This window comes from Panthera tigris, chromosome F3 (assembly GCF_018350195.1).
Source record: "Panthera tigris isolate Pti1 chromosome F3, P.tigris_Pti1_mat1.1, whole genome shotgun sequence".
Taxonomy (NCBI): domain Eukaryota; kingdom Metazoa; phylum Chordata; class Mammalia; order Carnivora; family Felidae; genus Panthera; species Panthera tigris.
Window position 1 is genome coordinate 4,885,513 of NC_056678.1, and position 499,605 is coordinate 5,385,117.

Sequence of the window (499,605 nt, forward strand, 5' to 3'; positions counted from 1 at the left end):
TTTTGTCTTTGTCTGCCTGCGTTTTGTTCTGCTTAATGCTACACCTCACGCTAAACTATTTGGAGGGTGGAGGGCAGATTTCAGACGAGGAATTAAGGCTTTATGCATCGAAACGTTAATTTCAAATAAGAAATTTCCGGTCCTTCTATGTGTGGATAATGGGAGTTCTGTGCCATTCTCCTTGCCTGCTTGGGTTATCTGTCACCAAGACCAAAATGTGGAACCACTTATCTGGTCATTCAGCAAGGCATTCTTCAGTTAGTGGGATAGTTGGTCACACCTGCTTTCTTTTGTGCCCGAACAGCATCCTCTATAGTCAACTCACAGGTAGAACCAGGAACCAGCACGTGACAGCATGAAATTCATGACGTCTTCACATAGTTAATCAATACTAGGTACATGAAGATGTTTGCAGCTTACGTAGGTTTAAAAGAATGAAAGAAAAAGAAAAGAAAAAACCAGAATGGACAACCTCCACACAAAGTTGTAGTCCTCAGCCTGGCTGACGACATCCCGCGAGACGTTCCATGGCGTGGCATCTTGGGGAAGCCAACTGGACTCAGTAAGATAGCTCTTGGTTTCACTCAATGCTTTTGCTCTCTTGTGGAGTTGCTACCAGTGTACGAAAGCAGGCTTCGGTAGGAGGAAAGATTCCACTAATTGAGATTTTAAGTTTCTGTAGATGTTTCCACTTGGCCTCACTCCAGGGAAAGCATCAGCACCCCCTTGCCTGGGGAAGCCTGCGCAGTGTGGTGACCTGGAAGCTGGGGGTGACGCACCGGGGAAAATGCTGAGTACGCGGGGTGCTCGTCAAGTGATTTGTTTCCAATGAAGACCAGAATACTCACCTTTGACAACTCCCCAATTAAAGGCTTTGCATGAAGCAGTATATTTCAGAGCAGAAACCCAAGGGGATGCAAACTCAAGGCTCAGAAGATGGGCATCCTTTGGCCAAGATCCAGAAGCTTCCACAACATTGCCATTGAACAAGTCTGTTCGTACAGGTGCTGTGAGACCAGAGGCGTGGCCAGAGCCTTGCACTGCCCCACAGGCTGGGGTTAAGGCTGAGGAGTGGGGTGGGGAGGCCCTGCTTCCCCACGTGACAGACAGACTTGTTAAACTAGGGAGATCGGTCCATTCCTGAACACTTCCACCATGTTTCTGCCCATCAGGCTCTCCGATGAGACCGTATCCTGCGTGTCCCTCTGTGTAGGAGCAGGCTCTGACAATGCGGAGCTCGACTTGTCATCCATGAGGCTGGCTTCCAGTCTAGGGGGCTGACTTCCAAACACTCGAGCCGCTAGCGCCATCTGTGCCTGTCCTGGCCAGTAAAGGGTCAGGTAGCCGGGCTCACGAGACCTCGGTTCCTATGTACCGAGTTCGGCTGAGTTTCGCCGGCACAGACGTGCACAGGTCTGTTTCCTTGGGGGGCAGCTGGGGCTGAGGTGCTGGGAAGCAGGGGCTGTCTAGCCTAGAAATAGGCTCCTGATGCTATGCTGCATTTGAGGGCAAACGTGAGTAGTATTCTCTGAGAGGCTGAGCCCTCTTAACCACGAGCAGGCGAGGGCCCTGACCTGGGAGGTAAGAGGAGGCTGCTGCTCCTCCACAGCTGGTCTCAGATAATCCGCTGACCACTCGGTGCCTTGGGGTTCCATCACTACAGTGGGTATGAGAGTCCCTAAGGGGGGGGGGGGTCGTGGTAGAATGAACATCTCAATCTGAGGCTTAGGTCCTACGTCGCTGGGACCTAAGACCTGGACAAAAGCCCTGGGCCCTGGCTCTCCAGGGGGGTGTGGTTCGCCACAGGAAACCTCTCCGCCTTCCGGTGCCAGGTCCGAGGGGACGAGCCTGTCCTTTCTAGGGATGGAGGCCTCGGGACATGGGAGACTGGGGACCGTTTGCACTGAAGCAGCACCCTGGACAACAGAGCCGTGGTGTGATCCCAACCTCCTTTGTTATTCTGAACCCATACTGTTGAGTCTCTGAGTACATTCTCTCAACTGGGGAAGATCCCCTGCTTCTAACAAACTCGCAAGACTGGAGAACAAAAAGTATGGCTCTCTTGAGTCGGTTCAAGCTCTCAATCCAGTCTTTGGAATCAAAACGACCACGGAGAATGTTTTGAGGGCCATGAAAAACCCCGGGTTTGTGGGCAAAGGAACGAGCACACGCATCGGGAAGGTGAAGATGTGTCGTCAGCAACAAACATCCCTCTCCAAGGGCACGTAAGGCCCGGGTCACACAGGCTTCTTTTCCCTTCAAAACGCGGCCCCCGTCGCCTCTCCCGTTCTCTCAAGCCCACGTGCACCTGCCCACGAGTCCGCCCGCTGCCCCTGCCCCCTGCTGCGGGGTGGCATCGAGTGTCACCTGCTGTTCCGACCTTCTCTGGAGACACACTGGCTTGTGCCCTTGCAGCCCCTATGCTCTGTGCAAGTGGCCTTAGCGGAAGAACCGTAAAGGACAGTTAACATTTATTCATAAGCAATACCGATTAGGGAACAGATCTACAAACACTACTTACGTAGAAACAGCAAGTCAGAAATCGGATCAAACACCAAGAGAAAACGAGCTGCAAATACATTTCAAAAAACGCATGGGGTTTGTTTTGTTTTGTGGTTGTTTCTGTCTGGACCAGCACCGTCTGGACACGAGAAAGTATGAACAGAAAGGTTTGGATAATAAAGATTTGCAAGGCACTTAATCAGTCGCTCTGGGGAATCCGCTGTTCGGTCTCGCTCCCGACAGCGATCCTGTGCGCGCCCTCGCCCCTTCCCACAAAGCCAGAGAAGAGAGAGGTCTCTTGCCAGCAGGACCCCTGTATAAACAAGTTCTTGAAAGTTCCTCAAAGTGCTTTTTCAGTCTCACGGGGCTTCCACGTCCTCGGGCTTTCCATCGTTTCCTCCTCCCACACGCGCGGCGTTCGCACCTTTCCTACAGAAAACACCAGAAAACTGCCTCCCGCTCAGCGCTCACTCCAGACTTGCACCAACCTTCATCCTCCTTCTGCTGTGTCCCAGCCGCCGGCACCAAGGGCCAGGCGAGGGGCTGGCTGTGGGGTCCCGGGGGGCCAGGGGCTGGCAGGCCAGGCCGGCGCCTCACCGGCGCCGGGAGGTGATGTCGAAGCAGGTGACCATCATGAGGTGGGCCTTGCAGAAGTTGACACGGCTCTCCAGGCGCTCTGTCACGCACTCCAGCGCCTCGAGGTACTCCAGGGAATCCAGCTCCCAGACCTGCTCCAAGTCAACTGCAAAGGAGGAGAGGGCTGGTGGAGACGCGGAGGGCACCTCCCGCTCACCACCTGCCGCCCCTGTGTCCCCCTGCCCGCTTCGCCGCCTCCCCGGGCTGGGACGGGACCCTGCCCGCCACCTGCATTTACACCGGGGCCCTCCGCTCTCACGGTGATTTCAGACCCCTCTCATTTTACGGAGACTCTACTGAGGGATCAGGCGACGCTCCAGCTCAGCTCACCCCCATCCACCTCCAGCACAGGCTGTGGGCCTCGACAGAGCCATTATTCTTTATTAGTGATAAAATAAATCTCCAAGCCGGGGTGCAGAGAATCCCCTCCTTTCTGGGGGTCTCCTCACCTGAGTGACACTTATCCCTTTGTCTACGTACATTATGGTCGTTCTTCTCTGCGTATTTCTTCTCACAGATGCACACAACTGCCTCTCTGAGCAGGTGGAGTAACCCGACCCTGTCTCCTGGCACCTCCTACTTTCACACACTCACTGGTGGTTCAGGAAATGACGAAGCCAACATCTATGATAATTAGGATCCCTTGCACTGGGCACACGAGCTGAGATTTAGGACCCAGATGCCGTCCCCCAGGTTCGGGCCTGCACAGAGCGAACAGTCTGCTTCCTTCAGTCCCTAAAGAGCAGTTATCTGGGGCCATTCCCTCCTGTCCCCGGGCCCCTGCTCTGTCCAGCGGTGACTGGGCAGGTGGGGGCGGGGGGGTTGGGCTGCCTGGCACTGGCTTCAGGGCAGCCGCAGGGGGCCCAGCGTGGACAGCAGCCAGGGTGGGGGGATGGCCCTGGAATCTGAGGTGGACACTTGCATTGCACTCTGGGTCAGCCATGGCTACCCTCCACCAGCTCAGGTGCCTTAAAAGCAAAATGAGAGTCACAGCTGCTACTCTGCCTCCTTTACCAAACTCGAGTTGCCACGGAGAGTACAATAAAAATGAGAGGTTGAAAGTGAACACGGCCCCAGAACTGTGACTCGAGTGCCGGGGAAATGCACGGGGTTCTCAGGAGGGCTGCCTCTTGTTACAGGTGCGTTAACTGAGACCTTGGCAAGGGAGGTGATTTGCTCAGGGTCACAGACCCTCAGGGCTGGAGCCGGGGATGAGACCGAGGGCTCCTGAGTGTCTAAAGTTGAAAAAACAGAGGGATGAGAGAAGTAATACAAAATTAAACACAGAGGGAAGGCCCAAGATGGCGACGGAGGAGAACCCTGAACTCACCTCCCCCTCCTCAACACATTAAATGTGTGTCTCCCTGCTGAGCAAATCTTCCTGATGAAGAACTGAGGGCTGACTGAAGGCTGCCTGCACGACAAAGGATGGAGGGACCGCACAGAGAACCAGGAGAGGGATGGAGACACGGCAATGAAGGGAGACCCACCCCCAACACTGCTTCCTGCCTGGGGTGCTGTCAGCTGCTGGGAGGGATAGAACTGAGGGGCCAGGAGCAGATTCGTCAGCCTGGGGCACAGGAAAAAAAAAAAGCCATGGTTTAAAAGGGCAACTAGAACAGAAAGGAACCAGCCCTGTGCCAAATAGTGAGAGGCTTTGCTAGAACTCTCTTCAAGCCGGAGGGGCTGGGGAGCGTCGTAGTTTACATTCACCCTCTGCCTTTACAGCACAGAAGGGAGCTCGGTCCAGGTGCCGTAGCCAGCTTGCCATCTCAGTGAGCCCTGGGCCCTCAGCCCACTCTGGCTCCAGATGCTCTGTGGCACAGAAAAAAAAGCCACAGTTTTGTTGTTTTTTTTTTTTTTTAATGTTTTAATGTTTATTTATTTTTGAGGGAGAGAGACAGAGTGTGAGCCAGGGAGGGGCAGAGAGAGGGAGACACAGAATACAAAGCAGGGTCCAGGCTCCGAGTTGTCAGCACAGAGCCCGATGTGGGGCTTGAACCCACGAACTGTGAGATCATGACCTGAGCCGGAGTCAGGTGCTCAACCAACTGAGTCACCCAGGAGCCCCCAAAAAGCCACAGTTTTAAAAAGCAATAAGAGTATACAGGTACCAGCCCTACAACTCTGCCAAATAGCAAGGAAGCTGCTGGAACTCTCTCCAGGATGACAGCACAGGCTAGGGCCATGGTTTCCATTCCCCCTTCACCTTGATAGTGCAGACAGGAGCAGGGTTGAGACACCTAGCTGGCCTGCTGCTACAGCAAATCCCAGACCCTCAGCCCACACTGGCCCTAGCAGTCCCACCAACATGGTCCCAGTGTGGCACACACCGGATGGTCCTGGACGGTGTTCACAAAGCTCCAGCCATCTTGCCAAGGTGACACAGGTTCAAAGCACCATGGAACACCCCAGGCCTGCACCACTTCAGCCCCAGCTGTCCCACCAGGGAAGTCTCAACACAGACTGCCCCATTCCCTAGCCTGTACCAGCTGCAGCTATAGCCAGCCAGCCAAGGATGCCAGGCACAGACAGTCAAAACACAGGGGACATTCCTACACAAGATCACTCCTTCAAGTTTATGAGAAGAAATAAACACACAGAAACACAGACAGTCAAACAAAATGAGGAGACAGAGGAATATACTCCAACTGAAAGAACAAGACAAAACCTCCGAAAAAGAACTAAAGGAAATGGAGATAAGCAATCTACCCGATGAAGAGTTCAAAGAAATGGTCATAAGAATGCTCACCTGAACCTGACTGGAGAGAGAAGTGGATGAGCTCAGTGAGAACTTAAACAAAGAGACCAAAAACATAAATAAGAACCAGAGTTGAAGAATACATAACTGAAATGAAAAATAGGTAAGAGGGAATCAACAGCAGATTAGAGGAGGCAGAAAATGGATAAGTGATCTGGAAAATAGTAATGAAAAGTATTCAGCTGAATAACAAAAAGTAAAAATAATAATAGACAATGAGATATATTAAGGGACCTCTGGGACAACGTCAAATGTACTAACATTCACATTATTGGGGCCCCAGAAGGAGAAGAGAAAGAGAAAGGGGCAGAAAACTTATTTGAAGAAATAATAGTGGAAAACTTCCCAACGTGGGGAAGAAAACACAGTGTTTCAAACAAGGTGAACTCAAGAAGGTCCACTTCAAGACATATAATAATTAAAATGTCAAGGATTTAATATAAAGAGAATTTTTAAAGCGGCAAGAGAGAAGCAACCAGTTACATACAAGGGAAACCTCATAAGAATATCAGCTGCTTTTTTAGCAGAAACTTGGCAGGCCAGAAGGGAGAGTCATGATAAATATAAAGTGCTGAAAGAAAAAAAACCTAATACCAAGAATAATCCAGTTGGCAAGATTATCATTCAGAATTGAAGGGGAGATAAAGAATTTCCCAAACAAAAGTTAAAGGAGTTCACCACCACTAAAAGAGCCTCATAAAAAAATGTTTAAAGAGACTGAAGTAGGAAAGAAAATGCCTTAATTAGAAGAAAATTATGCAAGGAAAATAATTCACGAGTAAAGCAAACATACAGAGCAATCACTTACAAAAGCTAGTATGAAGGTTGAAAGAAAAAAGTAATAAAACCAATTATATCTAAAAAACTAGGGGGCGCCTTGTAACTCAGTCAGTTAAGTGTCCGAATTCAGCTCAGGTCATGATCTCACCGTTCATGATCTGGTGGTTCATGAGTTCAAGCTCCACATTGGGCTCTGTGCTGACAGCTCAGAGCCTGGAGCCTGCCCAGAATTCTGTGTCTCCCTCTCTCTCTGCCCCTCCCCTGCTCGTGCTCTGTCTCTCCATCTCTCAAAAATAAACAAACATTTAAAAAAATTAAAAAAAAATAAAAAATTAGTTATAGGGACTCACAAAAAGATGTAAAATATGATAACATGTATATAAAATGTGGAGGGGGGAGCAAAAATGAAGTTCTTTTAGACTGTGTTCAATGACCTTCAATTTAATATGGACGGCTATATATCTAGGATGCTAAATAGGAACCACAAACCAAAAAGCTACAATAGATACAAAAAAATAAAAAGAAAACCGAGCATAACACTAAAGGAAGTCATCAATCACAAGGAAAGAAAACAAAAGAAGAGCAAAGATGAACTATAAAAACAACCAGAGAGCAATTAATAAAATGGCAATAAGTACACATCTATTGATAATTACTTTCAGTGTAAATGGTCTCAATGCTCCAGTCAAAATACATCGGGTGACAAAACATAAAAAACCAAGACCAATCTATATGCTGCCTACGAGAGACTCACTTCATACCTAAAGACACATACAGACTGAAAGTGAGGGGATGGAAAAAGATATTCCATGCAAATAGAAGCGGATAAATAAATAAAGTCAGGTTTAGCAATACTTTTAGCAAACAAAACTGACTTTGAAACAAAGACTGTAAGAAGAGACAAATAAGGGAATTACATAAAGACAAAGAAATTAATACAATAAGAGGATACAACAAGTGTAAATATCTATGCACCCAACAGTGGAGCACCTACATACATAAAGCAAATATTAACAGACATAAAGGAAGAAATTGACAGTCACACAACAATAGTAGGGGACTTTAACACACCACTGACATCAATCAATCATCCAAGCAGAAAAATCAACAGGGAAACAATGACTTTGACATATTAGACCAGATGGACTTAGCAGATACATACAGGAACAATCCATCCCCAAACTACAGAATACACATTCTTTTCAGATGCACATGGAATATTCTCCAGGAAAGATCACATGTCAAGACACAAAACAAGTCTCAATAAATTTAAGAAGACTGAAATCATATCAAATATCTTTCCACCCACAATGGTATGAAAGTAGAAATCAATTACAGGAAAAAACCTGACAACCACAATCATGTGGAAGCTAAACAACAGACTACTAAACAACCAATGTGTCAGTGAAGAAATCTAGGTGGAAATGAAAAAAAAAAAAAATACATGGAGACAAATGCAAATGAAAACACAATGATCCAAAATTGAGATACAGCAAAAGTAGTTCTAAGTGGGAACTTTATAGGAATACAGGCCTACCTCAAGAAACAAGAAAAATCTGAAACAATCTCTTCTCATACCTAAAGGAAGCAGAAAAAGAAGAAAAAAGCCCAATGCTAGCAGAAGAAAGGAAAAAATAAAGATCAAAGCAGGAATAAATGAAATAGAGACTTAAAAAATAGAAAAGATCAATGAAACCAAGAGCTGGTTCTTTGAAAAGAAAAACAAAATTGATAAACTTTTAGGTATACTCATCAAAAAAAAAATAGACTCAAATAAAGAAAATCAGAAATGAAAGAGAAAAACAAGTAACACCACAGAAACACAAAGGAATACAAGGAAAAATACAATGAAATGATTTTTCATTTTACAATGGAAACTTTGCCAACAAATTGGACAACCTAAAGAAATGGATAAATTCCTAGGAACATACAAACTTCCAAGACTGAATCCAGAGGAGACAGAGAGTCTGAACTGATGGCTAATAGTAAAATTGAATCAGTAATCAAAAACTTCCAACAAACAAAAGCCCAGGACCAGATGGATTCAAGGTGAATTCTACCCATCATTTAAAGAAGAGTTAATACCTATTCTCTTCAAACTACTCCAAAAAGAAGCTTCCAAATTAATTCTAAGGGGCCAGCATTACCCTGATACCATAGTCATATAAAAACACTATAAAAAAAATATAGGCTAATATTCCTGATGAATATAGATACAAAAATCCTCAACAAAATATTAGCAAACCACATTCAACAATACATTAAGAGAATCATTCACCTTGAATAAGTGGAATTTATTCCACAGATGCAAAGATGGTTCAATATCCACAAATCAATTAAGGTGATACGTCACATTAATACATTGAAGGATGAAACGTACGATCATCTCAATAGATGCAGAGAGAACATTTGACAAAGTACAACATCTGTTCATGATAAAAACTCTAAAACTGAGTTTAGAGGGAACAACATCAACATAATAAAGGCCATATATGACAAACCCATAGCGAACACCATACTCAATGTGGAGAAACTGACAGCTTTTCCTCTAAGATCAAGAATAAGAAAAAGATGTCCACTCATTTTTATTCAACTTAGTACTGGAAGTCCTAGCCATAGAAATCAGACAATAAAAAGAAATAAAAGGCATCTAAATTGGTAAGGAAGAAATAAAACTGTCGCTATGTGCAGATGACATGATACTCTGTAACGAAAACCCTGAAGACTCCACAAAGAAACCATTAAGAGTAATAAATTAACTCAGGAAAGTTGCAGGATATGAGATTAATATACAGAAATCTGTTGCATTTATATACAAGAATAATGAGCTGGCCAAAGGAGAAATTAAGAAAACAATTTAAGGGGCGCCTGGGTGGCTCAGTCAGTGGAGCGTCCAACTTCGGCTCAGGTCATGATCTCGTGGTCTGTGGGTTCGAGCCCCGTGTCGGGCTCTGTGCTGACAGCTCAGAGCCTGGAGCCTGTTTCAGATTCTGTCTCCCTCTTCCTCTGACCCCCCCTTGCTCATACTCTCTCTCTCTCTCTGTCTCAAAAATAAATAAATGTTAAAAAAAAATTTAAGAAAACAATTTAAAATTGCACCAAAAATAATAAAATGCTTAGGAAGAAAACTTAACCAAGGAGGTGGAATATTATTCAGCCATAAGAAAGATCAAGTTCTTTCCATCTGCAACAACATCAATGGACCCAGAGGGCACCATATGCAACAACATCAATGGACCCAGAGGGCACCATACTTAGGGAAAGACAAATGCTATTTGATTTCACTTATATGAGGAATTTAAAAGAGATGAAAAATTGCACAAACGGAAAATCAGGAACAGACCCATAAATACAGAGAGCAAACTGGTGGTTGCCTGAAGGGAGGAGGGGGGAGGGAGGTACAGGCTTCCAGTTAGGGAACCAATATGTCATGGGGATGGAAGGCGTGGCTTCTGATTCTGGGTCTCCCTCCCTCCCTCTTCCTCTCACGGGGAATATAGTCAATGGTGTGGTCACGGTGTCGTGTGGTGACAGACGGTGCCACACGTGCAGTGAGCACAGCACGACATAGAGAATCAGCGTGTTGTACACCTGAAACTAACATAACAGAGCATGGCAATATTGCATGGCAATAAAGAATAAACAAAATTAAAAAAACTAAAAACAGAATCTACCATGACATACCTTTCTCAGGCTATGTTACTAGACCACCTCGAAAGTGGCATCAGAATTAAGAAAAATAAAAATGGATGCCAGCACATAGATTTCTGTGCCAATAGTCAGCTTATCACCCACTCCCAGTGCATCATCAGCCTGTGGCCTCACTGGTTTTTTTTTTTTTTTTTTTTCTTTGCTTGTTTTTGGTTTCATTTCATCTTAAAGGACCAATCTGTGTTTCTGCCTTCATGTAGCCTTCTGTTCATTGCCTTTCTGAGCATCAAACAGTCGCTGATTCTAGACAGGTACAAAGGCATGAAGGAAGTGATTGTTTTCTGGAAGCGATTACACATATGTGCTCATGTGTAAGCTCACTCCCATCTTGGGGAAAAAAAACGAGATTTTGTAAGATAAAGACAGTTCTCGAGCCTGCCTTACAGCACTCAAAAAACTAAAACTTTAATGAAAACAGCACAAATGAAGGCTGGGGGGTTGGGGGGGTGGTGCCAGAATGGGCATCCCCGGGACCTTGAGGCTCCTGGGATTTGTGAAAGGAGATGGGTTATCCACGAGTGGGGGAGAAGTGAGCACTGGGCCCCATATTTATGCCATGACCAGACATTGGCTAGCGTCCTTATTCATGTCATCGCACCCCACCAGGGCCTGAGAGTGTGGGTCCGTGTCCCCGTACAGTCTCTAACCGGGGACCTAAGTCCGCGCACTGTGCAGGCAGGTGCTAGGGAACTGTCTTCTGCTGACGACTTGTATTCGGTTCTGGGATAATAACAACAGTACTACGAGTACAACTAGTCCTGCTACTAAGCACCTTCATCAAGCACCCAGCAGCATCACTCACTCCCTCCTCATGACCCCCCACGAAGTAGGTTCCACGACACTTCCCATTTTACAGCTCGGGGAAATCAAGGCTCAGGGAGGCCCCCACAGTTCGTGTGCGGGAAAGCCACCTCTGATCAGGTCTGCGGGACTGTGGTCATCCCACAAACGGTGCAACACGGAGGGATGCTTGGCAGACTGGTCACCACCCTCTGTCCTCAGGTTGGCGCACTGGATCCTCGCAAGTACCCAGGGAGGTGCTCAGGCGATGTTACCACTCCGTTCTTACGGAAAAGAAACTGCTGGAGGGCGGACTGCTGTTAGGGGTAGGACACAGCCAGGAGGCTGGCAAGTTCTGTCCCTTTCTTCTGGGCCCAGTATTTCTGCAGACTCCACCTATCCAGGGGACTCTCTGAGCCAGGGGACACAGTGGAGATGGTGACTGATGTGTGGGAGGGGAGAGGCAGGGGGTAGTGGGGGAGCAAGGGGGACAGTGGTGAAGGGCAGGAGACCAGTGGAGGCAGAGGGGGAAGAGCTGGTGAGTGCCGGACAGGGAGGGAAAGGAATTTTATCGGCAGCTATGCATTTTATTCCACAAAGTCTTCCAGCCTTGGGTCCCATATCAGTGAAATAGTTGGGACCAGATCTGAGCTTTATTTTGCAGTAAATGGAATGGTTAGGAACAAATAAATACGAGACAATTGAATCTGTCAGAGAGAGCAAAATTGTTCTGAATTGTTAGGAGACGGTTACTGTCACCCTGGGCTTTCTATTAAATAGAAATAACACGGCGAATGTTACTTTTTTTTCCACTCAAAAATGTTTTTTTTCCTGCTCTCTGGGTTCTTTGTGAGGCTTTTCTAGGATTGCACATTCTACCCTATTAAGAGCTCTATAAATTCTTGTGTATTTCAGGCTAGATATGCAACGTGATTTTGTGGCCCAAGAGCGGATTTGTAATGCAACTTCATGTCTGGCTGATCTGACATATGCAGGATGGGGCGGGGGGGGGGGTGTGTGTGGAATCTCATTTTCAGATGCTTTGGACTGAGACACATAAGAAAAATTCTCGCAAGAGCAACACTCCCCACCCCTTTGTGCTGCCCCACCCCCCCCACCTTCCCTACAGAGAGTGAGACCGTGGGCTCAGAGCTACTGTGTCCATTTGATGGTGTCCAAGCCCTCGGGTCCCGGCACCATCCATGGACACCTCACCCCGGGACGTGTGCCAGGCCTGGTTCGCCGGCCAACCCAGTAGTCCCAGAGACGGGAATGAACCTGGGGTCTTACATTCGCGGAGCCACTTGTTGGGATCCAGCATCAGGTGCTGCTTGGTGACCTCCAGCTCCTTCATCAGCCACTCATACTTGGCTCGGACCTCGGCGATTCTCTGCTGGCGATGCTCCAGAATTTTCAGCTTTGCGTTGAAGCACGTGACCTCCTACAAGGTAGACGAGAAGGCGTGGGGGTGCGGGGAGAGGAGAGCCTCCCCCACCCAGCTCGGACCCACGCAGCCTCTTCTAGATGGGAACGCCATGTGCACAGCGGGGACGAGGGAGCTGGCCCCTCACTGGGGAGCCGGGAGGGCCCTGGGCCAGCCCAGCCACGCTTCTGCCTCACCGGGGTTGGATCGGACAGCCACAGGGCAGGACTGCCGCAGCCCTTTCTTAAATTTAGGAGGTGGCTGGCGTTCCCAGCTGGAGCCAGAAAAGCCCCCAGGACTGGCAGTTCCCCCAGCGCTGGAGCCCTTTCAACACTCGGGGTGGAGAAGTGCGGAGCTCTCCAGGGGGCTGGCTGGGGGGCTGCCCCCGTGTGGGGACCAGGAGGCTCACCTTGCCGTTGCCCCCTCGTCGCCGCTGTAGTCGTTCCACGTCATCGATTTCGTAGACTTTAATCTCAAAAGGTTCCCCGAGGCCCCTCTGGGTGCTGCGCAAGGGGCCGTCCACCCAGCGGACCCCGGTGCTGCTGGCGGGTTTTCTTACGGGGGAAGGGGTGTCCAGGGACAGCGCAGGGATGAGCCTCCGTCTCTGAGAACCTAAGTACGGAATTAAACCCAAAGGGAATCTGTTTGAATTTCAATCTTTTACATCTTGATATGCAATTTTTGGTGGGGGACCCTGATGGGCATCCTAGGATGTGCGGTAGGTGAATGCGAAACACGCCAAGGCCCAGCCACGCACCTTGACAATTAATCCCTTAAACTGGCACCTAGGCTTCACCTCCAAGAGCTCACGAATTCCCTGCCTGACCTTTACAGCTGCCCCTGGTCTCTGCCCACGAAACACACACACACACACACACACACACACATAGACACGCACACCAGAAAACGCGCACACACAAAAACACGTGGTCTAGAACCGTAAGCCATATGCTCAGCATGAATATGTGTCACAGTGAAATTAAAGAGATGTTTGTGTTAGGGAAAAGGGGTCTGTGTTTGGTAATGTGGTCATAGGAGTTCTAGGAAACACTGCTTATTTGCTTATAACAACAACACTGTACTAAGCACCGATTATACGTCAGACCCTATTCAACATGCTTTACGCATTGTGACGGACGGCTAGCTGTCCCCGAGACCTGTTCTCTTCTTCCTCCGGGAAAGAGACTGGGTCGTAGCAGGGCACACAGCCCCCAGGAAGGGACCACGCCCTGGGTACATGCACCTTAAGCTCCTCCCGATAGGGTATCCACAGAAGTGTTACGGGCAACTGCTAGGAAGTGTCCTTAAAGGTGGGGGGTCTGGCCTCCTCCTCTTCCTTTCTCCTTTGTCCTGGGTGAAATATGGGCCCAGTGGCTGCGTCATGAGGTGAAGATCATAAATAACACAAAAAGAAGACAGAAGGAGCCTGGATTCCTGGTACCCTAGAGACTTTTACGTGATTGTCTACACAGATTTGTCTTCTTCAAAGACTTAATTCTTGGAGTGCCTGGGTGGCTCAGTCGGTTAAGCATCTGACTTTAGCTCAGGTCACGATCTCATGGTTCATGAGTTCGAGCCCCGTGTCAGGCTCTTTGCTGACAGCTCGGAGCCTGGAGCCTGCTTCAGATTCTGTGTCTCCCTCTCTCTGCCCCTCCCCCACTTGCACTCTGTCTCTCTCTGTCTCTCAAAAATGAACAAACAGTAAAACAAGTTAAAGACTTAATTCTTCCAGGGCATGTTGAGGTTCACAGCCACCTTGAAAGGAAGGGACAAGATGGTACCTGAGGACCCAGTGAGCAGCACAGGGGGAACACAGTGAATCAGGCCTCGCTCAGCCCTGGTGAGGAGTAACAAGTCGTGGGTATTGGTGCGGCAGCTCAGCAAACTGAACCCGGCATCCCATCGGTCGGTTAAGTTTACCAAGCACCCAGAGAAGGGCAGGCATGGTGCTCGGTGCTTAGCGTGGCAAAGGATATAGAAGACAAGCTTGGTGTTTAAAGCACTGGTCACCAGCGGGGTGACATAGAAAAAAACTCTGAGCTCACTTGGAGGACCATCTGCCAGCCAGCCAACCAGCCAGTGAATCAATCAGGGGTGTCCGAATGACTCATGGGAGCCTGCACCATGCAGTGCTGGGCACCCAGCGGGCTGAGCCAGGTGCGGAACTGGCCTTGCGGGAGCTCATGTCCAGGCAGGTCAAGCCCTACGTGCATCCCGGAACAGGCAGGCTCCCCGGGCCTCCCTCACTCCCTCCCCGGCTTTCTATGGTGGGCCTGCTACAGTGGGAAGGGACTTCATTCAGACCAAGGTGCTGATCTGATTCTCAGATTTCCCCAGCCAGCCTGGGAGCAGGAAAGTGACAGGAGGAAGCTCAGGAGGTAACCCAGCAGGCGTGGGGTGAAAGGTCTGGGACGTGAAGAAGCGGCCAAGAGTCTGGGAAGAGTTCACGTGACACTTGAGGAGTGATGCCAGAGGGCTGTCGGGGCTCCGGTGGGGCCTTCCCTGATTCACGTCCTTTTAGCCACTGAGCGCACCCCGGCCAGGGCAGACACATGCTCCCCATCCAGGCTGGCCGTCACCACTCTAATTCACGGCTAATGGCCGTGTTGCTGACCACATCTGGCTGGCAGTGCCCTGTGGATGGACTGATGAAAATCCATCAGTAAAAGCAAACACGGCTTCTCTCTTGGTCAAGAACCCAGAACGACTACCCCATGGCCAACTACAACTTTGCCAGGCATTGAAGGCATAACTTGGTCTGTGCTTACATTTTCTGTGGTCGTCACATCCATCAAGAACGTCCCCTCATTGAGTTCATCTCACCCTGTTGCCCAAGACCCCAAGTCTCCTACTTTCTGGCAGGACCCACGTGCCCTGAGGCCGGGTCCTCAGCGTGTCACATTCTGGCCAGTTCCACGCACCTTCCACCAACACGGATCTCCAGGAAGGAGACCAATAAGCTTAAGGATGTTCGCTGGTTTCTCGTGTCATGTGCACAACAGAGCACTGAGAGCGCAAGGTTATCCTCCTCATCCTGTATTTCTAGTTCATTTTTCAACCAAAGCATTAAAGTTTTCCAAACTCAAAAGCAATCTCTGATAAAAGATAACTGGTCTCCTCCGCAGTTTTAAACACTTCTAATAATTATAAAATCCAGCTACCCAGCTAGGAGTTTCCTTTGAGAAGGTTTACGGCTTCTCTTAAGGAAGGTGCTTTTGATTTATGCTGATCATGTCTGACAGCCAACATTTCTCTTAATAATAACCATAAATAAGCAAGACAAGGTCACCTAACGGTGAGGAGCACGTCTCCACTGCCACCTCCATTGTCAAGGTCACCTAACCTGTGAGCGGCATTTTTTGGATTTTTTGGTATGGCTGTGGATCTCCACTGCCATATTCATTATGAAGGTCACAGAGATCTGGTGCTCCCGGCGTTCAGTCACCTAGCCTGGTGCTTTGATCCTACACCCTGTCCTCCAACAGCCTAACCTGACAGGAGATGCTCAGAGGATGACGTTTGTAAAAGCAGGCGGCACTCCGCAAGGACAGGTGCTGAGCCTGCTGGCCACTCTCCAGGCAGCCATTTTACAGAGCTCTTTACCCCAGCGCGACAGCCACACCGAAAGATGCAAATCTTGGGGAAAAAAAAAGATGCTCAAAGAACAAAAGGGACCAGCAGACGGAAGGCTCTCGATGGGGGTGCGGGAAAGCATTCTAACGGGCAAACACATATGAGCGCACAGGCTGCGTCACAACGGTGCGGACCCTGAAGAATGAAGTCTGGGTAGATTGTAGCAACAAGGTTTGTCAACCAAGTACTGGGAAGGCCAGCAGATCTTCTCCTCCCTCCGCCCCCCTGCAAACAGTCTGGCTCGGATGAACTTTCTTTCTATTTTTAGTGACTAACATCAGTATGTTTTCACGCTCACGGCCCTGAAAAGAGGACACAGCAGCTGTCATGTTATTACTGAGTGGCTTTTCTTTCTGCACTTGTCTCGCACGGGCACCGCTCCCAGGTCCCTGATGAGGCGCAGAGTGCCAAGGGCCTGGGGTGGGGCATCGCCAAAGTGGGTCTGAGCCTGAAGCACACGCCGCCCGGGAAATAAAGATGGCGGACAGCCGTGAGTCCTGGACGTGTTCACAGCACAATACGCTCACACACCGTGGTCTGTGAGGGGGTGGGCAGGTGGGGAGAGCGACACCACAGCATCTAGAACTATGAGGTTGATTTCTTCGATTTGAGGCAGACAGATGCTTTATGATGCGCCTTACATTTGGGTTGGAACGTTCTAGAGCTTGTGCTTGCCTACGTTGGGAGGAGGGAAAAAGCAACCCCCCGCCCCCCATGGTTGAGAGAAAAAGCTGTTGCCGGAGCAGCTGCAGGACAGAGGAGACCCCACTTGGAGGACTCCCCCCATATTTTAATTCCAAACCTGCTGGTGCCACCAATATTCTGTGGCACAACGGCTTCTGAGGGCTCCCAGAGAGCCTGGGGTCCCACAGGAGGGCTCAGTACGGCAAAGGGCCGGCTAGGAGGGCAGGACCACGCCACTCTCACTTTAACTGAGGCACAGAGTTGCACGCGGGGCTCTTTACGAGGTGGCCTCGTTGAAAGCGCGTTCTTATGCTAGAGAACAAGCAGAGGTAACTTCTGTGGAAGCCACTGAAGAGCGGAGCTCAATCACAGAGAATTCTGAAGTAGCTCAAGTCGTCCTCAGTTCCTTCTGCCTCCTGTCTCTCCGCCCAGTCTCTCCCGGCTGACCTTTCACCTCACCTACCCCATGGCTACGAGGGCCACCCTCTCTGACCTGGGTCCTCTTCTTCTCATCCATCATAACGTCCTGTCACGTGTCACTCCAAACTCCAATTAACAAGTCAGGGGGTTTTACCACCATGTCATATCCTTTGCACTGTTTACTTGCTTTTGATGGGAGATTCCGGGAGATGCCAAGACTTGCTCAGAAAGCATGCATTTGGGGCACCAGGGTGCTTGGGTGTGCCGTGCTGGTGCAGTGTGTGTGTGTGTGTGTGTGTGTGCGTGTGTGTGTGTGTTGTGCAGCTGTACTGTGCGTGTGTTCAGGCCCCATGGTGGCTGTATACACACGACTGTCCACGAGTGTGTCTGGGGGTGGGGGTGGGGGGGACAGAGGAAGGGCCTCCCCATCGCGCGGCCAAGGAGATCAGTGCGCTTCATCCTGCTTCCAGGGAGCGGCTGCCAGGGTCTAAGGCCACCAGCCCCAAGTTTTGGTGTCTGTAGCCGCCAGGCCATGAGGCTCGTGGCTCTGACCTGACCCCTCCGAAAGCCCTGAGCGGCGGCACTGTCGCTCCCAGAGCAGACAAGCCTGGGTCTCGGGGACTCCGGAGGGCCGCGTAAGCAGGTGCCCACGGGCTGGATGCCCCTGGCGCGCCAAAGTCTGGCAGTGGGTTCCCACAGCGACACCTATCGCGGCCGTGGCCCCGTGGAGGCCTTGAGGGCGCAGGCGGTCAGTGGGGGCGGGGGGCGGGGGGTGGGGGGGGAGGCAGGAAGGGGGGCCCGGGGTCCTGCCCGCGCCCGCCCGGTGCCTACCTGAGTTGGAGCGCTTCTTCGGGGCCTTGAGGCTGCGGCAGCGGCCGCCCACGGAGCTGCTGTTGTCGCTCGTGGAGTCGTGCGCGGAGGACGCGCTGCCGGTGGCCTCGCTGTCGCGCGGCACGCTCTCGTAGCCGCTGCTGCCGCCGCTGTGGTAGAACAGGGCCGTCTTGCCCATGGCGGGCGGCAGCTCGCCGCTCAGCACGCTGCTGTTGTCGCTGCCGTGGCCGCTGCTGCAGCGGTGCGGCCGGCGCGGCGGCGTCACCTTGCTGTAGGGCGAGGGCAGCGGGGGCGCGGCCGGCCGCTCGTCGCCCCCCGCGCGCCCGCCCGCGCCGCCCTGCAGCAGCTCGGAGATGCGCCCGTTGACGGCGCGCGGCGGCGGCTTGCCGGCGGGCCCGGCGCCCCGGCTGCGGCTGAGGGACTGCGTGGACCAGGACGTGGGCTTGGCGCTGGCCGCCAGCCCCGGGCTCTGGCCCACCGCCTGCGGCAGGGACTTGGTGGAGAAGCTGAGCGTCTTGGTGGTGGCGGTGGCCAGGCTGCGCGCCTTGGGGCTGGCCAGCAGGAGCTTGCTCACCGCCGAGATCTTGCACGTGCCGGCCTTGGGCGACGCGACGGCGCCGGGGGCGCCGGCGGCGGCGGCGGCAGGCGGCGCGGGGCCCAGGGCGGTGGGCGAGGCCCCGGCGCCCCCGCGGCCCGGGCTCCTCCCCGCGCGGGGCATCGTGCTGTCCTTGCCCGCGTGCGCCCGCCAGCTCCCCGCGCACAGGCTCTCGGCCCTCTCCAGCGACAGGCACTCGTAGTGGCTGACGGTGGCCCTGCCGAGGGAGTTGGTCCTGCTGGCCAGCTGCTCCAGCTTGGCGCTGAACAGCCGGCTGCTGCTGCTGGCCTCCTTGGCCTGGCCGCCGGCCTCATCCGGGAACGGGGCCAGGAGGGGCGCCGCGGGGTGCGACGGGCTGCTGGTGCCGCTGCTGCAGGCGCTGTGCTGGGGGCTGGCCCGGTTCTTCTGGTCCAGGCTGGACTTGCGGACGGGCGGCAGAGGGGGCGTCCCTTTGGGCCGGGCCAGCATACAGTGCTTGGGCGACGCCGCCTTCCTCTCCAAGGCCGCCTTGCAGGGCGACGCGCCCTGGGCGCTGCCCAGCCCGTTGGTCTCCGCGGCGCACGGGTAGAACGGACTGCCCGGCTCCTCCTGCCGGCTGGCCTTCTGGAAAGCCCTGGGAAGGCTGCTGGACTTCAGGCCTCTGTTGGGGTGCACGGGGCTCTGGGCGGCCACACCGGGCAGGGCCATCTCACAGCCATCCGCAACCCTCCTGAGGTTGTCGCTCCCGGGGGAAGCGGACACCTCACCGCTGCTGCTGCTCAGCCTGTCCCCAGGGCTGGCCTTCCTGTCCTGCTCTGCTCTGGCCTCAGGCTTTGCGGGGGGGCCTGTGGCGGCCTCACGGCCGGCCCCTTCTTCACCGGGATAGGCGCTCTCTTTCTTTACCTCCTCTTCCCGTTTTAGCCAAGGGTCCTCAAATCTCATCTCTGTCTTCGCACCGGTTTCCCGGCTGTCCTGGGGCTGGGCTGCTCTGGGCGCTGAGCTCACCCCGGGGCGATGGACGCCTCGGGCCCTTGGACGGGCCGGGGGCTCACGGCAATGCAGGGGTAGACTGTGATGTTGGTCTTCATGGGGATGTACCCTTCGCAGCTGCTCAGGTCTGCTGTGTTGGAGATGGTGACCATGGCCTTGCCCAGCGTGGATATCTTGCAGCCCTGGATGGGGGTCGCCTTGTCGAAAGAGTCCTCCCCCACGTCAGACAGGATGAGCAAACCGTCGGGGCCCGCCTCGGGCTTCTCCCGGCACACCACGGGGCTGCTCTGGATGCCGCCGCCCAGCTCCGAGGCCGGAGGATCGGCCATGGCCTCCCCGTGCCCGAAGCACGTCTGGGCGATGAAACTGTGGCAGGACTGCTCGCCATCGCTGCCGGCGCTCACCTCGCTCAGCCAGGAGCTGATGGAGGAACGTTGGCTCCCGGCCTCGCGGGCCTTCTCGTCCAGGGTCAGCTTCGGGAGGGGCAGGAACTGCGTGATGCTGACCTCGGACACGGGGGCCACGCTGGAGTAGCACTCGAGATCCTCGCTGATGCTGCCGATGATGCTGACGGGCCGGGAGCCCGAGGCCAGGGCCTGCACGGAGCAGTCGCTGTTGAAGCTGATGATGCTGGTGGGGCGGCCGCCGTCCAGGACGCCGCTGATGGTCAGCTCCTCCACCAGCGTGAACACCAGCTCGTCCTCGCCGTTCAGCTCCAGGGGCTGCTGCACCGTCACCGTCGTGGTGCTCAGGACCTCCTTCTTGGGGTCTGGAGAGGTGGCCCCCTGGTGCTCGTCATCGACCGGGCTTTCGGGGAACCCTTGGCTCCCAGCGGACATGGACTTCTTCAGAACCTGGGGGCTCATTCCAACTGGGGGGGTTCGCACCTCAGGCTGCAGCAGGGACTCGCTGGATACCGTGCAGGCGTCCTTGCTCAAGGGAGGCAGGGGGGCAGGAGAGGGCAGGACACCCTTCTGGGTGTAGACTTTGCACCTCTGGGAGGGAGAGCTGGCCGGCTTGTACTCGGAGGTCTTGGACAGGCTGGCGATGCCCAGCCGCGGGGACCCCATCGGCCTGGGCTTGCCTTCCACGAAGCCACAGGAGTTCAGGCTTTCTCGGCTGCTCTGGAGGCTGGGGCTCTGCGTGAGCTGGGAAGCAGCGTGCTGGCCGCCGCCGCCGCCCGGGATGCTCCTGGGCGAGGCAGGGCTGGGGCTGCCGGCCAGAGCCGGGGTGGGGCCTGGCGAGTGATTCCTCTGCATCTTGGAGGCGGGAGGGTCGGTGCCTTCTCTGTCAGTCAGCTGCCCGTCGGACCCGGCCTCTTCCTTCTCAGACTCACAGAGTGGGTTGGCCCCAGCCGCCTGGCTTAACGGGGGACCCTTGCCCGCTTGCTGGGCCCCAAACTGGACCGGCAGCTCTTCGAAAGGAAACTGACTGGGCTCCTCGCTGCCGTCGATACAGTCCAGCCTCTCCTGCAGCTCGGCAAACGTGTTGCACTTCAGACAGTCCCTTTCCGACTTGCCGGCCGCAGCCCCTCCGGCCTCTGGGGGCCGGCCGTCGCCCCGTGCCTTCTGCAGGGCGGGCACGATGGGGACAAAGTCTGGGGGGCCCTCGTTGTCGGTGAGCTCTTTGTCGGAGAGGGCCGTGCCGTTGGGCCCGATGTAGATGACCGTGTCGCAGGACTGCTCGCTGCTCGAGGAGTAGTCGGGGTCGCTGGACAGCGGGGGGATGGGGAAGTCCGGGTCCCCCGCGGCCCTGGCGTGGAAGGGTCTCAGCTGGGTGGGCCTTCGCATCCTGCCTTCCTCGCAGGAGCTCTCCCCACCGGACGAGCTTGACGTGTACTGAAGATGAGAACGGGGAGGTTAGCGGGGGCGGGCCTCCCGGCGAGCCCACAGCGGCTCCGAACAGGCCCCCCAGGCCATCCCGGTTCCCCTCCCTGCGTCAGGCTGTTCCTCGTGGTGCATCAGGCCAGCGTGCCCCAGCTTGCCACACCGTGGCCTCTAGTGAGAACGGCCCATGTGGCACGCTGGGGAACAGAGCCTGCTCAGGACAGGTGACCAGCCCGGGCCCCGGGTGACCTCCTGAGGGCAGACAGGTCACTACCGTGGCATACCCCAGCCGTCTGTGGTACCCTGCGTCACACAGGTTGTAAAAGCCCATTTTTTACCCCCCCCCCCTCCACTCCCCGCCATACACAGAAAGACACAAAAAGGAAAAAGCTTCCCGCTTCACCAGCTGGCCTGGCGACCACAGTTGTGATGGCTTTCTGCCACATTCTGGTCATGCCACCAGGGTCCTGGCTTTGCCTCTGCCGGAGAAAGCAAGGCTGGTAGTTTCTGCCAGGCTCCTCGCATCCACCAGAAACCACTGTATTAACGTGGCAAAGCCCAGGAGCCCATAAATGATTCCTGGAAATGTGGGAGAAGTAGCACCACGTGAGCAAAGCACTAATCCAAAGATGGGCTCAGCCAGTCTAAGGACAGGGTCTCCATCTACGTGGGACCAGGGCAGCGAGGGAGACACGGAGTGTTTCCCGTCCTACCCAGATGCCTGACGTGGGCCTAGTGCTCCCAGTTAGGGGTCCAGGCTGGATGACTAGCAGCTGGCGGGGCTAGGGGGCACGGACTTCATCATCCTCCCCCCCCCCCCCACCGACCATCGTCAGCATCGCCTGCCCCCCCACCCCCACCCCGGTGCTCGGGAATTAGGAATACCGGCTCGGCTCCAGGGTAGGGCTCCCAAAGCATCTACACCCGCTGCACCCCCTGGGAGCTCCCTACCTTCGTCTTCTTTTTCTTCATCCTCAAGACTCTCGAGGCGATCTGGATGGTGGACAGTGTCTCTGCGTAGTTGCCGGCGGCCGCCGAGATGTGCGCGATCATGGTGGTGCGACAGTTCACGTTCCCCAGGGACTCTCGCAGCAGCATGGTGAGTTTGCTCTCTCTGCCAAACAAAGTGAATTAAGGCTGCATTAGTGGGTCATGCTTCACGTTGGCTGTCAGGGTAGGACCGCGGGCCTCCTCGTGGCTTTTTTGTTGTGGGCAGCAGGGGTTTTTTTTCCCCCCCGTTTTTAAAAAAAAGGGCGTACTAATTAACATCATTTTCTAGCACACGGCTGTTTGTAGCGGGCAGCCGAGCAAGGGCTTCTAACCCCAAGGATGGAATCCACGTGACACACCTCCCTTGGCACTCGTGTCCCGCTCCTGGGTACGCCCGTGCGTCTGTGTGCGCCCACCGGGCGCTGTGCACGACGGGACCTGGGGATAGGAACTGGAGGAAGGGAGAAGACGGCTCTGTGACTGATTCGGCAGGCCGCGTGCACACACAGCCCTTCTTTGCAAGTGTCTGCGCGCGAGCGGTCCCTGCAAGGCAAAGTGGTTTGCCAGCCACGAACCTGCGTGTTAGATCCGTGTGTCTGCAACGTAGCCAGTTTGTTTGCGAGAGTGGCAAGCACTTTATCACCATCTGTCTCTTCCTCTCGTGCCTGCACGTGGCGGCAATGCAGGAGAAGGTGTCTGTGTTCCCGATTACGAGTGGAGAAACAGACACGGGCCCGAGCACTCAATCCGCCGGCCACAGAACGCTGACCTTTCTAGAAAGGCCTCCTCTGGGGACTCCGCAGGTGCCGTGTGGGGCCAGGGCCCTGAGTGGTGATAATGAGGCTCAGGACTTTACAGATGGTGGTTGCAGGCTCTTCCAAAACTGACCTGGAGCGATGGTGCATGTGTTTCCATTCCTGCACGTGTCCCAACAGTCTCCCTGCCTCGCTCTTAAAAGGCTTCTGCTTACGTCATCATCAGCCCTCTCCTCTCAACTGCTGCCAGATGTCATTTCACCTCTGGAAGCTTCCCTGATCCCGAAGGCGGAGGCAGCCTCTGCGTCTCCCGTGCCCTGTGTGCATAGCTGTGCGTTGTGTTCAGAATGCCAGGTTCCGGGGGCTCGTCCTCACGTCCGTGTCCCCACCAGGCTGTCAGCCGGCCACCCCCTGCAGAGCTCCCTGGAGAGGGACCGTCCAGCTCGGCAGACCCGGTGTGAGAGGCAGGCTGCCATCAGCAGAGATCAGGCCTTGGAAATGGGGAAACCCTTTCACACGTGACCTGCATGGGGCCTTCAGGGAGGAAGACTGCGGGGTGAGAGCCAGAGTTTGCCTTTTCCATCTGGAACCAATTAAGGTGTCAGTTCGGGACGCCGGGCTCACTCTGGCTCAGTTCCAGGGCAATTAAAAAAAACGCATCAGGGTTTTCCTTCAGCCGAAATCGTCAGTGATGAAAGTCGTGGAAGGAGAATGTTGCGGACTGAATGCAAGCAAGCTAACCCCCAAAGTGATGCTATCGGGGGGAGGGGGGGCTTCAGGAGGTGACCAGTCACAAGGGCAGTGCTGTCATCGACGAGAACAGCGCTCTTATAAGGGGGACTTCCAGGGGAGTTCGCTCGCTCCTTCCGCCATCGGAGGCTGTCACCAGAAGGCAGCCGTCTATGAACCAGGAAGCTGCCTCACCGGACACCAGACCTGCTAACACCTTGTCGAACCTCCAGCCTTCAAAGCTCTGAGACATACATGTCTGCTGTTTGAGGCCCTCCGTCTGTGGTTATTTTGTCAGAGTGGCCTCAACGGACTGAGACAGGGAAGAGGGTGTGCAGAAGGATCGAGGCCTCGCTGCAAACACTCATCTGCCTTCAAAATGTGTCCAGCAGGCAGGTCACGGATGCCACCAGAGCTGACAGCCAGACGGGCGGTCGGGTCCCACCCCCGGCACACACTCTCCGCGGAGACCCTGCACCTGCCTGGGTCTAGGGTTTTGTCTTCACTGTGTCTTCGAGTGGAAGACACATCCCATCAGGGCGAAGTCGTGACCGCTGCAGTCAATTCTTACTGTCCGAGGTGGTTGTGGTCTATTAAGTCTCTGTGAACCCTGAAGCAGTGAGTCCAGATGGGAACGGTTCCTCGGGGCCACTGGTCAGTTTCCCGTCAATGAATCGATCGATACATAACCTCGTTTCACGTGTTTCTGTTTAGAACACCTGATTTAATACACATTCCTTACAAATGATGAACTACACGCACTATTTCTTTAGAACAAAACACTAGCTGAGGGTCTATTTTTCTGACCCTAGGTAATAAGAACATAAATTTCTTTGGCTTTTTCAGCCTCACAATATTGTCCACTATGCTTTTTTTTTTTTTTTGAAAATTTTAAATTATTTATTTATTTTTCATGTTTTTATTTTTGAGGGAGAGAGAGAGGCAGAGACAGAGCATGAGCAGGGGAGGGACAGAGAGAGAGGGAGACACAGATTCTGAAGCAGGCTCCAGGCTCTGAGCTGTCAGCACAGAGCCCGACGTGGGGCTCGAACTCACTAGCGGTGAGATCATGACCTGAGCCGAAGTCGGACGCTCAACCAAGGGAGTCACCCAGGCGCCCTGATGTTTTTTTGTTTTTGTTTTTGTTTTTAATTTGATCGATCATCTTATGAATCCATAAAGAGAGCCATTTATCTGTAGTTTCATCATGCATTTTAGATGTTACCTTACTCTTTCTGAAGCAGCCTGATGCACAGGTCAGTGAATTCCCTCTTCCTCTTTCTGGATGTACCAGATTGTTGACTCGTTAACACGAGTCAAATTCATGCCAAACGGCACTACAACTCATGCCTGAACGAGGCTTCTCGAAGATACATATTTTCTCCGTAAGGCACGTCACTGCCTTCTCGCACCAACGAACGCCGGGCCACCCCCACAGCACTGTGCTTGGGGGCCTTTTCGGCAGTGAAACCACCAACAAAAAGCACACAGATACAAACAACGTGGCACCAAACAGGACTCTGAAGAGGAGCCTTGTTTACAAGAAGAGAGGCGAGACGAGGAGGCAGAGGCCTGGCTTGTCCCATCTCAGCTGGGGACGGCACATCAAGCCACCCACGTTTGGGCCGCTGTGCACGTCCGCAAACGACAGCAAAGGCGCCACTCGAGCTGAGTTTGAACGTGATTCGTAAACACGGAACCTGCAGCTGATGAGGATCACGTGTCCCACAAAGTCCCCTGGTGTGAATGCCTGCTAACCGTCATGCTCTGCTGAGGGCACGCTCCCTCCTGCGTGTGACCGCGTGTCCGTCCTCAGGAAGAGGGGCCAGGAGGAGCAGGCAGAACACGGTTACATCGCACTGTCTGCCCTGTGCATTTCCACCCGGCTCCCCCTTCATCAGTCAATCGTAGGATGATTTTTTTCCCCAAGTCCACACTGTCGGAAGAAGCCGGGGCACGTTGCTTGGCAACCGGCGTTTTAGCTCTCCTCGAGGAAAGCCAGTAAAACTGCTGGCAAGACTCTTTCACACGGGCCTCTCTAGACTCTAAAACATATCCTTATGGGAATGAAAAATGGTGGCTATAAAGCTTGGGTTCTCTTCTGCCTCGTGATGATCTTTTAACTTGGAACAAAGACAGTTAAGTGGGGGAGGGAAGGTGAAAGAAGGGGCAGGGTACTAAAGGCTGAAAACTGCAGATTTAACTTGGTGGCTGGGGTAGGAAAACAAAAAGATTCAAAAGAGTTTCCAGGGCAAGAGTCAGCACGGACTCAGTCTTCGTCTCCGTGTTACGGCTGAGGCAGGAGGAAGGGAAACGCACAGGTGCAGGGCCAGTGGCCCCCAAGGCCCAGCTCCAGGCTGGATGGGGGACTTAGGGGCCATGTGGGAGGGGTCCTTGCTGCGCAGGATGGCGTGGGTCGGGGGCAGGAGCCGACTGCGGTCTGGGGAAGGCCTGGGCCAGTCTTCCAAGCCCCCATGTGCCCGGCACACATATTCACCTCCTTCCCGCCCCACCCTGCATACATCTTTTATTTTATTTTCTATTTCTTTTCAATGGTTATTTATTTTTGAGAGAGAGACAGAGACAGAGCACAAGCAGGGGAGAGGCAGAAAGAGAGAGGGAGACACAGAATCCAAAGCAGGCTCCAGGCTCCGAGCTGTCAGCACAGAGCCCAACGCGGGGCTCGAACCCATGAACCGCAAGATCATGACCTGAGCTGAAGTCGGAGGCTTAACTGACTGAGCCACCCAGGCGCCCCTGCACACACCTTTTAAAATGGGTTTTGGAACAATGTCTTCCTTTAAAAAATAAACCGACCTTTTATTGGACAAAAGAATGGGAGAGTGAACAAATGGTAATGGTAATAATTCAAAAAGAGCATGATGAGCAGGTGGTCCCCTAGGGCAGGGCCTGCAGGCCAAATCCAGCCCACCACCTGTTTTTGTAAATAAAGTTTTATCGGAACACAGCCACACCTGTTTGTTAACATATTGCCTCTCGCTGTTCTCGTGCTGCAACAGCAGAGTCGAGTAGTGGCGATGGAGCCCGAGTGGCCCATCAAGCCACAAATGTTTACTCTCTGCTCCTTTACGGAAAAAAGGGTGTTATTTTTGACCTGTGTTCTAGAGTAACAACATAACGCGGTCTCATCCCAGACACGGCACCAAAGAGTCAGCAAGCTGAGCGTGAAGGTGGGTCGCGATTTCCTTACTATTCAACGATCTCTTCCTGAGTGGACATTCTGCGTCGTCTCTCTTTTAGTTGAGATGTTTCGCAAGGGGAGAGCGGAAGTCAGCATGATGGAAACCGGCGAGGGACAAATCCCGAGCTATAGGCTCACTCGAGCACCGGGACACATTATGGGCAACTGCCCGGATCACCTCCCGTTTCATCCAGAAGCAGAGCCCGTCCTTCTGAAGGGGCTGTGAGGCTGGGCCCGTTATCTGCAGCGGCCCGTTCAGGAGACACGGTACCGAGCACGTCGGGTACCATACAGGTGCGAGGTCACACTGTATCCAGTGAGGGACACACGCGGGTAAAGCGCATTGTGACATCATCGTTAAAGCCAATGACACAAGGACATCTAATACTACACACGATAAGGAAAGCGCCCTCCAGCCTGAGGGGCGTCCCCAGTCACTGTGACTCCCACACCTCCACAGTGACAGCACCGTCTGTCTCCTTGGCTGGGATTCCCCTACGTGGTGTTTATTTGTTGAGGTCCCTAAAACACCCAACAAAACTCTGAATTCCTTTCTGAAAGGGTGGTCCAGAATCCATAGCTCATTATTCGTTGACCCTCCGGAGAGGCAACCCTCCCAACTGGTGAGGGGTACAGGTCCTCTGATGAAATACGATACCCGCATCACGCTGCAGTGTCAGCCCGAGAATTTCACAAGAAAAAGGCCATGCCTTTCCTGAGCAGTGTTAAATATACTCCTTTTCCAGAAAGGTGGGGAGGAACCCTGGAGGCAGAAAGTGGGGCATCTGTGAACCATGTCCTTCTGAAGGAGACAGAGACGGCCAGCTCTGACTCACCACGTCGGGCAGCCTGACGACAGCACCACAGGACGACCTTCTTTCACGCCCTGCTTCCCGTGAGAGAGACACCACAGGTGTCCACTGGTAACGTGCGTGGGGGCCCTTCAGCACCCACACCGAGAGGGCTCAGAATCAAGCAAGAAGAGACTGTGCCTTTTCCCTCTTGTCAGTTCTTAATGAAGCGTGGAAAGAAAGGAGCTTAGTTAATCCAGAAGACTAATTAAGCTCCGGGACAATCTGCAAGAGAGAGAGAGCCCTGTGGGCGGCAAGACTCACAGCGGACATAGACACCAGAAACACGGGCACACGGCTACCCACGCTGCCGCATGCAGGCCTGCTTTCCTCCAGAAACACGACAGTGTTTTCCTTTAAGTGATACACCATCGGTATTGAAGAATGGAGACCACGCACACGGAATTCAGGTGGGTGTCAGAGACCCAGATCAAGGTAACAGTGAACATTTAAATGCCAAAAAAACCCACAAAAACCCACGTTGGCAACCCTCGCATTCTGTTTTTTAGAGAGAGAGAGAGAGAGAGCAAGAGAGTGCAACACTCCATGCTCAGCATGGGGCCGGAAGCGGGGCTCAATCCCACGACCCTGGGATTCTGACCTCAGCTGAAATTCAGAGTTGGACGCTCAACCGACAGATCTCCCAGTTGCCCCATCACTCACATTCTTAAGGATATGACCCTGGAGCCACACTGCATTCCGGAAAGCATCCCACTTTCTATCCACTTTACCTGTAACCTGCCAGAATGTGTTGTAGAGCCTCAGGCCGACAGCTTGACCCGCTGGGCAAGAGTTGCTAGGTCTCAGGCCAGCTCCAAGGGTTCTGACCTCCCAGCTCTGCCCCCAGGCCCCAGACCCCTGCATTTACCCACTGGCCACCAGGAGGAGAGAGGAGAGTGAAAAGGTAGCACGAACAGAAAGGAAGAGAAGAGGCAGATTAAAATCGTGAATTTGGGCCGAGTCTGGACACTCAAATGGAATTTTCCACTCTCTCTCCCACTGACCCTGCCTCCTTCCTATTTACATCCTACTGGTCTGTGAACATCCTTTCTTACTGTCACCTAATGGGTCGCTAGTGAGTGACCTCCTGAGGCCAGCCTAAGTATTGGGGACCAGGGTCCCAAGACATCAGCATCCATGGCCCAATGTGGACCACATCTGTGCTTTTGTCTTTGTTTTTGTTTTCACCCCATTAGAAAGAGGGTTGAGCAGAGGACACCAGCCCCACTGGGTGAGGGCAATTCTCGTGCCTCTGTCTTCTAGGTCCCAAGGACATGCCTTCTTGACACTGTTGAGTTGACAGATTGAAATACATACATCCACAGGGGAAAAGCACTTCCCTCGAGTTTATTTATTTGTAAGCGTGTTGCTGACTCCCTTCTCACGACTGCTTCACAGACCTGCACGCTTTTGGGAGGAGACTTTTCGCGCCTCCGCTTTGGGGAAGCCGTCTGCTCTGCAGGAACGGCCTTCACTCAGCAATGTTCCCCTCAAGGGTGCCAACCTCTCAAGGCATGAACGATCCGGATCCTGGTGCCACAGAAGAACCAACAGCTTGGTACAGACCAAGCTATCCTAATGCATTTTCAAAAGGAATAACGTGAAGTTGCTGTGGTTTGGGCATGACGCCATTTGTCCCGCAAACAGTGTGAGCAGGTCTCACTGTGGGACGCTGGGGAGCGGAGTGCAAAATGGGGCAAACCTCCTTCAGTGACAGGGGCTCTGGCTTGTATAATAAAGCACCGGCAAAACCAGCCCCTATTTCTGGCACGTGTGTTAGAGGAGCTTCTGGAAGCACTGGGCATTTAGCCATGTGAGAGATGGAGAGTTCCCTCATCGGGGGGAGCTCGGGGAAGGACCCCGCGGAGAACCACCCGTTGCCAGCTGAAGGGCCAGCCTCTGTGATCCAGCCGGTATACACGTGATGTGGGTGTGTGCCTTGCTTAACCTAAAACTGCCTGTGGGTGGAGGTCCTAAAACTGTAACCAACTGGGAGTGGACAAGGTTAATCTAACTGTTCGCTCACAGAATTCTTTATTAGACACTGGAGAGCCCTGAGGCACAAACGGCGCCATTTTGGAAGGCTTCTGACACAGAGTAACACACGGGAGCGATGCCTCCTTCCCCGGGCCATCCTGCTTATCCAAGGCTGGCACCATGGTGGCTCCAGAACTCTGGGGGCAGTGCCCAACGAGAAGCAAGAAAGACGGGACGGTGGCCCACAGGGGGCCTATGTGAAGCAGTACTGCCCCTGACAGACGAGGCACGTGATGGGCATCCATTTGGAAAATATATGGGTGGAAAGCCAGTTCACGTAAGCTAAAGGCTTCGCATTGCAGGTATGGGTTGGGGCCAATGAAAGCTGCTTTCTGACCTGAATAGTTGCCACCGTTCTCAGAGGAAGACAAAGTCTAAGGAAATCTGGGCTGCGTGAGTCCAGTGGAACCTGGATGTCAGTGTTCCATTTATCTGAATAAGATAAAATTCACAGGAGGTCGGCCTGCTTCATGAGAAAGACCAGCTGTAGGGGCGCCTGCGTGGCTCAGTCGGTTAAGCATCCGACTTCGGCTCAGGTCATGATCTCACGGTTCGTGAGTTCGAGCCCCACATCGGGCTCTGTGCTGACCACTTGCTCGGAGCCTGGAGCCTGTTTCGGATTCTGTGTCTCCCTCTCTCTCTGCCCCTCCCCCACTTGCACTCTGTCTCTCTGTCAAAAATAAATAAATATTAAAAAAAATGTAAAAACAGAATAAGGGGCACCTGGATGCTCAGTTGGTTAAGTGTCTGACTTCGGCTCAGGTCATGACCTTGCGGTTCATGGATTCAAGCTCTGCGTCGGGCTCTGTGCTGACAGCTCAGAGCCCGGATCCTGCTTCAGATTCTGTGTGTATGTCTCTCTCTCTCTCTCTGCCCCTCCTCCACTTGCACTCTGTGCGTGTCTCTCTCTCAAAAATAAACATTAAAATTTTTTTTTAAAAAAAGTTAAAAAAAATGAAAGATCAGCTATAAGCGGTGAATAGTCTCATTAAAATATTTTAAGAGAAGTATGTGATATAACTTACTTATATAGCTATCAGAACGTTCAAGTTAAAATTCTAACTTAACCGCTTCAGATTTACCTAATAAGACATACTTGCAATGAGTAACCTGGTTATAATACATGGATTCACTTTTATAAACTAAAAGTGTTCCATAGAAAGTTTTCGTGTTTTTTTTTTGTTTTTTTGTTGTTTGTTTGTTTGTTTGTTTTTAATTACTCACTTGCTTAACAACTCAGGCCTTCTCCTCAAGAGCAAGGCAAAATCTCCATCCAGTCTCAGTTATTGGCCACTCAGAATTAGTAGAATCTGAATTGCTCTAAATATCCTAAGTTCTGCTCAGGAAAACATACATTCCTTCCAAGACCATAGCACACAGGGATGACAGAAGATACTTTAAAGGTGATTCATGCAATGAGAATCACAGTATTGAAAGTCTGCCGATTCTAGGACACACTCCTGAATGAAGCTGAGAAATAATTTTAGAACCACAGAATATCACAGTTGGAAGGATTCTCAGGGGTCACTGCATTTTCCGATAAAAGAACTGCCATGATAGCAGGTGATCTGCTTTCTGCCAGAATGTTCTTAATGACTGAGAACTTACCAACTCCCGGGGTACGCTATGTAATATCTTTGAATAGCCTCCATTATTAGAAAGCTCTCTCCTGTACTGAACTTAAATCTTCCTTATGCTTCTAACCATGGGCACTCACTCTGTTCTCTGTGAGCACACAGGGTAAGACTAATTCTTGTGCACACCTTGGCCCTTTACAGTTTAAAAGACATTTATCATATCCTCCTTAAAGGTTCTCTGGCTTGGAAACATTCCCTACTCCTTCCATTGCTCCTCAAACATTTAGTTGGTCGTGCAAACTCATACCAAGCCTCCCTTAGTATGAGTAGTGAAGAATAGGGCTTTGCTCAAAAAGGTCTAGACTTTGTCCTCAGCCTCTGGGAGGTAATCTATGTCATTCCTGTTAGAAGGGTATTTGTTTAAGGTGGGAGCTGACCACACCAGAAAGATCAACCGTGTGATTTAGGTCAGGGGCTTTGGGCTATGCAGGACCAGTCAACCCGTAGACTGAGCACAACCATGTGGGATATCCATCCATCCATCCATCCATCCATCAATCATGCTATGTAAGGTAGTCCCCCAAAAAACTCTGCACACCAAGGCTCAAGTAAGCTTTCTGGGTGGTAATACTTGCGTGTATGTCACACACTGGCACCGGGAGGATCACACACTTTGCACAGACAGAACAACAGAAGCTTTGTGTTTGGACCACTCTGTGCCTCTTCCTCGGGCTGGTTTTGATCTGTGTCCTTTCTCTGTGATGAATCACAGCTGTGAGTACTTTCAGTGAGGCTGTGAGTCCTCCTACTGAATCAGCAAACTCGAGGGTGGTTTCAGGAACCCGTCAAACTCGTACGAGGTGTCAGAAGTCTGGGGCAGACTTGGTGGTTCAAGGATTGCACCCCCAATCCCCACAGTGTGGCTAATTCCAGCCAGCTCTTTTCAGTAAGATCCTGCAACGCTGAGGGTAAAAGCTGTGCTTTTATGTTGACCTTTCTTTTTATTTTGACCTTCCTTTCCAGTAACTTGGACAATGTTAATGGTTAATGACTTATTAGCTCTAGCACAGAAGGGAAAAGATCATATATATATATATATATATACACACACACACACACACACACATAGACACATACATACATATATATATGTGTGTGTGTATATTTATATATATATGTATATACATATATACATATATATGTATATATATGTATACGTACATATACATATGTACATATGTATATACATACATATACATACATATACATATATATGTGTGTATATATATATATATATATATAAATATACACACACACACATATATATATTTTACTTAGTTTAGCATGATCAGGAGCTAAGAATGTCATCACTTTGATGAAAAAAGAAAAGAAAAACTAAAAACAATAACCTAGAAGGCAAACTAGCAGACCTTACATATAGAAAACGGGCCCAAAGGTTTCCCCTGAATTGCCCAAAATTGTGTATGCTAATGAAGTCTAAGATGCTACCAAGAGGTGCTTAATGAGTCGGTAATGAGATCCTCTACACTTACTAACCATGCAGACTGATCTGTAATAGATGCACGCTCAGTAATTAATCTACCTGCAGGACCAGATTAAGAGGAATAATAATGTTTCTATTATTACTGCAGTTAAAAATTTTTTTGACGTTTCTTTGTTTTTGAGAGAGAGAGAGAGAGAGAGAGAGAAGCGAGAGCAGGGGAAGGCAGAGAAAGAGAGGGAGACTGTATCCAAAGCAGGCTCCAGGCTCCGAGCTGTCAGCACAGAGCCCGACGCGGGGCTCACACCCACGGATCACGAGATCGTGACCTGAGCGAAAGTCGGACACTTGACCCAGGCACCCCTATTACTGCAGTTTGGAACATAAATACTATTCTGACATTTCTCACATTATTTGAAGTTTCACTTAACTTTTAAAAATTCACATGGCCTCACAGATGATAAAAGCAGCCTGAGTGTCCGCTGATAGATGGGTAAAGAAGAGGTGTTATATATACACAACGGAACATTACCCAGCCTTTTATGCAAGGAATGAAATCTTGCCATTTGCAAGGACACAGATGGAGCTAGACAGTATAATGCTGAGCAAAACAAGTCAAAGAGAAATACCGTCTGATTTCATTCACAGGTGGAATTTAAGACACAAAACACATGAACAAGAAAAAAAAGAGGCAAACCAAGAAACACACTCTTAACGCTAGAGAACAAACAGGTGGTTACCAGAGGGGTGGTAAAATAGGGGGGCGGGGCGAAACGGGATGGGGATTAGGAGTCCACTTATCACAGTGAGCGTTGAGTAATATATATAGTTGTTGAATCACCGTATTGTGAACATCTGAAACTAAGACAACGCTGTAAACTGTAAAAAATTCATTGGGCCACGGCCATTATTAATTATCGATGCTTAGACATTTCTACAGTCCAGTCACGTTTTATAGAGCCGCTGCCACAGTGTAAAGGGGGAGGATAAGTTATGTTGCACTATAGCCCATTACACATTCTCCGGGTGAAGATGAGCTCATAGTACTGTGTGGAAGCTTTGCTGTCCTTCAAGTGTAGGTCATCTTCAGGTTTGTGGGCGTCCGTTAATTCCAAGGTCAGAGATCTTTGCGGTAATCCAAAAGGGAGTCAGGCGCTGATGGGTGACAGAGGTGCCGGCAAGAGTCATGTTGTCATGGTGACCCAGAGCCCCTCCCCCCGATACCTGCTCGCTCCTGTCCTTCTCCGTGGATTTTTAAATTTATTTTTTTTTAATGTTTACTTTTGAAAGAGACAGAGACAGAGCATGAGCAGGGAAGGGCAGAGAGGGAGAGAGACAGAGACAGAATCTGAAGCAGGCTCCAGACTCTGAGCTGTCAGCACAGAGCCCAAAGCGGGGCTCAAACTCATGAGCTGTGAGATCATGACCTGAGCCGAAGTCGGACGCTCAACCGACCGAACCACCCAGACGCCCCTCTTCTCCATGGATTTTTCAAGAATCCTCAAAAAGAGGGCCGCCTGGGTGGCTCGGTCGGTTGAGCGTCTGACTTCGGCTCAGGTCATGATCTCACGGTTCCTGAGTGTGAGTCCCGCGTCGGGCTCCATGCTGACAGTGTGGAGCCTGCTTGGGATTCTCTCTCTCCCTCTGTCTCAAAAGAAATAAATAAATAAACTTTAAACAAACAAGCAAATAAATAAATAAATTCTCAAAAAGAAAATACACGAAGGTTACAAATGGAATTCTTGGACATAACGAAATCCTACTCTCGCCTGGTGCCTTCTCTCAAATCTCTCCCCCTGCCTTCCTGCTACACCACTCCCCACTGGCTGTGTCCCCTGAGAAATACATCTACGTCTTAGGAATGTCCCCATGCTTTTCCATGAGTTGTAATGTCTGTTTCAGGGAAGAAACGTGTACGAAGTGCACGTCTGACGGGGCATCTTGATGGCACCTCTACGTCCAGTCTCTGACTGCCCTTCAGTGTTGATGTTACAACTGTGTGCAATCCGGGCTTTGAAAATCTGCAAGTGTATTTAGAGCCCTTTCAAAAGGACTGTGTTTACCAAAAAGTGGCAGGGAAGCATCTGGAAGGGTTTCGTCTACTTTTTTTTTTTTTTTTTTTTTTTACCAATTCTCTATGCAAAACCCTAAGATGACAGAGCAGTGTGGGTCCTGGGTGCCTTACGGGGCTTTTAATTTCTGGAAACCCAGGTGAGTCCCTCTTGCACCACATTCCTTGGAAAGGCTAGAAAGAGGTTAAATGGCATTAGCCAAAGGGTCCAGGCTTAATGGTAACACTAGGTGACACTCATGATGACCTCCAGTCTCCAGAGTTCAGTTTAGCCAATCCTATGCCTGCTTGCCATCAAAATAAAACAAACAGAGAAAATGCACATATGAGCCCTGAGTGGTCACCTCATTTGCATTCCCTTGACCGTGTTTTGATCTTGTGCACACCACGGGCAGGGAAGTCCAATCTCTCTCTGCTCGATCAGACTGCGTATCCGTGCGCTGCCCTTGTGTTGCAGGATAACCTTCAAAGAGACAGGACTGAAGCTGGCTCGCTATTCGAGGCCTGCGGCATAGAATACCACGCTGTCAGAAGGGGTTCAGCCCAGTTCTTGGGAGGACGGATCAGATGATCAAACGTGCTCTCTCCAGTGATAGGGAGCTCACATCTCTCCCTGTGCTGTGGCTTTTCTTTCGAGTCATGAGCATGGAGCTTCAAGGTCACGAGGAGGCATTCACTGCTCTCTCCTCCCACCCCTCTCCCCTGCTCCTGACCAACGGCCTTGCAAACACTTGGCTGTGGATACTGAAAGCAGCTCCAGAAGGAACACCATCGCCACAAAGTCCATTATTCACCAAGATGGCGGACTTGGGTGCTGGCCCGATGGGCGGCAGACCAGCACGACCATGGTTCCAAACCACTTGTTATTTCATTGACGGACAGTCTGGGTGGCCTCCTCCTTATCATATAAAGGGTGACAGCGAAGAAGAGTCGGCAGCTTTGGACCTGGTGCTGGACAGAGGGAGGAGGAGGCTGCGAAATATCCCAGACACCTTCCGGCCGGTAGACTCTGACCATCCCACTACTCACGACTCCTTGAGTAAGTGTGGACTTTTGTGCCTCTCCTGTACTGTGGCTCATCCCAGACACTTAGCCTAGAATGCTGTTTACTTTAATCCTATGGAAATTCTTTAACACCCAGCTGCCTTCACTAACCCACCAGTCATCCCCACCAAAGCAAAGCAAAGCAAAACAAAAAACAAAACAAAACAGGAAAAGTCTGATGGTTCTAGCAACTCTCAGGGACTTTGTGTCCTTGGAAATCACCTGCCTTCCCTTTTCTTCTTTTTTATTGTAGTAAGACACACGCAACATAACTTTACTATTTTAGTCGTTTTAAGTACATAGTTCAGCTGAATAATATTGCATTGCACGGACACACCGCATTTCATTTTCCACTCATCCACTGATGGACACCTGGGAAGTTCCCACCTGTTGGTTATTGTGAAGGACCCTGCTGTGAATATGGCTGTGCAAGTATCTGTTTTAAGTTGCTGCTTTCAATGTTTTTTTTTTTTTTTGGGAGAGAGAGAGAGCGAGCATGTGAGCAGGGAAGGGCAGAGGGAGAGAGAGAATCTTAAGCAGGCTCCACACTCAGCGCAGAGCCTGATCTAGCGCTGATCTCACAACCGTGAGATCATGACCTGAGCCAAAATCAAGAGCTGGACACTTAACTGACTGAGTCACCCGGGCGCCCCTCCTTTCCATGCTTTTGAGTATGTATCTAGGAGGGGAACTGCTGGACAATATGGCAATTCTATTTTTAAGGTTCCGAGGAACTGCCAAACTATTTTCCAGAGTGGCTGTACAATTTTACAGTCTCACCAGCCCTGAGTCCGAGTTCCAAATTCTCCACATCTTTGCCAACATTTATTTCTGCTTCTTTAATAACAGCCTTCCTAACGGATGGGAGGTGGTATTTCATTGTGGTTTTGTTTACATTTCGCTAGTGGCTAATGATGTAGAACACATCCTTTCATGTGCTTATCGGCCATCTGTGTATCTTCTTTGCAACAGAAAAGGTCTATTCATTGTTGCAGTGAATTGCATTTTTGTTGTTGAATTGTAGGAGCTCTTTATATATTCTGGATACGAATCCTATATTAGATATACGATTTGCAAATGCTTCCTCCCACTCTGTGGGTTGTTTTTCCATCTCTTGTTGGTGTCCTTTGATGCACAAAAGCACCACTTCCTTTTTTTGGTAACACTTCATCATTCTTAGATTTCAACTAACAGTTTTTGGCATCTGTGGCTCAAAAGCTTTCCCATGTTGCTTTTCCTATGATAGGCCTGCCAATAAGAGTGACCAAACACGGCCCATGGAATTTTGTGAAGGCACTCGTCCAATATGGTTCTTGTTATTTGCAGACCACTAACCAGTCACCAGCTGGGGAGAACTTGAAAGATGGTTGTTAAACACGTGTGCCACAACTGCCCAGGGACAAACTTCTTTTGAAATCATGTACAACCAACTTCAAGGAGATGATGAGGGCAACTCTGTTAGAACGCCTTCTGGGCATTACGTGTGGTTTACAGAAACATCATCCCCCAGTCCTCACGAAATATACCAACTGGACTGGCTCTTGGTACAGAGGCAGTGCCTACTAATTGGAAGGAATTAAAAGGAAATTAAGTTTAAGAATGGTTTCATCACCGGTACATGTCTGAGAAGAGATGTTACACAGAGGCCACAATGCGCACATTTAATAACTTAAGAGAGAGTCTGCAAGATTTTAATAGGGAATGACACACGAAGAAATTGCACATTTCTTGAAAAAGAATTAAGAAAGCTGATTTGAGCTCTCCAGTGATAATTATTCTGCTTGAAAAAAAAAAGCTATTGTGGCACAGTATCTATGTCTTTTAAGTTGATGGGTCTCATCACAAATGGCTATTCATTTCTTACACGGGACAAATGTGGTTTTGAGTTCAGACTCAAATCACTGATATCCTGCAAAATCCTTCCTTGGGCAGTTTCTCAAAGTCCTGCCAGAGACAAGAAGCTTGCAGACTAGGAGTTAATCACGTCTTCCAATGCCACTTCTTTTCATCTCCCCACTTGTAAAAAAAATTTTGGAACATCACAGCGTTACTTTGAAATGCTATGAAGCAGTCTCCATGGGTGAGATTGACGGTCCCAACACCACCAAAGATGCCTTCTTCTTTTTTTTTTTTTTTTTTTTAATTTTTTTTTTTCTCAACGTTTTTTATTTATTTTTGGGACAGAGAGAGACAGAGCATGAACAGGGGAGGGGCAGAGAGAGAGGGAGACACAGAATCGGAAACAGGCTCCAGGCTCCGAGCCATCAGGCCAGAGCCTGACGCGGGGCTCGAACTCACGGACCGCGAGATCGTGACCTGGCTGAAGTCGGACGCTTAACCGGCTGCGCCACCCAGGCGCCCCTAAGATGCCTTCTTCTTGAAGAGCTGTATAAATTGGGCAGCGGTCACTTCTCTTCTCTCATCACATCTAGGACCTAACAGTATTCAGCACAGAGCTGCCCTTCTATGAATATTTAAACAAATACCAGAAGAGTACCTCTCCCTCAAAAGAAGTCTCCCCCTGCCCGACCAAGCTTCCTAATTCTGTAACTTCCAAAATACCTTTTCTTTTTCCTCATAAGGGGCCACTGTCACAGCGCGACCCCTTGGACTGAGTGTGTGCTGAGCACAGGGCTCCCAGTCCCCCTGTTTTTCCAGGCTCCCAAAGCATTCCAGAGGACAAGCCATGGCCTACTTGTGTGCACACAGCCCATGATCTTCAAGGACAGCTCACGGGAGAGACATTTCCACCAAGGTTACCGTCAGCCCCGCCTTGAGGAATGTGTACAACAATCCCCAAAGAGGAACAGTCAGAGCCACCAAGATGCCCTCAGTTTAAAATCAAGACTGTGGCCAAGTCAAGTCAGGCCAGTCTGTAAATGCGTCTAGGTTATGATCCCATGGTTTCCTTAGATTGACACTACACAGGATGAAGTTCTTTAGAGCAAAAATGTTGGGTCTCAGCAGAACGTATAGGTTCAAAAGGCTGATAAGACCAGGTTGTAGAGTCGAGTTCAATATCAAGGCAACTACTGTTTACAGTTAAGTATCAGCAGAGAAAACAGCTTCCGATGTGGTGATTTTGGAGGGTCTTGTTACAAAGCCCAAGACTGCCCTGTCCCCATTCCTTTGCACTAACACACACAGAAAGTCTTATTTGGACGGATAGGCTTACTTGGAGGGAACTCACCCAACAAGTATTTACTAAGAACTGAAGATACATGTAGGCTCTCTGCTGGTCCTGGGATGACAAATGCAGACAGACATGCCCCCTGCTCTGCAAGGCTGACCACAGGTTCAGAGGTGCCCAGAAGAGTCTCAGTGTATGCCCATTATCCCGCATCCTGCCCAGTTTCTGTTGTCCTGGAGTTTTCATTTTCTGAAAACATGTTATTATTAAGACTTTATTGTTATTTATTTATTTTTACATCTTTTAAATGTTTATTTATTTTTGAGAGACAGAGTGGGGGAGAGGCAGAGAGGGAGGGAGATGCAGAATCGGAAGCAGGCTCCAGGCTCCGAGCTGTCAGCACAGACCCTGACACGGGGCTCGAACTCACAAACCACGAGATCATGACCTGAGCCGAAGTCAGACGCTCAGCCAACTGAGCCACCCAGGCACCCCTATTATTAAGACTTTAAATGACAAGATGGGAAGAATTGGACAGACCTTCACTCTCTGCCTTCATGGTCCACGTGCAGTGGATGGGGCTCCTACCTGAAGCCTTAGCATTCCCGCTACCTGGGCAGACATGTGCAGAAATGCACTTGTAACCGGTTACCGGACATACATAATTCGTAACTGTGCTCAAACACACCTCTGTTTCTCCCCAGAGAAATACAAGCTGTGGTTGTCACAATCTGCAAGGTTTACACATACAGAGTCACTGAACTTAAGAAAAATTTTGTGATCGATCTTATGTGAAATAAACACCTATTTCATTAGGGGGATGATCAGGTCTTTCTCTGCCGCCTGTCACCAGTCGGATTTGGGAAATTTGGGAGTCTAAAGAACTAGCTTAAATGATAGAATATTGCTGACAATGGACAGTTTTTAACTTGAAGTATACTGTGGAAGTCTGCTTCAGTGTCCTACAAGAAGGCACTGGAGTTTTGGAAATAGGTCTTTTACATTTTAATTGTACTTTGTTCAAAATGAGTTGTAAGCCTGTTATCAGGTGCTCACCCAACGAAACACAAAAATTGCAGCCTGGGAAGCTTGTGATGAATTGCGAATATTAAATGAAACAAAGCTTACTGACAGCCAGGACCCTGAAAACACATTCCTGCAGAAGCAAAGAAGGAGCAGCATGAATATTAGACAGCAAGAGACAAACAGCATCAAGGATTAAATTTTGAAATTCCAGAACTGTGCTCTGGAAATTCATCTGGGGGAGATCTTTTATTATTTTATTTTGGGGGGGGGGGCAGGGGGAAGATCTTTTAAAAACTCACACACAATATTCTTACTGAGTTAGACACATATTCCGCCGAAAAGGACTTGTAGTTGGTCGTGGTGCACATAAATTCTTAATTATTTTCAACCAGACTGTGATAATCTCCCAAGAGAAATAGAAGCTATAGTGATAGAAACACAGAGCTTTATATGTTAACACACATGGGCACACACATGTACAAGGTAGGCAGTGAGGGAAGTGAAGAAGAAAAACACTGTAGCTCTAAGTTAATACTAGAAAAAATTATAGTCCTCAGAAAGACGCCATTAATATGCATAGATTTGGTGAAGATGGTTAAAATAGGTGAATCGAGAATCATTATTCTGCTTATATTTTTTAGTCTTTATTTTGAGAGAGAGAGAGAGAGAGAAAGATGGGAGAGGGGCAGAGAGAAGGAGAGAGAGAATCCCAAGCAGGCTCCGTGCTGTCAGCGCAGAGCCCAATGTGGGCTTGAACTCACGAGCCCTGACATCATGACCTGAGCTGAAGTCGGACGCTTAATCCACTGAGCCCCCCCGGGGCTCCCCTCTGTTTATTCTACTTGAATGTTCTGAGACACAACATAAAAAGATTTTAATTTTTTTCTTTGTTGTACATGGATTCTTTTGGTAAGAAAATACTTCTGAAGGTTATTTTGATTACGACTCTTTTGCAAGTCACTAATATAAATGGATTTGTCAGAAAATAGTTCAAAAAATTAATATTATTAACTAAGTAACTCTTTTGCTCTCAAAAGTGTCCAGTTTGGAGAATAAATTATAGGATTCCCTTACTTACACTTTAGAACAGGGAGAAATGTGTAACAGAATACAGAAAAGTATCAAAAAAAGTAATACGGTAGTCTAGGTACCTAAAAAGACCTTCTTATCAAGTACAATTAAACACTGCAGGTAAGATATTTTCACAAATCTTATTAAATGCATTGCTGAGCTTGTAAAAGAGTCAAGAATTTTCAGGCCAAAAAAAATAAATGAAATTGGGAACTTACCAGAACTAAGCATAACACACAAGTCTGCTTTACGCTGAAGGCATTTGCCAAACCAGGTAATAATCTGCTTAGTTTTACGTGGCTTCAAAGGACATTGGAAACAGAAGACAAGGCCAAAAGGCTGCCCAACATGATGGTTTTAACAGGAAAATCCCCTTCAACAACACCTGCGCCCCTCACTATATAACACAGGTCCATGTCGAAAAATGGCACAGAATAGAAAAAGAAATTGTCCCGAGAATATGGAACCACAGGCTAGATTAAAGCAGGTTTTCAGTTTTAATTCTCAGTAGCTGGGTGACCCAAAATATTTCAAGCTGAGACTATCACGTAGGGTATCCTCAACTGGTAGGGATCCCAGGCACCGAGCAGAAGAAAATACAGATGATAAAGTAAGCCATCTTTATCCTTGGTCTCAAAGAATTCTCACAAATAAAATGCCAATGGAAATTTGCATTTTAAGAATGCAAAGAGCCAGCAGAAACAAGGGGCAGAATGAGAGGGTCCAACAGAGATTACAAATAATCAACAGAAAGCTGATTAACATGCTTAAGGAAATTAAGATGTTTGAAGGAAGACAACAAGAAAGGCATCAGAGACGACCAATTTCTGCTTCTGGCCATGTTGGAAAACCAGGAACTAGACTGACCCTCCAGCCTTAAACTAGAAAAAAAAAAAAAATTAGGAGGAAAAAAAATGTTTTGGATACTGGGCAAGAGCAGCAGAGAAAAGTAATCTTTGAGAGAAAGGAAACAAATGAGCCGAGCCCTGCAGGTGGCCCAGCTCCCCCACCACCTGGAGAGGTGGCAGGACAGAGGAGGCCAGAGAGAGCCAGGCGGCCACCTGCTGAGAGAGGAGACAAAGTTGAGAATTTGGGGAGGCCAAGGCAGCGAAACTTTGCAGGATGGAATAGTAGAAAGGAAAAAGGAGAGAGCTGGGGAGAGACAGAGAGTGAGAGAGGGAGGGAGGGAGGGAGGGAGAAAGGGAGGAGGGGGGAGACCATTCCGTCATTCCATGGGGGGGAATAGTATGTGTTCAAGCAGACAGAGTGGAAAGATCTGCTCACATATGGGGTTTGGGATGGAGTCCTCGGAAGGGGCTGATAATAACAATACTACTACTAACAATAATAATGCTAGAGTCCTCTAGCTCAGACTAGCCCTAGATGCTCTGCACCTGCCCTAGCAAATCAAGCCTCAAAGGAGCAAACTGATTCCAAATAACTGTGGACTTCAGTCCCATGGATCACACAGTATTTATTTATTTTTTAATTTTTAATGTTTATTTATTTTTGAGAGAGAGAGAGAGAGACGGCATGAGCAGGGGAAGAGCAGAGAGAGACAGGGGAGACGCAGAATCCGAAGCAGGCCCCAGGCTCCGAGCTGTCAGCCCAGAGCCCGACGCGGGGCTCGAACCCACAGACCGTGACATCGTGACCTGAGCCGAAGTCGGACGCGTAACCGACTGAGCCACCCAGGGGCCCTGGGTCAAACGGTATTTATAATGAAAACCGAAAATACTTTGAACTAGTGGCAGTGAAAATCATCATCATTATCAAAACTTGAGGATACAGACAAAGCAGTGTTTAGTGCATAATGTATAGAATTAAGTGCTTACATTATAGTGTAAGAAAGAGCAAAAATTAAGCCAAGGTGCCATCTTCAGATGGAGATAAAGAATAGCAAAACAAACTAAAAGAAAGTAGAAGAAAGGAAACAGTGATAGACCAGAAACTCACGCAATGGAAACCAAACATACTGCAAAGAAAATTCACCAAGTCCGAAGTGACTAAGACAGTATCGGCACAGGCAGAGAGCCCAGAGACAGACCCCCTGCATGTGTGGACACTTGTTAAAAGACCCAACGGGCCTCGCAGATCTGTGGGGACTCAAAAAAAAAAAAAAGGTGCAAAACAGTAGAATCCAGAGTTTACAAAGAACTCCTACAAATTGATAAGAAGAGAAGCAACTTTATAGAAAATGGGGCACAACAGGGGCGCCCGGGTGGCTCAGCTGGTTAAGTGTCCGACTTCGGCTCAGGTCATGATCTCACAGTTCGTGGGTTCGAGCCCCCCATCAGGCTCTGTGCTGACAGCCCAGAGCCCGGTGCCTGCTTTGGATTCTGTGTCTCCCTCTCTCTGCCCACCACCCACCCACCCCCTCCCCCGCTGGCACTCTGTCTCTCTCTCTCTCAAAAGTAAAGATTAAAAAAATTCAAAAAAAGAAAAAGACAATGGGGCAAAAGACACAAACGAGGGCTATGCAAACAGAGAGTAATAACTAAGAAACATGAGAAGATACTCAATGCCACCAGAAATATCCTGAAAGCATGAGACTCTGACTTCTAGGTACCCGAATTAGCACTACTGACAGGGTGGCTTTCTGGCCACAAAAAGCTCTTTTCCCCGCCCTCACACCTGGGAAATAGGAACAAATCAATGGCATCGGCACAACTACGGAGGCTTCCAAGTTGTCACTCTAGTGAATAAAATCTCAAAAATAGTAAGTGTACCGGTTGGGATAGTACTGACGGGGAGTGGTTGCCTTCTTGGCCAGCCCCCATCATGTATGGAATCTATAGTCTCTGGAGCCTCTGGTTTGACTCACTCTCTACTCAAATCTGTACAGCAAGAAGGCTTGGAATGATGGGATTCTGCTACATTTGCTCAAGACTTCAGAGAATAGATTGCAAGGCACCAGAAACCACTTTCTTCTTGTGGGTCCCAGGCCTGGCCATCTGGGTAGTCACGTGTGTTCCCTCTAGATTCTGCAGTGATACACCCATCCCTCCCTCTGGACTCAGGCTCTGGCACGCTGAGAGATGTTTCACTTCCATTTCGAATGGGTTTCTACACATCCACGTCTACTCTTTGCTCCTGGAGGAACAAGATGGAGGGCAGTGGGTTTAACGTGCGGACGGTCTGAGAAAAACGTCCAGCTACCCCGGATGGTGTATGCACCGAATAGATTCCCAGCGTCTCAGAGGATGCAGGCTACATTCACTAGAACCCAACGGTTAAGTGCTGGCTCTTTGGTACCACATGAACAGACAACTGAGCTGTGAGATCACAGTCAAATTCTAAACCTGAACTCCTTATGTGTTGGGGTCTATACAGTGAGGAGGGAGTGTGAGGGCAAAGTACAGGCTAACAGCACCCACACCCCCTTGAGCGGAATATGTGTGATATTCCTCAGACACTCCTGGCTACGCAAGAACAAAGGAAAGGGGTTTAAGTGCTCGCCATGGTGATGTGGGAAACTAAGGCAAATGAAATATTAAATTCTCTTACTGCCTGCAGCCCACTGACAAGTCCTTGAAACTGGCAGAGTGACCTGCCTCTAGGAGCTCAGCTGCCTCAATGATGACACTTTGTTGGGGGCAAAAGAGACTTTTGGCTTAACATTATCCTGACCCCCCAGGAACCTGTAAGTCTACTGTAACATATAAGAATTCCTTTGGAAACCTCCTTTATCTCATCTTCCCCAAGATATATGCTGGCCATCATACTCCAAGGTTATGGCCCCCAATATACATCTGAAGGGTCTCATGACTGAGGTTTCATTGAAAGGTAATAAATGGCGTTTGCCCAGCAACAGCTAGCCCCTCGAGGTCCTGGAAAACTTGCTTCCCAAATTCCTTAGAGACTTACTCCATCCCTGACCCCCTCCCAACCTGAGAGTACATACTCAGTTATCCCACAGGACCCCAGTGCAGTCCATGGGTCCTGTCCCCCTGTTTTAATAAAACCACCTTTTTGCACCAAAGACGTCTTCATGAATTCTTTCTTGGCCGATGGCTCCGAACCCCACCCCCCCCCCCCATCTCCCCAAACCCCATCAACAACAGGACTACCAAACGCCTGATAATGATTGTGGAAGAGACTTGAGAGACCACGGTCATATTCTCACGGTGGTTCACTGAGCACGAGATGCTTCCTGTGCGTTACTTCCTTACGACAAGTCTGAATCTTCTCCGCATTGTACAGATGGAGACTGGAGATCCTCAGGTCACACAGGCAGCAAATGAGGAGCTGAGGCCTGGACCCAGGTCCACCTGGGCTAATTCTGTGTGCTTTCTCCATGCTACGCCCTGGGGATAACACGATGACTGAAAAGGCGAGCTTCGAGCCCGACAACCTGAGTTCCAATCCTAGTTGACCAGATGCTATACCTGTGACAGCTGATGAGTTGCCATACCTTTCTGTGTTTCCATGTCTTCATCTATAAAAATGGGGAAACAACAGCATCTATCCCTAAGGTTCATGCGAAGACCAAAAGAATGTTTGTATTATATAGACTGGACCTGCGCTCAGCAAATATTCAAAAAGTGGTACCTTTGCTACTCATTGCTTTTGTACGATGCTCAAGCTTCCATGACCCTGTGAAATGGGTCCTTAAATGGGCCCTTGAACAAAGGACTTAATGACAAAAGGGCGATTCTGACTCCATCCTGAAGGCTTTTAGAGGAATAATCACTTCGTTCTTTACATTTACAAATTATAGGTTCAAATAAATGACTTTGGTGAGCAAAGCCTCTGGCTTCTGGAAAGGTCAAATTGTATGGCTTTTAAAGGTGGCTATTCTCCTTTTCCAAAGGAAATTGTCAAGCAGACGCCGAGATGGGTTTGATTGTTCCAGTAAGAAATCAAGCGGGGAGGTTTGCTTTTTCAGAATTTGATTGTCAAGGAGGTCACAGTGGGGAAGGCTCTGGGCTGTGGATTTGTCCTTTCCTGTGGTGGGTGGAGGCTCAGCGACCCAGAAACGGGAAGGGCCTGCAGGCACTTTCCTGGGCCTTACCCGGGAGAGACTACCACTCCGCCCGCTGCTGAAAGTTAATCACAAGAGCGGGTGAAGCCCCATCCACACGTGGCCTGTCCTTCTTGACACCAGAGTACACGGTCTTCTAGATGTAGCTTAAAATTTATACCATTGTCAAATAAAGCGCCGCTATTCCCAAATCTGGGGATATTAGCTGGGCACAGGGACGGCCTTTCTTTAGCGTTCCAACGCATTCCTGGAACGTCCCTAAACTTAGATCATTAGGGCACCAATCCCGAAGCCATGCCATAAATGCCTATTGCAAAGAAAGAGTTTGCTTGAGTAACTGAAACTCTTGAATGGACTCTAAGACACGTTTGCTTCTACCAAAGTCCAGACACTCGGAGAGTTAGAACAGTAAGCATCTGTATTGTATCGGATATTTATTATTGTCATGATTTATTACTGCTAGAGGGAACATATTCACAGGTGACATACTGGACCTTTCTACTTCTTTAAACATACTCTACAATGTGACTTTTAACTCTCATCTCTTGTCTTCAAACCGAGTACTGGTTTCTTCTGTCCTCCTGGTCTCTAAGGTCTGTGCATCAGCCCTAATGCTCAGAATAGTAGTTTATACATCACAGATGCTTGACAAATCGCCACAGTAAACCTGGCAGAGTGAATCTATTTTTACTCTATATTTGATTCAAGAAGGTAGGTCGTAGCTTCAATGCCTCTCCACCTCCTATACAGCTAGTATCACCACGAAAAGACACACTTTGTGCTAGCCGAGAACGGGGTTCTTTGTTAAAAATGTTCTTTAAGTGTATCTACTTATTTTTAGAGAGAGAGAAAAGCACACCGATGAGCAGGGGAGAGGGCAGAAAGAGAGGAGAGAGAGAGAATTCCAAGCAGGCTCCACATGCTGTCAGCACAAAGCCCGACATGTGGGGTTTGAACTCACGAACCACGAGATCATGACCTGAGATGAAATCAAGAGTCAGACGCTAAACTGACTGAGCCCCCCACAGGCGTCCCTGAGAATTCAGTTCTGATGGCCTCAAAGCAAGTCTGGAGGCCCAAAAGCGTCTTCCAGGTTAGTGAGGCAGGGCCACCCAAAAGTTGAAGGCAGAAGCCTGACTCCTATCTGCTACTAAAGAAGTAGGGTTCCTCTAAAGCCTCCACCCAAAAACTATTAGAAGTAATTAATGAATTCAGTAAAGCTGAGGGATACAAAATTTACATACAGAAATCGGTTGGATTTCTATATGCTAAGAATGAAGTAACATAAAGAGAAGAAAAAAACATTCCATTGACAATTGCACCAAACTGAACAGGCGGAAGACCTGTTGTACTCAGAAAACTATAAAACACCGATAAAAGAAACTAAAGATGACACAAATGAAAGGCATTCCGTGCTCATGGATTAGAAGAGCAAATATTGTGAAAATGCCCACACTGCCCAAAGCGAGCTACAGATTCAATGCAATCCCTATCAAAACACCAACAGCGTTTTTCACAGAGCTAGAACAAGCAATCCTAAAATGTGTATGGAACCACAAAAGACCCTGAATAGCTGAAGCAACCTTGAGAAAGAACAAAGCTGGAGGTATTACCGTCCCGGATTTCAAGCTGTACTACAAAGCTGTAGTGATGAAAACAGTATGGTACTGGCACAAAAATAGACACATATATCCACTGAACAGAATAGAAAACGTAGAAATAAACCCACAATTATATGGTCAATTAATCTATGACAAAGGAGGCCAGAACACCCAATGGGGAAAACACAGTCTCTTCAATAAGTGGTGTTGGGAAAACTGGACAGCGACATGTAAAACAATGAAACTGGACCATTTTCTTACACCACACACAAAAATAAACTCAAAATGGATTAGTGACCTAATGTGAGACTTGAGACCATATAACTCCCAGAAGAAAACAGAGCCAGTAATCTCTTTTACATCAGCCATAGAAACATTTCTCTAGATATGTCTCCTTAGGCAAGGGAAACAAAAACATTAAAAACAAACTGTTGAGACTGTATCAAAATAAGAAACTTTTGCAGAGCAAAGGAAACCACCGACAAAATGGAAAGGCAACTTACTGAATAGGAGAGGATATTGGCAAATGACATGTCAGATAAGGGCTTAATACCCAAAATATATAAAGAACTTACACAACCCAACACCAAAAAGCCCCCAAATAATCCAATTAAAAACAGGCAGAGGACCCAGATAGACATTTTTTTCCAGAAAAGGCAAACAGATGGCCGACACAGGAAAAGATGCTCAACATCAGTCATCATCAGGGAAACGCAAATCAAAATCACGAGATACGACCTCACACTAGTCAGAATGGCTAGAATCAAAAAGACGAGCAACGACGAGTGTTGGCGAGGATGTGGAGAAACCCTCTGACGGTGGGAATGCAAACCAGTGCAGCCACTGTGGGGAAAACAGTATGGAGGTGCCTGAAAAATTTAAGAATACAAATACCACACATTCTAGTAATTCCACAACTGGGTATCTACCCAAAGGAAAAAGCCCATTACATTGAAAAGATATATGCACCCCTACGTTTATTGGCTACGTTTATTGGCTATTTACAACAGTCAAGATATGGGAGCAACCCAAGTGCTTCCATAACAACAACAGATGAATGGGTAAAGAAGATGTGGAATATACACACAATGGGATATTCCTCCGCCATAAAAAAAGAATGAAATCTTGCCATTTACAGCAACATCGATGGACCCCAAGGGCATTCATTAGGCTAAGTGAAATAAGCCAGACAGAGAAAGACAATTACCATAGGATTTTACTTCTCCGTGGCATCTAAAACATAACGAATAAAAGCAGAAAAAGAGCTACAAATGCTGAGAACAAACTTCTGGTTGTCAGAGGGGAGAGGCTGGGGGGATGGGCAAAGTGGGGGAAGGGGAGCGGGAGACACAGGCTTCCGGTTATGGAAGGAGTAAGTCATGGAGATGAAAGGTACGGCACACGGCACACAGTCAATGGTACTGAAACAGTGACGGCAGCTACACTGGGGGCGAGCGCAGCATAACGTACAGACTTGTTGAAGGACCATGTCGCACACCTGAAGCTAATGTGATGTCGTGTGTCAACCGTATTTCAATTAAAAAAAGAATCAGGGTTTCAATCAAGTTGATTTAACGCAAACTAGTGCAAAAATAATAAGGAACCTGGAAAAAAAAAAGACTGTCATTTTCTTGATGAGCTCATATGATAGGAGAGCTGAGTATGCAAACGAATAATTAAAATATAACATCAGGGCCTATAATACAATACCTTCAGAATGCCACAGGGGATTACAGGAGCGAAACAACTTTTCTGGAACAAAGGAGCAGGAGGGAGGAAAGGAGATCAGACAAGGCTTCAAAGAGGAGACAATATTTGAGGCAAGGCTTGAAGAATAAGCAGGAAGGGGATGCAAAGATATTTCATATTAAAAAATGGATTAATGTAATTTACCGTATTAAAGGATTAAAGAAGGAAAAGCCACACGAGCATCTCATTAGATGCAGAAATGGGGTAGACAAAATTCAACAATCAACTTTTTAAAATCTCTTGGAAATCCATCAACAGAAGAACCAATACCCTGTGATATGCCCCTAACAATGGAAACATCATACATACATCAAGGAAAATCAATAAACAATAGTGGCACACATCAGTGTGGGTGTCAGAAATGAAATCTTGGTTGAAAAAAGGAAGTTACAGAAGAGCCAAGAAGAGAGCATGATTCCATTTATGTAAAGATCAAAATCAGACAGAACCACGGACACAGATTTACCTGGTAAAAGGATAAGGCAAATTCGGGGACTATAAACACAAAATTCAGCACGGTGGCCACCTCCGGGAAGGGCGGGAGGGCTATGTCCTCACAGAGGAGCACAGAGGTCTTCCAAATGTTCTATTTCCTAACCTGGGTGTGTTATTTTGTAGACTGGGCAGATGTGTTTCTATATCTATATATATGGCAGATTCCACATTGGAAACATGTAAGAGAAATAAGCAGAAACTGTCTAAACGAAGAAGGAGATCCAAGGCAGTATGGAATTTAGCATGTTTCTGATAATCATTCGATGAATGAATGAATGAGTAAATGAATGAAAGAACAGATGAACGATCAAGGCCATTTGTAGGCAGAAAAAAATAGCATCTACAAAACATGGGGCTGTGAGAGGGTGTGGGGGAGTTTCACGAGGCTGTACATGGTTTTTGTGATCAGAAAAGTGGTTGTGAGCCCAATTATGAAGAGCTTCATGGGCCATAAAATGGTTTGAACTCTATGCTGTAGCCAACAAGAAGCCACTGCAGGAGTTAAACAAGGGGTGACATCAGATTTGCCTTTTAATTTTTTTAAGTGCTCATTTACCTTTGAAAGGGGGGGAAAGGGCAGAGAGAGAGAGAGAGAGAGAGAGAGAGACAGACAGACAGACAGAGACAGAGAGAATTCAAAGCATGATCCAGGCTCTGAGCTGTCAGCACAGAGTCTGATGCGGGGCTCGAACCCATGAGCCGTGAGAGCATGACCAAAGCCGAACTCAGATGCTTAACCAACTGAGCCCCCCAGGTGCCCCTAGATTTGCCTTTTTAATTGGCATTCTGGCAGCTGTGTGGAGGGCCAGGAACCTGGTCTCCTCTGCTTTCACCAAAAGAATCCTCAGAAGGAAACTGTGTGGCATTTTCCTCTGGCGAAGGGTGTAGTGTAATGCACTTTGTTCTAAGAACTACGTAGAAATACTCTCAACACTCAAAAACAACAACCTCCATGGGTCCTGAGTGCAGGATGTCACTGAACAGGACTGAATATTGTAAAGCCTTTTAAAGTCGACTATCCTTCAAACTATTAACAAATTTACTAGAACCATCTCTATTTCTCCAGGTCTCTCTTTAGTATATCAAAATGAAACTCAGCTCTGTTTTAGTTAAAGACTCACTGGTACGTTAGACAGTTTGATACAACTTAACTGCTCCGTGAACATAACTATTTGAAAATTGTTCAATTACACATGAACTGAATTATCACCTCATTTGCATGGACCAAAAAAAAAAATCTATTAATGCTCAGTGGAGCCTGAACCTGTTTGGCTGTGGAACAGGTGAGAATTTATGGTTGGATACTCTGATTGAAGCTCTATTAACGTTCAAGACAGTTTCTTAATGAATTAAGCCTCAACTCATTTGTATGCCCCATCCCTTCTAATGCCTAATTGTGCCTAAATCTGGCCATCCTTGAGTGCTCACGGCACCCTCTGGGTGTCCAAGGGCATCTGCAGTGCTCTGTGCACTGGCCCCGAATAAACCTGGAGCCCCCCCCCCCCATCCAAACACACTTGAGCTGTTTTCTCCCAGGAGCAGCATGACTGGTGGTAAGATGATTAGTTATCATTAAAGGTAACAATTAGCAGCAGATTCGGAGTCTTGCGTTTGGCTCAGCCGTTTATCATGCTTTGTGTCAGGAGATACGACACCATGGCGGCGAAGGACAGGGCAGCTGTGAGTGGCTCAGGCGTCTAAAGGATGGGCAGCGGAAAACTTGACAAATCTGACGTGTAAGAGAATGAAACAAGGCTGGAGATGAGCAGAGGGTTTCCGAGTCACCACGTCTGCCCACACAGCCTTTTCTACCATCCTTCTGATTCGGTGGTGGTTGAGCACCGGTGCCCACGTACCATCAGGTGTCAGACCTGGCAGTCCACGTCTGTATCTCCGCTAGACTATAAATTGTCCAAGAGTGGAGATCATCCGTGTTCTTCTGTTATATCCCTAGTGCCCTGCATATTGTAGGGGTCCAATAAATATTTTTCAATGAATGGAGTGAAGGACCAAGTGGATAAAAGAACTTCCAGATATTCTCCTATGTATTCCTCAAATTCTTTCCTCTATGCGTGGTGGCCTCTATCCCACTTACGATAAAATCAGTCCCTGAAAGCCGCTAGCCAGGTCCTCTTGGAAGAGATCAGAATCCACCTTACTGATCAAAACAGCACTGAGTTCCATGATTAATGGAGTTAAACTCTATGGGTCACTTGGGATCAAAAGTGTAAGGTGAAAGTTAGATCATCAGCCTTAGTCTTGAAAATCTCTTTGGAAGAAAACCCTTCTCTCACGAAATCCCATATGGTCACGTTTTGCTTCAGTGTTGGAACACATCGTGGTCTCTGGCTGAGAACCAAAAGTACTTGGCTTATATTTAAAGGCTATGTTATATGAAAGGTTTGTATCTTTAAATATCTGACTTACACCCTGGTGAGTGGGGTATAACACAGATACAATTGAGGGCACAGCAACATCTGACCCCGAACTCTCCATGCACCCGCAGGCTCTGTGAACCCATTGAGGAAAGTCTACCATTGAGGTAGAGCCATTCACTTCCTTAATTCAATGGATCAGGCAGCAACCCTATCTACCTACTAGGCACCCAGAGTCTTGTTGAATAAATTCACAAGCTCTCCATGTTAACGAGAGGTACTTACAACCCATTTGGCCCTTGAGAATCAAGGAAGAGAAGACAGTGCCCAGTGTCTACCCACGGATGAAGATCACACACACACAGGCGCACGGTGGAATATTATTCGGCCATTAAAAAGTTACATCCTGTCACCAGTGACAGCACGGATGTGCCTCGAGGGTGTTATACGAAGTAAAAGAAGCCAGATGCAGAAAGGCCAATACTGTCTGATCTTAATTACACGTGGACTTTAAAAATCTGAACCCGGGTACAGAGAACAGGTCGGTGGCCGCCAGAGGTGGGGGAGGGGGCCCAAGGGCAGGGGAGCGGGTGAAGGAGACCCGCACCAGGGGCTCCCCTGTCTCAGCTCTGCCTCGGCTCCCCAGCCCATGTTGTAGACCATCTCTTAGAAATCACAAGTACTTGACTGCATATTTCTTAGGGAGTCGAGTCTGAAGAAACTTCTCAAATTCCGGTTGATAGACTGACTCCCTCAGCCGCCAACTGTGGAAATCCCCAAAGCCGTTATCATTAGCCTGGTGTTTCAGGAAGCTCATTATCTCGTGCCGTGACAGCTTACCGTCACTGTCACCTCCAGCCTACTCTTTCCTTGCCTTTCTTGTCCTCGGCAAAACTTGAAGACACAGGCCGGGTGATAACCTCTCCTATTCTGACAGGAATCTTCTGACTCAGAGATGCCTCTGTGCACCTCCTAGAAACTAGAGAGGGCCAGAAGTTCTGTCTTGTCAGCAGGCCGCCCCCAGCATGGGACACGGTCATTCTTCTCATGCTGGAGCCCACCCAATAAGGCGGGAGGGCTGCGTGGGGGTCCCGGGGGTCCCGCAGCCTAAGAGAGCATCACAGGATCCGCAGCTTTTCCCATTAATGGGCATGGGAAAAGGCTCCACCAACAGGCTCTTACACGAGCAAGACTGAAGAAATTAAGAAAGGAAAAGGCCTGGTGAGATTCTGCAGAGATCATCCCTCAGTGCAGCTCAGAATACAGGGTTTAGACCGTCAGGTTCCACTGACAGCCATTTGAGGAGGTCAAGTTGAGCCCTGCTCTCTTCTGGCCCGGCTCCTGCACACGGCTTCTGAGTGATGAGGGTTTCATTCATTCCAACATTCTTATCTGGTAGTTCTGATTTTGGTTCAGTGGCCTGGCTTCCCTTCCCTACCCCCCCTATTCCCCTCTCCCCACCGCCACGGGTCTCCTGAAGTCAGCCAGCCCCGGCTTAGCCATCCCGGCCAAGCAGAGGCCTGGAGACGGACCCTGCACTTAACAGCTGGTCCCACCCCCTGGAACTACGTCCTTACTTCCAACCCATGACACACGCCTGAGCTCTGCAGCAGATCCACTGTCTTACCTCATCTGTGATTCCAGCAGTTACCGACGGAGCGGCACAGCACCGCGGACGCTGTGTTAGGAAGTGGTGATTCACTGGGGGGCAGTGAAACAGTCTGTCACCTACCGGCCGCGTCAGCAAGGACAAGTTAACTCACCCCTCTTGTCTCAGCCTCCCCATCTGCAATAGCGGTATGACCGCAATAGCATCCATGTCATAAGGCTGTCGGCAGAATTAAACGCCCATCAGGCCTTTGGAGCAGTTCCTGATGTACAGTAACTGTACATCACATAATGATGTGAACTGTCATTATGCTCACGGCACGAAATGAGCCCCACTCAGAGCTCATCCGTGCACCGCGCTAGCTACCTGGGATGTTGCTGGAAAATCAGAAGATAGGTATTGGAAACTATTCTCTTCTTCTCCCTATGACCCAGCAAGTCCGCAAATTAGGAACCTCTGTCCCCTTGGAAAGATCGAGGAAAACGTTCCCACATTCCTCTTATTCGCTTCTTCCCACGGCAGGCAAGGGGTCTGGCCGGTGAGCCTGGTAAATGTGACCCTGGGCAGGAACAACGCCAACGCTGTCTGTCTGTCCGTCTCCCTCTCTGCAAGTCACACGTTCCCTCCTGCACTTGAGTCACGTGGCTGCCCAGGTAAGTGACCGCCCTGCTGATCTGATTCTGCCCATTCGTGAGTCTGGGTATCTGGCTCATGGAGGGACAGAAGCCCCCCTGCCCTATGCTAAGATTCAGCACAGAGGGTCTAACTCCCAATCATACTCTTGTACATATTTGCCAGCTGGTTCAGAATCTGGAGGGAAGAGAGTTTCGTTAGTAGTCTCAGAAAGGAAGGAAACTTCTTGAAAAGCCAAGAGGGAAATGAAGTCATCTCCTAATTTCTACCCAGCCCTCCGACCACATGGCCTATTATCCTGCGGGGACGAGCCACGGTTGACAAAGAAAAAGTAGACTGTGGCCTTGCTGCTTAGAGATGGCGACTGAGTCGGGGGCCTAGATCCCTGAGGCTCCGTGAGGGGGCCAAAAGTGGCCCCCTGGAGGACAAAAAGGAGGACACGCAGAATTCATGTGCCTAACCAGAGGAGAAGGGACCCATGCCTGAACCCGGGGCTTGCGACCCCGATTCCCAGACAGTCTCATTTCTCCCTGAGTGATTTGTGTGGTTCTGGAACAACCTGGAGGTCATTAACCTCATTTACTGGCGGCTGCTGCCGAAACTCTTAAGAAGAGGGTATCAATCTCTGGAAATGTTCATAATTAAATATGAAGACACCACTGGCCAGGGACGTAGATGGAGCTAGGAGGAAGAACAAAAGAAAGAAGGCTGAAAATCTCATAAAGGGACAGGGGTGGGGGGGCGCGCCTCTGTGTCCCGATGATTTTCTGAACTCACTTTCTCTGCATCCTAACAGTCGTTAAAATGTATAAAAATGAATATTTTTGAAGCGGCAATACTAAGAATTATCATTGCCACGGTTGCCTGGCAACCCGAGACTTTGGTTATTTTATTTCTAAACAGGGAATGCTATAAACCAGTACCCGGAGTTTGTGCAAATAGTTCTAAATTGACGTTCTCCCTGTAAATCAGGAGGAGATAATACAGCATTAATGTACTTCTAAAGGTTGCTAAATATGCATGTGTCTCTTATACCTCACACATGCGCGTGCGCAAAGATTCTTACAGAGTTTCTGTTAAGTGCGATCTTCAGCAAGTGTCAAGCATTGCTATATTCCTTTGCATTTTTCCTGGAAAATATCTATTTAGTTGTATATTAAGCGTAAATAATATCTATTCGAACAAACTTTCGTCTCCTGGGTCACCAGGGGAAATAGTATTGTACTAATCTCAATCCACGGCCCCTTCCCCCTCCCAGACACCGAGTGGGTCTCCAGTTTGGGGCAAGTGGAGACCCTCTAAACGGCTACTCGGAGGAAATCTCTCTCAAAGCATCTCCCTCAGGGATGCATGTCCTGGAAAGGCCTTATGAATTTCAGCAAAGAGGTGTGGGCATTTTGGAAAAGCTGCCTCTGTGTACAAAACGTCATTTCTCCACAAGTCACTGACTTGAATGTAAGCTTCCAAGGGCTGCTCATTGGCCTGAATGAACTGCTCAAACGCTGGCACGTTCTGAGTAATGACCTTGGTTCCTGACCTCACTGGGGCCTTTGAGGAAAAGTGCTCCCATTCCAGACCCTGATGGCGGCTCCTTACTGCTTCTGTGGAGTGGAGGCCCCTGCGGTCCTTGCAGTCGGAAGCTGATAACGCCTGCCTCAGGCTCCTCCCGCCTCTCCCAGCAGCTTTACCTCAGAGAAGGGGGAGGCTTGGTGATGCCTGAGCCCTAGACGCGTCGGTGAGCGATGCGGAGAAACCAGGAGGAAGTCTTGGCCTGAACCGCAGGCCAAACCCGTTGAAGAAAGGCATCGGGCATCACTTCTTTCCCGGGATCGTAACGCAGAGCCGGGTCTCGAGCGGACTCAGAAGAGAGTCTCACGTGCAACGTGAGGGAGTCACAGAAGATGTTCCGTGACCTCTTGTATTGAATGGAAACCAAGATATTATAAAACACCTCGTGTCTGGAAACACAGTACGAGCATCTTGTTGGCTAAGACACAAATAGACATTCGGCCTATTACATAATTACTTCTCCAAACAGGGTAACAATTGAGGATGAAGGTGGATGCTTCAGGGCTTGAAGCAGAGCCGTGTGGCGGGTAAGCTTCCTAAGGGTTTGTACCCCTCGCAGGACCACATCTAAAAGGGACCAAAAATTCTATTTTGAGACACTGGGTGGTGGTCAGAATTTCCAAGTCTCTCAGCGCCTGGGTGGCTCAGTAGGTTAAGCATCTGAATTCGGTTCAGGCTGTGATCTCACAGTTCACGAGTTCGAGCCCCGCATCGGGCTCTGTGCTGACAGCTCGGAGCCTAGAGCTGCTTCGGACTCCGTGTCTCCCTCTCTCTCTGCCCCTCCCCTGCTCACGTGCTGTCTCTCTCACTCTCAAAAATAAACAAACATTTAAAAAGAATTAAAAAAAAAAAAAAAGAATTTCCAAGTCTCTGGAAAGACTGGCCCTACAGATCAGCTGGGACATAATAACGCTTTAGCCAAAGCCAAGTTCACACTGACAGATCCACTGATCTGTGTGGTCGCCCTTCTGGGGGCCAAATCCAGAGGCGTGTGTCTGCAATATTGGCTTTTGGCAGGGGAATTCGTTTCAACGCCTCTGCCTATGTTTTCTCATCTACCAAATGGGAAGACCCCTATGACCTTGGTGCCCAAGACAGCTGCAACGAACATGGGGAGAAAACTTGCAAATGCATCGTCAAAATGCTCAGACTACAACAGATTTCCTGAGACGAGAGTCCCCCAAAGTTAGGGAGTAATCTGTGCAGAACTGAATAGGGGTCTGGAGCTGCTGGCCTCTCCCTGCCTTCCCTGCATGCTTTTCTGAATGGCGTCACCACTTAGGGTTGATTTATAGCACTTGGGGTGGCCAGCAGGCCTGTGCCGTGTTAACGGCTGAGGCTGGGAACCCGTTGCGTGCCGTTCTGACATCTACAAAGGCAATATCATTTGCAAAGTCAAAACCATCCGGGGCACACCTAAGGTGCCCACGGGAGCGCCTGGGATGGGTAATGCATCCAAACTCACATTCCAGCTCGCTCACATGACAAATCATCTGATACAGGGATGACAACAAACGAGGACAGGCTATATCCCCACTGTGCACATTCCGGTTAATTTCCCAGAAGCAAACACAAGTAATGCAGGTTCCAAGCGTAGAGTTGTCTAGGGTGACAAACGAGGTAGCGGGTTTCTGTGCGTGTGTTGCAGACAGGTGCCGAATGCGGAGTTTGGGTTTCTGCTTTTTGCTGTGAGCAAGAAAGAGAGAAAACCAGAAGGGCAGACAACCTCCCCTCCCTCCCTCTCTCGCAAAGATGAGGCTGACTGCAGAAAGGTGTTTAGTATGCTAACAAAATGCTGCAGAATGTGGCTTTAGAGCCTTGACTGAATTGATAAAGGAAATCTGGGCCCTCCCGCTGTGCTGAGCGCCCCATGCTGTGCGGAGCAAAGGCAGCTAATATATTACAGAGCCTGATGAGGCTGGGGGAGAGGACGGATGGGCGGCTTGGGCTCAGAACCAAGGTCCCTGGGCCCTAAAAAGTGACACAGTCGGCACCCCCACGACTGGCTGGGAGATCTGAGTAAATCTTTGCCTTCTTTTCCCATACCTTGAAAAAGGATAGTTTCTGGTTGATGAATCGCCTTACAAATGTGATTTGCAGATGCCATATACTGAACGTGTGCTGTGGCTGAGACAGAGACACTATTACAGCAAGGGTCTTTTTAGGCTCTTACTCTAAGGAGTAGGGGGATGGTAGGACTAGGTGGGACAAGTCACTGGCAGATGAGGGTTTTGGGAAGGATGGAGCTGGCCTGACGGCTCGGCCACCACATTTCCCAGCACCCCATCTCCAGAAGAGTCCCCACGGTGGGATCACTCTAGGTCTCGAGCAGACACTGAATTTATGTTGAGTCTGTGCTTACTTCAGACGCCCAAACAACGTAATCATCACTCCCACACAGCTAGCATGGAAGGAAGAAAACGGGAACTGAAGCAGACACATGTCTGCAGGGAAGGGGGTGGAGGTTTCATACTCTGTCAGCCCTCCCAAGGGGGCAGGCGGCTGGTCAGGGAGACTGCCCCGTGTTACCTTACGTTTAATTGAACAAGTGCCCTTGAGCGATTAATAAACACAATCCTTGACGTTTCCCTACATGTTTACAATAGAATTAACTTTAACCAACGGGAAGTTACTTTATCTGAAGTAAAAGTGATTTCCCTGCTTACACTCACTGATTCAACAAATATTTACTGAAATCCTAAAAGCATGTGACTCGACAGAAACGACGTGAGAGATACAGAAGTAAAATACGTAATCAGTGACCGCATAAGATGGTGTTTTGGATTTTACTTACATCATGATCTATTATCACCTTAACATACATGTTTTCCTTTGTGTGGACAGGGAAGGCAACTGAGGCCAGTACCCACCCCTTCTTTCTCAGGTCTGCAACACTGATAGTACCAGTCCAGACCTTTCTTTTTACCCTTTTCTCTCCCTCCGTCCATCCCTTCCTTCCTGCCTTCTTTCTTTTTTAAAAAAAAATTCTTTTAAATGTTTATTTACTGTTAGAGACAGAGTGCAACTGGGGGAGGGGCAGAGCGAGAAGGAGACGCAGAATCTGAAGCAGGCTCCAGGTGTCAGCACAGAGCAGGACCCGGGGCTCGAACCCACAGACCGCAAGATCATGACCTGAGCCAAAGCTGGACGCTTAACCGACTGAGCCACCCAGGTGCCCCATCTTTTTTTTTTTTTTTTTTTAATATTTATTTATTTTTGAGAGAGAGAGACAGAGAATGAGTGGGAAGGGGCAGAGAGAGGGAGACCCAGAATCCAAAGCAGGCTCCAGGCTCTGAGATGTCAGCACAGAGCCCGACGCGGGGCCCGAACTCAAGAACCGTGAAATCGTGACCTGAGCCAAAGTTGGATGCTTAACCGACTGAGCCACCCAGGTGTCCCCGCTCTTTTTTTTCTTGTCATTACAAGTCAAGTTTATTCAACTGCGGAAGTGACACCAAATGAAACTTTATAAACCTTCAACTGGAAATTTTTTTCTCAGGGAAAATGGTCCTCACAAGGGCTGCGAAAACCATTTCTGGGTTTATCCCACCAGGTTTCCAAATTTCAGGAGTTGAGACAGATTGGATTATACCTGCTACTTAAACTCCTAAAGTCAGTCTACGAATGGTCCCCCAGGTGCAGAATTAAATCATGGTGCCGACATCACTTTAGGGCAGAGAAGAAGGAAGACACGAGGACTCATCCCGAATCTCACTCGTTGTCGAACAAATGGCCTGACTTACCTTTTTCCTCCCACACAACAGTGACTTACATTACGCATGATTTTACAGATTAAAAAAAAACGATTCACATACATTTGCTTAATCCTCATGGCAACTCTGTAGGCGTTACTTCCATTAAGTAGATGAGGGTAGGCTCAACCAGATGATTGTCGTTAATTATTGGCCACAGCGTTCTCAATTTTACAAAAAAACTTTCACACGCATACCATTCTGAGGCTCGTATCCTTGTGACGCAGGTAAGAATTCATCTAGAACCATCAGTTTATGGTGAGTGAAGGTTCAGACGGCAGTGAGAGAAGCAGCTGGACCCTGGCGGGGGCCCGAACAGGCAGAGAGCGCCCACCACCATCGCCATGTTGTCCAAGGGCAAAGCTGAATTGGGTGACAGTGGTGACAGGTAGCTCCAGGGTTGGATCATATATGGGCACGGAGGACATGGCCAGTCTTTGGCTATTCCAGACGTAGGAGAGGCTCTAATTTCCTCCTCGTGGAGTATAATGGGAAGAGGGAAAGGATCTTGGAAGTGGAATCAACATTTGCATGGGAGGTGGGTGGCAATTCCCCAAGCTTTAGGAGCTCTCCTAAGTAGGGCTACCAGATAAAAATACAGGCTTTGCATGCATTACTGGGGGGGGGGGGCACACTTACACTAAAAAATTATTTGTTGTTTATCTGAAATTCAAATTTTCCTGGGAATCCTGTATTGTTATTGGTTAGATATGATAGCCCTACTCCGAAGGGAAGGGTAGTTCAATCTTCTGCCCTTTGCTTTCATCACTATGAGGCATCTGTGTGATGGTGGCCATAATCTAGCCATGGCCATTGTGATCAGAGACCCCAACTGAGACAGTTCCCGACTATCTGACTTGATTGTCAGGATTAGAGTAATTTAAGTATCTTCACAGCTTCTGAATTTGGAAGATGACGTGATACGCACTCGTTAGCAAAGGCTGGTTTGGGCACTGAGCTGACAATGTGGTCCACCGAGACGGTCGGGCCGTAGTGTGCCTCTCCCGAGAGGTCACTGGACCAAGAGTCCCACACCCAGCCCTGGCACCATGCTGACCCCATTCCATTCATCCAGCAGAAGGTCACTTACTTGTAAGGGATGTGTTTGCTGCCGTTGACAAGAGCCAGGATGACGTTGCCCAGCGCAGACAGCGAGAGGCATAGCCCTGATCCTCCTTCCCGATTCTTGCTAAGAGCTTTCACACAGCTGCCGAGATCAATGAGGTGCAGGCGGCTGCGGCCTCCAGACACTGACATGACACAAGAGAAGAGAAAAGTGGTTAGGTTCTGTCTGGCAAACCCTCGTCTGGTAAGCGCCAGAGCTCTTTGGGAACTCAGAGGGAAAAAGAAAAGGAGAAGCAACAGGTCGATGTCCGCGACTTGGCAGGAAACCCCAACAAAATCCAGCTAGGTTGCAAATAGCGTGGTCCTCTTAAATTCTGCCCGCCACACATCGCTGACCTAAAACCTACTGACATTCCTCCTGTGACAAGTGAGTAATTCCGGTAGGTTGCACTGGAGATTTCAGAGAAGGCGAAAGTCCAGTAAGACGACAATAAGGTTTCACCTACATGTCCTCTGGATAGCAGAGCTCTGAAACTGACCGAATCGCATCTAAATAGCCCAGGAGTGATCACGTGCTTTGGTTGATCAGCATGAAGACCCTGACCTAAAGCTCAGCCAGGAATCAGGCTGATAACCCGGGGTAAAATCAGGAAGAAGTAACAACAAGGCACAGAGACAGGGAGAGACCCCAGTATTTCCTGAGTATCTGCCAAGTGCCAGGTGCTGTACAAACATCGGTCTCATTCAGTTCCCACACCAAAACCATACGCTAAAGACTCTTGTCCTTTTTAAAATGTAGATGAGAAAGGGGTGCCTGGATGGCTCAGCCGGTTAAGCGTCTGACTCTAAATGTCGTCTCAGGTCATGATCTCACAGGTTCTTGAGTTTGAGCCCCGCATTGGGCTCTGTGCTATGTCAATGCGGAGCTTGTAATTCTCTCTTCCTCTCTCTCTCCTCCTACCCCGCTCATACTCGCTTGCCATCTCTCTCTCTGAAAAGAAATAAGTAAGCTATAAATAAACATAATATATATTATATTATATTATATTATATTATATTATATTATATTATATATGTATATATATAAGTGAGAAAGCAGAAGTTCAGGGAAGTTAAGCAACTTGCTCATTGCTTCTGGCATAGGTGAAGTAACAGACACCAGGCTGATCGCCTTACATAAAAACAAACAAAATATATAACACAACTGTTTGTAAGACACCAGACATCAGGCAGTAAAGGCCAGTGATCCCTGGGAGGAGGGAAACAAACCAGGGAGCACTACCTGTGTCCCAGCTTACTGCCTTGAGAGTGTTTCCAGGCTGTGCCCCAGGGACAGGGTACTCGGGCGGAATGTGATAGACTACCTGCATCAAGGAGAAGGAGCGAGAGTCCAGGGAGACCAATGTGGCAACTGCTGGAAGCACAGAGTACTGGAGGGAAGGGAACTTGGGGTCTGCAGCGGTCCTCCCTCAAATACCGAACTGAGTACTGGTCAGCACAGGCATGTGAGGGAACCACATGGCTGGAGAGCTAACCACCTGAAAAGATTGGAGGTAATAGCACATGGCACTCACACGAGGCCAGGAATAGTGCCTGTTCCCAACAGCCAGACTGGAAGCCTCAAGATTCACAGGCCCCAGGTGGGGGACCCAGGAGAGTCTCACTTCACTAGTAGGGAACGCTTAGCCCCAGACAAGCAGTAACCAGGTCCCATGTACCAAATCTTAAAAGCAAGACCAGAAAGGGTCTACCTGTTTACAAATAACTACCTCCCAAAACGATGCTTAAGGACATTTACAAAATGCAAAATGTCCAGAATCTATCAAAAATAAGCAGGCATGCAAAGGAGCAAGAGAATGAGACTCATAATGAAGGAATAATTGAAACCAAGAAGAACCGACTGGTAGAGACATTGGAATTGGCAGTGAAGGACATCAAAACAGTTATGGAAGGATTTCAACTGTTTAAAAAGTTGAGTAGAGATGTGGGATATATTAAACAAGACATAAACTGCATCTGTGAGGAGTTGAAAACTACAATGTGTGAGCTGAAAAATACGCTGAATTAAATGGCAGATTAGACATTACAGAAGGACTTACAGATTTGAAGATAAAGTAACTGAAACTCTCTAAAATGAAACAGAGAGACAATTTAAAAATAAAAACAAAATCTTAGAAAAAAGAGCTGTAGGACAATTTTTAAGTGTCCTAATAGGTATATCATTGGAGTCTCCAAAGGAGAAGACACAGAAGGGGGCACAGGTAAAATATTTTAAGAAATAATGGCCAAAACCTCCCCAAATTTGATGAAAACTATAAACCCACAGATCCAAGAAGCTCCATGAGCCCCAATCACAAGACACATGAAGAAAACTATACTGAGGTGCATCATAATCAAACTGCTTAAAACCGGTGATAAGGAGAAAAACCTTAAAAACAGTCAGGGGAGGAAAGCAGATTATATACAAAGGACCAAAGACAAGGACGATGGCAAATTTCTTGTTGGAAATCGTACAGGTGAGAAGACTGTGCAGCAACATTTCTAAAGTGCTGGAAACTGTCACCCTGAAATTATACGTCCAACAAAAGTCTCATCCCAAGATAAAAGGGACATGAAGGCTTTTCCAGACTTAAAAAAGCTGAAAGAGGGGTAGCGCCTGGGTGGCTCAGTCATTGGGGGTCCGACTCTTGACTTTGGCTCAAGTCATGATCTCATGGTCGTGGGACCGAGCCCTGCATCAGGGTCTGCACTGAGCATGGAGCCTGCCTGAGATCCTCTCTCCCTTCTCCTGTCCCTTCCTGGCTCATGCGTGAGCTCTCTCTCTCTCTCTCTCTCTCTCTCCCTCTCTCTCTCTCAAAAAAAAAATTTTTTTTTCACCAAAAGCAAACCCACAAAATGAAGAGCTGTGGAAATGAAATGATAACTTGACCAATAAATATACATTTTTCCCTATTTAAACCTCTTTGACAGATAATTGACCTGCTAAAGCAAAAATAATGACAGTGTAATGTGTGGGTGAAAGCATGTGCAAAATTTAAAAGTTTGGCAATAGCACAGAGTTTAGAAGTGAAGAAATACACAAGGGCCGTACTGTAGGGTTCTTATTACATACAGAAAGTGCTATCAGATCACGTGGAAGACGACTGTAATCACTTAAAGGTGTATACTATAAACCCTAGAGCAATCAGGAAATAGTAATTATAGCTAATAAGCCAGAGGATACAAAGTAAAATTATTAAAAATACTCTGTAAGTCCAAAAAAGGCAGGTAAAAAAGTTAAGGGAAAAAAAGAACAGACAAGTTGAATAGAAAATGTATAGGAAAATGATAATCTGGATCAAACCACGTCAATAGTCACATTAAACGTAAACAGTCTGAATACTCCGATTTGAAAGGAAAAAAATGCCAGACTGGATAAACAAGCGAGCCCTAACTATATGCCGCCTATGAGAAACGCACTTCAAATAGAAAGAAAAAATCCATTACAAGCGTTAAGTGGGAAAGGCTATACCACACAAACAGTGGCCGTAAGAGAGCTAAAGTGGTTCTATCGATGTTAAATGAAAGAAACTTAAGACGAAAAATGTGAAGACAAGCAAACAGGAACATTTCATGAAAAGGACGATTGAGCAAGAGGTTCTAGCAATCAAAAATATTTATGCATTCAATAACAGAAGTTCAAATACATGAAGCAAAATCTGAGAGAACTACAAGAATAAGCGAGCCCATAATTACAAGTGTAGGTTTCAAATAACCCTCTCTCAATAATCGATACAACAAGTAGACAGAAAACCAGTAAGGACAAGGAAAACTTGAACAACACTGCCAACCAGCTTGTTGTACTTGACATTTATAGAACACTCAGCCCAGCAATGGAAGAATGATATTCTTTTGAAATACACACAAAACGTCTCCTGAGATAGACCATATTCTGGTCCAGAAGCCAAGTCTAAATAAATGTTAAAGAATTCACATCAAAGTATGTTCTCTGACACAATGGCATTAACTTAGAAGTCCATACAGAAAGATTATCTGGAAAATTCCCAAATATTTTGAACCTCCACGATAAAGCTCCAAATAACCTATGGTCAAAGAAAAACTCAAGATGGAAACTAGAAAGTGTTTTTAAGTGAATGAAAATGAAACACACCATATCCAGGTTTGTGAGATCCCTGAAGAAGGACAGAGGAGGAAACTTACAGCATTAAAGGCCTAGATTAGAAGACAACAGAGGTCTCAAATCAACGATCTCAGCTTCCACCTTAAGAAATAAGAAAAAAAAAGAGCAAATTAACTAATAAATAACAGAAAGGAAATAAGGAACATAAAAGCAGAAATCAATGGAATAGAAAAGGAAAAACAATAGAGAAAATCCATGAAGCCAAAAGTTGGTTCTTTGATAAATCTCTAAGAATGACTGATAGGAAAGGCAGAGAGAAGGCACGAATTACTAATGTCGAGAATGGGAGATGTGGCCTTGCTACAGTTTCTACAGATATCAAAAGGATAATAAGGAAACATCACATCAGTCAATTAGACAACTGAAGAACAGGCAACCAAAAGTACTTTCATTCAAGAAGTAAAAGATGACAGATCTGTGTCCATTAAAGAAACAGGATCTGTGGTTAACAACCCTTCACAGGGAAAATTCCAGGCCAAATGGCTGCACTGGTGAATCCAACCAAACACTTAAGAAGTGATAAAGTAGCAGAATGGAAAAGGCTATACCAATTCCACACAACGTCTTCCTGAAAATTAAACAGGAGAGAATATTCCCAACTTACTCTATGAGGCGGGGATTATCCTGATACCAAAACAGACAAAGAAATTACAAGGACAGAAAACTAACGATCAATATCCCTCATGAACATGGACACAACATTTTCTGAACAAATTAGAGAACCACATTAAGAAATTGTATCTATAAACATATACAAAGGATTTTATACCATGAGTAAGTGGGATTTATCCCAGAAATGCAGGTTGGTTAACAAAAAAAAAAATTAGCCTATCAATATAATTCACCATATTAACATACTAAAAAAAAAAACTATATGATTCACTCAGTAGATGCAGGAAAAATATTTAACAAAATTCAACATCCATTCCTGATAACAATTCTTAGCAAATTATAAATAGAAGGCAGTATCTTTAGTTTGATAAAGAGTTTCTGAACAAATCTACTGCTAACATCATACTTAATGGTAAAAGATCAAATGCCTTCTAAGGCCAGGAACAAGACAAGAATGTCTACTGTCACCATTTCTTAAAATTTTCTTTAATGTTTATTTATATGAGAGAGAGGGGGGGGAGGGGCAGAGAGAGGGGAGACACAGAATCCAAAGCAGGCTCCAGGCTCTGAGCTGTCAGCACAGAGCCTGACCCAGGACTCGGATGCACTAACCGTGAGATCATGACCTGAGCCTGAGTCGGATGCTTAACCAACTGAGCCCCCCCAGGTGCCCCTCCATTCTCACCATTTCTATTCCATGTCGTGCTGGGAGCTGTAGCCAGTAACGTCAAGAAAACAGAGAAAGGGTCCAGATTGGAAAGCAAGAAGTCAAATTGTCTTTATTTGCAGATTACATGATCATCTGTGTAGAAAGTCTAATGGGATCCACAAAAAAGCAACTCGAACTGATAGAGTTTAGCCAAGTTGCAGGATACAAGATCAACAGACAAAAGTCAACTTTGTTTCTATATCATCTACTAGAGCCTAAACTGTAAAACCCCACTTACGATGGGATAAAAGTATGAAATAATTATGCATAAGATGGACAAAGGAAAGATCTGTACGCTGAAAACCACAGAACATTGCTGAGAGTAATGAATGAAGACCTAATAAGCTGTGTTCATGAATCAGAAGACTCAGTATTGTTAAGAAGTTATTCTCTAGAAATGGATCTATAGATTCAGTGTGATCCCAATCAAAATCCCAACAGGCGTTTTTGGTACAAGGTGATTCTACAGAGTCAATTTAGGAGCTGACTCTAAAATGTATATGGAGAGGCAAAGGACCTAGAATAGCCAAACAACTTTTTTTTTAATGTCTATTTGTTTCTGAGAGAGAAAAAGAGACAGAGTGTGAACAGGGGAGGGGAAGAGAGAGAGGGAGACACGGAATTGGAAGCAGGCTCCAGGCTCCGAGCTGTCAGCACAGAGCCTGACACGGGGCTCAAATTCACAAGCGGTGAGATCATGACCTGAGCCAAAGTTGGGCACTTAACCGACTGAGCCACCCAGGCGCCCCTAGCCAAAACAACTTTTAAGAATAAATTCAAAATTGGAAGGCTAATAGTGCAGTATCTGATTTCAAGACTTATTATAAAGCCACCATAAATCAAGACACTGTGGTATTGGTATAAAGATAGATGAACAGATCAATGGAACAGTACGTAGAGAGTCCCAAAACAGATCCACACAAATATGGACAAATAATTTCTAACAAAGGTAATTTAGTAGGGAAAAAGCAGTTTTTATAACAAATGGTACTGGAAATTTATACACACACACACACACACACACACACACACATATATTGCACCATATTAACAAACTAAAAAAAAAAAAAAAAACCCTACATGATTCACTCAGTAGATGCAGGAAAAACGTTTAACAAAACTCAACATCCATCCCTGATAACAGTTCTGAGCAAATTATAAATAGAAGGCAGTATCTTTAGTTTGATAAAGAGTTTCTGAGCAAATCTACTGCTAACATCATACTTAATGGTAAAAGATCAAATGTCTTCTAAGATCAGGAACAAGATAAGAATGTCCTCTCTCACCATTTCTTAAAAAATGTTTTAATGTTTGAGGGAGACATATATATATATATATATATATATATATATACACACACACACAGACACACACATCTATAATATATTTATATTTATATTTATATTTATATTTATATTTATATTTATATTTATATTTATATTTATATTTATATTTACATGTCTTTTACCGGTATGATGTTAGCAGGTTTTTCAGAAACATTTTTATCAAAATGAAGATACTGCCTTCTATGAGTATGTACATACACACACACACGCACGTATTTGCAAAAAACCCCTTTAATCCATACATTGCACAATTTTATGAAAAAAAAAATGAATCTAAGGCCTAAACACAAAATGTAAAATTATAAAACTTCTAGAAGAAAGCATAATATGAAACCTTCCTGGTCTTGGGTTAGGCAAAGATTTCTTCTTAGATACGATACCAAAAACATGATTTATAAGAGAACACACAGAGAAGCTGGACCTTCATTCACCAAAACTATTTCTGCTCTTCCAAATACATGGTCAAGAGAATGAAAAAGTAAGCCACAGACTGGTAGACAATATTTGAAAAACGTGTATCTGATAAAGGCCTTGTATCCACATCATATTAAACACTCTCAAAACTTAATTGTAAGACAAAAACGATTTCAAAGCGGGCACAAGACATTTCATCAAAGAACATGTATGAGTGCCAAATGGGCCCATGAAAAGATGCCAAGCACCGCTGGTCATTAGCGAAATGCAGACTAAGAAAGGTGAGATACTACTGTAGGCCTATTATATAAATAGGCTAAAATTAAAAAGACTGACCACCCTAAGGGTGGGTGAGGATCTGGAGGAGTTGGTAGGGATATAAAACGGTACAATCACTTCGGGAAACACTTCGGCAGTTCTTTAGAAAAAGGATACGTACATCTACCATATGGTCCAGCCATTCCGCTCTAGGGATTTCCCTACAAGAAAAGGACACGTGTGTCCATCCAAAGATCTGCACAAGAGTGTCCCCAGTACTTTGATTTGTGGTAGCCCCAAACGTGAACCAGCACTCATGGCCATCAGCAGGGGACTATGCGGACAACAGTCTGCTACTTAGGAAAAAGAATAAAGGCACTACTCATACATGTGACAAAGTGACTGAGCTTCAAAACAATTACGCTACGTGAAAGACGCCGCTCAAGAGAGTGCAGACTGTGAGATAGGATTTCATGGGTATAAAACTCTAGGAAATGCAGGGCAAAGGGTAAGAGCTGAAGTCGCTCTGTGGTTGCCTGAGCGTGGGGAGGCGGAAGGAGAGACGCTGGACGGGGTGATTGCAAAGGGTCCCAAGGAAGCTCTTGAGGGTGAGGGATGTGTTCATTGTCTTGACTGTACTGCTGGTTTCCTGGGTCTATACATATGATACAGCTCACCAAGTGTGTGCCTGTTCCTATATTTCAAGCATATCTCATTAAAGCTGTTTCGTTACGTTTTGAAAAAGGAAATGTGCTGTGATCATACAGTCAGCGGTGCAGCTAGGATTCACACCTTCAAGACCTGGGCCCTTCATCCTGCATCGTGCTGGCCTCAGCCAGCTCCCGAGACAGTAGAAGGGATGGGCTCCCTTTTTGCCCCGGCCCCCTCTCCCTCGGCACATCACCCCAGCTTCTGGATCATCTCCTTTTCCTCCCCTCGCTCCCCAGGCAGCAGCAGACTCCGGTGCCTCAGGCCACCTTGCAGGGTGGGTCCCGGAGGACATGTGACGGGCATGTGGCCCGTCTCTGGGGGGCCACACATCTGTAGGCAGAGCCTACATGAGTGCAGATCAGGAGGGCGAGCTGCTGATCACGCTTTAGGCTGAAAACATTGAAGGAACCACGGTCCTAACCCCAACCTGCCCTCTACCGTGCCTCACCCTCAATTTCCACATCTCGGACTCAGAGAAGCAGGTGATGAGTGTTTACAGAAAGCGCAGCATTTCAATTCAGCCACGTCAGTGACTTGGGCAGGTCTGTGGCCAAGAATGTTCACACAAAGGACGCTCCATTTTCCTTACCTTCCACTGTCCCCAGTAAAAACTCTGGCAAGGGAAGATGTACTATGTACTGTATTCATGCAAGATTGGGTCACGGCAGCACAGGAGGAAAACAGTTATTTTTAAAGCAAACTATCATCTGTTTTGCAACCTAATTATATAGACTGGAGCAGCTCAGATGGTCCACGTGTGCCATAGATTAAAGGGCAAAGACGGACCAGTTTGGACTCTCAGACTCTAATAGTCCATTTGATGTAATGGAATAAAATGCATAATGTGCATGTAGTAAAATAGAGCACAGAGAACAAAAGGCACAGTTTAGACCGTGCTGAAGAAGAACCTTATAAAATACCTATAATTACACCTGCATGACTCAAAATGGAAGTCACATTCAGACAATGTCCGCTACACCCACTCAAATTCCAGGGGCCACAGAATTGTGGATTCCACACATGGTGCTCAATCTGGAAGGGTACGAGGTGAGCGGGCCCGGGCCATCTGCTATTGGCAAGCATGTACGTGACTACAGATGGCTGGCGAGAAAGCAGTTCTGTATCAGTGAACGCTACCAGCAGGTAAGGAGCAGGTTCCTCATCGACTCGTCACATTTCTGCGGTCACAGCTGCAGGGGGGAAGGGACCATAACTCAGTCTGCCTTGAGTCACCTTTCATTCACACTCTCCTGGGTATGGGTTAAGTCTAGAGCTTGGCCAAACCAACATACCCACGTGCCTTAGTCTCCGCACAGGAAGCATCGCTAATTTCACCCCATTTCTGGGCCACTCTCCTAACTCACGTTCATCGAGCGACTCTCCTACTACCACTGAATTCCTACGACAATCCCGTAATGCAAGAATTGGCTCGGGTTTGTAGATGAGGGAAACGGGGTTCACAGATGTTGAATAAATTGCCCAACATCTCTTAGAAAATTAATGCTGAATCTAAGAGGAAAATCCAGAGCTAACTGTAAAGTATGTAGATGCTCTCTGAACTCACTTGTCTTTAACTCAGTGGTTCCCAAACTTTGCTGCACATCAGAATCGCCTTGGAAAATCACTGAGGAGTCACCTAAAAAGATACGGATGCCTGGGCTCCCACTCGGGAGGCTTCCTAACTTCACTGGCCTGGAGTGTGTCCCAGACACTGGGATTCACTGCAAAGTTCCCCAGGTGACTCTCAGGTGCAGTGAAGTTTGGGAAGGGCTGCCTGGCCTCCCGGCCATCACCTATGAGGCACATCGCCTGATGCCCTTGGCACATGGGATGTGCGTGGCCAGAGCGGGCTGTTTTCTTGTCGGTCTGTGCTCCCTGAAAATGAGCTGTATACTTAACAGGTCAGCTGGGCTCCCTCCGGGACCTAATTATGCCACTTGTTACTGTAGATGAAAATGTAATCCTATCTTATGCAAACCAATAAAATATGACTGTGTAAAGGGAACTAATGTTTCTTTAAAAACTGAACTCAATGCTTTGGGAAGATGTGATAAAAATGAGGTTTTTTTTCTAAAGAGCTGCCGAATTAGGTGGAAATGAGAAATTACAGAGTGGGGAAAAACTTAAGAATCTAGAAAAGGTCTAATACCAGCAGGCTGCACAAGTATATTTTAAGTTCTTGGATCAGTTAGAAGAAACTTAACGTAAAAACGTGGGCATGCTTTATGAAAGCCAGGACTTTGGCTGAAAATTCATCTCAAAGAGAAAGCCGTGGCCCTGTATCAGAACATCAATGAATAAATACACATGTGTACGTTTTAAGTGGAAATAAAAGGTTCATAGGAGGTGTTTTTTTGGAGATTGTTACATGCAAAAAGAAAAGAAAAAAGGTTCATGACGAGAATGTGTCATTTGACAGGTTTCTCCTTTTTGACTTTCTCAACGGACCATCTCCGGCCTGTGCTGCATGAGCGGACTTCTCTGAACTCACGCCATCTGCTTATGTGAAAGATAACTGGATGGTCCTTCTCTTCCAGAAAGATAGCTAAGCTAGGTAACAGAGACACGCATTGATTTTTCGAAAATACAGCCCATGCTCCATTTGATTTAAACACATAGTGGACAGACTCCTGATAGACCCATCTTTTTCGGGGACAGCTCTCGATCATCAGGGCCTTAGGGTCTCCTTCCCAACATAGGAATTCCCACGGGGGTTCTCAGCCTCTCCCCCGCCCCTCACATCAGCTTGGCAAAGCAGGGGAAGGCTCCAGGACACGTGGGGAATCAGCCCCATAAGCGTTCCAAAAACCCTTTCAAACGGGAATATTTGGGGCACCTGGGTGGCTCAGTGGGTTAAGCCTCCGACTCTTGGTTTGAGCTCAGGTCACGAGGTCACAGTTTGTGAGTTGGAGCCCGACACTGACAGTGCCGATGCTGCTTGGGATTCTCTTTCTCCTCTCTCTCTGTCCCTCCCCTGCTCGCGTGCTCTCTCTCAAAATAAATTAATAGAAATGAAACAGGGAAATATTTAAGCTTAACCTAATGCTATGTGCAAAACAGGAGTACATCAGCGTAGAATTTTCTATTGTGACTAGACACATCTAGAACATTTTCGTCCCCTTCCTTACACGTGCATACGTGTGTACATGCATGTGCGTATAAAATCCATACCCGTAAGATTCCGGTGCATGTATGTGCAAGGCGTGTCTAGTTCCTGCCGCAGAGACCTCTCTGAATCCGGCGTCTGAGCCTCTGATGGCCAGTTAACAGCCTCACGCTCTGCTCTTTGCTTCCCTGCAGGGTAACTAATTAATAAACTTCCCTTTAATTGAGTTCTGGCTGCCAGGTCCACAGGGATTATTACTTATCTATGATAAGTAAACAAAACCTTCCATTTTTAAACACCACTTCAAATCTCTCATTATATTTTAAACAGATACAAATTCGCAGAAGTCAAGTGAGCCACGGGCTGGAAGCTGTGCACATTCAGGCGCGGATTCCTCTGCTCCCAGGAAGCTGGTGTCGTGGCAGGTGGGTGGCAGTCCGTGGACCGTCTCCCCTTCTCACCTACAAATACATTAAAAAGCACCCCCCCCCCCAGGAAGTCCGGGGAGCCATTAATGGCACTTGCCTTTTCCTCTACCCTGGATGTATTATTTAAGAGCAATGTGCCTTCACAATGTATAAATACGAAGGTGAAGGGAATGTTAAATATTCTGCAAGTGCCCAGGACGCGCTGAGCGCTGGAGCATCGGTGGGTCGAGGGAACGTCCCAGCCCACGCTCCTGTGACGCTGCGCTTTAAGCTCTTACAGTTGAAGCAACTTAACTAACGGTTTATTTTCAAGATCCTTTCCCCCTTTTGGGTTCCAAATTAAGGGCAGAACGCCGCGCGCGCACACACACACACAAAAGTGAAAAACTGGAAACCACCGTTTTCAGCGTGGTTTCGAAACCCAGAAGCAGGAGACCACCCCACCTCCCGAGACCTTCTGCGCAGCGCCATTTGGAAGCAACTTGGCTGAAAATTCGGATATTTTGTGAGTCACTTTCTGCCGACAGTGCAAGAATCCGCTGCGGGCTCTGATTATTTCCATTATTATTGACTTAAAAGAATAAAACAGCTTAAAAGAAATAAAGCTTCAAAAAAAAAAAACCAGCTTAAAAAACAAAACATTTCTCAGACTCCCACGTTCGTGCTGCTTCGACACAATCCAGTAAAAACAGTGAGGGCAGGATTTAAAAGCCAGCCCCCCAGACTGTTAGGAGGATAAACTTCTGTTATGAATTTTAAAGGTCTGGATCTTCTCATCCCTCTCCTAATCCCTTGTTTCCTTCTTTGAGAAATTTTTCTAAACGGAAGTGCTGGCCATGTCATGAGCCCTTCGCTGAGAATCAATCCCCACCCCCACCCCCTTATGACCCTGGCTGGTTTCGGGAGAGACTGGGGCTGCTGTTGGTCTGTCTCCAGGGGCACCCAGTGCCCAGCACGTGGGGCCAGTGTCTCCAGACTCCTAGGCAGGAGCCAGCACAGCGAGCAGCTGGGGCCGACAGTCAGAGCCTTGCTGCCTCATGGAACCACAACCCCAGGACGGGGTGGATGGTGAGATCTCAGGCCAGGGGGCAGGAGGAGGGGCAGGGGCAGGGGCAAGTCTCCAAGCTCAGCTGAAACTAAAGGTGAGGGCAGCCAGAAATATAAGCAAACGAGTGATACAGCACCACGGATGAATCTCAGATGCGTTCTGCTAAATCAAAGATGCCAGACACAAAAAGCCGCATGGGGATCACGTGATTCCATTTATATGCTGTTCTGGGTAAAGGCAACACTAAAAGGAGAAACACGGATCAGTGGTTGTCAGGGGCAAGAGGTGGGGGGAGGGACTGTCCAGAAAGGGCAAAGAGAGAGCTTTCTGTGCTGGTGGCTTTGTTCTGTCTCTGACAGTCCTGTGCTTACGCAACTGTACTGATTTGCCAAAACGCCTCTAACAACACACAAGAGGGGCAAGTTTTACCAAATGTAAATCAGACTTCTTTAAACCTGAAGTAAAATAACAGCTGGGGGCGCCCGGGCGGCTCAGTCAGTTGAGCGTCCGACTCTTGGTTTCGGCTCAGGTCATGATCTCACGGTTCGTGGGACTGAGCCCCACATCGGGCTCTGTGCTGACAGCAGGGAGCCTGCCTGGGATTCTCTCTCTCCCTCTCTCTCTGCCCCTTCCCCCCTCACGTGTGCACATACACATCCTCTATCTCTCTCAAAATAAGTAGATAAACGCTAAAAAAATTAACAACAATTAAGGAGGAAGAGCCATGGCAGATGACTGAGCAAGCAGAAGCGTGGAGATTAGGGAAGGATAGAGCTTCCACTGGGGGCGGGGAGAGAAGTCCTCAAGACCCAGCTCCAGGCTACTGGTTTCCATGTCTTGGGCAAGAAGACTCGTGGAGGACTCGGGAAGCCCTTCCACGGATCCCAGTTGGATGCCTTAACTCTAGGCTCCACCGAGAATCAGGTTTGTTGATGGTCTCTGTGTTAGTCGATTAGCTTCACAGTTTCCACGCACTGGGGTTCATCTCCTACTCGGGGCTCTTGTTTGTTTTCCGGGGACCCAGGTCCTTGGGGCAATCATTCAGAGGGCACAGGGGGACCAGCTGCCCGCGCTTCGAAAGCCCTCAGACGTGGCCATGGAGAGGCTTTGAAGCTGCTGCTCGGCCAGCCTAGCGGCTCACATTGCCTTGCAAAGTGCAGTGAGGTCCACGGACCCGGGGCCCACGGTCCAAGAGCCCATCTGAGATACTCCCCAGTGTGTGGAGTGTGCACGACCTGGCAGGCAAAGGGGAGAACGCGGCACCGAGGTCAGTGCTGGCTTCGAATACGTAGCCCAGAGGGGACTGGGCTCCTGGCAGTGACGCTCCCCACAGGGCAGGGCCTGGGCCCCGGGCTTAGAAGAACGTCACTGACCGGCATCACCCAAGGGACGGAGGCAGCCAGAATCTGGTGCGTTCTAAAAAAGTCTGGTTTCTAGATTATTTTAAAAGCACGCCTTTGTTTCTTCCAGCTCCACAGAGGGGACTCAAGCTAATGATTAATAACATATCATCAGGGTGCCTGGCGCATAAATATCGGGCTTTCATGAAAAGCACCTGCACAGGTTGCGAACAAAAAGATAGTACTGAACGGTTGTTTCTCCGCTTCAAGTTCTCGCTCACCTTCCCCTGGCAGTAGTTACATTTGTAAACGACCTTTGCCCCCGGACAGCTCAAAAGTGAACCGCAGTCCAGACTCGACGTTTGTCTGGAGCTCCAGGTGAGCAAACCCCACACCGGTGGAATCGTACCCCGTTTAAGAAAAAAGGGTCAGGGGGCGCCTGGCTGGCTCAGTTGGCAGAGCACGCGGCTCTCAGTCTCAGGGGTGTGCGTCCGAGCCCCGCGTTGGGCGCGTCGCCCACTTTAGAAACAAAAAGGGTCACGGTGGCCCTCGACGGCGGGTCTCTTGCTGGGTGGAGATGGGGCCACTTACTTCCTCCTTTCCCGCTCTTCTCCATGCGGTACTGGTAGATGTGCAGCGTGAAGAGCATGTGCGAGTTGCGGTGGCCTTCTTCGTCACAGTCCTGCTGGCTGCCGCGGCGGGAGGCGATGGCAGCGTCCAGGAAGAAGGCGGCCTTCTCCGCCGTGGGTGCCCGCAGCTCACTCTGGTTCTGCAGCTGGAAGACACAAGCCGAGAGCTGAGGCCCCAGCCGGAGGAGGGCCGGCGTGCCGCCCGCACCTGGCTCTCTGTTCTGCGGAAAAGCCGCGTGCCTCTCGAAGGCCGAGGGTCCTTCCGGAACAACGGCCTGTACTCACCTGCAATTCCCAACCAATCCATTTCTGGAAGTCCATAATGAGCCCACGTATGGCACGGAACGTAGGTTCACAATTTAAGTGAATTGCAAATGGTTGTATCCGAGTGAACGGCAGGGAGCAGGGGGCCCAGGCTGATCTCTGCAGAGGATAGTAAACTCCCCTCCCCCGCCCCGCCCCCGCCTCAGCTACCCACCCACCTAAGAACACACGAGGGACGTGATCTCAGGATCTTTGCATCCTGATCTCTAAGATTAGAACGTTTGGGGGCCCCTGGGTGGCTCAGTCAGTTAAGCGTCCGACTTCGGCTCAGGTCATGATCTCACGGTTTGTGGGTTTGAGCCCCGCGTCGGGCTCTGTGATGACAGCTCAGAGCCTGGAAAGCCTGCCTCGGATTCTGTGTCTCCTTCTCTCTCTCTCTGCCCCTCACCCCCTCACACTCGGTCTCTCAAAAATAAGAAAATAACACTAGAAAAATTAAAAAAAAAAAGATGCATGAAAACACCCAACATACTTGACTGTCTCATCTCTACTGTTTAATTTATCTTTAATCCCTAAATTCATGCTCATGGTACTTATTAACTAAGAAAGCATCATGGGCCACATGTCCTAATCCTATGAGATCCCTTGGAAATCAGAGTAAACCTTAATGAGAACGATAGTATCAGAATTTGACTAGCACCCCTTTTTGGGGGGGGGGGAGAAAAGGAAACATCTCATTTACTCAAAAAACGGTTTGCGGTATGTGCCTTGGGGTCAGTACACATTCTCACACTTTCCTATCCTGACTCTGACTGCACTTGTAATTCTGAACTCTGAGGGCTGACCTTGGCACCTGGGACCTTCAAAATCCCCGAACTTCAAAGAGAGACTCTGGGGTGTTTGAGGTCACCGTTTGAATGACTACGGCAGAAAAAAAAGGTAAAGGGTTTTTTGAGATTTTTCGACACGAAGAGTTAAAATGAAGAGGCTGTTGATCTCTTCTTAGCCCTCAGTTAACCGGGTCCTTCACCCAAGTGGGGGCTTCACGGGCAGAGTTATTACAAAAGGGAACAGAGGCCACAGCATATTTGAGCATCCAGGTAACTCTTGGAGAGGCAACAGCAGGCGAAGTGACACTGATTTCTGTCACAGGTGCTGTGATGCTTCAGAAGAGTGGTTCTCAAAGTGAAGTGTGGTCCCTGGACCAGCAGCATCGGCGTCACGTGGGAACTTGCTAGAAATGCATGTTTTGGGGATCTATCCCAGGCCTACTGAATCGGAAATTCTAGAGGGGGAGCCCAGCACCCTGTGTTCACAAGTCCTCCAGGTGACTGAGAAAGACTACAGTTTGAGGACCGCTGGATTAGGCTTTGAATGACCAAGTGGTTTGGATTCTGATTAGATTCCACATCCAAGTGGTATCTGATGCCTCTGTTAAAACTACCAACGGTAGGGGCGCCTGGGTGGCTCAGTCGGTTAAGCGTCCGACTTCAGCTCAGGTCCTGATCTCGCGGTCCGTGAGTTTGAGCCCTGCATCAGGCTCTGGGCTGATGGCTCAGAGCCTGGAGCCTGCTTCCCATTCTGTGTCCCCCCCCCCTCTCTGCCCCTCCCCTGTTCATGCTCTGTCTCTCTCTGTCTCAAAAATAAATAAACGTAAAAAAAAAAATTTTTAAACTACCAATGGCCAATCGTAGTCAGACATGGTACCCACCCTTAGTGGGAGAACTAACTGGGCAGTCACAGCTGACCAAGGAGAGCCATCTAAGAGGGCTTCCTGGAAGAAGTGACATCTGAAGGATAGGGACTTTGCCAGATGAAGAGCCAGAGGGGAGGATGTGCAGAGGGGAGAGGGACGATGGCTGGTGTCTGAGTGCCCTCCAACTGAAAGTGTGCTCAATCACGGGGAAACCAATTCACAATTCACAAGCTACCAATTCACAAGTTACCAATTCACAAGCAGGGGCCCCATCCCAGGCGGATTCAACCAGAACCTGCATTTTCACAAGATCCCCTGTGATTCATATGCATAGTGAAGTTTGAGGGGCGCTGCCTTTTTTAAGGGACCTGAATGTAACTTAAGAGGAGTGGTAAGAGGGGCACCTGGGTGGCTCAGTCGGTTGAGCGTCCGACTTCGGCTCAGGTCATGATCTCACGGTTCGTGGGTTCGAGCCCGGCATTGGGCTCTGTGCTGACAGCTCGGAGCCTGGAGCCTGCTTCAGATTCTGTGTCTCCCTCTCTCTCTGCCCCTCCCCCACCTGCACACACACACACACACACACACACACACACACACTCTCTCTTTCTCTCTCTCTCTCAGAAATAAATAATAAAACATTTTTAAAAATTAAAAAAAAAAGAGGCGTGGCAAGAGATGATGCTGGAAAGGTAGGCAGGGGTCATGTAGGACCCCACAAATCATGAGGAGGTTTGCAATGGGGGATTCATAACAGAAATGGAAGGATCTGAGGTGCTTTGAGCCGGGGAAGAACACGGCCAGGTGTGAACAGATGGGTGCAACTTGGAGGGAACCTCGCCCGAGAAAACAATCCCACCGAGGATGAGGCAGGCACTCATCAAAATGAACACTTATCAGAAAAAAACTAGGAAATAAAGCCTTCTGGAGATTGGAAGGGCAGATTCTTCTGGATATGAACCAGACTCACTCCACCTGCTGTCAGCCGGCAAGCGTGAGACGCACAGAACAGGCACCACCTCCCGCGAAGGTGGACTGGAGCCTCTCTTGGCTTCCACGGTTCCAGCAATTATTTCATGGTTCTAATTAGAAAGTGGTTATTAGCGTTTCCTACAGCACTACTAACCCAGCTGTAAACCAGTGCCAGAAACACAGTTTATAGAGCCGTAAACAGCGCCAGTAATGGCTGGAGCTATTTGTGCAGAGCAGTAAATATTTCGGCTTGTTGTTACACAAAAGAAAGACTGTACTTTCTTTTTTTTTCTTGAGAGGGGGTGTAAAGAAAGTGAATTCAACTTGCCCCCGAGGGCTCCAATAATTGTGGTTGCTGCTCACTGTCAGATCCAAGGTACAAATATTTAGGTTAGGGGCCGATGGCCCTGCGGCCAGCTGCAGGCCGTAAAGTCCCCGTCCACCTGCAAGTAAACACTCACGAGCCTCCTCCGTGTGCATGTGGAGTGAGTCACAGCGGAGCCTCCCCCGCGAGGAGCCACTCTGGACCCCCCCCCCCACCTCCCCCACACTGAGCTCCAGAGCCAATCACCTGCGTGCCGCAGATGGGGTCCTCGCACAGGTACACGCCCGGGGACTGGCCGTCCTGCAGGCTGCCCGTGGCCACCTCAGACAGCAGGTCCTTCAGGTTCTCCTCTTTGCCCCACACTTCCACGGCTGAGATCCGCACCGAGAAGCGGGCTCCCGTCTTTTCCTTGCGTTCGTTTATCAGCTTGAAGAGCCAGGAGATAGCACAGGGGATGATGCCAAGGTTCTGCATGGAGTCGTCCTTTCCGATCATGGTGTAGGACTTCCCTGGGGGGGCGAGGCAAGGCAGGAACACGGCCTGAGTGTCCCCCTCCACAGGGGAGGTGGGGGGAGGGAAGGAAGGAGAGGAAGAGGCAAGGGAAGCGGTAAGCCTTTCCCGGTACTACGCGCTAAATGGCTGTAATAAAGAACGTGAGCGCCCAGACGGGATGAAGTCACCGCTCCCCTCGAGGAGGATCCCACACCATCCGGTCGCTGCACTGTCTCACACGCGGTGGGAAGGCAGACATCTTTCAACGCTATGACGGCCCTTTTTATCACCACCCCACAGATTAACTGCACATACTTACACTTTATATCCTTCCTCAAGTTCAATGCTGTGTCTCTTTTTATAGCATGAGCAAATTCTATTAAGCTCTGGGTTGCCGCTTTGATCAGAGATCAAGAGGACAGAAGTGAGGTGAAATGAGTTTTCTGTCCCGGCCTAGAACCGGCCTCCCTCCCTGCAAAGGGGTGCTTTGGGAGCACCCCAAATTACTGACTTGGAAAGTGAGGCCTGCCGAGCCGAGGGACACAGGCCAGGAGTACGAAGGCACCCTAAGGGGGTCCGATCCACCCCCCCTGGCCGGGTGCTCCCCTGGCCCCCTGACCCCCTTGTCCTTTCTCGCTCCGGCACAGGCCAGAGGCTGGGAGGCAAGGTCGGCTGTCAGGTGCTCCCCAGATAGGTCCTGACACGGTTCCGGGCTTTCCCCGGAGGGCTCCATCCACCGCCCCGAACCCAAGAGCCCCTGCTCGGTGCGGGTCCCTCCTCCTGCTGGCTCTCTGGGCGCGGCCCTGACCTGGGCCAAGTGGGAAGAACCCCACCCCGTTTCCTAGGTGACTGGGTCTCCACTTGGGACGGGCATTGCATTTTAGCAGCAGGAACCGTTACTGGTGACTCTTCAGTCCAGGCGGCCGCCTTCCATCTGCCGACGCAGACCCCGGGACCCGCGCCGGAGCACGGGCTGCGTGATTCGGAACACTAACAGCAGCGACGAGCACGGCTCTCACTGACCCAGCTTGGCGTGGCCGAAGCAGAAGACGCAGCCGTCCGCCCCGTTGACCACAGACTGGATCACCTCCGCCACGGTTCCAGCACACACCTCGGCCTGGCGGACACAAGAGGGGACACGTGCAGTGAGTGGACCGTGAGCAACGGCGAGGGGAGCCCGCGGCCCCGGGGCTCCGGTCCCACGGCCGGGGCGCTACGGACGGGTCAGGCCGTAAAGGAGTTCTGGGCCGCTCGAAACCGTCCAGCGCCTCTGCCTCTCGCAAGCCCGAGCCTCACATACACCGCCCGCAAACCACCCTTCTGCTGACTTGCAGCCCGTTCCAGCGGCCGCCTCCGCAGGCCAGGCAGCAACACGCTGGGACGAGACCACAGCACAGGGCGTTTTCATGGACCTCGCGGCCTTCCTGATCTGCCCTTCTGGGCTGCTGGACAAGGCATTTAGACTTTCCACTGGCCCTCTGCTAACTGGATCCTTCCTTCACTCACACACACACACACACACACACACACACACACACACAGCATAGAATTGGACCAAGCTTGTTAGTGGGAAAAAGATGACATACCATTTCAAGAAAATGACCTTGGGAAACGTTGCATTTCTCACATAAGCAGGGGCCTGGTGATCTACATCGACTCTCTCTCCCAACCTCCCTCCTCGTTCTTGAGCCACGTCCCCTTCTCTTCAAAACCAGCCCTTTCTTTCTCTCTGGGCAGATAACAATGTACAGTGTCAAAGGCCCCTCGTCAGCGTGTTATAATGGATGCTCTTCAGCCTGCTGTGTCTCGTCTGCCACATGACTCTCAAGTCCTCGGAGGGGGCCAGGCTTCTGAGAACTTTCGGTATTTCCCCATTAACACCCAATAAGCTACCGCTCCTCAAACGACAAGAACTCAGTACATTTTGTGGCCTGACTTGGGACGTCTGGGAACTCTCTGGATAGCATCTGAGGCTTCCAGGAGGACAAAACAGTGCACTGTGTGCTGTCCCCTTCCTGCCAGAGTCCGAACTTTGGGATGCACTCAGAGGCGTGAAACACCCGGGCTCTGCGGTCGGCGGGGCAGCGTGCCTCCCGGTGGGAATCCAGTTTTCAGCTCCAGGCTGCATGAGTACAACGGGCGTGAATACTTGGAAATCGATTTTCTCTCCCGAACCCAAACTGAAAAACCATACTCCACCCCCACCCCGCCGTCTGTTCTGGTGGTGCCTCAACAACTCTGCCGGGGGCTCCTCCTGGACTTGGGGAGGGCAGGACAAGGCTGCCATGGGGACCACAGGATCTGTCACACCCCCAGGACCTAGGCAGCGAGAGGCTGGCTTGAAGCCCTGAGACTGAGGCAGTAGAATATTCTCTTTAATGTTTATTTATTTGAGGTGTCGGGGTGGGGGAGAGCACGCACGCAAGTGGGGGAGGGGCAGGGAAAGAGCGAGAGAGAGACTCTAAACAGGCTCCTTGCTGTCAGCACAGAGCCCGACCCAGGGCTTGAACTCACGAACCGTGAGATGAGGACCTGAACCAAAGTCGGAGGCCAGTCCACTGAGCCCCCAGGCGCCCCGAGCAGTAGAATCTGGAACTCCCCATGGGCACCTCTGCAGAGGGGGGAGAAGTTCTTGCTGCATGAACTCTGCCTCCTTTGGACATGAAGTGAGGAGGGGGGCCAGGGGGCTCACAGCCCCACCTGGAGCCAGCCACCAAACAGACGAGGGCTGAGAGTTGGTTGTGTATGCAAAGGCCAGTGGCCACAGGAGACACGGGAGTGGCCTCACGGGGCTCCCCTTGCTGAATTCCTGCAATTCCAGTGGTCAATGGCCTGTCCATCTCGTATTGTTAGTGGTTGACAGTGGCTCCTGGGGGCCCCCTGCTGCCTTCCGTCTGGGGGGCCCAGAGAGGCAGGGAGCCTTCCCTAGCACAGACGCGGGCAGCAGGAAGCCTCCACTTACCCACATGCTGGAGTCCTCCCCACCGCCCTTCCTGCGAGGGACTGAATGTGTGTTCCCAAAACTGCTATGTTCAAACCTGACGTCCGGGGGCAGCTGTGGGGCTCAGTCGGTTAAGCGTCCAACTCTTGATTTCAGCTCTGGTCATGTTCTCACGGTTTGTGGTTTCAAGCCCTGCATCAGGTTCTGCACTGACAGTGTGGAGCCTGCTTGGGATTGTCTCTTGGTCTCTGTCTCTGTCTCTATCTCTGTCCCTCCCTGCTTTGCTTGCTGTCTTTCAAAATAAATGAATCAACATTAAAAAACTAGAAACCTAACATCCACTGTGATGGTATTTGGAAATAAGCCTTTGTGTGTGTGTGTGTGGGGGGGGGGGCAGTGAGTAGGTCATGAAGGTGGAACCCTCATGAACGAGATCAGCGTTCTTGGGGAAGACGCCCCAGAGAGCTCCCTCACCCCGTTCAGCAGGAAGACAGCTGTGAATTGGGAAGGATTTGGTCTTGGACTTTCCAGCCTCCAAAACTGTGGGAAAGAAATTTCTGTAGTTGATAAGCCCGCCAGTCTGTGCTGTTTTGTTACGGCAGCCCAAACGGACTAAGACACATTCCCACAGCCAGACCCAGCAGAGGTCTGCCCCGGAGGGGGCAGCTGATGACTGCCAAGGCCACCATGGGTCCTAGGGAGGGTCCACCAGGGCAGTGAGGAGCAAGGACTGTTCCAATCATTGCTTAGTGGATGTCCCGAGAGACTGAGAGAAAGCCAAGTTCATAAGCGCCTGGGACCTCCCTGGTGGCTGCAGCTCATGAGCCCACTGAGGACCTGAGAGCAGAAGCCACCGCGTCCACTTGCCTGCTTTCCTGCCTCGGAGGCTCAAAGGGTGCTCACCCCTCGGGCGCTGAGGCTGACCGTGACTGTCATCAGTGATGACACAACAGGCAAAGATAGCTCACAGTTATCGAATACTCGCCACGCTCTGGCTCTATTTCGAGCATCTCGTATGTATCGGCTCAATGAATCACATTGATTTGGGTCTGTCTTCAGCTTACAGATGAGGACGCTGAGGCCCAGAGAGGTGCAGTGACCCACCCAAGGACACACTGCTAGTAAACAGCGAATAAAATGGCGGGAGGTCAGAGATGCAGGACAGAGAGATTATGGGGAGGAAAGCAGGAAGCGAGGTCTGCTCAGGAAAGGGACTACGAATGAGAGGCTGCGTCTTTGAGCCTCAGTTTCCTTGCGCAGGATGTGAACATGGCAAAACTTCCCTCTTTTACAGCACAGAATCCGAGAAGAGTCCAGTGGGTTAATGTATATGAAACTTCCCGAAAACCACAAATTGAATAGAGAAATGCAATGCATTATATTATTGGCGAATTTAACAAAAGAGAAGCTTCCAGAAGCAAGTGTGACAGTCGCGTGGAGCCCTGTGTGAAATGTAAGCAAACGTGAGCAATTAAAAATGGCTCTTTACGGGAATAAATCTAAAACTCATTAACAGCCCGCACTTCATTTAGGGTTTGCTTTGGAATTTCTGCAACTTGGGGAGAACCGCTTCAGAAAAGTTTTAACTGTGTTAATTACATTACGTGCAGGCCATTTATTAGACACGATGTCAGGTTTAGATTAGTGAGCTGGGTGGTACCACACACACACACACACACACACACACACACAAAAGTCAGAGAGAAACTATCGAACTTCTTTGTATTTTGTCTCTTCGTGGTGAAACTCTTTGGGGAAACCATGTGCCCAGCTCGTTAACGAATGGAGCCTGGAACACGCACTGTGTGTCTGTGGTATGATTCCGGGGCCCGTGTGAGTATCCTCTCTTCTACACTCGGATGCAGCGTCGGAAACAAACAGGAGCTGCGAGCACCCTTGTCCTCAGGCTCCGCTGCAGGCATTGGCCACCCTGAAGCACCCTGTTTTGTACGAATCCTGGGAAGGGCCAGCCGGAAACGCATCCGAAGATGCCAGAACGCAGGCGAGGCAGGTCACCGCACACCTGTAACCTGGGTGACGCGTCTACCGGAAGATTCAGCCGTGCCGATTCACTGCAGATGAACTGCACCAGATGGTGTGACTGAATCTTCCAGTGGACATCTGTTCTTACTGGGATTGGCTCCAGGAGCTCCGGTCCAGGAATCTCGGCACTCTGGGCCCCCAAGGAGCCTCCAAATTATACTCGGAGCAGAACGGCCATAACTCTCCACACTCCCTGTGTCTGTGTGTGTGTGTGTGTGTGTGTGCGTGTGTGTGCGTGTGCGTGTGCACGCGCCCCTTGCAGGGTGACTTTGCAGTGCCACCACTCAAGACGCGGGGTCTCTTCCCACCCCTCAGATCTGAGCCAACCGAACGCAGCAGAAGTGACCTTATGTCAACGCCAAGCCTAGCCTCGGGAGGTGTGTGTACTTGGATCATTCCACCGCTGTGAGCGCAAGCCCCGGAGAGCCTGCTGCTTGAGGAGAAACAACGCGGATTCTACACCAGCCTAAAGCCAGGCAGCCCGCAAACATGGGATAGACACGTAAGTGCGCCAAGCCAGAAATGGAAGAACGCTCGGCCGGACCATAGATTAACAGGGAATAATAAATGCTCGTTGGTTTAAGCCCCTGAGTTGTAACGCATCACCAGCTAACTAATACGACGGCTGTCCCTCGCCTCTCTTCTTCCCCTCTACTCCACCTCACCGATTCAGGCCGCAGGACTGCATGTGAGCCTCAGTTTCCCTGCCTGCCACACCAATGCCTCACTAGGACTTGCCCCCTATAGGGCCCTAGAACTCTGCCTGATTCAAACCCAGCTCCTCGACACACCCAGGAGCCCAGGCAGGCGTGGTGTTCTTAGCGGACCACACGTGCCACCATCTTCTTGCTGTTGTTCCTAAAATTTCCACTTCTGCCTTCCAGTCCCTGCTTCTGTAAGCCATCCTCGGACTGGCTCCCTCCTCCACCCTCCTCCTTCTCTCCAAGGATGTGTTGTGTTGAAATCCTGGCACGATGATGCCACCCGAGCCCTGACACCGATAATTCAACGGGACCGAACTATTCAACGGAGCTCCCACGGGTTTCCAAAAGTTGTACAGCCGGAAGAACTGACACGTCAGAACACTCTGGAAGACACCCTCCCAGCTCACAGGTCCTGGTGGACGGGGACCTTCTTGGGACCAATCAACACTGCCTGAGCCTGTGGCTGGGGACGGTGGGAGGGGCCACACCCACCTGAGAAGCATCTTGAGGAAACACGGCATCGAAGGCAAACATCTTAGGGGGAACTTGGTTGCCTCTCTTCTGGAAGACGTTTTGACCTCCGCAGGTCAGGGGGTCATACAGGGTGATCTGCTTCTTCCGCGGGTCCACCTTTAAGAAAGAGCTGGATTCGGAGGTGTCGCGGGCCAGCGTGGAACAGATGCGAAGCATGACTTTCACCTGCAGGAAACAAAGGCGGGAAATGACGTGCAGTGACGTCGTTGGATACTTTATGATGGGGCACCCTCTATGCACTCTGGGGACACGAGCATCCACCGCGGCAGGGAACCTTCTCATGATGACACGGGTTAACGACATAACCTTCAGCGGGTTATGCGAAAACTGACCTGTTTGTAACTACCAGGTGGCATGTTTTGCTACGTCCGTTACTTTCTTACAGAAACGGCACATCGTGTTCTTTACCTTCTTATTAATATAAACTGAAAATTAACTGTATGCTGGTGGGCCAGTCACACAGGCGAACAGGCAATCTGGATGGCCGAGGTTTGGGGGCTGGCGTAATTCCCTGGAAGAGGACTCCTCACAGATCGATAAACCACAGACATAAACGTTAGCTCCATAATTTACTCCTCGCCTCCGCTCATCAGGACTCTCGGAGACAAAAACCCACAGTTATTAGCGTCATCATTAAAGGCTTGTGAAATGGCCTGTTTTTAATGGCCAGCATTTGAAATGTGTTCCAAGGAGCAACGGTGAAAAAAGATTCGTTCGAAACGTGTTATTTGGGATCCCATTAAGCGAGTGCACAGGAGTTGTCATTTCAGGGAAGGAAAGCGCATCTCGGTGGGAACCGGGAGCGGGTCCCTTTAACCCGCCTCCTGAGGAATTGACCACGGACCAGACACGACCGCCAGCCCGCTCCACCCCCACGGCCTAGCGGAGCACTCATGGAAATAAACCGCCTGCCCCCCGAGCCCTAAGGTGAGCCGAAGTCAAGCTGCAGCCACACACACAGCTCTGGAAGCTCAAGTCCTGGGGAACTGGAAGGTGTTTGCGCCCTTATCAGCCTCTGCTTCTGTGTTGCTAGTTCAGTCCAAATGTGCCAGTGAGCACCTGCTATATTCCAGCACTGGGCTAGGCTCCCAAGACACAAAGGCTGGTGATACACAGGGTAACAGACAGAGAGAGACAGATGATTTTTTTTCTTTTTTTTTTTTAATTTTTTTTAAAGTTTATTCATTTTTTGATAGAGAGAGACAGAGCATGAGTGGGGGAGGGGCAGAGAGAGGAGGAGACACAGAATCCGAAGCAGGCTCCAGGCTCGGAGCTGTCACGGCACAGAGCCGGACGCGGGGCTCGAACTCACGGACCGTGAGATCGTGACCTGAGCTGAAGTCAGACGCCTAACCGACTGAGCCACCCAGGCGCCCCCAGATGATTTTTATAATACCACGTGGCGAACCTTGCAGCTCTGTAGAGGGTTCTTTTAAACCTCATCTCTGTGTCTTGCCTTCCTCATCGGATCAGTTGTCAGGTCTGATGAAATGTCAGTCAGGCAGTTTCGCAGAGAGGGGTTTATACATTTTTAAATAAAAGATCTCCAACGTGCAGAAATGCTCCGAGAATAATCTGCATTGTGCATAATGGAGCGAGGGCACCCTCCTGTTTATCCTTTCCCTGTCTGTTGAGACACGGGAACTGGCCTGCAATGTACAAGGTTGACGGGCACGGGCCTCGTCGGTTGCCCTGGCTGTGTCCCAGCGGTGCTGGTTCCCATCCCTTCAGAACAGCACTCAGGGTGGATCTGGAGGCCGGGTGTCACAGTGGAAGGAACCCATGGCTGGGGTGAGGCTCTCGGGGTTTAAATCCTGGTTCTCCCGCTGGGGGGGCGGTGTCATATAACGATTCCTGCCATTTCCTGGGGGTCTATTGTGTGCTAGGGCGGTGCTGTCACCCAAAGGACATTACTGAGTCTGACACGCCAATGCATAGGTACCCTTGTCCAGATGAGACAACTCGTGCTCCAGAACTTGCCCCAAATCTCTGAAAATGTTCGTGGTAAGGCTGGGCTCTGATCCCACCTCTGTCTTGACACCAAAGCTCATACTTTTTACATCATGACAAGTACTGCCTCCCGTATGTGGTCCAGCCTCTTGGAGCCTCAGTCCCTGTGTGATAGGGACGATGAGGCCTCTCTCAGGGGACCATGGGAAGAATGAAAGAAATTGACCTGCAGAGTAACCAGCGCAGGGTGGGTGCGTGATTCCTGTTTCTCTCCCTCTTCCTCCTTCCCCCATACTCGCCTCCCTCTGAACTGTGACTTCCTAGCATTCTCCGATCACCGTGTTAGCGGTAAGGTTTTAGAACTTCTCGCCCCGGACGCCGGGTCCCGTGAATCACAAACGGGATGCCACGGGGGGATCCCCGCAGACAGCGCTAGGGATTACGCACAGGTCCTCGCAGGCTCCTATGAGTAAAACACCGTCACTGTGTGTGTGACAGCAAGCAGCACATTGGTCTACGTTCCATTCTGGCAATTCTCTCGTTCACTGTGAACGTCTCCGTGCTGATTTCAGCCCGGCTCGTGCGGGTAGATCTGCCCCAGTCACACAGCAGGTGTGCCCAGGGCACATATTCCAACGGCAACTTTTGGTAGTGTCTGGGGCCTCCGGGCTCTCCGTAAGCAAAGCCCCTCGCCCGGCCTCTGAGCGCTACAAGTCAAAGAGGATGCAAATGCCAGGCAGAACTGATGGAGTCACATGGCCCGCTGCTTTTCGATTTCACAATTTCACATGCAATTTCTGGGTAACCAGAGGTGCTGAATGTAAACTATGAGCTAAGCCAGGCAAGGGCCTGCATGGAGACGTGGGAGAGAAGGGGCTGAATTAGCGAGTCATTTGTCCGGGGGTGGGGGGGTGGGGCCCTGCATCGTAATGAAGTTCCGAGCCTGCCCTCCAATTTCTGCAGACAGGCTGACGGTGCTGGCCGCTGGTCTGGCCCAGGAGACACGCAGTCCTTTCAAGACCCACTGAACTCTGGGTGGGGGTGGGGAAATGCCATTCTTTCCCTTCGCAGTTCATTTAAATAAATGGATATTTTTTTTCTCCCCTTAAAGGAAGGAAATTAGGTTTTTCTGCTTGACTTCCTTTGTGCCAATTCTTCCCTCATTCCAGCACTTGGCGTTCGGCTTAATCCTCTGTAATTAAAGCGCTTTGAAGATCCCACTTGTGATCAAGACGGTCCCCCGGACTTGCCAGAAGTTTTCATTTTTGTTGCAGATGCTGGTGGGTTCCCGGCGGCACCTGCTTCAGCCCTTCCTGTCCCTGCTGCTCCGGGGCACAGAGAGGGTCCCTGCCGTCATGAACACCCACAGCTGTCTCCCAGCTCTCAGGGCAGGGGGGACGATCCCTGCTTTCAATCGCAAAGGCAGGACTGGCAAAATGAGATCCAGAAAACTAAGGCGCGGTCTGAGTGGACACATTCCAACGACAGGAGGTTGGTATTTCCTCGACCAACAGCCACCCTCAGTGGTCAAGACCCCACTTTTGCCTCATCTCTCTAATGGCTCGGCGGCCGGTGGGGCCGGCTGCAGCTCTGGGCGTCTTGCTCATCAACCACGGCAGCCCCCCTCCCTGGACGGCCCGAGACATTCCAGGAGGATTTGCGAGAGACTCATCGACAGAGGCAGAACCTCGCTCCTGAGCTGTGTGGACGCTCCATCACGGTGTGGCCACCACACGGGGGCTCCTGAGGGGTGGTCCCCATGGGCGCTCACTGTTGCCGCCACACGTGATCATGTGCACAGATGTTCGTGTCCATCTCTAGTCACGGAGAAGAGAACCCAGTGTGGACACAGGGGGCTCCTCACTGCCCCTCTCTCTACCCAGAAGCTTCCCAGCTGGAGGTTTTCGTCAGACTCTAAGGAAGGCTCTGGCCAACGTGACCTTTGGAAGGCTCACTCAGCAACAGAGAAGACCACGGATGGTGGTGAGGTTGGTGGGGGTGGGGAGAGACCACCAGTCACCGTTCTCACGCTCCAGCTTTGTTTACACTCCTTTGTGGGGCCCCCACAATGAAGGCACCCAACAGACACACAGGAGACAGTGACTGGCCCCTGGACCGTGTCGCGGCCACGGGAAATGCTCAGTGCACCTGTGTCACCAAGGATACGTCGTTTCCCCTACAAGGCTAGAGGCTTCAGAGTCAGTTAAGTGCTGACACCTTGCACGTCTTTTTACACTTTTATATTCTGAATCTCCTTACGTTGATGTCCAAGCCCACACTCTTTAAAAAAGTTTATTTCTTTTTGAGAGAGAGAGAGAGAGAGAGAGAGAGAGAGAGGGAGAGAATCCCAAGCAGGCCCTGTGCCATCAGTACAGAGCTAGACGTGGGGCTCAATCCCACGAACCGTGAGATCATGACCTGAGCCAAAATTAAGAGACGCTTAACCGACTGAGCCACCCAGGTGCCCTCCAGTCCACAACTTTTTAAGAATCAGGTCAGTAGAAATGAATCAAGGTGAAGTCAGACCAACCTCACAAGAAATGCCATTTGGGCATCATTTTTGTCCTGATCGCAGAGTATTAGAGTTATCTTTGAGCCTTCCAGATCTGTTCTTTGTTTTTTTAATTAAAAAAAAAATTTCAATGTTTACTTATTTTTTTTTTTTAATTTTTTTTTTCAACGTTTTTTATTTATTTTTGGGACAGAGAGAGACAGAGCATGAACGGGGGAGGGGCAGAGAGAGAGGGAGACACAGAATCGGAAACAGGCTCCAGGCTCCGAGCCATCAGCCCAGAGCCTGACGCGGGGCTCGAACTCACGGACCGCGAGATCGTGACCTGGCTGAAGTCGGACGCTTAACCGACTGCGCCACCCAGGCGCCCCAATGTTTACTTATTTTTGAGAGAGAGAGAGAGAGAGAGCGTGAGCAGAGCAGGGGCAGAGAGAGAGAGGGAGACACAGAACCTGAAGCAGGTTCCAGGCTCTGAGCTGTCAGCACAGAGCCCGACCTGGGGCTTGAAACTCATGGACCATGAGATCATGACCTGAGCTGAAGATGGATGCTTAACCGATTGAGCCACCCAGGCACCCCTAAATTTTTTTTTTATTTATTATTTTGTATAGAGTGAGCGAGGAAGGAGCAGAGAGAGGGAGGCAGAGAGAGAGGATCTGAAGCAGGCTCTGTGCTGACAGCAGAGAGCCCGACTGAGCCACCCAGGTGCCCCCAGATCTATTCCTAAGTTCCTAAAACATGTCTGGGAAGGGTTCAAGGCAAACCAGAGCCCAGTGTGACAGGTTCGTCAAAATCCACCAACGAGAAAAGTGAACAAGTTGGATGGTTCGGAGAAGAGTCTGGAACCGAAGGGCGCGTCGGCTGAGACAGAACGGCCAAACCACAGAACCAGTCTGTTCCAGGACCCTGCGTCTTTCCCGCTGAGGCCGGCGCCTGCGATGGAGACGCTGAGGTTCCTTGTGACAGACGTGAGCCACGGAAATATCCATCACTCTGTCCTCTAGGCGACCTTGTCCACCTCAGAAGAGAGAAAGCCAGAGTCGGTGCCCCAGCCCTGCCTGGTGGGAGTGGAGGCTGGACGTCCGTGGAGGGAGCACTGTGCTGACCTCACCGCACACCAGGGTGACTTTCCTGCTTTCCCTAGATTTTCAGGTGGGGTTCAGCTCTTGAGGGAGAAATGAGAGATAACAGAAGGGTCCCTGCATGGGATGAGCCAATCTCCTTTCTTACAGGTTCCAGGTGTGATGGGCACCACGGTGAGCTAGGAGCCAGGGGACTGGGTTCTAGTCCAAACGTCACCACCACTGAGTGGCTGTGTGACTTCAGGTGTGGACCCTGGCTTCCATACCCCTAAAGTTGGGCTGTTGTACCACCCACGACCCCTGTCTTGAAAGACAGGTGGGAAGCAACAGAGAAATAAAGGCAGAATATAAAGCACTACACACATATAAAATATTGTTCAAGAAAGAAGAAAGGAAGAAAGAAAAAAGAAAGAAGGAAGGAAGAAAGAAGAAAGGAAAAAAGAAAAAAGGAAGGAAAGAAGAAGGCATATTCCTCAAATCAACTAGTGTAAAATAGACTTTTCTACACCAGGTGAATGACATCAGAAGCCTTTCTACCAGCCTTAATTTTTATTTTATTTTTTTAAGTTTATTTATTTATTTTGAGAGAAAGAGAGAGAGAGAGAGAGAGAGAGAGAGAGAGAGAGAGAGAGAGGGAAGGAGAGAGAGAATCCCAAGCAGGTTCCATGCCATCAGCACAGAGCCTGATGCGGGGCTCAAACTCACGAACTGCAAGATCATGACCCGAGCAGAGTTCGAGTGTTGGACGCTTAAATGACCGTGACACCCAGGTGCCCCTACCAACCTTAATTTTAAAACTGAAAGCAAAAAATTCTTGAATGAGCCTGCCCATACATAGTGACAGGAGTGACGGGATCAAATGACTTTCCTCCCTCCCCCCCAACAAATTAAATTAAAGACCAAGTGGTCTGCTTCTATCTTTTGCAAAGGTATGCGCTCCCTGTTGAATGTGATCTGAACCTCTAAAATCTGGGTGTGGTGTTTCCCTTATTTCATTCCTTTCTTTCCTGTCTTGATCAGATGTTCTGGATATGCTCATGTTGTCTGCTTATGGCTCATTAGTCCCTTCCAGAAGATTCTCCAGACATTCTAAGAGAGATGATCAGAGGACAGGAGCCGTAAACAGTGTGCCCCCAGTATGTATTCTCAGCACTCTTACTTTTCTGACCTACCACGAAATTCAGCAACCCTTCACATCCTTCCGTGCTTAGGACATTCTGACAAATCTACTGTAAAAGTTTCCAAAGGGGATTAAAGGTGTAATTTTCCAGCTGTTATGTAAAGGACACTCTCCACTTTATAACCTAAGATTCTAGTGCTAACCCACCACCGACACACCGACCCCCATATACATGACTTTCCTTTCCCGTTCGATTTACCCAATGTGCGGCTTGACCTGACAGACGAGCTGTTGGAAGTCTTGAATAACCCTGATCCTGGGAGGGATGGGTGGACGAGAGGGCCGTGCTCCTTAAGTTAACAGAGGGAACCTTTAAACATATCTGAGAGTTGTGTTCCATCCAAACATAGTTATCTTTACAGAATTATACAGATCCATGCATCACAGCTCAGTTACTTGCAGAATCAAACTAAATCAGACAGAGTTTCTTTGCACCAAACTACAATAGTAATCCTACTGACCCAGTCAAGGTTCATGGGGCCATTCCCCCAGAAAAGGTCCAGGGGAACAGGATCCGGTGCTGAGTCTGGGGGCTAGGAGGGCAGATGCCACGAGGCTGAGAGCTCCCCTGGCCTATCTGGGGGAGCATCTACTCTGTGTTGACAAAATCAGTGACTTCATCACTGACTCATCACCAGCCATCTGTACCACGGCCATAACTTCTTTACAAATTTTATTAAAAAATTTTTTGTAATGTTTATTCATTTTTGAGAGACAGAAAGACAGAGCACAAGTGGGGGTAGGGCAGACAGAGAGGGGGACACAGCATCCGAAGCAGGCTCCAGGCTCCGAGCTGTCCGCACAGAGCCCGACGCGGGGCTCGAACTCATGAACCACAAGCTCATGACCTGAGCTGAAGCCTGACACTCAACCAACTGAGCCACCCAGTAAAAGTTTTTAATAAAATTTATTTTGAGAGAGAGAGAGAGAACATGAGTGGGCAAGGGGCAGAGAGAGCGGGAGAGAGAGAATCCCAAGCAGGCTCCATACAGCACAGAACGTGACGTGGGGCTTGAACCCACAAACCATGAGATCATGACCTGAGCTGAAACCAAGAGTCAGATGCTTAACCGACTGAGCCACTCAGGCGCCCCGAATTTTATATTTACAGGGGATCTTCTCATCCTTATTTCCATTTGATTCCCCACAACAGCTTTATTAGGGAAACGTTAACATGGCCATTACCACCATCATCCTTACTTTAAGGGCAGTGGGTACTTAAGTGACTTGCCCAAAGCCAGTTGCCCGCTGGCGAAGGTGAAAGGGCAGGGGCCCCTGACCCACTCGCCCTGCAGTGAGCGTCCTGGGTCAGATGGAGCCAGAGAAGAGGCTTGTCCCTTCCACCAAAGCCAGCAGAACCTGAACCTGTTCATTGGGGGCTGGGCCAGAGCCGAACCCCCTTAAAGACAGGGTACTGTCCCTGCGCTGGGTGGCTGGCTTCTCAGGGGTGCCAGCGGGTGAGCTCATGTGGCGCCAGACGGCACATGATGAGCGGTGATGCCATCAGAGAGGGGAGATTTACATTATTAAAAGCCACGCCGGGAAAGGTGACAGGTGGTAGCACCAGAAAGCTAAGCGTGAGGGGAGCATGTGCAGGACCAGAAAATGGAGCCCAGTAATGAGATGTGCTCGCTAAGGAAGTGCTTCAGGGAGGGGGGGGAAGTTCCCCGAAGCTCCTGTCTGGTGCATGTGTCAGCCTCAGCCCGCAAGCCCAGCAGGGAGGAAGCATGGCCCGGAGGGGGTCTGCAGCCAGGGAAGGGCTGCTGGGGGCCAGGCAGCCTCTGGGAGCGAGGTCCTTCACTCCAATTAGCAGGCCGGGGAAAAGCTGGCCAGGCTGGGAGGGTGGAGGCAGGCACGTTTCAGGGGCTGGTCTGGCAGCAAGGACTGGAATTGTGACAGCGGCCTACATACAAGAGGCCCCATCTCTTAGCTCATCGTGTTAGGGAACTCATTTCGAATGGATGAGCGGGTTTTAAAACGCATCCTAAGACACAGTCCTTCTTGGGTCCAAAGCAAAGTGGGACGTGGGGTTCTCGGGCGTCCCTGGACGAGCAGCTCCAAGGCTAAGGGCACTTGCTGTCTGCCTGGCCTCCCTAGGACCATGTGGAGGGTAGCCTGGAGGCTGGGGCACACGCTCTGCCCACAGGCTGCCTGGGTTTGGGCTCTGGCTGCACCGTTTACCGCGCTGTATCTGCACGAGTGACTTAACCTCCCGCAGGCCTATCTAGAAGCTCGTCCTGACAACAGTACCTTCCTAGCGGGGTTACGGTGATCATGAAAAGAGCTGCTTATGACTGTGCTGCTACATGAGTGTTTAATACATGCCAGCTATTCTTTTTTTTTAATTTGTTTTCAGTGTTTATTTATTTATATTTGAGAGAGACACAGAGCACGAGCAGGGGAGGGGCAGAGAGAGGGGGAGACACAGAATTCAAAGCAGGCTCCAGGCTCTGAGCTGTCAGCACAGAGCCCGACACGGGGCTCGAACTCACGAACCGTGAGATCATGACCTGAGCCGAAGTCGGACGCTCAGCCGACTGAGCCACCCAGGTGCCCCCACAGTAGCTATTCTTACTTTATAATAATTATATTATGTGGTGTTCTATTACTATGATAAAAATTTAGTATTTTTTTAATGTTTATTTATTTTGGGAGACAGAAAGAGCGTGAGCAGGGGAGGGGCAGAGAGAGAGGGAGACAGAATCCCAAGGGGGCTCCTCACTGTCAGCGCAGAGCCCGAAACAGGGTTCAAACTCATGAAGCGTGAGATCATGACCTGAGCTGAAATCAACAGTCGGACATTTAACTGACTGAGCCACCCAGGCGCCCCTGAAATTTTAGGATTTTAAAAATTTATAATATACATGTACAAATTACTATTGTTGAGGGTATGAGTTTACTGGAAAGATCATAGACTTTAAAGTCAGATGCCAGCTCTTACCAGCTGTGTGACCGTGCACATATTATTTTATTATTTTATTTTATTTTTAAGGTTCATGTGGTGAGAGTGTGAGCACGTGTGCACATGCGTGGCAGAGGGGCAGAAAGAGAGGGAGAGAGAGAACCCCAAGCAGGCTCTTCACTGACAGCACAGAGCCCGATGCAGGGCTTGAACTCACAAACTGTGAGATCATGACCTAAGTCGAGATCACAAGTCGGTTGCTTAACCGACTGAGCCACCCAGGCGCCCCTAAACATATCATTCTAACGTAGCTTTCTCATCAGTAAAATGGGAATAATAATCCCTATGTGGAAGGATTTACGTGATTCTTAGGCAAAGAGTCGTGCTAAGCCCTTGGCACAAAGCAGGTCTCCATAACGATCACGGTCACGTTGAACCCACACACGTGGTGGCCCTGTGAGAGCATACGCCGCCAGGAACCTAACACAGGTCACCCCTCTCCCAGCAATGCCTTCAACCACCTCTGACCCAGGGGTTCAGGAGACCGTGAACCTTACTGGTTTATGCCACACAAGAGGCCTGGAGACACAAAGTGTCACCCCACTGCTGCAGGACGTTGCCGAGGCCACCTCGCCCCGGGCCCACCAATGTTTACAGATCCAAGGTTAAGCTCAGGACTTCCAATTCCCAGCCTCTCTTTCTTCTGCCTGAATTTTGGTAAATCCTGGGGAAGGGGCAACTGCAGATTTTTCCGAATGCTGGGAAGGAAAACTACTGTGGCTAGTTTGTGGTTACTATAGTTATTTTATCTTTTGAAATACCCCATTGCAGAGATAAAACGGCACAGAAGGACCTTCTGAGAGAGGAGCAGTGGGCACCCCTTGCATCAGAGTTCTTTCAGGCGCACACAGCTTGGCACTGGCACTTATTGTTAATAAGGGCCCATTTACCGCTAAAGCTCACTCATGTGTGACGACTGCACAGCTAAATAGTAGATCTGTCATTAAATAGCGGACGCTCAGGAAACGTCACATCTGCCGACGCAGACCCCGTCTGTCGCCAGAGAGGTGCTGTCTGCCTTTGGAAACACCAGGACAAAAGGGAAAGTTACTTTTCTTTTCCTGCAGCCCGTTTTATTATAAATATGAAAACTGCAGCTTGCTAAGCGGACACTTGACGCTGTGTCTGGACCTCACGGCTGCGTTCTCCTGGGCCTGGGACTTTTTACTATCCCACGGCTTCCGGTCTAGGGAAGTGACACCCAGAACTCTGAGAATAAGTCGAGTGACCCAGTCTAGGGACCACCTAGAAATACCAGCTGCCAGATACCGCGCGGAATCCGGGGAAACGCCGTAATAAACAACCTGTTGTCTAAAACAAAAAGCCATTCTTGCCATCTAATAATTAGGTATGTACCTTTCTTTTCTTTTAACTTTTTTTTTTAACGTTTATTTATTTTTGAGACAGAGAGAGACAGAGCATGAACAGGGAAGAGGCAGAGAGAGAGGGAGACACAGAATCCGAAACAGGCTCCGGGCTCTGAGCTGTCAGCACAGAGCCCGACGCGGGGCTCGAACTCACGGACCGTGAGATCATGACCTGAGCCGAAGTCGGACGCTTAACCGACCGAGCCACCCAGGCGCCCCAAGGTATGTACCTTTCTGGTATTCATCTCTGATGCCCGTTTTTGACATGAAACGATCACTTAGGAGCACTGTCCGTTCAGCATTAAGACTTTGCCGGCCTCTAGGCTGCTTGCCTGGCAGTGGGAGCACAGGCATCCTTGGGGCCCACAGGGAAGGTGGGTTCAGAGCAAGCGGGGAATCCTTTCCTTAAAGAACCGTGATACGCGACCCCCAAGCCTGGGCTCTTGTCCAGTCTGGAACCCCGTAGCCTCAGTCTCAGGCAAGAGGAGAATCAGGTACGTGTCCTAGTGAGAACAGGCATCCGGGGAACTTTGGGGTCAAGGGGCTAAAATCTGGAACAGGCTTAGCTGAAAGTTAGGAAGTCGGGTAAATTAACCTGCATCGAAGGCTGACAGGCACTCAGTGGACTGCCGCACCGAGCCCTACATTGTCACGACCCCCGTATGCTGAAGAAGGGGAGAACGGGCTAGAGGAGCAGAAAGACGCCAAGCCAGTCCCAAGTCCCGGGCCCTCGGTAAGTCTTAGATTTTCATCCTCAATAAGAAAGAGTACGAGGGGCGCCTGGGTGGCTCAGTCGGTTAAGCGTCCGACTTCGGCTCAGGTCATGATCTCGCGGGCCGCGAGTTCGAGCCCCGCGTCGGGCTCTGGACTGATGGCTCAGAGCCTGGAGCCTGCTTCCGATTCTGTGCCTCCCTCTCTCTCTGCCCCTCCCCCGTTCATGCTCTGTCTCTCTCTGTCTCAAAAATAAATAAACGTTAAAAAAAAAAATTAAAAAAAAAAGAAAGAGTATGAGAGTGCACTAACCCTGGCATTAGCCACAGTCACCCCGATTCCTTGTCTGTCCATTTCTCTCCTTAGAAGTGTACCTGTGCTGTTCCACTACACACGCGTGAAACACACACTGTTCCCACTGGGGGGCCACGGGGGCAGCCCGGTCTCGTGACATAAAAGGGATTCTGTTTTGGATTACTTTATTTTCAAGTCGTAGGCTTGGAACGGAAGCACCTGTCACCCAGTTCGACTCCAGTAAGCCCCAGGCTTGTTGAGGACGATGGCATGGGACAGACTTGGACAGCCCGCGGGGGAGGTAGGTGATGCGCTGGAGAGAGGAGGGGGTGAAGGCCAGCCAGGGGTAAGTGTGAAAGAGAAACTCCTGCCCCCTCTGGCCAGGGGTGAGCCGCTGGCCCTTTGGAGTCCCCCTCCCCGCCCCTCTGCTTGGCAGAGAAGCCCTCGCTGGTGGCAGGACCCATGTTCAAAGCAGAACGGGGAATTCTAATAGCGAGGATTATGCGGAGGACATGTTTTCTCTTTCTTTTTTTAAAAAATTTTTTTTAACGTTTATTTGTTTTTGAGACAGAGAGAGACAGAGCATTAATGGGGGAGAGTCAGAGAGAGGGAGACACAGAATCTGAAACAGGCACAGAGCCCGACTCGGGGCTCGAACTCAAGGACCAGACCGCGAGATCATGACCTGAGCTGAAGTTGGCCGCTAAACTGACTGAGCCCCCCAGGCGCCCCTCTTTATTTTCTTTTTAAAATGTGGGTGTACAGGGGCGCCTGGGGGGCTTAGTTGGTAAAGTGTCCGACTTCGGCTCAGGTCATGATCTCACGGTCCGTGAGTTCGAGCCCCGCGTCGGGCTCTGGGCTGACAGCTCAGAGCCTGGAGCCTGCTTCGGATTCTGTGTCTCCCTCTCTCTCTGCCCCTCCCCCACTCTCTCCCAAAAATAAACAAACATTAAAAAAATAGAATGCGGGTGTAGAGAATGAGATGGAGGTCAGGGATGAACATGTGCAGGTGCGGTCTTTACCTAACCGCATTCTCCTCCAGGGTGCATAGGGTAGGGTGGGAAAAGAACAACCCAACAAATTAAAGCAGGTCCCCGCGTTCCAGCAAGTGACTAGAAAGCTGGGGTGTGGAGGAGGCCTGGGAGGGCAGCGTGTGTTCCCTGCGGGGCAGGGGGGCTTTGGCAACCTTAAACCAGAGGCACCTGATCGGGAAGAGGCACTCTCGCGCTGGAGCATTTAGAAGCCCTCCGGGTACGTCGAATCTGAAGAAAACGCCAGAAGCATTTCGCCTGCGCTGCGATGGGTGGTCTGCAGCCTCAGCTTGCCGAGCTGTAAAAGCTAACTTTGCGTTGGCCCCACGGCGACGCTCCCCAGGGCCTTTTGTATCGTACGGAACCTGCTGTCCTCCAAGACCAGGATGCAGAGGGAGGCTCCATCGTGGCTCCATAGAAGGGACGCTGCCACCAGCTGTATGGCATGGCGGTGTCCTCATCATGGAGCTCTGCTCCTGGAACCCAGCTTGCAGAGGGCTGTTTCATCCTGCCTTCTGGGGGACCTACACCTGCCCTCTTTGTATTTAGGGCGAGCCTGAGCCGCTGTCCCCTAGTCAGATCAGGGTGGACTTAGAATCTCAGCAGCTTGCCCAAGAGACAGACCATCAGAACGAGGCCGGTCGCTCCCCCAGACTCCCGGCCACCCCCAAACCGGTCTGGTGTATAAACATCCAACTCGGGAAGCAGTACCTCCATCAATTCATTCCTTCATTCCTTCAGCATTCGGCTGAGTAAGTACTTCTTAACCTGGGCCAGGCATCCAGGGCTCTGCAGGTACAAAGAGCTTAAAAACCAGTTGTGTCTTCGAGGGGCTTATGGTAACAGGAGTGGTACAAAAGAGCTCTGTACTGGGGCGCCTGGGCGGCTCAGTCGGTTGAGCATCTGACTCTTAATTTCAGCTCAGGTCACGATGCCAGGGTCGTGGGGTCGAGCCCCACATCGGGCTCTGTGCTGTGGAGCCTGCTTAAGATTCATTCCCTTTCTCTGTCTCTGTCTCTCTCTCCCTCTGCCCCTTTCCCCTGCTCGCGCGCGCTCTCTCTCTAAAATTAAAAAAAAAAAAAAAAAAGAATAAAAAGAGCTCACACTGAGGTACACTGAGGGCCCAAATGGGGCAGGGGGATTTCCACCGGGGGAGAAGGGACCAGGCAAGGTTTCGTGACGATGATTGTCAGTGAGGCTTGGAAGAAAAGTTGCGGTCTGCAAGGCACCCAAGTCAGGCGTGGGGACCCCAGACAGAGTGAGTGTGTGGGCAAATGCATGCAAATGAGGTAGCTACAGGGCTTTGGGTCAAGTTTCTTAGCTTCCCTGTGCCTCAGTTTCCTCATCTGTAAAGTGGAGATGGTTAACAGGGCCAGGACCTCATAGAAGTTGTTACGAGTTGTTAGTGCTCTTAAAGAGCCTGGCACACGGTGAGGGCCCCGTGAGTGTTGTTTTACTCTGACTATAGCTTAGGGTGGGCGTGGTGGAGGAGGGGTAAGAAATTCAGCTGGAAAAAACAGACGGGTATCAGCGTGCGGACAGACGTCTTGTCCAATCTAAAAAGTGTGTACTTATCCCAGATAATAGGGAGCCACTGAAGGTCAGAGAATGGGAAGAGCTGGGAGGCCTCACTGCTCGGCAGCAAAGCCCCAGGGGCCACGATTTCCTCACCTGAAAACACTAATAACATTCTTCACTGGGGCTGTTAAGAAGTCAAGGGAGAAAACGCTCGTGCAGCTTGCACTTTCATAGCACAACCTTTTAAAATGTGCTGACAAGGTGCACCTGGGAGGCTCAGTCAGTTAAGCACCCGACCTTGGCTCAGGTTATGATCTCGCAGTTCATGAGTTCGAGCCCCGCCATCGGGCTCTGTGCTGACAGCTCGGAGCCTGGAGCCTGCTTCGGATTCTGTGTCTTCCTCTCTCTCTGCAACTTCCTCTGCCTGTGCACCGCCCCCCCACGCCCCCTCAAAAAAAAACAAACAACAACACATCTTTAAAAATAAAACCTAAAAATAAAACGTGCTGACGATTTGTTCAGTGAGTCTCCGTGGGGCACCGGAGGAGGACCCACAACCGTGCAGTTAGGAGTCGGCCGAATGCACGTGCGCTCAGTGCTGGCAGCAGCCGTGAGGTTTGACAAGGAGAATAATGAATTAGGCCACCACCAAATAAATATTTATTAAAATGCCAATGAGCAAGGCACTCTCCTTACCCAGGGAAGCAAAGCATGCCAAAACATTTGCATTCAAGGGGAGAGCCAGGGACAGATGTGCGCGAGGACACTCAGGAAGGGAGAATGCTGTTTTACGGGGGTGTCTGTAAATCCACAGGACGCAGACTGCTCCGTTCTAGCCACAGAAGAGGCTGTGCTGGTGGGAGCTGGGGGGCTGCCTGGCGGAGGAGGAACAGCAGCCTCTTTGTCCCCAGGGTCACATATCATCTCACGGGACATTTTTCTTTCCTGCCTCATTAGCGACCGGGTCTTTCTTTCTTTCTTTCTTTCTTTCTTTCTTTCTTTCTTTCTTTTCTTTCTTTCTAAGGTTATTTATTTTACTTCGAGAGAGAGAGAGAGTGCAAGGGAGGGGGAGAGAGAGAGAGAGACCCGACCAGGCTCTGCACCGTCAGTGCAGAGCCCGATGTGGGACTCGAACTCATGAACCGTGAGATCATGACCTGAGTCAAAATCCGGAGTTGGACGCTTAACCGACTGGGCCACCCGGGCGTCCCTAGTGACTGGGTTTCTAACACGTTAGGGGAAACAGCATAGATTCTTTACTTTGTAAACTTTGATGGCAATTGGCCGCCCAATATGGTCTCCCTAGGCACATTTTTTTGAAGTAACAACAGTGAAGTAACAGGTTCCCAGGAACGGATTTCACATCAGCACACGAAGGAAAGCTCGTGTTGTCTTACTCAAAAGCAGCAGGCCACTCAAACTTACCCTATTGGTTTAAACACAGTTTGTGAGCCACCCCCACCCCCGCACCCAGAGTTGCTGACTCAGTATGTCTGGGATGAGGCCTAAGAATCTGCATTTCTTTTTTTTTCTTACTATGAACAATGCTGCTCTAAGCATTGTGTCAAGGTTTTTTTTTTTTTAATGTTTATTTTTGAGAGAGAGAGAGACAGAGTGTGAGTGGGGGTGGGGCAGAGACAGAGAGGGAGACACAGAATCTCAAGCAGGCTCCAGTCTCTGAGCTGTCAGCACAGAGCCTGACGTGGGGCTAGAACTCACGAACTGTGAGATCATGACCTGAGCTGAAGTCGGATGCTTAACTGACTGAGCCTCCCAGGCACCCCGAGAATCTGCATTTCTAACACACTCCTGCTGATTTTGCTGCTGTGGGCATCATGCTGGGAGAGCCGCTGTGCAGTAGGTATGTTGGCTTCCTCCTCATGGAACTTTCCACCCAACTCCATCGGGAGTCCAAAACACAACTGATGTGGATGTTACATTCTGGGAAAATGACAGTCTTATTAATTTTAAAGATTCTGGCAGCTAAAGAAAGAACATTTCAATGCTGTCAAAACAGAAGTGGCTTCTGACTCTCTGTTCCATCGTCTACTCGAGGAAAATTCTTGAGTTCTAAAGTGAAATAAGTGTTGACCTTAGGAAGGATCTCGGGGATACAGAACTCTTCTTCTGAAAGTAGCCCCAGTCTTCGGTCTATACTTAACTCGGTTCTGTAGATCTTACCTGCCCTCACGGCTTTTGTTACCAGTGGGGAAGCATAGACTTACCACAACAGAATCCGAACCAACCTTTCCTATAGGTTCTCTTCAGTTTCTCTTTCTCTGAAGAAATGATTATGGAGGGTCTTCTGAAATTTTGCTTCTCAGGAAACCAACATTAAAGGAAATCAACAAATTGTTCCAAGACCATTGTTCCTCCTGGAAAAGGCCATCCTGGCTTCCCAGCAGTCTGTGAGTACGTGCATGAGTGTGAACGTGTTTGAGAATAACACTGAACACATTCATTTACAATTTCTAGAATCAATAAGCCTTTACAGTTGAGTAGGACGGTCAATATTTATTTCACGTGGAAAATAGTAATTAAAATTCAAAACTGTAGGGTCATTTCACCAAGGAAGGACCTTCTGCTTCTAGGTCATAGTTCATCCAGAACGATGCTTGAATTTGATGGAAGTGTTTTGGAATAAACAGGTCACTGAAAACATGGAATGCTCACCGGGTAGAACAGAAGAAATGCTAATTTTGCTCTGTTGGGCAGGTGACAGGTAACCTTCCAGCCAGTTTTTACAGCTTTGACGTATTAAAAGTGAGAGCGATGATGTGACCCAGACCCATCTTGAAGCCCATTTAGGTACCAGAAGATCTTATTATGATTCTATCCACCTGCAACACAGTCCAGATGGCAAAGTGCCCTGTGATACCATTACGAGGGCTCTAATGACCTCCAGTCAGAATGGACTGATTTAATAAACTCTCATGCATGATAAGAAACATCCATCTATAAAAATGGAGTAGATGGGGGCTGGGGGGTGGGACGCCTGGGTGGCTCGGTCGGTTGGGCGTCTGACTTCGGCTCAGGCCATGATCTTGCGGTTCGTGAGTTCGAGCCCCGCGTCGGGCTCTGTGCTGACGGCTCGGAGCCTGGAGCCTGTTTCAGATTCTGTGTCTCCCTCTCTCTGCCCCTCCCCCACTCATGCTCTGTCTCTCAGAAATAAATAAATTTTTAAAAAATATTTTTAAAAAAGGTAGGCCTTTCCTCACCTTGGAAGAACGAGGCTCAAAGGAGTGAAATGGCTTCCCTACGGCCTCACAGGAAGCAAACAGCAAAAAGGGGATTCAAACTCAGCTCTGGCTGTAGGTCGTGTACAAGGTATGAGGACAAACACAAACCCCTTAGGTCAAGCCCAGCCTACTGCATATACATTGTACACAAAGCAGACGGTGCACTGAATATGTTTATGGTTGCTCTGGAAACTTTTATGGAATTCTCTTAAGTCATTTTGCCCTCGCGTTGCTGCGGTTCAGCCTGCTGCAACCTATTTTAAAAAAGATTAAAAAAAAAAAAACGCAGGCTATGATTAAGTATATTAAGGGACGTTATTTATTTATTTATTTTTTATTTTTTAAAGTTTTTAATGCTTGTTTACTTTTGAAAGAGACACAGAGACAGAGCGCAAGCAAGGGAGGGGCAGAGAGAGAGGGAGACATGGAATCCGAAGCCGGCTCCAGGCTCCGAGCCATCAGCACAGAGCCCGACGCGAGATCATGACCTGAGCCGAAGTCAGAGGCTCAACCGACTGAGCCATCCAGGAGCCCCTATTAAGGGACTTTAAAAAGTTAGATTGATGGCCTGATAACATTTTAAAACCACTCGACATTGTGTGAATTTGTATTCGGGGATTTTTTAAAGTTGTAAGTTATTAACTCTATAGATGATAACAAGGTCTTTGAAACTGCTCTGCTCTGTTATTCAAACCTTCCCCGTGTAGTTTATTGACAGGCCGATGACCCCCTCGGTGGGCACACGGTGACTTCACAGCTGACACACCAGGCAGAACCGGGGATGTCCTAGGGCCGCATGAAATCCAGCACCCTCCTTCCTTGCGTATCTGAAACATCTGACTTCCAAAGGCCAGGAAGGTCTTTGCCCCAATCCCAATAGTTGCCTGGATATTAACAGTCACGTCTAGCACTAATTAAATGGCTAAGTGACTCCACATCACTCACTTGGAGACTAACTGCACTTCATGCTCACTGTATTTATAGATAAGATACTTGGGCCCCAAAGAGGTCCAGTGATGGATTCAAGTTCAACATCCTGATATAGCGAAGCCGGTGTGGAACTCATGCCTCCCGCCTCCCCCGTTTAGTGACCAGGAAGCAAGATGTAAATGAAGATGCCTAGGACTGAAACCCCAGTCAGCCATTGGTTTTTAATTTAAAAAAGTTTTTTTTTAGTTTTATTTATTTATTTTGCGAGAGAGAGGGAGAGTGCATGCGAGCCCAAGTGGGGGAGGGGCAGGGAGAGAGAGGGAGAGAGAGAGAGAAAGAATCTCAACGAGCTCTATATTATGAGTGTGATGCCCCATGTGGGGCTCAAACTCACGAACCACAAGATCATGACCTGAGCCGAAGTCCAACGCTCAACCGACTGAGCCCCCCAGGCACCCCCTAGTCAGCCATCTTGCCAACAGAAGGCATTCACTGAATGTAGTAGATAAAGGCAAGAGAATGAATGGTTCGAAGAAAACTGACCCCATTCTTACACACACACACACACACACACACACACACACACACACTCACATCTGTCTCAATCTTCTACAATTATCTATCTTCATCATTAATGATTCTCACAAATGTATTTGCAACAAGACTCAGTACTAGTCTGATCAAGGACAAAGTCTCGTCAGCGGCTCGTGGTTCAAACGTGGGAAAAACCGGGGGGTAGACAGTGTGGCGAACAGCCCTCTGGGCAATACCAACTCTTGCTGGTCTCGTGGGCATCGACAACGTATCTGAACAAACAGTTTTCTAAGTGTCACTCAAGAGGGCCAGAAAGGTTGACGTCTAAAGGGTGTTCAGTGTGGAATCCTCACTTGCACAAGCTGGCTGGGGAGTGGCCCAAAGCTCTCCCGGTGCCATTGTGCGGCACGCAGCCAGGGTCGGGTCAGCCAGGGGCCGTGGAGAAAGACAGGGCGTACTGAGGAAAATGGATGCAATGAGCTCAGGGTAAAGCCACGTTCTGGGTCTGTGTCACTCTCATGGCAGAGCCCACCGCATGCTGTTAGTGGCAAAAAGAGATGTTTTGAGGCAGCTTTTTTTTTTTTTCCTGCAGAACCTCTTTACCACACTCTTCTCAAAATGCCCAGTCTTGAGCGTGACACCTTCTTTCCAGCTAGGGCCTGCGTTTTCTTGCTCATTTCCCTCAGTTTGTAGGCAGTGGCTGCTCTCAGGGGTGGGACGGGGCAGAGGAGTCTCCAGTTTTGACACCCCCTTGGCAAAGGGAGAAACACAAGCCCACGGGGTCTGGCCTGTCACGAGATGACATTCTTAGGCAAGAGTCTGAATTCTTCCCACTGGTACAGCAGCTGTGTTCAGGGTGTCACCGTGGTGACAGGGACAGAGCTCTGACTCCACTTTACAGCTGGAGGAATGAGGCAGAAGGAGTGAGCGTCTGGCCTCGAGCACACGGGCTGCCCCCTGAGGGGGACGAGACACCACAACGCCTGCTTCCTCAAAGAGGGACATCTCTGGAAACACAGCCTGGTCCTAGTGAAAGTTGAGCCTTCCCTTTACTTAATTTACTATTTCTTTTCCCCTCTAGGTGATTTCAACTGTAGAGATCAATGTGAATTTTTCTTTGTGCAAAATTTCCAGAGTGTTCTTTGTTTACTTCGTGGAAAATGGAGCATTACGGTCCACGTGCGAACGGCAGTGAAATATGGCTTCCCAGAATCAGTCAAACTTGTTTTTCCCTTTGGATTACTACCAGGTGGCTGGGAAGGAAATAACTCAGAAACGCAGAGACTACCCCACTGTTCATTCAGAGGATTAAAGAAAAACAGGACCGGGAAATTTTAGAAAGCATTTTTCTCTAAGTCAGTGATTTATTAGAATAAAACCCCCATCTCTAGAACCCATTTTCCTATGGTTCATTAGCCTTGGAGCCTACTTAAGTCTTGGAGCCTACTTAACTACCCGAAAGTGACTTCATGCAAAATTTCTGTTTCGATTTCAGTGTCTTTAGCATCATTGAATCAAAAGACTTGGCGGAGCGAATTTTTTGCTTTGCCTATAGGCACAGCCACCTAATGAAATCCTGTGTTCAGAGAAAAGTCACCTCAGACCAGCTCCATGGAGCCTTCGAGCCAACGGCGGAGCTCAGGAAACAAGGGTTAGAATGGTGTCCATCCAGAGTCCTCCAGGGGAACTTCCTTACCCATACCCAGTGGCAACCCAGGTTCATACCTGCCCCGGAGTCAGGCCCAGCATGAAAACTTCTGATCTCTCGCCTACGAGAGCCCTGGTAATCACATGTGTCCTTCTCCATCAGAAAGTGGCAATACCCCGGGGCATTCATTACTTGCCTCCCTCTGCACACTTAGGGCCAGAATGTGCTCCAAGCCTGTGGCCAGGAGAAAGGTTTAAAGGATACAGGTACAAAGTGGGTATTTGGTACAACTTGGGAAAAAGTGCCAAAGAAACTATGTGCATCGGGACTTGCACGAGAGGAAGGAGGTCAGGGCCAGCTGACCTCCGCCCGGGTCAGAATGAGTTGTGCGAGGCTTGTCTGCCGTGGGCTAGTCCGGGTTCTGGGGGTGACGATGGTCAGTGCACATGAAGAAACAGTCCTCTGCTTCTCGTGTTCCCTCCTAAACCTGTTCACTCTGGACACCTATCTTAGGAGTTTCTAGGACACATCGCCCGGTGGAAATTGAGGCGCAGAAGTTGAATTGATGAGTCACTGGGCTGGGTTCTAGCAGGTAGAGGGAATAAACACATCTGCACAGAGGCCCCCAAAGTTCTCCCTTGCTCTTGGTGCCTCGGCCTCCTTTTCCCTCTGACCTCCCTCGAGAGCTGTGGAGGTGCTCTTGACCATGACTTTGGGCCCTGGTCAGATTGAGAGCTTAATTCCCCTGCCCAACAGAAAAGGGAGGATCTGAGAGTCAGGACACCTTGGGTTCTGCTCCTGACCTTGTCACAACTTGGCTGCGTGGCCGCCCCTAGACCATTGGTTCTCAACCAGCAAACGTATGGCAATGTCTGAAGACATTGTGACTTGGGTGATGCTACTGCCATCTAAAGGGTAGAAGCCGGGGCACCTGGGTGGCTCAGTTGGTTAAGCGTCTGACTTCGGCTCAGGTCATGATCTCACAGTTCGTGGGTTGGAGCCCTGCGTCGGCTCTGTGCTGACAGCTCAGAGCCTGGAGCCTGCTTCAGATTCTGTGTCTCCCTCTCTCTCTGCCCTCCCCCCTCTTGTGCTCTGCCTTTCTCTCAAAAATAAAGAAACATTTAAAAAAAGTTTAAAGGGTAGAAGCCAAAGAAGCAGCTAAGTAGCTAAGTAGCCCTACAAGGCATCAGACACCTCCCACCCCCACGTCACCGAATTAGCTGGTCCAAAATGTCAACAGTGCTGCTCTTTAGAAACCTTGCTCTAGATTCAGGTTTCTTCATCTGTAAGAGGAGAGGTTTGGATTAGGTCATTAAAAAAAAAAAAATTATGGGCACAAAATTCTGAAATGTACATGAAATCTTGGGGGAAGTATACACTTTTATATTAAATTTAGACATGAATCACATCATAAATGATGCTGAGAAGCACAAATTAATTGCCCAAAGGATACACGTGTAAATACAGTGGCTCGTATCAGTCACAAAAAGGGGCTGTGTCTTTGTGGCTAAGGCAGTCCCTTATGCTACAAAGATGTGAGAAACAGCACGGTGTCAACCCCCGGCCCAACAAGGCATGCATTTAGAGGGCAGGAAAAAATCCCCAGGTTTCAAATCTCAGGCTTCTGCTTAGGAGCGTCTGGTGGGAAGTGAAAGGTACAAACTCCTCTTTGTCTAAACAACATGCCAAACAGAGAAAGACCAGAAATGGGTTTTTTAGAGGAGCACCCCCTTTCCCAAGCCCTAAAGGAGTGCCAGCTCTAGGGTCAACGTAACAAGGCAGAAGAGTCCTGGGAAGGCTCCAGAGAAACCTCTTCGATGCCCAGACACTTGGCATGCAGGCTCGGAGGTGGCCAGGAGGCACTCTGGCCGTGACTTGTGACAATCAGCTCACACTGTCAGCATGACTGTCACACGAAGGCCGGTATCTCAGGTCTTTTTGGACTCATCCCTAAGAAGGTCCCTAAATCCTCACAAAGAAAAGTGACAGCAAGGTGTGTGGGCGGCTCAGTTGGTTAAGCGTCTGACTTCAGCTCTGGTCATGATCTCACAGCTGGTGGGTTCGAGCCCCGCATCGGACTCTGTGCTGACAGCTCAGAGCCTGGAGCCTGCTTTGGATCCAGTGTCTCCCTCTCTCTCTCTCTGCCTCTTCCCTGCTCACATGCTGTCTCTTCTCTTAAACATAAATAAACATTAAAAAAATTTTTTTTTTAAGAAAGAAAAGTGACAGCAAATATGGTCCCCGGGCACAGCGGGGAACTAAGGAGAAAGGGAAAAGGGAAAATGACACGCCGCTGGGCCAGAAGAGTGACGTGTCGCTAACTCCAGGCCTTCTTCGGGGAAGGGCTAGATTGCCTGGAGATGCCTGCCTGGCCTCCCCAGGGTAACCTGTGCTTACAGACCTCAGGCTGCATTTTTATAATCCACCCTGTAATTTTCAGGTTGGGGGAAAGGGGGCGCACGAGAGCCACATGGGCTTCTCAAAGGTCAGGGCTCTGGAGGGGTGTCGGCAATCCTGAGTCCCTGGTGTGTGTGGGGCTGCTCCCTCAACCCCAGGTCTGGTGAGACGTTCCCTGGCTTTGCAACATCTGCCATGGTCTCAAGGGTACGCGGGAAGGGAAGGACATGATCTACGTAGACAGCGCTTGGACCCGACCCGTGTGTGAGGGGCCCTGGCCAGGCACGGGGAAGTGGCATGGGATTGTTCAGGCCACAGACTCCCCACTGATGGCCACCTCACTCTCACAGTTTGACAAAAGTCACTCAGGGAAAATGTGACACGGAAGAAAAGGGATAAGAGGGGTGGCCCCCGTCAATGACTGGTTTCCTTCTAGGAACATTTATAAAATTATTATATCGACAGTGTCAATAATGTTATGGATTTTATTTTATTTTTTTATTTTTTAAGGTTTCTTTTTACTGGGAGCGGGGAAGGCACAGAGAGAGAATCCCAAGCATGCTCTGTGCTGTCAGCGCAGAGCAGAAGCGGGGCTCGAAGCCACAAACTGTGAGATCATGACCCGAGCGGAAATCAAGAGTGGGATGCTCAACCGACTGGGCCACCCAGGAGCCCCATGTTATGGATTTTAAATCTTCATTTCCCCAACACCTTCACCCACATGACAAAGTCCTTGTTATTTGAACAAAGTCACTGAGGGGACAGAGAATGCAAAAAGTTGGACGGTCACCAGCTCCAGGAACCTGACCTGTCTGGGAGTTGGGGCGCAGAAAGAGTGTCCAAAAACATGTCAGTGAGCAAAATCTAACTTCCGTGGAGCCACGAACAGACTATGGCTTTTATTTTTATTTCATTATGTTGAAAAAGATGGGCGACAATGGAGTACTACGTGGCAATGAGAAAGAACAAAATATGGCCCTTTGTAGCAACGTGGATGGAACTGGAGAGTGTGATGCTAAGTGAAATAAGCCATACAGAGAAAGACAGATACCATATGGTTTCACTCTTATGTGGATCCTAAGAAACTTAACAGAAACCCGTGGGGGAGGGGAAGGAAAAAAAAAAGAGGTTAGAGCGGGAGAGAGCCAAAGTATAAGAGACTCTTAAAAACTGAAAACAAACTGAGGGTTGATGGGGGGTGGGAGGGAGGGGAGGGTGGGTGATGGGTATTGAGAAGGGCACCTGTTGGGATGAACACTGGGTGTTGTATGGAAACCAATTTGACAATAAATTTCATATATTGAAAAAAAAATAAATTAAATTAAATTAAATTAAATTAAAAAAAAAAAAAAGAAAAAGATGTGCGATTGAGAATTTCCCTCCAAACATCGCAGTTTCTGATGTCACCATTCTCTGAGAAGGATAGTGGCGACGTGCAAGGACAAGGGAAAGGCGTATCTGGGGCACTGCTCCCCTCACACCCATGATGCTGGGTGGACGGCACCTCCCCTGACCTTTGCCACCTCTGCAAGGGAAGTCGCTGGTCCCGCCACAAAACAAGAGGGGCAAAAGGTGGGCTAGAGGCAGCCTGACCTCCTGAATCTTAGCGGTGAGCTGTACTGGCCTTGGCCACATCCCGCTGTCCCTCGGGGGCTCCTTCTCCAGCCGCTGCAGGGGTCTCTCCCTGGCCTCAGACCACTATTGAGGTTTGACCTAAAACTGGCCCCAAACCAAAGCACGTCCATCTTCATTCTCAGAAAGAACCTTCTAGAAGAAACTGGTGTATTTTTTTTTCTGCCTCAGCCAATTTTCATTAAGAGCAAACCTGAGTGGGGAGGGCTCAGTGAGACAGCAAATAAAAGAAAGCATCAGTGATGAAATGATACAGAAGCAAGTGTTCTCAGGGGAAGAAGAATCGTCATTTGTTCATTTCAAAAGCACAGTGGCCTCGGCAAACTTTGGGGCCTTCTCGGGACAAAGACACAGTTTGCGTCCGTGAGTGCCACTTGTAACCCCAGACCTTGGCACAGCCCAGACCTTTGTTGCTCTTCTGTGTTCCTGGGGTTTCCTTTTGGTTTGAGCATTTCATTCCGTGCATTTTTCAGTTCTCCCTCCTCAGGTACTGGGTGAGGTGTGGAGGTTCTGTCCACGGGTCCACTGAGACGCATTGTACGTGACAGAACCAGGCAGCCAGCGGGAAGAGGGGAGGGTGTCTCCTCGGCTTCTGTATCAGGCAGGAGCCCTTTCCCACAGAGGAGGCTGGGCCAGCTTCTCACGGAGCACACACAACCGAGCCGCACAAGGGCCTTATCACGGGGTCACCTTTTGGTCCGATGGGCATTTCACAGGGTCACACCGTGTAAAAATAAACATGTGGCATTTGTATGTGACCTGTCTTCGAAATAAACTTGGGGGGTGAGACGGGCCAGGGTGAGGACTGAAGGGTAGTACTGTTATCAAGAGATTAGTTTCATATTTCATATTTAATGTTTCATTTTTGTTATATCTATTTTTTATTATTTTTAAAATATTTATTTATTTTGAGAGAAAAAAGAGAGCGAGTGAGCACAGGAGGGGCAGAGAGGCGGGGAGGAGAGAATCCCAGGCGAGAGCCTGATGTGGGGCTTGAACTCACGAACCCCGAGATCAGGACCTGAGCCAAAACCAAGAGGCGGATGCTTAACCAACTGAACCAGCCAGGTGGCCCCATATTTCATTTTTTTAATTTTGCCTTTAGCTTTCTGAGATAAAATTCACATAACATGACATTTCCCATTTGAACAGGGACGATTCAAGGGGTTTTCCAAAAAAAGTCACTTAGAATACTATGCAACCATCACCTACTCCCTAATCCTGGGACATTTCTATCCCCCCGAAAGAAATCCTACTTCTTTTTTTTTTTCCTTTTCTTTGCTTTTTTCTTTTGTGGAGCAGAGGGAGAGAGAGAGAGAATCTTAAGTAGGCTCTGACACGGGACTCGATCCCATGACCCTGGGACCATGACCTGGGCCAAAATCAAGAGGTGGACGCCCAACCGACTGAGCCACCCAGGTGCCTAATCCAGTTCCTTTTAATAGTGCCCCCCCCACCCCCCGCGCCCAACTCCTTGGCAATCGCTGTTCCACTTCCTGTCTCTGAGGTTATGCCAGGTTATGCCCACGAGTGAGTGCTCAGAGGGAATTCTAAGTGGTTGCAGCAGTGACATCCTCATTTGTCCTGGGAACAGTGACGGGCAAAGAGGGGGCGGGACGGTGGACAGCTCTTGAGGGTTTGGGCCCATGGGAGGGTCCTCCACAGGGTTAGCGATGGTCTCAGTGCCAGCACACATGAGTCCGTGCCTGAAAACAGTCAGCGGAGCAACACAAGTGTGCCCAGCCTCCTTTTCGGGGCCACACCCTCAAACCAGCCACGCCTGTCCCCACAAATTCCCATGACCAGTCCGGGGCTGAGTGGTAAATCCCCGGGACCTCAACACCCTCAGTATCTGAAATACGAAAACGTCCCCTACCTCCTCCTGTTTCCAAAAGTGATGACTGCCATGGGAGTCACAGCCAAGTGTGAGAGGGGGATATGGAACGTTCTGGGCCAATGACAAAAGGTAAATCGATCCAGCCTGCCCAAGGCCGACTGCTCTTACAGGAATGGAGCAGGAGCCCATCCTGTCTGTTGGAGCCGGTAACCAGGCCCTCCTCTCACAACCTTTTCAAAGCCAGGCCACGAGACCTGGGCTTTCTACACATTTGCCACACTTGTCATACTCAGCAGATAAAAGCTATTCCCAGAGGCTGTCGTTCTAACAGAATTCTCCATTGTGAGGGCCACCAGCACCCTGATCTTGTCTCGATCAAGGTGGCGTCGAGAGGGAAGCCAGCCATGCGTATCTGTCATTTGGACCATCAGCCCTTTTGACGGTGGATACCTCTCTGAGAGGCTGGCTCTTCCCAGTGCGGGATTTCTCGCCAGGAAGTCACTTTCCTGTATCTACCAGGGGCAGAGATGGGATGAATGTCCGCGGAGGGTGTGATCAAGAGATTCACAAAGGAATCTGTGTAAATGCACTGGAGACTCCCTAGTAACCTCTGACCAAAGGTAGTGCCCCGGCCTCTGAGAGACAGAAGACGTGGCCATGTAGAATCCGTTGGGTACACAGCAGATCAGAATGACTCCTCTCCTGAGCTGCTGCTTATTTTCCTAAAACCAAGAGAAAGGCTTGATTAATTCTGCTACTGAAAGTGTTTGGAGAGGCGAATCAAAGGCAGGCAAAAGCTACTGGACACGCACCTTTCAAGAAAAGCCAATCGGGATGGAATTATGGAACGTTCTACCCCGTATCATCCCATCTGCAGAGTAAGAGTAGAGCAGGATGATGAACAGGCTCTATCTACCCGGACATCACACAGATCTGCTCCTCCCTCTAGGGGTCAGATAATTTTTCACAACTGGGCGGGTCTCTCACAGTCCATGATGTTTTTTTATGTTTATTTATTTATATTTTATTTTTACTGTGTATTTATTTTTGAGACAGAGTGCTAGCAGGGGAGGGGCAGAGAGAGAGACACACACATACACAGAATCCGAAGCAGGCTCCAGGCTCCGAGCTGTCAGCACAGAGCCCGACGCTGGGCTCGAACCTACAAACTGCGAGATCACGACCTGAGCCAAAGTTGGACGCTTAACCGACCGAGCCACCCAGGCGCCCCTTATGTTTATTCATTTTTGAGAGAGGGGGGAGAAGACAGAGTGGGAGCAGGGGAGGGGCAGAGAGAGAGGGAGACACAGAGTCCCAAGCAGGCTCCAGGCTCCAAGCTGTCAGCACAGAGCCCAACGCGGGGCTTGAACTCATGGACCGCAAGATCAAGACCTGAGCCAAAGTCAGGCGCATAACCAACTGAGTCACCCAGGTGCCCCGTAGTCAACAGTGTTTATTTGGAAGCAGTGTGGTGTCGTGGTATAAACACAGGCAGGAATTGTGGGTGGGTGCCCCAAATAGTCCCAACACCGTTATTTCCCACCCCTAGGTACATCACTGATGTCAAGTGACACAGCTCCTGTAGGATGAAGGGTTAAGTGCAGAACCTTCTACATGATGTGATGGGTGCTTACCGGATGTCTTATTGAGGAACTGAATTACATGAACGAATATGGTTCACATCAACAAATATGGTTCTTTGTCATCGAAGCACTTAGTCTTACTGGGGAGAAGGGCATGACAGAAACTAAAGAGGACATGATGCGAGGTTGTTACTTTATTCCACGAAAATGTGGATTATAATGCAGGGAGTATTATCATTCAACTGGATATATTTTAAGTTATTATGATAGGTTTTAAATCTAGGTATAACAGGGGTGCCTGGGTGGCTCAGTCATTTAAGCATCTGACTCCTGATTTCAGCTCAGGTCATGGTCTCACAGTTTGGGAGTTTGAGCCCCGTGTTGGGCTCTGGGCTGACAGTGTGGAGCCTGCTTGGGATTTTCTCTCTCCATCAACCTCTGCCCCTCACTCCCCGCTCATGCTCTCTCTCAAAATAAATAAATAAACTTAAAAAAAATAAAATGAAATTTAGATATAACAAACAGAGCCTCAAAATTACTTATAGTAAGGTTTGATGAAAACTGGAAAGTGATGTGAATATGGCATTACAAGTATGGATATGTTGCCCCAGTTGACAAACAGACCAGGACATTCTGGGGAACACAAAACAAAAGAATTTCAGTTTGAGCTTTCATGGACTTGTGAGCTGACATTTCATGACTGCATGACACTGAGACAGAAATACAGATTCATACAACCATAGGTCTACCGCAGACAGGGGACCACAGTCCAAAAACAAATATTGAGAGCTTTTGTGAGTTAGCATCATGGTGTGAGGGCACAAATGCGTTAAGAAATCTCTGCAAAGCCTTTCCTGCCCCAAGCAGTGTGGTATGTCCTCGGCTCTGTGCCCAAAACTCATGGGGGTTGCCCAACAAATGGAGCACAGTCCCAAGATCCCAAAACTCGGGGAAGATATCAAGGAAGAGGGAAAACTGGCACCTGGATGGTCATGTAGGACACCAATGTCACAGTCCAGGCATGAGGTGATGAAAGTCCCAGCTGGTGACACTGGAAGTGGACAGAAAGAAACAGACGCAGGCAACCTCATAAGGAAAAAGTTAGCAGCGTCTGTCGATGTAGTAAATTCATGATGAGTAGAAGAAACGCAAAAATGACACTAAAGTTTCAAACCCAGCTTGCATGATCCCCCGACATCCTTGGAATTTCGGTGTTCTCATCTATAAAGCAGAAATTAAACACATCTGCCCCTAACTAACTCATAGGTTTGTCTCAAGGGAAAGACGAATGATCACGTGAAAGTGCCCAGAAAAAGACAAAAGAACCCTCGACTATTCTAGAAGCCCCTAGCTGGATTCTTCAGTTCTCTCCAAGGGGAGATTTTCCTTAAGGTCCAGTGGGATGATCTGGGAAGACAGTCAATACACAGCAGAGTACCTTCTACAAAGAGAAAGAAAGAGAACTTCAGTGATCATTTGCCTAATCCTCCAGCTCAAAAATCAAATTCAATTTCCAGGGATGAGCCTGTACCTTCCCTGGTGGGCTCTCTCAGCATTTACTCCCTGCCTGCGAGGAATAATCTCTTCTTCACACCCAGCTGTCTCGACACACCTTAACCCTGTTTCCCATCTTAGTTCAGTGTGCACGCAGCAAACCAACAATCTTCACCTTCTTGCTAGTGGGGGGGGGGGGTGGGGAGCCAAGAACTAGATCTCCAGTTCTAACATCGCTCATACTGCGTTCCTCTTGTATTCGCTCCGGTTCAACTCAATTCAAAAGCACAGCCTGGATGGAGAGCTTGAAAACTCTCAAGAGATTGTGAAACTCTTGGGATTATGATTCCCCATATCCTCGACCCCTGCTGTGACACCAAGGGAAGAAGAATCTGAATATGCGGGGGAGACGCAAAAGAAATGAATTCCCCATGACCTCGGTGTCTTTTAAGCACTCCCTCGAGGAGACTCCATGAGCCCCTGTGACCAGAAGGACCAGAGTATGATGTTGCTGGTCTGGACCAACAGCTAGTCCGTGAACACCCCCACGGGCTTCCTGTTCCTGTCCATGCCTTTGCAGACAGCCAGGAAAGTGCCTCTGACTGTGTGATGTTTCACACACGTTTCAAGCCTTTTTGTAGGCTTTGAGGGCGCATTTCCCTTTGAATTCTGACCGAAGACTCTTGATTCTGGTGAAAATTAAAAAAAAAAAAATTTAAATGTTTTATATATTTTTGAGACAGAGAGAGAGAGACAGAGTGTGAGCAGGGAAGGGGCAGAGAGAGAGGGAGACACAGAATCCGAAGCAGGCTCCAGGCTCCGAGCTGTCAGCCTGATACAGGGCTCGAACCCACGAACTGCGAGATCGTGACCTGAGCCAAAGTCGGACGTTCAGCCGACTGAGCCACCCAGAAGCCCCTAGATGACAACTTCTGAACACAGAATGACAGCAAAGAAGAGAGATCAATGGCATCCCCCTAGTCCCCGCTGCCCAACCCTGTCCTACTTGCCCTTTCAGTGCTTAAAGGAAGAACTTTGTCCTGAAATCTAGCCATGCCACATCCCCAAACTTGGAGGAGGCCGACTCATGGGGAGCCACCCTGCGAATAAGCCAGGTTTCCAGTTTCTTCACGGTGCACCACAGAATTATGGCTACAGTTTGGTTTGCAAGTATGCAAGAAAGCCCTCCCATCCCAAACGCCTCTGTAACTACAGCCTGCGTTCCTGCCGCTGGCCAGCCCTGCACGCCCCTGGACACCACGATGAAATGTCAGTGGGAGAGGTCACTTCCAGACATTGTCCCTCTCCCGCGGACCTATCAGCAGCTCCTGGTGACCGGAGGGGAGAAGGGCGCTCTGAGGAGGAATGGCAAGTCCGCCACCTCGCCGTTGGGGGAGGTGGGACCCTGGGGCACAGCTCCGTCCCGCCGCGCGGTGAAAAGGCGGCCAAATGAGAAGCCTTGAGAACAGCTCCTGAAAGACCTAAAAGGGTCACTTCTGTGGAAACTCCCCTGTAAGGAAAGCTCTTCCACGATGGAATAAATCAGGAGCAGGAGGAGCGTTGCTATGCCACAGTCCACCCAGCAGCATCTGGAACGTCTCCTGGGGAAATATTAATGGCCGGCCTTTACGGTCTGCCTATTTCCACAGTCTGGGCTGCAGAGACAGTAAACGTGGACTGTGCCCTAAGACGGGAGCCAGCTGATTAATCACCAGTTGCTGCTTCTGACCCTTCGCCCTAGCTGGGGGGGCAGGGCTCTCTGCTCCAGAAGCCATGACCCTGTGCTCTTGGGTAAAGAAGGAAGTTTGAGAAACCAGTGGGTTGCACTTGAAAGCTTTTGCTTTGGAGGAAGAGCAGTAATAATACTTTTGTTTTTAAGCTTATTTCTTTTGAGAGAGAGAGAGAGAGAGAGAGAGAGAGCAAGGGAGGGGCAGAAAGAGAGGGAGAGAGAATCCCAAGCAGGCTCCATACTGCCATCGCAGAGCCAATGCAGGGCTCGATCTCATGAACCTTGAGATTCTGACCTGAGCCAAAATTAAGAGTCAGCTGCTTAACTGACTGAGCCACCCAAGCACCCTGAGACGTAAAAATACTCTTGCCCTTAACTTCTTTATTTTTCCTCCTAAAGATCATCTTAGCACAAGCAACGGGATCTAACCATTTGATACTTATTCACTCATTCACTCCTTCGTTCATTCACATCTTACCTTACCCTAGAAAGGACTTCACATAGTGATCACAGTTATCACCTAAATTGCCATTGACCCAGAAGGACTAGGGATCGGTGGGCGGAGCCTGGGGTCAGAGGTAGTACCTGCCAGTGAGGCAGGTGGGGTAAAAGCCGATCTGGAAAGCAGAGAGTCAACACAACCGAATGCCGTGCTCCTCTCACATCTGGTCTGGGGCTGGCCGGGATGGTGAAAAGGGGGCATTGACCTTCTGTGGAAAACGCACCATCAATCCGCATGAACTAGGAGCCTCTTCTCTCTTCTCTCCTCTGCTCCCTGTAGGTCTATTTCAGAGGGGGTACAACAATGTTTGCTCGTACGGCTGTCATGCCCATAACTTCTCACCCGACCCAGAACACGGAACACTGTACAAACGCCCAGCGAGAGCGCGGCAGACCCTACAGTTCGATGTGCTCCGGGACCGCCAACAGCCAAGCGTTCCCTGCGGTGACAACTGAATTGGCGGAGTATTCCACGGCAGTAAATTCCCAAACCAACTGTGGAAACTCACGTGTTGTTCTTTCTAATGGGATTCTGGAAAGGAGGGCACTCCCCAAAGCCTGTGACATCTGCCGGGATGGAAGGGGACGCGCGTGTGCCTTGGGGTCCGGATGTCCATGAAAAAGTCTCCGTTGATGCCTCATCTAAAGATGCACAGCTGGGTTACTGCGGACGGAACTGAACCCAGAGCTTTCAAAAGCTGACGTCTGTCCTCATGCCCGGTAAGGGGGAGGGGCAGCGCCCTGGCATCATGATGGCAGCAGGAGATGATGCGAGCGGGACCTGGTTCAACTCTGGGCTCAGGGGGTATCTTCAGGAAACGACATTTGAATTTTCCTGATTTCTACCTTTTAAAAAAAATTTTTTTTAAATGTCTATTATGTTTTTTTTGAGTGAGAAAGAGAAACAGAGTATGAGCAGGCGAGGGGCAGAGAGAGAGGGAGACACAGAATCCGAAGCAGGTTCCAGACTCTGAGCTGTCAGCACACAGCCCGACGCGGGCTCGAACTCACAGACCGTGAGATCATGACCTGAGCTGAAGTCGGACGCCTAACCGACTGAGCCACCCAGGCGCCCCCTGATTTCTGCCTTTAATAGATGCCTTTCAGGATCTCCCACCAAAGACCTCACAGTCATGCCCTGAACACGCATCTGTTGGGTGCCAGTTCCTGTCCTGGGTGCAGGGGGAGGGCAGCAGGAGGCAATGGTTTTTTCATATTTTCCAGAGAAATTCGCTGTCTAATGGGGAGGTTGGACAGGTAATGACACCACCACTTGGTCAGTGCGTACAGAGGGCCACGGGGCACAGCCGAGGGTGACTCACACTCCACCAGGGGACCCTCAAGGACTTCTCCAAGACAAGGGGTTGGCCAGGCAGGGAGCAGAACTCAGGTAAAGGTGCCAGGGTCTCAGCAGCATGCAAACAGATAGATTCCATAGCTGTGTTTACACATGGGGAGGGGACTGGTCATGAGAGACACCGTGGGAATCAGCGTGCACAGAAACTCACGACAAAGCCTCACGTCTTGGGGCTCATCGGTGAGGATGTGCCAACATAGCAGACAGACACAACAATGAGATTTTGTTTTAAGTTTATTTGTTTTGAAAGAGAGAGAGTGTGTGAGCAGGGGAGGGGGAGAGAGAGGGAGAGAGAGAGAATCCCAAGCAGGCTTCATGCCGACAGTGAGAACTCATAAACTGTGAGATCATGACCTGAGCCAAAACCAGGAGTCGGACACAACCTACTGAGCCACCCAGCTGTCCCACAGCCATGAGAATTTTGGTAAATATCTCCCTTTTAAGCAATGTGAGCATCTTCCTATTTTAAGGGTACAACCTAAAAATTGCCATTCTTTGCCACAGAGTTGTTTTTTGAAGAGTCTGACTGTTCATTAAGTGTAAAGGGTTAAAGTCATAAACCAAATGACCATCTCCCCTCTCTCTGTAGGATTTCTTTTCTTTTTTTTTTTTTTAACGTTTATTGTTTTATTTTTGAGAGAGAGAAAGAGAGAGAGACAGTGAGAGCAGGGCAGGGGCAGAGAGAGAGGGAGACACAGAATCCAAAGCAGGCTCCAGGCTCTGAGCTATCAGCACAGAGCCAGATGCAGGGCTCGAACCCACAAACTGTGAGATCGTGACCTGAGCCGAAGAAGTCGGGTGCTCAACCGACTGAGCCACCCAGGTGCCCCTCTCTGTAGGATTTCTGACCTCTGCCCCCATGCTGACCCCTCCACCCTTCCTAATCTCAGCTGGGAGGTGGGGTCATGCCCAAGCTTGGCAGAGGAGGCAGAGGGCAGGGAGGACCCCGTCACGAGTCTGATCTGGTCCCTCCTGAACTTGGCCATCCAGGCATGGACTCACAATCACAGCAGTGCCGGGAGGATGGCTGGGGGGGGGGGGGCCCGAAGCTTGTGCAGGGGGAGAGGGAGGCCACAGAGAGCTGGGCAAGCCCTCATGTCCCCACTGAACCCCTCCACGACCAGGAACCCTCGGTTAACGGCTCGTTTGTAAACGTTGTGTTGGTCTGTTGTGAGGCTCGGGCGTGTTGACTCCTAGTAAGCCAGAAGGCGCCCACGCGTGCAGCAGTTGGTACCGTGTGCCCAGAAAGATTAGTGATTTCAAGCCAAACCATCAGAGGCAGCCTGATCAGTGCACAGAGCCGGCAGGAGCTGACATTCTGCAGCCAGAGTTGACCCGTGTGATCTCAGGCACAGGAGTCCCTACGACTCAGCTTCCTCATGAGTGAAACGGGTGATTTAAATTTTTCTTTTTAATGTTTTATTTATTTTTGAGAGAGAGAGACAGAGTGCGAACAGAGGAGGGGCAGAGAGAGAGGGAGACACAGAATCCGAAGCAGGCTCCAGGCTGAGCTGTCAGCACAGAGCCCGACGCGGGCCTTGAACTCACAAGCTATGAGATCATGACTGAGCTGACGTCGGATGCTTCACCGACTGAGCCACCCAGGTGCCCCTAAAATAGGTGATTTAAATGAGTTCATGTATATACATGTATTACGCATGTGTTACGGACTAAATGTTTGTGTCCCCCCCCAGAACTCATATGCTGAAAACCTGGCCCACAATGGTGTTAGGAGGTGGGCCTTTGGGAGGTGATGAGTCATGAGGGCGGTGGGTTAGTGCCACCCCCAGAGAGCCCCCTCACCCTTCCCGCCACGTGAGGACATGGGGAGAAGACGGCGGTCTATGGCCAGGAAGCAGGCTCACACCAGACCCCAGATCTGCCAGCACCTTGATTTTGGACCCCAGCCTGCAGCTGTGGGAAATAAATGTGTGCTGTTTAAGCCCCGCGGCCTGTGGATTGTGTTACATCGGCCCAAACAGACTGACCGTATGCAAATGCATTATGTACATAAACGAGTTAATCCATGCAAACGTTATATATGTATTATGTATGTAAATGAGCTAATATAGGAAACCGCGCCGTGTATGTAAATGAGTTTACGTAGATGTATTATGCATGCAAATGAGCTAATGTATGTAAAGCACTTAGCGCATTTAGCATTATGTAAGTATTAGTGACTATCATTACTACATCAGAAATAGGACCGCTGCCCCCTTTCCAGCCGGGATTCAAACATCACAGAATTACAGAGAACCGTCCAAGTGGTTCTGTGCACCGAGGAGCCTACCGGACCCCTCAGCCACGACAGGTCGCTGACCCGGTTTGTGTGTGCGGCTGAGTCGGCCTCCCTGTCTCACGTCTGCTCTTCTCCCCGGACGAGGAGCATTACACACACCAAATGGCTTCCCTCTGTCGCTGCAGCCGCCCAGGTGGTTCCCCAAATGTCCAACCCTCCCCTCCACCGCTCACTCACCATTGCCGTTTCATTATTAATCAGCCAACATCAAGTTGGAAATCGCTTTGTGCTGCTGGGTTTCAGCACTGCCTCCCGGCCGCTGAATGCCCCTCGTGATAAACAGCCACCCAAAAGCTGGAAAGCTTCCCAGCTCCCCAGAGCACCCAGTGAGCCTGGGGGTGCCGCTCTGGTACCCCCCAAGGGGGCTGGGGCCACCCTCTGTTTATCACGTCTTCATACACCGCTCCCGCTGGCCCACGGGACTAGCAGGGTCCGGCCTGCGTTATACTTGAGCATGGCCCCCCTCGGGGACCGTGATTTTGAAGGTGAGACCCAGTGCACAGGGGAGTCTCGGGGAGGCTACCTGGGCAGAGAGGCTGGTCCCCACGGCCTGGAGCAAACCCTGTGGGGACAGGGAGAGAGGGGTGGTGGAGAGAGGGAGCTGGCAGCCGGAGGGAAGGATGTCTTTGGGGGAGACAGCTCATCTGACAGCAGGTCTAACAACTTGAGATTCCCATCTCAGATTTCCTCAGGCGGGGGAGACTGACGGGTTCGATACGTTTGCGTTTTCCCAGAAACGTAAGTGTTCCCGAGAACCTCCGTGAAGCACAAGTGAGAATGTTTTGAGCCTCCTCACTCCGTGAAAGCGTCACCAAATCCAAGCTCCCTCTTTGCTCTTCTCGTAATATAATTAGGAACAGGAGATAAGAAGAGGATTAACACCCGGCGATCTCTGAATTTTAAAATAAGTATCGTGGCAGAATTAATAGGAAGTGATCTCATAAAGCTACGTTTTATTTCACAGGAAGGAGGTGAGATGGCAGGCCGTTGAGTGTGGCCACACACGCAGGGCTCCCCAAGTCCCCCTCCTCTCTCACCAGAAGGAAAGCTCGTACGTAAAGGCAAGGGCTGCGTGTTGGGGCGTCTGGGTCTCCTTCCAAGAGGGGCGGCTGCGAACGGCAGGTGGCCCAGGGACTGAACCGATGCAGAGTGCATGTTCAGACGAACCCGTGCCCCAAGAGGGGACTAAGAGGGGCGCCGGGGGGGCTCAGTCAGTTAAGCGTCAGACTTTGGCTCAAGTCACGAACTCACAGTTTGTGTGTTCGAGCCCCACGTCGGGCTCACTGCTGACAGCTCAGAGCCTGGAGCCTGCTTGGGATCCTCTGTCTCCCTCTCTCTCTGCCCCTCCCCAGCTCGCACCCTCTCTCTCTTTCTCTTGTCAACAATAAATAAACATTAAAAAAAAAAAAGGTGACTGAGATACATCCCTTCCTCCACAGTTCACGGTCCGCACGGGGACGCACGCACGGCACAGGCAGGTGGGACAAGGGGGAGGGGCTGCAGGTGGCAGGTCACACGGGCCTCGAGGGATGAACAGCATTTTCCCAGGGCCACCAGTGACAGGAAGGTGAGCCTCCCTGGCTGAGCCAAGGGCAGATGAGCAGACAGGGGGATGTGACATAGACATAGCATCAAAGTCTCTCGTCTAGAGCCGAGATGTAAAACATATTGATGGAAAAGAACAGACCGACCCGAGGAGAAATCAAAACCTGTGGTTACTTACTCATTGTCCATTTGGTAGTAAACACAGAATTCCTTAAATTCTAACGAAAGTACTATGAGCCTACATATGCTACATATGGAGGAAACACTGAATAGCACCCCGTGTGCACTGTATAAGGATGTGTTGTTTTTCTTATAATCTGGTAAGAATTCTGCCTGGCCTCCCACTGAAGATTTGAGAGCATCTTCTGGAAAACTAAATCATCTGGACAGAAATGCATAGCAATCCTCTCCCGTTATGGCCACTTCTCAAGCCTGGGGGGACCGGTGAGACCCTGGGACTGAGGTCTTCTGAGTGACAAGGTCATGAATTTTCCCTGGAAAGTAAGTTGTTGTTCCAGCAAATGGTGACTAAAAGCGTTCAAGCATTCTGCTCTGAGAGGCAGGCAGGGGAAGGGCACAGTGGGCTCCCTGTCCTGTACCTTTCTTTTTCTTTTTTTTTTAAATCTTTATTTTTGAGAGAGAGAGAGAGAGAGAGAGAGAGAGAGAGAGAGAGAGAGAGTATTGCGGGGGGGGAAGGGCAGACAGAGAGGGAGACACAGAATCTGAAGCAGGTTCCAGGCTCCGAGCTGTCAGCACAGAGCCCGATGCGGGGCTCAAACTCATGAACCATGAGATCATGACCTGAGCCGAAGTCGGACGCTTAACCGACTCAGCCACCCAGGCGCCCCACACCTTTTTGTCTCTAGTCTCTGATCCCAGCACCCAACTAACGCGTGGAGGGACCTCGGACAGGGTGTCGTCAGACGCAATATCCGCCCCCAGAGAGGCAGGAGGGCGGGGACAGGGGGATGGTGGGACGGGAGGGCTAGAGCAGCCACAGCCACGTGCAGCCCCAGGCTGAGGGATTCGGAGTTTGGACTGCAGGCAAGGGAGAGCTTGACTGGGGAGAGTGCGATTAGCTGGACAGGACCAAGGTGAAGAATCTGGGTTGGGGTGGCCACAGGGCAGCCGTGGGCATATCCAGGTTCAGGCCCCCCACTGGGCTGGGAACCACCGCTGTCCTTCCCCAGAGGAAGCTGAGAAGCTGCCGGTGGCCCCCTGCTGGCCCTGCATCCAGGCGGTAGTCTGTTCAAGTTGCCCTGGCTTTCTCAGAGTCAAGGGCCGTTGCAGCATCCAGGATGGATTTCTCATCCCTGAAACCCAAGGTTGCCAGTGACCGGCCTCCTAGGAAGAGCTGTTCCTCCCCTCAGTGTCAGCCCTTGGCTCCTTGACTTTGGAGGGCTGTTGGCTAAGTGCCGCCTCTGGTTGGATGAACACTGTCTGAGATTGGTCTCAACTTGGACCTTTACTCAACTGGGACCTGTGCTTCTTCCCCTTAGAGTTTCAATCCTGGTTCCAGACCTAAGTATGGACTCATCTCCTAAGTATGTACCCATCTCCTGAAGAGCTGCCTAAAGTGTCCATACCCACGGATCACTGGGAATCTCAGCCCCAGCTTTCCCCATCTGGAATGTCATACCACACCCTGAGCTCCACAGCACCCACGGAGGAGGCTCTCCCACAGCCCAGAGCCGGCCACATGCCTCGCTTTCTCTGTCACAGTCATGGAACGCTTGCAACGATCATTTCCCCCATTTCACAGATGAGGAACTTAAGGCCCTAAGAAATAAGTGTCTTCCTGCTACGGACTGAACGTTCGCGCCCTTTCCAAATTCGTATGTTGACACCTAAGCCCCAATGTGATGGCATTAAGAGGTGGGGCCTTTGGGGGTGACTGGTCAGGAGGTTGGCGCCCCCACAAATGGAGCCCCCCAGCCCATTCTGCCATCGGAGGACACAAGAAGTCTGCCACCCAGGAGTGGCCCTCACTGGACCACGCTGGTACCCTGATCTCAGACTTTCGGTCTCCAGGACCCTGGGAAATAAATTTCTGTTGTTTGAAAGCCACCCGGGCTGTGGCATTTTGTTACCGCAGCCTGAACAGACTAAGACCCTTCCCAAGGGTCACACGGCAGCCACGTGGGGAGCGCCGGGGTTCCAGCGCACGTCCTCAGATTCCACGTTCCTTCCGCCGACAGACACATCGTGGACTCATCACGCTGCTGGTGACGGAGACAGTGGGGATGCTGAAAGCCGTGTCTAGTGACCCCTCCTTAAAGAGATCTTCATTCTGTCTCAGACTTCACGTCCACTTAAGACCTCTAAACCTATTCAGCTTTTCCACTAACTGGAGATTAATACCAATACCGATACGATATGAATACCAATAATTGACGGTTATGGAAGTTATTCGGAAAATTCCAGAAATCACTTGGAAAATTCCAGAAATACAAAATTAAAAAACAAAGAACACCTGTGTCTGTTTTGCTCACACTGCAAAGCCGGTGTCTCCCCCCACGGCGCCTGGTACTGAGATTCTGAGTGCGCCCAGAGTGTCTGTCGAACGCCTGTTTCCCCGGGGAAATACGGGGAGTTAGGTCACGGCCCAGCCTGAGACAGACATCAGGTACCACGGCCGTCCGGCTGTATGTTTCATAACGTAACCTTACAAGGGCCAACTTGGGAGCCTGCGCCCTCTGGCCATGAGCTCTGCACCGCCAGGGGTATGGGACGGCGGTGGTGAGCCACCGTGGGAACAGATAAAAGGAGAAACAAACATTTTCATAAAGACTGATGTGCTGAAGTCTGGACCTTTCTGTGCAACACGGGGTAAGCAGAGGGTGGCCGGCATGAACCGGTAGATGTAAGACTGTCCGTCTGGAATCAGTGCTCCCCGGAGGCACCTTCATCTCCTGCCAGAACCACAAGGATGTCAGTGCTCCCCGGTGGAGCACTGCCCAGTGCACACGGCCCCTCGTCACTCCCTGGGGTTAATCTCTGCACAGTGTCTTTACTCTAAGCTCTCTTGAGCACACACACCGCTCTTCTCCCCCTAGAAACTGCTAAATGAGTGTGAAAAGTGGTCCGCAAGACGAACTTCCAAAGAAATCCTTATTTCAAAAGCACAGAGAGGGGCGCCTGGGTGGCTCAGGCGGTTGAGTGTCCGTCTGACTTGGGCTCGGGTCACAATCTCATGGTTCATGGGTTCAAGCCTATATCGGTTGGATTCTGTGTCTCCCTCTTTCTCTGCCCCGCCCCTTCCCGTGCCCCGCCCCTATCTCAAAAATAAATAAACATCAAAAAAATTAAAAAACAAAACAAAAGCACATAGTAAATGCTCATTTAGTACCGCTGGGGTCTGACATGGATCACGTTCGAATTTAAGGCACATTGGCCCCTGCACTGGTCTTTCCTCCTCAGTGCTCATTAATGCTTCCTATGAACCACCGGAAAATGCAGGGGATGACCGTCATCTGTCCCTCTTGTAGGGCAGCATCATCATCTCCCAGGACATGTTCCTCCTCACCCCAACCCTGATGAGCCAGTGGGAAAAGCCACTTTCTTAGTCTGTACACCAGCCCTTGCCTGGAATTTTGAGCCTCAGGCCAGAGAAGATAGAAACCTGTCCAGTCTGCTGGTGGAAGCTGTAAGACACGATACCTTATATATTTTTTTTCAAGATTTATTTATTTTGAGAGAGAGAGAGTGAGTGAGCGAGCATGCGAGCAGGGGAGGGGCAGAGAGAGGGAGAGAGAGGGTCTCCAGCAGGATCTGTGCTGTCAGCGCAGAGCCCGACGCAGGGCTCGATCTCACGAACCGCGAGACCATGACCTGAGCCGAAACCAAGAGTCGGAGGCTGAACCGACTGAGCCACCGAGGTGCCCCAAAACACGACACTTTAGAGCTGTCGGCACCCGTGGGAGGCGAAAGCTGATCCGCACTGAAGAAGAATGAAGCCAAAGTGTGGAAGGAAGCACAAATAGGAGAGAGAGGGAGAGAGAGAGAGAGAGAGAGAGAGTCAGAGAGAGAGAGAGAGACAGTCCCGAAGCACTCAGGAGATCCTGGCTCCAGGGCTCCTGACTTCACGGTCTGGTTCCATGAGTCACCAATATCCCAGTGTCTGAAGCTACAAAGACTTCTAATTAACACGAAACCCCTTTCGTCCTCCCTTACCCCCCTCCTCCCATCCCTGTTCTAGACTACACCACCTTCGAGCACACACACATCTTTCGAGATAACTTCAGAACCTGACCCATCACGGATGCCAGTTCTCACATCCTGACAGGAGCATTCTCAAAGGGAAGAGGCAATGCTGGAGTTTTGGAAGGCAGGAAGTCTCTCCCTTGGTGGTCAAAGCAGAACAGAGGATACACAGGGGATGGGAGGGCACAGCCCAAAACAGGAGCTGGCATTCATGCATGACCTTGAACAAAGAGCCCCTCACTTCACCCCGCCTCGGAGAGGAAAAGTATACCTTCCTCAGCGCATGCTCTCGGCGGAATTCTACCCATAAGCAAAGGATGTGTGAGTTCTCTCACTTCTTTTTTAAAGTTTATTTATTTTGAGAGAGAGAGACAGCACAAGTGGGGGGAAGGGCAGAGAGAGAGAGAGAGAGAGAGAGAGAGAGAGAGAGAGAATCCCAAGCAAGCTCCTTGCTGTCAGCGCAGAGCTCGACGTGGGGCTTGAGTTTATGAACCATGAGATCACGACCTGAGCCGAAACCAAGAGTTGGACGCTTAGCCGACTGGGCTGCCCAGGCGCCCTGACGTGTGAGTTCTCTTAAGAAAGAGTCTGTGGGGATGTGAACGTGTCACACGCCACCGTGATTCATCCATACGATCTAACTGTCGGGGCAAGTGCAGGTAGTACATCAAAGTGTTAAAAATGAAACAAAAGTACATCCTCCTCTGCCCACTGCGCTGCCCGTTGTCATCACGCTCCAGCACGGATCCTGGAGGAATATCAGAACGTACTCAGTGAAGAGGAGGAAGGAAGAAAACTCACCGGGAAGCCAGTTATCTTGTGCAAATTCCAGCCGTATCTGCCATGATAAGCCAGAGCGATGACGATAAAAAGAGTAGGTACTTTTAGTTGTCTACCCAAGAATGATCTTGAACTCTTTCGAATGAGGGGCTCCGGGCGCGCCCTCTCCCCGCCCTGCCTGCACAGACCACAGCCCGGTCCATGCTCACAACAGATGTCTTTACACAAAAACAGAAACTCAGACATTTCCATCATCACTGATCTGGTGTTCTAGACCCAGAAGTCTCAATGGAGCTGGATCACCCAGAGAGCTTGATACAGTCTAGGAGGAGATTAAGTATCAAGTCAGCTCCCGGGGTCCCGTCCCCCGCAGCGCTGACCCTGAGTTCTCACTACCCTGGAGTAGGGGTCAAGGGCAAGGGCACCTTCTCTCATGGAACTCAGAGCAGGTTTCTGTTTGTTTGTTGCCTTTAAAAATATTCCGAATATTAATTTGCTTTCGCCGGTAATTTACTTTTACTGCATGGAAACCACAGAAGGCGATCCATACCAGGGGATAAAGCAACACAGAACAACTATAAAGCTCTCCGGGACGACGAGGGAAGGGGAGAGTAATGGGACTCTGGCAGCAGAGGAGGACCGCCCCACCCCTGCCTCGGCCCCTTGTCAGCCAGCCCCCGATTGCAGCCGTACCACAGCCAGGGACGTTTGCATGGACACCACAGGCCTTTCCTGAAGCCAAATGAGTACACAGGAAGTGTGCAGAGAACAAGTCCCAGAACTGGGCTTCGTATCCCTGATCTACCTCAGATCAGGTACGTGACCTTGGGCAGGTGCCTTAGATCTATTTCAGCTTCCTCAGAGGTAAAATAGGGGCGATTACAACAGACCCTTCCCGCAGAGTTGAAAGGAGGTTTTAATATGTTAATACAAGTTCAGCACTCAGAACTGTGCCCGGCACAAGGAAATGGCCAGTCTGTGTTGTATGATCAGGAAAAGAACACTGGGAACAAAGACATAGGGTCTTCCTAGCCACTCTGAAAAGCTGTGCTGTCTCTGGTAATTCTCTTGCCCTCTCTGAATCTCAGTGCCCTCATCTATCTCTCGGGGTTGTTTTAAAGGTCAAGGGAGAGCATACAGGTGAAAGCATCTGCAGACCATAATACACAGATGTGAAAGATCACCCTAGGAGAAGGAGACCCACATCATGGTTCCATCCTTCTATTTGTTTGCCTATGTGATGGTAAGTTTATGTGTCCGTTTGGCTGGGCCAGGGCACCCAGATATTCGGCCAAACACTATTCTGAATGTTTCAGTGTTTTTTTTAAGGTGGGATTAACATTTAAATCAGCTAACTATGATTAAAGCAGATTACCGTCCATATCATGGGTGGGCCTCACCTAATCAGTTGAAGTCTTGCTAGAGAAAGAACTGACCTCCCTGGAAGAAGAGGGAATCCTGCCAGCAGACTGCCTTTGGACTTGAACTGCAAGTCTCCCCTGGGTCTCCAGCCTGCTGTCCTCCCCTGCAGGTTCTGGACTTGTCAGCCTCCACAGTTTTTCTCTCTCTGTGTACATATATGCATTGGTATCTGTATATGTATACACACACACACACACACACACACCCTGCTCTGCTTCTCCGAGAGCCCTAATATACCCACTATTTACTGAGTACCTGTGTAGGATGTGAAGGGGGACAAGAGAGATACGACCCTGCCATCAGGAAGGTTATGGTCAACAGAGATCCATGAAACGCTGAATTAGAGAGACTGTTCATCCAAAGGGTGGTAGGTACAATGGAGAGAAAGTTGGAGCCCCTCAGCAGGGAAATCTTCCCCGAGGGGATGGCATTCCCGTGGTATCCAGAGGATGGGCAGAAACCAGCCAAGCAAAGACCAAGCAGACCTGTAGACAAGAGCAAGCTTTCTGGGGGAGGTGACATCACAGCCTTTTGCTTCCGGCATCCACTCCTGGGCCGGGGTCCCGCATCCACTCCTGCCCACCCAGCGTGTGGCTTGTGCTTGTAACAGAGCCGACAGGCGATTTTGGGGCTGTGTCGCCGGCAGCAGGCTGAATGGCTTTATTTGTTCTGAAGTCTTTTCAGGGCGCTTCCTTTTCCATTTTCTGCAGATCAGGGGACGGAGTGGGAAGCAGGCAGACCAGCAAACCCTGCTCCCGGCTCACCCATGGGATAAAGCATTCCCAAACTCAGGGGTGGTGGGTATCTGGCCCAAGCTGCTGAAGGAAATAACCCTTGGGAGAAAAGGGTCCCTTTTTTTCCTGCAAAAAGTGTCAGAAGATTCCAGAGGTAACTTCCTGTGGGCTTCCTGTTTTGAGAGAAACGTCCAGCAGCCCCTTGTGTAGTGATGACGGCTGTAGCTGTGCCTGGGTTTATGCAGTGGGTCTACACTGCCCGATCCTATCCTCACAACACACCCGAGGCTCGCCTGGTGCCTGGCCCCCAGCCGCTCCCCCATCAATGCCGGCGAACTGAACTCGCTGCGCGGTGTCAGTCCCCTGCCCCTCCGTCCACACTGGCCTGTCTGCTAAGGTTGCACCTGCACATTGTCACGTACGGGTGGGGTCTTAAATGCGTTGCTGTGGGGTGGGGGTCGGGGGACTGGGTCGTCTGGGAGCATCGGGACGGAGCGGACATGAGCGCTCCTTCCCTTGGTTTACCAGCAGGCTCACACTTTGGGTAAGAGAGCTGAGTTTGCAAACCTAAGAAGCCAGCACGGGAAGCAGACCGATTTCACCATTACGGGTTTCAGCAAGAAAATGCCTCTGATTGGCCCCAGCCGGCCCAGACTCCACCGACGATTCACTGCTGGTGGTAAGGAGATCTCGGCTCCAAGCGGACGAAATTTCTATCTGAGTAGTTGGCTGTAGCCACGGGGCACAGACCGGACCCAGGGAAGGGGAAAAGAATGTGCGAGGAATTTTGTCCCTGGCACGCACGGCTATTATAATGGTTCCGCTTCTGGGTGCTTCTGTGGGAAGTCAAATACTCCAACTCAGTGCTGGAATTTAGAAGTCAGTGTTGTGGTCTGCACATTCGCGTCCGTCCCAAGGTGGACGGTTTTAGGATGGATGGTCTTTGGGGGGTAATTAGGTCATGAGGGTGGAGCCCTCTCGAATGGGATGAGCCCCCTGTAAGAAGAGACGAGAGAGGTTTCTGTCCTGTCTCCCATGGGAGGCACAAGAAGGTGACTGCCCGCATGCACACCAAGAAGAGTGCTCTCACCAGGCTCCAGATCTGCCAGCCTGACCTTGGGCTTCTCAGTCTCCAGAATGGTGAGGAATAAGTTTCTGTTTCAGCCCCCCAGGCGATGGTAGTTTTGCTCAGATGGTATCACAGAGCGCGGGCTAAGACGGACTCGAAAAGTAAGAGGGGGATGAGTAGGCAGAGGACCGTGATTCAGGAACCATTTAACAATCTAAGGGAAATTCGGGTTTGCTTCTAAGAATGTATCAACATGGGGGCGCCTGGGTGGCTCCGTCGGTGAAGCGTCTGACTTCACTCAGGTCATGATCTCGCGGTTCGTGGGTTCAAGCCCCGCGTCGGGCTCTGTGCTGACAGCTCAGAGCCTGGAGCCTACTTGGGATTCTGTGTCTCCCTCTCTCTCTGTCCCTCCCCCACTCGCAGGTAGTCTCTCTCTCTCTCTCTCCCAAAAATAAACATTAAAAAAAAAAAGAACGTATCTAAATGATTCTCCCCTTTTACAGTGACACATTTTAGTTCAAGGAAGCATCAGAAAGGAATTCACATGTTTTGTTATGCGAGTCTCAGGAGGCAAGAACATTTCCTACTTGGAGGCACGAAGGAAAACTTTCTAATTAACTCAGCAGTTTGGACTCACCATTTTTTTTTATAAAACATTACTATCCATCCCATTTTAATGGGATAATTATGATTAACTTTCCTTTCGGCCATTAGCGAGAGAAAGACCTAGAAAGATACGATGCGAGAAGTGTTGGCTTAAAACAGACCTACTGTTCCCAGGCTCTTGATATCAGTAATTGTCTAATTGTGCTGAGCCTGACCAAAATGCGGTTTTTGCCAAAGAATGATCAAAAGCCTTCTTCTGGCATCATAATCCATCTTATTGGCCTTTGGTTAATTGAGAATGTGGCATTTATTCCAGAGAGAATTCCCTCATTTTAGCTTGTGCTTTCATTCCATAAGTCAGGATGCTAATTAGGATTACAGGTACTCTAGGAGGCCCCAAGCTTATCCAATTACGGCACTGGTTTCTAGCCTTTAAAATGTCTCCTCAGAAAAATCACTTCGTCTTTCTCAATGCTCACCTGTGCGCACGCGCACACACACACACACACACACACACACACACACGTGCTAGCACATGCCTACCATCTCAATAATATGTAAAAAACAAACAAACAAACAAACAACCCTGAAAAAAGTCAGTAGGATTGAGGCTGAAGATACAAAATAGGGAATAAGATTAAAAATCTCTCCTTCTGCCTTCAAGGCTTCATGACTGATCATCCTCCTAGGTTGAGACTCGCCCAGAGATGTTCCTTCTGCAGGACGGCCAAGAACATCAGCGTCTGGAGAACTTCACGTCCCTGGAGCTTTGACCGGGTCTTCAGAAGACCCCCACTCTTCAGCTAAAGCAGACAGGAGTTCAGAGAACTGGAAAATGTGGAAGCTCTATGAAGAAAATGGACATACAAATCTCTTCCCCTTCCTGTGCCCTGAAGGCTACAATAACGGGCCGAGATAGAAGACAGATAACTCTGAGCCGCAGGACCCAACTATTCGTCCCTGTTCACCCACGAATCCTTTTATCCGGTTTGTTCTGTGTAGATATCCCAGGCAAAGAGAGGCCCAAATGGAGTGTTTTATATTAAGTAACACGCCCGCCCATCCGTAATCAGATCTAACGAAGCTGAAACGTGCTTGCTTAACCCTTCTCGTTTTCCATCTGATAATGAAGACAAAGGAACATTACCTCCATACAAGGTGACCAGCGGTCTTAGGGGCAGTCACACTAGTAATGAAAAACCAAAATGGCGCCCCACTTTCCTTACACATGTTTGACCATGACCCTTTCTGCCGTGGCCTTTAACGGAGAATGTCTCCTAATACTTCCCTTTCGTTGGCAACAATGAAAGCTGCTAATTGGAGAGTGGCATGGCAGGAGCTGTGGACAAAAGTCCCCATGACTGAGGCTATTTGGGTTTGCTCCAGAATCAGCTTGGCCCTTGGAGGGGCCCCAAGAGTGTCTGGGATGGGGCAGGCCCAGAGCTGGGAGGGCGCCGGGACCGCGAGGAAACCTCTGCATGGGGTGCTGGGGGGGAAGGACCTGGCAAGATTCATGAGTCTGAATGTTTTCTCCAAGCCTCCTTTCTCTTTCAGATGCAGACTGGAAGAGGGGTCAGAATAAGTAAGAAAGGAAGGACAGAAAACCAAACTCCAACTACAAGAGCTTAGCAGACTCCAGCAAAACCAACAGAGCACAGACAAGAACTGTAATTAGGGAGGGGAAGGTCACACGAGTTTACTCCCCAGAAGAGCTGACAACTTAATTTACGAAGCTTTCAGGCTGGCCATGTGATGAATTATTTTGTATTATTTATGCAGTATTATCTATGCATCCCTTCCCCCCACTCCCCCCACCCCCCCGGCTCTCCAAAGTAGAGAACTCACAAGTCACTTTCCCCATGTATAGCATTTAAGGACAGAGCAGTCACTGGTGAGTGAGTAGTAGGATCCAGAATTTTCCATCACATTTGAATTCTTTATTTTGTATACATTCTCAAAATGAATGTCAAAGGCTGGCTCAAGTCTTTCCTGTTTTCTCCGACAGCTTTGGGATGAGGAATGGTAGAAGCAGGAAGGAGAAATTTGACAATCTGCATTCTGTTTAAATAACCCGGACTCTGGTGGGCTGGAAGGCGTGAAATTCTCCTCCACATAAACTGGCATCACTTCCTAAACAAGGGAGGGATACGCCAGCCATTTCTACCTATTGAATACATAAGAGCTACCTTAGTACCTTTTAAAAATCTTATTTTAGGGGCGCCTGGATGGCTCAGTCGGTTCGGCCTCGACTTCTGCTCAGGTCACGACCTCACGGTTCGGTTCGTGAGTTCGAGCCCCACGTCGGGCTCCGTGCTGACAGCGTGGAGCCTGCTTGGGATTCTCTCTTCCCCTCTCCCTCTGCCCCTCCCCTGCTCACATGCTCGATCTCTCTCTTTCTTTCTCTCTCTCAAAATAAATAAACTTAAAACAAATTTTTAAAATCTTATTTTAATCAATTTTTTCTATCTCGTTGGTTTCATCTTGTACTCAGAATGTCAGTTGGAAAGGAATCTGGGCTTCCTCTTCAGGAGAGTGTCACAGGGTTTAGTACAGGCACACTTCATTTTATTGTGGTTCACTTTGTTGTACCTCACAGACACTTAATACAAATTGAAGGAACGTGGAGCCCCCGTGCCAAGCAAGTCTACTGGCACCATTTTTCCAACAGCAGCTGCTCACTGCCCATCTCTGTGTCACATTTTGGTATTTCTCACAATATCTCTAACTTTTTCATTACCATACTGGTTACGGTGACCTGCGATCAGCGATCTCTGTTACTACTGTAATTGGGGGTACCACAAACTGTGCCCATACAAGACGGCGGACTAATCAATAAATATCGGGTGTATTCTGACAGCTCCACCGACTGGCTCTTCCCCATCTCTCTGCTCTCCTCGGGCCTGTTCCCCGAGACACATTAATATCGAAAGTAAGCCAGTTAATAACCCTACGGTGGCCTCTGTGTGTTCAAGTGAAGGGAAGGGTCACACGTCTCTCGCCTTAAATCAAAAGCTAGAAATGGTGAAGCTGAGAGCTGATAGAGAGAAAGCCAGGCCTCGTGCACCAAGCAGCGAGCCAAGCTGTGGATGCAAAGGGAAAGTTCTTGAAGGAAATTACAACTGCTACTCCGGGGAACACACGAATGACAAGACAGCGAAACAGCCGTACCGCCGACGCGGACGAAGCGTCCGCGGTCCGGACGGAAGAGCCAACAGCCACGACATTCCCTTAAGCCACAGCCTGACCCAGAGCAGGGCCCTGGCTCCCTTCAAGTCTGTGAAGGCTCAGAGAGGGGAGGAAGCCGCAGAAGAGAAGTCTGAGCTGGCAGAGGCTGGGTCACGAGGTTGAAGGGAAGAAGCCGTCTCCGTAAAAGTACAAGGTGAGGAAGCAAGTCCGATGGAGAAGCTGCACCAAGTTCTCCAGAAGGTCCAGCCGAGAGAATTGATGAGGGGGCTACACTCAACAACAGGTCTCAGTGTAGACAGAACAGCCTCACATTGGAAGGCGCCATCTAGGACTTTCATGGCTGGAGAGGAGTCCGTGCCTGGCTTCAAAGCCTCAAAGGACAGGCTGACTCTCTTGTGAGGGGCTAATGCAGCTGGTGAGGACTTTAACTTGAACCCTACGTCCGTGTGGCATTCCAAAAATTCCCGGGCCCTTACGAACTATGCTACATCTACTCTGCCTGTGCTCTGGAAATGGACCAAGGCCTGGATGACAGCACATCTGTTTACAGCATGGTTTACTGAATATTTCAAGCCCACTGTTGAGACCTACTGCTCAGAAAAAAGAATGCTTTTAAAACATGACTGCTCACTGGCGCCTGGGTGGCTCAGTCGGTTCAGTGTCCAACTTCAGCTCAGGTCATGATCTCATGGTCTGTGAGTTTGAGCCCCGCGTCGGGCTCTGTGCTGAGGCTCAGAGCCTGTGCTCAGAGCCTGGAGCCTGCTTCAGATTCTGTGTCTCCCTCTCTCTCTGACCCTCCCCCGTTCATGCTCTGTCTCTCTCTGTCTCAAAAATAAATAAACATTAAAAAAAAATAAAAATAAAAAAAACATGATTGCTCATTGACAGACAATGCACCAGTTCACCCAAGAGCTCTGATGGACACGGACGAGATTCAGGTTGAATTCATGACTGTTGACACGACATCCATTCTAAGCCCATGGATCAAAGTTTCAGGTCTTGAAAACATACGTTTTGTAGCACCACAGCTGCCGTTGACAGTGATTCCTCTGCTGGATCTGGGCAAAGTAAACTGAAAGCCTTCTGGGAAGGATTCACCATCCTAGACACCATTAAGAATACTTGTGATTTGTGGAAAGAAGTCAAAGTACCAGCATTCACAGGGGTTTGGAAGAAGTTGGTTCCAGCCCTCAAGATGCCTTCAAGACGTCAGGGGAGGGAGCCCCTGCAGCTGTGGTGGAAACAGCAAGGGAACCGGGGTCAGAAGTGGGGGCTGCAGACGGGACCGAAGGCCTGCGATCTCCTCGTCAAACCTGATCGGATGCGCACATGGTTTCTGGAGGTGGAAGGTCCTCCCGGTGAAGACGCTGGGCAGACCGTTGAAATGACAACGGAGGATTCGGAACAGGACATCAGCTGAGCCGATAAGGCAGCGGCAGGGTCTGAGGCAGGACTCCAGTCCCGAAAGAAGTTCCGTCAGGGGTCAGATGCGATCAGGCCGCGTCGCGTGTTCCAGAGAATTCGCTCATGAAGGCAAGAGTCGATCGATGAGGCCAACTTGTCTTATTTTCAGAAACTGCCCCAACCCCAACCTTCAGCCCCACCACCCTGACCAGTCAGCAGCCGCCAACAGGGAGGCAAGACCCTCCAGCAGCAGGCAAATCACAACTCACTGGAAGCTCAGATGGTTAGCAGTTTTTAGCAATAAGTATTTTTTAATTAAGGTATGTGTGTATGTACATTGTTGATTTAGACCCAATGTTACTGCACACCTAATAGACTATGGTATCATGTAAACGTAACTTTCATATGTACTGGGAAACCCAAAACATACATTTGGCCAACTTGATTGTGATCTCCGCTTTACCGCAGTGGGCTGGAACCAAACCCGCAGTATGTCTGAGGTGTGCCTGCAACCAAATGACTTCTACCATGGAAAGGTTTATAAATCTGTAAAAGAAAAATAGCCTGCACGAAAGAGCTCACGTGGTTCTTTTATTTTTTCTATGCTAGGAGTTTACACATCAAACAAGAGACAGTTGAGAATTCTGCTAAATCTAGACAATATAGAACCTGGTGGTGACACTGGCCAAGCAGCGTGTCCGTGTGTGTGTGTGTGTGTGTGTGTGTGAGCGAGCAGGAGACAGAGAGACAGAAAGAGATTATTTACAGAACATACCTTTTAATAGAGGTCAAGATATGATGTTACTGGGTTTGCAAAACAATGCTGAATGAAATACACACAACTTAAAACCAAGGGCTTAGAAGAACAGAGTTATGGCCCAGCATTTACAGCAGAAGAGAAATAATGCAGCCAGACAAGCAAGTCTATTTCTAAGTCCCAACTCCTAGGACTCCGCCAAGTCGCCTGCCTTTGGGCCGCACTGCCCCAGGAAGAGAAATCTCAGGAGGCACTCGAGAGACGCACAGACGGTTGCGGACAGATGGTGACGGGGGGCCACCCCCCAGGATGCCTAGTCTTAGCAGGGATCCCCAGGGGCAGGAAACGGCACAGAAGTAGTGGCTGAGTCTGCTGCCAGGCAAACATCTTCATGGGAGCCTCGAGTTCCCGGAGATCAGGACACCCCCCACTTCCTTTGCAGGGAGGCGCCCAGAATGGCCACCCTGCTCCCCTGTAGTGTGCCCTCCTGGGGCACCCACGGCGGTACTTGGGACACGGTACCTCTATAGACACTCGCTGAGTAAATCAACTATGACACGTCCTCCCCACCTGTCCCCGCTTCATTTGCCACGATTCCCCTCCAAGTTTCTCCATCCAATTTTGGGCGATCACTCCATCGTTTGCAGTGTGGGTTCTCTTGCTGAGAGCACCCACCTATACGAGCAGTCTTACGTCCCCAAAACACGATGGGGGAACACAGGCTGAGCGCTCAACATTCCAGCTTTGGAGGCACTCCTGGGGGTCCTGAAGGGGAAAGGAGGGTCCTTTCCCCTCATGCTTCCTGGATTTCCCTCCAGGTATTCTCCTGGGAAGAGGAGAATTAGCCAGGTACTGGTGGATTGCTGGCCTCACCACCGAGACCATTGCCAGTACCGTTACCGCTCTCACCTTCGAGTGTTACGCACAGGGGGCGCCTGGGGGGCTCAGTCGGTTGAGCGTCCGACTTCGGCTCAGGTCGTGATCTCGCGGTCCGTGAGTTCAAGCCCCACGTTGGGCTCTGTGCGGACAGCTTGGAGCCTGGAGTCTGCTTCGGATTCTGTGTCTCCCTCTCTCTCTGCCCCTCCCCCACTCGTGCTCACTCTCTCTCTCTCTCAGAAATAAATAAACATCAAAAAAAAATTTTTTTTAAGCGATACGCACAGGAGGCATGGCTGCAAAGCCGCACGCTCGGTGAGTTCAACAGGTAATGTAATTTGCTCTAGAAGCTTGTAATCCAAGACAGAGCTCTGGCATGAAGCTGTGACAACAAATGAATGAACCTGAAACATGGACGTTAATTAATTGTGCAAACAAATTTCCTGAGGAGCACGTACTGACTTAGGGGAAGGAGCCATTTTCGAACAGATTAGAGGTATCATTTACATATAAGCCAAATCAATGAAATATAAACAGGCACTAAGCTTCTCTCATCCACGAATCACCTCTATCTGTTCATTAAGGATGTGTCTACAAGACCGCTTAGTATCGTTTTGTTGATATTACTCGCAAGTTAGAATTATTTTAAGGCTGCGATGCCAACTTTTCCTTAAAGCAGATTGTCCTTCGTTTTGGTCCAAATTGGTGAGATTTTTTTCCTTTTTTTTTTTTTTTAAGTTTATTTTGAGAGAGAGAGAGAGAGAGAGAGAGAGAGAGAGAGAGAGAGAATCCTAAGCAGGCTCTGCGCCGTCAGCACAGAGCTCGATGCGGGGCTGGATCTCAGGAACCGCGAGATCACGACCAGAACCGAGATCCAGAGTCGGACGCCTAACCGACCGAGCCACCCAAGCGCCTGAAATTAGTGAGACTTCTAAGACTGACTGGAATAAATGCACCAGGTTGAAAGTGCTGGAAGGAGCGGCCTCTGCCTTGTCTGTCCCTGACTGCAAGCCTAGTGTCCGGCACTGTGCCTGACACATAATAGGCGCTCAACAAGCATCTGCAGTTTGCCAACGCGCACCCCCGGGGCCGACGACGCCCAGACGTTTTCTGTGTTGTGTGTCTGCTGTACGTCAGCTCCAGACACGCTGAAGTTACTGCAAACCCTTCCGCCCCCGCGGCCTCCAGAGGAGCTTTTGCCCTGAAGCAGCGCCCAGCGGCCACACTGACTCTGGGAGGAGGGTCCGGGTTGCTTCTGGCATGGTCCCCGCCATGGAGCGCCTCTGGTCTCCCTGTGTGTCTGCCCTTGGCCGCTCCTGCTACCCTTTCTCTCCCAGCCGTGACTCGGCAAAGGGAAGCGTGGCCTTCTCCCCTGGATCAAGGCAACTGGATCCCACGGTTATTTGGCTGCCCCCGTGGCCCCAATGCATTCTTGTCCCCACCCCAAAGTGTTAAAGATCATGCATACCTCGTGGCAGCCCAGTGAGACCGCAGAAAACAAAGTGGCTGTAGGTGTTGACTTCCGGGCTTGAGTCAGGAGGAACCCGAAAATCTCTTACCCCCCGGGGGGCCTCAGTTATCTTCTTCACTAAACCCACAGGCCTGGGAAACGCTCCCGGGTCTCCTGAGGGAGTCCTCGTGTGGTTGAGGCACGAGAGGTCAGGGTTGAGCGGGGCTTGCGCCCCACCCCCACCTCAGGTTTAAATAATTAAGCGGCAAAAAAAATAAATAAATAAATAAATAAATAAATAAATAATTAAGCGGCTTCTGGCAATTCAATCAAGCTTCTCAACTTCGCCCATGCTGATTTATATACAACACTTACTATTTATTCTATTTTCAATTCTGCTGTACTTCTAACTCGACTTCGTCCAGGGGCAGTTCGGCTCCAGCATTCAAGTTCCAAACTCCTCTTAGCAAAACAGAAGCCCGCGTACGCTTAAAAAATGGGTCAGGTGGTAAATTTTATGTGACGTGTTAGCTTTTCCACGATTAAAAAGAAAAGACGCGATTTTAAAGCCCTGCATTACCCGCCCTCCTCAGAAGGCAGCGTGTCAACCATCCATGATGACCTCCGTGAGGGTGTCACTGTCCCCCCTCAGCAGCTGTCCCCTCTACGAGTCCTTCCCTAGAGAGAGATCCCAACCCGCAGGGTTTTCTCTGTCTCCTTCCTGGCTGGTGAGGCGAGGGCAGCCCTACAGCCCTTGTTCCCTACTCTACTTCTGGGCCTGGGGGGAACCGTCGGGAAAATTCCAGAACCGCATACATTCCGCTGGAGTAAGCATTGCTCCGTTCAAAACAATCTTCCAGTTTATACACCGTCGGGAAGAGGAACATGGCAAGTTCATGCCTTCCCGAGGCGGGTGGTGAAGTTGGGGGGGGGGGGTGGGAGAGCACGGAGGAGGGGAGGAGGCAGAGAAGCAGTGAGGAGAGGAAGGCGTGGCCAAGAAAGAAGGGGCAGAGGGCCCCACGGTGAGTTCCAGAAGGCCGGTGAGTTGCGGGAAGACCAGGCACCTGGAACGGCCGTGACTGGGGGTCCAGGGAAAAAGGGAATCAGCGACCGCGCAAGCTCGGTCCTCACAGTACAGCAGCCAAGCCTTCAGCCAGACCTGCAGCGTTCCAGAAAGAAGGCGGTGGCAGATCGCGTTAAGCGCGCAAGGCACTGGCGGGGTCGTGTGCCCCGTCCCACTTCTGACGAAGACGAAAGAAACACAGCAGCCACCTTTCCTCAGCTAAATGTTTTCCTGAGTCTCGGCTTATTCTCCATCTGAAGGGCAGAGTGTGAGTAGTTCACCCAGACACCCACGTCGGCGCCGAGAGTCTGGGGGTGGTGTCTGAAAACGAAGTGTTCGAAGCAGCCTCCGCCTGCTGCCCTCTGTGTCTTTGTTTACTTCACACGGCTACAGATCTGTCGACACTGCCCGGCTGCCTCTGTCCTGCCCAAACCCAATCAGATCGCGAACAGTCTCATGGTCTCCACTGGCCACGTCATACATGGGACTGAAGAAAAGCTGACGGTACTTCCGAGTGAATTGCATTTTGACCCCTGTGCTCCCTGGTCACCCCCTTGTGTTAACAAACCAACTGGGCTCCTCGTCCTCTGCTTTCGCCTCGATGCGCAACCCGCCCCACCGCCCAGCACCTACCTTGCCCAGGCCTGGCGTGTCCTTCACCTTGTTGACGGCCCGCAGCAGACAGGGCGGGGCCGGGGGAGGGCAGGTCTGCAGGATGCCACTGAAGCTGGTGGCAAAGAGCGGGGGCTCGGCCACAGAAGACGTGGAAGGCCGGTGTTTCTTCTTTTTGGAAGACAGATTTAACTTCTGGGCGGCCCTGGAAGGAAAAATGCAGAAAAGGGCCAGTAAGGAGAAAAGTATGGTCCAATCAGATATGCTAGGGTTACTTTATTTCCTTGCTCTCTGTCTCTGTCTCTGTTTTTAAATTTTATTTGAGAGAGAGCCTTTCTCTCTCTTTTTAAATTTTATTTGAGAGAGAGAGAGAGAGACAGAGAGAGACAGAGGATTTGAGCAGGCTCCACACTCAGCGGGGAGCCCAATGCGGGGCTCATTCCAACGACCCTGGGATCATGGCTTGAGCTGAAATCCAGAGTTGGACGCTCCACCGACTGAGCCACCCAGGTGCCTCGTGTTTTCTTTCTCTTAAAGAGCCCCTCGTTCTTCCTGAATCCTGACAGTTCCCTGTTCATCCTCTGGGTGCTTGCCAGCAGCCCCATCGCGGCAACGGCCCTCATGAGCTACCCAATCACTCACACAGAAGAAAAATGCCATAAAAGTGCACGGCTCTTGCAATCACGATTTACAAAGGGGAGTTTGTTATCTACACTCAGCCTCAGCATGGACAAAGCTGGTCATCTCTGGGGATAAAACAGCACCCGTTAGGTTAATCGTCCCATAGCTTCTCTGGCACAAACTCGAGTGTGAGAGACCTCATGAGCTATTTAGAGATTCTAACAATTCCAAGCCAGCCTGACGACGATCTACAAGGTGACCAAGGAAGGCATGCTCTGTGCCTGGTGGTGGAAGAAAACGGCCCAATGCGATGGGGAAACATAAGTCAACCTGGTTTCAGAAACAGAACACCAAATCAGAATGAAGTCCAGCCAGGGTAAATGGTGCTGCTTGAGAGTAGGGGCTCCTTGGGTGGAAACCAGGCTCTCTGCGGGGTGGTCTTTCGATACAAAACGCAATTCACTGGGCAAGCACCAGGGAGTGAGGGTCAGAGCCAGCAAACTTGGCACAGAGCCTGCAGATGGGGAACAGTGAGGGGGTGGGGTGGGAGTGGGGGGGTTGCCAACATTGTTAATAACATCTACTGTTCATGTCACGTCCCCGACCATTCAAATGCTCTGCAACACTTCCTCTTACAGTGAAACGAGGAGAGTGGCCACAAGGCAGAGGCATTTCAGAGACTCTAACATATTCGCTTCTGGATGAATTCTTGGTGTTTTCACACTGTACTTGTGTTGGACGAATTCCAATTGCCTCATCCAATGGTATTAAACGTTTGAGCTGCTGTTTAAAACAACCAGGCTACCATGACCTTGTTCGACAGACCAAAACCTCCTAATCCATCCACTGTCAGCTGCCTGACAGGTCACCAGTGACGCAGGTCAAGGAGACAGAATCATCATCGCCTGCACCTCCTCCCGTCCCCCATCTTACTGATCGGGAATAGTTAGTTTTAATCTTGGGTCGGTAATTATCATCCTCTGGCAAATCTCTTGAGCTACAAAATCGCCACGGTGCAAATACAGCCACCAGGAATCATCACTTCAAAGTTTGTATGTTCTTAGCTGTAAACCCAAAAATCTTCACGAGAGTGAATTACAGGGGAGTGGGTTACGTGACGAACAGGAGGGCGGAGCCCCGACGCCCTGTGCCCCACCTGGAGATCTAGCAGACGTCTTGCACTTGAAGACCGAATTCATGATCTTTTCCTGAAAAGCTGTATGCCCTCAGCCTTCCCTCTTTCAGAAAATGGCGATTCCACCCGTGCAATGGCCCCGACACCTCTGACTCCTCTTTCTCTCACACCAGCCAGCCGACCCATCAGGAAACCTTATTGGCTGTGACTTCAGAATAGGTCCGTGATGTACTACCTCTCATCACCTTTACTGCTCCTGTCTCCCTCTGAGCCACTAAGCTCTCTTGCCTGGATTCCTAAAATAGTCTCCTACTTTGTCTCCCTTCCTCTGTTGCCCCCCACCCCTAGCCCCTGCTGTGCAGTCTATTTTCCACACAGTTGTCAGAGTGGTTCTGTTAAAACATAACTGCTCAAAACCTTCCTTTTGCTTATCTCATAGTAAAAGCCAAGTAATTACAGGGGCCTAGAAGGCCTCACATATATCCTCCCTCATATCTCAGACCACCTTTCCTACTATTCTCGTCTTCAGTTACTCTGATCCAGCCATACTAGCCTCCAGATACTCCTGATACACTCCAGCCACAGGGCCTTTGCACAGGCTCCTGCCTTGGCCTGGAATGCTCTGCCCCAGGTAGAGCTAGGTACATGGTTTCCTCCCTTACCTCCTTTAAATCTTTCTTCAAATGTTACCTCATCAATGAACCTACCCTGTGCACCACGGCGGACTGTACTTTCCAAAATGGCTGCACCGATATATATCTCATCTCTTACACTCTTCCTATGACACGTCATTGACATATCTCCATTGACAGGCATGGTCTATTTTCCTTCTCTTTCAACCTCAGTGGAACTTTGACATAGTCTTGAACCCAGAATATGGTGGGAATGATCCAAGTTTGGGTCGTAACAGACAATATGGCTGCTACCGGCTCTCTTGCCCTGGGAACCCAGCCCCCATGTTGTGAGGAAGCACAAGCCACACAGAAACGGCCACGCAGAGAAGAGCTGAGGGCTCCAGTCAACAGCCGGCGTCAACTACCAGACGTCTGAATAAATGAGCCTTTAGATGATTCCAGGGGTCATACTTCAAGTCTTCCAGCTGAGGCCCAAGGCATTGTGGGCAGAGATGACCCATCCCAACTATGTCTTGTCCCAAATTTCTGAACTCCAGAGACCATGAGGGATAATAAGTGATCACTGTTGCTTTATGCCACTAAGTTTTTGGGGTAACTGGTTGCACAGCTATAGTAAATGAACCACGACCTTGCCCCCAATCTCCTCATTTCCGTTATCCTGCCTGCCTTAGCCACCCACCCCTGCATGACACTTACTGCCTTCTAATACAGCAGGTGACTTACTCAGTATTCATGTTGGTTGTTAATTGTCTGTTTCCTGTCTATAATGTAGATCCTGGCAGGGCCAAAGAAGCATATGTATATGCTGAATGAATGAATGAATGAATGAAGACCCAAAGAATTGGGGATATTTAGCCTGGGGAATATAAACCAGGAGAAAAGGGAGGGAAGAGTATTTTTTTTTAAAGTCTAAAAAAATTAATAGGGGCGCCTGGGTGGCTCAGTTGGTTAAGCGTACGACTTCAGTCCAGGTCATGATCTCACAGTCTGTGGGTTCAAGCCCCACATCGGGCTCTGTGCTGACAGCTCAGAGCCTGGAACCTGCTTCGTATTCTGTATCTTCCTCTCTCTCTGACTCCTCCCCACTCATGCTCTGTCTCTCTCTCAAAAATAAATGCACATTAAAAAAAATTTTTTTAATGAATACATGCTATGTAGCAGGAGGTATTTTTCAAACAAGAATGCCAGATAACTTCACAGGCTATCTTTCTGAATCTCAGAAAACCTGGTGGAGAAAATAATAGCGCTCCTATCTCACAAAGAAATGAGACTTAAAGAGTCAAACCCAGAGTCTTTTTAGTACCTGACCTGAATCTGAACACCCAGCTTCTTCAGATGCTGAGTAGAGATAATGGGCAAGTTACTTCAATTCTGATGTTTATAATGTATACAAAGTGTCTCCAGAGCACCTGGCATGTGCTTGGCATTCAATCATACGACCATCGTCCCTATTATAAATGTTATCATTTCTGCATAGTAAGACACAGCAAAAATAGTGCCTACCGTTACAGGCTTTTTATGAAAATTAAGATTGCACATGCAGTGTTCAGTAACAGGAAGTTGTTTTTTTTTGTCTTTTTTTTAAAGTTTATATATTTGTTTTGAGTTGGGGGGGAGGGGCAGAGACAGAGGGAGAGAGAATCCCAAGCAGGCTCCACACTGCCAGCGCAGAGCCCAGTGCAGGGCTTGATCTCACTATCCTGAGATCATGACCTGAGCTGAAATCAAGAGTTGGATGCTGAAGTGACTGAGCCCCCCAGGCCCCCCAGGAGGTTTAACAGACGGTCCTTTGAAGGATTATAGGCAGTGAGGCTAAGACTGAATCTAGGTCTCCCTGCCCCATGTTGCACCACACCATCTCTTACCAGGCAGGTAAAACAGAAAGGCATAACTGGGTTTATAAGTATAAGTGGTATCTTTCCAGAAATTAGAGTAACCCATTAGTAATGGGTGTGCTTCGCGAAATAGTGAGCTCTTTGCCACTGGAAGCATCCAGATAGTAGTTAGAAAGGCACTTCCAGGGGAAAGAATGTGTGCATTGGGAAAATCAGATGATTTCCAAAATCTCTTCCAAGATTCTGAAGCAATTCCTGGAAACGCTAGTCCTTTTAGGGAAGCCGTGGTTGGCTTCCATGCAGAAAAACAGAAATGGGGGGAATCCTTTTGCGAACGCATTGAAAAATTCCTTTCTGTTTGAAACACGCATTTGAAATAAATACCCTTAGAGAACGCCAGAATTTGAAAGATTAATAAAAGCCATAGTTTACAGCCTTATATTCTAGAAGGACATTTTATTTTAATTTTGACATCGTTATAACCAGCTGTTTGATCTGTCTTACGTGTTCCAATTTCTTGCAAGTCAGTAGCTTCCACTCCTACTGTGTAGCACTCCAATGACAGGCAGAGAGGAGAAGGTTAAGGTACAGAAATCACTCATGGATAATTGTATTATCAGTGACATAAAGGAGAGGCAGTCATGAGAGAACAGAAAGAGTGAAGACATTTTGGCTAGACGTGTATTTTGTGTAATTAATGCCTTACAAGTTCTTTCTTCCGACGGAGAAAAACAAATGAGTAGGTTGTCTTACAAGATTTCAAACAACAACAAAAAAAGCCCTCCTTAAAACACAATTATAAGCAATATTTACTTGTCTTGTTCTTACCATGGATAATATCATATACTACCTCAAGCTATTCATCCCGGTACACATCTTTAAATATCGATGATCTTCATTTACTTCTCTGTGCCTTATTTCTTTTATTTCTGTTTTATTTATTAACAACATTTTAATGCTTATTTATTTTTGACACAGACAGAGAGAGAGAGACAGAGCATGAGCGGGGGAGGGGCAGAGACAGAGGGAGACACAGAAACCGAAGCAGGCTCCAGGCCCCGAGCTGTCAGTACAGAGCCCGACGCGGGGCTTGAACCCAGGAACCACGAGATCATGACCTGAGCCGAAGTCGGACGCTCAACCAACTGAGCCACCCAGGCGCCGCTCTGTGCCTTATTTCAAGAAAAGAAGAGAGCCCCCCTAACAGGATGAAATTAATATTTACTGAATACCTGTCAAGAAAGTGGTGCTGGGGCGCCTGGGTGACTCAGTCTGTTAAGCGTCCAGCTTCGGCTCAGGTCATGATCTTCTGGTCCGTGGGTGTGAGCGCTGCGTAGGGCCCTGTGCTGACAGCTCAGAGCGTGGAGCCTGCTTCGGACTGTGTCTCCCTCTCTCTCTGCCCCTCCCCCACTAGTGCTCTGTTTCTCAAAAATGAAAAACATTTAAAAAAATTAAAAAAAGGAAAAAGAAAACGGTGCCACGCTAAGCACATCAGGCTAGTGTGAACTTGGCGAGCATTTAAACTGGGGAGCTCAGTTCTTCCCTCTGGGTTCTACCCCTTTCTCTCCCTTGCCTTATCATCTCACCCAGGAGACAACCATCCTAACATATTATATGATGGTATCTCAATTCAGGAATCAGTTTAGAACTGACATGACCTTCACATGGGATGGTTCCTTACTCTGATTGGCCAGATCTACCCAAATCTAAAAAAAAAAAAAAATGAGAGAAATAATTACCTGGTAAATTTTATTGGTTTAGTTGGGGGGGAAAAACCTTAGGTCTCAGTTATATAGATCAGAGGGGGAATTTATGAGGATTCTTCTTTTTTTTTTCTTGGTGCTTGTGTGATAGACTATTTGACCTTCAATCTTCAGAATTGTGGGGTGCTTAAACGGAAAGCCCATCATTTTAAGTGTATCTCATGAGAATTAAATTGGGGTCTACCACCCTTAGGGTCTAGAGATTACTAAAATATTGACCTAACAATCTTTTAAGAATTATTAGCTTCATGAAGCATAGAACTTACCTTAGGGAAGAGGAAGGAATATCAGGCAGTATTGTCATTTTTTAAGGATTCGCCGTCCTTTTTAAAATCCTACATACTGTGTGTTGTTAACCACATTCTGAGAGCATTTCCTTTGATCTGAGGCGAGTATTCAAGTGTGAGATGCTCGGATAGATGGGCTTATAAAAATTAAGAGGTCATTCAAGCTCTACCAAATTTGATCCAGGTAATTAAAAAAAATTTTAATGTGTATTTATTTTTGAGAGAGATAAAGAGTGTGTGTGCAAATGGGGGAGAGGCAGAGAGAGAGAGAGAGAGAGAGAGAGAGAGAGAGAGAATCCCAACCATGCGTGCTGTCAGCGCAGAGCCCGATGCAGAGTTTGAGTTGTGAACCATGAGATCATGATCTGAGCTACAGTCAAGAGTCAGATGCTTAACCGACTGAGCCACCCAGGCGGTCCTGGACCCAGGCAATTGACTGGTGAGACATCAGCTGAAGAACCAACCGCTCCAGAGGAGGACAGGCTGAGGTCCTCAAAACTGCTACATCTGCCAAAGGGAAAGGGTCCTGACCCAGGAGGGGACGACAGTGGTAGGATGTCCACCGTCAGCACATGAAAGACGATCTAAACTTCAACTGAATGTGACAATGGCTGGGGCTGCCATGGGCTATGATGGCTTATCTGCCATCCCAAAATACGTCAGAGCTCTGAGGATGGAGACTGCCTGATAATGAGCAATGACATGACAGATCACAGCAGCTCCTAAGAAATCTGTGCGGTCAATGACACAAGACGGAGAAGAAAATAGAGCCGACTGTAAATACAGAGGGTGTGACAAGAACCAGTGGTCTAAGGCGAACCTTCTGGAAACAGTTAAGATATCCACGTGCAAGCAAAGAAACAAAACAAGGGCAACAGACTGCCAGTTAGGCGTCACCGTGAGAGAAGACCTATTTAAAAGCGCTATGGCACTGCCGTGAAGCATGCTGGTCTTTCTGGAAACTCTCCAGCAGGGAGTGAGAACATCCTCCTTCACCTTTCCATTTCATAACTGGCTGTCCCTGAGGTCATTTCCATGTCTCCAGAGACTGAAAATCACACGGGTCTTGGGGTTTTCCCCATTTTTATGTAAATGATCCATTGCATCAGCGCTAGAAGAGAATTCGTGACATGACTTCCAATAAAATGTTTAGGAGCAAACCATGGCTGGCCATTAACGTCATACCACGGTGTGTAACACACTACAGCAGGACGCGATTACAGTTTGAAAATGAATTGACTTCTACAGTTTAATGCACGATACTCACCCACGGTGATAATTTCTATGAATTTACCTTATGCTTAAAAAATTTACCCACTCTTCAACGGCTTGTCTAAGCTGCCGTCATCAACTACTTTAGCCTTCAGGGGGCCTCATCTGTTGCCTTGAAGTCTTACAGCGACTGGTCTTGAGAGTATCTATCTTGTGTTCCGACATTTGATGAGACGCTGCTTTGAGGTGAGGGCTCTGGCCTGCCTCTCTCTCTCTCTCTCTCTCTCTCTCTCTCTCTCTCTCTCTCCAGCACTGCAGTATTAACTTGCTGAACATCAATATCACATGTCCTTTCTTCTGGACCTGCCACACCGACCCCAGAGCTCTGTGCCTTGTTGAGGTGACAGTGTGTACTACTCAAGGGCTGGGCGATCCATCCAGCCCTTGGGGTTACGACACATGGGAAGTCCAAGCTTACGTAGCCTAGGGTTCTAGGTAATGCTTAGACCTTGCAACAGAACGTCTTATTCTTTCTCAAATATGTTCCATCCCTGGTCACAGCCATCCTCGCTGCTGAGAAGTTATCTGTACCACAAATGACAGGTTAGAAAAGAGAAAGGCTCCGAAGTTACCAGATCTTATCCACAGTCACAGGACTAGCGATTCTCATCTTTGAGATTAGGATTCAAGCTTTCTGTCTTCTAGGACTGGGGATTTTCCACTGCCTCGTGCTATGATGCAACTTGATAAATAAAAGCAGTTATTTTATTTTATTTGGGCAAAATAAAACCAAATGATAATCATTTGATTAATAATGAAGACCAAAAAAAAAAAAAAAGCCAGTTACATATTTTTGTATGTAACTCAAATCAAATCATATATAAGCATTTACCAATTACCGATCTAGTTGCCTAGCAACGTACCTTCCTATCACAGGGGGAAAATGTCTCTGCTGAGTGAGTCGGGTCATGCCCAGAATTAGGACGTGAATGGCAAATTATATGAAAATGGCTTCTCTGTCCCTAAAATCCCAACCCGGAGTGAGTCCTTGCCTGACAATAACAGCAACACAACATCTACTGCCACCACGGACATCATTATGCACCACCCCCCATTACCTCCTGCCTCCCCCTCTGTAGACACAAACAGGATGCCAGAAGCTGCTCAGAATGCATCCGAGCGCTCTGGGAACCCAATAGGTCCATCAGGATTTACCGAATGACAGCCGCGCACAACACAAGTGTGCAATCAATGGGCTACAGATATCACAGAAGTCATCTCTGAGTCACCCAGAAGCTGCTTTGTGTCCCAGAGTCTACTCCTAAATCGCACAGATGAGAAGAATCCACCCCACCCCACACGACTGATAACTTTACATCGGCTCCAGAGATAAAGAGAAGTGTGAAGGAGACTGGGGACACGCGGCAGGTAAACCAGCTACCCAGTTCAAGGGCTTCCCCGCCAGAGTCAAGCTGGAAGTTCCTCCTGAACTGTTACCCGAACCGCACACCATTCGCCCATACCTGGGGGCACAACCAAGGGTAAAAAGCAATGTTTGAAAACCCACGCCGTTGGTAGATGTTACCATCCATGTGTGTCTGGAAGTTTTTCATGGTCAGAGTAAGAACGTTACGAACAAATGACAATATGGCTCAAGGCAAAAATAATGGCCGCGACAAGACCCCATTCATAAACCATGGTTTTTACCAAAGCTACTCAAAGTAAAAGCTTCTCCTTTGTGGAAAGCCAGGTCCCTATGAAAGTGTTAGCTGAGCCAAGGTCCTTGTGTGAAAAGAGAAATGCTTTCCTGTGTCCAAATAAAGCAGAAGATGTCTGATTAAAAAAAAAAAAAAACAATTGGCCATTGGTATAGAAAGCTAAACAGAAGTACAAATCATGGATTTGTGATTTCCTGGCTGTTGGATTTTAGAAACACCAGATAAACACTCCGTCCACGGCTTGGGAAGTTCAAAGGGAAGCGTCCTCCGCCTCCGTTTCTGGAAGGTGCATAGGCCATGGTCTCCCTGATGCTGTGGTTTCTCCGGGCTCAGCTAAGTGGCTCCGATGTCTACTGGGATTTGGAACACTTTAAGAAAGACCCTTCTACCTGTCTCCACCACGGGCTAAGCCCTCTCCGCTCATTCGGTTGCCTGTTGCTCAGAACTCGCCGTCCTCCAAGCTGTGCTCACTCTGGCGGCCGGGAAGCAGGGCACTGGACACTGCGGCTGAACTTCTTGGCTTCCCTCGGTATTCTGCGCAAGCTGAGCTCTCATGGAGCGCCTTCACCAGTGAGCACAGTGCCACCTGTAGGAGGCAGGGCCCCGGGGCCCAAGAGAAGGTTGGGGACCTCTGCTCCAATGAACCTGCCCAGAGCCTGATGGTGACCTGGTGCCACCCTCTATCGGCAGCCTGGGAACAGGTGGACTTCTCAGTACCCACATGTCCAGCAGACCTCCTACGTCAGACCTGGGTACTGCCCCGATGGCAAACTCCAGGGCAGGACCTGGAAGAAAACCCTCCCTAGAGACCGGAAAGTTCTGGTTCTGAGACTGAATGACAGCAGCAAGGGGCCTCTTGCTTCGAGCTTCTGCGATCTGTCGTATCTTAAGAGAGAAGACCCTCGTTCTGTCAGGTACATTGGAAGATGGAATAAACCGAAACCACCCTCAGTTTGCGTGTAACAGAAAGGTCTAAAGGAACGCACTACCGATTTGTCAACTGCCTTCGATGCCGTGTGACATACCCTTGAGCTTACGACTCCAGAGCTGGTGGCTTCTTCGCGACCTGCACGTCGTTATTCCTCTCCATGCACACCTACAAAGTTACACTCCTACTCCCTGCTCTCCCGGGCTCCCACCTGCCAATACACACCCGTAAGAACTTCGGCAGGGAGGAGAAAACCATCGCGAACACGGCAGTCTGGAGGTATGCCTTCAGGGCGTTCTCTTTGCAGTGTGTTGACTATAGATGCCCTGGATGATGCCAGGTGAAGAGCACCCGCAGGGTGGGCACACTGCCCCATTTCCCTCGGACACAGCCTTGCCTTCTGTCTGAGCTGGTGACAATGACCTTGCACCTGGGTTTGACGACCCAGCATTTGTTCCTATCGTGAAGTTGCTTCCAAGCCCTGGAGCTTGGTCTTCCCAGGCTCCAACCCTGGCCTCCTGGTCTCCTGCCTCTCCGCCTTGGCTTGCCAGCTTGACTTCTGCTTACAAGCCCTCCGTTCCAGCCTGGGTTGATCTCCCTGGCTTTCTTCCTAATTTGCACTCAGGTCCTTATACATTTTGCCTTGTGCCAACTGACCTTCTGGCCATTAATCTCTTCTGGACAGATGATGCCTCCCATCTACAGATCATTTCCTCTGGCCTGATCTGCCCAGCCCAAACCTGCCTAGTACCAGAGAAACTGCATAGCTTGAACCTCCTCCGGAGCTATACCTTTGCAAACTGGGCCCAATAATACCTAAATTAAAAGAACTGTGAGCACCTAAGACACATGACCCACATAAATGCAAATGTAAGTTTAAAAATCCATCCCCAACTAGATATATATGATTTTCTTTAACCGCCATTACTGGGACCTATCACAAACACGAGTAATGGAGAACCAGCTAGTCTTACTGAATGCAGTGGATGAAACCAGGTAACTACAATGCAGCATTTCAGCTGCCTATAGACAGGAAAAGACAACCACAGGCTAATTCAGGCCCATTCCGTGTGGAATGCCAGTGCCGGATTTTTCTGGGGAGAAACAGTTGTCCATAATATGTGTGTATGTATGTGTGTATGTGTGTGTGTGTGTGTGTGTGTGTGTGTGTGTGTGTACATATATCTTCTACGGTAAAAGGACTATCCAACTAAAATTAAGATTCCTTCAAGGAATAAGCATATTCCAGATAATTTGATTCCAAGAATCTAATGAATCTAATGTTCTTTTCATTACATCATGCTGCCTTTTAAATGCTAACTCCAGTAGTTTCTAGTTAAGTCATTTATACATATGCTAATGTAATGTGGAAAAGAAGAAATCACATGATTTACCATAAACAAGACAGTCCATTTAAAAGCCAAGGGTGACCACTAATGCCCTAAGTTTTCCTTAATATTTATCTTCCTTGGCTGTTTGGTAGAGAATTATTTTGAAAAGCAGAAGAAACTGAAGGGCAGTTGTGTTGTTCACTTTTTAGGTCTTTATTTTTTTTTTATGTTTATTTATTTTTAAGGGAGGGAGAGAGAGACAGAGCATGAGCAGGGGAGGGGCAGAGAGAGAGGGAGACACAGAATCAGAAGCAGGCTCCAGGCTCCGAGCCATGAGCACAGAGCCTGATGTGGGGCTCGAACCCACAAGCCGTGCGTGGGCTCACAACCTGAGCCGAAGTCGGAGGCTTAACCAACTGAGCCACCCAGGCGCCCCTTTAGGTCTTCATTTTAAAAGAAACAGTGCTTTATTCTCACTTTTCCCGTATTTTGATCATGTGAAATCACAAACTGACATGAGATTACTCACTCCAGAAATAATTTGATGCCTGAAGCAGCAAAGTGCTATCAGGGTGTGAGAGCTAGAAATGGGCAGCGTCTGCAGAGAAAATAAAGCCTTTAATCCATAACTCTTTGCTCAATACCTGTGGCTCTTTCAGAGCAAAGCTAATTAATTGTCAATGCTGGCTGACATGCTCTGTGGTTTGGGGGCTTCTTGGTTAATTAAATTTGAATATAACAGTTTTGTTTGTTAAAGGAAGTGATTGTTTTTCCTCCTTTAATATCAATATTTCTTTTTGTTCAGCAAATTATTTACTATAGTTGAAATTGGAAGGAATCATTAAGTAAGTTATTCCAAAGAACCACAATCTGCATGGGGTCTCTGGATACAGCAGAGGGACAGACTGCCTGTCCCTGACTCTGCTGCAAGGCTGGACTGCCCCAGACCCCGGGGCAGTGGTTTAGACTGCCTGCACCTCCGCAGCCCTGTTAGAGGGAGAGAGGCAGAAACTTACATGCCCCGCCCCCTTTCCTATTGATTCTGCTGCCCGGCCGCGTGGGCTGGGGTCTGTGCAGGTTGGTGAAAACCGTGGTAAACGCACACGGCGATAAAGTACACTCACCACAAGTGTGTCCAAAAGCCCCGATGCAGAGGAAGGAGGCAACTGTTGTTTTCAGTAGAGAAGTGATCCCCAACAGGACCGACAGCATAGATGAGAGATCACCCCAAAGCAAAATAATTTGTGAAAGGAGAAAGATTCTAAGGTAATCACAGCCTATGTGACTGGAGGGGTGATTCCTTTTGTGACTTTGAATCAAAGCTGCTAACAGTGACCTATCATTTACCTTTTCTTACACCTTCCCACTTATTTGGTTATTTCTGCAGGTGCAGGGTGGTTATGCTACAAAATAACAGGGGAAGGGAAAGGAGGCAGATCTGGGGTGCACATCTTCATTGATAGAACATGTCTTGAGCACCAAGTAGGGACCCCCCCCCTCAATCCCTCTCATTCTGCTATCGCATGTACTGTCCCTAGTCAGCACCCCTGAAGTTGTTGGGGGCTATGCGCGCGCAGGAGTGTGTGTGTGTGTGTGTGTGTGTGTGTGTGCACGCCCGTTCACAAGTGCATCTGTGTAGTATGGGGACAGAGAGGAGAAGGCAGGGAGAATAAGAAATTAAAAATGGGAAGATAACTCAGTGGATTCCTGTCAATGAAAGTTTCTGCTACATTCTTCAGTTACTTTTTTTGTCTTGCAGTTAGCAGGTGTTTTTGAAAAAAATTACCAAAAGATTAAACACTGCTACAACCAAAGGAATTCTTTTGAAACAAATTGCGGGCAAGAGAGAAATTTATCAAAATAAATGAAGATTTTAGTTTGAATTTCCTGGCGAAGTCTGTAAAGAAACCTGACCTAAGTTAAGCTGCACAATGAACTAATGTTTACTTTGGAAGGCATATTATTTTTAGGGAGGTGAAATCTACGATAGGTAATAATAGATTTTTCATGCTGTGTCTAGCCTCAGTTACTGGAATCCGAAGTTAAATGAGTCCCATTTTTGCGGAATTTGGAGCATGATTATATTATTTATTTTTTACTTTTAATTAAAAAAAATTGTTTTTAAATGTTTATTTATTTTTGAGGGACAGACCGCAAGCAGTGGAGGGGCAGAGAGAGAGAGAGAGAGAGACAGAGACTGGGAGACACAGAATCCGAAGCAGGTTCCAGGCTCTGAGCTGTCAGCACAGAGCCCGATGCAGGGCTTGAACTCACCAACTGTGAGATCATGACCTGAGCCGAAGTTGGACGCTTAACTGACTGAGCCACCCAGGCACCCCATGGTTGTATTATTTTAAGTAGCCACATAGGTTTAAAGTACTATCTCAACTTTATTAACTCATTGTTAATTAGAACCACAGCTTTCTGACTCTGGATCCCTGGCTGAGAATAAAATCTCCAGGTCTGATTTTCTTATCAGGAAAGTAATATTTATGTCCTGATAGAGCTTCTAGGAACACATTGTGTGAAAAGAAGAAAATATCTGTTCTCTAGACCAGGATGCCATCCAGCTGTGTCTGTGAATATACTCAGGTGCAGCTGGACAGAATGTAATTCATGTTACATAATCAATCAAACGATCAATCATCTTCTCGTCTGGATTCCCACGTTTACACAACAGATACACTCTATAAATTGCTTGTAATTTGAGTTATTATAAATTGAATCTAATTTCACATTGATTTCTATTAAAATTTCAGAAGGCATTTTATCTTTATGAATCCTATTCAATTGAGGGTAGCTATATACACTTTATCTTTTAACGTCTGTGCTTCCCTTCCACTCTGTCAAATACGTAGTCGCCACCAACGTAAACAGTTGTTCAAAGATGCATAGAAGTGACTCCTAATGTATGACTAACTACCAAGAAAAGGTTAAGAAATACATCAGGTTTTTCACTTGTTTCTCTAGCCTTTGACTTCATCAGGAGAAACCGCTTACTTTCAAGACACACAATCACAGTTTAGATCTTTCTCAGTATTTGGAAATAAAAAAAATATTTGGTTGAGGTTTTCAGATTGCAGAGTCTTCAGCATGAAGATGGCAACTGAAGTCACAAAAATGGACGAGATGGCCAGGGAGGGGCAGAGCAGCATGAGAACGACGAATGGCCCATGACCGAACCGTGAGGAGCTTCAACATCTAATGAGTGATGCAGAGAGAGGGGAGGGGAGGGCAGAGGGGCCTGTAAAGGAGCAGCAGACTGGGGGGTGGGGGGTGGGGAGACAGACCGAGTGGTCACCGATGTTAAATGCCACTAAGAGACCAACAAAGACAGCGAATGGAAAGTGTCCACTGGACCAGAACTAATAAGTTCATCACTGACCTTGAACAGAGTCGGAGGAGAGGCCGAGGACGTTTCGGAGCGTTGCGAAATAAAGGGGGGGCTGAAGAGGCATAGAGAAGGAGGCCTACGCTACTATTTCAAAAAATTATACAAGAAAAGAAAAAAATGTAAAGCATTGCATTTTTAGACCTTAGCTTATGTGCCTTGTACTGAATTATGAGGCTCCGGTGTGACTTTGTTTTTAGCAGGGGCCGATATAAAAGCATCCATAGAAACCATTTCTACAGCTTATGAAAATTAAAGAAAATATCTTTCCTCTTATTATCCATGCCTTCATTTATTCCTGTTCTTCTACAGATATTGACTAAGCACCTACCATCTATAAGTTCCCTGGATCCATTAAGACAAATTCTCTGAGAAAGACTAGAGGTCTGCACACAAATCCTACGTGTCACTTTACTGGGTGAGAGGAATATAACCCAATAAAAAAGGCACAGGCTTTGGAATCATAGAGGCACGGTTCCATTCCTGGCTTTGCTATCTCCCTGGACACGTATGAAACTAAGGACACCCGGTGCAAGGGTCCGTTGTGAAGATCAAGGACATTACATAGGGAAAGTGGCCGCCATCAGAATGACAGGCACGCAGTAAGAGCTCCACCGACGTCTTGGTCCCTTCCTTTCTAAGCCATTAGCTTTTGTTTCCATGAAACTCAGAGCCTAATTAATGTCCAATTTCAATAACTAACTTGGTTCAGGAACTGGCTTCTCTTACTCCCTCCTTCTTACCTGGTTTCCTATATATGTTTCTGAGATCTAATTTCCTTTACAAGCCACTTAAAACCTTTCTGGGGAAACTTAAATGTTATCTGGAACTACTCTGCTATTTACTGATCTTCTAGGTGAATTTTTTGCTTCCTATTTTCATCAAGGTTGCTAAGAGAAGCTCACATCCTATATCATACTGTAGGATAAGATTATATCAGTCAATTCTTGTAGGTTTTTATTTTTTTTTAATTTTTTAATGTTTATTTATTGTTTGAAAGAGAGAGAGACACACACACAGAGTGTGAGTGGGGGAGGGGCAGAGAGAGAGGGAGACAGAATCCGAAGCAGGCTCCAGGTTCTGAGCTGTCAGCACAGAGGCCGACACGGGGCTCAAACCCACAACCACGGGATCATGATCTGAGCTGAAGTCGGATGCTTTGGCTGAGCCACCCGGCTGCCCCTCTTGTAGTTATTTCAAAGTCACTTCAGTTAGGGGGGGTCCAAATTAGTTAAGTGTTGCTTTGATTTTAGGGAGCTAGGTGATGAATACTCCAGGCTCAATCTAGACTAGAAAATCCCTCACGGGGGCTCGCAGGCCCACGATTCCGACGGGCCTCCAGGACTCCACAATGAAGTGTGGGTCGGCAGAGTTACGCGGAGGCAGCTTATGACTCAATATATGCTTCAGCAAACATTTATTTAGTGTTACAGTACTTTAGGACTTGAGAGTTCCTCCGGAGGCAGAAAAGAGAAGCAGCCAAGGGTATAATCTGGGGAGCCAAATATCTGGGTTCAGATGTGCTTTCTGCCACCCACAGCTCTGTGGCCTCGGTCAAGTGCCTTCACTTTTCCGTGCCAGTTTCCTCAGCTGTAAAACAAGATATGAGAGTCGCTACATCTCATGGAGTAGTGAGATTAACAGATAGACAGGGGCGCCTGGGTGGCTCAGTTGGTTAGATGTCCGGCTTTAGCTCAGGTCACGATCTCACGGTTCGTGGGTTTGAGCCCCACATTGGGTTCTGTGCTGATGGCTCAGAGCCTGGAGCCTGCTTCCGATTCTGTGTCTCCCTCTCTCTGCCCCTCCCCCACTCACACTCTGCTTCTGTCTCTCAAAAATAAATACATGTTTAAAAAAATTTTGAAAATATAGATAGATGCTATCGATCTATATTTTCTCTCTCTATCTCTCAGAACAGTTCCTGCCCCATAGTACATACCCAGTGTTTGTTACAATTATTATAATTCAATATTAATATGAAAACTATATCTTAAGTGTTTCTTTTTAGAGATTTGTTCCCATAAGCTTCTAAATATATAAATAATGGAAAACAACGTGAAAGCCACACCTTTCGGCCCTGCTCCGAACACTGCCCACCAGGCCTTCTCGACGTTTCCATCAACTCTGTGATACTGACTCTGATGCGTTTCAGGTCCCAGGCATCTTGAATACGACTTTCGGCCCTGCTCTTGGCTGGGAGGGCCTTATTTCTACCTAAGAAAGGTCAGGAAAAAAGGACCCTCTCAATCCGAGGGTCCTCAGTCTTGGGGTCTTCCACAGCCTTAAATCAGACATCAGGCACAGCTTGGTCAGCGCGGTTACTTTTGCCTGAAAACCACCAGCTGAAGCTAGATTCTTAGGTCACCCGTGCGTCTTCAGCCTTTGTGTGCTAGAGGCGAAATGCTTACTTGCTAGTTGTTCCTCTGATAGCATGTCCTCGTGCCAGAACAACCAGGGGCAGGACAAGCAATTATTACCTGCACCGACACACTTTAGGTAGTGTCCTGGGGCCCTCAGAGAGCGTGTGTGCAAAATAAATACGTATACAAAGCCAAAAGGCTGCGTTAAGCAAACTAACGCAGTTTAGTTTAAATTGGCCCACAAATGAAATCGGGTGTAGACAGTATCACTTTCCTGGATGCCCTGGAAAGCAGTTGTCCGTGCCACTGACCGCCATGTTTCCTCGCACCAGCCAGGCACCTGCCAGTTGTGGTTCCTGGCGAAGAGAAGGAGTGGTCGAGAGTGTCACTGGCTTACAACTGGCTGTGATTGCTTGTGTCTTCCTCACAGGGCTGAAGACACCATAAAGTCGGGAGGCACGTCCATTTGTCCCGCTGCTGTGTTCCCAGCGCTGTCCATCCTTAACAACCACAACACAAACATGGATGGTTGGATGGGAGACTGGCCCCCAAATCACCAACCCTGAAGGAGAAAGTCGGCTCCAGATCTTGACAGAGTCACCCCTATGGTCCTCACCTCCCGTCAATGGAAGAACTTGGAAACCATGGTCTAGGTGGAGGTGACTTTCAATTGAGGGTTCCTCCAGCCCAGGGGTTCTGCAAGGCTATGCTTTGGGGCATATTTGGGTGTACTGGAGTTTCTAAACACTTCCAGAATAAGACTTGTCAGGTTATATTAACAGGTTCTCCATCATCTGTGGGGAAGGTGATTATTTTTGTTTGTAGGGGCTCTAAAATAAGACTGCTTTTTATTTGTTTTTTTTTTTTTAAGTTTACTGATTTTGAGAGAGAGAGAGAGAGAGAGAGAGAGAGAATGGGAGGGGCAGAGAGAGAGGGAGAGAGAGAATCCTCAGCAGGCTCCGTGCTGTCAGTGTAGAGCCTGATGTGGGACTCCAACTCACAAGCCATGAGATCATGACCTGAGCTGAAACCAAGAGTCAGATGCTTAACTGACAGAGCCACCCAGGCGTCCCTGTAGACCGCTTTATAAACGGTGCAGCACAGAACAACCTTCTGAGAGACCACCCCCGCCCCCGGATTCCTGTGTTTTTGCTTCTCTGCCTCCATACCCACACCCTCACTCATCCGTCCTACGGTGTCCACAAGGGAAGGCACGCGGTCAGAGCTGATGCTTATTGCCAAGAACGATGCCTCGTACAGAGCAGATACTCCATCAACACTCATAGAACGAGTGAATGAGTAAAGAGATTTTTTGATTTGTTTTTATGGTTTGCCAGCTTCTTAAATGACGATCATCAACGAAACATTTTGTGGTGTGGGATTTTGCAGGCTATTGTGTTCATAAAACAAATATAATTATTGTGTTCATTGTAATTATTTTTTCCACATCATTATTAGTCTGTGTCTCACATATGTCTTAGCAAGGCTTTGAGGGAGGGATGCTTTTTGAAGCTGCCTCTTGAAGGAAATATCTTCATCGGATCCTCTGTGAGTTAAAGACTGTAGACTTCTGGTTTATAAGGTTAATTCCAAAAGTCAATTTGATTAGATGGTTCTTTTTTTCCATTTCTGACCTTTAGAAAAGAAACCATTTGTTGCCAGGCTAGCTGGGGAGGGCTCTCTTTTTTTCCTCCAGAGGGGGCTCAAAGTCCACATTTCCTTGGCCTATCCCTGGGGTAGTTCTCATGATATAAAGCCTTTAGGTACTGCTCCCATTTATTGTTAACTAACCGATGAATCTGGGCAATTTTTTTAATAGATAATTTTCAAAATTATATTTTCAAGGTAATTAAATCAATAATGTTCTTCTCAGGCTATGAACAAATGACATTTCAACAACTCAGTTTTAATCCTGCTCTGCCTTTCCCCAGAATCAAAACACGGGTTACGCCGAACATTCAATTTTACCTTTTCCCTCTTGCTGGATACTCAAAACTTCTCAAATAAAACAAATGTGACCATGGAAGTCCACATTAATAGAGCAAATTCTCTACTTCGGGGCACAGTCTTCCAAAACTTGACTTGGAAACAATTTCTGAGCTTCCCATTTCTGAGAGTTTCCATTTCTGAGCTTTCAGGAATCTGTTTCATTATCTATTTATTTTGAGAGAGAGGGAGAGACAGACTCCCAAGCAGGCTCCACGCTGTCAGCACAGAGCCCGACGCAGAGCTTGATCTCATGAACCGTGAGATCATGACCTGAGCTGAAATCAAGAGTGCGACGCTTAACCAACTGAGCCACACAGGTACCCCTCTCTCATTGTATTTTAAAAATAACTTCCTGTCTACATTCTCTACACACATGTCTTACCTCCTCACAGAACAGGCAGCTCCTGGAGGGCACTGCCAGTATCTCATGCAAATATTCATCCTACATGTTGCAAGGGCCTTACGAACATTTGTTGAATGGAAAACACAGGTGTGCAAATGGATCCAGGAATGACTGTGGGAGAACGTGGTGCTTGTTACCAACTCCACTTCTGGATGTCAGCACCGGCTCCCTTCCCAGAACGCCGGTCTTCAAGGATTTGAAAGTCAGCAAGATACATGATCCCCCCAAGGACTCTTCCTGCCCTGAAACGCTATTGCTTCTGTAACACTGTGACATACTATCCTACCCTTCTTTGGTGTTTTAGAAGGCTCATCAGCCTCTCCCAGCATCATGAATTTTGGGTGTGTACCTTAATAAAGGTAACTGATCTGCTGAATGCTGGTGTGGACGACAAATGTTGAAATCACCCGCAAGGTACTCTAAGTACTTCTAAGTCACTACTTCTGACTTTTCAAGGGAAATCAAGTTGTCTGGACTCAATCTCCTCTTCTCTCCTGAACGGCCTTTCCTCTTTCCACCATGATATTCACAAATGGACACACAGACGTCATGAGTACACAAGTAGTCTAGGACCACCCACCCAGTCAGTGACAGAACCAAGGTTCACACACAGGCGTGGGTCCTACGTCCTCTCACTGTACCTGACCCACAATCCGCTGTCTCCAATTTCCCATCTCTTCTGACACAACCCTTTACTCATCACCCCCATCCCACCGTCCTATTCAGGGCGATCCATCACTCATCTCAGCCTCTTGTGAGAATCTGAAAAATACAGTGGGCCCAGAACACCAGTTTGAACTGCACAGATGTACTTATACACAGATTTTTTTTTTCGATAAATGTGGTCCTGTAAATGTATTTTCTTTTCCTCATGATTTTCTTTTTTTTTACGTATTTTTTAATGTTTTCTTTATTTTAGAGAGAGAGAGAGAGAGAGAGAGAGAGAGAGAACACGAGTGGCAGAGCAGCAGAGAGAGTGGGACAGAAGATCTGAAGCCGGCTCTGCATTGATTGTAGGGCTGGAACCCACAAAACACGAGATCATGACCTGAGCTGAAGCCGGACACTTAACCAACTGGGCCACCCAGGCGCCCCACTGCCTTATACTTTTCTTAATAACATTTTCCTTTCTCCAGATTACTTTATTGCAAGGACACAGTATCCAAGAAATACAACATACAAAATGTGCGTTCATCGACTGTTTATGTTACTGGGAAGAATTCTGGTCAACAGTAGACCAGCAGTGGTTACGTTTTGGGAGAGTCAAAGGTCATATGCAGACTTTCAACTGTGCAGGGTGGAGGTGGGTGTGTCAATGCCCCCAAGCCCCACACTGTACAAGGGTCAACTGTATTCAATTTTAATCCCCACGTAATTCCGTGACACTCATGCACAGTCATGCTTCCGTGTGTAAACAGAGACTCAGGCCAGTTCTTCTGTCTGAAATTGCCTCCTGTCCCAGCCACCTGTCTCCTCATTCACCGAGACTCACCTCTAATGCATGGGAGTCCCTCCCCACCACCCGAAGGAGAATTTATTCTTTTCTTCCATAATCTCTGGTCATATTTTGCTAATTGAGCTACTTTGGGACTTATCATAAAGTCTCACAGCAGAACTTGTGTCGTAAGCACCCCTCTCCTTGATTCACCCGTGAGTTCCCCAAACTGCACACAGTGCCTGTAACATATCGGACGCTCGGTGAATGGTTATGTACCAAATATCTGCTCCCTGCCCCAATGTGTATCGGCAGGCCTGCATTTCAAGTCGGATATACAGGAAACCGTTGATCTTGGTTAAGCTCCCGACCGAGTTTTCAACGTGATACAACAGAGATTGCAAAAGTGTACAGATTTAGTCGCCGTTGCCAAAAGCTAAAAAAGCAAAAGCTGGCATGTTTTTCCTGCCTCCATTTGTATATTCGCATTCAACCCTTTTCCTATTCCAAGTGCCACACTGCAAAATTTTTGCCTACACTTAGCAACCAAAATACCCAGAGAGAAAGCCCCCTGATGGTGGCGGGGGGAGGAGGCAGAGGTCTTTACAGAACAATTAGCCCAGCCTCCCTCCCCACTCCCCGGCTTTGAGTCCCCAGTATCCAGGGACAGTCTGGCAACTGGAACTCTGCGTTCAGCTGACAAGAATGTGCAAATGACAGTTTTGGCTGTCAGGAAGCTTATTACCTAAGCGAGGAGTTTACATATTTATGAGCTGACATCTCAGATTTGTGGCTTTGCGGAATTCTTCCATTTCCCTTCCTTGCGGCCAATGGGCAGAGGGAAGGCCTTGAGGGCTCATGACCTCACCCCCACATCTCCAGCCCAACCCCGGGCTACCGGAGGCGGCTCATTTGCGGAGGTAGCCGAGAGCCGGAGGTGAGTGAAAAATGAGCCTCCCCACTCCTGGGCTGGACCCGAAGAGGTGAATCACGGATCCGCGGGGTACTCTCTCGAATAGCAAAGGCAGCTGCAGTGAGCTTTTCCAGATCTCTGTGTCGTATTGATAGACACGCCCCTACAGAGACGTCTGTGACAAAGCCTGCTCGTGGAGATGACCTCAGTCGAACCTCTGGGCCATCCTGTGGGTGTGCACTGGCCACTGGGAAGGACGGACTATTTCTGGAAACCTGCTTTTCTCCCCATCCCGCAAAGAACACTTTCTGAGAGAAAAAAACGGCCTAATACCTAGAAGGAGCTCCTTTCATCGTGGACCAGAGTTCGATCGAGGTTCAGGAAAACCGTAACCTCCCGTGTGAGGGCTGGTAACGTGCAGCAAAGACCCAAATAGGAGGCTGGAATCCAACCCTGGGGTGTCAGGTTCCAAAGCCCTAGCTCCCTGCTTCTGTGACAAAGAGCGGACCCACACGGCAAGGGCTGTACAAAAAAAATTAAAAAAGGATATTGTTTTGGCTCACTAAAATTTTTTGAATCTTATGACCCCCAAAAACCTGCCTAAAATATTGGTACTAAAAGTACACTGTGTCTCATGCAACCTTAAAACTAAGGGCCACCACACAGCACTCTCCACTGATTTAAGCCTTTCACACATTCTTTCTTTCCTTTCCTTTCTTTCTTTTTTTTTAAATTATTTATTTGGAGAGAGAGAGAGAGAGATGGAGGAAGGAGGGGCAGGGGTTCTCCATCCCTTCCTTCTTTCCTTCATGCATCCATTCGGCAAATGTCTGTGGAGTAGGGTCCTGGCCTTAGACATCAAACACAGAGCTTCAAGAGGCGGGGGTCAATGTCAAGGTGATTACAGGCTAGCGAGAGAGGCGGACGGGCAACAGTGATGTCTCTGTGGTGACGAAGTCTCCGGTGAGAGATAGATGCAGGAACCACAGAATTACAGAGCAGGGGCCCTGACGCAGGCACAGGGGATCAGGGAAGGTCTCCCAGAAGAGAAGAAGGAATTAGCCAAGACCGGGAGGGACGGAGGGCAGGCCAGGTTGAGGGCCAGCGTGAATCTCGATAGGGTAACCTGTGTAGGGAAATGGAACTATTTCCATTTCTGGAGACGGGGAAGAAGTGATAACGTCCTCAAGGTCATACAAGTGGTCACCAACAGAGCCGGGACTAAAATACCCAGGTCTTGACTCCTACTCCAGTACCCGTCTTCCCCAGGATCCCCACCACTCAGGATCGGGGTCCTCTGCTGAAAGCACAGGAGAAAAGGAGGACGGCGTCACCAACAAGGACACGGCGGGACACCGTGCTAAGCATGCGTTACCATTCGATTCTTGCAAAATCTCACGAGGTAAGATTTTATGCATTTTACTGACGCAAAGAACAGAAGCTTAGAGAAGCTAAGACATTTCCTGCTCAGTGGCTCAAATGCGCATACAAGGATTGGTTCTGCGGAACGTAGACGTTCTCGGGGAGCAGCCCTTCCGCGGGCTCCTAGAGGAAGACGAGAGGGTGTGTGGGACAGAAGGCAAGGCTTTCCTCCGATCAGGAAAACTTGCAGAAGCATTTTTAGCAGGTCGGATTTCTTTTTCAAATGTACTGAAGACAGGTGTCCCCCCTGCAGGCTCTCCAAGGGAACAGGTGGGAAGATGGGGCTGAGAATGGATGTGCTGTGTCAACATGGCACACGTCTCTGCAGCCAAGCACACCCGGAACCCGAGAGTTCCCTGTGGTACAGATGAGCCACCGAGGACCCGCGTTCTGGCAAGAGGGATCCTCGAAGATGTAAGACTGCCGGCCATCGGCTCACACAGAGGTCAAAGACAAGAACTAAGGACAGCGAGGATAACTCTTCTGCACTTTTCTTCCGAGCTGAAGCTCTGAAGACCACACCTGCTTCTAGAAGCTTCCGTAAGCGCCCAACATTTAGATGGGACCCGGTCGCTAAAGAAGAAGGGAAAACACTCTCCCCCCCGCCCCGCCCCCCAGGACTGTGGAGCCCAGCGAGAGAGGGGGCAGTTCGTCCTGAACAAGCTTTCTGCAGAGCACAGGGCTGAGACGAAATGCAAGGTATTGACCAGTTTAAGACTCTTTCACCCACTCGTCGTTATCAATTCAGACCTGCGTGCTTAACAGAACTTTGCCTGAGACTCCTCAGAGGCAACCCACCTCCTTCTCTTTCTGTGTCTCACCTTGGCTGCAGTATTTTTTTTTTAATGGCTCAGCAGTTTTACTGATGCCAGTCAGCTGCCTTCTCTCAGACTGTTCGCTATCAGCATATCTGGCCCCCACTGCTCATTCACCACTGAAAAGCACTCTCCACCCTCCGTGCAAACCCTGCCCTTGACAGCTGGTCTTTTTTGCCCTAATAGGACACACAGGAGATCCCTGGGGGACCAAGGAGCTGCTCTCCAGGGACGCTTCCAAGGGATAGCGAGGCACGGGGGTGTCGAGGAGGAAAAGCAGGAGCGGCTGGGAGTTGCTTGCTCTGTAAAAGTGGTCAGGAACTCGAAAGATGGGTCCTTATTGGCTTTTAAAAACATTTCTGGAGAACCCTCCCTCCTTTGCCCGAAATCCAAAAGCAGAATGGAAGAATCTGTATCTCCACGAACCCAGGAAGGCTACGTCGGTTATCTGCGTTAACGGGGAACCGAAACCAAGGATGGGAATTGGGTAAGAGAATTATTCCCTTTCCAGTCCGACCTTTTTTTTTTTTTTTTTTTTTTTTTAGTGATTTTTCTTTTCCCTGCATGTTCCGCCTCAGCTTTTTCACTCCCCTCCAAACCTCTTCCAGATGCGTTCGTCTGACAGAATCCACATAAACAAGAAACCAAAACAAAACAGCACAAGATCGAAAGCGTTTCCCCTTGCGATACAACCACTTCATGTGCAGAAAGGCGCTCACGTGACCCTGCCAACATGTGTTTTCTGTCTCAGATTTCCCTTGATAACAAAGGACATATTTTAAAAGGCGTGGCCCTAGGTATATTTGCCCGGGCAGGAATCCGAGAAGAGTTTGGGGATTTCGTGTGGTTTTAGGCTGGTCCCCGCAGGTGCTCAGCGCTATAGCCCTTGACGATGTTAAATGCCAATCAATAAAGTTAGGAACACTTTGGGTTAGGTTTGTAAGATATGATCTCATGCAGAGCTCACAGAACTGATTTCATATTCAGGAATTAACAGAGCTCATTCAATTCCAAATTTGGCAGCTCTGTGTGTTACATTACAGTGCTCTCTCTGTCCAGAGCTGGGCAGGGCTCGCTAAAGGGAATCTTTAGAGGAGTCTTTCATGATGTTCCAAGACTCAGAGGGAAGGACGGAGGCAGGGATGCGGGGGCGGGGGGTGGGGGGGGGGGTTGCGCAATAGCCCTGCCCGGGTCTGGATGTGATGGAGAGAGCAAACCGAAGGTCACTCAGAAAAGCCCATGGCAGCATCACTGTTAGAAACCACACTTCCAAATCTCAGCAAGTTTTAGGAAGCAGATGCTTGTACTGACACTCTCGTACAGACTCTAAAAGGAAAAGTTGCCACTGGCCATAAAAAAATGCCAGCATTGTATTCTGACGTGCTATGGAAGTGACTTTTGATCTTAAAAGTCTCCTCGAATATCCTGTTTCCTAATCAAGAAAGCTTACGTTACTCTTTCATACACAATCAACCTCATTTCAAATTTCGAAGAAAAGGCAAATCATACTCTTTCGTTTCTAATCTTTCCAGTAGCTGTTCCTTTCTCCTGCGAAATAAATGGACTCTGGTTTTCAGGTTACTGTTTTTTCCCCCTAAGACTGAGCGGTTTAAATGCTTACATGAAGCCTAGCACGGAAAGCACAGACTGGCGATGGCTAGAATTCAAATTGCCAGGGTCCTGCAGGTCTATGGTGACCAGACATTATACGCTAGAACGGGGAGGTGTTCTGTCTCCAGAAAAGCTGAAATAGAACAGAGTTGACATTTAACCTTGGTGGTGGGGGGGTGGGGGATCAATCTCATATGTATGTGGCCAGAACGGGTTCTGAAAGCCACAGGCTACCTTCATTTTTATGACCCTGTGAAGAGAACACATTTCAATTCCATCTTTGATTCTACAGGGAGCCAATGTCAAATATTTTAGCAACTCCGAATAGTCTGATTATGGCAATGACTGTCAGTTCAAAAACCTGGTTCATTTATTTCCCCTTCCAGCCTTACCCTCCGGGGGATGTTTGCAGATTTTGTATCAGTAGCTTGTGTCTCATCTGATCTAGCTGTACGTATCCTGCAAGTCAATAGAAAAAGAAGAAAGCTCGTATCATGTGGACCCTCCTAACTTCTTTGGAATACTTGCTTGCTACGTGTTATTTTCACTTTTCTCAGAAGGAAATTCACGGGAAAAGTTAAAGTAACGACAACAACAACAACAAACCACAACTAAGACAGACGGTCTAACCACAGGAACATAGATAGCTGTTACTTACACTGCTTTCCAGTCCATCATCATTGATAAATCATGGCTAAATAATCAAGTGCAGGATCCATGTTTTCACGTCTGTTAGTAAATAGCTCCTTGCAAATGTCTCTTGCAGATCTGGGGCCATCTCAGGAGGAAGTAAGGCAGAGGGAAGGTAAAGGAGGAAAGGCTGGGAAATTCTGAAATCCATGGGGGTCTGGGAATGCTCAGGGCAGACCCTGGTGAAACATTCCTGTGATTCCAGCCTTAGGCTAAACCTCGATCCCGGCCTCCCTGAGCTCTCAGCCACCTTTCGGGTCCAGCTCAGCCCCTGCTGCCACATTGCATCCCCCTTCAAGTGCAGGGCATGGAAGGAAGAGGAACTCACGGGGTTCTGCCCATCGGCGCTCGCGAGCACGCTTCTCAGGGGAAGCCACACCAGTTTCTCTCTCTTGTCTGCTATCTCAGAGCGAGAGGGAGGGAAGAGCAGAGGCAGGCAGGGAGGGAGGGGGAGAGAGGCAGAGAGGCAGAGAGGCAGAGAAGAGAGGAGCTTCACTAATAGAGACCGGGAGAGAGAGAAACACTTGATGAAACTCCCATTAACCCACAGTAGCTTAGGAATTTTCTGAGCATGGCAGCCGCAAAACAGACGATCAAAATCCAGTGTTTAAAATCTTTAACCATAGATCCATGTACACCCATGTGGTACAGACAAAGCCAACAGAACCAAGGTTCTGGATACGGGCGGTACTCCACAGGCAAGTACTTGCAGACGAACTGATGCAGGCACGGGTCCCCACGAGAATAATACCTACGTGCATATGTTTCAGTGGGAATGTCTAGTCTCGCAGTTTACACGTCTTAAAACTATTCAAATGCTCTCGGGAATGGAATTGCAAATCAGACAGCCGGGGCCCCTTGCCTCTGCTGTCCTCTCCAGTCGTGCCTTCCCCCGCGTTTGCGGGGTTCCTGTTTCTGTTCCCTCGCTTCACGAAGCCCTCGAAAAGAAGAGGGTAGAGAGGCGAGGCAGGGGGCTTTCAGGGTGACCGTGAATCTCGCATGCCACGCTCCACTGTTCGTGGCGGCATAGCACAGACCGAGCCAAGGCACGGCTCTTGCCCGAGGGAGGGGGTGGCGTGGGGCAGGGACGCGAGGCACACCAAAGGGGGCACCGCCACAGCCCAGGGGCAGGTGGTGGCTTGCAAGGAGAAAGAAGTGACAGCCGAGGGGAGCCGAAGCAGGAAGCTAGAGGCAAGAAAGGCACAGATAAGGCACGCCGGAGGCGTGGCCATGACCGTGGCCGTGGACAGCACAAGGCGATTCCTCCTGTTCCCCACAACCCTCCCATCCATACCGTGTTTCTCTTAAGTGTGGTCCCAATCACCTGCATTAGAAATACCTGGTGACAGTGTGTCAGCGATGCGGGTCCTTGGACCCCATCCCAAAGATGCTGATGGAACCCGTGGGACCAGACTGCATTTTAACAGGCTCCGCAGGCGATTCCGATGCGGGCAAAAGTTTCAGAAGACTGGCATCCTCGCCAGTGTTGAGTGAGGGGGTGAATGAATGAAAGGCTGAACGGGGCTCAAAGAGATGTTGACGGATCACCCTTGGGAACACCGTGGGGTTGGAGCCAGGAGGGAGGATCCAAGAAGCAGAGTGGGCGCTCGGAGGAAAGGCCGCTTTCCCAGCATGCCGTGCTTTCCAGCTCTGAGACGACACGAGCTGTCGCCTTGGCCTAGAACTCTCTTCTTCCCCAGCCAAGTTATCCACAGTCTCACCCCCTCAGAAGCCTGTCTCACTCTCCCAGGAGCCGCCAATGGTCCCAATCACATCTCGTCTGTATTTCTCTCTGCAAGCACCTTTATGTTGTAAGTATTTATCGGTCAGTCTTTCTGCCCTGTGAGATGATGATGTGCTATTTCATGCAAGCCACATGGTCTCTCGATCGTGCTACATCCCCAAATTCTGGATGCAAAGTAGGCACTCGATACATGCGCGTTAATTAAATGGCTGACTGTATCCTAAGAGTATTTCTTAACCTAGGTGGCTGGGACATAGGTGTTTGCTCTATTATTGGTCTTTAAACTGAGCACCTAGCTATGGTTCACATATTGTTTTCTATGCACGATACAGTTAGCAACAAATAAGAAATTTTAACTAAGTTGTAACATCTGGGATTTCGTCTAGAAAGCCAGGACTTCGTGGAGAAGGAATAGAAAAAAAAAAAAAAAACTGCAAAGAGCCAACCTAAAAAACGAGGTTCAGGAGAGAAGAAGCCAAGAAAATACCAGAGTGAAGCGAACTAGATGTGTGATATTGTGGAAGGGGTTTTTGATAAACGGACGTTTCCGGGGCTACAAAAAGGTGCCATATTTGTAGGCAATGGTGGCAAAGGGATGTCCTGAACAGAGATGGGCTGCTTAAAGAGAAGGAAGGGCTTGCATTAACTCTCCTGGAGGAGGACCACCAAAATCAGCAGGAAAAGAAACATCCCCCGTTTACCTGACGTGGAGGAATCATAAATCAAAAGTTAGAAATCAGTCCCAGCAATAATGGGATAAATGCATGGACAGGAGGGGGGCAGGGGTAAAGGAAGAGGGTCATGGCCAACACCCTTAACCTAAAGGGCATCAGGAGTTTTTAACATGTTTCATTTGGTACTGAGTCCCCCGTGAAGGACTGAAGAATCATGGCTCGGAAAAAGTCAGTCACTTGCCGTTGGTCACACAACTAATAAATTCCAGAACAAGATCTAGAATCCAAATCCTTCCGCACATACTCTGTTGCATTTCCCACCGTAACAAATGAAGCCCCAGCTGATGAACATGGTCACTGAACTCGGTGAAAAATGAAATGACGAATACCCTCAGGATCCCACCTTGAAACACAAAGGAGAAGCCAACTTCAGGTCCGGGCTACTTGTCAAAACATTTGTTTGGCAAGCGTCACACTCAGCACTGTTGAGTTTGGGATCCCAACCAGAAGTTTGGGGTGGCCTGGCAGGTGGCTGCGAAAGCTGTCACTGCCACCCTCCCCTGCCATCTCTTGTGTTCACCAGAACTCCTAGTGGCCATGTGTAGTGGACATGACGATGTGCCTTCTAGATCTTTCTTCAAGGGAGGTCTTGGTGCCCCCATTGTGTACCATTCTATGATGTTCCCACGGTCCTCAGAGGACACACAAAAAAGTAGAATAACAACACAGTTTTCTCACTGATTTGGGAAAACAAATCAGCTCGCATATAAAGACAAGAGAGATTAAGCAACAGATACCTTTACGGCTAAGTTCTAGTTTATTTAGATCGGGAACTACCTAAACGATGATGGTATTGAGAACACCTTTCCAGAGGACTCGCACAATTTATTAGTTTGTGGGTCTACAGGAAGGCTTTAAGGTGGTAAAATAGAGGATAGAACTTTGAGTTCAATGAAGCAAATTCCTTGCCTGTGGTGCACAGTGATCTCCTTCCTCGCCCCAAAACACAGCAAGTACTGTATGTGATTAGGGCTGCCTTGGGGGACATAAGAAAGTAGGCCCTACTGTCCGCAGCAGGCCTAAGAGAGTAGTTTCCTTTTCCCTCTTACAAGAAAATACTGTCTCAACTAATGGTTAAAGAAATCTAAGCAGCTAAAACTCCAGTGACACATTTTACATTAAAATGTATATATTCATATGCAAGGGAGGTTTAATGGTAACCAAATCGTTACAAATAATGAAAAGGACTCTAAAAGAATCATACCTAAATTACCTGTGAATTTCCCTGTGGGAAATAGCCAACGTATGAAAATCCTTAATCGTCTAACGACGCCAAGATTAAAACGGATCATGCGTATTCTGACAACGTAGAGATGGTTAAAAAAGCCCCCCCTATTCCACACATTTTATGAATGTTTCCATTTGGTCATTAGTTTCAGGATCCCTGCTATTCAGAAAAGGAAGTTTGACGGAAGGCATGAAGGGACATCATATGAGACCTGTACCTAGTGCCCTGCATGCAACCCTTTGTATCATCAAGACTTCAACTGCCCACCCATACGGATCCCAAATGTGCTAATGAGAAAACGGTGCCCCTGTCACTTCGGAGCGGTCAGGCATGGTGGGAGCCTACTAGAGCTTGCCTGTGTGCATGTGTGTGTGTGTGTTTTAAATAACACCATGTTTTATTGCTACATTTTCCACGGTGAACTCATTATGCAGTTAGGCTTATAGTAGGAAGTTAAGGATTTAAGATTCTTAGTTGAACAGATTCTTTCACAGACTGCTATCGTCTGGTCCTCCCGGTTTTCCAAGGCTGGTTATGAGAGGGGATAACGCCGACCAGAGCTACAATTATATCTGAGAAGACGGGGAAGGGAAAAATCAGAGGGAGAGTGTAAAGTGGATGGGAAGGCAGATGGAGAGGTTGCAGACGCCCCAGAGTGGGGGCCACCTGTGCCCCGAGGAGGGGGAGCGAGCGATGGGTGGGTGTAAGCCCCACCCCCGCACAGGACTGGGCCCCAGCCCCCTCTCTTCCCACAGCGGAGACACTGACCTCCTGCCCTGCCCTCACGAGCCCTGTTCAAGCAGCATGCACAGAAGACATGACAGCTCTTGATGGCTTGGGAACCGGCATTTCATTAAGCCATACCCTGGAGGTATAAGAAATTGGCCAGAGTAGGACCGGGTTCCTGTCCTTCGGAAGCCCCTGCACGGGCCGCACCAGGGGCACTAAAGAGAGGTGTACCCCGTGGATCCCCTCCAGAGAGCTTTGGACAATGCCTCTGGCCAATGCCTGGGATGAGCCCAGGTGGAACCATGCTGTGCCCGATCCCAAAGCATAGCTGGGCTGGCTCTGGAAAACAACGAAAGCCTCGCAGAGAACGACATTCAAACCTTCATAAGGCAGCCACCCCACAGCAATAAGCAAGAATAAAACTCTTCCGTTCTAGCTCCAAATCCACTAGTCCATCCAAGGGTTGAAACACCCCTGTCACCATCAAGCCCCCTTTCACGATGACGATCACTCTTCAGACACGTGGTGCTCTGATGTCCTTGATCTTCAGTCTGGCGGGCTTAAGAGAGAATTTGTATCCCTCTCAAAAGAACTGAGGAATTCTCTCCATAGAACACATTTCAGAGATCTTTTGTTGAAAACAGTCAGAACATCAAACATTTTTTTTAAATAAAAGGTCAAATAGCTCTAATATTTAGTTAGATCTGTGGGTGGGGGGGGGGTGGGGAGGGAAGGAAGCGCTTTCAAGAAAGTAAATGCCGAATTTGGGAAAAGCCCGTATCTTAAAAACTTTTCGACATGTGGTACATAGAGGGTGGTGGGCACTACCCAAATGGAACATGAAAATCTTGGCATTTTGAAAAAAAAAATCTTGGCATTTTGTATAAATTAGAAGTTTAATTCATAACACGTATGACCAAACAGACACAAAATCTTTGTTAATTAGGGGTACTCACGAGGAAAAGCGAGACATGGAAATCTAGATATAATTTAATGTTTATTTTTGAGAGAAAAAGAGAGAGAGAGTGAGCGAGCAGGGGGTGGGGTGGGGGGAAGACAGAGGATCCAAAGTGGGCTCAGTGCTGACAGCAGAGTGCGCCATGCGGGGCTCGAACCCAAGAACCGTGAGATCATGACCTGAGCCGAAGTCGGGTGCTTAACCAACTGAGCCACCCAGGTGCCTGAATGTAATTTTTAAAAGACAAATTAGGAAAACGAATTTATAGTTCAAAAAAGAGCTCACCCTTAAGGTTCTGTCCTAGTTATAGGTAAGTTTTCAGGGAGATCCCGTCCTACTCATGGAAGGGTTTGGCACCTGCTAATGTCCCGGCTTCTTTATCTTTGGCCGTTTACTTCTCTTTCGTCGTCCAGGAGCATTTTCTTCAAACCCAGACTATGTCCACATTAACAACCATTATTTTCATTCATTCATTCATTCATTCATTCATTCATTCAAATATGTATAGAGTGCCTAGAGGAGGACAAACCTAGTTTTGATCTTCACTAAACCAGTCATGGTTTTCCAGAACAATTGCTGCTTCTTTTCTTCCCCCATGTATATTTATTTTTGAAAGAGTTTGAGTGGGGGAGGGACAGAGAGAGAGACACAGAATCCAAAGCAGGCTCCAAGCTCTGATACATAAGCACAGAGCCCAACGCAGGGCTCGAACTCCCAAACCACAAGATCATGACCCGAGCCCATCAACCGACTGAGCCACCCAGGCGTCCCCTTGCTTCTTCTTTTAAACACAACCGTCTCGCATTTCAACTTCTTCTCAGAAAGATCGAAGAAAGTATATGTGTTTTATCTAGTTTTTCATTAAATTTTCAGTCTCTAGTGGGAAGATACCGTACTATAATGACCTTTGTTATCAGTAGTTATGAAACAACAGGCAAAATGACTTTCTTATCAGAAAAGGAGGTTCTGGTTATCTATCCTGGGCCTGGAGTTTGTCTTATCTGAAGTGCACACTACCTTGCCTGGTTTATATGTTGACTTTGGATAGTCAATGGGCCAAATTCTCAAAGAGTTTTATAGATGTACAGCTGGCATCTTATGAATGCACAGCAGGGCAGTGGTTACCAAAATATGAGGGAAGCACTATGTATGCATAATGAAGCAATTGCCTAGTTCTAAAGACAGAAGTGTAGCACAGCCAAATTTAGTAAAAGGCTCAACAGTCCTCCATCTGTGTGTTGATAAAGGAATTGAATTATTTTGGACCGCGACACGCCTCTAACTATGTGGCTAGTCTTAGCAAAATTGGAATTGTTCACGCTTCAGGTCACAAAGTCTAATTTTGATACGGATTCTAACTACCAGCCCAGTACAGAAATTACCCCACATTTAAAAAGTGCTCTGCAGATAAAAATGAATCTCCATGATACCTTTGTTTGCTAAGGCAGGACTCTCACCTCGTTTTAGATGTAAGAGAAAGAAAAAATTCACCCCACTTGCTTTTGTAAAGTTATATAACAACAGGTGACAAAGAACTCTAGCCTCACAATAATCCAGGTTTGGGGCGCCTGGGTGGCTCAGTCGGTTAAGCGGCTGACTTCAGCTCCAGTCATGATCTCATGGTTTGTGGGTTCGAGTTCTGCGTTGGGCTCTGTGCTGACAGATCAGAGCCTGCAACCTGCTTCCGATTCTGTGTCTCCCTCTCTCTCTGCCCCTCCCCTGCTGGCACTTTGCCTCTCTCTCTCTCTCTCTCACAAATAAACACTTCAAAAAAATTTTTAAGTGCTTTTCAGGCACATCACTCTTAATCTCTAACTTCATAATTAGGCAGCTCCCTATCCCTCTCCAGTGCTTTGCCTCCACGGGGCCACGCAGCTCATCCTTCCTCTAGGAATATCTCTGAGTGACTTGGCCTTGCCAGCCTGCCCTTCATCACTATGTCCTAGGCTCAATATGAAGATTCCTCTCTGGTCGCCATGGGACAGAGGCAGCATTTTAGCTCCAGAAGTTAGGAGCTGGGGCTGTTGAGGAAATGAATTTCACCTTCAACCTCACCCTGATGCTTGTGTAAGTTACAAGTCAATTAATTCACCCCATTCTTATTCAGCACCTTGCCAACCCGAGGTCCCCTTCTCAACTCCTTGGAGCTTCTCCTCCCATTCAGTGTGACTTCCCAAGTGGGCCAGGAGCCAGCCCCTGCCCTGGCCAAGTTTGAGGGCTACACAAGCTACCTTGTCTTGGATGTCCGTCTGAGAATTTGGAAGGAACTCTAAGTCAGTTTTTGACAAGTTATTGGCAAAAGTAGAAGGAATGCCTGCCAAATTGCTTTAGGCACTAAGCATGTTAACAGGTATTACACCCGGTGTTATTAATATGTTACTTACAACAAGCCCAGTTTCCAACCTATTGTTTGAGTTATATAGTGTTACACGTTTTGCACTTTATGAAGTATTATATTTTTTCTAACTCAGAAAACTTTGCATGAGTGTTAAAGAATTGGTCCTCACAGATGAAATGTATTCATTGTTGCAAGTGAGTCTTTTTTATTATTTTTTAAAGTTTATTTATTTTGAGAGAGAGAGAGAGAGCACGGGCAGGGGAGGGGCGGAGAGAGAGAGAGAGAGAGAGAGAGAGAGGGAGAGAGAGAGAGAGAGAGAGAGAGAGAGAGAGAGAAAATCCCAAGCAGGTTCTGCAATGTCAAGGAGTCCAAAGTGGGGCTCGAACTCACTAACCGTGAGATCATGACCTGAGCCAAAATCAAGAGTCAGATGCTTAACCGACTGAGCCACCTAGGCACCCATTTTTTATTTTATTTTGAGATGGGGCAGGGAGGGAGAGAGGGAGAGAGAGAGAATCCCAAGCAGGTCCCATGCTATCAGCACAGAGCCTGATGCGGGGCTCGATCACATGAACCGTGAGATCATGACCTGAGCCAAAATAACGAGTCAGATGCTTGACCAATGGAGCCACCCAGGGGACCCACAAGCGAATCCTATTTAGGAATCAGGATGTGGGCTACGCGATCAGCACTCTTGCTTCAAAGCAGATCAGCCCTTTATAAAGCTGAAGGCTGAGACAAGTGTCGCGCCCAGGACTCAGCCAGTCAGGCTCGTAGGCGTGAGGTCAGGGCCCTGCTTTTTCAGTTCTCCAAGGTAAGTCAACAACCCCATTCTAAGGAATCTCAGAACTGGAAGGGATGCCCCAAAGCTCTGCTCCGGGGCTCACAGAATGGATGTCTAAGTCACGGTAGTTCTATAAACTGCCAGCGTTCTTGGCAAGAGTTGGGGCGGTCTACGTTCTCATGAATGACAATCAGCTTCCCAGCCTGAAACAAAGTATGCGTTGGAAAGTCAGAGAGCGGGGAGGAAAGTAATTTTCCTACCAAGGCCAAGCCTCGGCGGACTCTTGCGGGGGGGGGGGGGGCGGGCAGAATATCCCCCTTGGGAAAATACCTCTTCCTACGTTTCCCACCATGTGCTACCCTGCATCCAATATTCGGCACTTTACCGGGCACCAGGCCTAGCAGCCTGAACACCACAAGCAAAACCCCACCAAAACAAGGCATCTGTCCAGTTTTCCACCCCTTTAGGACCAGGGCATCAACTGGTGAATCTGAAAGGCGTGTGTACTAATAAGCTATTTCCAAGAAACATGTGATTTCTGAAGCCACGCCGTAGTTTGGGGCCCCCCTGGCCCCCTTAATTCACTCACAAGCAGAGAATGAGAACATCCATGGGTGGAAACTTTGCGGGTCACTACAATTATAAACGCAGCTGTTACCTAGTCATCTATGGGTCAGCTGTGTGCCTCCAGCAATTCAGCCAAGCTTACCTGTCCTGGAAAAATAAAATCAGAAGGTAATTTCTACCTTACTTCCCGTGGAACGTAGTAGGAAAAAATCAGTATGAGGCAGGATCTCTGCGTTTCCCCCTGAGAGTCCCCCGGGTAGCTGAGTCGGTTAAGTGTCTGACTTCAGCTCGTATCATGATCTCATGGTCCATGAGTTCGAGCCCCACATCAGGCTCTGTGCTGGCAGCTCAGTGCCTGGAGCATGCTTCCGATTCTGTGTCTCCCTCTCTCTGTCCTTCCCCTGCTCACATTCTGTCTCTTTCTCTCTCTCTCTCTCTCAAAAATACAGAAACGTTAATTTTTTTTTTTTATTCACCATGTTGCCTTTGCTATATACCCAGTCTATCTGGGCTGACTTACCCAACCTCTTCATACTCTGATGATGTTGGATTAATCTAGAGTCTATCTATGAAGTGTTGTGTCCTCTCCAGGAATGGAACCCTCCTCCCATAGATACACACACACACACACACACACACACACACACACTCCCCGATGCTGATGCAAGGGGAGAAGAGTGTGCACAGGTAAGCCAGGGAGAGAGCTGGGGGAGAAATTAATTTTGCTCCTGCCGCCTCCGCTGATGCCCTCAGACTCTGCACCACGGAAACACAGGGCCGAGCGGCCACAGGCGGGACTAACCCTTCTCACGAGCAGCCTATAATGGCACCTATTCAATTACTGAGCATTCCAGGCTGCAAGAAAGTCAAACACTAATGACTGTATCATCAAGAGGAAGAAAACCTGGCCATCGGCACAGATTTCAGGAAGAAAGCCCAGCACACATGACCATGCTATTAGCTACAGCTTTAAGAAGTCGCCGCCCATCCACACGCACCCAGAGAAAGAACACGGCCACACTTCCTTCCGCGGTCGCTGTGGATACACAGTTTTCAGTTATGGCTGAAAACTCACCAATGCCATTTTCAGTATATTCTCCCTGCACCCAGCTGCCTGGCAAGTGAAGGTTTTTTTTTGCGGGTGGAGTAGATTATAATATCCCACTAGCTTCTAATTAAGCAAATGGAGCCAGCAGTGATAACCTTCACATCCAGGCTGACTCATCATTTGGGTTGGCCCCGAGGTCTCTGATTCAATTTCCAGCCTCTCTGATCACACTACAGCAATCAGGGGAGAATATTAAACTCTAAAATGTGGCAGACCAGGTTCTTACCCCTCTACTCCCTCTGCCCCCAGATGGAAAAGCAATACACAGGGAAGTGGAAGACGATGGCAATTGGACGGATAATAAATGATGCCTGAATGTTGAGAAATCACATGGAAATTATGCATGCATCATTTTTTTTAGATGGATGAATATAATGTGACGGGATAAGTGTGTTTTCAGGATGGCTTCATCTAGGCATTGCTTTGTATTTAATAATTGGAAATCTTACCTAAAGCACTAGTTTTATTCTTGTTACATTGTTACATTTAAAAGTCATACATAGTGTGATACATATGGGTTAGCATTGCTTTATACCATAGGGACAGTTACTTAACATTTAAAATGCCTTAATCAGGAATACATATTTCAGGGATGGTTGGTTAGTTAGATGTTGAATTTTCCTTATTGAATTTCAAACTATTGTCAAATTTCCACTGAGATTTCTTCTTTAGCTGGTGGGTTATTTATAGTAGACTGATTAATTTCCAAACATTTGGGGATTTTCTATTTTCTTGGTCACTGATTTCTAGCTGAATCTTTCTTTGGTCAAAAACTTAATGAATTTGGGCCTTTGAAATTTGTTGAGACTTCCTTTATAAAGAGCCGGCGTATGGTAAATTTTGGTAACTCGGAAAGAACTGTACTATGTCACTGTTCAGTCCAGTGACCTAGGTGCATCAATTAGGTAAAATGAATTAGCAGTGTTGTTCAGATCTTATATATCCTTATTGAATTTTTTTGTCTGCCTGATCTATAAGTTCTTGAGAGAGGGGTGGTGTGAAAGGTCCCCACTATGATTATGGATTGGTTTATTTATCCTTTTAATTCTGAATTCCGTCAACTTTTGCTTCCTCATTTGGGGCTCTGTTATTAGACATGTACAAATTTAAAATTGTTATAACTTCCTTGTGGATTGACCTTTTAATTTTTACAAAATGTCCCTATTTATCTATTTTTTTAAGTTTACTTATTTTGAGAGAGGGCACGCACACACATGCACGAGCATGAGTGGGGGAGGGGCAGAGAGAGAGGGAGAGAGAGAGAGAGAGAGAGAGAGAGAGAGAGAGAGAATCCCAAGCAGGCTCAGCACTGTCAGTGTGGGGTTCCATCTCACGAACCATGAGATCGTGACCTGAGCCTAAATCAAGAACCAAATGCTTAACCAACTGAGCCACCCAGGAGCCCCTCCCTACTTATCTTTAATGATGATTCTTCCTTTAAACTCTTTCTCTGATATTAATATAACTACACCAGCTTATTTTGTTTGCTTTTTACAAAGTGTATCTTTCCCCATTTTTTCATTTTTAAAAGAAAGTATTTTTCTTTGTGTACTTATACTTAAGGAGCCTCTCTCATAAGCAGTACAGTTAGACTTTGGGTTTTTTTTTTAATACAGTATGACAATAATTATCTTTTACTTGGAGTATTTACTCAGTTTCCATTTAGTTCAATTTCTGACATGTATGGGTTTATAGCTACCACCTTCGAATTGTTTTCTATTGGTCCACATATGCGTGTTCCCTTTTATTGGCTTTCTTGTTCTTTTAGATTGACCAATAACTTTACATTGTACTCCCCCTTCTATGTATTATTTTACTACTCTAGAGATCACAATATGTGTCTTTGACTTACGATAGTCTAGTAAAATTACAACTTTTAATATTCCTGGATGTTGTTATGACCTCATAACACTTTAACTCCATTTATACCTCCTCCACTTTTTGTATTATTTTGGTCATACAGTTAATTCTACATGTATTTTAGAACCCACACGACCTTATTTTTCTTGCTTTATGTGATCAGTATTCACTTATATTTGCCCATATATTTTTCTCAACATTTTATTTTGAAATGAGATTTTTCAAAAACAAAACCAGAAGAAATGTACAGTGAATACCCATGTAATCCTCATCTAGATTCTAGAATTCATATTTTCTATATTTACTTTATCACATATCTGTCTCTCCCTCTAGCTAGTCATCAATCCATTACATATATTTTTAATATATATCAGCCTAACCACACAGTTAGCTTCTCTGTCACTCTTCATTTTTTTCCTGCCTTGCTGGGATCATTTTCTTTCTATCTGTATAAATATGTTCAGTATTTCTTTTAATGCTAGTCTACTGATGATGAATTCTTTAATTTTTGTCTTAATTTTTTTACATTTATTTATTTTTGAGAGACAGAGAGAGACAGAGCACAAGCAGGGGAGGGACAGACAGAGAAGGAGACACAGAATCTGAAGCAGGCTCCAGGCTCCGAGCTGCCAGCACAGAGCCTGATGCAGGGCTCAAACCCATGAACTATGACATCATGACGTGAGCCGAAGTCAGACACTTGGCCGACTGAGCCACTCAGGCGCCCTAATTTTTGTCTTGAAATATCTTCATTTCAATTTAACTTTTGACAAATATTTTTGCCAGATTTATAAAGCTTTCAGTTGGCAGTTACATTCTGTCGACATAGTAATATGACATTCCATTGTCTTCTCGTATCCATTGCTTCTGTTGAGAAGTGAGCTGTAAGTCTTAACGTTGCTCCTTTGAGTCTCAAGATTTTTTTTTTTTCCTAGCTGTTTTCACAATTTTTGTCTTTGGTTTGGGTTTTCAGAGGTGTTCAGATTGTGCTCTGTTGTGATTTTCTCTGTATGTATCTGGTGGAGGCATGCAGGGCTTCTTGAATCATGTTTTGACATCTTCAATCCTTTTCAGAAAATAATTGCTCCTGCCTCATTCCTTCTTCCCTTGTTCTGGGACTCCAATTACATGTTGTTACATAGACTAACATTTGTTACATGCTATTTTCTGTATTCTTATCATTTTTTATCTCTACTTATCCACCTGGAGATATCTTCCACTGATCTGTCTTCCATTTCACTTATTCTTTCTTGTAATGCATCTGATCTGAAGTTAAATATATCTGTTGAGTTCTTAGTGTGATGTGCATTATTTTGTGTTTTAGCTTTTTATTTGTATTATTTTTTAATGTTTACTTATTTTTGAGAGAGAGAGAGACAAAGCACAAGCAGGGGAGGGGCAGACAGGGAGGGAGGCACAGAACCCAAAGCAGGCTCCAGGCTCTGAGCTGTCGAGATGCTAGATCATGACCTGAGCCGAAGCTCAAATGACTGAGCCACCCAGGCACCCCTTATTTTGTTTTTTAAATTCATGAATTCTCAATTTGTTTTTTACAAATTCCAGCGTTCTAGAGAAATTCTTCATCGTGTTATGTTTCCTTCACCATATTACTTCATAGTCTATGTCTATATCACCATATGGTATTGGGTCATTCATGGGTCTTTTTCCATTACATATTTTGTTTCTCTTGGATCTACTTTCTGGTGTGCCTAGTAATTTTTGATTGAAAAAAATTATGAAAATACTACCTTCCTTTAGCAATGGTTCACCTTACCCTCTGGTAGGCAGCCTGAATGGGGGTGATCACCATAATCCAATCAAAGACTTGCTGAGTTTTTGTATGGTGTGGTCTACTTTGGGTTTACCTCTACTCCTAGGGTGTAGCTCACCACAATCCCCATTGGGTATTTACTAGAGTCTCTTTTCCTAGGTGGGTTTTGAATGCCAGCAATTTTTACACTATGATACTAAAAACTCCACTCTTCTTTTCAACACCTCTTTGCATAGCAACTTGGTTTCTTGTTCTGCACAGTAATATTTAGCAAATGCTTCAAAGAGGAAAACTACCAGAATGCCTAGTTTACTTTTCTGTGCCTTCCTTCTCTCGGTCGATCTTGACCTCTCAAGTCCTGCCTACTTTGGCAGCCCTGAACTCAAAGTTTTGCCTCTTCAGGCCCATGATAATGCCAGAGGTCTGCTTCATTCTCAGCAGATGACCCAAGAGAGAAAAGCATCTTCTCAACTCTCTGTAGTTCTCTTCTCTCTCACATCTTAGTTATTCAAGTCTTATTGCCTTGGCTGCTCACTGAGACAACTCTGGCTCAATGGGGGCCTCCATTATCTGTCATTAGCTGAGGCCAGACTCTGTTCTTGCTCTGTTCTGATTGGTCAGTGCCTAAGCCAGTCCAAGATATTATCAGAAAGACTCCAACTGAAGGTCACACTCCAGATGCAGTCACTACAATTGCTTTGACTATCTTTATTACTGGTCAGCAGCAAAGGTGTTGTTAATTTGAATAACGCAAGTTTAGAAATGATTGTTCTTTGATAAAATGATTGTGTTCAAGATATGTGGACTTGCTAGAAATACCGAATAGCACCCTTGCTCTTGTACAAACAGTATATAAGAATCTAGCAAGCCCAATTAGGCTATGGTTTAGAACCCTGATTGGTTCATTGTTCAGATGATTGCAGGATTTTTTTTTTTGCCTGACTTTAACTAAATGATGATGTAAATTATGCCACTAGCACCCGACTCCAGTGTATCCTTCCCGCGAGGTACTGTGGGAGGATATGCCTAAAAGGACAGAGATGTAGCTCTTCCTTAAGTTTACAAAACAGATCATATAACTTGTTCTGCCAGCTTGCTAATACACGTTTCTAACTATGGCTGAATTTGGCTTAAGGCTTACATTCTTCAGTAATACTACCTGGAAACAAGGTTTTGTGGCAGAAAACCTATATCCCTACCTTGAACTATGGGAGGCTAACAGTATCGACCCAAAATAATGACAGATAGCCAAACTGGCTGATGTCAGTTTGAAAAATGTCCTTTGCTTCACAGTTCTGTGCAAAACTTTAGTGGCCAGGATGGCCTTATCCTCTGTCCTGCCTTTCCACCTGTATTTCCTCTAAAAATATGGTGAACCATTGTAATCCTGGCTTTTTCTTGGCCCAATTTAGCCACGCCCTCTTATTAATTCTAGCTGCACACAAAAAAGGAACTAAGGTTGCTAGAAGGTCTTCCTAAACTTGACGGGTGAACACTGCATTCGGGAGAATTGAATTCTTCCCTCTCCATCGGAAGAAAGCCTAAAAGGCTCTAGATACCATCTTAGGCCAAGAGAACATTAGAGGACCTGAGCTTCAGTGAAACACCCAAAGAACCAAAGAGGCCACCAAAGTGACATTTCTGACAACAGCAGAGTGTCTGAACTATACCCTCGGAAGGAGCAGACCCAGCACACAGCCCTCATCCTCAGGGGGCTCAGTGGGAGGGGCCCCAAGGTGCAGAGTGAAACACCAGACATCAGGAAGGTCCTGGGCACACAGTTTCATGGAATTCTCAAACTTGGCAGGAACTTAGAGATTTTCTGGTTCACTAACTCCACTTTATTATCAGGAAAACAGGTCAAAGGAAATTTGGTCACTTAGCTAAAGTTATACAGGACGTAAGGCCTGATCCAGAATTCATCTCACAAGATTTTTAATCCATTGTCCTATTTAGGGCACCTTGTTTTCTGTCCTCCATAAGGAGCTCCTAGAGGCGAGGCTCTTGCTCAGGTGATAGAACATTCTCTGGGCTTACTTTTATGACCTAGCCAAGGTTATGCCACCATAATGCTGCATCGGGCATAGGACTTTTAGGTTACCTGTGTCTGCCCAGCTGTCTGGGACAGAAGCAGAGGGCCCCAGACAAAGAAAATAGAAGCTTTTACATCAGAAGAGCAGGAAACAATTGCAGTCAGTAATGTGGGCTACGTGTAACTCTGAAATGTCAATATATAGTTCTTTTCTTTCCAGAAGAGAAATAAGAAAACACCAATGTCAGCAAGACAAAGCCACTTATACGTTGGCCTTGACCTAAATTTTTTAGGTCCTTACATTTCTGGTTGAAATTCATTTCATTCTTTGGATAATTTTGGCAGGGAATAAATACTCTGTCTCGAAAGAAAGAATCAACAAAATTAAATCTGTTCAGTGATTTCTCACGGGACAAATGCCAATCTAAGCAAAACATGAAGAAGGAAAAAATTCTTCATTACGGAAGAGGTGGATATGGGTTTGAAATTTCTATAAAAAAAGGAATTATGATGATCTGATATACTTTGTAGCCAGGAAGCCAATATTACAGGTATTTCAAAACACCATTTATTTCTCTCTTTTTATTTCCCCAGCCACAATTAGAGTTAACCATGTATTTCACAAACAGGGAAATCACAGAATACTTAGGATTCTTGATAGAAAGGTTCACATACAGCAATGAATGACTCTCAGATAGTCTCAAATATTTTCATCATAACGTAACATTTCCCAAGGATGCAACATTGAGGGAGAAAACAAATCTAAGAGCAGAATTCATGGAAAATGGATGATGCTTTTGATAAGACACCAGCTTGAAGCTTCTTACATTTTATTAGCACATAGCCCACTGACGGGCAAGAGTTGCAAATACTACCTGTGTAATGAAAAGGCACTCTGCGGAAGCCCGGATGGCCTGTGGTCCACACAGAAGCCCCTTGGGGATAGTTTGAGAATAATCTAATATGGCAATGGCAACTCTGATTTCATCTTTCGTCTGTCCTGGATCTCCCCATTGTGGATGTGACAGAGCGGTCACCAGCAGCACGGTTTCCTGCCACGTTCAATACTCAAGGTAGAGGCTAAGATTGCATTATACTGGGCCAGGGCACTGAACGTGATTTACTATTCCAGGTAGTGAAACAATTTCACATACAGCAGTCCAGTTATTATAGCACGGGCTCTGGATGGATGAGGTTTACACGCAGCTCAATCATTTATTAGCAAGCTGTTCTCGCTCGTGTTACTTAACCTCCCTGACCCTCTGTCTCTTCCTTCTGCAAAACCGAGAGAGCAACAGGATCTACCTCAAAATGTTTCTGTAATAATTAAACCAGTTGATTAGTACGAAGTTCTTAACCAAGTGCCAGGCACGTCGTAAGCACTCAATGAACGTTAGCTGTTATTAGTTGCAACGGAATAATACAAGCATCATTAGCAGTGTCTAAAGAGACAGCGTTCTGGTCGGTATTACACGAAGCCACGTGGTGCTATCCCATGACACCCTCTAAACAGCAAATTTGTTTCTTCCTCCTGATACTTCTGAACATGACGTAAGCACATCCCAAAGAGGAATTAGAAGTGGAAACATTTTTGAAAAACCGCAAACGTGGCAAACACTAAAATTAAACTTTTCAGGAGGGACGCGACGCTGTGTTTAACAGATGTCCTGAATCTGACGGTCTCGGAATGCCAGTCTGAGATCACGCGTGCACGCTCTCCTAGAGTCACGTCAGCCCATCGTGTGGCTCGACACCTCTTAGATTTCTACCCCAGGACTTGGTCACAGATGGCACAATTTTAAAAGAAAATGAGCCATCGGGTTGACTTCCATGAGATAGGGAGATCTTTCCCACAGGTGATCGTGAGTGCAGTCCAGGTTTATTCACAGTTGAAATACAACCGTGATTTCTTAAGAGCTGCCTTCTCTTATCTGCTCTTAAGGGTCGAACAGCATGCATCCGTCCCCCTCAGCCTGTGTTTCCAGAAGTCGGTCCAAGGAAATGCCTAGGATTCAGAAGGGCTGCTTGGTGATGGATGTGTGCCTGTGATCAGTAAAGAGGCTTTCCCTAGATCCCCAGGGAAGAGGTCTAGCTGCCAGAATGCAGGTGCGGGACTAGTGGTTCCATGCCTGGCAGTGACCTTGCAGGAGATGGGAATCTGCTTTCCTGTCCAGGACTCACTGCCAGGGGCTCTAGGACGGGAGCCTTGGTCCTCTCAGATGGCGGGGAACACAGGTTTGCAGATAAACTGCACAAGGTGTAAGAGTCACGGGACGAGCTTTGATCTCCCAGCACCCTTTGCACCTCCCAGCTGCAAACCCAGCCTGCGGCACCGAGAACCCAGGCTGGGTGCCTCTGTAATTAAGGACTCACTAAATCAGCCTCTCAGAGATCGGCCCTCTGATGTTCGTGTCTGAAACACAAGTGAGCACCACTCCAGGGCCCTGGGATAATTATAATAATCTTCTCCAAGCTCGAATGCGTCACTTGCCCACGAGTCTCCATTACAGCCCAGACCTGGGTCTTCCATTCGTCAGTGGAAGGAGGAAGCGGGGGCTGGAGTGGAGGAGCAGCCGATCTGTGGTTCACATCTAACCCTAGGGGTGGCCAGACCCGGCGTGCCCTGCTCCAAGGCCCAGCTGTGTGGCGCTGCTCAGACATGACGTGACCCGCCTCGGCCAGCTCCTCTCCAGCCGTCACATCCTCTGAGATGATCCCCACCCCCCACCCCTGGGAGGAGGACGTACCAAGCATGCATCAGTCCTGCTCAGCCTGTGTTTCAATAAGTTTGTCCAAGGAAATGCCTGAAATTCAGAAGGATGCCTTGTGATGGACATATTTCTTTTTTTTTTTAATTTTTTTAATGTTTATTTATTTTTGACAGAGAGAGAGAGAGAGAGAGACAGAGACAGAGCATGAGCGGGGGAGGGGCAGAGAGAGAGGGAGACACAGAATCTGAAACAGGCTCCAGGCTCTGAGCCGTCCGCACAGAGCCTGGCGCGGGGCTCAAACCCATGAACCTCGAGATCATGATCTGAGCCGAAGTCGGACACTTAACCGACTGAGCCACCCAGGCACGCCGGTTAGAGGCTTTTTAAAAAACCAAGTGAGCCTAAAAGTTGCCACCACAGCACGGAAGAGAGAAGGCACGGTACCAATGGAAAGTTCTAGTGCTTTGAGGAGAAACAAACATCCAATTTAAAACTATGGGTTAGAAGAGAGAGTCTGGGCCTCAGGACCTCTGACTTCCTTTTCTGTAGCTCTCGGCCGTCGAGGACAAGGAGTGTGGGAAGGAAACAGGCTTTCAGCTAAGGAGGAAGAAAGGCTGAGGCTCTAGCCTAAAACCTGGTGACGACAGTGGATGACGCCGTGCCGCGTATCTGAAATCTGCTAAAAAGAAGCACTCAAATGTTCTCACCAAAATAATCAAAACCATAAAAAATAAAGGTAAACACGTGAGCTGACAGACTTGGTGATTAACTGGTTGAAGGAACCCCTATGTGATGCAGGCACTTTTCACATCATCGTGATGTTTGCTTTAAGTATCTTCTTATTGTGGGGGCGGGGCCTGGGTGGCTCAGGTCATGATCTCACAGTTCGTGAGTTTGAGCCCCGCGTCGGGCTCTCTGCTGTCAGCACAGAGCCTGCTTGGGATCCTCTGTCCCCCTCTCTCTGCCCTTCCCCCTGCTCACGCTCTGTCTCAAAAATGAATACTTATTAAAAAAATCTTACAATTCTATTGTTTCCAGTCAAGTTGAAAAAAAAAAAAAAAGAATAAAGAAAAAGGCTGGAAACCAAAAAAAACAAAAGCACATGAGGAAAGGGGGAGGCCAGCCCCCGAGGGCGCATTGGAGGGATCGTCTGCAGAAACTCCTGCAGCCTTTCCGAGCTGGCTTTCCCCGGCTGTGCACGGTTTCCCCTCCGCTGTCACCATCTTGACATTTGTGGTCATTTTTGAGCAAGGGCTCCACAAATGACAGAGTTGGGTCCGAAAGCGGCACTTTTCCTTTTAGACACGTATGAGCCAGCCGTCTGTTTAAGTCTGTTACGTGGAAAATCTCAAATTTGGAGGTAAAAGGCCATTTCAAAAACACGTGGCGTGATGGTATTTACAAGGAGGCAGATGCTACAATGGGCGCTGCACTGCTGATGGTAACCCTCCAGGACACCCCCGTCCTCAATTTCCCGCAATTGGAGACACATTCCTCATACACGTGGCGGCACGAAGGCTAAGTGTGGGAAGCCGGCCCCCCCACGCAGGCCTGGGACCCTAGACTCTGGGACAACGTGGTGCTGTGGCCGGGAACATGGGCTCTGCTAGCATTTGATCCTTCTTCCAGGGACCTGTGCAACCTTGGGCGAGCCATTTATGAAAGCTCAGAGTTTATTTCTTCACCTGTGAAGCAGTAGTAACTACTTTACTGGGCTGTTGTAAATATTAAATAAGACACTATCAGTGGAATCACTTTGTGTATTTAAGCGTTCTCCATAAAAGCCATTTTTTAATGTTCATTTACTTTTGAGAGAGAGAGAGAGAGCAAGCAGGGGAGGGGCAGAGAGAGAGAGAGGGAGACAGAGAATCCCAAGCAGGCTCCGTGCTATCAGCGCAGAGCCCAATGCGGGGCTCGAACTCACGAACTGTAAGATCATGACTTGAGCTGAAATCAAGAGTCGGATGCTTAACCGACTGAGCCTCCCAGGTGCCCCCGTAAAAGCCATTTTTAAAGCACTATACGTGATGCTCTCCTTTTCTCTCTCTCTTTTTTTTTCTTGAATTGCCTACATAGTCTTATACGTCACATAAACTTCTTTCTTAGAAATGATTTATCAAATTGGCAGATACTTTTCTTTCTCTTTTTGCTCCTAATCTGACACTCTTGAAAAAAAAAAGGGAGGTGGGCATGAATATTTTTCTGGAGTTTCTCAGGGATTTTATAAAACGCTCAATGAAATAGCACTAACCCAAGTGGATGGAGAGGTAAAGCAAGAATGTGTTAAGGGAGCCTTTAGAAACCCTCACCAAAATTAGAACCAACATTTCTTTGCTTTGCCTACATTAACCCTTGAGAAAGCACGCGGTCTTCTATTTTTAATCAGGGCATATGGATTTCTTTAAACCTCCTCTAGGAAAGGTCAAGTCTAAGTAAATGCCAGTGTACTTAGGAATAACAGCTGGGCGGAGGCTGCTGCAAAGAAAAATGTTCCTATTTAACCAGAAGGTAGGGTGAGTATTGACCAAGATGCAGAGCAGTATGGAATCTTAATGCCTGCCTTCATTTATTTATGTACCCGTCACAGCGAAGGAGAAAATGCCAGCATCACTCGGGTGCAAGGGCTACAATATCTCATCTTAAAGTGTCGCCCTGAAGGGCCTGTGGTCCCGGGAAACGGCTGCCGAGTCCGCAGTTTGTGAGACACTGCAGAGTTTTCTCCTAAGGCTACCTTCCCGCGTAGCAGTTTATAAAATAATGTTTCATTGTGGCTACACATAGATATAACCTAACATTTGCCACTTGAACCATTTTCAAGTGTACGTTTCAGCGGCACTAAGCGCATCTGCGGTGTGGTGCAGCCGTCACGAGAACTTTCCAAACTGACACGCGGCACTCACGGAACAGTGACCCCCATCCCACCCTCCCCCGCCCCCGCTGAGCACCATCGTGCTTCCTGTCTCCGTCGATTCGCCCACTCTAGGGCCCTCGCAGAAGTGGAGTCACACATCTGTCCTTTCACGTCCGGCTTATTTCACTTCGCACGTGGCTTCAAGGTTCATCCACGTTGGGGCATGTGGCAGAAGTTCATCCCTTTTTTATGGACAAATGCTACTTCGTTGTATGGGTATGCCCCGTTTTGTTTATCGACTCATCTGTTGATGGGTTCTTGGGCGACACTTCTTATTTCTCCGCTTCCCCTGGGAAAAATAGACTTAAATCCCAAGGTATCTGCTTGTCTTTCGTCATCTCACTTGACCCAGAGAAGCAGCTCTCAGGGCCCCCAGTCACCAAGCCCTTGCACACAAATCTATCCTGTTGGAAGCTTCTCCTTTGGGAAAAGATGGAGGACGAGGAGAGGGAAGAGGGGGAGGAGGGGGAGGACGTGGGGAAGAGGAGGGGGAGGAGGGAGAAGAGGGTAAGAGGGAGGGGGGCAAAGGGGAGGAGGAAGAGGAGGAAGAAGAGGAGGGGGATGAAGGGAAGGAGGAGGGAGAGGAGGGGGAGGAGGAGGGAGAGGAGGGGGAGGAGGAGGGAGAGGAGGGGGAGGAGGAGGGAGAGGAGAAGAGGGAGGGGAAGAGGGAAAGGAGGAGGGTGGCAAAGGGGAGGAGGAGGAGGAGGGAGAAGAAGAGGGAGGTGGGGGAAGAGGAAGGGAGGGAGGGAGGAAGAAGAGGAGATAAGGGGGAGGTGTAGGAGGCAGGAAGGGGGAGAAGGAGAAAGAAGAAAGAAAGAAAGGAAGAAAGAAAGAAAGAAAGAAGAAGAAAGAAAGAAAGAAACCCACAGTAAAAAAAAAAAAAAATCTAAATTGCTGGCGTAACCTCCAAATCTGTGATTTAGAACAAAGTCCACATCTCCAAACCTTGAACAATGCTCCTAAATCTGTTTCATTGTGCTACAAAATTTCTTTTCCATCAGCCTAATTTGTGAGCCAAATATTTCAAACAGGAATCCATCCCAGAAATGATATGGACCAGAGGAAGGACTGGTCACTTAAAATGCACTAGGGAGGGGCGCCTGGGTGGCTCAGTCTGTTAAGCGTCCAACTTCGGCTCAGGTCACGATCTCATGGTTTGCGAGTTCAAGTCCCACGTCGGGCTCTGTGCTGACAGCTTGAAACCTGGAGCCCGCTTCGGATTCTGTGTCTCCCTCTCTCTCTCCTTCTCCCGGGCTTCTGCTCTCTCAAAAATAAATAAATGTTTAAAAAATTTTTTCATGGCAAAAAAAAAATTAAATAAAACGTACTAGGGAGGTTACGCAGTGTCCATTTACGGTGTTAAGAGTATGACAGACAGACCGGCCAAGGTGACTCCTGACAGCGTGTCCCTTCAGTGGGCTTTACGGGAAGGCAGTGACCCGGCTTCATCAGGTGCTGTGAGCTTACACCCATGTGTAAGAGCTCACAGATGCAGCACGGGGAACATCTCACTGGCACTTTCTTTAGTGAGGGCGGATTCAGCGTATTGCCCAGAATGAGTAAAAATAGAACCCAGAATGGTAACGCTTAACGAGGGAGGAAAGGCAGAGAGGTTAGAGGCAAAGGGAAGGAGGGAAGACAGGTGAGGTGAGAGTGTCTAGAGTGACAGCACAAGTGAAAGCGGCAGAACTAAGCAGCAGCTTGGAAGCCGGTCGCTCTAGACAAAGCACCGTTCAAGTAAAGAGCCGTGGGAAAGGTAGCAGACGACAGGCAAGACGGACGGGAAGATGGACAGGGAGAAGGAGGAGGCAAAGTTGCAGATTTTTATAACATCACCTCACTAACGTGTTACTCGGAGTAGAAAAGAAAAAAAAAAAAACATTGGATGCACTGAGATTAAAAAAAAAAATTCCTTCTGGTTGAATCCCTCATTATCGTCCCACATAATTAGAATTCGGGATTTCCACACCAAACCTGACAAATTAGCAAAAGGAATGATCCAGGGCAGAGACCCGCCTTCTCCTTTGGAGCCTCTGGCCACCCCAGTGTTCGGACCACCGCACACGCCCTTCTTCGTGTGCAGGGAGGTGCACGTTACGTGCCCATCGCGATGGCACCCGTGACAAATGCACTGGGCAGACTTGTTCAACACATCCTCCCCGGAGATAATGAGTGAAATTTATTCTTCCTGATCTCGACCTTGTTCCTGCACCTCCCCTGCTCCCTAAAGCAGGTATAAGTACCTGTGAGAAAGCGAGCATGGGAGGCCCGACTTTCCCAGGCATGGAAGCCAGGTCTGGGACGAGACCAAGGTTTCAATTCCCGCTGGGTGACCTTGAACAACTCTCTTGACTTCTCAAAGTTTCGTTTTTTCTTATGCGGAAGTGAGGGCACTAACAGAACCCGTGAGGACAAAATGAAATGATGCACTTAGCATACGGCCTGACACCAAGTAAATGTTCGATACGTGTTAGCTATTTTTTTAATGTTTACTTATTTTTGAGAGAGACAGAGACACAATGCGAGTGGGTTAGGGGCAGAGAGAGAGGGAGACACAGAATCCAAAGCAGGCTCCAGGCTCTGAGCCATCAGCACAGAGCCTGATGTGGGGCTCGAACTCACGAGCTGTGAGATCACGACCTGAGCCAAAGTCGGTCGCTCAACCGACTGAGCCACCCAGGCGCCCTTGTTAACTTTTTTTTAACATATCTTTTTCTAAAGTTTACTTATGGGTGGGGGGGAGCGGAGGAGCCTGATGTGTTGGCACTCGAGCTCACTTGAGCCGAAATCAAGAGTCGGGTGCTCAACCAACTGAGCCACCCAGGCTCCCTGCCATACGTGTTTACTATCGTTAGTTCTATATCATTAGATCCAAGGCAGCTTCTCTTTACCAAGCTCTTGGATTCTCCATTAAATGTCAGAACCCGGGAACTCATGAAACGTCCTGAGATCTGAAGGGGACACAAAAGGAGATGATCCAGAGCTTTGACCAGCACCCGCTTCCCCGTCTTCCGAAGGAAACTCCGCCCAGGAGCATCACCCAGGATGTTTCACTTGGGTCTTCTCACACTCGAAGGGGAAACTTTTGCCAATGACTTGAACTCACTTGAACTGATGAAGTGTCATATTCCCAGAACCTAGCATTTGTGAGTTGGATTCATCACACTACACTCCCAGACTTCAAAGGCTTCAAGGCCCCAATTGTGTGCATTCACTAGTTCCATAGACTTGGGCCCTCATGGTGCAGCCCCTTCTCGGAAATCCACATGTGCCTACACATGAGCCAATGATTGGTGGGAAAACTGGTAGTAATCACCACTACCCCCAGGTAGGAGGCACATGCGGAACGCGTTAATTGAGGCTCCATAGCCCATTATTATAGTGACTTCTCCACTAGTCTCTTTCTCATCCCAATCCCACCCAGTAGTGTCCTCTCTTCTCAATTCAAAGGATGACCAGGCAGATGGAATAGGTCATAAGTGCAGAAAGCAGGGTGCCTTCAGGCAGTCTGTCCCAAGCCCTCAGAAGAGCCTGGTGAATAATATTTACATTCAACCTTCTGGATTTTCAGAGCAAACAAAATTACATACATCCACCCAGTGAAATATCTAGTTCTAATGTTGGTTATAAAGGATTCCTCATTGGAAGCTCTCACTTAAAAATAAATGTCTTTTGGGGCACCTGGGTGGCTCAGTCAGCTAAGCGTCTGACTCTTGGTTTGGGCTCAGGTCATGATCTCGCCATTGGTGGGTTCAAGCCCCGCATCAGGCTCTGCACGGACAGTGTGGAGCCTGCTTGGGATTCTCTCTCTCTCTCCCTCTCTCTGCACCTCCCCTGCCTGCTTGCTCTCTTTCTCAAAATCAATATGTCCGTCAACCGATGAATGGATAAAGAAATTGTGGTTTATATATACAATGGAATACTACATGGCAACGAGAAAGAATGAAATATGGCCTTTTGTAGCAACGTGGATGGAACTGGAGAGTGTGACGCTAAGTGAAATAAGTCACACAGAGAAAGACAGATACCATATGTTTTCACTCTTATGTGGATCCTGAGAAACTTAACAGAAGACCATGGGGGAGGGGAAGAAAAAAAAAAGGTTAGAGAGGGAGGGAGCCAAAACATAAGAGACTCTTAAAAACTGAGAACCAACTGAGGGTTGATGGGGGGTGGGAGGGTAGGTGATGGGCACTGAGGAGGGCACCTGCTGGGATGAGCATTGGGTGTTGTATGGAAGTCAATGTGACAATAAATTTCATATTAAAAAAAAAGAAAATTACAAGTAAAGGTGATACTTGGATTGAAACGATTAAAGGCTTAAAAAGATTTTTTAGTGTATTCCCCATTCTTTCCAAATTCTATTAAAAAATCCAACTGAAATTATCCTTGGAAAATGAATTATATTTATAGGTCAATTTAGGGAGAATAAATATTTTCAGAATATCAAGTCTTCCAATTCAGAATATGGTGTGTCAAGACCGCTGGTGTCATTCAATAAGTTTTATCGTTTTTTTTTTTTTTCATATTACTAAGCTTATTTCTAGGTATTTTACAGCTCTTTGTAGCTGTTGCCTTTGATTCATTCCTAAAGGTTTGGTAGAACTCTCAAGCAAAACTGTCTGAACTAAGTGTCTTTTGAAAGGGTCTATTTTAGGGGCGCCTGGGTGGCTCAGTCGGTTAAGTGGCCGACTTCGGCTCAGGTCATGATCTCGCGGTCCGTGAGTTCGGCTCAGGTCATGATCTCGCGGTCGTGAGTTCAAGCCCCGCGTTGGGCTCTGTGCTGACAGCTCAGAGCCTGGAGCCTGTTTCAGATTCTGTGTCTCCCTCTCTCTCTCTGACTCTCCCCTGTTCATGCTCTGTCTCTCTCTGTCTCAAAAATAAATAAATGTTAAAAAAAATTTAAAAAAAAAAGGGTCTATTTTGAGACCCTTCTCAATATCTTCCCTGGTCACTGGTAGCTTATTCAGAAATTCATCTTTTTTTCTTCAATCATTTTTGGCAATTTATATTTTCTAACAGAGTAGGAGTTTTCAGCTAGACTTTCAAATTTATCAGAAAAAGAATTATCCCCCCTAAATAAATAAAGGCATTTGTTCCAAACTACTTGTTTAATTCGTATTTAAAAAAAAATTTTTTTTTAAATGTCTTTCCCCAGTGAACTGCCTTTTTGACAACCTCCCTCCTGGGTTTGCCTCTACTCCTAGAATCCGACACGGCTGCCCTATTTGTTATTTTTTTCTTCCTTTGCTATGGGTCTCATCAGCAAGGGCCATAAACACAGTTCCAAGAGGGGAGCCGTTTGGTTAGACGCTGCGGGGCGGCTGTTAGAAGACCGCAACACGCCTTCCCATCCAACTGGAGACTGCTCCAGTGGCAGAGGACGTCTTGTCAAGGTCAGGGGGTGAGAGCCCCGGCTGGAGGGCTTTCGGGGAACTCTGGAGAAGTAAAACTTGGCACTCAGTAACGAGAACATTTGTATTCATCTCTTACAACAACAATCCACACCGGGCCACATCTGTCCTCACTTGTAGAAAAGGAAATCTCTTCCTTGTCTTTATGGTGAGTTGACAGGACGTCTGACACTCCAGGGAAAGAAAGAATTCTCCCACATTAGCTTCGTGAAAAAAGATCAAAGATGTGGGAAGAGGAACGCGCATTACACCTCCCTACAGTATGTAGAAGCGAGCGCTGAGTGATGCTGGAAAACATGAGCTTCCTTGTTTCATGATGAGTTCCCAGGCACCACACTTGGTTTCCCCAAGGGCACAGGTCACACACAGAGCCTGGAATTTTACATTGTCCCTTTCTCCTTACATTTGAGCATTAGGGTGTTTCGGGAGCTGCATTGTTCTCCAGACAGACTGACTGAAATATGGGAATGGGCCCCGAAACAGTTGTGTGCCAGCTGAGCTGGGGGCTGCGGGCACTCTCTAGGCCTGGTGGGGAGGGGGAGGGCGGGGCAGGGCTGGTACGAGAGCCTCCAACAGTTATCACTTACGATGAGACCCACGTGGTAGGAAAGATCAGAGAAAGCCATTTGGCCCACCACTGGTTCTAAGCAGTTGCTTCCTTCTAAAGCATAAATATTCCAAAGATAGCACGTGCAGATGACATTTTAAATTCTTTTAATTTAATTTTGAGAGAGCTCAAGTAGGGGAGGGGCGGGGGGGGGTGGGGAGGGAGTGGACAGAAGATCCGAAGCAGGTTCTGTGCCGACAGCAGCGAGCTCGATGCGGGCAGAGCTCGAACCCATGAACCACGAGATCATGACCTGAGCCGAAGTCGGACGCTCAACCGACTGAGCCACCCAGGTGCCCCTGCAGATGACATTTTAAATAAGAAAATGTATACATAATGCACGGCCGTCACAATGCCTGGCACGCTGTAAGTACTTTTCGTATTGTAGCTGTTGCTAAATCTTAAATATAAAATAATTGTGGATAAAGCACGTAAGAGGGAATGAGAGGAGAAGGTTTGAATCCACTACCTGCTCTTGGGTAAACCACTGTCTGGATCGCGAATTCTCTTTGTCTATAAAATGAGGATAGGATCAGATGATCTCTGTGGTCCGTTTCACTGAGAACAGTTCATGATTGCAAGCGTTTGTATCCAAACTTTAACCATTTCTTTTTTCATTTAAAACATTTCTTTAAAAGTGTTACGATTAAACCACATTAGCACCTGGAACACTGAAGACAGGGGAGCCTGCGGGGCTCAGTTGGTTAAGCGTCCGACTCTTGGTTTCAGCTCGGGTCACGATCTCACGGTTTCGTGAGTTCAAGCCCCGCGTCAGGCTCTACGCTCAAAGGGCAGAACCTGCTTGGGATTCTCTTTCTCCCTCTCTTTCTGTCCCTCCCCAACTCGTGCTGTCTCTGTCTCTCTCAAAATAAGTAAATAAACTAAAAAGAAAAAAAGATAAGAAAATAGAGAATCCAGAGATCTCTAGAGAATGGAGGGCAGTTCGGGCATAGAAATGCAGAGTGTATTTCTAATCTAGCTTTTTATTTTTTATTTATTTATTTATTTTTTTATTTTTTTATGTTTGAGACAGAGAGAGACAGAGCATGAACGGGGGAGGGTCAGAGAGAGAGGGAGACACAGAATCGGAAGCAGGCTCCAGGCTCTGAGGCATCAGCCCAGAGCCCAACGCGGGGCTCGAACTCACAGACCGCAAGATCGTGACCTGAGCTGAAGTCGGACGCTTAACCGACTGAGCCACCCAGGCGCCCCGCAGAGTGTATTTCTAAAAGACTCCAAACTCAGTCTGCACACCTGGCCACTGGCCAGGTCTAACTCTCGGAATGCATCATTTACAACCTACGATTTCACTCAACCCGAGTTAGCTGGTTCAACCAAACAGGCGTGTAAGTTGCGCCGTGACCCTTTGAAGAATGAGGGTCTGTTTGTACCATGGAAATGTAGCAACTCTCAAGCCCCCTCGGAAATCCATCCCATCATTTTAAGGACATGCTCCCCTAGAGTCCCGGGATGTGCAAGGTGGCAGTGCACTCAGAGGTCCTGGTCCAGTGTGGGAGACCCTCCGCTTGCACCCAGATTGATGGTCCCTCAGCTTTCACCTGTCGTGTCCACAGGGTGGTGCAAGCACTGTGCCCAAACCACCCAGCACCACAGGTTCGCGGCCTGAATTATTTGAAAGTGCTTCCCCATTTAAATGGAATTTGTCTGTTTGCAATCCTTAGCCACGAATCCTAGTTGTATCTAGAGCAACATAAAATAAACATAACCATAAAATAAACATAAAGTAAATCTGTGCCCTTTCAAATATTTGAATATAATTCCGACCCATGTTCCCCTCTTCTCCAGGCACAACCCCACAGATCTGCAATCATCCCTCCCTGGCGTCGTTTCTGGACCAGTCGGCGTCCCACTTGCCTCTTCTGGATGGACTCAATGTTTGCTCAGTGATCTCACCATGCAAAGGGTTGCTTTTTACCATCCTCTGACCCTCAACTGTCAAACCACTTTCTCTACATGGGAACAGTGCAAATGCATCGTTAGGTAAGGCGAGCACCCACTTTTTTGCCAATGTCCCAACCAACCAACCAGTCCCGCTCTTGTACACACCTATCACAAGCTGGGCCGTGTGTGGGAGAAGGGAAAAATAACCAAAAAATGAAGAGCGGAATTAGAACAAAAGGGACTTCACGCGATGTTGATACATGTACTCCTAAGGTACTGATGAAACACTTCTGCAGATATACTCTGGGTGCCTGCAGCTGAAGCCTGTTAAATATGCATTTCTAGAGAAGCTTATCTGCGATGTGTGTTTTTGGTTATAACATGAGCTCATCGCTGGAACTCAACAGACAGAAGATATTACCACTCTCTATCCACATGTATGTTACTTCGTCCTTAAATGGGGATCTTAGCGATCTTGCTCCTTCCGTGGTTCTAAACACCACCTCCGTGCCAATGACTCCCAAATTTATATCTCCAGCCCAGACTATTTCCTGAACTCCAGACTCATTTATCCAACTGCCTGCTTGACAGATCCTCCTGTTTGTCTAATGGACATCTCCCACAGCACATCCAAAGGAGGTCCTGACCTCCCTTCTCACGCCTTTTCCATCTTGCCTAATGGCAGCTCCTTCCTTCCAGACGATCGAGCCACAACCTCTGGATTTATCTTCCTATCCTCATTTTCTCTCACTAAACAGAAATTCTACTGGCTCCCTGGGAAATATATTCCGAACCTGACCACTTTTCAGCACCTTCACTGCTCCCACTCTGGTCTGAGCCGCCATCATTTCTCACCCAAATCACATGATAGTCTGATGAGTTCCCTACTTCTACTGGGTGTTCACTCTACAGTCTGTTCTCATCCGGCAGCCAGAGCGATCCCTTCAAAATGCCTGTTCTCACCTTAGAGCCTGTGATCTTGTTCCATCTGCTGGGAATGCTTTTCCCTGGGAGATTTCCAGATACCTGCTTGGTGAACGCCCTCACTTCCTTTCTGTTTTTGCTCAAGCCAAGCCTTTGATGAGTCCTGCTACTTTACTTAACACAACCACCTTCCTCTCTTCCTCCCTCTCCTATCCAGGTATAACCTTTCTCCCAGTTATCCCAGGTAAAGAGCATTTTTGTCTGTTTTTCCCAGACTCATCAACACATACTCTCCATATTCCCTTTGCCCCATCAGGACGCATCTACTGTTTACACTCTTGCTGTTTATTTAGTTTTCCGCTAACAAAGCCTAAGAGGGCCTTTTAAGGGAGTTTCTTAGGGGCCAAAAACTATGTAAACTTACCCTTCACTGATTTTTTTTATATTATTATTGAGATAAAATTCACATAACATAAAGCTCACCATTTTAAAGTACACACGCTAGTGGTTTTTAGTACAGTCACAGAGCTCTGTAAACACCACCATGGCCGATTACGGACCATGCTCATCACCCCCAAAGGGACCCATCCCCTTTAATTAGTCACTGCCATCCCCCCAAACGTCCCTAGTTCCAGGCAATGCCAACCTACTTTCTGTTTCGATAGATTTGCTTATTCTGGTCTGACTTCGTTCATTACCATGTTTTTAAGGTTCATCCACTTTAGCATGTTATTGGCACTTGCCTCCTTTTATGGCCCGATAACATTCCATTGTAGAGATAGATCACGTGGTGTTTATCCACTCATCAGTTGATGGACACTGGGTCCAGCCACCTCTGGGCTCTTACAAATAACGCTGCTATGAACAATTTGTGCACAACTTTGTGCGGACGTGTGTTTTCCGTTCTCACGGGCATACACCTATACGTGGAATTGGTGGGTCAAACGGCAACTCTCCGTTTAACCTTTTGAGGAACTGCCAGACCGTTTTCCACAGCAGCTGGGTCATTTTACATTCCCACCAGCAACGTGTGAGGACTCCAGTTCCTCCGCATTTTTGCCAACACTCAAAATGCCTCGAAAACACTACCTTTTTTACCACGGCAATCCTAGTGGGTGTGAAGTGGCATCTCCTTGTGGTTTTGGTTTACGTTTCCCTGCCGATTAATGATGTAGAACATCTTTTCAAGTGCTTGTTGGCCATCTGTATGCATTTAAAGAAGCATCCATACAAATCCTTTGCCTGTATTTTTTTTTTTAATTTAAACCCAAGTTAGTTAACATGTAGTGTAATGATGATTTCAGGAATAGGACTTAGTGATTCATCACTTACGTACAACACCCAGCGCTCATCCCAGCAAGCGCCCTCCTTCATGCCCATCCCCCATTTAGCCCATCCCCCCGCTGGCAACCCTCAGTTTGTTCTCTGTATTTAAGAGTCTCTTGTGGCTTGTCTCCCTCTGTTTTCATCTTGTTTTTGCTTGCCTTCCCCTACGTCCATCTCTCTTGTTTCCTGAATTCCACATATGAGTGAAATTATGTTATTCGTCTTTCTCCGCCTGACTTATTTGGCCTAGCGTGATACACTCTAGTTCCATCCACATTGTTGCAAGTGGGAGGATTTCATTCTTTCTGATCACTGAGTAATATCCCATTGTGTATATATACCACACCTTCTCTACCCATTTGTCAGTTGATGGACATTTGGGCTCTTTCCAGACTTTGGCTTTTGTTGATATTTCCTTTGCCCATTTTTAAATTAAGCAGTTTGTGGTTTTATCGTTGAGTGGTAAGAGTCCTTTTTATATTCTAGACCCCTATCAGACATATGATTTATAAGTATTTTCTCCCATTCTTCTTACTGTTTTTATTCCCACTCATCCAGTGACCTTCTGGACCCACCTCACCAGGTCTCATGGCATCTGTGACACCAGCTATGTCCACTCAGCACCCACAATGAGGGTGAACAATGGCACCTTCCCGTTCCCTCCTAAGTTGTCAGTCACCTAAGGCTTCCCCAGCAGAGCTGGGGTGAAAACATGGCTCCCCGTAAACACGCACAAGTATGATTTGGCTCCCAGGCACCAGAAACGGGGCCATCAGCGTTGAGTCAACTGTCTGCTCGGCTCAGCACGAGAGGCAGAGAAGGCCAAGGTCTTAGCGGGGCACAGCTGATGGCTGCTCTGGTGCCTATCCAAAGACTATCATTAAGTGTGGGAGGCTATCTGGACACAGATGTTTATCAGAGTTTTCAACTCTGAATGAGCACACAGTACTCTGTTCAATGGAAGTATAAGAATATGGGTTTACAAGTTATTATTTATATGAGCAGTGAAATCTTTGACACAGATATTGTTTTTTAAATAAAATATATTCCTGTAACAATGGAACTGCCCCCGAGGGAGGGCAACCAGATGGGCCCTTGTCCTTTTTGCAGGGTCCCTGTTCTCTGGAGCTGGGCAATTTCTGCCACTCCTTAGAACACAGACTGACACCATTTACTGCCCCGGAAATTCTCTGTTAGTGTGAAAATTGGTAGTATAATCCTATCTGTTGTAAAATTTCAGAAAGAAATAATTTCTCTGAGTATTTGGAGCCATACACCGATATTAACAAGGAGCTGCTGGGATTATTTCACTCTCCTCTTTCTGTTTTAGTTTCCTTCTCCCTTTCTTCTCATCCCCACCCATTAAGAATGGATCAATTATGTAATTAAAAGAGCAATAGGGTGAGAGAGGGAGACAGTCCCTATACTGAAGATTTAGAGGGGCTTTTCAGCTTCCTCCGCTGACAGAGTACCCTCACCCCCAACTACTAACACCCCAGGAACATCACCAGCTCATTTGAGTGGCAATGAGAGGTGCTGGTGACAAGCCCTGTGCCCGCTCCAAGATCAGGAAATATCGAAAGCTTCCAGACTAATCGAAAACATCAACCAGAACACTGGAAACAATAAGAATTATCACACACAAGGCACTTCCGATAACCACTGCAATCTAGCCCTACCTAAGAGCTTTGCATCTAACAGTAAAGACGGGATGAAGATACAGACCGGATATTTATCCCCTTTGGTTAAACGGGCCTTACTGAGCAAATCAAGGAGACCCCTGGGGGGGATCCACACCCACTCACTCAGCTGAATGTCCTACGCTGCTCTCCTCTGCATTTCTCCACAAGGGCTCACCATAGCACTTTGCAAATATTATCTGCAACTTATTGGTTCCCTAAATAAAGGGTAAGTTGCATGAGAGTGAGGAGCGCTGGCCTAGGGAGCAAAACAGTGCTGTATACATAGAGGCAAATGGCCAGGCTTGATGACTTCCATCCGGGTAGGAAACAGTTTCTGTTTCTACCTCTCGGCTGCGTTAGAAAGATGACTTTCTGTGCCCGCACTGGAGAAGCCTGGTTTGGAGAAGGAGACAGGCACATAACCTGTGAATTCCAGCTGCACACGGTAGGTCCACAAAGGGCCACGAGAACTTTCCCGAGCCAGTCCAAGGGGCTCCTCCTGGGAGGAACTACAGCCTTGAAAGGAAAGGGAGAGATGGCGTGTTTGAATAATTTGGGGGCAAGCGGGTGAAATGAGCCCAGAGAAAGAGGGTCAACTGAGAAGCCACTTCATCTCCGCCAAGTCTGTTTGGAGGGAAACTACTACATAAGATCACTTTTATTGGCGTAATAAAGTTCTAGGAGCCAATGGTCTACTGGTGAAGGTTTTATGAGCAGGAAAATAAATGCATCCATTCATTCATTTATTCACTCAATAAATGCCCAAGAGTTCCTCCCTTGCACAAGGCCCTGTGCTTTTACAACATCTGACATGAGCAGAGATGTGCCTGGCATGCTCTCCCTCTACGTTTTTGCCTCGCTCATTCCACCATAGCTTTTTGACTATCAAATTTTTTTTTTTAATCCTTTCATGTCCCCATGGTCCAGATTGTCAGGAACTCCAGTCTTGAGTCTTGCAAGAGCCTGTTTCATCTCCCTTGTGCCTAATCCGTTAGCACAGCCAGGCCCTGAGTATTTCACATCCCTCAGGGAACTGCCCCTGCCCACAAGATCCAAGCCTGGGGGTCAAGGTCCCCTCCAATCAGACCCCCCTTGCATGTGACTGCCCTTGGGCCGAGAAACCCAAACGCTGAATAACCAGTATATGGCGGGGAACCCCCTGCAGCTCCTCTGCCTTAACTGGTTCTTTAAAGGCCTGAGTCAACCCCCCAAAGGCTCCCCCGACTGGAATCCACTGCGACCTCCAGTTCTTTGGAACCCCTGGCTGAATTCCCTCCTGGTATTACTCGTTTTGCCTAGATCCATGGACCACCTTTTGCATCCATTTAATTGGCCATGTATTATTCTTTCCAATGAGATCTTGAATTCCTAAAAAAACAGGGATTAGATTACATCCCCCTTGCAGACTAGCACAGTGCTATACACATCTTGGGTGGGCAGTAAAAAAAAAAAAAAAAAAGTTTTAATCGATTGTTTGAGTCAACTGGGTTTGGGATGTATCCCAGCAGGGCTCTGAGCTGTCCACCTCATTAAAACAAACATGCACGGTGACAATGCCAATCAATCCCAAAATAGACAGAAACAAGTTTTTACAAGTCTGTGTGGCATTTTTAAAAATCAATGTATTTATTTTGAAGGAGAGAGCGTGTGTGGACAGGGGCTGGGGGCAGAGAAAGAGGGAAAGAGAGAATCCCAAGCAGGCTCTGTACTGACAGCATGAAGCCCGACGCGGGGCTCAAACCCACAAGCTCTGAGATCATGACCTGAGCTGAAATCTACAAGAGTCCCTCGGATGCTTAACCAACTGAGCCATCCAGGCGCCCCTGTGTGGCATTTTAAAGGAAGGTTTGGCTAATTAACACAAAAGTCACTTGAAGATGCTACGAGATACTCTTAGCCTAGTCCAACCTGGAATTCAGGTGACCACAAAAAAAACCCGTGGTTTAATTCTGGAGCGTGGGCTAGCTCTGATTAAGCCGTGACAGCTCTTGCTGCAAGTAGGGAATATTAATAATACATACGAAATATTAATAATATATACTAAATGCCTGGAGGCTATGCCAATCAATTCAGCTCCCCTTCCCCCCCTTTTTAATGGATACCACCAAAGAAAACTGAACCACAAAATCTCCACATTAAAGCCAAGTTAATGGCTTGATTTTAGCTGAGGCTGAGAGGCAAGGCAATTTGAAGTCCAGGCAGACCATCCTTTCCTGACACTCTCCCCCGAGGAGCACCGATTACATGTGCCGCAACTCGGGAGCACCGCATTAACGGCTACAGGTGATATTCGTGCATTAAAGCCTGGTGTTGGTGTTCAAGCAGGGGCCACGCCGGGGCCGGCAGACCGGAGGTCACTTAACGGCAGCCAGGTGGGGAAAGATCTTATGGGATAGACACCCTTCCCTTTCCAAGACCCCAGCTGACGCTAAAACAACACAACAACCACACACACACACACGCGCACACACACACACATGCTATAGCATTGAAAAACACACACACACATTTTTGAAAAGTTTCACTTGCTAAAGCAATAACAAGTTTTTCTCCTGCGAGAACCCTTAATTTAACAGTCCTAATGCAAACAGCTAAAAAAGCATAGCTGGCAAAAACAAAACCAAACCAAACCACAGTGTAGGACTGTGTTTTTATCAGCAATTCTGCCAGACTTTCTAACTTTTTAATAAAGAGAAATGTCACTCAACTCAGTAACAAGCCCTCCCCCTCCCTCCCTCTCTCTGTCTCTCTCTAAGAAATAAGAATTTCAAAACAGAACTTCCTAAGCCCGAATTCCCTCTTTTGGCAAACAGCTCCCTTCTTTTCAGCAAAAGCCTCCTTATTTTTTCACTCTTTTCTCTAACCTCTTCAGGTTTTCATAAAAATGGCATGTGGCTCCTGGGACATTTCACAATGAGGTTCCAACTCTCGGGAGAATGCAACCCTACTACCCTGATGGGCTGCCGTCTGCTCTGTAAGACGGATGCCCAGAATAAGGTAATTACCTCTGAAGCAGCAGGGTATCTGGTAAGGGGGACAGAGAGGGCTCACACACCCTCCCTCCCTCTCCTTCTAGGGACCGGCGACCCCCTCTGCGTGCTTCTCTGTCGGTAACCAAGGGGAGGTGATTTATGTAACTCCCACAGTGCTGTTTCCTCTCCAAGAGTTATTGGGGGAGGGGTCTCTGTGGCAAATAAAAATACAGGATGGAGGGCCGAGGGAGGCTGGTGGAGACCCAGAGGAGGGTAAAAGGCAGAAAGGAAGTTAGTTCACTTCTACGTTTCTGATAATTCCAAATCATTAGGAAGGAATTGAAAAAAAGTTCTAAGCTGCTGATACCCACCCTGCCACCACTTCCTGGAAAAGTTCAAAGGTATAGGTGACTCTATGGGTCGAAGGGCAGAGGCTTAAGAGGTGTCTGACCTGATTCTCGCTTTTGTGGCACAAACATCCTGCACCTAACACGTGATCAAAGCCATTCGTTGAGGCACGGGCCACCGGTGTGGGTGAGAGGCACGGCCTGCTAACTTTAGGCCACGCTGATGAAAATATCAGCTGAGCGGGACCCCCGAGGAATTCAGGTCCACTGGTTTCTACCGTGGAGCCCACAGGGGAAGAAAAACCTAGGAAACAAAAGCCTCTTTCTGTTTGCAGACACTCAGGTACCAAACACTTTTCTCAAGGGACCAGACTGTCATCTCGAACGCTCACAAGCAACCAAAACCAGTATGTTAAGAAACGATGGGTACGAGGCATTACTCGAAACAGTCCATGAAGCACCACCCTCACGATTCAACTAAAAACACAATAAACAGTTTGCATCATCTTTAAGAACATCTTTATATTAGCTTCAGGTATACAGCATGATTTGATGTTGGTGCAAAATGATTACCATAAGAGTACTTAACGACTGTCACCGTATACATATTTTTTCCTAGTGATGAGAACTTCTAGGATTTGCTCTCTTAACAACTTTCAAATATACAGTACAGCGTCATTACCTACAGTCGTCATGGTGTATGTTACATACCCGTGAGCTGGAAGTCTGTACCTTTCGACCCCCTTCACCCATTTCACCCACCGCCCCCAACACCCCCACCGCTGGCAACCACCAGTCTGCTCTCTGTATCTGTGAGCTTGGTCTTTGTTTTCTTTGTTTCTTTCTTTTTAAGATGCCACTTACATGTGAGATCACATGGTATCTTTCTCTGAGACTTATTTCACTTAACATAATGCCCTCAAGGTTCACCCATTATTGTCACAAATGGCAACATCTCCTTCTTTTTTATAGCTGAATAATATTCTATTCTATTCTATTCTATTCTATTCTATTCTATTCTATTCTATTCTATTCTATTTGCACACACACATATAAACCCCACATCTTTATCCATTTGCACACTGATGGGCACTTAGGTCGTTTCCACAGCTTGGCTATTGTAAATAATTCTGCAGTGAATGTGGGGGTGCAGGTATCTTTTCAAGTTAGTAATTTCATTTTCTTTGGGTAAATACCCAGTAATGGAAGGACTGGGTCATATGGGATTTCTATTTTCAATTTTTTGAAGACCCTCCACACTGTTTTCCACAGTGGCCACGCCAACTTGCCTTCCCAACAACAGCACACGAGGGTTCCCTTTTCTCCACACCCTCGCCAACATTTGATATTCCTTGTGTTTTTTATTTTAGCCATTTGGACAGGTGACGGTGATATCTCATGGTGGTTTCGATTTGCATTTTCCTGCCAATGAGTGACGCTGAGCACGGTTTTTTGTGCAAAAACAGACACTTCACTGTTTTAAGCAGAACATACATTGTTGGGCCGAAGATCCTAAGCGGCTTTATTACCTAGATGAATGCAAAACTAAAGCCGAAGGTTAGGTAGGCCCTTTTCTTGAAGTGAATGTCAGTAACTTTAAGAAGCCAGAGAATTTTTAAAGCATTTATGAGAGAAGGCAATCAAACATTTGAGTCAAGATCCTCACGACTGTCTGCCCCCATGTTTGCGATTCATTTAACAAACCAAACAGAGGCGGGATGTTTTGGGTTCAAAATCTTTCCTTCCCTTCCTACAGTTGATTTTATTTACCTTATAAATCCCAGCCACAAGCTTTCCATTAAATAGCCACCATTTTGAACAGCCCCTTAGAATCACTTAGGGTGGTGTTCCATTTCACCTGGTCCTTCTCTGGGGCTTTTTTATTCTTTCGTTTTGTAGAAACAAGAAAAGAAACGTTGGATTACTGTACGTGTGACCTGCGTACCCGCGTGCAGACCGTTCCTCCGCTCAGCTGTTAGCGGGCTTTGAGGTGAGCACACACCCAAGGCTTTTTACCTAGAAAAAAATCTATTGCCGTCAATCTCCATCGGGAACTTTCACCCTGAGGTGCAGGATGGGTTGAAAGGAGCTCACGGACTCCCTGAAAGCGTCCGGGGCTATTTTGCGTGCTTGGGCATTCTTCCGACGAGCTGGCCTATTGTTTCCACCAGATGCCGGGCGGAGGACCTTCCACGTGCCCTTCCAGGTCCACTCCCACTCTGGCCACCCCTCTGTGCATGCTGCATGGACGGAGAGATTTCCTTTGGTTTCCAGGATGTCTCAGGTGATAGAAGGCTCAGAGCGAGATGGGGGAGGGCAGGGCTCTGGCGCCCAGCTGTTGCCCTATGGGGCCGGAGAAGGCTGGCTGTGTCTTTCTGCTGCCCACACCAGCTCTGCTCGCGGGTCCCCCATCTCTGCTTTGTGGCAATGGCTTCCTCTCCCCGCCCCTCCCACCTGCCAGCGTTGGGAGCACTTCCGTTTCTGGCTCAAGGAGCGTCTCTCGTGGCTTCTCTGCACCGGCCACAGCTCTGTACACAGCCTTTTTTGAACTGTTCATCCTACAGACTGTGCCCTTTGTTTTCTGCCGGGATCCCAAGAATGTTTGAGAGGTTGATGGCCCTAAAAAGCTACGAATATATGCACGTTAAAGGACTCTGTATAAATCTGAAGGAAACTGCATATGGCGAAAACTAGAAAGTGAGTCTCCAGGTAACTGGGCAGAAAACGCAAAAGACATGTGCTCTGTGGGTCCTTCCAACCCTTTGATACAACCTTTCCATTCCCCCATGCTTTTTATTTTATTTTTAATTGATTAATTAATTAATTAATTAATTAATTTTATTTTAGACAGAGAGCACGAGCAAGGAAGGGACAGAAGGAGAGAGAGAGAATCGTAAGCAGGCTCCATGCTCAGCGAGGAGCCGGACAGGGTAGGGAGCTCGATCTCACGACCCTGGGATCACGACCTGAGCGGAAATCGGGAGTGCAACGCTCACGTGACAGAGACACGTGGCCGCCCCTCCCCGTGCCTTTACGAGAACCCTGAGCACTAGGCATGGATGCTGCCTGCCTGAGCATCCTGTCGCTTCCCCCGTCATCTGGTCACGCGCTCAGGCTAAGGGGGGACAACTGCTCCCTGGCAGTTTCTTCAAGTCTCACCTGCGAACCTGCAGTAAGAACCCCACCGGTGTCACAGGGCGCCGGAGGCAGAGACGAGGTCACCCGGGCAGCGGGCACCAGCCCAGGCCGCATGCGCACTGCGGCTCCGCACCATGGCTCCACCCCCTGCTCGCCTGGCCCCGCCTCGACCGGGCACCTGCTGTGGATTTGATTGGCTAGACTGTACCCTCCCCGGGACACAGCTTCGGGTGCTTTCCCTCTGGATGCTGGCACCGCAGCCTTAGCCCGGTAAGGAACGCTCTGTGCTGAGCACACACGTGCACATGCACACACTCATGCACACATGCGCACATGCACATACGCGTAGACCGGGTCAGGGGAACTGGACCCGCTTTACTCTGTCTGATCCACTCTCCACTGCTTTTAAAACCATCTTGAGCTGCCTTTGACGGATCGGCGGCAGCATCCTTAGAAATAGAGGCCAGCCCATTTTTTTCAAATATGCATTTTAGCTCCTGCTGCTGATTTCCTACGATTAATGTGTGCTCCTCTCATCTTGGCGACGCAGGAGTTGGAGGACAGACCAGAAAGGGAGGGGACGGCGTGATTAAATGTGGGCAGAGGCTGTGCACGTTTCCGGAGGGGGGCGGGGGTGGAGGGAATGATTCTGAAAGCTCTGTGGTAAAGCAGCAATAAAACATCACTAATTGAGGAATGAATCATTTAAAAAATCATTATGGGGAAGCCTTGGGCAACAAACCTCCCAGTACAATACCCCTGAGTTGGAATGAGGAAAACGCCTTCCTCTCTGAGGCGTTTGTACACAGTGCAGTCCCACATTGCCTACCTCCCGCTTCCTGTAGCAAAGCCGCCTCCACTCACAGAACACAGGACGGTCCTGTTTCCACTGGCTCTTCTCCCTTTATTCACAATGCAAACTGTTGGTTCCCAGGGTGGGGAATATGCTGGACTCCCAGGTCTCCTGATAGGCAGATCTGGAGTAATTTCTGCAATCGTGGACAGCCCGGTCCCAGGAAGTCCTCAAGGAACGGACTGTGAACTTCCTGATGGTCCAACTACCTTCAGATCAATCAGTGGCTTCACTTCTGGCCCCCCCCCCCCCCGAGCATTCCAGCCCCCAGCTGCCCTTTCCAGCCAGGAAGAAATAAAACCCACCACAGTATTCCTGTATTTCCAGGGGAGATACACGGTATCACGGGAATCTTCAGGCTTTTTTTCGTCTGCCACACACCGCCGCGTGAACCCTGACTCCACCATTTCTCGGCTGTGAGATCTGGCCACTTGCTCAACCTCTCTGAGCCTCAATCACCACTTCCATAAAATGGGAATAATAATCCCCACCCTCATGGGACAAATGGGAGGACTGGGGTAATGTGTGTGATGGGTGAAGCACAAGGAATAAATAGGAAGAGAAGTTGCTCTTCCTGACCTATAAAATGTAGTGTGTCGTTCTGGGAGGGGCACCCCTGGGAGAGCAGGGGGAGGGCACTTGCCTGCTACCCATTTGTCCATCCCGTTCCATGGATGTGTATGTGTGTTTTGTACCAAGCGTTGTCTCCCTACCTGGTCGTAAACTTGGGGCAGGAGCCAAAGTGTCTGTGTCCCCCAGAGCCCGCCTGCCTCAGCAGACAGGACTCATTAATCCATTCGCATCGATTCCTTCAGAAGAGGCAGCGGGGTAAAGACTGAAGTGCAGCCCATCACATCAGTCCACCTGGAGTTTAAGTCCAGCCTCCATGGACTTTCGGCAGCTGCAGTCCCTTTCTGCACCTCAGCTCCTACCTCTGGATACTGGTGAGTACAACAGAAGGTGGTACCTGTCAAGTGCTTATTGGAACAGAGACTGACCCTTGGAAGCCCCCCCGGAAATGGTGGCCCTTATTGCCGATACACTGTGGGTACTGGTGAACACGCCGTAAAGATACTACTGAAGGAGTCCATCGCTGTGATCTCCCCGTCCTCCTCCGCTGCAAAGCGAGAGTCTATTTTTGGCTTTGAGTTGCTGGCTGAAATACTCAATAACATAGAATACGTTTGTTTGTATGTTTTAAGAGGTTCCCATAAAACCAGACTTGGAAGCATTCTGGAGATTAATTTTCAGAAAATATCATCTAGGAAAAGCAACCGTGCCTGCGTGACAGCCTGTTTTCAGTGGGTCTTGAAGCCATGGCGTTGGATCCGATTGGGAGACAACTCACTCCACTCTCAATGGTAATCCTGAGGATTCAGGTAGATCAGTGGAGTTGTGCAAAATTCTTCCACCATTACCAGTCCAAATCTCCCGTCTGCAGGAAACCTAAAATTAAATTCCCAAAGCAACGGTGAAATGACACGAACACCTGCGTCCCATCGCCATTAGAAGTCGTCGCCCTTGCCTGGAGAGAGCCACCGCTGAGCGCACCATCCTTGTGGCCAACAGGAGGCGCTAGTCTGCATTTTGGGCAGCTGTCGGTAATGGAGCAAAAAACGGGTGTTAATTTCTTTCCTCCTCCGTGTGTTTCTCTCAACAAACCAGTAGTGACCGCTGCCACCGGGCGTTCTGGCTCCTGCTGTGGGCTTGCCCGACACATTATCAGTGGGTCTGATTGGTTGTAAGACTGGGCAAACGAGGCTGACTTCATGGGAAAGCTACACCAGAGTCCAGATTTTAGGGCATCACCCCTAAGCAATCCAGGCTTCAACTTGGGTCCCCAAATGATGTTTGAGAATCGAGGTGAGACTCCTTCCTCCTGGATGTCTCCTTAGTCGTGGCCAGGAAGGCAACTAGTAGACTCTTCATGTCCCTGGCAGATGGATAGCCTCTTGGTTTCCATTCAGATTCTCCCGTAAGAATGAAAGGCACCACCGGGCGCCTGGGTGGCTCAGTCGGTGAAGCGTCTGACTTCAGCTCAGGTCACAGTCTCGCGGTTCGTGGGTTCGAGCCCCGCGTCGGGCTCTGCGCTGACAGCTCAGAGCCTGGAGCCTGCCTCAGATTCTGTGTCACCCTCTCTCTCTCTGCCCCTCCTGGCTCCCCGTCTCTGTCTCTCTCTCAAAAATAAATAAACATTAAAAAAAAATTTTTTTAATAATAAAAGGCACCACATGCCAGAACCACAGAGTGGGCTCCTGTCTGCCTCTCCAGGTAGGGTGAGGGTTCCTGTCCACTTGCCCCTATGTCCATACTCACTGGGATATTTGATTGGGTAACCCTTGTTTTGCAAGGATTGCATGTCTGCCTTGTCAGAAGCTGGAGCTGGCTTCTAGCTTCTTTGTCTTTGTATCTCCTGTTCTGAGGGAAGAAGTCTTCAAGAAAAGTCTGTTGAATGGATTTCGGCCATGATGGCCAAGATAATTCTAGATAGGTGGCATCATTTGGGAGCTGTGTCTAAGCTCCCATACAGACGCCATGGCTCCGTGCTCCCTGCGGCTGGAGGAAAAACAGCCTGGCACTTGTCCACACTGTCTGCATTTCTTTTACAAAACATACACCTTTTTCTTGCCACTTTGCGTTACCAAATGACTTTTCAAGAACCTTTCCGCGCTGGTATTCCCTGATGTCTTTTTTCCTGCGTACTCTAAAGGGTGGCCAGACTTTCTACAAAGAGCCAAGTGATAAGTATTTTAAGCGGTACAGTCTCCGTCCAGCTCCTGAACTCCAGTGAGCTGTGGTGCAAACTCAGCCACAGGCAATCCGTACACATTTGGGGGTAGCTGAGTTACAATGAAACTTTATTTCCAAAAACAGGTGGCTTCGGGCTGGATTTGGCCCTTGGGCCAACACTTTGCTAACTCCTGATCTATGAGGAAAATGATCCAGAGAGGACATGATAAACTAATTCTGCTGTAAGAAAACTTTGGAGATAATTAATCCAGGGCATTTCTTGACTTCCTCTTTCATCTATAGGTCACAGGCAGACAAAATGAGGGGGATGGAGACAGACTTTGAATCGCAGATCCATCTTTCGGAGATTTTCCTCCTTTTATGCGCCGCGCGAGAGAGAACAGGAACCCAGCCCCAGAACTGCAGTATCGGGTTTGTATGCCACGCTGATTCTTTCTGTTTCTGCCGCCTTTCTTTAGAACTTGGGTTTTTTTTTCCAGTTCAGGTGACCCCACATTATCCACTCATTCTTTTATTGACTCAGTCAGTCCTAAGGTCCTTTATGGCAAGGTCCCATGGCTTACCATCCTCGGAGTGACCGGCAGTGCCCCGCGTACAGGAGATGCGCTAAGTATGCGGGGGGATGAACGTCCTTGTTGTCTTAAGGAACGTAGAGGTGTTTGGTTTTGTTGACTCTCTCGGGACATTCCAAAGTAGATAAGGCTGCTCATGGGTAAGATAACACACACCTGGAACTTGGGTCTGAAGTCAGGTTAGAAAGACGCAAGAAATAGCTGGGTGGGGGTGGAGGAGGGGTTAGAAACCGGACCTGAAACAAATAAAACCGAAAAGAGGGGAGATAAGTGGACAGCTGAACTTAGCCAGAAACATAAATGAGTAGTCCGCGGTGTGGTTTTTGTGTTTTTCCGGCATGCGGGATGGAAGTAATTGGCTGTTTGCAAACAAAATGCAGAAAGAGAGAAATGCTCGCGCTAAAGCTATAATTAGTCTGTCAGTGCTGCGTGCCTACGATGAGTGTGCAAAGAGAAATGCATTGCTACGGAAGTGGCTTCCGCCTCCCCCTCCGCCTTCTCTTTCCCACGTGGCCCTAACTAACAAGAGGCAATTGGAAGTAAGGCCTCCGTCAGCCATTCGCAGCCTGCCTCCCCACGTGGTCCCATCGACCGGGCTGTGAGGCCCCAAGTCATTTCCTCACCCACAGTTCCAAATCCTGACGGCAGGAATGATCCTAGGAAGATCACAGGGTAGGGAGTTCATTTCTCTGCCCTCATTTGCGGGCCAAGGACACTACCATCCCTCCTAACTGGGCTCACGTCATATTTGATGAAATGTTCAAACATGACCGTGCCGGTAGTGTTTTCTCTGAAAATTGCAGCAATTACTCATGAGTAAATGAGGGCCCTGGGGCGAGGAATCCGGTCAGGAGACCGAGGACCGTGTTACCAACAGATGCAACGAATCAATCCTGAAAGGTTGGTGCTCAGAAGGAGGATTAAAGCACTGCAATTAAAATTCACACGTGCAAGATCAGATCCATTCCTTCTCCTCTAAGAAATTTACTTGACCTTTACAGTGCAAGCTGTCTACCCTAGACTAAAAGAAACTAGAAGGGCGTGAAAATGTAGCCATATGTCTTTATGAATGCACAGGTGGAGAGAGAACGAGAGAAACTGGAAACAACGTGGCTGGCACACTACATCCAGAGCCTGGGATTCAGCCTCAGATCAGCCCCTGATCCCTGATCGGTAGACCTTGGGTGAATTCAGCGACCATCTGGTTCTTCTTCCTAAGCTCCAAACAGTAACACTCATAAGGCAGCTTCCTTCTGCCTGGGATTCCTGGTGGGTACGTAGCTGGGGTCTTGGTGGGGCTGGTGTCTCTCTGGGACTCGGAGCATAGCCTAGCATCAGGAGATAGGGCTTAGGAACTACACTGCTTGGGTCTGGATGCCTCTGTCACTGGCTGTAGACTGTAGGCATGATCTGCAAGGTCTCTGCAACCTCAGTTTCCTCATTTCCAAAGGAACAGGTGAGGATTAGATGTGCTGAATCGTGCAAAAACCCTCAGACCAGTTCCTGGCCCAAGGTAAGCACTCAACACTGACATTGCTGGCGTTACTGATGGAAATGCCCAAGGGGGACACTCCAGTAGTTACAGGACACCCTTACAGACTCGTACAATAACTTGGCACTTTCTAGGAAAGGGGCAGATGCACATACCTGTGACTTAGCAATGCCACTGCCAACCTGGAGAAATTCACAGCTGTGAACGAGGGGACACCGTCAGCAACGTTCATTTGCAGCACCGTTTGCAACAGCAAAATATTGGAACAACCACCGAATGGGACAGTGGATAAATAAGTGTTGAAGTTTCCACACGAAAGAATACCACCCACATGGATCAGTCCCAAAAGCATAATATTGAATGAGGAAGGAAGTGTTGCGATAGGAAACTTAGGGTGTGATGCCACTTATAAAAGGTTTAAAAATGTGAATCCATACTCCATATTGCTTACAGACATACGCCCGCATCATAAAAGTATAGTAACAGGCACTCAAATAAAAACTGCCATATTCAGAATAATAGTTACCTCTGGAGGGGTAGGGGGATGAGATGGAACGCAGGAGAGCTCAACTATTCTGGGATGATTCATTTCTTAAAAAAAAAAAATAATAATAATAATCAGGCTGGGGCACCTGGGTGGCTCAGTCGGTTAAGCGTCCGACTTTGGCTCAGGTCATGACCTCACAGTTCATGAGTTCGAGCCTGTGTTGGGCTCTCTGCGGTCAGTGCAGAGCCCACTTCAGATCCTCTATTCACCTCTCTCTCTCTCTCTCTCTCTCTCAAATGAAAAAAAAACATTTAAAAAAATACTTCAAAAAATAATCAGGAAAAAAACATGACAAAGCATTAAGTTTTAATCACGTGTTTCTCATCTTTCTTATTTTGCATGCATAAAATATTGTTTAGTTTGAAAAGAACTCTGAGCTGTTTTTGTTTTGATTTGTAATATTTTCCCCCTCTGATATTCTGTTAGCATAAGGTCCCATATGTGATTTTGGTTTATGTTTTCCCTTTCATCTTCTTTTCCTGGGACAATTCATGATGAAAGGCTTCCCTTATTGTAACTCCTAATGGACTAAAAACTCTCAGCTTCACAGGGTGCCTGGGTGGCTCAGTTGGTTGAGCGTCTGACGTTGGCTCAGGTCATGATCTCACGGTTCATGAGTTCGAGCCCCACGTCGGGCTTGCTGCTGTCAGCTCAGAGCCTGCTTCGGATCCTCTGTCCCCTCTCACTGCCCTCCCCTGGTTGCGCTCTCCCAAAAATAAATATAGAAAACAAAAACAACCCTCTCAGCTTCAGTAACCAACACTGTATATCGATGGCATGTTTGGGTAATGAATGATTCTGTCATAAAAAAGCATTTATGTAGCCCCCTCTATGCACAGCTCTGTTCCAGGCATTAGGGGTGGGAAATGATAACAGGGTTCCAATTATAAAAGGAGACAGATTGATTATTGTAGCATCATAAAAATTTAAAGTATTTTGATAGCTCAGTTCATACATTACAACGATGGAATTTTAGACTTCCTGGAAAAATCACTAAGAAAAACCCAAATAACCCTAATGGAAGGGTGAGTGAAAAATGGGAAAATTTTCATAAAGTAATTTAAATGACTGATGAAGACATGAAGAACAGTCAAGCTGGTGAGCAATAAAAATGAATAAAGTTTAAAAAGAGGCATCATTTTAAACTGTCAAATTGGCAAAGGTAATACTCAGTGTGGGCACAGGCTCAGGACGTTGGGCACTCACAGAGAGCTGGTGGGGAATCTGGCATTACGTAGCAGGAATCTTAAAAATAGCGATACACTTCGACCCCATGATTCTCCTGCTAGGATCACAGACTGAGCAAATACCCAAAATACGCACAACAGTTTGTGTGCAAAGATACTCACTGAAGCACCACTTATCATAGGAAAACACCTAAATATAGGACAACAGGCTATTCATGAAATATTATCCATGCAACATAATAATCTGAAGACTTCATATATTTATTTTTCAAATTATATTAAATAACATGGAATCCAATTCTGTAAAGTAACTATACACATTGGGGAAAGACTGGAAAGAGACACTAAAAAGCCATTAGTGGTTCTCTCTGACCCCTGAGATCATGAATATCTTCTTTCTTTATACCCTTATATATTTTCCTTTTTTTTTTTTTAATGTTTATTTATCTTTGACAGAGAGACAGAAAGAAAGGGACAGATCGTGAGCAGGGGAGGGGCAGAGAGAGAGGGAGACACAGAATCCGAAGCAGGCTCCAGGCTCCGAGCTGTCAGCACAGAGACGCGGGGCTCCAACCCACGAACTGTGAGATCATGACCTGAGCCACCCAGGCGCCCCTATACCCTTATATATTTTCGATGGGCCTATCTTATAATTAGAACAAAACATACATTTCCAGATAATTACAGAAACCAAGATCCAGGAAAGACCCCTTCATTTCTATAGATGGAGAGGGGTTACATGAAGGTCGCACCACTACTGAGTGGCTTTTTCCCCTTCCTGGCCTGGAACCATGTTTGAAGAAAGACCCCAAGAAGAGCAGAAGGTCTTTGCTGGACCCCAGCAGTCCTGACAGAAGAGGGCTGCCGGGCCGCGTAACCGGGTGCTCGGGGCAATGGTCACGCTCTCACTTCTGGAATACTCATCCCTTGTATCCAGCAGGGCTCACTGCCATGAGTGGGAGAGAAAGGTGGCTACAGAAAGGCCGTGTTTACCTTGGCATCGCTGCCTTACGTATCTGCTTCTAACGTCAGGTGCAAGGGTAAAAGGAAAGTAACACAGCATGGTTTCTGGAAAGTGATAAGATGTGCAGGGATTCGGAAATACTTAAGCAAGACATCAGACGCCACCGCAGACGTGGTGCTGAGCCGGCCTCGTGTGGACGTCCGAGCGACAGACCCGCGAGCAGGGAGCACGGGGCTCCTGAACAGTTGCTGGGTGAGCGAGCGTTTAACTTTCAGTGGCGGGAAGGGACCATACACACGACACCCGGCGCTTATTCCGCCTTGAACTCAAATGTCCGTCCCGAATAAGTCTGTGACAGTCTAAAGTGGTGACTCGAGTTTTACAGAGTGGCTACGAGATATCTAGGCATTTATCCACGTCGGCAAACAAAGCCCAGCTTGGGAGTGATTTTCCCTTAAAGAGAGTTCCCACAATCCTTACAATAGAAAGGAGAGAAAAAAGGAAAAAGAAAGAAAGACTTGCAGGGAGGGGGCTCCCTTCTCCTCGGCTGCCAGTGGCTCTGGGAGAGAGAACTGGGGCAGTTTCTAGGACAGATCAGATCTTTCCATTGAGCCTCCTCAATGGTTTTCTCAATGTTTGCCTGAAGCAGGAGCCTGCTGACAAAGTGCATCGGAGGGGGCCTCCCAATGGAAGGTATCAAAGGAAAATGCGAAGTTTTGTTCGGCCAGGGCTTTCCTGCCCTGTTACTGATGCCTCTGAGTACCCCAGAAGGGAGACAAAGGGAAGAAAGAGCGCTGGACCAAAATGTGCTTTGTACATCCCCCCCTCTTTCCATTCGCGTAACGAGACGTGCCGCCCGAATGCGCTGGGGAGGGGCTGGTAAGGCCAGGACCGAGCCATATTTTATTTCCACCCCTCGTCAGATCGACCGCCCTAGATGCTCAGAGGCGCAGATGCAGGAACTCCTTAGGAGAAAAGTAACGAGGCGGGCTTGAATGTTGCTCACCTGCTTGAATGAAGCCGGGGGAATTAGTGAGTGGCCATAAGGTGATGGCAAGCAGGACAAAAGAGGGAAAGAAAGAGACTCTACTGTGAAACAGCTCCTTTCTCCACTCACAAAACTTCTAGGAGCTCAAAAAGGAGGCCCAGGATCCTGTGAGAACCAAAACTTCAAACATCTCTACTTGAGTAAGTTCAGTCGTTCCGCTTCCACTGACGGGCCTTCCTTAGCACACGTCCTGCGTATTGGTGTGAGATACAGCCCCTAACAGGGTACCATTTTCAGCCCCCAGCCTACCAGCCTGCCCCTCCCAAGCCCCTGGTTGGCCCTGTGGCCTGAGCCATACTTGTACAACGATAAGAACATTCACGGTTAAGTTTTACTTACGCAGTTTCGAAAAGATATTACCTCCACACTGAAGTACACCATGGCTATTACTCTATCAGTACACAGAAGTAAAGCGATCAACATTTGTAATTTAATGAGCATAATTACGCCAACTTCTCCCAAAGTCCTTGGGCCTTAGTTTCATCCTTTGGAAGTCGAGGACTTGTTAGGATCTCAAGTTTGCCCTTATAGTTTGCGATTCTGATATCAGGCAAGGTAGAATCCGGGTGAAAAAGCATTAAGCAAGACAGAAGACATTGTAAATAGTAAAAGCCACAACTCACAGCAAAAATGCGACACTTATGAATATTTTTGCACCAAACGCACAGCACTGACTTTCAAACATTAAAACTACCTGAGCTGCGAGGGGGAAATCAATAGAAACACACTAACAATAAGAGCCTCTTCCCCAAACCCAGGACTAGGGTGAAGCACGAGATGCACTTTCCTCAGACGCACAGTTTAAGGGGTGCCAAAAACTTAGGGACCAAAATGAGTATTTCATGCAATATTTTTAAAAATAAAAATGAATGCTGGGTGCCTGAGTGGCTCGGTCGGTTAAGCATCTGACTTCAGCTCAGGTCATGATCTCATGGTTTGTGGGTTTGAGCCCCGCATTGGGCTGTCTGCTTTCAATGCAGAGCCCACTTCTGATCTTCTGTCTCCCTCTCTCTCTCTCTCTCAATCTCTCTCACTCTCTCTCTCTCTCTCCCCCTCCTCCTCCCATGCATGCTCTCTCTCAAAAATAAATTTAAAAAAATAATAATAAAATAAAAATTCACGCAAACAATCCGAGATGAAGAAAACTGGAAATTTTCAAATTAAAACAGGGTCAGTACTGCTGATCTTTTCTCGTCTCAGGCTCCGATACAGCTCAGTATGGGACTGTCCAGGCTTTATCCTGCCACTCTCAGTCCAAGACAACTGAAGAAGACAAAAAGGAAGTGAAGCTCTACAAGACCTAAACAACATGATCAGTAAGACAGACCTTCTACTGTGTTTGGAGAATCAGATAGCCACACACAAAGGAATGTATTTGCACCCCTACCTCACACCATAGACACAAATGAACTCAAAATGAATAAACAACCTAAAGATAAGAACTAAAACCATACCACTGTTAGGAGAAATCAGAAGGGTAAATCCTCAGGACCTAGGATTTGGAAGTGAATTCTTAGATATGACACTAAAAATGCAAGCAACAAAAGAAAAAATAGATAAACTGCACTTCACCAAAATTAAAATCTTTTGCATCATAGGACATGATCGGAAAAGGGAAAAGACGATGTACACAATGGAAGGAAATATTTGGAAAACCTCTATCTGACAACATCCAACGGATGCAAAGAATTCCTACAATTCAACAACCAAAAGACAATTTAAAAATGAGCAAAGGATTTGAACCGACATTTCTCCAAAGAAGATACACAAATGGTCAATAAGCACATGAAGAGATGCTCAACATCATTCACCATCAAGAATATGCAAATTGAAACCGCATTGAGACCTCATGGCACACCTAAGAGGCTATCTTTTGAAAAACAAACAACTGGGCGCCTGAGGGGCTCAGTCAGTTACTTGTCCGACCTTGGTTTTGGCTCAGGTCACGATCTCATGGTTTTGTGAGTTCGAGCCCCACATTGGGCTCTGTGCTAACAGTACACAGCCTGCTTGGGATTCTCTGTATCCCTCTCTCTCTGCCCCTTCCCTGACTCATGCTGTCTCTGCCTTCCTCAAAATAAGTAAATAAGTAAATAAACTTAAAAAACCACACAACTAAACAAACAAAAATGGAAATAACAAGTGTGGGTGAGATGTGGAGTAATGGGAACCCTCATCCTTTGCTGGTGGGAGTTTCAAATGATGCAGCCACTGCAGAAAACAGGTGGCCAGTTCAAAAAGCTAAACACAGAATCACTATATGACCCAGCAATTCTGCTCCTGGGCCTATATCCAAAAGAACTGAAAACAGGGACTTGTGCACCAATGTTCACCACAGCATTACTTATTGCAAGGGTTAAATTGTAGTGTAGGGCTAACGTGTAGCTTGAGAGATAACAGCTTTGTGTTGACACTGTAGCTTGAAAAGTAACAGCTTTGTTCTAACACTGAAGGTTAAGAGATAACAGCCTTGCTTTACTCTTGTAAATTACGCTTCATACTCTTGTAAATTAGGCTTCACCAATTAAGGAAACAAAAGTTCAAAGAAAAGAGCATCAGAGGCAGGGTCAAGGAGATCCACTGGTTGCATCTTAACGGCAGAAAGTCTAAAATAATCACCTCATCCGGCAACTGTTTCTAACTCATCTGGGAACTGTTTCTCTGTTCTGTTCCCAGGTGATAATAAAACGATGTGATCGGCTATAAAAACTCTGTACTCCGGCTGTTCGAGGCCACACTCTGATCAAGAGTGTTGGTCCCGATCGGTCGGCCTTGCCTCTCTCATTGCAATAAACTCTGTTGTGACTGTCACTGGTGCCGGTAGCATTCTGTTTCAGGAGTCGTGTGGATGCAACATTATAACAGCCGAAAAGTAGAAAGAGCCAAGTGCCCGTGAACAGATGAATGGAAAAACAAAATGTGGTATATCCATAGAACGGAATATTACTCAGCCATGAAAAGGAATGAAATTCTGATACATGCTACAACTTGGATGAACTTGAAAAATTATGAAAGCAGACACAAAAAGACAAATACTGAATGAGTCCACTTACATAAAGTATCTCCAGTAGGCAATTCATGGTGACTTAAAAGTAGAATAGTGGTTACCAGGAGCTGGGGGAGGGGGAAATGGGGAGTTATTGCTTCATGGTTACAGAGTTTCTATTTGAAGTGATGAAAAGGTTTTAGAAACAGAGAGTGGTCACAGTTCCACAAAACTGTGAAAGAATGTAATGAATGGAATTGATTATAGAAATGGTTAACAAGGTCAATTTTATGTTACTTTTTTTTTTTTACCACAATAACCTTTAAAAAAAAAACAGATATTCTGGATACATATCATATTTTGAACCCAGACAATAGAGAATACACCTTCTTCTCAAGTGCAATTCATAAATATTTACTTTGCATTGACTCATAAAAAGAAGCATCAACAAGGTGTCATAAAGTAGAAATAATAAAGACATTATCTGATTGCACTATAGTAAAACCAAAAATAAATAATAATAAAAGCAAAAGTTTCTTCCCCCTGGAAATTTAAAATTCCGTATTAAATCATTCTCATTTAAAAGGGGAAATACAGGGGCGCCTGGGTGGCTCAGTCGGTTAAGCGGCCGACTTCAGCTCAGGTCATGATCTTGCGGTCCGTGAGTTCGAGCCCCGCGTCGGGCTCTGTGCTGACAGCTCAGAGCCTGGAGCCTGTTTCAGATTCTGTGTCTCCCTCTCTCTCTGACCCTCCCCCATTCATGCTCTGTCTCTCTCTATCTCAAAAATAAATAAACGTTAAAAAAAAATAAAAAAAAAGGGGGAAATACAAACCAAGATTGCAGAATTTTTTTTTTTTTAGGGGTTGGGGGGAAGGAAGAGACAGAGGGCGATGGAGAGAGAGAATCCTAAGCAGGCTCCACACCCACGATTGTGACATCATGACCCGAGCAGAAGTTGAGAGTTGGATGCTCAATCAACTGAGCCACCCAGAGGCCCCCCCAAACTGCAGAATTTCTAGAACAAACTGTTAATAAAACCATAATCTGCAAAATACAACTAAAACGGCGATCAGGGGGAAATTCATAGCCTAAATATTCATACCAATAAAAATAAATGCGTTAAATTCCCCATTCCAAAGCAAAACAAACAAAATGAACCAAAAGAGGCACAAGGAAGGAAATAATAAAACTAAAGGTAGAATCAATGAAGTAACAAACAGAAAAACAATAGAAGGAATTAAAAATAAATCACTATGACTTTAAAAAAAAAAAAAGAGCGGGGGGGGTCCCTGGGTGGCTCAGTTGTTGAGCATTGGACTCTGGGTTTCGGCTCAGGTCATGATCTCACGTTTTCATGAGTTCGAGCCCCACGTCAGGCTCTGGGCTGGCAGTGCAGAGCCTACTTGGGATTCCCTCTCTCTCTCTCTCTCTGGCCCTCCCCCACTTGTGCTCTCTCTCAAAATAAATAAACTTAAAAAATCTTAAATGAAAAAAATAATTTAAAAATTTCAAAAAACAGAAAACTTTTTCCTGTAGTAAATCTAATGGCAACGAACGGGTTGAATTAGTCCCCATAGTGAGGGCATAACCCTAAACAGGCTAAATCTAGCAAGCAATAAATACTTAGAAGTTCACCCTCCAGCTTAAAAACTCATCCAAATTTCACATGGTATTCTATAATATGTCTCTTTGTTTTTTACTGTTAAAAAAAAAAACTGTCCGCCCACCCCTCAAGTCTTTAAGAAAAACTCACGCCCCAGGGGCTTGTGCCATACACACAACAGCTTCTGCGTGGCCTGGCACATGGCTTTTCCATCACTGGGGTTCAGGTACCCCAATCTGAAAAGATCCCTTCAGTATTAACCCTCATTCATTCTAAATCCTGCTGCAGATTACACATACCTAAGAGGCAGAGTGTCACTGGTTACTTCATTTTCACAATGAAAGATTAAGTCGCAATGAAGTGACTTTTTTTTTTTAACCAAATGTACCAGAATCAGCTAGTAGCAGAGAAGAAAGAGAAGAAAGAAGAAAGAAGCAGAGAAGAAAGAATAATCTGCTATCTATCATTGTTCTCACATAGCTACTGCGCCCACTAGACAGTGCCCTACATTTTCTTGGAAATATTTTTAGAGGAAAACATTAGAGGATTCTCCCCATATAATTAGCATGACTCCTTTTTCCCTCTAGCATTGAATCCAAGAGAAGAGGACTCATTTCTCCTTTCAGAACACCTGAAGCATCAGTGAAAATCTTTTCAGAGAAGCACGGTACCAGTCCACCCCTTCCAATCGTTGTGTTCGAATTCGAGCCCCGTCAACAAATGTGGGCGGCTAGCAAGGACCTTCAGCCCCATAAACTTGGAGACTGGGAAGGAGCCGGTCCACTGCTTCCTAGCTACACAGGGAAAGCAACTGGGAACCACAAAGTCAACGAGGAAGACTGAAGGGCATGGCAGCCAGAAATACCAACTGGAGAAAGCAGTTGATTATTGCAAGTGATTCAATGCAACGGAAGCAAAAAAAAGTCACCGCATTCTGCTCGGACACATCCCACCTGCATCCCACAGTACAGCGTTGGCACGGCCCAAGGCAAACCGTATCGATGCTCTGCTCTCCTTGTCAATAAACAGCACATCCGTCATGTATGGACATAGCTCACATGTACGTCATGTATGGACATAACTCACATGTATGAGAATGAAAAATGCTCACTTGAGAACAGATAGATTCCATGTACAGTAAATGGATTCACTTGTGGTGAATCCATTAGTGCAAAGCATTGGCAGTAATTGGGTTAAGATACTGAGGAGACTGTAAAAAGCATCTCACGGTAGGGGCATGTCCTTGGGACACACACTCATTTGAAATCTAAGTTTTCGTCTTTTGTTGGCTACATTTCCCTCCCACAGTGCAATATCAGGGATACTTTCCATTTTTATCCATCCAGGGGTTTTTGGGTAACTTGACTGGAATCCCACAATCCAGTCTAAAAGGGGAAAGTCATTATAATTTGTCTCCCAATTTGTCAAGTGTAAAGACCTCAAGCTACCCAGGTGTTTAGTGCACCTCCCAGCTCTTAGTGGGAGCTCTTAGTGGGAGCTCTTAGTGGGAGTGGGTGCACCTCCCAGCTCTTAGTGACCTACCCGATTAACAGCACAAAGCCGCAGAGGGGACGATAAAAACGGAGCCCCCGCGGCACACTGAAACATAGGAATCAGGTCTGAGAAGGAAGCACAGCCTCTCCTGGTCCAGCTACGATGGCAGTGATCACTAGACATTTCATAGGCAGATGCAGTTCAAAGGCAACTTATCCAAAGCCACCTCCAGAAAGAGGTATTGGGGAAACACATTCCTTAGTGGCGTGCCCAGCATGTTCCCTGACTCGGGCTTGCAAGCTGCTGTCCCTGATCTTCAGAAACATCTTGGTTTTGTCACCCCCATCACTTCCACATGACGGCGATCCACGGGGACTCAGCCCTCAATGCAAGCAAGGCCCTCGACATGGATGGCAGCCACAGCTCGGCCTTTCTGCTATTTTGATGGACTGTCTGTAGCTGTATTCATTTGGGGTTCAAAATCCACACGGCCCTATTCGGAACGCCAACGACAGCGGCATAGGATCGATCCTCAAGTTCAGATGTGCTAACGCCAACAGTCTCCTCATTTCGGGCATGGAGGTTCTTCCCTCCGAGAAGGCCATGGCTGTGAATGTTCTGGGTCGTTGTAAGGATTCAATAGTCTCCAGGTGCTTCTAGTTCAACAAATCACAAGGTTAGCCAAAGCGTCGCCGATCCCACTCTCTGGAACCAACGGATGTTCACTCTCTGGAACCAACGGTTTTCAGTGAATGGACAGCATAAAGTTATTAACGTTCAAGGTAGCTCTGTGTATGCAAGAGAGGATTCAACACTTCATGGGTTGTGATGTCAATTCTGAATCTCAACGACAGGTCTCGAACTACAGACCAAACTGATAAGAACCCTGGGGTATTTTTGTAATGCTTCACACCGAGGGAACTTCAGCATCTCCTCCAGGCTTTAGAACATCAGCTATACCTTGAGAAGATATATATTTATTCCTGCTAAGATTAGCCTTTATGAAGAGTCATGATTTATCCTCTCAGGATTCCCCATATTCTCACTCGCTTAGTAGATACTCAAACCAACAGACAAGCTGGAGTGAATGGAATTAAAACCTCAAGCCTCGAACATTACCCAGGAGCTCCTTGGTACTCCCAGGACCAATGGGCTGGAGCCCAGAAGACCAAAGCATCTTGTGAGCTGTCCAATCGAATGAGCAACAGCACAGGGGCAACACAGAGCATACCAGCAATGCACCTGTCCCAGGAATGCTGGCTGGATCCACCCCGTGCCCTGTGAGGCGAAGAGGCAAAGCTCAAACAGGACCCACGGTTGCAACGGTAGGGCAGATTACGTTCAGTCAGTTCGATTACTCTTTAGATTCCTTTTAATTAAGCTCTGGAACCTCCGGACTTATCAAAAAGGAGGTGACCCTGGGGGGGTAAAACCCAATTGGGAGTCAGTAGGTTAAGACCCCATGCTTTCCTGAGGCTGCCGAAGGCCTAGTTACCTGCATGGCTGTGCTGTTTCCAAGGTAGATGTCTGGGACCTAATCCAAGCTTCTTACACTTTTTATTCCCAGCTACCTCTACGAAATTTAGCCAAATTCCCTCTATAGAAGCAACCAGACCCAGTGTGTACCCTAATGTCTTTATCTGAGAAAAAGGAATGTGATGGGGGACGGCGCCCGGGTGGCTCAGTTGGTTAAGCGTCTGACTCTTGATTTCGGCTCAGGTCCTGATCTCGCGGTCGTGAGACCGAGCCCCGCATCGGGCTCTGCACTGAGCGTGAAGCCTGCATGGGATCCTCTCTCCCCCCACCTCCCTCTCTCAAAATAAATAAATAAACATTTAAAAAACAAAAGGAATGTGATGACGGTAAATGAAACAGTAATAGGCCACGTTGCTCAAAGTAGCATAGTCTTCAAACTCACGTCAAGAGTAAATTTTGCAAAGCAATAAGGGAGGAGGCCTAATAGAACAGCAATGCTGGGGGCCCAGGGACTGCAGGCACGGGCTCTGGGAGGTGAGCAGCGGTGGCAGCAGCCGAGGCCACCAGGCTGGGAAGTCAGGTGTCCTCACCTGGCCTCTGGCGGGAGCTTGTTGGTCACCAGAGAGAATGTGAGGGATACTCTAGGACCAGCGGGGCTGGGCTTTCTGAGTCTTCTAAAGGGGCCTCTCATTAGCAACTAGATCCATGAACTTGTATGCTTTTTATTGTGGAAAATTTCAAATATATATGAAAATGGACAAGAGTCTATAGTTAATAGTTTATGTACTTATTACCCAACAAGATCGATTTGTAGCCAGCCTATCCCATGTATACCCCAACTTCTCTCTTCTTCTATGTTATTGAGAAGAAAATGCCATAATTGTAGCATTTCATCTGTAAATATTTCAGTAGATATCTCTAACGAATAAACACACACACAAAACATAATTCCATGATCATCATTAAGATATTTTAATTCATTCCTTTTTTTTTTTTTGGAAAAAAAATTTTTAATGTTTATTTATTTTTGAAAGAGAGAGAGACAGAGCATGAGCAGGGGAGGGGCAGAGAGAGAGAGGGAGTCACAGAATCCGAAGCAGGCTCTGGGCTCCGAGCTGTCAGCACAGAGCCCGACCCAGGGGCTTGAACTCATGAACCGCAAAATCATGACCTGGGCTGAAATTGGACGCTCAACTGACTGAACCACCCAGGAGCCCCTTCGTTGCCTTTGTTTGTTTGTTTGTTTGTTGTTTTTGTTTATAATAAATATTCATTTTTAATATAATTTATTGTCAGATTGGCTTACATACAATACCCAGTGCTCATCCCAACAAGTGCCCTCCTTAATGCCCATCACCCACTTTCCCCTCTCCCCTACTCCCATCAACCCTCAGTTTGTTCTGTGTATTTAAGACTCTCTTGGAGTTTGCCTCCCTCCCTGTTTGTAACTATTTTTTCCCCTTCCCTCCCGCCATGGTCTTCTGTTAAGTTTCTCAAGATCCATATATGAGTGAAAACATGTATCTGTCCTTCTCTGATTGACTTGTTTCACTCAGCATAATACCTTCCAGTTCCATCCATATTGCTGCAAATGGCATTTCATTCTTTCTCATTGCCAAGTAGTATTCCATTGTATATATAAACCACAACTTCTTTATCCATTCGTCAGTTGATGGACATTTGGGCTCTGTCCATACTTTGGCTATTGTTGAAAGTGCCACTATAAACATTGGGGTACAAGTGCCCCTATGCATCAGCACGCCTGTATCCCTTGAGTAAATTCCTAGCAGTGCTATTTCTGGGTCATAGGGTAGTTCTATTTTTAATTTTTTGAGGAACCTCCATCCTGCTTTCCAGAGTGGCTGCACCAGTTTGCATCCCCACCAACAGTGCAAGAGGGTTCCCTTTTCTCCACATCCTCGCCAGCATCTGTAGTCGCCTGATTTGTTCATTTTAGCCACTCTGACCAGTGTAAGGTGGTATCTCAGTGTGGCTTTGATTTGTGCTTCCTTCATGAGGAGTGACGTTGAGCATCTTTTCATGTGTTGGTCGGCCATCTGGATGTCTTCTCTGGAAAAGTGTCTATTCATGTCTTCTGCCCGTTTCTTCACTGGATTATTTGTTTTTCGGGTGTGAAGTTTGGTGAGTTCTTTATAGACTTTCTACTAGCCCTTTATCTGATATGTCATTTGCAAACTGCCTTTTTAAGTTGTTACCCATGACCTTTTGGTGGTGCTCCCCAGGCTGGACTTGCCTGGAAGACCAGGATTTCATAAGACAAACATGGTTCCGTTCCAATTCCTGGTGACCACCCTTGGATCTCACTCTATACGCTGCCACACAGCCCAAGGAGGAGGAATATTCGTTCTTGTCTCTACTCAATCACGACATTAAAACCATAACGTACTTGGTGTCCAGAGTCCTCAATACTGATGGCTGTGACAGACACAAAGTGAGCTGAGGACAGAACCAGATTCTGCTATCAATTACGTAGGAATTTGGTGTTTCTGCTCAGCTGGGACGCATGTGAGGAAACTCCCCTGCCCCAAAAGAAAGAGTTGACGTTTCTTTATAATGGAAGAAATCTGTTTCCACTTAAAATATTGCTGCCAAGGGTTCGCATACTATGTAATTATTTTTTACATGCCGCTCTGGGTTTTGAAGATAGACACATGTGGATTTTGGAATCTGTGGCACTTCAAGTCACAGCATGATTTCCAATGGGGAGGCCCCCTGTTTGGGTGACCCCCTCCCCACTTCTCCTTTTCCCCTCCTGTTTTCCCACCTTGTAAGAGATCACGGAAGTTTACTTAGGGACCACTTCCTCTTACTCTCAAGAGACGTCAGTTGGCCTCATCCTGTCCTATCATCCGACGTGAAATAACTCAATGTTCCGTTCCAGCTGGCTTGCTCCCCAATCCTAGACAGTTTAGTGATGAAACACGGCACCCCCAGAATTCAGGTAGATCAGCGTCCTTTCTTGTGCATAGACAGCTGATGCTGGGTTAATCTTGCGGCTTCCCCGTCTCACCAGCCCCTTCCTCTGCCGGCTATGTGTGGCCAAGGGCAAGTTCAGTGCTGAACGCTGGTGCTGAGCCCCCTTCCCTCAGCCTTCTTTCCGCATTTTGTGTGCTTCCTTTCTGCATGCCTTTGCTTCCAACACCCAGTACCTGCTTCTCTTTTTTCAGAGACTTACCCTTGGGTTGCTGGAGACTTGACTGGAAGTCTCTGGGACTTACCTCTCTCTGCAGCCTTACTGGGTGGTCGGGGAATATGACGGCCCCAGCTCCACTGCCCAGCTCAGGACCCCTCTGTGCCGGAGCTCACACACCAGAGCTCCCCAGCAGGAAGGATACAGAGATGGACCTTTCCTGGCTTCCCTTTCTGTTTCCCGCCTCCCTCGCTCCCTCACCCGTTCCCCAGGGACCACATTCTTATGAAATCACTTGCACAGACATCCTCACTTAGGGATCTGCTTCTGGGGAACCCAACCGAAAACAACAGGTCACCTAGTATACCCTTGGTTCATTTGGGGTGCGCTGGAAAGGCTCGTCCCTCCTCGACACACAAGTGCACAGGCACCCAGGTGGGACAATCACACGCAGAAGGATTTCACACCCAGGCAGGAAGCGGCTTGCACGTCTTCTTCCACCTTTGTGGCAGCGACAAAGGCCACCAGGCCCGGGGATCTCGGCCTGTCCCCTGCAGCAGCAGAGGGAGCTGGGGATGTGCCTCTAATAGCCCAGGCTATGTTTCTTTGTTTGTTTAGTATTCTGTTTGAGAAGGTGATAGCTACCTCACACGTGTGAGGACTAAATGAGATCACCGAACCCGGGGCCTGGCTCACAGCAGGCACTCAGTCACTGCCTGCCGAATCTGAATCTGCACTTGGATGATGCGCTTTGGGTCAGAAGTGACCCGAAACCCGTTCAAGGAGCCAGATGCCTCAGTAGCCGGGCTCTGCCCCAGCGGCGTCTGCCCATGCCTGTGGATTCCTTGCATTTCCAGGGACAGGAACCAGATGCTATCATAACTGCATGAAAAAAATGGTCCCTCACCAAGAAAAAAGGCCCTTGACGGACGTTACGGAGGCTTTATGAGCCATCAAGTGCAACAGCTGGATAGTTCCAGGGAACATTTCTACCCAGTGACTGTTACGCAGCAGGCGATGTTTTATTATCTTTTCCCCTCTGTTTAATGCGCTGTTCACCTTCTGCCGGGATTCTTAGCCTTGATTATCAATCTCCACATAAAAATATAGGAACGTCCTCTTCTTCTTCCTCTCCTGAGGTCTCTCTGGCTTGCTCGTTACGGTCGGATTCGCGCACTCGTTAGCTGAGCGGACTGGAACCTTCACTCCCAGGAGCCAACAGGTGACGTGACGGGAGTGGGGGGCGTGGGGGCAGGACGAGAGAGCAGGAGGAAGCAATGACCATTCTGTCTGGAGCATCAGAAAGTGACAGAATGACGGCCAATAAGAAGCCAGCCACAGAGGAAGACTCTTACTCAGTTGTGGCTGCGGTGTAGACATTTTAGGGACGAAGTCAACGCTTTCCCTAAACTGTACCCTTCTATTCTTTTGACAAAGGAAACCTGGGGGCTGTGTCTGTGGGAAGCCACCAGGCTTCCCCGTGTCTTCACTTTCACGCCTGGAGCCCTGCGTTTTCCACGCTCGGTGCCTTCCTGGTGGTTAGCGCCGGACGGCAATGCCCACACGCTCCGCACCCCTGTTCACGACGGCAGTAGAGATGTTGGCGGTATTGCTCCCCAGGTTCCTGGAAAGCAAGTGGATGGAGTTCACAGTCCCCAAGCGGCACTCTGCAAATTCCACCCAAGGCCAAGGAGAGAACACCAGGCCATCCCTGCCCTCTTTCCGAGTGATTGCACTGGTCTGGATTTTTATTCCTTCCTGTCTTGCCTCCTTTTGGACGGGAAAAGTTCCCAGGTGCTAGGGAACCGCCCAGTGTCTGTTAAGCCGACATTTGAATCGGGTACCAGAGGTCACTTTACACCAGGCTGACCGCATGTCTGCCTCCCAAGGGACACAGCCAACCCACGTGACCACTCCGGACTTGCCGAAGGGGCTTCTAGATCCTGGCCTGCTCTCAGCGAACTTCAGGCATTTATATCAGCTGATCTTGATAAAAATGCTCAGGATAATGTAGCCACTTGTTTAAACGCTGTAGAAAAGACTATTTCAGAAACATACTAGAACAGCCATGCTATTGGATTGAAACTCAAAAGCACTGGGCTAAGAATCCCATCTCTTCCTTTGCAAGAAAGGAGGCTGTCACCCTCCAGGGCAGAGAAGGTGGGGGCTTGCTGCCCCACCCCAGCTCTGTCTCATAGCTTCCAATCAGCCCACCGTCTGTGAATGAACCTGAACCTGAAGGCTTAATACATGCTCGCTCGGTCACGGCTGTGCCTTGGCATGTGGAGGCCAGCCTGCTTTGTTTTCCTCCGATGCGGCCTCTTCCCAGTCTTAAGGGATGACTCCAAGATTTAATGACTCATCTATCTACATGTCAAGTGAGCCACTCAGATTCCCTCCCAGACCTTGTCCTCTGGACTGAAGAGTTCTTCCAACAGCCTACTTACTCTCAAAGAGACATCCCTCTACCCCCTCGGTAGTTTCGGCTTCTCTTTCACATGTTAAAGTATATTTATTAAAACTTCTTGGGGCACCGGGGTGGCTCAGTTGGTTGACCGTCCGACTTCAGCTCAGGTCACGATCTTGCGGTTCGTGGGTTTGAGTCCCGCGTCGGGCTCTGTGCTGACAGCTCAGAGCCTGGAGCCTGCTTGGGATTCTGTGTGTGTCTCTCTCTGACCCTCCCCAGCTCATGCTCTCTCTCTCTCTCTCTCTCTCTCTCAAAGATAAATAAATAAACCATTAAAAAGTTAAAAAAAAAACATTTAAGAACTTCTAGGTTCTAACAAATTTTTCTTCGGTCCAAGGACAAAGTGATACCTTTCACTGCATCTCCAATATCTTTTCTAAAAATGTCCAACAAACTTTGCTAGTGTTGGTTTCTCTGGTCATGATCTTAGACTGAATCTTCCAGCGACTAAGTCCTTAGGTTCTTGTCCTCAATTATAACCAGTTTCTCAACATCTCCAATCCCGTAAGGACAGTTTGAATTGCTTTACTGAAAACACGACTCCTTGCTAAGTTTCTCTGCTTGCGTCTTTACCTATTTATTCTACCTTGACAATATTTTATTACCTGGAGGAACTTAGTTTTGTGCACACATGTGGAGATTTGCCATGGCACTTTCTTATCTTGATCCTTTGCAAAAAATGTTAAATAAGGTCAGTTCAATATGTTTTCCTAGGGGTTCCTAGTATTCACACATCCCCCCCACCCAGAGAAAATGATCCTTTATCTAAACTCTTTATTTACTCTCTAAGACAATCCCCTCTCCAGCTCAAAACATCTTCTCTAGTGCCCACAAACCCCATCGACTTAGCTTTAGTGAGGTATAACTGACATATAATAAACGGTGCATGCTCAAAGTATATAATTCGATAAGTCCTGTCATATATGCACCTGTGAAACCATCACAAGATAGCAGATGTATCTGTCATCCCCCAGAGACTGTTTGTTATCTGTCCCTCCCTCCCCATGTGCAGTCAAGCACTGATATGTTTTCTGTCATTGCAGATTAGTTTGTATTGTCTATAATCTTATATAAATGAAATCATACCATATGTCCTCTCCTGGTTTGGGTTGTGGGGGCACGGGGGGGGGAGGGGTCTGGCTCCTTTCACTCACTGTAATTATTAAGATTCATCAATGTTGTTGCATCAACCAATAGTCTGGACGGTCTGAATAGCATTACATTGTGTTGACAGACCACATTTTGCACATCCATTTATCAGCTAGTGGACACCTGCATTGTTCCCGGTTTGGGGTTACTACGAATAATATTGCCATGAATGTTCCTGTCCCTCCACCGCTCTTTGGGGAATACCCAAGAGTGGAAGGGCTGGGTGGTACGACAGTGGAAAATCATTTCTACTGCTTCTGGTACGACATATTTTTAAACGGCTTCTAAAAATCGAAATAAAGTATATCCTCTCTTTCTCCTGTATATATGCATTTTCTCCAAAACAAAACAAAACAAAACAAAACAAAAACAACTAAAGATAGTCCTCAAAGAACAAAACGAAGAAGTCAAAGGCCATGGGGCCCCGAGGGTGCCCATAATTCTTTGTCCACGAGGACCGCTCAGCCTTGACCCCTGTAGAATGGCACACAGCAGCTACAGGCAGGTGACGCTCAATCCCTTAGGGATAGGAGGAAAAGTAATTTCTCACTCCTGGAAGCCCTGTGGTGGGCAGGTGCTAAAATATTTATCAATCACATTCAGCCCACCAGCCCTCCTGGGTGTATTATTTGAGTACATGGAGGAATTTACGGCTCAGAACAGAACGGAAAATAAAGAAGACTTTCCTGTGTTTTGTCTCTGATGCTGTTAGACTTGTTTTGAAATTTACATAAAATGAAATTGAAACAAATACAGAAAGGGAGAGAAAGAAGCCAGAGACGAGAGTCAGTTATAAAAGAGGGAGGTCAGAGGAAAAAGAGAGTAGGACCAAAGTCTTAGAGTCCATGCTTTAGGTAAATCATTTCCCTCATCCTGACATTTTTTAAGCACTGTGAAAAGACACGGGGAGAGTCATTGCTTGGGTTTTGAAGCCATGATGCAAGACCCCATCCGAGCCGTCACCCTCGTGTCTCTTCTGTGACGGGGGCAATCACAGGTTCACCAATTGTGATTTTGAAGTTCCAGGTGTATAGGAAATAGACTTGGTTTTTTTGTTTTTTTCTTTAATTTATGAGCTCCAATAGAAATAGACATAAACGGGGATATTTTTCCTGGCTGTGTAAGGAAATCCTAGTAATGCTGAAGTTTACCGCAGCGTGAACATCCCTTTGCTTCCCTCCCCCACAACTAAGCAGGTCCCACGCTCCGTAAATCAATTTTCCTCACGTGCCCGGCCTTAAAGGAAATAAAGAACATACAATGTAGTAAGTCCACCACGGGCCTTGGAGGCTGTGGTTGGCAATCGGGACCACAGGGGAGACTTAAAGATTAATGGCGTCTATCTCTATTTTCTCTCTCTTTAACATGAACGCGCAAACAAAGTGCACGGCATCTTAAGTAATGAATGATAAAGGCTTCTGCGACTTATGCAAAAGACACAAAGATTAAGTTGAACACGTCACCAGGCGGGGACGCTACAGAACAAGGGGTGAAGATGGGGCCAGCAGAAGTGTGCCACCCAAGGCCCGGCCAGCACACCCCCTCGGTGGCCTGATCGGCAAGACTCAGCTCCGGCAGCAGCCCCATCAAGTCTCCGCACACACTTGATGAACCGCACGGAACGGAAAGGACTTCCCAGTTAACCTCCGTGCTGAGTCTAGGTTTGGTGGCCAATTTGGCTAGGCTATGGTGGCCAGTTGTTTGGCCAAACACCAGCCCAGATGTTCCCAGGAAGGTGCTTTTTACCAAACTCTTTTTCTTTTAATGTTTATTTTTGAGAGAGAGAGAGACAGACAGACAGACACACAGAATCCGAAGCAGGTTCCAGGCTCTGAGCTGCCAGCACAGAGCCCAACGGGGGCTCAAACTCACGAACCGTGAGATCACGACCTGAGCCGAAGTCAGACGCTTCACCGACAGAGCCACCCAGGCGCCCCCGGGGTGGGGGGGAAGGTGCTTTATTAGATGTGATGGACATTTAAATCAATAGATTCTGAGTAAAGCACATTCCCTTCCATCGTGTTAAATTTTTTTTCATATTTATTTTTATTTATTTATTTTTTAGGGAGAGAGAGAGTGGGGGAGGGGCAGAGAGGCAGAGAGAGAGGGGGAGAGAGAATCCCAAGCAGGCTCCACACTGTCAGTGCAGAGCCTGACGGGGGGCTTGATCCCACGAACCGTGAGATCATGACCTGAGCTGAAATCAAGAGGTGGACGCTTAACCGACTGAACCATCCAGGTGCCCCGATGGTAAAGGAAACATCATGTTAAAGGAAAGCGCCCGCCTCAGGTACACAGTTGGGCAAAGTACTTAGTTCCCAAGGAGTGGGGACCGAAAGGAAGCCCCAGCCCTCGGGGCGTGGCGTCCAAGGCAGGGAGCCCCGTTCTTTCTCTCCTGCCCTAAGCAGAGACGCTACTTTCACAGTGGAACTGAGCTTTGCTGCCTCACAGGTGACCCACCCCAGGAGAGATGGGAGGAGGCTACCAGACGCCCCAGGGGGCACTCACCAAACACTGACCGAGCGCCAGCCCCAATCTAAGCTTTGAGGATGCCACTAGGGAACAGAGAGACAAGTGCCTCTTTCTATGGATCCTACATGCTAGAAGGGGAGACAGGCCATAAGCCAGTAAGCAAATGAATGAATAAGATCACTTCTGATAATAATAACAAGAGCTGTGAAGTCACCTCTGACATCCAAACGACCACTCGACTCAGGGGGAGTGATCCTGGGAGTTCCAGGGTTCTCTGTTCTGAACCTCTATATTGTTTCTAAGTGCCCAGTAATGGGACTGAGGATCCTCTGGACTGAGAGCTCCTGGAGGGCGGTGGCTGCCCATGTGCTGTCTTTGGTGTCTAATGTAATGCCTGGCATATAGCATGGACTTAAAAATGGTGGATGGACAGATGAACGGATGGATGGATGGATGGACGGATGAGTGAATGAAGACATACTGCCAGTATCTTATGCTGGGCGTCCTTAGAAACATCCCTGGATGAGGATGAAAGTGCTCGTAGGGTTAATTGGCAGGTGGTTCCAGGAAGCAGGAGTAGGGGCGTGGGAGTGAGACCGGGAGGGAAGGAGGCCACCACAGGGTTCATTATCAAGGGGCTGCTGATCCAGGGGCAGCTGGGGCTCAGTCTACTGAGGAAATCTGGACCATGGATCAGGGTCAGAGTGGACTAGGCCTCAGCAATGTCCCAACCAACGGGCAGGGGAGCTGGGGTAACTACCCCCACCTCCCGTCAGTGTTATTTGGGAGCTATTCCCAACAGGATTTCCTCCCTGGCACTCTGGCCGGCCCCACGCTTGAGCGAGGTGGTCTTCGGCAGTCAGGGAAAGCCCCGGGGCAGAGTCACAAGGGCGGGGGACCTCGGGAGCTACAAGGTTTGGTTCAGTGAACCATGAGTGGTAGGCACAGGGGGGCAGAGGTCAACAGTGCCTGCTACCACCAGCTACGTCCATCGCGTGAGTTCCTGAGGGGCCCGGAGACAGTGGTGTGTGAGGGGCTGCGGGCCCCGGTGGGGGAGGCTCCTGGGAGACCCCAGCCAGGACTCTATGACACATTGGCTAGTAACCCTCCTCCACTCCCTCTCTCAACTTTACCCTGATACCTAGAGGCCCTGGAGGAATACTTGCAGGTGGCTAGGGCATGTAGCAGGACTTAAGACTTCAGTGTTTCTTCATCCCTAGGGAGTGTCGCTAAAATTCGGCACAGCCAGACTGGGAAACACTCTGCCCGCTCCGCGAGGGCCATCTTGCCACCTTCAGCACCAAGGAGACAGAGATGATAATAAAGGAAAATTTATTTGGGAAAAATGAACCACATTTATTTTCTGGGGCACCTAAAAGACTAGAAATAAATTGTGAGTGATGGTCCACATTTATTCTTTTTTATTATCATTATTATTCAGAGCGGCCTGCCTCACGCTGATTACACCCTTTTCACAACAGGCCCCAAGACAATTCGTCTCCCTTTGTCACGGCCAAAACCCTTTTTCCCCTTTACTAGAGTTTAAAAGGACAAACTATGGACTCTTAAGGCTTCGGTGTTGGAGGGTGCCAAGAAAATGACACGGGCCATTATTTCTAGACTCTTGAAATGGCGTTTCCCGAATTTCAGTGTATTTCATGACAAACACACCAGGTTCCAGGAACAGCACGTCATTACGGTGTGATTGCTAAAATCACTTTGGCCTAAGCTAAAGAGAAAGCCGAGGGGCGCCTGGGTGGCTCAGTCGGTTGAGCGTCCGACTTCAGCTCAGGTCACGATCTCGCGGTCCGCGAGTTCCAGCCCCACGTTGGGCTCTGGGCTGACGGCTCAGAGCCTGGAGCCTGCTTCCGATTCTGTGTCTCCCTCTGTCTCTGCCCCTCCCCCGTTCATGCTGTGTCTCTCTCTGTCTCAAAAATAAATAAACGTTAAAAAAAAATTTTAAAAAAAATAAAAAATAAAGAGAAAGCCGATAATCAGAAGCAGTGTGCTGCAGGGAGGGGTGCCTGGGTGACCCCGTCGGTTGAGGGGCTGGCTCTTGATTTCGGCTCAGGTCACGATCTCACGGTCGTGAGATCGGGCCCCGAGTCAGGATCCGTGCTCAGGGTGGAGCCTGCTTAAGACGCTCTCTCTCTCTCCCCCTCCCTGGCCTGTGCGTGCACATGCACGCGCGCTCTCTCTCTCTCTCTCTCCTCTTAAAAAAAAAAATGTGTTGCAGAATCTGTGTTGAAATCAATAATGATAAAAAAAAATTCCATTTATGTTTTAGCCATCACAATTACTTTCCCCACGAATACTAGCGCTCGGAATGATGAGAACTCTGAGGCAGCATAATAAATTACACGATTTTCAAGTACACTCCCGCGGTTGTTTTTTTTTTAAGTTTTAGCTTCTTTAAGCATTTCAGTCATTTGAGAAGCAAGACAGGCCTGAGTTTTTCAAGCATGGTTGGTTCCCTGTTTCAACACTCACTTATTGAGCTCCTGTTGTATGCAAGGCATGGGCCAAGAGCAGGGCAGCCAGGGGTGGGGTGGGGATCGGACAGGCACTGTTCTCATAAGATCTACGCCTTAATAATCAGATAGAAGAAAAAGAGAAATTCATTATTTCCATTTTAGAGGCAAGAAAATAAAAATCCCGCCTTCAGGGACCGCCCCCCCCCCCCCCCCCCCCCGCCACCGCAATATAAAAAAGCAGAGACTTCACCGGTTCTCTTCGCGCTTCGGTTCTACGTGTTTCTCACCAAATTAGTATCACGATGTCCCTAACTTCCTCCTTCCTATCCCCTCAATGAGAAGCCAATTTCTTGTTCAGTGGATAGACCACGCTGTGGACAGATTTGTGTTTTCGTCGACGAAATGATTCATCAGCATAGTGAACCCCTACCCAGTACCACATAAAACAACACGTCTTTCGTTTCTATAATGTCTTCCACATGATTTTATCCCCAAATGCTTTACATGCTTCACCAGGACAGCTATAGAATTAAAATAATAAATCAAAGCAGGGGACAAAAAGCGAAGAGGTTTAGTCAAGGGAGGAAAAGACAGGCTTGCAAGGAGACAGGAAGAAAAATGGGCGTACCTTGCCGCACTGTGCAGGTCCTGCCTCCTTCCTCTGCTTTAACTCTTTGATTGTTTGTTTGATTGTTTGTTTGTGTGTTTGGCCCCAGGCCGGGCCACCTGCCCCATCTCTTGCAAATCCTCCTCTGAAAAAGACTACCAGGTACTCACTCTCTCCTAAGAACCCCAATTTCCCAAGGATGCCTTCTTCGGGCTTTGTTCTGACTCCGTCTCCCCAAAACGTCCTAAAGCTAAAAGGGGAATTTAATCCCTGAGCAGGAGGTCTGAAGTGAAAGGGAAAAGGTGTGAAATTCTCAAAGAACTTCGGTGGAGGAAAATCTGGAGACTTGCCTGCCCTCCTCCCTTTTAGTCTGAGATTCGTTTGTTCATTCAACTAACACTGAAGACAGTAGGCAGGTGCTGTGTGGGAGGAGGGAGACAGAGAGACAGGATGCCTGTACTTTTACGCAGGGAGGTGAGGGAGGGCATCTGAGCAAAGATCTGAAGGAAGGGACGGCGGAGCCGAGCAGAAATCTGGGGAAAGGGCAGAGGGAACAGAAAAAGCAGAGCTTCGGAGGGAGGAGGGAATGGTCTCGCGCTCTCTGAGAAAGTACAGGGACGTGGGTGTGCCTGGAGAGCAGTAAGCAAGAGGGAGAGCGGGGAGGATGGGGGAAGAGCAGATCGCAAGTCCCTGGAAAACCTTCAGCTTCGACTCTGAGTGAGGTACGAAGCGGTATTTTAGCAACTTACAAAATTAGAAAAATACAAAGCCGTCGGTCAAAATGTTTTTCTCTGTAGCTTCTGTGGCACGTCATCGACCTTGGCCTCACTGTCCGATCCGTGCTTTCATTTCCATATTTAAGCCATGGGATAACAAGAGGGCCAACTCATGGGGGGCTCTTGAAGTTCAAATTTGCGTAAAGTACTCAGAATTGTGTGCGGCATAGATGAAACCCTCGATAAATGTCGCCTGGTTACATTTAAATGAGGAAGCACTGAGCACTACCACTCCGGCCTGGTGACCTGCTGGAACCTCTGTGGCAATTGTAAAGGTCAGGCGTCACACCTCAGAGACAAACACTGCCCACACGGGGCTCAGGAGCATAGTTCACCGCAGAGGAACCAGGCACCGTTGGCGACTGGCAACACGAGTGAGCCACAAGGCGAGGTTGTCCTCGGGAAGCTGCATCGGGTGGGGCTCAGTTGGTTGACTACACATTTCTAACTCGCCTGAAGGGGGTTTATCTTTTGGTTTTATAGCCCCAGAAAAAAATCCAACAGTAAGAAGGAAAACACCGGAAGAAAGGAGGGAAGGGAGGAGCAACTAAGAAGTCTATTACCTGCTACTTGGGGAGGACTGAGGAGCAGGCAGCTGGGACCTGGCCAAAGCCGATGGTGAAAATGAATGAAAACGCTGAATACGATGGAAGCAAAAGGGGAAACAGTCTCTTTCTTTGTTGACTGCCCCACGGTCCACACTGGGGCTGGAAGAGGGAGGATGCGATGGTCCGGAGTCCATTCAGAAAGAGTGGAGGATGGACAGAGACCGGACATGACTTCATTAGTATATGCTTTTAAAATCCACTTCCTGGGGCGCCTGGGTGGCTCAGTTGGTTAAGCATCCAACCTCAACTCAGGTCGTGATCTCACGGTCTATGGGTTTGAGTCCTACATCGGGCTCTGCACTGGCAGCTCAGAGCCTGGAGCCTGCTTCGGATTCCTTGTCTCCCTCTCTCTCTCTGCCCCTTCACTACTTGTGCATTCTCTCTCTCTCTCTCTCTCTCTCTCTCTCTCTCTCTCTCTCTCAAAAATAAATAAATAAACATAAAAGAAAAGAAAAGAAAAGAAAAGAAAAGAAAAGAAAAGAAAAGAAAAGAAAATGAACTATTTCCTGGTCACTAGCCCAGGGGAAAAAGTGCCACGTAAGCACCCTGTAACGGTGGGTGTGACAAAAGTCGTCCACTCCATAGGGAATGTTGAGAATTCGCTGGGTTTCCCAGGGAGGGTAGAATATTCCATCCCTTTCCGTTGCTGACATCTTAATGTCGTCTGCAGAATCTAGACGACGTTTACAAAGTGCTCTCGCGTTTCTACGTGATCCTCACCACAACCCTGTGGAACAGACGCGACGACCGCCATGTACCCGTGACCACCGCCAGGTAACCAAGGGAGCGTGCTTCCAGACGTCAAGTCACTCGCCTCAAGTCAGAACGTCCGTGGCCGGCTGTGGATTCCACCTCGGACTACTTCATCTTTCTCTTGATCCGATACCCTTCTTCTCCGCCCCCACCCCGACACTGGTGAAAAGAAGATACTCAAAATGTGCAGTGAGAACCAGAATGTCCAACCGTGAGAATACCTGAGCTTCCTCGGGCTCACTGCGCTTGCTTTGCCTTCGAACAGCCACACCGAGGCATGAATCGGGTTTTCAACCAAGGCAGAGCTGCGCAAATGATTTCCAGATGTTGCAAGCCGACTGCCAACACACCAACAGGCCAGCATTCAGACAAAGGGCTCGTTTAATCAGAAACTGCCCTGTTCTACACGATCCCTGCAGCAGGAGGTGGGAAAGGGTTGCAAACACTGGCCATTTTCTAAAGTGCAGATCACCACCTCCGAAAACGCGCAGATCGCCGGCCCCGAGTGGTGCGGGCCAAGCCATGAATGCCGTTTCTGTTATGGTCCACACACCCCCAACACAGAGCGGTTCCGGAGGCTGTTGGGGTTGGTCCTGGATGTTAGGGTTATCCATTTCAAGCGTTTCGAGATTTTTTTTTTCCTTTGAACACAAAGGAGAATAGTGTAGACTTTGAATTACGGCCACTTTTTCTTCAGTGTTTTCACTGTCTCTCGTAAGCAATCGAGGATTTACTTTTTCATGCAGCAAACACCTGAGACTGTTTCCTTGAGCCCCTGACATCTGATGGCACTCAATATACATTTGGCTCCTCTTAATGTGTCCCTTTCATACTGCAACAGATGCGTGTTCAAGCGGAACGATGTTCATACGGGTAGGATTCCTACAAATTCGTTTCATCCATATACATGAGCAAGAGTCCCCCCTTTTCCGAGAAGGCCTCGGAGGCTTTTCTAAGAAAAGCGAGCTTGACCTGCCCAGAGTAAATAAACAAGAAACCCAGAGGGTAGGGGCTTGGCCTCCAATTCAGACCTTCAAAACTGCTGCCCTAAGCTGTGCCAACAAGCCCACACTGTACCTCTGTGTAGCAGATGCACAGAGAGGCCCTCAAGGATTGAGGGAGCCCAGAGGGAGGACCTCAGCTCGACCAGCGTGGTGGTGGCTGCATTTAAGCCTCACTCGCCCCTCTAATTGTTGCTGTTGTCCCAGGAGCAAACAGCATGATTTCGCATGCCGACTCCAACCACAAATGTGCCACAGGAAGTCAGTGGAAGCCTCACTTCCGGGGGGAGGGGCATGGAACAGACCAACGGGGAGCTGGAGCGGGCCAAGGAAGGGTCTAACTGGGGGAAAGCGGGGAAGGAATCGACACCAGGTCAGAATGAGATTCCGGCGAGGGGGTAAGTGCAGGTACCATACGCTTCAGTGAAAACAAGAGACAGCGAAAGCATAATACAGCAAAGTTCCGCGACACGAGCCCCTAGAAGCTCTCCGTCTTCCCTAGAGGCGTCATTCCATTAGAACAGACACTAACATGGGAATTTACTCCAACCCCACAGTGAATCGTTAAGAAAGAGCCGGATCTTGAGCGCGCAGCTCCATTTTCTGCCTCCTACATCGCCTGAGACCAACCGGGCTGTGTTTGGCATAGTTTTTTTCTCCGGTGCTAATTGCTCAAGTGCTCATCAGAGGAAGATGTGAGCATCCCTCAGGGGGCACAGTACCTGATGGAAGAACACGAGGACCACACGTAGTCCCGTGCCCCGTCTCGTCCTTCTCTGACTTCACAAACTCTCAGCATAAAACCAAGCACTACTGTTCTGTGTTCACACGGGCTGGGACTAAAGAAAGGCTTCGCTGTACGACACTATATATGAAAAGTGCGTGCTGTAGCAGAGCAACAAGGCACTGTTTGCCTCGGCTGCTGGCAAGAATGTGCAGAGGGCTTTTAGGCAGGACCTTCCCGTAACAGAAATAGCTGTGCATACAGAGCACGTGTCCACACAGCACTAAGAGTAGGTGTCCCGAGGAGGGTGATGAACGGATCAACCTGGTCCTGAAGCCGGGGCCTCGGAGCCAGGACACAGCTCTTGCAGCTTGACTTAGCCCCTGACCCTAGGTCCCAAGCTGGTCTTGGTTTTAATGCCCGGAAAACCAGACAAATCAGTCACGAACAGTCGGTGCCGTGCGCAAGGGGCTTGGAGAAAGCAGTTAGGTAATAGGAGGAGCCGTCTATACGCAAAGATGAAAGAAATCGCGTGACAGGTCGAGCTGGACAGAAATCTAATAACATCCCTGACGAACGAATGACGGAAGGAAATGAGGAACAAGGCAAGAGAGGAAGAGAAAGCAGAGCGAATGGATCCCACAAAATGTATGTGAGGGCACCCCGATATTGCAGAGAACACCAAAATGTCCCCAGAATATTCCAAACCCAGGACAGACGCACTTTTAATCAACAGCAGAAAACTGCTTCAAGGTCAGAGTCTTCGAGAATCAATGAGTTCAAAATTACCCCATTACTAGAAAATCAGAGGCAGAGAGGGGGAGGGAGAAGCATTAATGAATGGGACGGACCCACGAGTGAGCAAACGGATGCGCCCTAAAGGATTTGGAGACGCTGAGTAACCAGAGGGAATCAAACCTGCGCCAACAGATCTGGAGACATTCACATTTCCGCTACGAAAATAGGGAAAATTAAAAAAAAAAATTGATAATCGAAGATGGCCTCTATATAATCGTACTAAAAAGTCTGATTTGACTGTATTAAGAAGTCATGGTCTTCCACAGGTTGTGAACTCCATACGAGAGCTGTAAACAAAAGAGGCAGTAGTAAGACATGACACTCAAGACACATGCCCACCAAGCGCCCAGATATGGCGGCACCAGTTCTGCGCGACTGGAACCTGCCTTTGCAAAGCTCACGTGACAGCTGGTAGTTTTCACCGTTTTCAAACACTTGCTCTGAACGGAGAGGAGACTCCTCCAGATGCTCATTTCCTTCACGGATTAAAACAACAACAACACGATTTTAAATGGTCACTCAAGGTTATTTGGGAAAGAACATCAACGTGAAGACCGGAGGTCAGCTGAAAGATTCGTCTGATTTACCAGGATCCAAGGCAATCGGACGCATAATCCAGAATTTGGTCGCTGCTCTTCAAATAAAAACAGACTCCTTGGGCTCAGCCTGCAATGCTGGGGATCCACCCAGGAGGTCTTCCTGGGTTTCACGTTCCGTACATAATTAAGTAAATCTTCACCCAAAGTGAACAGCCAACAAATGCAAAAAACCTAATCACACCCTACTCTGCCATTTCCCAGCACTGTGGGAGCAGGAAGATTCCCTCGTTTGTGAAGTTCAAAGTCAACACACAACAGCCACCCAACTTGATGAGAATTGTGCCCGTCTTTCTTTGGTTACTACAACTATTTATGTTTTTAGTATGAGGTTACTATTTCCCCCCCCACACACACAAAATGTTTTTCAAAAACCAGGGCACGGAAATTCTAAAGCACAGACAGTCTACCACGATGCTGCTATTTCAAGAAATAAAGAAATTCTGGGAAGATAAGGATCAACGGACAAAACGCTCCGGGCATCATCATTTTCTAAAGCAGGTGCCTCTCAAACTATCTGTGGTGAGGAATCACTTTTTCTTTGATTTTTAAAAATTTTTTTAATGTTTACTTATTTTTGAGAGAGAGAGAAAACATGAGCAGGGAGGGGCAGAGAGAGAGGGAGACACAGAATCCGAAGCAGGCTCCAGGCTCCGAGCTGTCAGCACAGAGCCCAACACGGGGCTCGAACTCACAAACCACGAGATCATGACCTGAGCTGAAGTCAGACGCTTAACCGACGGAGCCCCCCCAGGCGCCCCTCTTTAATTTTCATTACATTCAAAATACAAGCTCCACTTTGTTATTCCTAGATCCTAATGGACATAAAATTACTCTTGTGAACTGGCTGACAGAAGTTTCTAAATGCTTCCTCTCAACCTCTACGCCCGTCACAGACCGGGAACGGCCCCGCAGACCGCACGCCTGGAGTTGCTCCGGCCAAAGGTATCCTTGCTTATTCAGAACTGGAACTCTTATCTTATAGACGTTGTATCAGAAATGCAGTAAAGTCCACCCGACCTTTCCGCAGAGCTCTAGAAAGTAAATATTGACAGAGAAAGGCTGAGATCACAAAGAAAAGTCGGTGTCTACAACCCTCAACAAAAGAGTTCACCCCTACCGGAGGCCACCTGTACTGTCGCCTTACCCAGCTTTACTTTATCTGAGGCAGAAAAGCACTGAACTCGGTCGGCTGTCTGACGACATAAGCGGGGGTGGTTTGATGCAGACCCTCGGGGGATCTGCAGAGGCGAGGTACATGCTCCGTTCTGTCCCTTCCTATTCTGGGCCTTGAGAAAGTCACTCGATCTTCTCCTTTAAGGTTCCCATCAGTGACAGGGAGGCAGCATATGAACCGCCTCCCTCTTTGGGACGTGTGAACTCCCAGCTGTCGTGGAGGAGACCGACAGGGCAAACAGGGAAAGGGCGTGAGGGGAACACGTGCATGTGCGTGTGTGTGCACATGTGCACGTGTGTGTGTATGAAACACTATTCTCTTTCACGTTATATCCCCCCCACCACCACCATACATTGTAAACCCTTTAAACGCAAACCGCGTACTTTGAATGCCTTAAACCATTAAGCTCCTAGTGCTATCAGCCTTCACCACAAAGTAATAATGAGGATTTAAGCAGCCCTACGGATCCTTTCCAGCTCTTTGAAAGCTCCCGCCACAAGCTCTTGCAGTCTGAACTCAGTCCAGTGTTTGTTTATTGCTAACATCACCCGGGGCTCCCGCGACTACCATCGACAGGCCCCTCCACTCTGGGTTCACCCCCGTGTTTCCATTCGGACCCTGGGCCATCCCAGCCTGTCTCGTGTCCACACGCTTTCCCCGCTCCAAAGCACTGCTGGGTTCCTTGTTGCGGGAAACACTCGTTCGCCCTAAACACTGGCCATCAGGGGTCCTAACCTCCCATCTCTTCCTGCTTCAAATCCTGCTTCTGGTGTTTTCTGCGAGTGACCTGTAAAAGTCTCTGGGTGGAGCCTGAGCTGAGGCTTCTCACATTCAGAGTATTTCAGGTCAGGAAGGTGCACAGAAGGTCAACCCACATCTGAGCAGTGAACGTTCTCCTCAGCATCAAGGCCAGTCACCCAAGGTAAGTTTGATTTCCCTCAGTGACGGGGATCTCAATCTGTCCCAGGGCAGTTCGAATGGTGTGCAAATTGTCCTTCATTCGGAGCTGGGAGAGCCGAGCCGGAGGGTGTCGGAGCTGAGCTCCAGCATCAGGTTTTATTCAGCCTTTGCCCACACGCTTGGGTGTTTTATAGAACCCACCAAATCCTTCTCTCACACGACGGCCCAAGAGACAGCCGAGGGCCGTCTTCTCCAGACTAGCCCCACCGTGACATGGCTTCCTAGTTCCTCAGTACTCTCGTCACCCGCCTCTGGACATGCTTTCCTAACCCACCTAGGTCCTGGGATCCTCTGTGCTTGGAGCATGTCTGCACATTCCGTTCCATCCCTTTCTTCCCTTCCTGAATGGCAGAGACACGGCCCCCCAGTTAGTTGGCTCAATGATCCCAGACAACATAGAAATGCACGTACAGATGGAACTAACACAATAGCGCCCGTGGTCGGGCGGCCAGCACGTGCATGCGGTAGGCCACCTTGTCCGCGGTTTTGCTCTCCACGGTTGCAATCCGTGGTTGACCTCAAGCAGGAAGCAGACGATCCTCGTTCAGACACAGCGTCAGAGGTCAACAGTAGCCTAACGCCACGTCGCAACTCCGTGTCCTCGCCTCACGTCGCCTCACCACGGAGGGCATTTTACCATGGGACATCACGAAAGAAGGGTGCGTGCAGGACAGGAAGGTATTTTGAGACAGAGACCACATTCACCTAACTTTTCTACAGTACGTGGTGATAACTGTTCTATTTTATTGCTAGTCATCGCAGCTAACCTCTTACTGTGCCTCATTTATTAACTGAACTTCCTCACGGGCAGGTCCGTATGGGAGAAAACAGTGCACACGTAGGGTTCGGTACTATCCACAGCTGCAGGCATGCACTGGGGGCCTTGGAGTGTACCCCCCGTGGCTAAGAGGAGACTACTGTATTTCCTGTTACTTCCCACACACTCAGGTCGGCCCCACTGTGCACAGGACAATAAACACAGCGCCGACCTACAATGAGAATCTCAGGGCCGGTGTTCTGACAAGCCTATGCGCTGCCTTTATTGTAGTTTTTAAAAAATTTGTTAATGTTTATTTCGTTTTGAGAAAGGGAGAGACAGAGCGTGAGCAGGGGAGAGGCAGACATAAAACCTGAAGCAGGCTCCAAGCTGTCAGCACAGAGCCCGACGCGGGGCTCGAACTCACAAACCGCGAGATCGTGACCTGAGCCGAAGTCGGACGCTCAACCGACGGAGCCACCCAGGAGCCCCTGTAGTTGTTTTCAACACAGGACACCAGCCTCTGTTCCTCCTCTGATTGCTCCTGTCCTAATCACAGTCCCTTCCTCATGTTGGTGCTTTGGACATTACCACGCACAAGGATGGCAAGAAAAACCACACGGTACTCCTTCCCGACATACTAGCTGAGTGCACATTGAATCACCATTTATACAGCACTTCATAATTTACAATGATTGATCTTAGCCTTCAGGGAAATCTTGAGGTGCTATCCTCGTTTCATAGAGGAGGAAACTGAGGCAGACCCATAACTCGAACCGCAGGCGTCTTCTGATTTCAGATCCGCGGTCATGTGTCCTACCTCCTGCTCGCCCAGGAGCTCGCAAATCTTAGAAGTTTTCTGAAGTTAAGTTCCAAGGATCAAATAATGAATCACAGAGGAAACCAAAAAAAATAAAAATAAAAATAAATAAATAAAGCAGAGGAATCTGGTTTCCATTTCTGGCTTTGCTATAAATTAACTCATACTTAGACTTTCTTGGTCCTCAGTTTCCTCCTTCATAAAACAAGGGGACTGAATTAGACGATCCCAAAAGTGCCTTCTGCTCAGCTGTCTTTTGTCTCCTGCCCTGTCTCTGCTCCACTGCTAAAATTAGGCAGAAAACATTGTTGAAATACCTTTCAGTTTTTGTTTCTCATGTCTCTAAAGTCTCTAAGATTAGCTGGATAGTATATGGTAACTATCCACATACAAAAAAAAAAAAAACCTACTATCTCTTTAATAGTTAATTTTGAAGCAGTTTGTTTTCTGTGACGAGGATGTAAATCTGGAAACACCAACCACAGGGCTGTGCCCACAAAAGTCCTCGTCCCAGGAGGACATCCTTAGAGCCACGTATTCTTATGGCAGTGGCTCTCGACCCAGGGCACACATGATAAGGTCTGGAGACCTTTCTGGTTGTCACAACTGGGGAAGATGCTTTAGGAATCTCATGAGCAGGGGCCAAGGACGCTGCTAAGAACCCTGTGACGCAGAGGACGGTCCCCCACCACAGAGCTGTCTGGCCCAACCTGTCAGCAGTCCGAGGTTGAGAAGCCCTGTCAGAAAGAGTCAAGTCCAAGAGCGGCCCCAGACTCTTCCTGGTGCTTTAGCTAATGCGGTGCACGCGAGAGGCTAACCAGGCAGGCTCGTCCAAAAGAACCGAGGCTCTGGGACGCCCCCCTTACCTGGCGAAGAAGGAAGCAGCCACCGAGGTGCCTGTGGAGGTCTCGCTGGCCACGCAGGAGCCCTGTGAGGCCGGGACGCCGCAGGCCGAAGGCTTGTCTGCATTGTAGCGATTCAGGGCTGCCTCGGTCAGGCCCTCCCGGCCCGTCTCCGTCATCAGCTGGGAGATCTGACAAGGAAAACAGACACTGAGCTCAATACCTGTGGCTCATTGCACTTCCCCAGCACGGCATCCCTCTCTGCTGGGGCAAGCGGGCCCCAGTGCAGGTGGGGAGGGGGCACTGTGGGGGCTCAGGGCCTCTCAGAGGCTATTTTCGAGCATTTTAGCCCCGGGGCACCTCCTCATTTTCATTAAAAATAATGGAATAAAATCACCCCCCTGACACTGTTGAGTTTTGATTATGCCTGTGTTTCCTGTCCATTTGGAGAGGAAAGCCTGAGCCATTAGCACGGTTTGCGGCCCAAGACCAGAGCAGAAACATCAACTGCTGGCCCAGATGCCAATAGACGGGTGGGGCAAAGACATCATTAAAGGAGAGGTGAGCCTGCTAACAAAGCGAGGAGTTAATTAAAACACTTGTTGTGGTTTCGGGGAGCAGTCAGCAAACAGCACCAAGAGAAGCTCAGAGAAACAGATACAGCCACCGTGGATTACCAAGTGGTCCCTTTTTGGAGGATTTCAACCATTTCAACAGACTTGATTTTCCTACTCATTCATTAAGATAAATGGCTTCCATTTTATTTGCAATCGTCCACTGGATGGGGCTGGATCTGTTTTACCGAAACCCACAGGATACGCTAGGAAGAACCATACTTGTGGGCAAAATGAGAATCTTATGTAGAAACATACTTTCAAGGAGTGCTAATTCCACGACAAATGTAATAATTATGTGGGCAAAGCCTAAGCATGCTATTTGGAAAGCCTGTTACTTTAAAACTTCAGCCCATGCACAAAAGGGAAAAAAAATGTTAGTTTTACAAAAGAAAGAAAGAGAAAAAAGAAAGGAAAAGAAAGGAAAGAAAGAGAAAAAAGAAAGTAAGAAAAAGGAAGGAAAGAAAAAAAAGAAAGGAAGGAAAGAAAGAAAAAGAAGGAAAGAAAAAGAAAGGAAAGGAGAAAAGAAAAGGAAAGGAAGGAAGGAAGGAAGAGAAAGGAGAAAAGGAAAGGAAAGGAAAGAAGGAAGGAATAAAGAAAGAAAGAAAAACAGAAAGAGAAAGAAAGAAAGAAAGAAAGAAAGAAAGAAAGAAAGAAAGAAAAAGAAAGGAAAGGAGGAAAGGAGGAAAGGAAAGGAAAGGAAAGGAAAGAAGGAAGAAAGAAAGAAAGAGAAAGAAAGAAAGAAAGAAAGAAAGAAAGAAAGAAAGAAAGAAAGAAACTTTAGTTTAAAAAAAGAGTCTGCAGCCAGTTCAAGCCTCTTAAATGCTGAGTGGAAAATCCTTCTAATTGCCTAGAAAATACAAGTACAATAAAGCAAAGATCAGGAACAGTTTCCACTTTGTAACTGAGCAGGCCAGGAGGCCAGTGAAAGCGTCCCATTTGTTAACCTTTGAACATAAAAACATTTGTACTTTTCATTATTAGCAGAACAGCCATTACTCTGAGGTCCATTCACTTGAAACTTTGCTTAAATTCATGCTCTTACTTGGAAAGCTTTGGCATTTGCAGCTGAAATTTTGCCAACACATACTTTCTTACTCTCATTCATTCAACGGGCTGTTAGGAAACCTGACCCACGTAAGAGAGCCCAGGAAGGAGGCGGCAAAAGTAGCCCATGGCCTGGAGAACATTCCGTGCACTCAGCAAGGGCTGCTGCCCATGCTGGGGGCCTGTCACCTGTCCTTGGGCTTCTGCTACTGTCCGCGGGGCGCGGGCTCCGCTCGACCAGCTGCCGCCACTAAATAGCACTTATGAAGCTCCCGTGGTCCAGGGCGCCGTCCCCAACCACGTCCAAAACTATACCCAGAACCCACAGCACCATCTTGCTTCATGAGGTAGCTACAATCTACCAGACATACGCTGGTTCGGCGCACATCTGAAGGCAGTCAGGATAGCAGTGAGTGAACGCACCACCAGGTGTGTTACCACGTATGTCCGCGGGCTCACGAACGCGGCTGTCATCTGATCTCTGCCTGTGGTGTTTCCTTTTCACTTCTGAAACTCTTCTGCCTCCCTGTGTAAGAAAGGACCTTGCAGGTGCCCTACAAACCCACAGAGAAGCCACCAGGATGTGGGCGGCGAATGGCGAGAGGCCCGACACAGAGGCACAGGCTTCTAGGTGCTTCCAGGTCCCCGAGTCTGGCCCGGGATGAATGCAAGCATCCTGTGGGCTCGTGGCTTTCAGGAACGTCACTAAACAGATGAACTTCAATGCACCGTCCTCCTTAAAAGACAGCTAGCTCCTGGCTATCTTTGCCGGGCAAGATTGGATCTCTCTTTTCAAAAAAAAAAAAGTAGGGATTCGTGGACATGGGACACTCCATTCCCAAACCTGTAAGTAGAATTATTCAATAATCGATTGTTCTTAGAAATCAGAAACACAGAATGACTTAGAGCTAGAAGGGACCGCCAAGATCCTTCCCTTCAAAACCCCTTTTCTTACGTAAGGAAAACGGGAGCACAGAAGTGACTCGCCCAAGACAATGTGAAACTGAGCACAGGACCCTGACGCTCAGGCCAGTCCTAGACCCTCTTTCACTCCTATACTCTCTCTCTTCCTCCCTCCCTTCCTCCTAATTAAAAATATTTTTAAACAGATACAAAAAACATCAAATAATAATAAAACACATACAGGTAGATCCAGTAACATGATCAAAGAATGTTAGCATTTTACTTATCTCAGAAAATATTTTTTTAAGTGTCTTTATTTATTTTGAGAGAGAGGGTGAGCACAAGCAGGGAAGGGGCAGAGAGAGAAGGAGAGAGAGAATCTCAAGCAGGCTCAGCACTGTCAGCGCAGCGCCCGACTCGGGGTTCGAATTCACGAACCGTGAGATCATGTCCCGAGCTGAAATTCAGTTGGACGCTTAACTGACTGAGTCACCCAGTCGCCCCAGGAAAAAAAAATTTTTTTTTGAAGAAACCAAACGCTATGTAAACTTGAAATTGTCTAGGTCCCTGGTCACACCGCCCTTCCTCCCAGCACCCCGATTTCAGACACAGTGTGAGGATCTGGGTGGGGGGCAGTCCGTGCCTTCCATTGCATCCCCTTCCCCCTCTAAGAGCTTGGCTGAGCTCGCTTTGTGCTTTCTCTTGAGCATTCTCCGGTTTTTGTTCTGCTTGTTCACAATGGGAAGAAGGGTCCCCCCCAAATGCCTGCTCCTGTAGGCTCCGGCCACCAGTAAAGTCACGTTTTCATTGGTGTTTATGCCCGATAGCCTCTCCAGGGATTATAAGCTTTCAGAAATAATATACAAATAGCTACAGTCGTTGCCAACTTATCTCCCCTCACTCTCTGCCAGACAGGGTTCTGGACTTCCTTAAGCTCCTCAAACATACCCACTGCTCCTCTTGCCACAAAGTCTTTGCACGTGTTCGCGCTCGATCTGGAATGTTTCTACGTTTTGTTCGCATCCAAGCTCAAGAACTACTTCCTCAGAGAAGCGTTCTTCCAGACTCCTTCCAGCCTCTGGTGGATGCTGTTACAGAAGGGTGGTCTCTTCCTTCAGTGTCTTTACCTGGGTTCCGATGATGCATTTAACCAAAGATCACTGTTTCTCAAAACCCTAGGACGGTGGGACTGGGGCTGGTGTGCCCACCACTGTGTCCATGAAAATCAACCCAGTGCCTGGCACACGGAGATGGTTAAAACATGTTTGTGGAGTAAATCTGAGCGATTCTGATTTTCTACTTATTCTCTACATGTATCTAATTAAATCTTTTTTCCTTAAGTCACTGAAGTAAGAAGACTTAGTTCCTGTTATGGCTTTCCTATTTTGTTGGACTGTTGGGACACGGCAGGATTTTCCCCCTTGCCTGTCAGCACCCAAGTGTAATGTTTTGGTTCCACTGTGTGCTGGTTTAGGGATGAAAAGCTGCCTCCTTTAGAGTCTACAGATTCATTTGCTCATCTCTTCATGGAAACAACCATGTATTGGGTACTTAGTGTGTATAGCTACTGTGCGAGGCTCCCTTCCCTTCCCTTCCCTTCCCTTCTTCCTTTCCCTTCCCTTCCCTTCCCTTCTTCCTTTCCCTTCCCTTCCCTTCCCTTCCCTTCCCTTCCCTTCCCTTCCCTTCCCTTCCCTTCCCTTCCCCTCCCCTCCCCTCCCTTCCCTCCCCTCCCCTCCCTCCCCTCCCCTCCCCCTCCCTTCCCCTCCCCTCCCCCTCCCTTCCTTTCCCTTCCCTCCCCCTCCCTTCCTTTCCCTTCCCTCCCCCTCCCTTCCCTTCCTTCCCCCTCCCCTACCTTTCCCTTCCCTCCCTCTCCCTTCCTTTCCCTTCCCTCCCCCTCCCTTCCCTTCCCTTCCTTCCCCCTCCCCTACCTTTCCCTCCCTTCCCTTCCCTTCCTTCCCCTCCCCTCCCCCTCCCTTCCTTTCCCTTCCCTCCCCCTCCCTTCCTTTCCCTTCCCTCCCCCTCCCCTCCCTTCCCTTCCTTCCCCTCCCCCTCCCTTCCTTTCCCTTCCCTCCCCCTCCCCTCCCTTTCCCTCCCTTCCCTTCCTTCCCCTCCCCCCTCCCTTTCCCTTCCCTCCCCCTCCCCCCTCCCTCCCCCTCCCTCCCCCTCCCTTCCCTTCCGTTCCCTTCTCTTCCCTTCCCTTCCCTTTCCTTCCTCCCTCTCTCCCTCCCTTCCTTTTCTTGTTGCCTAGAACCCACTGGCAGTCAATAAGACTGTACAAAAACAGTCCATAAGGCAGCTGGCCTAAAGCAACTTGTATTATCTCTGTTTAGCCAAATCTTTGCCATTCTGAAAAATGGTGGAGCTATACTTGTTCTTAGGAAAAGCAGCTCTAGCTGCTTTAATTTAACAATTAAAATCATATCCTTTCTAGGGATGTCTGGGCGGCTCAGTCGGTTGATTTCAGACTTTCCCTCTCGCTCTGCCTCTCCCTTGCTCTCTCTCTCTTTCAAAAATTAAACTTTAAAAAATCATATGCATTCTAGAGCATTCTGAGAGAGAGGGAGCCCCCTTGTTAGATCAGCTATCATCTTTCACACACACGGTTGCGAGGAGTTCTTCTTACTGAGGTTCTGTCATGCTTGGTACCAAGAATTTACTTTGCCTCAAGCCTGCAAACTACCCGTAGGACAATACCGTAAGTTGTAAGTGGATTGTTCCATTACAGAAGAAACAAAATAATGAAAGATGATGAAATCTGGCTACGAGAGAGCTGTTCCCACTCAAATTCTGTCTGTGGCTCTGTGAAACGGCAATAGCCAGTCACCGGATTGGTTCTCCACCAAGCAGAGAAGGTCGAAAGACCCGTATCTATGATAATTACAGCATCAGTAATAAGGATGCCCTGATATCTGTCTACCCCTCTGGCTTTGATAAACCTCTTCTCCTACGAGCCTCATCGGAAACCATCATTATTAGGTTAGGTAGACAGCTTGGCTATCATTCCCATTTCGCAGATGAGGAAACAGACCCAGAGGAGTTGTTTATGTAATAGCTTCAGCACCGGGCAGATTCAGAGAAGTAAACTTGGCCTAGTCATTGGCCTCGGGAGATGTAATGAAGGCTCTCTGGAAAAACTTGCTGTCGGCCAAAGACACGTGTTCTCCCTCCAACGGAAAGGGGTGTGTGGGTGATTCGATAGTGGGGAGCCTGCGAAATGTGGTATCAGCCAAATGTTTAAGTCAAAGAGGGCCTCGGGGGGCCGGAAGGAACAAAGGTCGGTGTGCGCCTGCTCAGTGTCTGCCGGGTGAGCAGTAGGTGCGGGCCCGGGGCTCGGCGGTGGGGGTGAGGCAGGGGCCCCCCGTCGCCTCCCACCAACATGGATGAGAGGGCCGCCTCACACGCCTCGGGCCTCATGGGGATCCCCTCAGCCGTGAGGGATGAACCCCAGAGCCGGTTCTCAGGAGCCGTGCAGGGCAAACACTATGGTCCTTAAGGACTGGAAGGGTTTACGCTCCATGATTGTCCGGTGATAAAGCTAACACCTCCCCCACCCACGTTCCCGAGCTGTCCCCCACCCCTGGAGGCATGCCACCCACTCAGGGGCATTCTCCTCCAGGGTACCCAACTTTATCTCAGGACAAGCACCTCTCCTACCAATGTGCGGGGCTCCCCAGTCCCCCGATTCAAAAGTGAGTCTAGGAGGGTCCACCTTTTTTGCTCCCAGTCGTAAATACACGCCCTGTTCTCTTTGTAAAAATCTGCCGGGAAGACTGGCTACTCCAAAGGGCAAGGAGAGGTTCCTGGAGAACTCGGCCCTTTCTGGCCACCTCTGCAGCCCCGCCTCCAGCTCTGTAAGCCCCACCTCCACCTCTATAAGCCACACCTCCAGCTCTGTAAGCCCCGCCTTCATCTCTTCAGCCCCAGCTCCACCTCTGTAAGCCCCGCCTCCACCTCTACAGCCCCGCCTCCAGCTCTGTAAGCCCCGCCTCCAGCTGTGGAAGCCTCACCTCCACCTCTGCAGCCCCACCTCCACCTCTCTAAGCCCCGCCTCCACCTCTGCAGCTCCCAGGGCCGATGGGGATACATTAGGCAGATACGAAGGGTGGGCTGTACCTTCCGTGGGTCCCCACACGGCCCTCCCTGCAGTCCTGAGATTGTCACCTAAATAAACTGCAATCTAAGAGAATGTAACCAGTTTCCCCACAAGGAAAGAGAGAGTCGGAAAGATTGAGTGAGTCAGGAGCTAGGGCCGGGCCCGGAGATGTTGCTCTGGGATGATTTCTATCCTGCCCCTGCCTTCAGGTCACCCCCCTCCCCCACCAGCTGCCCCTCAGGGCCGAGCCTGTCTCAGCGTGGCTCTCGGGGCCCCTGCAATCCACTGAAGGAGAAAATACCCAAGACAGTGGGGACCCCCGAAACTTTATCTTCACTGCATAATTTGGAATCAAGAGGCTTATTTTTGTTTTTTACTTTTTTTTAAAGTTTATTTAGTTTGAGAGAGAGAGACAGTGGGAGCAGGAGAGGGACAGAGAGAGAGGGAGAAAGAGAATCCCAAGCAGGCTCCACGCTGTCAGCACAGAGCCTGAGGTGGGATCTCACCAACTGTGAGATCATGACCTGAGCTGAAATCAAGAGTCTAGGACGCTCAACCGCCTGAGCCACCCAGGCACCCCACGGAGCCTTATTTTTATAGGACTATATGGTTTACCTCTGCTTTTCAGACTGTTCAGCATGAACTTTTTTTTCATGATTCTATGAAAGGTACATGAATCTTCTGTGAAAACACAGATTCCCAAACCTCCAACTATCCATCCAACACATTTGTAAAAACCTAAAGTTCCGGTGGCAGGGATTCATTGTCACCATGGAGTGTACATGTTACTGTCACCGTCTAGAAGCAACAAACCGAATGCTTGCTGAGGGTCCTAATCATGAACTTAGGGTGGGGGTGGGGGGACTAGATTTTCACCACCGGATTTTGTTGTTTAGTTCTCTCTTTTTTTTTTAATGTTTATTTTTTGAGAGACACAGGGAGAGACAGGGTATGAGCAGGGAAGGGGCAGAGAGAGAGGGAGACACAGAATCTGAAGCAGGCTCCAGGCTCTGAGCTGTCAGCACAGAGCCCGACGCAGGACTCGAACTCACACACCATGAGATCTCATGACCTGGGCCGAAGTCGGATGCTTAACTGACTGAGCCACCCAGGTGCCCCTTTTTAGTTCTGATTAAAACCTGCTTTTAGCTCTATCTCGGTTATACGGGACCATTTCACGAAAGTAATAGTATCTGTTGCTTTCAAAACGTGTGTGCATTTGCACACGTGTGTGTGTGCTTGCACATGTGGGGTCCTCAGTTGCCTGAGGTTCCCAGTTCTCATTCATGGGTACAGGTTGGTCCTTTTTACAATCTTTTTTTTATTTAATTTTTTTTGAATTAAAAAAGCATGAACAGGGGAGGAATAGAGAGAGAAGGAGACACAGAATCCGAAGCAGGCTCCAGGTTCCGAGCTGTCAGCACAGAGCCCGACGCGGGTTCAAACCCACGAACCATGAGATCATGACCTGAGCTGAAGTCGAACGCTTAACTGACTGAGCCACCCAGGTGCCCCGACTCTGTATCTGTTAATCTTAGGTGAGATTCATGTCTTTCAGCCACATTTAAATTTTTGCACAAATACCTCAGTATGAGGAACACTATATGTGTCCCCTCAGAAAAAGTAAATCTTACATTTGGTTATGATCTTGACCACGGAAACAAGGCAGAAGATGTCTGGCTCTTCTAAACCAAGGTTGGTTCCACACTGCAAATCGCAATGTGTAAGCCATTGACCTTTGACTTCCCTGCTGACGGGAACGGCTGAGAGCTTCAAGTGTGTCGGCATGGGGGTTCATCTTAAATGGCATATTGACCCAGAAAGTCACCGCCTCTGACTCCGACAAGGCAGCCAGGAATAGACACCAACGATATCTATTTCCTGAGCAGAGACATCCATGGACAACAAACATCTCCTCTGTCTTTATGTCTAATGACATTATGACCCCCAAATCCCAGAAAATACCATCTAATAGCATTTTCTCTCAGGCAATTGATATCTCACTGTTGGGGGAACATCTCTTTTATTATTATTTATTGTTTCCACTGTCACTTAATGTTTTTACAGCTCTGCAAAGAGTGGGCGCTCAATAAATATTTTGGTCTGGAAGCCAGGATGAGGATGGGGCTGCAGAAAGCCCCCGCCTGAACTCAGCTCTGGTTCCACAGCGTCTGATTTCGGGACACCTGCCCGAGTCAAACGCCGTCCTCCTTTACCTTCCTTCGCGCGGGCCAAATCACACCGAACAGTCGGCTAACATTCTTTCCCTAATGCGGTGCTCCCCACGGACTGGTTCTGGTCTTTTCTCCTTCCTGCGCTGTCCAGCCGCACCCCCTCGGCCAGCACCAAGGGGCCACGACGGGGTTCTTATGTCCCAGGCCTGGATGTTTGATTACCCTTATTATCTTAGCTTGCTTTGGCTATAAATTTTATTAGTGGCCATAAAATTATCCATCCACAGCATTTGACTCCGTGACCTCTCGCAAAAGAGAATTCCATTCACCGGCGCTGCCCAGGGCCGAGGAGAGCTGCCTCTTCTTCCCCCTCGATTTACAGCCTCACCTTCGTCCCGGGTCCTGCCCCGTGCGACGAGACTTGGCAAACAGAAAAGGCTGTCGCGTTTCAGGATTTCGTGGTCAGGGCTGAAATCTGGCCCCTCGGCACCTGCTGGCTGTTTGCTCACTCTGTGTGTTGCTAAAAGGTAAAGCCCACATGTTCTAGAAAAAGAGCGGGGTGCTGGAAGGCGCGATGGGCCGGCGGCATTTCGGTTTTGGACTCTTCCCTTCCATTTCTTGCTTCCAAGATGTGCAGCTCAAGGCAGAGCTCAGACAACCCTACGAAGAATGTCTTGTAACGAGGGCTAACTCTTGCCGTCGAGCTTATGATATTTCTACAAGAGGTGCGTTTGACCTCACCTGCAGAGATGCTGGGTCTCAATGATTTTAACGCGTAATACCCAATTACGTGTTGCGGGGTGGTTTGGGTGACATATTCCATGACATACAAGGATACGAGGAGTCCAGCCGGAGAGGACTCTGCGGAACAACAGCAAGCACCCTCCACCATCGTCATCATGCTTGTCGCCATTTCTGAGCACCGGCCACGAGCCAGATTCTGTCTGAAGACCTTTAGGTACGTGTTGCCAAATAAGAGCTTCAACTCTGCCACACGGAAAATCCCCAGACAGGTAATGCCACTGGGCTTGGTTTCTATTCTTTAGTGTCTCTTGTTCCCGAGAAAGTACAGGTCCTCAATGACGCTGCCCGTCGGGAAATGGGGCAACAGAGAAACACTTTGCTAACGAGTGGAGGAAAGGATCATCTGAATAATTTTTCAATATGCACCAACGGCTCGTTCTATCCAGCGTTTTGTGACTTTCATGACCAAACTGAAATAAAACCAAATGGTCTGAATCTTTCTGTAAGTGCTTTCACTCGCAATCTGCAACCAAGTGAACTCGGGCCGAGGAGTCGAGAGGAAATCACAGTCCTGATGAATCCAGATCTGACATCACGGCTGAGCCAGAGGCTCCTCCAAGGTCAGCTCTTAAACTCTGAGAGGACTAACCCCTTTTTCATGTACTGAATCACCCAGGGGCTGTTCTGCTCCTGGGGGAAGGTTACCTTTGGTTCCCACCACCAAATACTCAACCATGAGCCAACAGATCCCAGGCAGTGTTACCCACACTGAATGATCAGGGCCATCCCTCTCCGTGTGTTCCCCAAACCTGTCCTCACGATCCCAAAGCATCTGTGTGTTTTATAATTGCCTGTCACTGCTCTCTCTCTCCCAACCAGATGGCAGGCTCAGGAAGGACAGGCACTGGGTCTCATTCACCTCAGTATGACAGTCTCAACACGGAATATATCTGATGAACACATCAATTAATACATGCATTAAATACAAGCAAATAAAAATGAACTTAATTTAGGGGCACCTGGGGGGCTCAGTCGGTTAAGTGTCCAACTCTTGATCTAGGCTCAGGTCACGATCTCACGGTTCATGGGTTCGAGCCCCGCATCTGGCTCTGCGCGGCCATTGCGGAACCTGCTTGGGATTCTCTCTCCTTCCCTCTCTCTCTGCCCCTCCCCTGCTTGTCCTCTCTTACTCTCTCTCTCAAAAAAACAAATAAACGAACATACTTTTTAAAAAATGAACTTAATTTAGTTGTGTTGGGGTTGCCTGGAGTCTGTTTGTTTTTAAGAGATGAAGGTTATTTTCACCTGGTTTAAAAAACAATGAATAGAGTACATAAAGCTTTCTGCAATAAAATGAAGGTATTCAGCATGTAATTAACTGAGTATAGTGGTGAGACCAATGACTGGGGGAGGCGGGGGGCAAAGAAGGAACAAAGAAACAAAGAAAAAAGAGAGAAAAGAGAAGAATGAGAAAAAAGCTAAAAGAAACATACATACATAAAAAGGTGAACAAGGAGAGGAAACCAGCAACTGTTCCTCTCAGTCAGCTGGGTATGAGCATGTGCCAGCCCCAGCTGGGGAGCTGGAATGCTCTGGAATGTTGGGCGAGTGATCCTAGCAAGTCGGTTTCTTTCTTTTCTTTTTCTTTTTTTTTTAAATTTTTACTTGTTTTTGAGAGAGACAGAGACAGAATGCGAGTGGTTTAGGGGCAGAGAGAGAGGGAGACACAGAATCCGAAGCAGGCTCCAGGCTCCGAGCTGTCAGCACAGAGCCCGACGCGGGGCTCGAACTCACGAGCTGTGAGATCATGACCTGAGCCGAAGTCGGACGCTCAACCGACTGAGCCACCCAGGCGCCCCCTAGCAAGACGGTTTCTAGGAGAGGAGCAGTCAAGGCCAGAGCCGGAAGCCGGTACCAGACAAGAGCTTCAGAACCCTGAGGTGCTGGATGAGAAAATGCAGAAGAAACTCTGAAATGCAAAGATCGTGTCAAAATGATGCAGCCGTTCCCTTTCACCTTTCCATTAAAAACAAAAACAAGTCCTAACCTTTAAAGAAAAGGGCTTACAAAACATAAGAGACTGTTAAAAACTGAGAACAAACTGAGGGTTGATGGGGGGTGGGAGGGAGGGGAGGGTGGGTGATGGATATTGAGGAGGGCACCTTTTGGGATGAGCACTGGGTGTTGTATGGAAACCAATTTGACAATAAATTTCATATATTAAAAAAAATATTACAGATAAAATGACAAAAAAAATAATAAAGCAAAGGGCTTAGCAGGGTTGAATGTCTGAATGTCTGCATTACGTAATTTTGCAGAATGGCGTGGATTGTAAGTCACGCGCCCAAGGAGAAGCACAAGAAGAGGAAGAGACCGGACGTTAGGTTACCTAGAGCAGACGCAGCACAGCGCTCAATTCGCACACGGATCCTGGCCTTTTCCACCCAGTGTCCCCCTGCTGCGTTTTGTCTCGAGAGCACATCAGCATGCGTCTTGAATGCTTGGAAAGCTTTCAAGAAAACCAGCCGTGCGTCATGGCCTGGAATTTAAAATGTGCATTCCTCGGGGGCACTTTTACTTCCTCATATTTTCCTTGAGCTCCCGTGAGGAAAAGTCAACAGGGGCCTTGTAGACAGTCCTTTGGCTCTAAGTGACCCACCAAGATGTGCACAAAGCAACCTTGCATCTTGGGCAAAACGGAGGACACGTTGTTGGGAACCTAACAGAGGCAAGCACACGCATCGCAGGTGCACGCACGTGCGCACACACACACACACACACACACACACACACACGTGCACCCCTCGGGAGCCTAGGGATGGTGGAAGTGAGGCAGGGGGTGATGCCTGCAGCTGTTGGAGCCCTGACACCAGGAGCCGCGAGAGCACAGGAGGTGTTTGGGGCTCCAATCAGCCAAGGGAGGGGCTTTTCCTCGTTCGGAGCCCATTCAAGGAAGCTGGCCGCGCTGGGACTCATCCTAGATTGTAGGATTTCTTCTGCTCTGCCCTGGCCAGCTCAAAACCACAGCCACAAAAGAAAGGTGCCTAGTCCCAGAGACAGGCTGGACCAAATGGAATTGCCAGTGTAATCCCGGTGCCCAGCAAAGGGTGCGCGGTGCATCTGGCACTCAGGAAATGCTGCACGGAATGGTAAGAGCGAAGTCTGGGCCTGGCTTGGTGGAACACAGCATGGCAGACTTTGGGCAAGTCATTTCGCCTCTCTTAGCCCTAATTTCCCCAGCTGGGGGGGTCACGTGACCATGTCTGGGATGAAATGAGAAAATGCAGCTGAATGTGCTCCGTGGTTCTAATTTTGTTTTAATGTTTATTTATTTTAGAGAGAGAGAGACAGACAGAGCATGAATGGGGGAAGGTCAGAGAGAGAGAGGGAGACACAGAATCCATAACAGGCTCCAGGCTCTGAGCTGTCAGCACAGAGCCCCACACGGGACTCGAACCCACGAACCGCGAGATCACGACCTGAGCTGAAGTCGGACGCTTAACCGACTGAGCCGCCCACGCGCCCCTTGCCCTGTGGGGCAAATATAAAGCAGGGACATTTAGAAATAAATCCTCCTGTTTCATCTTGAGAGTGTCTTCCTCATTCAACATTTGCTTGGCCTGTAGACCAAAACATACAAATGCACCAAGGACAACAACAACATTCCCCACCATTGCCTCGAACCATCCATGGTGGACCAGGCACAGACTTTGTCTGAGGGTCAGCTGGTTGTTCCAAAGCGAGGTACGGGCTCTGACGTTTCCTGCTTGAACTGCCCTCGCATCTTCTGCGCACCAACGGCAGAAAATGCCAAATCCCACACTGTCCAAAAAGCAATCGTCCAAAAAATTTTAAATGGAGCTGGAAAAGTCCTTAGATATATCCTAGGCCGACATTCACATGTAAACATAAAAAGGCTGTGGGCAGGAGTGGTGAGGTGGGCTGTCCAAAATCACACATCTAACGTGTGGCCAACTGCTGCACTCCTGTGTGCGCCCCAAAAGCCAATGATAGGACGGCAGCACTCTAAAACGCCTGAAAATCCCTGAAATACAGAGAGAGAAAGAGAGTCTCGGTCTCTGTAAGCCAGGGGCTTGGTTCTGGCCAAAATGGCTGGCTGTGGGACCCTAACAGAATCAATTAACCTCTCCACAGCGCCGCTTCCAAAATCAGAGACCTGCCACGAGGCATGTTAAATAAAAACACTCTGCAGAGTCCTTCTCCTCAAGTAGCAACAGGCTTGGGACGCAAAGCCGGTGCTTTAAAGCCTGCCATTGAAAACCTGTGCAGGAGGAGGAAACATTTCCGGGCTCACCTAAAATAATCTGGTGAAGAGGTCTGAGGATGCTGCCTTCGAGGCTGTACAAAGCTCATAATCTAACCTTTTGTATCACCCTAGTCCTACAGGGCCAGGATGCACAGAACAGCGTGGTAGGGTTGCTTCCCGGAAATCTCTGGATTATTGATCCTCATCAGGCCTAATCCTGTCACCGGACTCACGACAGACGTGGCATCTGACGATTTTCTAAATCGGTTCACGCAGCAGATTCGGATTGTTAATAAAATACGCTTATTTATGTATGCATGTTCTCATTTGTATTTCATTAGTAAATTTCACTAGTAAAATTTCACATGCTCCTATGGAGCACGCTTGAGAAGTTCAACAACGTTGGGATATCCCTTAGCCCTTCCCTAACCCCAAATTCTCAAATTTCAGGATACTGAAAACTCCTCCGCCTTATCAGTCATAAAACTAAACTCCAAATTTCATTTTGCTGCTGTCAGATTTCTTCAAGTTCATATAATTTTCTAAGCACCCCCCCGCTCTGAACAGAATTAGCAAAGAGACAAAGATTTGCTGTGTGAGCTGACACCAGGGAATTGCATGATCTCGTTCTGTCTTCACTAAATAAATATTCTACCTCTTTCCGTTGTGGCCGTAGCATTCCATCCAGTGTCCTAATTTCTTCACTTGGTGCTTCTGCTCAAATTTCTCCTCTGTTCAATTAAGATGTTGGTTTTCTCTTCCATTGTACATGCTATGGCTTTTCCCAAAGCTCAGCTATACTTTCCATTTGTTAGAACTTTATAATATGGGTCAGGCCCGGCAAAGTCAATACCAACTAACTTATTGTGAGCATATCTAACTAGATTCTCCCAGCTAACAAATCAGAGCGAGCAAGTCTGGCAGACCCCGACGCCTCAGGGATCCCAGCCACTGTGCTTTATTCTCGAAAAGAGCCGGACCTGTGAGTTCATCTCTTTGATATCTGCCCTTTTGTTACAAACCTTGGGTCCCTGGAGTCGGCTATTTAAAATAGAACTGATCTTTGGGGATTCTTGTCTTTCATACACACTTGAAAAGCTATTCATCCAATCCTGAGTTAAAAGACTCTAAAACTGTATTAACAAATCAGTCTCCCTGCAATTCCCCCCAAGGTTGAGTTCGTCTCCAAACAACCTCTTGAGAAAAAGCAATCACTTCCACCTCTCCACTAAGTCTGAGCCTCAACTCCCCAAACCGTGATTCTGCCCTTCACCCAAAGAAACTTGAAGTCGGCAGGGCAATCAGACCAACAGACCCAGGGTCTCAGGTCTGGAGCGTGGAATCAGACAGGCCATCTCGGAAAGAGGCGGGGGACCCAAAGCCACGATTTTCAATACAAATCGAGAATACACGGGACTTGTAGTACCCCTTGTTAGCGTGGACAGCAACGTATCCATTTGGAAGGTCCTTTCCACAAATGCAGGGAATAAATCTTGCCTTCGGAGTTCCATTACTGCCCTGAGTTAACCCTCTGGGCGGAAGTATGGAAACTCCACCGTGTGACTTTCTACGGGGCTAACCACCAGCACGTTCAGAAAACATCACCAAGGGCAAAACAACATGGATGCATTTCTTTTTATTAAAAAAATTTTTTTTTAATATTTAGTTTTGAGAGAGACACACAAAACGTGAGTGGGGAGGGGTACAGAGAGAGGGAGACACAGAATCTGAAGCAGGCTCCAGACTCTGAGCAAGAGGTCAGCACAGAGCCTGACATGGGGCTCGAACTCATGAACCGCGAGATCATGACCTGAGCCAAAGTTGGGACGCTTAACCGACGGAGCCACCCAGGCGCCCCAACATGGATGCATTTTATAGTTAGCTTAAGATTTAGTAGTTTGTTTTCTTCCCAGAGCCTAAGATGAGAAGAAAGTAAATACACGTGGGTACACACACACACACACACACACACACACACACACTCACGCCCTGATCAAGCAGTTCTTTGAGAAACTACTTAGGAAATGCACAAACGCACATCTGACAATCACTAAACACATCCACTGAGGAAATGCATAGAATAAAGAACTTCACATCAGGCTGGTCTTAAAAGGAGCACATCCCCAAAGGGGGCTGTCGGGAGTTATGGAAGCTCCTTGGTCCTCGAGAGACCTTTGAGGACAGCCAGAGTGCGTGCTCTCTAGAGCGTCGGCAGTGTAGACCCACTGAGAGGAAGCAATAAACCAGATGCCTGCAGGAAAACTCTTCTCAACAGGAGTTTCTTGGCGGGTAAGAACTTTCAACATCTAGAATGGAAACCACTCCAGCCCTCCATTCACTGGGGAGGAATTTCATCAACGTCCCAGGCAGAACTTGGTGCAGAGTGAACCCTACGTGTACCAAGCCTTCCCCACCGTCTCGGCTGATTGCGGAGACCGAGGCCGGTGTTTCACGTAGGTGATAATCTTCTCCCTTTCACTTCTCAGCCTCCCTCAATTTAAACTACCTCTTGCTATTGTCCCCGTCAGTAGATTTCTATGTGTCAAATCCAGTCTCCCGAAGTTTGGCTCAGGAATCACGCTCGCTGTAGATCAGACTTACTTTCAATTATTAACTAGTCACAGGGAAGGGAAAGGCAGTATTTATGAAAGATGCTTTATCTTCAAATTCTGGAAACACTTCCCTCCACTCCAGGCCACCACGGGGATCGTTTGCCACATTCAAGGGTCAAACATGAAAAGGCAGTGGTGGGAAGGAGAGGCGTGGGCTCGCTCCTGTCCGGCCAGCCCGCCAAACCACAGACAGGAAGGACTCAGATGAAGGCACCCCATTTAAAGGAACTTTGTTCTGTTTGCGCTTTGTCTAAATCCCAGAGTGGGAGATGCCCCACAATAAGCTACTTGAACCCTTTTTCTCTACAAGTCTCCAGCTGAAATACAGTATGTGGGAGTTCTTTCAATAGCAGTTATGCAGGCCTTTTCAGAAACTAGATTTGAATGCCTCGTGGTTACCGACGGGGAGTGGAACGGCTCCACAACAGACCTGAAAGCCAGTGGCAGCCCCCGCCAGCCTCACCCCTCCTACGCTCTGGCCAGGCCTTCTGGGGGTTTCTCAGCGAGCAGCCCTGTTTCCACCTTTCCACCGGGAGCCCCGGCCTTGAGAGAACTGACCCTCCTCCCTGTTCACTGCTGTTATTTGCACTGCGGTTTATCTATTCGAAGCCAGGGCAATAAGAACGAACTCAGCTAAACTAAATTGGTCCTTTGTTTGCCATTACCATAAAAATTTTATGTAGGAACTAATAAAACCATGCTTTACGTGCACAGTTGCACGGGCTTACACAGGCAATAATATCCAGCCAGTTATACCCATAAATTCAGTTATAGACACTTAGGAATAAATATTTTATCTTTCCCAATGTTTGCGTTTATTGGAGGGAAGGTGTGAACACAGAAGCGTATGGCCGATCTGAGGCTGCTAAGGGCCCTTACGTCTCCCCGGATGCCTCTGCTCGCGACAGGGAAAGTCCTTTCCGAAGGTTCTGGATAATCTTCCCGATTCTTTAGCCTCTTAAGAGTGAAGTATTAATCATACCGCCAGTCTCAGTAAGTGGAAAGCTTTTTACAAAGTTTTTAAAGGGGCGCCTGGGCGGCTCAGTCAGTTGGGCGGCCGACTTCGGCTCATGTCACGATCTCGCGGTCCGTGGGTTCGAGCCCCGCGTCGGGCTCTGTGCCGACAGCTCGGAGCCTGGAGCCTGTTTCGGATTCTGTGTCTCCCTCTCTCCGATCCTCCCCTGTTCATGCTCTCTCTCTCTCTGTCTCTCAAAATAAACACTAAAAAAATTTTTTTTAAAAACTTTTATTGAAAAATAAACACTAAAAACATTTTTTAAAAAACTTCTGTATTGAAAAATTTCTGTACTGAAGTGCAGTTGATACACAACGTTCCATCAGTTCTACGAGTACGACATAGTGACTCCACACGGCTATACGGTACACGAGGCTCACAAACGTAGCTGCCGTCCGCCCACCACACAGCACCATTACAATACCATTGACTACATTCTCCGTGCTGTGCCTTTTATTCTCGCGACTTATTGATTCATACCTCCCGGTCCCCTTCACCCACTCTGCCCATCCCTCTACCCCCGCTTGCCCTCCGGCAATCATCAGTTTGTCCTCTGTACTTATGGGTCTGTTTCCGTTTGTTTACATTCTACATAGAAGCGAAATCCTATGGTATTTGTCTTTCTCTGATTTATGTCCCTTAGCATCATACCCTCTAGCTCCATCCCTGTCGTCACAAATGGCAAGATCTCATTCTTTTTTAACGTTTACTTATTTTTGAGAGAGAGCAAGAGCGAGCACAAGAGGGGGAGGGGCAGAGAGAGAGAGGGAGACACAGAATCCAGGCAGGCTCTAGGCTCTGAGCTGTCGGCACAGAGCCTGACATGGGGCTTGAACCCACACCTGTGACCTGAGCTGGAGTCAGACACATAATCGACTGAGCCACCCAGGTGCCCGAAGATCTCATTCTTTTTTATGGCTGCATATAGACACCACATCTTCTTTATCCATATCTATCCACATCTATCAATGGACACTTGGGCTGCTTCCGTATCTTGGCTACTGTAACTAAGCTGCAATAAACATAGAGGTGCATATATCTTTTCAAAGCAGCGTTTTCATTCCCTATAGCCTCTTAAGTACAGATGCTTTGGAAAACAAGAAGCCAATTTTTTTTCCATTTAACTTTTTTTTGCAAAGAAGCTATTCCGGATTTCTGTAAACTTTCAAACAATGTATCTTCTATTACTTTTCCACCATCCCTCTGTTTTTTTAGATACCAAAGACGACATTCAGATGAGGCATTTTGAAGTGAGGGATTACACCAAAAGGTCAGTCTCGTAGCTCTGACTCTTTAAAGTAAGCTTTGGTGAATTATTCAGTTGCGCTGCGACTAAACGCTGCCATCTGAAAATTCATCCCAATAATCTAAGTCTGCATGTGTCTCGCAAGTGTTGGGCATATTTTTTACTTGATGTGTTGTAACACTTAATAATGCATATTGACACACATTAAGCAAGTCGCTCTGCAAGGCAGAGACTAGAATTGCTGAATACACCCTTTACTGAGCTAACCAAAGCATTGCACGCATAGAAATGCTTAATTATCCCATGTGTTGCTGCTGTGGACTCATAAATTGCATAAAAGGGCTGAGATAAGGACTCCCGAGTAAACGCAAAGGTATTTTTTTTAATCTGTTTCTGGATTCGTAACAGTGTGTTGTCTCAAGATAAAACAATCTCAAAATGATCTTTTTCGTCTGCAAGGACAAAGGAAAAACTTCTTGGCAGTAAGTCAGATTGACAACAGGGGAATTTGAGAATGATCTCAAAGCTTCTGATCCGTTTTTGTGTTTCAAATCAAATAAAGCAGGGTCAACCATGTATAAAATACAAAGTTCCTTACCCCCTCTCCTTTCCACCTCACGTGTGAAAATATTTTCTATAGAATGAGAGTGGGCTTGGATTCCAGAGAATCTAGCTTTGGCTTTCAAGTGAACAAAAAGAATAGAAGTGTTTTTATCTAAAGGTTTAGAATAAGCCACTAAGAAGACAACTAACTAATAATATGACTGTTAAAAGATCTTCAGAAACAGACACAAAACCATGAATTGCAGCCTAATCCTGGTCTGAATCCTGTACCAGAGGGGAAACAATGTTATAGAGGACATTATTGGGTCAACTGAAAAAACTGGAATAAGAATGGGAGATCGCATAAAGTTACTCATCGATGTTAATTTCACTGACGTTGAGACCTGTACTCTGGCTACACAAGAGAATATCCCGTTTCCTAGGAAATACACATGGAAGTATTTTGGCGTAAAGACTCATGGTGTATGCATCTTACTCTCAAGGACTCAGAAAAAAATAGCGAACAATAATTAACTTGGATATGGGGAAGATGGGTGTCCTTTGCACTATTTTTACTCTTGCAAATTTTCTGTGCATTAAGTCATTTTTTAAAGATTTCGAATTCCCTGAAGAGTGAAGAAACATGGTGGGGAAAAACTTCTGAGTCAAATTTTCCTTGGAGGAAATTATACTGGGCCATCCCTTGTCCTCTCTACCTACTTTTCCCAGCAAGCCTCTGAACTTCGCCATCCAAGACGCCACGTGATGACCGGGCGCACATCTGCCAACGGGACAGCCTCTCTTCAACCCAGCCCTGCTCTCCAATGAGCCGCAGTCCTTCTTTGCGGCTTCTCCACAGAAAGAAGCGTGGGCTGTGAGTGCCGGGTCTCAGTATCAGCCCAGGTGTCTGTCTCCTGCTCTGACTTCCACGGGGAGAGATTCAGAAGGAGCCTCCGTCAATGGTTAAAGCAATCCTCACAATGGCTCCGAGAGCTCATGGACACAGACACAGGCTCCCTGGACCTTGGCTGCCTGCACCTGCCTCCACCGGCACCTAGGATTATGGAGGGTCAAGGTACTGCCTGGGTCACAGAGTAAAGGAGCTGGAGCGTGAAGGCATTTTTACTGCCCTCCCCCTGCCCCCTCAGGACTGCCCGCTTCCTTTGAAACAACCTAATCCTTCAGTTTAATACCAAAGCAGTGAGGAACCTTAGAGGTCAGCAAATCCGCCCTCTCTCCTGAGTCAGGGTACTTTTCAGGGTACTTGTCCTTCAGCGCCTTCTTGGAATTCTCCAGAGACGGGCAGCTCCCTACTTTACAAAGCAGTACGTCCCGCTATTGGATAGCTCCGGTAGAAAGTTCTCCTCCGCAGTCAGCGAGACCTGCTTCCCTAAAATGGAAGAATCTGAGAGCAAAGATCTTGTCTTCTTCACTGAGCCTCCTCTATATGCCTTGACATCAGGCACATGATAAATAGCTTGGAAATGAACAAATCAATTAATGGACAGTCTACATCTTGGCTCCTATATTCTCTCCCCAGGAGCAGTAAAAGTCACGCCCACCGTCTCTTCCAACTACAATGTTCCAAATACAACATCTCAAACATTTAAAGACACCTTCATGTTCCCTCTTCTTCTTTTGTCCAATCTCGCCAACTCCCACGGCCCTGCCTCACACTGCACAATTTCTAAAATGTGTCTAGTTACAGTCATTGGCCTTCTTTCACTCATTCACAACTCATTCATTCATTCATTGCCAAAAAGCATTTGTCTTTAAAAAAAAAAGGAAAATAGGGGGGCCTGGGTGGCTCAGTCGGTTGAGCATCTGACTTGGGCTCAGGTCATGATCTCGCAGTTTTTGAGTTCGAGCCCCGTGTTGGGCTCTGTGCTGACAGCTCAGAGCCTGGAGCCTGCTTCAGATTCTGTGTCTCGCTCTCTCTCTCTGCCCCTCCCCTGCTCATGCTCTGTCTCTCTGTGTCTCAAAAATAAATAAAACATTTTAAAAAATTTAAAAAAAGGAAAATATAAAAAAAAATAATAAAATGGAAATAACCATGTGAAAACAGGGTCTAGAGGAGAGATCTAAGGTGACCAAAAAAAATTTACACAATTCTTATGATTCATTTTAAAACTTGATTCTCATGTTCCTCGTGCAAAATTGAATGGGGAAACATTATGAGTTTCATAAGTCCTTATTAAGAGGATGAAACAGACCAATTTCTCAGGAGAGATAAGGTTATTCACTGGATCAAGGACAGATGTCTTGTGTAGGGCATTGTAAACCCTGGGAAATTGAGCCGTGTGATGGATAGTCATTGTCTGCACCCCCCAAAAAAACCAAAAAACAAAAAACCAGCAAATGTTGAAGCCAAATGAGAATAGTTGTTTCTTATAATAATTTTCTGATGAAAGCTTGAAAGCAGAAGATCAAGACACAATTGCAAGTGGATGGATGGTTATAACAAATGTTGAGTTGGGGCACCTGGGTGGCTCCATCGGTTAAGTGTCCGACTTCGGCTCAGGTCATGATCTCACCGTTCATGAGTTCGAGCCCCGTGTAGGGCTCTGTGCTGACAGCTCGGAGGGAGCCTGGAGCCTGCTTTGGAGTCTGTGTCTCCCTCTCTCTGCTCCTCCCCCACTCACTCTCTGTCTCTCTCTCTCAAAAATAAATAAACATTTTTAAAAATTAAAAAAAAAAACAAACAAAAAACGTTGAGCTGATTTGCTCCAAACGTGTAAATATCTTCTTCCATGTTTTAACCTTACTCCAGGATATAACTCAGAATAGCTGGATGATTTGCTACTTGTGTTTTAAATTATTGACCCTTAACCTAATCACTCTTCTGGGATTTGGAGCACTGGAGAGAACAATTGAGATCACACTCTCTTGTGCGAGTCAGAAGTACACCGATCCTATACCGTTGATTAAGTGGCCTCGTAAATTTTGAAGACGAGATAAATAACAGGTAAAATTAGCCTTTTGTTATAAAAATAAGGATTCTATTCAAAGGTGTAACAACCTTGCTACAAAACAGGAAGAGGTCACAGAAGTACCTACCCATGAGGCCAGGGTTTTCTGCAGGACTTAGGTTTGGGAGAGCAGACTGTCATTGTGGCTAATTTTGACATTAATCCTGCTAGGTAGAAACTGTTCCCACTGTTTACAGATTCAGTAGCAGAAGCCGAGGCTCAGAGAAGCTTGCCAAAAATCACAGAGCTAGAAGTAGCCACGGGAGAGTCGACATGTCAAGCCTTCTGGCTCCAAATTTTAAACTCTGCCCATTGTATCACCTGGCCTCCCCGAGCCACACTGTGCTGAGTACAAACAAAGTCATGGAATGTAAATATAACAATGTCATCATGACGTCTGGGGAGTTCATCACGCTGCCCTCAGAGGAAAGTCAGGTCAAGTGTGGTGTGCCGGTAGAGACTGAAAAACCAGCTTTCCAGGAAAAAACACCCGGAGTTGTAGCATTGCCAATTTCCAAGCTGTAAATACTCCCACCATGACCAGGGTATGGGCTTCAGTACATCACAGGGTCCAGAGCACTTGTTCAGGTAACAGCATCCAAGAAAGTCAACTTGGCGCCTGGCTCACTCCTCGGCGAAGAGCAAAATTCTGTATTTGCCTCGCACTGTGTCCTATCCACCACCAAACTTATCTGTGAAGCTTATCTCATAATTTGGGCTGTTTTTACAAAACGAAAGGAAAGAAAAGAGTGGACTATCTGTGGGTCAAGTCAAGTAAATCAAAAGCCTAGAAAATCCCACCCTGAGAAACCAGAGCATCCTTAAAACACCCCAACAGTGACCTACCTTCAGCATATACATGTGCCCAGATCTACCTGAGTTTGAACCTTGTGTTACATTTTGACTGCTCAATGCTGGAACCAAAATCAACCGGTTTCCTTTCTTTTAGGCCCATAATAGTTCAGATATTAGTAAATTAAACACAACAACAACAAACTTTGTTCAAGACTTAGTAGGGACGAAATGGATGCTTCCTTCTTTTTTTCAAATTTTATTATCTTTTATTTTTTTTTAATTTATTTATCCAAACTAGTTAACATGTAGTATAATAATGGTTTCAGGAGTAGAATTTGGTGATTCATCACCTACATACAACACCCAGTGCTCATCCCAACGAGTGCCCTCCTTAATGCCCAACACCCATTTAGCCCATCCCCCCCCCCCAACACCCCTCCAGCAACCCTCAGTTTGTCCTCTGTATCTAAGAGTCTCTTATGGTTTTTGCCTCCCTCTCTGTTTTTATCTTATTTTTCATTCCTTTCCTCTACATTCATCTGTTTTGTTTCTTAAATTCCACATATGCATAAAATCATATGGTATTTTCTCTCTCTGACTTATTTTGCTTAACATAATACATTCTAGTTCCATCCACGTTGCTGCAAATGTCAAGATTTCATTCTTTTTGATTGCCGGGTAATACTCCATTGTGTATGTATCTTCTTTATCCATTCATCTTCTTTATCCATTCATCTGTTCAATGGACATTTGGGCTCTTTCCATACTTTGGCCACTGTCGATAGCACTGCTATAAACATTGGGGTGCATGTGACCCTCTGAATGAGCATTTTTGTATATTGTGGATAAATCCCTAGTAGTGCAATTGCTGGGTCCTAGGGTAGTTCTATTTTTAATTTTTTGAGGAATCTTCCTATTAGCAATTTCACCTACCAAGAAAGTATTTTTTATGCTTTTAAAATATTTTAAAAGCATTTCTGGTAAAAGATGATGTTAAATGCATGCATTTATTAGTGCTGCTCTTTCCTGAAATCCTAATGAAACAACAATACACGGGTTTTAGGAAACGTCAACTCACAAGGCCACAGAAGATGGGAGAAGAAGCAGACGCAACACAATTTTAGAAGCTGGAACCAAGACGGGCAAGCAGTAACTAACTTAGCAGATCCCAGAAAGATGAGTCTCAAGATAAAAATTAGCATAGCTGCAAACGACCCAGTTCATACTTTAAAATCTCCCAAAAGGCTTAAAACTTGATGGCACCAGATACACTGGGTGGAGCTAAGCCAAAGGGGACTGGCTGAGATTTGGTTTAGGAAGGACTTAGAGCTCCAGATCTCTTCCTCTGGTCTAGGTGACTGCACCTCCCCATCCTGGGAGTCTAGAGGCTTATTCTGTAACAGGATAACACCTAGGGTCTCCAGACTAGAACCCACCAGGCACCGCTAGGAGTAGGGAACCAATAAAGGAGCAATTAAGTTTAACACTGAATTTGAGACCTCTCTTGTCTTCTTCCTCTCGGCTCCCAGAATTCACACCAGGCTAGAAGAGTCTTTCCTGAGGATCTGCATAACCTCAAAGAAAAGAACTAAAGAAATTTTTAAAAATGGATATTTCAGGTCACTCTACAGGTAAGACAGCACTCAAGAATCTCTTCCCATGCTCCTCTGTCTTGCTATTTTTGCCTTACTCATAAATATGATCTGTTAGCCAAGGATCATCAAATATTTGAAGAAAGAATCTAATACAAAACAGGGGGACTATCTTGAGGAGAGATATGCAGGGAAAATAAAACTAAAACAGAACACAGCCCACTATCAATATTCTCAGAGCAATGAACGAAAATGCCGCATCCATAAAACAAGAACAGAATTAAAGTATTTAAAGAAAAGTAAATTTGGAAAAGAACAATTAACAACAACAAAAAGAAGTTCTCAGAAATTAAAAACATGATAGAGAAATGAAAACCTTAATAAAGTAGTTCAAAGATGAAACTGGAGAAATCTGTCAGAAAATGCACTGAAAATAAAAATGTTTGGCAAATAGGAAAGTAAAAAAAAAATTAAAAAAAAAAAACCCAGAACATATGGCTAAATAATAGGAGTTCCAGAAAGGATAAACAAAGAAAATGGAAGAGAAGACAAAGAAATAAAGAAAATCCCTTGGGGTAGGCCAACATGAAGACTGAAAGACTCATGAGGTGCTAGAAAAATGGATAACATTAGATCCACTCCAAAATACATTCCTGGGAAATTCCACAGCACGAGGGATCAAGGGCTTCCCAAGAGAGACAGAGACAGAGACGAGGAATGTTTCATGTAAATGATCAAGTTTCAGACTTTCCCACATGGACACTGGAAGCTAAAAAGTCACTAAAGAAGTACCTTTAAAATTCTAAGGGATGATGATTTCCAACCTAGAACGCTTATCCAGACAAAAAGCATTAATGAAGCATCAAGAAAGAATAGAGATACTTCAGATCCAAAGTATCAAAAATTTACCCCAGTTGCATGCTTAAAGAGAAAGTAACCGGGGGGGTGCCTGGGTGGCTCAGTTGGCTAAGCGTCCAACTCTTGGTTTTGGCTCAGGTCATGATCTCACAGTTCACGGGTTCGAGCCCCACATCAGGCTCCACGCTGACAGTATGGAGCCTGCTTGAGATTCTCTCTCTCTCTCTCCCTCTGCCCCTCCCCCACTTGTGTGCACTCTCTCTCTCTCAAAATAAATAAATAAATTCAAAATAATAATAAGAGAAAGTGACTCGAATTACATGGCTCAGTTGCAAATAGCTTTTACATAGTCACAGCAATACCTTTAGATAGTCTTTATGTAGTCATAATAACACCAGATATTAACTGAACCAAAATTATGGCCAATTATTAGCGCAATGGGAAAATAGGTAAGCATATGTAGCGGGGAGTGGAGAGCAGGTCACGGCGAAAGAGAATTAGATCTCCATGTTCCTCAATGGTCCGGCAAGAGGTCAGTAATTCTCAAACTTGTCAGGAACGCTTTACAATCTTAAAGGGGCATCTGGGTGGCTCAGCAGGTTAAGTGTCCAGCTCTTGGTTTCAGCTCATGTCATGATCTCATGGTTCATAAGTTCAAGCCCCATGTCAGGCTCTGTACTGACAGTGGGGAGCCTGCTTGGAATTCTCTCTCTCCCTCTCTCTCTCTATGATCCTCCCCCACTCTGTCGCTCTCAAAATAAATAAATAAACTTTAAAAAAATACAATCTTAAGATTACTAAGGACACCAAAGAGTTTTTCCTTTATTGTACAATATTTCCGTTTCTCAGTTTGCTTAGTTTACTGGGTCTTTACCACTAACTCAACTCCAAACTCTCCTCTGTGTTCTGTAACTCTGCTCTCAAAGTGTTCTAAAATATTAGCTATCTGATCATTACATCTTATTCAAGAATTCTTTCCCAGATCCTCCTGATCTGTGCCTCCCTCTTAAATCTATTGATATTTGCCATTTTGGAAATTAAACTAAAACTCAAAATATATATATTTATTTTAGAACGAGAAGCCCATTAAATGTTTAACATAAATAATATATTTTATGAGATACATTTCTTCTCCCAAATAAAAAATTTAATGCAAAGATTGACATTGTTTTACATTTTCACAAATCTTTTTTATGCCTGGCATATGTTGTTTTAGTTATGTGGCTTGTATTGTTTCCACTGAATATATGGAGAAAAATCTATCCTCGGACAGATATGTAGTTGGTAAATGGAGCACTATTTCAATAGCCTTTTCAGATAATTGTGGACGTTCTTCTTTGATACTATACTAAAACTTGACAAGTGGTAGTTTCTTAAAGGTTCATTGAAATGAGCAAACGGAAACTACATTAATAAATGTTTAGTATCCTGTTATAATAAAACCCATTAGGCAACCATGCACGTTGAATGGATACTAGGTTATAAAATTTTCTAACAGTGCCTAGGTCATTGGAAAATATTGGTTTCCTGAGTCATACATATCTTCCAGATGTTTTGATATATTCCATTACACAATGGCAAAAAAAATCACATTTGTTGACATCACCATTAATTCTATCAGGAAGTCTTTAAGTCATGGATAGATGAATGGCTAAAGAAGATGTGGCACACACACACACACACACACACACACACACACACACACACTGGAATACTACTCAACCATAAAGAAGAATGAGAGCTTGCATTTGCAACAACATGGATGGACCTAGGGGGGGATTATGCTAAGTGAAATAAGTCGGATACAGAAAGGCAAGTATCATATGATTTCACTTATATGTAGAATCTAAAAACCAAACAGACAAAAGCAGAAACAGACCCATAAATACAGAGAACAAATTGACGATTACTGGGGCGGAGACGGGCACAGTGGGTGAAGGGGGCCGGGGGGAGGGACAGGCTTCCAGTTATGGAATGAAAAGGTCACGACATGGAAGAAACAGCACAGGAATGCAGTCAATGGTATTGTGACATTGTATGGTGACAGATGGCAGGTACACTTCACATACAGGAATACCAAACATTGAGGGTCACTAAGTTGTACACTTGCAACTAATGTAACATTGAGTGTCAGTTAAATGTCAATAAGAAAAAAAAAAGTCCTTAAGCATTGGGAAGCTTTCAGGCTCATGGTGGCAGAATCAAGTTTTCCAAAAACTTCTACTGGGTCACCAAGAACATTCTTAACTGGAAATGTACTTTTAAAAATTTCTGAATAGGTGATGATGGCGAATATAATGACTAGTATAGTTTGGTGCCACTGTCTCAATTCAGCAAACATGCCAGAAGTTTCACCCATCACGGCGAATGTCAATACAGTAAGAAAGGCAGATGATGTCTGACTATTGTATAAAAATAGTTTTGAGGGGCACTTGGGTGGTTCAGTCAGTTAAGCGTCCGACTTCGGCTCAGGTCATGATCTCACAGTTTGTGGGTTCGAGCCCCGCATCGGGCTCTGTGCTGACAGCTCAGAGCCTGGAGCCTGCTTCCGATTCTGTGTCTCCCTCTCTCTCTGCCCCTCCCCCACTCACGCTCTGTCTCTCTCTCAAAAGTAAATAAACATCAAACAAAATTTTTAAATAGTTTTGATCTCATGGGCCCAGTGGAAGGGTCTTGGAGACTCAGATGGTCCATGGAGTACACTTTGAGAATTGCTGTAATAGGTGATCTAAAACTAAATAAATCAAGTAGCAGCAACAGAAGAATGGCACGATGTGGAGATAAATGTTAATGAACTCTGGAAAGCAGGAAACACCCACTGCATTCCCAGCAGAATGGTATCTTTCACATCAAGTCTTGTCAAATGAATTAACTCGTTAACTGATGTGTGTGTGCAACTTTGATTTAAAAACTGATAAGAGATGAAAATTTTTCAAAAATTTAAACATTCTAAGTAACTTAAGCCTCCTTCCAAAACACAATTTACTGCTTCGAATACTCAGGAGACTAGAAGACTCCTTCCAAAGGATAAACATGGTTATGTACAATGAGCTTGAAATGTAATTTCATTTTTAATGTGGATAGAATACGAGCTATAGCTCCTTGTCAGCCGATTCTAGTAATAAAGATGGATAAATATAACTCAATCCAGTTCCACCAGAAGAGTCATGTGCTCATGTGAACATGTGTTCACGAAGATGAGCTTTTCTGAGAGTGGACACGGTGTGAACTCTTGAATTCTTAAGCCCTAGATAAAAGGAAATGGAACTTCCTTCCTCCTTCCAAGAGGAAATATGATATCCCTCGGAGTAAGCTTTCTTACTGACTACGAGCCTGACTTACAGGGCGGCTCTCCCAGTCCCCAGGGCCACTTGTCTCTCCAGTCACTGCTGCAGAGTCCCCTCACAAGAGACAGGCATACAGGTGAGCATACTTCAAACCCCACGGTGGCTTTTCCGCAGACAGGCTCAAGGTTCATTCAAGGTTCACTCAGGTTCAATCGAAGCCATCGATCGGATATCTTCCCTTCTGGAATATACAGACTCAGAGCAACATTCCCAGTAGAAACAGAATTCTAAACAAACTGGAGATGAAGGTCAGATTCATTTCCATGAAGAAGGGGTATGGAGGGAGAACGGGTAACCCTTTCCCTCATGAAGTACACGTGAGGGCCACGTTTCTGTGATGACTGAGAACCACGCCTCTCTGGGGAAGGCAGGAGACACATGTGGGAGGAACGGGGTCCATCATGGCGAAGATGCACTGGGCCAGGTTAAGAAACATGGCCGCTGTCTTGGCAATTGTTGAGCATGGCAACAAATGCTAACAGCGTCCTAAGTGCACGGAAAGAGAAAGAAAAAAGAGCAAATCTGGGCAAATCAAGACTACAGTATGCCTCTGACCAGGCATTTAAGCAGCCACCTTGTCCTCAGTCATTTAAAGTACGTGATTCTGGATAGTCACCTTAGCTGCATTTTTCAAGGAACAGTATGTTTCAGTTCGAACTACTTGCTATTTTTTCCTACTCTGTAAGTAGTATTGATCCGGGGGCACCTGGGCGGCTCAGTCTGTTAAGAATCCGACTCGGTTTTGGCTCAGGTCGTGATCTCATGGTTTGTGGCTCCTGCCTGCTTGGGGTCTTCTGTCCTCCTCTCTCTCTGCCCCTCCCCCCCCCCCACATTCTCTCCTCTCTCTCTCTCTCTCTCTCTCTCTCAGAAGTAAAATAAAACATTAAAAAAAGTATTGATCCAGAATGAAAGTTATTGTTCAAGTCTTCTTAGAAAGTGGTTTTTTAATACTACCACACAAAAAAGCCACTAAAAGGGTCATAACATGGACCTTTCTCCCGTAAGATTAATTCTCACCAAACAGTGAACGGGAACTTTATGAACCAGAACACCTCAGTCACAAAACGCTCCTGGAAACACCTCCAGGCTCACAGAGGTGGGCACCAACGAATCGCCAGGACGAGAGGAAACAGACCTGCTGTTCAGTGTCTCAAGGGGATCTGTGGGACCACAGGACCTTTTAACCCAAGGTTTCAAAATGGCCTCCTCTGGCCTCAAAAATATTAGTACCTACTATGCCAAAGTTGGCAACTGCAGCCCAGAGCCCTTAATATTTCCTGGGTGGAATAGCCAGAGGTGGAATCCAAGAGGATGAGGGAGGTGACTAGACTTGGACAGAGTCTCTGACGCCTTCCCATTCCGCCCACCTGCAAGGGTCCAAACCAATGCCCGGTTACACTCCGGGCAGGTGGCAGGGCCGCCTGCTAATATCACGCATACAAAGGAAGCAGGGAGATACTTTTAACGGCGGAATCAAGAGTTAGACTCGATAATACAGCCTCTACTTCAACCCATAACACAGTATTTGCTATTTATTTCTGGACTACGACTCATACAAACAGTCCATTGAACTCGTCGCTCTGTAAGGAACCAATATTAAAGTGCACTTTTCCAGATACCTGGATGGAAGGCCTATCTGGCTTCCACCCCGTGTTCCCACAGCCCAGCGTCTGGCTTGTGCCCAGGCGCTGACCCCAGGTGGACCCACATCACACAGCCATGCTCCAGAAGATCCCAGAAGGGACAAACTAAGCTCTACTCACCCTCTCTTCCCAGCCCCTGACACCTGAGATTTTGTGGGCGTCTCAGAACACTGAATGAATGAAAACCCTGGCTTGGGATATTCCTCAACTGAACTGTTTTTCTCCTCCCAGGATCAGAGGGTGCCGTTTGTTGTAGGTTAAGCTAATGAGGTCATTCATCGTTTACATTATCAATGGATGGCTTTAAAAAGGTGCTTGTTTAAAGGAGGAAGCAATGCTAATACGGGGCCGGAAGCCGGGTCAGTGGGATCCCGATGATCCCTGCAGGGTTTATGGACAGGGCGGGGGGAGGGGGCAAGATTTTTCTGCATTGTGGGTGGTCAGAGTCCGGTTCTCCTCCATGGCTGCCATACCCAGCCGGGCAGCAAGAGCCCCCCCTGAGCCCACCGCCCAGGAGGCTGGGTTATCGGGATCAGAGTTCCTGCCCACCACCACCACCACGGGAATCACTCTGTGCCATTCCTTCAAGCACATCACTGGATGCCCTCCCTGCCCCAACACACACACACACACACACACACACACACACGCACGCACGCATGCAAGTAAAGGGGAGATGATCAGAACAGCCCATCATTCCTCACTGACTTTCTACACCAGGACAGAGCCCGAAGACCCAGGTTCCAGAAGAACCAGTTGTGTACCTGCCTCCTGCTTCTCTTCCTTGTGCGGCCTCATTGGTCTCTGCCTCCGACACACAAGGCAGCCTCGTCTCCCACCCCCAGACTCATGACCACAGATGTCTCTGAACCGGAGGGCCCATCAGCTGACCACCCATGCAGTGGTCACCCGACACAGACCAGGGGTCAGCCCCAACCATCCTATTCCTTGTCCCCCAATCCACCCATTCTCAAGGCGGCCTCGGGCCTTATTCTAAGCATCTGCGGAATCTGTCACCCCTCACCCAAGCCCTCTGCCCCACCAGACCAGCAGCATGGCCCCCGCTATCCGCCCGAGTCCCGTCTGCATAGGGTTTCTCCCGTCTACCACCACCGAGGGATGAAACCCACACTCTGCCCATTCGCCATGCTTCACATCAACCTCTGCGTCCTCACCGGCTCCTGGCACCTCACTCCGCGACATCCCCGGGCCTTCACGGATCTGCCCCTCCTCCTGCCTTCTTTAACGCTCTCCCCCCAGATCGCCTTCCTCACACTGCCTGGCAGGTGTGTATAATTCGCGGTGCTCCGAGGCACAAGTGTCCCAGAGAGTTTAAGTGCTGACTCCTAATAGGCTGACTGTGCTTACGACCGAAGTGCATTCAGTGGATGATGTTTAGGTAGGCATTATGCTAGCAACGCATCTACCTTATTAAACATTTAACGACTAGTTACTGTAATTAATACATTTGCACCAATTAACCCCCAAATGCTGCACTGGTTTGTTTTCCACTTTGCCTGTTATATCGTTGGAAGTTAGCAGGCACTTAGAAGAGGTCGAAGGTTTGCAACGTTTCAATAAGTGACTTTCGCGTTAATTGCTCTACTTCCGTTCCCACTGCCTTTCCTGCCAAACCTTTTGCATAAACTGCTAACAACGGATGGAGTCGACAGATTTTCATTGCAAGTCCTTTTATTTCCTGTGCCTGCCCATTCTGAGATGCAAATAAATTCTGATTAAAAAAAAGAGGGTAGGATGGGGGGGAGAGGTACGAATGATTTACAAGATAAATAATTAGGTGTTAGAACTCTCTAGAGGTGACTGCATAATCTACAAGAGAAAAGGAAGTGGGGCATCTGGGTGGCTCAGTAGGCTAAGCATCTGACTCTTGATTTCGGCTCAGGTCACGATCTCATGGTTTGTGAGTTTGAGCCCTGAGTCTGTGCTGCTGACCGCGTAGAGCCTGCTTGGGATTCTCTCTCTCTGTGCCTCTCTCCAGCTCGTGTGCATGTGTTCCCAATCTCTCTCTCTCCCAAAATAAATAAACGTAAAAAAGTAAAATAAAAAAGGAAGAGAAAGAGAAAACGTGTGAGTGCGTGAGGTGAGGGAAGTGAAGACTGTGGACAATGTAAGTGAATATGAGAAATCATTAAGGCTCAGACTTGCTGAATATTTACAGTCAGAGAAGCCAGAACTTCCTTGTTGTTTACTGTGACCATAAAACTTACATTGTGAACCTGTAGAAATGCCATCTACTAAACTTAATTCTAACACATAACTGAGTAAATGCTCAGTAAAACATTCACTGACTTTTTTAAATTCCAGAAAGGTGGGACTCCTCTGTGCGGGTGGTGTCTGTCTTCACGAACTCGCACCTCCGTTTCCCCGCCATTGTATGATGTGCTGGCCTCACAGGACCGTTACGAAGCTCCAGGGAACAAATACGCACAAAGCACTAAGCGCTGTGCCCTGGCAAGCGGTAGCGATAATTATTATTTTTATCACAACGAAACCAAGCTGACAAAATACACACACGGCTCCCCAAGTCGAGAGACATGCACTGGAAACAAAACCAGATTAAGATGAGCAGGCTTGGGGCGCCTGGGTGGCTCGGTCGGTTAAGCGTCTGACTTCGGCTCAGGTCATGATCTCACCGTCCGTGAGTTCAAGCCCCGCATCGGGCTCTGTGCTGACCGCTCAGAGCCTGCAGCCTGTTTCAGATTCTGTGTCTCCCTCTCTCTCTGCCCCTCCCCTGTTCATGCTCTGTCTCTCTCTGTCTCAAAAATAAATAAACAAACAAAAAAAAAGATGAGCAGGCCATAAGGGAGGGGGTACAGGAAAAGCTCGGGGTGTCTGCTCACAGGCTGACGAAGCAGAGGGCAGAAGGGGCCCTCAGGATTCCCCCCACCGTAGGTGGAGAAACCACCCGGCTCGCCACCTAAGTCGTAGAAGTAGACGTGGAATTAAGAGGGTTACTTCTCTCCACGGTCTTCCCAAAGCCAATGCCATTTCCAGGGCTGAAGGGCTTTCTGAGAGATTCACCCCCCAGCACACATTCAGGAACGACTCAGCGGACCACCCTCTGGGTTAGCGCGTGGTCTGCAGCCTCGCTCGAGAACAGAGGAGCTTCTAGACCACACTCCCTGGAAGACAGCACATCCTGCTCCTTTTTTCCAGAAAGCATCAGCCACCACCACCCACCTTTTCTCCTCCTTACTGTGGACAAGAACTTTCATTTCTCTGCTCCCTGTCCCTCTCACTTCCTAACGGACTCAACGAAGTGGCTGTTGCTTTTTTAGTTTTTTTAACGTTTATTTATTTTTGAGACAGAGAGACAGAGGCACGAGTGGGGGAGGGTCAGAGACAGACAGGGAGACACAGAATCCAAGGCAGGCTCCAGGCTCCAAGCCGTCAGCACAGAGCCCGATGCGGGGCTCGAACCCACAAACCATGAGATCACCACCTGAGCCGAAGTCGAACACTTGCTTAACTGATGGAGCCACCCAGGCGCCCCAACGGCCGCTGCTTCTAAACGGCCAGACTCCTCAACTATGACTGTGCGGGTTTTCTGAGCTGTGTTTGGAGGGAGCGGGCCACCTCCCCCAATAGTAGCAGTCAATCCCCCAAAGCACCTGTATTCTATCAAAAAGGGTATTCGAGTAAGAAAGGATTGTCTCTCCTTACAGGAAAACAAAACACGGCAGTTTCCAACAAAACCTGCAATACACCTAAGGGATGCCTCAGCCTCAGGATTCACCGATTCCACAACCATTGCTCAGGGGTGACAGCACGTTCCGGTGTAGATATGTCACCTTTCAGGGTGTTGTGCGGGAAGGTGGAGAACCACACTCTACAAGCAGTCCCTGTGTGTTGGGTTCTGGAGAATCTCTCAGTATGGAATCTCATTCTGCAACTCGTGCGTGTGTGTGTGTGTGTGTGTGTGTGTAAAATTTCATTTAAATCCAGTGCTCAGAACTCAAAACTATATTTCAGGATGAACAAAGTTAATCCTCAAAACAACGTTAAGGAGATGGATGCTATGGATGGATGTTGACCTTCTGTGTGGTCACGACACTACTCAGGTAACTCAGCAGGTGAGTCACAGTTTGCACACAAATCCGGGCGCCCCTTCCACGAGGACAAAACGGAGTTCCGTTGTCACTGAAAATCTGTTCGGGCAACAAGGTCCTTTCGAAAGGATATGTGTTAGGATGCTGAGTTTAAACATAGTTATATGTTACCCTGTTAAATGAAGGCCACATTATTGGGGCGCCTGGGTGGCTCAGTCAGTTAAGAGTCCGACTTCGGCTCAGGTCATGATCTCATGGTTCATGAGTTCCAGCCCCGCGTCAGGTTCTGTGCTGACAGCTCAGAGCCTGGAGCCTGCTTTGGATTCTGTGTCTCCCTCTCTCTCTGCCCCTCCCCTGCTCCTGCTCTCTTTGTCTCTCAAAAATAAATAAATGTTAAAAAAAAAATTTTTGTAAAGATATTATTGACAAGGAAATGGCCCTGTTTTATTAATCTTAGGGAATTACTGTAATTTATGATCAGATTTGAAATATTAGTCGTGTCTACCTCTTAGGTAAGCCAAAGCACATCTCACTAGATGGCAGTATTGTTTACACGGCCTTTTTGGTTTGGGGTTTTCGGGTGGGGGGCAGTTATTGGCCCAACTTTGTCTCAAGCTTTGTCCCCACCGCCCAGTGAGAAGAGGAAACGTGGCCTTTGTTTCTCTATGACCGCGCCGAGAAATACAACACGAGACCCAACTTGGAAATCCCAGCGACGCAGAACTGCTCAAAAGCAGCGTGAGTGCAGTGTGCCACGGGCGTCCCTCCCCAGGAAGGCCGCGTGTCTGAGCAATCTGAGGAAATGGCCCCCCTTCCCTCAGCAGCGTGGTGAGGGGCAGGGGCAAGCGTGCGGGAAACGGTATTTGAATCCCTGCTCCAGCATTTCCCAGCTGTGTGACCCTGGGCAGGTCACTTGACATTTCCGGGCCTTGATCTGTCATCTGTAATTCACAGGGGCAAACCTTCCCATCCTGCTTTCACGGGCATCTCTGAGGTCTGTGGTTTTGTGGGGTTTTTTTGTGGAGGGGGGGGGGTTGTGGGTCTTTTTGTTTTGTTTTGTTTTGCGAGGGAGTGAGAGCACAGGGGAGGTGCAGAGAGAGACAGACAAGAGGATCCGAAGCGGGCTCTGCACGGACAGCAGAGAGCCCCGTGTGGGGGCTCGAACTCCTAAGCAATGAGATCGTGACCCGAGCTGAAGCTTAACCAACGGAGCCACCCAGGCGCCCTGAGGTCTGTGTGCTTTAACAAGAAGGGAGCGTGTCATGAACAGGCCAATGGGTTCGATCTTCCCACCGATACTGCCCTTCACAGCCTAATCCACCGGGCCCGAGGGAAGCCAGCCTCCCGAAGGTGACAGAAACTGTCAGATTGGTTCCAGATTAGGCCTGTAATTGGAAAACTCCTGGCCACAGCCTCGAATAGAGACGTGGCTGCTGTTGTGTGTGCTCTTCATGTGGTGCCACTTTTCTCCTTGGTGTCTCAGTCATTCCCAGGCCTCAGACGTGCTGCTGAAAAGACACACCAACCCTTTGAGGCCACCGGGGCAGCAGGAAGGCGCTAACTGGTCTCCAGAGTCCTGAAACTGGTCGCTAGTATGCTTCCGCAGCACCTCAGTTACTCCCCGGGAACGACTTGGGCATATGAAATATGTGACTCATTACCTAATCCTCACAAATACCTTTATAAGATAGAGGCACGCTAATTTGTCACGCTCAAGACAGTTAGCACAGTCAAATCTCAACTTGAAAGTAATTAGGTGTGTGCCTGGGGTGGGGCGGGTGAGGGGGAGCCTTCAACGCTCCGATTTATTGAAGATTGCAGAGTCTACAGTAATTGTAAAAGAAAGATTTGTATTTTATAAATAGATAAGTAAATAATAAGAAAGCACGTGTGTTATAATGGTATGCCACTGTGGGTATACAAATAGCAAGAATGAAAGACCTGGGCCCTCTGTTTCAAAGTGTTTATTCAGGGGCGCCTGGGGGGGGGCTCAGTCGGTTAGGTGTCCGACTTCGGCTCAGGCCATGATCTTGCGGTTCGTGAGTTCGAGCCCCGCATCGGGCTCCGTGCTGATGGCTCAGAGCCTAGAGCCTGCTTCAGATTCTGTCTCCCTCTCTCTCTGCCCCTTCTGTGCTCATGCTTTCTCTCTCTCTCTCTCTCTCTCTCTCTCTCTCAAATAAATAAACATTAAAAAAAAGTGTTCAGTAAGAATCTCGATCTAGGCCTGGATCACTCGGTATTTCAAATTAACTCCAAAATAATGAGGATTTACTCTTTTGGGTTGGTCTAAATGCTAGCTCTCTATCATTCTGTAAAATGTTAAATGATATGAGCCTATATATCGCCTCCCCTCCTCCCTTATGAAGGTCTTCAAATACGAAGAACATTGGTCCATGGGCCTTTCGGTGTTTCACCAATTTATCCCCTAATGGTGGGATGAGATCATTCTGCTTAGAATCTCACCTCAGCTGTGGCACACAAATGGGAAGCTGCTGCTTGGTCACGCGTAGAGGTGGCTGACGTTTCCCGAGCTGGCGAGTGCGTGATACTCACTTTATGGTTTGGGCCTTGTGTTTTCATTTACCACTGCTTCTTATAGAAAAGCGGGCCCTGGTTCCAGGCAGTCTTGAGTCCCACGAACCCAAGCTGCTGAAGGAACATGGCGCTCATGTTCAGGTCACTGAACTCCGGGGTCACCATGTGTCTGACACTGTGCTAAGCATTCAACGTACATCGTCTCACACGGTCCCCACAGCGGCTCTGCGACTTTCCGCTTTGCAGAGGAGAAAACACAGGCACGTGACAGCCAGGAAGCCGTGCCAGAGGTCACCCCACACAGTAAGCAAGGATGCCGGGCTTTTATTGCTGGTGCCTGAGCAGCAAATCTAGCGTGGCCCAGCATCGAGTCCCTCATTGTTCGAGACTTGGATAAAAGCACTGATAAGTATCAGCCTCAGACTTTCCCCCCAAATCTGTTTACTTTGTCATTAAAAGAAAGAAAGAGAGAGAGAGAGAAAGAGAGAAAGAGAGAAAGAAAAATCAGTGTGTGTTGTTCCCCCTGGACCAGGTCACTGTGGTCGGTGGGTATTCTGGCTCTTTCTCTAGACTCCACAAAGAAAGCAAATATCTTGCCTCAGGACACCAGGGCTTGTAGAATGGGTCCGATGAGGGAGGATGTGGGAGGCTATTTAAAACAAAAGAGAACTGTGAAAAAGAGCCTACACCTAGGGAATCTTCTCACTAACCATGATTTCACCTTCTTCCCTCATGTGGTGATCCTAAGCTCTGCCCTGCACCCCAGTCCAGCCCTGAGAGCTGCAGGAAGAGGAAAGCCGGTCCCCAAGCCTGGAACACAATCGCCCCATGCCCACCACCTCCCTCTGGGGCCTAGAAATATTGCTGAAGAAAAAGAAAAAAACAAGGCGCCTGGGTGGCTCAGTTGGTTAAGTGTCCAACTTCGGCCCAGGTCATGATCTGTGGTTTGTGAGTTTGAGCCCCGTGTCAGGCTCTGGGCTGCCAGCTCGGAGCCTGGAATCTGCTTCAGATTCTGTGTCTCCCTCTCTCTCTTCCCCTCCCCCACAGGCTCTCTCTCTGTCTCTTTTTCTTTCGCAAACATTAAAAAAAACCCAAAAAACGGACCATCCCACCACGTTAACCCCAGCCACCAGTTTGGTCAGCAGAAAAGGAAGGGACCTCCCGCCCCCCAGCACCGGCCAGGTGAGGTCTCCCCGCCCCCCCAGGGTAACGTTCCCCAAAGTGCTGTTTACATTTGCCCCTGTGGCTGGGCAGCGCAAACGGACGCTGAAGGTATTTTATAAGTTCAGAAGAGGAAGCTGTTACTCCACAAAAAGCCCACGTCTGTAAGTTGGTCACTCCACCTTGTCTGTCCGAGCAGTTGCTTCATTTTGTCCCCCTGCGTCTGTGTAAGGGTGTCTGTGGGTCCGATGCCTCCCTGCCTCTCTCTGCTTTACCCTTTGTGCCCTGCCCCCTCCCCGTTCTCTCTCTCCAAAGGACGAGAACGGGACTCCTTCACCGCTGGCCACCGTAAACTTGTGCCCCTGCTCCTGTTTCCGAAGTGACTCAACCGGAAAGGCTCCCCACGCCCCCAGCCCTGCCTTCACCTTTCGCCCATCTTTCCACCGTCTGTCCATCTGTCCCCTGTCTGTAGTGGGCTGAATCGCGGCGCCCCTGAATTCACTCGCAACTCAGGCCCTGTGACATGATTTGGAATTGGGTCTTTGAAGACGTAGTTGGTGAAGGATGGAGATGAGGTCTTCCTGGATTAGGGTGGACCCTTAATCCAGTGACCGGTGTCCTTACAATACAAGGAGAGGACAGAGAGAGACCCCGGAGGAGGCGTCCGCGGAAGGCAGAGGTTGGGACTGTTGTGAAGCAGCCGCAAGGCCCTGTGGCCAGCAGGACGCTGGAAGAGACAAGGAAGGATTCCCCTCTAGAGTCTTCAGAGGGAGCACGGCCCCACCTTGATCTGGGACTCCTGGCCTCCCGAGCTGTGAGCGAATATGTTTTTGTTGATCGAAGCCGCCTAGTTTGTGCTTATTTGTTATGGTGGCTTTAGAAACAAATATACTATCTGTCTGCAATCTGTCATCTGTCACCTTTGTTCTCTTCCCCGGACTTTACACCGTTGCCAGGTAAACTCTTCTTTAAAGCTGTGGTTCTTGACCCTGGCAGTTCAAACCCAGGCCTGGGTCTCACCCCCAGATTTTCTGATACACTCGGTGTGGGGTGTGGCTCAGGCAGTGGTAAAGCTCTCAAATGATTCTAGCGGGCGGTTAAAAATTCCTGCTGCTGAGGGGCACCTGGGCGGCTCAGCAGGTTAAGCGTCGCACTTGCTCAGGTCACGATCTCACGGTTTGTGGGTTTGAGCCCCACATCGGGCTCTGTGCTGACAGCTCGGAGTCCGGGGGCCGCTTCGAATTTCTGTGTCTCCTTTTCTCTCTAACCCTGCCCCACTCACACAAGCTCTATCTCTCTCAAAAATAAATAATATACATTTAAAAAAATTTTTAAACAATTCCTGCCGTAGAGCAAGGAAACTTTTTCGTTCCCCTGTTCCGAAATCTCCAACGGCTGTCTTCCCACAAAATGTAAAGAGGATACCAGGGCGCCTGGGTGGCTCGGTCGGTTGAGCGTCTGACTCTCGGTTTCAGCCACGGCATGACCTCATGGTTTGTGAGCTTGAGTCCCGAGTCGGCACTGTGCTGACGACGCGGAGTCTGCTTGGGATTCTCTCTCGAGACGTCCATGGTGGTAATTACAGTGGGCAATGCAGAGCCACCGTGGTGTGCTGGTTATCAGCAAGCTACAACAAGGGGGAAATCTGAGACCACTAGAGGCCAACCCTGCAGGAGGAGTGACCTCTCATCCTGGGGAAGGCACCCTCAGAAAATCAGCGGACTTGCTGACACACTGTCTGATCCGCAGGGTAATGTCTGGTCGTTCTCGAGCAGCTCCTCGTCCAAAGACCCTACCTCACTGCTCGCTCCACGCTTTTCAGCTACCAAATGTTTCCCGGGTGCATTAGTTTCCAGTTGCTGCTGAAGCAAATTACCCCAAATTGAGCAGCTTAGAGTAACACAGATTTATGCTCCATTTTCTGTTATGCTAACGTTCTGGAGGTCGGACGTCTGGAATGGGTCTGCAGGGCTGGCTCTTTCTGGAAGCTCTAGCAGAGGATTCCTCGCCTTTGCCAGCTTTTAGAAGCTGGCTTTGCATGTGGCTTGCGGCCCCTTCCTCTACCTCCAAAGCCCTTCTCTCCTCTCTGACCTCTGCTTCTGTCCCTACATCGCCTCTGGCTCTGACGGTCCTTCCTGTCTCCTTCTTATAAGGGCCTTTGTGATTATGCTGGACCCATCCAGATAATCCAGGGTGATCTCCCCCCGAATCCTCAACTTAATCATATCTGCCAAGCCCCTTTTACTGTGTAAGGAAACATATCCACAGGCTTCCTTTTCCAGGCATTAGGATATGAACATCTTTGGGGCAGGGGGCTTATTCAGCCTACCACACCAAGGGAGAGAGTATTTTTGAAATTTCCTGCTGAAGTTGGGGTGTTTGCTTCAGACCGCAGCCCTGCCCACATCCCTAAGATACCACGACCCTTCTGGAATTTCACCCTGAGCACCGTATCCTCCAGAGACGCTCTGCCCATGATTGAATATACAATCTACTTCCTTTTCTTGTGTTCCCAGTTTGTCAAAAAGCATAAAGATAAATAATACTCCTCTGATCATCTATAAATAGGTGGGAAACAAAAACCCATCATGTTAAAAATAAGTGGTTTTGATGTTGTCATTTGTCAAATGGTGACATCTTATGCCATCGCCCTGGCTCAGCAGAAGCAGCAGCAAACGGGCAGGAAGCTGACACCGGGGCTGGCCCGAGAAGGGCACTGTGCATATGTTAGGGGACAAGTTGTCCGAGTAAAGAACATGAATGAGAGTCTTCTGCTCCCCCAGGGGCTGCAAACACCTGTCCCCGCTCCTGCCTAGAGAGTAGCTCAGCAGGAAGCAGCACATGCACACCCCGTCCCTCGAGCTCGGCTACCCTAGAACACGTGCTTCTGGTGTCCACAAAGCCATCGCAAGTCATAAGCAAAGGCTCTGAGTATGGGCGCACTGGCGAGCAGAATCTTCCTTCCTTCCTCTTGCAGAGGCGCTCGGAAATCCTCCGTAAAAAGGACCAGCAGCACGTCCTCCCAAGTTTGTCTGACCTCTCAAGAGCAAGTTTAGGCACCGCACGAGCCTCGTGGCTTAGCGAGCCTTGACTCACTCGTAGGCTGCTGGAGCTGCCACAGTCCTCTTGCCCGTAACCTAAAATGTAAACTCCAATAACACCTATGACTTACTAGGCACAGTCGTCTTCTAGAAATAGACAATCCCACACCGACTTCAGCCATAGTTCTGTCTACCACGGTCTCTGACATGGATTCCAATGGATGCTTTTTGAGAAAGCAGGATAATTTTTACACCAGAGACGTTTTCCTTTAACCCAAGGAATGCACACTCAACACACTATCATGTTAATGATCCATTATGGATTTATGATTCATGTATTAATCTAACATCATCTTACATTGTCTTGACATGTTGACTTTATTGAAGTCCTAGGAAATAAAGTTCTCCTATCCCTTCAAGTGCCCCTGTATTGAATGTGACATCAAATGCCACCCGGATTCTTTGCGTTGCGCCCAAGGATCTACTGAGTATCGTTAAGATACTTCAGGTTAAAGATACTTCAGGTTAAACATAAGCTTGGTGCCCATAAACTGGTGGTTTCTACCAAAACTCCTGGGGTCTCAATAGGTCCTTTGGCCTGGAATGTTTTCCTGAACCTAGGGTCAGACATGAGAAACACCTTTAGTGTTTCCCTGAGATTGGCATTGTCTCTAATGAGCAGACACTTTTGCACGGGTTAGCTGCTGTGAGCGACATAATAATAAAAGGCATTGGGTTCTCAACGGGTTTGTAATCTAGCAAGAGAGACCAAACTAAGATTTAGGAAAGAGTGAACACAAAAAACTTCCTACCTCCCAGCCTCAGGCTTCTCTTCTGGCAAATGAGGGGATTCAAATAGATTCCTAATAATTGCATCCCTGCCCTAGAGCTTATAAAATGTTTGCATATTTTTCTTGACTGTTGTCCAACAACCTTACAAGGTCGGGATTCCATAGGTGAGGAAAGGGACTAAGACGTTAAGCTACTCAACTGAGGTTCACCAACGGGTGGCGCCATGGACTTGACCCAGGTAGGAAGGTCTCCAGTTCTCCCACCCTGATACAAAAGACAGTTAACCACTCTAGGGAACTGGATTCTGTGATTCTGGATTGGAATCACAACATTCTGTTGATTCTGAGTGCTGTGTGTGCAGTGTTCCCTGTGGGTGTTTACTATAATGACTAGAAATCATGCAAAAGCAGCTGCCTTTCAGAAAGATGGAATCAGGGGCACCTGGGTGGCTCAGTCGGGTGAGCGTCTGACTTCGGCTCAGGTCATGACCTCATGGTAACGAGAGTTCGAGCCCCGCATCGGGCTCTGTGCTGAAAGCTCGGAGCCTGGAGCCTGCTTTCGATCCTGTGTCTCCCTCTCTCTCTGCCCCTCCCCCACTCGCCCTCTCTCTCTCAAAAACAAATGGTAAACATTAAAAAAGAAGACAAAACAAATAAAATGGATTTACTCCAAGGGATTATTCAACTTAGGAAAAAAAAAAAAAAAGATGGAATTAACCTGTGGTTGACTACAAGCAACTAACCCAGACATGTCTTTTCAAAGTCAAAACCCATGTGGTCCAAAGAAGGTTCTAGAGCACTTTCTGCTTTCCATGTACGTATACAGATTGGGCTAAATCGCCTACAAGCCAATAGCAGAAGGTCTTTCTGCGAAAGACAACTGGAGACTGTTGCGCTTTGGAGTGGGTAACGGGGGGCTTGAGGGATGTGAGGGACCTTCCTATCACCCGTGTGAAGGCTTCACCCTGTCAGTGTTGGAAAGCCTGTCCTAATCTTTGTCATCCTCCCTGCACTTAAATGGGAGAAGGACGACGTACTCTTCTCCCACGTTTCTGCAGGCTCCAGATTTCAGCAGCAACAAAGTCTAGATGCTTCTCTGCTCAGCGAACAGCCCTGGCACCGGTCCAGAGGGCTACCTGCTCTGTGTGGAAGGAAGCAGGAGTGTGGGTGGGCAGGAAAAGCGAGGTCAGCTTTCAGAACAGTCAGCCGTGTCTGCTGAGCTGGCTATCCTGTGAGCTGCAGAATATTTATGGCAGGGAGATGTCCGTAATGGGAGACACTCAGTCTGGCCAGACGACGATCGCCTAGCCCAGGGCATCAGGATGACACAGTCATGACACGGGGGCACCGATTCACAGCCAGGCACCAAATCTCTTTATCCCAGACAGATTCCTTTTGATCCCTTTATCGACTAGGCCGAAATGCACGAATTAGCCTGTTCTGGAGTCGGAAAGAAGCATTCGAATTTACCCAGGAAATTCTCAAGTCGGTGGCTTGTGTGAATCATCCTTGCATCGGCCTTGCCCACGGGCTGGACTGTGAGCCCTCCTGTGCGCTCTCTCACCCCCGCACTCACCTCCCCGGCTGACACTGGGTGGTTCACCCGCCCGACCCCGTAAAGACCACAGGACCGGAACCTGGGGTTCTAGCCCAACGCGGGAGCCCCACCGACACCTAGCACAGTGTCCAGCACTTGGTTAGAGCTTAATAAACATTTGTGATTGGGCAGGACATTCTTTTTCAGCAGACACGGAAGAAGAGGAGGAGCAAAACTAATCAGGCACAAGTAAAAAAAAAAAAAAATCATCAAAAATCCTTAATCTTGCTTTCAAGAAGCATCTTTACCCTGCCATACAAACTTTCCTAACACTTTGACTATTTTCTAGGAAAGCACCAAGGCCCAATCCCTCATCCTTGCTCATTAGTGCTGTGCTGCAGCTGAATCTTCTAACTAGCACCTGATATATGTCACAAGTGCTCTGGGGCCCAGGAAGGTGTAACATGAGTCGTCTGTGTAACATGAGTACGTGCCTCACACAACTCAGGGTGTGTTGAAAATACGACCTGAGTACAAGAATGTGCACCCGAGCATTTTATTTATAGTAGCGAAAACTGAAACTCTAGTAATTGGTGCTTGGTTATATAAATTAGGCCACACTCAGATAATGGAGCATATTTATATAATGGCATACTATGCTACCATTAAGGATCCTATTCTAGAAAAAAATATATAATGGCATGGGAAAATGCACCCAGTAATATTAAGTGAAAAGCAGATCACAGAATTAAACATAATCACAATTGTATAAATTGGGCTTGTATAAAATCCTGGAAGGAAACATACCCAACAGTTATATAGTCCATTTCTGGGTGATGTTGATTTTTAGTCTTATTTATACTTGTTTGTATTTTTTGTATGTTATTTTATAGGAAAAATAATACTTTTTTATTAGTTTTCAACATAATATATTTAAAATCTCTAACAGAAAAGGTACGTTACTCAACAGCGGAAAGAGGCTATTCTGTTCCTGCCTTCCGTGGTTATGTTCAAGCGTTAGATGATAAAGCGCCATCCAGGGGGCCACTGGCTCGGCATCAGATTTTTATACTCACAATCCAGAAAATTCCACCCCAAAGTAAAGTGGCAGGTAGGTCCCTGCAGGTCAACATAGGAGTGGTTTTCTTTGGTATGTCGGGTCTGGAAAGGAGCCATATCTGGGAAAGATGTTGACGGGACACTGCTCTGGGGTAAAGCTGGGGGAAAGTTAGAAGTGGCAAGCCAGTGCTGGCTCCGTCCCCAACTGTGTGGCCGCAGGTCATTCGATTTCTCTAAGCATTGTGTTCCCCGTCAATAAAAGGAAGATCTAACATCCATCCTGCCTGCTCACAGGTCTACTGTGAGGTTAAATAAAATGATGTGCGCCCCGTATTTTGCAAACTACAAAGCACCCAGTAAATGGCAGTCTGGCGATCCAAGAATGCTAACTTCTTCGGATAAGGATCCAGGCTCCCCACTCTCCTTCAAGATATCAAGACAAGCCATCTATACTCCCTCTTCCACTCTAGAAAAGTCACCAGGAATTTGATCAGCCACATTTAACGCATTTTATGTTCCCCCGTACCTTCGCCCCACGTAACAAAACCGTACTGTGTTCTCTCAACTTGTTTCTTTTTTTTCCCCTGGGAACATGGTCAGATTGGCTTTCCCTGCCTCCGCTGAGGGAAGGTGAGGCCAAAAGCCTGGATTCTTGCCACTGGAATGTGGACGAAGTTACCTATGTCCCTTCCAGGCTGGGTCCCTCAAGTCCCCCCAAGAGATTCTCCACAATCTCTCTCTTCCCTCATTCCTTGGCTGCTTGTACAAGATCTGGTGTCAGACTCTGAGGCCCCTGGAAGATGGTGACATGGAAACGAGTGGAAGGCCAGGCACCAAACACCCAATACAACAGGGCCATGAGTAAGAAATAACCTGGGATCATTTGTTACACCAGTGAGATCTCCTGACTAATACACTCTGTGACCATGGCCACCCCTCCAATCCACAGGGACTTCAATGCTTTCTGCTGCTTGCCACATGACTGATGCAGGGGACACAGAGAACACATATGGCAAACCCAACCCTCATCCAACAGAAAACTCACCCAAGAAAAGTTAAGACAATTTTTTGAGATTCCTTGGCAGATTTAGGACCTGCTCCCTTAATTTCTATAGGGAAACTCGGGAGTATGTGCTAATTTAAACAACTGAAAAAGAGAAAATAAGAAAACGGAAAGACACTTGGTAACCTAATCCCAACCGTATTTAAAGTGAGTTGCAGATAGAAAAGGGTTATGGTCCAACAAGGCAGAAGGGGTTAGGAAGGGAGTCTACACCTTTTTTAGAGGGTCCAGACACTGGAAGCAGAGCGCTACCATGGATCACTGGCCCCTCATACGTTTCATCTTTATTTAGCAATGGCCAGTGGGGGGCCACATGGAAACATTGGGCTCTGAGTTGGGGAGTCCCCAGAAGGAAAAGAGCAAAGACAGGAAGTGCAACCCACTTCTCTGCATGGACTCCAACCAACCCTATTCTAACTTGCCCAGAAGCTACTTACCTGGTATGGGTACAGGGTGACCCCGTTGGTTCTCGACAGGGACCAGGTGCCATCCAGGTACTGGTGAGCCTGAATGGCCACTGAGTTGAGGATGTTCCCATTGCTGGGACTGGTGGCCATCTGAAGGCTGACCTTGGCCTGGTGGGTTGGGGACCCACTCTTCTTCTCGGCCCCGTTGCTGACCCCAAGGCTGTTGGGTTTGCTGCTGTGCTTGTTGGTGACGAAAGCCGTGTAGTTGGGGGAGGCGTAGGAGGCAGGCACAAAGGCCCAATCTCTGGGCTGCTGCAGCCCACCCATGTGCCGGGACCCCACCAGGGTGGGCATGTTGGAGAGGGCTGGGGGCGAGCCGGGCGAGCCATCGTAATGCTCACTGCCAGCTGCCTGTTCCAAGGTCACCACCATCTGGATGGCCTCCTGCTTCAGCTGGTTCAGGTGTGTGGCACAAATGTCACAGCGGTTGTCCTTGTCATTCCATGCCTTCCGGATGGTGTTGGGGACCTGGAGCTTGTCATGAATCACGGCCGAGAAAGCAGGGTCCTGGAGAGCACACAAGCAAAACAAAACAGGAGAACCTGTAACTCAAGGCTGGTACGTGCAATTCAGATGTCTGGCTTAGGAGTTAAGCCCTAGATGTATTCAGAGTCTGACTGTCTGATAGACCTCCAACAGACGTGAGCAGCCGGGCTGGCAGAAAAGCCTCTAGTGGACAAACACCTTTGACAAATAGGAGATTATTATGGTGGAGACATTAGGAATAATTAAAAACAAAAAGATTTCTAAGCATCCTCCTCACCAGGATGGCCAAAGAACATTCCAGATTCTTCTCCACGTGTCCACTGAAGAATTACAGGGAGTGAGGGGTGAGTGCCGTCAGCCCCGACTGACGCATGTGGTCCCCTGGCCCCCCGCAGGCCATGGAACACTGGTGATTGATGGAGATTCTATTCTAAGAAAGTCTTGGCCTCATTAGTGCTGCGTGCTTAGTGCCATTGGAAGGAAACCAAACCGAACAGATTCTGGACCAGAAGCCCAGCAGCCCCTGCAGATTCCCCGTTGACCATCTGCTCCGTGGCAAGCTGGATACACGTGTCTGATATCCTCACCAATTCAAAGAAAAATACCTCCATGACAAACAGTCCAAGACACCTGTCCCCACAAGCATCATCTAAAACTACTATTCAAAACTCTTTAGCTCGGAAACCCTTGCCTAAAAGAAATCAGGGGGTGTCTGGGTGGCTCAGTCGGTTGAGTGTCTGACTCTTGATTGCCACTCAGGTCATGATCTCATGGTTCGTGAGATCGAGCACCACATTGAGCTCTGTGCTGACAGCACGGAGCCTGCTTGGGATTCTCTCTCTCTCCCTCTTCCTCTCCCCCCCTCTCCTACTGGCACACATACACGTTCTCTCTCTCTCTCTCTCTCAAAACAAATAAAAGTTTAAAAGAAATCAGAAAATGAAGTTAATGAGGATGATTTCTTTCATTCACTTTATGTTCATTTTTATAGGAAAACAGGATTTCGCAGAGAAATAAGCATGAGGGGTGTTAACTGTTTACCAGAATATTTGAGTTCTAATTCCAGTTCTGCTACTAACTAGCCGTGTGACTTTGGACAAGCTAATTGGCCTCACTGAGCCCCTCGTCTGTCACCAGAGGCCATGGCCGATCCTTGCCGTAAGATCCTTCCAGCTCCGTGACTCTGGCCGTGGAGAAATCGGGACAAGAGAGTATGGTACGTGTATATACAGACGGAGCCATATGTCATTTTGGGGGCCTGACTGAACTTTTGAGATCCAAAATTTGCTGCAAATAATTGATGAGGCTCATTTTCCTCTAGGACATTAGAAGAAAAGTCTGCCCTTCTGAAACTTACTGTCTGGTTTCATGGGAAAGGGGGGGCCCTCAGGATTGAATGGGGCTTGATGAGCTGTGGGTAAGAGAGGCAGTTGGGGGGGGGGTGCCTGGGTGGGCAGGAAGAAAGATCGGCGGTGGGAGAGATGTTCTTAATTACGATCCATCTTGATTACATGCTATAGCGTTTTGTTTTCCCTGTTTAACTACCCTGAATAACTCCTCAGCAGGCACTGATTAACTGATTAATAAATCAAGAGGCCCCTTTACACGGCAGCAGCAAGGGGTGGCTCAGGAGGCAGAAACTCAAGACAGTCACCTAAAATGATGGGAAATAATAAGAGGTCAAGGTTGATCGAGTCCGGTTGACAAAGTGCTGCGAGCCATGTGAGACCTGCCTGGTGGCATCCTTCCCGGTGACAGCTGCTTTGTCCAGAGTCAGATCACAACTCCGAGCATGTGGGACCCCCGGTGGGCTAAAGGACCCCTCAGGGACCATTCTGGAGCAGGCTGTCACTTCGGTGTTCAGATAAGGAAACTGAGCTCCAAAAAGGTCAGTAGCTTGGACTACACCCAGACCTCTCAAACCCTAGGTCGTGCTTTTCAGAGCCAAAGAGTCATATTCACCGATGGACTCATGGGGTTTTTTGCACAGTTCTCACCTTGCTCATCTAGGCAATAGTCATTTATTCAAAAGAAATTTATCTGAGCCCCCATCTGTGCCCAGACACAGGTTCCTGCTTTTTCATACAACATTACAAAATGAGCATTTTCCCTTATCAATACATGTCATTTGAAAATGTGATTTTTTAATGACCAGGCCGTATTTTATCCTTTCGTTGTTTCAAGGTCATTTATTTATCCCCACGTTCTACTACGTAACCAGAGACAGTGTAAGAAATCAGAGACGGGCATTCAAAAGCAACCCGCAACCCATATAGCTTATGCTTTCAAGATGCCAAACTATTTGGTTTCAAGAAGCCTCAAACGAATGGCTGATTTAGAACGTTTGTGTTAATCCAATCATCAGGAAGAGGCGTCACAGTGAGGAGGCAGATAGAAGTCCAGTCCTGTCCGCACTTCACAGTTTATTTTCAATCCCTATAGAATCTAGATTTGAGTCTGACATCTGCAGCTCAGGCGGGGGGGGTCACATCCATGCTCCAGAAATGGCGTAAGCCTGCTTCTGGGGGTTCCTTTCTCCTTTTCTTCTTGTTTTGTTTTGCTTTTTAATATTTATTTTGAGAGAGAGAGAGAGAGAGAGAGAGAGTGTGTGTGTGTGTGTGTGTGTGTGTGTGTGTGTGTGTGTGTGTGAGTGGGGAGGGACAGAGAGAATCCCAAGCAGGCTCCACGAGGTCAGCACAGAGCCCGATGCGGGGCACGATCTCATGAACCGCGAGATCATGACCCGAGCTCGACAGACTAAGCCACCCAGGTGCCCCTCTTCTTGGTTTTTACTGCCCTCCCTTGAAGCAGTACCTTCTTCACTCAGCTCACTGCTGTTTTGCCGTTCAACGTCTAACATTTAACAAAGAACGTCCGTTGGCCAGGCCCTGCGCCAGGTTGGGGACCTCAGGATGCGTGAAAACAATTCCTGTCTCCCGCAAGTTCACAGTCCAGGGGACCTTCCTGGTTCCTGGATGCCACGACCCTTTGCTGCCACCTCCAGTCCAGGACCAATCAACACACATGGGACCCACGGAATTTCAGCGCTCCCCACCTGGTTCCAGAGGCGTCAACAAAACCAGCCGTGAGTGCTGCAGCAAAGCCCTCTATCAGTACAATGCACATGACCACAGACACCCAGAAGCAGCAAAGAGCCACTGCTGTCTCCTCTGGAGTAAAACTGAGATCGACTCTTCAACGAGATACAATTGCTGGCTGATGTCAGAGGCGTTCCCTAAATTAAGCCACCCTTGATCTGAAACCCTATGTGCGTGCTTATCAGCAAAAGGCCTCAGTTAGTTGGGGAGCCTGGGTGGCTCAGTCGCTTAAGCGTCTGACTCTTGATTTTGGCTCAGGTCGTGATCTCACGGTTGAGAAATGGAGCCCCACGTTGAGCTCTGTGCTGACAAGCGTGGAGCCTGCTTGAAATTCTCTCTATCTCTGCCCTCCCCCCACCTGTGCTCTCTCTCTCTCAAAATAAATAAGCAAACATTTTTTTAAAAAGCCCCAATTAGTCAAGAGATATAGCTTGTGGAAACTAAAACCCTTTGCAAGGGTTTGTCTGTACATTATAAATATTTTAGCGCAACTCAAAACTTCAAAGGGGAATGGTCAACAGACACGGCTTTCTGTATGCGCTGGGGAAAAGATGCTGCTCGGGGGAGAGGAGTCCTAAACAGGAAGAAAAGAGAAAAGGAGGCTTCACAGCCATGGAAGGCTCACCATGCCAATCTCTTCCGTCACGAGCACAAAAAGGTTTGCGGTGGCCCCGGGAGATGGGCTAGGGCAGCGCCCTTGTGGTCAGCTTGCACCTGAAGAAACCTGGACCCCGGGAAGGAATGAATTTAGCCCCACAGTCTGGCTTGCTGCCTAGCCCCTGGGTTTCAAAGACATTCCTACATCTAGTCCTCGTTCACCCTGTGAGCTCGGGAAACAATCGCCTGGGAACAGCAGGAACCCTGCACAAGCTGAATCTCTATCTTGAACGTCCTAATTTTCACTTAAGCACGTACGAAAAGTGGGCTATTGGTATTTGGGCGACATTTGCATCCTCAACTTTGAAGGTGAAGGTTCGGTACCCCAAACATCCTCATCTTTCAAAAATAGTAGCAAAATGATTTCTCCTGCACATCTGCCATGGGGAGGAATTCAAGAAAACACTTGGGCGACTGGTAACGTTCCTTAGGAGGAGGGTTAGGGCAAACACGTGCCCAACAGCTCACTGCCAGAAAGGAACACAGAAAACTCTGGAAGATGGTTCTCCAACCCCTCTACAGCTCTACTTCTTCTAGGGGCGTTTTGGGAAAAGGGGTGTCCTAACACATCCCCTAAGCATGTCTTAGACTGATGACTTTCTTTAGGTTGACCTCCCCACTGTCTTCTGGCAGACTGATCTAAAAAATTACGATGAAATCTTCCCCAGGCAATGGCATCCAAGCCCATGGCTTCAATAGCCATCTATATCCTGGTGACTAGGAATTCTCTCTTTTTGTCTCTGCTGGTCTTTCTCCTGACCTCCAAAGCCCTTATATCCCATACCCCCCCCTGGAAAACATCACCCCAATAAATACTCTTCAAACTGACAATTCAAACTTAATTTTATTGGCCCTTAAACGTACTCTTACTCCAACAATCACCATCAAAGTTTAAATGGCATCCTTATCCATTCAGGCACCCAGGCCAGAAATCTAGAACCTTCCTTGTCTCCCCCTTTCCCCTCCAATCCAACCGCCAAATGTAGATGGTACTTTCTGAGAGCCCTTTACGGTGCCTCTGTTCATGTCCACTGTGATAATAAAGCTGTAAACACTTCTCACACCATCACGGTCTCCCTGATTCTAGCCTTGACCTCAACCCACCTCCCCCCAAGACGATTTTACTAGAAGGCAGATCCGATGGTGTCATAACCCTGCTATCCTAGACCTGCATTCCAGGAGCAATCTTATTTCTATAGTTTCTATTTGGAGAACTACTTCTCTGCTAGACTGTCAGGTCCTTGAGGGGAAATATTCTTTCTTTCCATCTTTAATCCCTCCGTGGCTCAAACAGTGCTTACTTCACGGTAAGGGCTGGACAGGTATTTGTGAATTACGTAAATGAATGAAAAGAATTCAACCAAAGCAAAAACAGTCAAGTAACAAAGTTGAGCTGGGTCCATGTTTCGTTTATTTTGGCTAAGTGAGCTAGTTGCCTATTATACGATTATCATGACACAAACCCTTCCAAATCTAAGGTTGTTAGAGTTCCCCAACCGTATTTGTTCTAGCTGGCTGAAGAACCTAATGTGTGCCAACCATGACCCAGATGCCGTCCTTCTCCCTGGCTTGTCCTTAAACTATTCGAATATATTCTCCATTCTCTTACGTCAACACAAGATCTATGACTCTTTCTCCTAATTTCCCAGAAAAGTCATGTTTATATGCAAAAGTTTTTGGGTTTGGCGGTTTGTTTTGGGGAGTTTTTGTTTTTGTTTTACCATCAGGCCGACTCACTGGCAACAAGAGAAACCTACCCCAGTACAGGTGGGCTGGACCCCCAGCAAGCAAGCAACATGCTCACTGTCCAAGGGCACAGCTGCTAATGAGGGCATAGATCGTGGAGCAAGAGTGGGAACGTGCAAACTACTGCCCAAGCAGGCCATTTGCTCATGGCCCTCACTTCTTCCCGCCCCATTTCATCCTCTGCTCAGCCATAAACACTAATGCCACTTTTGAGGACAAGGCTGTCATTTTTCTCCGTGTAATTTTAGCCAAAAGGATACTTTGACCGTGTTCCTCCAAAGCCTCTGGGTCTGGGAGGGAGGCAGCAGCTGGAGTCAGTGTCCAGCATGTGTCATACAAATTCCTGTTGATGTTTGCTTCTGGTTTATTATTCTAGAGACCTCTGGAGACAAGCGCGTCAGGATTGAAGTCGTTCTTCAAAGGCACTTTGTCTCTACTTTGTTCCTAAACTTTCTTCCTCCATAAACGCCATCCCACGAGGCCCGGGATGGCGGGCAGGACTCCGAGAATGCCATGTTTTGATCCCCACTGCAGGAAGCTTCCCAAAAGATCAATGGAATTCACCTTCACACTCCTTACAATCTTTGCAGCGAACGTCTGCTTTCCCGCCTCCTCCCCACCTCCCAACACCTTCCTCAGCAGTGTTCTTTCCTTCTCAAGAATCCCAGTGTTCTGCTTAGCAGTTCTATCCCCAAAGGCAGGTGTCAATGTCGATGCTGCTCTTTTTGGAACGGAAACAGCAAAACGGAAGGTTTGCAAAACAACAGACAGCAGACCTCAGGTGCATCTGAACCAAGAATATGAACTCCCTCCTTCCTGGCTCCACATTCGAATATCTGGACCCAGACGTCTCTCCAAGAAGTAGTATTTTATTTTTGCTTAATTTAATTTAATTTAATTTAATTTAACTTTATCTCATCTCATCTCATCTCATCTCATCTCATCTCATCTCATCTTTGCCTCAGTAATTTCAGAAGAAAGAACCAGATGATTTGACCAAACCTTAACTAGCTGTAGGCAGAAGGAAGAACGCCAACAGATCAAGTCCAAGGATGCATGGGAAGTGCCACCTGGCAGACGAAACTTCTTCCTTGGGATGGCATGGTCTCCCATGCTCACCAGCCCCCTGACCCACACCACTCACTTTCCTGACGCGTGCCTGACAGCACGGGAAAGATCAAAGAGATGCCTCCGGTCGGTCGTGACGACCCACTGTCCTTCTCCAGTGAGACTCTGCCCAGCCATCTGGTTGAACCTTCCCGGGGCAACTGACGGACAAACCTCAGTGTCCTTTACTGCTGCGGTTCGCAGAGTCCCCAGACCCACAAGCAAGGCATGGGACCACCCTGGAGGGAAGCCAGGGAACACATCAGACGGTGACGAGTGATGACGTCTCACTGCCCCTGGTGGTCGAGGGTGACCGCCTTACGGGGGCTGCCGTTCTCACTAGCATCCCTGACCGGTTTCCTCTGTTTGGCACGAGGACACAAGGCTCATTCTGCAAAGTTCGGTGGTTGCACGAGGGAGGGGCAAGAGCGAGTGGAGAGCTGTTGCAAGAGCCCAAACCAAACCACAGAAGCACAGCAGATCCAGCCTGGCTCTGAAATCACAGGCCGGCGTTGGTAACGTGAAACCTCCCTCCGGCCCATCAGGCCGCGTCTGGACCCAAGGCTCATCACCATCATCGTCATCATCATTTCTGACCCACCTCGTGCGCCAACCGCGCCTCGCTCCGTAACGACGATCACCCGAGAACACGGATCCCCGCGTGTGAGCAAGAACGCACGTAAACGCATGCCAGGTAATGAGCTCCAAGGGACCGAAAAAACCGCCAGAGGAAGAATGTGAACTGTCAGACCAGAGCTGTTCTACAGAAGAGGCCAAATTAACCTGTAATGTAGGGACGGTGCCCAGCCTGAGTTACCCGGCTCTGCAGGGAGAGCAGGGACCCGGCGTGAATGATCGTGTTCCCCACTCGACGCCGTTGGCGGCAGGATGCAATTCACACGGCTGCTCGCAGCAACGTGCGAAAAAGCCTTGCGGCTGATACGACCTTTCTGCTTCAAAAGAAGAGGCAGCTTTTTAATTAGAACTTAATATGATTAAGAACAGTTCACGAATTACTTGAGAGAATAGGTGAGGTGTCCCTCCACTACAATCACGCACATTTTCTTTAATGCCCTGTGTCTGACCTTTTCCGACTCAATGGCACCGACGGTCCCTGTTGATTCTCTTGAAAGCGATCGGTTACAAGTGGGAGAGGCTCAGGCCCCCACTTGACCACTTAGTAGCTATCTCACGGGGAGGCATTTTTTAGCAACTCAGCCAAGCTTCAGTCCCCCTAGATGTGAAAATGGAAATTGATAGGGGTGTCTGGAAGGTTCAGTCAGTTAAGCGTCTGACTCTTGATTTCAGCTCAGCTCATGATCTCACGGTTCGTGGGTTCGAGCCCCGCGTCGGGCTCCGCGCTGACAGCGCAGAGCCTGCTTGAGATTCTCTCTCTGCCCTTCTCCGCCCCTCCCCTGCTCATGCTCCAGTGTGCACACACATGCATACCCTGTCTCAAAACAAACAAGTAAATGTTAAAAAAAAGTTGATGATTTAAGAAAAAAAGGAAACGGGAATTGAGAATAGTCCCTATTTTATCGAGTGAGGACTGGATGTAACGTGGTCGCACAGTCCCTGTCCTTGGGAAATGCTAAGTAAAGGTAGCAATTAGTGTCAGGGTCACACTTCTCAGGATCTAACACCGCACCTTGTGGATATGAATTCAGTCCGTCCGATGATGATGGCAACGATGGTGACAAGGATCCTAGGGCGTGCCTGTGTCCAGGAGGAGTTAGCAAACACTTTGGGCATTAAGAGGTGAGGAGACGATAAAGGTGAGACCATATGGTCTTCCGTTAACATCTTTCCCATTACGGTAAGTCAAGGTCCTCTTCAAAGAAACCAAAGTAAGAATGGATCCGTAGAATTCCTGAGCGCGACCGTGTGGCTCACAGCCTTCTCTGTGCTCAGAGGCGTACTAATCGGAGTCGCTCATTTTCACGGAACTGAGAAGACAATGCTTCTCAACTGAGAAGCATTTCTCAGTCTCTCTATTTCTCCCCAGGAGTGAGCAGTTCTGCAAAGGCGCCCTGCTGGATGGTCAGGTAGAATCCCAGAGCCGCCAATCAGCAAGTGTCTCCGAGGTGTTTCCAACCTCTCTGCCCAGGAGGCGGAAAAAGGAAGATGATTTCATCTTAGCCGCTTAACTACCTTCAAACCTGAAAATCCTGCCCTCCGGTCCACCCCCTGGTCCTGGAGAGGAGGACCCGTTCACAAGCAGATCAAGTCCTCAGGATGGGGGAGGGCAGGAGATACTCGCTGAAAACCTATTTAAGTGTTTCCCTGAACTTCAAAGTTCTCCTTCAACCTGACACAAGACTAGAGGGCAGGCCTTCAAAACCATGAGGCATTAATCAAGAGTCTACTGTAACGTGCTAAAGTTCTACCTTTGAATTATTAAAGTCTATCTGGATTAGATGTATTTTTTCAATTTTTTTTAACATTTATTTATTTTTGAAAGACAGAGAGAGAGCACTGGTGGGGGAGGGGCAGAGAGCGAGAGGGAGACACCGAATCCGAAGCAGGCTCCCGGCTCCAAGCTGTCAGCACAGAGCCCGACTCGGGACTCAAACTCACAAACCGTGAGATCATGACCTGAGCCGGAGTCAGACGCTTAACCGACTGAGCCACCCAGATGCCCCTAGATTAGATGTATTTTTATATGCGGGCTATAATGTACTATCAGGTGGCAATGGATTTTTTTTCAATCTCTAAGTAGTTGTATTAGTTTAATGATGTTAAGGAGTCTGTTAATTATCTAATTATGAAATTGCCTGATGCTTCTTTTTCCTTTAATGGACTATGTATGCATGAAAGATTGCAGTAATGTACTTGGCTATGTTTTTTTGGACTCACTACAAAAAGATAAAGTACCTAAAATTTGAGCTTGGCATTGCTGGGTTTTTCGGGTTTTTTTTAATGTTTTTATTTATTTTTGAGAGAGAGAGAGAGCATGAGCAGGGGAGAGGCAGAGAGAGACAGAGACACAGAATCCGAAGCAGGCTCCAGGCTCCGAGCTGTCAGCACAGAGCCTGATGCGGGGCTTGAACCCTCAAACTGTGAAATCATGACCTGAGCTGAAGTCGGACACTTAACCTACTGAGCCACCGAGGCGCTCCTCTGTTTTTTTTAAAAGATGAAATTTTAGCAGACAAACTCTGTTTCTTCTATACCCTAAAACACACTTAAATACCTCTGCTCGTCCCCCTGTGACCTAACCCATGTGACCCAGTGTTTCCGACCCCATGTAATCTGGTTCCAGCTGTCTTGTCAGACGTCTCTCTCAGGGGTCCTCATATGACTCTCCTGTATAGTCAGGGTGGGCTTCTTCTGTCCAGAGGAAGCCCCTGCATTTCCCTGCCTCTGTGCCTTTGCTCAAGTCTCTGTCCTCATGATAATTCCCACCCAACTTTCGGGGGTGACGGAGATGTTCACTATTGTGGTAGTGGTCTTGTGGGTACATGCATATGCCCAAAGGTATCAACTTGTATATTTAAGATGTATACAGATTACCGAATGCCAGTTATATACCCCCGGAACTAAAAAACAAAAACAAAAACAAAACAACAATAACAACAAAACCTTGTTCATCCATCTTAAGGCCCAACTTGGGCATGAAGTCTGACTCTCTGAAGGGATGTCTTCCTCCGCTGACTTTTAGCACACTTCTCTGATCCGAGTTAATCATATCACTTAGCAAATACTTCCTTGTTAGTTACAGTGGTACATGTTCTATCTCCACAATCACGGTAAATGCCGAGGGGACAGAAACCATGCCATAATTTCAACCGTAATGATAACTTCTACCCTGCTCGCTCCCCCCCCCCCACCCCCCAGAGTCTACTCAAGACAGCAGCCAGGGTGATCCTTCTAAGTCTGCAATCTGATGCTGACATTCCTCGACTTAAAATCCTCCCCGGCCCACCTGAGTCAAGTCACAGTCCGCAGGACCGGGCCTCCTGCTCCCTCCCCACCCCCCGTCCTACGACTTGCTCCCTGACTCACTCCGCTCTGCCACAGGAGCCCCCCTGCTGTCCCTGGATCACACCAGGAATGTTCACTCTGCCTCGGTGACTCTATGCTTGCTCTCCCTTGTGCACGGAGAACTCGCTCCTATCGGTATCTACCTGTCGCTCACCACCTTCAAGGTGTTCAAATGTCACCTTGCAAAGAAGGTCCTCTCTGAGCACCTGATTACACCTGCAAACCACCCCCAGCACTCCCTAACCCCCTTCTCTGCTCTCTTGTTACAGCACTGCCACCTTCTAACATACTACTCTGTTATGGAGCCTCTTCTTTGTCTCCTCCTGCGAGATATCAACTGGGTGAGCACAGGGACATGTGTCTGTGTTGTTCACTGCATCACCCCGATGCCTAGGACAATGTCTGAAGTATAGTATAGGCACTCAGAAAGTGTTTGCTGAATGAATGAATGAATGAATGAATCCATCTTCAGGATAAGGCGTTTCTACATTTAAGAACTTCATCTTTCTTATGGACTTTTATGACTTTCTGCTTTGTACTCAAGTTGTCGTTTTCTTCTTTATGCTAGATTTTAGTGTCCTCAGGGGACTGGCAAAGCTGGTTTGCTTTGACATCCTGCCTCTCAAGGCGTTACCTCCAGACCACCCCCCTGCAACAGAATCACCTGGGAAGCTATACCATGCAGACCCCGGGGCCGCTCTCAGATGCTCTGTACCCTGTATCAGAATCTCTGGGGAGTAGGGCTCTGGAATGTGCATTTCAGCAAGCATCCCGGGTGATTCTGTGCCACACTGTCCAGAAGGGATGAGAGCGGAGACTGAGCTAGAGAAGGGAGAAGGAACAGGTGGGAAGGGACCTCTCCCCTCCCTTCCGAGCACCTACCCCACTGTGGCCCTGACAGGGGAGCTCTCCACCCCACCCAACGAACTGTGACGTCTCTGCAAACCTCAGTGCTGGGGACGGCTTGTCTTGTCGCCATCCAAGACAATGATATATGGCTCGTGGGACACAGCCCAGAGACTACGGGTATAAGGCAAACGTCTCTTCACTAAATCCTCTCCCTGCTCTGGTGGCTCTCAACCCCTGGTGATTTTGACCCCTGGAGGACATTCGGAAATCCCTGGAGACAGTCACAATTGTCACAACTGGGAGGCGGCTACTGACATCGAGTGGGTAGAGGCCAGACACGCTGCTAAGTATCTTACACAGGAAAAGACTCCCAGACCAAAGAATGGCCCAGTCCCCATGTCGTCTGGGGTTGAAAGCAGGGCCTGAGCCCTCTCCCGACTCCTTGTCACCCACTGTCCTAGAACTGATGCAGGACACAGAGGCAGGTGCTCCAAATCCAGAAGCAAATCCAGCTCCTCTCCCCCAGACTCACTTCAGTGTGGAGATACCGGATTGCAAACAGCACAGTCTCTTCGTATTGTGACCGTTGGCTTGTGGCCGACCATTGTGCTGGGCCGTGGGTGTGGGGGAGCTGCTGTGGGTGGGCACAGACCCCCGCACGCGCCCGTGGGGCACAGGTCCCCAGCCTTGCGTCCCCTTCTGTCTGGACACACGTGCTATTCCCCCCCCCCCCCACTTCTACTGCTGATGGTGCCGCCTGCTGTCTACACGAGCACGGCAGGGCAGGGCTGATGTGGGACCCGACCTTGTCCACATGACCCCGTTCAGCCGGCCCGCAGCTCCAGCGACCGCTCACACAGCCTGTCATTTCCATCTGTGCAGCCCGGCCTGGGCCGGAGAGGGCACGGCCGAGGCTGCTGTCCCTATGAAGTCACTTCGAGCCTCCGATTGGATGTCACATCACGGTAACTTCGCAGTTTCCCGCCGGGACACGGAAAGCCAACGGCGTGACAGGAAGCATTATTCCTCTGGGATGTGACTCGATGCGATGACAGAGAAGACCAGAGAGGTCCCTGTTGCAGCAGAACCCACATTTACGTGGCACAGACGACGTGCCAGGCTCTGCGCCGGCGAGGTTTGTCGAGGGAGGTCACAGGGGCTTTGGCCCTAAGTGCCCCCCGCTGGAGTAGACCCCGCGGGGCACCCTTGTGTCCACTCATGGGGTGCAGGGAGGTGACGTGACACGGACACGCCCCTGGGGCAAAGGAAGTGCCGAGAGCACGGGACAGACCGACGAGTCCGAGGTCTAGTTACGGAGTATCGGCTTGCGGGCCCAGAACTTACGCAGCCATCGTTAGACCTCTGCCTGCGCATTTGGGGTGGGACGGAGGAGCCCCGGGATCATCACGCAAGACTTCCTATCCTCCCTTCTCCCACAAGGATCGATGCTGAAAAGGTCTGAAAACCCACTGAGCTGAGCCAAGCGTCACCGAAACAGCCCCGACCGTGGCGGGAAGGCGGCGGTGAGGCGCAGGAGGGACAAGAAGCCCTCACGGCGGGGGGGGGGGGGGGGGGGGGGGGGGGGGGGGGGGGGCTCGCCCCACCCCTCCTCTCTGTGACCGTCAGACAGTCAGCCGCCACTGTGGGCTCACACTCCCGCCACGTGACCCTGACCAGGGTCACGGGGGGCGGGGCAGGCGACATTTCCGGCCGTGGCCGTGGGCACGTGCGCCGGTCTGGCGTCTGCGCTCCTGTGTGCCACCCCCACACCCCAACAGAGGGCGCCCTCCCCCGCAGCTACAGTCTTCACCGGGGCCTCAGGGCCCCTCCCCTCCCCCCCCCCCCCCCCCCCCCCGAGCAAAAGCTGAAGCTGTCTGTCGGAATGACCCCCTCACTGGCTCAACCAGAAGCCCGAGGTCATGGGGGGGGGGGGGGGCCGACCGGGACCACCCTTGGGGCATCTGGCCCTTCCAGACACGGAGCCTCGAACCTGACAGCGCACTCGCTCTTACGGCTACACCGTTACTCATTCATTTCTCTTCGTGGTTCTTAAATGTTTGTTTACGTTTGAGAGAGGGAGGGAATCCCAAGCGGGCTCCACGCGGTCAGCACAGAGCCGGACGCAGGGCTCGAACTCACGAGCCGGGAGATGGTGCCCTGAGCCGAAGCGGGACGCCTAACAAACTGAGCACCCCCCAGGCGCCCCTGTCTTCATAGTTCTAAGGGCTTTTTGACCAACAAGCCCCAATAAAAGGTAGATGTGACTTGGCCAATTCATGCACGTTGTCCACCTGCATACGCCGTGTAAGAAACGGAAAACAGCACCAACTCTACCCCCAGCACCTCTGAGGCGCTCGTCGCAAGATAAAGAGGTGGGAAGAGCACAGACCTGAATGCATTCGGGGCGGGAGAGGCCACGCTTCTCGCTGTCCCCACAGCACCCCCCCCCGCGTGCGCGCACACACGCACACACACGCGCACACACATACCCCCACCACCACACGCACTCCAACACGCACCCCCACTGATTACACACTCACACACATATATGCTCATACTACATACACCTACACACACACCACACACACACCCCAAACACATACACACCTACCACACATATGTATACACCACACCACATACACATTCGCACTCACACTCATAAAATAGATCTCAGTTTTGATTTTGGTTACAGATTCCAACACGACTCCAGGACATTTTAATAAACATGATGCGAACCGGATTCAGACCTTCCATATCGATAGGGAGTTAGAGGAAACGAGAGATTTAGGCATATCCTCCACAACATACACGGCCGCATATTAAACCTCTTTAACACATGGTGCTTTCCAGTACAAATACAGACACGTAGGTTTTTGCCCAGCTTATCTATTCATTCACAATATTCACTCTTTTCTCATCTCTTCACTCACTAATTTCATTCGTTTATCAAACCTTTATTAAGCACCTCATGGCATCAGGTTCTTCGCTAAGTACTGGAAACGAAACCTGGGCCCAACCCTTGCAGAATGTTACGAAACACATTGTAATCAAAGATTCAAGTACACAGGGCTTCCTCTTCGTCTGGGGAGGTGATGAAGCAGTTAGCGGGATGAATGGAGCGCTGAACTTGAGTGGTGAGTATCTGTTAGCCCAAGCTCCACCATCAACTAGTTTCCCAGTCTTGGCCAAACCTCCCAGTATTAGTTTTCTCGTCAGCCACGCGAGGGTAACACTCATCTTTAGTACTGATGGAAGGAATAAATGGAATCACAGACATAAAGGGACTTTGTTATGACTGCAACGAGTCCTTCATCTATTTAGACCTGAAGAACAATCAGGGCATAAGCCACATCCTGTTCAGTGCACGTACCCGTCTGCAGTGAGGGAGCTTACGACCCAAGTGCCGAAAGGCCTAACGGCCCCCAAACTACAAAAACGCTCATTCAAAGGGCTACCTGCACCCCTATGTTTACTGCAGCATTATTTACAATAACCAAAGCAGCCCAAGTGCCCATGGATAGAGCAATGGAGGAAGAAGATTTGGTGCATATATACAGAGAAATAAGATCTTGCCATCTGCTACAACACGGATGGAGCTAGAGAGTGTAACGCCAAGTGAAAGAAGTCAGAGAAAGACCAACACCGCGTGATTTCACTCATGTGTAGTATTTAAGAAACAAAACAAATGAACAAAGGAAAAAGAGAGAGAGAAACCAAGAGACATTCTCTTAACTGGAGAGAACAAAATGGCGGCTACCAGAGGGGAGGTGGGTGGGGGAGGGGTGAAAGAGGTGACGAGGATTAAAGAGGACACTTATCATGATGAACACCGAGGAATGTAGAGAATCGTTGAACCATTATATTGTACACCTGAAACTAACATGAAACAGTATGTATGTGAACTACACCAGAATTGAAAGGTAAAAACTTAATCAACAAGAGGGGGTTAACAGAAAAACAGGACCAAAGAGGGCCCATCCAGATAAGCCTGTGGCTCCCCAGAAAGGCCAAGATCAAAGTCCCAAGGCCAGCTCAGTGTCCAGCTCTTTGTCCAGACCTTGCACACAGACAGGGAAATGCTCCCAGCTACATTTATCACGGGATAGGTTGGAAAAGACAAAGCGAGAAAGTGGCCCTGTTTCTTCCCCACGTGGAGTCAGATTGACTTCACATGTGCTCCACCCCAGGCTCACTGAAACACTTGTGAGAAGCCACTCTCCCGGCCTTCTCTCCTCACTGCAATGGTGGCATTTTCCAGAAAGACAGTCCGACCGACAGTCTCACACCACCTCGAACTTCCACTTAGAGGCCCAGGCAAAGGGAATCTGTAAACTCTGGGGACAGTCACCAAGAGCCTTTGGGCCCATGACACCATGTTCCCTGGGATCTTGCAGTCACCTCAAAGCAGTGGAGCAAAGAGGAGAGCTGTCCCCCATCAGGTGGGCCTGTGGGCATCCTCAGTCACCAGACGTGCTTCTTGGTAAGCACGAGGAGGCTGAGCTGAAAACTCCCGAAGAATCTCCTTCAGAAATATGGGGATTCTGATGTGGCGAGATCTGTGTCTGTATCTAGCCACTGGCCAGAAAAATGGCTTTCTGTTATGCCCAGGATGTCACGGGCAAACTGCACACCTCTGGACAGGCCGAAGCTGGACCCCAGACTCAGTTGGGTCCATTGACCTGGTTGGGGCCAAGCTAGATGCCTTCACAGCCACCGGCCGAACCTGATTATCCCCTTCAGGGAAGAGTGAAGGGCAATTATTTATACAAAAACTATGCCCAACACTTTTTTTCCAATACTTAACTGCATGGTCGGGAGGCTATCGCATAACTGGAAAAAAAAAAAGAAACTGACCTGAGACAAAGCCTTTGGAAGTACAATTTTATAAACGTTGTTTTGGGTGCAACCCCCAGCTGATTTGTTGCCAAAGCTCATTCTCAAAGGACTGCGTAATTGTGTTAAGTTTCAAATATAGGTATGTTCAATATTAACTCCACCTTGCCTTTGGGAGCTGAAAATAGAGCCCAGCTGTGGTGGTTTGATTAATACCAGATCTTTGCACATTATTATTTACAAGCACAGTTTTAGCTGCTTTTTCTGCAAAGAGTAGAACCTGATTTATCGTTAACTAAGCCTGGTCACTTTCCTTGGAACCTAATTCATTAAGCCAGTATCACTGAGGCATTATTAAAAACCTTTAAACCCTAGGCAGTTAATATCAGGGTGGATTTATTTGCAAGGGGGGGGGTGCATTTTTAGTAACTAATTCAACATTGATGAGTGCTGTGCATTTCAAAGGTTTAGGTAAGTTGTAAAATGGGATTATTGAAGTTTCCATTTTAAAAACACTATGTTCCTTTAGCAAAACCATACCCCATTAATGTTATTTAAACTATTTCTGGCTATTACCATCAACTGAAAGCATGTTGTAAAACCTTCTGGAATCTCTTATTACAATTTCAGGTACATTTATAAATGTCTTAAAACTTCAGGGAGGAGGAAAGAAGACTCATTTATACACTTATTATTTTATTCACTTCGGAAACGTGAATCCATTCACAACCAAAGAGATTTACCTTAAGAAAATGAAAGACACAGAGTTCTAAAAGCATCTCTCTCTATACATTCCCCTGGGGGCGGGGGTGGGGAGACGTCATTCATACGATCAATATTTATTTATTTATTAATTTTTTTTTCAAGTTTGCTTATTTTGATAGAAGAGAGAGAGCAGGGGAGGGGCAGAGGGAGCAAGGGAAAGAGAATCCCAAGCAGGCTCCATGCTGTCAGTGCAGAGCCTGATGCAGGGCTGGAACTCGCGAACCATGAGGTCACGAACTGAGCTGAAATCAAGAATCAGATGCTTAACCAACTGAGCCATCCCGGTGCCTCTCAACATGTATTTATTAAGCACCTCTTATATGCCCTACATTGGTGACAGAGCAGAGAACAAAACCACGTCTCTGCCGTCGGGACCTCTCTTCTGGAGAAAAAGGAGTAAACGGCAAATAAGGTATGTCCAGTGGTGACACATGGAACAATGGAGCAGGGCAGGTGGAAAGGGACTTCTGGGGGTGAAGTGAGAGACCGCTCTCTCTCACACACTCAGAGATGGCTTGTCCATCAGGGAACACCTGAGCAGGGACGTGAGGGCAGCAAGGTCACGAGCCCCAGCAGGCATCTCAGGAAAGCATCTCAGGGGAGAACAGGTGCACACAGGAAGGGCCCAAGGCAAGGGCCGGATTACCATGCCTAGGGACAGGAAGGAGGCCAGCATGTCTGGAGGAGGGAAGATGGCTGAGAGTGAGGTCAGGGAGAAAACCAAGTTTGGCATTCAGGTGTGAGGCCACTGCTGGACATACCCTTCCAGAGGCCAACAGTCTACGGACAGTGGGAGCAAGAGAGGGTCACAGAAGGAGGGGGTACAGACAGAGAAAAGGCATGATGGCTGCGCTCTCCAGGATTTGTTCAGGGGAGAAGAGAAGGAACCAGAAAAAGAAACAGAGAAGAACCAGGGAGTAAGGTAAAGGACAAAGCAAAGAGAGTGATGTTCCAGAAACAAGGTGAAGAAAGTATTTCAAGGAGAGAATGGTTAATGGGAAACACCACACGTGGGCCACATTGCTTCTTGTGGGTAAGAAAGCAATGAATGCTACTTACGGGGTAGAGGGTGAATTATTTAATCTCTCTGTTTCTGTTTCCTCGTCCATATAATGAGGACAATAAGGGTACCCTCCTTAGGGTACAGGCTTATGGGGGTTCATACTCATAAAACTCTTAGAACAGTGTGTGGCACATAGTAGGTCAACCGACACTTGTTGAATGAATGAATGTAGCGCAATTATCATATGACAATCACTGTCTGTCATGAAATTAATCATATTACAAATATTATCTATCAGTATTATCCCTGATGACTTCACAGGGGCTTTTCGTCGAGTGATGGCAGCTCAAGAAAGGGCGGAGATGAAAAATGGAGACAGGGCATAAGCAAGTCTTCTTCTTCTTCTTCTTTTTTTTTTAATACATTTGCTGCAAGACATCAGAGAAGCAGGATGTAGTTAGTGGGGGGATATGGGGTCAAGGGAACTCTTAATTTTTTGTGGGTGTGGTTGTTGGGAGCTAGAAGGGAATTTTTGCATTCCAAGAGGAATGAGCCAACACAGAGACATGACATAGGAAGAAGGGGACAACCGCTGGAGGGTGACCCTGAACAAGTCAGAGGGAAGGCCACCGAGACAGCCCGCGCAGGGACTGGCCCTGGAACGAGCAGTTCCTCCCCAGTCTCGGGCGAGAAGGCGGAGAAGATGGGCAGACGGTGGTGGGAGCCTGTGGACATTCAGTGTCAAGCGAAGGGTGTGCGTGAGGCTGGGAAGAAAGACGGACAAGAGTTGACCGGGAGAGCGGCGGCATCGCCAGCCAGGACGAAGGGCCCCTGTGAGGTTAGCGGTCAAGAACTAGAAGCAGTTGTCATGGTCTGGGTTCGGTGGGGTGCAGTCGGGGCAGAGTTGGGGTGGGGGACCGGGTTCTAGCAAAGCCACAGTTCTAGGAGGACAGCGAGAGTCCCGGGTACAGGAGCTCAGGTTCCCAGGGGTCACAGCAAGGGACCGCTCTAATGGAGGGCCAAGGATCTCAGTGGGAGGACGGCAGTGGAGGCAGGACGCAGGTGGGAAGCAGGGAACGGCGCGGGGAGGCGGCCGCACCTCTGGAGAAGGAGCATCCGGGGCCAAGGCTTCAGACAAGTGAGCAGGAAGAGGAAGCAGCCGAAGAAGCGGGGGACAGAGAGGAGACCATGGGCAGCGGTGTCAGCGACAGGACTGGGGTGCAGGTCCGGGCCGGGGGGCGGAGCGCAGGCCACTGGAGGAGCAGAGACCCAGGTCTGGGGGCCCCGGGACCAGAAGCACCATGTACAGGGACGCTGGGACCCACAGTCTCCCGCAGATAAGCAGGGTGGGGTGAGGGCAGGATCCCAGGAGCCAGAGGTGGGGGTGGCTGGGTCACCAATGACCTGACAGCAGGACACACAAGGGGGCTGGGAAAGTCGAGAAGGGGGATGGTCCAGTGTGGCATTCTAGGGCAGGAAGAGGAGGGAAAGGGCCTCTCAGAAAAGAGGCGGGGAATGTAGGGAGTTTTGCAGAAAACAGATTTGGAGCTCCCCTGAAAACGCATGAGTAGGGGAGATGTGTGGAGGGAGGTGGGATTCAGGAGACCCTGGCCTCCTGTAGTGAGGGAGGCACGAAGGGCGTGTTGTGCTTTGATGTTTCCCAGACTGCTGTGGGGTGAGGCTCTGAGGCTGCAGGGGGAGGGAGGAACAGGTTCCTGCCAGCGGGGAGGGGGTGGGGCGGGGCGGGGCTGACAGTGAGTGGGGGCCCTCTTTGTTAGGAGAATGAAAAAGCCAAGGTAATTAGCCTGATCCTCTTTTCTCTGGAGTTTATGGCCACAGATGACATTCAAATACAAGCCAAGGGTCACAAGACCAACTGCAAAAGGGAGCCCCGGACAGAGAAACTCACCGTTCCTGGGAACGGCCCAAGTCAGACAGCGAAGACCCAACGGAACGGTCCGTCTCCTCCAGAAGGAGCTAAACTGTGTGCAGGGGGCATGGGGATGGGAGTGGGGAAGACGCTGGAGGGGGGTCAACCCAGGCTGAGGGGAAGAATATAAGGAACAGAGTCTTTTTACATGTGTCAACACGGACAGATCTGAAAAACAGAATTTTGAGCACCGACTTTGAGCTGTAGAAGGATACGCCTAGCACGATACCACTTAGAGCAAAACACAAGGCCAGAGCATGCGACCAAGTCCCTCGCACGCTGAGCATCTAAATAGAAGGCAATGGTACCTGGTAGAGGCCAGCGTGCCGACAGAAGCACTGGAAATGCAGGAGACATGCTGGAAGCCGGTGCCGTGGGGGGCAGGGATTTATTCTGGAATCACTGCACTGGCAGAGGACCCCAACATCCTCCAAGTCACCAGCAGGGACACCCTAGTCCAGCACAGGAGAGCTCATGACCAACCTTCCGGACATGGCCAATTCTTGCGAGCTGCTTTTAGAGGTGGCTAGGACTCTCTTTTGCAAACAAAATTGTACATACACAGAACCCCAACGTAAGAAAGAAAGAGAGAGAGAGAAAGAAAGAAGAAGGAAGGAAAGGAAAGGAAAGGAAAGGAAAGGAAAGGAAAGGAAAGGAAAGGAAAGGAAAGGAAAGGAAAGGAAAGGAAGAAAAAGAGGAAAGCAGGAAGGACGGAAGGCAGGAAGGAAGGACGGAAGGAATGAAGGCAAAGGAAGGAAGGCAGGCAGGCGAGCGACAAACATTAGTTCTGGTTAAAGCAGGGCACCCCCACCCGCACTCCAAGCCTGGAGATTCTCCCAGAAGAACCTTGGCCTTCCCTATAATTCTGCACAGAGACCTGGATCATGCAGGAAGCATTCTGGATTTTGAACGCTTTCCTTCAGCAGCTGTGTTCTGTGACCACGAACAAAGGTTTTCTGTTTGTTTTCTGGCTCTCACTGCTTAAATCAAAACCACACCTCTGCTGATTCCTCCCCTTTGCAGGTAGAAGGCCACAGTTTCGTGAATTACGAGCCCGCGTGTCACGCCCAAACACATCTCTTTCACTTGAGCTTCGAGGCCTGTCAGAAACGTCAAGCAGTGACGGGAATAATAAACCAGCCACGAATGAGGTCCTTATCAATTAGGAGAAGAGAGTCTGTGTCTAATGTCACTTACAAAGATGATTTCTCCCCGACTTATAACCTCCTGCCAGAAGGCAAAAACTCTAAAGTTTAAGAATGTAGTCAGAATTTTGTGAAAATTATATATTCAAATTCACAGTGGCCTTCATCACGCTGACTTGAACACAGACCCTAATGTGTACAGGGTAATAATTACCCGGACCGAGCAGAGGCAAAAGAAGTTTGTTTCTCATGAATACTTACATCATGGTAGAAAAAAAATTTTTTCATCGAACTTGCTAAATACTTTAAGTTGGGTTTTTTTTTTTTTAACATATATTTATTTTTGAAGGGCAGAGCACGAGCATGGAGAGGCAGAGAGAAAGGGAGACACAGGATCCAAAGCAGGCTCCAGGCTCTGAGCTGTCAGCACAGAGTCTGACGTGGGGCTCGAACTCACAAACCACGAGATCATAACCTGAACCCAAGTCGGACACTTAATCAACTGAGCCCCCCAGGTGCCCCAATGAGCCATTTGTTTTATTTATACATTTACTGCTTATGTATTTATACCATACGTTTAAAAAATTTTTTTTAACGTTTGTTCATTTTTGAGACAGAGCGCAAGTGGGGGAGGGGCAGAGAGAGGGGGAGACACAGAATCCGAAGCAGACTCCGGGCTCCGAGCTGTCGGCACAGAGTCCGACACGGGGCTCGAACTCACGGAGTGTGAGATCATGACCTGAGCCGAAGTCGGACGCTTAACCGACTGAGCCACCCAGGCGCCCCTGCCTTGAACTATTTTTAATGTGTTCATCTTGCAACAGTTGCTGGTCTTGAAATAAACACCCACGCAGCTCAGAGGTGCACTGATGTTCGGGGACGTCTTCCAGGTGGTCACCTGGTGTGACCTCCCTAGCACGGATTCTTACTCATCGCTCAAGAGGAAACAAAGGATCATTTTACAACTCACTTTCTGGGTCACCAATGACCTGACAGCAGGACACACAAGGGGGCTAGGAAAGGATCACTTTACAACTGAATCTGAAAATCCGAAAATCTGAAAATTTCGAAAGCGAAGTGAAAAGCAAATCAACATCCAGGCAATATATGTCACGTCATCCAATAGGGAAGGAAGCCGTGCCCCGTCCTCAGGCTGGGAAGTTCCGGCACCATGCCCCGCCTGCCCCCCTCCCTTGAGAAGGCTGGGAAGGGAGGCATGTGCCCCTCAGATGCTTTCCAGAAGGTGGAGGCACTTCTGAATGCGCAGAATGTGGTCTGCTGGTTGGAGCAAGACTGTGAGCGAGTCTTTCCCTCCCTGGGATTTTCTCCAGGTCCCCGGAGATTCTGCCTTCTTGGAAGCCCTCGGCTTTTCCGGCGAAAGCTCCTGGGAACTTCCAGTCACAGGAAATGGTCTGGAGAGACCTTCCCGTTAGAGATCAGGGGTCTCTAACATGACAGACACAGCTCTCCTCAGAGGAGTCCCACTTGATTCCAGGGACATCGAGTGGCTTTCAGGGTATGCTCAGTGTCGTCGGCCAAAGAGAAGTGAGGTCACCTAGGGGCTGGGGTCGGGGGAGAAGGGCTAGAGGGACGACAGATTCAAATGAAAAAGACACACTGGGCTCTGTCCGTGCCGTCTCCCGAACCATCTCCGACCTGCGTCCCACGCCCGCTGCTGTCCCCGCACCAGCCAGAGAGGCCGCCCTCGTGTCTCCCCCCGGGATGGCAAGAGACCCGTCTGGCCAGCTCGCTTCTGACCACTGAACATGCAGCAATTACGGTGGCTTTTGGAACTTGGGCAATTTCCACAGCAGAGCCTTCCTCTGCCAGCACGGCCCTCCGCGATGGCTCCCGCCTCCCCTCTCCTGCCACACGGACCCGTCAGACCTTGGCTTGATTCTCATACCCTCAGAGGTACCTCCGCACCTGCAGACTCAGGCTGGCCCGTGTGGCACCCTTGTGTTCCGAACCCCGTACGTCTCTTTGTTCCACAGCCGTGACTGCATAATTAATTGGGTAATCAGTCACTTAATGTCGTGTCTTCCTTGGAATATAAACTTTATGAGAAAAGGAGGCTGTCTCTCCTACCTCTGCACTCCTAGAGTCTTGCATGTGGCACCTCGCACGCAGTAGGATCTCAACAAGTACTTACGAATGAACAAGTGAATGCGTGAGCAGTCGCTTTGGACCAGGACCATTGCGGACAAGGAGCTGGGGGCCAGGGCTAGAGAAAGGCAGGTCCATTTATATCCGGTAGCGATTCCACTGAGAACCAGTTCAGCTAGAGCCGCGTGTCATTTCCAGAACGGGCTCCCTGCTTCCTTATCTTGGAGGGAGAAAGAATTCCAGAGGCAGGGAGGGTGGTCAAAACCCTGGGGTCTGAGGTGAGGCTACAGGCCAGGAACACTGGGACCTGCTCACCCCTAGGATGAGCAACTTGACGTATAGAATGACCTTGGGGACCTAGAACCATCAGAGTCCATGCTCAACAAATCCCGTGATGCACAGGCCATTTCAGAAATCTGGGCAGAGCATGAATGTCGGATTTCAATGTAAGTGCCACTGCTGCTTTTGTGTGGATTTTATATAGAGTTCCTCAAAATTGAACCAAACCTCCTGTATATTAAAGACAAAACACGTGAGATGGTTGTACAACTTTGTAAATATACTAAAATCTCTTGAACTGTACACCTTAGCGATGCCTGGGTGGCTCAGTCGGTTGAGCGTCCGACTTCGGCTTAGGTCATGATCTCGCAGTCTGTGAGTTCGAGCCCCGCGTCGGGCTCTGTGCTGACAGCTCGGAGCCTGGAGCCTGCTTCGGATTCTGTGTCTCCCTCTCTCTCTGCCCCTCTCCCGCTTGTGCTCCATCTCTCTCAAAAATAAACATTAAAAAAAAAATTTTTAGAGCATGTGAATTATATCTCAATAAAAAAGGCACTCCCTTGCCCACCTCAAGTCCAAACCACGTTTTAGTGCTTGTTTTAATGGCACAGGTACATATTTTACCCATGGGAGTCTGTAATCTCAGAAGCCTACCTTCCACAATGAATTTTGGCCCTTGGTGCTTGAAAGTAATAGAATAAAGGGAAGTATATTAGCTAGCCTGATCAAGGAGCATGTCAAAGTCAGAATAACTATCACTAATGTGGTATAGCCACATCAGCACGGAATAATCAATCAACATGCCTGCCTGCCTAGCCGGAGAAACTGTCTCCATTAAGTCAGTGGCAAAGGCCACGAGAACAATCTGAAGGCAAAATCCGACCTGATGAAGCACATAATATTCCTCGACTCCCAGTACCATTTTAATATCCCACAAGACCCCATGTTGCCTGGGATACATAATCACTGAATCCTTCACTCTGCAAGGACATCTATCTTGTAGAAGCTTTGGGTGGGATCAATACGCTTATACTCAAGGAGCTCATTGAGAGGATGGTGAGATGTCCAGTGGAGTTCTCCAGAAGGTCTGTGTCCTTTGGGTCAGAGGTCATAACATATCATCAGTTGAGTGAAGCAGGAAGAGTAATGGCTAATTAGATCCAAACCTTTTTACACAGTTATGTTTGAGGAGGAAACGTGGTGCTTAACATTCAGTCGTGCTTACTATCACACACCGGTGCACACGTATACACACTCATGTATGTGGATCACTTGGCAATGCATGCAAATGAGTCAGGTGCACATATAGGCAGAAACTGACATCCTGGAAAAAACCGACATCTAGATCGGGGATCAGCCAGGGGCACACGGGCGGCTCAGTCGGTTAAGCGTCCGACTCTTGATCTCAGCTCAGGTCTTTGACCTCAGGGTTGTGAGTTCGGGCCCACGCTGGGTGTGGGGCCGACATAAAAAAATAAATAAATAAACATTAAAAAAATAAATAAACATAAAAAAATAAATAAAGGACCGGACAATCAATACCTTTGGTTTTGCAGGCCATATGGTCTCTGTTGCAACTACTCAACTCTGCCACCATAGCACAAAAGACAAGCTGGATTTGGCCTGTGGGCCACGATTTTCTGCCCCCTGGTAGAGACGATGGAAGCATATACTGTTTAAGAAACAGTTACTTCAACATCCAAAGGTCTCTTTCTAAAAGAATTAGAGGTGATCATGTCTTCTAAATAAAATTAGAAGCTTTTGATGATTCAGTATCTACTATGAACATTAATTCATTTCATACTGTGCCACATGACGTAATGTCCAAAGGGACCAGAAGGTTCCAGAAGGCTGTACTCAAGAGTACGCAGGTCTGTTTTCTGTCTTATCTCCCGCTGTCAAGCTGTTAGCTGTCACTTTGTTGGGTTTCTCTCTGTGATGATCTCTCCCTTTAATTTGCCATTTCTGATCTGCTCCAGGCCAAGAACAGTATCTAAACTAGGCTACGAAGGACGGCAACTCTCTTCTGAGGAAACAAACATGAATCCGAGCTTTGGTACCTCTGTATGCCCACTCCACGGCCCTTTGGACAATGTTCTCATTTGTCACTGATGTTACATACTCGAGGTTGCCAGATAAATGACTCAGGGGTCAGGTGTTACTCTTGTCCGTGTGTATGTGCAACTCTCCAACACACACACGTGTGCACACACACACACACACACTCACACACACACACTTGTTTCTTGATAAGCCACAATGCCCACACACTCAATTTTCTCTTTGCATCTCATTTCCTGCTTCCTTCCTCCCCATGCATGATGGGTCCTCCTGGCAGCAAAAGTAAGTCACACACCCGCTGAAGACAGGAGGCCTGACAGACTACCGGGATTCCAAGTGGTCAGCCTGTTCTCGGATCATTTCAAACGCTTATTTTACTGTTAACGAGGCAATAAATTCCTGTGATCTGGGAGGTGAACCAAAAATCCTATCCCGGGTTTCAGTTTCATCTAAAATTGACTTCTTAGCCAAGCGCCAGTCTGCCCAGTTTAATGAAGCTGGCCGGCTCTGTGGTCCCTGAGCACTTAGGGAAAGAAGGGGTAAGAACGCACAGGGTATCGGCAGCTTCCAGATGAGTAAGCCCAAAAAGTGTGTTGTTGATCCGGGAGATAAACAGGGGGTGGGAGGACCACGGACTAAACCCCAAGGTCTCTTCAAGAGTTCTCCCAAGCTCTAATACCCACAGAACGGCCACCACCCACACCCACAGAGATGCAAATTATAATCACAGGGAGGATGTTTCCCTGAAAGTCCATCTGGTAGGATTCCACATTCATGGGGAAAGAAAAAATGACACACATCCCCCTGGCCAGGAGCAGATCAAGGTCACCATGGCCATTATCAGGAGGCCAGACCAATCCTATCTGATCACTACAGTGTGTGTGTGTGTGTGTGTGTGTGTGTGTGTGTGTGTGTGTGTGTGCATGTGCTCTGGACAACAACTGAATGGGATGCAGGAGTCTGGGTTGCCAGGTCAGGGGAGGCTGAGGCAAGGCCACAAGGGGAAAGGACAATCCCAGATCCAGGCCTGGGACTGGGTACCCAGGAGTCAACCAAACCCTGGCCTGGGTAGCAGGCCAATCTATGGGCTGGGAGAGCCCATTGAAGCCTTCACATGTGGCACAGAAGGGCTCAGCTGTGCAGCAAAATCCAGGGATGGGATGGACACTCAGAAGTGCAGGTAGGTGAACAGGGGAGGAGAGTAGACATCCATCGGCCGTTGGCCCGGCTGCTCTTACCCATCCCTGCTTTCATGAGGACACCTGAGACCACAGACCTCCGGGAACATGCCGGGGACTCCAGATTACATGCACCTCTTACCCTGTTTAGGGACACAAGCTTTGGAATCAGACAGATCTGGGTTCAAATCCCACCTCTGACACCAGATACACGTGTCCAGTCACTTCACTTCCCTCTTCACACCCTGCTTTCCTCATCTCTGAAAACAGAACGGCAGAACACCTATCTCACGGGCTTACCGGGAATCTGACCTGAGGGTGACTGTGGGAAGTGCCTGGCAGAGGTAGAGACATAGCGACTGCTCGAAAATGTCACTGAGAACTGACTAACGGCCACACGCTACAAACTGTATTGCAAACTCATTCCTCCTTCCTGGGGGCTGATTGTGTTTCTTTGCCTGGCCAGCATCCGTAGTCCTCCCCAGAAGATGACCCTTCTCCTCTGCTGATCCTCCAGGGATCACTGGCCCCAGCCTGGTCAGTGATAATTAATCTGGGAGAGGCCCGGGGTCACTCCTCTGAAGGCTCCCACAGGGCTGTGTGTTTCGGCGTCCTTCCTATGCACCCCAGTGGCTTCCCACCTACGTGTTGGAGGAGGGGCCGACCTGGCAGGAATTCTGCTCTTTGCAGAAGACATCTGCTCTGAGGGCAGTAAAGACACAGGTGGCACTGTTTTGAAGGCAAAGAAATGAAGGGCAATTACCCTGCCATTAATCAACCAGGCTCCAAGGACGGAACAGCATTAGTTAAGACCAGGAAAGAACATTTTAATAACATTCCCGGGTACTAACGATGAGCAAAACACAAATTAAGTTAGTAGGCGGCCATGGGATTGCTTGAAATACATCAATGCAGCTGCCTTGTAGAATTCGAAGAGCATTTAAAGGGAGCCACTACCAGTCCCCTCAGAGGCCAACTCCCATACGCCTTGTTTCCTGAACCTGAGTGTGTGGGTAACAGGAGACCACCAGACCTTCCTTTCCTGCTTCCTCCTGAGTCTCAAATAAATTCCTCCCCCGCCCCCACATGTGCTCACAGGGGGAGATACAGTTAAAGATTTGGAGAAGATTTGAACATTTTTTTTTAATGTTTTTATTAGAGAGAGAGACAGAGAGACAGAGCACAAGCCAGGAAGAGGAGCACAGAGAGAGGGGGAGAGAGAGAGAGAATGTCAAGCAGGCTCCAAGCTCAGCACATAGAGCCAGACGCGGGCCTCGATCCCACAACCCTGGGATCGTGACCTTAGCTGAAATCAAGAGCTGGGCATTCAAATGACTAAGCCATCCAGGCACCCATGGACTGGAAAGGTTAAAAGCTAAGGATGTAAGAACGGAAAATAGGGTTTCAATCTTTTTTTTTTAACTGTAGTAAAACAGAAATAACATTTGCCACTTGAACCGTTTTTAAGCATACAGTTCAGCGGCATGACGCACAGTCACGCTGTTGTGCAACCAGCCCTGCCATCCGTCTCCAGAACTTTCCAGCCTCCCAGACTGAAACTTTGTCCCCACTAAACACCAACACCCCAACCCCTTCCCCCAGCCCCTGGCACCTACCGTCCTGCTTTCTGTCCCTATCAACCGGACTGCATAGAAATGGAATCATACAATACTGGTCTTTTTTTTCTGGCTTATTTCACTTAGTATAATGCCTTCCAGGCTCATCCGTGTTATGGCAAGCGTCAGAATTCACTCCCTTTTAAGAGCTGAATGATATTCAGATGGACCACATTCTGCTTCTCCATTCGTCCCGCCGATGGACACGTGGGTCGCGTCTGCCTTCTGACTGTCGTGAATAATCCTGCTCCAGACCTGGTGTGCAAGTCCTCCCCAGAGTCTTGGTTTTTATTTTCCCTTACATGCTTTCTACTTTTCTTCTTTTTTACAAGTCCTCTGATTATTGCTTCCTGGTGTATATCCTGTCGTACCACCACGATGGCTTCATCAGCCTATGTAGCCTGCATTTTGCCCCCATTCTGTGGATTCTCCTTGGGTAGACCCAAGTACAGTCTCCCCAGGAGACGTTCCTAAGCAGTCAGTCCATTGCCACTTCTGAACTTGCCTCTCACCCTGCCACTGACCAACAAAGCCAGCCCCCATAGGCCGACCGTGTGGCGAGGCCGTGTGGTGAATGAAAGCCACGGCCACCCTTCCAAAGCACGGCAAAGCCAAGTACAGTGTCTCAAGCTGGCGAAGAATCCTCACCGTCTTGTGCAAAGCACACATAAGCACACCAGGCTGACGTGAGGACCCCACAACCCCTTGTGAGTCTCAGGGGGCTGTGGCTTCCGGGGACGCTGAGGGGACATCAGCAGTGGTGGGGAGGGGATGTGCAGGGGGAAGGCAGGAGAGAGGTAGAGGGGCTGAAACAACCCAGATGGGAAGGGATATTAGACCAGACAGAAGCTCCTTCAGTAAAGAAGTTTCTAGGGAAAAAGACAGCGGAAGTGCTTACTTCTGACATTCAGAGGTGCAAAGAAGAACACATTTCAAACTGCAACTCCGGATCTGGAGGGTGGATCCTCGTGGAAAGTGAGAACCCCTGCTCTGTCCTGAAATGTTACACCCACTCTCGCCTGACCCCTGGGAGACGGGCAGGCTTATGTCACTTTCAGTCACGTGCCTGAATGAATCCACGACGGTTCAAAGAAAAGGTTTACATGCACGCTCCTCAACTATCAGTACAAGATGATGCTACAGCAGCTTAACCCAGCTCACAATCACGTACGTACCGCATCTCCTGACACGCACCTCGGTCCAAAAGGGTCAGAAAATCTCAGCGAAAAGAACCCCTCATTTCCTGCATACATAAGAAGCACCCACCAGCACGTTTTACGCAGCATCTTATTACCATACGTTGCATAAAATACAGTGACCGTTAGGCCGTGGGTATCTGCCTGTGTGTCCTCCGCATCCGGGCATCGCTGTCTGAGCTCGCTGCTAACCAGGCCTCGTGGAAACCCAAGTCCTTCCTCCACTGCCACCGATAAAGTGACAGTTCACATGCCCCGCCTCGGGCTCGCACAGCACAACGCAGATCTCTGCCGTAGACAGCACCGTATTTTGGGACGGATGCAATATTTGGACAAATCTGGTTCCCTCTAACTTCCTTCAACAACTTTCAAGCTGTAGCTTCAGCTAAATCCTTAGATGATAGAAGGCCTTCCTTAAAAGCACCTTGAGTTAGGGGCATGTGGGTGGCTCACTTGATTGAGGGTCTGACTTCGGCTCGGGTCATGATCTCACAGTTCGTGAGTTCAAGCCCCGCGTCGGGACCTCTGCTGTCGATGCAGAGCCCGCTTCGGATCCTCTGCCCCCCTCTCTCCCTGCCCCTCCCCTGTTCATGCTCTCTCTCAGAAATGAATAAACGTTAACCAAAAAAAAAGCACTTTGAGTTATTTATTCTTGAGTTACGTATCGAATTATAACATCCTTTTATTTTAAATATAAAGAGTGGCAAGGACTGTAACTTTTTTTAGTCTTGGGCCCTGCCACTCCTCAAAGCGGGCTTCTCAGATTCTCCTAAAATTCATCAGGTAGGGGCACGTGGGTGGCTCAGTCAGTTGAACGTCCAACTTCGGCTAAGGTCATGATCTCACGGCTCATGAGCTCGAGCCCCACGTCGGGGCTTTGCGCTGACAGAGCGCAAAGAGAGAGATTCTCTCTCTCCCTCTCTCTGCCCCTCCCCCGCTCACACAAGTGTGCATGCACACTCTCTCTCTCTCAAAATAAATCAATAAGCTTAAAAAAAAATCAATTCAAGATTCATCCTGTAGGACACTCCAATGACTTGGGACAGTGCTTTCTCAGAAACCTCACACACCCCCATTCCAGGGCCCGGGCTTCACCGGCAAGAGCAGGATCCTAGGCCACTGTCACTCTCAGCAGAAGGAGAGCCGCCCATCCCCTCCAGCCTGGGTCACTTCTGTATCCCTGCTCCCCGGCTCTCCTCCCCGGGGGAAATCTGCATTCCGGGACTGTGCTTGCAAATCACCAATCCCTCCTGCTCCTCACCTAGGTGTTCTGTCTTGGGCGGGGAGCACGTCTTTCGTATCGCTTAGCCTGAAATCCTGAAGAGCGTGAGGGAATAAATCAGACCTCATCCGATACCCCCGTCCCCTTGGCCTCACGCCAGCCTGCCTGTCCACAGCCCTCTGCCCAGGATTCTTTGCGGGGGGTGGGGGGGGGGGTCTCCCGTGGAAGCTATGCTACTGCTCATCCCCCACCCTACTCGGGGGTCTCAGCCCCCGCCTCTCTGCACCCCCACATCTGACCCCTCCTCAGGCCAGCCCAAGGTGGGGTCTGTGCTCCGAGGGGACAGCTCACCCCACGGAGCCTTTGGACCAGACAGCGAGCAGTGTCCTTTCAGAAGACTCAGGCTCCTAATATCTAGGTCCTTTTTTGGTTTTATTGACTGTATTTCTCACACTGCTTTGTTTCTTTAACAAATATTTAGTTAGGGTCCACTGTGATGTGATCTGATGAACCTCTAGGTCACACAGGAAAGAGGTGGGAGACCCGGCGGGGCAGCAGCAAGTAAGGGAAACGAACGGTGAGTGTGCCCGTGGATGTCATCACAGCCTCTAGCCACGTGGTTGCTGGAAAGACACAGGGGAGGGGACCGGACAGTGCCACCCCGTGTGGATGGCCTGGACATCCAGCCATCCCCCGCTGCTCCTCCCAGAAGCCCCCGCCTTGTGCTGGGGGCCCCATCTGTCTGGTTCAAGTCCCAAGAGAGCCAGTGGGGAGAGCGTGTGGGGCTTTACGGCCACAGTCAAGAATAATAGCGTGTTTATATACATCAACTCTGCCCTTTGAACTCACAGCACTGGCGATGGCCGCTTCCCTCCCCAGTGGGCTGATAGCCCCCGAAATTCAGATCTTCTCTGAGGCCCAGCAACACCGGGGATGGAAGAGAGCCCACGCAAGGCGAGTTCAACACAAGCATTCAGTGTCCCCTGAGCAACACGCTCTGGAAATATTCTTCAGGCACTCGACTCCTCTTCTCTCCTCTCCTCAGCTCGTCTGTCCTCTCTTCTCTCTCCTCTCCTCCTCTCCTGCCCCCTCTCCGCAAAAGGGAAAATGGCAGAAAAGGCTAAAGCTATTCAAGCACACTGCTGTTTTAGAAAGCCTCTGAACTCGGCTGGTTTTTTCTGGTGATATCCAGAGGCCCACATTTTAATCCACAATCTAATGCCTCTTGCACAGAACTGCAAAATGACAGAAAATTGGAGAAAATTACCCTCTAATAGATTATAATATGTTCATAACAACACACAATGCAGCACGGAGGGTGCATGGGCGTAAAGAACTGAAAGGGACACGGGTGTCCCTGCAGGCGTGAATGAAATATCCCAGTTAAGGCCAACTCACCATTCTGCTGCCTCCCTTCACAAGTCCCCCGAGAGAGCTACAGTCATCAGAAACCCTGGGGCCCGTCCCTGGGCTTTTAGAAACCAACCAAGTGTATCCTCATATCTCCCCGTCTTTGCTAGAAGGAGCCTGCTGTCAGGTGGAGGTCACAAGACCATTCTAGGAACTGTCGGGACCACATCACAGACATAGCGTGAGTTAAGGCCAGATGCCTGAGCTCGTACACAGGCAGTCAAGTTAGCTCTCTGCTTACCAGACCTGGTAATTAACCAATAAAACGAGCATAAGATTCCCCAAAGAGGAAGATGTACAAAGTACAGTCACAACCACCGACCCATTATCTTGGCCAACTTTGGAGATTTACGGTTGGCCCTTGAAGGACGCAGGTTTGAATGGGGTGGGTCCACCTGCACGTGGATTTTTCCCAATAAATACGGCATAGTTCTGTACATGTACTTTCCCGCCTTGAGGCTGTAAGAGTATTTTCTTTAACTCACTTTACTGTAAGATACGGCACGTGATAAACAGAGCATATCAAATGCATGCGGACGGACTCCTAATGCTATCCGTGAGTCTTCCTGTCAGCGCTAGGCTATTTGCAGTTAACTTTGGGTGAGTCAAAGTTATATATGGATTCTCCACTGGACAGGGAGCTGGTGCCCCTGACCTCCATGCTATTCAAGAGTCAACTGTATTTATGCTTAAGAATAAATACAGTGATGGGGCGCGTGGCTGGCTCAGTCGGTGAAGCGTCCGACTTCGGCTCAGGTCACAATCTCACAGTTCGTGGGTTCAAGCCCCGCATCGGGCTCTGGGCTGACAGCTCAGAGACTGGAACGTGCTCCAGATTCTGTGTCTCCCTCCCTCTCTGTCCCTCCCCTACTCATGCTCTCTCTCTCTCTCTCTCTCTCTCAAGAATAAACATTAAAAAAATTAAGAAATAAAAGAATAGAGTGATAGGACACCCGGGCGGCTCAGTCAGCTAAGCATCTGACTCTTGATCTCAGCTCAGGTCGTGATCTCACGGTTCACGAGAGTGAGATCAAGCCCCGAGTCAGGCTCTGTGCTGATTGCATGGAACCTGCCTGGGATTCTTTCTCACCCTCTCTCTCCCTGCCCCTTCCCCGCTTACTCTCTCTCTCTCTCTCTCAAGTAATTAATTAATCAAAAGCAATGAACAGACTGAGGCTATAAGGGTCCTTAGTCCTAATATAATCCCTTATTTTTGCACGTGTTAGGCCTGAGACCCAAAAAAGGAATCAATGGCTCCTTCATTATGACACCCTCCAAGCGGCACAGGAGTGAGCAAAGCCAGGTCTCCCGCCCCAGTTGGGGCCACACCCCTGCACACCCTCCTCAGCCAAGCACAGCCCGGTCACGCTGCCCTGTGTCACCTGTCACTCTCCTGCCAGCTCTGACAGGACCAGACGGTCCCACTCACTGCCACTCTTTGCTGTAGCCTAGCTGAGGGTTTCTTCTTGTATCTAGGATAAAGGCATTCCTTCAATCCCAGGTTACCCTATTATCATTTTCTGGAAGTCACAAGTCCCTGATGTCTGATAACCTCTACCGCTGAAAATATTACCTTCCTAAAAATAGGAAATGCTTATTTTTTTTTCTGCACTGGTCTAGTGTCTTAAAGCACTGGAGAGTAGTACGCTTAATAGAAAAAATAGCTACAAATATGTAGATGTTTGTAGTCATCTTAGAAGAAGAGAAGTCAGAGGCTAGACTATTTCATAGTCAATGTTATGAGACAATGGTTCTGGACTCTTCCAGGGTCACAGAGCCGTCTGAGATCCTGGTGAAACAGAATCAGGTACCACCTGACATACAGGAAGCACTCACTACGTGGGAATTGTCCTAATTATGAAAGCAACAAGACCTTTTCTCAGTGCGCCATGTCAAGGGGATGGGGACCCGTAAATCCCAGGTCAAGATTCCCTAGTGTATATTCCAGCGAATGTGAGTTTCTAGAGATAGTCGTAGCTACAAGTTAGGAGGAGGGAGAGACCAGGGATGAGGCACGAGGAAGGGAAACATGAAATGAAAACTCCAGTTGAATAACTGGGGGGTTACGAGAGCCTGTTGACCAGAAGCCTTACCAATAACATACACAGTCGACTAAACACGCATTTTGTACACTGTATATATTATATACTTCACTCACGATAAAGGGAACTAGAGAAAAGAAAGTGTTATTAAGAAAGTGATAAGGAAGGGGCATCTGAGTGGCTCAGTCGATTGAGCGTCCAACTTCGGCTCAGGTCATGATCTTGTGGTCTGTGAGTTCGAGCCCCACGTCGGGCTCTATGCTGACAGCTCGGAGCCTGGAGCCTGCTTTGGATTCTGTGTCTCCCTCTCTCTCTGCCCCTTCCCCACTTGCACTCTGTCTCTCTCTCTCTCTGTCTCTCTATCTCTTAAAAATAAATAAACATTTAAAAAATAACTAAAAAAAAGAAAGTGATAAGGAAGAAAAAATGCATTTTCAGGACTGGACTATGTTTATCGAACTAAATCTGCACATAAGTGGGCCTGCACAGTTCAAACCTATGCCGTTCAAGGGTCAACAGTAAAACAACCTGTGTGACAATCAAACAGGATAAATAAGGCTCGCTTACGTGTATTCTGCATGCTCTAATCACCTCAGATGAAACCACTGTACAAAGGAAGGCTTTTCGATAGGCTTTTTGATTGAAACCCTCAAGACTGTTCCATCTGACAAAGGGCGTGAATGGGAGGAAGGGGGAAGGGGGACACCTGAGGGTCCTCGCCAGAGACAGCGGCCTCAGCTTCAGGGGCTTTGAAGGGTCCCTTCGGAGGCCTTGGGAGGGCCCCCCGCCCATGCACTTGATCTTCCACGGTCTTCTGCTGCTGCTTGTTGTCCAGCTTTGTCGAGACAGAACTGACAGGTAACATGCTGTAAGGCTACGATGCACAGCGTGACTACTCTATACGCGTCTATGTTGCCGATACTGAGAAATGTTCACCACGAGAAAGGCATTGCTGTTCTGAAAGAAGATTCCCCAAACTGAAGAAGGTTTCCCGTCTCACGAAACTTGGCTCCGCCCCGGGCCCAACATCTTTGCGACCGTAACCTTTTTTGAACCTCTTCGGACTACGAAGAGTGGGAAAGGACGGGACAGAAAGGACAGGAAAGTGGGAGAGAGAGAAAATGAAGACGGCGGGGGGGGGGGGGGGGGGGGTGTGGAATGCGAAAGAAGAGGGAAGGACTCGCACTCACGGCCTGGCCTCTCGGGGCTTCATCCTCCATCGACAAAGGGAGGAAACAGGCTGGAATCTGGCCGAAAGAAGACTTCCAGGCCACCTTCCAGTTCTATGACATTTTCCAAGTTTTGATGAGCAAGTGCATAGTTCAAGTGGTGAATGTAATTCTTAGAGATGGGGAAATACCAGCTAAATCTGTGTAAACCAAAAGGCAGTCCCGAGTTGGCTTCTGTGAGGGACATGAGCCATGGAGCCCAACCTGCCTTCCCTCGGGCCAAGCTCACGGCCAAAGCCCTGGCACACGTGGGGACGTGTCCTGGCCTCTTCATGAAAGCCAACATTTCTGAGCATTAGGAGGCCACAGGAACTGGAAGAGAAAATGGCCCAGAACCTGTGCTTGGTGGCCCTGGGATCAATCCCACCGCTGTTGGAACTAGAGTCTCTGGGCTGACGACAGGACGGCCACCTTGGTGGGAAGGAAAAAATAAAAATTAAAAAAAAAGGCCCCTTCCCTGACCTTGCGAGGAGCTGAGCACATCTCCCACTGTCCAGAAACGCTGTTATTTTGCTAAGTAGCCCGAAATAACCCACCTACCAAATCACGCGACCGCTGTTTCTGCTGGAATATTCTACGCGCTTGTTTTCTTTCTAAACGGAGCAGCCTCGTGACCACAAAAGTGAGGTCAGGAGTTCAAGTGCCGTCGCTCGATGACCTCTGCTCACGTCGGAAACTCATCGGTTAGGTGGACCGTAACCGCCGTTGAGTGTGGACCGTACCAGGAGCCCAGCTTACTTCTAGGGCACCTGCACTCACTCATACCTTGTCAGGCACTTGTGATCTTTCCGTTAGGTGCTCTGCTCTGCTCTGGGCAGGGACGGGCCGTGGCCGTCTCTGCATCAAACCCCGCCTGCTGCGTGCATGGCTTGCACTCCAAAGTCTTCCCCTTGCACGTTTCTCCATCCAAGAGTAAGCAGGAAAGCAGCAATGGAGACAGCGCTCCTGAGTGGCCCGCAGGGGACCGGTGACCACAGTCAAGATCGCAACCGCAGTTCTGGACACAAAATCCCAATCACGCCCTGTACCTGGCACTTGCGAAGCTGCTGTAATATGAACTGGGTGGAAGTGAAGCTCACATTCCTAGAACCGGAAGGTTGGATGAAATGGAGGCGGCTAAGCTCATCTTTATGATTTCCTGGGCTGAGGGCTAAGTGGCATTTGACGGAACAGCCTTGCCTGTAAGCTCGTGTCCGGACGCAAAGGAACCTGCTCGTAGTGAAAAATGATACTTACCCCTCACTGGACTTTGCGTTCTTCCCCCAAAACCCGAACGACTCCAATAAGACTCATGATTTTGTCACACGGAAGGACCTCTACCAAGTACTTAAAAACATGGGTGCTTGAGAAACATATACACGTCATGTTTCTGCCGATCGAGTGCAGAGATCTATAAATTTGCGGACTGAACGTGACGACGGGCTCTGATTTTTGTAAAATGCCCTTTCCCTTAGCTAGATGTTTGGCCCGATTGAACGGTTTGCCTTTTTATCACCAGAATATCTAGGATAACTTTTAGCCTCTTTCAGCCTTTTTTTTTTTAAATTTATTTATTTTGAGACAGAGAGAGAGAGAGAGACAGCTCAAGTGGGGGAGAGGCAGAGAGAGAGGGAGACAGAGAATCCCAAGCAGGCTCTGTGCTGCCAGCGCGGAGCCCGACGCGGGGCTCGAACCCACAAACCGTGAGATCATGACCTGAGCCGAAACCAAGAGTCGGACACTTAACCGACTGAGCCACCCAGGTGCCCCGCCTCTTTCAGCTTTTAATATACTTTTTAATGAAACACCTATTATGTGGCAGGTACTGTGCTACGTGTCCTAGTTCGAAGGAAAATGGTGAAATGGTCCCGTCTCACTGTCTACAGACACAGGAACAACATCTAAATGAGTTGAGGAAATGATAAATTCTACCTCGTGTATGTGTGCAAGGAGGTGGCAACAGATACTGATTTTCTTTTGAAGCACGGTGTCTCGGGTCTCGTCTTGGGCTCAAAAGTCTGCAAGAGTCCAGCAGTGATGTGCTTGTGGCATGGCGGGCCCTGTCTCGTGCCTGGCCCCATGGAGGGTCCCTCAGATGCTACATGTTCCAAAGACTGTGCAGGGCACGGAAGTAGATGTCTCCAGTCAAGGGAGAAATACCAGTGACCTGGGCACTAAGCCACGGCCAAATGATAAAAAGAGAAAAGAATAAATACCCACCCAAAGCACACATTTTATCCTCTACAACCCCTGTAATCTTACAGTACAGAGAACTTTCTCTGCAGAGATCTCCCCGACCCCTCGTAGAGGGATTTTTCCCAGAACCCCTGTGGATTTTATCCAAAACACGACCACTGTTTATTGCCTCCGTTGAAAGAAGTCTCTCAGCCAGTACACCTCAAATTTCCACGAGGAGTCCCTGTCTTGAAGATCAGACGTCCTGAACAATATATTCTGATTTCACTTTTTTTCTGGCCAATTCTGTCCGCCACATGGTGCCCATCCCAGGCCTGAAAATGTACTTCCTGTGCAGTATCCTGACCAAATCTATCCACACTGACTAACTCCCCTCACCCACTGCAGCTGGGAACTCCTTAGGGGCACACAGTAGGAGCTTAGTAAAATGCTTCGAATGGATGAGTAATTAAACAGTAGACAGACTGATTAATTAACAGACTAATGACATGAACAGGTGGTACCTTAAGAGCCTTTCTTAAGAACAAATTTAAATAGCATTTTCAGATTGGCTGAAGGACACTGTCCTCAACAGAACCTTCCTGGCAAATCAAATCCAACGTGCAAAGCTGTGGTTCGGTGATACGTAACTGCTCATTCTCCATCTAGAGAGACCTCTTTCAAAAGGCTGATCTTCTTGATTTGGGTTCTTGCAACTCTTGCAAACCTGCTCACAATTTGGTTACAAAAACGCTCGAAATCTTGACTTTTGTCTACAGTGAGGTTCTTTTTCCCTTATTTCAAAATCATGGTAAGTGTATCAAGTTTCAGGAACCATAAACCCTGTGAACCATAGTTAGAAAATGAATGCAAGAACATCCCCCCGTCCTGGAGACTGCTGGGAGGGTCAAATGGGGTGATGCCTATAGAAGAATTTTATGCAACTGCAAAGCACAAAACACAGAACAGGCATACGTGTACACACACACACACACACACACACACACACACGCACACGCACACACACATATATACTCATGCATGTGCACATATACACACATACACATTCATATTCACATGTATACACACATGTATACACACATATGCATATACATGCACACACATGCATGTGTGCAAACACATATATGCACGCACACACATATATGTGGATATGCACATAACAATACATACATCATATGCATATACATGCACACACATGCATGTGTGCAAACACATATATGCACGCACACACATATATGTGGATATGCACATAACAATACATACATAGCAAGTAAAATATGTATACACATGTACCTATACACCTTCCATCTAAATTAAGTATTGACGGTAAGATGCTTTTAATATGGACACCTGCATAACAGCTTAAAGTTGTATACCGGGGCGCCCGGGGGGCTCAGTCAGTTAAGCATCCACCTTCGGCTCAGATCACAACCTTGATCGAACCGTGAGTTCGAGCCCCGCGTCAAGCTCTGTGCTGACAACTCGCAGCCTGGAGCTTCGGATTCTGTGTCTCCCTCTCTCTCTCTCTCTCTCTCTCTCTCTGCCCCTCCCCCGCACGTGTTCTGTCTCTCTCTCTCTCTCCCTCTCAAGGATAAACAAACATTTAAAAAAAAGTTATATACTGACAGCTCCAAACCCCCTGTGTCACCTCATTTGTCCTAAGTCAGAGCCAACTGTCACTATAATTATTCCCATCTTACAGACATAGCAAGGGAGACCAAAGGACATCAAGTGACTTGCCCAGGGGCACCCCAATACAGTATCAATAAATGACTTAGGAGCAAACTGGAGAAAACTCTGACCCATAAGCTAGAACTGCACTCGACTAGACTATGCTGCCACCTAACTGACAAGGTTAAAAACACCCATGTTTGTCACCCAAGCACCAGAAAAGCAAGCATTAGCCATCAGTGAACCCTCAGTTAGCTTTCGAATAAGGCACTCTGTCCTTGCTAAAGAGCAACAAGGTTTATTCAGTGTTTATACGCCTTCATGTTTTCGTCGCTCTGGGCATCTCTAATACTTGCAAACAATGGGCACCCAGGCAACAGAAAACGCACAATAAATAAGCACAGCCGGCAAATGCAGAAGTTACTCGATGCGTTCGTTGTGGCTCCATCCACCACAAAATGACTTCAGAACGTACTCTTCTCCTTCAACTAATGCTGGTATTCAAATCCTCCGAGAACGGAAATCACGCGTTTGATCTGCCTGTGTGTTTGACCTGCTCTATTCCTGGGTTTGGGGCAAGGGGGACTTGGGAAATAAATGTGGTGTCATGGTTCCCCTTACGATCCGGGGGGACCGTATGTGCCCCCCACAGCTTCCGGAACTTAAAGGTGAGTTCCAAGGTAAGCCACTAACCCGTATGAGGACTGAAGCCGTGGCTTCTGCCACGCCTCGCGTGTTGGTGAGCTGAGCCGACAGGCATGCCCTCTCCTTTCAAGGTCTCTCTTTTGGGGGTATTGGCCAATCATGGCTAAACTGTGCAGCATCTCCAGTGGGGATAAGGAAGCGCTTATCTGTTCTCCTGATGTCTTTACTTGGGCAAGACCTTTCCTCCTTCAATGCTTCAATTTTCTCAACCGAAACAGGTAAAATTCGCTTGGAAAATGATCAGTTAGGCTACAGGAGAAGATTCCTCCGGATTTTCCTCAGAGGAACAAAATGCTTGACATGTGCCAATACTAAGGTTTGTTATGTTAAGCAAGGACATTTTATTTATTTTTTTATTAAAAAAAATTTTTTTAATGTTTATTCTTTTCTTTTTAATTTTTTTTTATTTTAACGTTTATTTATTTTTGAGACAGAGAGAGACAGAGCCATGAACGGGGGAGGCTCAGAGAGAGAGAGGGAGACACAGAATCTGAAACAGGCTCCAGGCTCTGAGCTGTCAGCACAGAGCCCGACGCGGGGCTTGAACTCACGAACCGCGAGATCACGACCTGAGCCGAAGTCGGACGCTTAACCGACTGAGCCACCCAGGCGCCCCTAATGTTCATTTATTCTTGAGACAGAGACAGAGCGTGAACAGGGGAGGGGCAGAGAGAGAGGGAGACACAGAATCTGAAGCAGGCTCCAGGCTCCAAGCTGGCAGCACAGAGCCTGATGCGGGGCTCAAACTCACGAGCTGTGAGATCATGACCTGACCCGAAGTCGAACGCTCAACCGACTGAGCCACCCTGGCACTAGGTGGCTAAGCTAGGGCATTTTAATCAAGACAGAAACCCACTGACCACATTCCAACTGGTAACGAGAATGAGCACAGGAGACGGTGGTGAGAAAAATGTCACCTGTTCATGAAAATGTTTTATCTCAAATAGAAACATAGTAAATTTTGTAATTGCTATTGATATAAACAATGAAGGGAAAATGCTGGTGCCTAAAAAGGTAGTAGAAGGATGAAGTACGATTCCAACTACGTGACATTCTAGCAAAGACAAAACTATGACTGTGAAGCAGGTGAAATAGTCAGTGGTTGCCAGGGGTTAGAGAGGACGGAGGGGTGGAGAGGCAGAGCACAGGGGATGTTTGGGGCAATGAAACCATCATCCCGCATGCACCGTAATGGTGGGCGCATGTTTCGACACATTTGTCAAAACTCTTAGAATGTACAGCACCATGAGGGAACCCTGATGTAAACTGCGTGCTTCAGTTCATGACAATGTATCAATATAGGCTCATCAATTATAACATCTATCATACCACGGCCAGGCGTGGATAAGAGGGGAAGGCTGGGGGTAAAAAGGCATGGGTGGGGGGAGCACCTGGGTGGCTCAGTCAGTTAAGCATCCAACTTCGGCTCAGGTCATGATCTCACAGTTCGTGGGTTCGAGCCCCGCGTCGGGCTCTGTGCTGACAGCTCGGAGCCTGGAGCCTGCTTCGGGTTCTGTGTCTTCCTCTCTCTCTGCCCCTCCCCTGCTTGCACTCTATCCATCTCTGTCTCTCAAAAATGAATAAACATTTAAAAAAAATGTTTTTAATCTATTAACTTTAAAAAGGGGGGGGGCTGGTAGAGGGATTTTTGAAATAGCTCTATGTTCCAAGCCTGCCTGCCTCTGAGCCTCAACACTAATTGCACGATAGTGTGCACATCCTGTAACCGTTCCAAACCTCCAGTCTCTCGTCTGGAACATGTAAGAATAACAATAGCTGATCTGCCTCACAGGGCTGACCATCGTGACCGTCACACAGGGCTGACCATCGTGACCGTCAAAATAAAATGTATAAAAGCACTGTGTGAACAGTAACATCCTGAACGAATGTAAGTTACAGTTACTTCTTTTTAATTTTGTTTTAATGTTTATTTATTTTTGAGACAGAGACAGAGCATGAACAGGGGAGGGGCAGAGAGAGAGGGAGACACAGAATCTGAAACGGGCTCCAGGCTCTGAGCTGTCAGCCCAGAGCCCGACGCGGGGCTAGAACTCACGGACCGTGAGATCGTGACCTGAGCTGAAGTCGGACGCTTAACCAACTGAGCCACCCAGGCGCCCCTACAGTTACTTCTAAAAACACGTCATTTCTTTATGAAAACTTATAGACCGTCAGGAACGAGTACATTTTCTAAAGTACATGTTAACAGGACGCAAAATGAGAACACTGAGCCTGTCTTCCCATGCACCAAATCATTCCTTCTTGAGGGATCCATGCCTGAGCTGCAATGGAAAAATACTCGTGAGCCTGACCCTCAAAATGCTTCCACTCACATGTTCGCAAAGCCAGAGAGCTGCATTTTCAAGTACAATCTTTTCTTCTCCAGTCCGACGGCAGAAATGGACCCCGGGCCCCATAAGTAGTGAGATCACAGTATTCGAATAATTTGCAAAAATTCCAGAAAGTGGCCTGGAACTCTAATCATGGTGCATCCCCCGGAATTCGTAGATACATTTTTAAGGAAGGACAGGCATTACGTGAGATGCACACACACAAAAAGACACAGCTCAGAGATCACGGAACATTCTGTAATCCAGGTACAGGCAATCATTTTATCAGTGTTTCTCTTGATGTAAATTAAAAACACAACACAGTAATTATTTTACCAAGCACGAAAGATGTAGTCATGGAGTAACTTCAGTGAGAATTTTAAACCCTCGCCTTGTGCCAAATCGTTTCCGTGGCTGTTTGTCAGGCCTGGCACGCGGCCAGCAGCAGGAGCCGTCGCGAGGAATGCTGAGCTAGAAGTGGCCCAGCAAAACGCCACATTGTCACCCGCTCCTCAGCGGGCTGTTATTTATACTGAATGATGACAGCCGTAAAAAGTCCCGAAGCCGGAAAATGCAGCAGACGAATGCAGAAGGACAGAAAGTTCCTAGAAGTCGATGTCAGTAAGGGGATCGAATCCGGACGTGACATCACAGAGCTGCATGACACCCAGTCAGCTCGTGTTTTGCTTTCTGTTGCTTGCACCCTGGGGGGTGTAACTTACGGGGAAAGAATACCCATAAGTGTGCTGGAGTTATGCCCTGAGGTCTGCAGAGCGATTACAGCGAACTCAAAGCCCTGCCCGTCTGCCCCGGCCTAGCTGAGGGCCCCGACAGTCAACACGACCAACCACCAGCCTTTCCCCCTCCCGGTTACCTGCCTTCCCGTCCCCACCTCTCCCAGTGGCCTATCTGTAGACCTTTCTATGGCTCTGATCTCTGTTACTCTGCCAGATCGCCCAACTTCGAAAGGAAAGCTTCCCCCTCTCGTGGAGTCTCCTGGAACCTCAGAATGCATCTTTCCTGTAAGAGAACAACCGTAGTCTCGCCGTTGTGCCACGTCCCTCCCCATCATTGCCAAGACCCCCACGCTTTTTCTTCCAGTGCGTGATGCTTCATGAATCTTAGCTGTTTCTGCCAAGCTAAAGATGAATGTTAACCTGAAGAGATATAAAGACTGATATAAATCCCCCCCAGAACCATGATCCAAATATCCCTTTATTTATTTTTCCTCTTTATAAAGCTGTTCCTCTTTCTAGGAATAAAATGCAATTTTTTTTTTCCCTAGTAAATCTTGGTCTAGGCTAGTCTTAAGTAGTAAGTTGTCCTTGTGTTCGAGAAACCCTTTTCTCTTTGCTTTGCTTTGGTGGATCTTGTCTCACTAGCCTGTGTTGACCTAACCCAGCCGTTATATCTCAGGAATGACAGACACCTGAGTTATGCAGTGTTTCCTGAGTTTCCGGAACCACCTTTCACCCTGGAACCCGAATGAGTATGTCAGAGTTTCCCAAACTTGTGCTCATTGCTTTCTGTCTTAGCTCTATGCCCTGAATTCAGGAGTCACAGCAAAGTCCCCGCTGTGAAAGGTCAGCATCTGAAAATCACAATATTCAGCCCCAGGACAATATTCAGCCCCAGGACAATTCCCGCACTGATCTGTTACCCACAGCTCAGGAGGCAAACACACACTGGTGGGCAAGGGATCGTATGGAGTATACTTCCCAGGGGTAAAAGAGCGCCCTGCAGAAGCCCTGGGGAAAGCTAGCCAAGCCCCTGAGGGATAGTCACGTGGATGCTGGGGCACACTTCTCTTTCCAGAAGCTTCCTCTTCTTTCATCTTGTGGAGACTCAGTGGAACTCACACCTGTATTTGCCAGCCATTCATTGTATTGCCTTTTCTCCCCAGGGGCAAGTACTCGCATGGATTCGTTGATTTGTTTTGTCTACAGAGCCCTGCCTTTTGTGTGTACTTAATAAATATTTGCTGGGGTGCCGGGCTGGCTCAGTTGGTTAAGCGTCCGACTTCGCCTCAGGTCATGATCTCAAGGTTCATGAGTTGGAGCCCCGCGTCCTCGGGACTCTGCGCTGACAGCTCGGAGCCTGGAGCCTGCTTTGGACTCTGTGTCTCCCTCTCTCTCTGCCCCTCCCCTGCTCACGCTCTGTCTCTCAAAAATAAATAAGTAAATGAATATTTGCTGATTTGACCCAGAGTTAAATCTTGATATCCTTCAGGATCCTCTAGATCTCAGAGTTCTTAGCCCTCACGACAGGGGCCACCCGAACTAAGAAAAGAACAGATTTGCCTCATCTCTGCTTCGAGAGGAGTCTGCCTCGGGAGAGAGGTCTAGTGCTATTCTGACCTGGAAATGAGGTGAGGCATAACCTGTAATCTAAGAGACATCGGCTTGCTCAAAAGTGCTCAGTTCCCACGTGTGCCCCTATTTTTCAGGGCCGTTGAAGAGAGAAAGATAAAACCCGATGGCCATTCTACTTTTGCAAAGTTTTTTTTGTTTTAGGTCTTTATTCATCTGAAAGTCTTCCCATCGCTGGCAAGAAAGAAACACCACATTCTGATGTGGCATCGAGTCTGAAGGGGCTCGAGGGAAGGGACCAGAAGCGCACGGAGAAGAGTCAGCCTCTGGAATGGGGGTCCGGCCCCTGGAGAGTTAAGGAAACCAAATCCTTCTGGCGGCTCACTCAGGATCTCCCTGCCCCAGGCCACAGCTCTCGGCTTTCCCTGGAGTTCCCTGGCGTCCCCTGGCCTCCCCACTCATTCCTTTCCCTGCAGCCAAATCAAAGCACCGGTCCCAGTCGTGTGTCCTTAGGCTCACTCCGTCCCCCAAGGTGGTATTCAGGTACTTAGGCTGTTTTTCTCAGCAGTGCCCCCAACAAAGGGCCTCCCTTGTAGCTCCCGCCTCAAGCTTAGAATAAACAGATCAATCAACCCTGAGGGACAGCAATACCCTCCCGAAACCCAGAAAAGGAGCCCCCGGACCTGCCGGACAGAAAAATGCAAGGGCGATTAGGCCCCCTTCGTATTGCTTATTTGTAAGCTAGAATTTCAGAATTTCGGGAGCTGGAAGGAAGCTTAGTCCAACGTCTTCCTTCTACAGGTAAGGAAATTAAGGCCCAGCCTTTAAGATCTTTTAATAATGCAACTGAATACAGTACGCCCATTTTCAAGCAGGTTTCTAGATTTATCTTCCTCTCGTTGAGCAGCAAAGCACAAAAACAACGTGGCGGCAAAGTTCCAGTGAGGGAGAGTGCAGAGCATCCAAATCACGCCTGAGATGTTGAAATCGTATATCACTGGTGCGTAACAGATCCAATATGCTCTCCTGACGGGGGCATCCATCACCCGGCCTCCGGGAGCCCGCGCCGGGGCCGGACAAGCGAGGCACCAGGACTCTTAAAGGAAACGTGCCAGAAGCAAGTGAAATGCAGGGCACCTTGTCTCCTTGAAGGTGACAGTGGGGTTCTGGAGCTGCTCTGGGTATGTCAGAAGCCCCCAGGGAAACCACACGTTTATTCATTATGCATTCTATCAAGTGCAGCAATTATGTCGAATCAATGTGGAGAGACCAGCTGTCCCAGCCAATCACAAACACCGCTGGGCGGTTACAGGTGTCTATGCCGGCACAAGGAGGACAAATGAGTTGCTACTTAATAAATGCAGGGGTATGAATTGGTGTAAACCAATTTTTTTTTATTTTTTATCTTAACTCCAGTATAGTTAACATACAACGTAACATTAGTTTCAAGTGTACAATCTAGTGATTCGACACTTTCATACACCGCCCTGTGTGCCTCACAACAGGTGCACTCCTTAATCCCCATCACCTGTTTTGCCCATCCCCCACCCCTCCCCTCTGGTGACCAGCAATTTGCTCTCTCTAGTTAAGAGTCTTGGGTCGCGTGGGTGGCTCAGTCGGTTGAGCATCTGACTCTTGATTTAGGCTCAGGTCATGACGATTTCACAGTTCACGGGTTCGAGCCCTGTGTGGGCTCTGTGCTGACAGTGCAAAGCCTGCTTGGGATTCTCTCTCTCCCTCTCTCTCTCTGCCCCTCCCCCGCTCGGTCTCTCTCTGTCTTTCTCTGTCTCTCTCTCTCTCTCTCTCTCTCACACACACACACACAAAAATAAATAGTCTGTTTCTCGGCTTGTCCCTCTCTTTCTAGGTTTCCCCCTGCTCACTGGCTTTGTTTCTTACATTCCGCATAGGAGTGAAATCATGTGCTAAGCGAAATAAGTCACTCAGACAAAGACGAAGACAGATAAAACTGTTTTTTAAGGCGAATTCTATCAGAGGGGGGTAAAATAACAAAAGAGGTCGCTGAGAGTTCAAAAAAAAAAGACTTGGAAATCACTGAGCTGGGGTCTTCATCTTGGGAAAAGAGGCGGAGAATGTTTCTACTGAGCCAGAATGAGTCTCCTTTGGGGAATAACTTTCCCAAAGAAGAAGCCAGGGAGCCAAAACGTACTCGGCCCAGGCAAGAGCAATCACACGCTAGCCTGTGGCGTGAAACGGCCTGCAGTCTAGTGAGGTGGCCCTATACTGAATGGTGTACATGTGCCTGTCACTTACCTATGACAATACAATAGGTAATAATGCAATTAATATAGTACATATAATATACCATATATATATTAAAATTTCTATATGTAATTACTAATTACATATGTGTGTGTACATATATATATATATACATATAATAATGGGAATCTAATTCTTACAATGGTAAAATACACATAAAATCTACAGTTTCAACTCTTCTTAAGTGTCCAGTTCAGGGGATTCAGGGTTGTGCAATCGTCACCACCATCCTGGGGACGTTTATCCTCCCAAAGTGAACCTCTAGACCCACCGGACCATAACTTGGGGATGAGAAGCCGAATAATTCAGGTATCTGAGGGCACCCTGCCACTCACCGTGTATCATCACGTGACTTGGAACCTTGCTGAAGAAAAAGACGCTGCATATTAGAACACGGTGCGTCTGCCACTTCTAAGGCAAGGTAGCGAAATACCAGGGTACTTGCCAAGAGCGCTGACGCCGGGGTCAAGGGACACAGGGCCAAGCTCAAAACCAAGCGTCTTGACGACGGCTTAGCACGCCGCCGATGGAGAAGGACGTGGGAGCCAAGCACGTCACGCTGTCTAGTCTGGCCTCGTTCGCCCCCTCGCATGTCATTCCTGTGTTTAAGAAACGCGCATGTTGTGGGGCGCCTGGGTGGCTTGGTCGGTTAAGCGTCCGACTTCGGCTCAGGTCATGATCTCACGGTCCGTGAGTTTGAGCCCCGCGTCGGGCTCTGTGCTGACAGCTCAGAGCCTGGAGCCTGTTTCAGATTCTGTGTCTCCCTCTCTCTCTGCCCCTCCCCCGTTCATGCTCTGTCTCTCTCTGTCTCAAAAATAAATAAACGTTAAAAAAAAAATTTTTTTTTTTAAAAAAAAAGAAAAAAAAAAAAGAAACGCGCGTGTGTGTTCAGTCACCTCTGTGGACGAGCTAAGCCTGTGCTGAGTGTCACTCAGAGGGCCCAGTGCTCCCCTTGATCCCGTCTGCCACCTAGTTAGGGATGCACGGACACGCCCAGGATACTAGCCTGCAAAGATCCACTTGCTGATAAGGCTACCCAAAGGGGCTGACAGAGCACAACAGAAGGAGCTTCTCCAAGGTGCTGAGACCTGAGCGACGGGAGGAGGCATGAGCGGGGGGGGGGGGGGTGGGGGGCGGGGGGGGGGGCACGGCAGGGCAAAGGCCACCGCGTGTCAAGGCCGGGAGGGAAGAGAGTGAACTGGCTCACCCCGGATGACAGCGTGGGGGGGTGGGGTGGGGGTGGGGGTGTAACAATGAGCACGAAGGAGGCGTCAGGGGCCAAATCCCTCTCATTCAGACTTTGCTTCCTCAGGTCGAGGCGAATCATCGGAAGTTGAACCAGGAAAATGGTATCCGTAAACCCGTCGTTGCGAGCCCTGAACCCGGACACCCAGGAGAGGCTGCGGGGTTTATTCCCATAAAACATCTACTTACAGGTGCCTCTAGCGTGACTTCTGGTAGTAGGAATTGCTTCCCTCGGGATCTGTGACACAGGTGCTTGTCCGAGGGGACCCCGCGCCCCAGCCCAGACCCCCGCCCCGGCCTGCAGACGCCGTGGCAGTCACCGTTCGTGGTTTTCCTCCCCTTCTGGGACACACAGAAGACACGGTGCCCAGCTCCTCGTGCCCCTGGCCAGGGCCACGCAGCCGGCACCGAACTCTGTCCCTTCCAGGCGGAAGCACTGAGAACCCAACACGCAGCCCTTCGGTCCCCCTTTCCCTGCCTCAGCGCCCCCGGAGGCTTCATGCTGGCGCAGAGGGGTCATGAGATCCACGCGGTTTGGGGACACGGACCCACAGGGGACTATGCATAAACAAGTTAAACCACTGGGATTTCGCATTACAACTTAACGGAGCTGATCCTGACGGGTGCAGACGGGGTGCCACATGAATCCACTTTCATCCCCAACTCGGTTCCCTTAGAGACCCCCTCCCGCTAGTGTTCCTTCGAGGCCTCCTGGTAAGGGGGGAAGGGTGTTGATCTGGTTACCGGGAGAGCTGGGTTCTGGTCCCGACTCTGCGACCCATCGGCCAAGTGAACTTGGGCAAATCTCAGCTTCCCAGTGACCCACTTTCTTCCATGAAGCGGACGGCAATACTCACCACCCCCCAACCTTAAGAGTTGGCGTGACGTTTAGGATAAAAAGAGAAAAAATGCACGCAAAGATGTTGCACCAGGTACTAGTGGTCTAAGCATTTTGTTACAACCGTTAAGGGCAGTGTCCTGGGGGAGAAGGGGAGGAATGAATTCAAATGTTCTCAATCTCCCCTCCTCTCAAAAACCAAAAAACAAAAAAAACAAAAACAGAAACAAAAGAAAGAAAGAAAGAAAAAGGCTGGGGGTGGGGGGGCGGAGCAAAAGACTTCTTCATTCATGTAGATGAAAAATCTCATTTTTGTGGCTCGAATAATTTCAGGTTTTGTGAAAGCTGATTATCACATGCGGGCGCAGATAATTTCCCCAGAGAACCGAACACATTAAAATATATTTTTTAACTCTAACAAGCCGACACGGGCCACCGGCCGCATCCTGGGTACAAGTTCCATCACGCAGCTTTAATCAGAAGCTGGGTGTCTAAGTAATATTCACCTGGCGGGAAGGGAGGCGGCAGGGTGACGGGCCGGAAGCGGTGTGTCAGGAGCCTCCAATCCCGGTGCCCATTACCCTCCCCCCCCCCGGACAGCCACCTCCACACTGGACGGTCTGAGACCTACACGCGGCCTCCCCACCCACGACCCCAGGAAGCCCTCAGGCTGATACACCTGTGACCACACCCAACCCAGCTCGGCCGATTCTGAGCAGATAAGCCTGGGTCCCCAAAGAGCGGGCAGAACCCCGTCCCAGGGGAGACGGTAGCACGTGGGTCTCAGAAGCCTCAACTTCAGAGGCAGCTTTATTAAGCACAGTCCTATCCACTGATGACGGCGAGAGCCTCCGTCCAGACCCAAGGTGGGCCAATGGCAGAGATGCGGGCCTACTCGGGACACTGCTCCGCGGGTCACGCGTGCTCTTCGGGAGCTGAGGTTAGGATCCCACGAAGTGGATAACCACAAAGGAAAAACCCAGGAGGCGAGAACGATGCCCAAACAGGGAGACGCCAGCCTCACCTCTCTCTCCCCTTCCGCTCCTCGAGAACCTGCGTGCGCTCTCTAAGCCAGGTCTCTCCTGGGGCTCCATGCTGGGATTTGGACCCGGCTCTCGGTAGAGATCCCCCGAGGTGTGGACGGAACCAGTGAGGGAGCAGGGTGGTGCGGGAAGCACCGAATTCCACGTCAAACAACTTCCCCGCCATCCCTGCTCTGGTCCTTGCTGGCTGCGCGTGACCCCAGGAAGTGCTTCCTAAATTCGCAGCTGGGGGCGGGGGGGATCAGGAGTTGCTGTGACCGCTTTTCAGCCGGCGGCCCCCACACTGCCTCCTGCGGGCGCCCCTCTTCCCGCGAGCTCTCTCACTGCCATCAGCAAGCAGCACTGTGCACGTGTCCGTCCCTCCTTTCCAGAGACACAGAGAAGCCTGGGGGTCAAAGGGCCAATACCTGTGTGGTCCTCCCCAACGGGGCCCTCTCCTACTTTCACCCCTGGCGGCAAATGGAAGATCGGCTTTACTCAGATTAGGACCCTGAAAATATCACATCGTTTCCCAGTTTTGTGACCTTGGACGCCTTCCCAGACCTCTGAGCGCCTCGGTTCCCTTAGAATATCGTTATGAGGCTTATGTGAGCTAATATACGTAAAGTGCTTCGAAGTATGCCATAAATGTTATTACTGAGTTGTTTTTTTAAGTATTTTTTAATAAGTTTTTAAAGTTGTATTTATTTGTGAGAGAAAGAGAGAGAGAGAGAGAGAGAGAGAGAGAGAGCACAAGCTGGGGAGAGGCAGAGAGAGAGGGAGACACAGAACCCGAATGAATCAGGCTCCAGGCTCTGAGCTGTCAGCACAGAGCCCAACGCGGGGCTCGATCCCACGAACCATGAAATCACAACCTGAGCCAAAGTCAAGAGCTGGACACTTAACTAACTGAGCCACTCGGGCGCCCTGATATTGTTATTATTGTAAGAATACTTAATAGACAAGAGAGTACGAAATTCTCCCTCCATTCAATGATTTCAGTTAGAAAGCCCATGAGCCCAAAGAAATTTTACGGCTATTACCTAAGGCCCGTGCTATCTGTCTCTGCAGATTGAATGTTTGTGTTAGGGGTCTACAGAAAAGCAGAAGTAACGGGATGTACGTGGGCACATGTGTGTGTAGACACATACATACAGGAGAGCCAGTGGGGCAGTTCTTGTCTGAAGGCCAGGAGGTTCCAGACCCAGGGAGAGACCATGCTTCGGTTCTAGTCCAAAGGCAGGGGAAAAAAAAAAAAAAAAAAAAAAAACAATGCTCTAGATCAAAGGCAGCCAAGCAGGGGGAGTTTGTTCTTACTCAAAGGGGCACCAGCCTTTTTGTTCTATTCAGGCCTTCACCTTATTAGATGAGGCCCACCCTCACCGGGGAGGGCAATCTGCTTTACTCCATCTGTGGATTCAAATGTTAATCTTATCCAAAAACACCGTCACAGACACACCGAGGATAATGCTTGACCAAACACCTGGGAACCCATGGCTCATCAAGTTAACCCCTAGAATTAACCATCACAAGGCCACTGGCAGCATTATTGGCATTAATAGCCCTTGGGGACCAGGCATTCCTGGTCATGTCAATCCCCGTCCCTCAGCTGTGCTCCCTGCACATCCCACACCGCTCAGAGTACTGCACGTGTTGCTACAATGTCCCGGTCAGTCCCCCTCCACACCCCATCGGGGTGGAGTTCTCACCTCGGGGAAATGGGTCCCAGGCACCTGTACCAGAAACGACATGCCTCCTTGGGCAACTAGCCTGCTTTGAGCGTGAGGGCCCTAAAGCGTGTCACTGATCCCATTCCGCTCTTTCAACTCTGTACCGAGAAGCTCATGACCAAGTCCGGGGCCACACCAGGCAGTCTTCATGCCTCGTAGCCTGTGTTCCAAATGCCGGTGGGACCTAAGATGTGGATTTATGTTTCTATCACTGCGTGGGTTTTAAAAAGACCTCACAAGCTTACCTCCGAATGAGGCAGGTACAGATGAGAACAAGATGTGTGCACTCACACGCGTGTCCCCACACACATCGTGTCATTTTCCTCTCCCCAGTACCTAGCACGGTGCCATTTTCCCCAAAACCGCTATGGAACTGGATTGATCCGCAAAGTGGTAGTCTGTGAAATTGCACCACACCACATCCAAGAGGCCCTCGGGGTCACCAAACTTTCAGATTTCAAAGACAAGACCACACAGCCTTCTCCCTCCTCCTGCCAGAACTCCAGGAATGTGGTGACAAGTGTCCCTGTGTAACTGTCCTCCCCTGACCCAGAGGCTGACTCAAAAGGACTCGGGGAAAACCCCCATTCAATGGGCTCCAACGTGGACTCTGAATATGGGGAACAGAAGAGATGAACAGTGTTGAAGTTAGACAACGGCCTCAAGAGTTGACATCAAAGTTGGAAGATCGACCCATTAAGGGTTCCTGGTAGAAGACAATCGTTACTTTTTTTTTTTTAATGTTCATCTATTTTTGAGAGAGAGAGAGACAGAGTGAGCAGGGGAGGGGCAGAGAGAGAGGGAGACACAGAATCGGAAGCAGGCTCCAGGCTCCGAGCCGTCAGCACAGAGCCCGACGCGGGGCTTGAACCCATGGGCTGTGAGATCGAAGCTGGACACTTAGCCGACTGAGCCACCCAAGCGCCCCCACAATCATTACTTTTAAGGAGGGGAAGGAAGATGGGGCTTCAGAGGGGAAGGAGAGATTCGACAGTCTCGGAAATGTTTTCATTAAAGAGAAACTCACGGGGCACCTGGGAGGCTCAGTCCGTTAAGCATCTGACTTCGGCTCGGGTCATGATCTCACGGTTCATGGGTTCCAGCTCTGCGTCAGGCTCTGTGCTGACAGCTGGGAGCCCGGAGCCCGCTTCGGAATCTGGGTCTCCCTCTCTCTCTGCCCCTCCCCTGCTCATGCTCTGTCTCTGTCTCTCAAAAAATAAATAAATGTTAAAAATAAAAAAAAAAAAATTAAAAAAACAGAAACTCCACAGCAAGTATGGCCAAAAAAAAAAAAAAAAAAAGCATTTGTTAAACATAGGTTTATTACCTCATTCTCTATGCATTTCTGTATATTTTAACTATTTTTAGTTTGATAAATATATTTACTTAAAGAATCCTGTTTTTAAACTGAGATCCCTAGAGGAAGGAGCTTTCAACTGAACTTGAATGGGTATCGGGGGCTTATCGCCCAGGACCAGGAGTCTCCAGGGCTCGCTCGTTAGCAGGGGAGTGGAGAAACAGAACAGAACGCTAATTTATTTAGCAGATCACAACTCCTTCTTGCTGAGATGGATGTAAGTGTTTTCACAGAGCTTCTGGTACCCCATTCCCTCTCTGTCAGGGCCCCGCGCGTGAGACAGTTTTGTTTACCGCTACGAAACACTGCCAATCTCTTCAGTGACAACTGTACCCAAAAAAAGTGCATTACCTCATCTGACAAACTAACGCAGACGATAAGGGATCTTAAGTGTGCCACCAAAAGTTGACTGACACTAATTTGAAGAGTAACCAGGGTGACAGATAATAATAATGCCTTGCACGCTGAGAGTTTTAAGGGTTTCCCGAAACGTCTTTGTATGTCTGATCTCGCGCTGTTCTTGAAAAACTCGTGCGAGGGAGGTAAAGGCAGTGTCAGATCCAGGGTCGTGTCTAACAATTTCGCAATCCATTCATCCTACCGCGAGGTAAGAATTTATCAGGTACCAGCCGGATACGACCAGGGGCCGGGGCTCCGGGAGATGCCAACGTGGGGGCGCACATCTCCTGACCTCAAAGAGATCTCAGTGAGATGGAGACAGAAATAAACAGAACACAGGGCAGACTATGCTGAGGGCTGCAAAAGAAGGATGAAGGGAATATCTCTCCGGAAGGAGAAGACACAGCCAGCACGGTGAATTAACGGCATTGGAATAGGCATCAGGTTTACAAGTGAACAAATGAAGGAAGAAAAGAGTTATAGAGATAACACGCCTTGAAAAACCAAGCTGTGGAGTTTGGACTTCATTGGAAGGCACTGAATAAATCGTAGAATTACGGACACACCTCTTGAAAGCTTTTTTTTTTTCTTCCCTACATGTTTCAAACTCCTTCACTGAAGTATAATTTACACACTATACAATCCACCCCCTTAACACGTATGTGTTTTGGTACGTTTACAGGGCTTACAGCCGTCACTGATTTTGGAACACTCTCATCCCCCACAAAAGAGGCCCCCTACTCACGAGCTGTCACCCCCCACCTCGGTCCCCGGTAATACCACTGTGCTTACTTTCTCTCCCGGTTTCCCCACTGCGACCATTTCATAAAAGTGGTATCACGCAACGTGGGGTCTTTTGCGTCCGGCTTCTTTCACTTACCAGAATGTTCACAAGATTGCCCCGCGTGGTAGGGCGTATCCCTACTTCCTTCCCTTTTATTGCCAAATACTATTCCGTTTTGGGGATACACCACATTTTGTCCATCCACTCGTCAGATGATGGACATACGGATTGTTTCCACGGTTTGGCTACTGTGAATAATGTTGTTATCTACGTCTGTGCGCAAGTTGTCGTGTAGAACTAGGTTTTTTGTTTTTTTCATTTCTCCTGGGTATATACTGGGGTGTGAAAATTGGAGGGTCATAAGGTAACCCTACGCTGAACTTTTTGAGGTTCGGTCAAGCTGTTTCCACCCTGGCTGCCCCTTTTTCATTTCCTCCAGCAACATACGAGGATTTAATGTCACCATACCCTGGCTAACACTTCATATCGTCTGTCTTTGTTGTTCCAGGCACCCTAGTGGGTGTGAGTGATATCTCAGTGTAGCTTTGACGTGCATTTCCCTGATGGCTGATGATGTAGAACATCTTTTCATGTATTTGTGGCCATTTATATACCTTCCTTGGAGAAATGTCTATTCAAATGCTTTGTTCGGTTTTGTTTTTTCTTTCCTTTTTTTTTTTTTAATGTTTATTTATTTATTTTGAGAGAGTGCGGGCGGGGGGAGGGGCAGAGGGAGAGGGAGAGAATCCCAAGCAGGCTCTGAGCTGTCAGCGCAGAGCCCAACACGGGGGGCTCGATCTCACGACTATGAGATCATCACCTGAGCTGAGATCAAGAGTCAGACGCTTAACTGACTGAGCCACCCAGGCGCCCCTGTTCAATTTCTTTAACTGAAATATAATTTACATACGTTATCCTATTGGTTTCAGATGTGCATCATAGAGATTTAACACTTTTATATATTATGAAATGATCCCCACAATAAATCTAGTTACTACCTGTTATGTTACTGATTATATTCCTCATGCTGTACTTTTCATCTTCGTGACTTATTTATTCTGTAACTGGAAGCTTGTACCTCTTTTTTTTTTTTCTTTTTTTTTTTTTTTTTTTTTTTATTTGTTTTTGGGACAGAGAGAGACAGAGCATGAACGGGGGAGGGGCAGAGAGAGAAGCAGACACAGAATCGGAAACAGGCTCCAGGCTCCGAGCCATCAGCCCAGAGCCTGACGCGGGGCTCGAACTCACGGACCGCGAGATCGTGACCTGGCTGAAGTCGGACGCTTAACCGACTGCGCCACCCAGGCGCCCCGAAGCTTGTACCTCTTAATCCCCTTGACCTATTTTGTCTGCCGGCCCCAACCCCTTTCCCCTCTGGCAACCAATGGTCTGTTTACTCCTTTTTTAATTTGGTTGCCTTTTTTATTATTAAGTTGTAAGAGCTCTTTATATATTCTGGATACACGTCTCCTATAAAATAAATGATTTGCAAAATGCCCTCCCATCCTGTGGGCCGTTTATTCATTTTCTCGATGACCTCATTTCACACAAACACTTTTTTTTTAATTTTTCACATAGCCCAATTCACCTATTTTTGTCTTTTGCCACCTGTGCACGTTTCGACATATTCGGTCAGTATAATTTTGATTTTCTCTTCACATGACAACAAGCTCGTAATACCAGTTTTTACGGAGAGGAGACGATTCAGTCCTTTTCCCAGCACGGGGATGATGTTTAAATGGGGTGGCTTAGAAAAGTTCCCACAGTCCAGCTTCTGGCTCTATACCTCTCTCCTCCACTTCTGCTGCTGACCCCAGATAACGTGCTCATCTTGCGATGTGGCCTCTGGACCTGAGCGAGCCGGCGCGGTGGGCAGGAGGGAGCCACTCCTACACAGGGATCCCGGCACTAACTTAACTAGACACAGAGGTGACTGCGGACCACGTAAACATAACCCACGGCGTGCAAGCGAAACGGACCTCCGGCAGGACTTCAGCTCCGCAGGCCGTCAGCAGCGTGCACAGCTCCCCCAACCCCTCCTGACCAGGGGAACAGGGTGGAAGGGGGTAGTCTTTGCCACCCGCGATGAAAACCCGAGAAAAACACACGGCATGGGAACGCACAGCACACCTGCTCCACACCGTGCGGTGACACGTGCAGGCAAGAGACCCCCAAAAGCTCAAACCTCACCAGTTTCATGGGATATCTACTCTGGGCTGAGGACAGGAGCAGGGAGAATAAAGAAAACCAGCAGAAGAGAAAGGGGCAGGGAGCATCAAACCAGGAAACCCAGTGCCCCCAAAATACCAAGAGCAGTTAATGTTTATTATTAACTCCGTGAGCAGCTTCTGAGGGATCCACATACATCACTCCACTTAAGACTCATCAGCCCCATGTGAGAGAAAGCCAAAACGGGGAAAGATTTTCCAGATTGGAAATGGAGTCCAGAGCATTGGTGCTGTCTCGGGGCATCATGATCTCCCAGGTCGTGGGTTCGAGCCCCCCGTCGGGCTCTGTGCTGACAGCTCAGAGCCCGGAGCCCGCTTCGGACTCTGTGTCTCCCTCTCTCCCTGCCCCTCCCCTGCTTGTACTCGGTCTCCCTCTCTTTCTTAAAAATAAATAAACATTTAAAAAATAAGTTAAAAAAATAAACATTTTTAAGAAAAGAGGTGAAGCAGTTGCGAGCAGTGCATTTTTCTTCAGAGCATAGGCTTTTCTTTCAAAAAGCTGGCAGCGGCTGGAGAGCTGGGACGACAGTAAGAGACGCTTGCGGGTCATTTGATTTTTATTTCCACACGGGCTTGTCTGTAAACTGGTGGAGAATAGATCGCAGAGAAAGGAGAAGACGAAAAGATATTCAGAGGCAAAGAGGGGAAGAGCAAAAGGAAAGACGAGGGATCCTTCTTCCTCAGTCACTCTATGGATTCAAGAGCAGAATCTGAAATGATACCAAGTCCATTTTGTATCATTAGTCGGATATACCTTCCAGAGTAAAAATATCCTCCTGACTCCCCATCAGTGTTGCCGTCAACAGTGAGCCTTTTTCTGGTCTTTTCTGGTACCTGGCTGGACCAGAGAGGAGACTGAGTTACTGTGATGTCTGTGAACCTCCATGATTAGAACTGAGCCCGGAGGGGATGTTCCAAAACTTGGCTCTCTGAGATCGTCAAAGAATGAGACTGAAACTCCATCAGACTCATTTGTCATGAGTGTATTTTCCTTTCTCCAAAAGACAATGCAGAATGTGCCCCTTGGGTACGTGGCTGGTTTCCTCCCCTGGAACAGGAATGCTTTTTGGTTTTTCTTTAGTGTCAGGTGATCAGCTACTCTGAGAGCATCCCCAGGGATCCTCACTTGAAGTGGAGAAGACTCTGGAGTTGGAAAACCTTCCAACAAAGTCACTAGGCTGAGAAGTATCACATCTGCTCTGGGGGGAAAGCCTGTGCCAGTACGGGGTCCTCACAGGCTTCCACGCCTTCCCCTCTGGACGTTGTTGTCACACAGCTGAACAAGGTGCCATTTCATAGTACAAGAGCCAGTGACAACCCCGAAACCTCAGGACCTGCTACCGGGGGCAGAGGCGTCCCACATGGCTGGAGCGCCGACACAGACATTTCACGAGCACGTGCTCTGAAACAGAGGTTTCTCTTAGCTTTGGTTTCTGGGGATTCCTCGTTTCCTCCACAGCATGTTTCCTTTAGTTAATGTAAGAAGAAGAATGAAGACGTTCTTCAGGTGTGCAAGTTACCCAGATGCAAACAGTTAATGAATCCAAATTCATTCCTCTAAGATTGCGCAAATAAATCAAGTAAGCTGATGCATGGAATTCAGTGTCAGAACTGGAAAGGATCTTTAAGAACCCTGGTCTGGAAATTTCTGTATACAGATAAGGAAATGCAGATCCAGTGAGGTAAAGAAATTTGGTCAAGGTCATTGAACATGTTAGAAGCAGAACTGAGAGGGGCATCTGGACAGCTCAGTCAATTGAGCATCTCCGACGTCGGCTCAGGTCATGATCTCACGGCTTGTGAGTTCGAGTCCCACATGAGGCTCTGAGCCTCCTTCAGATTCTGTCTCTCTCTCTCTCTCTCTCTCTCTCAAAAATAAATAAACATTAAAAAAATTTAGAAGCAGCATTGAAAATAGAACTCAAATGCTCTGGTTTTTCTGGTTTTTCCGAATCACCATACCGATGGCCATTCCCCATCTCTACCACCAAGACTTCTTCATGTTCTAGAAGAAATGACCATGATTCCCTGATACACGGGGAAAATTCCTCAATGTTCCTTACTGCTTCCATGATGGATAAAAGGGGTGGGGTGCTGAGCAACAAGCAAGCTGTGACTTTCTTTGTCGCTAAATTTATGGAACCACCTTCCTTCAATCCTGTGTCCAAATGACGCAATGTCCGATTTATGGCTGAATAAAACTGGATGCTTTCGCGTGACTCAAGTCACACAAACATGTTTGTGTACTCTTAGCCATCATGTTTTAGAAGTAATACCAAAACAAGTCCTGCAAGACTTTCGCCACATCACCAGCTTTCTCTCCCAACGAGAGATTATTGAGGCCCAAAGGGCCTGCACCCTTTATGGCGTTACAATAAATTTACATTCGATTTTTCTGACTACCGCTGATAACAACATGCCGACCCGTAGAATCCTGTCGTTACGATCACACATCAGGAAACAGGGCCTTGATTGTGAAGCAGCAAATAAGCCGATGTAGTCTACCGTGCGTAAATCCAAGAAACATGACGGAAGACGACGTTAGAAGACGTGCTGACGTAAGTCACAATAACAGATCAAATGAAATTCCTCGTCTTCGGAAAGCTTGACAAAATGGTAGCTTGCCGATGTCGCCGTCCCATTTGATTCAGACATCCCAGCACGTGCGCGGAGGCCTTGGGACTGAGACCGAGAAGCTCAAACAAACGTGGGGACTGGAGACTTGGGGACCCGGGGTTGCTTCTACTTAGCCTCTCAAGCTGCTAACGGATTTTGTCTTCACAAATCTCGGCAACTGTCAGATGGTCTGGAGGTTGTGATCTTAACGTTTACTGGGAAATAACCAGGCACGACTGGAAGGCACAGGGCCTGAGCAGGGATTTCTGTGAGATCCAGTTCGAGGTCAGCAACAGGCTGTAAAGCTTTGAACCAGGCTCATTTAAGCAGTGAACATTTGAACTGATAACATTTCCTGTCTCCTGAAGAGCTCTCCGACGCAGGCTGCAGAGAAGGAAGGCCACCTGACAAATGAAGACGGACCTGGGAGAGAAGACACAGGGCGCGTGACAGGGCGACCTGGGGCTCCGGCCCGTGAGCCTGGCCCCCATAGCATGACATCAGGCAGGACAGCCGGAGTTTGGCTGGGCAGACACTTTATTGCATCGCCTGGCTGTCCACTTAGATAAACACACGGCTGAAGAGAATCCAGGAATATCTCCAAAGAGGAAAGCCCTGCTTTTGTCTGACAAAGCTGTTCTGACCCCAGAGGAATGTAGAATAGGAAATGAAAGTTGGACAGAAAATCGATTCCAACAGGAAACAGGATGATCCCTGCTCAAGCTCAGGTCCAAACTCTGTCACTGTAATAACCCAGAGCGCCACGGCCAGGGAGCCCCAGCCTCCCCTCCTGCACACTGCAGGCCAGGGGGGGACCAGGGGGCGCCGCAGAAACCACAGAAGAGGGTCCACACTTTAGCATCGCACTTCACTGTCCTCCAAGGAGATTTTAGCTCATTTCTGCCCCTACCAACAGAAGGATGACGGTTGTGTTTTAAGAGGAACTTGAACTAAAGACAGGAAAAACCTCCTGGGGAAAGTAGGGGGAGAAGAAGTAACGAACGGGCTACGTCTGAAATCTTACTACAGTGACTTCTCGTCGAGCAAGTCACTATATGGTACCTCCCTCCAAGAAGGAGCCAATATCTTCAGAGGTTCCGCTCAACAAATAATTACTGAGTTCCTGCTACGTCAAGCACTGGGCAAAATACCAGACGCACAGAGATGAAGATAACACACTCACGACGCTCGAGCTCCTGGTGTGGTGCCAGAATTTCGGCCGGGCAGCACGGCAGCCCGCTTGACCAGCACTTCGAGAAGTTTCCCTGCTGGGGCGACGGGAGCCCAGTCGCAGGGGCCAAAGCAGGCCCCCTGCCTCAGGGCCCCTCGCCACATCCTGCTCAGTCTCCGACTCATCTGTTGAAATGGGCCCAGCAAAGACCCTCACCGCAGAGCTACTAAAGAACAAAGAAAAGTGAAAAGAAAATTTTGCAGCGCTCAAATGGCCACTGTGACTTATTTAATAAAGTACAACAATGAGGGGCGCCCGGGCCGCTCAATCAGTTGAGCGTTTGATGCTTGGTTTCCGCTCAGGTCATGGTCTCACGGTTAGTGAGTTCGAGCCCCACATCTGTGCTGATGGTGCAGAGCCTGCTTGGGATTCTCTCTCTCTCTCTCTCTCTCTCTCTCTCTCTCTGTGCTCCTCCCCCACTTGTGCGTGCTCTCTCAAAATAAGCTTTAAAAAATAAAAATAAAAAAAATAAAGAACAACAAGGATCCGGACATAGCTGAAAATGGTGCTTAATGCTGAGATTATTTATGCTACGTTGGCTTTTCTTTTCCTGTACGTATTGTGGGATGGTGGAAAGAACACTGGGTGCGAACCCAGCAGATACAATCTCCAGATCCAGCTCTAACCAGCGGTAGCTGTGCATCCTCAGGCATACTCCTTTAACTTCTCTGTGCCTTAGTTTCCTCATATGAAGTGGGGACACGTGCTCACCTCTTTCTCAGGACGGCTACGTCAAGTGCTGGGCAAAGTACCAGACGCAGAAAGGTGAAAAAAGACCGAAAGAGATTTCATACGGGAAAAGTGTTTTGAAAATTCTGACATGCCGTGCAAATGTTGCCCTTTATTCTATTTTATTACGTTTTTCATACTTTATATAGAAAATGAATTAGCTTTTCTTACGAAACCACCGCCCGATGACGGAAGGTCAGCGGGTAAGGGAAAGTCATCACGGGATCAGAACACGACCTCTCAGGACCCATCAAGCGGGTGACCCGAGCTTGAAAAAAATAAATCCAGAATTGAATAGGAACGCAAAGGGGAAGCCATTCATTTGATCAGACCTGTTGGAAAAGGGGTTTTCTTTTCCGCGCTAGACTCCAGGTAGGCGAATGGGTCTGCAGGTAGGAGAGGCTGGCACTGATGTGGCGATCACAAGGAAAAACCCAACAATGCCACCGTTCAAACCCGGCTCTGGGAAGGCGGGGGACGCTCACAGGCAGGCGGGAGGCAGGGAGCTGGGTTAGGAACACAAACAGGTTGAGTAATCAATCCAAAATCACAGTTGTGAAAACCACATAAAATGCCATCTGGCCTCCTGGATTGCGTGGAACATTAAGCAAAGGCAGCCTTCCAGTACATGTGTTCTCGTTTCTCCGCGAACAGCTCTTCTCATTACCCAATCGACTGTGAAAGAGCTACCCAGATCCTGGTCCAGTTTTTTGCCCTCGCCAGAACCGCTCTGAACACTCTCGAAACAGCTCACGTCTCACGGGAAGGCTGTTCATCCCGACGCTTTCTGCTTTCCGAAAACCCCTTGGTGGCATGTGGGGTCTCTTCCGCCTTCCCCAGACCGGTTGCCACGACGACACCCATCTTCCTCTTGCTTTAAACGTGTTTCTAAGGATCGTGGGCAACATTCTGGAAAATCATTTGTGCGTGCGTGTGTGTGGTAAAACACACGACACGAAATTGACCACTTTCACCGTTTTGAGGCATATGAGTCCACGGCAAGTGCATACGTTGTTTTGCAAAGATCACTGCTCTCCATCTCTAGGACATTTTCATCGCCCCCAAACTGAAAGCCTCCTACCAGGCTCAGGTATCCTGTACTTTCTCCCTCCGTGAACTTGCCTATCATAGAAGCGAAATCACACAGCATTTGTCTGGGTTCACGAAGCACGTCTTTGGGGTTCCTGGTACATGCTGGAATGAAGCATGTGTCAGAAGTTAAATCTTTTTTCAACGCTGGATAATATTCCACTGTGTGTAACTGCGTATCTATGCACCCACCAAAGCACCCCGAAGACCAGTTTTTGCATAGTGTAAGCTTACTTGTAGCGGAGGAAGGTTACATTGGCCTACCAGCCGTAACACGGGCCGGCCGTCTCCCAGATTCACAAGCACACAGGAAGTCGGCCACCTCGGGTCCCACCTCCCTTGGGGAAGGGCAGGAATGCTGTCCTCATCTGACACTGTCCCTATTCCCATCAACCGGCGTGGTAACTGGAACAGGACTGGCATTTGACAAATGCTTCATAAAGAAATAAGTAATCAGGGGCGCCCGGGTGGCTCTGTCGGTTAAGCGTCCGGCTTCGGCTCGGGTCACGATCTCACAATTCGTGAGTTCCAGCCCCGCGTGGGGCTCTGTGCTGACAGCTCAGAGCCTGGAGGCTGCTTCCGATTCTGTGTCTCCCTCTCTCTGCCCCTCCCCTGCTTGTGCTCTGTCTCTGTCTCTCTCTCAAAAATAAAGAAACATTAAAAAAAAGAGAGAGAGAGAAATACATAAACCTTGAGAACATCTTTTTCTGAAGGCTGTGCCTACACCTTTTCTCTAAGTCCAGTGATTTCCCAGGGGGGAAAAAATAGTGTTCAGAAGGGTATTTCCTGCTAACAAAGGCTTCCATTTTTTAAACCGTGAGTCCTAATTTTTCAAAGGCAAAATTTATTTGGTCAGCCACGCTTAAGAAGCAGGGTGTGGTTGGGGCGCCTGGGTGGCTCAGTCGGTTAAGCGTCTGACTTCGGCTCAGGTCACCATCTCGCGGTCTGTGAGTTCGAGCCCTGCGTCGGGCTATGGACTGATGGCTCAGAGCCTGGAGCCTGCTTCCGATTCTGTGTCTCCCTCTCTCTCTGCCCCTCCCCCGTTCATGCTCTGTCTCTCTCTGTCTCAAAAATAAATTAAAAAAAAAAAAAAAAAGAAGCAGGGTGTGGTTCTGGAAAGAATACTGGGCACTGAGTCAAAAGATAAGGATTCAAATCCCACCTCTTCCCCTCACCATGCTGTGTGACCTTGGTGAAGTCACTGCATCTCTCTGAATGTCAGTTTCGTCCTCTATACGATGGAAACAACGATAATCGCTCCCAGGGTTTTTTTTTTTTTTGAGAATATAATCCCCGAAACTGAAAATTAACGTAGTGTGGTTCACACAATTTAGTTTGAGTGGATCAGCTCTATTTGCCTTGGCCCACAAATACTCTGAAACGTACCATCGACGAAGTCTAACGTAAATGAAATCACTAAAGAGTAAATACAAAATTATAGAGCGCTGCAGTGGGGCCGTAGAAAGGATCTGGGAAGAGCTGAGTTTTTGATTGGGCCGTTTCAGAAAGTGATGGGCGTGAATTACCAAGGAGAGGGGATGGAGTTCTGGGCGAGGGACATGAAGTTAATAAAGACGAGGGGGTGAAAACCAGCAGATGCACAGGAGAAAAAACATGGTCGACTTCACTAACCAAGAGTTTTGTTCCTGACCGAATGGTCCTGGCATCCCATGAAGACTTGGGATGCCAGCAGAGGATCCCAAGGGTAATTTCTTTGTTGGTGCCCTTATCATCCCCACTCAGATTACTAACCACACCTCTTCCAGCTTTGCTTGCCTCTGGTATTAAATGGTGCTACCCTGTAATCATGGAGATTCAGAACGTTTTAGCAAGAGATCTCAACTACAAAGCCGGAGAGGGGAGACTTGAGTTAGCAAGCGCTGATAACAGCCACTTCCAGGACCCTAAAGCTTCCTTCCCCAAAGTCCGGGCCGCAAATGGAGCCCAATTCAGGTAAGCTCATGTACTGTAGGCTGGCAAACAACCACACTGAAGATTCGCCGAGACCTACCCACCTTGAAATCGACATCGCAACAGCGGGCTTGATGCAGGGTTATAAGGACGAATCATGGAGAGGCAGAGACATCCCCGCAAGTTCAAGTCTGAACCAGAGCTGTCTTAGCAAACCTTAACTCCCAGAGCAGTCTCACACTCCTCCAGGCCTCTTTACGCCCAAAGCCATCAAGTCAAAGCAGATCTGCCCAAACCATTCTGAGAATGAAGTCCAAAAAAAAAAAAAAAAAAGGCTCTCAGGCAAACCCAGTCTACGCAAAACCAGAAGAAAGAAATTTTCTAAGTATGCTTAATGGATCTCTTTCTGTCAATTAGTTCAAGTCCCTGAAAAGTGATGTTTCCAAAAGAACGTAAGAAAACCCCAAGTGGAATTCTCTCTACTGCCCAAACGCCTCTGGGAAGCCCTCTCTCATCACCTCCCTCGCACCTGCCAAATGCATCAACATCTTTGGTGTGCTTTTCAACGTGAACAGAAAATACCACTTCACGTGAAAGCCGTTGAGACCTCGAGGGGTGGGGATTATGGCTTCATTTCATTATTGCGGGAGGTGCAACGGCTCCGTGGTTGGAATTCTCTGGATCTTCCTTAAGTTTGACCCCAGCCGCCTATCACAGATCAGTTTCACCTCGTCACGCGAGGCCCGGCTCTGGCACACAAATGACGGTCTGATTCAAGCAGTTGACGGGCTCGGTTTGGTTAAAAACCAGCTAAGAAGCTGCCCGAGTTGACCATTTGTTGAACTCAAGTATCTAATTAATTCGGTTAAAATGTTACACCAACGGCGTATATAAATATGTCCCTAGAAGATACAAGGTTGTGTCTGATTTTCGAAAAAGGATAATTTCTCTGCATTCCAAATAAAGGTCTTTAACAAGTCTGCGCTTCATTATTCATGTCTTAACTGGCACGACACCCTACTTAGGGCTCTCACTCTCTGCGGTCCTTCCCCAGAAGCTGGAGGAGACTAGGACATGTTTAAGAACACATCACGGGTTGGGGGGTGGGAGGGAAGGTGCCTGGGTGGCTCAGTCGGTTAAGCGTCCGACTTTGGCTCAGGTCACGATCTCACGGTTCTTGGGTTCAAGCCCCGCGTCGGGCTCTGTGCCGACAGCTCAGAGCCTGGAGCCTGCTTTGGATTCTGGGTCTCCCTCTCCCTCTGCCCCTCCCCCGCTCATGCTCGCTCTCTCTCTCTCTCTCTCTCTCTCTCTCTCTGTCTCTCAAAAATAAATAAATGTAAAAAAAAAAATTTTTTTTTAAAAGAACACATCACAGGGGTCGAAAACGGAGTGTCGTGAAACTCGAAAGTGGTCTTCTTAACCTTTCCTTTATGAACCGGTCCCCACCCCCCACCTGTACCAGTTCTCCCCTCCTCAGCCCCAGCACAGGGGGGGCCTGGAAGAGACCCCAGTGATCTAGATGGAAAAGCCAACGCCTGCTCTGTACCGGATTCCGTTTGACGCTGACGTTCAAGGGCAGTCTTGTTAACTTGCACTCCTTAAGAAGACAAGTCAGCTCGTTATTTATAAAGCAATTGAAGAAGAAGGAAAAAGAAAAACTGTAAAATTTGAGAGGGGGGGCTCGCCTACTCCTTCAAAGATGTAAGATGAAGACTGCAGATTCGCTGCTGGAGGGGATTCTCGTGGATAGTCAGACCCGGACCCTGTGGCTCATTCTCTGAGAACAGAGTAAGGGGGGGTGGGGGAGGGGTGGGGGCGGGAAACTTGTCACAGATCCGCTCCCTTTACGACTGGAGCGGAATGAGAGCCTGGAGGCCCTGTGGGAGGCGTCCAACGCCACCGCAGGGCCTTCCATCTCTATGACTCCTTCCTCTGAAAAAGCTCGAAGTGTTTTCTGAACCTTGCCACTGACTTCCTGTCCACAGCCCCTCGGGATGCGAAACAGGGCCACCATTATGGTCTGTGCCCCTTAAAGGAACAACTCAAAACGGTCTAACTGCCTTATTTCTCCAGGGGACGCCGCCCAGGGGAAATCAGAGTTTTGATCTGCAAATTCGAAGCCTGTGTATCACGATGCTTCCTCCAAGAACGTAGATCAGAATGACTAAATTCCATCTGACGTTCCTCCACAGAACAACGAAATAAAAGGAAGGAAGGAACCTTCCTTCTCTAGCGCCAGGCTTTTCGCCGCCCAGGCATTTAAGAGCCGTCCACCTGCTGTGCGGCTACATTCTGTCTGGAGAGATGCCGAAGCAGCCCAGGCTTGGGGGTCAAGTCAAGTCACCCAGAGCAGGTACAGCATTCAGGCGCATCAAAAGCACAGAGTTCAAGGCCACAGCACTCCATTTCCACCACCCACACCCACGCCCGGAGCACAGATGCACAGCTCAGGGCATCCTCAGCGCCCGACGTCCCTATGCCTTCCAGCTCCCAACACTAACACCCCACTGACACAGATCACTCGGGACACTGCCAAGCAAAAATGAGAGCAAAATAAAAAGGACAACCCAAGCAGAAGCAGCAGGAAAACAAGGTTCTCCTTAGCCCTGGGGACGGGGTTATGAAAGACTGAATGAACACACACACACACACACACACACACACGCAGGCTTGAGTAGAAAGCCTCTCTAAATTACATTTCTCGAATTTTATTATATTACCTTTGTGGCACAGTTATTGAACATTAAAGATAATGACTCCATTCTGCAAGTAACCCAATACTGAACATGATTGAGAAGCAGGACCTGGGCTGAAAAGAAAACTCCAGGAGGGCGCGCACGGGCCACCGGCGAAGGGACCGCTGGCCGGAGAGGGGCTGTGAATGTGTCGTCTGGAAGAAGCTGGACAGCCACCAGCCTGCCTCTGTGGCCCGCTCAGACCCGAGGACAGCTGGAAAGGGACACCTGCTTCGGACACATGCTTGGTTTACTCCAGCCACAAAAACGGGTCAGTTATTCCCAATAAAACGGGTCAGTGACACCCTGAAACTTGTAAGGTGATGCTTCAAGACGCTCCCATACAGCAAAGCCAGAAGGAAGATCTCTGCTTCGCCTGAGAGCCAGGCATCATCCTAAGATAGTAAAAGGTTCTAACAAGTTGCTAAGTTTTTTTTTTTTTTTTAACGTTTATTATTTTTGAGAGACAGAGAGAGACAGAGCACGAGGAAGTGAGGGCGACACAGAACCCGAAGCAGGCTCCAGCTCGGAGCTGTCCGCACAGAGCCCGACGCGGGGCTCGAACTCACAAATTGCAAGATCATGACCTGAGCCGAAGTCGGTCGCTTAACCGACTGAGCCCCCCGAGCACCCCACAGGTTGCAAAGTTTTTTAAATGACGCCTAAGAAAAGGGTTAAAAGAGAGGGCGCCTGGGTGGCTCAGCTGGTTGAGCGTCCAACTCTACGTTTCAGTTCAGGTCGTGATCCTGCGGTACTTGAGTTCGAGCCCCGCGTGGGGCTCTGCGCTGACAGTGCGGAACTGATGGGGTTTCTCTCTCTCCCTCTCTCTCTCTGCCCCTCCCCTTCTCACTCTCATGCTCTCTAAAAATAAATAAATAAACTTTAAAAGTAAAAAAAAGGTGTAAAAAATAAAAGTAAGCAACCGTCAGGTCAGTGGCAAGGAGGAAGTTGCCCAGAACAGGCTTCGGGCACCCTCACCATGAAGTTCAGCCTCTTCTGAGGCCTGAGCATTCTGCAGCCCGCAGCCCTCTTCCCTGCAGGGCCCCACAGTGGAAGGAACGGGGGTGGCCCATGCGTGGGCAGGACAACTCCCTCCCCTCCCTTTCCCGTCCCTGTCCCCTCCACCTCCACAGGACGCCTTCCAACACGAGCTTCAGAAGGACCTAGAAGTGTTCATTAAAGATTTATTTGAACAAGTCCTGCTGACAAGGTCATGGGCAATCCTGGTGGAGAATTCAGTTTAGTCAGATTGCTTTCTTCCTCACACCTGGTCAGGGCGGGAGAGAGAATGACGTTCTTGTGTTATTAAAGCAGAACTGACAGACAGTAGCCTATTCATGTCAAGTGTACATCATATGGGTTTGGTATCTTTATACATCACAAAACGATCCCCACCGTAAGTCTACTTATGACCTGTCACCATACAAAGTTATCATGGATGTGACTGACCATGTTCCCTATGCAGCACGTCACATCCCCACGACCTATAATTTCACAACTGGAAGTTTGTGCCTCCTAGTCCTCTCCACGCATTTCTCCAGCCCCTCTGGTACCCAACAGTTTATTTCCTGCATCTAGGGGTCTGCTTTTGTTTCGTTTTGTGTGTTCATTTTGTATACAATGCCCCCTAGGTCCATCCATGTTGTCACAAATGGCAAGATCTCATCCTTTTTTATGGCTGAGTAATATTCCACTGTGGGAACATGTGTATGTGTATATGTAGATGTATACGTATGTGTATGTGTGTATATGTGTATGGATGTGTATGTATACGTATATGTATACGTGCGTGTGTGTATATATAGATAGATACACCACGTCTTTTTTTTTTAATGTTTATTTTTGAGACAGAGAGAGACAGAGCATGAATGGGAGAGAGGGAGACACAGAATCCGAAACAGGCTCCAGGCTCCGAGCGGTCAGCACAGAGCCCGACGTGGGGCTCGAACTCACGGACTGTGAGATCATGACCTGAGCCAAAGTCGGATGCTTAACCGACTGAGCCACCCATAGATGGCCCCACACCACGTCTTCTTTATCCATTCATCTGCCCACGGACCCTGGGCTGCTTCCTTTTCCTGGCTACTATAAATAAAGCTGCGATAACCATAGGCACACGTATCTCTTCAAACACAGGTGTTTTCGTTGTCTTTTCATAAACACCCAAATTGCTGGATCACAAGGTGGTTCTATTTTTAATGTTTTGAGGAAGCGGGGGTTGGCGTCTGGATGGTAGAGAATGGAAAGGATTTCATATCCAGTCTTGCAGACCCCTAATCTGTTCTCTGTGCAGCCAGGAAGATTCTTCAAAGTGGATCAGGTTCTACCTGTCCCTATTTAAAAACCCTTCAACAGCTTTTCACCCTTCCTGGGAAGGAGGCTTTATGGCCCACGCAGCCCCGGGAGACCTGATCTCCCCCCTCCTGGGGATGTTTTTCCCTCTTCAGGGCCTCCTCCGTTCTCGCCCTCCCTGAGAAGTGCTCCACGCCGCCTTCCTGCCTCATCGCCGCTCCTGGGTTAGCATCTCCAACCTTCCACGATAGTCCCACCTTCGACACCATACCCTCAACGGCCGGTCGTCGGCCGTTCCCTCCAATCCTATGTGTCTTTGTAACTAATCACACTGGTAATTTCTACCCAAACCAACATCTTTCCCAGTACAGGACAAGAATTATGTTTCACTTGCTCACTGCTACAGAGTCTGGCTTCCGGTAATATAGCAACAGTATAGCAACCATCCATCAATCGAACGGGTTGCTGACAGGACAACATGAAACATGAAAGCCTGAGTACCCGGCTGACAACAGGGCACAGCCATCAAGAAGTGGGCAAAGGATAAGAAAGGGATGGAAAATGGAACCAAAGAGAAACTTTATCTTCTCTGAGAGATTTTTCCCAGATTTTGGCTAATTATTTGGAAAAAAACGTCCTCAATTATTCTCTTCTATCCCTGCCCCCTACAATGTGACTTCGAACCTCCTGCCATTAAAAAGGTGAAGTCGATCTCCCCTCCCTCTAAACTGGCCTTGTGGTTTCTTTTGATGTTCCACTACTTCTAAGCTCAGGCCTCAGGACATCATGCACACTTCTCCCTCTTGGAACACCACCCCGTGGCCTCTTGAATAAGCCTGGGCTAATTTTTCAGGAGGTGAAAGATCACAAGTCCCCGGATGACCCGGAAGCTGACAGCAGACATGGGAGAGAACCAAGAACCACCCAGCTGAGCCTGGCCTAACGTCCCAGTCGGCAAAACCTTGGCTAAATAAATGACTATTTTTTTTTTAACCTTTATTTTATTTTTGAGACAGAGAGAGACAGAGCATGAACGGGGGAGGGCCAGAGAGAGAGGGAGACACAGAATCTGAAACAGGCTCCAGGCTCTGAGCTGTCAGCACAGAGCCCAACGCGGGGCTCGAACTCACGAACCGCGAGATCATGACCTGAGCCGAAGTCGGATGCTTAACCGACTGAGCCACCCAGGCGCCCCAATAAATGACTGTTTTTTAAGTCATAAAGTTTTGGAGTGGCTCACGGCAGCAAGAGATAGCGGATGCACCCAGGAGGCACCGGGGACGCAGAAAGGAATGAGGTGTGCAAGAGCCCACACCACCTTGACGACACAGACACTACCTCGATTCATTCACTCATTCATTCAGTGCAGCTTTTAGTGAGCACTTACTGAATGCCAGGCTCTGCATTAGATGCTGGGGACACACAGGTGACGAGACACAGTCCCGTGTCCCAAATGGAAGAAAATACAGACAATCAATAGGCAATTGCAAGACAGACTAGAGTAACTACTAAGACAGGGGAAGGGAGGCCTAGAGTTGGAAGAAGGACGGAGGGTCGAGGGGGGGCAGTGGGGGTGGCTTCCCAGAGAAAACGATGTCTAAGCAGAGGAAAACCGGAAAGGATTCTTCGAGGCAGAGATGTGCTACTTCTCTTTCCAATCCGTACTACTCATCATCGAAAAGAGGAAGACATCTAAGTTTCCATTACTCCACACACTCCTCTCTTTGTGGGTCTTTGGAATGAATTAAGAAAACCCCGAGAATAGACCCCCAGCTCTCCTGCAGAATAATTGGAACCTATCACTCCATGAAAGGAGTTTTAATTGAACCCCCTCCCACCCTCCAAATAAAAGTAAGAAAACATGCAGGTAAATGGGAAAGGAAAACACAGAAGCCCCAGATAACGTAGTTACTCAAGGAGGAAGGAAAAACCTGAGACCGCAAAAACTCATCGGAGCCACAAAGCCACAATTTAAGTTCGCAATTTCCATCCTGGATGTTGCATACCACTACTGATTACACAGATTAATTAGAGTGGGTGCATCTGGTTCCTTCTAATTTGCTGCTATCGATGTTTATTAGATGATTTTTTCAAGTCCATACACTCCCTAAGTAGAAAATCACAGTAATAATAACTGAACGGGGTAATGGAAGGGTTCGACAAAATCTGGATTCCTGTTGGCTTCTCAGGAATTTCTTCAGTGATACTCTTTTCGCCAAAGGAGAAAAGGTGCCTTCAAATCCCACCCTACAACCGCATCTACGATGAGACCAAAATTCCGTTTCGTTGCGCTTTGCGAGGAAGGTTGCCTGCCTTGATCAATTGGCTGTGGTGAGGTTTCCGAAATTACTGGTGATTCAGAGGGAAATATTTTCTTTCTGAGCAACTTCTACTCACCAGTCCTAACAGCTTTCTTTTATAGGTAAGTCATGTATCAAAGGGTAGCACAAACCTCCAGTGACATCAAATACGGTTGCAGCCCATTATGCTAGGTACCTGTGTCGCACGCCCAGCAGGTGTGGAAAAACAGTTGAACTGTTTGGATTGACTCTCCTCTTGTGGCTGAAATGTCCCTTCCTTGAAACAGAAACACAGTAAACTGAAAACAGGGTATTCGACAACCATGGAGGTCATAGGTCTTTGGGCAAGACCTCAAGACCCTCAGGTTATTCTTGTTGCTGCTAATGACAGGGAGGTTGGGAATGTTAATTCACACACTCAGTTCAATGTGATGTATGGCTCTTCCTCCTCGAAACACAAGGAAAGCAGACCCACATCAGAATCGCCTTCATCTATGCAGAACACTGCCACCCAGCTCGTGATGCTGTCTCTCTAGGAGCCCCACGGACCCCGTGGCCCACCACCGCAGGGCAAGACTTTAGCTTCAATGGCCCCAACCCCATTCCTAGGCCCTTCCTGCACAAGACCGCCACCTTTTCTAGAGAAATCTGCCCCAAATTCTTCGGGCAAGGCTATCATTTCTGGTAGGGATTACGTTCTGGAGGCATTGAGGACAGATTATCAAATCGGATGCTGCATTATCCCCAATCCACTTACGCTGTCCGCTTTCCTGTCTTCTGCTGTTGCTAAGGAGATTACTGTGTAGTGGGGTCCCTGTCCCAAGGGGTTAATAATTTTACACCGCTCACTCTTCCATAGAAGCCACAGCCTCGTGTGTGTGAAATCACACTGAGTTGCTGTGAAAAGATTACGATGCTTGGAATGAACATCATGGCTTCAAGGTAGGAGATGAGTGAGTAGTGAGAGCAGGTAAACTCTTAGAAAATACAAAAGTCCTTCCAGGAATAATGCTCGGTGCTGAAATAGAGTGAGAAAGGGATTGCACCATGAAAGAAAACCATTCAGGACACGGAAATTGACCGTCAGTGGATTTTCTAGCTGTTTCCTTCTCTGATCACCCATTTTATTTTTAACAAAGCCTACAACAGTATGACTGGGACACTCAAATGATAATTATCAAAACCCAGAAGCTGATGGGGAAAAATAAAGCTGGGGAGATGAAAAGGAGCAGCTACTTTGCAGTGAAATTCCTAAATCACTCTTGGAGTTAGAATTCTCTCCTCTTCTTTGGGCGCATGTCAGCAAAGACATGAGGCACCCAGGGGCCCTCGCTAACAATGTGATCTCTGTGTGGTGCTGAAAGGGTGTCAGTCTACCAAAAATGCAGGTTACAATAATGTCTCACTTGGCCTTGAAAATAGAGCCCCATCCCAACAATTTGGCAGAAAGAAAAAAACTCACTTACATAGTTTCGAAAAACCAAGAGATAATTAAAGCAACGTGAAAACACAGGCCAATTTTAAGACATCTGAATCCTGCTTCATGTGAAAACTTCATGACTTAAAGCAACAGAAATGAGCAAGGGTATAAAATGAACCATATATGAATCCTTAAGCATTTGTTAAATAAAAATTAAACTACGGGGTGCCTGGGTGGCTCAGTCGGTTAAGTGGCCAACTTGAGCTCAGGTCATGATCTCACAGACCGTGAGAGTTCGAGCCCCATGTCGGGCTCTGGGCTGACAGCTTGGAGCCTGGAGTCTGTTTCAAGTTCTGTGCCTCCCTCTCTCTCTGAGCCTCTGCTACTCACACTCTGTGTCTCTCTCTCTCTCTCTCTCAAAAATAAATAAACATTTAAACCATTTTTTAAAAATTAAACTAAATAGCTAAAAATACATAGTGATCACCAGAGAGGGAAAAATCATTCCAGATCTGCAAAGATTTTCCTGTTTTATGTGATGAAAAACAAACAAAAGCCTTGTGAAAAGGAAACCAAAGATTTTTAATTGAAATTTTAAAAACATTTTGGAAAAAAATGCTACTTAAAGCATTTACACCAAGTCCTTTTAAAATTAAATTAAATCAAATAATCTTTCATTCATGAAGAGCCACCACCTAATTTCTCTTTTTAATACATATGCCAAACATCTAGATATCCTGAAAATGAACCAATTCAGATCCCAGTAATTTCCTGCAGAATTAGAGATTTTTGTTCACCAGTAGCTTAAGAAGCAACGTCCAAAATACAAAATATATGCGGTTGAGTTCTGTCTTCCTTTCTCCTCCCCATCCCAGCCGAAGAAGCCCCAGGTAATCCACAAGAACTCCGCAGACCAGGCGACACCCTAGGCTTGTGAGGGGCAAGTTTTAAGGGGACAAGGCTGCCACATAAATTCCTGTTCTCGGGAGCCCTCTGCTCAGCAGCCAATAGAGCAAGAGGAAGCATCGGTGAGCGTGAGTTAGTATTCCTCTGCTTTTCTTTTTCCTTTTTGTTAATTTTAGGAAATGTTCCATCTGGAACATTCCACCGGAGAGATCTGAACATACTTGATTAATAAACCCAACCCTCAAGACACTTAAACTTTTGAGAATGAAACTCTGTGAGCACAGATCCACACACAATGACAAACAGGGAAAGAGCGGGATCTCTTATAAACTGAATTCTTATTCCGAATTCTTTACCTGTATCTGCCCCGTGACTTTGCGGTTCCTTCCACTAGAGGAAGCGTGTATATCCTTCCCCCCTGGGGTCGATGTGACTTGCTGTGGCTAATGGGATATGGGTAGAAATTAAGTGTGCAAGGCCCGGACCTTAAGTGGCATGCATCTTTCTGCCCAGCAGTCTTGGCCTTCTGCCACTGTTCACATAATAAAAGTCATGCATGAAAAACCCACAGCTGATACCATACTCAATAGGAGAAAACTGAGAGCTTTCTCCCTAAGATCAGGAACAAGACAAGGATGTCCACTCCTACCATTTTTATTCAACATAGTCCTGAAAGTCCTAGCCACAGCAATCAGATAAGAAAAAGAAATAAAAGGCATCCAAACTGGTAAGGAAGAAGTAAACCTGTTGCTATTTGCAGATGACATGATACTATCCATAGAAAACCCGAAAGAGTCCACCCCAAAGCTATTAAAACTATTAGAACTGATAAATGATTTCAGTAAAGTTGCAGGATACAAAATTAATACACAGAAATCAGCTGTGTCTCCATACACTAATAACAAAGCAGCAGAAAGAGAAATTAAGAAAACAATTTCATTTACAGCTGCATGGAAAAGAATAAAATACCTAGGACTAACTTAACTAAGGAGGGGAAAGACCCACACTCTGAAAACTCTAGAAGACACCGAAGAAAGAAACTGAAGACAACACAAATAATTGGAAAGATATACGATGCTTATGGATTAGAATAATTAATATTGTTTAAATATCCATACTACTCAAAACAATCTACAGATCCCTATCAAAATCCCAACAGTGGGTACCAACTGGGTGGCTCAGTCAGTTAAGTCTCTGACTCTCGATCTCGACTCAGGTCATGGTTTCATGGTTCATGGGATCAAGCCATGTGTCAGGCTCTGATGGTGTGGAGACCACTTGGGAATCTCTCTCTCTCTCTCTCTCTCTCTCTCTCTCTCTCTCCCTCCCTCCCTCCCTCTCTCCCTTGCTTGCACTCTCTCAAAATAAATAAAAACAAACTTAAAATACACACACACACACACACACACACACACACATATATTCTTTTTTTTTTTAAATACCAACAGCATTTTTCAGAGAAAAAACACAAGCATATGGACTAAAATCTGTATGAAACCACAAAAGACCTGAATAGACAAAGCAATCTTGAGAAAGAACAAAGCTGGAGGTATCACAATCTCAGATTTCAAGATAACCACAAAGCTGTAGTGAGCAAATAGTGAGATACTGGCACAAAAACAGACACACGGATCAACGGAACAGAACAGAAAGCCCAGAAATGAACCTGCAATTATATGGTCAATTAATCTTTGGCAAAACCAGAAAAAATATCCAATGGGAGAAAAGACAGTCTCTCCAATAAACGGTGTCAGGAAAACTGGACACCTACATGCCAAAGAATGAATGGGCCACTTTCTTACACCACACACAAAAATAAACTCAAAGGGGATTAAAGACCTAAATGTGAGATATGAAACCATAAAACGCCTAGAAGAAAACATAAGCATTCTTTCACATCAGTCATAGAATCATTTTTCCAGATATATCTCCCCAGACAAGGGAAACAGAAATAAAAATAAACTATTAAGACTACACCAAAAATAAAAACCTTCTGCACAGGGAAGGAAACCATCAACAAAACAAAAAGGCAACCTACTAAATGGGAGAAGATATTTGTAAGTGCTATATCCCATAAGGGGTTACAAACATATGAAGCCATATAAAGAACTTATACAACTCAACACCAAAAAACAAATAACCCCATTAAAAAATGGGCAAGGGACCTAAAAAGACATTTGTCCAAAAAAAGACATACGGATGGCAAACAGACACATAAAATGCTCAATACCACTAATCGTCAGGGAAATGCAAATCAAAGCCACGATGACATATCCCCTCACCTGTCCAAATGGCTAGGATCAAAAAAAAAAAAAAAAAGAAAGAAAAAAAGAAAAACAAGAAATAACAAGCGTTGGTGAGGATGTGGAGAAAAAGGCACCCTTGAGCACTGCTGGTGGGAATGAATGCAAACTGGTGCAGCCACTGTGGAAAACAGTATGGAGGTTCATCAAAAGATCCAAACGAGAAATATCATTTGATCCTGTAATTCCATACTGGGTATTTACCCAAAGAAAACAAAGACGCGAAATCAAAAAGATACATGCACTCCTATGGTTATCGCAGCACCACTTACAACAGGCAAGATATGAAAACAACCCAAGTGTCCACTGATAGATGAATGGATACAGAAGACATGATGCATATACACAACGGAGTGACATCTTGCCATTTACAACAACGCGGACGGACCGAGAGTGTGTTATGCTAAGTGAAATACATCAGACAGAAAAAGACAAATATCACATGATTTAATGTATGTGCAGAATCTAAAAAAATAAACAATAAAGAACAAATGAGTAAACAAAAAGCAGAAACAGAACGCACATGCAGAGAACGAGCGATGACTGTGAGGGGAAGGGGCGGAGTGGGGAAAGGCAGAGTGAGAGAAGGGGAGCGGGAGACGCGGGCTTCCATTGGCCGTATTAGTAAATGACAGGCATGGAAGGTGCAGCACGGAGACAAGTCAGTGGTGCCCTGACGGCGTTGCACGGAGGCAGACAAAGCACAGTGTGACATGGGGACTTGCCGAGTCACTAAGTTGTACACCTGAAACTAATGGAACACTGTGTGTCAACTACATGTCACTTCAAAGAAGAGGAGGAGGAAGAGGAAGAGGAGAAAACGCTCCAATGATCCAAGGACGTGCAGCGGGCTGAACCCAAAACGCAGGCGGGCGCCACGCGGAGCTGCGCCCAGCCTCGATCAGCAGACCCCAGCTCACTTCACAGACCCGGGGGCAACAATAGATGATCGGTATTTTAAGCCACTAATTTTGCGGTGGCATTATCGTGGCAACAGCTAACCAATGTCGGTTCTACTCTTTTATTGCTGTATACCCAGCCTCGCGTTTTAGAGGTACAGGAATCCAAATATTTTTTTAATGTTTATTTATTTATTTAGAGAAAGACAGCACAAGCGGGAGAGGGGCAGAGAAGAGAGAAAATCCCAAGCAGGCTCCGCACTGTCAGTGCAGAGCCCGACGCGGGGCTTGAACTCACAAACCGCAAGATCATGACTTGAGCCGAAATCAAGAGTCAGATGCTTAACCGACTGAGCCACCAGGCACCGGTAGGTGTAGGAATCTACGTAAGAGAACTCTGCAGGAAACAGGCTGGCGTCTGTCGACCAAAGGCAGTCACCCTGGGGGACAACATCTACCCCACGGAAGAAACCTATGGACATACACCCCTCTCTCAGACTTGGTTCCAGGTTGAATGGGTGAAATGAAAACGGTGCCTCATCTGAATTTGGTGTTGGAGTCAGAATTTACACTACTCGTGTTTTTTTTTTTTAAAGTCAAATTGAGTTGACCTAACATACCCCAGGTATGTAGAGGAAAAAAAAAAAAAAACCTCGAAGAAAGTTGTTTTAAACCCAAAACTCAAGAGATAAAATTATAAGGAATATAATTCCCAATAAAAAAATGCAGAAATAAACAGATTTAAAAAAATACTATGTGATCATTATACGGTGTGATTCCATTTACATGAGGTTCAAAGGGTGGCAAAACTAAACAATATATTATTTAAACGTACGATATGTGGTAAAAGCCATGTTCATATCAAGGAGTTGGTTAGCAATACACTCAGGACAGATTTTCGTTCGAGGGGATAGGAGGCGGGAGGAACAATGAGAGAGCAATGTATATGGGGCTTCAAGGGCACTAGAACATTCTATCTCTTATGCTTGATGGACAGAACACGGGTTTTTTTTTTAATACTCTTCTTCAAACTTTATATTTCCACTATGTTTACTTTTTGCACACATTTTTTGCTATAAAAATAAAAGAGGAGAGCCACGCAGACCCCCCGGCTCCTACAGCCCAAGGCTGAGCGCTCGCACACAGCTCGTGTGGTTTTCACCACGGCCAGCAAGGTTCTCAGGGGCCCTCAGGCGGCCCTCCTCTCTCCCAAGGAAGAAAAAGCAGATGGTCTGAGGACTTGCCATGAATAGTCTGGGAAGCAGCCTTGATAAGAGAGCACACAGGACGTTGAGATTCCTTGGGGAGACATGAGAACAGTCACCTGCTGGTGAAGGTCCAGGCCGCCACCACGTCAACCAGATAGAATAAAAGCACCGGGCACTAACGCCCGAATTCCCCCGCCTCAATGTGTCACCAGGAAAGGCTATGGGCTCGGTCCCCCGACAGGCAGGAGCCCTGAGCTGGTGGGGAAGAGGTAAGAAGGTCTTTTCCTCTTGGCTTCAGCTAACTGGGACGCCCTTCCAGACACACGCAGCTCAGAGACGACCTGGGACGTCTTATTTCCCAACCGGGTCCCATCAACAGGACCCACGTGGTATCCACCACTCCTTCCCATCCCCTCGGAGAGGGCCACCCACCCCAGGAGCACGCACAGGCCTCCCCGGGACCAGCCGTCACACAGGATGCGAGGAAGCTGGGCTCCGAACAGGGGTCGGAAGACAGTCTGAGAGGCAGGCGTCCCGTGCAACCGGTCTGAGCCGCAGCCATCAGCCCTGGCACGGGGGTGTGTCTCATCATGCGCCTGTCACTTCACCAGCCAACCTACTCCCCAAGATTCCACGGGTCTTCGTTTTTAGAGGAGAGAAAACGGGAAGACAAGTTAACTTCCCAAGAGCTGAGCAGCGCGTAGCAGAGCGGGGCTGGAGCTCGGCACCGAGGCACCCGGGTTCCACCCACCAGCACCGACGACAGCGGAGGAACCGAGTGCCGCTGGAGGAGGTCAGACTCCGTTCGCGGGAAATCCCCATCACCAGCTTCTACGATCATCTGAAGATTCTGAAAGCAAAGTAATGAAATGAAGCGCCTGGAACACGAGAAGCGATGTAAAATAAAGAGTGCACTTGACGACGGCCGTGACTTGAAAGGGGGGGGGGGGGGGAGGGACGTGTTGGCAGCAAAGTCAGCACAAAAGAAACAAATACTCCACGGTACCAAGTGATCGTGTGCCCGATGCGCGGGGGACAGGACGCAGACAACACGGAGGGAACAATGTAGGTAAATTGTTCTCGGGTGTATGCATGGCAGAGAGTCTGAAGTGCAATTTCTGTGGCAGTACTTGGGGGAAATTATAGCACTCTAATGGAGGGACGGCGTTTCCTTTTGTCATTACCCACCTCCCGTCTCCTGTGACCGTTTTACAATCATTTTCCTGCCTGCCCACTGCTCCCCACCCCCTTCCTCCTTTCTCCGGCTCCGAGCGAACAGTAACCATGAGACCCAGCCTCGAGTGCAAATATCTGCAGGATACTGGGTCCCAAGAGGGGACAAGAATACGCAACAGAGATGCACGGGCAGGGGTGAGGCCAGCCATTCCCAAGGGTGTGAGCCGAAGCCCTGGGGGTTCTTCAAACTCCCATCTGCGGGGAGACGCTGCTGGAAGCCTCCCCCCACCATTTCCAAATCACGGAGTCCTTGTGACCACAGAAGCTGCCACACCCCTGCAGGGGTACTGCCAGGAAAGGAGCCGAGAGTGGCAGGGCAGAAAACGGCATATGGAGAGCAAAGAGAGAGAAAATGCAACCTACAGAGATTTCAAAAGATTCCCTTTTCTTTTCCTTCTTACACGGCGAGACATTTCTCCCTGCCAAATAAAACCCTATGTTGAATCCCCTAAAAATGAGTCGTCGAAGACTGTTGTTTTGGCTTAGGAAGGTCAGGGATCCAAGGACATGGGCCCAGCCTCTGCTTGGCACATTCCCTATGATGCAGCCTGGGCACGGGGCAGGCGGGGAGGGGGGGGGTCCTGCCGGCATCCCCGGGCACTACTAACGAATGTGCCCAGGGCACCAGTGAACAGAAGCCCACACCAAAACAGACACAGACCATGGCCACAAAGAGAGGCTGCCTCACTCTGAGCAAAGGGGTGGGTGGGCTGGACTGCCAACTACAAAAAAAATCGAAAATCCCCCTCCCAGCTTTCTGCAGTAAACATCCCCAACTCACTTGCCATGTTGGGGGAGTTTCCTGTGGCTGCCGTAGCAAGGTGTTAAGCAAATTTGGTGGCTTAAAACAACCCACATTTATTCCCTCCCAGCTCTGGGGTCCAGGAGTCTGAGATCAGGGTGCCCGCAGGGGTGGTTCCATCTGAGGGCTCTCAGGGAACGTCTGCCCCTGCCTCTCCTAGCTTCTGACAATCGTCAGTGTCCCTTGGCTTATAGACATCACTCTACCCCTGCCATGTCTCTACGTCTTCTCCTCCTCTGCCTGTTAGGAAGGACCCTCATCACTGACTGGATTTAGGGCACACCCTGATCCTGGATGATCTCCGCTCAAGATCCTTATCTTAATTACATCTGCAAAGACCCTTATTCCAAACAAGGTCATGTTCTGAGGCTCTGGTGGGACGGATCTTTTTTGGTGAGCCACGACGCACCTACACGCAGCCGGGAACTGCCTGCACCACGTGTCCAAGTTTGGCTACGGTGACGAACAGTCCTAGTTCGCTCAGAAAGCTCCCAGTTTTAGCACCCAAAGTCCCGTTTCCCAGGAAACCCCTCAGTTCCAGGCCAACAGGATGCTCAGTTGTCCTATATTGGCTCAGAAAGACTTGGATTTATAGTATGATGTTTACAAAGGAGAAGTTAGGATGTCACATCAAGAGAGGCGGAAAGGACTGGAGGAGATGCTTGGGAAGAAGGCCCAGACTGGTTCAAATGTCAGATCTAATCCTCTTGGGCTCCGATTTCTGTGTGCTGACTTGTACGTCTAAACTCACGCCATGGCCCTAACAGCGCGCCTAGGAACGTGACTTCATGATGGCCAGAGGAGGGGGTGGCCCCACGTGTCACATGGGAAGGGCATTCAAAGGTCATGCTCTTTCTCTTTTAAGTTTTTTGTTTTAATTCCAGCATAGTTAACATACAGCATTATATTAGTTTCCGGTATACAATACAGCGATTCAACAATTCTACACGTTACTCAATGCTCATCACCACAAATGCACACTTTAATGAGGTTTCAGGAAAGGATAAATTTATCTCTGAGACTGCCGCACTGAGAGAAGTTCAGTGGTGCACCTTGGACCCGTTCACACGGCAGCCCTCTGCTCTACTGTGCTCTTTGCAGAGCCGGGTTTGAAGCTCACAAAAAGCACAAAAGGTGCCCAGCCACAGAGAAACAACACATCCTCCCAGGGCAATGCCGTTTGTTTTCTGAATGGATACATGACAGGCCAAAGGTTGACGCTATGGCAGAGAAGCCGCCACAGTGATGTGAAAGTAGCAGGCAGGGAATCTCACAGGTGAAGAACATTCCATGGCGTGGAGGTGGCAGGATGCACGGAGGGTTGTGTACAATTAAATGCACAGAGCAGGAGCTGGGCATGTAGGGGAGAATTCACATCAAGCCTATCTTTACTGCCTACCCGTCATACGCAGTGACAGGAAGGATAAGATGGGGTCCTCAATGAGCTTGCCCTTCAGTCAGAAAATAATAAAAATAGCTACCCCTTTGTGAGGTTTACTCTGTGCCATTAATTTTCAGTCATTATACACAGCATTCTATTGCTACTGTCATAGTACAGATAAAGGAGCTCAAAAAGTCATACGCTTTAGGTCATACCATTAGATATTAAAATCGGGGTTCTGCTCCTGGTCTGTCTGACCCCAAAGCTCATTCTCTTCCCACCAGGGTCTACACCAGGGAGTGGACTGGTAGGACTGTGAGCCCATTGCTTGGATCATAGGAGTAAAAACAAATTGCTCTCCAAAGTCAGTGTGCCATGTCACATTCCTACCAGTGTTGTAAGAGAAATCCTGCTGGCCCACACAACCTAACCGCCAACACTTGATAATGTCAGACTCTATATTTTTGTCCATCTGGCTTACACAAAATGGTACCACATTATGGTTTAAGTTGAGGCTTACTAAATTGTGATGGTTAGGCACCTTTGCATATGCTTATCAGCTCATCCTGTTTGCTTTGGTCTGAAATGCCTATTCAAGTCCCCTGCCCATTTTTGTTTGAATTATCTTTTTTTTATTTATCTGTAGTATTTCTCTCTATATACTGGGTACTAGTTTTTTTTTCAGTTATATATATTTCAAATAATTTATCTGAGTCTGTAGTTTTTGTTCTGTTTTGTTCTTACTCTCTCTGGGGTGTCTTTTGAGGAACTAATGTTCTTAGTTAAATACGGTCAGACTTACCAATCTTTAATCTCATGGTTTATGCGTTCTGTGTCTTCTTCAGAAAGTCATTCCCTACCCCCCAAGGTCATAGAAATACCTTCCCGCAGTCTTTCCTAAAATGTTTAGAGTTTGCTTTTCTCATTTCAATCTTTAATCCAGTTGGAATTAATTTTTTGTATATGGTGAAAACAGGGACCTAATTCAATGGCTGCCCTCCCATCTGGCTTTCAATGATCTCAGCACTATTTCTTTTTTTTTTTTTTTTTTTTTTTTTATGTTTTTTATTTATTTTTGGGACAGAGAGAGACAGAGCATGAACGGGGGAGGGGCAGAGAGAGAGGGAGACACAGAATCGGAAACAGGCTCCAGGCTCCCAGCCATCAGCCCAGAGCCTGACGCGGGGCTCGAACTCACGGACCGCGAGATCGTGACCTGGCTGAAGTCGGACGCTTAACCGACTGCGCCACCCGGGCACCCCGACAGCACTATTTCTTAAATAAGCCTTCCTTCTCCCACTTGTCCACAAGGCTGTCGTACAATACATTTCCCCATGTATCGGTCCGCTTCTAGCTCTCTCTTCTGCTCTACTGGTCTATTTGTTTCTCCCTTTGCTGATACCCATTCTCTTAACTATTTACATAGCTTTAGAATGAATCTGCCTTGCTCTCTCAGCTCCTTATATAAATGTCTATCACTTCCTCTCCCCAAAAGCCTGTGGTGATTCTGATTGGAATTGCCCTGGATCTTTGCGGCACTTGGTGGGAAGGTGACATTTGACAATATCAAGCCATCCTATCGTGAATACCGTATTCGCTCTTTATTTAGAATTCTCAATGTCTTTTGAAAAAAATGTGTAATTTTCTCCACAGAGGTGGTATGCGTTGTTCATTAGATCTATTCCTGGATACTCTTTTCGTTATCAAACTATTGGGGATGTAAATAAAAACAATTTAATTTTGTACATTGGTTTTGAATCCAGAAATCTTGATAAATGCTTGTATTAGATTAATAATTTATTCGCAAATTGGAGGGGGGCTTCTACATACCAAATTATACTTGTGCATAATGAATGACGGTGCTTTTATTTTTTTTAAGGACAATAATTTGAGACCAGCTGGCATGAGACCAAGACCAGTGATTTTTTTTTAATTAAACTTTAACCAGACAAAGGGAAAAGATGGCAATGAACTCCAGTTCTCACCTTGCTCCAGGAGGGAATAAAGGATGCAGAAACATGGAGCAAGGACCATGCAGGTTGAACCACGAGTACATCGGTCAGATCAGACTACTGGTAAAGGGAACGACCGGAATTAGTGAGCACCACTGTATGCAACGCGGTGCTCTGCATACATCATCACACCTCAGCATGTTGGTGACGACGGCAGAAAGGAAAACACCGGAAAGGCCGAGTATCTTCCCCAAACTGCAGTCAAGAGCTTCGAGTTCCCTAGTGACAGACACCATAATAGAAATGCCAGGCACTGCTGTTTTATAACACAAGGATACAATGAAATACATCTTGGGGAGAGAAACAATGCACTATTGTGTCTGGCGAAGTTTGGGCCAAGATCTCAGTTTTGCATGTGTTTGTATTTAGAGGAATAAATCTGCCTTAACAATTCTTTAATCAGTGGCATAATAACATAGAAGCTGCCATCTGTGAGTTGAATCATCTGAAGACTGGAAAAACCTGATGGTGATCCTGAGGGAAAAGCCCCAGCAGAAGAAAGCCGAGCAGACACACAGACTGTGGCTACAAGACGACAAAAGAAGCAGTCAGCTCGTTCAAGTCGGCCAAACCAGTTATTTAGCATTATGGCATCTGTGAGCTAACTGTGCTTTTTTTCCGAGTGAAGTCTGCGGTATCACCCAGGTTGGCTAAATGACTGGTGGGTAACCCTAGGAAGAGAATCTTTCACGACGGTGACCGCATCTTTAGGAATCGGGTCTCACGCGTCCCGTGTGCCACGAGGGGTCCGCGAAGCCTGACGGTCCACCAGCTCCTGGACCGCGTAGCTGGAGCTCCTGGGCAGGACGCCCCATCCCCCGTGACTATCTCAGCGCCCACACGCACTGAGTACTCACTCGGTCATGAGACGTATCTGCATATCCCTTTGGAAAGTTCCTGGCTTCTATTCGGAGAGCTGCTCGCTGGAGCATGTCAATTCACCAAACATGCCAACACTGCGCCTGCGGAGTGAGGTGGGGGGAGCACGGAAACGCCAAGAACCCAAACCTGGAGCTGGGTATGGCGTATGGGACAGAGGCACAGCCCCTCCCCCCTCTCTCCACCCTGGAGCAAGCAATGGGAGACGCCAAGGCGGGGGTGGAGAACTCAACAGATCGGGGGAGGCCACGGGTCAGGAGAAGTAGCACCTTACAGAGGGCACGGGCAACCCACTCATCATCTCTGATGAGGGGCCCCCTGCCCCTCCGTCCTGGGGCTACAAACGCAGGGCTTATAAGTCTGAGGCAGGCTGTTGATGTCCCCTTCCCACGACACTCTCGTCTGCAGCCTGCCGCGGAACACGTACCAAAAGATGGGAATATGAATAACCGTGAATACTCACGGGGTGTTTATCGTGTGCCGGGTAGGATTCCAAGTGCTTTACCATATGTACATATGAGCCAATGAGGATGGAGCTCTCTTCCTGAATAAACCCCACACACTGGCTGAAATGTCACTGTTATTGACGTCGTGTGTGTATATGAAACGAACATCCGTCTTCCAGCCTTCTAAAAATTCCATTCTACTTCCAGAGTGAGACTCCTGAGAGCCCCCATTAGGAAATCGCCCCCTCACTGGAGACACTACCTGGAAAAGCAATCAGAAAGTGAAGCATAGGCAGATGTTGAAGGGCCCCCTCCCTACACCTCTTAAGCGTCAACAGGAAAGTAAAGAAGTCGCTCTCACCAAGGAAATAAAATTGTACGCAAAGCAAAATTAGAACAAGTAATCAAACTCCGCGGCCCCTGGTCTTTCCCTCAACGGGGCAGACAGTTGCTCTTAACTGTGCTGGTCCTGGGGCATTTAGGTGTGTGTATTACGTAGGAGGAAACGAGGCTCTCTGGAGACCAGTATAAAGACGTGACCAATCTGTCAGCACGGGAAGCAATGGTAATAATGTGCCCCACCTGGAGTATTTCATGCCCCAGCTGAGATAGGAGACTCGAAAAGTGTTGACCACACTTATCAATGACCAAAGGAGCACAAGCAACTGCTGTGAAGAGGCCGTTTTCACGTTAGATCCAAAGATGATGATCCCAGATCTCAGATTTTGCACGTCCAGAACCATCAAGAAATTCAAGGGTTAACTGCTCAGGCTCCATCCATTAGCCCATCAGTCATCAATGGGAAGTTACATTCACAGTCTTGGGTGGGGTGCCATGGAGAATGTAAGAAAGGAGGACAGGAGGCAAGTTGGCGTTTGCAAAAATGTTGCATCTGAAGTCCGTCAACTAAATGAATCCACGGTCAGGAGCTTGGGTCTGGTTGGTTTAGACTGAACACCTACCCCACTCCAACCCAGTACAAACGTCAGCGTGACATGTCCACCTGGCAGAAAGTAACAGACATGTGAGAAGGAACCTCCCTCTCCCTGCCACTCAAGGGGAGTAAATCCCACCAGGTAGTGTGACAGCAACCCAGTAGGCAAGCCTCAAAAGTTGTTGATCCTACAGACCTCGCTGGAAGTCTAAGAAAGCCAACAGGATTATACTGATCAAGCATCACAGTGTTCTTATTGGTCATTTGCTCCAGGTCCCTAGGGAGGGTCTGACATTTTCATTTCCTTTCTTACAGGCCCCTGAATCCAAAAGGGGTTAAGTTCCTGCCTTGGGCCACGCAGTAAGTGGACAGAGAAGCTGAGATAAACCACCGAGCACCTGCTATGGCCCCCAGCCACACTCCACAGCACATCACTTCACTGGCCTGAATGACGCGACGGAAGGGAAGCGTGGAGGGTTCTGTGTACGTGCGGGTCCAGCACGGGGTCCGGATTCCGTAAGCTAAGCTTCTGCTGAGCCCCATGGGAAATGTGGGGGTCTGGGGGTCAGGCAAATAGTCCCCTCTGGGAATCCAACCTCTTACATGTTAACCTTACCAATGCTTTTATTTACTTGTTTATTCTGGGGGGGGAGGAGGGGCAGAGAGAGAGAGACAGAATCGCAAGCAGGCTCTGCACTGTCAGCACAGAGCCCAAAATGGGGCTCGAACTCACGAACCGTGAGATCATGACCTGAGCCGAAATCAAGAGTCGGACGCTCAACCCGCCGAGCCACGCAGGCGCCCCTCCGTCGACGCTCTTTTATTGCATCTCCTCGCCTGGTCCACCAGGCCCTCCTTCCCCTCCCCCCAGCACAAGGGCGCCGGGAGGTGTCCTGCCCGACCCTGCTGTCCCAGCTGTGCTACACGCCGGCCAAGAGTGTCAACAGAGAGAGAGCATCCTTTTCAAACAGATCTCTTCTCAGGTATTATCAACATTGCAAAAACGCTTCTCCACGTTACGAAAGCTCGATTACCAGGTTCCCGGGAAGTGACCCGACACAACCCAAGCCCAGGGCTTTCCACCCCGTCCTCAGTCTCACATGCCCTAGGCCTTATTTTCTCCAGAATCCAATGTGACGAGGGCATTTGTGTGCATCAGAACTGACGCTGACTCCCTGCCCAGCAGCACCCGCGGCCCAGCCCTCGTCCAGCAGGGCCAGGGAGAGAAGGCATCCGACGGCGGGCGTCGTCCTCCTGCGTTTCGCGCCCCACCGCCCAGGCCACGCTGATCTGGGCTCTGCACCAAGCCAGACACGCGGGACAGAGGAACGGAGCCAAGACCTTCAGAAACCAGCAGCCCCACGCCTCTTCTTCCAGCGAAAAGCAGCCTGAGGCTCAGGTCACACTGTCGCTCCCCAAACTCACCTGGCCCGAGGTCTCCTATCACATAAGACCCAATCGTGCCCCTGCCCGGGGGCTGCCAGGTTTGGCAGCTGCAGACAAGGGACGGACGTGTCCCTTTTCTCCCCCAGGGAACAAATTCACATTGAGTAACTGAGCAACCGTCTGCACGTCCTGGGGCAAGGTCAGCACGGCCTCTCAGAAGCTGCGCAGACGGGACGAGATGCTCAATTCCGTGTGTGACCAAGACTGTGCACCTGGATCGGCGGTGGCATCAGATGCGGGCCACGTGGGGACCTTTCACGCCAGCAGGCCCGCGGGCACGCCAAGCGCTAAGTCGGGTTCACACACCGGGCAGAGCAGGGGCGACCGAGTCACCTCCCAGACGCACGGTGAGTCAGCAGCCGGCCGCTCCCCGCCTGGGACGCTCGTCCTCACCCTCCCCCGTGGGTCCTGCTGGTCGTGGCTTCGAGCTGCCCCCCGACGCCTCCTCCCGGCGCGGCTCTGCCCCCATCACCCTTGGCTAACACCGGCACGCTGTTACCCGATGGCTGTGCCAGACGCCTCGAGAGGCCCTTGGCACGAGACCGTGAGGCTCGGCCCAGAGCAGGTGGAATCTGGAAAGGGGCCAGCTGCTGATCACAGCGAGACAAACTTTCCTGTCGGTCTCTCTGTATTTTACGGGCCCCATTTGTTTACCTGCTCGTTTCTGCAGGTTAGCGAGAAGCAGGCTTTGATCCTGCTCCAACACCAACGGCACTGTTTGCCCCGGCACTGAGCAAAGGGAGAGGGGCGGACCGTGCAGGCCTCCGTCCCCCAGGGGAGCCCGAGACTCCTCCCATCCCTGAGCACTCTGGCACCTGAAGTGCACATCTCACCGGGCCCCGGGGGCCTAGTGTGGCTGTCTGCCTGTCGTGTGGCAGTGGCCACTTAGCGGGATGGACGCCCACCTTCTAGAAGACAGGGCTCTGTGTTACAGCTCTGGAGGGTGTCAGGGCTCGGTGCCCGGGCGCTCAGTGAAACTCGTGGGTGATGGTAATGGAGGGGAAATGGCAATGAAAACTCAGCACAGTCTAGGGCAGTCACATCAAGGGCCCCAGGAACCCAGGCCCGTGTGGCCATTAGCTCCCCCAGAGAACGTGTGGAGAGTAAGAAGCCTCTGGCCAACAGCCCGGATGACAAATACCTACTCCTGGCCTGCGCGATCGGAGACAATGGAAGGATTCGGCGAGACGCTCACTTCTCACTCCCAGCCCTCCCCGGGCTGCTGGGGAGCTCGTGTGCATCTGCGAATCCACATGTGACCTACAAAAACTCAGGCAGCCTCCCGCAGACTCATAAAGTGGGAGCAGCTGAGTCGCGCTGGGAGTAGTGGCCACTCACTTTCGCACGTGGTCCTTGAGGGCCCTCGGCATCCTCAAAATGAGATTGTTGGACGGGCTGACGGCCGAGGGCTCTCCCACGTGGAACACTGACACCCGCCTGGAAGTGTCATGGGAACGTGTGGGTCAGGTTCAGGCCTCCGGCCGGTTGATAACCCACGGTAAACTTGGTGGCCCGGGTCATGTGAGGCCCAACCAGGATTCTGTCAAAATCCCAAGTGGCGGTAATATTCCTGGCCGACGGCAGCGGTGACCTGAGGGCCCTGATTGTCATAAATTCACTGGCCGTTAGAGGAGAAGGGATCTTGGATTTGGGAGTCTTTGAGAGGCCACACAGCTTGCTCGAGGGGGCCTCCACCCAAGTCCGCGGCCATATGGGAAGTGGAGGAGGAAGGAGGCCAAGAGCACACGCACCCCAAAAATGACTTAGGATTACGAGAAGTGACTCATTTCACCTCTCTGCGCGTTCTCATTTCTACTTTGCAAAGAAATATTTCAGCCATTCACCAGTGCTGAGTACCAGGAAGAAATGTGTTTATGTGAAACCCAAGAAGCACCACGTCTAACGATTTAAAAACGGCTACTCCATGGCCATGAGGAGAACACAGCAAGGTCACCATCTTGCCAAAAAGAAAAAAGGAAGCCACGTCCCAGATTTTTTAAAAAGAGTTTGCTGTGTGAGATTTTTACATAGATAGTCTGCACGTTCCATAAGGAAGTAATTGTTTTAAATTAAACTAATCAGGAGGCACCTGGGTGGCTCAGTCGTTAAGCTTCGGACTCTAGATTTCAGCTCAGGGCACGATCTCTTGGTTCGTGAGTTCGATCCCCAAGTTGGGCTCTGTGCTGACAGTGTTGCAGCCTGCTTGGGAATGATTCTTCCCCTCCCTCTCTGCCCCTCCCCTGCTCTCTCTCCCTCTCTAAGTAAATAAACTTGAAAACAAATAAACTAATCAGAACAGAAACGTCTCGAAGGAAGACAAGTTGCTTTTGATAAGAGAGCTTGGCAGCCGGTCTTCTGTGCCCCTGGTACAGCACGAGGCCACTGGGTCGGATCTCATGTGGACACTGGTTGTAGAGGGCATGTGATGCACCAAGCAGAAAACACACACACGGCATGGGTGCATAGAGTGCTTTTGAGAAAAAGTGTGTGAGGATCAGTGAGGGCTCTTTAAGAGGAGAGGCACAAATTAAAAAAAAAAAAAAAAAGGTAGGGTGGGCGCCTGGGGGGCTCAGTCAGTTAAGGGTCCCACTTCGGCTCAGGTCACGATCTCACGGTCCATCCGTGAGTTCGAGCCCCTTGTCAGGCTCTGTGCTGACAGCTCAGAGCCTGGAGCCTACTTTGGATTCTGTGTCTCCCTCTCTCTCTGCCCCTCCCCTGCTCATGCTCTGTCTCTGTCTCTCTCTCTCAAATATAAATTAACAGTTTTTAAAATGGGGAGAGTGGGGGCGCCTGGGTGGCTCAGTCAGTCAAGCATCCGACTTCGGCTCAGGTCACGATCTCATGGTCCGTGAGTTCGAGCCCCACGTCGGGCTCTTTGCTGACAGCTCAGAGCCTGGAGCCCGTTTCAGATTCTGTGTCTCCCTCTCTCTCTGCCCCTCCCCTGTTCATGCTCTGTCTCTCTCTGTCTCAAAAATAAATAAACATTAAAAAATATATATATATAAAATTAAAAAAAATAAAATGGGGAGAGTGTTTTGTCTTTTTTAAGAAATGTAATTGCTATGCCATTAGCCAAGCACCAAAAGGGTCCGACGCTTCCAAACCTGAAACGAGCAATGCATAAACCCACCACAGGGAAACGGACTCTGTGATCCCCGTGTCCAGCAGCAATTAAATGCCTGTACTGCAAGGGTGTTGCTGGCCCCATGCGGGCCAGCAAGAATGGCGCCATGAAAAACCATATGCTAGGCTCTATGAACTGAGATCAATAAAAGGGGAAAAGTATTTCCTCCCCAGGTTACTCTTCCCCCAGAACTAAGAACCTGGCACCTTTCAGAAATCTCTAAACAAACAAAAAAATACAACAGAGATTGCTCAGACCTAGAAATCTGGGCTCATCATTTCAGGCAGGATGTGTTTCAAAAATAAGTCATCACTCCAAAAGAATGTGTTATTTTCCTTTAGCAGAAAGGAAAGCCCCCACCCCACCCCTGGCCATTAATTTTCATAGAATTGCCTTTACCCTCCGTCAGTAAAGCATGAGGAAATTCCAGTATTATGCCCTGGAAAGTTACAATACCTGGTTAGTTCTGGGTGCCACCTACGGCCAAAATTATTGCGCGTGTACTATGTGCCCAGCACATCTAGTAACATATGTGACCTTATGAAATTCTAGAAATAAAGTTCATCATAAATAAAAAACCAGTGCTAAATTTAAAGTTTTAAAAGCCACCTTCTTGATGAAGATTTAATGATGTAGGAAATGCCCATTAATGGAAAAAAGGACAATTTAAAATGCTATATACAGTATAATAAAAAAGTGATTTAATCTGTATGTAATTTAAGAATAAATCAAAATAATAAACAGTCCTATAATCATTTTTTTAAATTGAGTGGTTAAACACTGACACAATATTCCTCATGTCCAAGAAGTTTTACAGGCAAATCCTACTAAGTTTTACCAATTTCAGTCTTATACAAACTCTTCCAAAGAATAGAAAAACAAACAAACATAAACAACTTCCCCAACTCATCTGATGAAGCTACTGTAAGTCTGAAACCAAATCAGATAAGGACAGTACAAGAAAATTACAGCCTATAATTTTCTCACATAGATGTGAGATTCTTAAATAAAATTTTAGCAAGTCAAGCCCAGTGGTACATTTAAAATGATGATAATAATAATAACCGACGTTTCTTTAATGTGAATAATAGTTTTACATTAGAAAATCTCTTAATACAGCTCCCTCATTAACATATTAAGGACAAAAATTATAATCACCCCAATAGACACAGGAAAAGCACTTCATAAAATCCAACTCCCATTCATAAAATTTAGAAAAATATTTGCTAACTGGGACAAGAACTTCCTTACTTTGATAAAGGACATCTACCTGCATCGCATAGCAAACATCATACTTAATGGTCAGATGATGGACACGTTCCCATAAAAATCTTACAACCAATGAGGGTGCCCTGACTCCCACTCAGCAGGCATTAGAGAACATAGCCAGAGGAGTAAGACAAGAAAAGTCACGAAGAGGAGTAAAGACTGAAAGGAGGCAGGTGTTCATAATTGCAAATTCTGAAAATTCAAGAGAACCCGCCAAGTATTAGACTCACCAAGACTCGGCCTGTTTGTGGCATACCACATGAATATATGCTCGAGAAAAAGATAGGGAGCTACCTTTACGAACGGGGCAAGCAAGGGTTTCTTAGGCATGACATCAAAATCATAAAGCAGTGAAGAAAACATAGATGTTACTACTTACGACTGAAAACGACGTAAATGCAGATTAGGAGAAGATATTTGAAATAAATATACTTGCGTAGAAAAATGTTTCCATACCAGGCCTCGCTGCTCTCCTCAGAAATGCCTGCTTGCAGGCTTGGTCCTCAGCTGGCATCTGGGACTTGCATTTCGGGAAGGTTCCCACCATTCCTAGATCTGATAGGAGTGGCTCACTGTGCCTAACCTGTTCATACAAACGTCGTGGTTTATGCCAAACATCTGCTTTCCCTCGGGGAGTCTGAAATTCTGGTATGTGGCAGGCGGAGAATGCCTTCGTGACCAGCCTCCAATAAAAACCTTGGGCACGGAGTCTCCAACAAGCCTCCCTGGGAGACAACATTCCACACAATTTGATCCTGAAGGAATGAAGTGCATCGCCCTGTATGACTCTCCTGGAAAAGGGCTCTTCTTGGAAGTTTACAGTCCGTTTCCTCTGGACTTCACCCTTTTCTCTTTGCTAGTTTTGCTGTGCAAAATCACTGTAATGAATCTTTGCTGCAAGACTGTATGCTGAGTCCTGTGAGCCCCCCGGGAACCAGGACCTAGGCATGGTCTTGGAGACCCCCCGAGACAGTGACCAACAAAGACTTACATTCAAGCCTCCTAAAATTCAATTACGATAGTGAGTTTGAAAAAGACAGGCAAAACAATGAGAAAAACGGGCAAAGGAAATGAGCAGAGTATTTTTAGAAGGGAAAAACCCCATGGCCAATGAAACTATGAGGACATGCTCAATCTCACTAGTCATTAGGGCAATGCAAATTAAAACCATGAAACACCCTTTTGTGATCCTCTGATTGACAAAATTTTAGAGTATGAAAACACATGGCAACGTGTGAAATGGTAGAGAAACCCCTCTGTAGAACTTTCTGGCAACACCTAGCAGACCTGAAGTTGTGTGTCCTGTGAGCCAGCACATTCCAAGAGCAAGATATGTGTGAGGTACTTTCCTTTTTGTTTTTTGTAACTTTTTTTATGTTTATTTATTTTTGAGAGAGAGACAGAGTGTGAGTGGGGGAGGGGCAGAGAGAGAGGGAGACACAGAATCCGAAGCAGGCTCCAGGCTCTGAGCTGTCAGCACAGAGCCCGATGCGGGGCTCAAACCCACAGACCGTGAGATCGTGACCTGAGCCGAAGCCAGGTGCTCAATTGACTGAGCCACCCAGGCGCCCCTTCTTTTTTTTTTTTAATTTTTAAAAACTTTTTTCTTGAGAGAGAGAGACAGAGTGGATGAGTGAGCAGGGAGAGGGGCAGAGGGAGAGAGAATCTTAAGCAGGCATCATGCTAAGCGCAGAGCTCAATATGGGGCTCGATCCCATGACTCTGGGATCATGACCTGAGCTGAAATCAAGAGTCAGATACCCAACCGACTGAGGCACACAGGCACCCCAAGATATGTGTAAAGTATGGCATGCACAAATCTTGTACAGGATGTTTACTGTGGCATTGTCTGTAATAGTGAAAAGTTGGGAACAACTTCAGGGTCCATCAAAAGAGAAATGGCTAAGTAAATCATGCTCTAGTCATTCGTTAGAAAGTTCTAATGAAAATAAAGAAACTACATCGGCAGATAAATCTTAGCAGTATCATCAACTGAAATAAGCAAGTTCTCAAAGGATATGTCGAGTAGGATCCATTGTGAATAATTTTAAAACACGCAAAACAGACAGCATTACATTTTGCCATTATAGACTACCCCTACAAAGTATATCCACAAAGCACAGACAGGCTAATTCCCGTTATTTCTAGGGAAGAATGGGCGGTGGAAAGGGAAGAAGGGGAAAGTGAGGGGCCTTCAACAATGTGTTATTACTTTAAGAAATGCATGTGAAGCACGGCGCCTGGATGGCTCAGTCAGTTAAACGTCTCACTTCGGCCCAGGTCATGATCTCCCCATTCGTGGGTTCAAGCCCCGCGTCAGGCTCTGTGCTGACAGCTCGGAGCCTGGAGCCTGCTTCAGATTCTGTGTCTCCCTCTCTCTCTCTGCCCCTCCCCTGCTCACGCTCTGTCTCTCTCTCTCAAAATTAAATAAACAGAGCTAATTTTGCTCTAACTTTCAAACATCTCTGTCCACAGCAACCTTCAGGAGCTTCTCCAGAGATAGAAAATCCCCAGAAAGCCTCCTTCAATAAAAAGTAAGTCGAGAGAGACGCCTGGGTGGCTCAGTCAGTTGAGTGTCTGACTCTTAATTTTGACTCAGGTCATGATCCCAGGGTCATGGGATCGAGCCCCATGTTGGGCTGTGTGTGCTACTTGGAATTCTCTCTCTCCTCCCTGCCCCCCATTCTGCTCCCCTCCCCTGCGTCTGCTCTCTCTCAGATAAATTTTTTAAAAATTTTCAATAAGGGAATAGAGCATACTAACTTTACTCAGGTCTCCACAACTGGTTTCCACTCAAGGTGCAGACTGATTGACACTTGATTTCCTCGATGTGACATCGTATGTCAGCGATACTGACAAATATCTCCAACAGAAAAGAGAAAATAAGATCACAAATCAAGTTCAGTTTAAACTACGGTGGGAGATAATCATGTGTTCGCTTGAAGAGATCTTATGAGCAGATTAACCCATAAAAACAACAAAGTGTTATCTAAGCCTAGATCCCTGCTGTGAAGCGCACATGAGCATTTCAAGCTTATTACAATTTAGTTCTTGGCACTAACCGCTTCCATCACGGTAAGGCTTGTAAAAGCAAGCCTGTTTCCTTCGTGATCATTAAAAACGAGTGAATTTCGTTTAAGTATTGTTCCCAGGTTCAGGAAATAGCCGGAGTTTGGGCTCTGGCCAAACACAAGTATCTTCCTATGTGAAAAGGTGTTTTAAAGCAGTAATGGAACCACCACAAGAGTCTCGAGGAATGTGAGCTCCTGCGAGATAATTCTGCCCTCTCGCAGGCAGGCAGAAGAGGGCTAATGCCTCCGGTGGCTACTGAGAAACACGGGGTTCCCAGACCTCCGAAGGCAGCCCCCGCAGAGGGTCTCTCCCTACCGAGACAGCACTCCGAGTGAAAGTGCTCAGGTTCCCAAGTGGGTCACAACGTCTCTGCCAATGTGCTCAGTCATTCAGAGATATAAACGTATACTACCGGCACTTTTATCACAGGCAGAGAAGAACGGTGTTATCTGCGCTGTAAGCCTCAGACTTACCCGGGATGCTAAGAGGATAATGAAGCCATTTGAATGTGCACGGCAGTCTTTGCACTTTTGGTGGTGTGACTAATAGAAGCAGTTTCCCGGATCTCCCCAACCCCCCTCCGCGAGACTGAGCGTTGGAACCAGGGCTGACGTGGGCTCTGGTGAGCCGCGGACGTCTGCTGTAGGAGCCCTGCGCAGAGCAGCTCGGAAAGGTACGCGGGGCAAAAGAGAAAAAGACCAAGGCTTTCTGCAGGACGTGGTAATAAAATACGTGGTTGAGGGAGGGGGGTCCTCCCTCTGCCCCTGCCCCTTCCAAAAAGGTGAGTTTTAACTACTGTGGGGCAAGGACCCTGCCCTATAACTTAAGTGATGGCTGAAACACCTTCGCCGTTGCATCCTTGTTGATTTTTATATTAAATCCAAACCCCCATGTCCCGCCCGCAGGGTCCTGCCAGCCTCCCTCTACATCCCTCAGCCTGCTGACTGTTACCCTCATCCACAACAGTCCCGCCAGCCGAGGCCACCATTGTGACGGGCCCACCCATGCTCTTGTCCGGCTCCCAAATGTCCACCTCTCCCCTTTCCAACCCCCCCAACCTGCGTTAAAAATTCACTTGATATTCGCCAATCAATTACATTTTTACATATTTGCCAAAATCCTACACAGCTATGCTGGCAGGCACCATAAGGAACAAAAGAAAGAAAATCGTTTACCCTCTGGAGCAGTCTGGCTGTATCTTTCTGCCCAACCCCCCAGCACCTGTATTCTACATCAGTGTCGACGCGGTGACGCATTGCTTTTTTAAACTCTGTGTGTGCGCCTGTGTGTGTGTGTGTGTGTGTGTGTGTGTGTCTGTGTGTGTGTGTGTGTGTTCTGCCCTGACGAGCAAGCTCTTCATGCACCATCTATTATTATAACGTCTCCAAAGAACCCAGCACATAGCTCCCCATACAGTGGAACTCCTTTGTCCTCCAACCAGAGAAAAGGGCTCAAATTTTTGTTTTATGATCTTTCAACAGTCACGATGTTTAACAACTTTTGTGGCATGGACATCTACCAATGGAAATGGATTATTCAATGACCAGGTACGGGGGAGTGGGGCTGTGTGCGCGGCTGTCTGCCTGCCTGTCCCCCCGTGAGAATAAAAACCACCAAGAGTCACAAGCAGGGTCCTGAAAACCCTGTGCTGTGCCTGGTGCTACCCTCCAGGTGCTGATTGGAGGGTGGTCCCAAAATCCTGCAGGAGTCGGGACTTGGGCTGAGGAAAGCCGTAATTAACCAGCATGTGTGGCTGTGTTTCAGTATTATAACAACCACGGTGGCCACACATACCCCTGCCAGTGAACGCCAGGCCAGCCCTGCTGTGGATGCTACTGAGGAGGAGACTAGTGAAGACATCAACATCCCCAGAAGGATTGATGGTTCTAAAGGCAAGAGCCTTGGGGCGCCTGGGTGGGTCAGTCAGTTAAGTGTCCAACTTCGGCTCAGGTCATGATCTCGCCATTCCAAGTTCGAGCCCCGCGTCGGGCTCTGTGCTGACAGCTCGGAGCCTGGAGCCCGTTTCAGATTCTGTGTCTCCCTCTCTCTCTGCCCCTCCCCGCTCCCTCTCTCTCTCTCTCTCAAAAATAAATAAACATTTAAAAAAGTTAAATAAAATAAATAAAATAAAGACAAGAGCCTTGAGTCAGGGGGCATCTAAGTGGTCCGGGCTGATGTTTAAAAAGTTGGAACTTCACTGACGGGGTCTTTTCAGAAGTGACATCCCTGAAGTGCAAAAATGCCAAAGGCCGCACCTGTAAGTTCTTCACGCTTTAAGGCCTTTCACGGGTCTGCAACGCGTGTCCTGGACTGAGGTGTGTGAAGTATGAGCTCCCCAAAGCGCTACCCTCTGCTGAGAACGAGCAACACGTGAGCCAGGAGACCGGACTCTGGCCTAGGATCGCCCCGTCAGGAAAGGGCAACAGCAAGGCTCAGTGTTCCCCAAACTCTCCACCTTGAGGCACAGCAGTGGCGCGACAGCGGTTCACACGGCCAGGGGCTCCGATCCGAAGCAGACAGCATACGTGGCCTGTGAGGCACACGGCCCGGGACGGACGGAGGACTCGCCAGTTAGGAACAAAGGCCAGAGGGCACAGACCGGGGAAGCACATCCGGTCACACCATTCAGACGCCACCTGCTCCACCATCAACACTCTTCATTACCAGTTAATTTCCTATTCTCAGTCTCAGTCTCAGTCACAGGCCCGTGACTCCTTCCTCCCCATCACTCTGAGCTTCCTGGGCTCCCAGTATGGAACTCTGCACCTGACACATATAAAAAGGAACAACGAATTCAGCTCAGTCCTGGTGTGACACCCAACGCTCGAGAGCTAAAACTTTCGCCCTGAGTTTATCCTCTGACTTGAGCTGTGGCTGAGGTGACCCTCCTTATGAGCCTCTTTCCGGACCCAGAAGCGGAAGCGGCAGGGGAGAAGGGATCGTTGGTAAATCATGGAATGTGTGTGCGCGTGCACGTGTGCACATGCGTCCCTTCCCACAAACCCTTTGTGCCGCTTGGAATCTGATTCTAGTGAACATCAATGACAGCTGAGACAGAGCAGAGGTCAGGGACTACACAAGACATGCTAGAAGGAGGGACAGGCCCCTGCCATGCCCGTGATCGCCATCCCCCATGCTCACTCACACAAATGTCCTCTCATCTCACTCTGTATCTGCCTCCCGCTATGATTCGGCCATGCTCTCAGTCTACACTAGGCCAGCGGCCAGCAGCAAGTCTTTTCCAACTGTGGCAGAAGCCTGTGGAGCCAGATCCGTGGTCGCATAACTTTAAAAGCACAATGTGCACCCTTTCATGGATTTTACTGATTCTTCTGTAGAATTAGATATCATGACGATATTCAAGATGCCATTCCATATTTCGCAAGAAGAGATTGAAGTAACTTGGATTGTCTTCCTCAGACGAATGAAACAAACAGGCTTTTAGAAGAAAATAGAGGATGATATTTGGGGAAGTATTTCCTAGATCAAACACATAAAAAACATGAACAGAGAAGAATATGGGCAAAGCTGACTATATGGAAGTTTAAAAATTCTGTACAACAAAAACACCATGAAAAAATCAACCACGGACTTGGAGAAGAAATATGCCAAATGCACAACCAACAAAAGGTTATTATTTTGAATATGTAAAGAACCCCTCCACCAGTAAGGATAAAACAAACATCTAATAGAAACATGGGCAAAGGACATGAACAGGCAATTTACAGAAGGGGAAACTACAAACGGTTACTAAGCATGCACAAAGACGATCAATCTCACTAGGAATCAGGGAAATACAAATTGAAAAACAATCACACATCACGTCTCACCCATGCGATTGGCAAAAATATGAAGTTTGACAAAAATGAGCGTTGGCAAGTGAGAAATCAGATGGCAGTGTCTACTGGAACAATTACTTTAGAGTTTGGGGAATTGGGGAATAATGGGTAAAGTGGGGATGTACAATCAGTGACTTGACAACCCCCCCCCCTCGTACACAAAGAGAAACTTCCATGCAGGCACAAAAGAAGACATATCTAAGAATGTACACGGCAGCATGTACGTAACAGAGAAGGAGACCCTAACTCAGAGAAGGCGCAGAAGTAAATGAGCCACGTATTTTCACCCTGGAATATATGCAGCAATACTACACCTGTATCATCTCGGAAAAAAAAAAAATCTCAAAAAGAAATCATCAAATGAAAAAGAAAATTATCAAATCTTCCTATGCAAGATATGATACCATTTATGCACAACCTTTCAATGGCTCGAGGCACTACAGATGTCCATGTTTGTTATGTGTGCAAGTAGCTGGCATTTGAAGGCCAAGCACAGGAATGGTAAACACCAGTTACTGAGAAGTTACCACTTCTCAGGAAGGGGAACAGGTGCGGGAAAGAGCCCACAGAGAGCCTCAGCTACTTTATCCTTCAAATCCACAGAATAAAATGCGATCTGAAGCAAATACGGCCGAGCGTTAAGATCCGATGAAGCTGGTGATGGAAAGTCTACATGGCATTCTCTGTTACCTGTGTGTTTGGGCCATTTAAAAAGAACCGTGACATTCAGGACGCTATTTGAAATCTAACAGACATTGTTCTCGTTTGTCTCATCTCAGGGATGAGCCCCAAAGGCCACCCAAGGAATCCAGCCACCGACCAGTAAGGTGTGATGTTGCAACCCTGCTCGGCAGGTTACAACGAGGACATCCTGCTTTCCCAGTCCCAAGAAAAAAAGGATAAAGAAACGCAGTACTGGAAGCTGCAAAAGAGCGCTCAGGAAGTCACCAAGCATCCAAATAATTCAAAGTATCGAGGAGGATGGCGTAGCTTCAGGGGAAGAGATTCTATGTGGCAAAGGAAAATCCAGTGTCAGGAGGAATGACTTCGGGATGAGAAAACCCTAAGACATATAGGAGATCGTGGTGCTAAGCACGATCCCAATCGGTGCATAAAAACCGGGTTCTATGGGGTGCCTGGGAGGCTCAGTCGGCTAAGCATCCAACTCCTGGTTTCAGCTCAGGTCATGATCTCGCGGTTCGTGGGATCGAGCCTCACATCCGGCTCTGCACTGACGGCACAGAACCTGCTTGGGATTCTCTCCCTCTCCCCGCCCCTTCCCTGCTCACCCTCTCCCTCTCTCTCTCTCAAAATAAATAAATAAACTTAGAAAAAAATGGGTTCTAGTCACCGATAGGGCCTTTCCTCTGAATTTCTGGTAGGAGTCGATGCAAAGAAAGAAAGCATTTTCTAGTAAGTTCTAGTAAGTCGCTAAGATGCAGCTTTTCCAGAGAGATTTTCATTAGCTCACGTTCTTTTTTTTCTTGGCCTCATGTCAATAACGGCTTTTTAGCCATGTGCTGTGTCGCAGTTTTCCGTGGGATTTCAGCTGTCTGCATAGATGAGAGAGGAACGGAGCCTCATCCCCAGGGAGAACCCCCCCGAAGGTGGCGGGAAATAGCAGTGTTTCCTCCTGACCTACCTCCCTCTTCCACCAAGTGTCAGGGGCTCCCAGCTACTCGGGCCGCTGTCAGATTCGGGAAGGAAAATCAGTGGATTGGGACGGGGAGTGACAGGGGAGGCAGAAAAGAAAACCCTTTAGTCCATGTTGGAACACAAACTTTGAGATAAGAAGCCGTATCTCCATATTAAGGGCTACTCAAAGTCAAGTCTGCAGACAGTTTACTGATGCCAGAGATAAGTATAGAAATTTAGGGTAAGCAGCTACAATCTCTTGCCCCAATTTGGGTATAAAATACATCCATTGTTTCCAATAGTAAAAAATAAAAATTTTTTTAAAAATACGTGTATATAGTAGAGGCTTATATTTTACATGTCTTTAGGAGTTTTGTTTTTTTTTTTTAACTTTACTTATTTATTTTGAGAGATGAGAGACACTGTGAGCGGAGGGGGGGCAGAGAGAGAGACAGAATCCCAAGTAAGCTCCATACCATTGGCACAGAGCCCGATGTGGGGCTTGAACTGTGAGACCATGACCTGAGCCAAGATCAAGAATCGGATGCTTAACCAACTGAGCCACGCAGGTGACCCGATGTCTTTAGGTTTTTCACTGTATTTTTCCAGTAACTCATTTTGACTGTATTTTACAAATATATCAACATGTAACATATTGGGAAATTTTAAATCTGGGCCTTCATCACAGATGGTTTAAGAAGCACTGCTCTCTCGGATTCTTTAAAAAGTCTTTAAAAAGACAAGGGGCGCCTGGGTGGCTCAGCCGGTTGAGCGTCTGACTTCAGCTCAGGTCATGATCTCACCGTTCGTGAGTTCAAGCCCCGTGTCGGGCTCTGTGCTGACAGCTCAGACCTGGAGTCTGCTTCGGATTCTGTGTCTCCCTCTCTCTCTGCTCGCACTCTCTCTCTCAATAATAAAATTTTTTTAAAAAAAGTAAAAAGACACATGTTTTATGACTTTCAAAGAATGGCTTTCTTGTTTGCACAGAAATGTGCGTGTTCCCTAGAATAATGTGAGGTAATGCACTCAGTTCAAAATATAGATTTTCCAGCAAACACGGGCGGGGGGGGGGGGGTGTTTATAAAAACCTTAAAGAAGTAAACGGGGAAGTCCCACAAAGGCTTTTTTTGCCACGATGGTTACAAGTGCCCGGGGCCCAGCTACAGCATCACAATTCACCAGGACATGGTTTCCCGGAGCCCAGGACGTGGGCTGCACCACAGCCGAGTGATCGCCGGCACCATTACCTACCCAAGGCTCCCTGGGTGCTGGAGAAGCACTTTTCCTGCCACAGAAGCCATCCAGATGGCCTCCAGCAGCCAATGGCACCTTGAAATTGGTGGCAGGAGAGTGGGCTTGCTAACAGAGATTCAGGGCTGTGCCATCTGTCCGTAAAGAAGGGAGATTAAACGCCCACATCTGCTACAGGCTTAATCTAAGGAGACATTTCAGAGGTGGATCGTACGACACGGCCTGTAGGTCGCATCTGTCTTTGTCCAGGCCCCGGGCTGGCGAAGGCCATACCATGGGGGACGGTGGCACGGGAGGAAGAGGGGAGGGAGGGGGACAGACCTGCAACCAGCCACAGTGCTGGTTAAGACATCACAACCTCTCTTCGGAGGACCTCCGCTGTTCCCCCAGCCGTAGAAGCAGGTGAGGTCACCAGCTCTGACCGGGGTCTCATCTTGCCTTTTGTAATTTGGGGCAACTCACTTCGCTCGGCTGTACCCCGTTTTTCCATCTGCAAAGTGAGGGTTTTGAGTTGTGTGACCCCACGCATTTATTCAAGTGACACACAGTTCTCGGGCCCCTGGCGTGTGCTTAGAGCAAAGCAGACAGAGTCCCTGCCCCTGTGGGGCACACACTCAAGTTCTAGAGTTCTAGGACTCTATGCAGTGTGCTTTTTATCTCTACCCTCCGGAGCTCTGGGGTTTAGATTTTTATTTCACCAAAAAGAAGCAAGCACACGGAAAAGCCAAGCATTTGCATCATACAAAGTAAATCACGGATTCTTTAGGAAAACTCGCTACACCAAACCTCTAATTTATCACACAAATTTCATTCAGAGCCGATTGGGCTTTTTGGGTTTTTTTGTTGTTTTTGTTTGTTTGTTTGTTTGAGGGAGAGCACGAGCAGGGGAGGGGCAGACAGAGAAGGGGACAGAGGATCCAAACCAGGCTCAGGGCTGACAGCAAAGAGCCCAATGTGGGGCTCGAACTCACGAACCGTGAGATCGTGACCTGAGCCTAAATCAAGAGTCAGACGTTGAGCTGACTGAGCCACCCAGGCACCTCTTTTTTTTTTTTTTTTAAGCTTATTTATTTATTTTGAGAGAAGGAGAGTCAGATGCTTAACTGACTGAGCCACCCCGGGGCCCCCGACTATTAACATCACAGATTTATAAAGGACTTTATTTCAAGTTTCCTTCACGTGACAAATCCTATAGGTCACACGTTAACAATTATAACACTCAAGGAGCATTAGTAGTGCCCCAGGCATCGTGTGAAGCTCTTTCACGTATAGTAGCCTTTCTTTTAACAACAGACCAATGATGTAGGCAGTAAGTTGAGGCTGAATGAGATTAAGATTGATTTTCCCAAAGACCCACGGCTGGCAAATGATGGAACCGACATACAAAGCGAGCTCTCACACGCCTAACTTTCTTTCCTATCCACGCCTCGTCCATCAAAGCATAAATGACACAGTGTGTACAAACCGCTTGTGGTGGCGGTGTGTGGGAAGGTGGTAAGCATTTTCTCATTTAACTACCCAAAACAACGATCCAAACGGCAAACCCGGTATTTCACATACTTGCCTTAAAAGCTGCACGCGTGGGTCCCACTTAGCAGTGATTACTTATGGCCCTTTGTACTGTACCCCAGCTCTTTTATTTAGAATATCACATCATGAAGCCCTCCGATACTCTGAACTTTTCCCTTCTATCCCCTACTACCAGAAATTAAAAAGCAAATGTAACTGTTGATACATGTTCTTACAGCTGACGTAAATTTTCATTTCCAATGGCAAAGGACACCTACCTCTAATTAACCATGGCCTTTAAAGTACAACCTTTTGGGACGCCTGGGTGGCTCATCGGTTAAGATCAGACTCTGGCTCAGGTCATGATCTCACAGTTCGTGGGTTCGAGCCCCGCACCGGGCTCTGCGCTGACAGCTCGGAGCCTGGAGCCTGCTTTGGATTCTGTGGCTCCCTCTCTCTGCCCCTCCCCCACTCACACTCTGTCTCTTGCTCTCAAAAAATAAATAAAACGTTAAAAAAAATTTTCATTAAAAAAAAAAGCAAAGTACAACCTTTTGTTTTTAACTTTATTTATTTTGAGAGAGACAGAGACAGTGTGAGTGGGGGAGGGGGAGAGAGAGACTCCCAAGCAGGCTCTGTGCTATCAGCACAGAGCCCTACACTGGGCTCGAACTCACGAAACCGTGAGATCGTGACCTGAGCTGAAACCAAGAGTCAGATGCTTCACGGACTGAGCCACCCAGGCGCCCCTCAAGTACAACTTAGAGTAGTGGCCTAACTTGCAAAACGCCAACATATGAAAATGTTTTCACGAACACATCAACCCTGCAAAGAAAGGTGGTAGCCCTCGATGGCAGCAAAGCGCAGGGCGTAGTCAGAAGAGCAGAGAGGGCAAAATGATGGTATCAGGTGACACCTCTTGGCTACTCAGCAGACAGGAGTGTGGTGAGGCAGTCTACCTCTTCCGGAAGATTCTGCCTTCTGGAAGCCAGGGAGGCCACGGCCAACACACAGTTGGTCCAAGTGCCACTGGGTGTCCAGCTGTGGCTAACGTCCACCACAGCTGGGGGGGGGGGCGCGGCATTTTAAGAGTACAGGCTTTCGTTCTCTTGGAAACACTTAACAGCAGGTTGGTGTCGCAAAGACCCGGAAAGGGAGCTCCCCTGCCGAGTTCACGCAAATCAAGAGCTTCCAGTCAAACCCGGGGAGTTTCAATAAATCAGAGTCCCTCTCCTCACTCTGAACTGCGAATACCCCCCAAGAGGACCTTCAACTTGCATACTGAAGCCCCAAGGCCCTGGGCTGTCCCCACCCAGGTCCTGCCTATACACGGCCCAGGGTACACACTGCTGTCTCACCAGCAAGCCTCGCTGTGCTGGGAAACTCCCTGTCTGGCCCTCTAGCTCCCAGAAACAATCAGGTGCGGCGAGGTAGCCCTGGGACCTGAGTGATGCCCTTGCAACGCCCAATAAGGCAGAGCTCCGCAGCCAAGCTCATCCAGGGCTGAGGCTGGTCTCCCTGAGCACATATGTGACACGCGTACGTGAGTGTGAGTTGTGAGTGTGGGCACCACCCAGCCTCACAGGGGACAAATGATTGGGTGCTTACGTAAAAGCATCAAAGGGGAGTCCAACAACTGGAAGGTTCCAAAGTTGCCCGACTGAGGAACAGGGTAGGGTACAGAAAGGCTATTTTTAAGTCCCAAATTTTCCACTAAACTGGTATTATTTATGTCGTCCACAAACTAACATTTATTAATTGAGACAGGCGCCACACGAAACACAAGACACTGATTATCTCAGTAAATCCAAGCAGCCAATCCACCGGACAGATACCAACACCACCAAAATGTTCTATTGGCATGTCCGTTTTACAAATAAGAAAACCATGGCTTGGGGCACCTGGGTGGCTCAGTCGGTTAGGTATCCGAGTCTGGCTCAGGTCATGATCTCACGGTTCGTGGGTTCGAGCCCCGTGTTGGGCTCTGTGCTAACAGCTCGGAGCCTGGAGCCTGCTTCGGATTCTGTTCCCCCCCCATCCCTCCCCAGTTCATGTTCTGTCTCTCTCAAAAATAAAATAAACGTTAAAAAAATTAAAAGAAAACTATGGTTTGGGGCGCCTGGGTGGCTCAGTCATTTAAGTGTCCAATTCTTGATCTTAGCTCAGGTCGTGATCTTACAGTTCATGAGTTCGAGCCCCACATCAGGTTCTGTGCTGATGGTGTGGAGCCTGGTTGGGATTCTGTGTCTCCTTCTCTCTACCCCTCCCCTGCTTGTGTGCTCACTCACTCTTTCTCTCTCTCAAAATAAATAAACTTAAAAAAAAAACTATGGCTAAGAGAGGAACTGATACATGGAGTACATATCTTATGGCTGGTTAAGAGGAGCTTTTTTTAAAAGTGATGGGGTGGGAGGGAGGAGAGGGTGGGTGATGGGCATTGAGGAGGGCACCTGTTGGGATGAGCACTGGGTGTTGTATGGAAACCAATTTGACAATAAATTTCATATATTAAAAAAAAACTGAGAATAAACTGAGAGTTGATGTGGGTGGGAGGGAGGGGAAAGTGGGTGATGGGCATTGAGGAGGGCACCTGTTGGGATGAGCACTGGGTGTTGTATGGAAACCAATTTGACAACAAATTCCATATTAAAAAATAAGTAAATAAAATAAAAAGTGTGGTTGAGGAGAAAGAAAACTGTGGTGCTTCTCAGACTTTACTGTACATATAAATCAGCTGGTATCTTAATAAAATGTGAACTCTTTTCAGTAGGTCTGGTATGGGGCTTGGGATTCTGCATTCTGCAGGGGAGGCCATGTTGCTGGTCCTCAGACCACACTTTGAGTCACAAGGTGCTAGAGAATGAGGACAAGGAAATCCACCTTATCTGAGATGCTGTGCATCCCGTTTTGCCACGCCTAACACTAGGGGTCCATATGACTCCGCAATTTTTCGACCAAGTCGAATATTGTATGATCACCACAATGCCCGACATAGCTTATGAGTAACACATCTACAGGGCAAATCCTACAGAATCATTCACCTCCTTTTGGGCTCTGAGAACCTCTTGGAGGATGGGAACGTGTCCTAATCATCTTGTAACGCCCAGTGTCTAAAATGGTGTTTGACATTTACTTAATGACTAATAAACGTTTGCTGGGAGAATGTGTCTGTAATTCCCACAGTGTCCACTAAGGAGATGAGGACGCTAAGTAATCAAACCACAGACCTACAATTCGGGGCAGGGATGACAAATACATTTCAGCTCCTAACAAGCGCACCATTGCCAAGTTCAGTTACTGATGTCCAACGTGACTTGGAAGGAAAGGAGTAAAGAGCACACGGGCCATGAATTGGCCACCATTGCTAGGTCAGGATCTTCCGGAGGTTAGATAACAAAAGGGCGAGATAGGGACAGATTTTTTTCCATAATGTTACCAAATTCTAATTAAGGAGTATTATCTCCTTAGAACCGTTAGGTATTTCTTATGTTTGTAAAAACTCAATGTATCTGGGTGCCTTCTGTCAATAAAATTGACCAAATCCAATCCTGCACTTCTCCCCCTAGATAACTCCTTCATCTTTTCCCACTTATAGTTATTCGGGTTCTTCTAAACCTCCATCAATGACTTCCACTTTCTCCCTTCCCCTGCTTTACCCACTTGTCACCCAGAGCCTCTAAAGACATGACTGCTCTTCAGAGATTACGGATTTGGTGAAAACATTGCCACCTGGCTCCATTATTTTACTCTTCAAGCTGTCTTCACAAGGATCTAATGAATGAATACATCCATTTAACCTCAGAAACCCGAAGTCCTCTTTCAAAGTAGTTTTGCAACTTATTTTGTTCAAATCACTGGTTACTTTGCCAAATGTCTCCATTTATCTTAGTTGGGTGATGCCAACCCTCTAGCACATCCTTCTGGAAGGGTTGGATGGTACGGTATTCCCGGACTGCTTGTAAGATTAACATTTTCCCCCATAGCCTTGATATTTGAAGGCTAGGTTTGCTGGATATAAAATCCTCAGCTCCCGCTTTCCTTAGGTCTCTTGAAAATATTGTGCATGCAGCATTGACAGGTCTGATACCAACCTAATTTTCTTCCTTTTTTTAAGTGACTTAGTATTTTTGCCTGCAGACCCAGCGGGCTGTTTTCATCACCTTCCTCTTCCTCTTCCATCTCTTCTCTTCCTAATCATGTGTAACTTACACGTTTATTAGGATAGGTCTAGCATTTAAGCATTCTGGGTCGGTCTTCCCAAATACATGTAGAAACTTCCAATATTTAGATTCTCATCTTCTTTGTTCTGGAAAGAATTCTTGGATTGTAATTTTAAAAGTCCATTTTAGTCCACGGATCTGTTTCTTTTTTTCTTTTCAATTATCGGTGTGTTGGACCTTCACTGCCTATCTTCTGTCGATCACTTTCTCTGTGTCCCTTTCCACCTCATTTTGGTTGTCTTCTGCTCCTCTTCTCCATATCCCTTAATATATTTTCAGAAGATCCTGAATGGACACCTTGTAATTTTATCTCTGGGATAATTTTTTCTTTCTCTTCAATTTCCTTCTTGCATGCCATAATCTCTCGTTTTAGATCTTCCAGGCTTTTGTTTCTATTTTGAGATTTTCAAATTTCCAATTTGAGGCTTTCTTTCTCCAAATGCTTGTTCAATGATACTCAGTTCATGTTGAAAGGAGTGTTATAGGTTTCATTTGCTTAGTGGTTGTTTTAAGGGGGTGTATTCTACTCCATCCAGTGAAGGGTTTTAAAAAAAAATTTTTTTAACGTTTATTTATTTTTGAGACAGAGAGAGACAGAGCATGAACAGGGGAGGAGCAGACAGAGAGGGAGACACAGAATCTGAAACAGGCTCCAGGCTCTGAGCTGTCAGCACAGAGCCCGACGCGGGGCTCGAACTCACGGACCACGAGTTCATGACCTGAGCCGAAGTCAGACGCTTAACCGACCAAGCCACCCAGGCGCCCCCACTGAAGGGTTTTAGTTCTCATTTCCTGTTTTCCTTTTACAGTACATTTTTCTGCATGTTACATATCATCTTCTGGTCATTTCTAAATAACTTGGATGTTCCCAGACCAGTAAGAACGGGTGTTCTTTTGGGTGGCTTACTAAGCTACTTAGTTCAAAAGTACCCTCTTCTGTTGCTACAGTAAAGTGTAGTATCTTAACAAATGGCACTTTTTGGCGGGAGGGGGCACGCTAAGAAGTTGGTTTTGCTGGTCTTGGATGTTTATTTCCCCATTTATATGTAACTGAGATTTATAGTATTCTCTGTCCCCTAGTTACACTTCAGGCATGGGCTACAAATGCTTTTATTTGCTCTCTTTGTTAATCTTTATATACACCAACAGGAGCATGGAGAAGTTTGGAAAATTACAGCAATTCAGGCTTAGGTGGCAGCCCCTTTAAGTCCAAAGCAACACTCCGATTATAGAATAATCAAACCTTTCCTTCAACTCACACTTACAACAGTCACTGTGCCCATCACTTATAGATTACAAGAATACAATACAGTGTTAGTAAAATATACACAAATGCAGTAGTACACATCGGATTAATGAACAGAATAGCCAAGACCAAAGTTACAACACCAAGACCAAATCAGTGACCAGACTGGATCTGGTTCCAGGGGACAGTTCTATCATAACCCCTCAAAGTTTTATATGTAATGAGCTCCTTTCCATCATGAGTTATGAAATACAACGTGCCTCCTTTAGGAATTATCCCTACATCACTCTGGGCAGAGGGCATCCGGCTCTCAAGAGATCACTTGGAAGGGAAATTTGCAACTTCCCTAAAAATACAATTTTGGGAATGTGACAATCTACCCAAACAGGTGTGGGTAAAACCAGTCCGTATGGCCGGAATGTAACCTTGTCTACTTTCCTTAAAGCTTCAGGCTGCTTTTGCAAGACAGTATCATGCGGTGGCTGGAGGTCAGTTCTGGAGTCAGACGAGCCTGGACCTCCGTCCCCGCTCCACTCCTACCCAGCCTGTGACCTTTGTGAGCAAGGTGACCTTGCTAAGTCCCAGCTGCACACTGAAGGTGGGATTATCTCCTAGGATCGTTGGAAGGATTGAGATAACAAATGTAGATCACTAACCACTACTTTCTGCGCACAGTAAGCACTCCACAATGGTGGGTGTTTCGTTGCTCTCATTAATATTATTATTACTCTTGGGGCGCCTGAGTGGCTCAGTCGGTTGAGCGTCCGACTTCGGCTCAGGTCACGATCTCGCGGTCCGTGGGTTTGAGCCCCGCGTTGGGCTCTGGGCTGATGGCTCAGAGCCTGGAGCCTGCTTCCAATTCTGTGTCTCCCTCTCTCTCTCTGACCCTCCCCCGTTCATGCTCTGTCTCTCTCTGTCTCAAAAATAAAAAATAAACTTAAAAAAAAATTTAATATTATTATTACTCTTTCCTCTAGTCCTAATTATAACTAGGGCAGTCTTTATCATTGAAAGGAAGAAACCCACATTTGCTTCTTAATTCAGAACACACGGGAAGATACGAACCTCAAGACAGTGCCTCCTGACAAGCATCCAGATACAAAGGTGACTTCAGCTATGGAAATACACAGGTGTCGAGAACCCCTAAGGCTCTGAAGGAGGACGGACCAAGGGGCTGCTGGGATGTCGGATGAAACAAGAGAGAGTGAAGAGGGAGGAGGTCTTCCTGGTGGACCCGTTTGCTAAGGAATTTATGTTATCAGTGGCAGGTGCACTTTATATGACTTTTGAAGGCTTTCGAAGAGGCTTTTGAAGGCAGGTCTAACAACTTTGTATCACCGTTTCCCATAAGCCATATAGTCAGAGTCTGGGGGGAAAAAAAAAAATACAGTGGGCTTTTTGAAAAAGAACCCAAACAGAACAAAGTCTGCTACATTTAGTGGCTCAGGAAACAACGGGTTTAAAATTGTAACCGTTCTTCCCACTTTCCTGTCATTATTGATTCGCAGCGCCACACCCCGGAGCACAGCAGGGAGCAAGTTGAGAAGGCAGTGGCTTTGCACACATTGGATCCGAGAGGCACGCACTGTCACCAGGGGGCCACATGACCAGAGTAAGACGAAAAAAGGCCATGACAGAGGAGAGAATGGAGGCCAGGCCTCAGGTCTGGCTGCAAAGACACAGCCAAGCTTCCCCGTCATGCTGGCTTACCTGTGGCTATGTGCCTCCCTCACCTGGATGGTTTGTTAAGCTACTGTTTTAGCAACATTGGGCAGAGGGTTCAGGAGACTTGAAATCCCCCGCCTGTGGAGTAAACAGGTGGGCGCTTTCTCTTTAACCACACAGGTGAGTATGTGGTGATCCCAATGAAAAGGAAGAGACTGACATTTGTTTCTTAATTCAGAACACATGGGAAGATACGGACCTCAAGCCAGCTCTTCCTTACAAACATCTAGATATAAAGGTGAGGTTGGCCAGGGCGCCTGGGTGGCTCAGTCGGTTGAGCGTCCAACTTTGGCTCAGGGCATGATCTCGCGGTCTGTGAGTTCGAGCCCTGCGTCGGGTTCTGTGCTAACAGCTCAGAGCCTGGAGCCTGCTTCGGATTCTGGGTCTCCCTCTCGCTCTCTCTGCCCCTTCCCTGCTCATGCGCTCACTCTCTTTCTCTCTCTCTCTCTCTCTCTCTCTCTCTCTGTCAAAAATAAATAAACATTAAAAAGAAAACAAAGATGACTTTGGCTACGGAAATATACAAGTGTAGGGAACCCTATACTTTACAAATGTACAACCCTACAACCCTGCCCCTTACAAGGATACCCTTCCTTCCTTCCTGACCCATCTGCCACTCGGCTCAGCCAGAAACGCATGGCCCTCAGCAACCACATCTTGACAATAATGTCACCTCGGGCTGAAAAGGCAGTGTCCCTAGAATACGTAGGGGCTGACGGGGAGTCCACAGTCTTCCATCCCCGACAGTCCATTCAGAGCAGACCGCCTGCATCTCAAGAACCTGAAAACACGCCACCTGACCAGCCAGGGGCACGCACCCGGGTGTCTGCGAGGCATCTGCGAGGCCGTGGGTGAAAAGTCCACCTTCCCGATCGCGGCGGGCAGCACGGGACTCTGCAATGCTCTACTCGTTCCCAGATTCAGAGATCACACACCCGCGAACGCACGAGTGCACGCAACTCCCAGGCAGGGTGGCTGAGAGAGAAGACTCGCTCCCCGCCCCCCAGCCGGGCAGGAAGGCCCTGCTTCCCTTCCCCTGGGAGGAGCTGGTTCAAGGGGACGCGCGCTTGGCCCTGCAACCTGAGAAACCAGCTCCCCTGCAGGCCCCGAGTTCACGGCCCCGTTTTCAGTTTCATCTTTTCACTGCCCGGGATTGGAGGAGGAAAAGCTGTCACTGTTGGACAAAGCCTGGATTCCACACCTTCCCCGTGCTGGCAAAAACTCGTACAGGTGGTGAGGCCCCGCGCTGGGCGCGGCTGCTGCCCCGGGGGCAGGGGCGCCCCCTGCTGGGGCCGCGGGGAGGACTAATGCCGACCAGGGATGGGAATCGCTCCGCACCGCGTCCCGCACACAGCAAGCACTCAGCGACCGTGGGACCACCGAGAACCCCTCTTTTATTTTTTCTAACATCATGAGTTCAGTGAAATACAGAACAAATTTGCCAAGTGCCTGTTCCCTTAATCCTGAACCCCTTGTGTGTTTTAAGGGAAACTAGACCATATGGTTCAGATTTCGCTCACAAATAAATCAGCATAATGTTTGTTCAGTAAAAGCTGTTTTATGCTCTCGTTTTTATGGCCCTTTTTTATCCCAAGTCCTAAAATAATAATAATAATAAAAGCTAGTTGTGCTTTGCTAAGGGTGAATAAACTTGGGCTGAAATCCTTCCCTCCCCTACGGACTGGGGGCGGGGCGCCCCCCGATCATAGCTCCGGGAGCCTCTCGCTGGCCTCAAGCCACCTGCGCTGGACCTGGGAGTGAGGGGAGAATCCACAGCAAGGAAAGCCGGGAGTAGATGGGTGAGAGGAAACCCAACAGAAAAATAATTCCCAGTGGGAATTTCTAAATGTCAGGCCTAACAGCCTCACTCCTCCCGTCCGATGCAGCCAATGGGAGCCACAGACGTATGCTTTCTCCTGCCACAGATCCCGATTCTGGGAAGTGGTTTTCTTTTGGAAAGAGCCCCCCTACCTGGTATCGTTCTCCTTGTTTTATAAACTATCTGGCGCTTTAACTGGGCTTTACAAAGCCTTACATCTAGCCAAATTCAAAGAGGACTTTTGCTTTTCTGAAAACAGGCAAACAGTGCAAATACGATCAGCGTTTATTTTGCGCTAAGTGCTATAGAGGCAGCGTCCCTGCCCCGCCCCCAAGCAGCAAGCGTTGGCTGAGCCCAACTCCTTCCCCGGAACCCCACTGGGCATCTTGGCGTCCAGCCTCCAGAGTGTGACCTGTGTCTGTGAGCATCTGTGCTTGATCTCCATTTAGTCTGTGCATCCCCTAGCAAGATGTGTCCTATGGTATCAGAAAAAAAAAAAAAAAAAAACCTGAGAGAGGTTATTCTGGGGGTCGAGGAATGCTCAAAAATTTTCCCATGTAGATGAATAGAAATTGCTTCTTTGCTTCATGCCACTTCAGCCTAGGCAAGTTTTAATAAGAATGCTCTACTTTCAGACAGGGAGAAAAACCTGTACGTATCACGATATAAAGGAATAAACTACTGAGCCAGTAACACGCACATCTTAAATGCATTATGAAAATCAGCAGTGCACAAAGTTCTGGCCTCAAGACCCCTTTACCCTCTAAAGTGCTGAGAACACCCAAATGCTTTTGTTTATGTGGTTTCTATTTTATAATAATAGAAATTAAAATAAGGACATTCCAAGATATGTATTAATTCATTTAAATATGATACACCAAACCTATTACAAACTAATGTTCTCCAGAAATATAATTATGTTTTCCCAAGCCAGAAAAAAAAAATGACAAATGTGGTTTTTTTTTAACATTTTTGCAAATCTCTTTAATGTGTGGCTTAATAGAATACAGGCCAGATATCCTATCGGCCTCTGCATCCAATCTGTCGTGATTGGTTTTTGTAGTTACAGCATATAAAGAAAATTCAGCCTCACACAGATACGCAGGGGGAAAATGGAGTATTTTAATAGCCTTTTCAGATAATCATGGCTATTCATCTTTGATACAAAGCAAAACCTCACAAGTGGCAGTTTCTTAAAGGGTAGTTTCAATGGGGCACCCGAAACCATGCAATGACTTTTCATACTCTGCTACGTGAAAATTCCTTGGTCCATTTACCCTTGGAAAGGAACTTTTACCACGTATGATGTAACGTCATACACGGGTCATCCGGAAAACAGCGATTCACTGAGTTAGGCAGAATCTCCACATGCTGGTACGTGCCATCTACGAGATTTTATTTTATTCTTTTTTTTTTTAATTTTTTTTAACGTTTATTTATTATTGAGAGACAGAGAGAGAGAGCACAAGCAGGGGAGGGGCAGAGAGAGGAGGAGACACAGAATCTGAAGCAGGCTCCAGGCTCCGAGCTGTCTGCACAGAGCCTGACACGGGGCTCGACCTCACGAAGCACGAGACCATGATCCGAGGCGAAGTCGAAGACTTCACCGACTGAGCCACCCAGGTGCCCCAAATCTACATTACTTTAAAAACCAGATGTGTTGGGGCGCCTGGGTGGCTCAGTCGGTTGAGCGTCCAACTTCAGCTCAGGTCACGATCTCGAGGTCCGCGAGTTCCAGCCCCATGTCGGGCTCTGGGCTGATGGCTCAGAGCCTGGAGCCTGCTTCCGATTCTGTGTCTCCCTCTCTCTCTGCCCCTCCCCTGTTCATGCTGTGTCTCTCTCTGGCTCAAAAATAAATAAAAACGTTAAAAAAATTAAAAAAAATAAAATAAAAACCAGATGTGTTAAAGTCATCACCCATCTCATGAGAAAAGCCTTCAGGTGCTGAGCAGTGATCAAGCTCATGGTGACACAAGTATCCAAAATTATTTTTTTTCATGTTATTTACTTTTGAGAGAGATAGAGTACAAGCAGAGGAGGGACTGAGAGAGACACAGAATCCGAAGCAGGCTCCAGGCTCTGAGCTGTCAGCACAGAGCCCGACGCAGGGCTCGAACTCACAAACTGTAAGATCGTGACCTGAACTGAAGTGGGACACTCAACTGACTGGGCCACCCAAGGCGCCCCGTCACCATGGGCATTCTTAATCAAATACCAGCTTCTTTTTCTACAGGTGTGGGGTAAACAAGTAAGTACAGTTTGGTGCCACAGCCCCAGTGCACCTGCCGATGCCTTTGCTCCATCAATGTCAAGGTACGTGATGTAAAGGGTGAGAAAAGTCCTAGCGTTGTTATGAAATTAACGGAGACATCCGGGCCCCCCGAAGGGGCTCTGAACACCCTGAGCACTGCTGTGCCTCACACCTGAAAGGACTCTCACACAGAAAGGCATCTATTTTATGCTTCCGTTTATATGCAGTTCCGGAACAGGCAAGAATCATCTGTGCTGCAGAAAATCAGAACAGCGTCGCTTGGGGGTGGGGGGTCCGAGGGGCGTGACCGCGAGGGGCCGAGAGAGGACTTTCTGAGGCCATGATCATGTTCCGCGGGGTGTCTCCAAACTTCTCTGAGATGCATCAGAAAGTGAGATCGAGAAATGAATGCAGGGTTCCTCGACCGCAGCACCACTCAGGTTCGGGGCTGGATAATTCTTTGCGGCGGGGGCGGTCCTGTGCGATGCGGCACGTTGAGCCACACCTGGCCTCAGCGAGATGCCACCAGCCTGCTCCTCCAGCTGTGCCCAACAAAAATGCCCACAGACATTGCCCAAGGGTCCCCTGAGGAGCAAACTCACCCCCCAGCTGAGAACCACCGGATGAAGGGAAAGGCTGGCGGGATACGCAGAAAAGCAAATAAAACCAAATGTGAAAGGTACAAACCAGAGGGTGGGCGATACAGGCGTCTACTGTAAAATCCTTCCAACTCTACTTAACCTGTGAAACTTCTCCTATTAAACTCGGGGGTAAACACGCTATTGTTCTGTCGTGTAGCTGAAACTGACAGACTAGTTGGTCAATCAAACCTCAACTTAAATATAATTTTTTAAATGCTCTTGTGCTGTAAGTAACCTTCTTTGCACTTAATATTACACTGCTTAGATTCCTCCAGATCACTGTGTGTCCCTGCAGGCATTCGTTTTGGCTACAGTTTTTAAAATCCCACTGTGTGAACCACTCTACAGTGTATCCACTCTCTCAGCAGTCCTCGGTGTGGTACTGTTGGTGTTGTTTCAAGGCTCTGCGTTGTGAGGCTATGAATGTGCTTGTCTGTGCAATTCGCGACCCAATCCACTAGCCTTCTTCATTGATTTTTCTTCCCTTGCCATTTACATGAGGCTCTCCCCGCTCTGAGATCCAACAAAAATTCACCTATATTTCCTTCTCTTCCTTTCGGACTTTCATTTTCTACAATGAATCATTTACTCCCTCCAGAGTAAATCACAACAATGAATCATTTACTCCCTCCGGAGTATATGTATTATCTTTCGGTGTTCTTTCCAGACCCCTTATGTTAAGATTCTTTCTCCCCTCATTATGTTGGCATGTGATATCTAACCATTACAACGTACCTCTTCCTACACATATGGTGGTGGGGGGGACAAGAATATCTTCTAGAATTATGCACTTCACACCTGGGGAGAATTACAGTTCGTCTTCTTTGTATTCCCACAGCTGTGGCCACATCTGCCCTGGACCCAAGCTCCCCTCGAGCGTCCATCTGACTATACTGATAGATCATAAATTCCCACCAGCTGGGGCACCTGGGGGGCTCAGTTCGTTAAGCGTCCAACTCTTGGTTTTGGCTCTGGTCATGATCTCACGGTTTCGTGAGTTCGAGCCCCTCGTCTGGCTCTACACTGACAGCACAGGGCCTGCTTGGGATTCTCTCCCCCGCCCCCCCTGCTCCTCCCGCACCTGCGCTGTCTCTTTCAAATAAATAAACTTAAAAATTAATTAAGTAGTTCCCATTAGCTTATGGCACAGCCAGACCTAGAACCCAGGGTCCTGACTTCCCGGGGCTTCAAAGGATAAAACGACGCATTTCTGAGGTTTTACTTCCAAACCCAGAATTGAATCCGTGGCTACTGGGCAGACTGGATGCAAATCCAAAGTGTGAGGCGGGAGGAGTCAGGGCAGAGGCAGCACCAGACAGAGTGGTGTTCCCATCCTTCAGACCTGGGGGGAGTCAGGCCACTTCTGAGCCAGGGGCCGGCAGGCTCGTAACAAATTCGCCAAGCGCTCCCAGGGACGGGGGAGCCCCTTCCGAAGATGCCATTCTTGCTTTCGTCCCTGTTTTCCTTCTCTTTCTTTGGTTTGGCCCCACGAGTCTCGCGGGCGACATGATCTCCCCTGTTTACTGTTACCGTTGCTGCTGTTTTGAAAATGTTCCGGTGGGGAGGGAAAAAATTAATCTCCCAGTAACAAACTTATTTATTCAAATGTCACTCTGGAGCTTAACGGACACCATGTGCTTCCTTGGACACCAGCTGAGGGGAAGACAATCATCAGAATCACTCCAAATGCCACCGTCCTGGGCTGACGTCTGGTTTTTATGGCCGCCACTAATCCCTGGGGCCTGCTCCTTCCCGATCCCCTTCTTTCCCAGGCTGAAATTTGGGCATCCCGCAGACAAAATTGAGGACAGTGGAGCCGTGTGAAATTCGTTACCGAGGAAGGACAAAATGGCTCGGGTTGTGCTCTTCCCTCCCCAAGCCTGTCCCACCCACCCCAGGCCCCAGAACGCACACCCTACACTCCTGGGATTTCCATTGTGTTTGGAGATTCTGTGGCTTTGCAAAACAATGCTGGTGTTGCTGTTAGTTAAAGAAAACCAGCTGCAAGATCTCAGCCTTTTCTTGCAAGAGGCAGAATTGTGTCCTCAAAGAACATATCTCCCACGGTGCCCACCACACACACACACACGCACACACGCACGCGCACACGCACGCACGCACACTTCACTGGAACACCACACTGTCACATTTCTTATCCCTCCTGATGCCTGACTAGTGAGGGACACTCCCTTGGGAATCCTCATCCATCACAGATGACCAATCGCTCTGAAATTTTACACCCGGTTCCTCACCCCCTGCAGCCCTCCACTCCTACGGTGCAATTACCCGCCAGGCTGGGGGCTGAGGCTTCTCCAACCCAAAGCCGGAGGGAAAACGGGAAGAGCAGAGAATGTGACGACAAAAGGCCCACATCTCTCTCCCTTGGTCACCTAGCCTCCCCGAGCCTCTTTCCTGCATCTGGGAAAAACGGAGCCGTGGTCATAATTCTCACCCTACGACCTGCAGGGCTGCGGCAGGACTGACCGTGAACATATATGAAAGACTTAAGACCCCGATCGGCGTGATTTACTATTAACTGTTGGTCTCAACTGTCAAGGGGAAGACAAATAATTCTCAGAAAGGAAAGCCCTGCCCTGTTCCTCTTAATTTTCTGGTCCACGCCTCCCGCGTCACCCACCCGGCTGCCGATGCAAACTGGACCGCCAGAAGGGCCACAGGAAGGACCCGGCAGGGGTCCTCCTGAAGGCCCAGCGTCCTGGTGGGGTCTCACCTGTCCCCACGCCACCTGCAAAGGCAAATCAAGGAGCTCACGGGCGAGGGAGCTGCTCAGAGACGCTGGCAGGAGTGGAGGCAGGTGCCATCTGCCCCTCCCCCCAAAAGCCTACCCAGACCCAAGGGGACAGTCCTAGCAGCCCGGGCGGGGCGTCACCCCTCTCCCCTGCCACCGCCACGCCACCGCCGCCTCTGCTGGGAAGGGGGGAGCTGTCAGGAAAGGCCAAGATCAGGCTGGAAACGGGAAAGACACAGCTAACGCGCTGGTTCCTAATACAAGCAGGTGTTTGGTGCCTCTCGAAGTGACAGTGCTTTCACCTCTCGGACAGACGGGGAGAAGCCCAGGGTCAGAACAAGCTGCTTGTGACCGTGGGGGAGGGGCACCTCCCAGAAAACCAAGTGTGTGCACAATGCTCCCTCCTGGCAACACCTAGTCTCGGAAGGATCCGCACGAATTGAGAGGGCTAGGTCAGAACCGCCCACACGAATGCGGGGAGAAGGGTCTCAGGTGTGGCCACGCGGAGCTTGCCAGGATGTACAAAAAGCAGAAGCGGACGACCGATAACTTTTTAGTGGCTCATTTCTGCCCCCAAACTCCCTTTTTAAAAAGGCCCATCCTGGGGCGCCTGGGTGGCTCGGTCGGTGGAGTGTCCGACTTCGGCTCAGGTCATGATCTCACGGTTCGTGAGTTCGAGCCCCGCGTCGGGCTCTGTGCTGACAGCTCAGAGCCTGGAACCTGCTTTGGATTCTGTGTCTCCCTCTCTCTCTCTGCCCCTCCCCCCCCATTCTCCCTCTCTCTGTCTCTCTCTCAAAAAAAAAAAAAATACATTAACATTAAAAAAATATTTAAGGATCATCCTGTTCACTAATTCGCAGATTTGGAAATATAAAGCCCTCCCCCTACAGCAAGGTACAATGCACACTTGTTGAGGAAAATTCTTAGCGCGCACCTGTGAAACCCCCAGTGAAACGGTCTGTTCCCCGGACAGTCCCCAGCTTCGCGAATTCCCAACAGCACACCACATAGCTCCTGGGGTCACCCGGGCTGGCAACGGGGCCGAAGGCGAAACCTGGTTCTTGTTCTCCCATGGAGAGCAGATCCCGCAGCCGACCGGGTGAAACCCCCACACCTGCCTCTGTCTCTTCACTCACCCTCCTGTTCTCCTTCCATCTCAGATGGGCAGAAGGGGAAGCAGGAAGGAGAAGGAGACCCTGAACTCCATCTGTTTGCACCTGAGCGACCCCCGTCCCGTGACAGCTGCAGATCCTATACCCGCTCACCTAGGCCAAGCGGACCACAGGGATGGAACCCCATTCGCTGAGGTGGCCCTAAGGCACCCCACCAAGAAGCCCCAGGCACGGCCTTCCTCCTGGGGCCTCGTTTCACCGCTCGGTGACAGGAACACGATGACAGAAAGCCAGACGCCTGGGACTCGGCCTCAGAGTTCTAGGGGTCCCAGCCCTGGCCTCTGCCCTCTGCCCGGTGCCCAGGACATACGTGTACTGAACTGGAAGTGGTGAGTGAAGACCAACACCCTGCCCTGCATGGTGCAAAAGTCACTGATCAAAATGACATTACTAGATTGCCAAATTGGGACTGAGGGAAAAAAGGGTGGGCTAAGTTCCAGCTCTGCTACCGGCTGGTTAATCTCGAGCACTCACTTATTCTCCCTGTGCCTCTCTGGTCCTCGCTTGTAAAAGTGGGGTGGTCGGAAAACCTAACCGGCAGGGTGGTGGTGACCAAGGGCGACACGGAGAAGCGCGCACGCACAGTCCCTGGCAGCGATGACCAACGTTACCGTCAAGCAAGTCAGGAAGCCACTCTGAACTTCAGTTTTGTCGTCTCAAAACTGAGGTTAATATCTTTAGCAGGCAACCACTCGGGACTCTTGGGGGCGGGGGGGGGGGGGGTGCAGGGACAAGGGATGTCATGAGATTACATGTCGGAAATAATATGCGTGTTGCAGTATTAAAATAAAACAGTTACAACTAAAAAACAGAATAACAATAATTGTCCAAATTTTCAAGGGAAAACGTTCCAGAACACAAAAAACATCTCTCCTTAACGCAAAGTTTCCTCTGTTTTGCTACTGAGTTGGGTACAAGTTTTTGTTTTTGTTTTTGTTTTTTAACCATGTATAGCTCTTTCTTCTCTCAAGTTCTATCACTGGAGAACAAACAGGGCCTCAAAGGGGAATTCGCCATCCCATCTCCGTCCCCAGATGAACAGAGAGCAATGGGGAACCTCCCTGCCGAGGTCAACACCTTCCCTGCAGGAGGAATGCCTCTGAGCTGGGTCAGGAAGAGCAAAGTGTCTCTCAGAACCGTGATGGATATGTTGCTACGATGGTCTCATGTGAGAAAAGGCAAAAGTGAAACATTTTCATAAGAAACAGTTAAAAAAGAAAAAAAAAGGGGCGCCTGGGTGGCGCAGTCGGTTAAGCGTCCGACTTCAGCCAGGTCACGATCTCGCGGTCCGTGAGTTCGAGCCCCGTGTCAGGCTCTGGGCTGATGGCTCGGAGCCTGGAGCCTGTTTCCGATTCTGTGTCTCCCTCTCTCTCTGCCCCTCCCCCGTTCATGCTCTGTCTCTCTCTGTCCCAAAAATAAATAAAAAACGTTGAAAAAAAAAATTAAAAAAAAAAAAAAGAAAAAAAAAAAAAACAACAAGAAAAACTAGAGGCCAGAATACAGTCCTCCCTGAAGATCACTAAACCCAGGCAAATCTTTCAACGCCCTGACTCAGTCCGAAAGAAGCAATCTGCCAAGGAACAGAGGTCGACTCCTACCCCAGAACGTACAGCCTGCTTAGGCTAATTTCCAGGGGAGCTGCGCCCCATCTGACTAAACGAGTTCTTCATGTAAAATCCAACGATAATTCCCAGGAACGGAAAGCGCACTTTCCGAAAGGCTACAATAAATCAATTTTTCGTGCCTGCGTACGATCTAGCCTTAGCCACTTTAGTTCATCTTAATAAACAAGTTACTCATTCAAAGGAAAATAAATGAAATGTTTTGCCTTGAGGGACAGTTTTATTTTTAATAGTTTGGTGCCACGGCGACAGAAGTAATATTCCGGGATGTGAATTGCCTTTTGTTCTTCGGGAGTTCTTGAGGACAGGGTGGGGGCAGGGTGGGCAGAGGGGCCGCCATCTTTCTGAGTTCACCCTGCTCGAGATCACGAGCGCAAGTCCTGTCTCCTGCTCTTGTCTTTGGTACAGACACATCTGCTCCTGCAAAGAGCTCCATTAAAAGAAGTGGTGCTTTATCTTCATAAGGTATCCATGCAGTGTCGAGCGGTTTGGAATTTATTGAAGCAAGTCAAGCCAATAAAAATGGGACTCTAGAAGAAGGGGTTTCTCCTCAAGAAATAACGAGTACTACAACTATGACTGACACTGGGGTCTGACTCCTTTAATTACAAAATCCTGAAAGGAAGATTAGATCAGGCCAAAATCACAGCATTCCACACGATGAACGTAGAGGGCACATTTTCAAATAATCTAAGAAATTATCGTGTAAGTCTCTAAAGAGACACAAAAGTACAGAGATGATACACAGAGACCCAATTTCTACTATGCCAGCTTCCCAGGTCCAAAATACAACCTTAAAGGATGTAAGACCATCAGGAGCAGAAACCAGCTCCAGTTCGCTTTTGCAGCCCCTGAGCCCAGTGTAATGCCTGGCATGGAACAGACACTGAATGAATATGTGATGGAATGATAGACGGATGGATGGGAGGATGGATGGGAGGATGGATGGATGAACAGATGAATGGATGGATGGATGGATGGATGGATGGGTGGATGGATGGATGGATGAGTAGATTATGGATGGGTGGATAGATGGATGGATGGACAGATGGGTGGTTGGTAAGATGGACAGATGGATGGATGGTTGGGTGGGTGGATGGATGCATGATGGATGGACTGGTAGGTAGATGGATGATGGATGGATAATGGATGGATGGGTGGATGGGTAGATAGAAGGATAGATGGACAGATGGATGGATGCACAGATGAACGGATGGATGGATGGATGGATGGATGGATGGATGGATGGATAGGTGGATGGATGGGTGGATGGATGGATGGATGGATAGATGAGTAGATTATGGGTGGGTGGATAGATGGATGGATGGACAGATGGGTGGTTGGTAAGATGGACAGATGGATGGATGGTTGGGTGGGTGGATGGATGCATGATGGATGGACTGGTAGGTAGATGGATGATGGATGGATAATGGATGGATGGGTGGATGGGTAGATAGAAGGATAGATGGACAGATGGATGGATGCACAGATGAACAGATGGATGGATGGATGGATGGATGGATGGATGGATGGATAGGTGGATGGATGGATGGATAGGTGGATGGATGGGTGGATGGATGGATGGATGAGTAGATTATGGGTGGGTGGATAGATGGATGGATGGACAGATGGGTGGTTGGTAAGATGGACAGATGGACAGACGGATGGATGGGTGGGTGGGTGGATGGATGATGGATGGACTGGTAGGTAGATGGATGATGGATGGATAATGGATGGATGGACGGATGGATGGATGGATGGATGGATGGACAAACAAACGAGTGAACTAACAAATGAAATGAATCCTCAGAGAAGGAAAAGTCGCCACAGGCTTCCAGAAATGGGAGGGAGGGAAGTTCTGGCTCTGCGCGCCCTCAACCAAGAGATCCCCTTCTGTCAAAGAGGCATGTTCAGTGATTTGGGAATTCTTTTCCTCTCAGGAACGGAATCTACTCCACAGGAATTCTTCCTGACATCTTCACATCACCCCAGGGAAGGAAGGCTCCTCAGACCACATCACATCGGGTCACCTGGCTGGTCACCCAGGAGCCAGACCCTGGAAGCACAGCTGACCCTTGAACAACATGGGGGCTGGGGTACTGACACCCTGCCCTCCACGTGACTCCCCCAAAACTAGACTATTAATAGTCTACCGTTGACTGGAAGCCTTACTGATAACATGACAAGTTAACACATTATTTCGTATGCCATGAGTAGTACACACTGTATTGTTACCACGAAGTAAGCTAGAGAAACGGAAGGAGTTTTTAAAATCATAAGGATGGGGCATCTGGGGGGCTCAGTCAGTCAAGCATCTGACTCTTGATTTCAGCTCAGGTCATGATCTCGTGGTTTGTAAGCTCGAGCCATGTATCCAGCTCTGGGCTGATGGGGCAGAGTCTGCTTGGGATTCCCTCTCTCCTCTCTCTGCTCCTCCCCCACTCGTTCTCTCTCAAAACAACTAAACTTAAAAAAAAAATCATAAGAAAGAGAAAATAATTTACAGGACTGTACTGTATTTGCCAGAACAAAATGGAACCACGTACAAGTGGGCCCCTGCAATTCAAACCCAGGTTGTTCAAGGGCCAACTGCACTGGGCGGCCACTCCCTCCCCTGATGCTGCCATCGGATTGGCATGTAAACCAAGCCTGAGGATGCCTTTCATCACGACCTGAGCCAAGCAGAGGATAAGCACTTTCAGTCCGGGGAAAGGGAAGAGAACCGAAGGGAATGGCTAAGGAGAAAGACTGAAGCAGAGAGAAGAGGTCAGCATGGCCAACTTAAACGTCACCTCCTCCAAGAAGCCTTTCCTCGTCAACCCGTCAGACACAATGCCCTCTCTTCTGAGCCCCCGTCCTGTGGTCCAGCCTTTCTCCACCAGCTCTACCAAACCCCACACGCTACACACGCACCACTTTCCCACCCCCACACCCCTAGTAAACCACACGTTTCCCAAGGACAGGACGGTGGCTTGTTCACCTCCGTTGCTATCAGAGCTCCCGGCCTGGTGTGGGGACACGACTGGCACTTAGAAAATAACTGGCTCAGCCAGTCAGTTATACATCCAACTTCAGCTCAGTTCATGATCTCACGGTTCGTGAGTTCGAGCCCCACGTCAGGATCTGTGCTGACAGCTCGGAGCCCGGAGCCTGCTTTGGATTCTGTGTCTCGTCTCTACACCCCCTCCCACTCGCTCGCTCTCTCTCAAAAATAAACGCTTAAAAATTTTTTTCTTAAAGAAAATATTGACTGTTTTAAACGGAGTCGACACTGAGAAGGACAGAAGCCAATTACAAACTCCGAGGGGGCCTGGGAGACTCTTGGAGGAGAAAGCGACGGCTGTAGGCCAATCATCTCAGAAAAGAATGAAAGACGGAACAATGAAGAGAAAACCTCAAGGTCAGACACGCCAGAAGAAGCGGGCAGTGAAGCAAAATTCAAACCAGGAGGTGGAGACAATACAAAATTCTCGTTTTCCCTATGAGTCTGCAGGTCAGAACATCACAGAGAACCTCACCTGCGCCAACATCAAAGGTTCCCCTTCCAAGTGGGCTGGAGAAGAGGCACAAAATGACATCAGGCAGCAGGAAGAAGGCCAGCATTTCTCAGTTCAGGAAACCGGGGCCATTGTGGTGCCACGAGAGCCACATACATTCGTGGGCGGCGGAAGGATCTTCCCCTTAAAATTTCTCTTTTAGTTGGTAGTCACCTCTGTCCAAACAGGACTTGTCTGGGGGGTCCTGGCAGCAAGAAAGCATCCTTCGCTTAGAACGAAATGGGAGACACGCGTTGGTGTGGCCAAAAGGGTTTTGTGACCACTGGTGTTTTATATTCTTGAAGCTCCTTTACGTGCAGAGAAGGAGGAAGAGCCGGCCTTGGGTGGGCACCGTCTCCCCTTAATACAGGACACTAGCTGTCCCGGGGGGACGGACACCGTGAGCCAGGCCCCCGCGAGCCGAGACCAGGAAATGGAAAATGCGAAGTCTGGCCTCGAACTCAGGTCCCAGTTGTGGAAACCGGTGGGGAATGGGGGCGGAAGAGGGACCAGCCTCCAGAAAGGAAACTCAATGCCTCCACTTTCTGGAGACTGCATACCAACTGCCAAGAGACTAGTCTTCAGGGTGTGGGCCTTCCTGCGACACCCGTGGTCTGGACACTACCTATTCGAGAACACGAGCACTAAGTGCCAAACACGCGGGAAGCATCCGCCAGGCAGCGGTAAGTCCCAGCCACTGAATAACCACCTCGGAGGGGCCTTCCCATTCCTCGGGTCTCCACCCAGTTACGAACTCAAGTGTGCGGGGACCATCCTTCCTCTGAGATGATCGTCTCCCCGCTGACGAAACTTCAGCTTCTGGCCCCTGTGGGGAAAACGTGTCACGGGAAGGGGCACAGAAGGCCTGAGGGCGTCTTACTCCGTGTGAAGGAGGGGACTGCATTTTAGATTTCCACCCTTAGGCATGCCTGGGTGGCTCGGTCGGTTGAGCGTCCGACTTCGGCTCAGGTCACGATCTCACCGTTCCTGAGTTCGAGCCCCACGTGGGGCTCTGTGTGGACGGCTCGGAGCCTGGAGCCTGCTTCGGATTCTGGGTCTCCCTCTCTCTCTGACCCTCCCCCGCTCGTGCTCTGTCTCTGTCTGTCAAAAAATAAATAGATGTTAAAAGCATTTTAGATTTCCAACCTTAGAAAAATCTGCATTCCGGGTATAAGGATGCCCTCAGCCAGGAGCTCGGAGCTGAGGCTCCACATCCTTCGATGGGCAGTCGGGAAGGTGCAGCACACGGCCGCATGAGATGGGGAAAGGCTCCGAGGAGCTTTGCTCTTCATCTGTGGTCCTGGGGCCAGTGAATGACCGCGTTGGACCATTCCCTTCTCCCCAGCGCACATCCCCCGAAGTCTCCATGGGGCGTCTCTTGCACCCTGGTCCCCTGGCCAGTGATCCCTGGGAGTGAAGGCCCCTGACCCCTCTTCTCAGCAGGCGAGAGAACAGTCCACTTTCAAAGGCAGGAAGAGCCTGAGAAACAGGAAGACGTCACCAAGGCCCCGTAGCAGGCAGGGTTTATTCCAGCAGGCAGCGAGCTAGAAAAGAGGCCGTCCCCGCCAGGGTCTCCGCGGGAGAAGATGGCCTGAAGTGGTCACACGGCCCCTCTCCAGGCCCCCCATCAGCCTGACAGTCTGTCTTTTGGGGTTAATTGTGGTAGCCGAGCCCCCTCAGGGCCCAGTTAATTTCCTTTCCCTCCAGAGATTCATTCTTAAAAATCTGAGATTGACCTAAATTGTTTTGAACCAAAAGGAACTTGAAATTGAACTAGGTTAATTGAAAAAAAAAAAAATAATAATGGTCTGGCTCCATTAGGGGTCCCCCCCCACCTTGGAAAACCCCACTGATTTAAAGGACATCGGTCAATAGACCCGAACGTGCGTTAATGTTGTTTATCAGCTCGAGCTTTCAACGAACTGGGTCAACGCCTTCCTCAGTGTTCGCTCCGGGGAGAACACCCATAAATGATGATTGGAATCCTTTTGTAATTATAGTCATGGAAGACGCCAGCTGTAGAATAATTTTATTCAATTCGTGGGTGTTAAGCACTCATTAAGTGGCTGGTATTCCGCTAAAGAGCCACCGTGATAACTAGCAGTGGGGGTAAAGGGGGACAGGCCAGCGCAGGCAGCTTGGGCCCGCCACGGGGACACCTCTCGGGGTGACTTCGCACAAGGGGTGCCACGTGTACAGACCGTGGGTCCAAAACCAGGGCAACGTGCGGATTCCCACCAGCGGGATGGCTTTTCCACGGCGTCAAAGGAGAAAGGCAAACCCCCGTGCACCCGGTAGGAGCTGGGGCAACGCAGTGTCCCCGAAGGGAGGGGACAGAAAACCTCGTGCGTTTTTCACTCCAAACCCACTCCAGGCATCGGAACCTATTTGCGAGCAGGGGGCCGGGAGGAGTGGGGAGGGTGACAGCGCTGTCGGGAAGGGAGCAGAAGACAGGAGAGGACCCTCAGGGGTTTGCACCCATCCCGGGGGAAGCAGCCGCCGCCGTGGGCCGTGAGGACCGAATTTCAAGCCCCAGCCCCACCACCTTCTACTTGGTCGTGAGCAATCACTTACTCCCTCTGGGCCTCCAATTCCCAGCCTTCGCAATGGCGAACAATACAGTTCTCTCCCGAGCGAGACGTGGCCAAAGTGCTTCTCCCATGGAAGCCTCCGCATGTGACATCACCAAGCGCTCAGCCAGAGGCCACTCTCCAGTCTGGGAGGGCCCGGGAGGGGGGCTGGCGTCCTGGGTGCGGCTAAGGGGTGCTCCCTGCCTCCAGCCTCCCAACAGCCTCGGGGTGGGGAGCACCCCCTCTCACGATCCCCGGGCGCCGAGCCCCCTCCCACGTCCCACCCCGTTCCCTGAGGAACAAACGTCGCGAGCCGCTCGCTTCCCTGGGCGCACGTGCGCAGAGTGGAAAAGAAAAGCGTCTGATAGGGTTTGGTGCCTACAGCAAGTCAGGCTGTATTTCCTGAGAAACGGAGAAGGAAAAAAAAAAAAACTGCTCCCAAGAGAAAATTAAATGAATCCTGACAGAAAGTTCTTTCCCTGTTTGTGGGCAAAGGGAGAAAACAGCAGGAGAAGAGAAAGAGAAGAGGCTTTTTTTTTTTAATTTATAAAAAATTACCGTGAACTCTTTGGGAAATACTAACGAGCATAAGGGACAAAATAATGAACAAGGTGTATCCAGAATTGGGCCTAGAAACACAGCATGACTGTCACATCCGAGCTTCTTCCAGAGGCCAAGTCCATGAACAGATGCCCCACGCAGGCACGTGGAAAAGAGCCCCAAGTTCAGATGGAAAACGGGATTCCACAGGACAGAAGGCACCACATTGTCCTCCCCCAGAGAGGACTCTTTTCAGTGCCCTGGGTCTCTTCATTTTTTTTTTTAACACTTACATATTTTTGAGAGAGAGAGTGAGAGAGACACAGTGCGAGCAGGGGAGGGGCAGAGAGAGGGGGAGACCCAGAATCCGAAGCAGGCTCCAGGCCCCGAGCTGTCAGCACAGAGCCCGCCCGACGCGGGGCTCGAACTCACAGACAGCGAGATCATGACCTGAGCTGAAGTCAGGCGCTTAACCGGCTGAGCCACCCAGGCACCCCTGCCCTGGATCTTTTTAAAGCTGACCTCACAGACAGATCATTTCTGGTCCCGCCAACAGGCAGAAAGCTAGACAGTTGTGGTGGGTCTGGAGATGGGCCCGTCACCAGAAGGGAGAGGCCTTCTATGGCATTACTAACTGGGAGAGCTTTGGGCCACACAGGGGCTCAGACAGCTATCTGGGGAGCGCGTGGTGGCTGTTCCCACCCCACGCCCAGTGCAGCAGACCCCAGTCTGGCTGGAAGCTGGGCCTTGTTATTCACAAGGGACACCGCGTTTGGCAACAGTCAGCGGTCTTCCTCTCTCGGCCCCCTGCTGGAACCATCTCCCCGAGAGAACACAGAGCCCGTGCAAACAGCCTCTCGGTGTGAGCTCTAAAACTGCCATGGCTCCTCGGGATAGATTTTTGGTCTCAAGAAATAAATAAGGCCGTGGTATCCCAAGGAGGAAGCAACATTGCCAGCTGTCAGGAGCCAAATGGGTCTTCCGAAAGGATTTCCCTCATCTGGGAGGCTCCTCTGGGGAAGAAAGAAGCCAGAGGCCTGGAGGCTCCCGCAGAACCAGCAGCGTCGGGGAATTACCCTCAGTCGCTGCTCTGCACCTGCCAAGGTTTCCACACAGCAGTGAAGACGACCAGAGATGGCTAAGGACCCGCCGCTGAGCGTCCAACTTCGGCTCAGGCCATGATCTCTCGGTTCGTGAATTCAAGCCCTGCGTCGGGCTCTGTGATGACAGCTGGGAGCCTGGAGCCTATTTCACACTCAAGACGTTGCTCAAAGGGTCCCTTTCCCCTGCGCTGCCGAAGGATGATCTTCCCGCCCGTGGCTCCGCAGCACATCCTGACAGCGGCCCAAGGACCAGATGAAGCGGCCACACCTCTCCTCTGCGTCCACCTTGCACAAAGCCCCCTCATCGTCAGAATGACCACATGACCCGAAAAGCCCTGCAACCTACATTTCCCCTTTGACCTCCAACCCCGTCCTTGTACCTAGCTCACCTCCAGGCCAAAGCCAGCGGCACCTGGGCACCCGGCATTGCTTCTTACCTGTGCACCCAACGCTCTCCGAGTTCATGCCTGCAATGCTTATCCTCCAGGCCAGCCTCTCCAGGAAGCCCTCCTGGCTCACCCGAAACACAAGGGGCAAAGTCTAAGTCCTCTGTCTACGTCCTACGTCCCCCTTGGAAACTTCTGATGATGGGTATGTCTCTTCCTTTCCAGTTCTCCATGTGTGTCAGACTGGACCTCTCTCCTCCGTTAGACTAACACCCACACATGCCATATTTCGAGCTACGACGCTGAGGGAAGGAGCAGCCGACAGCCAACACGGCACACTGCTCCCCACCTTGCCTCTTCTTCTACCCCAGAAGCCTTCCTGGGTACCCTGAAAACCCCGCTTAACCCGGACATGCTGCACGCTGGGTGGGAGGAAACAAATGGCTGGGAAAGAAGCTCGTGTTGTAAATAAGATATCCCCTTGCCTCCCTGGGCCCCTTCCTCAAAACCGCGGACCTGAGGACTTTCTGTGCCCACACCGCCTCTAAGGAAAGGAAAGAGGTTCCAAGCAGAAACAGCCAACTGGCCCTCCACGCAAGGCTAAAGCCACGCGGCTCTCCAACAAACCTGTTCATTTTACAGCTTCCGGGAAGAACCATTCCTGCAAATGACGAACTTGTGTCAATTACGGACTACAGGGGCAGGTGCCTTCAGAGGGGGAAGACCGATGTAAGTTACAGCCCCCTGAACTCCAGTGAATCCGCTGTTAATGGGACAATGGGCTAAAAGATGCTGTTTGGAGCACCTCATTAATAAAATTCAAAATTGTTTGCTGCAATTACATGCAATCACGGGTTGTTTTACCCCTCGCCAAATACGGTCCCACTGCCAATCTATTGCTCTGGTTTCAACTGCCAAGAAAACGTCCCTGGCACGGAGGTGAGAATCGAAGAGGGGCTCCATCCGAGGAGCCCTTGATTAGCTCACAGGGAATTAATTATCCATCGAGAAAAGAAGCCTGCTGAAAAAGGAAACCAGTGAACGTCCCTCCGGGGCGGCGTTCCCAAGACTTCTCCATTAGCCTGGAAGCCCGTTTCAGCAGACCCAGCGATGTGCACACCTGGCGGGGACAGGACTCACCCATGACAGAAAGGTGCGCTTTTCTTTACCAAAAGCATCTGAGAGTAAAAATGTGATGTGTGAGAAATGCATGTATGTGTGTGTTAGGTGGGCGCTGGGTGACTGGGGGGGGGGGGGGCGGGTAGGGCTGGCTGGCTGAGTGGGTTAAGCATCCAACTCTGGACTTTGGCTCAGATCATGATCTCACGGTTCGTGGGTTCGAGTCCCACGTCAGGCTCTGTGCTAACAGCTCAGAGCCTGGAGCCTGCTTCGGATTCTGTGTCTCCCTCTCTCTCTGCCCCTCCCCCCCCAAAACAATAAATAAACATTCAAAAAATAAATAAAAAGAACACGTTATTCCATGAAGAAGACACATTATTTGATTCAACAGCTGTCTCCTACACCCACTCCTCCTCACCTCACGCCAGGAAAACCCGTTTAAGACATGTCACGAGAAACGTGAGGACAGCAGAGGGTGCCCAGGACAGATGCAACCGGTACAAGCAGCGGGGACCACGCTGGATGCAGTGTGATCAAGGCTCCAGGCTTCACACCCTGTTTCTGGACCCAGTGACTCCATTTCTCCCCGGAGCTAGGTCCTCAGCCTTGGCAGGGCACTGGCAATGGACCAGGGACCCTGGCTTGTCAGGACGTTGGTAGAGCGTGTGCGAGGGAACCCACAGCAAGAATCAACGAAGAGGACCCTGGACACCTGGCCCGGTTCTCCGTCGGCCCCGAACGAGACTGGGTGGTGGAACCATCATGGACGCAGGTACCCGGGAGGATGGGGGGGGGCTGCTTCAGAAGCAATGTCACATGGCTGCTGGCTTTCCCAGGTGAATCACAGTTACGTAATCATTGCGGGAATGCGGTCCCCACCCACATCATTCTTAGGGTAATTGGTGTACCTGGCTGAGCACATTGTTATTATTATGGTGTACCTCAAGCACTATTTCCCCTAGATTCTTATGAGAAGATTCAATAAGGCAGAATTATTTCTGTGCCTTGGCTGTTTTATCCCGTAGAACAGGAATTAGAGTCCTTTGCACACACCTTAATGATAACACCGCCGTGAATTACAGAAATAATTCCGGCATACCGTGCTTCGAGTAAACTGCGTTCACAGAGACAATCAACTACAGTGATTCTATTCAAGAATCTGCTACCCTGGTGTGCACAAAATCCAGTGTTTGGGGAGACCGTGTGCTAGAAGGTACCCCAGTGGCCTGAGTTTACAAAGGAGGTTAAACAGACACATGTGCTCCCCTTTATAGCTCCAATCAGGGCTGCTGCTGAACAATTAAGAAGCATCTCACGGTATAAAACCCTGTGCAAGGAAGAGATAAAAACCCGAAACTTTAAGGGCAATTATTTGCTTTGAGGTTGAGACAGAGCCATAAGAGGAATTTTAAGAGCGCCTTACAACACAGAAGATGAATTTCACTACAATTTCAAATCCGTAGAGTTTCTAGGGTGGTGTTCCAAATACTACTACTTCGTGCTCCAGCTGGAATATTTCATATGTGAATTATCACCCATGAAGCTCCAATGTGATTTTGCGTGTGCTGCTTTCTAGACCCGATGGGTCTTCCAAGCCCCTCAGGAGACCCCTCTCCAGGTCCCACCACTACTGTTTCACTGCCGCCTGCCTGGGCTTGGCAGGCAAAGCTTCCAGAAGGAAATGTGAAATAAACCTAAAACATCTTAGCGTGAAGACACGAGCTAACTGCTGACTCTCTGTGAGCTTGACGTGAACAGCTTGGGGTCCATCTTCCTCTGGGGAAGGGACCCAGGTCCTGACGACATTCTAGAAGCCACGGTTGACAGGGGTTCCCACGAAAGCTTTATCCAGAAGCGCTTTTCCCACCTAACCCTCCTTCTCTTTGGCCGTAGCCGCTGGAATATGGACGTGGCCACCACGCATTCAGAACATTTCCTGATGCCCGGGAGTAGATGCCAGGAGTGCAGGAAGAGGCTGGCTGGCTGGGGACGAGGAGACAGCTGTGGGGGGAGGCCCTTTCCTGCTGCACCACTAGGAGGTGGGAGGAAATGCATTATGGAAACTGTCGACACAAAAAGTCCACTTCCTGATTCCACCTGAAATATGGGTAAGAAAATCCTGAAAATCTTTAAAAGGGGACAAACGCTCGCTGTGCGCTAACTCCAAGTCCCGGGAGGGCATTCCACACACGACCGCAAGTATCTGCCCCATGACCTGCTGTCACAGCTTAAAATCCTTGCTGTTAGGGCGTTTCCAGTGGAGATTCAAAGGTAACACATCTTGGAAGACCACCAGGATGATCAACAAACACGGGGCGCCTGGCTGGCTCAGTCGGGTGGGAGCATGTGACTCTTGATCTCGGGGTCATGAGTTCAAGCCCGTGTTAGGCATGGAGCCTACTTTAAAAAGCAATTTTTTTTTTAATGGAAAAAAAGATTTTGAAGGGGCACCTGGGTGGCTCAGTCAGTTACGTGTCTGACTCTTGATTTCGGCCCAGGTCATGATCTCACGGTTCGTAAGTTTGAGCCCCGCATCGGGTTCGGTGCTGACGGCACAGGCTGCTCAGGAGGCTGCGAACTGCGTTAGGACAGAGGGTAGTGTTAGGAGGGCCCAGTGATACAGAAGGGAGCGCTCTCTGCCAGAGGGTCCCACGTCCTACGAACATGCCTGTGTGCAGGGGCCGGGGGAGGCGACGGACAAAGGACCCAGTCGTTCAAATGGGATACTGGAGTGCATACAACCCTCGGTAAAGCTGTTCTGTAATTCTGACACCCCACAGGCTGCCGTAAGGGTTGACCAACAGCCCTCCCGCCTCTCCACAGTCAGGGAGACTTATAACATCCCAGCGATGCAAACCAGAGCAACTTTGAAACGCCACAGGAAATACAAGTCTTCTCCCAGAAGCAGCAGGTCGAGCGGCCTCCCCAGATACAATCACACCCCTGTGGTGCAAAACACCCGGGGCGGGGGGGGGGGGGTGGGGGGGTGGGGGTGAAAATTCTCCCTATTAAACGAATCCCTACGGCAGCACAGGCAAAATTTCAAATGCATCCCCTTACCCCCACGTGCCCTAAAAAGGAGACTCGCTTCTGTCTCAGAACATGCTTTCAATAGCAGCTAATGACTTCTGCTAATGTCTCGCTTTGATTTCTTCAGGTTGTGAATCTAAGGAAGCGGAAAGCTGGTTTTATGTTAAAGCAAAGATCTAAGACCTAGAATTACAAGCCATTTATTGTAGTTATCCTCTGCCTCTGGGTGGTTGTCTTAAAAGTTATAAAGGTGCAATTATCCAGGTGGCTAATAACCTTTCTGAATTCGGAATTCCAGTGGTCACGGAAGAAAACCACGGGCATGGCTGCGGGCTAGGAGGCCAACGGGCCAAATCTAAAAAAAAAACAAAAACAAGAATTCAGAACCGGGTCACAGGCCCTCACTGGCACTGGACCCCCCAACCCTGGCATCCTCTCTGCCAACAAATCTGAGGGCAGGTGGGTGGGTCGGCTCTGTTGTCAGGACTGTTTTATTTCAGGCATACCATTCTTCTTATGATTACCTGCGTTCTAACTGCTGTGTTATTTCAAAATGGAACCGACCCGGCGTATTTGTGTGGTTAACTTGTATTAACTTGAAAACTGCTAAGAGGTAGGCGGGCGAGGCGAGGCCGTGCGGGTCCAGGGGCTGTATCTCCCTCGGGCAGGGCATCCAAACCCAGGGGCCCAGGTCTCAATTCTTAGCCGTGTGGCCCCAACGAGGCCCTTAACTGCTGTGATCTTCGGCTGCCGCGTGTGTAAAACGAAACAGCGACGCCTCCTCCTCAGGGTTGTTGTAGGGGTGATGCTGGGTACCGGGTGTGGGACTAACAGAAATCTGGTTACCTTTTCCAAAAAATAAGAATACAGAGGGATAGCGCAAGGCCTTTACCCTACTTGAAAAATCTGCAACACCCTCCGCCGTTGCTTTTGAGAACGCTTGGAAAATCCTATGACCCGCCCCCCAAATTGGCCCCGCCCACATCTGAAATTGAAGGACCAAGGGAGTCTCTTGCTCCTTCGGAGTAAAGCTCTCATTTCTGTGGAAAGGCAAGTTCCCCTTGAAGAGATAACAACAGCTCAAACCTCCGTCAGTCGTTCCCAGTGACAATTTTTCCTCCTCTTCTAGAAACAAAGAGAAAAACGCACATGAAGGCGACCAGGGGCCGAAGAAGGCAAAGTACGGGGTGGCCCAAAGGGGAAGAGATGAGCAGTCGGGAGGCTGGAGAAATTTATGAGCATACATGTACATTTCCACACACAAAGACAGTGCCACGCTCTCTCGGGATGGGGACTGTAACAGAGCAGCATCTGTGTGTAACACTTGCATTAATTATATTCCAAAATATTTAGGACTTCAGCCACAATATTCCTTCCTCAAAGTCCCTAGAGCTGAGGAAGATTTAAATATTTTGTCTAGGAGATTATCAGAGCTCTAGACAAGATCAACCAGACCCAAGAGACCAGAAGGGAAAATAAAAAACTGGTTCATGAAATTCTGTTCCTTGTTGAACGCCATGTGCTGCTCGAACAGCCGCCCAAGCACTCACTGAGCATCTGTGGAAATTAGATTTCGGAGAGAAATGAGATTTGGGACTATCACTGCCCCTACCGTGGAAATTAAAAAGAAATAAGCCCGTAAAGAAAACAGCCTGGCGGGATCCACAAGACTGGGTAGGGGCGTCGGGACCATCCTGCTTACCTTTTGGCATCCCACGGCACAGAGCAAGTGTGGGCCCGTGCGAAGTTGCCGTTGACTTATCACTGATAGATTATAAACTATATGAGGGTAGAGACTGGGTTGATTTGGTGGACTAGCAGAAATGCCTGACACGAACGCTTGGCCTGTATCTGCCCTCCGATGAGTATTTGTGGAGTTGCACGAATAAATGAATGAACAAGCAGATGGTGGGCTGGCTGGCTGGCTGGCTGGCTGGCTGACTAAATGAGAGATGCATAAAAAGGCTCCCGGACCAGACGACTTAAATCTGGAAACAAAGGGGCAGCCTCAATTCTCCCCCATTCAGCTACTCTCGGTCGCCCGGCTCACAGCTCCGAGCCCTTAAGGAAGGTGCGAGAGAGGAGGCAGAGGGGGAGGTGTGTTCGTGCCTGCGTGTGGCGGGCGGGGTGGAACCGGTCGGTTATATCCACTAACACTTCGGCCTCTTTGGGCATGAGGACCCTCTAAAAACATGCAGCTTTGCACCTGACCGGAACTGGAAGCAGTAAGAGTTTAAGGGTAAAGGGGTTTCTAGGCAGTGCGTCAGGAATAAGGACACCTGTGTCCTGCCTTAGCTCGGACCAGCCCTGCCACCTGGAGAAGGCCCTAGCCGCCTCATCCCTCACGTGAAGTGAACTAGACATCCCGGGCCCCACGTGGTCTGTCCCCGCTCAAGACTCCAGCCTCAGCTCACACACTCTCCCCTCTCACCCCTGCCCTGCCACCCGGGCCTCCTTCCCAACCCCACCGCTCACGATGCTTCCTCAACTGCCCAGTCTAAGTGAGGACCGACCCCCTGTCATACACTCTCATGGTATCTCCCACCTTTCGGCCCCCCACCCCAACTGCAAGTAGTAACTAACATTTGTTGAACGCTGACCAAATATTAGGGTCCTCTCTAATCATCTGGCCTGCGTTATTTATTGTACTCCCTACAATAACCTTTGAGAGAGGTATTTTTCATCATCCCCATAGTACAGATGAGGAAACTGAGGGCCAGAGACACAAGTAGCTTGACTGAGGGCGCACAGCTTAGTAAGTGCGGGAGGCGGGATGTGGACTTGGCTGTCTGGATCCAGAGACCACACTGACTCTGCTACCCTGGTTCAAACCTCCCCAAAGGCAGGCACTGGGTCCGTTTTGCTCACCTGGCCCCGTGCCCAAGCAGCACGGAGCCACTCCGTGGCAGCACGAACTAAGTGCTCTATGAAAATCTGCTGGAAGAAGGAAGGAAAGAAGGGAAGGGCAGGGAGAAATCACAAGACAGGATCTCCTTCCTTAGCTTTTTCTCCCAAATAGCTAGGTGAGAGAGTGCGGGCCGAGGCTGGAAACCACTGGGAAACACTCATACGGAAAACTGAAAACATGCCCGAAGTGCTAATAATTTTTTTAATGTTTATTTACTTTTGAGAGAGAGAAAGTATGAGCAGGGGAGGGGCAGAGAGAGAGGGGGAGACAGAGGATCAGAAGCGGGCTCCACTCTGACAGCAGACAGCCCGACATGAGGCTTAAACTCACGGACCGTGAGATCATGACCTGAGCCGAAGTCGGACGCTTACCCGACCGAGCCACCCAGATATCCTTTACGTGCTAGTAATTGTGCAGCCATCAGAAGAATCATGTGGTGACCATCCTAGATAACAAAACTGTAGCTAATTGTTGTCTATGCTGTGAACATCATGTACTTTGCTTCCGGGGCATTAAATCCTCAAAATCTCAAACACCACACAAAATTATTAAGTATACATCCCCAGGGGTACTTTAACTTGGGCTCTATTTCTGCACACTGTGTGTTGTTTACGGTGCGCATGCATTACATTCATAACTTTTTAAAATCAAGTACTCAGGGGCGCCTGGGTGGCTCGGTCAGTAAAGCATCCAACTTCAGCTCAGGCCATGATCTCACAGTTCTTGGGTTCGAGCCCCACATCGGGCTCTGTGCTGACAGCTCGGAGCCTGGAGCCTGCTTCCGATTCTGCGTCTCCCTCTCTCTCTGCCCCTCCCCCGCTCACATGTGCACGCTCTCTCTCTCTCAAAAATAAATACGCATTTAAAAAAATAACAAAAAATCAAAAATCAAATCAAATCAAGTCCTGAAAATGAATCCTTAAGAACATAAACCTCTTCTCCCTGGCTTGTCCCTCTTTCCCCGTCTTCCCCAATGAGGAGGCACACGGCCACCATCACTGGCCATGAGCAGTGTCTCTGTGTATGTTTTAAAGGAGGAGGTCACTATAATTATATCGAGCTAAAATAAAAGATCAGCCTTCGCCCTTCAAAGCCCTCTCCTCTGCTAAAGTAATAACCTGGGGATGAGTCGTGCCCCGCCCTGCTCATGTCTTCCTGGCCAGAGGACAGCAGTCAAGGCTACATGTTGGAAGGATAATAAATAGGTTTAAACTGTGCCACACACCAGTTCATGAAAAATAAGAAATGCTCTCCTAGAAGGCCCACGGTTTGTAAGATTACAGGCGTAGAAGCAAGGAGGCTGTGTAGAGCTTCCTGCCTAGTTCTTAGGCCTGCAGTGTCTCGAGTGTCTAAGCTTGTTATTCATTCAACAAATACTGACTGTGGGCCTACTGTGGACAAGGAATTAAGTCGGGTGCTGCAGAGGATTCAAATACAAAGAAGACACAATCCCTGCCCTTTAAGAGTGTCGAAGCACTTGCCAGAATCTTTACAGCAGAACACAATCAACCAGGAGTGGGGGTGGGTTCTTATCTCGAAAAATTGTTTTCCCACCAAACCCCAGAGGAGCTGTGTGTTGCTCCCCTCAAGAGAGTTTCCCATAAGATAGAATACAAATAACAATGGCACACAGTGGGCTCCGATAAAGGAGGGAATAGGATTGTGGCCAGAGGAAGGTGTGCTCGGGGCCGTGTGGTCAGACTGCAATCACGTCCGTAGACGGTGGCATTGGGAAAAGCTCAGACGGACATGCAGGATTTCCAAGGGTAGGATGGACCCAGTGGGGGGGCGGGGGGTGCTGAAAGTGAAGGAGGAAGCACCAGAAAGAAATTCCAGGGAGGGTTTTGAGGTCTGTTAACCTCCAGCGAGAGCTGGGCTACGACAGTGCTGCGCAAAGCATCACGGGGAGCCTGTTAGAGATGCAGGTTCTCAGGCCCATCCCGGGCCGACTCTGGGGGTGGGGCCCAGAAGTCTGCGTCTTAACAAGTCTCCCACATGACTCTGGAGCCCTGGCCTGGAGCACAGGCCACATCCAGCACAAGGGACCAGCCTTGGAGAGGCGGGTAGGAGACCTAGGGGCCTAAGGACTTTGCACTAAGCGCCCCATTCAGTAGAGAGCCAGTGAAGGCTTCTGAGCAGATCCATGATATTACAAGAGGCTTCCTTGAAAATGCACTTGAAAACCAGTGAGCATGGTGTTTAGAGCCATTAGGAACAGAAAGAAAACGGACTTCGGGAGACCAGGCAGGAGGCTGGGGGTACGAGCTAAGAGGCAAGCCCTGACATCCACGGCGACAATCAGCAGGATTCAGATTCGGCCACAAAGCAGCCGCTGGGGAGGAGACAAGAGACCACTATATTTTCAGTCTCAACGACCAGGAGAACAGTGACACTGTTAAATAGGGTCTTGCCATAGGGACAGCATCTAATCGCGGTGTTGCATCTATAGCCGTGACACAGAAGGTCCTAACGCCCGGCCAAAGGGCACTAGAAGGATCCTCGTTCCACAGAAGGGCAGCCTGAGAGGCCCCAGTAGATTACGTCCCAGGCAGGTTTTCTTTGCCCCGTGGGCCCCTGTTGAACACTGAGGGAAGGAGGCAGGCCAGTGCAGCCTGCCCCGGAGGAGAGTCCTTGGCTTGTCAGGCTCCTTCGTGGGCAGCAGAGGGACCGGAGCCCTTGCCTGGACGTGATCTGCTGGGTTCAGGTTCATGCTGGTGACCCATTTCTTCCAGGGAATTCAGGAAACATCCAGCACACCTCACATACCAGTGGCTGCGGACGAGGTGGCTCACGGCCCCTGCACACCCCCTATTTAAATGATGCAGAAACAGGGGCAGGGCAAAACAACAGCGGTCCTCCCCCCTCAGAAAGGGGAAGACTCCCCAAACTGGGTGGCAGGGAGCACCCTGCCCAAGTGTCAGGGAAACGTGGACATAGTTGAGGAGACTGCTCGGGTGAGTAAAAGCAGCACGCGATCCTGGATTCCCTGAGTTCGGGCCCTGCGTCGGCCCCTGTGCGGACAGCTCGGAGCCTGGAGCCTGCCTCAGATTCTGTGTCTCCCTCTCTCTCTCTCTGCTCCCCACCCCCCACCCGCTCATGCTCGGTCTCTCTCTCTCTCAAAAATAAACATTAAAACAAAGTAAAAAAAAAATAAAATAAAATAAAACAGGAACTATCCTGTTGTTTCCCTACCCTGAGTCCGCAGGGTTACTGTTTTACCAGAGTCAAGGCAACCCTGCTCAGAGATGGCCTCCCTTTCCAGAACTGTCTCCTGTACCAGGCAATCCATGCAAAATGAAAAGTCCAAGTCGATTCCAACACGAGGGGTCCAACACGAGGGGCGAATTTTAAAAATATACTTGCCATGGTGAGGAATCAGGCCTTCTCCAAAGCTAAATGAGGCTGGAAGAGGAAATCACAACTTTTTTTTTTTTTTTTAACGTTTTTTATTTATTTTTGAGAGAGAGAGAGACAGAGCATCAACGGGGGAGGAGCAGAGAGAGAGGGAGACACAGAATCGGAAGCAGGCTCCAGGCTCTGAGCCATCAGCCCAGAGCCCGACACGGGGCTCGAACTCACGGACCGCGAGATCGTGACCTGAGCTGAAGTCGGCCGCTTAACCGACTGAGCCACCCAGGCGCCCCATAACTTTTTTTTTTTTTTTTGAGAGATAGAGAGAGCACAAATGAGGGAGAGAGAGAATCCTAAGCAGCTCACCCTCGGCGCAGATCCCAACACGGGGCCGATCCCACGACCCTGGGATCATGACCTGAGCCAAAATCAAGAGCCGGCCGCTCAACCGACTGAGCCACCCAGGTGTCCTGGAAATCAAAACTTTCTATGGAAGCAGTGACCATATTTCCCATCCCACAAAAATGAAGCATCCTCGTTGGAGTGCTTCAACAACTGTGTTAGTGTTATTTGGGTACTCTTCTCAAAAGTCCATGGAAAACTCATGAATGCTCATTTAAAAGCCAGAAGCAGTGTTCGAGTGCGGAAGGAACGGTCTAGCTCCGGAAAGCTCTGGTCCTTGGACAATAACTGGACAGCCACGGGTCTGCTCCAAACCTCTCTCTGCCCCTGATTCGCCAGACGCTTCATCAGAGGTCAGCCTTGGCCTGTCTGTGCCTGAGGTGATTCCTGCGTAAAGTACATGTAAATTGCCAGTAAACTTGGCACAGTGGGCAGACTCTGGAGTCAGATTACCTGGGTTTGAACATGGGCCTCTCCATTTACTTGACATCCTTGTGCTCAGTTTCCACATCTGCACAACGGGAATCAAAATGTACCCCCCTAACAAGATTGCTCTGAATGTTGAGTAAATAGGATGCACGTGAAATGCTTCATACAAGAGCCAGCTCTCAATAAGCTCTATTTATTACAACCCGAAAAGGGGAAAAGCACTAGGGAATTGGGGGGAGAAATGTTTTTTCAAAGCGAAAGCATAAGCTTTCTTTTTCCAAAGCCAATGGAAACAGACAATTCCCCTCCCCCCAGAATGCACACTGGGGGCTGTGCAGGCACCCAAAATGAACACAGTTCTTCCCTCTCTTCTGAAAGATTATACTATTTTTTTAACGTTTATTTATTTATTTATTTTAAGAGAGACAGAGCACACGAGAGAGTGCACAAGCAGAGGAGTAGAGAGAGGGAGAGAGGAAGAGAGAGAGAAACCCAAGCAGGCTCCACGCTGTCAGTGCAGAGTCCGATGTGGGGCTCGATGTCACGAACCACGAGATCATGACCTGAGCTGAAACCAAGAGGCGGACGCTCAACCCACTGAGCCACCCAGGCGCCCCAAGATTATACTATTTTAAAAAGTCATCAGTACAGACGATCACTTAGCAGGATATAAAGTTTGAAAACTGGCTAACTTCTCGTAGGACGGTTTGTTCAATAGAGAAATCCTAAAAATGGGTATCTGAGCATCAAATTTCTGCAAAACACACCAAAATGTTAAGTATTTTTAAAGCAACATATGCCCGTGGTGACGAAGTTAGAAGACAGCTTGCTACAAGAGACTAGCAGCCATTCATTCATATCGTCCTCTTAATATTTTAGCCAACACTCCAAAAAATGTATATTTTTGCCAACATTCACTTTTTTTCGCCCAGAAATGTTTAACTGTCTAGACCAGAACATGCAGCACATGTAGTGTGTCACATCCTGCTCTCTGCTCGCTCAGCATCAATGGCATCATGACGTCACTGACCTTATCCCCGTACCCCGGAAACTTTGTGTGAATTTCACTTAAATCCCCACATAGTGTTTGATCAGATGGGTCGTAATTCACTGAACCATTTCGAGAAGGCCGAACACATAGCTTCTTTCAAGTTCCTTACAATCAGAAAATGTTTTAGGAAATATCTTTGGGCGTTGATCTTTGTACTTATGATTATTTCCGTAAGAGAGACCCTCAGAAGGGAAACTAGTAGGTCAAAGGCAAAAAATAACCTTACGGCTCATCAGACGGCTTTCCGTAACAGGTGTTATCAATGTACCCTCTGCCATATGAAAGAATATCACATTTTTAAAAATCTTTGCTAAGCTGAATCCGAACTGGAATCAGGGTTGTAATGTGCATGTGTTTGATTACTAATGGGATTGAACCATTTTTGGTATATTTGTGTCTCCCCTTTTGCAAAGTCTGTTCAAAAATTGAGTCCATTTATCTGTTAGGGTCTCGCTGTTTACATTAACAACCGGTACCAGAAAAACTGTGTGGTACAACACTGTGTTGTAATTTTTTTACATCCTCTACAGATTGGTTTTACTTATCAAATGTCCTTCTGTTTTCTGATATACAGAATGTACGTATGTAACCAAACCTGTCCCTATTTTCTCTTGTGATACCTTCCAATCTTTTTTTGCCTCTTTTTTTATTGAAAAACATTTTTTTTAATTTAAAAAAAAATTCCTTTTTAACATTTATTCATTTTTGAAAGGCAGAGAGAGACAGAGCGAGAATGGGGGAGGGGCAGAGACAGAGGGAGACACAGAAACAGAAGCAGGCTCCAGGCTCCCAGCTATCAGCACAGAGCCCGACGCGGGGCTCGAACTCACGGACCGCGAGATCATGACCTGAGCCGAAGTCAGCCACTTAACCGACTGAGCCACCCAGGCATCCCAAAATACGTTTGACCTACAACATTGTGTATGTTTAAGATGGAGTCTTCTGTTCCCTTAAGCTTAGAATCTTCTGCATCCAATGATTAAACACTTTTATTTTTCTGTGGTTGTTTTCTTAAATTTAATTCTCTTATTTAAAATTTTAGTACATAGTATTTTTTTAATGTTTATTTATTTTTTTTAATTTTTTTTAACGTTTATTTTTGAGACAGAGAGAGACACAGCATGAACGGGGGAGGGTCAGAGAGAGGAAGACACAGAATCCAAAACAGGCTCCAGGCTCTGAGCTGTCAGCACAGAGCCCGACGCGGGGCTCGAACTCATGCACCGCGAGATCGTGACCTGAGCCGAAGTCGGCCGCTCAACCGACTGAGCCACCAAGGCGCCCCATTAGTGTTTATTTGTTTTTGAGGAAGACAGAGAGCGTGAGCAGAGGAGGGACCGAGAGAGGGGGACAGAGGATCCGCAGCGGGCTCCACGCTGACAGCAGCGAGCCGGGCTCGAACTCACGAACAATGAGATCACGACCTGAGCCAAAGTTGGACACTCAACCAATTGAGCCACCCAGCGCCCCAGTACATAGTATTTTAATTACACTTTGAGGATAACAATAAGCTCACAATTTGGTGGAATCTTGAAATAGTTATTACGGTGATTAAGTTCATCATTATTTTGTAAAGCTAATTAACAGTGTTTGTAGAAGGATAAACATTGTAGGATTCCACTTATGTGAGGTACTCTACAATAGGCAAATTCATAGAGACAAACCTGTGGACGAGGCCGTGGCTTATTATAGTAGAAGAGATACCCAACCCATCAAAAAAAGGTGCCCAGTAAATCAGGAAAGGCCATGGCCCTAAATAACCAGGTAGACCTCATGGGACACAGCCCTACTTCTAGGAATTATTTTATTCATATAATCAATTGTCAAATACCCTCACCCTTGGCATTTTGCAAGGCAGAGACAAAGACCATCTAATTCTCCTTTTCTCTGGTCAGTCATGACACCATCAATTCACGGCCACATCGTCATATAATCGACTGCCTTATAAACTTCTCTTCATAGGAATGATCCAGTCACATCTTCCAGAGAGCACATCCTAGCTGTACCAACGCATCCCTGATCAATCATTCCTTCAGTGGGTTTGTCTGAAGGCTTTCTACACACGGATAACATCATCTATCAGGGGTTGGTTTTACTAGTTTCCATTTTAGAAGGTAACTTCTTTTCAACTTTCCTCCCAAACCTTGGTGGTACCTTATCACAGGAAAATCCAGGATCACAAATTAAAAAAAAAAAAAAATGTTTATACATATCTGGTACGTATTCATTATAGGGAAACTGAGGCATCCTGAGACTAAGGGAAAAGGGCCACTTTGTTCAAATCAAGGAACGAACACTTTACAAAGGGGCTGAGGTCTTAGTGACACCTGTTAGAAATGTAGATAATCATTTCAGGAATCTTCCGGGGAAAGGAAAATGGATGCCTGCACAGGAATTAGGAACTGGGGTTTTCAAAGTCCGAAGTTGCTCTTGGGGAAATGAGGCTGGTTCCAAAGTAGCTGTGGTACCTGTGACTGATCACGGGGTGTGCTACGGGGCAGCTGTGAGGCTGCTGCCCACGTCCTCTGGTCTAGAGTCCAGACCACATGCCAAGTCATTCCAGAAAAAAGATCCAGAAGACAGTCTTTTAGATGGAAAGATTACCAATCAAATGACTTGCTTCTGATACACCTGGCATGAAAGGCGGGAGGGTTCTGGACAAGGGGGTCCTAGAGATCTGAGCCGCGGGCCGGGAGCCCTTCTGTGGGTTGTTCCCTTCAACTGTCTCTCACGGTTTGCTAACACTCATGCAAACCCAGAGAGGCTGACCCCCTTCCTGGCCACAAAGAGCTAACTTTTGGAGCCTCCTGTGGAAGACAGAAGGTTTCCCTTTAATTTAGGGTCTCTTTCAGAAAGAAAACTCCCAGAGTGAGACAAATTTTAAATTACACTTTGCAGTGTGTTAATGAAAATGTTAACAGGGTGTGCTTGGCCTAAGAAACATCACTGCCTTTTTAAATTTTTTTTAGAGCAAATGACATTAAAAAGAAAAGGACAACCATTGCTAACTTTCCCGAACCTGAATAGCGTACGCAGAGAATTTTATACTCTATGTTTTCCAGGATTTGAAAGCAAACAATCGCCAATGCAAGAGAACAGTTCACATCTTTGTCCCGGTGGAATACCTAAGATTTAGCACGTTAACCATCTTTCAGTGTATATAGTTCAGTGGTAATTCCCACTGTTGTTTTACCACACTCCCATCCGTCTCTGGAACTTCTTCATCTTCCCCAACGGAAACCCTGTACCATTAAACACGAGCCCCCCGTTTCCTTCCACAAACACCCTGCCGATCACCATTCTACATTTTGTCTGACCATTCCGGACTCATCACATAAGTGGAACCACTTACAAGATCTGGCCTTTTCGTGACTGGCTTATTTCACTTTGCAAAATGCCCTCAAAGTTCATCCATAGTGTAGCATTTCAGAGTTGCCTTCCTTTTTTAAGGCTGAATTTTATACATATTAAATACACACACACACACACACACACACACACACACGCTGCTATTGATCATGGGTGTGCAAATACATGTTTGAGTCCCTCCTTCCGATTCTCTTCAGTATACCCCCCGAAGTAGCACTGATGGATCATATGGAAATTCTACGCGTAATTTTTGAGGAACCGCCACACCATCTTCTATACCAGCGGCACCATTTGACATTCCTACCGGCAATGCACGACTCACAATTTTAAGCATTTTTGTAAGTGGGATTTTCCTGGGAGCGACTTTCTCAAAACTTACCTTGTCAGTAGCTTGCAGAGCATAAAGGGAAATGTAAAATGTCTTCCCTAAAGCGAGCTAGTAAATCAAACCCAAATATGACAACATGAAAATATAACCCTGGAGCAAATGGAGGCCATCAGAGAGAGAGGTGGGTTTTGCTTGTTCCTATAGGCCTCACTTCCCACCCACTCGCACAGCTCACCAGCCACGCCTATTTCCCACAGGGTCTTAAATCTGCCCCCTGTTTCCCATCTCAATCTTCAGGCGGATTCTCTTCACTCAATCTTGAATTTCTCCAAGATCAGAAAAGCAATCCTCAACCACAGTTTTCACTATCTCAGTCTTGGGCTCAAGAACATGAATTAATTCCACATCCTTTGCTGGTCTTTCAAGGCCCTTACCCAACTTACCCTATCACGTGACTAATAAATGTTCTAGTAACTGTTTAACATTGTCTCATAAGCCACGAAAACTGAGTTTTCCATCTCATCCCCTCCCACCGCGACTACTCGTTCCCACTCACAAAACTGAAACATCAAGAGCCTTCCCAATCCACATTCCCCTGGAGCACAAGTGGATGCACTGAGCATTCCATCAAGACAGAAACCCCGAATCATCCCTTTTATCGTTTCCTGGGCTGGTCAAAAGCAAGTGACCAGAGAAACACTCCACTTCATTAGCCAAACCACCAGTTGGCCGAAGGTCTTGCTATCTTTTATTTTGGACATGTAGATTGTTAGAAAACATCTGGAGCTCTTGTCCAATACTACCATACTTCCCCTTGTGGTGATGATGACAATAATATCACTTTAATTTCGTAGACACTTACAATATCGCATTTGATTCTTGTCTAAAAGGTAAGCAGGACAGGTGTTAAGACTCCCACTCTGTAGGAGACCAAACTGGAGGGAAGTTATTCAACGCACGGCTCTCAGAGCAGGAAGTGAGACTACAGTCCCCAGGTATTCTGACTCCTGACCTTGGGACTTCCCACTACTTTTCACTGTTACTCTCCAAAAACAACTCCTGTCGACCCTAGTTATTGAAATTCACTTTTCCTCACAGACACTGTAAGGTTGCCTTGTCCCAGGGCATAACTTACTAAGATTATTCAGCTGGGTTTAGTTGCACCCAAAAGAAGTGGAAAATGAAGACTCCAAGGAAGGTGCTGGTGGGTGACATTTAGCCTGAGGTTAAGGAAACGGTTCCGTTCTTTGCAGGGGAAGCTTTCACACCACTCACAGAGGACGCTGCCTGCATCTCCAGACCCCAACTGAGCTCGACTTTTCAGGGATTTTGTTGCTGTTGCTATTAATTAGAAAACCATGGGGGTGCCTGGATGGCTTAGTTGGTTGGGCAGCCGACTTCAGCTCAAGTCGTGATCACGCGGTCTGTGGGTTCGAGCCCCGCGTTGGGCTCAGTGCTAACAGCTCGGAGCTTGGAGCCTGCTTCCGATTCTGTGTCTCCCTCTCTCTCTGCCCCTCCCCTGCTTGCTCTCTGTCTCTTTCTCAAATAATAAACACAAGAAAAGAAAAGAAAAGAAAAGAAAAGAAAAGAAAAGAAAAGAAAAGAAAAGGAAAGGAAAGAAAAGAGAAGAAAACTAGCACACATGTGGGCAGGGAGTGAAGACCAATTTGAGAAAATATAAACCTTAAAAATATGAATAAACTGGTGACAAAGGGGAATTCTTTTTTCTTTTCTTTTTTTTTTTTTTTAATTTGAGAGCAAAAGAGAGAGAGTCCTAAGCAGACTCCACACTCAGCACAGAGCCCGATACAGGGCTTGATCCCATGACCCCAGGATCATGACCTGAGCAAAAATCAAGAGTGGCACACTCAATCGAGTCACCCAGGCACCCCTGGTGGCAAGTGGAATTCTTGATGTTGGTCATTACAATATCAGATGATTGCCCACTCCTGTGACAAAGGCTTGCAATGTGCCTGCCACCCCTCAGGCTTCGCAAAGAGAAAAGACAGATGATGGTGTTCGCTGATGGAGAACAGAGCTGACTTTCAGAGTAACGAGACGACCTAAGAAAGGATGTTTACGTTGACTTAGTCCCAACACAATACGCATCTCTGGATATTGTCCAGGCTCTCCTCTCTTTAGATTCTTCTTCAAGGCTGGAAACACATCTTATCGAGTATCTCTACTGCCTCAGCACACAGCGGGCTCTCAAAAATGTGGGTTGAACTGAATTTGAATCGGGTGATTAGCATAATCCCAGAGAAGCAATACAAAAAATTTGGCTCTGAAAATTATCTGCGGGTCTGAGTGTCTTGGATTCCAATCTAGAATCATATGGTTTCCCGTTGTACTGGGATGTAAACACCCACAGAAAGGTTTAAGTCGGTGCTTTGGACAGACTTGTGCCGTGCAAACAAGAGACGTGTCCAATAATACATCTCTATCGACTGCAGCAGTAATAAACGCGTGTCAGTTCTCTCGGGCTTAGGAGGAAGAAACCAAACAGCCACATTTGCTGACAACCATCTACTAGGTATTACGCAGCCTCTGTCTACACCCTGGGAGATAGAAGGTACAGGTGCACTTGCATACTTAATGAGAGAATTCCTGAAAAGCTCACTTCAGTTGCACCAAGGGGAACTTTCTCTCAAAAGGTAAACCATGGATATAGCATTTCGCGATGAGAACTGGTACTCCATATTTGGTTTGTTACACAAACTCAGAGTTTTAAATATTGGCTCTCTTCGTATTGTCATGCAGGAGAGATGGCCGCGTTTGATCTTCAGTACTTTCCCCCAAGAGTTTAAACTCAAGTGGTGAATGGAAGAACATGAAACGGGGACCAGAGATCCCCGGAGAGTATGCGCACAGGGTGTGTAATTGTGTGTGATGACAATCTGTGTTTAACACCGAGGTCAGCACCTAAGACAAACCCCTGCTCTCCATGATCGCTCAGTCTGCCAGGGGGGCTAAGCTGTTTCCGGCAATGTGCCCAAAGTTGTTTTCAGACCTGGCCTGGAGCTCAAGTTACAAAGTTAATGTTCATCTTGACAGGCTACCTCTCAATTTGCTTTTATGATTCACGCCTCAGGAGGAAACATCCAATGAGGTCAATGCATCTAGTGACTTCTATCCTATGCCACTCGCCTTGGTTTTTGGTACAACTAAGCGTAGCAGCTCACCTCCCCCCACTTCCTCAAAAGTTATAGCTGATCCTTGGGGGACTTGGGAAGAAAACCAAAGGTGTGCTTAAGAGAGCTCCTGGGTCGGGGGCGCCAGTCGGTTGCATGTCCAACTTTGACCCAGGCCACGAGCTCGCAGTTCATGATGAGTTCGAGCCCTGTGTTGGGCTCACTACTGTCAGCACAGAGCCAGCTTCGAATCCTCTGTCGTCCCCCTCCCTCTGCCCTTCCACTGCTGGCACGAAAGAAAGAAAGAAAGAAAGAAAGAAAGAAAGAAAGAAAGAAAGAAAGAAAGAAAGAAAGAAAGAAAGAAAGAAAGAAAGAAAGAAAGAAAGAAAGAAAGAAAGAAAGAAAGAAAGAAAGAAAGAAAGAAAGAAAGAGGGAGGGAGGGAGGGAGGGAGGGAGGGAGGGAGGGAGGAAGGAAGGAAGGAAGGAAGGAAGGAAAGTAGGTCCTTCTGCAGGAGGGAAGGGCAGGATGTCAAAAAAAAACAAAAAACACTGAAAGTGAGAATGGAGAGAGAGTTTTATCAACTAACTCCATGACAGCATGCCAGCAAAAGTCCTGATCACTGTCTGCCCTGTGACAGCTTGCCTGGCAGGCTGCCCAGGTGCCACAGCAACTTCATCGTGCCATGACACCAGGTCTCTCCCCGATGGCTCGTTTGCTTTGTCACCAGTGACACTGGTCAGGCGGTCAAGCTTTCCTCTGCTTAGCGCCAAGGTCCTGGAGCCCGTCTCCTGCCTGCAAGTCGCCTGTGTGGCCCGTCTTCCAGCCGTCCAAAGACGCCTTAGAGATTCTGCCAGGATGTCCAACCCCAGCCAACTCACACATCACTCTCTGCAACCTTGACCCCACCCAGCATGTGATGGCCACCAGGTGTGCTGTGTTAAAACCTTAAAAAGCATGAAAGAAAATCCACATCGATCTTGTTGAGACCTGAATGAGTCTGGGGACACTTTTTTCCTGCAGGAAACGTGAAAGATCTTAACTCAAACTGGACCACAGACCTAAAGTGAAGTTAAAACCATCAAACCCTTAAAAGAACGTATGAGAATGAATTTTCATGACCTCGGGTTAGGCGGTGAATTCTCAGACAAGACACCAAGCGCACAGCAAGAAAAGAAAAGTTGGTAAGTTGGGACTTCATCACAAATAAAACGTTTGTGCTTCAAATGACATCATCAAGAAAATGAAAAGATAACTCACAGACTGGGAGAAAACACTAGCCAATCACAGGGACTAATATCCAGAATATATAAAGTACTCTTACAACTCAGTAACAACAACAACAAAAAGCCCAATTAAAAAATGAACAAAGGGGCACCTGGGGGGCTCAGTCGGTTAAGCGTCCGACTTCGGCTCAGGTCGTGACCTCGTGGTTTGTGAGTTCGAACCCCACGTCGGGCTCCGTGCTGACAGCTCAGAGCCTGGAGTCTGCTTCGGATTCCGCGTCTCCTCCTCTCTGTGCTCCTCCCATGCTCATGCTCTGTCTCCCTCTGTCTCTCAATAATAAATAAATGTTAAAAAAAAAATTTTTTTTTAAGTGAACAAAAGAGGCGCCTGATTGGCTCAGTCAGTTGAGCATCCAGTTCTGGATTTCGGCTCAGGTCATGATCCCACGGTCGTGGGATCGAGCCCCGTGCTGGGCTCCATGCTGAATCCAGAGCCTGTTTGAGATTCCCTCCCTCCCTCTGTCCCTCTCCCCTGCTTGTGCTCTCCCACTCTCTAAAATAAACTAAATAAATAAATACATTTTTTTTTAATTTTTAAAAAATAAGCAAAAGATTTGATTAGACATTTCTCTGAAGAAAACGTGAGAATGGGGAATGAATATCTGAAAAGATGCCCGGCCTTACAAGTCGTTAGTGAAACACAGATCAAAACCACAGTGTGACATTTCACATCCTCTGGAGTCAAAAAGACGGACCACAGCAACAACCCGTGAGGATGTGGAGAAAGGAAATCTGATCGGTTGCTGGCGGGAAGGTAAACGGGGCGGCCACACTGGAGAACAGCTTGGAAGTTTCTCAAAATGTTAAACACAGAGTTACCACGGACACTGGCAATTCCAGGCCTCAGTATCTGCCCACGAGAAATGAAAATATATGTCCACACAGAGACTGACGCCCAATGCTCGTAACAGCATTTTTCACGATAGCGAGAAACTGGAAATCACACCCGTATCCAGCCGCCGATGCGCACATACATAGCGTGTGTATCCACGCAATGGAATACCACCCTCCAATATGGTGTTCTGACCCATCCTGCAATATGGCGAACCGTAAAAACATTCTGCTGAGTAAAAGAAGCCAGTCACAAAATATCACGTACTGCATGAGTCCGTGTACGTGAAATGTCCAGAACAGGCAAATCTATAGAAGAAGAAAGTAAATCTGTGGTTTCCTGTGGCTCAGAAGATGGGCGGACAGGGGAGCGGGGGTGACAGAAATGTTCAAAAATTAGATGGGTCTGATGGCTGCAAAATTCTGGGAATATACTAAAACCCACTGGATTGTACATTCAAAACAGGTGCGTTTGGGGGCACCCGGGTGGCTTAGTCGGTTAAGCGTCTGAATCTTGATCTCAGCTCAGATCTTGATCTCAGGGTTGGGAGTTGAAGCCCCACATCCTACTTAAAAAAAAAAAAAAAATTTTTTTTAACTATTTACACGATGGCATGTAAATTGTATCTCAATGAGTCTACTAAAAAAATAACGATCCCACATTCCCGTGCAGTGAGCTGGCCTCTGAGCTCATCGATGGCCGGCTTCCATGTGAGAAGACTCAGTCTCGATCTATCTCCTCCATGAGTTGGTAAAAGCTCTTGGAACCAACGTCTGGTTGGTTTTGAATCTGTAGCACGTAACGCAGAGAGTGGCACACATTTGGGGCTTAAGGGATGTCTGAGGCAGGAATACGTGAATGGGTGACTTAAAGAATCTTTCAGGTCTTTCTCCTTAGAACATTCCTCCGGAGTGTTTCCAGCACTATGTTGGCTCAAAATAACTTAGCGCAGGGAAGGCCGAATGGAGAGCCGTCCAGCGGGTTCAGGGTTTCAGTTTGGGAAGATGAGACAGACCTGAGGGCAGATGGTTGCCCAGCACGCGGATGTGCTTAACGCTGTTGGCCTGTGCACTTGAACGTGGTGAAGACGGTCACCTTTAGGTCTGTTTTACCACAGTTAAAAAAGGAAGAGTTTTGGGGCGCCTGGGTGGTTCAGTCGGTTCAGTGTCTGACTCTTGATTTCGGCTCAGGTCAGGATCTCACGGTTCGTGAGTTCGAGCCCTGCACTGGGCTCTGGGCTGACAGCACAGAGCCTTCTTCAGATACTCTGTCCCCCCTCTCTCTCTGCTCTGCCCCCAGGTCGAACTCACTCTCTCAAAATTAAATATAACATTTAGAAACAAAGAAAGAAAAAGCTTAGAATACAGACCACCAGGGGTGCCTGGGTGGCTCAGTCAGTTGAGTGTCCGACTTCGGCTCAGGTCATGATCTCGCGGTTTTTGGGTTCGAGCCCTGCATCAGGCTCTGTGCTGACAGCTCAGAGCCTGGAGCCTGGTTTGGATTCTGTGTCTCCCTCTCTCTGCTTCTCTTCCCTTCATGCTCTCTTCTTCTGCTTCCCTTCATGCTCTCTTTCTCTGTCTCTCAAAAATAAATAAAAGTTAAAAAAAAATTTTTTTTAAATTTTAAAACACAGCCCCAAACCCAGGACAGCAACCCCAAGGTCACATTCAGTTATTTGGTTGTACTTTAAAGTTCCGGGCTCCTAATGCAATTCCCGGCACTTAGAAGGTGCTCTACATATTTCCTGAACATTCTAGAATCACTTGAAGCAGCAGCTCAAGTTGCAAAAATCGTGTAGTCTCTGCCCAGAGTCATCAGGGTGCCTGGCACCCTCACGTCGATGCCAAAGACACACACCCCGCCCCCGGCTGCCTCCCCAGCGGGTCCTCCACCTTCTCTCGCCACAAAAAGCTGCAATCCCCCCACGCCACACCTTTCATTCTCTCAGTCTGAGAACGCAGGACCTGAGGCCATTCAACTCGCCACAGGAAAACCCAGGGTTCTGGAGGTTCAGGAGCGCATTCTTCGCTTAGCCTCGTGTGAAGGGTCATTTCACTCATCAGAAACAGGCCCAAACCGCCACCACCATTATCCATCACGAGGGGACAAGTAAAACCGAAACCAAGAGGCCACGAATCATAGAGAGTGAGGTAGTGACGGCTCCCAGGAGGCCACGCTCTCCGCCATTGTTCTCCTGGCTGCTGGTGAGCCATGGGTCAGGCTCAAGTGCACCCACTATGGCCCAGGTTCCGCATGACCCCTGACCCAAGAAAAGCGCTAAGGGGGCTTGGCACTCCTCTTTTGTTAACAGGTAGTGTTATCTCAGGGGGAATTATGGATCAATAAAGGCAGGGTTTTCCTTCTTTCAAAACCAGGGGGAACCGGCCACGCCTTTGTGTCTCTACGCACAAGTTACAGCAAACGGCCCTCGAGGCTGCTGCATAGCTCCCTGCAAACCTCCTGTTCGCAAAAGTACCACACAGTGTTCAATGCATCACACCATGTTCTACCGAGAAGTAAATATCTCCTCCAAAAGTCACGGGGTGCCTGGGTGGCTCATTTGGTGAAGTGTCCGACTTTGGCCCAGGTCATGATCTCACGGCTCGTGAGTTCGAGCCCCGCGTCGGGCTCTGTGCTGACAGCTCGGAGCCTGGAGCCTGCTTTGGACTCTGTGTCTCCCTCTCTCTCCGCCCCTCCCCCGCTCACTCTCTGAGGTCTCTCTTTATCTCTCAACACATTAAAAAAATTTTAAAATAAAGAAAAAAATTTTTTAAATCTCCTCCAGAAGTCACAGAAAGAACCACCTGACGTTCAGAGGATCCATCACCTGTCGGCCTATCCTGTCAGCCGTACGTCCCCCCATGGCAGCGGAAGGCACAGTTAATAGCAGGAGAGACCCTCTGAGGGTCCCCGAAGCCCTGTACTGAGCATGAAAGGCGTGAACGAGATTCCCAGTCACCTCCCATCACTCTCCATTGGGAGTAGCTAATATGGCATATTACACAACAGGCGTCAGGACCTTCAGCACTCTGCCCTCCTCGGCCAACACCACCATCAAGGGCGTGCAGCTTAATCAAGGGAACGAACAGGGGTGGGAGCAGATTACACCAGGCCCAGAGCGTTTGGCCCCTGAAATACAGCAAACATACAGGGCCATCAGGAAGAGCGGAACATTCCAGATGCCCAGCTGGGATGCAAAGAAAAAAAGGAAATAAAATCCCAGGCTAGACCTAAAGATCCACCTTTCTTGACCACCTCTGATCCCCTTCCATAGAATATGACCTTCTCCTTACTAGGAAATTCTGGTATGATCTTCACAGACCATAGATCTGCTTCTTCGTAAACAAATACTTTTTCCAAAAATAATTCCACTGTCTCACAGGGAATACACTTGCAGGTCAAATTTCACCACCTTCGATAAAGCAATGCTTCTATGCTTGTGGCTTCTACCCTTCTAACTCCAGATGGGAAGAGAAAACAACTAGAAATAGAACAAATGTGGGGTGCCCAGGGCGGGGGGCTCAGTCGGTTGAGCATCTGACTCTTGGTTTTGGCTCAGATCGTGATCTCAGGTTTCGTGAGTTCGGGCCCCAAGTCAGGCTCTGTGCTGGCAGCGTGGACCCTGCTTGGGATCCTCTCTCTCCCTCTCTCTCTGCCCCTCCCTTGATCGCATTCTTTCTCTCTCTCTCAAAATAAATAAATAAATGAACAGTAAAAAAAGAATAGAAAAAAGGAGGCTTTTAAGGAAACATTAATGCAATAACAGAGACCTTAGAACTCAGATCACGGCCTCCTTGCTATTTTTGGATCATGGCTGGACTCAGTGACTTTCTACATCTTGCCACAAAATTCTTCTAATTTTTTGTACCTTCTGGGTTTTTTTTTTCCCCCTCAAATCTCTACTGGACAGAATCTCAAAGGATCTCAGCCAATGGAAATGCCCTTGGCTGGTATTTACAGGGAGAACCAGGTGGAAGGCAGTCCGGCCTCCAACGTAACTTCCCTCTTCCCGGCTCCCTGTTCTGGGGCTGCGTGTTCAAGTGGCCACCCCGCTGAGCCACCCGTCGCAACCATGCCCACGGCACAGGTGACCTGCCAGCCACCCAAAGGGAACGAGGCTCGACCCCGAGACCTGGAAAGGAAATGTGTTTCAGTCTTCTAAGATTGTTTCAGACCCGCACTCCTTTTTGGTAGAGCTAAACTATGTAACTAAGAATTCACCCTTTCTCGAAACTGCAGCACAGAGAGAAAAAAACTCCCGCGTCTGAACCCAGTCCTTTGTAATTCACATGTATTATCTACCCTACATGTTCACGGCTCATATGCAAACAGACTTTACACATACGCACCTCATACTCCAGGACTACGGGATGGCATCGTTGACATTCTTGTATTTGACTTCAGTAACGCCCTTTACAAAGACGCTTCTAGAAACCAGAGCTCCACTCTTATATTTTCCCACAACTACTTCTAGTTGCTATCTAGTGGGTGCGTGTCACCCTATCCGTCCTCCTTTCTCTGCCAGAACGCACTCAAGTCTGGAGGTGGACAGGCTCTAGGTTGTAATGGAATAGGTAGCCTTTCACCTTCTGGGTCACGATACTGAGTCTGGGCCACATCAGCAGCATCTGAAAGCGGTTCCTGTGCCATCGATGGCCTTGCTGCAGACAAAAGCCACTGTTGTAGCTTTTCACCCTGTGGGAAGTCCGAAGCAGGAAAGGAATGAGCAGGAAGCCACCGAAAGAAACTCCCAGTTAGCCAGAGTCCATGAGAATGGTCTGAAGGAGGCTTTTGCAAGAGAAGCTTAACAGGTTTATAGTGGGTTGTTTTTTTTTTTTTTTTTTTGGAGAGAGACAGCACAAGTAGGGGAGGAGCGGGGGGTTGGGGAGAGAGAGAGAGAGAGAGAGAGAGAGAGAGAGAGAGAGAGAATCCCAAGCAGGCTCCGAGCTGTCAGCACAGAGCCCGACACGGGGCTCGAACCCACAAACCGCGAGATCATGACGTGAGCCAAAGTCCGACGCTCAACGGACTGAGCCACCCGGATGCCCCAGGAGCTTTATAGTGTGATGTAGATGCTGTGGGGAAGTGTCAGACAGCTCTAAAAAAGGCAAGTATCTTGCTAACCCCCGAAGTCCCACAAACTCTGATCAGCACTGCGCCAGAAAAGAGCAGGCAGGGAGGCTCTGGTGACATAGATCAGGGGCCCCAAGGCCTAGAACAGTGCCTGACACGAGCCACCTGCTATACAAATAGTTGTTGAATGGAAGCAAAGGCCCACCCAGTACAGTAGCCTGAAAAAAAGCAGCTATATAAAATCAGGTTGTATTAACCTATCTAATCTTTAAAGGTGCCCATTCGGTCTAACTCCCAAAAAGCAACACGCACAAAATGTGACGGCAGATCTGGAAAAGTTACGCAGCCATGGAACATACTGCGGTACATAGGTACCCAAGACCTAATGAGTCGGGTTGTTTCAGCTGACTGCAAACCGTGCGATATAATTACAGTAACATACAAATGACCATTACACGGGGGAGCACTGAACGTGCTGCCCTCAAAAAAGAGTTCTTTGCCCGCCGTCATGCATTTACTCAGTGATGATGACGATGGCCTGTGTAAAACTTTCTGGTGTAGGCACACAGAGATCTGCCGCTTGGACCGGTTCCTAGGGAGCAGAGGAACGTGACCCCTGCCCCGGATGCGCACCGTCCCACAGCAGACGGGAGAGAGGAGCTGGCGGGCTCCCAGCTGCCCATGGCCAGTCTTCTTCTAAGAGAAGAGAGGAAAGGGGGGGGCCGAGACCTTGCCTCCTTCAGCCTTCGCCCACTAGTTCCTACTCATCCAGGCGAGCGTCACCTCTCCTGGAAACCATTCCATCCCACTCCACAGCCAGCCATGTCATCTCCGCCAGGGATGCCGTGGAAGAGACATGGCAGCAGTCAGCGCAGCGACCCCCCATCCCCGGGCTGTGAGGCTCAAAGGCAGGGCTCTGTCTTCACCACCTTCCTGTCCCAGCACCAAATCCGGGGACCACACACCTATACAGTCACGGCCAAAGAAATGTTGGCCAGACCGACAGATGAACGGAGAGATGGACAGACGTGGCTAACGACAGAATGGAAAATAAACACCCTGGATGTTAATTGTGTGCAATGAACCCTGGGGTCAGGAGGCCCCCCCCATCTAGAGATGTAAGTTTTACTTGTCTCTTCTAGAAAATGACAGTTTAAGGTGCCTGGGTGGCTCAGTCAGTTAAGCGTCCAACTTGGCCTCAGGTCATGATCTCACAGTTCATGGGTTCAGGCCCCACATCGGGCTCTGTGCTGACAGCTCGGAGCCTGGAGCCTGGAGCCTGCTTCGGATTCTGTGTCTCCCTCTCTCTCTGCCCCTTCCCTGCTCATGCTCTGTCTCTCTGTCTCAAAAAATAAATTTAAATTTTTTTTCTAAAAATTAGAAAATGGCAGTTTGGATGCTAATATTTAATGAACGCCTACCATGTGCCAGACAGAACATGCCTGTGAAGCAGTTATTCCTGTTCATGCCAGGAAACTGAGGCGGAAAGCAGGAACGTGCCTCTCCAAGTCCACTGAGCGGGCAAACGACACGGCAAAGATTCAAAGCCCCGTGGTCTGGCTGCAGGAACCTGGCTTTTCCTAACAAAAGCCACCCAACGCCACATCACCTCTAAGCCTCCTTCTGTGCTATTGTTCTATGATTACAAAATGCTAATGACTCCAAAAGATATTCCGACGTCTCCAGGAGTAGAGGTGACATATAACATTAAAAATTAATAGCGTTCATTTAATCTGACATAGTATATTGAATGTCGCCGTGCGTGAGGGCGACAAAGAAGCTCTGGGAAGTTCGTGATCCTTCTAAAATGACTTAACATGGAGCGGTGAACACTACTGTTTCTGTTCAGAACCAGCATGACCCCATTCATGCCTTTGGAAAAAACCATTTCACTTCTCTGCGACTATACCCCGAAGGACCTGAAACCAGCCTATGGCATTTCTCCCCTCTGAACTGTGGCTGTTCCAAGCCTTGAAGGGAAAGGGCTTCTCCAGCCTGGACGTGACTGTGTGTCACCATCTCACCAAATAACGGTGGCAGCACAGCCTCAACTGTACAAATCCACGATCAGATGAAGGGAGAAATGAAACCCGGGGGGCCGGTGTCTGAGGACATGGGCCTCTCAGCTTAGTTCTGTCCAGTGAAGGTGAGTTTCCTCCCTGGAAAACTGGGACCACCCTAAGCATCCAGGGAGCATTCCCACGTTCCGTTATTCTGCAAGACCAGAAGTGGATACAACCAGGGGACATCGAGCCAGAACGAGGGCATCTCAACCCGCAAGAAACTCAAGGACCTCTAAACCAACCAATCCATAAACACCTAGGCCAGGACCCACGCGGGTGAATGAGCCGCTCTCACATTTCATCCTGTGGACTGCCACCCTCTAGAACAGGAGGCCACGTCAGTGGGAAGGCATCACGGCCCTTCCTCGCCGCACCCCGCCAGCATCCCCCTCCTCTGTCAGCCTCCTCCCTCATCCCCCGTGACGTCACCGTAACACAGAAGCGGAAAGGAGATTTTTTTTCCCCCAAAAGTCCAGAAGTCCTCAGAGAATTCACATATTCAAAAAAAAAGAAAAGAAAGAAAGAAAAAGACTGCCCACTGGGTGCACAGGTACCAAACCTCAGATGACTCTGCTCCAGGGCTCAGAGTCCGGGAGATCCACACGGTCAAAACCGCCGCATACGTAAATCCTATTCGAGCCTGATGGAGCGTCAGGAGCTCAAGGTTTTCCTGGGTGACCCTCGGCAGCCCCCTAAACCTCTCCATCACTCTGTTATCTCCTCCCGCCCACCGAAAAGGGCCATTACAGAGAATCACTAATAACAAGGAACACTCCATAGAAAAGTGAATTAGCACCAACTACAGCCGCAAAAAAGCCCACAGCCAGCAACTCCCTTCCCCGAGTGGGAAGCAGAGAGCTTGACTGGGCATATTAAAACCAGGTCTTTGTATTGCATTTACCACCCTGGCTGCAAAAATGCTCGTAAAGCCATCATTAGCGGGCTCGCAGCTGTCAGCCCTGCCTGCGCCCGCCGGCTGCCGCGACGGTCTGCCATCCCTCCCTGCTCGATGCCCTTTTAATCGCACAGACCGCTTTATTAGCTGCCTTGACCTCCCATAAAAGCTTGGGCCTGACAACGTCTGAAACCTGAGACAGGATGTCCACCGCGTTACCAGCCCGGATGCTCCCTTCGCGGCCCCCGCGCAGTGCGCACACGCACAGCCCGGGAGGGTAGAAAAGCTCCTGGGGAATTTCACAAATAGGAACCCGGGCAAGTTCTGGGGGACAAGAACTGGAGGCAAAACAAAGGCTACGGTATCGGGGAGCACGATCCACATGCACACGCGCACCCGCGCCCAGTGCAAGAACCAGAAGGGACAAGGGGTGCTCTGTCCCTGCTCTGTCCCTGCTCTCCACTGTCCCTGCACCGAAGTTCTAGCGCAGCTCAAGTCCACGCGAAGCTGGGCTCCTAACAGCCATGCTCCCTGAGCTGCATTCAGACTATGATGCAAAGTGATTCCAGTCGAAACAGGAGTTCAGGGAACGGTTCACGGCAAGCAGACACTTTAAGGACAAGCTGGGTGAGTGGTTCAGGAAGGAAAACGAAATGGATCAAAAACGAACGGATCTCGTGGACTCGGCCCGTGGCGACCCGCTGCCTCCCACAGAGACCACGCTGCCACACTGCAGGTCTGTCACACCTGAGTCGTGCACACGGCATAGGGGGGGCGTGAATACTGGTCTCAACAAGTATGGCCCCGGCTAGGTGCCCGTAAGAGCAAAGGGAAGAAGGAGAAATCAAAGAGGGCGAAAAGGTTTCAGAAAAAAAAATCTAGAGGTAGAATTTTTTTAAAAGAAGGACAAATAAAATGTCTGGAGTTCGGATGTCCCTATACTGCCACCCAAGATGAACTCCCCGCAAATTATTTCTAAACCCTGGGGCGCCTGGGTGGCTCAGCGGGTTAAGGGTCTGACTCTTGGTTTCTGCTCAGGTCATGAGCTCACGGTTCGTGGGCCCCGCATCCACGCTGACAGCGCAAAGCCTGCTTGGGATTCTCTTTCTCTCTCCCTCTCTAAATAAATTAATTAATTTTTAAAAATTTATTTCTAAATCCTAATCAGGACGGCAGATTTTTTTCCTGTAAAACTACAAGCAAAAAAAACAAAAACAAAAACAAAAAACCCAACAACTACAAGCAGTCTTTATACCTAAGGTGATATTTTTTCTCAAACGTTCCTTACCAAAGTGCTCTTATAAAACCTGTTGTCCTTCTGTCTGCCCAAGTTTATTTCTGCATACAAACACAGAAGACAATAAAGTAAACAGCGTTTTGAAGAAACAGGAAGAGTCTTGTCCGTCGGCTGATGACCCGAACTCCAGACATAGACAGGTCGGGGATGGCGGTGCTGAGCACCTCTGTCTGGCCGGCCGAGGGTGGGAGGCCCACAAACGGGGCCGCCCACGGAACAGCTCCAGGCTCCTGGTTCAGCCCGAAATCCATCGAGAGCCTTGCCAAGCTTATCCGTCTGGACTCTGGGAGCAAGGACCGGGCTCACAGTGTCGGGGCTCCTCTCCGGCTTCACAGGGACCCACAGAGGCCACCGACTCCGGCCCTCTTGGTTTACAAATGAAGCACCGGCTGGCTGGCCGGCTGGCCCCAGCTCAACGTGCTAATTAGTGCTGGAGACAAGATTGCATCTCTGTCCCCTTGTCTAAGGACGGTCCTCTCTCCTCTAAACATCTGGGATTGGAGACACCTGGGTGGCTCAGTCGGTTAAGCAGCCGACTCCGGCTCAGGTCACGATCTCACGGTTTGTGAGTTCAAGCCCCGCGATGGGCTCTGTGCTGACAGCTCAGAGCCTGGAGCCTGCTTCGGATTCTGTGTCTCCTTCCCTCTCTGCTGCTCCCCCGCTTGTGCTCTATCAAAAATAAATAAATGTATAAAAAAAAATTTTTTTTAATAAAAAAAAAAAACCCATCTGGGACTATAGTCAACCTGAGATGCTTACCAACCACCAGCCCTTTATTTTGCTGCTTCTCTCGCCCCCTCTCGTCCTTCCTCCTCCTCGTCCCCTTATCTTATTCCTCCCCTTTCCGTCCTTCTCCCGTCCACCCCTTGGCTCCATCGCCATGCTGCCTGGCTTGGCAGAGATGTGACGCTCCCGCTCACCGCTGGGGCAGCAGGGAGGGCACCCCAGGTCACTGTCAGCTGCCACGCTCAGGACCAGGACGTCCCTCTCTGGAAAGACACACAACTGAGCCAGGAGGCCGATTATTTTTCTTTTTTTTTTTTTTTTTTTTTTAATTTTTTTCAACTTTTTTTATTTATTTTTGGGACAGAGAGAGAGACAGAGCATGAACGGGGGAGGGGCAGAGAGAGAGGGAGACACAGAATCAGAAACAGGCTCCAGGCTCCGAGCCATCAGCCCAGAGCCTGACGCGGGGCTCGAACTCACGGACCGCGAGATCGTGACCTGGCTGAAGTTGGACGCTTAACCGACTGCGCCACCCAGGTGCCCCCCGATTATTTTTCTTAGACAATGGTGGTTGCTAGCTGTTTGCCTGGATTCAGCTGTTTAATTTCTGTGTAGCCGCTTGGTTAGAGAGCTCAACAGTTGAGGGTTGTTGTTATTGGTGTCTTACTCAGTTAATAAGTAAGTCTCCTGTGGCTGCGTGAAACCACCATTTAGGTGGAGCAGGGCGTAGAGAAACAGTGAATTCCAACCCCAAGGAAAGCGACCGCTATAAATAAGACGGTATTTTTTCCCCGGGAAGTGTAGCCGCTTATCACTGCTAATTAAAAAAAAAAATGGAATCATACCCGAGGAAAATCTCAGCTCTTTAAGTTCCTATGTTAACTTCGGGTGGGGGGGGAAGTCCTGAATTAGCAATTGTAAGTCTCAGACATCACTCAGATGAGATAAAGAAGTAATGAAAGTCCACATTTTGTCACTTCTGTGGTGGCAGAGTACATTTTTAACTTATTATTTGCAGCTCACGGTTTAAAAATAAAGACATTTTGTGCATAAGGACTATCAAAGGTTTTTAAACCATGCTGTGGGTTGACAGCTAAGCCTTTTTCCAAAAACTTTGTGTGGCTGGCAAAATATTGAACTTAAACTCCATTAAGCAGAAACCACGAATCAAAATAGCCCCTCAGAGATACAACGTGGTCTATTACACTTAAGATATACTTAGATATGGTTCTGCTTATCAAAAGAATTCACTCTACCCCAGAGCCTTCTGATACGTTAGCCCACGTAGCAGCACAGGAATATCGACCCTTCCTGGGTAAGAGTTTACAAGAACCCTCTGCCAGCTGAGATGTGTGCAGGAAATACCGCTTGGTGGGGGAGGGTGTCTCTATTTCCAGACTTCTCCGAGAGGTCTGGTCGGAATCGATGCGATAGGATCAGCAAAGCATAACTGCAAAGAAAACTGTCTGAGAAAGATAAAGCTGGATGGGAAGGCAGATAAGCCCAAATTCCTGGTGCTGCCCAGATCCGGGTGGGGGGGTGAGGGGGGAGCCAGGCTCTCCTTCGTTCCTGGGCAGAAGTGCTAACTACTAGGTTTTCGATGCTCCCTGGGGGGGGGGGGGGGGGGGGGGGGGGGGCCTCCTGAGGGGCGGGGCTTAAGGCAGGGATTTCCATCCGTGACAAGGAATCTCCACCCCTATTCAGGCCATCTCAACTAAAAGCAGTGGCGATTTTGGTCAACTGAGCACCCCCAAATTTTCTGTGGAGTCACCCAGAGGGGAATGCATTAAGTGCTTTGTTCACGTGGAGGTGAGGAAATGGAAAAGGAGAGGAGCTGAATGGTTCCACTTTCTCTGACCGCTGCTTTCTCGTTTTTGCTGTCAGACACTGGCAAAATGAAGAAAGAGAGAGAGGAAGGAAGGGAGGAAGGGAGGGAGGGAGGGAGGAAGGGAGGGAGGGAGGAAGGCAGGAAGGCAGGAAGGCAGGAAGGCAGGAAGGAAGGAAAGAAGGAACAGAGGGAGGGAAGAGAGAGAGGGGGGCCTTGCATAAAATTCACCTTCCTGGACAAAGTCATTGGAACGAAAACGAAGCGATGGTTGAATATCACCTCGCACATTTCACTGGCCCTCACAACGACCCTGGTGGGGGTCCTATCATTGCTGCCATTGTATGGACGAAGAACAACCAAGCTCAGAAAGGCTGTGCTCAAGGTCACACAGTGATGTAATCTGATTTTCCACCCAAGTTTGCTGACCCCAGATCTTCACTTTTAACGTCAGTTTCTTAAGCGCCTCAAAAATGGATCTCTCTTAACCTCTTAGTGTTGTCAACAACTCAAATGCTACCTCAACTGCCCTCACCCCTCCATCCACTCCTGGACACAACGTCATTGCCTGCTTCTCTCCAGGCACCAGAAACTCTTCTAACAAAGATTCCCAGCCGCCTCCTAGTTGCTAAATCAAGGGAAACCTCAGTCCTTACCTCCTCGATCTCTGCAAGGCATCTGGCCTTTACCACCCTACTCCTACCTCCTCTCTGTTTCCAGGAATCCACTGTCTCCTATTTTCCTCCCCTTCTTCTGGCCTCTCCTTGATTTCTCTTCCCGGCTCCTCAGGCTGTCTGTGCCTTCAATGTCCGTGGGTCCCACAGCTCTGTGTTCTAACATCCTCCAGGGAGAGCTCATCCTCTGGGGATCCCACCACCCTCCCCGAACCAACATCTCCCAGACTCACGTCTCTAGCTCTGAATGCTCCTGGGACCCATGGGAGCATCCCGCTTCAAGCTCCACAGAGCCCAAAGCAGTTTTGTTATCCACAACCTTTCTCAAAAATCAGACCCACAATAACAAAAACCCTATCCCCACCTATACTCTCTGTCTCTCACTCTCTCTCTCAAAAGTAATTTTTTTTTTAACTTTTGATTTAAAAAAGTAGATTGAAGGAGAAAAATCATATGATCAACCTCCCTAAAGCCTGAAAACACATCTGGCAAAACATAGGGCCCATTCCTAAATCAAATAAGAATGGGGTACTTCCTTAATTTGTAAAACTATACGTACACCTTAGTTCAAAAGCCAACATCTCTCTCTCTCTCAAGATAAATAAATAAACATTTTTAAAAAGGGGGGAAGGTGCCTGGGTAGCTCAGTCGGTTAAGCGTCTGACTCTTGTGTTGGGTTCTGCGATGACAGGATGGAGCCTGCCTGGATTCTCTGTCTCCCTCTCTCTCTGTCCCTCCCTCACTCATTCTTTCTCTCTCTCTCTCTCTCTCTCCCCAAATAAATAAACATTAAAAAATTAAATTTTTCAGTTTAAAAAACTAAAATAAAACAAAAGCCAGTATCTTCATGGGAAAAACCATACACATTCCCACCGTATCTGCTACCACTGAATACTGTACTGGGGGCGTGAATCAATGTAACAAAGAACAGACAACCATTAAAGGGGTAAAAACAGCAAAGGAAAAGACTAACGATATCTCTACTTTTGTAAGATAAATGCTTTCAAAAACCCAAGAATACCAGTTTTAAAAACTGAGAAACACATCTAAAGAGTTTAATAAAGCAACAGGATATAAAGTTAACATATAAATCAATATCCTGCTGATACATAAACAAGCCTCAATTAGAAGAGAAGATGTTCATTTGTAACAGCAATAAAAGGTATAATATCTAAGGGCAAATTTAACAAGAAATGCACAAAGTCTACAGGAGAAAAAAAACCTTTAAAAATTGCTGAAAAGTGGGGCACCGGAGTGGCTCAGTAGACTGTGCGCCTAACTCTTGATTTCAGCTCAGGTCATGAGCCCACGGTCACGGGATCGAGCCCCGCGCCGGGCTCTGCACTGAGCATGGAACCTGCTTAAGTTTTCTCCCTCTCCCTCTGCCCCGCCCCCCTCTTAATTAATTAATTGACTGACTAATTAAATTGCTGAAAAGTAGACTTGTTCAAATGGAATGACACTTCCTGTTCTTGGGAAAGATTCAACATCATAAAGATACCAAATACTACCTTTCGGCCAGAACTGCCATCTTCCGGCAATTCGCCAAAACGACCAACACAAAGGGAAAGAGGAGAGGTACCCGCTAGATGTTCTCTAGGCCTTTTAGAAAACATGGAGTTGTTCCTTTGGCAACATACATGCGAATCTACAAGAAAGGCGATACTGTGGACATCAAGGGAATGGGCACTGTTGAAAAAGGAATGCCCCACAAATGTCACCAAGGCAAAACTGGAAGAGTCTACGACGTCACCCGGCATGCTGTTGTCACTGTTGGAAACAACCAAGTGAGGGGCAAGATTCTCGCTAAGAGAATTAATGTACGTATTGAGCACATTAAGCATTCAAGGGGCCGAGATAGGTTCCTGAAGTGTGTGAAGGAAAATGATCAGAGACAGAAGGAAGCCAAGGAGAAAGGTACTTGGGTTCAGCTGAAGTGCCACCCTGCCCCACCCAGAGAAACACACTTTGTGAGAACCACCGGGAAGGAGCCTGAGCTGTTGGAACCCATTCTCTATGGATTCATGGCATAAGTGTAAAAAAAAAAAAAATAAAAGACTCCAAGACTGTAAAAAAAAAAAAAAAAAAAAAAGATACCAAATACCCCCCAGGTTAACATATAAACTAAGCATGGTCCCAATTAAAATAAATATTTTTCTGGAGTTAGGCAAGCTGATTTTAAAGTTCATATGGGGGGTGGGGGGGACCTGGGTGGTTCAGTTGGTTGAACGTCTAACTTCAGCTCAGGTCATTAGACTCACAGTTCGTGAGTTCGAGCCCCGCGTCAGGCTCTGTCCTCACAGCTCAGAGCCCGGAGCCTGCTTCGGATTCTGTGTCTCCCTCTCTCTCTCTGCCCCTCCCCAGCTTGTGCACGCCTGCTCGCTCTCGCTCTCTCCCCCTCTCTCTCAAAAACAAATAAACATTTTTTTAAAAATTAAAAAAAATAAAGTTCATACAGGAAAACATGAGGAGTAACCAGGAAACTCCCAGAAAGGAAAGGGACTGTTTGGGAGAGGGAGGGCGAGCCCTACCAAATATTAAAACTTACTACAAAGATTCTATATTTAAAAGAGTGCAGAACTGGCACACGAAGAACCAGATAAACAGAACATGGCAGAAGGTCCATAAACAGACCAAGTGCAACTGAAAATTTGTTTTATGACAATGACGGTGTCTCAGATCAGTGGGTGGAAGATGGATGTTTTAATAAAGGGTCTGCTGACAACTGGATAGACATTTAGAAAAAGATAAAATTGATCTATACCTTCCATTATACACCAAAGTAACCTCCCAGTGGATCTGATATCTAAATTTTAAAAAGGAAAGCATACAAACACTCAACAAAAACAAAGGCAGATTCCTCTGAAAGCTGGACGTGCTGGACAGACAGACAGCCTTTGTAACCATGAACTTGGCATCCAACTTTCTCAGATGGGTCCCGGAGCATCCCACAGGCGGTGGGTAAGCAGAATGACAGATACAGACTGATTTACTATTTTGATCAACATTTTTAAAGTAACTTAGGGATACGGGTTTATTCCAGGTCCTCGGGCACCTTCGTAAATGCACTTTAAGAGATCTCTGACTGGTCTAAGTTAAGTATGAAAGGTCAGTGGGAACCCATCTGAACAGGGCTGCTTTGCCACAGGAAGACGATACAGGAGGCTTAAAAAAAAAAAAAAAAAAAAAAAAAAAAAAAAAAAAAAAAAAAAAAAAAAAAAAAAAGGAGGGGGGGTGGTTAAAGAAAAGATGCTATGGTCAGCCTGTGACTCAAGATAGTAAAAAGGAAAGCGGTTTGTATCCCTGAAAAGAGACCGTGAACCCTGACAGACGCCAGCCAACTTGCAATCTTTGCTGGGACGGAACAGAGTTGAACTCTGGCAGCCTTACTGAGGTGGTGCGGAGACGTCCCCCTGAAGGGCTCTTCCTCCCAGAAGGTCAGTGCAGGGCCCTCCAACCGGGTGTTCTCAGAAGGGACAGGCAACAGTCTCAACTGAACGGTTATGAATATGAGGAAGTCCTCTGTCCCCCTGAGGTACACTCCAGCCGATAAAATTACGCATCTCCGAATCCCCACAGCCCCACGTATTTTTCCCACCACCCCGCTGCCCCCAGACCCTAAAAGCGATGTTACCATCTGGGAGCCCGGGAAAAATAATCACAATAATAAATAACTAATGAAAATAATCTCCAGGCGGGGGGGAAGGGGGGGGTGACTCCCACTCGGGCAGTTGAACCAACAAAAACCCAAGGGATTTGGTGGGGGGGGGGGAGCTTCCTTGGATTTCTCCATTCCTGGCATCTTTACTCATGCTTCGGTTTGTGATCTGAACCACGTGGATCACTTGAACTTCCAGGGTAAGGAAATCGGGTTCATCTTTGTTTTGCTATAGATTTGGTAGATGGATGTGGGGGAGGGGTATATCGGAGTAGAGCGCCCAGCACACGCTAAGGACAGTAAGCATCACCATTAGCATCAGCCAATGAATGACACAATCTGTGATATGCCAGAGAGCAACTGATGTTGCCTCAAGTTTATTGACTTGATCCTTCCAAATGCTGACAAATTACTAGCCTCAGCCATTTAAAAATCACATTTCTAATGCAATAATCCTACGTGCAGTGAGTGTGGAAGAAATTACTACAGCCCAGGGGTTTTTACAAAGTGAATTAAGTCACTATAAAAACTGACCGTGTTGGTTCACAATTAAAAGGCTGGTAGAATGAAATGCCATTATTCCATAGCTTGCTAGGCCTTAAGGAAGAGATCACCGTTCACGTGTCTCTACTGGGAATGTTTTCAGAATCCCTAAAATGTCTCAGACACGTTTTAATGATAAATGCTACAGGACTTTTTCATCGGTGATGTTATCTATTAGCTGATCTCGTATCTAAAATATTTCTCAAATGGAAAAGACTCAAATAACATTTTCTGAAAAGAGCCACGTGTTCTTAAAAGATTTCAGATACACAGCTCTCAGAATTCGTACGTGTTTAAAATGTAATACGTTCCGTATCTATTTCTAAAGAATCATACCATGGCTTCTGGAGGAACTTTTAAATAGTTTTTTCGTACCCGTTTTGGAGCTAGGAAAACACACACACACATATTCCCCAAGTCTAGACTTCCTTGGGCTCTGGCTATTTAGAGTCTACGTTTGGTGTTTTTAAACCCCTATGACACATTCCTTTCTTTCATCTCTGTGATTCCTGGCCACCCTTCTCAGTGTGTCTGGCTAATCTTCCTGATATTTCTGGGGCCTAAATGGACCCAGAATACTTGGCTGAGAAAAAAAAAAAAAATCAGATAGGAATGTGATTCTGGACCTTTTTTTTTACATAAAAGATTTCCTTGTATTGATATGGAAATGAACAGATGTCTGATACCCTTTTGCCAACCTGGAACATTTCTGCTTACTCCAGGGAATTCTTTGGGGCTGATGTTTCTTAGGGTTTCCACTGTCAATTCAAAAGTTCTGTCCCCGTTATCAGAACGATCTAGGATAGCCCCAAAATGGGAGATTCATTGCTTGGCCCCTATTTCTGCTTGGTGCCTCGACTGTGTGTAAAACAGGAAAGAGAGTAGATACGAAATGGCTTTATATTTGCTCACTGGAACACTACGACACGCAAAAGGACTGTTTTTACTGACAATCCCAACAAATCTGTAGCTTTGCACATCTACACTCTGTTTTATCGGACCACTTCTGCTTCCCAGCCCTGGAAAAGACATGATATAAACCCAGGAAGTACTTTTTTTTTTTTTTTTTTTTTTTACTGACTGAAGTAATAAAAGTCAATCCAAATGTTTTACGGTCTGTCACCGGGCACAAATCTTTGCTCAGCCAGGTAAGTTGTTATCTGAAAGGACAAACCCAGAGCGTCGCGAACGGTGGCTGGAGCTCACGGTTGCCGTTTCTACACGCCAGAGTCCCCTTCAGTCCTACACCGGCCTCTACTCTCTCTCTGTCCAGAAACCTCAAACTCGGTGCATGGAAAACCAAACCCCTTATCACCGCTCTCTTTGAGCTCCCCCCGAATCGGCCCCTCCTCCTGTTCCTACCTCGGTGAACACCAACCCCACCCACCCAGTTACCTGAGCTAGAAATCTCCAAATCGAGTTACCTGGTGCCACGGAGCCTTGTTCCCCCGTGGCCACGTGACTCCTAAGAATACTCAGAATACGGTGGTCACTCCTCAGGCCACCAGAGCCACTGTCGAACTCGTGGGGCCAGCCAGACACCCCTGATGGGCTCGCCGGCACCTTACCTCCCCTCCTTAACCAACTGTCCCGGGCACAAAACTGGGGGGATTCAGTAGGGCTTGCTACCTACCAGTGGGCACAGGGTGAGAACCCACACAGCTGGAGGATATTTGGAGAATATACTCACGAAACCAGCAAACGAAAGTGGAAAATGTTTCGTGAGAAAATCCCTAAATATGTCAACCCTAAATCTAACGGTATCTTGGCTAAGTGACAATCATCAACCCTCACGTCTTTCTCCAAGGAAAGTTTAAAATACAGACAAAAATGGGGGCGCCTGGGTGGCTCAGTCGGTTGAGCGTCCGACTTCGGCTCAGGCCATGATCTCACGGTTTGTGAGTTCGAGCCCCGCATCGGGTTCTGTGCTGATGGCTCGGAGCCTGGAGCCTGCTTCGGATTCTGTGTCTCCCCCTCTCACTTGCCCTCCCATGCCAATGCTCTGTCTCTCTCGGTCTGTCAACAATAAATAAACATATAAAAAAAAAATTTTTAGGGGCACCTGGGTGGCTCAGTCGGTTAAGCGTCCGACTTCAGCTCAGGTCACGATCTTGCGGTCCGCGAGTTCGAGCCCCGCGTCGGGCTCTGGGCTGATGGCTCAGAGCCTGGAGCTTGCTTCCGATTCTGTGTCTCCCTCTCTCTCTGCCCCTCCCCCATTCATGCTGTGTCTCCGTCTCAAAAATAAATAAACGTTAAAAAAAAATTTTTTTTAAGAAAATAAAACACAGACACAAACGGATTTACTCGATGTCACAAAATGAATCAGTGGTGGAGAAAGAACTAAATCCAAATCCGTCCTAAAACAGTAAGATTCCTGAATGTGCTCTTCTCCCTCTGATTTTTAAACAGCCACTGAGGAGACTTTTAATACCACTTAGTAGAGTTTAGTATTCTTATCAAGAAAATATTTTCCAAATACAGTTAAGCAACTTAATTACCATGATGATTTTTGCTAATTATCTCTCAAAAACATGCCTTTATCTTCTAGACTCCTACTCTCCAGGGCAAATTGCACGTTGGAGTCACAATGACATCTCTTGGTGCAATGAAACTTAGCTCTTTTGGTACCTGAGGGCTACTTAAAACATTGCAACTTAAACAGCACAATGGAAATTGTACCTAATATGAGGGTACCAATGCTTAAAAAAGAAAAATAGAACTAAATTTATCGTTTAGGCCAACAAATTGAGGCCCTATACCTCATGATTAACAATGAAGCAGTCCAGGGGCGCCTGGGTGGCTCAGTCGGTTGAGCATCCGACTTCAGCTCAGGTCATGATCTCACAGTTCCTGAGTTCCAGCCCCAGGCCTGGAGCCTGCTTCAGAATGTGTCTCCCTCTCCCTGTGTTCCAACCCCGCTCGCACTTTTTCTCTGTCTCTCTCAAATAAAGATTTTAAAAAATTAAAAAAAAATAAAGCAATCTAGATCGCTGTGGTTTCTGGCTAAGTCTTGCACACCCCCTGTACCAAACATCATGTTTCACCGCACTATGTCACATACGAAACTCCAGGCAACGGTGGCATTGTATGATATTGATGTGTGCCTTACAGTGATCCTGTGTGACTCTCCCCGTGATTGACCGCTCTTCCTCAGACATGCCTGGGTCACCATAAGGTGGCACAGAACACTGAGATTCAGGAAATCCAATGATCAGTTCCCCAGGATCACTTTCATTTTATCAGGTAAATAAAATTGACAAATATATTGAACTGCCTCTGGTAACCCTGGGAATGAATTTTCCAGGTGCCTCAACGAAACCAAAACTCGACTTTGTCACATGACTCCACAAAACGTGAGGGATACATTTGAATTTCAACATGTTTCTCCTCCCTACTGATTTCCTTCCCTTCCTCCATATTTATAGAAAGGGTCTATTTGGATTTACCTTTGCACACACGAGCACTCAAACAACACCATAAACAACTATTGTAAGAACAGGTCCTCAAGAATGTTCTAGAATACTTCGGTAGACTGTAACTTACTAGGATTGCCAAATATAGGATGATACCTTGGAGAAGTGAGGTTTTTCAAAATGCATCAGATGGCCTAGTCCGGTTGGACCATCTCACAGCGCCCCACCCTCTTCCTTTGCGGCACTCACCGCAAATGGGAATAAATTCTGAATTGTGCATTTCGTGGTTGAATGTATCATCCGTTAGAACGCAAACTCCATGTGGACAAGGGCTGTAGGTACCTGTTATTCAGGGCCTTGCTAACACAGTGCCTTGAATGTGGCAGGAAATCAGGGACTATTGATAAATGATCAAAAGAGCAAATAAATAAACCTGTGAGTGACCAAGTAGTGTTAAATTGGAGGGTACAGAATGCAAGTATAAAATCCGCTTTCAGATTTCCTGAGATTTGTTCGCAGGGTGCCTGGCCAGATTTATTACCAAGATACAAAAAAAAAAAAAAAAAAAAAAAAAAATGGCATACTGACAACAATCCACAGGTTAATTATTCTTGAGATGAATGCAGGATTCATAAAACCAATTCTCTTGGTGGTAATTTTCCACATGTAAAATTTTACAACTTCTGTGGGTATTTGCTTAACTTAATTTAACCCTTGCGTATGAAAACAATGAGGCAGGCAGATGGAGTTGCCGCTAAACTTCCACCACTCGAAATCACGGTAGTTCGTTTCCAAAGTCCCAGAAATACACATCAGAAAACGCCACTGGGCAGTGTCAGAAATCCCCACAGCTAGTCACTGTTTTCTCGACAGTGCTCTCCAACCACTGATAAAAACTCTTTGAAGCGGAAGAGTAAATATTATCATCTGATAGTACTTGGACCCAACAGTGCAAACACAATCCCATTGTGTTGCACTCCGGGGGCTCCTGCGCGCACCACGCCACGGCGTTGCCATGGAGGGGACAACTTGCTCGAGGCAGGGGCGGGCCTGGAGGCGGCCGGGTTCCCAGGCGCCCCCGCCCCTTCACCTTCCTCGGGCCGACTCGCGGAAAGCGAGGGGGCAAAAACTGGCCTTCGAGGGTGTGTTTCTGTTTCCGTGATCCTGGGAACTAGGGGCCCACGATCAACAGTGGGGAACGCCGACCCCTAAATACCGGCTTGCTTTTACCACTCCCGCGGGCTTTTGGTGAGGGTCACGGGTGGCGGGGGGAGGGAGGGATCCGATGAGCCGGAGAGAGTGGGGGGAGGACTGCAGCGAGGAAACCCCCCCAGGAGCCGGGGTCGGCTGTCCTCCCCTCCCCCCGCACCCCGCGTCGCCAGGCTTGGCGGCACGCGGGAACAGGGTCTCTGGGGAAGGCGCCTCGAGGTCCCGGCGGGTGCGGGGAGCACGGCGAGGGGACTCGAGCGGAGGGCTGCAGGACCCGTAACCCGGGGCATACCCAGTGGAGCGAGAGGCCTCAAACCGCGGGCGCCCCTCCCGGCTCCGTGCCCCGCGGACGCCCTGGCGAGGGAGAGGCGCGGGGTGTCCCCCCCACCGCGGTCCGCCCGGCCTCCCGGCCCCGGGGCCGCCCTCCCGCCTGCCCCCGCGCGGTCTCACCTTGCCCGGGAAGGGCCCCGGGAGCAGCAGCTTCAACGCCTGCCTCTTCAGCTCCACCAGGCGGGCGTTGCAGTTCTCGCACCAGACGCCGCGGTCCGAGCCGGGGGAGGAGCCGCCGCCGCTGCCCGAGCCCGGGGAGCCCGTGCCGAAGCCCGGCGAGCCGCCCAGGGAGCCCGGCGAGCTGGTGCCAATGCCCGGGGAGGCGGGGCCCGGGGAGCCTGTGAACGAGCTCGGGGACGAGGTGCCCGAGCCGGGGGACGGGGTCCCCGACGAGCCGAGCGCCGAACCCGCGCCCTCGGGGGTGGGCCGGTTCCCGGCGCGCGACTCCTCGTATGCTTTCCGGTACCAGCTCTCGGGGGAGAAGGGCGCCGCGGGCTTGGTGGGCGAGCACACCTCATTCACCTGCGGGGGAGACGTGCAGAGTCAGGGGCCGCAGGGCGGCGGGCTCCCGCGTCCCCGGGGTGGGGTCGGGCCGGGCTGGGGGCGACCTCCCCCCGCCCTGCCCCGCGCGCGCCGGCCCGGAGATCCGCGCGCCCCCGAGGGCCCGGCCGAGTGCGCCCGAGACCGCTCCGAGCCCTGCGGCCGAATCTGCCTCCATCTGCCCCGTGAATCGTCCTTAAGTGGGTCCCCCCACCCCAGGTACCCCTGCGCGGGTTCCCGGGCGCCGGCGGACTCCTCCTCCGCTCGGCTGGAGAGGGCTCGCTCGGGGGCTTTCCATGGTTTCTGCGGGGGGAACCCATACAGTCGGCACCCCCGCGCTTTCGAACCCGACACCCATCCCCAAAAGAACCCACGTTCAAGTTCCTGGAAGACGCTACGCCCGGGGCGGGTGGGGGTGGGGGGGCTTCTGGATTTTTATTCATTCCGGGTACAGCCCTCCGGATCCTGGAGGTAAACGGAAGGTTCTCCCGGCTCCAGGGAAATGATCCCGAGGAATGGCTGAGGATTCATGGACACCCCCCCCCCACACACACACACACACATTTGGCTTAACTCTGCCTGGAAGTGCACGAATGCCGCAAAAGTTAGGGGTGCGGGGATGGAAAGGAACGGGAAGACAGAAAATTCCGAGGGTGAGGCTAGTGTGCGGGCGTCCTCGCCGGCGGGCCCGCCTCCGCGCACGCACAGCCTGGCGGAGGCGCCTCTGCAGCAGCAGGAGAGCTCGGGGCCGCCCTGCGCGGCCGCACGGCGCCGGTTAAGGGGGACCCCGGCCGAGGGGGCTCTGCTAACGCGCCTCCGCATCGTAGCCGTCGCAACTTACCCCGTATTTCTTGCCCCTGGTGGAGACCGCAAGCCTCTCTTTATTCCCCGCTACCGAATTCATGGTGGCCTTTGCAGAAGAGAGTGTCTAAATGTTCAACCAACACTACATCCAAAAGGTCTTCCGACCCAGAAGGGTACCCCCCCGTTGTCGGGGGGCTGGCTCTTGGCCCTCAAGTCAAGGTTCCTTAATTTGGGGTGGGGGGGAAGGAAAGAATCAAAGCAATGGACCCCAGAAGTAATAGCACTAATTTGCAGAACGGGTTGGAGTGGCTGGTTTATTCTTCTCTTCCAATAATGCTTTTCCTCCTCCTCTTCTGCCTCCTCCAGTCACACGTTCTCTTTTCACGGTCACATCCAGATCCCTGGCATTTCTCCCCAACCAAGGGAGTCCGTTTTCCTCCACGAGGGAAGCGAGGTGGGGGGCGATGAGGCACCCGCCGCCGCGGGGAAGGCGGGTGAGCCCCGCCGCGCCGCGCCTCCGCGGGGCGCGCCGGCTGTGGGAACTTGTCTCCTTCCCGGGGCTCGGTAACTGAGTTCAAAGAAATTCTCCCAAAATATAAAGATCCAGACTCGGGGAGGAGCCTCGGCGCGTCGCGGAGCCAATATCCGCCGGCCCCGCTCGGCCTGACAGTTGCGCGAGGGCTGGGAGAGGCGGCGCGGCGTGGCCCGGGCGCCGCCGCGGTCAGCGCGCGCGTGTGCGCCCGGGCGCAGCGCGGAGCCTCGGGAACGGCCGCCCCGCCGCCCGCGAGCCCGCCGCCTGGCTGCCGCCGCCGCCGCCGCGCCGGCCGGGATCCATTTTATGTGGCGGCGCGCCCGCCTGACGGTGCGCGCCGGGGGGCGGGGGTCGTAAATCTCGCCCCTCGCGGGGAAGTTACTGGAGAGCGGCCCGCGGCCGGGGGCCCTTAAGGGAGCGCCGCCGCGCGAGCCCGGCGCGGAGGGGCAGCGCCGAGCGAGAGGGCTGGACCGAAATGCGCCGAGCCTCCCCGCCCCCAAGTTCTTTCTCTTCCTGGCGAGGCTTGCAGTTCTGCCTTTGAAACGCCGTGTAAAAGGGACTGAGTCACAAACAAGTCCGCAAACATGCCGGGTCCTCCTCCCCACCCCCCCCCACCCCCGCCCTTTGTTCTCCTAGACCTGCCCTGCAAACCTTTTCTGGGATTGCCCTACCGACCCCCGGCCGGCCCGGGGGCACCCTCCCAACAGCAGCCGGACGACCCGGGGGGGGGGGGGGGCTTGTCCCCCCACCTCCGCCCAAGTGCGCCCCAATCTGCGACGTGCCGAGCCGCCCGGGGCCCGCCCAGGTGAGCCCGGATCTGGCCGGCCGCCGCAGGGCAGGGGAAACTGAGGGATTCGCCGCGGTGCACACGCGCAGCGCGAGCCTCGCGGGCCTGGAAGGGGGGGTGTGTGTGCGGGCTGGCCTCGCCGCGCCGCGCCCCGCTCGGTCCCCTCGGCACCCCTCCTTCCTTTGCCGCCCGCGCCTGGGGCCCGCGGAGCCCCTGGAGCACCCAGCCACCGCCCCCTGTCCGATCCCCCGCGGCCCCCGGCGCAGCGCGCGGGAGCGCAGGAAACCGGCATATGCCAGGCTCCACACGTGGCTGCTCCAGGGTGTCATTTTTCATTTCCCGGGAGGACATTTCTCCCGGTGAGCCGGCAGGTCTGTTTTGTTGTGACCTTTAATTAACACCCCGCGAGACGCCTCGAGAGGGACCGGCCCAGTGCGGGGATCACGTGAGGTGTAATGGCATCTCCGCGCCCAAAGACACCGGCCTGGGGGTGGGCGAGGGCGCAAAGGACGTTTGGGGCTTTCCAGTCGCTGGCTTCCTTCTGAGACAGGGAGGGGGCAAGGAAGACAACCTCCTGGGGTGCAACGCCCCTCCCGCCTTCCTGGGGTAAAATTCCTTCTGTGCCTCGCTCCCGCTGCCATCCACCCACCCGCCCCCTCCCGCCCCAGCCCTGGCGTGGGAAGATTTCACAGCCACCAAAGCGAGGTAAGAAGGTCAAAATGAAGATGTCGAGAACCGTGTGGAAGTTTCCATTACGTTCCTGCTTCCAATTTAAAAGCGATCACATCGAGAGAGGACCTTAGGGGGGCAGGTACGCCTCCAGGCGGCACACGCCAGCTCCCAGGCACATCTGTATTCCGCGGAGGTGCCGCGGGAAACGGCATCGCCATTAGCTAGCTACGCGCTGCGCCACCAGTGGAACAGCAGCGTGCGGCCAGGTGAAATGGACCAGCCCGTGAGGCCGCGGTGGCGGGGGATGGGGGTGCTGGGGAGGTGGGGTGTCGAGGCAGAACTGTTGGGGAGCTGCGAGATCCACCTTGAAGACGGAGGAGACCAGAGCTGGTCTGATTTGCATCCCCAAGTAGCCGGGTCCCCAAAGCGTGTTTGGTGAGCTCAGAGCGCCCTCTGTTGATGACAGTTGACAACGGGAGGCCCCGGCAGGAGAGTTTGGTTCCAGGCTTTAAAAAAGGGATGTAAGTAACCCTTACATACAGTGAAATCTTCTTGAAATCATACACAAATCTTAAGTGTACGATTCTGGGAACTTTGGTAAATATATACTCCCAGAGAAGCCACCACCTCGATCAAGGTATGAACTTCTGTTACTCCACAAAGTTCTCCCCTGCCTCTCCCCAGGCCGTTCCCACCCCTCATACACAGCCACTGCTCTGATTGCCATCATCATAGATTAGCTTTGCCTGATCTTGAACTTTGTGTTGATAGAATCCAGGCGATATTTACTCTTTTGTATTTGGCTTTTGTCGCTGAGTAAAAGTTTTTGAGCTTCATGTTGTCGGGTACGGGTCTGTACTCTGTTTTTCATTCCTCTGCCTCTCCTGCCTTCTCTTTGTTAATTGAATATTTTTTAACATTCCACTTTCATCTCTCTCTTGGCCTTTTTTTTTTTTTTTTTAGCTCTAATGATTATAGTGTGAATCTTTATCACGGGGTACTGAGAGTTAACATCGTGCCACTCTACTTAATATGGAAGATATTTGCAAGAGTAAATTCCATTTTACCTCCCTCTTTTGTGCTGTTTTGAGATACACTAAAACCTTGGATTGCGAGTAACTTGTTCCCTGAGTGTTCTTCAAGATCAGCAAACATTTCTAATAAATTTTAACTTAATAAATGAGCGATGTCTTGCAATATGAGTAATATGTGATGCTCAATGTCACGTGATCACAGATGAGCCAATGGTTCTTGAAATTCACTTTGATATACAAGTGCTTTGGATTACAAGCATGTTTCTGGAATGAATTATGCTCGCACACCAAGGGTTTACAGTATTCTATATCTACATACATTATAAAACCCGCAATATAATCTTATCGATTTTATTTTAAACAACCTCTAATTTTTTGGTGAAACTCGATTTTTTTTCTATTTACCCAGTTTTACCATTTCTGGGACTCTTCATTTTTTCCTGCACAGCCAACTTTTCAACTGGATCATTTCCCTTAAGACTAAAGAATTTCCTTTAGCATTTCTTGTATTGAGAGTCTCCTGGCGACAAATTCTCTCGGCTTCTGCTTATCCAAAAATGTCGTTTTTTCATGTTTTGTGTTTGAAGTATAGTTTAACTGGACATAGAATTCTTGGTTGATAACTTTTTTGTGTTTTTGTTGTTGTTGTTTGTTTGTTTGCAGTCCTTTAAAGATGTCGTTCATTGCTTTCAAGACTTTTTTGCTTCTTACTGGAGATCAGCAGTAATTCTATAGGAATTTCCCCTGTGTGTAATATGTCCTTTTTCTATGGATGCTCTGGACATTTCCTCTTTACCACTGATTTTCAACAATTTGGCGATGATGCTCCTACATGTGGCTCTCTCTGTACTTATCCTGGTTAAGCTTTGCTGAATTGCTAGGACCTATAAGTTGATATAGAAGTTTTTCACCAAATCTGGGGTAATTTCAGCCATTCTTTATAACTTACTCTCTGCCCCATTCTCTCTTTCCTCTCCTTCTGGACTCCAATTACATGTGTATCATTGCACTACTTGAACTGTCTCATAAGTTACTAAGGTTCTGTTTATCCATTCTTTATAACTTACTCTCTTTCCCATTCTCTCTTTCCTCTCCTTCTGGACTCCAATTACATGTGTATCATTGCACTACTTGAACTGTCTCATAAGTTACTAAGGTTTGTTTATTAATGCTGCCCTTACCCATCAATTCTCCAATCTGGAATTTTTGTCCATCCTGTATTAATTGCACCAATGATTGCTTCTGCTTAAGCACTCTCTGTTAGGGCTATCCAGTAAATTCTTCCTTTCACATATTGTACTTTGTAATACCTACATACATATGTAATATAATTTCCATTTACCTGCTTCTTTTTCTTTCAAATCCTTGAACATAGTTCGAATAGCAGCTTTGAGTTTCTTGTCTGTTGATTCCAACATCTGGCTCATTTGGGGGGTCAGTTTCTATTGCCTGGTTTTTCTCTTGACTCTGAACCACGTCTTCCTGTTTCTTTTCATATCCAATATCCAGTAAATTTTAACTACATGCCCAATATGGTGGACATCACATTGTAAAAATGCTAGATTCTGTTCTTTTCCTTTGTAGAGTATTGATTTTGTTCAAGCAGCAGGCAATTCCTCTAGTGATGGATCACCTTAAACTTGTAGCAACCTGGCTTTATGTTTTGTTAGACTGGTTCTATGTCGGTTATGCCCTTATATCTAAGAAAAATTCCTTGGTCCTGAGACTTGTTCCTTACCTCTAAAGTGTGGCACTTCTGGGGCACCTGGGGGGCTCAGTCCGTTAAGCATCCAACTTCAGCTCAGGTCATGGTCTCACAGTTCGTGAGTTCGAGCCCCTCACCGGGCTCTGTGCTGACTGCTCAGGGCCTGGGGCCTGCTTCGGCTTCTATGTCTCCCTCTCTCTGTCCCTCCCCTGTCTCTCTCTCTCTCTCTAATATAAACATTAAAAAAAAAAATTTAAGTGTGGCACTTCTGGGGTTTCTGCAAAAAGCCCAAAGTGTTTGCCAGACCCTCTAACTTGGGATTTACGTTCCAAGATCTGCTCCCCTACGGTGAAATCAATCCTTTCAGCTTCCAGATGCTGTTTTCCCCTGGATAGCTCGCCCATGCATACAGAATTCACAAGCTAAGGACTTGGGGAAATTGCAGGTTTTAGGGCTGCCTCTCTCCTTTCCAAGATTTTCCTTCTCCCTTTCTAGCAACAGCCCTTAACTCCACCAGGCCAGGCCTCACACCAGCAAGACTGGCTTTCTCCTGGAGTGATATGGCCACTGTGGCCAGCAGACTGGGCCAGACCCATAGAACCTTTCTTTCAGGTACTGAACCCTTGACTCCCCACTGGCGGCTGCCTACTTCTGGCCACTCTCCTGTGCCTTTAAATAGGCTCTTTGTTGGGGCACCTGGGTGGCTCAGTCAGTTGAGTGTCCGACTTCAGCTCAGGTCATGATCTCACAGTTCGTGAGTTCGAGCCCCGTATTGGGCTCTGTGCTGACGGCTCAGAGCCTGGAGCCTGCTTCAGCTTCTGTGCCTCCCTCTCTCTCTGCCCCTCCCCTGCTCATGCTCTGTCTCTCTCTGTCTCAAAACTAAACATTAAAAAAAAATAAAAAATAAATAAATAGGCTCTTTGTTGCTGTTATCCAAATTATAATTGTTTTCTTTGGGAAATTCAATCATATATAAAGTACTCCCCGATGTTTGTTTTAATGGTGGCTTTCTCAAGTCTACCTTAGGTTTTTAGAATTCTTGTGGTTTTGAGGGATTTTATTCTGTAAGAAGTCTAAAAAGTTAGTCTCTAAAGGGGCGCCTGGGTGACTCAGTCAGTTGAACATCTGACTTGCACTCAGGTCATGATCTCGCAGTCTGTGGATTCGAGCCCCGTGTTGGGCTCTGTGCTGACAGCTCGAAGCCTGGAGCCTGCTTCGGATTCTGTGTCTCCCTCTCTCTCTGCCCCTCCCCTGCTTGCTCTCTCTCCCTCTCCCTCTCTCTCAAAAGTAATAAACATTAAAAAAAATTTTAAATAAATTTTAAAAAGTTAGTCTCTAAAGAGTCTAACTATATATCATTTCTCAATCTTTTGGCTAAGATCAAGTGTAAACAGTCTAACTATAACTTTATTTTCTGTTGGACTGAAGGATTCTAATGATGCAACCAAACCCTTCACTGATAGAAAAATCTATGTAAATATATATACATTCAAGGACTTTAATAGCATTACTTCAACACACACACACACACACACACACACACACACACACACCTTATTTTATGAATGAAAATATCACATACTGACTTTTGAAAGCCAAGAGCTTCTATAAACACCAATGTATTTATTCCATTGATTCCCCAAGTGAAACAGTATCTCCCTGTTATATCCGTAAGTACAAAGTGAAAAAAAAAAATTACAAGGTCTATTACTTGGCTATGAATGAAATTTGGGGTGCCTGGGTGACTCAGCTAGTTAAGCCTCCAAATCTTTGGGGTTTTTTTCAACATTTTATTTATTTTTGCAAGACAGAGACAGAGGTGAGCAGGGGAGGGGCAGAGAGAGAGGGAGACACAGAATCCGAAGCAGGCTCCAGGCTCCTAGCTGTCAGCACAGAGCCCATAGTGGGGCTCAAACCCACGAACCATGAGATCATGACCTGAGCCAAAGTTGGACATTTAACTGACTGAGCCACCCAGTCACCCCAAGCCTCCAACTCTTGATTTCAGCTCAGGTCACGATCTCACAGTTCACGAGATCGAGCCCCACATCAGGCCGTGTGCCGATAGTGTGGAACCGGCTTGGAATTCTCTCTCTCCTTCTCTGTATACCCCTACCCTACTTGTGCGTGCTCTCCCTCTCTAATAAATAAATAAACATTAAAAAAGAATGAAATTCTTATGCCATATTCTTCGTTACTTACTTATTAAATGGATGTAACTTCTTTGGGAATGTTTCACGGACTTGTATATTGCCAGAAAATTTAGTTTTCTCATTATTTACACCTCAGGGACAAGTAGCTCATAGGTTTTATAGCTAAAATATATGATGTCACTGTATTTTTGAAAGTCGGAAAGAATAAATCAAAAATAGAAAAACATAGGGGCTCCTGGGTGGCTCAGTCGGTTAAGCGTCTGACTTCGGCTCAGGTCATGAACTCGCGGTCGGTGAGTTTGAGCCCCGCGTCGGGCTCTGTGCTGACGGCTCAGAGCCTGGAGCCCGCTTCGGATTCTGTGTCTCCCTCTCTCTCTGCCCCTCCCCTGCCCATGCTCTGTCTCTCTCTTTCAAAAAGACTTATTCAAAAATAAGTAAATGTTTTAAAAAATTAAAAAAGAGAAAAAGAAAAACACAATCAGGCTGGCAACTTCTAAATGCTAAGCAGAGGGTGACAGGTAACAGAGTCCACTCCTCTTTAATATTTTTCTTTCAACATAACTTCCATATCGGTTCAGGCACAGACATGCCAGTGGAGCCAGGGCCGTGCACGTGCCAGAGGCAGCTGAGTTTCTCCTTGAAAGATAAATTGAAGCAGCTTGCACTGTCCATGTGGTATCTTGATGAATATGCAAACAATATTTGCATTTGATCTACTGGTGTCCCGGGGGCCATATGATCACGTGTGCGCTGCCAAGGAGTCATCAGCAAGCTGGTAACTTTCACTGGCCTGCTTGGCCACTACGACAGTGTCAGAGGAGCATGGTTACCCTGCAAGCTAAGGAAGAAGGTTCTCCGCTCTCAGACGATCACTTCAATCGCTGATCATTTCATCCTTGGGGCTAAATTCCAAGTGTGATTTCAGTCCAAAGTGGATAAGGGCAGAGAAAGAGAAAGGGTGTGAATTTGTGGGGCTGGAGTGATAGATGTTTTATCGTTATTTTCATTTTGCATTCAGGATGGGGGGGAAAAAGGCCAGTTACTAAAGTCAGAGAGGAGGATCAGACAATGAGTGCTCAGCCCGCTGACACTGGGCACCAGATGTGACGACCACGGACCATGCCGCCATTTATCACAAGGGATCACGGCATCCCATGAATCACTGTTTATAATTATGAAGGAAGAGAAATAACCTACACATGCATCTGTAGGGGATGGGTTTAATACCTTACGCTGTCATCAGACCATGGTGTACATGCAGCCACTAAAAATGCCTTCATAGGGGCACCTGGGTGGCTCAATTAAGCGTCTGACTTCGGCTCAGGTCATGATCTCGTGGTTTGTGAGTTCGAGCCCCGCGTCGGGCTCTGTGCTGACAGCTCGGAGCCCGGAGCCTGCTTCGCATTCTGTGTCTCCCTCCCTCTCTGCCCCTCCCCTGCTCATGCTCTGTCTCCCTCTCTCTCTCTCAAAAATAAACATTAAAAAAATTTTTTTGTAAAGTGCACAAATAGCTAATAAGCACACGAAATAATGGTCAACACCATTAGTCATCATGGAAATGGAAATGAAAAGCCATAATGGGGTGCCACTGGAACAGCTATAATGAAATGAAAAAGGACACAGTAACTACTATCGTTGAGGATATGGACAAATGGGAACTCCCGTGCATTGCTGGTGGAAACGTAAAACGGTGTGCCCACTTTGGAAAACAGTCTGGCAATTTCTCAAAAAGTTCAATATAAAATTCCTGTCCTACCCATTATTTCTTACTCCTAAGTATCAACCCAAGAGAAGAAAAAAAAAAAAATATGTCCGCACAAAAACTTGCACACGAAAGTTCACAGCAGCATCATTCGTCATAGCCCCAAAGCGGAAACGACCAAACGTCTACGGTCAGTTGCACAGAACGTGCTATCTCCATACGACGGAATAACACGGAGCGGTAACAATACCAGCAGTTCTGACGCAGTCTGGCCCCTAGATGCACCTCACGAGCTTTGGGCTGAGTGAAAGAAAGCACACGAGAGACCACACCACTGTAGGATTGTATTCATAGGAAACGCTCAGAAAAGGCAAACAGTGGAGACAGAAAGCAGGTCAGCAGTTGCTGGGCCTCAGGGAGGGGCAGGGATTAGCTGGCCCGAGGGAGCTCACAGGCTGTTGGAAACTGCCTTATGATGTCAGCCACCGGCACATCTACGAAAACAAAAACACAAGGGTACATGCGAGCAGGGTGACTTTTCTTATGTGTAAAATGTATCTCAAGAAAGCTGTTTTTAAAAAGCGGCAGGAGGGACGCCTGGGTGGCTCAGTCGGTCGAGCGTCCGACTTTGGCCCAGGTCACGATCTCGCGGTTTGTGAGTTCGAGCCCCGCATCGGGCTCTGTGCTGACAGCTCGGAGCCTGGGGCCTGCTTCAGATTCTGTGTCTCCCTCTCTCTCTGCCCCTCCCCTGCTCATGCTCTGTCTCTCTCTGTCTCTCAATAATAAATAAACATTAAGGAAAATTAAAAATAAATAAACAAAAAGTGGCAGGAAAGGCAAAATGGAGTGGGAACGAGGAATCTGTTCTGGACCATCAGCACTCAGCCAGCTCGACGTGGAGAGGTGGAGGCCTGTGGGGGAAGGAGGAGGTGTCGAGGCTGGCTTGTAGACCTGTGAGTGGGACAAGAACCACGTGGAAATAGTGTTTTCAACCCAAGGCACACGGGAGGAGGGGGGTGTGTTTGATTTTGAAGGGATACGGCCACAACGACCCTCTGAACTAGAATCCCCAGGAAGAAGGTTCACCTGTGTGCCACTTCAGGAACCCCGGCACGGCGGGCATCGTCACATCAACCAGAGCGGACCCCAACAGGGGTCCCCAACAGGGAGGGCACCAGGCGATACTGGCTGACTGCTGATGGGAACTGAGGACTCGGAAACCAAACTGGGAACGGGTGCTTTAAACAAAAGTGGTGATAGTAGGATCTCGGTGCGGAACCGCCAGAGCAAGGAGGAGCGGGCTGTCTGCTCAGCCATGGGAGCAACCGGGAGTCACTGGGAGCCATCAGCCAGCCACGAGGAGGCAAGGGGCCGAAAGGCACACACAGCTCAGGGAAGAGCTTCAAAGACCTCGGGGGAGGGGGGTAGCCAGGTGAAGACCCTGTTTTCAGAGGAGAGCAAACGGGAGGGGTGGGATTCCCGGAGTTCCTCCAATGAGGGCTTCAAATCAGGACCAATGTTTCCAACCAGCGCACCTTCCGTGGGCATCTCCCAGCCGGCTGCTGCCTGAGCCCGGGGTACCATCGGGAGGAGCCCCTGGTCCTGCTCTGAACTGCTGAAGCCTGCGCTCTCACATCAGCAACCACTCCTTTTGTTGTGGCCTCTGCCTTTGTTCGCACCGGCTGCACACATTCTGGCATCGCGTGTTCCCGCCGCCCCAGACATTCTCTCCGGGCTGCGACTTCGCTGTGAAACCACCGGTTCTGAGTCATTCACGCTTGGTCCCATTTCTAACTCATGAGCTGGCAATGCAGTGTTTCTGGATGAATGGATCAGTGGATGGATGGGTGGATTGGTATGCTGACTGATGCTCAGAGAGTGGGTGGGTGGATGGATAGACAGGAAGGTGGGTGGGTGGGTGAAGGGATGGGTAGGTGTATGGGTGGGGGGGGATGTTGGTAGGGGGTTGTGTATGAGTGGGTGGGTGGGTAGATGGATGGATAGATGGGTGGGTGGGCAGGTGGATGGATGGGTGGGTAGATGGATAGAGGGGTTGGTATGTGGGAGGGGGCATAGGTGGGTGGGTGGATGGGTGGATGAATGGCTGGGTGTGGGGAGGTGGGGCTGCGGGTGGGGATGTGAGTGGGTAGATGGGTGGGTGTGTGGGTGGGGGAGTGTGGGGGTGGGTGGGTGGATGGATGGGTTGGTGCATGAATGAATAGAGCCATGACCTTGAACAAAAAGAGAGATCTGGTGAGAATAGCCGGAGGACAGATGCTCCTGGGTGGGGGAGACCACGGCCGCTCACACTGTTTCTTATAAAAAGGCTGTGATTGAGATCAAACATGATCCTTCTTGTTACTTTTCTAATATATATATTTAAGTCACAGGATTTAAATTTAAAGCCTCATTTAAAAACAACAACATCGACCAGTATCAGGGAATTCAGGAGTTATGGTTTCCACAGCAACATTCACGTGGCCGCCCAACTACTACTGAATAAATGAGATTAAGCATTTATATTGCCCTTGACATTCAGCCATATGCCAAGCAATCACTTTATTGGTTTATAATTCCTTGCAGCCACCTGTGAGGGAGGCAGCCTTCTCACTCCCACATCAAGAATGAGGAAACCAAGTCCCAGGAGAATGAGGATGCGCCCAGAGAAATCCCGGCCCACGGCCTGTTGGCTGATCTGACTCTCCGCTCGATAACAGGCAGCCGGGTGCAATGTCAGGGGCAGGGCTTCCCAGAGCACACGAATAAAACTGACGATCATTAAGTCCCCATTGTGCGCTAGGTCCTGTGGGTGAGACCCCTTCCCCTGAAGACTGAGTCACAGGCAGCTAAAGAAGCAATAACAAAAAACAGAGGCTGTTATTCCGAGTGGAAGAAACCCTGTGTTGCTTTAGGTCAACTGGCCTCCATACTGGCCCAGGACCAAAAATGCATAGAAAGAGAAAGAAAAACTCCCTCCAGTGAGAAGGAGGTTCAGAAGGAGGAGGAACAGCGAACACCCAGGTTTCACAGAACAGAAGCCGTTGGAGAGTTGCCCTTACTTGGTGGGTGAAGAGACCCCACTAGAGATGCCAGATATTTATTACAGCAAAGCTTTTCCTGTAGCAAATCTTACAATCTCATCTCTCGGATGAACACGGCCGGGGGCGTGGATTGAAAGCACAACCCGAGACCTGAGGCCACAAACTGTGATGTGTGACTCCCCTCCCCAGGTCCCCAGGCAGGGAGGGAGGCCCGGGACCAAGTGTTGGCTCTCGCCTTAGCCGTCATCCTCATGCACAATCTTTAAGGAGGAATCTGCAGCAACAAATGAAATGCTGAGCTGCGCTACATGGAGAGGTGTTGCCAAAGCTCCTGAAGGAACTGAAAGAATGTGTCAAGATACGGGGTCTCAGAAGTGTGAGAAAACAAAAAGCACAGAGCAAGCCAAAGCATCACACTTCTGACACCAAGGGGGTGGACTTGGAATGCCAGACTCGGAGTGCTTGACAACCAGAAAGCAATTTTCCCTACAAGACGAATGAGAGAGATTTGGCTCAAAATTAATAATAAACTTTCGCTCTTGCGTCTTATCTCCCCTGCCATCCCTCATCACCGAGCATCCAGCATCCAGCTGCATAACAACAACGCTGGGTGGAAGCTGTTCCCACGTCTGCTTCCATTTGTCTTTGTCCCTAGTAAGCCTAGGGTTCTATAGCCACGGTGCAAAGCTAAGGCATGCGGTGGTTGCTAAGACGGTCCAACTTAAGATTTGAAATGTGCATGAAAGTGTTCAAAATTATGTGCATGATACCCACTGTGAGCTCCTCGAGGCCAGTGGCCATGTCCTTAATCTTTACATCCCTAACATTCAGGACAGCACTGGGTGTGGCTCTTAATAACGCACGTTGATGATGGAAATGAATGCATATCGGTATTCGAGTGCTTTCCTTTTCCTGTGAAATAACTCGCTTCAAACTTCACGTCAAGCACTGCGCTCTGTTCTGAGTGTCTTCTAGCCCCAAAGACAAATGTAGTGTCCGATCACAAGTAATTAAGGAATCTAGGAGAAATCGGGTAGCAGTGAAGGCTGCAGCAGCAGCTAGAATATGTATAAAGTCTAAAAATAACCACGGTAAGACAAGGCCAGTGTCAGGGAGTCCATTTCTAGGGGTGAGAACAAAGACAGGAACACATCAAGTTCTAGGAGATTAAAAGGGAGAGTGATGGATTTAAAGTTAAGGAAGTGTAGGCAAGCTTTCACCGTAAAAATAACGACTGCAAAATCAAGCGGACTGTGTGACTGTCTTCCTCTGCAAGCCCGTCACTGATGAATTTTAAATGACACCTCGGTGATCCTCTAGTCCAATGTGCGATCTCTGCCTGCACAGAGCAGGACTCTTCAACAGTTGGATTTTCAGAGTAATTTATGGTAAGTGAGTCCAACCCCCCTCCCCTCATTCTTCATTGGGGAAGCCTAACATACTTATTCCATTTACACGGATGAGGTGCCCAAAACACAAGAAGGCTGAACAATATGCTCACCATCACGAAGGGAGCTAAAACGGCGAGGAAAGGATTCGAATGCCAAATCACAAGTGGGTTTTTTTCTACTTCCGCTTTCTTTGCGACAGTGAGCAAGGGGCGTGGCTATTGGGGGATTCCTGGAGCCCACGGACGTGCTTCTTGAGAACCACTCCTGAAGTGTGTTTTCAAGCTTCCGAGGACGACGTGCAGGTAGTCTTTGTTTTTATGTTATTGACAAATTCACCCAGACTCACAAAACCCTTCCCTCCTTCTGCACCTTCACGTGCCCGAACTCTCCAGAACTGGTATGTACCTTTCGTGTAGGGCAGTGTGATCTGAGGGTTAAAAACTCAAACTCCACCGTCAAATTCTAGCTAGGCAAACTTGGACAAGTTACTCGGCCTCCATTGCCTCTTTCCTCACCTACAGAATGAGGGTGGGTAATAATTCTCACCTCCCGGGGACTAAATTGGGTAATTTCTGTGAGAGGCTTAGTACAGTGCTTGACACAGAGCTCCGTAAACTCTAGCTCATAATCATTACCTTCTGAAAATGTGAGGCAGAACATTCCTACCACATGGGACGTGGGACAACAAAGTCTGACAGACCCCAATCTGTGAGATCACTCTTTCATCAAAGGGAATAAAGCAGGAAGAACAAAGAGGGTAGACATTCTCTGCCTTCCATGGGATGTCAGCCCTGTTCTCTACTCTTGAATACTCCCCCTTAATGGCAGGCACTGCAGGCCTGAGAACTACATTTCCCAGCATGCCAACCAGGAGGAAGCCTGAGAACTACATTTCCCAGCATGCCAACCAGGAGGAAGCCTGAGAACTACACTTCCCAGAATACCAACCAGGAGGTTTCCGGGTTAAGACTGTGCCAATGAGAGCACTCAAGTGACATCAGGAAGATGGGAGAGATAGATGTGGCTGTCTAGAAGCCACATAGAAGATGTGGCTCCCGCTTCAGGAGGAGGCAAACATGGGGGACAGGACTTTTGCTAGGGCCCCATTTCCCAGGGAATTTGTGCCTTGGTGCTGCAGCAGATGTGACCCTGGCAATGGTCCCCGAGGGTTCTGAAACCTCCCAGGGCTATGATGGTTTCCCCTTACCTTTGCACCCCCACCCTTCCGGTGATTTTGCAAGACCCTTATTCCTCGACTTAAATCTCTTCTTGCTGGAGATATCTGGAGCGGTTTGTGTTCCCCTGGTTAATCCACTGTCTAAGAAGTGAGAAGTCTCAACCCACTCATCCCTTAAATAATTATTTATTCAGCTCTGAAGACAAGCAAGGCACTATTCTTGGGTGTTAGGAATACAACAGCAAACCAAACAGAGGAAGAACTGCCCTCCTGGAACTTACATTTTAGTGGGAGCAGCAAACTGGGAATAAATGAATAAACAAATATGGCAGGGGTTGATTGGTGTGAAGGCAAGGAAGATGGATGGTGTGGGGGAGACAAGGGGCAGGGTAGTCGGGGAAGGCTCCTTGCTAGGGTGCCGTTTAAGCTGAAACCTGAAGAAAGGTGAAGGAAGTGAAGGGCTAAGGCACGCAGCTGTGGGGAAGAGTACTTCCGGCAGAGGAAATGGCAGGTACAAAGGCCCTGGGGCAGGAGTGTGCTTGGCCCATCTGGGGAACTGCAAAGTCAAGAAGTCACTGTAGGGGAGGGAGAAGAGTCAGAGGTGGCCTCAGAGGGCCACCAGGGGCCGTGTGGGCCATGTAGAGGCTTCGGCTTTTACTCCAAGTGACAGAAGGAGGTGCTTAGAGGTTTTTGAGCAGATGATGTTTGGAATAGAAAGACGGCGGCCAGGGCAGAAGCAAAAACCAGACAGATGCCATTATAACAGTCCACATGGGAGATAAAGGCAGCCTGGCCGAGGCTGGTAACCATGGACGTGGTCAGTGCGGGCCATGTTTGTGGGCCCTTTTGGCATCCACATGTCAGTCCGTATTTTTTTAATTGCGGTAAACCACACATAACCTAAAATTTACCAACTTAGCCATTTTTAAGTGTACAGCTCCGTGGCCGTAAGCACATTCACACTGTTGTGCAACCATCACCACCATCCGTCTCCAGAACATTCCATCTTCCTGAACTGAAACTCTGAACTCGTTGAACATGAGAATCGAGAGAGAAGGAGAGGAAGCAAGGCTAAGTCCAAGGTCTTAGGGAAGTTGAGCTCACACATCAGTCCACGGGGCCGTCTGACTTCCAGTGTGGCCTCCCATCCCCTCCCCACCCTCACCCCTACCCCAGCCCCGGGTGGGCGGAGGGGTCTGTGCCTTACCTCAGCCCGTGTGTCGCCCACGATCAGAATCACCCTCAGAATCAGCAACTCATCAAGGGAGACACTGTCAGAGGAGAGGCCGAGAGAACCATTGCCTGCGTTGTCTTAACCTAAACAAGGAGTGAGCGTCCAGCTCGAAATCCGCCCAACCCGGCCCCCTGGAGCCGGGAGTTCAGCCCACGCTTCACACATCAGATCTCAGAGGGAGCTGCTCTGCTGTTTTCTCTCCCTGTGGCTATTCCCCTCCATCCGTCCCCGTTCGCTCGTAGCTGGGTGATGGCAGGAGCGTCCCCAGGGGGACTCGGCCTCTGGCCTCACCCCACCCTCTAAGTCTTACACGAATCGTGCCCTGCCCAGAGCTGGCACGGTTCCCGCCGTGCAGGCCCTCGGACCCTGGGGAGCAGGCACGCTCCCTTTGGAGGTGCTTTTTCCAACTATCTCCCGCTCTCTCCAACTGGAAACCCTCAAACTGCCCTCCTGAGAAGGATGTGTCTGCACAACAGACTCCTTTGTGTGGCCCTGGACACCCTCCATGAGCTGGCCCCCCCTTGACCTCGCTACACTCCATCCCCGCTATGTTCTCCCACAGACTCCAACGCCAGCCAAAACGAACCACCCCTGGTCCCCCATGCGCACCGCGACACCTCTCGCTCAAGGCTCTGTTTCTGCCTTCGCCTGGAATGGCCTGCCTCCCATGACCACCTGCTCAGTCTTCCTTCCTGCAAAGCCCAACCCCCCCGCCACCCCCTCCAGGAAGCCCTTCGCGGATCTCTCCAACGGGATGCGCGGTCTTCTTCCCCAAATGCCCGTGGCTGTCCCGCGTGGGCTCCAGTGACAAGGTCCTCCTCTCCTATCAGATCGGGAACTCTCCCGGGACACATTCAGCCACATTCCGGTTGGTTCCCCTCACAGGATCTGACCCGTGTCTTGCAGGGTTCAGAGTTCGTTCAACCGATGAACGGCTGGGACAGTCATTTATTTGAGTCAAATATACAACTAGAAAACTCGCCGAGCGCAGGGATTCCTGAAAATGTCACCATCGTATGTGTTTCCTTGCGATGTGTTGCTGGACATCATCCCACACGGAATCCAGTGAGATCACAGGGAAACTTCTATCAGAGATTTGTACTCACTTTCAGGGTTTCAACTGCTCTCTTTTTTCTCAGTCATACTCCAGATTTTTAATATCTTCTATGGACCCATTCATTTTACTTTTTTTTTTTTTTTTTTTTTTTTTTTTTTTTGCAAAACGAAATGAAAAACAAAAAAGAACTTTAAATTTTGTCCAATACACCTAAGAGTATCTCCTACTAGAGAATACCATGCATATAAGTGAAAACGATGGAAATAATTGCCGTGGGCTGAACTGTGGTGCCCAAAGAGATATGTCCAAGTGCTAATGTCCCCCCATCTGCGAATGTGACCTGATTTGGAAATAGGGTTTTTGAGGATGTAATTAAGGATCTGGAGATGAGATCATGTTCGCCGAGGGTGAGCCCTAAATCCAGTGTTTGGTGTCCTTAGATGAGAAGGGGAGAGCTGAGACGCCCCCACACAGGGGGACATGGGGGACAGGCCACAGGAAGGCAGGGACAGAGACTGGGGCGATGCCGCACAAACCAAGAAGTTCCTGGGGACACCGGGTACTGGAAGAGGCAGGCAGGAGCCGCCTAGAACTCTGGAGGGAGCATGGCCTTGTCAACACCTTGACTCTGAACTTCAGGCCTCTGGAACTACAAGAGAATTCATTTCTGCTATTGCAAGCCACCAAGTTTGTGACAACGTGTTATGTCAGCCCAGGAAAGGAACATATTCATTCACTGTGTCAGACCAGAAAACAACACCCAAACCCAGTTCTGGGACCAGCCTCCCCTCTTCCTCTGAGGCCCGTCCCCTCCCCACCTGCTTTTTAAATCTTTGTCTCCTCTCCCTTGACTGTCCCCTCAGCACCTCCTATTTTTCCGTCCCCATCTCAGCGCGGTCTGTCATAACAAACGACACAGACCAGGGGGCTTAAACAGCAAATGTTTAGGGGCGTCTGAGTGGCTCAGTCGGTTAAGCGCCGGACTCTTGATCTCGGCTCAGGTCATGATCTCACGGTTCGTGGGTTCTGGGTTCGAGGCCTAGGTCAGGCTCTGCGCTGACAGCGTGGAACCTGCTTGGGATTCTCTCTCTCTCCCTCTCTCTCTCTCTCAAAATAAGTATTTGAGAAAAAAAGAGACTTTTAAACAGCACACATCTATTTCTCACGGCCTGGAAGCTGGAGGTCCCTCACGTGGGGGATCTTCTGGCAAGGGCATAGTTGTGTTGGTGAGGGCTCCACCCTCGGGACGACTCACCTCCCCAGGGCCCCCACTCCTTACACCATCATGTGGTGCGTTACTTTTGAACCTCCAAGCTGGCGGGCACGCAAACGTTCAGCCCGAGGCAGTCCCCTTCCTGGTTTCTGGCTGCTTCTTTCTGGTTCAGGTGCCACTATCCCCAAGTTCCCTTCCTCAAGCCGGTGAAAGCCCTGGCCCACCCCCCGGGGCCCCTATTCCCCCATACCCCCGGAGCCCCCACACCCCCAGGGCCCACACAACCCCCAGAGCCCCCACGATGAAAGCGGGGTGACACCACACGCTTCACTGTGACAGCCCGACCCTCTCGTCGGGAGCAAAAGCCACAAGAAATAAGCAAATAGCCAAACATCGTGTCATCACAGAATCTTCGCCCGTGGCCACCTCCTGCCCCCTCCCCACACCTTCTGTTTCTTTCGGGTTATCGTCTCCTGATACCCAGGGATTTCAGGAATTTTCTACATGCGTTTCTGCCGTTCTTCTAGAATTCCCGTTCTCCAAACTAGAAAGACCACATGGTCTTTCACGAGCCTGGGGGGGGGGGGGGGTGACGTGGTGGGGAGGTCACCGCGTGACAGGGACTGGGCGCGAGGGTGACCCCGGTGCTCCCTACGGCGGAAGGGAGCACATGGAGGCGTGGAACCCGGGAGAAGGAAGAGACTTGCGCTGACTTCCTTCCCTGTCCTCTCCCGGTCGATCCTACTACCCTCCCTGGGCTCTGGTTTTCTTTCACGGAGCCGGGAAAGAGCATCGTGAATAAAGGGTCAAATGTCCCAGCCGTGCATGTGGGATGTCACCAAGTGAGGGGTCCTCGGGTGGAGGCAGATTACTCCCCTGCCGGCCCCACTACCACAGCAGGCCTTCACCCCCACACACCTTTCAGGAATCACCACGGGCCTCTGTGGTGCGTGCGTGTGTGTGTAGGGTGTGGGGTGTGTGCGTGTGTGTGCGGGCTGGCGCGTGCACAAATGCCCGCTGTTTTTGTCCTCCGAAAGTTCATTATCCATCAAATCCAGCTCGACAGGGTGAAGCGCATGACACCCAAAGGCTCCTTTCTCCAGCCTGCGCGGCCGCACCCCTCCCCGCCCCCGCGCCCTCTCCTCCCCTGCAACCATCTGGAACCCCTTGACGTCTCCACCTCCGTTTTGCTCGATGTGCTTTCCGCGGCGATCTCTGCCATTTCCGGATTTCTCCTTTCCGTGGGCTCCTCGCCGCATCGTGGGGAGGCGTCAGCTCTATCACCCCCTGCCCGTCCCTTCCTCCCAGCACCTGTTGCGGACAGCAACAAGGTCCCTGCAGACGTGGGAGCTCTGGCTGGGGGCCCAGCACCCTGCGCTCCACTCCGCCCCGCGCTCCGGGCACCACCTCACGGGTGGCTCGCTCCCCGAGGCCGAGCATCCAGGGCTGGGCCTCAGTCCTCTTTTCCGCCCCCCCCCCCCCCGCAGCCTCCCCCACCATCTCAGTGCTCGCACCAGGTTCCGGCTCTGGTGGGTTCCATCTCCTGAGGACTCCCAGACTCCCATCTCCAGCCCTGACCTCCTCCCTGCCCCCAGCCGCAGAGGCTCATCTCTCTTCTGGAAGCTTCCACCGGGATGTCTAATGGACATCTCGAGCTCAGCACACCCCCGCACCAAGTCCCCCTGATCGGAGGGAGAGATGTTCCCCCTCTGCAGCCCCGGTCGTCTCTGCCGATGGCACTTCTGTGATACAGTCACGTGCATACCACCCGGGGGGCCGCTGGGGTGCAGAGGGGAGACAGGGCCAGTGAGAAATCCCCCACGGCAGCCGCGGTGAAGGCACTCTTTAAAACAGGCTGACGTCGCCGATGTTCCCGCAGCCTTATTCAGGGGCCCCAAACGTGGGAGCGACACAGATGGGCATCAGCTGGCCGCTGCATAAACCAAATGGGCCACATCCACACGAGGGACTGCTATTCGCCACGTTAGGAATGAAGCGGACACCTGTTACGACGTGGACGAACCCTGAAAACATCACGCTAAGTAAAAGAAGCCAGAGACAAAAGGCCGTATATTACGCGATTCCTTGATATGAAATATCCAGAAGCAGTAAATCCACAAAGGCAGGAAATAGAGGATTGGCTGCCAGAGGCGGGGCCGGGGGAGGGGGGGGCGGGGGGGGGCGGAGAGCCGACTGGGGGGGGGGGTTCTTTCTGGGAGCCTGAAAATATCACGTGATCAGAACAACTCCGTGAAACTCCTGAAAGCCATTGAAATGTACACTTTGTAAGGGCGAATTCTACAGGATGCAAACTGCATCTTTAAAGCTGGGCTTTTCATGGGCTGGTTTTAAGTTTTAAATCGTGTGCTGCTAATGGGCCCCTTAGGAACTCCCTCTCCCCACGCCGCCAACCTTTGGTCAAGGACAGCCGTGGCTTGAGCAGTTTGCCTCCTGTGAGAGTACTTAAAAAAAAAAAACCTAAGTTTATTTTGAGAAAGACCGAGAGAGCTGCAGGGGAAGGACAGAGAGAGGATCTCAAGCAGGCTCTGCACTGTCAGCACAGAGCCCATCGCGGGCTCGAACTCACGAACCCTGAGATCATGACCTGAGCCCAAACCAAGAGCTTAACCGACTGAGCCACCCAGGCTCCCCTAGAGTACCTTTGAAGCAAACTGAGGGCAAAGGGTGATGCTCTGTGTCTGGGTAGACAGGGAGAAAAGCAGATGGTCACACGAGGTGAGATGCAGGGAGGCCATCGAGAACTGAGAAAGCAGAAAATTAGATCAGGAAACAGTTAGAAGCCTAAGACCTGCCAGGCTCCTGGGGTATTTGTGGCAGGGGGTGCTGGTGTCCTCCTGGCAAAGGCATGGGGACGAGAGAGACGTTTGCTCCTTTCTCCCTCCCTGGCCTGCAGTCTCTCATTTTGTGCAGATGAGCACCTCCCCCCGCCCCAGCCCAGATACTTCATGGAAGTCAGGCTCTGCCTTTGGCTGTAGGGGTAGGGATGGCCTCAGGCCTGAGCTAATCAGCGATGGTTCCAAGATGGGCTTTGTCAGTCAGAATGAAGTCCAAGACTCATGTCCCATGACTAGGGATAGAAACCCTGGTTCCTGGTGATACATCTCTGCCAGGGAACGTCCAGGAACTACGTTCAGCCATCTTGGGAATTTGAGGGAAGAGCTTGTCCGAAGGTGGGACCAACCCAAAGACACAGAACCGAGACTTAGGTGCTAAGGGCGATGTGTGAGCCCTGGATGGAGCTGCGTCTAAGCTGGGGCTACTATTAGACTGCTCTGTATATGAGCCGATTAATTCCTCCTTTGGAGCTGAGTTTTCTGTTTCTTGGAACAACAAAGATCACATCTCGCGTTAGGTGTTAATATTTCAGAGTATATGCATCATGCAAAAACACACCTGGCTACTTCCTTATTGGGTTACTTGTTTTTTGTTAGAGGTTTCTATGTAGGGGCATAAAACTTCCTGAAAATTCTACTTATGAAACATTTGTGTGGATTTCATGATAATAATAAAAAAAAAATCTATAAAGTTTTCAAAGCCAGGGGCACCTGGGTGGCTCAGTCCGCTAAGCGTCCAACTTCGGCTCAGGTCATGATCTCCCGGTTCGTGAGTTCGAGCCCCGCACCTGGCTCTTTGCTGACCGCTCGGAGCCTGGAGCCTGCTTCGGATTCTGTGCCTCCTCTCTCTCTGCCCCTCCCCCGCTCACGCTCTGTCTGTTTCTCAAAAATAAATCAACGTTAAAAAAATTTTTAGAAAAGTTTTCAAAACTAAAGAAAAGTGTAGTTGACAAAATTCATTCTGATTTGTATTTGCCCTAAGTATTTAGAAAACAGAAGTCCAGGCTTGACAACCCCAGATTAGAGCTGGATTAACACCACACGTATCAACACATACACGACTCGGGTTTTGTAGAAGGCTGGGCGCCACATTGGTTTTGGGTTTGGTGGACCAAGTCTAACATCACCCTTAACTTGGAATGCACCCAACTGCGTTGTTCCACACGGCGTATGTATCAAACCGCTAGGCAACTTCCCACCTCAGAAACTAGCTCAGAACATCTCACCCGACGTGCATAGTGACAGGTGACGCCGTACCTAACACGGAACTTAGAGCAATTGCTGGAAATGTCCCCATCACCACCTGAGTATACAAGAGAAACGCCCCCTCGCCACATGCTTGAAAAACGTTGAAAATTAAAGGATGAGCAAAAACCCAGTCGGCAAATGCAATCAAGGAAAAAGAATGGGTCTATTTCTACGTGGGCCAGAACATCCGCTGCGACAGGGGCGCCTGGGTGGCGCAGTCGGTTAAGCGTCCGACTTCAGCCAGGTCACGATCTCGCGGTCCGTGAGTTCGAGCCCCGCGTCGGGCTCTGGGCTGATGGCTCAGAGCCTGGAGCCTGTTTCCGATTCTGTGTCTCCCTCTCTCTCTGCCCCTCCCCCGTTCATGCTCTGTCTCTCTCTGTCCCAAAAATAAATAAAAAAAAAAAAAAAAAAAAAAACGTTGAAAAAAAAATTTAAAAAAAAAAAAAAAAAAAAAAAAAAGAACATCCGCTGCGACAGAATTCAGATTTACCGAAAGATTGAAAAAAACCTCAATGTTCCTTAAAAGGGGACTAGTTAAATAAAATGTGGTGTATTCACGCCATAGAATGCTAGGCAGGTATTGAACGAGGTAGATACTTAGGATATTTATGAAGTGGGTGTACAGGATCTGCTGTTTAGCGGAAAAGTGTGATGCATACAGTTGCATAAAGTATGCTCCCACCCACACGCTTCCAGAGAACTCCACAGAACCGGTGAACTCAGCGGGGAGGGAACTGAGTGGCTGAGGGACAGGCTTATAAAGAATAATTCATCTTTGTGCTATGAGCCTTTACACCTTTGAAGTTTTGTACCAAGCACATTCTTATTCACTCAAAAGGTGGGTCAGGTAATTTCTTAGTTTGACATTCATGATCATCCTTATTTCTTTAACTAAATGGCCACCAGCCTCTCTCGGAGTCTCTGACATGCACACTAGGATCAGTTCCTTACTCATTTATGGTCACTTTTATTATGGAAAAGAAATCGGCTCTTCAATTTCTTGTATGTTGTCTTCTGACAGAGGATGTTTGGGCTAATAAGCCCATCCTGTTACATTTAAATTTGTGGTTGGTTACAAGCATTAAACACATCAGAGCTGAGAAATTATCTTACCAAAGAATCATGATGACGCCTCAGTCAAGAATTCACACTGTTTAGCTGCTCCTTCATTGATTTCTTCCTTCATTTCTCCTCTCTGTTAATTTCCTATGTGTTAATTCTCCTATCTGTCAATTACTCATTCATTCATTTGTTCATTTTTCCTAACTGTAAACCTATCCATAATTTCTGTTCGTTACCAGTACATCATTGGAATATCAAGGCTTCTAGCAAACTGGAATTCTCCCACCTCCACAAAATACCAGAGGCACGCATTGTGCTCTAACAAAATCTCACAGCCACCTGTAACCTGAGCACAGCTGGTTCGCCGCCACCTCTGCCCAGCTCCTCATCCAGTGGGGGGGGCACGCCCTGCGTCTAAGCCGACGACCTTGCGAGCCATCCTCGTGCAGACACAATCTTCTCTTTATATCATATCTGCTAGAAATCAAAGCACCCCAGCATGATTACTGCTATCTCACAGCACACGGCGTCTGCCAATGAAGGGTTTCTCCTTAGTTCCCAAAGAGCCCTAGAAGGTGATAACCAGGCATCCCCCCACCCTGCACAGGAACCTCAAGAACACTCTGGAAACCTCACCACCAACCTCCCCTGGCTTCCTCACCAGCCCAGCCCGCATTGTCTCCGGGTCCTTTTCTTCGAGATTTATTCACGGCTTCCCGGAAGAGACCGGTCTGCGGTTTCAACCTCAAAAGATGCATCGTAGGTGCCATCGTTCTTTCGAATTCCCTTCTCATCTATTTCTCACGGCAACACAGGAATGTCCTGGACTCCAGCGTATTTCGGAGAGCCCCTTCCCATAGTTTCAAAAAGATTCAGAGTTTTCATGCACCGTGAGTCTCAGACACGATAGCTGCCCTCGCCCCAGCAGCCAGGATTTCCCATTTGAGGCATATTTAAAACTAAGGGGATATGCTTTCCTTTTGCCATTGTCCTCTGCTGATAGAAGGAAGCCAGATGCAATGACAATAAGCTGGGAGCTTCTCGATATTGGTGGGGGGAAAAAATGAAGAAAAACAGTAATTTTCTTTACAGGGCTTAGAGGCTCTCACGCCGATATTTCTGAATGTCAGATAAAATCATAGCTGGCGTTTTGAGTATCAGCCACAAGGAGGGAGATAAAAACAAAATACTTTGTACCACACAGTACACGATAAGGAGCTAGGGAGCCAGGATTTTATTGTCTGGCTCTTGTGTGTATGTGGTTGATAAAACAGTTTTCACAAGACCAGCTTCTGTGCCGCTTTGGCAGTATGAATCTTTACATCCATAGTTTAAGACAAAGAGAGGTTTTAGCCAGATAGTCAAAGTGGCTGAAAGCTTTAGACGAATATAAGTAAGGATTATATAAGAGAAGAAAATGATAATAATATTAAATAAATATAAACAAGAAACGCAGGCCCTTTCTTCTGGTTCCCGGAGGATTCCTCGTTTTCAGCGACTGCCTCTGCTGGATGGAGGCCTAGGCTAGCCGATCTGGAGGTGCTGTGCCCTTGAAGCGGCTGTCACTGTCTGAAATGACCTCCCTCCCTACCACGTGTCTGGAAACTTCCTATTCACCCTTTAAGACATAGCTCAGATGTCACCAAGGTGGCTCGCCTTCTGAGCTCCAGGAGCACACTGGCCACTGGTGGGGTGACTCGCCCATTCACCTGTCTATGCCCCTTGGGGACAGCAGGCCCCCCGAGGGTGGGCTCTGAGGACTATTCCCCCGGCCCTGCTACAGGGGCAGGTGCGCCTCGCTCAAGAACGTTAAATACTGATGAACAAATGAACGCGTGAGCGAAAGAGTAAATGAGACGCACCCATCAGCGGGGGCGGACAGCAGACAGGGAGACGTGAATCAGTTGTTACCAGGTTGTGTAATTGCACACTTCCGGTCTTGAGAGCACGTTCCCCCCTGCCCCGCCTCCCCGTATTTCTGCGGGGACCTGTCTTCCCAGGCATAAGCCACACGGAGGATCCGGGAAGTAACTCTCCTTCCTCATAGCTCAAGAGGGGGCAATGATTTTTTTTTTTTAAGAAAATAATAATTTAAATCAGCTGATTGATAGCATCTCCCTTCAATACATTTTTAAGAAATGAAAACCCTGACCATCCAATCAATCAGGCAGGCTCTTCAAGCATGGCTGGATCTCCTCTTGAGCAAGTCCTCAGCCTGACATTGAAGAATGGCAGAAACAGGCCTCTGGCCAACCACTGAGCTTTGCCTGGCGGTCTCCACAGGAAAGGCATACACGGAAGGGTCTGGAAACGGCCCAGCAAGACTTTTTCGGAAGGAACCCTGCAAACCAATGCTGGACGTGGCACGAGAGACCATTATGAAACTCAGACGGTCTTCTCATAAATGCTCCCTTTTCATTTTCTCTTTAAAAAAAATTTTTTTAAGTTTATTTGTTTTGAGAGAAGAGCAAGCAGGGTAGGAGCAGAGAGAGAAGGAGAGAGGGAATCCCAAGCAGGTTCCACACTCTCAGCGCAGGGCCTGATGCGGGGCTCGAACTCACGAACTGTGAGATCAACACCCAAGGTGAAATCGAGAGTCGGACGCTTAACCGACTGAGCCACCCGGGCGCCCCTCCCTTTTCATTGTCACTTCAGTGAAAACCGAAAGGTGACAGCGCAAGATCAACTCTCTTTTATTTTCCAGACCAGACATTCTGAGTGACGTAATGGTATACCAACGGGTGTCCTAACGGTAGCGGTGAGTGTCAAACTTGGTGCCTGGACTCAGGCAGATCTGGGCTGGGATCTGCATTTCCTCACCTCCCAGCACCGTGCCCTTCATCTCTGTGTGGGTCAGCTCTTTCTGCTCTACAATGGGGATAATCACAGTCACTCACGAACGGTAGAGTTTTGGGAGGATTACATGAGATAATGAGGACTGGAATGTCCTCGTCCTACTGCATTTTCCCCCAGGAACCACAGTATTGTTCCAATAGATGAATCACATTTTCAACTTTTATATTCTCCATGGTGTCCAGCACAGTCCAAATAATGGGCCTTATAAATGGTACTGAAACAAACATAAAAACATGAAAACACTAAGAATACGCTTATCTTGGGGCGCCTGAGGGGCTCAGTCAGTTAAGCGTGTGACTTCAGCTCAGGTCACGATCTCATGGTTCGTGAGTCGAGCCCCGCACTGGGCTCTGTGCTGATGGCTCGGAGCCTGGAGCCTCCTTCGGATTCCGTGTCTCCCTCTCTGTGCCCCTCCCACGCTTATACTCTGTCTCTCTCAAAAATAAATAAACATTAAAAAAATTATAAAAAAAAGAATACACTTATCTTGATGAGCACTGAGTAAAATATAGAACTGTTGAGTCACCATATTATACACCTGAAATAATATAATAATAATGTAACACTGCATGTTCACTACACTGGAATTAAAATTCTTTTAGAAAGTACAAGCAATAGATCTTATCCCTAAAAGAAAGGGGAAAAATGTACATGAAAAGGCAACAAAGTAATACAAGGATACAGTCCACACAGTGGACAAAATCTGTGACCAACCTCAACACTGACTGGGTTAAGATCACCGAGAGTAACTCTGGATAAATCCTTACTAGCTTTCTCTGAATCCTCATAGAAGAACACCTGGAAACCTCATTAAATTGGCATTTCGACTGTGTCTCATTTGGCTGACTCAGTTGTAAGACACTGTAATGAGCTTTTGGGGGGGAAAACCTTCACAGAAAAAATAATCTTGAAAGCAGAGCAGAATGAGCAAACATTATTTAAAGATTGAGGTAAAATATATCCTGTTTTTCCGGGTTTTTTTTTTTAAAGTTTATTCATTTATTTAGAGAGAGAGAGTACAAGTGGGGAAGGGGCAGAGAGAGAGGAAGAGAGAGAATCCCAAGCAGGTTCCGTGCTGTCAGCACAGAGCCTGACGTGGGGCTCGAACCCACGAACCGTGGGATTATGACCTGAGCTGAAATCAAGAATCAGACACTTAACTGACGGAGCCACCCAGGAGCCCCATCCTGTTTTTCAAAGTATAAGCTTTTTATTATAAAACCCATTCTCAAAACAGTATAAAGAGGGAACAGAGGGCAGAAGCTTCTAGTTTTTTTTTTTAAGTTTAAAATCATGTATTTATGGGGCGCCTGGGTGGTTCCGTCACTTAAGTGTCTGACTCTTGATTTCGGCCCAGGTCATGATCTCACAGTTTGTGAGTTCAAGCCCCGTGTCAGGCTCTGTGCTGACAGCGCTGAGCCTGCTTAGCTCCCTCTCTCTCTGCCCCCACCCCTGCTCTCTCTCTCTCCCTCAAAATAAATAAACTTAAAAAATAAATAAATAAAAATAAAATAAAACCACATGCTTTCACACATATCTCTAAACATAGGAACACACAAATATAGTAAAATTCTCAGTCACTTTCTCTTACTCAGCTACAGATACCTCTTTGAAACTCCAATAATGTTAAAGGTGAGCTTAAAGGAGATAATTAAAGTAATAGGATTCTTCCTAGAAAACAACAGTAATGATGTCTTTCAGATTAGCTGACGGCCACCAGAGGGTTTTCAAGAAAACCCCTGTGCTGTGTTCCCTTGGACAGACTCAAGTACAAAAGGTGTTATTGTTGTTGACGCAAGGAATTTCAAAGTCAGAAGGAAAAAGCTGTCTTTCGTGCAAGAGAAGAGAGACAAAGTAGGCACTGGAAATATTTCGAGAGGTAAGAAAGAGCCCAAATCCACAGGTACCATGAAACTAAAAAGACACTCATGTGGCCTTCATTGGTCGATTAAAGTTTGCACCCCTGGAAATTCCACATGCACAGTAAAGACACAGATCTGAGCTCCCTCTCTCCTGCAGATGCTTGCGGAGAATTGAGGGGGTGGTAAGCCATACTTTTCTTTTACAAACGCTTCTCCCCGTGGTCAGCGGGGGTGGGGGGGAGACACTTGGGCGCCTCTGTCCTGTCGAGGTCACCCTTCGTTCTCAGCACCTTACGCACCCGGTGGTCTCAACTCAGTGCCTGTGAGCGCCAAACACCCAGGACCAGGGTGAAGACGAAGGGGAGGGGCTGTCTTCCTGCTGCCTTTTTTATGTCTTTGCGGCTCTTTTTCATTCTCCCCTTTTGCCAAAAAGTATATTATAAAGCTAATTTTTAGCAGCAAAGCATGCGTTTGTGTTTTTTTTGTTTGTTTGTTTTTTGGTTTTTTTTGGTCTTTGCTCTCCTAGGGTATATTCATTAGCAGGCTTAGTACTCTGTGTTGACAGGTTTTTACAAGTTTGAACGTGTAGCTATTTGCCGTTGTTTTTATTAAAAAGGAAAAGCATTTTTTCTCAACCATCTGTAAGCTGGTCTATAACAGAGGACCTGACAGAAGCTTCTGCCCAGTAAGACGCTTTTTCTCCCTCAAATTATAGCGTGGGTAAGTCCCCACTGAAACCCAGCAAACCTCAGTTCAGGAGCCTTTGAAGGAACAAAGATGGTGGCACTTCCTCTTATCGCCCTTCCGTGGCCGTGAGCCACTGAGTTGTAGGACTCAAACGTGTTCTAGAAACATGCCAAGCACAAGCAACAAAAGCAAAAACAGACAAGCGGGACTACACCCAGCTTGAAAACTTCTGGGCAACAAAATCAACAGAGTGAAAAAGGCAACCTACAAAATAGGAGGAGATATTTGCACACCTCATACCTGATAAGGCGTTAATATCCAGACACTATAAAGACCTCCAAGTCAACAACAGCAACAACAACAAAATCAAATAACCCAATTTAAAGATGGGCAAAGGACTAGAACAGACATTCCTGCAAAAGATGACATACAAACGGCAAAACAGGCATATGAAAAAATGGTCAATGCGACCAGTCATCAGAGAAATGCAAATCAAAACACTGGTAGGATGACAGCTATCAAAAAACCCCAGAAAATAACAAGCGTTGGCAAAAACACAGAAAAACTGGAAACCTCGACCAGTGTCGGCGGGATCGTAAAATGGTGTAACCATTATGGAGAACGGTACCGTGGTTCCTCAGAAAATTATACACAGAACTACGGTAAGATCCGATAGAGTTCTGCGCATATAGCCAACAGAACTGAAAGCAGGATCTGGAAGAAACATTTGCATACCCACCTTCAAAGCAGTGCTATCTGCACGAGCCAGACGGTGGAAGGAGCCCAGTGCCCATCAACAGATGAGCAGATAAACAAAATGTGTTCTACATGTGCGATGAAATATTATTTAGCCTTAAAAAGGAAAGAAATCTTGTCACACGCAGAGACATGACGCTAAGTGAAATAAGCCAGTCACAAAAATACAAGGAGTGCCTGATTCCACTCACATGAGCGTCCTAGAGTAGCCGAGTGTATAGAAACAGAAGGCAGAAAGGTTGTTACCAGGGGCTGGGCAGGGGGAAGGGGGAGTTGTTGTTTAAAGGAAAGCTAAGGCTTGAATCCCGGGGACATTAATATTTAAGGTGTCATTAATTTCATTAATTTCATTTCATGAATGTCATTAAGGGACATTAATATTTAAGGGGATGAGAGAGGGAGGGGGATCTGGAAAGAGCATGCTTTTGAATCCCGCAAGTTGGGAACGCTGCAGCGACAGTGAACTCACACAGGTCAAGGACCGGAAGTGGCAGCTGGGATTTGGGTGGTAGGCTGGTGAGTGGCCGCAGAGAGGGCAGGGGGCGGGAGGCAAGCCAGGTGCCCCAGAGAAGGCAGGGTGGAGGGTCTGAGGGTCGGAGGGAGGACAGAAGTGGACTGGAGAGGCCAGCACTCTCTCCCCGGGGCCAGTGGTGAAGGGCAGGGAGAGACCAGGGATTCGGGGAATGCGTCCTAGGGAAGGGAAGTGTCTTTTAACTTTGTTTTTTAATGTTTATTTATTTTTGAGACAGAGAGAGACAGAGCATGAACAGGGGAGGGTCAGAGAGAGAGGGAGACACAGAATCTGAAACAGGCTCCAGGCTCTGATCTGTCAGCACAGAGCCGGACGCGGGGCTCGAACTCACAGACCCCGAGATCATGCTCTGAGCGGAAATGGGACGCGTCACCGACTGAGCCACCCAGACGCCCCGGAAAGTGTCTTTTACAAGAGGAGTAGACCTGAGTAGGATCAGGATCGGAGAGAAATAGACAGGTGGATAAAGAGAAAAGGAAGAAGAACGAACACGGAGACGATGGGTAGGGCGGGGGCAGGGAGGATCAGCTCAGAGACCAAGGGGCACAGCAGGGAGTCAGCGCTGGCAGAGGGTTGGTGGGGGTGGGGGTGCCGACTTGGGGGTCCCTCTGGACCTGCCCGGGAGCCCAGGGCCGGGAACCAAGGGGCGCATGCACTAGGAGGGGACAGTGTGGAGGCGCGTGGGCCCCCTCGGTCCACACCTCCAGGTCCGGAACAGTTTTCAACCACGGCTGACTGGGCCCCGGGTGCCCCCTCTGGGCCCACGGGTTACACTTCTGTGAGCCTCGTACCTGCCCGCCCAACCTCACTATTGCTGCACCGCCCTCAGGACCCAAGCCCCCGGCATCAGCCGTGCGCCCCGGGCACGTCCATCAGGGATTTAGACACGCAGCCTTTCCCTGGAGTGAGGTTCCAACTGTTTGGAAATAACTCTATCTCCCACGCCCTATGAATTCCCGATTCCCCTGTTAAGAGCATTTTGAAACTATCTGATCTTTGCAGAAATTTAACTAAATTTCTATCTGGCTTACAACTGCCTCCAAATTCCCTGGTAACCAATGTGTGTTCTTGAATGACCAAATTTAAAATGGAAGAAACAGACACAGAAAGATGCAAATCCTAGTTGTGTGGGTGGGGTTGCTTTGGATTACCTGGGGCACCCGGGTGGCTCAGTCAGCTAAGCATCCAATTCTGGATTTTGGCTCAGGTCGTGAGCTCACAGTTCTTGGGACGGAGCCCCCGCTTGGGCTCTGAGCCGACAGCACGGTGTCTGCTTGGGATTCTCTCTCCCTCTCTCTCTGCCCCTCGCCCGCTCATGCACACATAATCTCAGAATAAATAAACTTTAACATGAACGTTGTTTTAAATATATAATTTAAATATGTTCAATAGCAAAGCATACTAAAATATATGTGTGTGTGTTAGTTGGTCGTTTATATGTGTTTAGTTAGGGAAGAATTACATTCAGATTTCTTATGAATTCTTGCTGCACTATTTATCATTTACATAAATACTCTGAATCATCTTTTTCTTTATAACCTTACAACATTTGAAACCTGTTTATCAATCTGCAACAGCTTTATTACATCAAATCAAGTCCAAACACTTCACTTCCACCCACATGAAAAAAGACAGATTCACTGTGACAAAAATAGCGACTAACTGCTAATGCAAACACTAGAAATCACCAGAAAATAATTAGGTTACTCGCATGTTACCCACTCCGGCTTTGGCTGGCACCCAAGTGGGGGCCACACCTCCCATAAGGTCCCAGGCAATTTCAGACCCCACCTGTAACACACACAATCAATAAAAATAAAATGCATGTTTTTAAAAGAAATGAAGAGGGGCGCCTGGGTGGTTCAGTCGGTTAAGCGTCTGACTTTGGCTCAGGTCATGATCTTTTGGTTCATGAGTTCAAGCCCCGTGTCGGGCTCTGTGCTGACACAGCTCAGAACCTGGAGCCTGCTTCAGATTCTGTGTCTCCCTCTCTCTCTGCCCCTCCCCTGATCATGCTCTGTCTCTCTCTTAAAATATATATATATTTTTTTTAATTTTTTAAGAAATCAAGAAACATTTCTTTTGAAAAATTAAAGAAAGGAACCAAGCAAACCACGATACCTCTGCTGTACAGACAACATTTCAAAGGAGCCTAACAGTCCATGAAGGAAAATTATTCTTAACAGAGGAATCCCAGCACATAAATACAGAAGGAATAACAGAATTTTTTTAAAAATCACCATTTAGGGGCACCTGGACGGCTCAGTCAATTAAGCGTCCAACTCCGGCTCGGGTCATGATCTCATGGTTCATGAGTTGGAGTCCCACATCAAGGCTCTGTTGCTGACAGTGTGGAGCCTGTTTGGGATTCTCTCTCACTCTCTCTCTCTCTGCCCCTCCCTGACTTGTGCTTTTTTTTTCTCTCTCAAAAGAAATAAGTAAACTTTTAAAAATATATATATACCACCTTCAATGAAGTTGCAAAAAAGCACAAACAAAAACATAACTGATCTCGAAATTTGATCAAGCCTCTAGTTTTAACAATGGGTCTACAGGATGTATGGAGAATAGAAAACCACGTCAAACACTACCACAGAAATGCGATCAGACAAATCCAAAACGTGGACTATTCTATAGAACCAGTGGCCAGGCTTTTCGCAAATAAATGGCAAGAACAAAAGGGGAGGGGAGCGGGAGAGATGGAAAGAGGCATCAACCAAATGTAGCGTGTGGACACTGTTTGGATCCTGATTGGAATAAACCAATGGTAAAAAGACATTTATGAGACAAGTGTGAAAACTTAAACAATGATTGCATATCAGACAATATTAAGGAATCCTTGTTAATTTTTTTATGTTATAATAACAGTTTCGTGGTTGTGCGGAAAAAAGGGAAGGGCATCCATGTCTGTCAAAGATAATATCAAAGCCCTTAGAGATGAAATGACATATGTCTCCAATTGGCTCTGAGATGGTCTAGCAGGGGTGAGGGTACAGGTGGCATAGACAGGGCAAGACTGGGAACGTGTCACTGGCTGACGGATACATGGGAGTACATCTGTCCTATTCTTTTAGTGTTGAAATTTCTTTTTTTTTTTTAATTTTTTTTAATGTTTATTTTTTACTTTATTTTTGAGAGAGAGAGACCCAGCGTGAGCAGGGGAGGGAGACATAGAATCTGAAGCAGACTCCAGGCTCCAAGCTGTCAGCCCAGAGCCTGACATGGGGCTCGAACTCGCGAACCGCAAGATCATGACCTGAGCCAAAATCGGATGCCCAACCGACTGAGCCACCCAGGCGCCCCTAGTGTTGAAATTTCTTAATAGAAAGTCCTTTTTAAATCACCCAAAGGGGTAGGGCACCTGGGTGGCTCAGTTGGTTGAGCGCCTGATCCTTGACTTCTGCTCAGGTCATGATCCCCACCCCCATTCATGGGTTCGAGCCCTGCATCGTGCTGGCAGCTTGGAGCCTGCTTGGGATTCTGTCTCCCTCTCTCTGTCCCTCCCCCACTCAC

General features: G+C 48.6%; 1 protein-coding gene and 1 pseudogene across 1 annotated transcript; one reads left to right on the forward strand and one right to left on the reverse strand.

The window, feature by feature from the left end:
• Nucleotides 1-2,454: 2,454 nt before the first annotated feature.
• On the reverse strand, nt 2,455-467,144 carry KIF26B (kinesin family member 26B). Its single transcript, XM_042975573.1, is given in 16 exon segments — nt 2,455-3,244; nt 12,461-12,611; nt 13,003-13,205; nt 18,162-19,740; nt 19,743-21,563; nt 22,503-22,665; nt 61,393-61,552; nt 76,111-76,294; nt 79,649-79,911; nt 80,918-81,011; nt 86,075-86,281; nt 141,632-141,815; nt 247,022-247,188; nt 293,154-293,690; nt 465,313-465,714; nt 466,574-467,144. Coding segments are annotated over 16 exon segments (6,327 nt in total). The 5' UTR covers nt 466,637-467,144; the 3' UTR covers nt 2,455-3,095.
• LOC107179148 lies at nt 455,633-458,072 on the forward strand (annotated as a pseudogene).
• Nucleotides 467,145-499,605: the final 32,461 nt, after the last annotated feature.